The sequence below is a fragment of the Carassius auratus genome, chromosome 19 (assembly GCF_003368295.1).
Source record: "Carassius auratus strain Wakin chromosome 19, ASM336829v1, whole genome shotgun sequence".
Classification (NCBI taxonomy): Eukaryota; Metazoa; Chordata; class Actinopteri; order Cypriniformes; family Cyprinidae; genus Carassius; species Carassius auratus.
This window is the reverse complement of record NC_039261.1, coordinates 14111331-14688046: the sequence shown is the minus strand read 5'-3', so window position 1 is coordinate 14688046 and position 576716 is coordinate 14111331. Positions and strand designations below refer to the sequence as shown.

The following is a 576716-nucleotide window of genomic DNA, read 5'->3' as shown; positions in this document are numbered from 1 at the left end:
GAACATTTGGCACGTCATAAAGAGGAAGATGCGACAAAGAAGACCTAAGACAGTTGAGCAACTAGAAGCCTGAATTAGACAATAATGGGACAACATTCCTATTCCTAAACTTGAGCAACTTGTCTCCTCAGTCCCCAGATGTTTGCAGACTGTTATAAAAAAGTAGAGGGGATGCCACACAGTGGTAAAAACATGGCCTTGTCCCAACTTTTTTGAGATGTGTTGATCCCATGAAATTTAAAATCAACTTATTTTTCCCTTAAAATGATACATTTTCTACATCTATCTATCTATCTATCTATCTATCTATCTATCTATCTATCTATCTATCTATCTATCTATCTATCTATCTATCTATCTATCTATCTGTCTGTCTGTCTGTCTGTCTGTCTGTAAAACAGCTTATCTCAATGATAAGTAGTTAGATAAACATAAGTAGAATAGGCACTGTATGTATTTTGAATGTAATTCTTTTTGTTTTGTTTTTTAGTTGGCCTCTGGCATTCTCTGTGTCTTTCTTTCTCTCTTTTAAAACCCAGCATAATGCTGCGTAAGTTCAGTTCGGAGGGTGCATTGCTGGAGCTGGATTTCCTGCCCTGGGGGGATAGAGATGGGACTCCGGACACCTCGGATGATCAGCCAGATGGAGCCTCAGCATCCTACCCTTGCACCCCAGATGCAATGTCGGGGGGTGCTGGAAAGGGGGAGCTCAAGAGAGATCACAGCATTAGTATGGAAAATCTGGTCGACTTGGAGAAGGACTCTGGTTTGCTGAAAGTGACAAATTTTAATGAGAGCTTTAAAGCGTACAGTGACAGCCAGCTCACTGGCACTGCTAAAGGCAGCTGTGAGAGTGTGGGAAAGTGTGAAGCGCAGCAACACTCCCCGTCACCCACACTGAAACCTGGCCAAATGCACGTCTCCCCAAAACCTCCCCACTATCACCGGCAGCAAGCTCGGGCCAAACTGGCAGCTGCTAAATTACACCTTAAAAGCTTGTTTGGACAGGTAAGTTGGGAGACTTTTTTTAGAGTAGAGTTAATGAATTATATAAAACTACTTTAAAAACCACATGTTGACAATTTGAAGTTCATCACAACACAATTATGAAGATTTTTCTCCTGGTCCAGTCGAATTATTATTATTATTAATATTTTTAAACTTTTAAAAAATACATTTTTCCAAATATATTATTTTTGGATGTTTTTATCAACAAAGACTACTGTTCAAAAGTTTGGGGTCGGTATTATTTTTATAAACGATTTTGAAATGCGTTTCAAGCTCACCTAAGCTGCATTTATCTGATCAAAAATACAGTAAAACAGCAATATTGTGACATATTATTGCAATTTTAAATAACTGCTTTCTATTTTTATGTATCTTAAAAAGTCATTTATTCCTGTGATCAAAGCTGAATTTTCAGGATCATTGCTCCAGTCTTCAGTGTCTCATAAACCTTCAGAAATCATTCAGATATATTGATTTTGTTATTAAAGTTGAAAACAATCATGCTCCTTCATATTTTGTGGAAACATGACACTGGTTAATAGAACTCTTTTTTTTTTTTTTTTTTTGAAATATTTTGTAACATTATTTCCTGTCATTTTTGATCAATTTATTGTGTCCTTGCGGAGTAATTTATTTTTTTTCTAGAAAGAAAATATTACAGACTCCAAATATTGAACAGCACTGTAATTCTAATTAGTTTTTGTAACACACCCACACGTGTGTTTGTGTGTATTTTTTTACACTTTTTTTCTATATTTCTATTTTATTATATATAATATATATTTGTTTGTTTCAGAAATATTTCCAACAAATTATCGTATGTTTGTAATTTGCAACAACAGCTGGAAATGTAACCACTGTAGTGTAAATCTATGACTGCTATTATTCATAATTGCTTGGAAAATTATAGCATAGACGCAAGACCTCACTGATTAATTTATTATTCTCCACCCATTCTAACTGAAGCCAAGACAATCAGAAAAGCTTTCATTTGTCAGCCAGAGCTGGATAACAGCGCATCATTTAAGTCTGCAAAATTTGGGGGAAAATGGTACTTTAAACATCACAGAAACTGATAAATAGAAGATCATATAACAGTGTACACACTGCACTGATGTGGAAAAACAGTTCCTTCAGCTGGTCTGAAACGTTCCCACACTGTCTGATCATCAAACCATCTTTATTGTTGAACCCTATTTATATTTTGTACAGTACAAGACATACATCAGGAGCAGCAGCTCTGCTTCTTCAGAGCTCACACAAGCCAAGTGGGATGAAGTCAAAGACATGAATGCAGTTTTATTAGCTCACTTTGAATCGGTTTTACCCCTTGAGATATACTGTTGCTTTGTCCAAACAGTAAAAGGAGAAGCAAGCTCTGAAAAGGGAACTGAATGTTCTGGTGTTGTATGAGGGAATCGCTCTATTGAAGCAAATGGGTGTTTTAAAAAAAAAACTACAATATTGTTGCAAGAAATCGCGACGAGATACCGTGGAACAAAAAAGTTCATTCTTTGAAATATTTTGGCATCTGATAGATCCGGCTTTGTGAGAATGATTTCCATGACGTAACACCTTCACGACATTCAAGTCATGGAACGTTTGTGTGAATTATACTTCCTTAAAGTCTTGAATCAGTTCATATCATCATAAAAGTTTTATGCAGTGTTAATCAGTGACCTTTTACTTTTTTTCTTTTTTTTTCACACAAGGGTTCACCGCAGTCCTCCCATTCGAATCTGGCCAGTGCAGAGCACAGAGCGAACGTAACCAGGTTAAATCTATCACCTCAGTCACATATTTGATCAATTTCATCTTCATTTCACTTACGGCCTGTTCTCTGTCCGCCACTTGCAAAACACCCCCTCCCCGGCCCTTTATTTTGGTCCCACTGTTATTGATTCCACACATTTTTTTCTGACTCTCTTTGTCACGTATCCTCTCACCCTCTTGTCTCTCTCAGCGCTAAAGAGAGGCGTTCTCGAATGCCTTTCCTCAAGCAGTGGAGTCAGGTGGGCCACAGCAGAGCTCGACTCAGCAGGAAGGAGATGGAAAGTTGGGCCAAGTCCCTTGATGCTTTGCTGGAAAGCAGAGGTGAGCGCAAAGGACACTTTCGATTCACCATCAACACGGGTCATGCTAAAGCAAAGCTGTTGTTCTGCTAACTTTGACCTGGAACGCTGTTCTGGCCGACTGCCCGTCCATGCTTGAAATGTTGTTTTTAGGAAAATGATACGTGCAGAGAGCATCATATCCTGCCTAGTATCAAATACTGGATCATGTAGCATTACAATAAACAACGAATACTTTAATACAGTGAGGATGCATTAAATTGATCAAAAGTGACAGCATTTATAATGATACAAAAACAAATGCTGTCCAAATGCTGTAATCAGCATATTATAATGATTTCTGAAGGATCATGTGACATTGATAACTGGAGTAATGATGCTGGAAATTCAGCTTCGCATTATTTTAATTAAATATTTTCAATATATATTCATACTGAAAACCTGAATTGTAATAACTCGCAATACATTTACTGTACTTTTGATTAAATAAATGCAACTTTTGCACAGTGGTGTATAGGTCAGCTTGGTTTGTGTTCGGTATAATTCTGTGGTTCAGTTATGAAACCCATTTATTACATTATTGAAACACCCTTCACACTGCTTCCTCTTAACATTGAGGAACCGCTTTCCTGTGTAGCTTCAGACATGAGTTTCCGGAGAATTCCCAAACAGCATGAAACAATATGAAGAAACTAGATAACGGAGTAATGAGCTTTTTCCCCCCAGAGGATGAGAGCGCAGATGTGTAATTGCACAGATTAAACCACCAAGACTGTTCGATTTTCAGAAGGAAATGAGAGTGCGGCTTGTTTGTCGCATGATGCCAGGCTTTTGTGAGTGGCTGTCAGGGTTAAAAGAGTCCAAGAACAAGGTCCTAGATAGTCCCTTGGGTGACAGGTTCATTGTGCACCAGGCAAAAAATGTTAGTTGGCTTTCATAGAAAAGTTGTTGCGCTGAACTGCATGATTTGGGGCATCGTTGAAGTTAGTAGCATAAAGTGTCGAAGCTTTGTACTTACTGAATATGGCTGGGAGCAATAATAAATAAGCAACAGTAAGCCTTAGAAAGCAATAATGATAATTAGTGCTGACCTCGAATGTGAGAATGAAATGCATGTCTCATAACAAGTTCCAAGAAACTGTAAGCTTTTATTATTAGTGCAGCTTGTGATGTGTAAACAGTGGACTAATGGGTTATGCTTGATACCTGACGTCGCGTTCCAGTGGCTTGCATTTTTTAATTATTTATAGTATTTACTTAATGATTAACAGCATCTCGTCTTCTCTTAAGACTGCTGTTGAACTGAGAAAAGTGGTATTGACCAGTTGTTGTTGTTTTTATTATTATTATTATTTCTGTTCTGTCCCTTTATTGGAAGTAGTTTATCAGTGTGACAGACCTCATAAAAATCTAATAATACACTGATACACATGAAGCACAGTCTGCAGTCACAGCTGGAAAAGTATAATATGCAATAAGAAAGTCAGTCTATTTTGTGTTGCTGCTGTTTTGGAAAATAATACTCAACAAATATACATAATAGATGCTTTCTTTGAAAAGGGTATTGTTTAATGGGGGAAAAAATTACATAAATCCCATGTTCTGTTAGAAATGTATTTTTATTATTATTATTATTATTTAGCTTTGAAAATGTTAAGGCTGTGATCTCTTTAAATTGTATAGTATCATGCTCTTGAATTGATATTCAGTTTATTGTAGAATTTATTTAGTTGTGTATTGTATCAAACCGTATAATATTGTAGTAAAAATATTTTATGGAAATTATATTTATCAGTAACTATAAACAAAATTTTTAAGCTTTGCATTATTAAAAAAAAAAAAAAAAAGAAAATAAGACAATACCATAATTTATTTTACGTCTACATTTTAAATTGAAGTTCGGTACTTTTTTCCCATATTTATTTATGCTAGTACATGGGGTCAAGCTAAACCTGCAGAAAAACAAACACACAAATAAATATATAGATAGGTGGATGAATGAATAAATAAATAGGAAAATACAGGAATAAATTATTTGATAAAACAAAAATAAATGATTTGTAATAAAATTGAATCCTGAATTTGTATTGCATTTTTTTCTTTACTTATTTTCTGTATTTATTTATTTTTAATTAACTTGTTTTCATTTTATTTTTAAATATATTTATTTTTTAATTATCTAATTATGTGTTTATTTCCAGATTTATTTGTTTATTAGTTTAAGTCTTTTTCTTTTCCGTGGGTTCTACAGCGTTTCATTTCTTTTCTGATCTGAATGATGTTGTGAACTGTGTGGTGAGTGTGTGTTGGTGTGTGGACTGGTTGAAGTGTGGGAACAGCAGTGTGTTGTAACTCCAGAGGCCTGCCCTCCGTCCCACTTCTATTTTCACACTTCAGAGTGTCGTAACCTGCAGTCGAAGGGTTTTTAGAGAATCAGAGGGAAGGAAGGTATGTGGTGTGAGATAAACCCTCATGATACCCATGCCCAAAGTTTTTCTTTCCTGATTTTTGTGCCGAGTGTTATGTGACGTGTGTGGGTTGGTGTGTGGCAGAACATGCATGTGAACATGTCATCTGAGCATCTACCAACAACCCATCCCCCCCACCCCCGTTGTAAACAGAAATACCTGATTTCCCCCCCCAAAGTTCATTACGGTTGTTTCTCTTCTCTTCAGTGGGCGTCACAGTGTTTGAAGCGTTCCTGCGATCGGAGTTCAGTGAGGAAAACCTGCAGTTCTACTCGGCCTGTGAGCAGTACAGACAGTCGTCCAACAAATTCAGCCTGCAGAGACGGGCAAAAATGATTACCGAGACTTACATCCAGCCTGGTGCTCCCAGAGAGGTAGATTTATCACATTTTGTTTACTGCATTAAAATATTGCCTCCAAAATGTCCAAGCTGCTTTTTCTCATACAGTGAAAATAAATAGGTCTGGGGCTGCTGAATAAATGTACAAATCTGACAACTTCATTATTTTAGCAAATTTCAATAATGCCACAGACATTTCAGACTTAGCCTTTACATTTCAGTCCCTTCCTCAAAAATCTATCATATGATTCAAGAAGAGTTAATAGAATTTGTAGAAAAATAAATATTTTGGTAATTTTTAGAGTTTCATAGTCCCAGTGACTGTTTATAATAGCAAAATTAATTATTGTCCTCTCCTTACACAAATATGTCATCTCACTACAGAAGACTTAAAGAAATATACAAATATTCCTCTATAATAATAATAAAAAAGGGAGCTTGATAGTCCCATAATAAAAGCAAAGTAAATTCAGCACACAAGGTCTCATACAACTTCAGAAGACTTAGAAAAAATATAATAGCACTTCTGTCATTTCTTTTCTTTTTTTAGAGCTTCATTGTTCCAAAAGAAAAAGAACAAATCTGCCTCCACTTTCAGAAGTCTAAAGTATATATAGAACATTGTAAAAATAAAAACAAAAATGAATATTTCTTTATTTCTTTATTGGAGCTTGATAGTCCTAGTGCCTACTATAAAACCAAATTAAATTCCTCACAGAATTCTATCATATGACCTGAGAAAACATAGCAAAAAAATTACTGTATAATTTCTATAATAATAATAATAATAATATTTTTTTTTTTATGGCACTTGACAAGTCCTAGTACATTTGAGTACAGTCCTCTATCATATGATCTAAATTTATAATGTTAAAGGGTCAAATAAAGATGGAAATGATGTGTTTTGGCTGTTTTTGAAGCTGGCTAAGGACTCTGATTGAGTTGGGCAGGTCATTCCAACAGGAAGTGGAATATTATACAAAGCTTTTATTATTAAAGTCTTTTAAACTACTTTCTATTCTAGTTCTATTTTATCTATTTGTTGACTTGACTCTCTAACACTTGCTCTCTCTATTCTTTTTCTATTCAGTCAACTTTTTTATATATATACATATATAAATATATAAAGCCTTGCTATGCGTGTTTTGTTGGTTTCGATTGCTTCTATTGTCATCATTTCAGTGGATTTGGATAAACACATCTGCTAAATGACTAAATGTAAATAATATCATATTAATTCATTTGTTTGCCTTTTTGGGAGCTCGACACTCTGTCCCACTCCCAGTTATGAAAGCAACGATCATTCAGAATATCCTTCAGTATATCATTCTTGTGTGAGTATTTGTGAACTGTGAACTTCTTTCCAACACGTTTAGGTGAACCTGGACAGTAAGACGAGAGAACTGACCCTAGAGCTCCTCAAAGCCCCCTCTCACACGTCCCTCTCACACGCCCAGAGACGCATCTACTGCCTGCTGGAAATGGACAGTTACCACCGCTTCCTCCAGTCGGAGATCTACCTCACACTTCTGAGGGACTCATATTAAATCAGGAGCGGGCCAAATGTCCAAAAGCAGAGTAATCCTAAAAACTGAACGGATATCATGCTTGGACAGTGTGGAGACGCCAAACGTGTCTCTCTGATGAAAAAAAGAAATCATCGTAACTACTGAATAACGTTTTAGTAAAATAAAAAAGGAAACAGACGAGCAGGGATGAGGCGTCTAAAGGGTCATGCAATGGGGAAAGGAGTTTGATTTTTAGTTGCTAGATTGAAACAATATCACTGGACTAAATGGTATGTTGACAGGCAACAAAGGGAAAACACGTCTGGCAGGAAAGGGCTGTTCGGTGAAAGGCCGGAGCCCTCATTAGGGTCAGACCAGCACTAATAATATAGTTAAACAGAGAATCAAACAAAAACACAAGCTCTCAGCAAGACAAAAGTCAAATACACCGTCATCTAAATAAGCAATATGAACACAATTACTTTAAATAAAAGATGAAAATTTCCCTGAAGGCCCGACAGACGGACAGTTTGAGTTTAAAATGTTAAAATGTGTATTAGGATATTGTGATTTTATGATCACAGACTGTATATTAAAGCTGTACCTGTCAGTCATTTGAAGAAAATGTGACTGAAGACATGGAAATCAAAGGTCTATCACTGTCTGTCACGTTACTGAAAAGGGTTTTTGGTTGTTTTTTAGGTAACTGTAGAATTCAGTAAATGTCACACGTACTTAAGTGACACTCTGTAGAGCGTGTTGCTGGGAAATGTCAGGTTTAAAAAGCAGACATTGAGCAGGAACCTGATAGACACCAGCACTAATACCATCCCATAAGCACAAGCACATTTCCGAGACTTCAGTTAAAGAACAAATGATCTGAAGAGCACTGTATTCTTATCGTGGACAAACACCTGAAGAACATCAGAAAAATGTCCACTTCCATGTTTTAAATGCATATTCCAGATGAATGCACATAGTGAAAATGTTCGGCTGGAGGATGTAATGTGTTGTATGTATTTTAGTGTCTGTGACTGACACATTGAAGATGGTACGTGTATTATTACTGTAGACATGCTACTAAGAAATGCATGCACTAATTTCCTTGGTCAAATGTTCTCCGAGGGTTTAAATCTGTGTATCTGAGAATAATATAAATGATTTCCCTAAGGGAATGATGTGATTATGTGATCAGTGTACAAGAATGAGCATCAGTTTGACTGTCAGGGTATTTATGTTTGTTTGAGAGCAGCGATAAAAATGAATCGAGCGGTACAAATGTTCAACCATTTAATTTAAATTCCACCAAAACGTCTGCACTTTTGCATAGACTTGTTTGTGAAAAACATGATAAAAGATCAGATTATAAAATTGTGATTATAAAAGCACAAGCCATAAAACGAATAGCTGAAATATTTATAAATAGGATTGATAAAAAAAATAAGAAAAAAAGTTACAAATAGCTGCTGATGTTATTTTCATTAAAAGTCTTTTTCACTTTTGTGGTTTAATAAAAATTCCTTAAAATAATTTCCCTCATTATTCTCAACTGCAATGTCCATTTCTGTTCTTAAAGAGATAGTTCACCCAAAAATGAAAATTCTGTCACTAATTACTCACCCTCATGTCGTTCCAAACCCGTGAGACCTCCGTTCATCTTCAGAACACAAATTAAGATTTCTGATGAAATCCGAGAGCTTTCTGACCCTGCATAGACAGCAATGTAATAATAATAATAATAATTTTATGAAGCCACGAGAATACTTTTTTGTGCACAAAGAAATGATGAATTTACTTTTCAACAATTCCTTCTCTTCCGTGTCAGTCTTCAATGTGCATTCACAAATTCTTCTGCTTGTGAACAATGTGCAGTTCATCCGAGTTCTACATCAGAAAATGTATTATTTTTGATTTCTTCACGCACAAAATGTATTCTCGCAGCTTCATAAAATTAAGGTTGAAGCACTGGTGTCACATGGACTATTTTAACAATGCCTTTACTACCTTTCTGGGCCTTGATCGGGGTAATTACATTGCTGTCTATGCAGGGTAAGAAAGCTCTCGGATTTCATCAGAAATATCATAATTTGTGTTCTGAAGATGAATAAAGATCTTATGGGTTTGGAACAACACATGAGAGTGAGTAATTAAGGATTAATTTAATTTTTGAGTGAACTTTGCCTTCCACCATCTTCCGTCACCAGGGCCGTGTGCTGCGATACTCTTGTTTCTGTCGGACCCATTGGGCCATACATCGGCTCTCCCCAACCGTCCAGGACCATCCGCCTCTCCCTCCGCCCCTCTCCACCTCAGCCGCTCCACCTTTCCTCCAGTCCTCTGCTCTGTTCTGTGACACTTGGGTCTGCAGCTCTTCTTTGCGGTCCAGGGGTGTTATGGAGGTCTGCTCCTGAACATGATCTTTCTTAGTGGCGGCAATTTTCGGAAGGGACACAACCTGGCCTTGAAGATGCGGTCTGGAAAAGAAGATGAAAAACAATGAAAGATCGAGCAAAAAAAGCAGAATAATAAGCAGATGATTTCAAGTGAATTAAGTACAAGGCCAAGGCTGAGAAGAAAAGCAGCAAGTGAAATCAAACTTATATCAGAACAAGAAGAAAGAAAATGATAAAGTAGGAACATGCACACACTGTATTTCCTGACCTAGAACTAGGTCCACACAGAATATACACACTTTCATGATTCTTTTATTTATTTATTTTTTGCATTTATTGTAAAAAGTTAAATGCAAAAAGACATGGTTTGGATATAATAATGTTAAAACTGATCTGAGAGTACTTGACTCGTAGATGCAGCTGAAAGCATGATCATATTATTTCTAGTCTAGTCAGCATCTTGATATTCCACACCTGTGAGATGGATGGATTATCTCGGCAAAGGAGAAGTGCTCACGAACACAGATTTAGACAGATTTGTGAACAATATTTGACAGAAATAGGCCTTCTGTGTACATAGCTCTTAGATCTTTGAGATCAGCTCATGAAAAATGGGGGCAAAAACAAAAGGGTTGTGTCTATAATTTTGTTCAGTGTAAGTAATCATGTAAAACATAATTTAAAAGTAAAACTTAAAATTGGATTTAATTTTTTTTTTTTTTAAGTGTACTTAAGTGTGCCAAGAAACCTTGTCATGAAAGGGAGCTCTCTTTAAGTGTACTTAAGTGGCCTTTTATTTAATTGATAATATCTGCAAGTACAATTACATAAAAAAACATACTTCTAGATCTGACGTACATGACAAGTGCGTATTCATTACAATTAAATGCACTTCTTTTTCACAAAACTTGGTCAGAGATCTGTTAAGATTTTTGTCCTCCAAAAAAACACATTAATAAGCATGACAATATGGGGTGAATTATGCAGCAAATTTGCATGCTCTGGGTTAATGGTTTGCTCAAATCCTAACCCTCAGTGTGAGCTATCACAAAAAATAAAAGTGATGCTTGGCTTGGCAAACCTCATTAACAAACAAATTCAGCAGAAATCGCCAGTGGTTTCTGTGGAATTCTGCAGTCGTGGATTCTGTGGAGACCTAGTCATTATCTTGCTCTCAATCCCTGGTGTTTTCTTCAGTATTCATTCCCAATTCACATGTAAATAATACAGCAAGCAGCACCAGGTGAAAGTGACTCTCACAAAGGTTATGCAAGAAAAGCCCGACCTTTCTGAAGTGTGTTTGTGTTCCTCTGCATCTGCGTTTGCCCCTGTGTCACACACTCTCTGACAGAGCTCTGCTTTCAGCCCTGAGGAAGCACACACCACAGCTACTAATGGTTTACTAATGTGGTTTCCTGTGGACCATCGTAACGCTTCACGGTGCGCAGTGGTAAATGGCTGATTGCAGTTCAAACGGTGCATTACCTGGAAGCTTCAAGGGGTTCTGCTGTTCTGGCAATAATTGCCCGAGGTCTCGGCTGTTGATATGGCGACTGTAGAGGCTGCTCCTGGCAACCAGACCCTGATGGCTACAGGATATGAGGAAATGGACGAACAACAGCAATAGAGGTACGGGACGGAGGGCCGAGAAGAAGGGAGGGGAAAAGGAGAAATAAATGAAAAAAAAAAGAAAAAGAAAAAATGAACAATTAAATAAATGTGACAGAAAAAAAACACAAATAAAAACGGAATTAAACATAACCTCAAACGCAAATTCAAAACCCAACATTGTATGAAAACAAATTCCAGTGAAACAGGACACAGGGCAATGATTGTGTAACGTGATGGTGGATTCTTAAACTCAAGAAAAGACTAATATGGTGTAATTTAGCAACTTAATGCCTGGCTTTCTTTCGGACATTAGAGTTGCAGTCAAATGTATGGCTGATATTTTAGGTCTTAAAATATCAAAGCAAGAGTCAACTTGATCCACAAGCTTCTCTCACAACCATTTATTCTGAGCCATTTTGTATTTTAACCTTTAAACTGATATAATTGGCATTTTAGGGGCACATGTAGCTCAGAAAGGTTTCTAGAAGAGTTTCGTTCACCATTTTAACTACAGTATTGTGTCTGACTACCACAAAGTATGCAGATACTTCATGTTTCACATGGGATCTACGGTTTTAAAATGTTAAACCAAACAAACTTTATTTTTGCAAAATGCTTAAAAAAAAATTAATAAAATATTAATAATATATATATATATATATATATATATATATATATATATATATATATATATATATATATATATATATATATATATATATATATATATAAACACACACACACCCAGTATATAGTATATATAGTTATATAATTAACTAAACAATTTTTTATTTTATTTTTCTTCTTTTTGGGGACACCACTTGCGTTCATTTTATTTTCAGAAAGATATTTTTTAAAGAAAGAGAAGCCATTAATTCAGCAAGGAAACATGTTGATTAAAAGTGGAAATAAACGTATAATGTTACAAAATATTTTTTACTTCCTATTCATCAAAGTAATGATGCTGAAAATTTAGCTTATCGTCCGAAAATAAATTACATTTGAAAATATATTAAAATGGAAAACAGTTATTTTAAACTGTAATGATACAGTTTATCACAATATTACTGTTTTATTGCAATCTTTTACCTTTTTTAAAGAGACTTCTTTAAGAAGTCTACTTTTACAGTTTGTGTGTATTTCTCATATTTTGTATTTCTCAAGATAAAAATCTGGACCGAAACCAAAGTCCTGATGTGCACCTGACAAATGAATTAATTGACAAGTGATTAAAGAAAACCTAGATTTTTTCAACTGTAACTTTTATTACTTGCTGCTCAAGACAGAGAATGTTTGACAGTTGAGGGTTTGCACTAAAGTAAAGTGACCAGTAAAAACTCTGTTCTATCTTTTAAAACACTCTTATTGGAAAAGGTACAGAAAATTGTATTATCAAATCATTTTACAGGAAATCTGATCGTTCATACACTCACAAGGCAGAAAGCAAAATAATAAAGGCTTAGTTCAGTCAGACAATAAAAAAAATGTTTCATGAATTTGTCGTCAAGCTGTTTTCCACTGACAGTTATTTATCTGTGAAACACAAAAATTCTACAGAATCTTTGGATGATTCTTCAGAATTCTTCTTTTGAGTTCCACAGAAAAAAAATATCTCTTTTCAAAGGAATAGATCAACTAACAATAAAAACTGGCAGAATATTTCTCAACCCCACGCCAACTAAAATAGAGATGAATTTGTTTCTTCATCTGAACAGATTTGGAGAAATGTAGCATTGCATCACTTGCTCACAAGTGGATCCATTGCAGTGAATGGGTGCCGTCAGAATGAGAGTCCAAACAGCTGATAAAACATGAATATTATGTAATACCATATTGAGAATAGGGGAGACCGGGGGCAATTGCATTGTACGCTTTATACATTATACATTTAATATGATGTATATAACTCAGACTACTTGAAATACATCATATTTTGATACTGGAAACAAATATAGGTGCACTAATTAATAATACAACTGATATATTTTTACTAATAAGGATAAGACTATAATATTAAATTGCCCCCAGGCTTTGTTCCTTACAAACACATATCTTTTCCCCTTACACGATGTAAAGTTGTGTGAATTATTTGTGTATGTTTTTATCAGCTGTTTGGACTCTCATTCTGACGGCACCCATTCACTGCAGAGGATCCACTGGTGACCCAAGTGATGTAATTCTCCAAATCTGTACCCATGAAGAAACAATCTCATCTACATCTTGGATGACCGGAGGGTGAGTAAACTTTCAGCAAATTTTCAATTCTGGGTGAACTACTCCTTTAATTTGAACTTGCTAAGAAGTTTAATAATACAATGACGTTAAAGACTGAGGGTCAATGAAAGCTGAGCCTAGATCTATTTAGAGAGCTGGCGTGGAATGAGAGAATGAGAAAAAGAGAGAAAAGCATGTGTTTAAAAGAAAAACAAAGAGTTGAAACTCATCGAATAAAGTGAAGGTTTTGACAACAAAAGGAGCATGAAATAATTGGGGAAGTCAATGCATAAAGCGAGCATGTCATAATCAGAGATTAAAGGAGGAGAGAGAGAGAGAGAGAGAGAGAGAGAGGAGGAGAAATGTTTAGAGCTTCTCCAAAATAAAGTGGTCAAGGCTGCTTACGTGTTAGAAGAATAAACAGGCCGTGTATCTGTCCTTGATGCAGTACACAGTGATACAATAACGATGCACTAATGAGCTGAGTTCACATTCCTGCCACCAAGCAAACCATGCATTCCTCTAACACAGGAAGTGGTTCTTCGTGAACATGAATGACCTTAGTGTGTCTTCACTTTCATTCCCACAGAGCAAATGCTCTCAGTCGCCAAAATAAACCCCAGATGGAAAAAGCGAAGAGGAAACAATGTAAATATTTGCAAGCAAAGCGCTGAGTTAGACTGAGGTATGCTGTAACTGGCTGTGAGGTGTGGTTGAGATGTACCTGGTGCGTTTTGCCCTGCAGCTGTCGTTGAGCTGGGAGGAGGGGGTCCCGGGGGCCGCGGCGGGGCGGAGTGGGGCCCGGCTGGGGGAGGATCCCACACTGAGTGAACGGGATTGTGGAGATGAGGGAAGCAGAGGGGGAGAGTGGGGGGGACCCACGGGGCGTACGAACGGCCAGGGGAGAACCCTCTGCTCCTCCCGAACCACTGCGGAAGAGAGGAAGTGACTCCTCTTACTGATTCCTTAACAGTTCCATTTATGATTCTTTTAGCACTTTTAAAGAAGAGATATGTGAAAAAGTGAAATGCAATTCCATTGCCTCACTATAAATTACTGGCTCATTACAGTCGTTTGTTCAGGAATCAGACTACACTGGTTGTGCCGTGTGTTTTTGATTCACTATAAAGAACCGTTTTAATAGATCCATTCGTTCAGGAATCGGACTACACTGGTTGTGCTGTAGGTTTTTGATTCAATATAAAGAACCGTTTGATTAGATCCATTCGTTCAGGAATCAGACTACACTGGTTGTGCGGTTTGTTTTTGATTCACTAATAAAGAATTGTTGGATTAGATCCATTCGTTCAGGAATCAGACTACACTGGTTGTGCTGTGTGTTCTTGATTCACTATAAAGAACCGTTTGATTAGATCCATTCGTTCAGGAATCAGACTACACTGGTTGTGCTGTGTGTTCTTGATTCACTATAAAGAACCGTTTGATTAGATCCATTCGTTCAGGAATCAGACTACACTGGTTGTGCTGTGTGTTCTTGATTCACTATAAAGAACCGTTTGATTAGATCCATTCGTTCAGGAATCGGACTACACTGGTGGTGCTGTGTGTTCTTGATTCAATATAAAGAACCGTTTGATTAGATCCATTCGTTCAGGAATCGGACTACACTGGTTGTGCTGTGTGTTCTTGATTCAATATAAAGAACCGTTTGATTAGATCCATTCGTTCAGGAATCGGACTACACTGGTTGTGCTGTGTGTTCTTGATTCACTATAAAGAATTGTTTGATTAGATCCATTCGTTCAGGAATCGGACTACACTGGTTGTGCTGTGTGTTCTTGATTCAATATAAAGAACCGTTTGATTAGATCCATTCGTTCAGGAATCGGACTACACTGGTTGTGCTGTGTGTTCTTGATTCATTAATAAAGAATTGTTTGATTAGTTATGATTAGTTTTTAATTCAATAAAAATTACTCAGAATAATTTGTTCGACAATCAAATTGCATTGGTTGTACTGTATTTGAATCACAAAAAAAGAACTGGCTCCTAATAGTCATGTGTTCAGGAATCTGATTACACTAGATTATTTTTTGTTTTTACATTGTGTTTTCAACTCACTAAAAAGAATCAATTGTTCAGAATTATTTATTAGACAATTAGACTACGCCAGTTGTCCCATTTGGTTTTGAATCACTGTGTTTCTGTAGCTCAACTGGTAGAGCACTGCGCTAGCAAACAAGCGCAAGGTTGGGGGTTCGATTCCCCGGGAACACATGATATGTAAAAATTGATAGCCTGAATGCACTGTAAGTCACTTTGGATAAAAGCGTCTGCTAAATGCATGAATTTATAAAGAACTGACTAATAAGAATCATTAGTTCAGAATTTTTTTTCCTGCTTTTACCTCACTAAAAAGAACTGATTGCTTCTAATCATTTTTAGACTACACCTATATGCTTTTGAATCACTAAAAAGACCTTGCTCATAAGTAGGCTTAGTATTGGACTACACTAGTCTTATGTATTCTGTTTCACACTGTAGATTGTCTGCTTATAAAATGTCATTCCATTCCTGTATTTTAAAGAATAACACCGGCTCTGAATAAAAACAGATTTGTTTTGTTCCTTCTTGACACCTGTATGCTTGTTGACTGAATTGATACATGGATTTAGATACTCACAGTCCCCAGATTACAACCCTAATATATCTAAACTAGGCGTGAGAGTACTTGTTCTTTGCAAAATGCCTGTGATCACTGAAAAAAGCTCTTTCCTAAGAGCTCTAAAGTAACTGGTGGACCAAATCAAGACATTTAATGAATAAAGGGAGGCCTGTTTCTAGCTAAAACTATTTATACCAGTGGCTGGATGACGTCAGTATTCAGCTAGTTGGTGTAAATGTCAGCTACTAGTGTCTCTATTGAACCAATTTGTTGAATATACGACACGGAGACTATGAGTAACCCACCTTCTCTTTCCATTAGTGAATATGGTTTGATCTCTCCCTCTGGCTTTTTTGGCAGGACTTTTCTCAGCTGGACAGCTGTAAGGGTCAGAAAGAGCCAAAAGAAACAACTGGTATGATTGAGAATAAGTCTGGAGTACAGCAAGCAGTAAAACAGTACACTGCACTCTTCACACATATTCATATCCATAGATATCCATGGCCATAATGCATATATCGATTACCATTCCACTGCACTATGGGGAAAACATATAGCACTTATCTAATTGGATTTTATAGGGGAACAGCAAGGGATCTTGTAAGGAAGTGAATTTGTAAGCAATTTGTTGGGACTGATTGATGTGGGCAGAGGTTATGAGTGCAAAGGAAGAGTCTATAGTGAGTGGACTCTCTCCTAAACCATGAATATCAAATAAGGGAGTGATAAGTAAGGTGGAAGCCGGGTGATGGTGGGATAGGGGAAGAGAACAAAAGATATTCAATGTCCTTACAAAAATCCGTACATCCCCTGATCCGTTGAAGGGGAGGGAGGTGTTCCTGGGTGGATTTCATGAGACAAAAGCACTTGAACAATAGGTGTATTGAGTTGCTTGCATGTTAAACTCAGTCTATGGCAGCTACCAACTATAAACAGCCCAGATCTGGGCTCGGTGAGTCACATATATATAAACATAAATAAATGCACGGGAACGGTTTTTGCAAGGAACAAAGATTATAATATAATATAATACTGGTAAAAAAAAATTATAGCTTGAATGCACTGTTGCTTTGGATAAAAGTCTCTGCAAAATGCATGAATGTAAATGTATAATATGATGAAGGTTTAGATTAGAAAATACACTTGGTTTGAATAAAGAAGCACTGGAAATATTAAACAATAAAAGAACCAAAAAAGACAGCTGTGAGCATTATGGACAAGCACAACTAAAGAAAGACTTTATTTCAAATAATTGTGGAATCTGCTAAAATGCCCCCCCTTTTTTTTGCAAGGAGGCAAAAGAATATTATAAATAAATTAGATACTAGGAACATGACATGCTTGTTTAATAGTAGGAAAGATAGCCTAACCCTGATTATGCAGGTGAACTTGTGATCCTTATCAACTCTTTGTAAAATCTTTGAGAGAAAAGGGTTTATCACATTTGAAATATTGGTATTTTTCTTTAAAAACACGTGGATTCGCTGCAGGAGGCTTTATTTCATCCCCCGGAGCCGTCTGCGTCACGTTTATTATGAATGCGTGAGCTTTATTTGACGACTTGTGGACTGTTCAACTGCAACACCCGCTGACTGCAATCATAGAGCTTGGAATAGACAGGAAAATTTTTAATATAAATCCGTATGGATTAGTCTGAAAGGAGAAATATACACCTAGGATGCTTCGAGAGCGAGTAAAACACAAGTTAGACAAGTTACACAAGACCTAACCCTTTAAGATAAAAATAACAATAACTATGCTATGATATTTTTGTGACAGTTGCAGTGTTACAGAGAGACTAAGACAAGTCGTACAACTACTGTAAAATAATACAGTTTAAATAATTACTTTTTAGTATTATTGTTCTCGATTTTAGCATAATTTATATTTTAGCTTATATTTTTATAATTTAAAGTTTGAAGATTTAGTACCGGTAATTATTTGTACTTCTGACATTTTACTTTTTTTTTTTTTTTTTTTTTTTTTATTTCATGATTTGTGAATTTATGAATTAATATTATTTTGAATTATTATTATTATTATTTTTTACATTTAATTTCGTTTTAGTTTTGTACTTTAAAATTGACGTCAACTTTTAGGTTTTTCATCTAATATTGATATTTTATTTCAATTAATGAAAATGATTTTGAATATTTATTAAAATACAATAACAGCAAGGATTAAAATAATGAAAACTACAATGATAATATATATATATATATATATATAGCAGGTATTTCCTTGTCACCGTCAGGTGTAGCTTGAATTAACAGTTTGTTAAGAGTTTTGAGTTGAATTACTTCAGAAATTTGAGGAAGAAAAGAAGAATAAAAAGAGGAGGAATTTCAATACAGTGCTGCCTCGCACGAACTGTAATTAGGAGAATGGGAGGTTGTCCTGAGAATAAGGCATTGAACCCTGGCACAGATCCAGAACAACATTCCAAACCCACATAAGAACACGGAAGAACAGTGATGCATTCAGCCATTACCTGATCTACTCTGGAAGAATCCAGTGAACACCACAAAGTTATTCACCTGAGAAGAACAAGTGTGACAGGGGAAGAAATGATTGAATTACATCATAACAGTCAAGTTTTGCAACAGTCATATACACACCTAACTGTTCGAGGAAAACACTATGCTATAAATTATCTGTACAGGAATTAAAACCTCACTGCTCCAAAATCTCTCTCCACATACAGTAACATCAAAACATGCTCTGATTGGCTGTGATTGCAGTGCTTTCTCTTTCATACCTGAGGCACACTGTTCTTGAGATCACAGTGCTTTTCTAGAAATGACAGGAATTTAGGAGAAGGTCTATCGTACGCCATCTGTTCAGGCTCCACCCGTTTGTGCTGCTCAATCAGAGAATATGATAAGGATAGGAAAACATGAGTCACAAAATACAAACAGGACTGTTTAGTAGCAAATACAAATAAGGCTGTGCAAAAAATGCAATGTGATTTTCATGCGTATCTCGTCAGTAAAGATGCTCCTTTAATTAGAAGTATATCTCCAGCACGTGTGTTCAGATCAGGGTTGCCAAGTTTTCACAACAAATCCTGACCAGTTGCTTCTCAAAACTAGTCCAAGACTAGCCCAAAGGCGTTTCCAGGAGGTTCCACAATAAAAATTGTCCTGGGGTTAAAATATACATTTTTTGGAAGGGTTGCCTTGGTAAAATTTGCATTTTAGGCACTAAATGTCACGTTATTGGTATTGGGGTTGCTTCAAACGAGGACATGAAAAACAACCACAGACTTGGCAACACTGGTTCAGGTGGAGCGGCAGTTACTACACAGAGCCGTAGTCTACCGACAACTAACACAAAATCGACAAAGAATCATCTGTGATTTAAAAATCGATTTTGTGTAGATTGTCAGTGAATTACGGCTCTGTGTAGTAAATGCCAACCAGTGTTGCCAAGTCTGTGGTTGTTTTTCATTTCTGCAAGTCGAAGCGACCTCAATAACCAATAACATGATATTTAGCCCCTAAAATGCAAATTTTACCAAGGCATCCCTGCCAAAAAACATATATTTTAATCCCGGGAAGCAATTTTTATAAGGGAACCTCCTGGAAACGCGATTGGAGTAGTTTTGAGAAGCAACTGGGCAGGATTTGTTGTGAAAACCTGGCAAGCCTGATCTGAACACACGTGCTGGAGATATACTTCTATTTACAGGAGATGCGCATGAAAATCGCAATCCATTTTTTGCACCGCTTTAAATACAAATGGGTCTTTATACTTTTCTACTGGACATAATAAAAAAAAATAGCTAGTAGTTGGTTTTTTTCCAACCGGAAATCACAAAAATAGATATTAGGTAAAATGTTCATGCTGCTCTTTTCCACACAAGTTTCAAAAACTTTTTTACAAAAAAAAAAAGCATAAACACAGTCCATACAACTAATGAGCTATATTTTATGTGTATGACAGCTTTGTCTGAGAAATACACCAAGCTATAAGATATTCACATTTTAAAATGTAAGTTATGCAATAGAAATCTGAATAAAATGCAGGTATTTTAACAAATGTTTCACTGCACAAAACGTAGTTTCACTTTTCAACTCAACCTTCCCATTTAGCATCCAGCAAGGTTTAAATGCATAAAAACCAATGCTGTTTAGCATCATTAACGTCAAACCTGGTCTTGATGAGGCAAGTCTAAATATATGTGCACTTGCAAATAAGTTTTAAAAGCTACAATGAGGCTTTGAATAAAGTGAATGAATTATATTGACCTTGTCCTTGTGTGTTTTTGTTGCATGGAAAAGAGCAGCATGAACATTCTTTGAAACATCTCCTTTTGTGTTCCATACAAGCAAGAAAGTCAGATGGTTTGGACTTAATTCAGGGTAAATAAATGACAGGATTTTCCTGCCAACTAAATCAGGCCGCCGACAGACACTCACTTTCAGCATGAAGTCAAAGAGCTCGAGCCCGTATCCATGTCTCTGCAGTGTCTCTGTCACATAGAAATCCAGCACACATAAAGGCTCGGTCTCCAAATGCGCCCCCCGCTGGTCCTGGATGCAATTACAACATACTGTAAATCATTAAAACATCACATTTAAAAAGACTGAATTTACCAACTCAATAATGAGCAAATACTTACAAGTAAAAACAGCTTCTTGTAGCCAACCTTCAGAAAACCAACGATAACACCCCTCCCTCTGGTGAAGCGAAAGACAGGAAGAGGGAGTCAAAGACTGTTATTAACATCAGACGAGGATGTGTTTATATGAAATGGAAATGGAAAAACAGGAAGGAGAGAGGTCAGCTGTATTGATGTGTAAATAGATTAAATCTGAAGCATAGGCTTAGAGAGGTTCTAGAGAGAGAGAGCGAACCCATTCTGTTCTCCATCTTTCAGGATGTAGAGATGGTGTTTGTTGGCCTGGAGCTTCGCTGCACTGGTTATAGGAGCAGGCAGCTGCTGGGCCTGAGGAGATACACACACACACACACACGACATGATGACAGGCTGAAGCTGACACTGAATGACATCTGCAAGCTCAAAAAGACCGTCATTATCACCTTAGAGGAGGCTTTGCCCAGCTCATCTATAACTGTGCTGATCTGAAGAATAGGATCTGGTCTGGAGAAAAAAAAGCAGGTATGTTAGGAATCTCACACAGCATTTATGATTCCAGTTATGCAAGTCATAACGGATGCGTACACATGTACAAAGCATAACTGTTTTGAATGACAAGTCTGAATCATATATAGCTGTGAGGCTATACAAGAGGCTGCCATCAGATTATATCATTACATCAGATTTGTGAATCATGGTTTGTTCCAATGGGTAGGTAGAGCAATGGTCCTCCACTAGGGGGCATCTCTATTGAAATGTTAAAACACACATACACAAATAAAAAATAGGTACAACATTAAATTGACATATGCATATTTTTTCTTAAATTTAATTTGATTTAGTTTATACATGAAAGACCAGCTAAGATACGAGGGCCTTTGAATATTGTCTAGAACGAAAGAGAGCCTTGGAGTCCAAAAGGTTGGGAGACACTGTGTTAAACACCATCTGGTGGCATTAGAATAAATATGTTTTAATTTAAATGTGTACATCTGCAGTGGATTTTGTCAATGTTTAGCAACCAATAAGCATTTATAACCTCGGTTAACACACAAAAGGTGTGACCTAAATTGCATACTTATGCACTACTATATGACATTTTAGTATAAATAGTGCCAGTAGTGCATTCACACTGAAAATTCAGAAAAGAAAAAGTACACTTTATTTACCAGGATGATGCACTTAACCAAAAAAAAAAAAAAAGTGTGGAATGCTGTACTATTCATGCACTCAACTGTAGCAGTTTTAATTACTAGCGAAGGGGGAAGGTTATCAGACTCCAATTATTAATAATAAGATAATCTTTTAAAATGCATACACACTACATGGCTGAGTACATAGTGCATAAGTGCAGACCGCAGGTGTGTCATTTGGGATGCAGTGAAAGACTAAAAACTGCTGGCTATATAAAAGATATTTTTGGCGAATTTTTAAATTAATGTCAAATCTATAATTGTTGTAGTATAATAATATGTTACTGTGTTATTTTTATGAAAATTCTTCATACTAAAATAAAAATACATGCTTATTCATTAAAAACGTATCTATTAGAAAAGTATTTATTATAATCTATCTATCTACCTATCTATCTATCTATCTATCTATCTATCTATCTATCTATCTATCTATCTATCTATCTATCTATCTATCGCATAAGGTGATATCTTCTAGTTTAATCCAAATAAAGTCTGCTGCTGTCTTGCAGAATCAGCACAGTTCAGATTAAACCCAAGGCAGATTTAAACAGACTCATGTCAGATTTGTTTTTGTTTTTTTTATTCAGGGCCGCGTTTGCATCCTCTGACGTCAAGCTCTCCATACAGCAATAGGCTTATCATTACAGGAAAGAAAGATGACAAAGATGACCCGGAACAAATGCCACATTTATCCTAATAAAAGAACATCCCAAATCCCCACTGGTAGCAGTATATGTCCAATGCACACCCGTGTCAGCCACCGTTTCAAGACAAAAGCAGTGTATGCAGCGAACAGATCCCACCCATGTCTCTCCCCGCACACATTAAAACACACATTACCTCCCATACGCTCTCCGAGCTGCACTCAAGTTGTTATCCAGCACGGTAATTCTCTCGGTGAACAGCGCATTCAGGTCGAAAGGGAAATCCATCGTAAGGACAGAGCTGAAATCTTAAGACAATACCTCACTAATGCCCTACTGCAGATTCAAATGCATTTATCACAGTGCCAATCGATTCTCACTGCATCTCTGGCCTGCTCTTCAAACACCAGCTCCACATCAGTGCCGCTTCAGTAGTAGACTGGTTATCAGTGCAGCTTCTGTCCTCCCATTGTGTCTGTGTGTCTCTCTGATGATGAGCGCGAGCGGTCCGCCCCAGTACACCCGTATATATCTGTGCAGTACACCCCACACACGCGTGCAGACGCGACAACACCGCAGGAGTCCCGCAGCACCTGCCAGTGATTTAGAGTTTATTGTTACAGCTCTAAAAATGTAAACAAAACAAAAAAGCTTTAGACTTCTGCGGCTTCAGAAGATTTATTTCCGTTTCCTCTTGGCAACGACGCACAACTTTGTGCTGCATAGCAACCAAACAGAGCGCGATAGAGAGAGAGAGAGATAGAGAGAGAGAGAGCAATATTTAAACACTTTTATATTTTATTTTTCGTATTTTTATGTTTGTTTTCCTCCTGCAAACTTTATTTAACAACATTTAACTTTAACGCGTATGACTGGCCTTAAATATTTATGTGGCGTGATAATTGTTTTTTTTTTAACTGTACAAATATCCCATCTGTCAGTTCAAACTAAGTCATAAATACAGTCATTTTAAAAAAAGTGTAAAGAAGAAAATGTGTTCGTGTGTGTGTGTGTGTGCTTAGATTTTCATTCAGGCAGATATTTCGCTACCCTGCCTGCAGCATTAGGACCCTGTTAAATATCGTTTCCTGCACGCTGTGCGATCTTTTCCCTTCTGGGGACGCTGCAGTGCCACAGGTAACACTGAATGGTTTTTGCGTTTATTTAATTTTTATTTTCATGTTATTATATTATATATCCTAAAACATAGTTTAGTGTTTTGTTTATATTTTGTTTGAAAGGCCGACGTGGCGTTGACGCTGGCACGTGTTGCCTCGCCCTCGTGATTTTCTGAGTTCACAGATCAACGTGCTTGAGCGACTATGATTTAATGAGATCACCGTAAATGTTTTACAGATCTACTTGAACTACTCTGGGAGACCAAATTTCAAAGAATGTGCCGAAGCTGCGGCAGTTTCCCAGTAAGTCTGAGACAACAGTTGTTTTATTTTCTTCAGGGGTTTTCAAACTGGGGTCCGGGGACCCTTTAATTGAATGTTCAATTAAAATTAAAAAATTACTTTTGATTAATAATTACCTTTACAACACTATAAAAGTGAGTAAAACTTAAAAATCTGCACAAAAAATGCAATATGATTCCAGTTTCTGTTTATCAGCATAAATGTTTATGCATATATATATATATAGCTGCCTTTTAAACTTTAGGACAGTAGTCCCTTTTGAACCCATTTGGGGTCCTGTGACCCTTAAAGATTGAAACCCCCTGTTGTCTATTATTGCATGTAATGATGAATCCTTAGACTAGAGTCTCTGATTTACTCGTGAAGATCTTCACAGTGCACTGAACACATGCTCTACAGCTTGAGATGGAGTAGAAAGTGACTTGGACCTTTTCTAAATGTTAAAGGTTTGTTTTTTACACAGATTTGGAGAGAGGAAGTGATGTTGCCAGGTAGCTGATGTCAACCAACCAATAGCAGACAACCAATGGGTAAGAGCTAGTTTATGACCAGGAAACCATGAATAATTGGTCATTCAAAGGAATAATCTCATTGTCCATTATTGCGTGTAATGATGAATCCTTAGACTAGAGTCTCTGATTTACTCGTGAAGATCTTCACAGTGCACTGAACACATGCTGGACAGCTTATGATGGAGTAGAAGTAATTCGGAGCTTTTCTAAATGTTAAACTAAGGTTTTCTTTATTACAGATTGGGAGGGAAGAAGAGATGTTTTCAGGAAGCTGATGTCAACCAACCAATAGCGGACAACCAATTGGTAAGAACTAGTTTATGACAAGGAAACCATGAATAATTGGTCTTGTCTATTATTGCATGTAATGATGAATCATTAGACTAGAGTCTCTGATTTACTCGTGAAGATCTTCACAGTGCACTGAACACTTGCTCTACAACTTGAGATTGGTTTGTAGTGGCTTGGATGTCTCTAAATGTCTAAACTTTTTAACCTGTAGGTTTGATTCCAGCAGAATGGTTAATCGCCACGGTTCATGACTACAGGGTAAGAAGCGGTATCTTTTTCTGTCTTTGCATGTGTGGCCCATGTACTGTCTTTAACAATTTGTTTTTCACAAATGCTTATTTTTTTAAGGATTCCAGCGAAGGGTTCGAAGCTGATATGGACATTGTCTCCAGCCCATGAAGCTACATCAGGTTGTCCTAACAGCATTTCAAATGTTTTATCAGTGATGTGCAGTGATGATTCAACAGACTAGAGTTTCTGATAACACCATGAAGTTATTCACATTACTGAGCACAGCATTTGATTATAATAGTGTATTGTTACGAAGAACATCTAGGTAACATTGGATTTTATTTTTTTTAGGTTGAATGGATGGCAGAATTATGTGCTAACGATGGGCTGTGAATGCACAGACCTGTCGCTCTGTAAGTACAGCTCCTGTAAATTAACTTGGGTTACAGTTGGGTATTAATTAGTGCGGCGTTCTTTTCACTGAAACTCAATTAAGTAAATTTATTGCGGTGCACAAACACAGACAATGAATTCACTTGTTTTCCCCATTTGTAATCTAATTCACTCGTTTTCTTTTAAGGGCTGATGTTTATGCCGTAGCAGAAGAGTTGTGGTGACCGGTCTGGAGCACAACGTTGAAATGTCAAGCTTTGTACTATTGTGTATCATTACTTCAACACTTGTTTCACTGTCATTTGTATATCATTCTAAGAACAGTTTGAGAAAGTAACTGCTTTTGTGTTTCCTAATAAAAAAGAATTGTGTGTAAAATGTATCGCAAGTAGATTTAATTTTCTTCTATTAGAAATGGCGAAGGACTTTTATTATGGAAACGGGTCCCTTCCGTTACTCGTGGCTACTATGTTTGACTTCACTGTACTTGACTCACTTTAGCCATGTTTATATTTGCTGCTAGCCTACCAGTTTTTTAGCAAATAAAGAACCACATTTTGGAAATCAACAGCCTTTAGTAGTTTACACAGAGGGTCACAAGTCTCCAGAGCGAAGGTCACTGGGCCAGCAATGACATCATGTAACTGGTTGTGATCTGCGTAGCAACGCCCGATTTGTGAACGAATTGTTCTTTTGAGTCGGATCTTTTAAATGAATCTCCACTGACTCCAGCTCCGAGAACGGATTTTTTTTCTTCCTAAACGAACTAAAGGTTATAGAGTGGTTTTTAGAATTCGGTATGGCATATTAGCATACTCTGCTTACAATTTAATAACTTTCTGGCTAAACCTGATATCGAAATACTCGTAAAGAACAGTAATATGACGGCACACGAAAGAATCACTGAATTGTTTGGTTGAACCGGTTCCTTCATATGAACCGTTTGAAGGAACCGGTTCGCGGGAATGAGCCGGACGTCCCTTTGCTAGATACGCAAACCAGCTCGTTCTCTACACAATGACATTCTAGTTGCGTGAGGTTATCTCAGTCAGTTTGCCGTGAGTCTGTTGGACTTGAGCTGGACTGTATTTTCGCACGGAGTCGAGCTGTTTATGTGCTGAAACGGTTTAAGTTAAACCATGTTTGTGCCGGGCGCAAGTGAACAGGAACGTGAAGCTGGCTTCGATAAGTGAACTCGAATGTTTTTGCAACTGAAGCAGAGAGACTAATGTCTGGGAGATATAACTGCATGTCTTTACTGCAGTCATACAAAACTAAAGTTCTGAGGTCGCAGGTATGTTTGATCCGGTCGCTAGTGTTTCGACATCGACACAGTTTCACCTGTGAAGTTGTGGAGTCGTTAGGCTAGTTCAAACATGCTAACAGACGTCGTTTCGCTTGAGGAAAAAGCGTTTAGAGCTAAACAAATAAACGTTACCCCAATGCCGCAATAATATTTTTAAGTGGTCTTTTATAATTTTATTTAAAAAATACATTTTCATATCGTTTAGTTATCTGCACGGGTGTGGCCTTGGGTTGTTATCTGGTTGATTTGCTCTAATACAAACACGCCTTAATACAGGTCTGTTGAGGTCTCATTGTTTAAATGCCTTCTGACACTTGTGGCAGTGTAAACTTTACATGTCGTCTTAAAGCAACACTCAGCGTCGTTTTTTTTGACACTTTAATATCTATATAATTAGATTTAAGAGCTATCTGTACTTTATACTATACTATATTTACTTTATGGCATACCTAGCTTTTAATGTGTAGTTATCAATTATATCAGCTTTCCACCACACACTGACACTTTTTATTAATGTTATAGAATTGTAATTTTCTCCTTTGTGCATTATAAAGTAGTAGTGCAGACATGACTGGAGTTGTAGGGCGAGTTTGGGGGTGGGTCAGTCCAGCGAATCTGTACTCCTCGTGGGGCAATAATTCCAAACCTGAAAAAACCCCATCAACGGAGATTCAGACTAGAAGCAGATGGGGCTTATGGGGACTTACTGCCTGGGTTTGGAGGGGCGAGAACCCCCAAAAGGACCAAAAGACAATCTCTGAGGAATTCTGGGAGACTGAGGAGACTATCAAGCCGTTGGAAGTTGAAGAGCTAAGGGCTGATATTGGGATTGAGAAAACAGCCGCCCAAAGCCCCTCGCGCTGGTGGAGCCGAATGCTTCCATCCAGATACTTTTTCTGGCCCCGGTGGTCAGCATCCACCACGCTCCGCCAGCAGAAATGTGCCGGGTGGAGTGAAGGTACATGGGACAGTGATGAAGTCGACGGGCAATCAGACTATGGGACGCCTCCTCCGTCCCCCACGCCACAGAAATCTGCATTCCAGTTCTTCTCTCGCTCGTGGACGGGGGAAATCGTGCCTGAACACTACGATATTAGCTTTAATTTCCTCCGCCACCTCTTTGACTTGTTTGTGGTGGGCTTCCTGACCACCGTATCTCCTCCGACCAAGTTCATTTTGGACGTGCTGGGGGTGCAGGGGGCCCTGAAGCTGTGGCTCCATGGGATGGCCATGTTTCTGGTGTCGTCTGTCGGGATGGCCGGACTGCTGTGGGTGGTACAGGAGTACCTGCTGCTGTTTGCGTTGGTCTACGGTATCGTGCAAGCGCTGGTCATCTCTGTCAGTGTACGCCAGAGCGAGGCTTCGGCAGAGGGGGATGATGGGAAAGCTGACGGAGAGGTCAGAGAGAGCGAGGGGGAACAGAACGACATTTGGGAGCAGAATGAGCCACAGCAGACAGCTGACGAAAGCAAGAGAGGAGTTAAACAAAGGAGCTGAAAGTCTATTTTTGGTAAGTAGTGGATTCTGCCCACAGATACGGTTTTCATATTTGTGCTGGTGTCATAAAATAAAAAGACTTTCATTGGAGAAATCTATTTAACCCATATAGCGATGCACAAAAATTATTATTATTTTAACTGAAACTAATGTTTTCATTTAGCCGAAAACTGAAATTGGAAGTACTTAATATTTACTGTTGGATTTTAATTGTTAAATTGACTATATTTGAAATCTCAAGACTTTTTATATTAAAAGTTATTAAGCACAAAGCTTACTGATTTATTCTAATTTTAATGTGACTTTTTTATTATTATTATTATTATTATTATTATTACTATTATTATTAATCATTCATTTTTTTGCAATCTTTACCACATCATCGATTACCCATAACCCTGAAGTTATGATAACTTTGTTACAGACAGTCCCAGATTTGAATCAATATTAACTTAAAACTATTCTTTCCAGCATAGTTTAACATCAGGGTGAATACATTTTGGCAGAATTTTTAGTTTTTGAATTTTTTTTTTTCTCCAAGTTGAACACACAAAAATCTTTCTTTTCTGGTATTGCAATGATAACCAATTTCTTCGCTTCTGTCACAGGTTGTTGACATGCTGATAGTCCAGTACCAAAATCATTCATTGAGGATCTAACCACTTCAACACGACCACCACAGCTCCCCATGAGCGATTGAAGAGCATCCTAAATATACCAGCACCTCTTTCTCTCCACCAGTGGACATTTTTGCTCGCTTTAAAATGTAATTTAAATTTTTCCCAAAACTATTTTGATGTAGCACCCCAGCAGGAGAAGTGACCGTGTAAAACTAGACCATAACATCTGCCATCTACAAACCTGACGAAGCATGTACAGAACTGAGAAACCAGCGCTGATGGAAATACTGTGTGATTCTGAAAGCTAGTTTGTACTTTTACCTTTTATATGGTGATTTACCAGCTTTGTGACTTCACGTTGAGTGTACTGCACATCTGCATGTGTCACTTTATTCCTAGTTCAGTGTGGCCTCTTAACAGCATCTCTGGATTGCTTATATCTGCATTGTGTCCTCTACTGTTTAATGGGTTGAGTCGCCCATCTTTAACTTGCTCCATTAGTCCAGTCTTAGTGTACTTTTTGAGGGCAATTATAGAGGAACTGGACACTTTTTGCATACAGCAAACCTTATGTTGTTTTGTACTCATTTTATTTTCATTCATAGAACCCGTTTATAAAAAACTGACTTGTGTTTTGGGTTACATCATTAAAACCACTCTGTGTTTGAGGTATATTTATGTACACTCCGTTACATTAACTCTAATTGTGTTGTCAGTCATTGCTGTTTCAGTTGATTATATCTGTTGTGCCTCACAATGTCTGGTACTTCGGCCAGTTCACAGGGAATTATGTGTAAAGAAACTACAAGTAATTTTGCACAGTTGCGTACTGACAGCTTAATATCCAATGCTTTGTTGCACAAACGTGTCTCTCGCTCGCAAGAATAGCTTTCTCTTCCTGAATGTTTTCCACAGCTAGCATTTTATCTATGCATGATCCTATTGAACAATGAATTATTTGTGAGTGGCTTTTTCTTTGTAGTACTGGTTTGTAAATTTCTGCATTGTTCATGTCCGTTATTTAAGCGCTAGAATTGTTGGGTTTACTACATACAACCTTAAGCAATGCAAGTATATGTGTAACCTAGGAAGGTTCTTTAAAATGTGTTTTTCATTACCATTGAAAAGTGCGGGCCACTGCTGAAACCAGACAGCTGTGAATGGAAATGTCTGCTGTAGAGTGAAATGCATTGCAACTCAAGGATGGATGTATCTATGGTGTGAGATCTACATCTGCTGTTCTTAAGTGCTGCACACTGAGTCTTTAATAGTCCTTACACCTTAAATAAACTTTCTTTTCCCGTATATCATATCTGGAGTATGTATGTTTATATTAGGGCACATGTGGACACACATTTGATCTGTTATGGATCAGTCTCAAGTAGTCCCGAAAATTGCGACTATCTTCCAGTTTTAAATTTTTTGTTATATATATATATATATATATATATAGTACAGTATGCTGTAATAATATATTTTAGAGCAGAGCAGACCATGAAAAATAAGTCACTATAGAAATTTCCATTTTATACATTTTAGTAAATCTCAATCTACAGCTCCCTTCTATGCTGTTGTGTAATGCATGTTAAAATTCTGAAAAACATTTTACTGAAGCTCATAAACTCTATTAATAATGCATCAACTGAATCATTATATAAATGTGCATTCAATAAAAACTGAACAGAATCAGGATGAGAGACAAACACAATCAGCTTGCCATTAAGCATTTAATAGATATAAACAACATAATTTACCATCTGTTTATTCATGTTAAATCCACTCTATGACCTTTGCTTTGTACATACAGGTGCATTCACAGTAAAGGGATGACAGATGCATGTGGATGCCGGAAGGCAGATGACTGCAGTGATGGTCCTGATGGGGATCAACTGTAAACTGTATGGGCCTTAAGTGGAGAGATGATGTTATGTGCATTTGGTCTGGACCAGCATTCAGCCATGCACTCTCCCACGCTCTTTATACCACATATAATCCGTTTACACCTTAAAGCTGGAGTTAAACTACTACACACCATCCTGATGGCATGCAAACTCCCAACATTACAGCAATTTTTGCCAAATAAAAGCAGCCAAAGTGCCTAGGATAAGATGAGGCACCATACATGTCACGGTATCTTCTATATAACACACAAAACATGTTCCCTGTATCTTGTAGGCATGAGAATGAATGGAAGAGATACCAAATCTACACATTTTCAGATCAATCCCACGGTTTAAAAGAGTAGTTCGCCCTGAAATGAACATTTGCTGAAACTTTACTCATCCTCGGGCCATCCAAGTATTAGATGAGTTTGTATCTTCATAGGAAATGTAGCATTACATCACTTGGATCCTCCGCGGTGAATGGGTGCCATCAGAATGAGTCCAAACATCTGTTAAATAATCCTCAAGCAATCCACACCACTCCAATCCATCAGTGAACATCTTTTTGAAGTGAAAAGCTGTACATTTACGAAGAAACAAATCCATCATTAGTCAGTGTTTTAAAATTAAACCATCACTTCTGGACAAAATATGAGTCTATAATCCATAAAAAATAAAATAAAATAAAAAACACTTTCTCCAGTAAGAAAGTCCTTCTCTTGTTGTTCTCCTACATCGAAATTCACCAACATATTCCTTTATAACAGTTTTTAGCAGTTTTTGCCTGTAAACAGTGCTTGATCTGTGCATATTTCTCTCCTGATTCAGACCAGATGACTTTCAGTGGATTATGGTCTCATATTTTAGTCCTTAGCAGTGGTTTGAAAGCAGCCTTTCACTTCACAAAATGTTATTTGATAGTCTGGAGCTGCGTGGGTTATTTGTGGGTTACTGTGATGTTTTTATCAGCTGTTCAGACTCTCATTCTGATGGCACCCATTCCCTGCAGAGGATCCACTGGTGACCAAGTGATGTAATGTTAAACTTCTCCAAATCTGTCCCCATGAATAAATAAATCCATCTTGATGGCCTGAGTAAATTTTCAGCAAGTGTTCATATTTGGTTGCACTACTTCTTCAGTTTTATAGCTGCTGTCAGTGTTGTGTAATGCTCCAGGTGGCCTTCTCAATTCACATCACAGATGTTTCTCAGTCCACTTCACTAAATTATAAACACATCGATATCTTTGCACCTACATGCCGAGTCTCTGACTAGTCTGATTGTCTAAGGGGAGTCTCACTATAACTCAATCAAACTCACGACGGCTGATGGAGATGATTTGATGCGCCCTTGTAAAAAATAAAAATAAAAACACCCAAAGGGCTGAGTTCCTGAAACTTGCCATGTTTTAAATTCACTACAGCACACAACACATATTACTCTCGAAGTGATATGAAGAAGCACTGATGCTAGAATTGAGACACTGCAAGGCAAATTATGTTTGATAGAAAATTCATTTTTATACACCGCACTTATTCCTTTTAAATCCGTTTGCTATAACCCTGCAGAATCATATTTTAAGGTTTAACTCCATTAAAATGTTGCTTGTGGACACAAAACTGGTAAGATCAAGTTGCGAAACGCAAAGAAATAAATATAGATTTTACAAAAGAAATAAAAACCAATGTCCTATGCACAACAAATATCAATTTTCCCCAGCATTCAGTTCACAAAAAAAGGTTTAGTCTTCTCTGAGTCATTAAACTAATGACAGAGGAGAAAACGAATCACATTACTCTGCTCTACACGCTTTCATTCATCAAAAAGCTTTGACACACAGTGATGGTGTGATGTAATCAGATGTGAGTGAGGATGAGGGATTATGAATCTAGTGCCCATGCCGTCCGTTACCCTTCCTCCAAACCGACTCGCCCTTAACTGCTAGTGAGGGTTCTTTCCCCCAGAGCTAGGGGGCGCTGTGCTCCCTCCACCCTCCCTCTGTTCATGGCCTCTTCTCCCGTGTCCCAGAATGCAGTGCGCGCTTCCGCAGCCATCCTCATCATCGCCCTCGCTTTCCGAGGAAGACTCGCCGAACTGTCGAGGCTTCTCGTAAACACAGCAACCTGAACACATCAAAGCCATTGTAGAAGAAGATGAAGAACAAATAAGCGGAGGACGTTCTATTTCAAGAAACGAAGCGTTCAATAGGCAGCTCTGAGAGAATGCAGGTCATTCAAAAGCTCAGCTATTTCTAATCTGGCCCAGATCTGCCTGTCCTGAGCTATTTTCAAGTATGAGACAGATTCTCATTTTATACAAGAAACGAGTAGACATTAAAAAATTCAATTCAGAGCCAGATTTGATATGAAGTCAAAACAAGACTCACACTTTGAAGACCTCCGTCCCAGATGCTCATTGTCCACCGTGTCACTGGACCACTCCACTTTCTTCTCCGTCTTCCTTTTCCTGAGCTTGATGGTCAGGCTTCTGCCCTCCTGGAAGCACACCAAGCCAATGAAGCATATTAGTGACAGTATTAAATATTTTGACAGCTACGGGTAAACATTAATAGTTATGATGATGACTACATTTATCACATCAACCATTGTTCTGGCTTTGTGTTAGTTGCCACAATCAATGAACATGAGATCTTATTAAGTACTGCAACACAATCTGCTAGAGATGCACCACAGCAGTACCATGTTTTATTTATTCGTTTAATTTAAATGCCTGCGTTTTTTTTTTAAGTAAACAGGTTTTGTCATATTAATGTTTATTACATTTTAAATAGCAAAAAAAAGTTTAAGTACTACAGTCCCATGTACTTTTCTGGCTGTAGGTGTTGTAAAAGTCCCCGTGTGGTAAAAAGCGTTCACAATTTTCTACTTTTTTTTTTTTTTTTTTTTTTCGGCAGTAACAATAACAACTGTAGTAACTGACCTGAAGACTACAAATACCTCTAAGTGGAGACTTACAGGTGGATTTCTGTTGTGATGTGGGTTAACTTGTGATCATAACTGAACATGTTGTTGATTAAACAGGCCTCACGCTGGAATCTAGTCAGTCTCTTTAAACTCCTCGAAGGGCGAACCTCGAAACGATCAGTTCACCGCGAGAGCCGCTGGTCCCAGTTCTTGACTGGCAGAGGGTGTACGTGTGTCTCGTGGTGGTGTGTACCGTATCTAGGGCACAGTACCTGCTGCGGTGGAGGCGGTGTGCCCGTCTGAACGGTCTCCGTTATCGTCTCACTCGATGTCCCTGTCGCCTCCGCCATAGCGCTGATAAAACCCCGATAAACCTCCGGTGGACGACAGTCTGCTCTCGGTACAGAGGAGGTTAAGTCACCACGGCTGCAGCTCGGGTGTCGTGTCAGGGTGTCGAGCTAGACGCTATATGAATCTGAGTCTGTGATGAATGCAATGCATGAGCTGAATTTGCCCCAGTATAATCACTCCTCGGAACGGACGCAATTTGCGGACGGACCGGTTATCGATGTTGACTGTGTTTCAAAAACTGAAGAGCTGGCTATCTAGACAGGATTTTGAGACAACACAGTAGTATTTGGAGTCAGCTCAGCTGAATTGTGTATCTACAAATGCCGTTGACTCGAAAAACGCCCAAAAAATAAGGATCTCGGAAAGCGCAACGCCCCCTTGATGCTCATCAATGCTGTCTAGATAGACAGCTCCCTAGCATTTGGGATGAAGACGCTGAGTGTTACTTTAAACACTTTCCGATAGGAAACAGCAGACGCTACGAGAACGTGCATAACGTGAAGGAAGTCTAATCCAGTGAAATTTATTTTGATTGTTTACAGCTTTTTGAGTTGACACTCATCTGTGTTTTTAACCACAACATTTTAAGTCGTATGGAATTTCAGACTTTAAAATATAAGTGGGAAAAGCACTGCCCCGTATCCGCAATATGTCTGCGCCCTGTGACCGCACTCACTGAAGGTACATTTCTCGTCTAATATGCAGCATTTTTTTTCTGATTGAAAGATTAGATGTGTATACTGTATAAACATGTATTTAAGTTTCACAACGCATTTATTCACAATATTTAAAAAAAAAAAAAAAACACGAACCTTCATTGACTGCTTTTTAACATTGCCAAACACATTTGACTTTGTATTTTCAGGATTGTTTCCTATTTTATGTTCTGTTTTGTTATACTATTGTTCTTAATGATTGCCATATTCATGTTCTGTTGCATTTACATGGCACTCCAAGCAATGTTATTTTAGTACTATTTATATGTTATAATGGTAATTAGTACTATTGTGAGTTTTAAATCATTTTTGTATTAATAGTTTAAATTACCTTTTAGTTAAAGTAAAGCTTTAGTCATTTTTATTTCTATATAACCTTTTAGGTTTTATAACTTAAACATTTCAGTTATTTGCCAGGGGAACTTTTCTTTTCTGTTTTTTTTTTTATACGTATATATCTTTCAACTGATATTTATTTGCAATGTTTAAGTATTTCTGTCTATCTTTTTTTTTTTAAGTGTAAGTTTCGCAATAGTTTTAGTTTCAGTTAACAATAACAACACTTTCCTTGGTACCATGAAAAATAAATTTTTAAATGTGATGCACAAATTAAATAATATATATATATATATATATATATATATATATATATATATATATATATATATATATATATATATATATATATATATATATATATATATATACGTTTTTTTACATTTTTTTATTATTATAACAGAAAAAACAGTTGTTTGTCTTTTCAGATTAGTTTCGGTCTGAAAGGCTCCAGATCTCAGGACATGTGGATGGCTGTGCATGTGGCGTCACCCAGAATCTGGAGCAGAGATCTTCAGAAGGCCTGGAGCACGTGGGGATGCAGACTCTGCTCCCAAAGCTCATCTGGCACACAGCCTTCTCATCCTCCCAGGACACAAGCAGAGAAAGCCAAACGCAGACAAGCGCGGGAGAAGGCCATACTCACCAGTGTAGGTTATGCAGACTGTACATATCAAAATATGTACCTAATGTTTCCTTTCCTTTAAACACATACATGTCTTATCATGTCTTTAACCCTTGCAGGATGTTAATGATCCTGGACTAATCTGGTCAGATAAAGAGAAAATAACATACACTGCTGCACTCATACCTGGAGAGAAGAAAGGTGACAGAATGGTTTCCCTCTGCCTGTTTTGTCTTGTGTTGCTGTCATTTTTCTGACTAATGCAGTTAATATTGATGTCTATTGCTACCATCCCATGTCTTCCTCTCTTTTAGACACCACTCTGCCCATCCCACAATCCTACAGCCCAGAATATGTGGAGTTTGGCTGGTATCAGTGGTGGGAGAAACAGGGATTCTTCAGTCCTGAGCAACATGTGAGAGAGCAGCTACAGCTTGATATAAATTGTCTCTACCTTATTTTTATCCTCCTCAATAATGTGTCAATCCAAAAAAGATGCTGATTCCATTTCAACTTGACTGAACTAAAAGAAAGAAAGAAAGAAAGAAAGAAAGAAAGAAAGAAAGAAATATATAAATACACCATTGTTCAAAAGTTTGGGTTCGGTATAATTTTGTTTAAAAGAAATTAAAAGTTATTAATTTATATTATTTTTTTAAACTTAAATACTTTAATAATTAATGATTCATTAAATTAAGACTTTTGTTAAGTAAAAATTAGATTTGGTACCAACAAGTAGAACTTCTGTTTTGTTAATATTCAGCTTGAGAAAGTTATGCCAAAACCAGGATTTAATCTCTTCTAAGCAGTCCAAAAGAGAGGAAGAAAGAAGGGTGGAATTCGGCTTAGAAGACAAATAAAGCTGGCTGTCGTCAGCATAGCAATGAAAACTGATGCCATATTTCATAAAAATGTTACCATAAATGTTAAATAAATAAATAAATAAAAGAGGGCCCAAAACAGAGCCTTGAGGAACACCAGCTGTAACAGGTGAAACATATGATAATTTTTTTTTAAGTTGAACAAATTGAGTGCGCCCAGAGAGATAAGATCTGAACCAACTAAGAGGGACACCGGGACTTCCTGTAGAGAGTAGTCTATCTAAGAGAACTTGATGAGAAATTGTATCAAAAGCAGCAGTTAAATCAAGTAGAATAAGTTTAGTTAAAAGTCCAGAATCAGCTGGCATCGGCAGAGCAGTCTCTGTACTATGCAAAGGGCGGAAACCAGATTGGAATTTTTCAAACAGGCTATTTTTAAAAGATGGGAATGAACCTGAGATGCAACAACTTTTTCCAAAATCTTTGAGAGAAAGGGCTAATTTGGAATTGGGCAAAAATTAGCTAAATTATTAGTGTCAGCTCCTGGTTTCTTTAGTCTCGGATTGATTTCAGCTACCTTAAAAGATGAAGGAACCACACAAGAGGTGAGAGACGAGTATATAATATCAGTTACTATACCAGATAGAGAAAACAAACAAGCTTTGACCAGTTGAATGGGGAGTGGATCTAACTGACAAGTGGAAGACTTAGATTGTTTGATAAAACCTGATATTTCATCAATAGTTGGAAGTTCATACTGTAAAATAGAGACAAATGATATACATGTATATAAATATTTATTTAATAGTTTATTTATATATTATATATATTTTTATTTGAAACCCTGTTTTTTACCTTCTTCCTCAGAGTAAACAGCCCCATGCAGTTGATAAATATTTCTCCTTCTGTATTCCTCCGCCGAATGTGACCGGCACATTACATCTCGGGCATGCGCTGACGGTGGCTATAGAGGATGCTCTGGCTCGCTGGTACCATCTTAATAAACTCTTTTATTATGACACTGTAACACTACATGGCTCAGTAATACATGTATAAAATATCTCTATAAATGGACTCTTAGTCCAAGATGAAATGACCATTTCATCAAATAATGTTTTCAGGCGACGGATGCAGGGCTACAAGGTGCTGTGGGTTCCCGGCTGTGACCATGCTGGGATTGCGACACAGGTATCCCAGCTCTTTATCTCTGTTTTAAAGGGATAAATAGGATGCCTAGGTGTGAGTTTCTGTTGGGAATGATCTGTGTTGTGTCTCTGTGTGATAGTCGGTGGTTGAGAGGATGCTGATGAGAGAGCATGGGAAGTGCAGACGAGACTACAGCAGAGAGGAGTTCCTCAAACAGGTCTGGAGATGGAAAAATGAGTAAGTCTCTGTCTGTCTTTGCTGTCCTTGTTTTCAGAACCTTGCAGTTGTTTAGGAGCTATACTGTATGCTACTATATGCTACTAGTGCATCTGTTATGTCATTATATGTCCATATGGTAACTGTAATGACTGCTTTCTTTTGTGTTTGCCTTTCTGCTGTTTTAATGATTTATTAATTTCATTTAATTTTTTTCAGAAAGGGGGATGAGATTTATCATCAGCTGAGAAAACTTGGTGCGTCTCTTGACTGGAACCGAGCCTGTTTTACAATGGATCCGGTAATAAAAAAGAAGAAGTGGTTTCTCTCAGTTTTCTCATGGGCTGTTTGTAATAGCATTCTTCTGTGATATTCATTCAGTTCCTGGAGTATGCAGAGTGTATAATATGCACATTATGCATATTCTCTGTATGAATAGGATATCTAATTAATGCATCCCACAGTGCAATTCACTTCAACCTGACAATCTCTTCGGAAAAAAGGGTTAATTTTTACTATGTAAATAACACACTTTACATTCAGTTCATACTGAAGTCTATTTTTTAATAAACCTTTTTTGGACACATACTTATATGTTAATTACATTAAACTTTATTCAAAATGAATATAAAATCCAGTTAGCTGAAATTTAGAGAGTTTTTTTTTTATCTGTTTAATAATATGTCATTTTATAATTACGTCTTTTGTACTTGAAATATGATTAAATGTATGATTATGATATGATTATAAAATGTATTATTGAATAACACCCTACAGTTAATGCTTTATATGTACTTTAGTATGTTAGTCAAAAACAATACTTCTTAAAGCATAACAATTTGTTAAAATTTAAAATGCACTTCAAAGTAAAACATTTAATTTGACATTATAAAAGTGCACTTTAAGAAACCTAGTCATGGAAGTATGCTTAATTCCACTCAAATGTGCTTTTATTTAAGGAATATTATAATATCTGCATTTAAAGTTTTTTTTTTTTTTTTTTATAACCTACTTTTAGGATTTGAAGTACACATCAAGTGCAACAATCTAAAAAACAATATATAAAACATTTTTCATAAGGGTTTCCATTTAACAAGCATGTACAATAATTGTCTATAATGTTCTTCATTCTCTGTAGGGTTTCAGCAGTGCTGTGACAGAGGCCTTTGTCAGACTGTGTGACTCTGGGCTCATCTATCGCTCTGAAGGTCTGGTCAACTGGAGCTGTGCATTAGAGTCGGCCATCTCAGACATAGAGGTACATCACTGAGCCGGCCGCTCCATGTGGAACCACCGGGCCGCGGACTAACTCATGATTTGATGTGTTCAGGTGGACTCAAAGGAGCTGTCTGGCAGGACTCTTCTGTCTGTTCCTGGTTATCAGCAGAAAGTGGAGTTCGGGTTCATGCTTACGTTTGCTTATCCACTGGAGGGACAGCGTGAGTGAACTTTTCAGTGTGCTCTGTTTCTCAAGATGTTGCTTTTCCTTTATTCTTATTTGTTTTTTAGAAGGAGAGGTTGCCGTTTCAACCACGCGTCCAGAGACGATGCTGGGAGACGTGGCCATTGCTGTTCATCCTGATGACCCTCGATATAAAGTAACACTACACTGGTTTTATTAGATGAATTGTTTGTAGTCTGCTCTGTGCTTACAATATGTACTACTTATCTACATTTGATAAGTCTAGTATGCAGTAGGCAGTATGTCTTGTCTACTGTGCTAAAGTGACTTAGAAGACTGAATATATTGATGCAGTTCTAGCCCTTTTCTCCAAAATGTTCATCTTAGGACCTTCATGGGAAACACTGCAGGCATCCATTCACTGAGCGCTTATTGCCCATCGTCACTGACCCGATGGTGGATGTGACATTTGGCACAGGTATGTCATTTTTTTTGTGCATATCTTTTGGAAAGAACTGTGTGTTTTATTGTAAAAATGTTCAATTACAATTAGTGTACTTTTACACTGCAAGCCAGCGAAATTGTGACCCTGGTCTACATTTGCGATCCTATATTTGTATTTTATTAATAAATAAAAGAACATGTATATTTAAATAAAAATATGTATTAAAAATACATTTTCTATAAGTTTCATGAACATTGAGTTAAAGGTGCTGTGTGTAAGTTTTTGACTCTACTAAAGCATAAAAGTACCATAATATTTTTGCAGATATTTAAGAAACATGATATTTGTTTATATGAAAAACAATGCTACAGTCAGTTATTCTCATTCTGGAAATGTTCGTTCCGAATCGGAATGTCTGTCTCTGTTTTGGTTTGTGAAACCCGCCCACTTTATTTCAATACCACTTGGTGGAAAACACAGTGTATTTCATTCACCGTTAAGTGCGCTCGTTCCTGTTGGTGTCGACAATCTGGCAACCTGTGTGTGATCTGAGTAGTGGCCGGGTGATAAAACCCTCTCCAATATTTTGAATTTGGATTGCAATACCTAGTTCAACCACTCGCTGTCAATCCTACATACAGCACCTTTAATATACTATTGAAGTACAAATTTGACAAAGTTTGTCCCGACTGTTTAAAAATCAGTTAAGAATGCAGCCTTATCTTGCATCACTTTTAATAATGTTCAGCGGTGAAATCCAGTCATTGCAATTGGAATTGATGATCAGGAATTTTGTGTGAAGACAAAAGAGATTTGGCACTGAAGTTGGTCAGAAATTTTAAGTTTAAAGTGACTTCTGTGTGAGTTGTGATTTGTACATCACTGCACTATTGGCAGTACTTGTTTGCTTGTGAAATTTGTGACTGCACCTTTAGTCTCAGCTCCTGACTTTAAACTGTGCCTTCATAGGTGCTGTGAAAGTGACCCCAGCTCATGACCACACTGACTTCCTGCTCTCTCAGAGACATTCACTCCCTCGCCTCACTGTGATTGGAGGAGATGGGACTATGACCTCAGACTGCGGCCAATGGCTAGAGGTACAGAGATTCTTTATAACTGACCTTTTTAAAGGTGTGACCTCAGTGGGATTATTACAATTATTACATTTCTGATCATGTGATCAATTGGGATGGCAGCAATTATTGGGCATTAATAACTATATTAGCATTTACACCAGTGAACAATGATGTTTTGTTTATTATAAGTGCACGCTGCAGTTTTATCGTCTGTCCCTTTAAATGCTCAAGCTCTTTAAAGTTGGGTGGATTCTGATTGGCTGTCATTGTTCAACATCTGCTGGAAATGTAATGTTTTGTAATGTTTTTGTTTCTCAGGGTGTTAAGCGATTTGATGCCAGGGAGCGTGTGATTACTGCGCTGATGGAGAGGAAGCTTTTCAGAGGAAAAAAGGATCATCCCATGTCTTTACCAATCTGCAGGTAAAGCTATGGATATCAGACCACCAGCAGTAAACCTTTCCTCATCCTCTCATTTCAATACCTGAGCTTTGAGTACTCCGGCAGGCCGTTCCTCTCAAACATTTCTGTCATGTTCTTTCAACTAAAAAATACCAGTAGTGTCTGACCTTTTGTCCTCTCTTGATTTTATTCCTCCCACATAGTCGTTCTGGAGATGTGATTGAACCGTTGCTGAAGAAACAGTGGTTCGTGCGCTGTCAGGAAATGGGCAGAAAAGCAGTTCAAGTGAGTGAGCGTGTTTTAAATGTGTGCTCGCATCAGACAGAAATAATGCTCATGTGCTGAACCACACAGTATGTGGGACAGATGCAACTTTTAAACTCTGTCTTTCTTACAATGCTAGTAAGGCTTAGAAATAAACCTTATTCATATACTATGATTTATATCTCTCAAAATGATTTCAGCATTGATAATACCATACAGTCTGTGGATAATACAATGTTTCTTGAGCAGTAGATCGGCATATTAAAATGACTTCTGAAAGACCATGTGACACTGAAGACTGGAGTAATGATGCTGAAAATACAGCTTTGATCACAGAAATAAATTACATTTAAATGTTATTGCAATGATACACTTGTTTTATATTAAAAAAAAGTAAATAAAATTCCACTATTACTTTTTTACTGTATGTTTGAGCCTTGGTGAGCTTAAGAGACCTCCTTTAAAAACATTTGAATGGTATGGCATATCAAGCATGAATGCAAGTTTACAGTAAATGGTTAATGTCAGTTCGTCGACATGCATGTGTGTTATTAACTGTATCTGTCAATACTCCCTACAGCAACAGCAAATGTATGGCTCATTAAGCACTTTACTGGAAAACACATTCCTGTTACCCGTCGATGATAGTGGACAAATGTTAATTAACTCTTGAAATTTCATCATTCTGTTTAATAATTCCAACATTTAAAAAAAAAATCATATTATACTACAATACACTACAGTTTACTGTAGGAAAATCTAAAGTATACTACCGTATTTATTACAGATTATCAATTCATTATAGTTAATACTACAGTATGCTGTAGCATTCATTAACAAAGAGTTGCAAATACTGTAATATATACAGTATAATTTACTATAGTGTGGTTCAAAAACACTATAGTATTTTTGTATGTGAGTTTTGTTATTGATATGCATGTAAATGCTCTCTTTAGGCGGTGGAAGAAGGAGATCTACAGATAATTCCTCACTTTTACACAAAAATGTGGAAGAGCTGGCTGTCCAATATCAGGTTAGTCTTTTTATTTATTATTATTGATGCAAGGCTGTATTCTTCGTGATTTACGATTATGTGCATGTCTTTCTGTTTTTTGACCAGTTCCACACTTTTGTTAATGTTCTTTCCGTTACATGTTTGAATAAGATTTTATGGCATATGTGTATCTCCACCTTGCAGCGATTGGTGTATTTCCAGACAGCTTTGGTGGGGTCATCAGATACCAGCCTATCGAGTGACAGTGGAGAACTCAAAGGACACAGATGAGGTGTGGCACTATCATGAAATCTATATTTGTGGCCTTAAAGTACCTGCTGTAGCATAATGTGTTTATGAATTGAGCCTGATCATATTGGGTGAGGCTTTGACTGAAGCGTTGACGGTTGTTGGCTGTGTCTGGAGCAGGAGCAGTGGGTTTGGGGCAGAAGTGCTGCAGAGGCGCGACAACGTGCCGCTGTGAAGTTTGGAGTGAATCCTGATGCCATCACACTCACACAGGGTGAGACTTCACATCAGTCACACTGTTCAAACGTTTAGGGTTGGTAAGATTTTGTAATGCTTTTGAAAACAAAAACCCTTTTATGTTCACCAAATCTGCATTGATTTTAAATATAAAACTGTAATACTGTGAAATATTTTAGTTTGAATGCGTTTTAAAATATAATTAAAGGATAGTACACACTTAAAAATTAAAATTACCTTTTTTACTCACCATCAAGCCATCCTAGTTATATAAAACATTTCTCCGTTCATTACTTCTCACTGAAGCTTACCATACACCTGTGTCATCCGCTGGAAACATGCGTCTCATGCGTATGAAAGTCAGCAGAAGCTAGAGATTATGGTTGATGACGTTTTAAATCTGTATATTTTTCAAAAACATCGATTCACTTCAGAAAGTCTTTATTAAACTCCCGGAGTCATGTGGAGCACATTTTATGATGGATGGGTGTTCTTTTTTTTGTTTTTCAAAATCTTGATCACCATTCTCTGCCTTTATAAAGCTTAGAAGAGCCAGGGCATTTTTAAATATAACTCCGATTGAATTAGTCTGAAAGAACAATCTTCATTAATGCAGACTGTTACTGTAGCATTGAATTCATTTTTTTAAATGTTTGTTTCAGACCCAGATGTGCTTGATACTTGGTTCTCCTCTGGTCTCTTCCCGTTCGCAATGCTCGGCTGGCCTCAGCAGGTTCCTCATTTTTAAAGTCCATTTGTCTTTCAACATCACGAACTCATGAAAGAAACCAGACTAAACCAGACACCAGACAAAACAAAAACAATAAAGAAAGTCTAGTGTAATGAACCTGCTTTGATCTCACTCTCTATCCTCAGACAGAAGACTTGAAACAGTTCTACCCCAATTCCATTCTGGAAACAGGAAGTGACCTCATCTTCTTCTGGGTGGCCAGGATGGTGATGCTGGGCAGAGAGTTGACCGGCCAGCTGCCCTTTAAACAGGTTGGGACGATGGCTTATTGCCGAGCTCATACCTCTAAGTGCAATATCGTAAGGTTGGCAGGAATTGAATATTTATATTGCAGTGTGCGTCATATACCAAAAGTATCCAAAATGTCACAGAGAAATGTTACTGTTTGTATTATTTTGTGCTGCTCTGACTCTTTTATTGCTCTTTCCCTCTCTGCTCCATCAAACAGGTGCTCTTTCACTCTCTGGTGAGAGATAAATATGGGCGGAAGATGAGTAAATCTTTAGGAAACGTCATTGACCCTCTTGATGTCATCTCAGGGGTTTCTTTGGAGGTACAGACACATACATACTCTCATATTAAGACCTTTTCCAACCAAGTACAAAACATGAAGATACCATGAACTTGATGTGGTTTTGACATATTTAGGGCCTGAGGACCTTCTTATAATTTTATCTGTTTATTTTATAGCTTTGGGTTTGCCACAGCAGTGACCATTACTTGCTACTCGATACTGCTAGTCAATTGCAGCATTCTCATTCTCACATTTGATTGGACCAAAATCGAAGCTATGAGTCATCAGTATATTTGGTCCATGTTTTAAAGCTAATAGCGGTAAAGCCCAATAAATATGGACCATTATTAGGCAAGGCAAGTTTATTTATATAGGACATTTCGTACACAATGGTAATTCAAAGTGCTTTACATAAAAGAAAGTAAAATAATCATGAAGAAAAATAATAACAAAAATAAAACAAGCAATTTTAAAACTTTTAAAATTATTAAAACATTTAAAACAGTTAGAAAATGATTTTACATAAAAAATAAATAAATAAAATAAAATAAAACAGTGAAAATATAGTGCAATCAGTTCGGACATTGCACAGTGCTCATTCAATAAATGCACAGCTAAAAAGATGCGTTTTGAGTCTAGATTTAAATGTGACTAGTGTTTTAGCACATCTGATCTCTTCTGGAAGCTGATTCCAACTGCGGGCGGCATAGTAACTAAAGGCAGACTCCCCTTGTTTTTTGTGAACCCTTGGTATTTCTAACTGACTTGATCCTAGTGATCTGAGAGCTCTGTTAGGTTTATATTCAGTGAACATATCTGCAATATATTTCGGTCCTAGGTCATTTAGTGACTTATATACGAGTAAAAGTACTTTAAAATCAATCCTAAATGTAACTGGAAGCCAGTGTAAGGACCTGAGGACTGGTGTGATATGCTCAGATTTTCTGGTTCTAGTCAGAATCCTGGCAGCAGCGTTCTGGATGAGCTGCAGCTGTCTAATGGTCTTTTTGGGAAGGCCAGTGAGGAGCCCATTACAATAGTCCACCCTGCTGGTGATAAAGGCATGAACAAGTTTCTCCAAGTCTTGACTGGAAACAAAACATCTAATTCTTGCAATGTTTTTTAAATGATAGTATGCTGATTTAGCTACTGCTTTGACATGACTACTGAAACTAAGGTCTGTCTCCAGAATCACACCAAGATTCCTGACTTGATTTTTAGTTGTTTGACCCCTAGAGTCAAGAGATAGATTAGAGATTAGAGATCATTTTAATTGATCAGGAATTGTTGATATTGAATATTTAATTGTGCACACTCTATACTTTTACATTTATCTTACATTTGCCATCATCTAACACTCACTTAAAGTTGATCTACTTGACTCAAAACTTAAATACTTTAAAGGGGGGGGGGGGTGAAATGCTCGTTTTCACTCAATATCCTGTTAATCTTGAGTAGTATAGAGTAGTACTGCATCCTTCATAACTCCAAAAAGTCTTTAGTTTTATTATATTCATAAGAGAAAGATAGTCTGTACCGATTTTTCCCGGAAAAACACGAGCAGCTGGAGGCGTGACTTGTGGGCGGAGCTAAAGAATCACGAGCGCGAGTAAGCTTTTGCGACGCAGCACTTGTGTCTCCTTCCGCTTTGTGGGTGACGTAAACACGTTGTGTCACATTAAAAAATCATTGTGAAAGAACCTGACGTGAGATTTAAAATAAATTAAAAGAGGCTTCCTCTGCCTCGATCATTTTTTGTAATCGAGTTACTCAAGGAATCGTTTCAGCCCTAATTTGTATTTTTAAGTTGAAATTTACTCTCACGCTCTGATGTGAAAAGCTGAATCTTTCAGTTTGCACACACAGTCAATTATCAAAACACCCGTGTTTTGAATTGGAAGTTGTAGATTAATAGTTAAAAATGTGTAGAATGACATTTACACAAAGAAAATGACATACACAAATGTTTACGACATATTTACTTTTGCACATTACTTCGCTGCACAACCTCAAGTCAGCACTTAACCTCTCAGATCTGGCAGTACAAGCTCAAATCCTAGCGCTTTGACTTTTGCTACTCTTTTTGCGGTATTCCTGTTGCAAAACTCACTTGTGCACAAAATGAAAGATTCAGCTTTTCACATAAGAGCTGTGAGAGTACATTTCAACTTACAAATACAAATGTTAATATGACAAGCTCTCACATTCAGATTTTCAACCTCTCGAGTTTAGCTACTGATATACCTCCATAGTTTTTTTATATACTTCTTTAGTTTGACATCATTAGGCTCACATTAGACTTGGCATTAGAGGTTTGAAACCTTTGTCCTTTCTATGCCTGTACATTTTTTTTTTTTTTACTTCATTCCCTTTTTAGTTCCTACGAATATTAGATCCTCAGTACATTAATAAAAGAAATAATTCAGACATATTAATGAATATAACAAGACTTTGTACAGCTGGCGATGAACATCTATCAGTCAGACGTCTTTATCCAGGCCTCAGGGCAGAACTGACATCACTCGCTCTGAACGCACCGCGATCCGTGGTGAAATCTTAATATATGAAACGGCTAATCTTCTCATCAGCACTCTGTCATGAGGACTTCATCTTCTTCATCTGGTTTAATCTCTGTAGAGACTTCAAGAGAAAGTCAAAGAAGGAAACTTGGATCCGAGGGAAAGCGTTGTTGCCATTGAAGCCCAGGTCAGCACCAGGTTTGCTTCATTCCAGTGTTCAGTCGTTTCCAAATAAACAAGTTCACTTCATTTCCTGTGTCCTTCCTGCAGAAGAAAGATTTCCCCAAAGGGATTCCTGAGTGCGGGACAGATGCTTTGAGGTTCGCGCTCTGCTCTTATAAAGCCCAGGGTAAGTCACCCTCATTAGAGAGTGCTGTAATCAAACCTTACCATCAGCTTTACCCAGAGTTCTTCACCCAGTTTTCCTCGAACCCTGTCTCAGGAGAGGACATCAGCCTGTCTGTGTCCCATGTGCTGAGCTGTAGACATTTCTGTAATAAGATGTGGCAGACCGTGCGCTTCACCCTCGCCACGCTGCATGATGCAAGTTTACCGACATCATTAGCAGAGGTAGGGCAGCCAATATATCTTCATTAAATCAATAAAGCAACCCAGACGAATGCTGCTCGCTGGGTGAGACGGTGTGAGAGCTGATCTGCATGAACCAGACATGATTTAATGATCTTAGTTCTGCATCTAGGTTTAAATGAAGTACACACTTTATCTTGTGCTGTATTTTGTCTTGCACTATGTTCTTTCATATTCGCTTTTGTTTGGTGTACTGAGACTAAATCATAAAAGAAGAGGAAGAGTGCCAGTGCAAATGGAAATCAGTTTGAAGGGTGAAGTCTCAGTTCTTCGCTGAGATTATTCCCATTTGTTGATAACTGTTTTTGTTCCCTTAGTTTCTCAGTGTGCTTGTGTCAGATTTACTGGCAGCCTGCTTCAAATGTTTCGAACGGAATTTTGAGAAAGGAAAGGAAAAGTAATTTTTTTTTTTAATTAGAAATAATTATGTATTTAAATGTAAAATGTTTCATGAAATAATTCTTTAATTTCAGCAGTTTGTTCTATGCCTATGTCATTCAAAGATTTGGCGTTTAAAGAAATTAATATTCAGCACAGACACATTAAATGGATCAAAAGTGACAGCAAATACATTTATGATGTTACAAAGTATTTAGTTTTCAAATAAATGAAAACTATTTTTCAATTAATCAAAGAATCCAATGTTTTCATTTTTTTAAAGATTAGAGTGATTTCCCGAAGGATCATGTGACACTGAAGACTGGAGCAATAGTGCTGAAAATTCTGCTTTGCATCACAGAAATAAATTATATTTTAAAGTATATTCAAATGGAAAATCATTATTTTAAATTGTAATATTTTATCACAATATTAGTGTTTTAACTGTATTTTTACTGTGATCAAATGTTTAGACGATCTATTAGTCACATTGCTCTCTAAACAGAAGCATTTAAAACATAACAAACTCATAAAACATATCTGTAAAAATAGGGCACAATATATAATTATAAGGGTATAATTTAAAGGAAGTTTTCCATATTTCTTTTTTACAGGTGTTTTACCGGTACTTTGAATTTTACGCTTCATTGCATTGTGCTTTAGAGTTAACAGAAATGTCAGTAAAATTAATGGATAATGTCATGTATTATGAGCTCCCAGTGCTTTTCCTGTTATTTTACACATTTATTTTTTACAGTGTATAGCCCAAATATCAAAACATGCCTCTCCCTCTTACCTAAAATGCATAGTTTACAGTCTTTGTTATTATACACACAGAACAGTTTAAAATAGCCCAGCTCAGTGGTTAAAACTGTGGACTTGGCAACCCTGCTCAAAAACAGATGTTTGAGGGGAGCCATTTGCGTTGTTATAAGTCTGTGTACCATTTGATATTTAAACTTGCATACAGTTGCTTTAATGTATCTCTGACTTTGTCTCTCAGACCTATCCTCTGTCCAGCATGGACCGGTGGATCTGTAATCGTCTGTACAGCACGGTTCAGCAGTGTGAGAGGGGTTTCCAGAGCTACGAGCTCCACACGGTCACGTCTGCACTGCACTCTTTCTGGCTCCACAGTCTGTGTGACGTCTATCTGGTGAGTATGATCTGTCATGATCCTGGTGCATCTCCTGGTCACTGACTGATGAACTGTCATCTTCAGGAAAGCATCAAGCCGGTGTTGAAAGGTGAAGGCTCTGGTAGTGAGGAACAGAGAGATCGAGAAAGGCAGGTGGCCGCAGCTGTGTTGTATCACTGCGTGTCCATCTCTCTCACGCTCCTCTCGCCCTTTATGCCTTTCCTCACGGAGGAGCTGTGGCAGAGACTCCTGCCTTACGCTGACTCTGACGGGACGTCCCGCAGCCTGTGTGTGCAGCCCTACCCAAAGACCTCACAGCTGGTCAGAAACAAAACTAGACACTACCAGATAACACGCAGCTCTGTTTTCCTCACAAAACAACTCTTTTGCATCTCCTCGTTCTCCTCAGGAGCACTGGTGTTTTCCTAAGGAGGAGGCCGACTTCTCTTTGGTACAGGAAGTGGTCAGAGTGGCGAGGTTACTGAGGGCTCAGTGCCAGCTGACCAAGGAAAGACCTGACTGTGAGAGAAACTCATGTTTTTGTTGACTAAGAGTTGATGTTTTGGACATTAGTTGTGTTTGCTACGGCATATTATCACTACTACAATAGCTCATACTTGCAGTGTTTAGTTTTGCAGTGTTTAAAAAGAGTATTTATATACAGTGCTGTTATAGTAATACTTTGAATCGACTTTTTATATTTATATATTTTCAGTAAGGAATGTAAAAAAAACATAAAAAATTTGTTACTTCAAATAAATGTAAAAAAAAAAAAAAAAAACATGGAAAATTACTTGTTTTCATTAAGTTTAGTCATTTTAAATTGAATTACTAAATTCTATCATTATCATTAATAAAATTAAATAATTAAACTAACAAACTAGCTTATACTTTAATAAAACATTTAAATATACATTAAAAATTCTATATAGATATATTGAAAAAAGCTAACAGAAATGGAAACATACAACAAAAGTATATAAATAAAAAAAATATATAAATATTTAAACAAATTTGTTGTGCTCTTGTCATTTTTATTAGTTTTAATATATCATTTTAATTATTATTTTTAGTATAGGGTCCAATTCACACTAATAACTAGTTGCTTATTAGCATGTCTATTATTAACATATTGGCTGTTTATTAGTGCTTATAAAGTACATATAATGCATGACATGCATAATCCTACCCAATACCCTACACTTAACAACTACCTTATAAACTATTAATTTCTGTTTTGCTGATTTATTTTTATTTCCGTGTTTGTGTTAACCGTTTTATCACTTAAACTTATAATTTTATTTTCTAAGTTTATGCTGGATTTTGCCTACCAGACAATAAAACGTGAAAAAAGTCTATAGACAACCGTCTCGGGTCATAACTTCACTGTAAAAACAGATTAGTCAAAGTTGTTAACAAAACCAACAAAAAAAACATTGCCATTTCCTTGGTAATAACATGTGAAATTCACTAACAATTTCTGAGTAAAAATTCAATACAAAAAATGTTTATCGACTTTCGACTTGGGCATGTAAGAAACCACCTAGCCCTAACAACCACCCAGAACACCTTAGCAACCACACAGAAGACCCTGGAAAGCAATATTTCTTCTTGTTGCAGTTCTTATTGTAGCACATGTAATGTATATAGTAGTTGAGGTCTTTCATCGTGTGACGTTGTGCTGTTGTAGTGTGGGCGGTGTGTGCACAGGATCAGGCTGAGACTCTTGTGCGCTTCAGATCGGCCGTCTGCACGCTGGGCCGGATCTCAGCGCTTCATCTACACTGTCCAGAGGCAGGCTTCTCCGACTCTCCTCCTCCACCGAAGGCCAGTGCTGTAGGGGTGGTGGATCACTCCATCTGCTTACATCTCAGCGTTCAGGTAATGCAGAGTACTACAGTAACCACGTGTCTATATATAGACTGCTGATGGCTCTTTCTCTCTCTCCATCAACCTACAGAATGGTATTAATGTTGACAAACAGAGAGCTCTCCTCTCTCAGCGCAGAGAAAAGCTGGCCTCCAAACTCACACAAGCCCTCGCTCGCACCCAGATGCCCAACTATGCAGAAAAAGTACCCAACAGAGTCAGACAAGAGACCGAGAATAAGGTGAGTACAGAGAATGGGCAGCTGTACTTCAGTAAAACTGTACATTTTATATTTCATCCAAAATTAAATCATATTCGATTGGAAAATATATTTTGAGTTTAGAAAATAAAGCCAATTTTAGGACGTATAAGTGGTTGTTTTTTTTGCATTGCTATTCTATTTCCTCCCCCAAATTGTGATGCCAAAAAAAAAAAAAAAAAAAAAAAAAATATATATATATATATATATATATATATATATATATATATATTATTTATTTATTTATTTATTTATTTATATATATATATATATATATATATATATATATATATATATATATATATATATATATATATATATATATATATATATATATATTTTTATTTATATATATATATATATATATATATATATATATATATATATATATATGTGTATATATATATATATATATATATGTGTATATATATATATATATATATATATATATGTGTATATATATATATATATATATATGTATATATATATATATATATATATATATATATATATATATATATATATATATATATATATATATATATATGATGAATTCCCCCACTAATGAGAATAAATGTTACATTGCACTAAACACAGTTTTGAAGAAATGAGTGTTTAATGATGACGATGATGCAGTATAACCGAGATAACAATGCATTGCGCCCGAAAATAGGCTTCTTTTGTTTTTTGATTTTATGTGAAATATAAACTGGACATTTCTTTGTGAGATTCACCCTCCTATCCATGGGAAAGAAATCAGAAAACCAGATTTACATACTAGCGAGTCTCCCATATGTCCATGTTCCTCAAAATGCATTATTCATGCTTGCATACCTCATTGCACGATGTTTTCATACGCTCTTGTAATTCCATTTTCAATAGAAAACCTCATCATTTATTTTGTGCTATTAAAGTTCAACTGCAGATTATCCACATGTACCTTCGTGGATTGAGATGTTTATGAATGCACTGTTATTCTCCTTCTGTATATCCCATCAGAAAGCTTTGTTCTTTCAGCTGAATGAGCTTGAGTACATTTATTGTCTTCTGAAATAACAGATTGCAGCTTTGGAGCAGGAGCTGAAGAACATCGAGGACCAACTTTTGGCTTTGGAAGAGACGCAAGGAAAGAAGTCTAATGGACACCAATTCAACCAATAACCAGACGCCACTTTTTGAGAGGAGTGAGAAGCAGATTCCCTACTTTAACATCTCAGAAGCAGCTGGCAGATGTTCTGACACATGACATTTAACTGGGAACAATTAAAGGAAATGGTGGTAAAACACCTTAATAAAGAAATACTGCCTTTCCCAGGTGTTCACAGTACTTTGAGACTGATTTGTGCAGTTTGGGTACATAATTGTTTATTGCAGTCCTAATGTCTTTATCAAAGACAAGCATGTGCCAAAACGGCACACTTCCATGTGTAAAGTGTAGATGTCCTCTTTGTTGGTCGTGTCATGTTTAGTCTCAGCAGGGAGCTCTTCTTCTCCTTCCTTCATATCTAATCCCATCAACTGCATTCTCATGTAGGTCATACTCTGTGTTGTCCTCAATTACATAATCTCCTTTAATCTGCCATGTTTGTTTCTTTGTCACTGGAGTAATGATAATACTGATGATAAAGAGTCTTCTGAACAGTAAACCGGTTTCTTGTTGGCCATTGTGTTCACCAGCTCAACAAACAAATCTGTGATTGGCTACAAAACCTTTGACACTCTTCACCAGGGCAGGATTTTGGGGCCCGGATTTTATGCGCCGCAGCATAAATGGCTGCCCACTGCTCCGGGTGTGTGCTCACAGTGTGTGTGTGTGTGTGTTCACTGCTCTGTGTGTGTGCATTTCGGATGGGTTAAATTCTGAGTATGGGTCACCATACTTGGCTGAATGTCACTTCACCTTCACCTTCATTATGGAGCAACACAAAATACACACAAATTAAAATACTTTGAGGCACATATAGTACAATTAACATGCAACATGTCTAGCCTATAGTCATAGTTTTAGATGTAATATTAAATAGTCGTCATAATAAAATAAGCAAGATGTGTTTTCTCAGTTGAGATGAAAGCCCTGAAATAAAATTGACCAAAAAATATATAATATAATGTATTTGTATATATATATATATATAAAAAAAGATATATTTAATGTTATGTCAGGTTCTTATTTAATTAATGAATTCAATCAGAATAAAAAGACATGTTGGCTATTAACATTAAAATTTCTTCTACATCATGGTAGTATGACTATTTGTTTTCCTGCAATTTCTGTTATGTGTCAGGCATTTTAACTTTATTCGATTTTATTTTCTAGATCGATTTTCCAACCATATATATATATATATATATATAGCAATACTATACTTTGTTTGTTTATTTATTGATTTATGTTAAAAAGATCAAATAAGTTGATTGTGACTTCAACATACGAGGGTTCATTTATTCTAATTGTATTTATTCATTTGTTTAAATGTTTGTATTTCGATTTAAACCTCGGCATGTACTTTAACGACAAAATCCAAATATTAAGTTCCCAAAATGGGATAAATTTTTCATATATTTCTTAATTTATAATTCTAATGACCCTAGTTGTTTTTACCTGTTCATGGAGTTATTACAGAGACACCAAGCATCCAGCGGCCCATCACCACATCGCGACGGTTGCTAAGGCGTCTTGTTGCTAGGGAAATGGCGAAGGGGGCGGGTCCTACTTAATGAGTCAATCCGGAAGTGGGGAATCGCTTTGCCTGCACACACACACACACACACACACACAGAGAGAGAGAGAGAGCAGTAGCGGGAGCGGCGTCAAACGAAGCCCTCCGTCAGTGCACAACTGTTAATACCGCCGCTAAAACAAGCGTCCGGAACAGCGCGTGCTCACCTCGCCAGCCGCAAGCACCGGATGTGAAACACACACACACACACGGGCAGAGAGGGACATGGGCGACAGCTGCAGGACTGGAGAGACCCGAGTATTGACAGCAGCGCCGGGTGAAGGCGACCGATGAAGATGAAGATCTCTTCGTCTCTTCATCTCGCTGTTTAACCCCATCCTGTCCGGAGATGATGAAAGGTGAGGGACACAGCGGTCGTGGTCTGCGGTGTGTGGAAGTGTTAGCCACTGTTACATCAATAGCGAGAGTGTTTGTATTTCAAACCAGAGTATGTGTGTGAACACATCCTTCTCGGTGTGACCCTGGTGTTTAGTGTAGTGGATGATATCTCTCTCTCTCTCTCGGTGGATTACAAGAGAGAGTCCGTCCAGGTGAAGCTCTAACATCATGTTTGGTCAGTTCCGTGTGTCCTGGACCTTCTGCTGGTGTTGTGATGACAGACCAAAGCTGTGGGACTGGTCAAACGTGTATTAGTAAACCCTGAAGCCACGTCATCGTACCCATCACTAAAACCTGTAACGTTACCGTGTTCTTCAGCTCGAGCTCACGAGGATCCGGCGAGTGAGTCTGTGCGCTTCTTTAGGAATCGTTGTGGTTAGTTATCCATGATTATTCATAAACTTATCTAATGTAGCGTGCGATTGTAATGTCAAATGTTATAGTAATGAGCATAAAATATATATTGTTGTCAGTGAAAGGTCTTAGAGGCACATTTGAAACCTATTCACGGACTAGAATCAGTGTTTTTATTGCTTTATACAATGTAGAACTTTTACAAATGCATTGGAGCTAATTTAAATAATGCTGAAAGTGAAATAGAAAACTTAAAAAGTAGCCTAAAAGAAAATTTGAAATGTTGACTTGTTTTAATTTGCAGTAGCTACTAAAATTATTAAAACGAAATGAAATAAAACTAAACCCCTTTTAAAAATCTAAAATAAAGCTAAAAATAGAATAAGCTAGTTAGAAATGTTTAAAGAAGGAACTTAACATTATTACTAAAACTTAAAATTAAAACTGAAAAATGTAAAAAATTAAAATTCAAAATGCTATTAAAATAACAGTACACTGGGGTAATAAATTATGTAGAAAAGGTTTTTCTTCAGAAAGGCTATTTGATAAATAATTACACGTTGAATTAACCATGAGGTTTTAAAGTAAAAAGACGCACTCCAATGATCTTGTTTTATTTTCAGCGTTGAACAATCATTTTTACACTCTATAATCATAAATGAATGTGGGATCTCCTGCATCAGTTTAAGACGTTTCTGAAATCTGTATTGTTTTGGTGGTTCCCGTTGTTTTTATTTCAGTAACCATAACTGTAGCAAAGCTATAACAACAATTCTGCTTCCCGTAGTGCATTTTTGCAGGAAAATGTCATTGTAATTCTTCATTTCAGCCTAACATTTCTAAACAAGCGTTCCTGTATTTAATGCTGAGAACTGTAAAACAACTGGACTTCCATCTTTATAAGGAAGTGACGGACTGAACCTTTCAGGGTGTCACGCGTGTTAATGCGAGCAAAGGAGGGTGTTAAAAGCACTTTGGAGCGTAAACTGGCAGTGTTGGCTCTTTGCATGGGTACAGTACTTCCCTTTCCTTTCTCCTCCCCTCTCTTTTGGCTCATCTGTTTCTGGCTGATCAGCTCTCTGTGAAGAGTTGGGGAAGAGACGTGGAAACATAGTCTGCTCTGTGTCCAGGTAATGCTTAATGATACCTCTGAACCCTTTTCCACACGATCCACTACCAAACAAGCAACTTCTGGGCGTCTTGTGTCACTTTGTGGCACTACATGATCTGTGGGCGTCTCTTGCTTTTTTGTATTTATAATGTTTTTCTCTATGTTGTCCATTCAGCATGCTCTTTATAATGTTTTACGATCTTTGCATGCACAGTCTTGCGTTTTGCTTGTTTAATAAGTCTTGTCTTGTGGACACGTTCGGTTCCAGGTGTTTTTGATGAAACCTTATGCTTGGAGCATGTGCGCGGGCACAACTGGGAACTGGTTGTGTTTTTGTGTCTTGTTTATTCCTCAGGAAAAAGCACAGAGAGACGCGTTTCAAGCCCATCAAGGCCTAAATGGGTTCCTTGTGTCCTGCTGATTGTAGATTTGTGAGTGAATGCTTAGATGTCTAACAGGGTTAAGTGGAGATTAGTTGGTTTCAGGCAGAAGATTACTGAGGTTATTAATGGCTCAGCAGACACCTTTCCTGTGCAAAGCACTTTATTAGGTGGTCTTCTGATGTCTCATCTTCACACACTCTCTGGCTGTTTAACCCTTTAGCGCTGACTGTGTATGAAATGGAAATGTTTAATCAGTGACAGTATGGTCTGTACAGAATGATGAGTAGTCTTATGAGCCCGTGTTGACTTTTGTGCACGGCTCTGTCACAAACAATGAATGGACTTTGTTCTTGCAAAGTTTTTTTTTACTAGCTAAACAGTAGTTCTGACTAGTGTGAGAAAGAAAGCAGGTTTTTGTAAGTGGTAGATTTCTTGTGGAAAGACTTTGCTTCAGTGCATTCAGAGGCAAACGGCTAAAACATTTTTTAACCTTGTTTCTTTAGTGTAGCTCGGAGTAGAAAGTGAAACCACATGCTACCACTGTTATAGCTGTCCTTTTTGGCAGTAGCCTGTAGAAATCCGATTAATTGGATGATATCTGGCCACATTGGTTAACTGTGCTTGCTCAACCAGACTAACATAACTCTGAAATCTGTAAACGGCTCAGAATGAAAAACGGTCATTTCATCCGTCCTATCAATCACTAACAGGTTTAGTTTAACTATGCTTAGATTTAGAGAAAACCAGTGTGTTTAAACTAATATCAGATAAATTAAAATTCAATAAAAAACGTGTTTTTGTCAGGTCCATTGTTAACATTAGTTAATATATATATATTGTATATCTATGATATGCATATAATAAATTGCATCTTAAAATATATTAAAATATAAAAATAAATTTTGAATTCTAATAATATTTCACAACATTTTTACTGTATTTTTAGTCAAATATATGCAGCCTTGGTGCACATAAGAGACAAATAAAAATGATACCAACCCCAACAACCAGTCATTCTGCTTTTTACATGTTTGTGTGTGAGTACTGTCCAGTGAAAACCCCTTAACAGTTGTCCACTAGTAGAAATTACAGTTAGTAATTAAATTATTAGACTCCATGTGACCTTAGCAACTAGAATTTCCTCTCAGGGATCAATACTGTCAGTCTGTCCATCTTTCTCAACGTCAGCAGCAGCGTGGGATGTTTGCTGTTACACAACATTTGCACTAATGCAACTATATGCTGGAGTCCACCTGGATAATGTTGTTTTTCTTGTGCAAACAGTGCCTGCATAATTCTCCCTATCCTTCATGAGTGCCATGGGTTTTGTGTCTAATGAAAAAGTGCTTACTCAAAGAATACTTATGACCTCGTAAATCCACACAGGAACCACTGGGCAGTGCCACGTTTCTGTTTTAGGGATGGATGTTCAGCTCTTCTTTCGTCAGTGACAGACTTCTGTTCATTGGCAACACCACATGGTAACATAAAACCACACTTTGGCACCAAAGTGCAACTGACTTCATGAGACCGAATCTTTCTGAATTTCACTCTTGGGAATTGTAGGCCTCTTTAAGAAGGAAATTCCTGTCTGGTATACAAACTATGTTGGTCTGGCCCATTTAGAAAAAATAGGCTAGCTCTTGTTAGTAGCCTGCCCCATGAAAAGCATCAGCTAATTGGGATCCAGAAGTGATATCTCAGATGTGATTGTTGGTTCAGTTCATCCGACTGTAAAAAAAAAAAAAAAAAAAAAAAAAAAAAAAAAAAAAATTCACCATTGACTGTCATGGTAATTACGGGGTGCTCTTTTGCAATGATGGCGGTCTGATCAAACTGTCAGTTTTAATTACTCCGGAGTGCCCTCAACCAGCCAAGAGCTGGGTTTTCAAAGCATGCTGGGAAGTTTGTACTTCCTAAAGCCCTCCTGTGGAGTGGGGTGAATGAAATACACTAATTTGTGTTTGAGATGAAGGCAGCTGTAGTACAGATGAAATATAGGCGAGGCCATTGGTGTATAAAAGATTTAAGGGCCATCATACTGCGATAAACGTCTTTAGTCCAATATTTCCCATCCAAACTACTATGACGAGATGTGAATGTAAAGACAAGACATGCAGTGATAAATGTAGCTGGAGCCATTGCAAGAGATTGTGGGTGACTTGTGGGTAACTGGCTGCAATGGGTGATTCATCATAAGTACAGTCAGCAGTTTTAAAGACAAACTCTCCACTCCTGTTCAAACGACAGTTCTCCATTGGTAATGGACCTTAGACAGATTTAACAATGACACTGTAAAGCCTAACATATGAAATAATAGTAAAAAAAAATATATATATATGTAACATACAAAATACCTAATTTTTATAATTTTTTAATTACTAATAAATATTATTTGAAAGAAAAAATGCATTTTGAGAACATTTAAATATTTTCAAAGTAGTCTGTCCTTTGAACCTTTTGTATAGCATTTTTGGTAGTTTTTTCTTTTTTCTTTTTGGTAATCTATTTATTCAAATAAAAAATTAAATGTATTTTTTTTTTCATTGCAAATACAATCTTTTAAACATTTATATTGATTTATTAATTCGAACATAATTTTTTTTTTTTGATTTGCTAGTTTGTCATAATAAATCAGAAATATGTATAAACATTTATTTTATTAATAATATAAACATATATTACACAATAATAATATAACTAAAAGGAAAATATAATGGGAAGTGAAATTTTAATCATGGAAAACATGCAAATAGGTAAATATACCCTAGTATTTTTTTTTCTCAATATTTTATTTTACCTGCTATTTCCCATTTGATATACAAATTTTCAACACCATTTCTTTTTTACTTAAGCCATTTCTTTATTAAAATCAGTAAATATTACTTGGCAAAAAGGCATGTGCATCATGAAGTGGAAATTAAAAAAAATAAAAAAAATAATTGTTTATATTCTGTTCTCTACCTCACTCTCGTCCGTCTGTAATTAATAATTTCTGTCATTTTATCTTTATCTCTAAATTTATATCTTCCTCTTCTCCGATTTCTAGCATTTTCCTCACTGCGGTCCCTTGTGTGGTGTCACTGGACCATGGTTCGCAAAAAAGGATCTCTTATTTTGTGTGGAGCGTTTCTATTTGTCGCCTGGAATGCCTTGCTCCTCCTCTTCTTATGGGGGAGGCCTCCCATTGGCCGACTTGGGGAGGGAGGCGGAGCTGAACCAGGGGCCGGAGAGGAGTGGGGAGGTGGAAAATCAAAAGTGGGCGGAGCTAACGAATTGGCGGGCGAAGTGATCAGATTGGCCGAAGAAGTAGAATCAGAACTGGATACTCAGAAGAAGCTTCTCAAACAGATTCAGAGTCACAGGGAATTATGGGAACAGCAGAAAGAACAGGGAAAGAGGGAATCTGAGGACACAAAAGATGAAAAGAACATAGAGGAGCCTAAAAAACCTGCAATACCTGAAAGTCACAAGATTGTAGATGAAGTTCTAATGGTTACGCCACCTCAGCTAATCATAAAAGAGCACCAACAAGAGGACAAGAAAATGGCAGAAAATGAAGAAGGCCGTACTAAGCCAAGTCCTCAGATCATTATCCCAATTCTCGTCATTGCCTGTGACAGAGTAACTGTGAAGAGAAGTTTAGATAAACTTATACAGTACCGCCCTTCTGCTGAGCTTTACCCAATCATTGTCAGCCAGGACTGTGGTCACGCAGATACTGCAAGGATGATTGGCTCCTATGGCAGTCAGATAACCCACATCAGCCAACCGGATCTCGCAGACATTCCAGTGCGACCCGATCACAGGAAGTTCCAGGGCTACTACAAGATCGCCAGACACTACCGTTGGGCCCTCAACCAAGTGTTCAACGTCTTTGCTTACTCCACAGTGGTCATTGTGGAGGATGACCTGGAGGTAAGATAATGCAAATGTTTTCATTATGAATGGTATTCACTGTCGTCATATCCATCCTGCATTTGAGCATCATTATAAGTTAACCAGGTCCCCATAGTTAGAGTGCCATATCTCAAGGGAAGCCACATTTTTCCTCTTTTATAATTCACAGAGAGGAATTTTGATAAGAGCTTGTCTCTCGCTCAGAGGGAATATTTTCATTTGCACATTTCTGAACCTTTCCTTGAAATTCTCACAGGTGAACTGATTATAAAGTCTAATATGCACCAAAAAACCCATTAATAGGACAGCGGTAAAGCTTCAGTCTTCTTGTGAGTTCTTTAAAGGAAGGGATCAAGGTCTTTGTTTAACTTGGGTATTCAGGCAAACTAGTTTATTTTGCATACTCATTACTATGTTCTGTGATGGATTCGATGGCTGTAGTTGCAGTGTTATAAAGTTATTTACATGTTTTTGTTTAAACAAACCTCTGTTGTGCTCGAGGTAATAGTTGCCTTCAAATGTCTGAGTCATTGACAAGTAACAGTGTAGATGAACGTGACATGGACAGATTGTAATTGAATGATTGTGGAGTGAAAAGTAATCATATATTCCTTACACCTTGAACATATGTGTGTGTATACGTTAGGTCTTTTTTAGAAGTGTATAGGGTATTTTCTTCCCCACATATCCTGAAATAATTTCATAAATATTAAATATCATGCCACATGACATTTTACAACCTGAACTAACATTGTCGCGTCATAAAAAAGGTCAAATTATTTGATATGATAAAAGACTCATCAGGATCCTTTGCTTAACATAATTTCCGTTTTTTATTATTATTCTGTGTGCTGGCTGCACCAGATTTGTAGATTGCACCACATGACTTTGATTTGACATTTATATACTACTTGTGTTTTTTTTTCTTCCAAGAATGTAATCCTTTCAGGAAAAACTTGAGAAATGTCATGGCTTGTCATAAAATATCATAGCTTCGAAAGTACCACTTTAATAAATTAATGAATAAATAAAGCTGTAAAACAGGGGTTTCCAGACTCGGTCCCAGAAGGGCCACTGTCATGGACTGGGCGATTTATCAAACGTTATGTTCATCTAGTCAGTAAATCTGGTTCCGTGATTACCGCTAAATCGCCATCACCTGCTTATAATTGGAGCGACATTTAATAGACAGAGCCGTATATCACTGACAAGCTACGCAATATATCACGTTCATTATCCCAAATGAATCGCCTTCGATAATGAACGTGATATTGCGTAGCTTCTCAGTGATCTACGGCTCTGTCTATTAAATGCCGCTCCATTTGAAAGCAGGTGATGCCAATTTAGCGGTAATCACGGAACCAGATTTACTGACTAGATGCGCACGATCATATTATTAGATATATCGCCCAGCCCTACTGTCATGCAGAGTTTAGCTCCAACTTGCCTCAACAAACCTGTCTGGAAATGTCTAGTATGCCTAGAAATTGAGGTTGGAGCTGAACTCTGCATAACAGTGGGCAACCAGGAGCAGGATTGGACACCACTGCTCTAAAACCTTCTAGATCAAGGGTGCCCAGTTACTGGAGATCTACCATCCTGCAAAGTTCAGCTCCAACCCTGATTAAACGGCTAATTAATCTCTTAAGTAGCATTTAACAATTACAGACATCTGGGTTGTCTGTAAACACACCTGAGCCAGCTAATCAGGCTCTTGTGAGGTATTTTGGACACTTCCAGGCAGTTGTGCTGAGGCAAGGTGGAGTTAAACGCTGGAGGACACAGTTTGGACACCCCTGGTCTATTTAGTCTATTTAGTATAGCTGGTTGTTAGGTACTAACTAGTCAACCATCTTTACCCATCCCTAGTCTTGCTGAGACTAATGTTTAAGAGTAATTGTGATGATAATGTTCTTTAGTGGCAGTTTGGTGTATTGATTCTGCTAACCATTGTATTCCAGGTTTGCTCCCTCATTTTAGCACATTTAGCTGGTCAGTGGATTAACTGTAATGGTAACATTAGTTAAGCTCTACTGAGCATCACAGTTAAGCACAACAGTGATTCCCTAAGGCTCAAACACATTTTTTTCTGTACATCATTATAAAACAGCAAGCTGGCTTAACAAATGTTCACCTAACACCTAACATCTTTGTCCAGAAATAGTTTTTTGTTAATATCTGTTTGTTTTTATGTCTTTAAACCGCTTTTGTTTCATCTTGTAGGTAGCCCCTGACTTTTTCGAGTATTTCCGTGCGCTCTACCCCATCTTGCGATCGGATCCGACTCTGTGGTGCATTTCCGCCTGGAACGACAATGGACGGGATGGGTTGGTCGACCCGGGCAAGGCTGACCTCCTTTACAGGACAGATTTCTTTCCCGGCCTCGGATGGATGCTTCTGAAGGAAGTCTGGGCAGAGCTGGAGCCCAAGTGGCCCAAGGCATTCTGGGATGACTGGATGCGGCACCCAGAGCAGAGGAAGGACCGCTCATGCATTCGTCCCGAGATCTCGAGGACTATAACGTTCGGCCGGAAAGGTGTCAGTTTGGGGCAATTTTTCGACCAGTATCTGCGCTACATAAAACTCAATACTGAATTTGTGCCTTTCACTAAAGCGGACTTGTCCTACTTGGTCAGGGAGAAGTACGATGAAACCTTTGAAAAGGAAGTGTATAGCGCCCCCTTGGTGAAGGTGGAGGAACTACAGCAAAGTGGAAGCCTGAAGGGCTCCGGGCCGTATCGAGTTCAGTACTCCAGCAGAGACAACTTTAAAGTCCTGGCCCGCAACCTGGGAGTTATGGACGACTTGAAGTCAGGGGTTCCCCGTGCCGGTTACAGGGGCGTAGTCAGCTTTATTTCCCGCGGACGAAGAATTTATCTGGCTCCCCCTGAGGGCTGGACTAAATATGACACCAGCTGGAGCTGAGGAGGATGAGCTTTAAACCACAAAAGACCAGAAAGAGAAAACTCACAAATGTTATTACAAGTACAGGAGCAGAGAAACGCCCTCTCAAACCAAAGAAAACAGAGGCAGGGTGTGAAAGGTTGAGGGAAGGTTAACACTAAGATGAGAGTATAAAATACCTGCTGTTTTGTTAGGGAGGAACGCCCAGGAATGCTGGGAACAGCACAAAAGTTGGTGCATCGTATTTGCGCAGCAATCACGCAACAATCTTCCCTCAGAGTTATGCTGCAAACAGCTCCTATGCAGAATCGCTCATTCCGACATGGAGAAAAATGATCTGATTGTTTATTTTTCCTTATTTGAACGTACTGACCTTCAAGTTGATTTCACATCAATCCAAAAGGAATTTAAGGTTTTATATTTTATCCTACCGCAGTGTCTTTTGGATGAATCTCACAATAACAGTCAAAGGAAGAAATTATATTTGCATATATGCAAAAAAAAAAAATGACAATTTGACATTTTCATTGCAAACGCATTTATTATCTTTCTAAAGAATCTGGCCATTTTTTTTTTTTCATTATTCTGTGATGATTTTAATTAAAACCGAAATTACCGAATAATTAATATATATTATTACTGTAATAATATTATATATATAATTAATTATAGTTTTATTATTATTATGTGCTTAATTTTAATACATTTTTTGTTTACGATCTGACCAATCTGAGTGTTAAAAGCCCTTTTGAAACCCTTTTGCCAAGTCTTATGGGTCCCTGACATCATTATAAATGAAGATTGTGTATAACTGTTGTCTAATTTGATCGATGCATTCGTATAAAAGCGCAGACTCATTCATTTGACAATTATGTAGCACCTTTGAATCTATGAAGTTCAAGCTTGTTGCCAGAAATGATTCATGGCTTGTGTAACTGACATACCAAAACTCTGGAGCGCATCTCTTCTGTGCCATTCTGTTGAAGTACTGTACTTGAACCTGTTTTTGTTTTAGCTGCTCTTCCTGGACCGGGAGAGCTCTCATTGCTTTTTAAGGATGTTGTAGGTTTGTTGCAAAACCAGTGGTCATAGAAATCGCTTTATATGTTTTTACGAATGAAATGAATGGATTTCAGTAGGCCAGAGGAAACATTTTAATGAAATGTACTGTATCTAAATGTTTGGGAGAGAAATGATCTGATATTGATGCTGCTTATGCGGTATGAAGAAGTGTGAAACCACTGCCTGACATGTTTATAACTTTAATACATTGAGAATAAAACAGACTATTTTGATATTTGGCAATATATGCTATTTTTTTCAGCAATTTTGGCATCTTTAATTTGTTTAGCTCTTAATTGTAAAATTTTCTCTTTTTAAGTTACTAATTCTGATGTTTGTAAACTTGTTCTTTCTGTGTCATGTTGGTTGTTTAAGCTGAAATCCTATCTGGTTGACTTCCTTCCAGGGATCATTTGTCCAAACCCCCAACATCAGCACTTATCCAGGCGCCATTGTGACACCTTTGACGGCTCTGTCGCTCCAGATTTCCTTTCTCACTCCTCTTGTGCCCTGTTGACTTCCTCTCTCATGGCTCTCTGTGGTTGACTGAAATACTTTCTTTTCCTGTTCTTGTACAACCAAAAGCAACTTTTGAAATGCCAAAGGATGCGTGTCACTGATTAGATGAATAGGACATTCATTTTGTGTTTCTTTAGCCATTAATCAGATTCATTTTTCTGGGAATTGGGCAGCGGTGAATCATACTGGAACATCTCGTTGTAGTATCATTGATTAATTGGTTGATCATATTGCCACATCAGATCAGGGAAATTAGTAGTATCTGAAATTAAGAGGTTGAGACTGTATCTACCGTCTTTCATGACTTGTTAAAAAGAGCTCATTTGATAGACCTCTTTCAAGCCACTTTTTCCAACATGCTTTTTGCATTTCTACAGAAAACCAGTTAGAATAAGCAACTGTTGTCAAACTGTTGGTCATCTTATCATACTGAAACAATGCTGTCTATACTACAAACACCAAATGCAGTTATGATTCCAGTTGATGTGCGTTAAGTTGAACATATAAAATGAACAGACAAAAGTCTTGCGAACCACTTGGAAATCTTACAAACTAAGTGTGTGTAAATTAAACAGACATACTTTATTTGGTTTAACAAGACTTAAGTAGTTTAAACAAAGTGGCCATTGTTCTGGCAGCTGAACATACACTGAACTCATTTTGTTGATACCTACTTCACTGGTAACAAGCATTCTGCAAATACTGCTAATATATTAAACAACTTTCAAACCATTTAACATCCATGCAATCAACTATATGGTCCATTTTAATCCAATGATGAAAACATTATAAAAATAAATTTAAAAAAAGTAAATTATTCATATTGAGAGGAAAAATATTGAAAATAATGCTATTGAAAATAAGCTATTGAAAATAATGCTTTTTCTTTTTTTTTTCGTCAACAAGCAAAACTGAACTACTGAGGAGGTATTAGGAAATCCACTACATTTTATGATAACTGTGATATGAACTGTTTTTTCACTAACACCATAACAGACAAACTCTGTTGCTACAATGCCATGCATCCTCCGAAGAAACTGCTACCTTTTGTGGTGTGTCGTCTTTATCGTGTTTGTTCTACTAGGAGAAAGATACAAAAAGAGAAAACTGCATAATAGCACAACTTCAGATAACATAAGAACTGTTTTGATGCGTTTCCTCAAAACATTGACTAAATATGGGCAATTTCGACATTTTCTATTAACAAAACCCCCATTAACTTTCTTTTTTTATGGAAAAAAGCAACATAGACATTCTTCAAAATAGTTTGTGTTCCTCAGGGGGAAAAAGGCAGTTGAACAGGATTCTGAAATAACGATGAATAAATGCGCACATTTTAAATCCCTTTAAAACCTTTTTTATTGGAAAATCGTCTGTAAAGACTGAATATTACCATGCACTCACTGTATAAAGAGATGTCAATCTCCTCTGGAGGTTCACTTATGTTTACCTCAAACCTGTCCTGAACATCGTTCAAAGTGCAGGCGTCAGTCTCATCTGACAAAGGTGATGGCCAGACCTTTCGTTCCAAACCTGCCGGCCCTCGCAACCTGAACGAGTGAGAAAAGTTAAAGCTGTTCAGATGGATCATTTTACTCTCTGGAACTTGGCTTTTTTTACATTAATTATTAACTTCATATAAACTAAACCAACCCTGTGCAGGTATGTGTCTGAATCTTCAGGCATGTCGTAGTTGAAGGCAATGTTGACTCTTTTCATGTCCATAACTCCGCCAAACAGGTTTGTGGCTACTAGGATCCGTCTCTGGAGATCCTTGAACTGCTGATATAGAGCTAATCTAGGACAATAATAATAGTCTCAAATGTGATATGGGCACCTAAAAGCCTACAATCATAACTATAACATTAAAGTGTTTTAGGCATTGCTCTATGAATGGCAATGGCAGGGAAATTTTGCTCTACCAGCAACTGAGCCAGAGCAATACAACGCTGCACGGACTTGACAAAGATCACCACCTGCAAAAATAAACCGCTGTACCAGCCAGATGTCTTTATTAAAATGACACATCAAATGCAATGACCACATCAAACCAAGTGCAAAAATTCTCCCATTGAGTTAGCTTTTTCTTTTTTTTTTTTTTTTTTTTTATAGCTTAGGTCAATCTTTTGTATTGCTTGGCAAAATCTCCAGAAACCAACTATCCAGATAAAAAATCCATTGGACCCTAAACCATTTATGTACTGCACACAATATTTAAGGTTAGGGTTGTAAAATTGCATAATCAAGTTGCATCAAAACTTGAATATGGTTTTGAACTGAGCTGTATTTCATCATCTCACAATTTTACTTCCATCCGTTCCATTCGGTTGCAGTTTGCATTTAATTGGATAAACAAAATCTGTATTCAAATGGGTCGCGTTGTATTTTGCATTAAAGCATGTGAATGACCAGAGTGCATTCAGTCGCTTTCAGATATGCAAACGTTTCTTAGAAAGCGGCAAAAATCAGTGTCTCTTCCTTGAGTCAATCCCCATTTGCATCGACTTTGGGGACTTTCTGTGTGTCCCCTGCTGGACTCTCCAGATACTGTACCTGATTGAACTCCAACACGTCCAGGAGGTCAAAGAGCTTCCTGTTCTTCTCGTTGTCCTTCAGCTTGACGTAGTACTGCTGGAGGCCGTGAAGCGTCAGCTTTGTCTCGTCGTCCACAAACATTTCCATGGGCTAGGACAACCAGTGGAAGCAGGGGGAAGGTGAGGAGGGGAGGGAGAGGAGCGTGCAGGTTCACATTGTGAAGACACAGGAACGTTGACAAGACAAGGGTGGTGCGGATAATAATGTTACAAGGGTGTGAAAGAGGAAGTGGTGTTTATGGCATGGGTGGAAACAGCAAGACAGACAAAGAAAAATAAAGGACAATAGAGGTATAAAGAGTTTAGAGAAGGACAGTGGTGGGGGAGGAGATGACAATGAGAAGGAGAACATGGTGTTAGGAAGGAGAGAGTTATGAAACAGCAGGAGAAAGGGAAGGAAGAGAAGGGATGGGGGTTAGATTCACCCTCCCCTCCCGTCCCAAGCCAATGAGGACACAACACACACACACACACACACACACACACACACACACTTACTGTCTCAACACGTTGATAAATGCTTCCCTGCTGACCTAGGCTACTTTTAGCTACCAATATCAAGCCTAAAATCTTATCTGTGCTATTTCTAAATAAACAGTTCTACTATAGAGGAAACGCAGAGTAAAACTACTTCTGTTACATCAAGCAATGTGCAGTTTGACAGAAATGAGTTTTAAGTAGAATAAAGTCAACATGAAATCGAAAGCCTCTTTGACCTTATTTGCTTTCTAAATACACACTCCTGTTCATAACACGACTGATTCATCAGAGCACATTATTCCACAGAACAAAGTAGCCTTTCATTAAAATGTAATAACTTGATCTGCCTTAACATCTCTTTTTTGGATGATTTCACCAAGGCTACAACAAAAAAACCCATGGCAATTTGTAGCTATTTTACTTTTTGGCAAATCGGAGAAATGACAGACATCTCTCTGGCCAGACTTTTCCAATCATTTAGCCCTTTTAATTCATATACAATCGACTGCAGACTTGCATTAAGATCTGCCTCCATCCAATCAACAACCGATGGATTGAACAAAGCCCATCCTCGAACAACAGCCAAACAGCCATAGAGTCAGTAAGTACCAGGCCAGTTATAGTCAGATTAATGTGAGTACATGCTAAATGAAAGCAAAGTGCAAGTGCATTATCTAGATCTGGTACAACTTCAGTCGGTCTTAAGCTTTTGAATGGTGTAAAAAGTCCAATACATTTTTTAGCTTGACTTTTAGGCTACTGATGTATGCAATCCAGCCTTTCTATAAATCTTGCTAGCAGTTAACTCCATTATTTAAAAGCATTACAATCGGGTAATTTCAACATTCAGCCACCAAACCAGTCAAAAGCATGTGGCAGCTGATTGCAACATTCATTAAAAGTATGGTCCACTCCACTGTCCACCATTCAATCAAGTCCCACCCCACATTCAGAAATTGTCTCTTTCTATGCAAGTGATACAAGTTATGAATGACTTTTCATGTTGACTTTAAACACTTATAAACCACCTCACACCATACTGCAACATTGTTAAACATTTAGCAGTGGGAGGTTCAGAAGGCCAAATTTATGTGCCTGATTGTTTAATCCAGGTAGACTTTTGTTTTAGGATCTGGGCTACTAAAACAAGCTATAAAGTGATGGCCGTGGAAAAGGACTGAGATCAAAATCTAAATATTAGTCCCATGACAGAAGCGCTAAACTCCACCTCCTGCCGTGTCTGACACAGTAGCACTGCTAAATGCACTTTTGCACTTACCTTCGAGACGTTTAGACAAACCTCTTTACTGTCTGTCAATGAATCCTCTATTTGCTGCTGAGCTGGTCTAAAGCTCATTTTCCTATATTGTCTTCAACCTTATGTTTAATGGTATTTATGTATTGTAACTCTCACTAAATAAGCACAAGAGAGTGGATGTTAGAATCTCTGTGTTAAAAATACCCATTTTAAAGTATATTATGGTGCAAGGAGATTTGCTCATGAATATTAAGTGAAGCCACGCCCCTCACAATCATTCTGAATATTTCAAAGGGGCTCAAAGTTGTATTGTACTATTTACGGTTTCTTTTTGAGTCTGGCCACCCAATGGTTCTTCAAGAGCGCCTCTATCTACACCCGCGCATGTCTCCTCTCTCTCATCTAAGTTTCTTCATCAGCTCATCCCTCTCGCTCCAGTCTTCTGCAGCTTAATCCTCCCTTTCGCTCTCTTCTCTTGTCCCTTACACCCGCGCATTCTTTCTCCACCGCTTCGGGCCAGTTTTATCGCCTTGAATTTAACTTAGCGACAGACAGTTAGTCTTTTTTCTTGGGGGCAGAGACTGTCAGCTGGATTGATGAAGAGCTGTTCCCTCATCGGCTGGTCCACCTGAACTGATTTAAGCCACCAAAGACTGAATCTTTTATTTCATTGTATTCCTGCTGTCTTCTTTGTTAAGGAGAAATTAACTGCAGCCCTGTAGTGCCAGTTTCTTGTGAATCTAATGTAGTTTTTAGCAGCTTGCTTTGTCGGGCCGCCACTTTATCGGTTTTAGTTTTGTGCCTCTTGAGAGTCTCTGGCAGTTGACGAGAATTCACGAAGCTCCAACAAGTGCTTCTCCTCTTAATTAAAGGTTATTTGAGGACAGATCACTAGGCTGGAATTACAGTCGAACAGGAACTTAAGCAATTTATCATGATAAATAGAAACTGAGAGTGAAATAATATTCAAACGGGAAGGATTTTGGGTCTCTAAATGCCTAAATGGTTCATGCTTTGAATTTTACGACTCTGAAGTGAATTTAAAGATACACTAGATCCTTCCCTTAAAGACATCCTCGTATCCTGTTTAAAATACATTGGATGGACTCTTCATGACTTTATCCAAGGTTGTTAAAGGACCTATTTATATTTAGAGTGGACTGACCCTGATGGATGCTGCATTATCTGTTTGCCAAATGCAGACGCAGCATTGCCAGCTGAGGTGGGGATTCAGCACTTAACATCTTTTTCACTGTGCCTCTATTAGTTAACGGTCTGTGATTATCAAACGGGCAGCAGGAGGGGCATTAAGTGTTACGATGTCTCAGGGAGGCCGTAAATGGGTATGAGGTGGTCTTGTGAAGGGAAGGAGCTGCTGACATAGAAGTAGGAGAGGCGTAATTACGTCTTGAATGAACTTTCTGCAGACGGGACGGATCTCTTTACTCAGGGTGGCACTGAACATCATGACCTGCTTCTCGTGAGGGGTCATACGAAAGATCTCCTGGACATCACGCCACATGTCTGCAGGGGAAAATTTATATTAATCATAGCTTTGTTTGGCACAGCATGCTACTCAAACTGTTTCTGAAGTACATAGTGTAAGTAGTATAGTGTGCGATGTGCAATGTTTAGATAATTATTATTAAAGACTGAATTAAAATGCATTGTGTTATTTTTTTGTTTTGCTATCTGACAACAATGGGACAGCAGAATAATGCCTACAGTTTCTCCTACAGCTTTTAAAGAAAAATGCATGTGTGTACTGCACAGAATTCAGTGTAATTTCGTTGGGAACACAGTCATAGTCTCGTAAAGAGTCTGCTCACGAAGCTGCTCCAGCATCTTGTCACATTCGTCCAGGATGAAGTGCTTGATGTGGCGCAGGTTGAAACGCTAAATGCATCCAGGAGTTTCCACCACCACATGAGGGCTCTCTTTCTTCAGAACCTCATCATCCTTCTTTATAGATAAACCACCAAAGAACACTGCCACCTGGGGAGAGAGACTGCACACACAAATGAAGGTGAGAAAAGATTGTGCACAGCAATATTAAAAAGTAACAGTTTTTTAGATTAGCAGATCATGACTTGCTTTTAATTTAAACTCCTGGGTTTTTGTGACACGGCAGACAAGAAGTGAAACTGCAAGTGTAGGTTTTATTAATACATTTAATTTATATGTATGGATCACCCATCAGATGATGTAAATAATCTATTGTATTATATTCATGTTTTTTTATGCATATTAAAATTTATTACATTTAATTTTACAGACCCTAGTGGAAGAACACGTTATTTACATCACAAAATGACAAATATCAATATAATGTCTACAAAATAAATCATTTTTGGTGCTATATGCAAAACATTTTAAGTCTCTCAAGGCTGCATTTTTACAGTAAAACAGTAATAATGTCAAACAATATTACAATTCAAAAATAACTTTTGATTGAAATTCAATAAAAATGTATTTATTCCGAATGCAAAGCTGAATTTTCAGCTTCATTGCTCCAGTCTTCAGTGTCACGTGATCCTTCAGAAATCATCTAATATGTTGATGAGCTGTTCAAGAAACATTTCAAATTATTATCAATGTTGAAAACTGCTTGAAATCCTTTATATATATTTTTTCAGGACACTGTAATGACTATATTTTTCAAAAGAACATTTCTTTGAACTGATCTGTTATTATTACTGTCAGTTGTGATCAATTTAATGCACCCCTGCTGAATAAAAGTATTAATTCTTTTTAAAAAAATCTTACTGACCTCAACATTTTCAAAGAGTAGTGTAATTATTTGGTGTATTCCAAAGGTAGACTAAAGAAATTCCTCTGTGATATGAATGAAATTCATTGTAATTCATTTACAATTCAGTAAACTGCTCTTCCAGTTGAAATTCCAACACAAGAATGGAAACAGAGGCCACTTTTACATCTATCACAGCCTCTTCTACAGGACAGATCAGAAGAGATATTTAAAGTAAGTAGCTGAAACATGTGAACTAAAGCTTTCTTAGAATTTGAAAGTTCGGGCTTCTTACTTTAACGCCGGGCATGTTTTTGGAGAAGTGCTCATACTCTTTGCTGATCTGCAAGGCCAGCTCTCGGATGTGACATCACCAACACTGACACCTGGGTGAAAGCAATCTCTGGTCAACCCCAAAACTTGTGGGATGGCACATAAGGCACACTCAGAGAAATCACTTTATTTATGTAGTTTTTTGTTGTCAAAGCCTTTAAAAAGATTGCCTGCCCTGTCACTGGCTCCAGCTGCTGAAGGGTAGCCAACACAAAGACAGCCGTCTTCTATAATAATACATCCATCCCCAGGATCGCCTGAGGAATGCTTTCATCCTGAACTGAAAGAGGAAAACACACATACACATAAATATATTTAAATATAATATGTCAAACCCTGCGATGGATGTCCAAATCCACAGTCCACTATAGCTTTCAGCAGTTCTGGTCTGAGAAGGAAATCCTTGAATCCTGAGGAGTGGATGGACAGATATTTGACCCCTTCTTTCCTGATGGATATTATCCCACTGTTGTGTCCGAGGCCTGTGTCCCTGACACCACCTCATCCTCCTCATAGTCCAACAGCTCATTCTCAACGTCATTCTCATTCAACCTGTGGAGAGATTGGGAAAAGACAACAAAGAAATACATGAGTAATCAAAACTAAATGAATAATAGTTACTGACAGTCCCTCTTCCTGTTAATCATTATGTAATGTAATCATCGATATCTCATATCTACTATCATCTGGTATATTTTGCAAGCACTTTTCTAGGAATTGCTAATACACCAGATATAGTAAACGTCTCTCAGAATGGCAAAACAGTTACACTATTTGAGGTGTTGTGCATTTGACTTGTTTATGGAGGACTCTTACTGCTCTGAGATTTTAAAATATCAGTCGTTGATATCTACCATTGGGAACCTTGGGTACAGATGCCAGTTTATAGTGCTGGTGTTTGGTAGTCTAGGTCATGTACACAGGCTGGTGATCCATGGACTTTGCATTGGGGGGCTATCTAAAATAAGGGCTAAACAGTTTGCAAAGTACTGTTCAATCTCAGCAATTATAGGAAGCATGTTTATTTGGAAAAGGCAATGTTTCCTGTTTTGTTTGTTAGGACAATATTTGGCCAAGAAACAAATATTTGATTATCTGGAATATGAGAGTGCAAACAAAATCTAAATATTGAGAAAACTGCCTTTAAATTAATCCAAATAAATCCCTTAGCAATGCATATTAATAGTAAAATTACTATATATATATATCTTCATGGAACATGATCTTTAATTAATATCCTAAAGATTTTTGGCATAAAACAAAAATATAATTTTTTAACCCATTTAATGTATTTCTGTTACTGCAAATATCCCCCAGCGACTTAAGACTGGTTTTGTGTGTGTGTGTGTGTGTGTATAAACACACACACACACATTTATTTTATTATATTTGATAACATGATTAACATTAACACGAACCACATACATTTTGTAATCAAATATTTAAAAAAAAAAAATTATACACTATACATTTTATTTGATTACTATTATTAATAAGTAACAATATATCATGAATTACATTGAATTAAACCTGCGTGTTGTTTTTCTCTACTTGGTAACAGACAACACATACTTATACAGTAACTTATCAACAATTCTTATGACAAGCTATTTAAAATAAAAACAATTTCTCTTGCACTATAATTGCAAAAAATTAACATTCATTTGAAGCTGTTTCTTTGTGTTAATTAATACGCGACTAATTAAGAGGGCAGGTCAAACTAGCAAACTATACTAAACATATTAACTTAACAGTAACTTATCGCAGTTACCTCAAAATACTGTAGAAGCTGTTGAATTTCACTGCACCTGCGAGAGAGGCTGGCGATGGCGTCATCAATCCGCGACGAGGACATAACACGTGGAACTGTCTTCAGAAGAAAGTTCTCAGATTACAGACCAGAAATATTGTGCTTGTTATTGAAAGCAGGGTAGAAATTGCATGTTCGAGGCCGTTGTGTTTAAGCTTTAATAAGCGAGTGCGTTAAGACGCATCTTGTTTTGAACGCAGTGTAAATCTCTGTATTATTTTACCAGAAATGTCATGTTTTAGTGGTGATCTCAACTTCTGCCCAGAATGTGGGAATATTCTTCCAGTGCCTGGCAGGGAAAATACTATCACCTGTCCACGGTGTTCCTTCAAAATCCCTGTTCGAGGTGAGAGACATAAGTTATTGGATATTTAGTGCTAGACCCAGCACCCAGCAGCAGAGGTTTATGATAAATCAGCGAGTTTGTATTATAATCTAGCTGTAGGACTCTCTCTCAGACTTCACAGCTCAAGTGATTCAGTCCTCGGTGGTGTTTAATCCTCTGGATCAGAGCTCCAGCACTGTTGACAGCGAAGAAGATGCTGAATTAAAGGGCCCAGTGGTGAGCTATTTCAAAATATATTTGTGTTAGATTCTTAAATAGTATTGGTTCTGTTCGGAACATCACTCAATAGACATTAAACCTATTCCTCTTTTAGATTGACAGGAGATGTTCCCGCTGTAATAAAGAAGGAATGGTTTATCATACAAGACAGATGAGATCTGCAGATGAAGGACAGACGGTTTTCTTCACATGCATACACTGCAGGTCATTTACATGTTATGCTCTTATTGACAACTTATCATTGTTCCAGGAGGTTGTTGTAAATGTTGTTTAGACATTGTGTTAAGTGATATTAGATCTATATGTGCACCGATGCCAGAATTTTTCATTTAATTTCTCTGTTACAGGTTCCAAGAAAAGGAGGATTCATGAGAAAATGTTTTTCTTTTTTGAGTATAATTTAAAGGGTATGAAATAATAAAAATGCTTTGTACATGTTTTCAAATAAAAATAAATAAATAATAATGTGTGTGGGAGTCATTTTTTTGCAGGGCTATAGTTTAGTTTAAGTATACACAATAAAACATGTCTTTAAAAACACCATGTATTTTAAATAAGAAGTTTACGAATGAATAGTTTATCGAAAGTCCCGCCCCACGCACGGCACGTTAGCCAATCAGACTGCACGTTTCGGCGGTCACGTGATCCTTCAACATGGCTTCTTACCATCAGTACTGAATGCATGTATGAATTGTTGTGAAGAAATAAAATGATTAACTTCATTTAATGCACTCTCTTGCGCTACCTGACGCACCTGAGACATGGTAAGCATATTGACTGTATATTATATTTTAAAGCGAAAAACACTGACATTAAACACTTCTGTAATCTGGAACTGCACGCAACAATAAGCACAGTGATACATTATTAAATATCGTTTTCAATGTATTCGTTGCCTGTTGACTTTTGATTTAAGTGTATTTTGTTTATGTAAATTATAGCTATTGAATGTGCTCTAACGCCTCAGTTACATATTCCTATGTGCAAAAAAAAATTTTTTATGTGGTACTGTTCATGTATTATGAACAGTATGATGCACTTTTTACCACTCACCATGGCCTTTCATTATAGTAATAAGTCATAACGCAAGTCATCCTTTGCCTCTTCATTCTCCTATGTAAACAGATGAAGCTTCGAGTCCAGCTGCAGTGCAAAAACTTGCATGAGTATCTAAAGGAATTGAGTCCAGAGATCCTCGACAAGCTCTACAATCACCCAGCAACATGCCTGGCAGTCTACAGGTCCATCTGGCTTCAGTCTTTAAATATGCATGCATTTTAACATGTATGAATCTAATTTGGTTAGATAATGCAAGTGGGATTTATTAAAGTGAGAGAGAGAAGAAGAATGTACAACCTACTTTTCAATCCAACAAAATTTTTACCTAAAAGAATATGATAGTTCTAACATATTTTTCATAAAACTGAGGTTACACAATGGTTAATGCTTTTTGTCCGATTCATTTTCTAACAGGGAACTTCCATCATTGGCAAAGAATTATGTGATGCGGATGCTGTTTTTAGACCATCCACTTCCACAAGCTGCAGTCGCGCTGTGGGTTAAAAAAGACAGCCAAAAGTATGTACAAAAGTTAGTTTTGTCATTCTAAAACAAATTGGGGTAACATTTGATATTAAGGTGTCCTTGCTACACGTTACTTGTACTTACTATAATAATTATAATGAATTATTCATAATTATAGATTTACAAGTTACCTTAAACCAAACCCTAACCATACAGTAAGTGCATAATAAAAAAATAAAGAGTTACCCAAATCGCATATTAAAATGACTTCTGTAGGATCATGTGACACTGGAGTAATGGCTGATAAAATTGCTATCACAGTAATAAATGATCAATAAAATATTTTAAAACAATAAACAGTTCTTTTAAATGTTAATAATATTTTGGAATATTACTGTAAATGGAGACTTGGTGAGACTTTTTACGAAAACATCTTACCCACCTCAAACATTTGAATGGTAGTGTCATGTATCACTTTCTTATATATATATATATGTATATATATATGTATCTTCATGTTTCTTTCCTTTTCCTAGGGACCACGATAAGTGCGTGTCAGTGTTAATTGGGCTACGGCTCTGGCACAGTCAGCACCTTCAAGGTGGACTCCAAGGATTTGTGCTGAACCCAGTGTTTAAAGACAACCTGAGAGTAGCACTTCTAGGCGGGTGAGGAACACTTTTTGGATTAGGAACTGTATTTAATGTTGGGGAAGCAGGTTTACTGGACTAATGTTGACTTTGTCAGGGGTAAACCGTGGACAGATGAGGGCAGTAACCTGGGCCCCGATCGTCATGCGAGGGATGTAGAGAGTCTGGACCGCTATGCCATGGAGCGCTGGGAGGTCATCCTTCACTTCATGGTGGGCTCTCCCAGCGCAGCCGTCAGCCAGGATCTGGCCCAACTTCTCACACAGGCCGGGCTCATGAAGAGGTAGAGCACACCATCGCTCCTGATGCACCAACTAAAGTAGGTCAGACATGAAGGGTAGACATAAAGTGATCTTGATCTGTTTTTTCCTCCCTCTCTCTCTCGTTCTCTCTCTCTCTCTCAGCGAGGCTGGCGAGGCTCCTTGTATCACATCAGCAGGGTTTCAGTTCCTGCTGCTGGACACAGCATCTCAGCTGTGGTACTTCACTCTGCAGTACCTCAAAACAGCGCAGGTCAGTGCATGACATCTAGAGTCTACTCTGTACTCTGTAAAGAGCAGATCTACTACCGGCTTGAACCAGCACAAACCCACTTTAGGCAATTAAAAAGCTACGGTCAGGATTTATTAGAGACTCACAGTGAAAAATTAACAGTGAAAAGCTGTGGACGCATTTATTTTGAGTCTGAACTTATTGTATGTGTATTTAATGGAGTTTCCCTTTCAGACACAACATTTATGAGAGGAGAATATTTAAGTGTTTATATTCGGACTATTTTAGATTGATTCGGGGGTACCGCGGTGGAGTTACCCAGTACCTTTGTGATTCTTCATAGACATAAACAGAGAGAAGTAGTTCTGGCTACGATGTTCTTCCGCAAGACGTAAGCAGTTCTGTTTATTAACCGCTAGAGCGTCAAAAGTTCCCTACCGCAGCTTTAAATAAATCATGCTAAAGATTGTGGTAGTCAAATTACTGTTATTTAAACACACAAAAAAGGCATGTCTTAAAGGCTTAGTTCACCCAAAAATGAAAATAAGGCCATAATTTATTCACCCTAAAGTCAGCCTAGGTGTCTCACATGGCTCCGCGGGGTGAACAAAGGCCTCCTGTTGTGAATCGATGCATTTCTGTAAGAAAAATAACCATATTTAAAATAATAATCACTTGAATCTAGCTTGCACTCACTGTTGAGCTCACTAACTTTTTGAGTTACAGGCCTGCAAACTTTAAAGAAAAAACCTGAAAGTGCTATTTCCCATTTTGAATGGTCACCATTGATTCAAAGATTGCTAAAGTCAACAGATTTTACTAACAGACCAACAAATCTCTGTGTAAAAGTACCGTTATGATGCTGTCATCTTTCTGAAGTCCTTTTTACCCCTCGATAAAAAGGCTCTGAATCTCAGGTGAATTATGCCATTTTTATCCCCCTCTACAAAAAAATCTAAAATTTGTGCTGGGGACCTGTGGTTGAGTTGACTCGGCATGACCCAAATAATATTTAAAAAAAAATGTATGTTTCTTTACACTAATGTAACTTAATTTGTAATTTAACAAAAAGTATTTTTGTCACCTTATTGTACGCAATACATTACCAGGTACAATTTGTCCATTTAAATTGGTTAAAATGGTTATGTCTTAATGGTTTTAGAGTCTTAAATCACTTTCAAAGTTTCATTACCTTACTAAAAATTATGCAGTTTTCATCTCTGCTGGGTCATTATGTGTTGGTCATTATGGATATGATTTGGCTGTGTCTGTGTTCTTTCATTTGTGTATTGTCAGTGGATCAACCGCAGAACTCTCCTTTCTCATCGATGTGCTTATGAGATTGTGATCTCATGCTAATTTGGCCTGTTCAGTAAATCTGGCCCACATTATGATATATGTCTCATATAAAGGTTAACATGCACAGACTAGACTGACAGGCAGCAGATTCATGTGTACCCAGTTGAAATTGTGAATCAAATTTCTGTGTGCCAAAAGTGCAGTAACCGCGAGAAGCTTCTGAGTGCTGTTGAAGAAAGATAAACAACTTAGCATGATACAACAGTGTGTTTGCCTTTCTAACATACGGAAAAAAACATGGCTTTCTTCTTGCGTTGCTAACTTTGCTTAACAGAAGTTAAGAATTTGTAAAAGCATCACAAAACGATGTCTCTATCTAATGAAAACATATGGCCTTTAATAACTAGACATCTGGATGAGAGTCATTTGCAAAGACCACTGGGTGAGAGAGCGTCTGAACCTCATTGCATGTGCGCACAAAGTATTTTTGAATCTGATTGTGAAAGTTGTCCGATACAGATGTTCGTATGCCAGTCGCTCCTGTTCGGTGAATTATTCAAGACTTGCACCTCTTCTTTCAGTCTAATCATTTTAATTCCCTCAAGGTGTTTACATGATGACTTCTCATTCCAGTTGAGTTGTCATTCTGATTGTATTATTAGGCTGCGTGTAAACGTGGTTATTGTTTTGGAAAATCTGGCTCCACCTCCTTATTAACAGTCTGATCTTCTCCTTCACAGTCGAGAGGAATGGACCTGGTGGAGATTCTTTCCTTTTTGTTCCAGCTGAGTTTTTCCACTCTTGGTAGGGTGAGTGCAGCTTTTACAATGTCAAGAATAACATACGAGTCATAGATAAAAGCCATAACTTATTGTAATTCAATTAAAGAAGCCATTCTGCTATAGTCTCATGAAATAGATTTGCTTGCGTGCTTATTAAAACGTTTTGCTTTTTACTAGTGGGATTGTTGTTTTTCTCGCAGGATTATTCTGTGGAGGGCATGAGTGAGTCTCTGCTCACATTTTTGCAGCATTTACGAGAGTTCGGTCTGGTTTTCCAAAGAAAGGTCAGTCAGTCATCCAGTAAAAGTGCTGAACAGCTCTGTGTGAGGATCAAATTATACATATAATATATAGATAATAATAAAAATGTGTTTTATGCACGCACATACACAAACAAAAGTAAGGAATAATAAAAAAAATGTATTGTTAAAGATGTCTAAAATGCTCACCAAGGCTGCGTTTATTTTACAGTTAGAGTACAGTAAAATAATATACAAAATATATATTATTACCATTTAAAATATGTTTTATATTTGAATATATTTTCAAATGTATTTTATTCCTGTGATGCAAAGCTGAATTTTGTCCCATGATCCTTCAGAAATCATAATAATATGCTGATTTGCTGCTCAAGACACTTTTTTTATTGTTATTAATGTTAAAAACAGTTGTGCTGCTTCATATTTTTGTGTAAACTGTGGTAAACTTGTTGTTGATGACTATAAAATTCGAAATAACAGCATTTATTTGAAACAAAAATATTTTATAACAGTATAAATGTCTTTATTGACACGTACAAATTTAATTTGTGGTTGCTGAATAATTTTTTATTTTATTTTTCAAAATAAATATTTGACTGACCCCAAACTTTTAAACGGGTTTGTATTTATTTATCACTAGGGACATTGTTAAAGTGCTGTTAGAATTTTATAGTAATCCTAACATGCTGTCAAAATGTTTTACTTATGCAGTACTTTAAATGCACTGTACTGGAAAGATGACTTAAAAAATAAAAAAAAGCAGTTGCACCAGTTTGCATCATCTTTTCACAGAGGAAGTCAAGGAGGTACTACCCTACCAGGTTGGCCATAACTCTAGCTGCAGGGGTCACAGTAAACACTGCCACTGGATCTGCTTCGACTGCACTCGGAGCCACAGCAGGAACAGGAGACACAGGCTTCATCGTTGTAGAAACAAATTACCGTGTATATGCCTACACAAGTACGTCACGCACATCACACACACTGACTTGTCTAAAATGCAATGCACCGTATGAGATAAGTCGAGGAAATCACACTTCCTCCATCTCTCTCCGACAGACTCTGAGCTCCAGATTGCACTAGTAGCTCTTTTTAGCGAGATGCTGTATCGGTTTCCTAACCTGGTGGTTGCACAGGTAACCAGAGAGTCAGTGCAGCAGGCCATCGCTAACGGCATTACAGCACAACAGGTGAGAGACACACAACCTGGCGCTCTGCAGATTGGTTTGTTCTTCTAATGACAGGGCTGTTTGTTTGTTTGTTTCATGTATTTTGTGATTTCAGATCATTCACTTCTTAAGTACCCGAGCTCACCCAGTAATGCTTAAACAGGTAATTTAAACCTTTGTGCTAATAAAAAGGGTTCGAATGAATTCAAGGCTGAGTGATTGTATTTAAGAAATTATAATATTTCTAGTAATTAATTATTTCTAGTAATTCTTCATTTATCATGAATAATTATTAAAATGGTTTAATATAATTAAATGCAGTGCTTATAAGGATTTCTTTAAAATTGTGTTTTTCCAGTTGAAAATCTCATTGATCATGTTCATTAGAAATCTATTAGTCCCATAAAGCACTTTAATAATGATATATTTTTCATGGCCAGCCTGGAAATTTTATCTATGTTTTCTCTCTCTCTAAAAAAAATAAAAAACTTAAAAAGATAATAGGATTTTTTTCCACTTGCTTTTTAATTTAGCTTCACCACAGTCACATGACTTTAACGTCATCAGCACTATTAAAGGGATAGTTCACCCAAAAATAAACAATTGTGTCATAATTCACTCATCCTCCTTTTGTTCCAAACCTGTATGATTTTCTTTCAGCTGTTAAACACAAAACAAGATATTTTGGAGAAGGTTGGTATACAAACATTGGACGGTACCCATTGACTTGCATAGTATTTCTTTACCATACAATGGAAGTCAGTGTGTGATCTTAAATGTCCTGCCAATCTTTGTAGGCACTGGTTAGCAACTTCTAGCAAGTAATAGCTTAAAAAAGCACAAATGGGGTATTAATTTCTTTTATGCCATGGAATAAAGTGTGAAAATATCTTGAGCTTGTGTTCACCACAGACCTTGTTTCAGACATTTAACTAAAAAACATTGACTTCAGGATGATGAAACTGGAAATGCTTACTTGTTTCTGGGTTTTGACTGCAAAAATGTAATCTCACAGCCCTCTGTAGTTTCCCCTTACAGGCTCAGATGTCCCTTAGGGGTCTCCCTTGTGCAATATGGTGACCCTTATCATGACAATTCTATACTGCTATGCAAATATTCTCTGCTTAATGCAAGAACATGTTTCCACATATCATTCTGTCCTTCAGAGCCCCATCCTTCCCCCAACCATCACGGATCAGATCAGACTGTGGGAGCTCGAGAAAGATCGCTTACAGTTCACAGAGGGTGAGTATGTCTTTGTGCATAAGAGACCAGCTCTCCAGCTCCAAAGCAAATTTACATTACTTAGGTTAGTTCAAATATCAGTGTTATATTTAATAATTTTTGTACATTAGGAATTTCAGTTATTTAAATAATACAGTGTTGCTATTGTATTTAAATGTAACCAATGGGAATGGCTGTCTCCATCTCAATAAAAAAAAAGAAATGACATCTTGATGATTTTATGACATAGAGAACTTGTTTCCATTCCATGGGTGAGCTGCAGGGTTCATTCTCTTGAATGTAAATGTCAGACTGCATAAGAAGTGTGTTAGAGAGATGCAACGCAAATAAAGAATTTGCATTGGAATAAGGTTTGGGGTAGGGGTCATAAACACCATCTGAAAATCTACAAACTTCTCAGTGGTGTTTTTCATTCTTTCAGGAGTCTTATACAACCAGTTTTTATCCCAGGCTGATTTTGAAGTCTTGCGGGACAGGGCTCAGGTAAAGAATGGCATCTTTCTATGTGTACTTGCTGTGCTTTATTAAGCAGCTGTGTGTGCTGCAGTGATGTCCTGTACCGGTCTGTCCTGCAGGGTTTAGGTGTGCTGGTTTGGCAGAACCCCGCTCACAGGGTCATGGTGGTGTCGCCACATGGACACAGCGAGGTTAAGAGATTCTGGAAGAGACAAAAGAGCCATACATAGAGGAGAAAAAAGAAGAACAGCCCTGAAAGACGCATCTTTCACTTATAAATGATTCTAAAAATTACAGCTTATAGATGGACAGGAGACATTAACTATAATGAGCACTATTTTTGTGTATTTCATTGCAAGTTCATCTGTACAGAAAAAAATTATATGTTTCTATACATAGTTCAAAGCCGTTAGCTGTTTGTGCATTATTATTATTCCCTTATTGACTTAATTTTGCTTTTGTAATGTCTGTCTTTGCTTCATGTTTGTGTCTGAGGTAAACTGACTAAAATAAATACTGTTTACTCTGATTGCTATCTCTTTTGTTTGATGGCATGGAAATTTGGTCCATGAAATTTACATTTCAGTCACAAGTAATTAAGGGGATATTACAGAATTCAAATTCAGCTTTTATGTTGATGATGGAGATGAATAAATTTGAGTCTTAACGGGCGAATCTTATAAAAACATGCCCAGTTCCCGCTATTTTAGAAAATGAATAACGCGAATAATTACATTGCAATATTATTTCACTTGAGTAAAATAACAGATACAGTAGGAATAATAATGATACATGTAAGTAAAAGGCTTACGTGGTATTTTCTTTGCAATATGATAATAAGAAAAATACGAAAATGAACTTAATTATCAAAGTAATGTTAATAATGTTAAATAACTCTTAAATATATTTTTTCTTTGTTATTTATTACATTTGATGTGTCCGGGGTAAAATGCTATTTTAAGGTGAAATACTTGACGTGTACTTGTCAGGTGCCTCGAGATTCACATATTTTGAATTACAATAATTCGTGTATTAGCCACCGCTGTTATCATCATATTTAAAAAAAAATATCAGCGGGGGAAAAAAACTATATAAATATAATTTCTGACGCTTGATTTTACAGTAATAACGATAACTGGAGTAACCAGGCTAAAACTTTGGAACGGTTTCCATGGGAAATGTTTGTAATGATCATCCTGGACCAAAACTAAAAAGGCAGTTAAGAGATGAAGAAATAGGGAGGGTAAGAAATAACGGAAACGAACACAACCAAACTGGGACAATAACAGTAACTGTCTATCTATGTCTGTCTGGAGCTGTCGCTGTATTTTATGAGCCCTGAGCAGTGCGGTCTGGAGAGGCTGTGATTTCTGCAGTTAGCCGCGAAGCTAACGGTTCAGCTCGGGTCATTCATCGCTGCGAGACGCTACGCTACAAACAACACGCCTGCGCCGTTAAATCATTCTCATTCACCGATAATGTAGCACTTACCGGTAAATGATCGGGTAAATGTGTATTTAGGCATGCCAAACATTTAAGCACTTATATATTCGTATTTAAAAAAACAAAACGGGTCATTATCAAGGCCACGGATGGAACCGGGGCGTCAGCGTGAGAACCCCCCCGGGTCCGGGGAGCCTGAGTCCGGGGAGTGGAGAGAGCAGAGCGCCGCGGTGGACACCGGTGAGAGGGACGACACCCTGAAAAACAGAAGCGGGGATGGAGGAAACGAGGAAATCACGATCAAAACCGAGAACACCGTGGTGGCGGAGAAAGATAAGGATGAGTTTGATGAAGATGAGGAGCAATATGAGGAAGAGCTGGACCCCAGGATTCAGGTTTTAGGATTTGGACCCAAAATAAACTTGATACTGTGTCTATGAAAATAAACTCAGTGAACTATGATACATATTATGCTTCAATTAATGGTTTATAATAGTAAAATGTTTAGTTTGTCTGGTTTTTGCTGGTTTTATATGAATTAATGTACCTTTGTTTGTTATTTAATACTTGTAATAATAGTAAATGAATGTTAAGTGTACTCCCTCCCTGTTTCTCATTTGTCAGGAGGAGCTGGAGCACTTAAATCAGGCCAGTGATGAGATCAACCGAGTTGAACTACAGCTGGATGTGAGTAATGTGTATGACACTACTGCTTTGTCTCAAAACCATACATACAGCCTAAGAGAGATCTTCAGTTTTAAACAATATAATGTCTTGACATCAGATTTGGTCACACAGTTTGATGGGGATCACTTCACACCTGTTCTATTGTCTTGATGCAGTAATTCAGTTTAACAACAGCAAATGAGATGTGCACAAAAATGTAATTTATTTCTGTGATGCAAAGCTATGTTTTTTGTTTTTTTTGCAAAGATGCAAAGCTGCATTGTTATTGTAAATGCATGCATCCCATTGTGATATAATATGTGAAAAGTGAGAAGAATGAGTTAAAAGGCGGCAAAAGGTGGAACTGAACTATGGTTGATTGAGTTAAAAAAGTAATTATGCACTTTACCATCTTCACCACTGGAGATGTCCAGCAGAAGTCTTTTTGTTGTCTAGCTAAAACACATGTTGGTGGGCGGTGGTAGTGTTAGTAGCCTCTGCCAACTCCTTTAATATTTTCTTTCGATATTATTTATTTTACTACTGTCTTTATAAGCCATGTTTGGGTTGTGAGTCCCCATTGGTTGAGAAACACTAAATTAGAGTAATAATGAATGTATTGTTTACAATATTTAACTCAAGTTGAGCATTGTTTTTCTCACTCTTTCTCATTATCTCTGTCTAAAACTCGTTTAGGAAGCGAGATCCAGCTACAGGAGGATCCTTACAGACTCAGCACGCAAACTCAACGCTCAGGGCTCTCAGCTGGGAGCCTGCATTGAGAAAGCCAGACCTTATTATGAAGCCCGTAGGCTCGCTAAAGAGGTGTGTACGTGTGTGTCGGATGAGTGCAAGATGTTTTTGTAGTTTGCTGCTTCATTTCCAGTCTCTCATTATTGCGAAAATCCTCCCGCTGAAGCAGAAAACATTTCTCATTGCAGTGATCGTTATGGTGAAAGAGTGAGTGTGTTAATGTGATTAACCCTGATAAGACGAGGTGTGATTTGCACATCACTTTTCATTAGCATTTTGCAGCCAATTTTGAATATGTAATTGAACTGATGGAAATCGTTTAGCTGAGGCTACAGAGTGTAATTGAAAACAATTGAAGCAACGCAGAATTTAAACTTTGACTTGGTCATCATCGTCCCTCTCATGAAAACTGTGCAGATGAGTAGACAAGTTCAGTAAATGTAGTGCTCTCTCTCTCTCTCTCTCTCTCTCTCTCTCTCTCGACACACACACACACACACACATATATATATGAAATATTATTATTTTAAAGAAATCCTCAGTGATGAAATACATTGGGAAAAAAACTCTTATTAAATGTAGGTGCATTTTGAAATTAGCTGGTACTTCTATTTTAAAGAATTATATACAGCAATTAACAACTTGTAAACTAGAGCTGCACGATTCTGGATACACTGGGAATCATGTTTTTATTTATATAAATTGGAGATCACGATTCAAAAAAAAAAAGTTAAAACAAATAAACAAAGTAACGTAATTTACTACTGGTTCTGACAAAATGTTCATTGCTTAAGTCTTTTACTAAATTAATTTGAACAAATAATAATACACAAAAAACACCTGGAGGACGAGTATAAGCTCTAGCTACTCTAGAGAACTCTAGAGAATAAGAGTTTATACCAAAACTATAAACGTTTACCCTAGTACTTCTGTTATTTAAATATCTGTCACAGGGATAATGTTGTGTGGTTGAAAAGACTGTTTGTGTTGCTCTTTCTGTATCAGGAGCACCATGAATGATTTATTAACATGGGCAGCGACAAAATGTGTTTCCATGCTCCATTGACACTCGCGATGTGAAACAGTCATAATAGACAGCTGATTTGTTGTCATTCAGGAATAAGATTGCGTGGGTGTTTGAATCGAGATTGCAATCTGTAAACGATTAATAGTGCAGCTCTAATGTAAACACTGCAAATTGTTTTGTGAGGATATCATCACGTTCTCGCAAGACACATCGGATCTTGCAAGATCTTGTACCACGAGATTTCGCCACAGCTCTATTAGGTATGTGCAAAAAACACATTTTCAAAACTTACCACACTGTGGGCCGCCTGAACGACTCTTCAGCTTATCAGTCTTGAGAAAGCCCTGTATAATATGGCTGGTTTTTGGGTTCATTGACACAGATATGCTTCTAAGGGAGGAGGCTACACAAAACCCAGAGAGCAAAGAAAAAAACTGAATGTAAAGGTCTAGAGACACACTCTTTAAAATGTGGACTATTTTTAACTTGACATTCTGTCTTAAAAATGCAAAGCTAATGGTGACGTGCTCAAACAGCAGCACAATACATGAGTCTGTGACAGAGCTATCTGTCTGAATGTGTCTGGCTGAAGAAGAACTGCTCTAAAAGAGATCAATTTAGAAGCAAAATTTTCAAGGGCATTTTTTATGCAAGCCTTCTAATACACACACACACACACACACACACAGATTTTTAATATGACAAATACAAGATGAGAGATGCAATACAATGATAACAGCCACAGTTATGGGCAACTGATGAGGGCAGCATCACCACAACTATGTGTCCTTCCCATATATGTACACACACTACCTTGCAAAAGTTTGGGATCAGTAAGATTTTATATATATATATATATATATAAGTAAATATATTTATATATATATAAGTAAATAATACAGTAATATTGTAAAACTATTTAAATTTAAAATAACTCTTTTCTGTTTTAACCATTGCTGTCAAATGATTAATCACATCCAAAACAAATACGTTTTTCTATGCATAATATTTGTGTGTGTACTGTATATATTTATTATGTATATATATATAAATACACACTCATGCATGTATATATTTCAGAAAAAATATGTTATTTTTATATATAAAATATATTTATATATAATATTAATGAATATAAATGCAGACATGTAAAAATATGTAAATATTTTCAAAATATATACTGAATGTGTGTGTATTTATATTATATATACACAATAAACATACACAGTACACACATATATTATGCATAGAAACACTTTTATTTTGGATGCGATTAATCGCAATTTATCATTGATTTTATTATACTGTAAAATATAATTTATTCCTAGTGAATTTTCAGCATCATTACTCCAGACTTCAGTGTCACATAACCCTTTAAAAAAATAATTTTAATATGCTGATTTGATCCTCATTTATTATCAGCGTTGGAAACTGTTTTGCTGCTTAATATTTTTGGAACCTGTGATCCCTTTTCAGGATTCTTTGATGAATAATAAGTTAAAAAGAACAGGATTTATCCAAAATCGAAATCTTTTCTAACAATATAAGTCCTTGCTATTACTTTTTATCAATTTAACACATCCTTAGATTCCTTTACTGAATAAAAACATTAATTTCTTTCAAACAAAAAATTATTAACCCAAAACTTTAGATTTCTGAAGGATTATGTGACTTGGAAGACTAGAGTAATGATGCTGGTGAAAATGTAGCTGTGCATCACAGAAAGAAATTACATTTCAAAATACACTCAAACACAAAACTTCTTTTGACCCCAAACTTTTGAACAGTAGAATTAATCTATTCAGGTGAGTGTGTGTGTGTGTGTGTGTGAGAATTAAAACAGTTTTGAATTCAGTTCTCATATTATATATTATAAAATATATATATTATCGCATTTTATCTCGTATTTTATTATATTATACAATGTCTGATAGGGTTTTGCTGAGAAATATGACAGTTTTCTGAAAATGATGTCTGATGTGTAGTGTCCTTATGCTTTAAGAAAGCCTTTTACAGGCATATTTTACTCCTCCCAAGTGATTTGAATAAATCTTTATCAGTAAATGTTGTGTAAAATAAAGGCTACGTTTACACAGCAGCAGAATTTGGTTGTGAGTCCTGTTTTGAATGCTAAATACACTTATATTCACAAACCTTTCATTTATAAACAAGAGCGGCATCCTTATTCTTTCAGGTCTCACAACCAAATTTTGAGAGGGAGTTTTTATTAGCATGTGCTGTATGAACCGCAATGAACAGCCAATGTCTTCTGCATGTATGTGTTGAGTTATCTCAAATAAACTGTTGGTTTATTTAGCTTTGACTTCGGTCTTCCATTTATAACATAATGTAGTTTCAGTTTTGATAAGAATTTCTGGAGTTGTGCATGTCCCCATCTTTTTACTTATACTGCTGTCACAAGTTTACAGGTGATATTCATGGCTATCGCACCAATAAAAAAGGGTCTTGGCTTCATATATTCATTCATGGAGACATCATTCGATCCTCTCCTATAAACTGAGCATTTGAAGAGTCTGCTAGTAAGTGCAGTTGTTGATGGGAACATAGCCAAAGTCAGATATCATCCTTGGCGAGGATGCCATATTTCCAGCGAGTTATCCCAATGAAATATGGCCTGCCATTCTCGGTTCCTGACTTTTATTGATTGGCTTGGGTGTTCTGATCTGTGCACAGCAATTTTCACTGACAGCAAGCCAGGCTTTTTCAGCTAAATGGTTTTCAGATCCAGCCTTATTAGAGTTATGATTGGATGTCAGCTTTACATTCCTCAACTCCCATTGGCCATTTCATCCTCATTATTTAAAGTGGATGGTTATGGTTTGTGAAGTGCTATACAGAGTACATCTCTATTGTCTTTTGCCTTATTACATAAAAATTAATATTGCTGTAGAATTATGTTCTTCCATACTAATCCCACATCCTGTAGCTAGTGTTTTATAGATTGCATATAACCTGATATAAAGTTTGGAAGGATTTGTAGTGCCCATTCACTTTATGGCTCTCTGTAAGGTCAGCATCCCTTCCTCTGATTGGCTGCATGTTTGCAGAGCTGAGTGATTGATTGCTGTATATGAAATATGACGGATGACCTTACGCACAGGCTCAACAGGAGACTCAGAAGGCAGCGCTGAGGTACGAGAGGGCTGTCTCCATGCACGCGGCTGCCAGAGAGATGGTTTATGTAGCTGAGCAAGGTTTATTGGCTGACAGGAACACATTGGACCCTACCTGGCAAGAGATGCTAAACCATGCCACAGCAAAGGTACGACAAAGTGACTCTGTATCGCTCTTAGATAATTACGGCAATAGGCTGTGGCATAAATTTGTGCTCAAAAACACAAGTTGTCTTAGGTTTACGACAGGTCTTAATTGCTAAAATCAATCCCTCATCGTCAGAATTCTAGGTTTGCCCTGTTGAATGTGTCTTCTTTAAATGTGCCCAGCTGGTTAGTGTGGATTTTAAAGGCAGTGTGGCTTTGATTGACACAGTGGGAGCAATCAATAATGCTGATGAATGCACACCTACACTTAAAGATCAAGGTTACATGTCTTCATTTATATTTTATTCAAACCCTGCCAGTAAAATGGAAGCAGCACTTCTTCGATAGGATGATTTCACACAGTTTTAGTTCCCAGTTGGGTTGTCACCAAAACTTCAGTAGTCAATTACCAATGCTAGTGAATTTTCAAGATGCTTGATGCCAATTCCAGTAGCATAGAAAATACTTTTTACAATTATGGCTTCAGTTTTTTCAATAAATCATTCAAGTGAAAGTTGCAAATTAAATAAACACTGATTCAGGATTATAAATGAATCGTTCAAGTGAACAGCCAGTAATAAAGTACCGAAAAATAACAAGGAATGGAAACAAAATACAAATAACTAGTAAATTCAAGTAAATAGTACGTAATAAAAAAAGAATAAAGTAACAAATTGCATGCAATAGAATAGAAACAATAGAACAAATTAAATGTCAAAGGAACAAATTACAAAAGAACAAAACATTGGATATGCCTGGTTTTATTGTGAATGATTTATTGGTGCATTTATTCCAAAGAATACAATTGTTTTTGTTATCTTTAATCCAAATGAAAAAAAATTCCCTTTTATCCTGATGTCACTCCAGCCGAATGGCTTTCTGGATCGTTATTTCAGCAAACTCACATTCAGTCTGACTCCATTCTGTTTTGAAATGCCCTCTTTTAACAATTTATTCAATTCCCAAAAGTCTTGCTTTTTTCCTCATTCAGTATCCTGTATTACTTTGAAATGCATCACATTATAGAAAAAAATGGGTTGTTAAGCAATTCATGTTAACTTGAAGCTAACAAAAAAAGTTTTACATTTACTCTACCTTTTTAGTAAACAATCAGTAATAAAATATTGAATAATTTTTTTTTACCAGTAACAGTACAAAAATTGTACCTTTAACATTCCTGTATGTTCCTCTGTACTTTTCTACAAACTCCTAAGAATACTCTGTTATTGACAGGGTTGATGCGATATTGATTGTCAAGTCTTTGTACGAATGATACAGAAAGATATGAGAATACATTTGATTAAATGTCTCTTGAGAACAGAACAGGATATCACGTTGGACATGTTTCTGTTTTCAGGTGAACGAGGCAGAAGAGGAGCGTTTGAGGAGCGAGAGGGAGCACCAGCGTGTCACTCAGCTTTGTCAGGAAGCAGAAGCACGTGTGCAGACTTTGCTGAAGGCTCTTAAGAGGGTCATTATAAAGTCCAAGCCTTATTTTGAGCTCAAGGCTCAGTTCAACCACATCTTAGAGGTATGCATCAGGGACTGGCCTCTGCTGTAAAGGTATTCAAGGTCTGCTGGCCGTATCGATTTAAGTTACTAAATGAAATCCTCTATGAAATGCAAACTAGGGGTCGGTGGAATTAATAGGACCTTGACTTGTAGCATACAAACTGTTCATTTCTTTTTTAGTTAGTCTATTGCATTTTGTAGTATAAAGAAGTAAACATTTTCTAACATCAACCAATTATATTTTATATATATATGGCAAATAACCACTAATTGGTTGATGTTAGAAAATGTTTACTTCTTTATACTATATATATATATATATATAGAGAGAGAGAGAGAGAGAGAGAGAGAGAGAGAGAGATATTATAAATAAAATAAATATTATAAATAAAAAAAATTCTGATTGGATAGTTATCTGTTTATCTGGTTACCATAATGTCATTGATATATGTGGTGCATAAACATGACAAATTGTTTGTCTTTTTTTAATCCATTGTGCTATGATTATCATCACTCATTAACAGGAGCACAAGTCCAAAGTCGTCCTGCTGGAGGAACGAGTGGCGAAGGTGAAAACCCGATATTCTGTCGCCCTCCGCAACCTTGAGCAAATCAGCGAGCACATCCATGCCCAAAGGGGTCGCATTCGTGCTGCCAAAGAGCGAAACAGAGCCCGTGGGGGGCGGAGCTCTCCAGTGGGGGCGGAGTCTGAGGGTGTAATCCAGGCAGGGGCGTATGGAGGGGTGGTGGCCAATCCCTTAATGGATAATGACTGGGCCGATCAGGAGAAAACCAGGCAGTGGGTGGAGAAACACAGAAAGGCGGGGTGGGGCCAGAGAGAGAGGGCGGAGAAGGCGGCGTCAGACTCCATGTCAGTCATCAGCCTGCAAACCATCGCCTCCGACCTGGAGAAGTTCGATTCTGTGGAGCACTTGGGAAACCTTAGTGACGTCGGAAGTATAATAGGTGAGGAGAAAGAGGCAGAGAGTGAAAGAGGATTTAGGGTCGATGATAGAATAGTAGAGAGAGAGGTGTTGAACCTCTCGAGACAGGACACAGAGAACGGTGCCTCAGGGACGGACAGAGAGCAGAGAGATAGAGAGCAAGAGAGCTTTGTGAAGCAGCACCACAGAAGTGTTAGTTTGTGAGGAAACAAGAAATTAGAGTTGCCTGTTACTCCACTCCAGTGTTGGAGGGCTAAAGCTTGCCTGCATGCTTCCAGGAGAGACTCTCAACTGACTACAAATAAATCAGACTGAAAAAACTGCATTCTATTAAATGGATAGTTTAGCCGAAAATGAAAATTGTCACTCACCCTTATGTTGTTCTAAACCTGCAAGACCTTCGTTCATCTTTGGAACACAAATTAGGATTTTTTTTGATGAAATCCGAGAGCTTTCTGACCCTCCAACGCAACTGAAATTTTAGTCCCAGAAAGGTCATTGTAAAAATAGTCCATGTGACATCAGTGGTTCATCCACAATTTTACAATGCTGCGAGAATACTTTTGTGTGCAAAGAAAACAAAAATAACCCTGAGTTACCGTCATCTGCCTTTTATCGAAAGTACCATAATGCATGAGTGTTTGTTCCTCTGCACGTAATCAGTGCATGTGGTACTCTCTATAATGGCAGAAGATAGTAACTCGGGGGAGAAGAATTGTTAAATAAAGTCATTGTTTTGTTTTCTTTGTGCACAAAAAGTATTCTCATAGACTCTTAAAACTGAAGTCAAGCCACTGATGTCACAAGGACTGTTTTAGCGATGTCCTTACTACATTTCCGGGTCTAAGAACATTTCAGTTGTGTTGCTGTCTATGCAAGGTCAGAAAGCTCTCGGATTTCATCAAAATACCTTTGTATTTTGTGTTCTGAAGATAAAAGTCTTACAGGTTTGTAATGACATGAGGATGAGTAATTAACAGATTTTTCTTTTTTTTTTTTTGTGAATAATCCTTGTAAAGGTGAAGTGTATAATTTCTGTGCCCATGTGGCACTTAATGGAATTGCAAAAACATACAGGTTTCCCAAAATATTTTCTGTCATTGGTTAGACGATCCGCCCCCAAACTTATGGTCAGAGTTGGCACATCAGGCTTGTCTGGATTCCCTGGGGGAAGTCGTGGCCTAGTAGTGGTTAGAGAGTTTGACTCCTAACCCTAGGGTTGTGGGTTCGAGTCCCGGGCCGGCAATACCACGACTTAGGTGCCCTTGAGCAATGCATCGAACCCCCAACCATAAATGGCTGCCCACTGCTCCGGGTGTGTGTTCACAGTGTGTGTGTTATCACTGCTCTGTGTGTGTGCACTTTGGATGGGAATTCTGAGTATGGGTCACCATACTTGGCTGAATGTCACGTCAAAAAAAAGAGTTTACACGTTTCATAGTAATCAACATCATCAACTTGATCAACAAGCTTGAGAAGAATCCAGACAAGCCTGATGTGTCAACACTGGCTCAACCAATGGCATATGCGGATCATCTAATCAATGACAGAAAGTATTTTACTTTCTGAACAATTTTTAAATACTCCATCTTTATTAACACTAACTATGGAAGTCCGTTTCCACCTGAGAGTAAAAAAAACTAATTGGTAAACAAATTGATCAACATTTCTTCACCATCAAAGGATTAGTTCACTCCAGAATTAAAATGTCCTGATGATTTGCTTACCCCAGAGTCATCCAAAATGTCCACATCTTTCTTCAGTCGAAAAGAAATTAAGGTTTCTGAGGAAAACATTTCAGGATTCTTCCCATATAGTGGACTTTAAACAGGAACCAGTAGGTTGAAGGTGCTAATTGCAGTTTCCATGCAGCTTCAGAGAGTCTTATCTAGTAAAACGATTGGTAAATTTCCTCAAAACAAATTTTTTTACCACAAAAGCTTGTCTTGCATGAGCTCTGTGATCTGCGTCCATGACATCACACACCGCACATCACAGAGCTCGTGCAGGACGAGCATGTGTGGATAAAAAGTATTTACGTTTTATTTGTATTTTATTTTTATATTTTTTTAGTCTTAATTTTATTTATTTATTTTTATTTTTATTGTTTATTTATTTATTTTTTACTGAAAATGGTGGAAACTGTCCTACATAACTAATAGTCCTACCAAACGGTTCAAATGAGTGCAAAGCTCCTCCAAGTGTGGCGACTAAGATTCAGACATGATATTGAATTCATTTTTGGACATAATTAATCGAGAGGAAGGAGAATATTTACACACCTACACTGATTGACGTGGCATTATTGTAACACTACACTATAGCGGAGGGGGTTCAGATGTTCTTGGCAAATTAATGAATAACAAAAAGGAGGATGTATTTTATTCAATCCGCAGGGATTTGTAGTTCTCATGCTCTGATCCTGTCTTTTATTGGCTACTGTTTCACTCGGTCAGGGAACAGGGGAAAAAAGACAGTAAAGACTCTTCACACATTGCGAGAGAGAGGGAAAACAAGTGAGAAATGGATTGAACATTGCAGATCAAACTCACATCTCTTTCTATTACCTCAGAAAAGGGAAATGCTCTTAGAGTGGAGGTCTATGGGTACAGTAAAACACTTTCCTGATAGGCTTCCATCGTCAGTGTGTAACTTTAAAAAAATTTTTTGTTTGTTTAGGAGAATGAAATTCAGCCTGACTCAAAGTCTTTTCTGTGGTGATGGTTAATATGACACTCTTCATCTGACTTAACTTGTATGTAACCTGGAATATATATATATTTTTTATAATATTGCTGTATTTGGTTCCCATCTCCGGGTCACTCGCATCAAGTGTAGATATCTGGAATATTTAGTTTTTATAATTTTATTTGGCTGTCAGTTGGTATTATTTCATGCAACGTGTAATGTTAAGTTCGTGGCATTTATGATATATTTTACTGTACTGTTTTTATTGACTTTGATCTTTTGAGAGATTTTAGGTCAGTTGAGGAATGAAAGGAAATGTGTGTCAGTTCTGCTGCTTTTTACAAGAAAAGTTGGGTAAATAAAACAAATGTGGTGCGACTGAATGATGTGTATTTGTTGACATAACTGTTTTACAGATGTACACTATGAAATCATGTAATATGCTAGCTGAAATCATGTAATATGCTAGCTGTTTGAACAAACCGTGCTGTGAACAGTACATTATTGTATGCAAGTTTACATCCTACTCTCCTCTCCCAAATGTTTTTGTTGTTTTGGTATTTTTTCCAAATGTAGTTGTTGTAGTTTTTGTCCAGAAAGCCCCATCATAACCTGCTGAGTACAAATTCCTCACCTTTCCTCACAGTAAATAGATGAAGCTCTGTAGAGTTATTCCAGTATGCTGCTGTCTCTCTCTCCATTCGTTGGTCACATGAACTCTATGTAAATACAAGCTGATGTATGATGAGTACAATTAATCTCTACGTGACTGATACTGTAACTTATTCTGTAAATGTTTATTTATTGCACAGTTAGAGATATTAAAACTTTAATTTAACAACTATGCTCTTTGTCTTATTTAATCTCACTTGGAGTGTGGATTGTTAGTTGCTACTTTTTATCTCCCCAATTATGACTTAATATCACGATATGTTTTTATATCTCACAATGTAACTATACAACATATCTCACAATTGCAAGTTTGTCATGATTGCGACTTTCTCAATTAACAAAAAATTTGACTTTTTCTATATCGTTAATTTTTTTTACAAAGGCATTGCTATGTAGTTGCTATGATGTCTTGTGGGCTTGTTAGATTTGCTAGCCCTGCGTAGGAGCATTAGTACTACTTACGCTTGGTTTACCAAACACCACTAATCACCAGCTATAATGAAAGTGTCTCAAAAGCTTGATAATTGTAATCAAGAAGAATGGCGAGTTCCTAGGACTTCTCAGATATTTTAGGCTGAACGTTGAGCCGAGAGCCGTGGAGCACTCCAGCTCCCTGAAATCAATCAGATGTGCTGGAGAACAGGACTTTCATAATGAAAAGAGAAGAGGAGATTATCCTCAGTCTTTAATTATTCAACAACGATATAAATATCGAGCAGAGAACTCCTAGAAACCGGCCGCTGGGGAGAGAAAGGAGTGTGAGGACTAGAGCAAAGGATGAATGTGATGTAAAATGCGATAATTGTCATAGTGAAAGGGAGGATGAGGGCAGTTTAAGGTGAGAGACTAATTTCTCTGTGACTGCAGGGAGTGAAGGTGACATTAGGAGTGGGAGTCTGTGAAAGAAAGGGCCAAGATGAAGACAGCCGAGTTTGAGCTGAAAGATGAGGTGTCACCGGCAGCATTTGTAACCAGAGCTACTCCCTCACAGTGTTTTCTCTCCTTCTCTCTCTCTCTCTGCTTTTCATTATGTCGATATTTCTCACTCAGGACTTTGTGACTCACTGATTCCACTGCTGGGATACCTGAGGGGAAACACATCAGGAAATGCATTATTTTGATTGTCAATTTGGAGAGGTACATTACAGACAGGAACGAGCCTCGTTCCTTCATGAAGTATATACATCAGAACTCATTTACAGATTGCTTTCTTGCAACTTTAGTTTGTTAAAGAGTTGCAGCATTTGCTTGTGTTCAGAAAACAGGAAGTGTTTTACATGTTTTTTGAAAGAAGTCATCAAGGCTGCATTTAATTGACAAAAAGTACAGGAAAAAACTCAATATTGTAAAATATTATTACGGTTTAATATAACTGTTTTCAATTGTAGTATGTTTTAAAATGTAATTAATTTCTACATTTTCAGCATCATTACTACAGTCTTCAGTGTCACATGATCCTTCAGAAGTCATTCTAATATGCTGATTTGCTGCTCAAGAAATATTGATTTTTACTAATATTCTAAATTCAAAAATTCTAAAACAGTTTCAGGTCATGCTACAAGATGCTGCATTCACAGCTTGGCACGTGCTGTCTTCTGCTCACTTGCTCATCCCAGACCGGCTGAGTTCGTCCCGGGATCAGACCTCAAGTGTCGCACCCAACAAAGCAGATCCCAGGTGAGGAAATCGTGATTTCACTGATCTTACCTGTCTGTGAACAACCTTGGAATAGATTGACCAGTGAAGGGCTTTGTTCTGTGCTGAAGAAAAAGAGAGCGTGAGGTCAAGACAGTTCTGATGAATAGAACTGATCTAGAAATAGGGAGAGCGTAAACAGTTGGCCTTCATAGGAAAGATTTATCTGAAAACTGACCCAGACAGAATTTAGAAGATCCAATCCTTTCTTTCTTTCTCTCTATCTTTCTGTGTAAATCTGTAAATCAGTTCTCCCCTCAACCCCACACCCCATTTTGGACAAACTGTATAAATCTAGCCACTTACGCACACATCAAGCCACACAGTTTGAGAATATGATATGATATGATCAATATATGAAGCGCTTATGGTGCAGGATGAGTTAAACTTGTTACAGCAAGCACCACTAATAATAATTGCTTCAAATTAATACTTCAAATTATTCATAGCCACGTAAACCAATACTGCACAGAGAGATACATTTGGCTCTTCCAAATGAATGTTAATAGGCCTACTGGTGTGTGGAAACAGCACCTCTTATGCGAATGCACATCCCCTATGGTGAAATTATAGTGCTTATGGACTGATGTACATGATTTGCCCCCACCTCATAGCGTTATATATGTAAATGAGAGCTCCTTGAAAGTGGCAGCACAAAAACATTTGCAGCGGGGAATAATGAAGTGCTCCCTATCCTTCTGTACTCCTCTGTTTGCGCTCAGCAAGGACAATCTATTGTCATGAGGATGACAGCATCTGCATGAGTAATTACAGCAGCCCACTGCACACTGACCAATTTCCCTTCCTTCTAATGGGAGAGCACAGAACTAATGCTCAGAAGAGTTTGAGAGTGATCCTCTGATGAAATTAGATGTGGCAGTGGTTTGGTTTTACGTATGGCCATCCATTTGATTACTCTGCTGCGACACCGGTGGTTGCAAACGTGAAAATTGTGTCGCATTTCTTCCCAGCAAATCAGAACATTTTAAAGGTCATTATTGACTTTGTGGGAAAGAGACTGCTGAGGTGTTGACATTCTAATGGACTAGGTCTATAATTAAATGTTTGCCTGCACCCTCACTCACATGATAAATGCTGCTCTCATCGAATAGTGAGATATCATTTTCAACCAGCATGACTCATCCTCTCAGCTTTTACTGCCAAGAACTGAGAAACAGGGTTTAGAGCAGCTCTCTCACAGAGGAACTCTTCCATTCCCAAGCCGGAAACAAGAAACTGGGAACTAACTTTTTATTTCATAAAGAGCATAGCTGTTCAGTCTTTGGGTCGATTTTTAGGCCAATCCGGGAGGCTAATTCACAACGTGATCCCTTGGGAATTTCTTATAGGTTTTTAAGAATAGTTTTAGGATGAAAAGACTTTGAATTATTTTCCTTTTTAATTTTCTTTTGAAGCATTTGCTGCAAAAAGATTTGGTTTCATTTCTTTATGCCAATATGGAATTTATGTTATAGCCCTAATTTTATTTATAAACTGTAAATTGCCATTCCCAAAACCCATTGACAATTCCATGGCTCAAAAATGCTAATTTCCAACTGGGTAATAGGACAACAAACTGAACAGCTTTAGTTGTAAGTAAGCTTAGGTTTATAGGCTTTGGTTTTGATTCTTTGCTGTTGTCACATAACACAGCCTTGGCACAAATAATCAATTGTATAATTCATTATGCAAATACATTAAGGAAAGAAGACCAGTGCAAGTCTTCATGCAAACATACATATGCACACTGTTAAAAAATGTGAATAATATAGATTATTGAATTACATTTTGCTTGTTTCGTTGTGTGTGAAACGTAGAAATTTATAATTTCTGAATAAAAATGGTAATTTTAATAAATATATTCAATAGATTTAATAAAATAGTTTGAGCTTTTATATCATGCAGCAGCAGAAATAAAACAGTAAGAGTAAAACAGAATGCTTCAATATCAACCTCAAGTCTTGCAACTCTTGCAATCAGAAGTATCTGAAAAATGTAATAATAAATATACTTATCTTAATGAATCTTTGGATTTGTAGATGTTCATTGCGTGAATGTGTGCACTTACAACACAGCTGCAAAATATGCATGTATGACATTTGAAATAAAGTAATTTAATATATGTCCTCAAATGTCAAATTATTTAGTGCAAAGAATAGATATCTGTGGTAAAAATCTCTTCTCTTTGTTCATAGATTGCTTCAAAAGTGGAGGCTAAAACTTAGAGCAAGAGGTAAAGGCCAGAACACTGGAAATGTGATGGTATTCAACAAAATAAAGTCGATGTGTACATTTGTAAATTATAATTTAAATAATCTATTAAGCAGCACATAAGTTGTAATTTGTTTCTGCTTCCAGTAGCTTGAGCTGTTTTTTTTTTTTTTTTCGGGAATATACATATTACAATGCTGCCTTGAAAGCACTGGAAGGATGAGTAGTCACCCTGAACGTGACAACTGAAGGACCAACCCATGTTAAGCCAACCTAAGATGGTTTGCTAGTCATATCTGGTTTATGGCCTCCTCCTGACCTGCACAAGCCATGGTGTTCAACTGGACTACCAGATAAAACTTGCTAGGCTTATAAAACCAGCCAAAAGACTTAGCCAGCAAATCAGCTTCGTTCCCCACAAAAGAATCAAGATGCTCCAGTCGACGAAAAATATAATACAGTGACAGAATGACTACATACATCAAAGTGACACTTCACTAGAAGAGAAGGTCTGGAGACCACGGGCTTCCATTGGCTCGTGCACCCTGCGCAGGGAGGAGGTCTGCACTATTTATCTGGGATATGAGCGCACCATCTGTCTCTCCGTCAGCCAATGAGCGCTTTAATTCCCTCTCTATTCACCGGCGGTGTCTTCACGTAGTGAGCGGACTGCACACTACAGACTGCAGATGAGAGAGGCGCGCGCCTCCCTGTGACGTCGCGAGCGAGCGAGGGACAGTAGCGTTTCCGAGAGCGCGAGGAAGGAGAGGGAGGCTCCGCGAGCCGTCGTCGTTTGTGTGTAGCTACCGTGTTCATTTATTTATTTATTTGCCGATATTACATCATATATATTCAGTCCTGACCGGCTTCCACAGAGGATACTCTCATGAGCCGTTTGATTCCCATCGATATATCGTATTTATTTTTCAACTGCAAGTCTTTTAGGCGACGGGATCATGGCAAGTGCGCTAGCGTCTGATGTTCGTGCGATCTGCGGAAAACGACAATCAGACGCACGTTTGTAAACAGTAGTGTGTGAACGTTTACGTGTAGCGCAGCTTCTTTTTTGCGTGTCCGCTTTATTTAATTTGTTGTCACTCGCTGTAATCGAGCAATACATTTACGCGAAGCACAACTGTATATCTTGTTCTCTAATTACTATTATTATTATTTGTTTAATTGTAAAACATTTGACTGTTATTTAAGCACACGGATATTTAAAAGCAATTGTGCAAGGTGAATCTCGCACACAAGCGACGCACGCAATATTAATCGTACGAGAGCAATTTCACGCGCACAGAGGCAGTTGAAGTTTAATACGTAGTGAACGCCTAGCGCGAGCAATTAAAAGAGCATATTTATTTACTTGTCGTCTTACTAGTACGCACACGTACACACGCGCACACGCACACACACGCGCGTTGGCTATATCAAGCATCCTTCAAGGACCATCTCCACAGACCGTTCCCAAAAGAGCCTGCACGACGCAGTAAGTAATACAATTGGGTGCAGTAATTGTTCTCGTTTGTTGTCTCATCTACCTTACAGTGAATCAGTTTAATTGAATGTGTCATCATGAGGTTTCTTAGCAGCTTTGAGACACTACACAGAGGCTGTGTTCAGAAAAAAAGCCCAGCTGCTGTAGTGTAGAAATCCCACTAAAACATCGTTTCAGTGGGTCCTGCGGCGTAGTGGAGGGGCAGGCTGACCTGAAGTGTTTTGTGTAGAGCTCTTGTGTTTGAATGGTCGCTGTCCACGGTGCTGATGTAGAGCCCTGCTTCTCAATCCGGGTCCTGGGGAGCCTCAAGAAATTGCACATTTTGGATGAATGCTCCTAGACCTAAAATGAGAACTATATATATATATGTATATGTATCATAATAATAAGTTACCTTATTATATTCTGAAAATAAATGGCCTATTTAAAAGACAGTATATATAAATGTACTGTTAGGGAAAAAACTGATGATGATGATGTGAATTGAAAACGTTTTGTTTTTGCACTGAGCTCTTTGCATTTTTTCACGTTTTGGCGTCTAAATAAAATTGTTTTGTTAGAAATCTGCTACAATTATGTGTGCAAGCTTTTCTCCTTGTTGAACTTTGCTATTGTGCTTTGGGTCTCATGTACCAAAGTAATTTTTTATGTACTAACTACTTAAAGTATTTGTCTTGCTTGGGTATTATTTTTTTCTACTGTAAAATATTGTAAAAGTTTATTAATGAGTCTTAATAAGTCTTAATTACCTTGTGATTTAAAGAGATTCTGAAGACATCATGCATAGGCTATTTTGCAGTGAAATATAATATATTGTGTGATCTATCAAAAAAAGATTTGTATTCTTTTTGTTTCAATTATTAGTATTAATTTAATATTTATGATGTTTAGTTAATTAATAGTGCATATCACAAATAATTACAAAGTAACACATTGAATCAAATGTGAAGTTTGGAAGTATAAAGACTCAAATAGTATTTTCCTGTAAAACACACTCCAATGAGCGTTTACAACTTCAGAAAAAAAAAAAAAAAACTTTTTACAGTAAGGGTGATCATGTGGGCTTCCATTGTTGTACCAGTACAATGTACCAGTACATTTTGCAGCTTAAATATGTTGGTGTGTTAACATTATTATAATTTAACAACATAAAATGAGGAAACGCAAAATGTGTAGTCCCTAAAATGACATAATGTAATGAATCAACCTTCCTTGCTGAATTTTTAATGTTGAGATTAGGATACATGAGACTTGAAAGCCACCCAAAATGTGTATTTTTCAGGAATAGGGTTGAGAAGCTCTTACATAGCTCAGTATTTCTTGATCCAGGACTTGGAGGGCCTCAAAACTTCACAGTTTGGATGATTTTCATTGATCGTTTCTTCTGTAAAATGCTCTATGAAGTGCAATGAGTGTGTAAAATAAAGGAGGCATCCAAATCGTGTAATGTTAAGGGTCCTGCAGAAGGAACCCTATAAAAAATGGCTGAGGAAAACTGGAAAAAAAGAGAGGCAGATGAAGTGGAAAGGGTGGCGGTTGAATGGTTTTGATTGTTGTTTTTGTTTTGAATTTTGATGTGAAACATAATCTGGAGGATTGTGCTAGAGTTGTTGTATATTTGATTGAAATGTATGTTATGCATGAGTGTCATGCATGATATTTTTGGCTTGAATTAGACCAATTGATTTAGATATTACAACACGAGACACATCTTCAGCATAACATTTTCACAAAACATTTTTACATTGTTGTTTCGGTGGCCAATTCTGAATTTAAATGCCATGCTACTAAAAATAAAGATTCTTCATTGGCATTGATGGTTCCATAAAGAACCTTTAACATCCATGGCATGTTTACATTCCAAAAAAGGTCCTTTATAGTGGAAAAAGGTTATTTAAAAATCTGAGGTGAAAAAAATGGTTCTTTTAGAATGTCCATTAAAAGGTCAGATAAATAAAATGGCTTCCCTGCTAAAAATTGAATAAAAAAATTAATACAAATTAAAACATCCCTTTGGAACCTTTATTTTTTAGACTGGAGTTTTGTTGAAATCTTGTATGTATTCTTGCAAGTAGTAGGAAACTCTTATATTTAATGAATCATTAATATATCGTGAATTGATTTGTTTATTAAAGAGCTAAGTAACAGAAACATCAAGGTCCTTATAAAGGGCAGGACCATTCTTTGGCTTGGCAACAGCTTCATTTCTTCTTGGATGGCTGTTGAACACGTCCTGAACTGTGTGCAGTGTGAAATTGCACTATTTAAGAGGGTAATTCTTTGAGTAATGAAGGTTGAAACGATGTGACAACTTCAAGATGAGTGGGGAAATAAAGAGGGAAAGATGTCTGCAACACTGATGGTCCTGTAAAAACTAATATTCCTGGGCTGTTGTACAACAATCCTGTTGAATCATGAGACCTAATGACCTTCATAAGATCTAGTATCTCATACAGTTAGAGATCTACAGCCAAGTTGGTTTGGTTTTCTCCAACACAAGCCTGTCTGGATGTAGGTAATAGGGTGAAAGGTCACTCCTCAGGCCACATTACTTTTGTAGGTTTCTGCTCCTCATATACTGACTTCACACACATTTTTTTGAGTTGCAGCTTGTAAAACCCTTCTTTGTGAAGCATAGCTTTGTATATTCTTCTGGGTCAAAGAGGTGGCGATTCAATTCTGTGAGTTTTATTAAAGCCATACTTTTGTGGCATTAAGCAATTATGCTGTGAAGGCTGTCTCTGTCAGTAAGTGCCAACTTTCAGCCTATTCCATTTCCCTGATGCCGTTGGTGCATGTCTGGCATATTGTTATTTCTGAGATGTTCTCCTTGACATTTTAAGTCATTTGATAGCTTTGTGACTGATGCACCTGCAATTCAAGCTTAGGTTATTCAGCCTCGCTGGCACTATGTTATGTGCCTGGTATTGCTTTAAAGGCTCACATATCAAAATGCTAACAGTCAGATCTCCTTTATAGCTGACACATACTGCAGAGTGACAATCAACCTAGTATGTGACTCACCTTTACAGCTCCATTTAGGTTTTCAGTGTTAAATGACCATGCTTGGATCCATTTCGCCCAGTATGTGTAGTCTCCTGCACATATCATGCATATATGTTTACATGAGAGAGATTTCTTTACTCACATTTGCGTTTGGATGGTGTATCTTTCTGGTAATATAAGGAATTTAGCGCTAAGTCAAGGTATTTTTATTGCAGTCTGTCTTTATGCAGGTGTAGAGTCCAATTAAATGGGGTTAATTGGCATTTCCCTTGCGTACTACTACTGTGTTCATCAGCAAAATAAACCCCCCTGGGGCCAGAGAGTGAGTTAACGAACTCTCTTAATTAGAGGAATGATGAATAATAAAGTTTTTTATCATGTCCATGTGGATCTGCTGATGGAAAGCTATATTTATGCAACTAGAACAAGAGACTTGCAGCAATAACTATAAAGTTAGAGTAGAATAGATACAGATATTAAACTTACATTAGAAAGATAGATAGATAGATAGATAGATAGATAGTTTGGGACAAACACTGAATGCTTCTGTGGTTCATTGTACAATCAGTTTAAACAAGAAGATGCAGCCCTGCATGTTAATTACTGTAATTGTTTGAGGAGTCCACAATGAATTTGACCAATGGTCAAACATTTAGTTTGGATTCACGGATAGTTTGTGGAAAAGATCATGGCCTGTCGAAGAATGTACACAGTGTCTGCTATTAATGTGAACGTGAAACAGTGTTCACAAACCACACCATTTTCAGATGGCAATTGATTTTATTCATTGGCTGGATCATTAAATGTGTGCATATGGAGCTTGGTGGTTGGAAGTAAGAGGGATTCATAGTATCGTATGAACAGGAAAGTTGTTTCAGATTCAGAGGCAGATGAGCATGTTATTGCATTTTGATAGAAGTTTACGAAGGCATTTTATGAATAATGTGCACCAGTGAATCATGCACAATGTGACCAAGAATGTGCATTAAAAATTAAATAGTGTCCATCTAAATTCCGTATTGAATTAAAGGACATTGCTTCAGCAAACCCCGTTTTGTGTTGTCTCAAATTTTGGAAGCCTTCATGAGTGAAATGCCATCAGCACAACCATGACCTCTCATAAATTCACCATTATTCAGTCTGCAAACATTGAAGCCAGCGGGGCAGCTACTAGGTTAATGTAAAGTTAGTCAAAGGGTTTTAGGTGGAAAACATCTGAATATGCTTCCACCCACCTTCTCAGTTTGACAGATTCTCCCAACTCATTTCGTCTTTGATGGATCTCATTTATCCAAAAGCACCTATTTTTCCTTTGGAGTCTTTGCAAAATGTAAAGCAGCATCAGGTCAAATAAATCCACCTTCATTATTTTAAAACTGCAGCGCACAAGCTCAGAATAAATAGACGGTTATCATTGGCTGGTGACGACACAAATATAAATATTATCATAGTTATAGTTGTCATTATCATTCTTGGTTTATACAGGCCTTTACCGTCACCATTCAAAAAAGTTCCACCAGACTAAAGTCAGTTCTGATTGGCTGTGTATATTTTTATCATTCATGAGCTGTAAAAAAAAAAGTTCTAAAAATGATTCTAATGATATTATCTGCTATTCTCATAGAATTAGAATGATTATTAAAACCTTATAGTTACCATTATCGTCTTTGGTGAGAACAGAATGTTTAGCCATTGAATTAAACAAGCTCCCTCTTTTTAAAATCATAGAGGCATTTAAAGTCAGAGAGCAGTAGCACATCTTCTCATTTTTTCGGAAGTTGTCAAAAGCTGTATCATGAATGACTGACAGACAGAAAGTGCCTCAAAGTCTTCTGTCTGGCTAAACAAAGATTCCATCCACACATGTTCCTGGAGACTAAGGCTGTCTGAGTGATATTTCCAGACACCTAATTCACTGAGATCACTCAAACAATGACATTTCCTTCCTGATATTTCAAATAAATCACTTAGAACTGCTTCAAGAAAGTAGTATTCCAAGCATAGACTTCAGCGTAGGTATTACATAAATTGACACGGTGCTCTTGACTTATATGCAGATTTACACACTGAGTGATTGGCCGACTCTTGTGGGAGACACATGCTGTGCTGACTGACAAGACGGATCACTGGAAGAGGACACTTCACCAGGCCATCCACCCTGTGTGATTGCTGACTAAAGCCAGGTGAAGAAAGGCTGAAATAACTCCCTGGATCAAGAGCTGTTTCGGCTAACATGGTCATTACAACGGTGCTTTGACACTAAGAAAGCCTCACTGATGGACAGGCTAATTAACTTGTTCCTCACCTATTTGGTTTGAGGTTTGTAACCGTTGCAGAGAGGTACGGCAAGTGTTTAAATTGCTGGAGTCTTGACAGATTGAACCATGCAGCCGGGAGGTAAATGCACTTCCTTGAGTGACACCCGAGGTCAGGACAATGAGTCCTGAGAGGATGAGGAACAGACAGTGCTGCGATGAGTTCTACACCTTTGTACTTTCTCGCCCGCCCACTCTGATTTCACTGACATTGACTGTAATGCCTTATCCTGATGTGCATTCTCGATTTCGATTTCTTGCTCTGTTATATCACATTCAGACTAACTGATACCTCTGGGGTTGTGTCTGTTCGGACAGATGTCCAACAGGCTTCATTGGCGCTCCTTATATCACTAAACGTGCTTTGAGGAAGCCCTACAGGAAAATGCAGTTGACGCAAGCCATGCTGCTTTTGTTTTCCTGTTGTTCTGTATGAGCTTTCACTCTCGGTGTGATGCTCGGAGGCTTGACACTGGCGATAAACCGCTCTCACTATCGCACCAGCGTTGAACCTGCCTGCCGCAGGGAGGAGGAGCAACTTAATGCATCAGTGGTGCTCTGAAATCCGGAGGGTCAACTCCGAAGCCCATTGCTAGCCTTTCCCAGCGGTAATTTGTATTTTGCGAGCTCGGCTTAGTACACTCTATTGAGATGCTAATACGATTCATATCAATACTCTCATCCCATTCCTTTATCGCCTTCCGTCTCTATTTCCTCTTACACTATCTGTCATTTCCTGATTCCAGTAACCGTTTCCTTCCTCTCCACGTCTTTCTCCAGACCTGGCATCTGGGATTTGTAGATAGTGACTGCAAAAATAGTCTTTTTCAATGAAGCATATTGATTTTTTTTTTAAGACGGACAGTGTGAGCACATGAAAGCAGTGCTCTGTCTGTATGTTTGATCAAGCTTTTCTGTTTAAGACAAGCAGAGTCTTTACTCCAGCCTGTGGATTTTGGCTTTCGTATAGGGGGTAAGAATTATTTTTCTGGAAAAGCATCCAAATATCTTATAAATAGGAGGAAAGTGAGCACTCTATAATATTAAATTCAAAAATCAATGGCAAGGAACAGCTTTAGTGGCAGAATTGATTGGAGTCTATCAACTGTATTCAGTGCTTGGACGCCATTTAAAGCGATGGAACCGTTTCTAGTGCACAGGTCAGAGAAAGCCATTTCAGCTCAATTTTGGCCGTCCTCTGAGAGTGGAGAAGAGGATGTTGTTAGGAAACCGTCCATCAGCGCTGAACCTTTACTCTAGCATCAGTCTAGTAACTGCCAGAGTGAGAGCACTTTGTCACATCAGCAGTTGTTCAAACACAAAATTCCCCTGTAGTCTAAAATAACACAATTTAGACCCACACTTTCAATGCAATGACAACAATAAAATTTAATTTTTCATATATTCTGAGGAAGTTTTGAGTTGTTCTTACCCATACAAAATTCACTGCCATGATGCTGTTTTAAGTGATTGCCAGGGCATTACTAAATGGTTGCCTAGGTGTTTCTTTTGCGTTCTGGGAGTTGTCATGACATTACTGTGTAGCTATGCACTTGTTAACATACTATGAATGTTTTGTGCATTGTTCTGTGGTTGCTAGGGTGTTTTGGTTGGTTTCTAAACCATAGCCCTGTTTCTGCACAGTTACGGTGTTCTGCTTGGTAGTTAGTGTGTTACTAGTGTGTTCTGGGTTTCGTCAAGTCATTTTCATATTGCGTATAATTGTATTTTTATGTTGCGTATTATTTTATTTTTATGATGCATATTTATTTTATGATGCGTATTATTTTATTTTTATGTTGTGTATTATTTTATTTTTATGTTGCATATTATTCTTATGATGCCTATTATTAAATTCTTATGATGCGTTTTATTTTATTTTTATGATGCGTATTATTTTATTTTTATGTTGCTTATTTTATTTTTTGTTGCGTATTATTTTATTTTTTTGTTGCGTATAATTTTATTTTTATGTTGTTTATTATTTCATTTTTTTGATACATATTGTTAAATTCTTATGATTATTTTATTTTTTATGTTGCCTTTTATGTAATTTTTATGATGCACATTATTTTATTTTTATGTCGCGTATTATTACATTTTTTGTTGCGTATTATTTTATTTTTATATTGCGTATTATTTTATTTTTATGATGCGTATTATGAAACAAATTATAGTTAGGGTGTTGCTAGTGTGTTTTAGGAGGTTGTCAATATATGCAGCTGTATAGTCAATGTTTTGTGGTTGCTAGGGTGTCATCAGTGCATTCTGTTTGGTTGCCAAGGCATTGCCATGTTGCTATGTAGTTGCTATGGTATTTCGGGTGGTTGCTAGTGTGTAGCTAGTATTTTGGGAGGTTGTCAAGACATTATGTTGTGTCCTTTTCTACAATGCAATGTTGTGTGCATTGCTATGCAGTTGTTAAGGTGTTGTGGGTGGTTGCTAGGGTGTTCTGAGTTTTGTCAAGACATTACAAGGCTGATATGCAGTTGCTAGGACATAATTATTTTGCTATCCAGTTGATAACTTTATTATGCATGTTTTGTGGTTCTTAGTGTGTTCTGGTTGATTACCAAGTCATTGGCATGTTGCTGTGAAGCTGTTAATGTGTTCTGGGCTTTGCTAGTATGTTTGGGACATATGTGTACATATTGCTGTGCGGTTACTATGGCATTCTGAGTGGTTACTCGGGTGTTCTGGTTGGTTTCTTAGACATTGCCCTTTTGCTGTGTACTTGTTAAGCTGTTCTGCATGTTTTTTAGGATGTTGCTAGTTGTTCTGGGTTTTGTCAAGACATCATAATGTTGCTATGTAGTTGTTAACGTATTATGATTATTTTGTGCTAATGTATTTTAAGGGGTTGTCAAGACATGCAGTTGCTGTATTGTGAAAGTTTTTGTGGTTGCTAGGGAGTGCGTTCTGTTCAGTTGTCAATGCTTTTCCATATTGTTTTGTAGTTGCTATGGTGTTTTGTATAGTTGTTAGGGTGTTCTTAGTGTATTTTGGGGGTTGTCGAGAAAATAATGTTGTGTGCTTTGCTACAATACAATGTTGTGTGTGTTGCTATGCAATTGCTAGGGTATTCTGGTTGTTTGCCAAGGTATTGCTCTATTATTGCGGTTATTAAGGTATTTTGTGTGGTTGCTAGGGTGTTGCTTTTGTGTTATGGGTTTTTTTAAGACTATATTACTATGGAGTTGCTAACTTATTATGATTTTTTGTGAATTGCTACTAGCTGCGCGATAAATCGCATGCAATATTTAATATGCATCTTTTCCGTAAAGCCGGTTTTGTAATCTTTTACAAAATTTATTGCGCAGGCCTAATTGCTACAGTATGTGGTTACTAGAGTGTTGTAGGGGGTTATTAGGGTGTTGGTAGTGTGTTCTGGGGGTTGTCAAGACATTACTTGCTATGCAGTTGCTGTGATGTTTTGATGCATTTCCCTGTTGCTATGCAGTTGTCAAGGTGTTCTAACCGGTTGTCACAATGCACTATTTTGAAAGTTGTCAGATCACATTGTGTTCACACTGTATGACTATCTGGGGTAGCATTTAATTGCTGCTGTGTTCACATTGCATGATGGATCAAAAGCAGTAGATTACACACTGAAATTACAATAGGAAGAATGACCAATAACTCCGCAAACAACAGTCTTGTGCAAGTTTGGAAATGTTATTAATATGGTAGCCCACAATGCGATACAAAATGTATGTGCTGATTTGCAGAAAAAGGGCGAAAAGAAGAAACAGGAAGGAGGAGGAAATGGTTATTGTGATATTGTGGTCTAATTTCGGGCATTTGTTGGCGATTTCACAAAACCTGTCAGCGAGTGAAAATCAGGGCTAAAATCGTGGAGTGTGAACTTGGCTTTAGGGTGTTGTTAGTGATTTGGCAGGTTGTCAAGACATTACTGTATTACTATGCCATTGCTTATGCATTGCTATGTGATTGATTGGGTGTTCTGGTTAGTTGCCAAGCCATTGCCCTGTTGCTGTTCAGTTGTTAAGGTGTTATAGGTGGTTGTTAGGGTGATGCTATTGTGGCTTTGGCAAGATATTATTATATTGCAAAACATTTAGATGTTTTTCGGTTGCCAGGGTCTTATTAGTGTGTTCTGGATGGCTGCCAAGGAACTGCCATGTTGCTATGATGTTGGTAGGTATTTTGGGTGGTTGCTAGGGTGTTGCTAATGTATTCTAGGCTTTTTCAAGACAATATGATTTTCTTAGCAGCTGCTAACAGTTGAATAGGTGGATTCTTTTTATTTTTTTGTTGCGTATAATTTTATTTTTATGTTGTTTATTATTTCATTTTTTTGATACATATTGTTAAATTCTTATGATTATTTTATTTTTTATGTTGCCTTTTATGTAATTTTTATGATGCACATTATTTTATTTTTATGTCGCGTATTATTACATTTTTTGTTGCGTATTATTTTATTTTTATATTGCGTATTATTTTATTTTTATGATGCGTATTATGAAACAAATTATAGTTAGGGTGTTGCTAGTGTGTTTTAGGAGGTTGTCAATATATGCAGCTGTATAGTCAATGTTTTGTGGTTGCTAGGGTGTCATCAGTGCATTCTGTTTGGTTGCCAAGGCATTGCCATGTTGCTATGTAGTTGCTATGGTATTTCGGGTGGTTGCTAGTGTGTAGCTAGTATTTTGGGAGGTTGTCAAGACATTATGTTGTGTCCTTTTCTACAATGCAATGTTGTGTGCATTGCTATGCAGTTGTTAAGGTGTTGTGGGTGGTTGCTAGGGTGTTCTGAGTTTTGTCAAGACATTACAAGGCTGATATGCAGTTGCTAGGACATAATTATTTTGCTATCCAGTTGATAACTTTATTATGCATGTTTTGTGGTTCTTAGTGTGTTCTGGTTGATTACCAAGTCATTGGCATGTTGCTGTGAAGCTGTTAATGTGTTCTGGGCTTTGCTAGTATGTTTTGGGACATATGTGTACATATTGCTGTGCGGTTACTATGGCATTCTGAGTGGTTACTCGGGTGTTCTGGTTGGTTTCTTAGACATTGCCCTTTTGCTGTGTACTTGTTAAGCTGTTCTGCATGTTTTTTAGGATGTTGCTAGTTGTTCTGGGTTTTGTCAAGACATCATAATGTTGCTATGTAGTTGTTAACGTATTATGATTATTTTGTGCTAATGTATTTTAAGGGGTTGTCAAGACATGCAGTTGCTGCATTGTGAAAGTTTTTGTGGTTGCTAGGGAGTGCGTTCTGTTCAGTTGTCAATGCTTTTCCATATTGTTTTGTAGTTGCTATGGTGTTTTATATAGTTGTTAGGGTGTTCTTAGTGTATTTTGGGGGTTGTCGAGAAAATAATGTTGTGTGCTTTGCTACAATACAATGTTGTGTGTGTATGCAATTGCTAGGGTATTCTGGTTGTTTGCCAAGGCATTGCTCTATTATTGCGGTTATTAAGGTATTTTGTGTGGTTGCTAGGGTGTTGCTTTTGTGTTATGGGTTTTGTTAAGACTATATTGCTTTGGAGTTGCTAACTTATTATGATTTTTTTTTATTATGATCACTTGCGATATTTAATGTGCATCTTGTCAGTAAAGCCTGTTTTGTAATCAGCGGTAAATCACCTGCACGCTTTCACATGGAGCAGCATTTACTACACAGAGTCATTGTTCACTGACAAGCTATATAAAACGTGCAAAATATGATTGTGGTTTTGTGAAGCTTGTCAGTAAACAATGACTCAGAACCGGCTTTACTGACAAGATGCGAATTAAATATTGCATGTGATTTATTGCGCAGGCCTAATTGCTACAGTATGTGGTTACTAGAGTGTTGTAGGGGGTTATTAGGGTGTTGCTAGTGTGTTCTGGGGGTTGTCAAGACATTACTTGCTATGCAGTTGTTGTGATGTTTTGATGCATTTCCCTGTTGCTATGCAGTTGTCAAGGTGTTCTAACCGGTTGTCACAATGCACTATTTTTAAAGTTGTCAGATCACATTGTGTTCACACTGTATGACTATCTGGGGTAGCATTTAATTGCTGCTGTGTTCACATTGCATGATGGATCAAAAGCAGTAGATTACACACTGAAATTACAATAGGAAGAATGACCAATAACTCCGCAAATCCAATGGGATAAGAAAAATAAACGTCTGTAAACAAGTATTTTTATGTTTTATTAAACATTTTTATATATGATTTGTGACCCTGGACCACTAAACCAGTCTTAAGTGTAAATTTTACAAAATTGTATGAATAAGCTTTCTATTGATGTATGGTTTGTTGGGATCAGACAATATTTGGCCGAGATGCAACTATTTGAAAATCTGGAATCTGAGGGTGCTAAAAATCTAAATACTGAGAAAATCACCTTTGAAGTGTCCAAATGAAATTCTTAGCAATTCATATTACTAATCAAAAATTACGTTTTTATATATTTATGGTAGGAAATTTACAAAATATATTCATGGAACATGATCTTTACTTAGTAAATATCACTACTTACTTACAATATCCTAATGATTTTATTTATTTTTTTTACATAAAAGGAAAATCGATAAATGGCCCATACAATGTTTTTTTGGCTATTGCTAAAAATATACCCCAGCGACTTAAGACTGGTTTTGTGGTCCAGGGTCACATTTATATTTGATCTTTTATTAACATCAATTATTTATCATTTTCAGCACCTCGGGTTATCCCATCTTACTACAAGAAATGTTTTTACTGGAATAGCAAGATGAGACAAAAACACCAATTAAGGAAATTGTTTTTGTGGTTTAGGGGTTTGTTTAAATCCCTATCACTATGAATTAACCATAGTAATAGTGATGCTTTCCTTAGCAGACACAGCTAATGACATATTACAAGGGTTTTTCTGCTTGTTTTGTGTGTTTCTTTCATTAGTATGCCTAGCCCGTGAGACACATAGTGTGGTGATGTGCTCTCTTATCAGACCCTTACACAAGGACGTTTGTTCAGCATTATTCCTTTAAAATGGCTGATAATAGGCTTCGCTGTGTGTTTTGTAAAACTATGGTATGATTAATGGCCAGCTGTTGCATTGGACGTTGACTCTGTGGCCAGGTTTTCTCTAACATTATGCTAACATTATGGTTTCGAAGCTTTAGATGTGGGCGCGTTTCGCAAAGATAATGGTGTTTGTGTCCTAAGCCAGATTTGCACAAGAGGGAAGGAGAGAGAGAGTGAGAGCCAGTGAGCTGGCAATCAGCGGTAAACCCAAGACCAGATGGAGATAAGAAGCAGCGGGAGAGAGAGAGGGAACCTCAGGGATCACAAGGCTCAGATTTAGCCTACATTCATAAAGGATAGTATAACCTGAAATCACCTGTGGTGTCCAGACAATTGTTTAGTACCAGCAAACAGCTTATAAAATATAGAAAATATTGTCTTAATAAAGACATAAAAATGCAAAAAGTTTGCATGAGTATTTGGCTTGGTGTAAAAAATAGCATTATATGCTACTGTTCAGCAGTTTGGGATTTTTTTATGTTTTTGAAAGAAGTTTCTTATGCTCAATGAGGCCACATTTATTTAATTAAAAATACAGTGAAACTGTAATATTGTGAAATATTGCCATTTAAACTAACTGTTGTCTGTTTTAATATTTGTTTTAATTGTAATTTATTTCTGTTATGGCAAAGCCGAAATCTCAGCAGTCATTATTCCACTCTTTGCAGAAAATTTGATACTTATTTTGGATTCTTCAAATAATAGAACGTTCAAATGATCTGAATTTATTAGAAATTTAAATCTTTTATAAATGTCTTTACTGTTATTCTTGACTAATTAAATCCATCCTTGCTGAATAAAAGTAATAATTTCTTTAAAAGTAAAAATCTTTCTTACTCAGTATTAAAGCAACTGTCAATATAAAGTAAAAAAAAAATGCATGTGTGCTTGAAAGGGGGAATAACTGATAAGTTTGGTCAAGCTTAGACAAAAGGGGCACCTTAGACACTGCTGACTGTATTGAAGTATTGTACTCTATATTTCTATGGCCTTTCGCCCAAGCATTGACCAGCCATAAAGTTAGAGGATATAGATTGTGGCAACTACCTCATGTGTTGGGTACTTTGTAGTCTGAATGAACTTGCTATTTAATTGTTCCAATAGTTGGCTCGAAATGACTGTGAGTGTGATAAACCAGCTAAGGGTAAGAAAAGGAGGAAGTGAGGGAGGAAGTGACTAAGCTAATAAATCCAGCACTGAACAAATCAGCCGCTGAGCTAATAGGGAGATTTATTAGCCTGGTTTAAGTGTTGAAAACATCCCTGCAAATAGAAGCTTTGCAGCCGTTTTCAGTGGAACACGACCAACAGAAACAACAGTTTTGCTTTCATGAAATTATTATGATTCAAAAACAGATTCAAACCAGTTTTATTGACAATATCTGTGACAAGCGATCATTTTGATTCATCCCTCAGATATCAAGTCTATGAGGAAAAAACAGTATTATTTTGGTATTTATTTATATGGTATTTTACAATTCTAGTATAAAATAGAATAGTATGATGTAGTTGCTTTGAATGAGCTTTTACTTTTATATTTTAGTCATTTTGTTATGCGCTTTTGTCATGTGTATTTTTAAGCATATCTTTTTAGTTTTATTTGTATTTCAGTTTTAGTTTAGTAATTTTAATACTTTAAACAAAAAAAAAGCTTTATTTCAGTTAAGCAGCATTTTTAGCTTTATTTTAGTTAAAGGAAAGTATTCTTAATAGTTTTGGTTAACAATAACAACAAAGTATAAAGATAAGGTAAGTCTTTTTGTTTTAGTTTTTATAGTAATTATATGAATTTCTCTATACAAAAATGTTTTTTTGGGGGGGATAAACTTTTAGTTATAGAAACAATGTTCTTTGCATGCCTTGCAGTATAAGTAAGCTGTTCTATCACACCTCATGTCATAAGATGTATAAATGTTTTAGTTTTGTAGATATGCTTTCAAAAATGTGTAAATTTTAGCATTTATGTTGTTGCAATTTCCCACAACACCTATTTCAGTCATGGCTGCCAGGTTGGGACATTTCATGCATTATATTCCCCCCAAAAAGCCCAGGGGAGCTTCTGTCAAACCGCTACATGGGTTTTGCTTTAAATGTCTGAAGGGAATTCATTGAAGACCGCATTTGATGCACTCTCCAAATTCTTATTATTATTGGCTGGAGGCCTAATTTGACCCAGAATGCATTAGCCCCAGTTTGTTGTTTGCTTTGAGTGTGTACTTTTCCACTTATCACAGGTTTTGTTTGTTGGCTCATGTTTGTATGTACTCACAAATGTGTGCATCGGTCACCAGAAAGTCTCTGCATGCCACCGTTCTCTCCACACATTTGAGTGGCTCCTGCTCATCATTTTCATCACACACAATAGCCATGATGGCACAGCCATGCTGTTTAAGGCCGACTGGAGCTGCTACATTCATGCCTTTGTGTACATCTGCGCGCTTTCCGCTGCAGCGATATGAATACAGTACTGCCTGCTCAAAGCCTTTCTGGCTCTTACAGGATCGAGTTGAGGTACAATACATTCCAGGTGGCCTTTTAAAGCCCAGTGGTGGAGGAGATGAAGTATTCCTCACATCTGGCCTCAGGACTCTTGAATCAGACAGCAGGGGCTCGGGCGGATTGTGGAGTTTCTTCAAAGACCTCCTTGAAGACCTTGCCACCTGCCGGAGAGAGAAGTGAAGAGGACTGTTGCTTTTATTCGGACTCACTCTGTTAGATGAAGGACTGGTGAAGTGAAGAGAAGGGTCAGGAATGAGCCTCTTCATGTATGACCAGAATCTCTTTCCAACTTGTTTCAACACAATTTTCTGGAATTTCTAGTAATACTGATCACCTAGGCTAGATCTAAAATACCTATATAGTCAGCAAAAAACTGTGTGTGAAGAGTAAAAATTCATAGTATTACTAAAACAGCAGGCAAACTGTCCTTGGATGACCTGCTATTTCTAGTTAGATTCTGAAGTGTGCATCCAGTGGACACACATTACGGTCTCATGAGGTCATGGGAGAAGATTTGTGAATGGCAGTGAAGCGATGCAACTGATGCTGTAGGTCTCAAAACAATGACAACACTGCAAATGTTGTGTATCTGGATAACAGAATTCTGGATTCTATGTTGTATGAATGTGGCAAGCTACAAACATTCATACTATATAGAACGTACTTATTTAATTATTGTAAAGTAATTACTTAATAAAAAGAAGTGCTGAATCCCAATTCAGGGGCTGCATCATCCAAAGTTGTTGACTTCAAAGGCCAGACATTTAAAAGCAGTAGATGTCAAACAAAGTTTAAAGTGTAATGTAAAACAGCATTTTTCTAAAAAAAATTAAAACCTGCCATCATGGGTGCACAATAAATATTTGGTCTGGACCACAAAGGATCCATTCATTGTATACTTGATTGGGATACAAACAATGTATTTCAAGGCATTTGAAGGGGCCTTCGTATTGAGCCTGCCTTTGTTGCAATACTATATATCCTTGCATAGCCAGACCTTCAGACTGATGACAGAAGGTCTGGGAACCTTTCCTCCTTTAATGCCAAAGCCGTATGTATCGGACATTCAGTCAACGGTCCACTATTACGCATTAGGTCTTCCAATGCAGCCTTCAGAGGATGCAGCCTCTGAATTGGGACATTTAATTTCAGATGCAGCCCTTGATTAGGTGGTTTCAGGTGTGTTTAATTAGGCCTGAATCCGAACTCTCAGAAGTGGTCACCCTTGAATCAAACAGGCTATTCTTTGCTGCTGTACCTTTAAGAAATGCCTCCTCTGAATGAGAATTGAGCAATAGAACTTCGGTCGAGCTGTGGGTTAGTTGTCAAGTCCAATATAGTTGTTAACTCTCCCATCCCACCCTCTTCGCAAAGCATGCATCATTGTGGCAGGATCATCAAACAATCCAAGCCGAAATGTGCCGCTCAAACTGTAAAGGTCAGATGGAAATGAATCTTGTTGAATCTTGTTAAAAGAAAACTTCAGCCACACTTTCCTAGTGCTAATGTCCTTCAGAAGGATATGCAGAGCCGCAGGTGATGACACACAGCCCAAGCACAATGTTTGACGGACTTGAAAGTTTTCAGCTGTAGAATGGTGTGACAGTCGTATTCTGTGACCAAAGTGACTACCTGAAAGTTTAATTGTTTCAGGGTGTTTGAAGGCAACCTTAGTCAACAACCGCTAGTTTGTCAATTCATTGTACCAAAGAGTCTCATGGCAATGCATTACTATATTTATATTTTGGTGACTTGTTGGCAAATTAATAATAATTTAATTTTGAATATCTTGTTTGCAAATATTTTATAAAATCTGCTTACGTTACATGGATGTTTAGGTTTATCAGTTCAGAAAAAAAATCTCCAACTCATAAAATAGTTCTGTTTTCGCATAAGAACTCCAGTAAACCCTCACTTGCATTTATACCTAAACCCGCATTTATACCATTTTTATCAAAAATATTTATAACATGAAATGTGGGGCATTTTGTGTTTGGAGAGTGGGACAAACCTTCTTTTATGCCTCCAAAAGGCATATTATTCATATATACACCAACCTCAGTTCAACTTAACCAGGTATACTCTGGTTTAGCAGCCTGTACATTTAAATGAAGTCATTGTCATTGTTTTCTTGGCAAACATCCTTCCTTTCTATGTAAATGAGGCTCATTATAGAATGTGCCTGATTCACAAACATCAGCACTATTTTCCTTTAAATTGCAGCTTTTTGGAAGGGATGTTTGTGTATATTTTTCTAGTAATCATAGCAGCAGTTATTGTAGCCAGTTTTTTAAAGGTCTTTTAAACGTCCTAGCTTTTTTAAGTGAAAAGCTACCATTTAGCCATCGTCTTGGTCTATGTCCATTCATAAGATGCAAATGTCTGGTCCAAACTGCATTCGGCTCTCGTTTTGTGGGTGTGTTTGTTACATTTGCATAATTCCTTTAGTAAATTGAGTGGCAAAATAATGCAGCACGTGCATATAAACAATATTATCAGTGGGCACAGTGTTTCACAGTTTCACATTCTTAATTCCCCCGTGACCCTTCGCTCTTTTCCATGCAGTCACAATGAAGCTCTAAAGTACCATAGAAGTATCATAAAAGTGGCCTTTATGACTTGTGTGCTATAGTCCTAGTCTTCTAAAGCCATAGGATAGCTTTTTGTGGGTAACAGACTAAAATTTAAGCTGTTCACTGCATCCTTTTAAAGGGGTCATCAAGCCAAGTCTGCTTTATTGTCAATTCTTCCACATGTACAGCACATAAATACAGTGAATCGAAATTGCATTACTCTCAGAGTCTCAAGAGCAGTTATTTTATTTAACTGACTGATGAGGTAGTAGAATGATGTCAGTTCCATGCTGAATGAGGTAGTGAGCAGACCAATGATGCACAAAGTGGCTGGTGCATGTCACCGTATATTAGTTGGCTGGGGATGTGGGTTCTCGGGGGTTCATAGTTCAGTGGTGCCTGGGGAAGGGACCGGGGGGAAATTCGCGAGTGAGTTCAGATTCCTGACAGCCTGATGGATGAAGCTGTCCTTCAGTCTGCTGGTCCTGTCCTGGAGACTCCGCAGTCTCCTTCTCGATGGCAGCAGACTGAAGAAGATGTGTTATGTAGAGGGGTTTGCAAGTGAGGCGGGTTTCATAAATCCAGCATTACGTTAGTTCAGTCAGGCCATGTTAGTCACGCTTGCATCAGCTGACAGTCAGCTGTTCCTGACGTGTACCAATCCAGTCTTGACACCTACAGTATCACATACGGTCTATTTAAATTCCCATTCTTCAGTGTCTCTTCCATCGCATCGCTGCTTGCAATTAACTCCCTCCTCCAACCCCAACTCCACCAACTGAACCTGTAATCTGATCTAACTTTGTTCTTTCTTTACAGTCTCTTCAATGGAAGAAGTCTCTGTAACATTTTGTTTACAACTCATGTAATTGTGAATTGTAATTATGTTAGCTTATAATGGTTACATTCTATTTAATTTTGTCTTGGATATGGTGGCTACGGTGACCTCAGAATAAGAAAGAAATAGACTAATATTAGCGTAGATGCCATTCTTCTATCAATGTAACAAGTACATTGTGTGTTGTTGGAAGTGTTCCCAGTTTCGGTTTACCTAATTAATGCAGCCTAACAATGCTTTAAAGGATTTTAATATTAGAAATGTGATAGTGTGTTAAGTGTAAACCAGGTTAAAGAGATGGGTCTTTAATCTAGATCTAATCTAGACAGAGTGTCTGCCTCCCGGACAGTGTTTGGTAGATTATTTCAGAGTTTGAGCACTAAATAGGAAAAGTAACTGATTTTGATATTGTAAGTATTATCCAATTTTTGAGAACACAGCGGACGCCGAGGACTATAATGCCATAAAAGCTCGCTCAAATACTGAGGTGCTAAACAATTCACGGTTTTATAAGTAATTAGCAAGATTTTAAAATCTAGACGATGTTTAATAGGGAGCCAGTGCAGAGTTGACAGAACCGGGCTAATATGTTTTTTTAAGTGTGCAGAACAACCACCAATAAAGTATTATGAAAATCTAAACTTGAGGTCATGAACACATTAATTAATGTTTCTGCATTTAACATTGATAGCGTATGTCATAATTTAGATATATTGTTGAGATAGAAAAATGTAGTTACAAATGCTAGAAACTTGGCTTTTAAAGGAAAGATTGCTATCAAATAGCACACCTAGCTTCCTAACTGATGACAAATAATTAACAGAGCAACCATTAAGTGTTAGACAGTGTTCTAGGTTATTACATACAGAGGTTTTAGGTCCAAAAATGAACATATCTGTCTTTTCAGAATTTAGTAGTAAATATTACTCGTCAACCAGTTTTCTTTTTATAATAAAGTGTCTCTTCCCTGCATTTGGACCCAGACCTTGCTCTTTCCACGTGCCGTGACAGAATCCAGGCAGCAGTTATGGGTCCAGCAGGGAGGTTCCTCGATGTCCACCAGGGAGAACGAGGCATCGAGCACTATGCCTGGGACTTCGTGGGAGCGGCTCGGTTGTCGGCGACCGAGAAGATCTGTCTTATGGTCTTCTTCTGGCGAGGACTGGCCGAGCCCTTTAAATCTTCCATGCCATACTGGCACCCCGACGAGACGCTGGAGGACTACGTGAACCTGGCTCTGGAGTTGAGTGGCTCAGCTGTCAGGGTGGGGGTGCTGACTCAGGAAGTTCCCCGGCGAGGCGGCGGGTGCCGTTCACGAGTCCCCCGAGGCGGCGGCGGGTGCCGTTCACGAGTCCCCCAAGGAGGCAGGGCTTGCCGTTCACGAGTTCCCCGAGGAGGCGGCGGGTGCCATTCACGAGTTCCCCGAGAAGGCGGCGGGTGCTGTTCACGAGTCCCCCGAGGAGGCGGGGCTCGCCGTTCATGAGTCCCCCGAGGAGGCGGCGGGTGCCGTTCACGAGTCCCCCCTGGAGGTGGCGGGTTGCGTTTACGAGTTCCCCGAGGAGGCAGCGGGTGTCGTTCACGAGTTCCCCGAGGTGGCGAGGCTTGCCGTTCATGAGTCCCACGAGGAGGCGGGGCTTGCCGTTCACGAGTTCCCCGAGGAGGCGGCGGGTGCCGTTCACGAGTCCCCAGAGGAGGCGGGGCTTGCCGTTCACGAGTTCCCCGAGGAGGCGGCGGGTGCCGCTCACGAGTCCCCAGAGGAGGCAGGGCTTGCCGCTCACGAGTCACAGAGGCGGCATTGTCCACTCACGATCGTGGTTCTGCCCTGGGTTCCCACCCAGGGGGACGCTGGAACGTCTGGAATCCGTTCCTTAGGGGAGGGGTCCTGTCATGAGTCCGGACCCGGTGTTCCTCCCTCTCACCACCAGAGGGCAACACTTCCCCATCTCCCGGACTCATTCATCATTCATGATACACCTGGTTCACTCGGTACACCTGTTTTGCATCCGCTCACTCACTTAGACACACACAGCTGATTCCCATTTGTTCACCTACGTTTATTCTCCTCTCTCCCACCACTCGTCCTGCCTGGATTAATTGTACTTGTAAATGTTGATCTGTGTTTCTATAGTGTTCCTTGAGTTGTGTGTGGTTTCCCAGTGATCGTGTTTATGCCAGTTTTGTTTTGCCTTGTTGGCCTTTTTGTTCTTTTTATAATAAAGTGTCTCTTCCCTGCATTTGGACCCAGACCTTGCTTTTTCCACGGCGCCGTCTCTACCGCGCTGTGACAGTATGTTTCACCGGGCCGCAAAGAAATACAGAGCTGAATATCATCAACGTAACGGTGAAAGCAAACATCTTGTTTTCTGAAGATATCTCCCAAGAGTAACATGTAAAGTGTGAAAAGTAATGGCCCTAGTACTGAGCCTTGAGGTACTCCATACTGCACTTGTTATCGATATGATACCACTTCAGTCACTGCTTTGAATTGATGGCAGTCAGATAGGTATAATTTGAACCAAGCTAATGCACTTCCACTACTGCCAACAAAGTTTTCTAGTCTATTCAAAATAATTATCTGCAGCCAGCACTAACTCAGATAGTAAATCAGCAAATTATTTAAACATGCGATACATGATTGTCTTTAGAAATTTTTTGTTATGCTGGTTGAAAGTCTCTTCACATCCTGATAGCAATCATTAAGTTAAGTGATCAACATTTATTTATCTGTATTTATAAATTCTGTTGAAGGCATAGGACTAAGAAATGTTCATCCAATCAAAACGCTCAACCTAAGCATTTTAATTGGCTTTCCTACCTTCCTGTCAGCATATGTATTAGCATACCTCTGCGCACCCAGTTCGTGCAGACAGGATATGTCATCAGCACGTTCATGCATGCCGTGCAGGCAGACCGAGAATGGCAGGCAAACATAACCAACCCATTGATCCCTATACAGTGTTCATTGCTCCCTACTCTCTGAGCAGAGTAAATCCTTTTCAGTTTACCTCACTTCCACACATTAATTCAAGAATTTGCACTGCGCAGCATCTTTACACACAGATGAAACTAGCTAGAGAAGTGTGAAGTGTGCATGAGGGCTGGAATTGGGAACCACTGATGTAGCCTATTGCAGTAATGTTGTCTCTGGTATTCTAGTCTGGTATTCTAGACAAAGTCTGTGTCTGTGAGCGTACATGCATTCAGGGGTGTGGCTTTGGACAGCGATTGCAAGAAGGGTGGGATGTTAGCTTTCAGTGCTATCAGGCTAAAGTTATTATTTTCTAAGATCACCTACTGCACCTTTAATAAAGTATGTTTGGTGCCCTGTATACAGTAGCCACAGTAGACAGTCATTGAGCAGACCGTAGGCGTGCCATCTGAGCCTGAGACTAAATGAAGAGTAACCATAACCATCTGTTCATCACATCCATTCTACGACAGCATGAACATTGACTGCCAACCATGACCGTATTTTCAGGCCCTTCTGACGTAAAGAATTGTAAGACACTTAATTTCTGCCTTTTTAAGGCAAAATTGCATGTGTCATTCATGGAAGTCAATCCCATTGTGATTATCTCAATGAAAAAAAAATCATACAAGATGCTGGACAAGTAGAGAGAAATGTTGGCTCATGTACTGAAAATGCATTTCTATTTAAAATTAGAACTATATATATTTGTGTTTTATCTACGTTAATGCTTAGTACTGCACTGGGTCATAAGCTTAGCAACATGCTAACATTAGACTCTTTTAGAAAAGAGACACTATAGAGGGAAGGACACAGACAAATCACAGAAAAATTGTCAACAGTAGGATTGGAATTCCATTCTTTAAATTGCAAATCATCTTTTTGAAAGCAACTCTGACTGTAGCAAGCATTAGAATTGCATGAAGCATGAGCACTTTTTTTAAAGCACATTTCTTAGCATTCTTTGATTAAAAAGAGTAGGCCCTACTTATGGAAATTATCTACTTTGAAAGAACATACTCAAGTGCAAACTGAATGTAACATTTTTGGACACTTAACTGCATGTTAATTGCAATTTAATTAAAATAAATTAAAATAAAAAAAATAAAAAAATAAATGTAAATTAAAATGTAAATTAGATTACATGTATATTCAATACAATTAGCCAAACCTTAGACTCATTTAAGTAGGATTTCAGAAGTAGTGCTGAGGTCCAAATAAGATATACTGAAGCATATTTGATTGTGCTAAAGTAAAACTATTGCAAGTTTACTTGCATTTAAAGACCAATATTATTCAAAGATCATACAGTCCTCATCAATATTGACATTAAAACATATTTTAGGCTTAATATTTAAAAAAAATTGCATTGCACACAACAAGTAGGCTTACTCCAAATTGTTACAGTTATGGACTTTGACTTGATTTATGTTTAGTGTGTGTGGTTGCATTCTCTCCTGGAGATATTGTGGTCTGTTTGAAGTTAGAATTAAAGGACTATTATTGTTACTCTGCCACAATACCATAATAGAAATCAAGTTTAATTATAACTTTTAGCCTATATCAGTAAGTCTCAAACAATATGTCAGTAAACTAATAGATTTTAAATGTTCTAATATGAAATAAAGGTATTTTAAATATTTTACTTTTTTACTAGGTTTCTATTGTCTTTAAAACTTTCTCAATGTACTGAAAACCATATATTTTAAAATTAAATATACTTTAATGTCATTTCTATTAAGGTTGTAAGTCATATTTAAACATATGTAATTACTAGGGGTGTCCCCGACTAAGGATTTTCATAGTCAAATTGGACATTTTTTAATCTTGCCGATATTCGTCTGCCAGTCGAATCATATGTTTGGGGGCGGGGCAAAATACATTGAGTCAAGTCAGACATTCGACAGCTGTAATTACTGATGTTAACACACAGGGACAATGTGTAGCAAATGCCTTGCAGATACAAACGGGGTAAATAATGTTTTTATGTTTTGATTAAATGATAGTTAACACTAAATGTCAGCGAAACCCTAACAATTCACAATTTCTACAATAGTGCTCTCATTATAAAGTTAGACAGTAGTATTAATGTTCTGCATTTCTGTTTTGAGCTGCGCGAGCTGGAGATGACCAGTAGAGTGAGCATTTGATAGCAAAATTTTAATCTATGGGATTAAACTCATAATTTAATGAACTCCTTTTGTGAACACGTTCTTCACGAAACAATGTGCAGGAACACGGCAGCCAAACTCAAAAAAATTCACAGAGTTTTATTATACTGGTGTTCTCATTATAATGGTATGGTTGTGACAGTCCAGTCATAGTTATTAATATTCTGCTTTGTTGTTTGTCCTGCTTGTGATGCGCGGGAAAGAGATAATCACCATAGTACTACAATGAAGCACTTGATTCAAAACCAAATGCATCTTATATCAGGTAAATAATATATCCACGATATATACACCGGCTGAAATGTTGTCACTTGTACCCTACCTGTTCGAAAAAAAATCCAGTCTCTGCCTGTGTCAGTTTGAGTCTTGGTAAAGTTTTAAATCCCTGCCACCAAGATGCTCCTCTGTCGGTCACGGATTATGGAAAGTGAAACACAAATCTATAGGGGTGGTTGGATTTATTCACACACTTTAAAATATTTATTTGAAGCTTCTTTCTTTTCAGATTCTTATTCACTGTTTTATCATAATAGGCTGCATAGTAACTTATTGGGAGAAAACAGCAAGCTCTATGTGAAATCAGACATTTGAGCTCCCCCATATAGTCAGACTGGCATAATCTTAACAGCCAACGAATATTCAACTGCTAGATTGGTAGTCGAATCAGGCTCCTCGAATTGAACCATCGAATCGTCGGCTATTTGGGGTCACCCCAAGTAATTACACATTTGTAATGATTAAGATGAGATTTAGAACATTTAGCATGTTTATAAAAACAATGTTTAAAAAATGTACTTTAAAGTAAAACTACTTAAGTGTGTTAAGAAACAGTCATAAAAGTGTGCTTTAAGTTAACTTAAGTGGCCTTTTATTTCATTAATATTATTAGTTTTTTATATATAATTAAAAAATGTGAAGTATGCTACTGAACATTCATTATAATTAAGTACACTTATTTTTCACAAGGGTTTTTGCAATTTTTGATTTGAAGCAAATTATTGAAACACAATGTTGATATTTAAGTAGGCAATATCTGTGCACAGAAAATAGCATTTCAGAGGTGTCACCAAGATGGCTGCTCGGTAAACATGGATCGACTCTCACATGTAAGGATCACTATTTCTCGTGGTGCACATGTCAAGCTGTCTATGTAGAACATTCAGTCCAGTCAATCACAAAGCTAATGTAAATGACAGTTAGGATGCCTTAGAAGGAAGAGCTTATGTAGACAGTAGACAACACTGTAGATTGTGTTTTCTATGCATGATAGCACATTATAGAAACTCCTGTTGAAATTTCAGGTTGCATATTTTTTTGAAAAAATGAATTTCCAGAAATGTCGGAGAGATGTAGAAGGAAAGCGGGACACTGTCACGTCCCTGCGTTAATATGTGTGTGGTGTCGTGAGGCTCTAGGCTTTAGTCTTTTATGAGACACACTGTCAATAAGCCGTCTGTTACACCTCACACTCATGCCTTATGGCATTGATTGAGGAATTACAACGCTGCATCTTCTCTCTCTCTCTGCTGCTGCTGGTGGCCTGCGTGTCTGATCTCTGTAGGCGTGTATCACAGCATGGGTTTGCATGTGTCCTGTTTCACTCGTGAGACTCGATGGGAGTCAGTGTATGTTTTTGTCTCACTGTTTCCTTGTGATTTTCCAAGTGTCCTTGTGATTTGTCTCTCCAAGGTTTTTCTTTTCTGTTTTTGTACTATGTGAGCTGCACCATGTGTCCTGAAGCAGATTTTTCCCTCGACCATCTTAGTCATACTGTACTTTTAATTTTATGATGACTCAGTCAGTAGGTTTCTAAAAATACACCTGCATGCTATAGGTTTGTAATAGTATATTATTTACTTTAATTACGTGCTCTCAATGTTTATTTCATACAGAAAGCAAATGGCAGGGGGCTTGAGCTCAAAGAAATAAGCACTCAGTCAGAATATTTTGAAAGTCTAAACATAAATTTAAATGTTAGACCTTCATATGGTTTAGCATTCTTTATGAATTTAGAGCAATGTACTGCTGTTCAGCAATTTCTGAATAAACTGTTTAAACTAGTTCACACATTTTTAAGTTTTTTTTTTTTTTTAGCTTTAATTCAATCATTTTTCATCATTTTAATTTTAGTTAAATAATAACAATCCTGGAACCTGTGGGCTTTGGCGTCATCATTGAGTCAAACCTGGTCCATGTGTCATGTTTAAATATATTTGTGACTACATATGGCATTTTTTGGAGCTTGGCCTTTGCTTGGCATTTGCTTTCATTTCCATCTCTTGTTTTGTTCCATAGAAGAAAGTGATACCATTTTTATTTTTTACTTCAATAATGTGAGTAAATGACAGAATATTCATATCAAATATCCTTTAGGAAACCTGATGAGTACATTCTAGAAACCCATCCCGTGAGCCAGTGTCTGATGCACAGCATTCACTTGTGCCCTACTAAGCCAGTCTTTTGTTTTTTTACAGCAGGCACATGGCATGTTTCTGTATGGTAGGATACAAAATTATTTTGATGAGTACTTACCAGAGCACTTGTTTTTTTGTGAGTATAGTGGGTTTGTGAGGACATCATGATCTATTTGCACATGTACTATAGATCCAGGTCCAGGACGGATGGATACATCAGCAAGGCTTCTCTCTCACCCAATAATTATTGACTGTGTTATGTGCCGTGGCTTATTGGCTTCACGTTCTGCCAGCTTGAATTACATCCCTCAATGTCTGGTCATGTACTCCACCAGACAAGCTTCCAAACTCAGACTCATACTCACACTCCTGTGATTTTGGAGGAATTATAATTGACGTCTTTGAACTTCCATTTGAATCCTGCAGATTTAGGTGCATGAGGAAGGAGGCTTACGCTGAGATGCATCATGGAATAAAGAGTTTACCTCACTTCCCTTTGGTTTTATGACCATACATAGCAGAATTGCCCCCGAGAATATGTGTCCTTTGTTAAAAGGCTCACACACATTCCCGTCCTGGCAGTCCGTGCTCCTCCCACCCAGATTTACATCAGTCAGGTTGTCAGGCCTTCATTGCCCTTATCAGTTAGCGAACAGGTCGATGGCGAGGAGGAGGTCAGTGACTGTTTTCCATCACTCATTTCGCATTTCACAAGGAGGTGACAGCAGACAGTGTTCTGCAGCAACAATGGGGAGCGACCGTTGCTAACTAATATCTGTTTCCAAAAGGGTCATCCCCATGAGAGGCATTTGATGATGCTCTGTTTGTTTTATTGGAGACCTTTGTATTCTTTCTACAAAGTGTAATTGGTGCTTTCTACTCTCATCAATATTACTGTTGCTCATAGATGAACCTGTTCAGTGCCAATTCTGTAGATTTTGTTGGTCATGTTGAAACAAAGTCCAACCCCACACCTCAGTGTAGACAGTGTTGGGGAAAGTTACTTTTGAAAGCAATGAATGAATTACAATATTGCGTTACTCCATAAAAAGTAACTAATTGCTTTACTCAGTTACTTTTTATGTATTTTGCTAATTTCATTGTATTGCAACTTGTTTCCATTGTGTTGTGCTAATTTCATGTTTTGTGGCTTGTTTTTGATATGTTGTGGCTTCTTTCTGTTGTGTTGTGCTAATCTCATCGTGTTGTGACTTGTTTTTGTTGTGGCTAGTTTCCATCATGTTGTGCCAATTTTGTTTTTTTGTGGCATATTTTCAATGTGTTGTGCTGATTTTATTGTGTTGTGTTGTGGCTTGTTCTTGGTATGCTGTGCTAATTTTGTTGTGTTGCAAATTGTTTTTTGTTGTGCTGTGGCTTGTTTGTGATATGCTGTGCTAATTTCATTGTTGTGACTTGTTTTTGTTGTGTTGTGGGTTGTTTCCATCGTGTTGTGCCAATTTTGTTGTTGTGTGGCATGTTTGCAATGTGTTGTGCTAATTTCATTGCGTCATGATTTGTTTTTGTTGTGTTGTGGCTTGTTTTTAAAAATTCAGATGAATGAAATCTCCACAACACAACAAAATTGGCACAACATGATGGAAACAAGCCACAACACAATGAAAACAAGTCACAACACAACGAAATTAGCACAGCATATCAAAAACAAGCCACAACACAATGAAATTAGCACAAGGCATTGAAAACATGAAAACAAGTAGAAACACAATGAAAACAAGTCACAACACAAAAAATTAGCACACCATTTAAAAAACAAGCCACAACCGAACAAAAACAAGTAGAAACACAATGAAAACAAGTCACAATACAACAAAATTAGCACACCATTTTAAGGCGGGTCTACATGTAATTGGGGAATAAATCATGCTTCTTACTCGCCAGTTGGTGCCGTGACCCAAGGAGTGAGGTTTAGGGAAGTGAGTGTATTGTAGACCAGCTGGTAAGAGCCGTGCAGATAAATATCATTCCCTTGCACTCAAGAGGCACACTAGACACCAGAGGCTGTGGTCTTTGGCATCCTTGTTTGCCATTCCCAGGCAAGTTACACTTAGATTAAGGGAGAGACCCAAACCATAACCTGCTGAAAAACATCTTAATTTAATTTTGTCTAAACTTATTAGTATCTAGTCTAGCTGGCTGGTTTCAGAGCAGTTGTGGGCACTTTTCAGTTAAATTATTCACCCAGCTAAGCACCTGCCTGGCCAGGCTGGGATTTGCAAACAATAGCAAACCAGATTTAGTGTTTTTTTTTTTTTCAGACCTACAGGCCCAGGTGTACTTAATTTTCTGCATTCCGCTCTTTCTCACTCACCGCTGAGCATACAAGCCTTTACTCCTTTGACCGAGAAAGGGTGAATACACTCTTTGTTTTAAAGTGGTCAAATCACTTTCAAATTCACTACTATTGGCACAAGTCCAGACACAACAATCAGACTCTACACAGATGTGTTCATGGACATCAGCAGAATGTGCTGAAGGCGAAAATTACGTCCCACAGACTGGAACATGAACAAGGGAAGTATACTTTAGGGTGGAATCTTTTAACTTGGACCAGGAAGCGCTTCCACCTACAAACCACCCAAAATGTCCTAGATATCACCTAGAAGCCCCTAGTAATTGCATAGTAATGTGCTAGAAAACACCCAGAACACTTTAGCTACTGAAAAGCTACACCCAAGCATGACGATAGCCAGTTTTACGCTGGAAAACACCGATTACACATACTTTAGATGATGTAAAAATATTAGTGCTGTCAAAATGAGCAAGTTAACACATGCAATTAATTTTTCAGTTTAACTCCATTAAAAATATTTTAGAGTTGGCCACCCATACTTACAACTGCTGCTTCTGTCTCTTTTTTCTTGACAAGAATTGCGTTTATTTTTAGACTATTTTGAGTCAAACGAGTGAGGGAAAAGGGTACAGGTAACAAGGAGCTTCAGTAGAACATCACTGAACTGCAGTCAGATGAGATGTGGTCAGTAAAAAAAAAAATTTCCTGTCAAATATCAGCTGTTATATTGTGTTTGTACCGCCAGCTCTTCAGCTGCACAAACAAATGTGCCAGCACACTGTATATAAAGCACAAAAGAAACTACAAGCGAGCAATATCGTAGTTACTGTATGTCATCAGTTAAAGGTATAGTTCACCCAAAAATGTAAATTCTGTCATCATTTACTTCCATAGTAGGAAACAAAATACTATGGAAGTCAATGTCAACCGCCAACTGTTTGATTACCAGTAACCTTCAACAAAAGAGAAAGCAAGCAACTCTTACAGGTTTGTACTGACATGAGGGTGAGTAAATGATTACAGAATTTTCCTTTTTGGGTGAACTATCCCTTTAAGTCATGTATTTAACAAAAGACGATTAAAGCAGCCTTAAAATTGTTCATGCATGCAAGTATTTGTTTTATGAGTCAAATTTAAGAACAAAATTGTCCTGGAGCACAGCAGCACAGTCTCCCTTATCTGACATCATTATCCCTTATCTAAATGTTGAATGGCTGTAGGTTATGGTTAAAAATTAGGAAAAAAAGAACAATATCTTAGAGACATCAATAGTATTATTGGTGATACGTGCCTGCAGTTATAATAAGATACCAATAAACAAATATTAAAAATATACTGCCTTTGTTGTTTCTACATTAATATGAAATTATTGCAATATGAAAGTATATTTAAAAACTTTAATATTAGGTTGGATTAATAAGGCGATAGCACAAAAAAAAAAATACTTTAATCTGATCACACTGAACAACTACAGCCAGTGTCAATGCTGCTTAAGAAAAACTGTGCAAAAATTATACCTTTAGTAGTTTAGTAGCTTAGAAAGACAATGTTGTACCTTACATCAGTGGTTCCCAACCATGGTCCTGGAAGCACCCCAACACTGCACGTTTTGCATGTCTCCTTAATCAAACACACCTGATTCAGGACATCCTGACAACAGCACATTAGTACAGACTCCAAGATCAGAAATTGGTGTATCAGAAAAAGGAGACATTCAAAATGTGCAGTGTTGGGGTGCCTCCAGGACCAGAGCTGGGAATAACTGCCTTAAATGTTCACAACAGTGCTTTAAAGGGATAGTTCATCATTTACACACACTCAAGTTCTAAACCTGTATACATTTCTTTCTTCTGCTGAACATCAAAGAAGATATTTAGAAGAATATTAAAAACCAAACAGTTAACAGTGTTTTTTTTTTTGCTTAGTATGGAAGTCAATTGGCTATGGGTGAACTATCCCTTTAATAATGAATATCACTGCTCATAGATACTACTATGCACCTTTAAGAGGTACAAAGTTGTCCTTTTATTGGTTCTGACCCAGGGATTAGCTGTCGTATCCACAAAAGGTTCAATTTTGGTAATTATTTCTGACAGTGTAAGCCCTGCCCTTTTTAGGTCCCACATTTCATGCTAATTTAAGTGCTAATACTATTTCTATGGTGGGTAATATTAGCTGCACAGGTGCAACCGCTAATCCACACATTCACGCTGGATGAGGCCCTGATGAGACACTGCGGTGAAACCGTCGAGTTCACTCATCACCTCTGCAGTCAGATGGCTGAGAGGGTTCGTTTACAGAGGCGTGGGGGAGACAGTGTGTCACCGGGGGTTAAAACATCAAGAAAGTCTGACAGCAGTCAAAGAGCAAAGGGAAGGAGGGTACATGATTGGTTGCTTGGCAACAGAATTAGGCAGTTTTCAGCTTTGGTTTCCAGTCAGAAAGAGACGTGCTTTGCTTTCGGTGTCCATATAGAGATTGTCACCTGTCATTTACCAAGTGAATGTGCATGAATGTGTGCGCGCCAGGGCCATATCCACCATAATCAAAGCAATGGGGACGTTTCCACCCCAGTTTTTAAATTAGTAGGCAAACAGTATGTCTCTCTCAATGGCCAATACCTAAAATGGAACCAACCTAGGCTTGAAAATGTAGGTATTTGTAAGATGGTGTAAAAAAAATGTGTAGAGTTATGGCTGCGATTTCAGAGCAGTGCAATGCAATCAGGCTGCGTATAATGAGTGTATGGTGTGAGAAACCGTTTGAGTGAAAGATTTGTTGTTTTCATGAGACAAGCCAGTTAGAAAGATGGAGGGGGAAAAGATTGAGAGTAATTGCTCTGTAGAGAGATAAAAGAAGACTGAACAGTGAGGAAGGAGAAAGACAGCAGTGATTTTGGAAGGACACAATAAAAGAAACAATGCTGGCCTGGAAAAGAAAGCAAACCAGAGAGAGAGAATGTGTTAGAAAGAGGAGGAGAGAGAGATGAGAAAGAGCTTGCTACCACACGGTCAGTTTTACGCCTCAGGTGGAGCCCTGTCTTCAGATTGTGTGTGTGTGTGTACATTCACCCTGCACTGCAAGTGCATTCATAACAAAGCTAGCATCAGAGCCCCTCTCTGTTAAAGCTGCAATAGGTAACTTTTGTAAAAATGTATTTTTTACATATTTGTTAAACCTGTAATTATGTCCTGACAGTAGGATATGAGACAGATAATCTGTGAAAAAAATCAAGCTCCTCTGGCTCCTCCCAGTGCTCCTATTGCCATTGGCAGAAATTAATTCGCTCCCGGTAAAAAATAACCAATCAGAGCTGCGGTCCGTAACTTTTTTATGTGTTCAAAATTTACAAAATGTATATAATAAGCAAGTACACCATGAATCCATTTTCCAAACCGTGTTTTTGGCTTGTCCTGAATCACTAGGGTGCACCTATAATAAGTGTTTATATTCAGACTATTTTAGATTGCTTCGGGGGTACCGCGGTGGAGTAACCCAGTACCGTTGTGATTCTTCATAGACATAAACAGAGAGAAGTAGTTCCGGCTACAATGTTCTTCCGCAAAATGCAAGCAGTTCTGTTTATTAACCGCTAGAGCGGCAAAAGTTCCCTACCGCAGCTTTAACAGCTGTCCAAAACAGCAAGCAGTCTACCTAAGCATCATAGGTGCACTACAGGCATGACAATTGTTTCAAAATGTAGGCAGCAATATTATGCCTCATTTTAAGCAAATTCTAAAACAGAATCAGATTGTATCCTTCCCTGGAAAATCTGTTTCAGAATGCATTGCAACAAGTCTAAATCTAAGAAGTCAAGAAAAAAAAAATGAATAAAAGTAATTAAAATTCAAAAGTGTACTGTTTTATCTCTAATATTTTGTGCTTTAATGTTAATCACGTTGTTAGCTTAGCAACATGCTAACGTAAAACTCTTCAAGTCTTGTGTTCTTAACATCAGGAACTCTTTATGCGTTGTGTCTCGCACAGGTTTATCTACAGCATTCTAGGACACAGGACACATCCTAGCATTAAAAACAGTTAGATGGAGCGTGACAGAATTGAACAGAAGGCACGTTTATAGAGGCATTAAAGGGATACTCCACCCCAAAAAGAAAGTTTTGTCATCAATCACTTACCCCCATGTCATTCCAAACCCGTAAAAGCTCTGTTCGTCTTCTGAACACAATTTAAGATATTTTGGATGAAAACCAGGATGCTTGAGATAGTCCCATAGACTGCCAAATAAAATACAGTTTCAAGGTCCAGAAAAGTATTAAAGACATCGTCAAAATAGTCCATCTGCCATCAGGAGTTCAACCGTAACATTATGTAGCGATGAGAACACTTCTTGTACACGAAAACATTGCATCCTTGTGGCGTTGTGGAATAATGACAAAATATTCATTTTTGGGTGGAGTATCCCTTTAACACCCATACACCTCTGCTAATGGGTAACTTATTATGCATGCAGTTTTAATAAGAAGAAATTTCATGGGCATGCATCAACTACCCATACATGCATCTGTGTATGTAAATAAGCAATGTTTAGTTTCATCCAATGGGGCCATTGTTTTAAAACTGACATTGATTTACAATGCTGCATATCATAAACTATTCTTAACTTAACATAGAATCTTAAAAATGATATGCTCATTGTGTGAGACATGCTGTAATGAACAGAAATCTTTGCCTATTCCAGATTTACCACAGAACAACAATTAGTGCAGACAAAACACAAGAACATGTCCTGTGTGCACAGCCCTTCAGAAGACAGCTGCCAGTGTAAGCAGTAGACAGCACGGCACAAGGCAGCATGCTAGCTTTTTTCTGTTAACTCCATATGTTCAGTGCATTCATGAAAATCTTTCCCGCTAAAGTTAATCCTAACCTGCCTTTCATGCAAAGACCGCCTTTACAGCGCTTTGCGCTCCCACGACGGAAAGCCTCGTCTGCTTGTACAGTGTGGGAAGAAATGTGTTATGGCTCATATACTCGTTCATACTCCTTTGAGAACAGTTAGAAGCCGTGAATAATCTGTAGAAATTGCTTCCATTGTGATTACAGCACAGGAAGTGTAAAGCGTTACGGTGGAGTTGAGTTTTCCTGCTTTGCTACCTGTATTTCAAATTAGCATATCATTTGGGTGAAATTAATTTATGTAGATTAGTCCTGGTTGATTGTTGGCTGTCTAATCAGATTGTGAGTGAACGGGAACATGTGTGTGCGCTGGCTCCAATTGGTTGTACGAAGCCAGTGGTTTACGTGCTCTACGTCCCAGATTTATCTCTCTGTGGTTTTTCAGCTCTTTGAAGCACGTTTCTCTTTTGCTTCCCTGCAATTCCACACTCATTATAGGGACTTATGAACATGCCCTGCTATTACATCTTGCTTTCAATGTTCCCTTCAGTGTTGTCAACAGGGTTCAAAATGAACACTAACCAAGCTCCAACTGCAAGAAAAATTCAGCTTTAATGAGTTACTCGCCAGGTGTTATATATGTTAATATGAATGAACACAAAATTACAAATTCATTTTTCTTAATTCATCCACATTTCAGACACCATATGTCTAGTTACTTTGTCTTTTTTGCTGAATGGTAATCAGAATCAACCGTCATGCACATCTGAGCACAGCAGTGGGTTTTTGTTCCTGAATGAATCAGAGTGGTTTTTAATGTCAGATCTGCGTTCGTTGGCTGGCGCTTGAGTCAGTGATTCATTGACTCATGTCTAAAGGCAGTCGATTAGTTCATGAATGTGTCTGTGTTTTTGAACAAATCAATTAAGTGAATGATTCACCGACTCAGAACAAGGTAAATGAGACACTTGAATCAGTTATTCAATATCTTAATCATAAAGACAGTCGCTTGTTTTGTTGCTGTGTTTTTTAATTAAATTAAGTGCAAGATTAATTGACTCAAACATATTAAGCGAAAGATTCATTGACTCATGGAGACAATAACTGCGTCGCAAATGATGCACTATACACTCTGCATTCATAAACTATGTACTCAACCATGCAGTGTATGAATTTATATTTAGTCATTAATAATCTGAATCTGATAGCTCCTCCCCTTCATGATGTAATCCACTTGTTAAGTCGTAACGAAAGAATGCTGATTCCGTGTTCAAGCTTAACTAATTCACTTGAGAATACCATCTCAACAGCCATTCTTGAGCACTATTTATTCAAATTACATTCAATGTTTTGAAATTTTCAGTGAGAATACACTGATCACACTATTTACACCTAAAAATGTCATAGAACAGTGCGTAAGTATGTGATTTGGGATGCACCTAGTGACTTTTTATATCCAGAATGAATCAGTGTTGTTAAATGTCAGCTCAGCTAGTGGACTCATATAGTCACCTGCTTGCGCCTGAATGAATTTGTGTTGTTTAATGAGTCAGTTGAGTCAATCATTCAATAACTTACTCGTAAAAGATAAGAGGCTTATTTCATCCCTGAATACACAAGTGTTTTTTAAACAAATTAAGTGAAAGATACATTGACTCATCCATTTCATTCCTGACTGAATCCGTTGAGTTAATAATTCAGTAAAATACATCTGCTTCTTTTATTTCTAAATAAATCAGTGTTGTTTAATTAATTTAATGAATTTTAAATAATCTAATGATTCACTCATCAAGACAGTCCCTTGTATTGTTCCTGAATGACTCTGTGTTACCGAAGTAATCAGTTAAGTACAGGGTTACAAAAAGGAGGAAAATTTCCAGTAAATTTCAGAAACATTCCAGGATGTTTTGCAATTTTCCTCTGATTTTTGGAAAGTTTCCATACATTTTCCAGCCCTTTGCAACCCTAGTTGAGTATCAGTTCATATATAGAAAGAACCACCCCCGCCCTCCCCAAAAAAATAGCCACTCAGCCAATCATATTCAACGATCAAGTGTATACTGTATATGTATCTCATTTGCTATACATACTCTGCTACAAGTAAAATGAGACCCTTGTTATCAAAAACAACACCAGTGTATGCACAAAACCCATTGACTGAAACAACAGCTATCATTCATCTTGTCCTCCCCCATCTACACACACTGTGATGCTCGTTGGCGCGTCTGAGTCAGAAAGCAGCTAGGCGGAAAGGGAATATTGATGGGGACGGCTAGGCAGTGCTCGCACCTTGATGCAGATATTAAGCAGATCTGTAGGCTGAGTAAGGGAAGGCACCCTGCCGCGAGTGACTCATTTGCTCGGTCGTGGTAGACTAACTGTGAATCTCGAAGAGGAGATCAGCCGTTCAGAGATTTCAAAAGGGCCGTCTGTCCGCAAGTGCCGTTTCTGATCTGTTCCTCGCCGCCCTTCTGTTTCATTCCTCGCCCCATGCCTTCTTCTCTCCCCTCTCACGCTCATCTCACATACAACTTAAACAATCACTCTCCACCCTCTGTTTTCACACTCACTCATTCCTCCTCTGATAATGCCTCTCTCTTTCTCTCAATCTGCAGGTGGAAGAATGGCCCTCTCGTTTATTCTGTCGCTTCTCCTCGGGACATTTTCCCCCGCCCTGGCCTCACGTAATACGACCGCAGGTAATGGAGAGAGCTGAGGCCTGTGTACGAGAGCTTTGGTTTGTTCTGTATGTGTGTGTTCTTATAATATGTGCTTCTTTCATTTGCATTTATAGTTTTCATTTGTTTCATTTAGCAATGCATATTACAAATCAAAAATAAAGTTTAGATATATTTACGGTAGGAAATTTACTAAATATCTTTGTGGAACATGATCTTTACTTAATATCCTAAAGATTTTTGGCATGAAAGAAGAATGTATAATTTCGACCCATACATTGTATTGTTGGCTATTGCTACAAATATACCTGTGCTAGTGCTACTTATGACTGCTTTCGTGCTCCAGGGTCACATACTGTATATTAAAAGTCCACTCAGCAATATGATGTTGCCTTTCAGGGTTGCCTGGTGTATGTAACAAAACCATTCTGGTGGAAAATGGCTATCAAAATTGCATTAAAATCATTCCAAATTCACTTTCTTCCATTCTATATTCTCCATTTCCTTCACTTCAATCCACGGGTAAAATAAACCCCGTGGCAGCAGTATAAAAGTGACCTAATTCATCAGGAAAGCCACATACTTGGTAACATTGTTTGCATTGCGCTGTCCAATATGGTTTTATCCTTATACTGACACCTAATGGTGTGGATGCATCACTAAAAGCATGTTTTCGGTTTGGTCACTGTCAAAATGATCAGTCAGCTATTATTTATACAGTTATTTATTTAGTTTGGTCATGCTGTATAGCTGTATCTTGGCCAAATATTGATCGATCCTTACAAACCACACATCAATAGAAAGCTTAGTTATTCAGCTTTCAGATGATGTATAAATATCATATTTCGATGTTTTGTGGTCCAGGGTCACATATATTGGTTATATGTTGTAGTATTTGTTAATATATTGAATTAGCTTTTTTATAAAACATTTAAATTTTAGTAATTTTGTAATGTGCTTTTATATCATTGAAGACACTTTCAGTTTGAGGAAGTTCCCATTTAAAAAGACTGAAACTAATAATTGAAAATAATAAAGTTGCACTACAAGTCATTCTTATCCGTCAGTTTGACTGAATGAGCTATGTCCTATTTTTCAGACGGCAAGAGAATAATGTAATGCTTGGTATTTTAATGTGACATTCTTTTCCTCCTGATTTTTCATTTTGCAATTCTGCTGTAACAGCATGAAAAAAATACTGTGCATTTGTGGTCTGCTTTCCTGATTTAATTAACAATATAATCCATGAATAATTAATTGGAATGCATTAAGAAAATATATTTTTCATTACAAATTCAAGGTTTGTTTTCTCACTGATGCTTTCAAATCATTACTTAATATAGACATATGATACTACAGTCAAATTTAACAAGTCCAAACTATTGCTAAAGAAATAAGCAAGCTTTTTTGGTTTTATGGCATGTTGTAATTTAAAGTTTTTACACTTTAAAATGTTTTTTTAATGATCAATTTTTGAAGGGTGAGTAAAGTAATGTCACGTCATTGTAGCCAGTTTTTGAAAATGCTTAATCCTTTCATTGATCGAATCTTTCGCTCATTGTTTACAGTTTAATGGAAGTTACCTCCCATATTTTTTAGGCTCTTTTTTTCCTGTTTTAGTCATTTTAATTCAGCTAAGTTTGTGTTAAGTTTAATTGTTTGCAGTTTCCTTGTTAACCTTATTTCAATTTGAAATAGTTTTAGTTTTAGGTTCAAGCTGAAAACTCATGAGACTGATTCAGTATTTTTGATTGATTTATTTAAAAGAACCAGCGGGTTACTTTTCCGCAAAAACACTGGTCGTGCTGTATGTTTGTTGTTGCATGCAGCCTTCAAGGACAATAGAAAGAAAGATGTAAGGATTGTGTGGCATGCATTTTTTAATTCTCATTAACATTAACAAACTACAAACTCAGCCAAAACATAATTTCATTATTCATTTACAATAGATGCAACATTCAGTATGGCTTATCTCATTTTATACATTTTCAGTGCAGCGTTTCCAGTATTTTTATAAAAATTAAATTTTAAATTTTTTAGTGTACTATAAAATGTACTAATAGATGCGAATTAGAATGAGCTTTTATTTTAATATTTCCATTTTAAATTAGTCTTTTTTATGCCTTGGACATTTTTATTCATTTTTTGTTTTATTTCTATCTAGCTTCAACTTTTTTTTCAATGTATATTTCATTTTATTTCAGCTTTATTTCAGTTAATAAAATGACATTTAATAGCTTTCGTTTAAGTTGACAGCACTTCTCGATGTGTGTGTGTGAGCATCTGTCCTTTGCATGTGCATCTCTTTGTTTTTATTTGTTTGTGTTTTCTTGGCAGTGTGTTGATATTCCAGCTGTGTAAAAAGATCTTATTCACTGGTCTCATCAGTCAGCCTCTAGAATTGAAGTTTTTCTCACGTCTCCTCCATCCAGCTCTAATTGCATCCTTCCTATCTCAGATATTACAAGCTTAGCTAGTCTGTTTTGCCTGAGCTGAACGACTAATGAAACACAATATCAACACTATTAGATGTCTGACAGCTATAATAAGTACATAAATCCTCACGTATATAATCCTCCCATGCATAATTGTCCCGTTCTATGGCCTGTTGAACAGCAATAAGAGCCTGTGGAGTATCTCTTGTCACAGTGTATCTCCTGATCTGTCATTGTAAGTCAGGCACATACACTCCGCAAAGTTTAGATAACTGAACAAGGCAATAACTATTCCCAACGTTTTGTGTCTAGAGGTAGTACACAAGAAACAGTGAAGTCAACTGTTTAACCTGATTTGTCCTTTTTTTATTAGTTTTCATTTTAATTTTTTAATTCATTTTTTTTACAGGATGTACTTTTATTAGTTGTATTGATACTTCTAGATTAAGTATTTAGATTTAAATGATTTCTATTGCAGTTAGTAGTTTTTATTTATTTCTTGTTAGTAATTTCATTCCAACTATTCAAACTTATTTCAGTTGTATGCATATGTTAACGTTTTTATAATCTAATAATGAAATGTTTTATTTTATTGTAGCTTTATTTCCTTTAACAAAAATGTTTGAATACTTTAAGATAAGAATAATAACCTTGCTCTAAGAGATGTTACATCTCAAACTGAATTCCCTTTAAATCCCACCTGGTTGTTGAAGACTAGTTGCCCATCCTGACCTGTTCCACACATACAGAACCGGATGAAGCATTCGGTCGAGGAGTGACAGCCATATTTAGCAGGAAAGTGTACGTGGTCTTCTTAAAGTATAGCGTGCAGTCACAAAATGCCAGAATACATGTTGTGTGTAGGTTTGGCATTTCAAACTACTCTCGAGTCTCTTCAAAACTGCAAAGAGCACACCCGTGGCAGCATTTGATTTTTGATAATGCCGCTGGTGTTTTTGTCCCCAAAAATACCTGTGCACACAAAACGACTGTAACACACACATGCACGTGTGAACACACAAGCGCACACAGTCGTGCTGGTCTGCCGTGCCCCTGGGCTCTGGGTTTGGAGATGACTGTAATTAGCTGCTGACCCTGAAGGTGAACCAGACTGTAATAACAGGCTACAGCTACGCCGCTCTTTCATTCTGCCAGCAAATCCCCAGCCGAGCCGTGAGCCCAGGGGACACTCAGACATTTACACAGATTAGAGGCATGAATGACTCAAATATAATGGAAAATTAGCACTCTTGAGTTTACTAGTACTATATAGGGCCACATTCGTGGTTTGTGATTACAGTGTGCTCTGCTAATGAAGCCACTCTAAATGTAGTTCAATTAATTTTTTTGTTTTGTGAAGTGGTGGATAATATATTCATATAAAGCCACCCAGTTTCACTATAGTGGCAGGAACATAGACAGTAAAAGAAATGGAATGGCGAGTTGAAGCTACGATGAAACGACAACACAAGAGCTTCCGTCATGGCTGTTCATGGACATCCTGAGTAACATGTTCAGAAAGAAGAGTGCGCCATCTAATGGACAAACTTTGAGATGAATGGTGGTAGCGTTTCTGTGAATGTGTTAGTGTTATGTGAAAGGAATCCTTTAGAAAGCGTGATTATCTTTGATTCTTTTTTTCATTAGGTTGTGCTATCATTCGCCCGCCAAGAGATGGAGGGATCAGATACAGGGGTCTGACACAGGAACAGGTGTGAAGATTGAATTTATTAGTAACTTGCTGTATTAAACATGTATATCTGTGTGAGTTTAGATGGACTGCACTGCTGCTGAAAAATCTGACGTTTTTTAATGTGTTAAAAGAAGCTTCTTAAGCTCACCAAGGCTGCATTTATCAAATTAAAAAAATTAAACTAAATTTATGCATTTAGCAGACGCTTTTATCCAAAGCGACTTACAGTTCATTCAGGCTAGCAACTTTTACCAATCATGTGTTCCCGGGGAATCGAACCCCCCCACCTTGCGCTAGCTTGATATCTAGCGCAGTGCTCTACCAGTTGAGCTACAGGAACACAATTTATTATTATCATTTCAGCATTTATTTTATTTAAAACTGAGTAAAAACAGTAATATTGTGAGATATTAGTAAATAATAAAAAAATGTTATTTTTATTAATTAATTATAAAAAAATCATTTTAAATATTTTATTTTTTTTAATATTTTATTTTTTAAAATATATTAAATATATTTTCAAATGTAATGTGATCAAAGCTGAACTTCCAGCATCATTACTCCAACCTTCTTCAGTGTCACACAATCCTTCTGCTGCTCAAGAAACATTTCTGATCATTAAAAATACTGTTGTGCTGCTTCAAATTGTTATGGAAACTGATAGATTTATTCAGGATTCTTTGATGAACAGAAAGTGCAGCATTCATAATGTCTTTACTTTTGATTAGTTCGATACTAATGTTAGTATTCAATTTAGTATAAAGTATTAATTACCTTCTTTCAAATAAATAAATGATCTTACATCTATTTTTTGGATGGTAGTTTGTGCATTAGCGGTTGAATCCGTTGTAACTGTGCTCTCTGTGTCTGATGCAGATCCGCAGTGTTCAGGTGTTGCCGGTGGATTATGAAATCGAGTATATCTGCAGAGGGAACAGAGTGATCGTGGGGCCAAAGGTCAGGAAGTGTCTCCCTGACGGCACATGGACTGACCTGAACCAGCGCAGCAAATGCTGTATGTTCTTCTCACTTTATTCCCCTTGAGGGAAAGTGTATTGTTTCCACATGTATTTTTATAGCTTGTGAGATTTATTTATTTATTTTGTGTACAGTAACTTTACATGAAAGCCTGTTTAATCAAGTCATGTTCATCCATCTTAACAAATAAAAATAATTAAAACACTGCTTTAGCTCAGTGTTTTGATGCCATTACATGTTCAGCTGGGTGCATCATGTCTTGCAAGAGCACAAAAAAAAGGGGGGAAAGATTGAAGTCATGATGACCTGCTTGTACTAAAAGACATTACTTGTAAGAAATATAAAGTATTAGCTTTTAATACTAATACAGCTTCTCTAGTAAGAATGAAATGTAATGTATCTCATTATTTGTTGAATTCATTCGTTGCTTTAATTTGGAAGAGATGTTGAAGAGCAGAGCGTTTAAAAGCAGAAAGCGCAATAGATCACACAAATATGTCACCAAAGCCTACCATCCTGTCATGCTGAGTGAAAAATGCATGAGTGATGGAGGTGTTTTTGTCACTGCTTTGGTGCAAACAGTAGGAAAACTGTTTATCAGGAAACCAGATACATCTGGTTTTGCAAGATCAGCAGTCATGGTTTAAAATGTCAACAAATGTGTTTACTATGAAACAATTTTTCATAGTAAATCACACAGTATGTTTACCTACCATATAAATCATAACTTCTCTTTGACATCTCTTCTTAAATCAATCTGATTTAAATGACCTTACTCTGACAGTGCCTCAGAATGAAGTGATTAGTGATGATGGTGATGCTTTACAAGGAGTATCACAATAATGTTTAGTGTAGCCGTTTCCAAACTGACTCCAGGGGGCCACAGGGGAGAGAAGAGTTCAGAGAAAAACAGTGTGTAAAAATTGTCTGTATACACGTGTAGTTGGCTTGACGTAACGTTCTTGGGGTCAGTAAGATTTCAGTATTTTTTTGAAAGAAGATATACTCCCCATGACTGAATTTATTTGATCGATAAATGTGTGTTAATATATTTTAAAATATAATTTATTCCTGTGATGCAAAGCTGAATTTTCAGCAGCCATTACTTCAGTCTTCAGTGTCACATGCTGATTTTGCTGCACAAGAAGCATATCTTCCTATTAATGCTGAAAAGAGTTGTGCTGCTTTATATGTGCTTTTTTTTTTGTCAGGATTCGTTGATGCATGGAAAATTCAGAAGAACAGCATTTAATTAAAATAAATATTTTGTAGCATTATAATTGTCTTCACGGTCACTTTTGATTTAATGCATCCTAGCTTAATAGCTCAGTGACCCTAAACTTTAGAACAGCAGTGTATACTGAAGATACTGAAGAACAAGCAAGAGTAGTATACTATTCTGAACAGAGTTGAGCCGTTTTACTCTTTTCAGGACATTCTCAAAAAGGATTTTTTGTCAGATTTAGCTAAAATATTTTTTTCCGCAGTTTTGTCCCCAAAAGTAAGCTAGGTCAAGTACACCTGCACACACACACACATCATTAAAAAAAAGCTTTCATTTCAAACCTTCAAACTGTCCTGTGCTGTTTTAAAATGGCGTTTACATAAAAGTGCAGATGCATTTGACAATCACTCCGTGACGCAACTATGAAGTACTACAGATGGCCATTGAGCATATTGTGCGTTATATAAATAAAGTCTCTCAGGGTGATACGTTCTGTTCTTGCCATCTTTTCATTGCTGATAATATAAGAAATGAATGGTAAGACTGCATGCTTTATAAAGGTAAATTAAGGTAAAAGAAATGTCCATTCCAGTCTGCTCACATGAAGGATAGATCCTAAATGCATATAACCCATCCTTTAGCATCAAGTCAACACAACAGTGTGAAGCACCTCTGAGGTTTTGAATGGCCTCCAGTGTGTTTGTATAAGTGACCCTGTGCTGTGTGTGTGTGTGTGTGTGTGCTCCTCAGTGCTGCCGTGTGCGCGGGTGTGGACGTCTCTGGAGAACGGCCGTGTGACGGTTCACCCTCCAGGCCCAGCGGTGGAGGGCACCGTACTGCACTACAGCTGTCTGGAGGGTTTCATCCTGGTGGGCAGGAACAGCACTCAGTGCACGAAACTGGGCAAGTGGGACTCACCCAAACCTGTCTGCCACTGTGAGTGCCAGTGTATTGATCTGCTTTCAGTTTCAGATCAGGTTTATATTTTGTTCATTGCTTATAATTCTTTTATTCTCTTTCTCCTGGGCTCTGCTTCTAATGCAGATGACAGACATTATACAGGTAAGAATATGTTTGTATTCTTATGTATGATAAGACCTGCATTGTAATTACTGAGGAGACATTGCAATAAACTGAAACCTAATAAAAGGACAAATTATCTAGAATTTTCCAAACTGAAGACTTCTTGGCTTCATCTGCCATTTCCATGTTATGCCAAATTCCTTAGAAGTGAACATTGTTTTTTTTTTTTTTTTGTTTTATTGCACACATTGGATTGAAACCCTCCTTTTTTCCCCTCACATAAATTAAATTCGTTACTCGGACGGATATATAGGTTGTTTTATCTGTGAATAGGTTATGTGATACATTGGATCACTTGTTTATCATTTCCATTTTCATATTAAAGCTGCAAGATTTGTATTTCATCTACTTTTTTAGCATAGATGTAATTGGCAGCTTGGATGGGCGGGACATGTCCCCCACCGCTTTTTAAAAAGCATGGAAAAAATAGCCATGGGGAAGGCTTAAAAAGCAAAGTAAAAGCATCTCGTTCTTCATAATTTCATTCATTGATGTAACAAAATACATTTGTGACAGTTAGGCCTGATCTATAAATGTTAGCATGTACATATCAGGATTTATATTATATATTAAGATAATATATATATACATATATTTATGTGCAACACCACTCACTCTGGACTGTACACGCTCTTTTATTGTGGGATCAAGATGGAATAAACAGAATGCTTTATATTTAAAAGAATACAAATAAAATAAAAAAGAATGCTTTATATTTGCACATTTAGATTCAGAATCAAATTACATTAAATAATTATCCAAAAGCTAACAGTTCTATACATTTAAAGCATAAATATGGATGCGCTGCTTTTAAGGGCATGAGGTGCGCTTAATTGTACCGACTCTACATTGAGTGTACTTTGAATCTGTACTTGAAGGTAATATTAAACAATATTTATAAAATACAAGGCCTCTTAAGATAGTACACTTTCATGAGTGTGCTTCTTAAAACCTATTTTTACATTAAAAATTTCACTTTAAAATACATTATTATTATTATTATTATTATTATGTTTTTTGTTGTGCTTTAAAGGGATCATAAACTGAGAAATTAAAATTCCCTTGATCTTTTGACATATAAGAGTTATTTTACTATTAAAAAAACATCCTGTAAGTTTCAGAACTCAAAACTTTCTTTCTCATTAGTCTAAAAGCAGGTTACAAAAATGACAGCTGTTGGCAGACCAGCTTTTGGCTAGCACCCCATATCACCCAGATACATAAAAAAAGATTAAATAAGATAAAAACTTTTGACTCGCATGCATAACTTGTGCAATGCAATACAGCGTGAAGTGATTGGCAGTCAAACATCTCATAATGTCATAGCATTTTATTTAAAAAATGGATCAGTGTCTTGAACTAAGTAGGCCTGCCCCCGACTAATGATTTTTTTCTGGTTGCACGTTTATATTAAATTGATTAATATAATAACCTACAAAACCATCCTTTAATATATAGGCATTTAGGCGTAGTCTATGCCACACTCAAGGGTGTGCACCAGCAAAGTCATTGAATCTGAATGCATCGGTGAAAAAGATGTTATTATTATTTATTAATAAACTAGTGCTTTCTCAGTCAGTGTCAGCTGCAAAGAAGTTGCCAAATGCCATCTCCACAGTTTGCTAATGGACATGCATTTAATAGAGAAATGCACCTTTCCATACAGACTACATAATTACAGAAGATTTGTTTTTTATTTGAATTTGTTAATTTAATGGTAGACATTTAAAGCTTTCTGTAGGTTTATTTCTTTGAGCCGTTGTTTTATTGTTGTGAGGTACTCCATCGATGGAGACTGCATGAGACAACAGAAATTTCATATCCCAAAATGACAGAGTATTTTAACTTCTTTCTGCAAAAAAAAAATGTCATACAGTAAGCGCGATAATACTCAGACACTCCTCATCAAATGCACCTATATAGTGATTTTATTATTCATATAAAAATAATAATAATCCTGTTTTGGTCATATTTACTATTGATTGTCCTGCTCCCCATCAATGATCTAGCACCCAGTGTTGCCAGATTGAACAGACGATTTCCAGCCCAAAAGCTCACAAACACCCACCCACTCCAACAAAAAACCACCCAAAACTTTAACAGTCAAAATAATGTGACAGAATATGTCAGTCAAGGTTGTTAAGAGCCATTTTAACTCCTTAAAACAACATAATGACGACAAAATAATATAATAACATTAGATAAATTTCCCATGGATCAAATCGGGACATATACATTAAAGAGAATTACCAAATATGATTCAAATATAAAAACAGGCACTGTCAAAAAGTCTATCTAGTAATTAAAATCAAGGTTTCTCACACTTGTGTATGCACACATTTGACAGTCAAAACTGTGTCGTCTTTCAAGTTTTATCACTGAGGTGATATGTAAATTTATTTTCACAAAGGTCCACGTGAGAAACAATTACCGTCTGATTCGGGCTGAAGTCTTTTGTGAAGTTCATATCGTAGAACATTCCATATCTTTGCAAAGTCAAAACTAACAAATCCAGCAGCTTTCAATGATAAAAGATAAAATACAGGATCGTATAGATATAGATTAGATATAAATAGATTTTGAAGTTTTGGAGCCTCCTTGTCATCTCTCCCTCAACACATTTTGAGTGTTAAAACACTCTCGCACTCTTTACCATGTAACTTATATTTAGGCATTATGATTTATCTGTTCATTTAAAATTAGATCCGTTATCATGATTTTGATATCAGATTGTGGTTGGCTAAAAGTATGGCCGCGATGTCCGCATCAGCGTCTCTGCACTACAGTGTGACTGTGTTTATAACGTCGTGATGACTGTTTGGATGCAGTATATGCACACTTGGGCTAGTTTGTTAGCCAATTCCCCTATACAATATATATGTTTAAAAACTGCCAAACTGACCCCAAACCAGCCCAAATTTTGTAAACCCATCCAAGCCAATTTTAAATATCCTTAAATATCCAAAAGAATCCCAAACTTACCAGATTTGTTTGTTTACTGCAGGTGTTTTAGCAAATCACTTTTGGGGGTTGCATGTGACTAACTTCGATTTCTGCAGGAAGATTTATATACAGGAGGTAATTATGGTTGAAAGACCTGGGCTAATCTTGATGGCCATCTATTCTATTGTTATAAAAATGAGACCCTTTTACCAGACACATAGAGACCTTTTTTAAACAACATCAAACATGAATAGTTGTATTGTAATAAACTCTGATTAAGAAAGGTGGTATCGATGATCTTTGTAGTGTCCTGTGTTTAGATGGAAATAGAGGGAGAGTGATTAAAGGAAATGGATGTGGAGAATCCTACAGAGGTGTGAAACTTTTGTTTCTCTTAGTTGTGTGTGTCGTCTTGAGTGAAGGTCATGTGAAATAGAGTTGAGGTCTCGGTTCTCGTATTAAGTGTTCCTAGTCTTTTTTCAGACTGTGGCCTTCTGAGATAAACATAAACAAGGCATACTTCAAAGAAGGATTTTCAGGAAGATTGACATGAAAGACAATGCTGTGCTGACTATATTGGATCCAGCATTAATTATATGATTTGTATGTGTTGAGTTATTTATGGGTTTTTGCCCAAAATCACAGCAGCGTCCATCTCTGAAGGACATAGACTGTCAAACATACACAACTATTAGCCAATCATAGCAGAGTGTTCTGATGAGGGCGGTTAAAACAGGACAGAAAATAGATTAAAGGGTTAGTTCACCCAGATAGCAAATTTCTGTAATTAATAACTTACCTTCGTGTTGTTTCAAACCCGTGAGACCTCCGTTTATCTTCTGAACACAGTTTAAGATATTTTAGATTTAGTCTGAGGGCTCTCAGTCCCTCCATTGAAGCTGTGTGTACGGTATACTGTCCATGTCCAGAAAGGTAAGAAAAACATCATCAAAGTAGTCCATGTGACATCAGAGGGTCCGTTAGAATTTTTTTAAGCATCGGAAATACTTAATTTTCTTACCTTTCTGGACATGGACAGTATACCGTACACACAGCTTCAATGGAGGGACTGAGAGCTCTCGGACTAAAATATCTTAAACTGTGTTCTGAAGATAAAAGGAGGTCTCACGGGTTTGAAACAACATGAGGGTGAGTTATTAATTACAGAAATTTGCTATCTGGGTGAACTAACCCTTTAATATTTCTAAACGAAGTAAACATGTTGATAGCATTATAAGTGGACCTCAGAGAACAATAAAAAAACAAAAAACAAAGGGACTTCATGACTCCTTTTAAGAAATGCACTTATTTTGATGTGTTGGCTAACATACTAAAGCACATGCAAAATACTTGATTATAATTTGGATTTGAATTTGATCATAATGTAGTAAATTATTCAATTACATTTAAAGTTACTATATTTTTAATGCATTAAATTGATACCTCATCCTTACATTAACCGCAAATATATGTACACTCATGACATACATGTTTCAATATGATTTATGTTAAAGTACATTTTAGTTTGCCACAAATGGTAGTCAGTACATTATTACCATATTTTAAAGACGGTACAAAATTAAAGGTAATTATGAAATTACATATAAAGATACTACACTCTCAGTATTGAAAAGGTACCAACCCAGTGACAGCTTTAGCCAAAAAGCAAGGTATTTTTTTTTGTTTTGTTTTTTTTTCTAAGAAATTGATGGTGTTCATCTCTACCTGGCTGTGGCACTGTTGAGTGTAAAGTACTGTTAAGTTCCCCAAACAAAAGAAAGAGTAAGATGAAAAATCTATTCTCCTTTCAAAAAGGGGGCAGCATTTCATTCAGCAGTCAGTAAGTTCCTTTACTAACCGGAAGGGGGCAGCATTAGATAAATTAATCTTGGTAATGCGATCCTAAAATCATATCAGAAGATGGCAGTATTGAGTGCAGAAAGAGCTGTACATCCTGTTAATAGACTGTCTGTCATATAGCATTCACCAATGAGATCCTCTGTATGCTCTGCATATGCATATGGTAAATATGAAAAATGAATTCAATCACACCATAGGGAAGCAGGATCGTAACATACAGACATGCATAATCTCACATGTCACCGCCTGAGATTACATGACGTATGGATTCCCCACGGGACTCATGACCTTGACTTCCACAGGGCCAGATCGAGGCGAATGAATTGTAGATACCCGTCCTGGATGTTTTGGCATGTGTGCGCGTGTGCATGACACTGTGTGCAGATCAGACCGTGGTGTTTGCTAAATTGATTAATGGAGATGTCACTGTCGCAATATGGCAGTGATGTCTGCACACTGAGAGAGAGGGTGATGGAAGGCCGGCCGGCAGGAAATGATAGAGGAGAGGAGGATGAAAATGAAGGAGAGGAAATGAGATGGAGAGAGAGGAGGGGAAAAGGAAGAGGGGGCACAAAAGTAGGGGGTTGCGGGAATAGAGCGATAGCATGGAAGAGAAAAAGCAATTTAGGAGGAGGGACGGGGAAGAGTAGATGATTTATGCGCTACATCTACTTAGTAAATGGTGTTTTCTCAAAGTTTTTACCTGGCTGGAAATGCACTCCCAGGTTATCACATGCTTTTTGCTGCCACCTGCCTCTGCCATCAGCAATGATAACCTGCACAGTTATCTATACCTACCTTTTAGTTATCACATCTGCACTGTCTAATCCATAATGTGTGTCAATACTTGCCATACTTGAGCCAATCCATTCAAGAAGTCACAAGACACAAAATGCTAATGATGCTGCTGAGAATTGCTCAGTTAGCAACAAGACAAAACACTGTAGATATGTCTAGTAACTGGCTACAACATCCAAGCAACCAGCTACAATATCCAAGCATTCAGTCAGCCAAATATAATCAGCATTCATTTTTACTTTTACATCACATAGATATAGATACAAAGATAAAAATAAATGTGGCTAGTATGTGGGAGCTAGGAGTTCTGTGTGGTTTCTAGGGTGTGGCTCAGTGGTTGCTAATTGTTTGCTTTCTAGCCCAAGTCAAATAAGTCCATCTCCTCTATAATAATCAAGGCTTCGGCTCCTTTTTCAATGCAAGTCTTTTTCATCTTCATCATCCACAAAGCAAAAATCGAAGTCTTCTGCTTTAGAAAAGTAATAGCCTCTCCCCAGCTAGTCGCTTATTAATAAGGTATCATTTAACAGTGGGATGAGTTACTGTAAATATTGAAGCTTAAGTTTGTGGGTTAGGTGGTTGTTCAAATCACTAATCCTAAGTATGAGCAATATTTAGAGGGATGTTTGCCTTAAAAACTGCAACTAACCAGCCACTTATAGATCTCACAATGACAATGCACTGCATCAGACTAGAGGAAGTAATGAAAGTCCTGGGATTGAATGCACTGTCTGGTCATTTGAAAGGACCGGGCACTGTCTGTGGATATCATTAGTGTTTAGTGGTGAGACAGGATGATGTGGTGTAGACTATCGATTGATGAAATAGGTGGCTAAGAATGAGTGTAATGAAGGCTTGGTATTTGTTATGGCTTTTAGTCATTAGACAAGCACACTGCTGCCCTCCAGAGAGAGGACTTTAGGAGATGCTGCCGTTCAGTATTGATGTTGAGAATGAAGCTCTGTGATTGGTCCACTCTCAACGTTCAGCATGCCGCATTAGAGGATTTTAATTAAGAGAGGATGCACACAGCGCCGGTGCAATCTTGCTCTCTCTCTCTCTCTCTCTCTCTCTCTCTCTCTCTCTCTCTTTCTCCACCTATCGATGGAGCTCACAGCATGTAAGAGATCATCACATGGAAGCATTTCAGTGTCCGTGTGAATGAAAGCACCGTGCTTATCAGAGTAGGATTTAGTTCATCCTGTGTATGTGTTTCTATATGTCTGTTTAGTGCTGCGTTTCTCTCTGTGTGTGATAATTTTCACGGGTAGCCGAGAAAAAGGTCTCCCTTTGGATCGATTTCCCCAATGGCATTTACATGACATTCTCAGTGCCCACTTAAACCTGGTTCTGTATCCATGGACCTAATCTCATTCTCAACAGAAGTCTATGAAATCCGTGTGCAGTCGTGCAGGAGAATGAGACCGTAGAGAATAAACAACGGTTAGCTTGAGCTCTCCTCATTTTCAGAGCCGCATTTTATTTAAAAGTGTGGATAAATTATTCAGGAGCAATCACGGAATGTTACAACCTGGAATTGCAGAAACGGCGCACACATACAGCACAGCGTGCCAGAAAGCCTCCTGTTTGCTATTTTCTTGTCCATTTTACTCAGTCCCTGCACCTGCCGCTGCACACATCACCAAAATACAACACAACCACAGCTACTGACTTGTCACATACGTTAAGACACCTGCCACGCTGACACATCTGTAACACCTACCAGGTGACGTCTAACACCATGCAACGCTCATCACAGCCACTTCCCCTGACAGCACACACAGTGTCTCATATACCATATTGGATTTTTAACCCTGGGTTATCATGCTCCATGTTCAACACTGTTCAAGCCCTGGGTTAGTCATTAAAGCTGAAATGGATAATTCTTTTCTTTTCTGGATGTTAAAATGCTTCCTTCTTTCTGCTGGTTTTAATATATTAATAATATTATATTATAAGAATAATGTACCATACCAAACTGCAAAGACAGTTTTAGAAAATAAAATCTTTATGTATATATATATATATATATATATATACACACACACACACACACACACACACACACATAACAATTATGTTACAAAATATTATACAATTATTCTCAAAAACATTATTTGGACTTTTTTAAATAATGGTTTCCTAATAAATATTAAGCAGCACTGTTTTTATATTTGATAAAAAGAAGAAAATAAAAACAGAAGCAAATCAGCCTATTAAAAATATTTCTCAAGGATCATATATGACTGAAGACTGGAGTAATGATGCTGAAACTTCAGCTTGTCATTTAAGGAATAAATATTTTAAATTGTAATAATATTTTACAGCATACTGTATCGTATCTGTATCATATACATACTGTATATTGTTTTAATGTATGCTTGATCGAATAAATTCAGTGTTGTTGAGCATAAAAAACCTCAATTAAAAACATTTTAAAATCATATAATATAAGTCCATATTGAAAATCTAGAATTAAAATTTAATTCAAACAACGGGTTTAGAATTTTGAATATTAAAAAAAAATTGTTATGCTGATTTATAGTGAAAAAAGGCAGAATAGAAGCATTTTCCACTTTGAGTGGTCTTGTTTTGACCCCACTTTATATAATAACCCCGTCTTAATCCCTGTTAAAAGCTTAGATAACATTTTAGTGCTATTCTTTGCTGAATCTAAACACAGTTGACTGTCTGCCACTAAACAGCCCTACAGTAACATACTAGCAGTGTTGTTTCATACTAGGGTTAAAACACTAGAACCACCAATTACTCTTAAATGCTGGCTAACCCAGGGTTAAAAGTGGTATAACCTGAGGTCCAAAAATACCCAGGGTTAAGCGTAGCTCAGAAATCCTGAAATCAGATCCACTCACCTACACACGTCGGTAAGTGATGATCCAGGATTGCGTGTTGGAAAGGCAGCAGTGGCCTGAAAGTGGTGTGGTGAAGCCGGCGTCATCAGCTCTGTGATTTCTTCGTTGACCTCCATCATGCATCTGATCATCGGCACCGCCTAGGTTAAGAGGCTCACCTGTGGACAGCTTTTGAGAGAAATGATCCACATAGCATCCTAATCCTCCAGACCAGCTCAGCCGCCCGCTTTCCCCCTCCTTCCTCCTTCCTTCTCTACATACCCCACTCACACTTTCTCTATTAGCCTGACATGCTCTTGTGTACGTTTATTAATGTGACCATTGATTTGAATACAAGTATTCTGTGCCCCTGAAGGCTATTTGAAAATAATGAGTTGTACCGTGCCGATCGCGCGGCTGCAAGAGAAAAGATTACATTAAACGTGGCGTAAGCAGGTTTACGATGTCATTTATGTGCATTTCCTTTCCCAATTATCCCTGCTGCATGTGTGTAATAGACCCACTGAGAGGTCTTTCTTTACAAGCCACATCATAACACGCTTCACGCATCCACCACAATCGCTTGCGATGAGAAGATGCTGATGCAATCACATCTAACTTGTTACATGGTTTATCAATGTCTTCCCTCCCTCGGATACTCGCTTTCCCTTTGGAGACCCTGAAAATACCTTGGCTTCAATCGCGCTTATTCGCTTTCTGCCTATTCATCGAAGGTGCAAAAACACAAGGGTTCTCAAACAGTGAAGCGAACGCTCCAATGACAAGCGCATCATAAGAGATGGACCATAAACATGAGGGATGGCAGAGCCAGGAATAGCAGAGAGGGTCCAACTCTACCCATAGAGCCAGGCAGATTAGTGTGTTTTACTGAAGCATGGCGGATCACATTAACGCTACTACATCCGGCCAAATGAGAAGTGGAAGGAGGAGATAAAGGGGCAGGTAGGGTGAAAGTGAAGTCAGAAATGATGGTCGCGGAGGTGAAACGTTCAATAGACGGAGATGGCAGCAATGACAAAAGCACTTATGAGATCAGAAAATTGGGCCACTTCAAGTATGATTTTAAATCTGATATATTTTAAAGTTGCATTTTCCAAAGAAGTCTGTTATGCTCACCTAAGCTTTTTTTTTATTTTAAGAAACATACAGTAAAAACAGAAATATTATTCTAATTTTAAATAACTGTTTTCAATTTAAATACATTTTAAATTATAATTTATTCCTCTGATGCAGAGCTTAATTTTTCAGCATCTTTACTCCAGTCTTCAGTGTACATTGATCTTTCAGAAATCATTGAAATATGCTAATTTGCTGCTCAAGAAGCATTTCTTATTATTATCAGTGTTGAAAACAGTTGTGCTGCTTCATATTTTTAATCGAAACTAGATTCTTTGATTGATACATAGGTAAAAAAAAAAAACTTTAAAATCAATTTAATGCATATGTGTTTATCTTAAAAAAAAAAAAAATTATTTTAAGATAAAAAAAAATCTTAAAAATATATACCATTTCTTTAAAGTATTAATTTCTTTTAAAAAAAGGTTATGCTAGTGTATATCTCATATCTGGATACACTGACCTAGATGCAACTGTGTTTGATTTCTTCTTTTAGTTCTTTGTTTCTTAGCTCTATTCGTTGAAGTCATTTCGGCATTTACAGGGATTAGATTAGTCAAATAGGAAATGTCTGCTTTTCTGTTGCTACCCACAAGAATATTTAAATCGGAATGAATCCAAAAGTCATCCTTTTCAAGTTGCACTGTGCTTTAAGGTATATTGTCTGGTAAAATTAAGGCTCAAATGACAGAAATGTGAGTGGGAGCTCTTAAGTTGAAGCAATGTTGGCAACAGGTATGCAATAAATTGCTGTACATTTATATATACAAAAAAATCATATCATAATAATTTTACTTGCAGGACTGTATGATGACCATTCTCTCCACCGTGTTGTATTATACAAAGACATGTGACTGACAGAACTCAGCATACGTTACATTACAAATTAATTTACAGGCATAACCCTAAGAAACAATTCTATCTGAATAGTGCTATTGTTTAATTACAGGCTCAGGTTACTAAATATATGAGAGTTCCTATGATTGATATGAAATATTGAAGTACATGATTTACCTATTAATCTTTCTTCCGGTCTGTTTTATTTTGTTATGAGCTTTATATGCAGACAAACTCTCTTTAATGGAGACAAAACCACATTTAACCACACAGGGCAGACCAATATCAATTTATAGCCTGGTATAGATCAATTTGGTGGGGTTTTATCAATTTTTGATATTTTATTTGTTAGTCGATAATATCCAAAGTGAATGTAAACAGACATTGTGCATTAAACCTTGCCATTTAAATGCAGCCAAATCCAAAACCAGAATTAGGAGGTGGAGTAAAACCACATAGTTTTCTCTAGCAGGCATGCACGTCATGTAGTTTTATTGTCATTCCCCTTATTACAGTGAGTGTAAAAAAATAATGCAAAATAGCGCCTCTGCAACCATGGCGTTCAGTGCTACAAAGGCGATGGCTATGACAGCTGACAGCAATGGAGCACTGGAATATTTTCTCAGCAAGACTTAAAAGACATCATTGGAAATTGCCGTTACCTGCTGTCCGCTATGTAGCGTGTTCCAGACGCAAATAATAGAACTGCATAATTACATTCTGATAGTGCAACTGCATGTGTTTGAATGAACCAAACAGACTGAGCTCAACAGTAATTTATAAGAACCACACGCTTTAGAGCATGCCGCTTTTTAGCCAGGAGCATTAACCATCAGTGGGCTAGCGCAGGATTTCGAGGGACAGACGTTGAAAACAGCAGGTGTGTTATTAAGCAGCGCCTGGTCATATTTCACACTCCAATTCAACAGAGCAGCCGGGAGCTGCAGTTGCGGCTCGCTCACTGTGCCGCAATCCAGGCACGGATAGATTCTTCCGTTGCTTTGTTATTAAAGCATCCAACGCAGACACAGTTTAAGACTTCTCTGACGTGTGTCTTTTTTTCTCCATGGTTGATCGTGCCTTGGCTCTTCAGTCATCATGGCGGCTGAGTGATCCGTCTCCTAATATTCCCCGATTCATTTAGTTCTTAGAGGCCTGGGGAACGGGCCACGATGCAATTCTGAACTCTGGCATTTAGTGGTAAATGAAATTTGGTGTCAAATCTAACAAATCTGTTTGGAGAACGCACACCATGGCGGCCAAGTAAAAGGATTATTGGGGTGATGAGAGGGAATTCTTTGGCTGGATGCTGAGATCGCACCCCAGACTGTCTGTAGGGGGTTGGGTATTTATTTACTCAAAGTCATGCATTATTTGCTTGTCTGGTTTTGATTCTCCTCCGCATATTGTGTCGACCTCTTTCGTTATTGAATTATGCCTTGTGAAAAATAACAGCAGACACCTTTGTTCGTCCTTTGTGCGCTCAGAGAACGTGATGCATATCAGCGGTGCCCAACTGCCTGGCTGCCTTGATGCGTTTGGTGACCTGGCAACCTCAAGAACCAATCAAGCTACTCAGCTGTGACCTGGCAACCAGAACAGCCAATCAGAATGTCCCGCTGTGACCTTGCAGAAGTGGCATGGCAAGGCGACTTGTGCAAACCATGATCATTAGCCAGCAACCACCTGTCACTTCGCTTATATCCGCTTGTCTGTAGAGGTCAAAGAATCGATTGTAATTGCAGAGGAAGCCTTTCTTCGTAAAATGATGGTCTTTCTTACGAATATGATGTGGATGAAGTGTCATTTTCTTTCGACAAGATGTGTCTTGATGGCGGGTTACAGCACAGCCCATTTATCTGCTTCTGAACCAGGACATTGTTGTGCATTCTGACATTTCTTAACAATTTAAAGAATAAATATACCCTGACAGTTGATTTTAGGTGTTTCGTGGACAAGATAATAGTAAACACTCTTGTACAGTTGTGTTCTAGAATTTGAGTGTGTTTTGTCAGCTGTATCCTATAATGAGTACAATCCCCAACTTTATGGCCTAGTAAGAAATATTGCACAAATGCAAACAAGGCTCTTTCATTAAGACCCTGCAACTCAATCCTGTAATTAATGCTAGGTTGTGATTCCAAGCCCCAGGCATATTAGTAATGTGAGTTAAATGGCTGTGGAGCTGCTGCCCTTCACTTGAGGAACGGTGTCAGATTTGTCTAGAAAAGCCAGATTCACTGCAGCACCTGGAATGAACACATATGGATGTTACTGCATGCGTGGGTTTTAAATAGAGTTGGGTATCAAGAACTGGTTCTTACTCCATTTTGAAAAAAAAAGAGACTGGAATAATCTGATTACATAATGAAGGTCTTTTGTGAGCCAGTTCTTTTTAATCAAAACCATACAGCAAATGAAGTGTCAACTATCACACAAATTGCTTCAATATGTCTTTTTGTTCTAATGAATCTACAACTTACAGCTTAACCAAACTCTTGAACAATTTGTAGGTTTTAGATTCACTAAAAAGGGTTTGCTCGTAAGAGTCAATGTAATCTGATTCATGCACAACGGAGCAGATTATTTTCACTGATTCAAAGAATACAGTTCTTCCGGCAGTCTAATTGTCTCATTTTTAGTCAGTTCTTTTTAGTAAATTAAAAACATACAATGTTAAGTCAAATTTCTGAATGAATGGTTCTAATCATTCATTTAATCAAAAATTATAATTTATAAACCTACAGTGCAAACTGTGTAGTCTAGTTTCCAAACAAACAAATGGCTCCTGAACTAATGAATCTTATAATTTGGCTTATTTTAGAGAATCAAAACCTACAACTCAACCAGTGTTGCCAGACTTCTGAACAATTGGCTGTTATGTGCCGATTCTTTGAAGTGGATCTTAAATTAGTGTAGCTACTGACTGGTAGGTAATGTGAGATTTTACAAATATTACCACGTTTTTTGTTTGTTTAGTATTGTTGTTAAACACATAACAGACCAGTTACTGAATTGCATTTATTATTTGCCTTTTAAACATTTAATTCATTACAATTCCCATCTGCAGTTTTAAGGTTCAGAGAACAGGAACACAATGACAGAGATTCAGATCATTCCTCCAACTGTGAGTGTGAGCCCATCAAACACTGGAGATCTGGCTGCAGGTCCATTTAAACTCAAATTAGATGTCAAATTGTGCAGTTATCTCAGCATCAATCCCATTTGACTTCCCACCAACCAGTAGACAGTGTGGATATGGCTGTATCTTAAAATGATCTGTGCCTTTAGATCTGAAGAGAGTGGTTTAATTGGCCCCATTAAGGCAGCAATGGAGTGCATCAGGTGTTTGAATTACTGGCAGACACAGTGAAAGGTGGCCCACGGGGACGTCCACAGCTTGCTGCCAGCTCTTTGTGTATGCAGAGGGGGTGTGGGGTAGAGCTGCTGACCTCCACGTGCTGCAGCTTTGTGGGGCTGTGCATGACAGCGGCGAGATTTCTCTCGAGAGGCAGTTTTGCCTCATATTCCCCCAGTCGCCTTCAACCTTGACATTCTTCTCAAAAAGCATGTGCGGATATCCATACTAATTCTGGTGACATCCAGTCTGCTGTGACGCGATCCTATTCCGAGCAGCCTGGGACATGCTACTCAGTCCTCTTAATACAAATGCATGGAAAGAGACAACGATACAAGGACAGTAAAAGGGAATATTTATCTGTCACATTTTGACAGAGATGGAATAGCAGTACAGTGCTTACTGCACAGTATTTACTGTGTATTCTTAAATAAATGACTCTAATGAACCAGTTCTTTTTAGTGAATCAAAATTATGTTCCAAACCATTAGAAAGTTTGTTCACTTTCAAAGACAAATTGATCCTAATAGATTTCTGTCCCTCCAGTGAAAGTCCATTCTACTGAAACTTTGAAGATTTAAAAAGTTAATGAAGATAGTTTCAAATTAATCGATCACTTCAAGTCAAGACACATTTTTATCATGCAGTATTAGAAAACAAAAGGTCAAGGTTTTGCTGGTTAGTATGGACCATTGCACATTCAAATATACCTGTGTAATCTGACAAAGTTATGACTAAGTTTTGCAAGGAGTTGTAGTATAATAAATATTTTACCAGTGTCCGGTTCAGTTTTGGAAGGCTCCTAAATGATGAAATTGGCCTTTCGACGTGTTGGTACAAGCAAGAAAGCCTGGGTTATAAGCATACCAATATCTCCTCGCTGATTATCTTATCAAGGTCTTCAGGATGGCTACAGACTTCCAGGGTCTCCGGGGGAAAGTGGCCCTCCAGAAATATTGGTTACACCTGACATACATTAAAGAGGAAATCAATGGAAAATAGCCTAAAATTGTTGATGGTATATTTATGTATTTATCTATTCTAGCTAAGAGATTTTTTTCAGATAATATCACTGGCCCGTCTGGATGGTTGGCAACTGAAGCCAGAGGCTGCAGCATCAATATTAGCATACCAATTAGATCAGAATCCTTTCATAAGAACAGGTGTGAATAATTTAAATAAAAAATGAATTGTTATTGAAATGAATAGTGATGTTGAAAATTAAAGTGTTACTTGGCTAAAAAAGAAACGAGTTAATTACATATGGACTGTGTTTCCAGACTATCCCTTACTCATTCACTCTATGGTCTTAAGTTAACTTCAAGTACTGTTGTTTTGATGAATCAAAACATTTTTATTATTTATATTCCGTCTGTAGTGAACTCTGGAGCACTAGTTTGTTTCTGATTGGGCGAGAAATCTAGGACTATACCACAAAAGTAGTTTTTGCGAAAAATTAAATAAGCTGCAATTCTTTTAATGACGTAAACAAATAAAGCCACAGGAGAACTATTTTGCATCTCTGAGCAACACACAACAGTGTTTTGTTACTGAATCAATCAGCCATTTGAACGAATCCGTTGAATGAATGACAAAGTGACTCACTCATGCAGTTATTTATGTTTATATTTACAGTATATTTTCCTCAAAATAATTTCATGTATTACTATTTAATAAAATACCAGCACAATAACATGCTCAGCAAAATACTGTCTAATTATCGCTATCAGGATGTATATATTTTTGTCATTATCGCACACCCATACTTTTGGGCAGTTTTTGTTTTGATCACTGCCACATTTGACCATTCAGACCGGGTCCTGTTGTCTGAGATCTCAGCAAGAGTGCTAAAATTCTACTATGTTTCACAGATGAAAAATACAATTTTAGCAATGCCAAGTAATTTACCATAGAAATGTTTAACTATTACCTTACATTTTATAGTGCCACCTATAGGCCAATCTACATAAAAATTGCTGTGCTTGTTCAGAATTATAAGTTGCATTTGCTTACCTAATTGTTTGAAGTTCTGAGGTTTCTCTTACAAGTTGGGTAAACTGGTCTAGAATTGAGTTCCAGCGCCACCCTGGAGGATAATTGCCACTCTGCATGCGCCGCACATACAGGGGTGCATTTCAGCTGTGGCACAACCCCAGGGCACTTGCAGCAGCTCCTAAGCTAATACCAGTTCTCTGATATATAACCAGCGCCTCTAGGTTTTAATGTAGGAGAGAATGTGAAAATCGAAACAGTTTGTGAGACAGAGAAACAGAAGGGTGGCCTGAAACCTCTGCAGCTATTCCATCTCGTTTGAGCCTAAAGTGCTTCACTAACGAAAAAATTAATCTTGCTGTTTTAAAACATGTAGGTATTACAGAATCGCTAATCAGCTTTGTGCCAGAATGTCAGTGAAAATGTAACAATCTTAATTTCCCAAGGCATCCTCTGAAAGCGATATCTGGAACTACGTTATTCACTTCGAGGTCTGCTCGATCATGGCCCATGCCATCCCTTACTTTGAGTATCTATGTGATGTAACTGGGCTTGCGCTGTGTTTTTGCAGAAAGAGAAGTTGCAAGATGAGTCAAGAGTGTGCTGGGAATAAACAGAGCAGGAGAAAACAGATCACTGCAGCGATTCTCATCAACTCTCAGGATTAGTGAGAAGGGTGAACGTGTTACTGAAGCCACTGAATGTGTAGAAAAATGGCACTCAGCTCGGAGGAAAACATTGGGTTCGGGGGAAGGTGAGGAAGAGAGTCAGAGGAAGCGAAGGATCAATGTCGGCCCATCAGTTTGGAGATACATTATTGAAGACTACAGTCAGGCACATGTAGTCAGTCCTCTATGGATCCTGTTTACCACGATGTATCTGCTGCAAGGTGCAGGATTAGTGTGAGCGGTGGCTGGGAGTTTGGAAATAGATGGTGCAGTGGAGATGAAGGTGTGTGGGAGAGAGGAACGAAGCATGTGATTCATAATGTAGTGGATAGTAGGTTCTGTCTAAAATGGTTCAGGATACATTTAATCCTTAAATTGATTGGAAAACATCAACAGAGTTAGTGAGTGACTTGAAAACAGACTAAACCGTGATTGAAAATGTAAAGATACAGTTGTGAGAGAGGGAAGATGTTACTGGGTGCTATAATTAAATTCTGAGGAATAGACAAGTGAGAGAAAGAAAAATGTGGATCCGAGGCGGATGGCTTGGGTGTAGTTGGCAGAAAAAAAAAACCCAGGGAGATGGGTGGGTAATAAACCTGAGTGGTTTTGTTAAGGGATTGCAAATCCAAAGTGCTCTGTGAAACGGAGAAGGAAAATTAGACACACACATCTACGACTCTCTCTCTCTCTCACAAACACACACACACACACATACATATATGGGGACATTACATAGACTTCAATTGTTTTTATGTAAAGGTAGTTATACACTTTTTAACTTAAACCCACCCCTACCCCTCAAAGAACCATTTTTACAATTTAAAAACAAAACTTGGTTTATTTTTTATACCCGTTTTACAAGTGAGGACTTCCCCAAACAGAGTTTTTTTTTGTTTTGTTTATTAATTTCTTTGTTGTTTATTTTGCGATTTTGTCAAGTTTTTGTTCACTTTTGGGTACAAATTTGTCCCCAAAATATGATTAAGTAGGTACACACACACACACACACACACACACACACACACTCGTTTCTATCTCTCCTCTCCTTCTCTCACAGTTTCTCTCTCACACGCAGATTCATACAGTCTCTCTCTCGCTCTCAGTCTCTCTCCATAAACGAACAGATTCTCTCAGTCTCCTGCTGCTTCCAACGAACACAACACACTCACTCAATGCTGTGACTTCGTTTCTCGTTCCTTTTGTTTCCGTAGTGGATTTTATACCAATCAGCCACAAAGACATCTTCCGTTTTTCAGCGCTAATCGGTTCTCACACCGAATTGACCGTCTCGGTTCGTCTAAAGACGCGCACAGATTCCCGCGGACCGTCCGTAACGCTGCGCTTTCTGTAAACAAACATGTAACGGTCATTTCTGTGCTCTATTCGTTCGGGAGAAGCGTGAGTATAAGACTACAGCACGAAAAACTCCTAAGACAACGACACATTGTTATTGTTTGTATCGCTCGAGCTCGTTGACGTTGTTTCGCGTGAATGTTTTGTTTGTAACGTTTCGTTAACTTTTAACGTCAGTTGACTTGATTTCGGCTATTTAAAACTTTGGCGAACCTTTGAAACAGAGTTCGTTTTTATTACCGTTGATTTAAACACTGGCTAGTTCAATACGCGGACCTAGTTAACGAGATTATAATAGTTTAAATTTCCTCTCCGCAGATTTATCACGTTGATTAGAAATTAAAACCACATGCCTTTGAATCGCCATCGATGTTGTCGTCGTAAATGCATCAACGGTGAAAATGTAAAGGTATTTTAGTGAGTCTAAAAGTATATTAGAGATCTATAGGAGTTCAGGGTAATCGACAGTGCAGCGTTCACGTGATATTTTGAATGAATAATTTCAGCATTAAAGGAGACTGAAATTTATACCGTTCAAATTATTATTATTTATGAAAGTAAAATTCTTGGCAAAAACCTACAGCCTTGCCTTCCATGTAAAATAACATCAAGAACATAAACTGTGTTGGCACACACTCATGCCCGCTATGGCCAAACTATCCTGGCAGCATCACAGCAGAGGAAGGCGCTTGATATCAACTTCCTACTTTGTTTTGGTCACCCTTACTTTACTGTTTTCCTGGTCCTGCCCGGTTCTAGGCAAGAAGAAGCTCTACATCGGAGCCCTGTTCCCGATGAGCGGCGGATGGCCGGGTGGCCAGGCTTGCCTCCCTGCTGCCCAAATGGCCCTGGATCTGGTGAACAAGAGAACGGATATTCTTCCGGATTATGAGCTTGAATTAATCTACTATGACAGTATGGTAAGTGAGCACTGCATGTGAGCCTCTTTAATTACTTTCCATCTTTCCATTATCTGTTTGAAAGCATGCAACTGAGTGTGCACCGAACTAGTCACTACACAAGAGTGTTTACTTGCTGTTGATGTTATTCATTCAAACAGTGTGGAGAGTCATTATCAGTGGCTTGCTGAAGATTTGTGTTCACAGGAGATTTCTGAGCAAATTTACATTTTACGACAGCATATTAGGTCAGCTGTAGTATGCTAATAGGGGTTTGGTGGAAGCTAATGAACATAATGTTCTTTAAATGGGAATTTGTACTTGATTCAGCATGACTTCATTAAAGCTGTGCAGAGAAATGTTTTGATAGCATCATATTATTCATCCGTTATGCTGTCACCTGTTTTGCTGGCAAAAATCTATTCAGAGCAGCTCAATATACCTTCCACTTTTCCTGTTCGTATCTTTCCATTTGCTTCACTTTCTCTCTGTACTTCTCTCCATCTTTCCCACCTGCGTCCCTCCTCCCACGCACAATACATACTGCCTCTCTCTCTCTCTCTCTCTCTCTCTCTCTTTCTCTCTCACACACACACACACACACACACATATGCAGAGTGCAAGCCAGAGTTTTAGACAGAAAAGACATACAGATACATGCAGAGCGCAAACAGTTAATTCCCTGTGACTGTTTGGTGTTGCTTAGAGCTTCGCCGTGATTGGTCGGAACGGGTCTGCATTGGAACCCCGCTTCAAAGATACAGGAGAAGGAGGAGAGACTGGGGGTGGAGGTTGGCATGACAACAGTTTCCAAGACCACTGCTGTTCAAACAAACACATAAGGCCACAGATTGCTCTGACAAAAGAGAGAAAAAAGCACAGCCCTTTATGTTTATTGCATAAACAGAGGCAGATGGATAAATGGGAGAAATTAGATGGCTGGTGTAAGACTATAGACGTATGAAATGCCGTTCTTTTGTCTGCACTCAGACATATTGAGAGCATCGTTTCTGATCCCAAGCGGTAGGTGGATGCACTCGGGACCCCTGCAGATCTGAATGAATACATGCACACAGAAACACTCTCACGCAGAGAGCTGCATCTGATTAGGATTCAGCACCACGGACAGCTACATTTAGAGAGCAGGAAAGCGCTGTGTCATCAGGAGGTATAAAGCAAGCAGGAACATTTAATCTGAGTTGGATTTTAGGTATTCAGACCCAAATGTTCCCTCCTGAGCCACAGAAGGAACAGTCTCATTAAACCTGCACCCAGCGCAGTGCTGGGCCGTTCTGATTGGACCGGAGTAGGACGCTCTCCACGGGGCGATAGGGATGGTATGAGGGGGCAAGCTTATTAGTATGGACTAGACCTGTGCCTGATTTCCCCAGAGTCCCAGTGTGAGCACTTGGCCTTAACACTTGCACCGTGGGGTCGTTAATGTGTTTTTGGGGTTTGTTCACTGATTTGAATGATGGAAGAGACTCTGAAATCCCTTGTTCTAGTTATTTTCAGTCCTGTAGAGTCAGAATTTAAAAGTAGACTCTAATTTCCAGAGTTCTCAGAAGTGTAAGTCTTTGTAGTTGGGTAAATTTGTAGAGAAGTCAACAGAATCTACAACAAATATAAATGTTGCATTCCCATTCACTTCAAAAGTGAGAAAGAAGAAAAAAGCCTTGTATTTTTAGTTGTTGTTTTTTACACATGTAGTCAACTTATCCTGTTTTTGTTTAGTTGACTAAAAGTCTAGGAAAGAGTATTTTTTAGTCATGCTGCATAATGGTTAAACTGATAATCAAAGTTATTTTGCTCACAATTATAATTGTCATTACTGATCACGGTTGTTGTCATTTAACATCAACATTATGAAAACTGATGAAAGTCAAAAGCTAAAAGAGTGAAAATCCTAATATTAATTGCAGTAATTCTTAATTATATTCTAGTTTTTCTAATAAAACAAAAACAAGACATTGTATTGTGGCACAGGGCTTGCATAATTGCATTTATTTAGCAACCCCAATCTAGTCAAGATGCATGTTAGGATTTATTACAGTTTGACACTAAGAAGGTTTAATGGCAGATTTACTCAACAAACAGTGCAAATTGGCATGTGAAGGAACACAAACTAGCTGTATGACAATTTAATTTAAGCAGAATATCTCAATGGAGATTGTTAAACTCCAGCTTTATGTTGAGGATTTTAGCTCATCAGCGCTTTTTCCAAAGTGTAGAAAGAGAGAAAGAGCATGTGCATGGTTGCCCTGGGTTTTACTTACAGAAAATGTGTCCATTTCAGAGAAAATAAATACATTTCTGACAGGGAGATTTAAAGGTGCTGTAGGGAACTTTTGTAAAAAAAAAATATTTTTTACATATTTATTAAACCTGTCATTATGTCCTGACAGTAGAATATGAGACAGATAATCTGTGAAAAAAATCAAGCTCCTCTGGCTCCTCCCAGTGTCCTATTGCCATTTGCAGAAAGTCATCCGCTCCCGGTAAAAATAACCAATCAGAGCTGCGGTCCGTAGCTTTGTTTGTGTTCAAAATGTAGAAAAATGTATATAATAATCGCCATGAATCCATTCTCCAAACCGTGTTTTTAGCTTGTCCTGAATCACTAGGGTGCATCTATAATAAGTGTTTATATTCGGACTATTTTAGATTGCTTCGGGGGTACCGCGGCGGAGTAACCCAGTACCTTTGTGATTCTTCATAGACATAAACAGAGAGAAGTAGTTCCGGATACGATGTTCTTCCGCAAGACGCAAGCAGTTCTGTTTATTAATCGCTAGAGCGTCAAAAGTTCTCTACCGCAGCTTTAAATTCTTGACATATAGTTCATCCATTGCCTAGTAATTAAACCCATGACCTTGTGCTACTGTTTGACCTGCAGAAATGCTATGTTTTTTGATTTTATGCAAATATCAAGTATCCTGATCATTTTATGCACTTTTAATTAGGCAATTAAGTTTCATAAAGAGTGTGCCATTAAACTAATTCAGTCCTTTCTTGTCCTCCAAACAAGAATGAGTGCATTGAGACAAAATGTAAAAAAATATTTTAGAGTTTATAAGCTTTATTCATATTTAGTGAACTTACTATTAGCAGCAAATACTAGTGTTTTCTGCGCTTTTAATCTCCAGCACCATGGAAAATAATTTTTTTTTAGCTGAGTGGGAGAACGTCGTTCTTCTGTGTTGTCTTCACTGTGACTGCATGCAGAAACAAACAGACCAGTGAGCGTGTTACGATCTAAAAACAAATTACTGTTGTAAGTCACTTCCTTTAATCAGTTGGTTGAAATCAGAATCATGAAAACAGATACACGTTTGCATCAATCACATGTGCTGAATCCATCAGAGCAGTTAACATTTGACTCAGACTCACTTTCTAATTTGATGTTTGTATACAGTAATGTTAATTAATAATTATACACTACTGTTTAAAAGCATTCGGTTTGTAAGATATAATGTAGTTTTTGAAGTCTCGTACGCTCACTAAAACTGCATTTATTTGATACAAAAACAGTAACATTGTTAAATAGTAGGGGTGCTCCGATCACGATCGGCCGATTGTTAATGCGCATCTCGTCAGTAAAGCCGGTGTTCTGTCGATTTGTCCTACGCTGTCAGATTTTCCTACCTCCCACTAAAACAGTGGGTAGTACAATTCCACAACGAAAAATGCTACTGTAAAGTTATGGTTTATTAATGTCTACACCTACCACAACCCTAATCATACCCTTACAGTACTGCAAATACAGTAATTATGTGTTATATTCGCGGTTGTAGCTAGAAGGGATACAGCTACAGGAAACCAACAATAAATATTATTTTCTACCAATTAGATTGCGTTTTTATTAAAGCCTACACCTACCCTAACCCTAAACCTACCCTTACAGTAATGCAGAAACATTAAATATCGTTTTTTAGCATGAGACAAAGGACGCGATATTGATGTGCGCGTGCGCAGTAAACCAGGGTAGGAAAATCTGACAGGGTAGGATTAAACGTCAGGACACCTGTTTTCTAATCAGCGGTTAATTCCATCAGGTGCGTGATTTCACATCGAGCAGCTGTTACTTCACAGAGCCGTTGTTAATAGAGAAGATGCGCAAATCCACTTCATTTTCAGCGTTTATTGGTGCATCTTCTCAGTTAAATAGTATTATTTTTTAAATAACTTCTATTTGAATATATTGTAAAATGTTATATATTTCTGTAAAGAAAACTGAATTTTCAGCAGCATTACTCCTTCAGGAATCATTCTAATTTTCTAATCTGCTGCTCAAGAAACATTTCCTATTATCAGTGTTGAAAACTGTTGTGCTACTGAAATCTTTTCAGGATTCTTTGATGAGTATAAAGTTTAAAAGAACAACATTTATTTGAATTGGAAATCTTTTGTAATGTTATAAATGTCTTAACTGACTCTACTTTTGATTAATATAATGTATAATAATGCTAATTGGTTGATATAAGTAATATCATTTAAAGAACACAAAATAGTTTTTTTAGTAACAAATAGTATTTTAACCTTACATGAGTCGTCAAATAAGGAAATACTCCTCCTATTTTCAGGTTAATCTGCATTCTGTGTTTTCAAAAAATCTGAATTCAATTTTTGTAGTTGTTTTGATTCGGTGGGACACAGGTGCTTTAAAAGAGTGAGGCTCACGCATGGCTTCCCTCAGGGTTGGAAAGTCAGGACAGGGAGGAGATTTAGAGCCCAAACAAAGTCTCCGTTCTGGGGACGTGATTCTACTGACGACCCACAGGGAGTCTGGAGAGAGTCTGCTCAGGACTCTGGAGGACACACCATGTGCCTGAACACATTATGTACAATCATGCTCATTTTATGTATTTTATTAAAAAGAATGTGCATGTGTCCAAAAGAGACAGCTGCAGAAACTCTCTCACATAACTGTGGAGTGTTCATGCTTTTCACAGGAAATCATTGTAATTCTGAAAAGAAAAGCAGTTTCTCACTAAAATGCTGCTTTTGTTGTGATTGAAATAATTTGAGTAGTTTAGCAGGATGTTTAGAAGAAATTAAAAGCACCAAGAGTGACATAAATAGAGATGTGTCGGGATAAGGAAGCAAGATTAGACGCAATAAGTAAAGAGCAGTCAGCCGCCACAGGGTTCTGCCAATTGAATTTACGTGATTGCACCAATCAAGCCTTGAATCATTTTAATCTCATGTTTGTTTTTATTCTTTTTGGGTTTTGCCCCGTTTAAGCTTTTCTTTTTTCCCAGAAATGAAGCTTTAGAAATGCTGGCTGTGCTCAAGGCCACTTCCTGCAACTCGGTTTGAACTCAACACAAGATCAATTGTGGCTTTAACCTACTATTATCATTTAAATAAGATATTGATTTCTCATTGACAGTGATTTTAAGACAAATGGAAGGGGAAAAAAATGCTGATTGTCGGCGTTGGGTTAAAAACTGATGAGAGTACATGTCTAGCAAACAAACATTGTTTTTTTGGTGTATATTTGAGTAAATGCATGTGTCCTTGGAGGACTCCAGCTGTCCTCTTTGTGTATTTATTGCTTTATCTGTCTCTGCTTCCTTCTGTTCTGCTTTCCCATACATATTTATCTCTACTTGTGATTCAGTATGAAATTTAGTCTCTCTCCCTGTGGGGGTCCTTATACTGAAGAGGCAAATGTATATACAGTGTGAAATTTTATGTATTTTTTTGTCGAGGTATGCAGTTTTGAGCATGGAGTGACAGGATGCCTCATGAATAGTGACAGCTGTGCTTCAAATCTGAATATAGATTATATATTTAAAAGTGTTTTTCTCCCTGCTTTCAGTGTGATCCTGGTGAGGCCACGAAGCTGCTGTATGACCTGCTGTACACGGAGCCCATAAAGATCGTCCTGATGCCAGGCTGCAGCTCTGTGTCCACACTAGTGGCCGAAGCCGCACGCATGTGGAACCTCATAGTGGTGGGTTTTCTCTTCATCAGATCTCATTCGCTTTGAATGTTTATAGATGAGATGTCGATTCAAGGATGTTGAGGGAAAACTCAAGGTTTGTGAAAGTGACAACAACATTTTTTTTCTGCAACAAATATTGGATTGTTAAGGCTGTAAGGATTTAAAGAAAATACACTGTCTAAATTAAGAATTTAGAGATATGAAATTAACACCTCATCTTGCAGCCAGAAAGTTGAGAACTCTTTTTATTTAGAATATGTGTTTCCTCATTATTTGAACTGTTAGAGAATATGTGAAATGCATGCATAAATGTATAAAAATAAACCTAAAAATATACACTACTGTTCAAAAGTTTGGGGTCAGTAAGATTTTTATTTTTTTTCTTGAAAGATCCGTTATTGTGGAAGATGAAAGCATTGAAGAAGTTAATTTATCGTTTTATTTCATATGATTGAACTGACTTAAGGTCCGCAGTGATTTATTAAGATGAGTTTGGTCGATCAGATAGGATGTGTTTGAATTGTATGTGCTCATCAGAGGGCAGGATTAATAACATTACCTTAAAAAAATCTGATTATGGACTTATAGTTAGTTACACTAAATTGCTGTGATAATTTTACACCCCTAGTGAAAAATAAATACACTAATGTATTTCAAATACATTTATTTCATGCTAAGAATATTACAAATACATTTTCATATTTATGTACTCAATATAAATACCCTGCAGTTGTGTATATTATAATATAATGTCTTGCATTTAAAGACCAATATTATTCAAAGATCATACAATCCTCATCAATAGTTGCATTAAAACACATTAATATTAAGAAATGTGTATTGTGCACGAGTAGTAATCCAAATAAGGTTTAATTATACTTTTTATATCAGTAAGCCTCGAGCAGTATGTCTGTAAATATGTTAACAGATTTGAACTATACTTACTTTATTTTAAAAAAAAAAACATAACTGTAGTCACTGGCATTTGGTTTTTATGGTTTCTGCATGATTCTGTACATCCCAAACCAAACTCTCCAACAGGACTCATCACTGAGGTCATACCAAAGGTTATACCACAGTGAAGATGAGTTACTCAAATGCATTCCCATCCCAGAACATTTCGCTCAAATACCCGAAATCATTGAAATAGCTTCCAGACATTTTGGATCAGATATTTATGTCATTTTCTTTCACTTACAGCCTGTCTTTGAAGTGCACTCCCTCTGCCTCATCTTATTTCTTTTTTTCTTGTCTTTTTTTTTTAAATAAATCAGTCTCTTTATTTTTCATGCTCCACTCTATTTTTATATCTGTTGAGAGCTTTTTCTCTTCACATGTGAGTTTTGACCTATATATCCCCCCTCTGGCCCTCCTTTTTTCCACCCCCTCAGCAGTCCTGTCACTCAACGACAATGACATTGAGTTATTGGAAAAACCTCTGCTGTCATCTGATTTGACTGCCTGATTAACACAGAACAGGAAATGTTGAAATTTAAACCTCTATTTTCTTTTCTTTTACACCTGTGTTTTGGATTTGAACATTTTATCACAGCTTTGAATGCTTGTCTCGCACACTACTTTCTCTAATGTTAAATAAAGCTGTTCCCAGTGAACTGTGATCAACCCAGCTGGAGATAATTTAGCCCCTTGGGTACTGGTTTTCCTGCGGGTGATTTTATCAAACAGTTTTCTTCACTAGCTTGTTTCTATTTAAAAATATTCGTTCAATTTCCTTCAAAGGTCTCAGTGTCTGTATGGTGGAGATATGTGAATGTTTTTCTATTGCTCATTTCTTATCACCATTGATATATTTGCTTGCAGTTGTCCTACGGATCCAGTTCACCAGCACTCTCCAACCGTCAGCGTTTCCCCACCTTCTTCCGCACGCACCCCTCAGCCACATTGCACAACCCCACCCGTGTGCAACTCTTCCAGAAGTGGAAGTGGACCAAAATCGCCACCATCCAGCAGACCACCGAAGTCTTCACCTCTGTGAGTGAGATGTTTACATGTACAGATGTTTTAAGAGCAATAATCATGCAATGAAAAGCTTTCTTACTTCTGAGCAACTAGTAGAGATTCATTATCATTTGAATCTTGTGTTGGGCACATGCTTATTGTCCCTTGTACTGGGTAGCCCCGCCCACTCTAAAATGCAATTGGCCCAAACTCCTGCTCTGCATAGTTATGAAGAGTGATATTAGCTTGAACTGACATTCAAAACCCAATTCACTTCTATAATGTGACTAATTTGAAATGTAAGCATGTGAATGTAAACCAGTGTCTCCAGTGAGGACAAAAATCTAGGGCAGGACTTGATTTCATCCAATGCAAATTCACCGGATTATGTCAGGTTGGAGTTTGCACTTAGAAGTGTGGTTGAAAAAAATAAGTAGCCTTTTGTCAGCAAAAGAGAAAATTGTTTCAGAACTGGATTATTACATTTTGATGTAATATTATGAAAACCTTTTCTTCTTTGGAAACGATTCCTCCTGTTTCTTATTGCAAAATCAATTTGTATCGACCTTGACCTAAAATATTACATCCTTCAAAATCTTGATTTTTTTTCGTTGGCCAGTAATCAGTTTAAAATGCTAAAACTGTTTTATCACGTGTAATGTATTAAAGCAGTACAGTGCAATATATAAAATAAGCATGTTATTTTATAAGTGCATTCGCTCTCTGTTTCCTTTACATTACATGTACATTTATTCATTTGGCAGACGCTTTTATCCAAATTCCCAGAAACTTAACTCCAGAACTCCCTGAAACTTTTTCCAAACAGATTTTCAAGGCTTCTGATCGTATTTCACAGCTGCCACCTTATTTACATGACCTCAACTGAAATGAAATGCTTTCATTGCATGGAATTATATGCATTATTTACTCTAAGATAAAACATTTGAGAATAGTATAGTTGGTGAAGTTTAAAGTCATCTAGTTGATATTGCTTCTGTCTTTACAATTATACAGTACAGGTATGTGTCCTTGAGCCATTTACATTTAATAATTTCCATAGTAATAGATTTAAAATACATTTAATATATACTTATCTCATACTGACGTATCGCTTGAGATTTACTGATATAAAATTTTGAATTAAAATTTATTTGGAGTTTCTTAATAATAAGCCTAAAATGTGCTTTATTGTTATATATTTCTGACTAATATTGCTCATTAAATGCACAATATTTAAAGTGTACCTGAAGTATACTTGCAATAGTTCCACTTAAGCGCAGCCAAATATACTTTAAGACTTTAAGTATACGGTTTAGTGTACCAAAGTACAATTGCAGGGTATTTTTATTAAGTAGTAAACATGTAAATGTATTTTTTGTATACTTAGCATTAAATAAATGTATAAAACATTTTAGTATATTTATTTTTCACTTAGGTTAGCAGTTGCTTTCATCCAAAGTGACTTACAGATGAGGTAATGATGTAAGAATCACATTTGAAAACCAAAATAACATATTTAAACATAACATATATACACATTTTTCTAGGTTAAATAGTTTATTCTTGCCTTCAGATGACTTGAATGAAACTCTACATGCTTTCCTCATGTAATATAGGTGAATAAATCTGAATATGCAAATTAGCCCCCACCTCCATTTAGGTTTGAACCAGAAACGAAATTCTTTAAAGAATCTTATACATGTCTACAAACAAATACAATTGAATGATTGTTGAATAAAAAAAGTATTTTATATTTTATTTAAGGTCTATTTGATTTAGGTCAACATCTTGCTTGGATTGTACTGCATTAAACATCATTTTTTCTTCTAGCGTGGACAAACACAGTCCTTGTAAAACACTATGCAGTGAGTGCCTGCCTGATGCCAGATATCTGAGTCGTGCTACTCAGACAGGCTGTGTTTTACGTAACTGAGGGTTTGAGAAGCACATGCTTTACTTCAGGGTATAGCATGCTGTTTTGTGTGCTTTTTAGGTGAAATGTATCTGTGTGCTGTAGAAGACAACATCTGGGATGTGGGATTGTGGGCTGTAGCTGATGTAAGCTTGGCTCTGTTCCTTTGTTTCCTCCTGCTCTCTGCAGCCTGAGGTTATACAGACTGTATTAAAATTTACACGCTTGTTTTATTGGTAGACGCAGGATGGCAAACCATAAACAAGTCCCAACAAAGGAAATTAAATCTGCCAGTCTCTTTCTAATTTTCTCTCTTCTCTCATTTTCGTTCTCAATGTCTGTCTTATCTCTGTCTTCCTGCAGCAATAATATTATTTTTCTACTCCGCATCACTTCCCGTCTCCTTGCAGATGTCTCTACGCTCTTTACTTTCCTTCCTTCTTTTTCTCTGTTCTCCTTTAATCTCGTTCTTGCTCTCTCTTTCTCTCAGACTCTGGATGATCTAGAGCAGAGGGTGAAGGAGGCAGGCATTGAGATCAGCGTGAGGCAGAGTTTCCTCACGGACCCTGCTGTGGCCGTCAAGAACCTCAAGGTGCTTTCACTTTCACTCATTTCATTTCTGACCTCACTGCCACAGTGATGTACAGGTGTTGCTGTCAGTGCCGTGTTAGAGAAATCAGATCAGCAGCGTTCTCAACAACATCTAACGATTATCAGACAGATGCCAAATACAAATAGTGTGTCTGAAAGACACATAATATTCAGTAATATCATCAGTTTGAGGGCACTTAGAGTGCTGGATGAGAACAAACTTGAACTGAACTGAGCTGAATAATTACACTGTTGTCTTCTGCTTCATAGCTGAATTTAATTTGTCCATAATTGAAAAATATTGCAGCATTGATACTGTTGTTGAACTGAACTGAATCAACATTGTCTGTCATCATACTGTCTTCAGTAGAGCCTCTTATCATTGAATTAAACTTGTTTCATAATAGTTGAAATTTCACAAAAACAAGTCCAAGTTTACACTTTACTACATATCAGATATCAAATATATATGTTAATGCATGATTAGGTCATACTTTTAAGATTGCTTATAGATTTTGTAGATTTTGTAATGTCTATTATTCTCTAATATTACAGTATTATAATTGTATGATAATACAATGTTTTTAAAAAAACATAAAATAACATTTATTTAACAATAAATATGAACTCCTATAATATACCTCCTAAAAAATATTAAAAGTTTTTTAAGAAATAAGGGATAAATTCATAAACAAAGAAAAAAAAAAAAAAAAAACTGAACTAATACCATAATAATAATAACTAATAACTAAACTTAACTACTAATTTATTAACTATTAATAAGCAAGTAAGAATTCTTTAAGCAAAAAATATTTATGTATTTATTTTGTTTTTTGGTGCCATGAAGATTCCCCCCAAAGCAGACACAAACATTTTTATTGCTGTTCTCTGGGTTTGTCATGCTAAAGTCCAGGAGTAAAATACAGCAGTGTGGGGATCTGATCTCATTCTTGAGGAGAATCATTTTAATTGGAACCTCTCGCCTCCCCCATCCTGCTATCTCCAGTGATGGCTGGGCCCCTGGCTGCCGGTTTAGCAAAGGCCTGCCATGTGTGCCGCCCTAGTTTTGGTGCACATGATAAATGGAGTACCACCAGAGGAACCATGGTAACCTAGAATATAGCACACCGCTGAGAGGGCAAAGTAGCACTGATTGGACTGCTTGTCCAAGCCAGAATTACTGCAGTGTTATGCATAGTAGCACTCTCAAACCTCCCTCTGGTGCTAATTCACAGACTTTTGCAAATTGTTGCATTCATTGCTTTGTTCTAACCCTCAATTCACGCTCTGCTCCTACAGCGGCAAGATGCTCGCATCATTGTGGGCCTGTTTTACGAAACGGAAGCCAGGAAAGTGTTTTGTGAGGTTGGTAATCAGCCATCCAGCTGAGCATTATTAATCTTTGTCAGTGTCAAAGGGGAAATGTGGTGTTTCTGTTCATTTTTTGCTCAAGTCATTCCCTAACCCGACCTGTTTCACACAACACAACTGCAGGTCTATAAGGAGAAGCTGTATGGGAAAAAGTATGTGTGGTTTCTGATTGGCTGGTATGCTGACAACTGGTTCAAGATCAAAGATCCATCCATCAACTGCACTGTGGAGCAGATGACAGAAGCTGTGGAGGGTCATGTGACCACTGAGATAGTCATGCTCAATCCGGAGACGGTGCGAGGGGCCTCTAACCTGGTGAGTGGACTTGAATAATCTTTATTTTCTGATTCCTAATTATAAGAATTGCTCAGTTTGTGTCCTGGGGCTAGGCCCAGGCCGTGCCACATTTGTGCTATGGACTTGAATGGTTTCTTGAATGTTTTTGTTGTTTTGCCTGTTGGATGTTAAAATGTGAAAAATATCCATAGGATTATATTGAAGGAGGAACATATTGAACATATGGAAGCTCGTTTCTGTCACCGAAAAAAAAAGGTAATTGCGACATTTAATTTTACAATTAAATGACTTTGTAAAGGTATAAAGTCAGAATTGGGAACTCACAATTATGCAAAAATTCAGTCAGGATTGCAAGTTTATATGACATATTTGCGAATAAAGTTCAGATTTTTCTCAGATTTTAATTCGAGTAAAAGCTTCCAGTTGCGAGTTACGAAGTCAGAATTTGCAAACTCTCAATTCTGAGAAAAAAAAAATATTTGTGAAATTTCCTGTTTATTCTGACTTATAAAGTTAAAATTGTGTTATTAACTTGCTATTGTAAGAAAATGTCTAAATTGTCAGATATATATACTCAGAATTGCGGAAAGAAAAGTCAGAATTCCAAGATATAAACTTGTGATTGTGATAAAAAAAACTCAGAATTCTGAGTTTTTATCTCATAGTTCTGACTTTTTTCTCGGAAGTGTCCGATAAAAAGGGAGATAAAAAGTCGCAAATACCTTTTTTTTTAAATCCTGTAACAGAATCAGGCTTCCAAAGGAACACAAGCCTTATCTACGGACAAGAATATTGTAGAGACTTATATCCAAAGACTATAGAAAACCCAAGATATGTCACTCTTATAGTTTTGAATGAAAAAAAAAAATGCAACGCTCAATATGGCCGCTCTATCAAAGGAAGCCCTGCCTTCTGAATAATAGAGCCTGACAGTAAAGTCAGCACGTCACTGCAGCTGCTGTTAGAAGTTATAGAAACAGTGAGCTGCTACAGAGTCGTAGTGGGCCGTTATCTGCGTTAACGTGCTGCGCTAATGTGAGACTCTTATCGGGCGATAAAGTGACGTGACATTCAGCCAAGTATGGTGACCCATACTCAGAATTTGTGCTCTGCATTTAACCCATCCAAAGTTCTCACACACAGAGCAGTGAACACACACACACACTGTGAGCACACACCCGGAGCAGTGGGCAGCCATTTATGCTGCGGCGCCCGGGGAGCAGTTGGGGGTTCGATGCCTTGCTCAAGTTCAAGTTGTGTTATTGACGGCCCGGGATTCGAACCCACAACCCTAGGGTTAGGAGACAAACTTACTAACCACTAGGCCATGACTTCTCCTAAAAAAAATATTGCCGTTTATCTATTCTCAAAGTTGGGCTGGGAGCTGGGTCTATACTACGCGAGCTATGATGACTTTCACCTATGTCGAGAGCGAAATATTGTAGCGTCCTGGGCGCGTGCTCTGAGATACACGTTGCTCTTTTAAGAATTTTCTCTGGGTTCGCTCAGAGAGTATGCCTGTACTTAAAACGTGAAAATGTAAAAGTTGGGTTTGCACTGAACAAGTTTTAAGTGCAGGCATACTCTCTGAGTGAGCCCAGAGAAAATTCTTACAAGAACAACGTGTATCTGAGAGCGCGCGCGCAAGCAGAGAGATTCGCGCTCAGGCACATTATATTCCGTGTGCGAGCAGAGATATTTGCGCATTATATTAATTTACTTTTGTGCTACAATAATGCGCTCTCGACATTTGACAGGAAAATAACGTCAAACATGAAATTTAATTGTAAACTTGGCAACCAGTTTTGGAGAATTTGATGTTTCCCCATTCAAAGAGCTGCATTTGCATGCCTGAGAGGCGTTTCAATGATGGTTGATGAGTGACATGACCGGCCTTTGTTATATCATAACTGTTGGGTGGACTTTTCTGACTTGAGATAGTAAACAACCACCCAGAACACCCTAGCAACAACCAAGCAACTGGATTTTGATAAAAAGTTCTGATCAGACCTCATAAAAAGTGCAAAATACCTATACTTTCTGAAAATACCACAGAAACCATATAGCAGTGTCTAAGACCACCTCATCAACTGCAAAACAACACACCAGCAACCACTAAGAAGCTCATGGCAGCTGCATAGCAACATATTAGCAATCACTAATAACCTCCTATCAACCACATAGCAGCTGGGAAGTGCAAATTACTGCAAATTTAGCTTTTACATTTAGAAAATTACATACCACTTTAACAACCACTAAAAACACTGTAGCAATCTTAGCAAAAATCTTCATTAGTTAATATTGTTTAGAATAAGTGTTTCAGCTTTTTCTGTATCTTGTTTAATTTGTCTTTAGTGAATTACTGTATGTTCTGTACCTGTTGGCAATCAGCCACCCTGCTCTCCACATGTCCTCGTCGGTCATTGAAAAACCCATAATGACTGTCCACCAGTGTCCCGTGTGCTCCCATATGTTGCACGCTTAACAATGACATCATCCTCAGATTAGCATGCCATACAAATTCTGTTTTGATAACTAACTCCGTTTCCCCACTGGGAACGTCCCATAACCTACCTCATATCTTTAGCTGTGCACGTGCTGTTCTCAGATCTGAAAACCCAAAGAGTCTCGTTGGGGTCAGAACGCTAGGGTCCAACTGCTGTCCCCCTGGGAGAGCTGGATGGACAGGTGTGAGCTCCAGGGGGTGCTGTCTGGAGCCCACCCAACTCCGGTGCTCTGAGCTGGGAATTGGCTTGACGCATATGTCCCTGCTGTTTTCCTGGATCCGGAGCAATCTGGGCACGTATCCAGACACCTATGCTTCACATCTGACGAAAAAAAACTGTCATGTTGGACAGGCCAATTTGTGGTAAGATGGCCTTGCTAAATTGGCTCAACATCACCATAATTTGTTCCCCCCATCCTCGCTTTACCGTCATTCACTTTGAGGGTGTAATTTAAAGAGAGCTGAAATGGTTCTTGAGGCGCAGTTTCTCTCCGTACACGTTGTCTGCTGTCCATTTGCATCAAGCAATCACCAGATGCCCATCTGCAGCTTGGCTTATTTCCTAAAACGCACCTGTTTGAAGCAAGGAAGGTGCCTCAGCTGTTTCTATAAGGTGTGAAAAATGTCAAGGAAATCAGTTTTCATATGCCGCCGCGATAAATGCGTGCCAACTCTTTTTTCCCCCCAGTACCCCATAATGACATGGAACATCTTCAGAGCGTGTGTGAAAGCGGGAGTTTATTTTTGGTGCTTCAGCTCCTGGTGTGTGTGAATGAGGATTTCATACCCAGGAGAAAAGTACCTCCGTCTATATGATGCAATCCCACGGTTATGAACTGTAACTTTACCTTACCTTGACCCCTCTCTCGCTTTCTCGCTGTCAGAAGTCTGATGCTTTTTTTCAGTTAGGCACTTTTGTAGCGACAGTGAGGTCATGCTTAAAATCCATCATGCATAAGCTCTTGTTAGCGCACTGAGTTAATCCTGTGTGCGTATGCTTTCATATGCATGCCAGATGATACCGTACGCCCTCTGTTTTGATCCAGACCTCACAGGAGTTCCTAGCACAGCTGATGTCCAAGCTGGGTGGGAAGAATCCAGAGGAAACCGGAGGGTTTCAGGAAGCTCCTCTGGCGTATGATGCGGTTTGGGCTCTGGCTCTGGCTCTCAATAAGACAGTGGGGCCTTTGAAGGCAAAAGGACGAAGATTGGAAGATTTTAATTACAATAACAAGGACATTACTGCGGAGATCTACCGAGCCCTCAACACCAGCTCCTTCGAGGGGGTTTCGGTGAGTGACAGCTTTGGCTACATTAATCAGTAATCAGTAGTCAGTAATCATATTTAGTGATACACAATTGTGATACTACAGTAAAACTAATATGCAAACTAATGCTGTTATTGTAAATTAAATCTAGCAAAAAATGCAGTTAATTAAGCTGGAATAATAAAATAATAAAATTGAAATATTTCAAAATACACAAACATCTAAATTATTGACGATTAAAACTTTTCTGAAATACTTACTGCACTCAATCTTCTACTGTACATGTGTGCGCATCTTTACTGATTTTAATAAAGTAATATTGTTAGTAACATTTCAAGATGAACACTTTCTAGACTGAAGCAACTTAGGCTTACTTGATTATTCATACATCATTTTTAGAAACATCATGTTAAAATTTGAGTATCAAATATCAGGTTTATTTGTTCATCTCCCAGTCATCATTGTATTATAATACTATGATATTAAATGTTTTGCCCCCACAATAAAAACTATTGAACTTTGATCATAATTAAACTAAACATTAAAATATTATCTTACTGAGTCATATTATTTGGAGATATTGAGAGACAACTGATATTTATATGTATTTTATGTAGTTAGTCTGTTAAACTGTTATAAAGATCTCACTGATATTACATTACAAGCTATGAGAGTTCATCTTACCTTTTAGCAATATTAATATAAGCAACTGCACCAAATTGCATATTTGCATATTCTCACCAATGTTTAAATAAAAGCCTAACGTATCAAATCTAATCTTCAACAAGAACAAATATCCAAGCATATATATATATATATATATATATATACACATATGTATGTGTATGTATGTATGTATGTATGTATGTATATATATATGTGTGTGTGTGTGTGTGTGTGTGTGTGTGTGTGTGTGTGTGATTTCTTATCGGGTTGAATCTAAATATTTGCAGGGTCAAACTAAAATTAAAATGTAAACTGAAAATAAAAAAAAGAATAATAATTCAAAACATTGATGAAAACCACAGTAGCATGTAAATAATACTACAGTATACTCAATTTTAAGAGAGTGATAGACACAGCAGTATAAAAAATGTTTGTGTTCTCTTTCAGGGTCATGTGGTGTTTGATGCCCAGGGCTCCAGAATGGCATGGACCCTCATCGAACAGCTGCAAGGTGAGCAAAACAAAAGTCATTTTATGATTAATTTCCCCCTGAAAACAGATAGGTACAGATATAATAAAGGGTAAATGAGAGTGAGTGTGGACAGCAGGTGTAGCCTGTATGCATGGTTGCTTCTGCTCAATTCTAAAATGATGAACGACTCTGCGATCATTGTTCTTGCTCCATTTGGAGAGTAGCACAGGTGTCAGATAAAACACTTATTTTCCTAGGTTCAAAAGCTCCAGAGCTGTAATCATTTTGCCAAAGCCAGAGAAACGACTCTTGAATAGTTTTTTTTTTTTTTTAGCTCAGTATCTTTTTTTTTACACAGCTCTCATGCACTGTCAAAAAAACGATTGAAGAGAACAAAATTTCATGTGCGTGAAAACTTAATACAATTCACTGAATATTTTAGTAGACATGGTGGATCAGAAGGCACTGTCATATCCAGACTAAATTAGATTTTTTTTTAAACCATTCATTTTTGTGTGTACTTTTTTATATGATCAAAAAAAAAAATACATTTACATATGGATATCTATGCATAATGTTGCACTTTCTTTTTTTCTTCGTTGGCCGATATGACATTTGTTTTGGACTTTAAAAAAGGTTTCTGATGCCATCATTGGAAGGTGTATTTGTCACCTATAAACGAGTCAAATTATGGGGTAAACTGTGATGTAGTGAATAGTATGCAGTTGTTAATCTGATCTTAACATGGCACAACTCTTTAAAACAGTTTCTAGGTCACTTATATGAATGGAGTCTTCATCTTGTAGGAGCCTGTATCATTTTGATCATATTTTACAAAAGAACTATGTATTTCTTTGGGTCTAAAACTTTTTAAAGTAGAGAAATGCACACTTAGTTCACCCTGAACAGAAGTAAGAATTTATAACAGAGTAAAAAGAAGTGAGCTGCAATAGTCTTCTGTGGAAAGATACCTGCTTCAATGTACTCATAGCAGAAGTCACTGCTTGTAGGTGTTTTAAGTGTATCTGTGCCCTACATTAGCACATCTTTGCTTTATATTCCATGCAGATCTCTTGACTGTGTGCTTTTCTGCATGTACAGTCTTTTTCAAGTCTCCCCACACCACTTCTGTGAGGTTGAGATCTTGGATTTCAATCGATAGCCCAGCATTTCGTCTTTGTTTTTGACTATTTTTGTGGTTATGCTTGAGGGTTTTGAGTCATTTTATTGCAAAGTCTGCTTTGTACATGTCTACATTTCAGCTTTAACTTTTTGACAGACTGTCTCACGTGGTTTAGTCCTCTGGTACAATGTGGGATTCATGGTTTACCCTGTGATGCCAAGCTGACAGGGCCTGAGACAGAAAGTAACCCCAAACCAATAAAGCTTCCACCAGCAAGCTTTACAGTTGCTGCAAGGGTCTTTTTATCAAAGCAATCAAAGCACTTTTTGGTCTCCACATGTCTGGTATTGTGACCAGTCGGCTCTACCTTTGTCTCATCTGTCTAGGACATATTGTTCCATTAGTTCTGATTCATAGCTTGCTTACCTGCATAAGTAATCAGGACCTTTTCTATGACATTAAAATTGAGTTCCTGAGGACAATAATAAGTGTTAATAACAATATAACAAATTTTAAGTCATCCTGCAGCCCACTTTTTGCTAAAAGCTGCCACAAGAAAAAATGCAATCTAAAAAAAATTAATTTCTCTGTTGAAATTGCATCATGTTGAAACATTGGGAATTTATAAATAATATTATACTCCTTACGATGCCATTTTTATTCTTTCCACCAACCCACAAAGCCTCATGCACAGATATGGGATATCAAAGAAGGAATACATATATTCTTCCTTCAGAAGCCAACTAGATGAAAGCATCTTAGTAGACAGGATGTTATGCAAAAATTGGATTCAGACGTGCCTGGCTGCCTTCTTACCTCCGTGTGGGTAGCATTTTTTCAGCTGTGATTTACCACATTACTGTGTGTGTAGGTCTGATGGTGGGGTTAAAAGAAGTTAAATAATTAATGTATTTCAAAAAATGATTTTTATACTGAAACATGAGCACTTAAAGTGTTAACACTTTAAGGACCAATTCTCACTATTAAAATATGACATTGCTAAAAAAACAAGAACATTATTTTGTGTATTTAAAATGTGTTTATTTGGTTTAAGGTAAAAAAAAACAACAACATTATTTTATACCAAGTCAGATTCAAGCATTCATTGGCCCTGTAGTATAAATATAACTTAACCACTGATTGCTAGTCGTGTACTCATTTTCGTGTACTGAAAACCAAGCAAAGTATTTTTGCTTTCACAATGAAATGCACATCATCTCCATGAAATGTCAGCTGCAACAATACTACACTTTCTTTCTTTGCATGAACATTTGGGCGGCGTTATGCAAATCTTCCCACACAGTGATGTAGACGTGTTGGCTTGTTTAAACTAGGCATTTTAGGAGGGCGTGGACAAGTCTTGACTTTTATAAAGAATATCTCTTTGGTTTGAGATCAGTCTTTGCAACTTTAGGGATCTTATCTATTCACAAACAACTTATAACACTCCAAAGAGAAAGGAAAATTTGAAATCACATCAAATGACTCATTTAACTAGTTTCTTATTAGCATGCTAGCATATTGCCTGTTATTTAGTATTTATAAACCACATCAATGCCTTATTCTGCATCACTATATTTTATATCCATTAACCCGACCCAATACTTAAACTTTACAACTATCTTGCTAACTAATAAAGGATTAGTTCATTTCCAGATAAAAAAATCCTGATAATTTCCTGATCCCCATGATATCCAAGATGTTTATTTCTTTCTTTCTTCAGTAGAAAAGAATTTAAGGTTTTTGAGGAAAACATTCCAGGATTCTTCTCCATATAGTGGACTTCAACAGGGATCCAAATTGAAGGTCCAAATTGCAGTTCCAATGCAGCTTTAAAGGGCTCAACACAATCTACACAGGTCTTATCTAGCAAAATGATAGTCCATTTTCTAAAAAACAAAAAATTATATACTTTTTAACCACAAATATTCATCTTGCACTAGCTCAACCTCACACATTACATAATTACGTTAAAAGTGTAACACGTGACGTAGGCATAAGTACCGACCCAGTGTTTACAAAGCGAACTTGTAAAGAAAGTCAAATGCCCTTTACAAAAAAAAAAAAAAAAACACGCTGGAGGAAAACAATTGAATAAAGTTTTTTGCCCTACCCTACCTTTTTGAACAGAAGTACACAGAGAAAAACCCAACCACGTGACTTTTCCAACGTGATTATGCACTGGATGAAGTCATGCATGGCAGAGCTAGTGCAAGATGAGCATTTGTGGTTAAAAAGTATATGCATTTTTATTTTTAGGAAACGACCAATCATTTTGTTTGATCCTCGCCTAAGAGCCCTTTGAAGGTGCATTGAAACTGCAATTTGGACCTTATAAACCCATTGGCTCTGATTGAATTAAACTACATGGAGAAAAATCCTGGAATTTCTTTTCAACTGAAGAAAGACATGAACATCTTGGATGACATGGGGGTGAGTAAGTTACCAGGAAATTTTATTCCTGAAGTTAAGTAATCCTTTAATAAGCAGCAAATTATGACTTTATTGAGGGAAAACTCTTAGTTAATAGTGAATATGTGTTCCCTATTCTAAAGCGTGAAACCATTAAATGACATCATGGTGCCTGTATGAAACCAGTTTCCTTAGGTCATTCCCTCATGCATGAAACAAAGGAGCATCAAAACATATATAAAGTCTCATAGTTCACAGTGCATGATGGAGCAAAACCTGCACCGGGTTAAAATATCTCTCTATAAACCTCTGACAGAGTTGTGTCAGTGTATAAATGTGGATGCCAGTGTAAAATAAATGATAGTATTAAAGGTTCACAGGAGCACAGTGACCTCTATCATTGCTCGATGAAAGTTCCTGAAGCTGCTACAACTCTTCATGAATATGACAGTTTGGTCAGATTGGGCTTTTGGCCTAGTCTGGCAAAGGTTAACAAGAATCCAAGCCTCATCACAGATGTTTAGATCTTCTTTGAGGATGTCAGTGTTGTGGGATTGAAAGTCTAACAAGGTAAGCATCATAAGAATGACCGGTCAACTTCAAAACCATCTTTTGGAAAGAAACATTTATACAGCCAGCATCTGGAATACCAATGGAAGCCACATATGCCATGCAGGCTTATTTCCAGACTTAAGTATTCCATTTGAACTTCCAGACATGGTGACAGGGGCATCTCTCCCTTCATTTGCTTGTTAACCTACTCAAGTGATGAATGCATTGTGACTGCAACCTCAGCTGTCGCATGCAGATTGGATCCTTTTCTCTCTCCTGTCTTTTTGTTTTCAGTCTTTGTATTGGCGTCATTTCAGAAGCTCTCTTTTTGATCAGTGTGCCTGTGTTCCCCTGTTCAATCTGTCACATCTCTTTGTGTCTATGCCGGTGCCCAGATCCTACGTCAATCCCTCATTGTTTGACACAATAAAAAATAGAACTAGATTTTAACATTTTCTGAAGAAAATATGAATAGTTGCCCCTCCAGAACTCACTGCCACTCTGCCACAGTGTTGCAGAAGTCATTACAGTGCCTCTGCTACGGTGTTGTTGTGCAGTTGATAGGGTGTTTTGTGTTATTTCTTGGTGGTTTCTTCCTGGAGCACCATAATGTAAGTTGAGCTTGCCCATCAAAAGTCACCTTCACAATGTTATATCATTGCTAAGTGTTTGCTAGAGCATTGATGTGTTGTTGTATTCTATTCTAAGTCAAAAGAGTCCACCAAAATTGTGAGAGATGCTTGCCCATGCAAAAGTTACTTTCAGAAAGCTAGGTTAATGTAGGAAGAATTGTGAACATTGAGTCCGTTGCTGGATGATCTACAACCAGGAACCACAGCGAGCTAAGCTGATACAATCTTTATGGTGGAACAGTCTTTTAGGTGTTTCTTCTCATGCCTGGATCATACAGCGCTTCCGGAGCCTTTCTTTCTTCCTCTCTTTTGCCTCTTTTTCAAATCTCCCAGGGGAAAGCCCAAGCTGACTAGAGTAATTATGCTTAATGATCACCTGATAATTATAATGGTTCTTACTTAAGCTAATTTCTTGTTGTGTTTGGGGGTGGAGGCCCTCAGAGCCCTGCACAGATCTCTGATGCCCAGCAGTGTGTGTTTGAGAAAGAGAGGGAGAGTGTGCATGAAAGAAAACAGAGAATTGGAGCAGGAGGGAGAGAATGTAACAGAAGATAAATTCCTCTGTCTTACGGTCCTCTCTCGAGCACTGCTGATACGGTGGGACGCAATTACAGCGCTCTCTATAAAGCTGATTTTAAAGGAGAGCAACCCTATTGTGCATTCTCATCAAAAGCTCTGCTGATACGCCTGCTGGAAAATAAGGATTGATGATGATGGATCTGTTTTCAGTCTGTTTGTCTAATCCAAGTGTTGTTTGGTCTCTAAAGACTGCCCTAAATCTGATCCAGCTTCACCTTATTGATTTACAGCAATGTGTAGTGACGTTTCTCTTTCCTTTGTTCCTCCCTTAAAACTCTCCTTTTACCTGTTTTCAGCCTCCCTGCATCTCTGGAAGTCAACGTGAAATCAAAATTGACTGTTTAGTTTTGTAAAACTTACTCCTGGTCTTTTTTGTAAATGATTTAAAATATATTATCTTTAATGATAATTTTTTTGTTTAAGTTCACTTAAGCTGTGCAGACTAGTTAATGTTATACATAACAGCCACATACTTTAGTCAATACTTTAGGCTACTTGCAACCTAGCTTTTATAAAACCTTTCCAATTTAATACTCATTACTTTGAATTTTAGAAAAAGTTACAGCAATAATAGTCAGTGATAGTCAGTCACACTCTACAGATCTTGACCCTCAGCCTCTTCTGAAGTGGGAGGAATTGGGAATCAGGAACTGATTCTTGAATCTGATGTCAGATTTTTTTTTTAAACCAAAAAATGAGTGATTTTTATAATGTTTGTTAAATGTCAACTTTACAATTAATGTGATAAAAGAGAAGCAATAAATAAAGACAATGAATTAACAGATTTCTATTGAGGTGTATTCAGCAACAAACATTCAGCATGACCATGCCATGGTAGTCTGATTCACAAACAAATGATTCATGACTTAAAGGAGTCGGTGTCATGATTCTGCCCTCGTGTCCTTGGGTTTTCTCTAGTCTTGAGGCAGGATCATGACAGACCCGTGTTTTGTGTGCAAGCACATGGCCTGGTCGTTGGGCCATGTGCTTGTGTTGTCTCGTTTCCTTGCCCCGCCCCCTTGTTACCCTAGTTTTGTCATTATTGCTTTACCTGTGTCACCTGTTATGTTATGATTAGTCTCCTTATTTCTATCCCCTTGTGCTCACTGTCCTGTGCGGTTCATTGTTACTTTGTTGCACTTTGACGATAAGTCGTGAGTCTTGTGATTGTTTACCTTTAGTTAGAGTTCCTGTGTGAAGAGTCTTTTGTTTATTGTGTGTTCCTAGTCTTGTTATATTATCTGTCTTTGCCCTAGTCATGGTTTTCCCCCTCGTGGGTTTTGTTTTTCCCTTGTGGCATCAATAAATCCTGTGTGTTGTTCATCCTGTCTGCGCTTGAGTTCATCCCTAACCTCCACGTGACAGTCGGTCAGAAATCAGACTCAAACTCCAGTTGTCAGAAAAGTTTTAGACATCTGACTCAGACACTGATCCCTAGATATGACTTAGAATGTAGAGAACAGTGAAACCCAAACCCATAATACTTTTATTCATCTTCGAAACACAAATTAAGTTATAATAAATATTCTCTTATTGCATTTATTGAAAGTCTACACAACCAAAATTGTCAGGCTTCTAAAAGTTTATAAAGAGGTCATAACAGTAATTCATATCAATTATGTGGTTTAATCCAAGTTTTAGATAAGGACAGTAGACACGATCATTTTATATGATGAACAGATTTTCGAGTTTAGGATTTAATTTACATAAAAAAACATGTAAACACAGAGCACATCAGATATGGTAAAGAGAACCTCAAATGTACAAAGAATTACATCCTTTGCAGAGAAAACTGTATTTCAGTGCTTTTGCGAGAGAACGTAAAGAAACTAAAAATTTATTTGGGAAACACACCGCTTTTTCAAGGAATGTAAACATACTGAAATATATTTTAACAAATTTACTCGCAATTGTTATTTGTGGCAAAACATGAGGGCAGTTGTGTTTTAGATGAGACATACAATCGTGAGTCTGGGCGTCAGTGAATGGTGGGTTCTTTTGTAAATAAAATAATCCTGTCAGAAGAACTGCATAAAAGCGAATCATGTCTGCAGTGAGCTTTTTTAAAGCTTTGTGTATGCGCAGAAAGCGAATTTAACCTTTTCTGATGTTTCAGTGTGGATGAGACAAAGTTTGCAAAATGCTTGTAAACAGTAGTTTGGACGGAGAGCGTTTTAAAATGAAAACGCCAATTTCAAATGCATCCAGATTAATGTAGACCTAGCCTTAATTCATATGGATTTTGTTTGCAGTTTTAATGTTTTAGTTGGATGGACTATCAATTATGAGACAATATTAAACCTCTCTTTATTTGTGTTGTGAATATTAATATTATTAAAGACTTACAGGTTTTGAATGACATAAGGGTACGTACATTATGAGTAAATGTTCATTTTAGGGTGAACTAGGCAACATACAGAAAATGTTCATGTTTTCATGATGTTTCAGAATTCTGAAATAAAGCATTTTCTTAAGTGCATGTTAACGGGGTCACCCTGCACTCCCACTTCTAGTCTCCACTTCACATCTCTGCTAATTTGCGTAAAGCTGAATTCCCAGTGGATAAAATGAAGTCAATAAAATGTTTTCCCTCCTTAAATACCCTCTCTCAAAAACATGTCACATTATAGAGGAAAAATGCTTTGCAAATGCCATTTGATGATGACTCTAAACTATTTCTGAAATGCACTCTCTCCCTTTCTCTCTGCAGGAGGAAGCTACAAGAAGATTGGATACTTCGATATGACCAAAGGCAATCTCTCTTGGTATGGGAATGACAGGTGGATAGGTGAGGACACATTCGTCTCTCTCATCTCCCATATATGCTCTTGTTTATCACTGTCTCAAGCACTTTTAAACCTCCTCTCACACAATCACTCACATTATCACTCTCGCTGCTCATCTGCATCTCTCCCAGTGTCACAGCTGCACGCTTTAGGCCCCGCCCCCAAAACTAAGAGAACTGCGGAAGACAGGCTGTTACGGGGCATTAATCAATCAGTCAGTCAAATTCTGTTCAGCATTCTGTCCATGAGGGCAGCCGCACTGCGGGAGCTCTGCACGGCTCAACAAAAAAAGACAAATGTATGCCATTAGAAAACTGCCAGGAGTTAATTCCAATCATAAATTGAGCAAGCGCACTGATAAAAAATTGCATGCAATATACAATGAGTGATAGTTTAATTTAATCTTTTAGATTGTATTTGATGACCAGTTGATGATGGTGCACTGAGAAGATGCCAACTGACAGATAAAAAAAACAACACGAATCAGAAACGGCCCAGGCTGTTCCCCAGCTGCCTCCCAGCACGTGCTAACCTTGACTGGACGAGCACGAATCGTCCAATCAGCACAGGCATCACGACGAGCCTTAGCTGATTGTCATTGCCTGTTATTTAAATCCTCACAGGCTACGAACAGAGCTTGCGGTTTTGAAAAACATCCTTGAGCTTTGTGATAGCAGCCTGGGTTTGTTGGTTTATAATTTTGGCGATACGAGGCCACATCACCAAGCTCATTATGTGACCATTTCTATCCCGAGACATTTCCCTATATGTGCTGTTGGTGGGTTTGCACAGTTTTGAACTTGCTTATTAGCTTATTAAAAACTCAGCAAAGCAGCAGGCACCATGGCAACTGTAGTACGACGTCATTTGCAAAATGCGCTAATTGTGTTTTTCACAAGCCTTTCCAGGGGAACCTGTTTTAAATTGTTTTGGCTTGCAGAGTCTGGCACCTTTAACTTTTGCGTTAGTTGTCGATGGTAGATCTCTTTGGAGGTCATCGCATTAACAGCAACCCTTGACTGTGCCAGACTGCAGGTCGCAGCAAGTCTGACGGTGAGGCGAAAGGTCACTGTTTAATCGCGACGAGGTGAACAGGAATGCAAGATCATCAGAAATAGAAGATGTTAGACATAAGTGCTGCCCATCACACCCACGTTTTCACCTTGCTGCAGTGGTCACTGATGCTCCCGGACGGCGTATTCCAGAGAGACGGAGCTAAAAATAATCAGTGCTGAAATAAAGGCCTCTTGAAGGAGAGGATGACTTTGCTCCAGATTGGACGGCACATGTTGACCGATCATCGCTTGTTCAGATATTCTCCCTCGTGTTCATACCCACTGCAAAGTGAAGGTTACGTTCCTTCATCTCCCAGCTGAGTGGGAACGTTTTTGTTTGAATCTTTATGTTCAAGTGTTTCTCGCTGTTACCCATCCACTTCACTGGCCTCGCTTGTTCTCTCTCGCTCTCGCCGGTCGCCCCTGACAACCACTGCATCTGCGCCCTGTTTGCTCATCGATGGGTCTTGGTCGTCATGGAAACATACAATCCCGATTCCACCATCAAGGACAGGGAGGGGTATTAAACAGCATGAGCTCGATGGATGCACACACATTTACAACCACGTTCAATGTGGATCTGAATTGCATTAGAGACCTTGAAATCAATGTTTTACAGTATTTTCATTTTTGGGAGAACTATTCCTTTAAAGGGTTAGTTCAACCAAAAAAAGATCATTTTGTCATTAATTATGCAATCTCATGTCGTTCCAAACCCTTAAGACCTCTGTTCATCTTTGATACACAAATTCTGAATTTTTTGATGAAATCCGAGAGCTTCCTGACCCTCCATAGACGGCAATGTAATAACCACGTTCAAGGACCAGAAAGGGAGTAAAGAAATAATTAAGATAGTCCATTTGACATCAGTGTTTCACCCATAAATTTCAAGAATACAACTCTCATTAACATGCGCCAAAGGCTGATATGGAAGAAAATAAATTGTTGAATAAAGTCACTATTTTTTGTTTTCTTTGTGGACAAAAAGCTTCATAAAATTAAAGCTGAACCCCTGATGTCACATGGACTATTTTAACGATATCCTTTCTGGGCCTTGAATGTCGTAGTTGTGTTGATGTCTGTGCAAGGTCAGAAAGCTCTTGGATTTCATAAAAAATATCTTAAATTGTGTTCTGATGAATCAAGGTCATATGGGTTTGGAACAACATGAGGGTGAGTAATTAATGACTATCCCTTTAATGCACATTACTGCTCTTATCTGTGCATGTAAACAAGTTTCCATCATTATAATAGTGCACGGTGTCTGAAATGACTTCATTTTTTGGCTGACATCACCATCCCCAGCTTCGTTTTATAATCTAATCAATTACAAATTAGATCCAAATCAAGTTTCACTCTATTCTCACTATTTCACTTTATGGAAGTAAATGGGTTTCCAACCCCATTTCATGTATAATCGACACCCAACAGACTGCTAATGTATATGAATTGTGTTATCAGAGTAAATGCGTTCACTCAGTTCCTCAAGGACTGCAGCTCCACATGGATCGCGAGTTAATTTTAACACCATAGCAACACTGCAGCGTTAACATTCTGACCTGAGACACCATAGCAACCACTTTCTATTTCCACAAACCACTTAAAACTTGTGTCGTGCCATATCACATCCTGGGCCTGTCTGTTGAGATTGTTCCAGCATCAGCGCAGCTCCACACTGTTTCTCAGCATCCCAGGATCTGTTGGCTGTCTTGTGCCGCGAGCGGGCACATTCGGTTGGATCTCCTGCTCTCCTTTAATCAATATCAGCGAGATCCACGAGGGAGATGGCCTTACGTGAACTTCTAATTAAGACTGACAGTTGCTGTGCTTATCAGATGCTCTAGTGAGGGGTTCCTGTGGGACCGCATGGGCAATATGAGTCCTGGAGCTGGGCTCTATAAAAACAAACAGCTTGAGAGATAGATGTAACAAGCCGTGTGGTCCCCAGCCAATTTGTCACTCGCAAAAGAACGTGTCTCCAGTGCACGTCTTATGTGCTGCCCACCCATTGAAGGAAGCTGACCACAGTGCACCCTGATGTCCTTTTTTGTTGCCAATTGGCCAGCCGATTACCCATCTGGAGGCAGTGAAACAGTCTGCGATGTTATCACTTCACAGAGACCAAAGGGGGAGAAGCTTTAGTCAAGTGGCAGTGAGGTGAAATTCGATAGCTATCGCTCTCTCTGCAGACTCTGAAATGCAGCCAGTTTATTAAGAGAGAGAGAACAAGAGGCAGAGAGGGAGGTAAAGTGACTCATTTGTGGCTCTAAAAACAGAGGTTCAGAGCTGTTCTCCTTTTCTTTCTTTTGCTCAGTTGTTTCATTATTTAAATATACATGATTATTGCATAAATAAGTAAACAAAACAAAGTAAATAACATAACTATTTTTAAGCATTGTTTATGTACTATTGTTTTTGTTTTTACTAGGGCTGTCAGTAGATAAAAAAATGTAATAAGTGATAAGTGTGCGATTAATCGCGAGTAATCACACAAAAAGGGTGCAATTAATCATGATTGATTGCACACTTATCATGAAATTAAGCATATCCCATTTATCTTGCTTAATGCCTTAATTTTGTCATTATTTACTATATCCAGCGAAGTAAACCAAAAGATTGCAGATCACAAAACTGTATTTTCTATAACCTTAATTCAAGATAAATTTAGATATCTTTTCAAGAAAAGGACACCTGGGAGACTCAAAAAGGACACCAAAGAACCAAATGAAGTTATAATTGATAAATTTGTGCACACTGACTAAACACAGAAACATACACAAGACAAATCAAAACATTATCGAAATTGAGTTTCAGTAATTTTGCGTTAATTGCGTTAAATTTAACTCGTTAAGGGTTTTGAATTAATCGCATGCGTTAATGCATTACCATTGAAAGCCCTTGTTTTTACTGAACTATTGTGTTTTTACAATAGTATTGTTTGTGTACTTCAAGTGCAAAACGAATGCCTCAGATTTAATTAAAAATGAAGCGAGCGAAAAGTAGGCCCTTTTCAACAGAAAGGGCAACGAAGTTACTTGCAAAATGTGCTACGCGGTGTTGAAATAAAGCAGTAGTGCAAGTACAATACTGTATCACTTGCAACGGAAACATCCACAAGCAAATATAAGGTGCATCCCAAAGCTGGTCACTCTAGTGAGATGTTTTCTCTTTATTCCCCGAACATCTGTGCCATCGGAGAGAGTGTGTTCTGCTGCGGGCTGTCCACAGGCTGCGCTCCAGACTAACCCCACATCATGACATGTTACATTTCTTAAATAAAAATTGAAAAAAGAAATTATCGCGGCCGAAGTAATTATCAAGCTCATTTTTTTTATTGTGCGATTAATTGATTTATCGACTATCACGACAGGCCTATTTGTCTGATTGACTTGAAAATTGGTATGCCATGTTTTTGTCCAAAGTGCCACAAGAGCCTATGAGGACATTCACATACCTCAGAACTTTGCCACCATTGGCCAATGAATGTTTAACACCAATTACACAAGGTTAATAACACATATAATTTGATAGATCACCTCATACTGAGCAACTTTGCCTCAAGGACCACTGCTGTCAGTCAAATCCTTCATTAAATGTAAACTGCTAATTATTTTATTTTTTATTTTTTTGTTAAAAACGGTGGGTTAATATTTAAAGTAGAGTGCTGTTGATTTGAACAAAACTATTCTTGATTTTGTAAAAAAAACTAAACAAAAGCAAAAAAAAAAAATTGTACTCCAGTCTTAGATTTTTCACTCAGTCTCAATCAATCAATATAATACCGCAGCACAATTCTCTATACTCTCTAGATCAATAACTATGCAAAAACGTTTTTAAAAGAGGCATGTCCAAAAGCTTATAAATTAAATGAAGTGAGCACATGCACAGATTATTATAAGTAAATCGGACCATAGGTGGTGCTATAACAGTCGTAAACTTAAACAAATGTCATATTTGTATGATAAGTTACCTAGATTTTGAATTTTCCACAATGTATTATTAAATAACTGATTTAGGTGATTAAATCAGTCTTTTTTTCTTATATGTTTTAAGAGCCTGTACACTGATAATTATTAATACTCTGTTTAGCTTTAGTTTATTTTCATTTATTATTTTTATGTCAGTTTTAGCTGTAGTAATTTTAGTACTTCAACTTAGAATTATTTTATTTCAGGTAACATAAAAAATAAAATTTTGATGGAAAACAAATTATAAAAAAGTTTTTTTAATAGTTTTGTTAAGAACAAGAACGCTACCTTACATATTAGCAGTTTACATACATGCAATAAGAGTGTGTGTGTATATATATATATATATATATATATATATATATATATATATATATATAAATATATATACACACACTTGCTTCAGTCCGCTTCCCCCTCCTTTCTTCCAAAAGCCCTTATTTAGAGTGACTAAATAGCTAATATCTAATGTTTTCAATGTTGTTCATGAAAGTATTGCCAAATAATTTCAATGTAATACTACTTTATAAAATAATCGAATACTAAAAATCCTAATTTCTCTCTCCAGGCTCTGATCCACCTGCTGACCAAACGGTGGTGATTCAGAAGTTCAGATATCTGTCACAAAAACTCTTCGTCTCTGTGTCTGTTTTCGCTGGCTTGGGCATTTTAATGGGGATCGTTTGCCTCACCTTTAACATCTACAATAGCAACGTCAGGTATGTTAAGTTGTGGATGAAAGTATACGCTCTTGCCTGCAGGCGGCTGTTCATTTATATTGCATACTCACGTGTGAGTTCAATGCAGAGGACAGAGTGATACATGCATACAATTAGCTGGTGTTTCCAAGGGTCTCATTCACATATTTAAGCACTCTGAATGTGTAGAAACACGCCATTTTCAAACAGGCTAATGCATTTTAATGCATTCAAACTCCACTGACACATTCAGACTAATGTTTGGTGTTTCAGTCTTTTTTATCTTAGTGACACTTAACCTTTCAACAAGATTTTCTCAGCAGACAGCTTAAGCTAATACCATGAACACTTACAAATCTCATCATGCATGTGAGTAAATGTGTGGGCACTTCTATGAATCTTTGTGTGATAAAAAGACAGAGGAGTGTAAGTCCTATTCCACTGTGGGAGATTAACTAAATAAGCTGAACCAGAGTTCATTATTACAAAAATTACCAAAAAGTACTATGGAACACCATATTATATGTAATATGCATGTGGTAATAATGCTAAGCTATATATATATATATATATATATATATATCACAGTATATAAGCAGGCATCACATTAGCATCAATATATGAACCTGTTTTTTGAACACACATCTTTTTACTAATTCAGTAGTATGTATGTCTGTATGTAAAGGTACATTCAAAACTCCCAGCCGTACCTGAATAACATGACGGCAGTGGGCTGTATGATGGCTCTGGCTGCAGTTTTTCCTCTGGGAATTGATGGACTGCATGTACGCAACTCTCAGTTTCCTGTGGTCTGTCAGGTATGCGCTCAGGCATTCTGGGTAACACCGTTTTGTAATTTATATTGATGTTATTTATAGCATTAGTAATTGAGTTTATAAAACCTCCCTGAACACTCTTCTTCAGAAGGTTTTAAGGAGACATATCAGGGATTTTTTTTCCCTTCATTTCCTTCACACTGATGATGTTAGTCAAGGTTTCTTGCATCAAAAAAACATGAATTATTTAGTTTTTCATGACCATTTTTCACCCTCTCTCGGACCCTTAAGTATTAAACAGACTTGCTTCGCTGCCTTGCTTTCAGACATCTATATATATGCCCTCTTCTCTTACACTTACTCACAGGTCACAAGCTTGCCGTCAGGTTCAATTTAGTTTGCACCATCCCTTTTATTTCTGTAACCGCATCCAAGCAAAGCCTGGAGAATAGAATGAGCTGTTTTTTGCAGTTTAATTTGAATAAATGCACTTTTGTTAAAGTTTTGGCTTTATTGAACTTTTATAAAACTATTTTTTATTCTTTTACTTTTAATTCCCCTTTGGCGACATTTAACACTTACTTAAACTTAATCTTGAAAATAACTAAAACTAATTTAATAACAAGTGTTTAATAACACTTTAATAACACTCTTTTGACATTAAAAAATGTGACAAAACACAATACAATAAAATTTTTAGGATTTTTATATTTGGCATTTATATTATATTTCTGTACTTCGAAGTCTTTTAAAGTTAAACGCTTGAAATATTGGCTTTTTTAATGTTTTTTCTAGTTCCGCTTGTGGCTGCTTGGACTTGGCTTCAGTTTGGCTTATGGAAGCATGTTCACAAAGATCTGGTGGGTTCACACGGTGTTCACAAAGAAGGATGAGAAGAAAGACAAGAGAAAGGTGAGTAGTGCTTACACAACTAAAATCTTAAATTACGTAACGTAAAATAATTATTAAAAATATTGGTTGCACTTTATTTTACAGTACGTGTACTAACATAGTGTACTTACAGTGTATTTAAGAAAGTTCTGTTAATACAAGGTAACTACATGGGGTAAGGTTAGGTTTAGGGGTAGGTTCAGGGTTAGTACCTAGTTATTACATAGTTATTGTAATTACTATAATAAGTACATAGTATGTACATGAGGAACAGGACTGTAAAATAAAGTGCTACCAAAATATTACTAAAAAAATATAATGGTATCTAAGTGGTACTTAAATAAGACTGTGAGGTTAATTTGAGGGATTTCAAGACAAATGATCTGTCCTTTTAAACCCTCATAGGGATTTACTCTTGACCCGTCGTGTCAAGGGCTTTCGGTACGCCTCTGGAATGATCAATATGTCATAGTGGAATTATTGTTCTTTCTAAAGTATATATCTCGTTCCTCTCTCTGTTATCATCTTTAGATCTCCATCTCACTTCCACTGCCTCTCTGGCTTAGCCACCGTCTCTCTCTGATCTCATAGAGATGGGTCCCCTGTTGTCCTTGAGCATCTTTAAACAGCACATTTATCATACAGCACTGCTCGATGAGCCAGCGGTCACTCCATCACCACAAACACACTGCAACTCGTTATGTTAGATTTTTTTGTAACACTTTACAATAAGGTCCCATTTGTTAATGTATTAGTTAACACCAGTTAACAATGAGCACGATATTATTGTGGCATTCATTAATTATGGGTAATGTTAGTAGATACATATAGGATTGTTTATTGTTGATTTTAGCCCACAGTGCTAAACTTATAAGCTATACAAATATTTATCTTTGTTAGTTCTTGTTAACTAATGTAGAGTATCTTGAACAAAGGTTATTTGTCTTACTTTTTTATGATCCTTTACATATACTTCATTAAATTGTGATGGATTAATGCTTAAAAAATGAAAAAAAAAGTTAATTCGTTTTCTTAATTTAAATGTGTCTTATTTTAGTATGTTTCAATATTTTATGCAAAGACTAAAAATAATATTAAGAAAGTGATGTTTTGAAGTGCAGACCTCACATCACCAGTCACACACATGATGCACAGCAGCCACAATAACTAAAATAAGGAAAAGATAGAGATAAAGACAGAGGAGAAAGGTATTTTCAGGATAAGTACATAATGCCTATTATTGAGCATTCATGAACGTCTGTCTAGTGGTGGAGAGGAGCTTGTCATGAGCCCCTGTGGAGTGCTCTCTCTCTCTCTCTCTCTCTTTCTCTCTCTTTCTATCTTCCTCTACACAAAGAAAGGATTCAGAGATTGAGAAATGATCTGTGATGTGCAGTGGGGCATCAAATTGACAGCTTAGTCAATTTCAAACGTGCTTCTCTGACTGGAGTGTCACTATTGAGAATTTTTAATGTTAAAAAGAAAAGTTAAAAAACAAACAAACTGAGCATCAGTAAGTTTGTTTGAAGTGTATTCTTCAAAGGCATTGTCTGGGATACAAAAGGGAAATTTTGGAATAAAGAATAGTTTCAGAATTTATTCTAGAGCATAAGACAGAAATAAATATTTGGGACAAACATTCTATTTTAAGTACAGAGGAACTCGTGATGGGGATTTTATGGAGTGAATTGTCATGAAAATGTCCCCTCAACACATTCAAAACAAGTTAAATACCTCAGATAATTTCTTGCGAAATGCCAAAAAAAATGGAATAGAAAATAATTTGGACTTGGTCTCTCAGTTTGTAAAAAAATACTTAAGTTGGGAGATTGGGGGAACTTTTGTTTTATTTTTATAAATTAATACTTTCATTTAGCATAATATGTAATGCATTACATTTATAAAAATGGCATTGCTACTACATTGTTACAAAATATTTTTTATTTCAAACAAATAGAGGTATTTTTAGCTTTCTAGCAAAAAAATCTAATAAACTTCACTCTCAGAAATAAAAGTACAAAAGCTATCATGGGACGGTACTAGGGCTGCAGGATGTGTCGTTTAAGCATCGATATCGCGATGTACAAATCCACGATAGTCACATCGCAGGATGTGCGATGTAGGCTGTCGTAGTTGATCCGTTATTCATTAACTTGTACGGGCCAGCTGCTCCCCGGCCCTTGACGAATGTGATTCGCGGAGAGCGCGCGGGAGAGAGAGAGAACGATTCAAACAACACGAGCGCTTTCTTGCTCTCTCTCACTCGCGCATATTAATCAATTGACACGATGGTATCGATGTTTAAATCATTTAAATGAGAATGTAAGTGTGCTCACCCCATTTTTATTTGTAAAAAAAAATTAGATTAGATTTCATATCGCAATATACAGTATATCGCAGAAAAATAAAATATTGCAATATCATTTTTTCCCAATATCGTGCAGCCCTAGACGGTACCTTTTCAAATGGTGCACCTTAGTAATTAAAGGATTCCATATTGGTACTTTAAATGTACATATTAGTACCTAAAGTGTATTTATTAGTACCTGATAGGTACAAAAGTGTATAAGGTACTGCCAAAGTGACAGATTTTGTACCTTTTTTCTGAGAGTGTTGGGGGAAAAAGTATGATGGCTTCCATAAAAAATATTAAGCCGCACAAACATTTTCAACCATTTTGATAATAAGAAAAGTTTTTGACAGCAATTCAGCCCTCAAATCTTAAACCTTTGAGTATAGTATAGGTGTTAACAGACTATGTCTGGCAAAATTATACTGAATATTTCAATTTCTGGTATTACTATATTGCTAAAAATGTCCAAGAAGTAACGCCTGTAACATTCATATAATATAAACACCAGAGAATGTCTGTTTACCTAAAGAAAAACACATCCACAAATTACAGCAATGCAAAACCAGAAGGTAATCCACCCAGAATAGTAGTTCCACCACCTAAAGGATCATTGAAGCCCCTTTAGACCTTAAAGGGATACTCCACCCCAAAATGAAAATTTTGTCATTAATCACTTATCCCCATGTCGTTCATCTTTGGAACACAATTTAAGATATTTTGAATGGCAACTGTGAGGCTTGTAAATGTCCCATTGTCCCATCACCGTATCTTCTGTATCAGCCGCGTCACAAGGATGCACGGTTTTCTTTCGAATCAAAGCATAAATACATGTAAGAAACCTGCATCCTTGTGACGTGGCTGACATAGAAGATACGGTGATATGGAGAGACACAGAGGAGACTGTTGACAAAGGAATTGTTGAATAAAGTCATTATTTTTGTTTTATTTGTGTACAAAAAGTATTGTTGTTACTTCATAATGTTAAGGTTGAACCACTGATGGCAGATGGAGTGTTCTGACGATGTCTTTCATACTCTACTGGACCTTGACAGTGTTATTTACTTGGCAGTCTATGGGACAGTCACAAGCCTCAACGGTTTTCATCCAAAATATCTAAAATTGTGTTCTGAAGACGAACAAAGCTTTTACAGGTTTGGAACGACATGGGAGTAAGTGATTAATGACAAAATTTTCATTTTAGGGTGGAGTATCCCTTTAATATAAGCACTTGAACAAAAACACATTTTTGCTTGTAAACTCCCTAAATGTCCATTTAAAGTACATTCCAGTTATTTTTTCAAATAGACGCATGAGTCAAAGTTCTCTGGTACTTAACTTGTTTTGAACCCAGAAAATTCCTTGAGTCAGTTGTCTGACTAGGCGTGAGTTCTTTCATCCTCGCTGTTGTGAAGGGGTGTTTGAGGTTTATGAGCTCTCAAAAGTGACGATAAACAATACGAGTCACAGAGAACATAAGTGCTTTTTATGTTGCTCTTTAAATAAATGCTTTTTATGTTTAATTGCTCACAAACGCCATCCACTGTTTGTTGCAGTGTTATGATCTCAGCCGAAATCCATTTAAGACAATTTCCTTATTTAAACCATAAAGCGCAGTCACCGTGTGGCGGATTGAATTGGCATCCTGATAATGGGCCATTGTTTCCCCTTCAAGCTCTCTGCACTTACGCTCTATATGATGTTATGAATCATGGCGCAAGCTGTGTCTTTCAATGTCCTGGATGGAAAGTTGATTCACTGGTCTTTTTATATCCCAGCAGCACCTGGAGCCATGGAAGCTCTATGCCACCGTGGGAGTCCTGCTGGTTATCGACATCCTGTCCCTTATGATTTGGCAGATTGTGGATCCCCTGCACATCACAGTGGAGGTATGGCAGTACTCTTGTTTTTGTGTGTGTGTTTTTTTTTAATAAGGTACAGTTGGATTTATTATGTTTGGCCTCAAGTTGCATATAATTATTTTTTGAATGAGCTGCTGTTCTGTTTCTCTTTCTGTCTGAGCAGAAGTTCACTAAAGAAGCACCTAAAGGGGACGTGGATCAGCTGATCGAGCCTCTGCTGCAGCACTGCAGTTCAGAGAAGATGAACACATGGCTTGGTAAGAACCTCTTTGGGTGTGACACTGTATTTGTTCACACTGCATCCAGTTCTGATTTGTTAGTTTTTTTTTTTTTGTCAAATATAACACTCTTAAAAATAGGTTCAAGGTTCAATATTGGCATGATGTAGGGCTGGACGTTTAATTGAAAAGAAATCGGCACTGAAATTCAGAACCTCTAACCAACATATTTTTCCCATGCTGGTTATTTTCGTTTGTGTACTCGGCACTATACAGACGTGACTGTTGCACTCGCTCAAAATATTCAACAAATAACCATAAATAGTTTATTTCCTTCAACTATTTTAAAATCACAAAGTTAAGAGATGCACTCTTCCATTAGAAAAAAATAATTGTGCAAACTGCAGTTGGGTTATTTTGATATTTAGTGTAAATAACTAAAAACCTTTTCATTCCACAAAAGGATCTTTATAATGGAAAAGGGTTCTTTAGATTTTAGAATGATCTTTACATTAAGAAATATGATAATTAAGTTGGCTTGAAAAAGGAACAGGCTAATAACATGTTAATCATAATGCTAACAACATGCTAGTAGAATGCTAATCATGTTAGAAACATGCTAGTTACTAGCATTACTAGCGTTACTATAAACACGCTCATAATATGCTATAAACATGCTAGTAACATGCTAATCCTGTTAGAAACATGCTAGTAACTTGCTAATTATGCCATAAACATGCTCATAATATGCTATAAACATGCTACTAACATGCTAATCGTGCTAGCAACATACAAGCAACATGTTAATTGTGTTAGTAACTTGCTAGCAACATGCTTATCATGCTGGAAACATGCTAGTATCATACAAATCATGCTAGAAACATGATATCAAAATGCTAGTCATGCTAGAAACACCTTAGCAACCACCCTAGGCTTTATCTGTTAAAAATGTTCTTTACATTAAGAAAACATGATAGTTAAATTGCCTTGAAAAAGGCACAAGCTAGTAACATGTTAATCATAATCCTAACAACATGCTAGTAGCATGCTAATCATGTTAGAAACATGCTAGTAACTTGCTAATTATGCTATAAACATGCTCATAATATTCCATAAATATATACACTAGATGTCGCCTTGGGGTTCAAAGCATGCGTAGGTAGGTAGCTAGGTAGCGATGCGATCTCTCCCTGTATTTCGGACAATGCCGGACATTTGTGCTGCGTATGGATGTTCAGACAAAAGAAATCTAAAACCAGACAGCAAGGGATTACATTTCACAAGTGAGAATGTGTTTTATGATATTGAATCATAAAACATTTATATTTATATTTTACACATACACTTATCTAACACACATACTAAGTGTACACTTCAATTTTTGCACATAATATACCTGTACATACAAAACTGCCTATTGTAATAAACCTCCAAACACAATTGTCAATTTGTATATTGTCATTCCTTACCTACTTATTTGTATTTTTATTATTTTATTATGTGTCATTCCTTACCTACTTATTATTATTATTATTATTATTATTATTTTATTTATTTTTTTTCATTTAAAATGTGTTTTTTGTTCTGTCGCTGTCATTATGTTGCGCGGAGCTTCTGTCACTAAAACAAAATTCTCGCATGTGTAAATATACCTGACAATAAAGCTCATTCTGATTATGAATGTTACGAAATTATATTTCTGGTTACATTAGTTTGTTTTAGTCCTTAACGACCGCAGCTAATCCATGCTAGTTAAAACATTCAAACTTTATATTTACTACTATTCTAAATGTCAAACTACTTCAAACCTTGAAAACCGACAGACTGCTACTTTTTAAAAGTTTCTGGCTAGGCATTTTCAAGCCAACTTAAAGTTTGTCTACAAACTTTTCGATCTAGTTTTAAGCAATGTTCTCTGAAAGGTTCTTTGGGGAACCCAAAATGGTTCTTCTATGGCATCACTTCAGAAAAAACTATTATATGTATAACTATTTTTAATCGTGTATAATTGAATTTTATCAGTGCTTCTGCTTTTGATTTACCAGCCACTCGTAATTCAGTTTAACCCTGTCCTGATTTACGGTTGCGGCAGGCATATTTAAATATAAGTTGGTTTTCGAGAAAACTATATCTAGATGCTCAGTGTAGTCAAGCATCCTTTAGACATTTTAAAGAGCAGACTGAGTTATCTGGATCACACTAGAGGAGTGATGCTGCATATTTTCAGTAACGTAAGACAGAAAGAAGTAAGCTTAATTATTTTAGGTGCACACTTGTAAAGTGGTTTAAGAATAATGTTGTAGCAGTATGAGATTAAAGTTGAAATATTTTGAGAATGAAGTCAACATTTCATGGCAGAAATCATGGCATGTGTCATATTCTTGCAGCAGGGACAGTATGCTTGGAAATGTCATGTCTTCGATTGCATTTCTTGTGTGTAGTGCGAATGCCAGTAACAGCAATAAAGCTTTGTGCTTTTCACAAAAACGGGTGTAATTTATTGAAACAAACGTCTCATTCTAATCGAAAAGATGACTGAGTTATTTTGTAAACAATAAAAGACTGTACAAAGCCAGAAGCTCAAGTAGAAAATACTAGATGAATACTGGAAAATGCACTATAGTCTAACTGTAGCACATATTGTTTGTATTTCACTACAAAACTGAATTTATATTAAAAGTACGCATCAGTTGCCAGTTGCTCCAATTCCTTAACTTATGTTAGCCTGTATTGTTGTTTTTCTTAAGTAAATAATGTTATTTGACTATTCACAAGTTGTTTTATTTACTGTAAAATAAATTATTGGAAACAACATTTTATGTTTTCAAATCCAAATAGTTTGTTAGCTATAAAACTGACAGGATTTGAAAGCTAATAAAAACAAACTAAAGATTGCACATAAAAAGCTGCCTTAAAACTTTTTAATTACAAACATGTATTGATTTCAAAACTATGTGCAGTGTGAGTAATGAAGACTCTAATCTATATTACGAATTAAACTATGCAACATAAACATTTCTGGATGTAAACTAACTCAAAAACTCAGCACGCCAGTCTCTTCAATTACACTATTGGCTGAGGTACCTCATGTGACCCAAGCTAATGGTTACGCTTTCTAAAGCATTAAAACCCCAGACCAGGACAGGAGTGGGAGTCATTTTCAGCCCTGGAGTTTCATGCCTTAGATCAGCCCATTCATGCCTTTAGTTCACGACTGGCTGTAGCTATTACAATAATATAATTCAAACTTTAGTATATAAATTTACATTAGTACACTCTTCTTTACAGACTGCCATTTCAGCACTGCTTTTGCTCTTTCTATTATCCATTTTTTTTAATCAATTATTTTTTGCTCGCATACTGTATCTCCAACAAAATATTTGTAGGCCTACTGTATCACAATGTCTGCCGGCAGTTAAAAAGTTCTCAGATATATTCACATTTGCTTTGCTTAACCTATTTATGTACAATTATTCAAAAAAGCATTTTAATTGCCATACAAAATTGTAAATAGTAAATTGTGCCATTATAGAATTGCGACTGCTGGTGAAAATACTGTGAAATTGCATACATATAAATTGCAATAAGTTTTAAAGCATAACAGCTGAACATCTATGGAACTTAATAATGGCACTTAAATTTGAAGTAAAATAGGCTATTAATGCAACCATATAGCGTATGAATGAATGAAAATGCATATTTTTCAATTAAAGAAAACTTTGAGAGTGGGCTGCTTCTAGTGCTTGAATTTCTACTTCAATAAACTAAGGTCCAAGTTTAAGAATGCACTAGAAGTTACATTTTATACATGTACATTTTCCCCTCTGTTTAACAGCATTAACTTAGAGTAGTGAAAGACACCTTCCCTCAGGTAGATTAAATGTTTTCATGCCTGGCTAAATGTTGGACTTATGTGCCTGTGATTATAGGAGAAACTGTGTTATAGCTTTCTTATGGGCATCCATATTTCAACCCAATACCAATGGCATGACAGCCATCTCCCTCTCATCTCCCATAAATAGACCATCTGTAGCAAGAACTTACTGCAACTAGTGAGAACAAGGGCTTTAAAAAATATTTACACATAATAATAATTGTCAGTCATGTGTGATCCCTTTCCTCTGCATACACTTTCTCAGTGGCCAGATCTGTAAGGGTCTGAAAACATTAGTCACTTGCATGGTACATTTCATATTTCATATTTCATTTTTTTTTTTTATCACAAGGTTAGAGTTAGTCTGCTGTGTCATCGATGAACAATGCTCAGAACTGACCCACAAGATGGGAATTGCAGTGTGCAGCTTGTGGTCAGCGTAATTTTTTTTTTTTTACCATGTTTGTGTCATTACCCGATTTGCTTAATTCCTATATTAAATTGGTGCATGCAAATAAACGAGACTAATAGCTCTTGGTCGTCATGATCTTGTCATGGTGTTGGACAAAGCCTATAAGCCTGTGAGTGAAAGGGATTTAATGAAGGAACCCCAGTGGTTTTGACCTTCAGCTTCTCTCCTCAGGTGTTTCCTACTTGTAAACGTTTGACTAATTAAACAAATTAATTGCTACCTTTATGAGACAAATTGGACCGGCCTTGCTCTTCCAGTTATGGTCTATAAAATGAGTCTTCAGTGTATTCTTCAGGCAAAGTCCTTGAGAAACGAGCACAGCTGCCTGTAAACAGACCTGTCATTCAAATACTTTCTGTCATAACAGTTTCTCTGCATAAACCATTTAGGACATTTGGTCCAAGGACGCCTGGACGGCAGTGCTCTTTCACGTCATCTGGATGAGAAAATAATTGATCGCACAGAACTAAAACAAGCTAAATATAGCAGAGTTCCCAGTGAGATCATAAAGGTGTGGATGTAAGGGATGAATGGTTAGAAACAGGCAAAAGTCATGGGAGCAGGCAGCGCCTGCGACTGACTGATTACTCTGTCAGTGTGATAATGTCCACCTATCATGTTTGCATTGGCCTGAATACATCAGACTGATGGAAATGGATGGACTAATTACATAGTAAACAGCTCACCCACTCAGGTAGCACCATTTTTTGTCACATCCAAAGCCAAATTAACTTGAAATGACTTGAAATGATCATCTGAGAGTGAGCTGGTTTTTAGCAAACACTCTGCACAGCAAATTAAATCTGCACCCCACTCTGTGACCTTCATTACACCAGCGGTATTTACTAAGAAATTGAATGGTCAGACAAGAAGGTGAAGATAAATAATAGACAAGCAACAGTCAGTAGTAACAAATGAAAGCTCAATGAAATGTGCTTGGTATTGTTGTATATTGTTTTTGAAGCCCTGTAAAAAATAAAAATAAATAAAAATAAATAACAATAAACCTTTAAACTTGATGACATTCTGATTTGGCTTGATTTAATAAATATGACAGTAATTTACACTATCATTCACAAGTTTGAGATTGTGAAAGAGGTTCTCCAAAGCAGCATTTATTTGATCAAAAAATATAGTAAAAAGAGTAATAATGTGAAATATTATTTAAAATAACTGTTTTCTATTGTAATATATTTTAGAATCATTTTCAGCATCATTACTCCAGTCCTCATTGTCACATGATCCTTCAGATGTCATTCTAATACGCTGATTTGCTGCTCAAGAAACATTTCTGATTAATATCAATATTAATAATGTAAACACCAGGGAATTTTTGATGAATAGAAAGTTCAAAGGTAAAGCCTTTATATTAATTGTTTTTTTTTATCAATTTGAAGAAAAAATAGTTTATTTTTTAAATAAACATTTTTTCACTGATCCCAAACGTCTATACAGTAGTGTAAATAATCAAAAGATCATATTATATTGGTATATTAAATGGATAGTTTAACCAAGAATGAAAACTCTATCTTTAATTGCTCACCCTCATGTCGTTCCAAACCTGTAAAGAAAACAAAAAAGATGATTTTATGCCATCATTTATTCTCTTCTGTGATGCATGCGTGTGCATTCCTCTGCTTGGAAACAAGGTGTAGCGATGCGCAAAACGGTATGATGTAGGCACGCAATGCTTTTTCCCTACCCTTCTATGTTTTTAATTGTAACAGTGGCCAACACACACCTGTCAGGTGTTAATTTGCACATTAACATTCAGGGCCCTATTTTAACGATCTGAAACGCAAGTGTCAAAGCGCGAATCACAAGTAACTTTGTGGGCGGGTCTCGGCGCTGTTGCTATTTTCCCGGCGGGATAAATGGCTCTTGCGCCCGGCGCAAATCTAAAGTGGGTTGGTCTGAAGTAGCTTCATTATTCATAGGTGTGGTTTGGGCGTAACGTGAAATAAACCAATTAGAGCGTCATCCAACATTCCCTTTAAAAGCAGGTGCGCAAGTTCCATTATGGATTGCTATTATTATGGCGTATTTACCAGGCGCACGCCAGGAGCGGTTCACAGCCGAGGAGACTGATGTTCTTGTAAGAGCAGTGAAAGACAGAGAAGTTGTGTTGTATGGGGATGGGAGAATAATTAGCCTGAATAATTTGTAAGCTAGATTTATGCCTATTTTGTTCACATCTTCGTGGCACACCACAATGATTTCCGTCATCTCATGTGTTAATATTTTTTTAGTATAACAATTTATGATTTGCAAAAATAACTGTTGCATCTGTGTAGATTACATGAGCAAAGTGTATGCGCGTTGTGCACGCTATACATTATGGTCAAGCATGCGCCCTTAAAATAGCATAATGAACAACGCGCAACGCGCCACTGACTTTAGACTAGGTTTTTTCTGGTCAGTGGCACAATTGTTTAATGGAACAGCAAAATAGCACCAGGGATTGTTTGCGCCGGAACACACCTCCTTTTTTGCGCTGAACCGCCCAGGGAGCGCAAGTTCATTCACTAGTTTAGTGACGTGCCTCTGTGGAGGGAAAAGCGCGCTTTGCGCGGGTGCAAAATAGGAATGACACATGCGTCGGTGTACAAAGTCAATTGCGCTGGGTGCAAGATAGGGCCCTCAAAGTCTTACAGCCCTAAGTGTGATACTTAATGTGGTGTACTGAAAAGTAGCTAAATAAACCAGCAGACAATGCATTTACAGAACAGAATGTCATTTTGAAAACTTAAATTATTAAACAGCAACAAGTCATCTGTGAAAAAAACAACTCTTAATCTAAAACTAGCTAATTGAGGCAAATAATGTTGAACTGTTAGCAGTACCAAATTTATGAAACATAAATACCCACTGTTCATCTATAGTGTGCTTTTTTAAACACTTAAAATATTTTGAAGCCTATGCAGTAAAATTCACTTTAAAGATTCACTTTTCGGTAATGATGAAAAAATAGTGGAAAAACAAAGACTTTTAATATGAATATGAATATGAAATGACTATTATAACCAAGAGATGATAGCAGAGGATCCCTCATCAGTTCAGTTGCTATTTCCACTCCCTCGTGTTTATCACAACTTGCTTTCGGATTTATTATAAAATGACTGTTATACCAAATATTATTATTTTCTATATATTTTTGTACTTTTACTCTTTTTGTACTACAGTATGAATAAATAAGGCAATTATTAATGGTATAATAAAATGCTTAATGCATTACTATTTGAAATATCTTTAACTGTAGAAGTTTCTAAGTATATTCAGCGAACACACACTTGTTACTGCTGTAAGTTTGTTACTCTGAATGTACTCTTCATCACTTCATGCACAGCTCTTTTTTGACATCAGCTTGTCAGATGTCGCGTAATGTTTTACACTCGCATTTGTCATTCCTGAAACACCATTCATGGACAAACAACTTCATAAAATTATGATTGAACCCCTGATGTCACATGGACTATTTTAACGATGTCCTTACTACCTTTCTGGGCCTTTAACACGCTGGTTGCATTGCTGTCCATGGGAGAGTCAGAAAGCTCTCCCATTTCATCAAAAAATCATAATTTGTGTTCTGAAGATGAACGAAGGTCTTATGGGTTCGGAACAACAAGAGGGTGAATAATTAATAACAGAATTTAAATTTTAAGATGAACTATCCCTTTAATATAATATAAATAAACTATATTGCTCTATTTGTTTGAGTGGCCCAACACCGCAGCATTGGCTCCATCAGTAGTGAGTGTTGAAGAGTTTTGAAAACCTGTTCATTATTTTTGTCTCTGTTTTGTCTTTTAGGTGTCGTTTATGGCTATAAGGGTTTGCTGCTGCTCCTGGGTATTTTTCTGGCTTATGAAACCAAATCTGTGTCCACTGAAAAAATAAACGATCACCGAGCTGTTGGGATGGCCATCTACAACGTCTCTGTGAGTCTGTTCATCTTTTTATACTTGTCCCTCTGGACATTTTAAGAGCGCCTTGGGTGACATTTGAAATGTCAGTCGTCAACCAAATTTTGTCCAATTAAAAGGTAGAACTGTTGGGCTGACGTGACTGAAATAGCACCACGGTGTTTTTTTTTTTGTTTTTTTTATTGTTCAAGCCTAGTTGGGAGTCGCCATGTGAATTGGACGCAGCGTCCGTCTATAGCTGTTGTGTGTCACAACACACTCATGAGCAGTAAGAACATGCCTGGAGCTCTTCAGTGTGGCTCTGCTAGATTTGATGGAAGTGAAGTGTCTGAGCCTGCCATCTCGAATGCTGTCCAGAGACGCAGAGCTTTCCAGAGGACAGGGAAGGGGTGGGAAAAGAGCTTCCCCTCATCACCGGGAATAAGCGTGCACGTCAGTTTGACATGAATGGAGCTCTAAAGCAGTTAGAAAACTCAAGTAAAGTGGGCCCTCAGTAATGCTGAAAGTCGTTTGTTTTTGCACATCATCTCATCTGTTCCGCTTTAGCATTTCAGTGCCGCCCCAAGGCTCACGAGTCAGGAAAGCAGTGCGTACCACGCTGATAACACACTCGGTGTGAAGGGGTAAATACACGGGAATCTACTTTCATTTGCCATAAAGACTTCTGCTCTGTTTTCTATGGTGAAGGTCAATTGGAAATAAAGCACAAAGCTTTTGTCCATCAGCTTTTTCATTGTAAGCTTTTAATTTGAAGCAGTGTGTCTCTCTTCATCTCGGCCTCCGAGGATTATCCATTATACACTGAACCCAATTTTAGCTCAAATTGAGGGAGAGACTTTAGATCAGCAAGGGGCCGAATTTAGCATTTTAATCTTTTCTCTCTCACTCTCTTTTTTCGAAGTCACTAGCTGACTCCTGGCCCTTAGTAAATGCCCATTCTGCTAAAGAAATGATTTCAGATGCCATCTGCCAACACTTTAGAGAATTTCAGCAGTTTGGAGGACAATAATAAAGACAAGAGCGCTGCAGTTCACAGCAAACTGATAAGATTTATTAAATTCATATTCTGAGGACTAGTTTGAAACCCGAATCAAGAAACAAAATGCATGGAGGTTTTTGAAATAAATAGTATTTATTTGGAAGAGACCATGTACAATATTAAACATAAATGTTTTCATTTGATGTCCAGTTTGATTGGCAGGTCACCATTAATAACCTCCTCTCAGTAAAATAACAATTTCTACATGATGCATACAATATATATTCTGTCATCACTTACTCCTCAAGTTGTTCCAAACCTGTTTTTTTTTCTTCTTACTCTTCTGTTGAACACAAAAGAAGATATTTTGTAGACTGAGAGAAACCAAACAATTTCTGGTCACCATTGACTTCCATAGTATTTATTTTTTCCATACTCTTGATATCAGTTGAGATCAGCAGCTGTTCGATTACCCACACTCCAGTGGGAAACAGCTTGAGGATGAGTAAATAATAACAGGATTTTTAGTTTTGGCTGAATTATCTCTTTAACTGTCAATATATATTGTATTCATTATTATTAGTTTCTTCTTTCATGTTCCACAGAAGAATTGACAGTCACATGGGTTTGAGCATGACTGAATAATGACACACTGTAAATCCCGTCATCATTTACTTAGCCTCGTGTTGTTTCAAAGACATATGACTGTAATTCTTCCTTGGAAGACAAAAGAAAATATTTTAACGTTTGGGCTTGCTGCTCTTTTGCATTCAGGATTCACTTACTGTTTGCATTATTTAGCATTGCCATGCATTTTAAGCTAAAAGCGTGCAGGTTTTCATACATCATACATCATTACTGTCATGGTGTGATTCAGGTGGGCTCTGTGAAAGCTGTAGGCTAACTGCGAGTCCAGCTGGAAACTGCTTTCATTTAGAGAGACTGCTTTGCACCTTTTTGTTTTGCCCTGTCCAAATAAATAATGACCCTGCAAAAAAAAAAAAAAAAAAAAACGCACCTCTGTAGATGCCAGACAACATTTTGTTAGCCTGGATAAGGTTTTACTGGTTTTGTGAGAAATGACTGACTGGTGATCAATATTTATTGATTCATGCTTCTTTCTCTCCTGGCTTCTGTTCTCCTCTCCTCTCCCTTCAGAAGAATTTTTTTGTTATATGAACACATTATAAACGATCTTGTAAATATATAATCATTAATTCCTTGCTACATTTCAATGGCTATTTATGCATATACTTAATTACTAAATGTCAATTGAATAGTCATTTATGCATATACTAAATTATTTGCTAAATGTTGTCCCGTACCCATGTCCCATACGTACAATCATAAATTAATTGTAAAAGTTTTTTTTTTTACTAAAATAATTGTGAAATCATTTAGAAGGAAGAGTCAAATTAAATATCATTTGATAAATTAGTATTTAGCATAATTTCCAATCTCAATATCTGTAAAATTATGCAAAAACTGGTAAAATATTAATTGAACATATTTAGTATATATAAAACGCTAGCTATGTAATTAGCAATTTTATTTTTATTTTTTTAATCAAATTTATAATGCAGTGCATGTTTTGCATGATTTATGCAATTCATAATTTAAGAAGCTAGAACATTGGTTCAAAAACATAATTTAGAAGATATTACAGAACCCTCTTTTGATATTTGTTATTTTAGTATTATTTTTATAATATTATGTTACTTCTTATTATTTGATAAGATTAACTTTCTCTGTCTCTCTCTTTATGCATATATATATTCATGTTATGTGTTTTGTACGGAGCCCCGCACATGACATGCAAGAAAAAAAAAAATTGTGCACATGATTTACTAAATGCGTTCCCTCAATTTACTAAAACGTGCACACAATTACTATTGCGTTCCCTCGATTTACTATTGTGTTCCCTCAGTTTTCTAAATAGTGCGCACAATTTATAAATCGAGTGAACGAAATAGTAAATTGAGGGAACGCTATATTAAACGTGTGCACATTTTAGTACATTGAGGGAACAAACTAAATCGTGCACATGATTTAGCCTTATATTTTTTCCTGCATGTCATGTGCGGGGCATCGTAGTTTTGTAATGTTTATTTTTATTTTTATTTTTCGTTTATTTTTTTTTTTTATTATTATTTAATTTGCGATAATTTTTATTTCATTTTTTATTTTAGTGATTTTGGTACTTCAAATTAAGGCAGCATTTCTAATTTTGTCATTTTATCTATTTTCTTAATTTTAATTAATTTTACTTAGTTTAATTGTTTTATTTCAATTATTGGAAACAAGATTTTTGAACATAGACTTGAAAGTGCATGCTCCAAACCTAAATTTTCATAATCCATGACTGAAAACATTTTTGTAACATGATATTGATGTACCATTTTCATGGTAATGCAATCTTTGATTTTAAAATGGGTTTCAAAGGATGAATTTTGAGGATTTTATGTTTTCAAGTGATGTTTTATGTTTGCAATTTCTGATGATTTCTAAAGTGTGATAGAGAAAAAGGCAACAAAGACTTTTTTTTTTTTGACAAAGCTCAGAACTCCTGTTACTCCTGTTACGCTTTTCCTACATAATTTTTAACAAAAAAGATTGGTAAAGTATCTATTTAGGAGTCTTTCCAACGATATATAGTTTGTCATGATTAGATTTGACTGTAATAAACGTAGGCATCCCACCGAGGGGCTGAGTGACAGTTAACAGTAACAACACTTTTGGACATTGTCAGTAGAAAACTGAAGAAATGAGGAGTGAGAAGTGTTATGTAAACACCCCTAGTTGAAGACACGTGTACATGTGATTGTTTGTCTCTCTTTCAGGTGTTGTGTATGATAACGGCTCCTGTCACCATGATTCTGTCGTCTAAGCAGGACGCCTCGTTCGCCTTCGCCTCGCTGGCCATCATCTTCTCCGTCTACATCACTCTAGTTGTCCTCTTCGTCCCTAAGGTACAACAGAAGATCATTTTCTCAAAACGAGAAGGAGCACTAATGTAAATATTGCATTACAGTGATGAATATTAATGATGGATATCTAGAGCAGGGGAGGCGTGTAAATGTGTGACATATGCATCTCTCTCAGCGGTCTGCTCGTGAAATCTTGAAGCGCACTGAGGGGCGATGTTATGGAGATGTGGTGCAATCAGTGTCAGCAGAGGAGACAGGTGTTATTACACATCTCAGGAGAATATGAAAGAGATGAAAGTAGAGACATAAAGTATTTTTGTACAACAGCCAATAATGAGCTGCTATGTATACAGAGAAAGACGACATGTTGTGTACACCCAGTGTTGTTTTACTCTTTTTTTATACTATTACACTTTTTATTAATATTTTGCCTTCGCTTTTATTTTTTAACATTTTCAGTTATCATTTTTTGTCTTTTTTTTTTTTTTTTTTATTTTTAATTTTAGTTTTATATATTATTCCAGTTTGTAACATTAGTCCTTCAACACTTCAATTTTTTTGCCTAATATTTATATTTTGTTTTCGTCTTTATTTCATTTAAACAAAATTGTTTTCATAATTTTAGTTAATAATAACCCTGCTCCAGACCTTTTTTGCTGAATGCATAGTATATTTTCTTTCTTCTTTCTGTTTCATTTGGGAAAATGTTTGGAACAATGTATCCCACAATGCACTTCACCCATCCGTTTTCAGTCTGAAGAATGAATCAGGCAACCCAAGCAATATCAAATATGTCAACATTTATGAACCTTATCTCTTTGAATTATTCTTTAATTGGACTGCTAGAAGGCTCTCGTATGCAGAAGTAAATTGCAATTTTAAATAACAGTTTTAATTTCTAAGATAATAACACTATGACTCAATGAGTATAGTCTAATTTTATTTGAACTCATAATTGCTGACTGTTATTTGTAATTTTTAGTTTTTTATTACTTTTATTATTTATATTGTTGTCTGTTGCTTAACTTTCGCTTACTATTTTTAAAAAGTAGTACATAGAAGGCTGTATATATTCTGTGGTCTGTAGTTAAACCCCGTGTGGTGTGTTTGGTGCAGATGCGGAGGCTTATCACTCGTGGTGAGTGGCAGTCGGACCAGCAGGAGACCATGAAGACCGGCTCATCCACAAACAACAACGATGAAGAGAAATCCCGCCAGCTGGAGAGAGAGAACAAAGAGCTGCAGAAGATCATCCAGGAGGTTCTGTGTCACCCTCACTTTCTCCAGCACACGCTTGAGGATGTCTGATAAACACCATACTGAGCACATTTCACAACTGATTTGAGAACGCCTTTCATTTTAGTTCAGATGTGTACTGGGGTGGTAACAATGCAGAATTGTACTTGTTATTAATGGAAATATATGTGCTGTAAGTGTAGTTTTCAATAATACAATACATTTCATTATATGTATAATTCATTGTTATTTTATGGACCATGGTGGAGAATCACTTCATTTTCCATGTACATAACTGATGCTCTTGAAAAGATCAGTGGGATAATGTAAGCCACTTTCATTCCCGTTTAATCGGAAAGTAAAAACACCAAACATAGTTTCTGATTGTCTCTGCCTCAGAAATTGAACACTTTGGGCTTAGACAGGGTAATGCACATGATAATCAGATCAACTGGATTTTGTGGATGGAGAAACTTAATATCTGGACAAATTCATCATATTTTGACAATATAACTGCCCCAAATATATTATTCACTCTATATATTCATTACAGGACATAATATATTTTATATATTTATCAAATTTTCATGAAAACAAAGCTGATATTACTAATATAGAATTGCCATTACACCATGTCAAAAAAAAAAATAATTATTACCAAAATTAATGGAATATGGAGTTTGTAGTTTATTATTAGTAGACTTGAGCCAGTAAGATCAATAGATTATATGGATTCCTAATGTAATGTCAAAAAATATTTTATAAGTCATCTGAAAACAAGGAGGTATATGGACAGTAATGAGCTTGTTTTAAAGAAACCTGATGAGGAAAAAGTCTACATACGAAGGAGTAAATCAGCACAGTCAGAATTAATGTGTAATAATGCATTTTGTTGCATGCAATAGCTACTTATTTTAGCATCATTTATAAACTATTATAGTATTTCTTAATATTTTCAATAGTTTTTATTTTCATCTTAGTAAAATTTGGGTCCGTTTTAGTCATTTTGCTGTGTTAGTTTAACGGTATTTTAATTCAGTTAGTTGCTCTCTGTAAGTTCTTATCTAATGTTATGTTTTATTTGATTTCAGTATTATTTCAGTTGATAATTAATATATATATATATATATATATATATATATATATAGTTTTAGTAAACAATAACAACACTGAAAGCAAATTCCCCTTTTGTGTGACTGTAATGTCTTTGAATTGTGATTTTAGCAAACTCCTCTTCCTGTCATTCCAGTTCAGCGTCCATGTGGCCAGCTCAGTTCGAATTCTTCTTCAAAAAGAGCTCATTCTTAAACTCTCAAATTGCCCATACCCCGTCTCATACTAAAAATATCATGAGAGCCGTGGCAGATTTTCACTTTTACCTTAATTTTCCTATTCTCAGTGGTTTTCATAACTGATAATATATTTAGGCTCAGCAGAAATGAGTTTCTCATCTCGCCTCTTGTTTTCTCCCGCCAGAAAGAGGAACGTGTATCAGAGCTGAGAAACCAGCTGTCAGAGCGCCAGGCCCTGCGCTCCAGGAAACGCCCCACCTCCTCCAGTCAGAACCACAGCTCTCCATCTCTCCCCGCTCCTCAGAACGATCCCAAATCTCTCCTACCGCCTCCAGGATACCCCCTCCCTGCCTCCGACAACCACTCCCTCCCTCCCACCTTCTCCAACACCTCCCCCCTCTACCAGCCCGACGGCAAGATCAACCGCAACAGCTGCCATCCCGGCCGACTGCAGCTCCTCTACAAGTGAACCGTGAGGAACCGGGATCAAATGCGAGCGGGCACACAGCGAACTGAAAGGGGGGAGAGAAACAAGCTACCTTGATTGACACTTGCTGTGATTATAGGGAGGTTATACACAGGAGGCTTGAGAGTCTGGCTTTGATTTGCATCATTTGATGTGTCACCGTATTTGAAAACCACACATGCTATGAACCATTTCAGTGTTCAGATGAGTAACCCTCAGCTGATTTTGACTCGGAAAATTGTGGACGAATGATAACATGCTAAGAACATCATTATTCCCTTAAGATACTAATATTTTGGAATCTATTACTATTGTAATACCACAATTTTTCGATACGTTTAGCTTTTTTGTTCATGTTTCCTACAGTTCAATCAGGTTGTCTGAATATAAGCCATGACGCACCAAGCTGACACATCGGCCAGTGTCAGGCCATCGAAGAGCATCAGTCAGACTAGTTTTTGTAGTTTGTGTTCAGCACTATTCAGATATATTGGGGGCCTTTTGGCCAATTAAGCATCGTCATTCATTGAGAGAGAACTCTGATTGGCTGATCGGTTTAACATACAAGTGCATGAGAATAAAAGCAAAAGTCGTGAATGCAAGAAAAGAAGTCAAGAATGCACAGACCGAAGGCTGTTCTAATTTTTTGTCATCTGACCTGAACATCCAATGACCAAATATTTTCACATTTTTCATCTGGAATAAAAAAACAAAAAAACTGTTGAAAAAATGACATATTCAGACTATTGATACATGCAGTTGTCTTGTAGCTGCTAGCTGGCCATTGGCTGTAGCCATCGCAGTATGTTTAAGACAGATGCGTGAACGCGAGGCAACAACAGTCAGCTGTCATCGCTGCCAGTTTGGTTTAGTGTGTCAAGGCCTTAAAGGGATAGTTCACCCCAAAATGAAAATTCATTCATTCATGTCATTGATTACTAACCTTCATGCCATTCTAAACCTGTGAGACCTTCACTAGTCCGTGTCACATGAACTATGTCCTTACTACCTTTCTTGGCCTTGAACGTGCTCGTCGCATTGCTGTCTATGGGAGGGTCAGCTCAGATTTCATCAGAAATATCTTTAATGTCTCATGGGTTCAGAATGAAATGAGGGTGAGTAATTAATGACAGAACATTCCTGTTTAGGTCAACTATCCCTTTAAATGTGAACTCTGAATCTGCATTAGAGAGAATAACCGATTCACACACACATTTTGATATCATGACATTGAATTGCAATATATGTATTGCGATATGTATCATGTCGTGAAGATGTTGCCGTTTTCATTACAGTCTGCCAAGTCCTTAATATGCAATCGCGAGTCAGTGTGGTAACGACATAGACATTTTTTTTACATTTACATTTATTTGGCAGATGCTTTTATCCAGTAATTTTTACAGTACGTCTAAAGTTTACATTTTATCAGTATGTGTTCCCTGGGAGTCGAACCCTTGATCTTAGTGTTGCTGGCATCATACTTGAACTGCGTTTGACTTCGGACTACTTCATATCCTGTTTGAATCTACCAATTTTCCAATTTCAACATGACCTCGTAAACATTCTTTTACAGCTGACAGTATTATGAAACGTCTCGTGACCAAGAACAAAATATTTATAATTTCCTGTTTTTTTAATCCATTACCTCATTTTGAACTCCCTTTTGAGGGATTCCTATCTTGCATCACAGACTTGATACCTCAAATAATGTAGTTTGTTGAAGAGAGGTGTGCTATTGTTTTTTTAAGTGATCAGATTCATGATAAAAATCCCTTTTATTTACAATGAAGAAAGGATATTTTTGAAGAAACCCACCATACCTTAGCAAGTTCATAGCAAAACCCTGCCAATTTAAGGTGATTATTGCATGGACAAAAATCACTCATAATTCCTTTATTAAACAAAAAGTCTAGCTTCACAATAAGCTGCAACGCTGTAATGAAATGTTGGTTTGCTTATAGCCAGCTTTTCTCCCAGAGCATGCTGGGATAATATATTACCAGTCAAAAGCTGTTGAAGGCGTTTGAAGTCTTTGTACAGAGGAGACGTAATTTCATCACAGATTTGGTGGTTTTATTTTTATTAGATCCCCCTTGTCGCTGAAAGCTGCAGATTGAATCTCACAGCATTGTAATGCAGTTTGCTTCTAAATGCCACCTGCCATATTGAAAGCGTTGCAGAATGCTGCTACTTTGCAATGCAGATAACATCAAAAGTGCATTGTGCAACCATCTTCATTGTGTGTTTGGTGCACAGTAATAGAAAAGAAAAAAAAAGGGGAATGAGTTTATTAGTTGAGCGTGCAATGTGGTACTTTACTTGGTCACTCATTCACACACTCATCAGCTGCTTTGTGTCACTCAAACCATGTTACATTTGCCTACAGTACAGTACGTGATTTCTAAAAACAGTATAGAGGAACTTGGCCAACTCATCCTGAATAGAACGCCTGTTTCCTGTCTGCAGCGCCCCCTAAATGACAGTCTTCAACGGCAGCTTTTCTCCACAGCTGTGTGTCTGTTTGACCCCTGTATACTCTTGCTATATCTTGGATTCATCAGCAGGCCTGTACAGCAAAGTTTCCTCAGTTTCAGCTGGACTATAAATGGCTCGTCTCGTCTGCTTCATTTCCTTCTTTGCGGTGGCAAAGACTCTCTCATTTGGAGGGACGGGATGTACAGAAAAAAAGAAAAATCCCTACAGGGACTATGAGAGTCATTTGTCTATTCATAAGTGGTTGTGACAATAGCACATTGCTCATTATTTTTGAGAACTGTTAATACCTCATGATATGTGGATTGTTGCTGCTGATGGGCTGTGTTTGGAATACCATACTACCCTTAGTGTAGTATATAGTATGCATACTGGGTACAGTATGTGGAAGGGTACCATATACCACAATGAAATCTCTGAAAACTATAATAGAGTGAAATATTCAGGTTCACAAAGTAAAAATCCTGTTCATTTTTTTTTTTTTTTAGGGAAATTCTATTTTTAAAAGTAACTTTAAATCTTTAAAAACAGAACTACTCTCAGCTACGAGGTTGATAATCTTTTGTTGAAACCATCAGCCCATATTTCGACACATTTATCAAATAATCATGCGAGTTCCTGGTGGAAAAAACGACATTACCCATGATTCTGCAGAGAATCTCCACCAATAAGAGAACTGCAAGTAAATATATCTCATGAAGCTCTGCAAATGATTTAGAGTCAGTTGCCCTGCACTCCTAAACTAATTATGCATAATATGCCAATTATGCAATATAAATAAAATATATTGTTTCTATATCAACAGTCTATATTTCTCCATTTTCTTAAAACGTCTGTCATTTGCAGTGCTTCATGGGATTGTAGTTCTTTACATCTACACCTTTGTCTTTTTGTCCAATTTTCAAATACTTTTTTTTTTTTTTTTTTTTTTTTTTTTTGCTTCAAACCAAAAATGTAAGCACGCAATTGTTGAAAAATGTTGTCATTTATCTCATATCTTGCTGGTTTGGTTCATGGCTTATAACAGAGACTTTTTTAGATCACAATGGTAAAAAATGATTCAGAGAAATACTCCCAGAACCAATAAAGTTGGCATTCTGTAAACCAATATTAAATAATAATAAGATCCCAAAAGTTATATTTTGTAACTAGGCCTATCAAAATCCATATCAACCATATTTATTTAATGAATGATACTGGACGTTCTCTACTGTTTACGGTTTAATGCATACTGTACACTTTGAGATACAGTATATACTGGCAGTATAGTGCTATACTCTACTACAGTATTCTAGTATTCTATTCCAAACACAGATGGATATTGAACAACGTCATGATGTCATCGATTTGGTGTGTCATAAGCACTTGTGATTGGTTAAATGGTGCTCCGGTGATTTACCCCTAACGCTGATACAAGATGACTCTCCAGGATGTCGTGAATATGAGTTCAAACCCCACCATGGTGTTTATTATCGGCCTACTCTAATTTTTCATTCATCATTTCTTGTCAAATGGTGGTTCAATAATAATCATGATAGTGATGTTCATGCAGACGATGATATGCACAAATGCTAATTGTGTAAATGCTAAATGTACATGATAAATGTATTCTCTTGCACAAAGTATGAAGTATATAACGTCAAAGGTATTCGTATGTGGTATTGAAAATATATTTGTATTTGTACTATGATAGATTCTGTACAACGCTATTGGACTGTTGTCTATGGTGAAATAAATGTAGTTTTTGCTACATTTTTTTTTTTAACTCTTCATGTCTTCAGTGGTTTTTGTGTTCGATGAGTCACACTGCACTCACAGAAGCCACTTTATAACTACCCTTCAGGGGCAACGTAAGACTTGCCCGTTCATTATTTTGATGCACTTTCAGTCACCTTCAGCACAGACTGTGTGAATATGAGAAAACTGATATAATAAAATAATATGATGAGGCATCTGATGGCATTTCAGTGGAAGTCCCAGTCAAAGGGGACTTCTAGAGTTAATGCCATTTGCATTTAGACTTCTGAGATATATTTAGAGCATTCTTTGATGCTTTTTCTGGTTTCCAAACAAGCCTTCTGCAGTTTCAAATATGGGTTGCACTTGAACTGAAACAATTCTAAGTAATAATGTTGCACTAGATATTATCAGCTTACATCAGTTTGATTGTATGAGCTGTACATTTTCTGTCATTTGAATTCCTCAGGAAAATGATTTAACGCTGGGGGTTTTATTTGTGACATCTGTGATGGGCGGGCTTTTTGGTTTGTTTGTTTGCGACAATATACTGTCAAGACAACAGATGCTACACCTTTTAATGAACAATATCCCATGAATAATTCACTTCAATGCTCTAAGAATCTCCCATTTTCTCCCACATCTTCACTCCCACGCATGCTTTTAAACACCATTTCTCCCTTTTTACTTCTCTTTATTAGCAGTGTTCGCTGGAATGTGTCTAAAGCAGGTAAAAACATCATTTACTCTCTGTCAAAATCCATGTTCCAGTTATTAAACATATTTGGTCAATGCAACATACATTTAATGTTATGTAATGATTCACTTCCATGCATGCATTACTAATTTGCATGTCTGTAATATTGCTGCAGGGGTTGTCTGTTGAAAGTCATTTGTTGATACCTGAGATTTATGGGAAATAGTTAAAACTTTTAGTTAAAAAGCAGCGTTCACAGTTAACTCTCTTTTAATAGATGCTGATTGATTTTTCAAGCACATTCCTATAAAAACAGCAGAACTATTAGGTGAAAATGAACTCCAATTGATATTTGAAGGCAGATTATAGCTGTATGAATCACACTCATAATGTAGCCTACACATTATCCCCCAATGCCTCAAGCACAAGTTTTTCCACTGTATTTTGTCGTAAAAACCCACTGATTTTATAGCTCCTCAACCATTGTTGATTAATAAGTGTAACAGATAGGCCTGAAATAACCACAAAAATGCAGTGCTCCCTGGAACCTGACATGGTGGTGTGTGGTAGGGAGTTCCCCTCACCAAAAGCACACTCATTTCTCTGTAGTGTCAGTGGAAACGTGCAATGAAACGCAATACCTAGTAGGTACCCTGCTTTCTTATTTTAAATACAAACATCTTGATCATTTTATGCAGAGATATTTCATCCCAGCCAATGTTTCCTCTGCAGCAACCTCTTTACATCTACACCTTTGTCTTTTTGTACAGTCTTAAAATAATTTTTTTTTTGTTGCTTCAAACCAAAAATTTAAGCATGCAATTGTTGAAAAATGTCATTTATCTCATATCTTGTTGGTTTGGATCATGGCTTATAACAGAGACTTTTTTTTTAGATCACAATGGTAAAAAATGATTCGGAGAAATACTCACCAATAAAGTTGGCAGTCACTGTCGCATTCTATAAACCAATATTAAATAATAATAATACAGTACACATTGGCAGTATATTGCTATACTCTACTACAGTTAACTAGTATTCCATTCCAAACACAGATGGAGATTAAACTGCATCATGATGTTATCGATTTGGTGTGTCATAAGCACTTGTACAAGTTAATACCTTGTAACACCTTTGCACAATCGGTGTTTCTACTCTTTGTTCTCTCAGAAGCCTATTATCAGAACCAATTGCTGATTAAAAGGAAAAGATGGAAATTGCAGAGAAAATGCAAATTACACTTCAGAGTTATATAGAGACAGTGCATTTTCATTAATTTAATGAATAGTTCAATAAATAAACTCCTCATAAATACAAAATATTAACATTCGCATTACACATTAATTTAAACAGCACGTCATTTACATGTATTTTTGACTTGAAATGTCCAGTGCATTTACAAATGTCCACTGCAGTACCATATACTGTACATGTAAAAATAAATAATATAAATAATATATAATAAATATAAAATAAATAAGTATTTAAAAAAAACTGTAAATAAACGTGTAAATATTTAAAGTAAACTGCGTACTGTTTCCACTGATTTTTTGAGTGCATCTGATCTCATAAAGCAAACACCCCAAAGAAGGTCTTTCCGTTTTCGCTTTCCACGCGGGGCAGGAGTTCTGTGGTGGTGTCGGTGCGCAGTTTGTCTCCAGCTCGCAGGTTGAAGGCCGCTCCGAGGTAAATGGTGTTGTACCACAGGTCTTCAGTGTCAGTCGCGTGCACGCAGGCCGAGCGGATCGCGCTGAAGAGCGGCTTGTAGCTGGCGTAGGACTCCGAGAAGCGCAACACTGCGTGGCTCATGTGCACGCCCTCGTGTTCCTCAGTCACGTCAGCCTTGCAGCTGATGTGGAAAGACACCTGACTGTAGACGAAGTAAATGCCGTCGTAAGGAATGATGATCTCTCTGTCCACTAGTTTCAAGCCACCTGAAACAAAAGCCTGGTCCTGGTTCTGTTTCCAGTCTAGGTTGTCCGTACACACGTCAGGGTCATATGCACCTAGAAGAGAAAACGACAAACACATGAGTCGGTGCTTCTCAATAGGTCTTGCAGACATCAAGTGACAAACTTGTGCCATAGTGGTTTATTTTATGGTCTTGGTGAATGCAAGTCATAAGAATGCAAGTAGATAATGAACTTTTTACATTTGACATTGCCTAATTGGACATTAATTAATATATTATAAACAAACAGTAGTACCCATTGCCTAATTGGACATTAATTCATATATTATAAACAAACAGTAGTACCCTATGTATACAGTAACACTAACATAGATTAATGAATGCTGTAAAAATACCTGTCCGTTCAATTATGGACACATTACATTTTAAAATTAATTTGAATGTCTCTAAATTTCAGTATTTCATTGTTTTAGCAGGTGCGATACAAAGCATCAAAACTATGTTTGAAAAGTGTATCTACTGTAATCAGCGTCATAATCTTTTTCTCAATTTGTATCATTGAGGATGAGAGCATGTCATGCAACTTCTAATTGACAGATGAATGTAATGTCAAATTACAGTAGAGTTTGACTGCTATACAGTAACTCTCGCCTTAGATTAACAAAAACAGACACATTTTAAAACCGAACTTCTTTCTATAGGAGTGAAATCTGACACACATTTCTAGATGCATAACCAAATGATAAAACTTAATAAAATCACCCCTAAAAGTAATATATTTAAGATGTATAATGCAGCGCAAAGCTGCTTAAAGTTTGATTGCATTCTGAGGAGAGCTGATGTTTAGTGTTTATTTACTGAATCAAGCTTACCTGTTAAATGGATCGCGGCCTTGGAAGTGACATTTTCTTTTGAAAGATGGTCTCTTAATGTTAGCCTCAGCTCTGATGGGGAAAAACACAAAATAACTTGTATAAGATGATTAAGTTTGGCAGAAAATCACATGAATTGATATGAAACTGAGGGTCTGAACTCACCATTTCCACTTTCCTGATTGTTCTGAGACTAGAATGAAGAAGAAACGTAACAGTAAGTACACAGTAATGCACACACATGTGTCTGAAATGGCATATTTACAGTGCCATGCATGATGTGTGTGGCTCAGGATAGTCACCTTGTTGAATGTGAAGCAGACAGCGGCGGCGGCACACAGGGCCACAGCCAGCAGGACCCCACACACCCGCCAGACACCGGACCTCCTCCTCGACACCGTCACCTGCGCTCCTTCTTCAGCTAACTGACTCTCAACATCTATCATCATTGTGTCTGTTAGTAAGTTCAACTATGTCCAAGTATAAGAAACCTCAGCGTGTCAAAACTCTTTTAAATGGTCTTGTAAAGTCTCCTCAATGCAGTTTATCACTGTAGTGTTTTGCTCGGTTGCTCTGATTGCTTTGTGCTCAGAAAAACTGGTTCTTCTTTTTAAACAGAGATAGGGGAAACTCCAGTGATGTCAGACAGTGTGGAGAAATGAGCGGTAGAGGGAGACTGAGAGGAGAAACCATGAGATACACCCAGACAGATACACTCGCAAAAGGTGATTCCAACCACAAAAATAATGTATGGACCATTTTTTACAGATTTGATTCATTCATCGTTTCACTCTAAAAACAAAGATGATTCTATGAAGAAGTTTTGAGTTCCATAGAACTCTTTCACTGCGCAAAGGCTTCTTCATGGTGGGAAAAAGTTCTGTCGATTTTCAGAATGTTCTTTAAACTAAGAAAAAAAATGCTTCTTTTAAGAACTGTTCACTGGAAGGTTCTTTGAGTTTACATTTATTTCATTTATTTTGGATTTCAGTCATGTATGCATTTTTATCATTAAATTATGTTTAGATCGGTCTAATTTTGTTAATGGAGATTTTGTGGTTAATTCAGATTTTAGATTTTTAGCATTTTCATTTCAAATTGAGACCTGTGAGTCAAGAATGCAAAAGGCCAGTATGTTGTTACTTGTATTTTTATCATTTAATTGAATAATTATTAGAATTCATTAAGGGAATCTATGATATTTCCAAAAATGATATTTCAAACGTCATTATTCATATAGGTTAAGTGAGTAAAATCATTAAAACTTAATTTATGGTGTATCATATTTCAACGATCCCTTCAGAATATAAGCCTATACGTTTTTCATTGAATGATGTAATTCAGAATATTATCAAGAGGTGTCTCTTTCACTGGTTTTCTGTTTGATTTCTCTGTAAATATTCAACCAGATTATACAGAGCACAAATTTATAGGATTTTCCATTAATAGCAGCCTTTTGTCATAAATCATTAAAAATAATTGCGTTTATTTCCCATATTCTGAAAGCTATCATATGACAATGGAGATAGGATTTTCCTCCTCTTACTAAGAATCAATCAAAAATTCTTGAATGGATTTTTCTCTGTTTGTTGCGATATTCTGCTCTTTCTTCAAAGGTTTTCCAAAACTCAGTCCTCCGCTCCAAATGAGAAGTTAACAACATCATTTCCTCTTTTTGTGTTTGTGTGTTCATCATGACATAATTGAAAGTGCACAAAGAAATAAGTGCTTTTGCCTCACAGCGTGAACGTGTGCTAGGAGAGGAATTATTCTGTCCGTTTATCTCAGACAATGGCTTTTCATGCAGGTCTTAAAACATCAGGGGATGTTAGTGTAGCTCTGCTCGACAGGTAGATGCTTGTAAAAGCACAAACACAGAAACTATGACAATAGGTTATGTCACATCAATACAGAAAAAAAGCTTCTGCGTTCATGTAAACAAGGATTGTGCTGTATAATTCAATTTAAAAGTTCTTTAAACATTTGGCCAATATATATTTTAAATACATGCTAAATATATGTTGTAAACAGTGAAGCTCAATAAATTAATATAATATAAGGTATGGGAATAATTGTTATTGGATAAATGAATGAGTCAGACTGAGATTACTGAGAGATATTTATAAAGGCTCCAAATTTCTGTATGGTTATTATAAATGTACATATTTTGTACCAAAATGGCAACTTTGTTGAAAAAAAAAATCAAGCAGAGGATTTTTTTCATATATTCGCTATACTAGTGATTATGTAATGTCAAACTCTTACAGAAAAGCTCCACATTTCTTGAACCAGAATGTCATAAAATAGCATAAAATACTTAATGAACACCATGAAATATCAAATACTTTCAATTGTCAATGTCCATCTTCTGAAGGCTACTTTGGAAATGTAATATTATTTGTAATATGTGATATGCAGTGTAACTATTTCAGTTACTTTATTAATGTAATGTAACGGATTACACTTAATTCCCTTTTGATTGCTTTTATACATTTCTAATCAATGTATTCAATTATTAATCATTTTCAAACTGTCAGACTTCACTAGAGTTAAGATGATAAAAATGTCACTTTAAAGCACAGCCACCACAAAATCAGACTTTAACACCTCTTTTTACTTTGAGATCATTTTGAGGTTAAAAAAATAACAAGACATTAATCAGAGATACTGTTTTTGAAGTCAAATCTTTGCATTGCTGTGACAGGAAACACTGGCATCTAACAATGCCTTGGGGGGAAAACAGTTCATCTTAAAAACTAAAGCATATATACATAAACCCAAACAGAGACTAAAACAGTTATTGGATAAGCATGTGACATAAACTCCTCTCATATCCTCTAACATGACCTCTCATATCGTAGAGCAGTCGATTCGGGAAAGAAATCAGTCAAATCTGTGTGTGTGAAAATATTCAGATGTAACTCCATTTGTAATCATTTTCATCAGTAATACTTTGATTACAGTTACATTTATTTATATAATTAATTTGTGCAACTCTGTTACATGTAACCAGTGGCAGTTACTTCCCAACACTTAAATAGCTTCTTTAAAAATTCATGTTTGATTCTTTAAAAAGGATTCAGTCAATAGGCTAACAAATTGTTTTTGTGAGAAAGTAGTTATGTCTGCTGTCAGAGCTTGTAGACACATGGTAATGCAAGAAACCATTCCTGCGCTGTTTTACATCCACAAGCAGTTTTAATCCTTGTTCTCATTACCATATTGCTCAAACGTTAAAGGTGTATGTGGGGTGTATATTGGAAACTGTGGTACATCACTATACCAACAGCAATTTCCAGTGCATTGCCAGTGCATGGGCCAAATGATGCAGGTCTTCAGCTTCTGCGTAGAGATGTGAAAGATACGTAGGCTTACTGAATCTGGAGAAATCAAAAGTAGGACATTTAAAAATAGTGTAGTGAATCTCTGTGGTCACATTTCAGTGCAAACGCTGAACTGAAAAACACAGAGCTCCCTTGCAGCCCTTGCTTTGATCTATGACTTTATTATAGAGCTATAGATATGTTTAAAACGTAATCTTTTTAGATGAGATACTGTATCTCAGGCAAATTTACCACAACATACTTTTGATTCAGTCATTGTAAATACTGACTGATAAAACATTCCCCTGAAATTACTAAACTATATTTATTCACCCTCCACCTCAATTGTGAGATTACTTCTTTAAAAATATCATAGCTTCTCCAAAGGAAGTGAAACAGAAGCCAAATGAAGAATACATCAAAATTTTGGTCATGGGATGCCGTTTTCAGAGGCACACGACACGCTTGTGCTCTTCCCTGGAATAATGACATTATATGAAATTGGCCAAGTTTGGCGTATATGACAACACATTGTGAGCTTCCTCCATGTGTAGCATCATGAACTGCCTCCCACATATCTGTAAGAAGATGACAGCGACTGAGGTGTAGAGATGTGGGGAATTCTGCCATCTAAGTAATCCAACACTCGTCTGACTAATCTCAGTCTTTTACAATAACAAATCTTCCTCTTAATTTAAACAGAGACTGCATGCTAATCTGACAGGTATGGGTGGAAAGAGCATTCACTCATTGGACTGACACATGAATGTCAATGTACACTGGAATTAAATATTACAAATGAAAAGAATAAACCAGTATTAAACCAGGGGAATTTTTTTGGGGGGTGGGGGGGGGGGCGCATTGCATACTGGTTATAAATTTATAAAACAGCAGATATACTGTTCATGATAAAGTCATTTGGTCTGATATTATCTAATGCTCTGACATTCAAGTGTTCTTTTATATTAATTGGTTAAGAAGATTTTTAATAGTTTTGAAAGTGTTTTAAGCAATTATTTGACCAAAAGTACAGTAAAAACAGCAATACTGTAAAATATTATTGCAACTTAAAATAACTGTTTTTGTTTGATTATATGTTCAATTGTAATTTATCTGTCGGATAGACAGCTGACAAGATTTTTAATAAATCAAGAGTAATCGTTTCAAACACTAATGGTGACTTTTATTCTGACAGACTCTATAGGCAAACGCTTCTGGTTAACTCCTTCCGGTGGTCAGCAGTCCCTCTCTCTCTCGTCTGCTTCTGTCTCTCCTGGCGTTTAATACTCTCTACACGCCAATTACTGAAACAAGAGACAGGTGTTGATCGTTTCCGCCCAAACCACTCACTTACCATTCGTCACTTGATTCTCTCTCCCGCTGCAGACTTCGATAAACCACGCCCCCCCTGCCACATACCCCCCTCCCCCCATTTCTGGAGAGGAAGTCTGCCACAGCCATCTGAACACCTTGACCTTAAAACCTTGAACTTAAAAGACTGTAGAGCCAGATACCAACGAGTGATCTGCGCATTGGTATCCTTCATGCGGTGGAGCCACTGCAGCGGAGCATGGTCCAAACAGAGGGCGAATTCCCGTCCCAGGAGATAATAGCGGAGGGTGAGGACAGCCCATCTGATGGCAAGGCACTCTTTTTCTATGGTGCTGTACTTAACCTCTCTCTTCGAGAGCTTCTGGCTAATGTACAGCACCTCTATCTCCTGGGACAGGACTGCACCCAGTCCCCTGTCCAACGCATCCGTCTGCAACAGAAAATGGAGAGAAAAATCAGGAGAGTGTAACAACAACCCGCCACACAGGGCAGCCTTGACCTGGGTAAAGGCCTGCTGACACGATTACCTTGGGTCACTCGATACAACCGATCTCTTAAAATGGCAAAATACGGATAGGTGAGCGGGTGGGCAGGTTGGAGAGGCTGGCCATCGATGGAGCGGACCTGTTGAAAAGCATGTTTTAATGTCTCATCCTGAGACTGCTCCAGAGGAAAGTCATTACGCTCAGAGAGAATAAGTCTCTTGATTTCGCTCGGTTCCCCTGAAGCAGAACCCAGCTATCCTGGCTCAGTTTCTCCCATCTGCACCCGCGCGGCCCCCTTCCGTGTCTTATTTCCCCAAGAGGCATCTGCAAATAACGACCCCAATAAATCATAAACGGGGGCCAATTCGTTCCCAAAATTATCGGATGCCAGAAGTGGGGACTAACCGCTACCTCCACACTATGCTTTTGACCCCTGAAATGTATAATAATTGGGACCACCGGATACTCCACCACATCCCTGTGTATGCACCACACCTTAACCACGCGGCTTGTACCCAATGCCCCCGGTTGAATAAGGCTTTGATGGATTGAGGTTTGGTTACATCCTGAATCCAACAAGGCTGGATATGTCCCCCCCTTGATACTCACAGGTATTTGGTACTCTCCTGCCTGACTGGGGGTGGCCTGTGGCACATCCGGGACCTAGATCATCTTTCCCACCTCCATCACTCGACACCTCTCCACAAAATGCTCCGGGTCCCCGAAACGTCAACAGGCCAGCCCAGACCTTCCCACCGCCCCAATGGCAGGGAGTGGATTGGAGAATTGGAGCGGAGATAGCGGAGAAACTGAAGCGCTGTCCCCTCTGGCAGCCCCCCTTGGCGGGGCCCTTGGACTCACGTGATGCCCTTGGTCAAACCCACCACCGGGGCGGGACACAAGGAGGGCCGGGTGGACGGGACCTAGGGAGAAGGACAGGTCGAGAGAGAGAAGGAGAGGGGAGAGAGGAGGAGAGAGAGACTGAGGTGGTGAGTTTGCCGAACCTTGGGGATGCCACCATGTGGTCCTCCGCTAGATATATGGCCGAGTCCAGCGACGTGGGACGGTGGCACTGGACCCACTCGGCTGTTCTCTTCAGAAGCCGAGTGATGAATTGCTCCAGCACCATGAGGTCGATGATGTGTTCCACGTCACTTCCCTCTGCCAGTAGCCACTTGCGGCAGGAGTCCCGGAGCTGCTGGGCCATCGCAAAGGGCTGACCGGATTCCACCAGGTCCAGTGAACGGATCCGCTGGCGATGCTGCTCTGGGGTCCGACCGACCCGCTGAATGATGGCCCTCTTCAGGTCGTCGAAGACCAGGAGGCTCGCCACCGGTAGCTGTTGTGCGGCCACCTTGGACTCGCCCGAGAGCAGGGGGATCAGCCGCGAGGGATGAGATGACGTCCTCAAATGGGGTGGAGGACTGGCTCTGCATGGTGGCGGCACTCCTTCTTCCTTTCCCGGGTTTCGGCACCAGTGTAGTGAGTTCGTAGGAAGGAAAGGAGCATGGGGTCGGATGGACTGCTGACAAGGTTTTTAATAAATCAAAAGTAATCGTTACAAACACTAATGGTGACTTTTATTCTGACACTAGCAGACTCTATTGGCAAACACTTCTGGTTAACTCCTTCCGGTGGTCAGCAGTCCGTCTCTCTCTCGACTGCTTCTGTCTCTCCTGGCGTTTTATACTCTCTACAGACTTCGCTAAACCACGTCCTCTCTGCAACACTTTTACATTACTTATACATACCAGTATATAAACTTTTTTGATATATACAAAGTTAAAAAATATACACCTTATGTAACATTATAAATGTATTTACTGTCACTCATCCTTGCTGAATAAAAGTATTAATTTCATTCAGAAACAACCTTATTGAACCAAATTTTTGAACAGTATATATTCTATGCATATGATTCTATGGTTTGATCAAGACATGTACAGTAATTTGTTTCAGGGGAACATCCTTTGTGGGTGCATGGTCTCTGCATGGGGCGTTACCTTGCCCTGACTCATCTTGGGGTTGGGACCGTGGGTGGGGGACTAATCACTCTCCCTAAATGCTTCAAAGTCTGGGAATTTTTAATGATTGTTTAATTTGAATAGCTGTGGAAAACACACTTTCTCCCTCCCTCTCTCTCTCTCTCTTACACACACACACCCACACCTCACACACACCTGACCTTCCAACAGTCCTCCGGCACACACACACCTGCTTCCCTTCTGCTGAATAGAAATGTGCGGTGTCGTAATCCTGTGTAGACCACAGTTTCCTATAGTGCAAGAACTTTTTAAGTGTTGCCTCAGCTACTTTATAGTCATCTTACACTTCTTTAAAAAAACATTGCTATGCAATATATTGCACAATACCGTCTAATAATGTGTATATTTCCTCATGGAAGTCACTGTTTTCATCAGAGTTTTCCCATATAACATTTAAACATTTGTGATTATTAAAAGTGCTCACTTAGGTTCAGTTGGGATTCTTTAGAGTTTCTTAATTAAAACAAATAACTGTACGTTTTGCATTAAAACAGAAGACAATAGTAAAAAGAAAACAAAATACTCACTCACAATAAACTATAAAATGAGATCATATGTATATGGAAACCCATTTCTGTCTCATAAGAAAAAGAAAATGTTTTATTCAATCATAATTATGAGATGATTATTAGAACTTGTTTTATAATAATGACTTTTTTGCCCCTTTATTATGAACCAGTATGACATAATTTCGTATTTATCTAATATTTCCTCTGTCACAATTACGTTTTATACTATTATTTTTCCTTTCTCACAATTATGATGTTTTATCCAATATTTTTTCATTTTGTTTCATAACTAACAGAATGTCATAATTTTTACTTTTTTATATCATAATTATGACTTAGTAACTCATAATTTAAACTTTTTATGTCACAGTAATTATGACTTATTATTTCATAATCATGAGATACAAAAGCCTGATTTTTCTCATGAGAAGGAAATGGGTCATAGTCTATAAGAATTATACATAAAAAGACTCTCGTATGAAATATTCATCGCAAAATATAAAGGTTACCAAACTCAAAAGCATTGTTAATGCTTGAAGAGTAAATAAATAGCGAAATCTTTCATAGACAGACTTAATAGTAGGGTTAAGAAAAAATGAGAGAAATAAATAGAATAAAATAAAACTGTAGACAAAGAACTGTTTAAAAATCTTTAAAAATAATATTAATTCTTAAGAAACTTGTTTTTGTTATCAACGAATTGCAAAGATTTAGCAATCAGAGAAGTCTCAGAAAGTAACGTTTAGTATCTTTAGGGTTTTTTTGTTTGTTTGTTTCTTTTTTTAGTTTAAGTGAGGTAACCCGCACAGTGACGTCTACACCAGAAGCCGCACCTTCCAGTCGCCACTCCCACAAATACGTCACGGCACTCTGTGCAAACACGGAAGTGAAGATGGCTACTGCATACGAGAGGTTCAACCTGTAAGTTTAAACTTTTATTCGAGCGCAGCGACAGATAGAAACACGAACGGCGCCCAATTTCGCTTTAATGAAGCCTAGCTCTTTTAATGGAAGCGTCTGTGGGCGCTGTCAGAGGTCTTACAGTATAGTACAGTGCAGTTTATTCAGACACTGTTCAGATTGACTGTGTTTCAAAACCCAGTGAGTCTATGCAGCTCGCCGGGCTATGATGCATTGATCTGAGTCTGGACAGTATCTGTTTATGGGTATTTATTTGGACTATGCATTAGGATGCTGAGGTCAGCTGAAGCACACTGAGTCAATGCTGCAGTTTTGTAGAGGCATCAGTGTAAAGATAATGCTAAACAGTGCCTATATTAGGCTATATTTAGTCAAACATTATTCCAGCTATGTATGCATAAAAACAATGCAAGAGTGTATGGCATACTGTACAACCATGCACAATTAATATCTGATTATTTGACAAATTGTGAAACTGTACTGAGTTGAACCGCTGAGAGGGAGGGGAACCTGATGGAATGTCTCCAGCCCACAGCTTGCATCATCATGACACTGAGTTATCAGACGCTCGGATACTGATATGAGTTACAGTGGTGTCCTTTCTGAGTCACCGGCTTCTGAACATCTACTGTAGTTCTGAGAACCTGGATTGTTTTGCAGTGACATTAATTATCATGACAACTGAATGGAAGGAAAAGAAAGGTTTACTGGTGATGCACCAAAACTATTTTTCTTAGCCTAAAACGGAAACTGAAGTTCAGTTATTAATCAATTAGTTCAAATTTATTTAATAATCAGCGCTCAAATAAAAACGGGGGGAAATAAAACCGCATGCATGTTTTTGCGCTGACTTTTAATGATGCCTTAATTTATTGTTGTAATTAAACATTAAAACAGTGATGCTGTAATTAAAAACTTTTTTTTTCCTCAGACATACATTTAGTCTTACTAACAGTTTAAGTAAAAATAAAATGAATATGTACACTTAGTGTATATAAAATGAATATATACACTTATATGTATATAGTATATAGTGTATATATTTAGCAAAATGCTCCTTTCTAGAATTTTTTTCTTCTAGCTAACTGATGAGTTTCTGGACATTGAATAGGTTTCCCAAGGTAAATAATTATTATTAGTAATTCAACCACATTTTTATTGATATATCTGCTGAATATTGCTGATTGCTGATATTTTGGTGCATCACTTTGATTTATTTAATTTTTTTATGTCAGAAACTAACATTCGGCTTCTCAGAGACTTTTCACGTTAAAAAACCTGCAATAATAAAATACTGATATATATATACATATATATATATATTTATTATTATTATTATTTTTTTACATGTTTTACAATTTTAATATTGTATCTTTTTAATTACTTTTAGAATTAGTTATTTTTTGCAATACAGTTATAATAAATTATGTTTATTACAATTAAATCATAATGCAAAAAAATATTGTTCTTAAAATGTATTTTGTATTTCTTATTTAATCATCTTTTTTTATGGCCTATTATTTTTTATATTACAGATTTACTATTTTGCTTACTAAATACCAAATTATTAATGATTGTTTGTATCTTGCTTTAATTATGTAATTAGCCTGTTTTGTAATTTTTGGTAGTGATACAGTAAGCCCTTCAGTTTTATGAATGGCCTCTTGCACGATAAACAGAATGGTATTACAGCTGAGAAAGACTTGTCTATAATGACATAGTTTATAATAAGCCAGAAACCCTTGCACGCAGTGTATTTGCTGAGAGGGAGCACATAATTCATAAAGCCTGTGATTTGTGATATACAGACACTAGATACAGATCTATAAGGGATGCGAATCTGCCACCACTGTAGCAATAAAAACAAAATGAAATTGCAGGGTAGAGTTGAACATCGGTGTTGTTTTTAATTGCATGACCTGATCAGAAGCCTCAGAGAACTGGAGATGCCATGAAACCAAACTGAGCCATCAAGTTAATTTGAATATTTTGAGATAGATTCCATTGACCTATTATGCAGTCATGGTTAATGGGGCAGAGGTTAACCATGCAGACGCTGCACCCTTTCCTCGTTGCAAACTCATCAAGTGGTGCACAGAAAGTGGCTGCTCAGCATTTTGGTAAGGAAGGAAGACTCCGGCCATTAAAGTGGGACAAGCATGTACGATGTTGTTACTGAAACAGACTCTCACGCTTCTCAGATTGTAGATCTGAAACTTAACTTATGAGACAATGTCTATCTGTTATTTTCTCTAAACTTTACTTAAAAATATGCATGACTGAAACCGCAAAGCAGTTCTGATTTATGACGTTGCTGAAAATCTGCTCTCTCCAGATGGTCTGAGATGTTTCTGATTATGTTTCTGACGCTGTTTTGTCTTATTGATATCATCACCACTCAAAAGCTGATTGTGTTGCATATACAGTTTCTTTATTCAGTGCTATTTATAACATTCACCATAATCTCAAAGGCATTTGCTTGCATAATGCAGCTAACTGTCAAATGCTAACCAGCCAAACCCTCACCTCTTGTGTTATACTGGAAAAACCAGTGTTTCGCAGCCCAGTAAGAAAATGGTCAGAATAGATTTACTGTTCTGTTTAATCAGAAGAGTTAGGTTTATTTGTTGAAAATAAAACTTTTTTTTCATCTTTTTTTCATAGGCATGCGACACCTGAGAAGTTCTACATTGAGGCCTGTGATGATGGAGCTAATGACGTGCTGGTTATTGATAGGGTGTCCACCGAGATGACCCTCGCAGGTAAGGCCTGACTACTGGTAAGAAACGCGATCACATTTCGTCCTGAATGCAAATAGCCCCTTTTACAATTACAGATTAGAACTTAATACTTTCACTCAGCAAAAGTGACACTTCAAATATTACAAAAGATTTCTACATCAATTAAGTCCTGTTCTTTTGCACTATCAAAGAGTCCTGAAAAAAATATCACAGTTTTCACAAGCATATGAAGCAATGCAACCATTTTCAATATTGATAATAATCAGAAATGTGTCTTGAGCATCAAATCAGCATATTTGAATGATTTATGAAGGATCGTGTGACACTGAAGACCAGAGTTATGATGCTGAAAATGAAGCTATAATTACATTTTAACATATATTCAAATAGAAAACGGTAATTTTTAATTGTAAATATAATTCAAAATATTAATATTTTTACTGTATTTTTGATCAAATAATGCAGTCTTTGAGAGCTTAAGAGACTTTTAAAATACATCCCCAAATTGTGTGTTATATTATGTCTAATTATGTTTAATTGTGATGTTTATTTATTGACTATTGCAAAACTACAATGTTTAAAGTGTTATTATGCAAAAAAAAGAAAAAAAATTAAATCCTGTCATTTATTACTCACCCATATGTCGTTCCAACCCTTTAAGACCTATATAGACAAATTAAGATATTTTTTATTAAATATAAGAGCTCTCTGACCCTCCATAGATATCAACACAACCGAAATATTTCCCAGAAACACAGTAAGGACATTTACATTCAGCGTGTACGTGCTTTGTCCTGAACGTGAACATCTCTGATTACGTTGATTATGTTCTGGGGAAAGCGCACCCGTGTGTCATGGTACTCTCCAAAACGGCACAAGACATTAACTCAGGGAGAAGAATCATTAAATAAATTATTTTTACACACAAAATGTATTCTCATAGCTTCGCAAAATTGAAGTCGAGCTACTGATGTCACATGGACTGTTTTATCGATGTCCTCACTACATTTCTGGGCCTGGGAACGTTTCAGTTGTGTTGCTGTCTATGCAGGGTCAGAAAGCTCTCGGATTTCATCAAAAAAAATCTTAATCTGTGTTCAGAAGATGAACGAAGCTCTTATGGGTTTGGAACAACATGATGGTGAGTAATTAATGATCAAATTTTCATTTTTGGGGGTGAACTAACCCTTTAAACTATATTTGATGTTGTCCCAAAGAACAGTAACTAAAAGTTACTAAAAGTAAATAGAATAACAAAACCGCTCATTTAAATTATAGTTTGTCTTCCCGAGGCTGGCGATGAACATTTTCTGAAGGTTAAGCAGCTCATTTCTCTGACCGTGTGGAAAAGTGCAGTGAAAGATTTCTAGTTTGGGCAGCTGTGATCTGACGTTTCTGAACCACTACGACTAATGAGGGAATCAGCCCTTTCAGACTACACAGCCGTCGATGAAGAGTTACGGCAGCTATTTGGACTTTGTTGTAGTTCTCGGTTTTAATGGTGACATTTCATCAGTATTGTCAGTGTGACATTTTACGTTTGAGGTAGTTGCTGTGGTTTTTTGATAAAGGTTTATTCCAGGAATAGCACAGGTCTGTTACTTCCTCTTATCAAAGCAGTGGAGTAGATTAAATGCGCAATGTGAATGGTGCATCAATGTTTTTTCCTCTTCAAGGTATTAAGGACATCCCCCCATCAGGCGTAACCAGACCCATCTGTGGAATCATGGGAACTATTCGGCTGGTGGCTGGTAGGTTCTATGTTTTTACGATGTTCCGATTTTTCCATAGAATTCGGAACGTTGATAATATGACGTTTTCTTTTTGATTACCATGACGCTTTATTTTTTTTGGGTTCTACAGGGATGTACCTCATAGTCGTCACACGGAAAAGGAAAGTGGGCGACCTGTTTGGCCACACTGTGTGGAAAGCGCTGGAGTTTGATGTGATTTCCTATAAGAAGACCATATTGCACCTCACAGATTTTCAGGTCATCAAAGTCCCTAACCTCAACCTTCAGTGTAATGCTGATGTTTGTGACACCTCGAGTAGAAAGTGGGCTCTAAATGTCAGTCGTTGTTTGATCAGTTGCCCAGTGCGTCTCTAAATCATAACCAAAGGTTTCCTGCTCTGAACTTTTAAGACTTTTTTCCATTTAAAGCTTACTCAGAAGTACTGTATGAACAACACAGCAGATTCACCCCCGGCTTATGAATTTTGGTGTGCACAAAATTGGCTCGAGCACAGCGATATCTCATTACAGTGTTGTATACTTGCTGCATTATTTAGTGAGGATAAGACTCCGGCTGAAATGGCGTTGGATGCAGCCTGTGAGTAGACCAGTACTGGACATGGGAAGTGTTTCGAGTTGAAACCAGTACACGGGAGGCTCGACTGCAAACAACTAGATCATTAAAGCACTCCAAACATCTCGACTTTTGTCGGAATGTTCAATGTAAGCGCATGAGGTCTGCAGTGAATGCGTCTAGCTCCACTAGTTTGGTTAGTTTAGTTCCAGAATGTGTCAGAAAACGAATTAATAACAAGATGCAAGTGCGCTTTGCATTCTCGGCAATGTCTGCATACTTGTCTAAACTATGTTTCTTGCCTGGACGAAAGTGCCACACCTTTTTGAGAAGGTGACGATTCCTTGCATGAATTGTCTTTATCTTTTTTGTGTTGACTATTGTGACATTTTCATAATGAATTGCATGTAATTATATGCTCGGAGTTGAGCAGAAGGGAATAACTGCAGTAAGAGACGAGTTTGCGTATAAAGGCAAATGGTTCTGCTGACCAGGTTCTTCTTGGAGGAGGAATCAATTCAGGTCTTCCTGTTCCACTCCAGAGCTTAGTGGAGCGTGATCCTTTTAATGCAGAAAGCATATGCTGAGATTGAAAGGCCTGGCATTGGTTGAGAGCTTAGTTTTGGCACCTGCACATGGAGCAAAGCTTGTTTTCAGTATGAATGAAGTTGTGCTAAAGTAAGAGCGTTGTGTTATGCATTGGAGCAGATTAACTCATGAGCATGCATGTTTTGAATACATGATATGCACTTCGACTTTAAACTGCCTTTTTTGAACATGTCAAACCACTTCCTTTTGTCAAAATCTTGGTTTAGCAGTTAGTTATGCTACAAACACATTAACCCCCGGTTTCACAGATAAGACTTAAGCCTAAAGTGTAATTCTGAACTGTTTCTACTGAAGGAAACCCACACTGACTGATCTTAAAACATATCAGTGCCTTTGTTTAGTCTCAAGATGAAAACCAGTAGTGTTTTTTTCTAAGGCATGTTAATAAAAATGACTTCAATGTTCTAAGTGAACTACTGTATGACATAATCCTGGCTTCTCAGTCTGAGCCCTGTCTGTGAAACCCGGCCGAAGTGTTCGTGAGAGAGATTCTGTATTTTTGCTAGTTGTATTGTATTAAATTCTGTATTAAAATACTAATTTGCTAGTTGTCTTAGATCCATTTAAATTAAACTTAAAGTGTTTTATTAAAAAGAGAAAGTCAAAATGCTATTTCCGTTAAATAATGTTATTATTTTATTATTCATGCAAACAAATTAGTAGCTTTATTTTTAGTAGTATTAATAATTATTCTTAAACAATTATAATTACAAATAATTTAGATATTAAGATAATGTTGTCAAATTAATGTATTGTTGTTGTTAGGGTAATTATTAGTAGTAAAATAATTATTAATAAACCATAATAATTAATAATTTAAATAATGTAAATATTACAATCTAATAAAATAATTAATGTTATCAAATTAATATATTTTGTTGTTACACAGTATGATGATGATAATACTTTATTGTTGCATATTTTCTTTATTTTAATCTGCTATATATAAATATATAGTTATATATAATTATAAAATAAATTAAAAATATTTTTATTTAAATCATTTATTTATTTCAATAGTTTTGACATTGCCAAAGGGACTTTTTCCACTAGTAAATTGTTTTTTTTTAAGTCACATTTTCATTAAAAATCGATATATTGTGAAATATTTTAATATTGGCTGCCAGGTTTTAATATCAAAGTGATATTGCAGGACCCTACCTCATCCCACTTCTCCATCTTCTCTCTATTGTCCTGTCATTATTTTACTTTCATGCCATAAAAAAGGAAAAGGCCCCAAATAAATTAAGATTTAAACCAATGACCCTAGTCTTCTTTCTGTTCACATCAAGTTTGGCCAATGATCTTATTATTCACTCACTGTTTCCTACTCACAGATGCAGGACAACAAGGCGTTTCTGTCCATGCTTAGCAATGTCCTAAACACAGACGGTTTCTACTTCTGCACGGACTACGACCTGACCCACACCCAGCAGCGCCTGTCCAACACCAGCCCGGACTTCCAGGAGATGAGTCTGCTGGAGAGGGTGAGCAGAGCAAAGACAGTGATGGCAGAAGAGAGAGACCGAGCTGTTTGAAGTTTCAAACATCTCGAGGACATTTGGTTACTCTGTTTGTGAATTACACCCTTCAAAACAACCCTAACTTCTCCAATGATTCCTGTCTTCTGTCATGTCTCCACACAGGCAGACCAGAGATTCATGTGGAATGGAAACCTTTTAAGAGAAATAATCTCTCAGCCTGAGGTATAAAAATAAACCTAGTTCAGAAACCATTAAACCTATGAGAAAATTGCGCATGCTAAGTCACTGATTCCCCTTTTTCAGCTCCATAAATTTGCATTTCCTGTCATCCACGGATGTATCCTTTGAGAGATGTCGTGTTGTTTGTGGTTCAAGTTGCTCACTTTATTTCGCCTTATGAAGTGTGAACGGTTTCTGTTAAAGATGACATTGTTACTAGTTGATAATATTGTCCATAATCTAAAAACACAATTGCTTGGGATGAAATTGAGGAAATAAGTAGTAGTTGGAAAATGTGTGTGATTATTGAGTCTTAAGCCACTGCTTCAGTTATTGTGATGAAGCCGTGCTGCATCAATGGGAAGGTGTTTGAGTGGATCCTCATCTCTAGACGGAGCTGTTTCAGAGCCGGAGTCCGATATTATGTCAGAGGTGAGATGTGTTCAAGCAAATATACTTATATACGCAGTAGTGTTTGGTGCAGATCTTCCAGTTTTCTCCTACGTCTCAGGCATTGACTCTGAAGGACATGCTGCTAACTTCGTTGAGACAGAACAGATCGTGCAGTACAGTAATGCCCGGGCGTCCTTTGTGCAGGTTGGTGGAAACTACTGTTGGCCTTTATTACATTAATATTTGTTGTTGTCCTCCCAGAATTCACCTCAGAGGTTTAATTTGTGCTCTTTCACTCACCTCTTACACAGACTCGAGGCTCCATGCCCTTTTTCTGGTCTCAAAGACCCAACCTGAAGTACAAGCCCAAGCCTCAGATAAGCACCGACCTCAATCACGTAAGACCACTTATGTGATCTGTCTGTCTGTCTGTCTGTCTATCTGTCTGTCTGTCTGTCTGTCTATCTGTATATATGTCTGTCTGTCTATCTGTCTGTCTGTCCATCTATCCATCTGTCCATCTATCTATCTATCCTTGCAGATGGATGGATTCAGGAGGCATTTCGAGTCACAGGTTCTCATTTATGGCAAGCAAGTGATTCTAAATTTGGTGAGTACAATCTTTCAATCCACCTGCAGAAAGTTGCAGTTGAGTGTGATTGGTCAAATAGTTGAAGATAATTGCTTTGTCTGCAGGTGAATCAGAAAGGATCTGAACTGCCTCTTGAACAGGCCTTTGCCAGAATGGTCAATGGCATGGAGAACGGACTCATCAAGTACTTCAAACTCGTTCGTTTAATTCCTACAGATGCATTTTTAGTGGTGTTTGCTAAGGCAATTACTATTGCCCTTTCTAGGAACATACTTTGAGCAGACACTTAAAGGGACAGTTCACCCAAAAATGATGTCATTAATGACTCACCCTCATGTCGTTCCAAACCCGTAAGACCTTTCCTCATCTTCTGAACACAAATAAAGGTATTTTTGATGAAATCTGAGCATTTTCTGACCATCCATAGACAGCAGCACAACTGACACGTTCAAGGTCCAGAAAGGTAGTAAGGACATGGTTAAAATAGTCCATGTGACACCAGTGCTTCAACCTTATTTTAATGAAGCTGTGAGAATACTTGCAAGCGTCGTGGTACTCATGAAGGCATGTCAAAGACTGAAATGAAGAGAAGAAATTGTTGAATAAAGTCGTAATATTTATTAATTAAAAAATTTAATTAATATTTATTAATTAAAATAAGGTTGAAGCACTGGTGTCACATGGACTATTTTAACTATGTCCTTACTACCTTTCTTGAACGTGTCAGCTGTGCTGCTGTCTATGGATGGTCAGAAAATGCTCAGATTTCATCAAAAATATCTTAATTTATGTTGTGAAGATGAACGAAGGTCTCACGGGTTTGGAACGACATGAAAGTGAGTTATTAATGACATAATTTTCATTTTGTAGTGAACTATCCCTTTAAGATAAAGAATTAACGTGCAGCACAGAAAAAATGTATGCCTAAAACCATGCAGCTTATTAAGGAAAAGTGTGGTGTTACTTTAAAAGTGTGGGCTTACTTTCACAAAAGCATTTAATTGATCAAATAGGTTAAAACAGTAATATTGTTAAATATTGTTTTCTATTTGAATTTATAATGTTATTAATTCCTGTGATGTCAAAGCTGCATTTTCAGCATCGTGCCTCCAGTTTTCAATGTCACATAATCCCTCAGAAACCAGTTTTATATGCTAATATGAAACATTTATTATTACTATAAAAAACACTTGTTTCTATCTGCCATTTGTTTTTTTTATTGCTGTGTAGTGACTCTTGAATCTCTTTTGAGGTACATCGCCTTTGACTTCCACAAAGAATGCAGTAAGATGAGATGGCATCGCCTACAGATTCTCGTCGATGCTGTTTCTGACATGCAAGAGGAGTTTGGGTTCGTATTCATTTCTGTACCGTTCTATAGGAAAGACTGTGGTCTGTGATGCTGTCACTGATTGGCTTTGATCTGGTTCCTGAACGCTGATTCTGCAGGTATTTCATGGTGAGCTCAGAGGGGAAGGTGACGTCCCAGCAGTCTGGAACCTTCCGCAGTAACTGTATGGACTGTCTGGACCGCACCAACGTCATTCAGAGCCTGCTGGCCAGACGCTCCCTACAGAGCCAGCTACAGGTGACGCCACATCACAACTAGCTTGTCTGACGCATATTAAGGTGTGATGCAATTGAGGACACTTACGCACTCAAGAAAGCTGACTGGCTCTAATTCTGCAGCTTTTCTCTCAGTCAGCGCCACTTACTTGAAACTTGTTGCATCAGGTCTGCTTAGGAAGTGTAAAACACTTTTATGTGGTTATGATTGCTTGGAGACATTTAGAAATCTGCTAATAATGTGGTTAAATATTGATTTGTCATCCCCTTGAGCTGTATGTCATTTCAGAGGATGGGCGTCCTCCACGTAGGCCAGAAAATCGAGGAACAGGCTGATTTTGAGAAGATTTATAAGAACGGTGTGTTTGTTTTGCTAGAAATTCCCGTAGTAGACAATTCTCTTGTTTTGGAGACAGTAAATAAAGCAAGAAACCTCATTATTTTCCTTTTTTTTTTTTTTTTTTTCAGCGTGGGCAGATAATGCCAATGCTTGTGCTAAACAGTACGCAGGAACCGGAGCATTGAAAACCGACTTCACCAGGTATTCATCCCAGACTCCTTTCAGAATGAGCACAGTTGTGTGCGTCCACCGTTGTAACCTTCACCTTTGACCTCAGAACCGGGAAGAGGACTCACTGGGGCTTGGTAATGGACGGCTGGAACTCAATGATCCGTTACTACAAGAACAATTTCTCAGACGGGTTCAGACAAGTGCGTATGAAATATTTTATCTTTATGTCTTTTAATCAGACTGCATCGAATCTTAAGTAGCTGGCTTTGCCCACAGGACTCCATCGATCTCTTCCTCGGGAACTATACAGTAGATGAAACCGACAGCTTGATGCCTCTGCACATGCAGAAGGACTGGAAGTTCCTCTTGGTCAGTGCTTTTCCCATACTGCTAGTTGTAAGAGAGAATCCGAATTAAAAGAGCGCATTACTGGGATGAAGAAACTTTACTCCAAGCTCCTTCATTCAGTCAACACTTTAATAGTTCAACACCACCAGCCACTGCTTATTTTATATTCATAATTATCTTCTACAGCTTCCTGTTATTATGGTGGTGGCCTTCTCCATGTGCATCATCTGTCTCCTAATGAGTGGTAAGGTTTGGCATTATAGCACAACATGCAGTAAAGCAATAGGGTCAATAACATGACACGGTTTTGTCCAAATCTATAGACGCTAGTCAGGTTAGATGCCAAATTGAATTTTACAGCTAGGTTGTGAGGCAAAGGTTTACAATGGCAGGTTCTAGATCACTTTTTCACAACTTTCAAAACCGTTTCATGGAGTTTTTGTCCACTGAAGGTTTATTTGGAAAGAAGTTTCTTTAGCTGAACAATCTTTATGTTAAAGCACAACACTGTACTTCTGACAAAAATTAAATATGGTGCTACCCCGACAAATATCCATTTATTTATTTAATAAAAAAAATAATTCTTACATGGATTTACTTAAAAAGAATGTTTTTAATTTCAGAATTAAATTTCACTTTGCAAATGTCCTGATATCATAAAATAAGAACGTGTGATGTGACTTAGAAAAAGACATGGGGTGCAAACAAAATGTGAAAATTAAAAACAAAAAATATAATTATATCATGTCAAGGTCAAGAAGTCTCTTAAAGTATTAAGCATCATATTTTATTAATGCAAAGTTAGTTCATATTGTCATGTCATGAGGTGCAACTCCATAAAAGCTTGATATTTATATATTAATAAATAAGATCTGTTGAAAAAAATTATATATACTGTGTCTAAATATATATTTTTTTAAATAAAGTTCACATGTGTGGAATGTAAAGAAAATGTTAGCTTTAATAATATTACACCACATGGTTTAATGCATGTATATATATTTATATTGATATACATTTAAATGGAACCAACATGAAAACCAAAAATACATGTTTAAGAACTTGACATGTTTTAAACTAGATTTCTCATTTAATTTACCCTTACATGTCATTGACCCACAAGAGATGTGTGTTACAGTGATTTTAATCATTATTCGCTTCCATTATTGTTGCTCTCTTTGGAAAATGTACATACAGTAGTGCCTGTTTAGTCTGTGAATGATAGATCTGGTTCTGTCTGTCAGGTGACACGTGGACGGAGACCCTGGCATACGTGTTGTTCTGGGGAATGGCCAGTGCTCTTACGGCTGCGGTCATCGTGGTCAACGGACGGGAGTTTGTCGACGCACCGAAACTGGTCCAAAAAGAGAAGATGGATTGAATATTAAGACTTCCTTCCTCCTGTACTCTTGTTTCCTCTTTATTTTCCTTCAATAATGACCTGCTCTCCACACTGTCCTTAACCTTAAGCAAAGCAAGCTTCACTGATTTCTACTCCCATAGATGGAGCATATTACCATATCATTTTACATCAGTTACTACAAATTTCCTTTGACTCATAGGACATGGTGTCCAAACTTAACAAACTTTCCTTAACGATAGTACTTGCATCACAGAATTACACATGGATTGCACAACATCCCCAGCCTGGAAGTGCATTGTGGACATTGTGTCTTACTTTAACGCTGCTGCGTTGTTTCCATTTGGCGATCGATCTAAATCGACCGCTTGTTTTGGCTCTAGAGCTTCTGCTTTATGATATTGAACACCAGGTGTGTGCCCATGGCCCGGTCTATGGGTTGACCGATCAATGAAGGTCTATTGTAATTAGATTGTTACACAAGGGAACATTACATGATGCATCGGTGGCTCATTCTTCGGTTGTTTCCATCTCTGTCCTCTCAAATCTGTGCTGAAATCAGCCTTATGCCTCGGTTTTATTTTCAGTTGTTCTTTGCAGTGGCCGTTTGGGTTTTAATTTGGCTTCTTTTTGTTCTGCCAGCATATTTATGGGGTTTTGTCTCTCATAAATGATCCGATTAGACAGCTGTGGGACGCACTGGGGGAGAGAGTGGTGTTGAGCACTGTTTCTTTATGAGCTTACAGAAAAATATGCACAGCACTTTTCCAGTGTAACTTCTTTATGTCTCTTCAAGGATCAATGAACGCTAACGGATATGGCGCACATAAAGTCGCTCTTTGACTGCACTTCTCCTCAAATGTTACCAATTCACTGGCAGTTCATTAGACGGAAATAGACTTCTATCAGAATACCTGTCAAATTGAGTCACACTTTTAATTGAATTCCCTTAAACTACACTGACAATTCGGACGGCTTTTGCTTTTAACTAAATTATTTAGACAAGTGGCTTTCAAGAACGTCATATAGCTGATGTTCACTTGCATGATGGTGCATTTCAAGATGCCTTCCCCTTAACCCACCAATTTCTTTTCATTTCGACACATTTAGCAAGGTGTTTTTGGGATTGGGAGTGGACACTGAAAAATGAATTACAGTACTTTTAGGTCTTCCTTTAGAACTCATTACTACCTTTACAACTGAATGCTCACCGGTTTGGTTTAAAGTTGACAAAGAATGTAGACTGTGATGCCTTTATATGTGTGTTTTCTAGTCCTCTGCAAGTGTTAATGCAAGCTGCAGTAACACTGGGCAGCATCTGAGAGTTGCATCAAATTCATAAGGGCCATATTTTATTGATTTTCTTTGTGTGCAAAGATCAAGAGAACATGCAGTTCAACTTGGATTTAAAATGGCTGGATGGAAACAGAACTCTGATAATGAAATCCTGTATGTTTGATGTTTACCTGTATAAATCTGATGTGTAAACTGTACATTGGGGAGAAATTAAGATTTGTGTGTGTGTGTGTGTGTGTGTGTGTCATTGCAACCATGTACTGTACAGTGTAGTTTACAACAACATAGATTTAGCACTTTTTGGTTGAGTTACTGATCCATCAAAGTGATGTTACTGATCCCATTCTTCCATCACAGGGCTTTATGAATATGGCTTTCATTACTCTAGATTATGAACCGCATCGTTGTATTTCCAGAGTGCACTCGGGTTCAAGTGTGTTAAATTGCAGAGTATCAACATTAATTGTGTTTTTGGACTTGATCCTGACAGTGTTTTAAATCCCGTTTAACCTTCTCTCTGGTCTTGTTTGATTAAGAGACCATATGCCTCTACATTACGGTTGCATTTCTGATCACTGTGCTCATTCAGAAGTATTCAGTACTCACCCATGATCTCAAGGGAGTAGTTTGTGAGACATCCGTTGTCTTTAGAAGTCTATCAGTCTCAAACGTCTATAATTCTGATGAAAACCACATTGAGACTATTGCTCATGATCTAGGTATTGTTTGGTTTTTTTGATGATCGAGGTGTCATTTAATACATTTTAAAAGACATTTCAACCACTGTAACTGATGGTTTCTTGATGAAATCATGTTTAATAAATTCTACCAATAAAATGCAACTCGCCCCGCTTCTTACTGATGCAAATGCTATTAATAGGGCTGAAATACACATGGACAAAATTAGATCCGAGTTGGTTTAAATGGTTCTTTGGTTTACGCTGATCGGCCACAACCACTGACAAGTTAAGTGAATAAAATTGATATTATCGTTACAATGGCACCTGTCAGAGCACCTCTAAAATGGCACGTCTTCTGGGGTTGTTTCCACCCAGAGGCTTGCCATTTTGATTAGTAGGCCTACCTACCAAAAGTGGTGCAAAGAAGGACAACTTGACCCCTGTCCGTATTGTGTGTGTTTCAGAAATAAACCTTGGAAAAGTAAAAGAAGGTTACATTTTCTTTTATATCAGGTGGATGGCTAGGTGCATGTGTGTTGTTTACATGGGCAAATGCTTGCAGCAGGAGGACGAAGGCAGGCCAGCGGATGTGTATGCAATGTTCTGTTGGGAAACCTTGGGTCCTGCGTTCATGTGGGTGTTACTTTGACATGTACCCCCTACCTAAAGATCATTGCAGAACACATAGATATCTTTATGGTAATGGTGTTTGTACCCTGAAGGCAGTGGATAATGCACCTGCCACACTGCAAAAAAACAAACAAAAAAAAAACATCCAGGAGTGTTCGAATGGCCTCCAACTCTCCCAGATCTCAATTCGACTTTGCATCTATAAGAAGTGCTGCACCCACAAATCCAATCCCACGTCATAACTTGTAGTATATTCTGCTAATGTCTTGGTGCCAGACAGCCAGAGCCCACAGGACATGTTCAGAGCTCTTGTCAAGTCAATGCCTCAATGCATCAGAGCTGTTCTGGCTGCATGAGAAGAACCTACTAAATATTAGGCAGGTGGTTTTAACGTTGTGGCTGATCAGTGTAGGTATAGTCTTCAATCAAACGGTGTCGTTTCATGTCATAACATAAGTGTAATCAATTATATAAACTATTATATTAACATGTTGTGAGATTCCAGGCCTTCATGAGGGCATACATTAAGTGTATTAGAGTTACAATATTTTCAGTTTCAGATTTGATCTGGTTTTAAATTATTTGTCAACCGCCAAAGCACTAGGAAATGTATGTTACAATGAATACAAGAGTCAGTAAGCCTACTTGAGTTGGGGGTTCGGCATATGTCTAATCTTTTTTCATGTTATATTCACTTTATTATTTTATTATTATTTATTTATTTATTTATTTATTCATGTTTCTCTGTGTAGGTTTGCAAATTAATTATTTTATTGGCGGTCCATCCTGAATTCATAGCGCCTCCACGTGGTTATCTACTGGATACCAATTATCATGTAAGCATAAAAATAAAAAGTGACACGTAAGATTAAAATTTAAACTCAATTTAAATTAAAAATTACAAAATCTATAAAAAATAATAATAATAATAATACAACGATGAATGAATGCAAACGAACAAACATTTTCTCCATTACTGATTTTAAGTAAGCCTCATGTGGACTCATAGTTTATATTTGATGTTAACGTTATATGCTTTTGTGGAAGAATCAGTCCGCATCATTTCGTTTTATTTAATAACCTCGTTTAACAAGAAACTTTAGCTAAAAGCAAGCGCGTTGTAGAGTAAACAAACAGGCGACTGGCTCTTATGAACTAGATGTCGTTCAGACGGGACTTTTATTTTGAAAATCATCTTTGAGATTCTAAATTTCCTGTTAACTTTTCTTATTTCATTTCATCCTACAAATTTTTGCTGTAATTGTTTAAAAACACAAGGAGTACAGCAGAAAATGTGTAGTAGGAATGACCGAGATCAGACACACAGAGACCGCAGACTTCTGTGAACAGATCCGTGCAAAGAGTGTTTTGGTTTGGTGTTTGCGCTCGTGCGGAGATGTGGAGCTGGACTGATCTCTAGACATCATAAATGTGATAAGTTAGTATTGTTTTATTTTAGGATTACTGATTTCTCCTCACCAAATCGCTCAAGTAAGTTCATGTTTATCATTTAAGTGAAGTGTTTGTATTGTATTGAGGGCAGTGTGTGAAACAAAAGACGCTACAGTGCGAGCTAGCGTTACTTTAGCTCAACACTGATGTAAACAAGCCTTGATAATGATCACACACACACACAACTCCTGTAATGGACCCCTGTGCCTCTCATCTCTTCTAACTGTGAATTTATGTCGGTATGAGAATATTCATGGACATATTGTTTCTGTGTTTTTGTTAATATGTAACTTCCATAAATTAAAAATAACTGAAATATTCAGAAAGATTGTAACTGTGCAGAAATCCTTTAAATTATGAAGAATAACAAACTCAATTATATTTTTAAGTGTAGATATCAGTTGTTTGTATGCATGTACACATACACATATATACAAACACACAAATCTTTTTTGTATTATTATTATTATTTTTTTTTTTAGCTGTAGTAGAAACATGGATGTGGTGAGTTTCCGTTTGCCTTCTCATGGAGACACCGCCCTGAGTAACATGAACTTCCTGCGGACACAGCAGCACTTCTGTGACGTCACCATCGTGGCGGGAGGCAGGCGCATGTTCAGGGGTCACAAGGTCGTGTTGGCTGCTTGCTCTGCGTTTCTCAGGGACCAGTTTCTCCTGAACCCCTCAGCAGAGCTACAGGTGAGGAGCTTCTCGTGCCGTCAGAAGCAAACCATTTGATCAAATCTAATAAAATAGTGTCACCAATAACACTAAACTTTTCGTTTTTTATTGTCTCTGTGAAGTGATTTCAGATTATCATATCCTAAAATGTGTAAAAATAATAAATTATAGTGGTTCATAAACTAGACTTTATGGAAAAATACAGACAGTTTGTTGTACAATGTAGTTGTGCATTCCAAGAAAGTCTGGAATTCCATTCTTTCTCTCCACCGATCCATTTAAGGAAACACTCAATTTTGAAAATAAAATGTCCTGAAAGACTTTGGTTCAGTAGATCCTTTTAGGGCCGACGTTACAATTATGTCACAGCGCTAGCTGGAGGCGGCCCATTTAAACCAGCACAGGCTCTGCTACACAATGTAAATACATGCTCCAATTAGAAATGTTATTGTATACCTGCTGCCACTGCCAGACAAAAAACTGACAGCAGCTGTGGTTAAATGAAATAAAACAAGCCGACTGGACAGAAACTATCAAATACTTGCACTTGCAAAAAGTTGAATAAAGTATTGTCTTGTTTTGTTATATGGATAATGGTTTATTACACGCATCTAAAGATCTCTTATGCATCTCACGACTGTGTCGTGTATGAAATAATTCAAGTTTGTATAGTGCTTTTCACGATACAAATCGTTGCAAAGCAGCTATACAGAAAATGTATTTTCTATTCTATATTTAGTTGCTTATCAGTGGTGATTGTCAATGAACATATGGCATAAATGTATTGAAAAATCAATTAAAGACTTAATCAAACTAGCGATTAACACTATTAACAGCAATTATTATATGTTGCAATCAAACTTTTATATCAAAATGTGTTAGTTCTGTGTGTTGTTTCAGGGTTAGCATCATCTGAGGTCCTCTGAGAGGTGGGCATCGTCTCTTCTCAGGTGTTCTGGATCCAGACTGAAGCTCGTGGCAGAAACAGAAACGAATAGAGACATAATTAGCATGGCTGCTGTTCCAACCAAGTATAATTGATTTAACTCAAGCTAAAGAATAGTAATGTGCATTTGATCAGATATAACTGCAGTACAAGATTATGAGATGCATTATTTGAATGCTTGGCCAAAGAGATGCATAACAATAACTTTATTTTTTGTATTATGGACAAGTTCACATAGCTGTAAAAACTAGATGTATAGGTCTAAAAAAAGTAGATAGGCAGGTCGTGGCCTAGTGTTTAAAGAGTTTGACTCCTAACCCTTAGGGGGAGGATTCGAGTCTTGGGCCGGCAATACCACAACTGAGGTGCCCTTGAGCAAAGAACCGAACCTTGCTGCTCTGTGTGTCTGTGTGTGTGTGTGTGTGTGTGTGTGTGTTCACTGCTGTGTGTGTGCACTTTGGATGGGTTAAATGCAGAGCACGAATTCTGAGTATGGGTCATAATACTTGGCTGTATGTCACATCGGGTTAGGTTGTAGATAGAACAGTAATTTTACGAAACTATGAGAAAATTTTTTGTGCACAAAGAAAACAAAAATAAAGACTTTAACTCTTTAATTCTTCTCCTCCTTGTCCCATTCTCCGCCATTATGGAGAGTACCACAACGCTGCTGACGAAGAACATGCATGCACTGTGCCTTGTTTATGAACAGAGGAATTTACACTAGAGCCCTGCATGGGCATCAGATTTAGGCCTGTGCCCGGCCCTGACCAGAGATGCTCTGGCCCGAGTCAGGCCCATGTCCAACAGCTTATCAGACTTACCTGCCTGATCCCGCCTTTTTCCCCGCTTCTCCCAAAACAGCTTATAGCCTGCTACTGTTTCAGCCATCAAAAAATATGGCAAAGTGATTATATTTTTCTTTTTTTTTTTCTTTTTTTTTAATTAAGTTAATTTCGAAAAACGTTTGGAGCATTTTTTGGTTGTTAAATATAAGTTTTTGTTTTTTAAAGTAATGACCAAGTGGCCAGCGGCAGACCGTATGCTAAGCTGATCATATATGTTTGATGAATTTAGCCTTCTCAAATCATCACAGACTTGCCTAAAATAAAATCTATACATATACTAAAACAGTTCAAGCATAGAACAATGTTTAAACGTTAAACCTAGATAAATGTGCGCTATATCCAATAGTTTGTGCAAAGAGTGGAAGCTATGCGCACTTTGAAGTGGAGGCTCCAGCATGATCACTTGCATGTTTTACGTGGATAGGCCATAACTTTTGCTAATTAATAATCCGTAACTGTAAAGCCTCTACTTTTAATTTTGTTCACTCACAGTATCAACACAACGTTGTGCTTTTAGAAAATAAAGAAAACAAACATGATCATTTTGAATCAAAATGTCCTAACTCCGTCTTCCTGTGAAGCAACAGACTTCTCTCTGAAGACATATGTCGGACTTCTCCAATCATTTTGTTTACTTAAACTCTGCCGCTTCATTACGATCGAGTGAAAGCTCATATTTAGATCTGCCTCTATCCAATCAGCAATCAGTGTATAAAGCCAAGGCCCCATCCTTAGTTTGTTTTTTTCTTCCTTTCTTCAATAATCAGTTCCGCACAACACGGAAGATCTGTTGCTACTTCCATTTCACTGCACCTTTAATTTTGAAAACCATTTGTTGGCTTCGATTGTCATCAAATACTTTGTGTATCCAGCAGGTGTCGATGTTGCACAGCTCGGCGGTGGTGTTTGAGCTCCTCCAGTCCTGTTACACAGGGATGCTGCAGTTCAGTGCCAAAGAGATCGTGAACTACCTGACTGCAGCCAGCTACCTGCAGATGGAGCATGTGGTGGAGAAATGCAGAGGAGCCCTGAGTCAGTACATGCAGCCCCGGAGTCGCAGCCCCATTGTGAGTATCCCAGCCTCAAACACTTGTCAAACATGTGCAGTGATGTCACAATCATGTTGCATTGTGCTCTATGGAGCTGCCTGAAATGTGCAAATGAAGTAGACTAACTCCCTCGGTCAAAACCGCAGGGAAGTGCTCGGGGAGGTTTGCAAGTGGAATGCAGACGTTGTAACCCTTTGACCCTGATTATCTTGTTCAGGTGTGTTTGATTAGAGTTTTCTGCAAAACATTGCAGAAGTGTAGGGGACCAAGGCTGGCCACCCCTGGTCTCAGCAGTTTGGGTGGAGGTTGACCGCTCATTCGACTAAAGAAGAGCAAGAAGGGTGAAGGTTTGGGAAAGCAACTTTGTGCCTCATTAGCTATGATTCCAACACCCCCTTTTTTTGTGCAAATTTGGAAGTATCGCATCAGAAACTAGAGATGGAAATGCCATATTTTGAAAAGAAATCCCTTAATTCTCAAAAACGTTTTAACGCTCGCTTGGATGGCTTTTAACTCAGTAATGTAATGTAACTTTGTGCCATGGGACGGCATAACTAACCAGCGGACAGATTTTGTTGAACAGCATCTGAAATGTTATGGTCATTCTGAAGTGCCCGAGCAAAGACTGTCATCAAAGTACTTCTGTATAATTGCCTCCCAGAATGGACTACCATCACTGCATTCTAGGGGTTGCACCGACTAATCGATTAGTCGACTTCAATGCCCTGCCATGACGCTTTAAGCTTGACGTCGACTAGTCGCCGGTCCTATAGAGGGCGCAACCGGATAAATCTTTGAAGGACTTCCACATTTACGCTCCATTTCCAAACAGTTAAAATAGCAAATACATACATACTATGAAAGCACTCCTCATGCATGTGTGATTATATTACTGCACGCTCGAAATTGAATGGCAGAATGCACATTCTAAACCGCTTATTGTACAGGTAAGTTAATCGCTGTTTTAATTAATGAGCTGCTGCACTGTAACACACACACAAACACAGACTACAGACAGCTGGGAGCTAGTGCACTGAGATCAGGAGTTTTCTTAGGCTGATTATCATTGTAGATGATCTTCAAAGGCCCACTACAACTACTGTTCTCTCTAGACCCTTGCACACTGCTATTCTGGAAAATACACGGGTAATGTGTCCCGGCAATTGTTCCCGGGTCACTAGATTGTGCCCCTTTCCCACTGCCAGTGATTACCTGGAATATGTGCGTTCACACACAACACGTAAAGACATGTGACATCGGGGCGTGACGTGTAATGTACGATTTGAAAATGCTAGGCACGTTAACTTTCACTTAAGCTGGCGAACGATCTCAGCTTCAGCATGGATAGTGAGGAGCTAACTGATCTCTGCTTCATTACAGTTTTTTTTTGTCACGATCATTGATCTGCCTTCAAAACACCCGGTAAAAGAGATGATAACATGCGTCATCACTGCGACACCCTTTACAGCATTAGTTCTGGCTTTTGTTCACACAGCGCTCGTTCTGTGACTGAACCCGGCAATGTTACTAGGTCCCCGACCCGGGACGTGTTTGCGTTCACACAGAAGGCGACCCGGCAAATTTCTGGGTCCATCGTGCAGTGTGAAAGGGGCTTCTGACAGACAGAATGCTTTTTAAAAATCTTAAAGCATAGTATCATGCTCCAAAAAAGACTAGTAGACAACACTGTAAAACACCATAAAAGGGGTCCATGTGACGAGAGATTTGCGTTCCAAATTGTCTCCAATTGTCACAAAAGCAATAATATTGTTTTGTGACTATGGCTCTTTTGGTATTTGTTGGGGTTTGACAGCCTATGCTGATTAATACATTTTAGTAAAATTATGCATTATGTCTGTCCTTCTCTCTCTGTTTCTCCCATTAAATGTCCAGACTGTGAAATCAGAAGACCCTCAGTCAATGCTAGTGATTGTCAGTGGAAGTACCCATTCATTGGGATCCATTTCGTCCCCTTCTGATACGGCGTCACTGCATCCTCACAGTTCAGGAAAGGAGCTCCAGGCTGCTGATGCAGAACTCTCCAACATCTCTCACAAAGATGACAGAGATTTGACCATGCACCATGTAAATATCTCTCGGATTTGACGCATATGCTAACAGTGCCAAAAGATGTAACTTTCATTATTATTAGCATTCAAACTCTAAAGCGAACCGTTTTTGCAACTGAAGTTTATAAAAGGACACCACTCAAATATTTCATTTTGGTATCACAATTGTACGTTTTGAGACCAGGGAGAAGGGTCTGAAATTGTGACATGAGCATCTTGAATAGCTATATTAAAAACTGCAAAAAGATGTGATACTTGCCAGCAAAACAAAACATGGTTGCTATATTACTGCATATTGCTGGTGGTCCTAAATCAAAGAGGGTCACGTCAGCACTTATTTTGTAGTGATCGTTTGCTCAGTTGTGGTTTACTATTACTAATTTATGTTTTCACCCTAACAGGTTAAAGGATCAGATGCATCTGGTCATTTCGAGGGAGAGGACGGGTCTGAGAGTGATGTCTTTCAGGTGCAGATCAATGATGAACATCAAGACCCAGAGAAGACCTCTGGTGCTGAGGAGGAAGACAGAGAAGCTGTTGTCATGTTGGATGATCACGGTCAGATGGATGCAGGTATAGAGGAGCACAATATGGAAGGGCGAGCCAAAGAGAACGGCATCAGAGGGACGGGTCGCACGTGGAGACGACGGCACGGAGAGCAAAGGGGAGGCAGAGGAAGAGGCTTCAAACACAGGAAGCGCTACACTTTCAAAGATCGCAAGCTCATGGGTAACTATCAGGAGGCTTGGCGGTTCCCAACCCCTGATGAGATAATGGGCAATTTTGGAGCAGACTTTGGGGCTGATTACCTGTCCAATCAGCATCTTGCAGACGGTACCGTCAGCATTGAGTACAGGCCTGGAGAGGGACACGGAGAAGAGATTGGCTCTGATGGAGGTCCTGCACACTTTGGTGTGGAAGCTTCCAGCGGGGAACAGGGAATGGGAGTCGGGACACATACAAATGAGCATGGAGCTGCTGACGAGTCTGTGGCGGTGGTGGGATCCACGTCCTGCGTAGCTGGACCAGTGGTGTGTGAGCAGTGTGGATTAGCGTTTTCCTCAACTCAGGATTTAGCCATGCATTCCCTGTCAACACACCGGCTGTACGTGTGTCCTTGCTGCGGGAAGCACTTCAGCCACTCCAGTAACCTCAATCGCCACATGATCGTCCACCGTGGAGTATCCAAGCTCCACTGCTGCCCCCTGTGCCACAAGACCTTCACTCAGAAGTCAACACTGTGCGACCACATGAACCTGCACAGTGGAGAGCGCCCACATGTGTGCGCGTACTGCCACGTCAGCTTCGCCCACAAGCCTGCTCTACGCCGTCACCTGAAGGAGCAACACGGAAGAACCACGGCCCAGAATTATCTGGAAATGCAGCGAAACAATGAGAGTGGTGCTGGGGACGGGGTTTAGATCACATTTAAATTGGGTTAATGATATCAGAATTAACACTATTTACTTTCTTAATACACATTTCTAGGTTTATTGTGCACAATTTATCAGTGCACATTAGGTAAAAGTGTATGTCTTTGTAATCAGTATGTAATAACTGTATTGTTGCTTCAAAATGATTCAGAATTGTCAATGTGCAGCCGAACACTGCCAAAGCATTTGAGCCTGGAGAGAATGAATGGCTTCATACTCTCACAGCAACAGTTCATCCAATATTAAATCTGTTTTATAATTTGTTCACCCTCGTGTCATTTCAAACATCTATGACTCTTTTTTTTTTTTTCGGTGCAACACAGCAAGATATGAAGAGTTCGTTAGCAAAAATTGATGGAATGCCATTATTGTCCACCTGAAACCTAAACACATTTTGTCTGTACAACGATATTGTCCAGTTTCAAGGCATCGCAAGTTCACGCCCCCTTGTCTTTTGTGAACAGAAGCCGATAAGTCCATTTTAGCAAGTAAGCGCACTGTATTCATGTCAGGTGATAAGGCAGTAGGTCAATCATGTTGAAAAGACACGCTAGCTGAGAGGAGTTTCGTCAAAACTGACTAAATGTAATCGAGGATGGATAATTTTGACAAACTTGATGAACGAGATCTCTTCTTCGGTGCGTAAAGGAAAATAAAAGCTGAACCTCTTTCATGATACCTCGCAAAAGCAGCACGTTACAATGGTGAAGGAAAAGCTCGGTGTATTACGTATAATTTAATACCATCCATAGATTTATGATCACAACAATGTTTGTCGGGCATCTACATTGCCATCTGAGGAGATTACAAAGATCAAATGTGTTTTTGTTTAACTCTGAAACATGAAATGTGGAGTTATCTGCTTTTGCTGTGAAATTAACTTTTAACATATATACAGTACAGACCAAAGGTTTGGACACACCTTCTCATTCAAAGAGTTTTCTTTATTTTCATGACTATGAGTCACACTGAAGGCATCAAAACTATGAATTAACACATGTCGAATTATATACATAACAAAAACGTGTGAAACAACTGAAAATATGTCATATTGTAGGTTCTTCAGAGTAGCCACCTTTTGCTTTGATTACTGCTTTGCACACTCTTGGCCTTCTCTTGATGAGCTTCAAGAGGTAGTCACCTGAAATGGTCTTCAACAGTCTTGAAGGAGTTCCCCGAGAGATGCTTAGCACTTGTTGGCCCTTTTGCCTTCTGTCTGCGGTCCAGCTTACCCCTAAACCATCTGGATTGGGTTCAGGTCCGGTGACTGTGGAGGCCAGGTCATCTGGCGCAGCACCCCATCACTCTCCTTCTTGCTCAAATAGCCCTTGATGCCTTCAGTGTGACTCTACAATTTTCATAGTCATGAAATTAAAGAAAACTCTTTGAATGAGAAGGTGTGTCCAAACTTTTGGTCTGTACTGTATATGTAAACAATTTTCAAATGAGCTCTTCATATTTTGTTTGAATTTTTCATTCAAGTCAGTATGCACTTTTTTTTTTACTGTTACTTAACCATTTAATTCCATACCAAGCTGGTTTATATATGGTTTATTTTCCACTGTGGGCCTGACAACAGAGCTCCCATTACAAATGTGTAAGTCATTGTCTTGGGAATGCAAGTGTTTACAGTCGGCCTTGTTGTGGAGGATGATCACATATTTCCTTTTACTTCACTCGAATAGTGTGCTTGGCCAGCTGTCAACAGAAACTAGCAGCCAGATGTCCTGAGCGGCCATCCTTCACTACACTCGGTTCGGCTCAAATGGACGTCTAACTGTAACCATTCCTTACTGTTCTTAGCCCCATTCAACCGGACAGTGGAAAAGCGGTTAATGATGTTGTTTAAACCTCGACGTTCTTCAAAACCTCTTCATTTGTAAAGATGACAGAATTTCTCTGCTTTTACCACACAAGAGCACAAATACTAGTTTTCTGTTGTAGTAAGAACATGTGTTTGTCATTTTTGTTGTAGTGCAACTTTAGTGTCCGTATGTTACCAATTCAACAACGCCTATTAAAAACATTGTGTCCCAACTGTAGTTTTCTTGCTGTGAATTATTGCAACAGAAAACACAAACAAGCAATTTGGTCAAAAAATACACATTAGCAGGATAGTCAGGAAACTGTAAGAAAAAAAAAAATAATGCCCTCAGAAAAATGACTGAATCCCGACAATAATTCATTTAATTGCTTAGATTGATAGGTTTGATAATGTTACTGTTTTAAAAGGGTGTGTCTCTGAATTTGTTTGTGGTTGATGTAAAATATGCTAAATGCAGGGCCAGGCTGGAGCACAACCTCAAAACAGGATGGCTGCAAATTACCAAAATGTGTGATAAAAATAGTTTCAAAAACTACAGTACAGTAAAACTACTATTATACACTTCTAAGATGAATGCTGTTGTTACCTTTGAGAGCTATTTGTGTCTGATCAAACACATTTTATTATATATTTACTATCATGTATTAATTCAGTGATGTTTAAAGTTTTCTAACTTTAATAAAATCAATTAATATTGATGTTACGTTATGAAGCACATTTTTAGGTTAACTTTTTTTCAGTGTAGATGCATAAAGTAAAAATACCTGTAAATCCCTTGTTATTTCCTCCTTTGCAATTTCACAAAGGCTAGAGAATATGATACTAGTCAATAATATTCATCATTGATCCTAACAGCTACTTTATTTTATTTTTTTAACAACTTTCAGGTGAATGCTTTCATTCTGCAGGACCCATTGAATTGAATTTCAACATTCACAGTCGATTTAACAATTCAAAGAAGTTAAAGGTTTAAAGGAATATTAAATCTAATCGTTTTTTGCAAACTTAATCATCTAAGTTGAGATAATTTACTGTCTTCACCTCGATGCTTAAGACTCAATCACAGCATACAGAAATCAGTTTCATATTTGCAATGGAAATTTAGTAAATCCTAGTGCTCCTCTGATACTTCCAGGTGTCTCCAAACACACCTCAAACTCATTTTCATACAGATGCAGTCGACGCCGTCATAGACGTCTATCAGTTGTGAAAATGACCTCAAAGAGCTTCAGTAAGAATATAAAGTATTATCTCAGTGTTTGCCTTGTTGCTTAGCCAAAGTTGTTTTTCTCTGCGTGATATGTAGGAAAGATTAAAATAAGGCACTTTAAAATCAAATCAATCTTTTATTCTGATGCATTTGTTAACGATCTGTATAAAAAGCTCAACATCTCGGTCCTGATCACGTTGTGTATGTTTTGTGATAATCAGAGGTAATGACAGGCTGTATATAACACGTATTAAACTACACAGATACGATATTTAGTGAATTTCTATACATGCCAGAGTTTTAAGACTGGATGTCCTGTACAGAGCACATTCAGGGCTTTTCAGAGATCCTAAATATTTGGATGTTTCCACTCCCTCTCCTTGGTCTTCAAAAATGTCTGAAATGAATTTAGTGACACTATGGAAAATTATTTCGTTTTTAACATTTAAATCTAATTTATCTAACTTTGTGTCATGAATCAACATCTCAGGAAACTGTTACAGGGTTTCAAATCAAAATCTGACTTCCTGTTACGAAACAGGACATTGACGTCATACATGTCCTCATATGAGGACCACGGGACTAAAAGCATGTTTATTACGCATTTTTGGAGACACAACAAATGCAAAGGGGAAAGAAATTATATTTCAAAATTCCTATGAAATATTATATATTATTATGAAAAACTTGTCAATTATTTCTCCTTGTTATTTACACTTTTTTTATTGCATGTTGCCCCAAAAACAGATTACTATGCAAATTAGGTTTAGTTAAGATACATTGTATTTAATAAGAAAACCCATTTATGGACATTTTACATTTTGCATAAAGAAAAACGATATATCAAATCATTCTGTTATAACAGTTGAGAATCATCTTTATACAAAGGTTGGTAAAAAAAATAAAAATAAAATAATAATAATAATAATAATCAAGAAAACTAAAAATTTACTGGTGATTTTAAAAAAATAAATTGTTTCTTTTCTTTTTTTTTTTTTAATGACATGAAAAAAATCCTTAAAACTGTTCTGGGTCTCAGGAGGTTAATACTGTGTTTTGTTATTGATCTACAGCTGTTTTTATATTTTGTTCATGAGTCCTTTGTTTCGGGGCAAAAATAAGTTCGAAAAAGCTGATTGACAGTATACTGTTAACAAACTTTTCAACACCCCACGCTGCTGGAGGCGGGGTGTAGATTAATGTAAACTTGTCACAACGCTTACACTTATGCCCAAAACAAAACAACGATGAAATGAAAAAGTGTAGGTGTGAGATGGGCACAAATGCACAAATTTGCAGCAGTACTAAGTCAAGTATGTTTGCAATACAAAAGAACAATAATCAGTCCTTTCTGGGAAGTGTGAATGTCTGTCTCATAGTCTGAAAACTTTAGCATGATGTGGAAAAAAAGTGTCAGAAAAAAAAGTGTCAGTTTGTTACTTTATTTTATTAGTGTTCATTAATTTTATTAAAATACAGTACAGACCAAAAGTTTGGAAACATTACTATTTTTAACGTTTTTGAAAGAAGTTTCTTCTGCTCATCAAGCCTGCATTTATTTGATCAAAAATACAGAAAAAAAACAGTAATATTGTGAAATATTATTACAACTTAAAATAATAGTTTTCTATTTGAATATACTTTAAAAAAAAAATTATTCCTGTGATGCAAAGCTGAATTTTCAGCATCATTACTCCAGCCTTCAATGTCACATGTAACATCCAGTCGATCACATGATCATTTAGAAATCATTCTAATATTCTGATTTATTATGAGTGTTGGAAACAGTTCTGCTGTCTAATATATTTGATGAATAAAAGGTTAAAAAGAACTGCATTTATAAAAAAAAAAAATAAATCTGATAATATATATTCTAATAATATATTTTCTTTACTATCACTTTTTATCAATTAAAAGTAAATGTAAAATATATATATATATATATATATATATATATATATATATATATATATATATATATATATATATATATATATATATATATATATATATATATATATATATATGTATATATATTATATATATATAATAATATATAATTTTCTTTTTACAACAGGTCAGTAAACAAGTTAATTAAGAGACTTGCGTTTTTTACAACAAAAAATAATTCCAAACACAGCCACCAAAGCACAGTTTTGCGTCTCTGAGCATGCAACATGACAGTGTTTCATTTCTGAATGAATCAACCGTTTAAATGATTCGGTTCAATCGCAGTGACTCACTCATTAACAGTGACTTGCTGACACATACTGGCCATTTTAATTTCACATTTAAAGTATCTTTTGATTTTTTTTTTTATAATTAATTTCTTATCATTTCAAATGAGTATTCAACATTTCATGCCTTGTATATCAAAACATTATTCATGCATTTGTAACTGCAGGTTAAATGCATTCTTGTCCTGCACTAAACAGTGTGTAAATACATCTAAATGCCACTTCTGCATTTCGTCTGCATTGAAAATATGAGTTTGTTGATACTGATTTGCCTGGTAACAGCCCAAATGTCTTATTATTCTAAATAACTGATTTCTCTAATTAAAAACAACTAGTTTGAGATTAATAGGTCTGTGCCAGGGGTGTCAAACTCAGTTACTGGAGGGCCATATAGCCCTGCAGAGTTTAGTTCTAACCCTGCTCCAGTTTTCAAATAAGCCTAAATGATTAAATTAGCTGGATCAGGTTCGTTTAATTAGGGTTATATCTAAACTGTGCAGGACTGTGGCCCTCCAGGAACTGAGTCTGACACCCTTGGTCCCATTTTTGCCTCCCCATCACTGTTAAAATGTAACTAAGTAATTTTTACTCTGAGTAAATTTTAAACAAGCTACTTTTTACTTTTACTTGAGTAGATTTTTAGACTGGTACTTTTACTTGTACTTAAGTAAAATTTCATTCATGTAATGGTACTTTTACTTGAGTAGAATATTTTTGTACTCTTTCCACCTCTGATTCTAATATACAGAATGTGCAATGGTGCATTTGTGTGGACGCAGATATAGTTAACCGTATAGTTATTGTTCTTGGTGTGAATGGACCTTTGGTATTGTTGTTTTAAATTATGCAGTTCTATTTGATGTTGCTTTAAAAATTGGAACATACTTTTGCTAGCAGGAAATTATTCTTTTGAATTTACTTTTTACATAAACAATAGTTGATTTGATTCTGCCAACAAATACTTTGTGTATCCAGCAGGTGTCGATGTTGCACAGCTCGGCGGTGGTGTTTGAGCTCCTCCAGTCCTGTTACACAGGGATGCTGCAGTTCACTGCCAAAGAGATCGTGAACTACCTGACTGCAGCCAGTTACCTGCAGATGGAGCATGTGGTGGAGAAATGCAGAGGAGCCCTGAGTCAGTACATGCAGCCCCGGAGTCGCAGCCCCATTGTGAATGTCTCACCTTCAAACAAGTCTATTTAGACTGTGCAATCAGAAGACTGTCCATCTATGCCAGAGATTATCAGTGTAGGTACTCAATTATTAGGATCTCTAACAGCCCTCAAAAATGAGACTGATTTGACCATACACAGTTTAAATCTGTGTTGGATTTGCTTCAGATGCTAATAATGCTCAGAGACAATGTTTGGGGACAATGAAGGATCTGGAAATTTGTATAATGCTCTTTTGGAAACAAGTATTTCATTGTAATCGTTGTAATATTCACTATGCCACCAGTGAAATCATTGCTAATCATGAATATTAAATATATCACCCAACCTTAATGGGTAGTTTCCCTTACACCACAGATGATTTGCTTTTTCCATAAAGACCCATCGCCAACAACAGTCATGCATCAAATTGACATCTGATTTCTATATCGGTGTAAATCTCTACCAATCTGAACACCCGAAAGGATTAGATCAGCTCTTAGTGTGGATGTTTGCTTGATTGTGGTTCACTAATTTATGTTTTCACCCTAACAGGTTAAAGGATCAGATGCATCTGGTCATTTCGAGGGAGAGGACGGGTCTGAGAGTGATGTCTTTCAGGTGCAGATCAATGATGAACATCAAGACCCAGAGAAGACCTCTGGTGCTGAGGAGGAAGACAGAGAAGCTGTTGTCATGTTGGATGATCACGGTCAGATGGACGCAGGTATAGAGGAGCACAATATGGAAGGGCGAGCCAAAGGGAACGGCATCAGAGGGACGGGTCGCATGTGGAGACGACGGCACGGAGAGCAAAGGGGAGGCAGAGGAAGAGGCTTCAAACACAGGAAGCGCTACACTTTCAAAGATCGCAAGCTCATGGGTAACTATCAGGAGGCTTAGCGGTTCCCAACCCCTGATGAGATAATGGGCAATTTCGGAGCAGACTTTGGGGCTGATTACCTGTCCAATCAGCATCTCGCAGACGGTACCGTCAGCATTGAGTACAGGCCTGGAGAGGGACACGGAGAAGAGATTGGCTCTGATGGAGGTCCTGCACACTTTGGTGTGGAAGCTTCCAGCGGGGAACAGGGAATGGGAGTCGGGACACATACAAATGAACATGGAGCTGCTGACGAGTCTGTGGCAGTGGTGGGATCCACGTCCTGCGTAGCTGGACCAGTGGTGTGTGAGCAGTGTGGATTAGCGTTTTCCTCAACTCAGGATTTAGCCATGCATTCCTTGGTGTCACACCAGCTGTACGTACTCACATGTCTGCTCTGCGCCGTCACCTGATAGAGCAACACAGAAAGACCATGCCCCCAAACCACATGGAGATGCAGCAAAACAATGAGAGTGGTGCTGAGCTAGGGTATAATTATATTTGAATAGGTGAAGTAGGTGTTATAATGAAATTTCTTTTTTTCATTAGGTCATCATATACTTATATAATTATTATTTTGCACATCAATGAAAATGCAAGTAATGACTATGCATTTGAACTCTATAGCCTGGAGTGAATGAATGATTATTCAGTTAAATAAGTTTGCCTAAAAATGTTAATTCTGTCATGGTTTATTCACCCTAATGTTGTCAAACCGGAGACTTTCTCCACTGACTTTATTCTGTTGAACATAAAATAATGTTTAACCGTTTTTGTCCACACAATAAAAATCCCGATGGTCCAAACAATAGTGACTCCACTGTTACATATACAGGTACCTGTTGGGAATTACTGCACGCTTCAGTGCCTTCTGTCCAGCTGCGGGCTTTCTTAGATTAAAGGGACAGTTCATCCAGAAATCAAAATTCTGTCGTAAATTATTCACCCTCATGTCGTTCCAAACCCGTAAGACCTTTGTTCATCTTCAGAACACAGATTAAGATATTTTTGATGAAATACAAGAGCTTTCTTACATTCAAGGCCATAGTTAAAATAGTCCATGTGACATCAGTGGTTCAATCCACTGACTTCTTTTTGTGGTCACAGCTTTTATGTACTTGAATGAGCAACTGGGAGAGAGCGAAATCTCCTACATCATCCTGAACTCACTATTTAGTTGTGTTTTACTCTATTATTACTTGTCAGACTAATTCATATGCACCTAAACCATATATGATGCCCATTTACCCACTGGCTCTTGTAATTTGTTTCTTAATGCTGAAATATTGAGTGCAGCAGTTTCTTACGTTTTCTTTAGATTTTCCCCAATATTCATGAGTAACATTGTATATCTCTTGGGAGAAAAAATAACAGGAAAATCCCATTAAGCCTGATGTTACTCTTTAGTATGCAGATGGTTTATATAACAGTGCATGCCTCTATATTTGTGTTCTCCGTTTTCTGTTTCCCTCTAGGCAAAAAGAGGTTTTAACTAGAGCTCATTTCATCAATACCATCTAATGTTGTTGTGAATTGTTGGGGGGAAAAGCTTGTTCCACACAGCAGAGGCCTGCAGTAAATCAGTTATTATTCAGTCACAAACCCATCTACACAAAGCTCAGATTTACTTGATGTCGCAGGGAAACACTCAACAGGCTTATAGTTTCTGCCTGTCCATCTCTGAAGATGTTTAGTTAGCTCATATTCATATTATAAAGTCAACACAGGCATGCTGATGGAAAAGTTTATTGATTATTTATTGAACACAATGATATAATCCATGACTGAGCTAAATGTCCAGAAACACGGAGCATTAAACGCTGCTAACTAAAAGATAGAAAAGAACAGATTTACTTGGAAACAAAGTGTCTGCATGTATGTAGACAAAATCTAACATCGGACCTTTTCACAAGTTTAACATATGCTAAATAACTGTTTTCAGAAATCTTCAGTGTAGACGACCTGGCTCCGTTTGTCTCTGTACGAGCCCTTGGCACTGTTCTGCACAGCTGTGAAGGACAAGAAAAGAAAACAGGAATAGAAACGGGTTAGTCAAGTGTGCAACACTCAGCCTGCTTGACTGTTTTAAACTCTTTATTTACCAAGAGAAGCCCAGACAGATTTCCCCGTGGCAGCATCAAGCATGGGCTGCTTCCTGGCAATGCTGACTTTGATGTTGACATCACCCACGTTAGTGCCATTCAGCTGAGAGACAGAAACGGTTTAAAAACAGGGTTCTCTTACAGTAAATAAATTAAGACAGGGTCCTATCACAGAAAACTGATTTTTCTTGAGCATGTGTAATGCTGGAGTGTTAACATGCAATGCAGACGAGCTTGAATATACACAGTACAGAAACTCTACAGACCACAACAGACTATTTATGGATGCAAAGCTGCAAAACGTCAGAAATCAACAGCGTATTGATGTCAGAGCCATGAGCCCATTAACACAGGACCACTAGAGCTCACATGACTGTCCATAAAAGTAGTCAGTGGGTCTATGATCACTTGTGTGCTTGGCTTTTAGTGTACCAAAGCCGTCTAGAATAGTTTTTGGTACCTGAAATAATATCAAATAAAACTTAAACTGAAATAAGTGCAAGCTAAAGTACTAAAACTGCCATAACGGAAATAAAATATTAAAACTAAACTTATATTATAAAGGTATTTAAAATGACAAAGGCACTAAAATGTGTTTATATTTATTGGTATTCTTAAATGGTGCACAGAGGAAGTATAAAATATGACAATACTAAAGTGTGGAAAGTTGCTTCTTAAATGGACTACTGACCTCTGCCACAGCCTGGTCTGCTGATTCAATCTTCTCAAAGGTGACAAAGGCACAACTAGCAAGAAACAGAGGGCAAATGGGTTCAATATATTGTGTTTTCTCAGACATTTCTCAGTTCAAAAGAAGGAAACTGTATATATACTTGGTCAGAAGTGACAGTAAGGACATTTACAATGTTACAAAAGACCTATATTACAGTTTTCACAAAAATATGAAGCAGCACAACTGTTTCCAACATGGATAATAATGAGAAAAGTTTCTTGAGCACAAATCCTTTTCAAATTCCCGTAAGAATCAGAAAGCAATCTTACTTGCGTGGCGAGTCCATCGAGAGGTCGATGATGTTTCCATGCAGTGCAAAGGCCGAGCGCAAGCTGTCTTCCACTAAACCCGTGCCGTATACATACACAGTGTTTCCTTTGCGCACACCTCTGCGCTCTGGATACGAGTCTGACCCTGCACAACATTAGAGACGATTAGACATTCAGCAACTATTAGACAAGACAGACGCATTAAATATTCTCAGTTCCTTACAAACACTGCAGTGACACAATATGAACTCTGAACAGAGGAAGTGATTTATTACTGCACAGATTCCCTTACGTCTGTAGGGTCCGTCTCGCTCTCTGTCTCGCTCTCGTTCTCTGTCCCTTTCTCTATCCCGGCTCCTGTCCCGTTCATGTTCACGGTCCCGGTCCCGTTCTTTCTCCCTGCCTTTTTCACGCTCCCTCTCTCTGTCCCTGTCTCTGTCTCTGTCCCGTTCTCTGTCTCTTTCTCGATCTCTCTCCCAGTCCACCTCTCTTTCCCGGTCGCGCTCAGGATCTCGACTCGTCATTCCTCCCTCATCATCACGAGATCGATCTCCAGGAACAAAACTACAAGAAAAAGTAAACTGCTTTAAATTTGACTGCAATGCTGTTTCTGTGTATGATTATTATTATTTTTTTACACTGATTCCAACAGTCTCACCTTTCATACAATGATTTCCTGTGGGCTCGTTTAGCAGACTACAGCAAGAAGAAACAACATGGTGTTATATTTAATATACTTAACAGACCTATTTTTGTATTATTTTTTATGTTTTTAAAGGCTGCAAATTAATGTAGAAAAATGTGTTATTGTGATCTCTGAAGGATCATGTGACACTGAAGTTTAAAAGTAATGATGCTGAAAATCCAGCATTGCATCAGAGGAATACACTATTTTTTTATATTTTCAAAAAGAAAGCAGTTATTTTAATCCTAGTAATATTCCAGAATATTACTGTTTTGTTGATTTTTCTAATTAAATAAATGCAGCCTCGAGTGGATCATTTCTACAGCAGAAAACAGCATTACATCAGAAGGCTCCTCATCTGCAGAGACGCTCCTTTGAAATGGCAGGAATGCTGGGGCAGAACCTTTCTCAGGATCCTGAGATACAAAGAAAATCCATAATAAGAGTTTTGTATGAATAACAAACAGATCATTGCCATTAATGAGGTGAAAACATCTCTTACTTTCAGTTTACCCTCAAGTGTTCTGGAGCGCTTGAAGCCGGAGTTCTTGTTCTCTGATTTGATGGCGCTGATCGCTCCGGACTTGATCAGCATTTTGGCCTGCTCCGTTGCGGTCGCTGTGTCCACCACCGGCTGATCTGACAGAGCTTAACAGAGACACTCAGAAAGATCATTCCTAGATCACAGATTTTTTTTTATGTGTTTATAGTTTAACAGTAACAAAACCGTGGTACAGGTGTCCCATAGTAATATACACAGTCATCCATCATACAGTCCATCATACAGTTATACAATGTTAGTTCAAGGGTTGAATGAAGGGCAATAGCACCAGTCCAAACAAAAATCAAAAAATAAAGACAATCAACATATTTTCTCAAGGAAATTCCAAAGAGGGGACCAAACACGCCAAAAGTCGTTAGACTTCTTAGATCACAGATTTAATGCACACGTGTTTCAGGAGAGTTTATAAACTATAAATGGACTTACTGCGCTTCAGTGCTGCCTGACTCGTCTGACTGGTGGAGCTCTGTTTCTTCAGAGCCATTAGGGCCTTTTTCTACAAGACATAACGTAGACAACACTACTTGTCAAAAGGATTGTTTATTTATTACATATATGCTTCTTTTTCACCTTTGTTAGCTGGGGCTTAAATACAGTTAAACTGACTTTAGCTGAATGAGCTGCTTTACGGTTTCATAATTGATGCATTTTTGGAACATTAAGACAATGTTATTTTCCTGTTTATTATTATTGTCTGTATTGTATAAATCATTCAAATGTATTTATAAATGTAAATAAGACTTTACCTTTTTAAATATTATTATTTTACGATAGTGCTTTTATCGGTTGCAAAATGTAGCCTTAAAAACATAATGAGAATCATGACTATAGTTTTCACCTTTTTCTTTAGCTTAGCATATTTCTTCTGCAGTGCTTCCTCCTCTTCTGTCAGTGAGCTGGGAAATATTGCCATTTTCGTGGATCTCAAGGAGAAAAAACAACAACAGCAATGTTTGAGCAGATGCCCTAACGTTACATCTTTACCAATCAATGCATCGCCGTATTAACATGCTATCGACGTTTCCGTTACATGTGGATTTAAACAACGTAAATTTTTCTTTTTACATTTTTTTGTAAAATGCATAAAAGACAGGGCTTTGTATTAAATTACCTTAAATTCAGAAAATGAGAATAAGCTGCAGGAGTAATTCCTCACTCGGCGCACAATTATGACGTAATGTGTTCATCCGCGATCCAGCGCAAACAAAATAGTTTGTCCTTAATTATTTTTTTTTATGTATATATTATAATTTCTTAAATTATATTAAAAACGTAAATTTATTTTAGAACCCACACATATAACTTCATGATGTAAAGGAAAAAATTAAATAAAAATAAAAATAATAAAAAACTTCCGTCCCTTTAGTTTTGCGCAGCTTCCTGCAAGACTGTAACTTTTTATTGACACTGAAGAACTGCAGAGTGAAATGGACAAAATAGGTATGAAAAATACAATAGTAGTTTATTTTGGGGGGGGGGATTTGTAATTCTGGGTGTGTACCTGGTGTGGTGTCTTAACACGATTAGCAGCCAGTTTAGGATTTAGTTATTTTGTGTTATAATTCGCTCATATGACAGCCAGCTCAGCAGCCAACTGCATTGCCAAACTCCATCTGACAGTGATAAATCCGTAGGTTTTCGGAGTATTTTAGTCATTGTATTTGCCTGTAGTCCTGCTGAACTGTTGTTTTGTTGTGTGTAGTCTTGCCCCCGGTGGGTCCTGATGATCTGCCCCTGTCTCTGCTGGAGATGGGCTGCTCGGGGAGATTTGAGCTCATCACACACCCACTGCCCAAAAACAGGCCCCTGCCTCCACACAGCACGGTTAGTCCTTTAACAGTTTTAAAATAATAATGCTATTCATTTCTGAATGCAAACTTTGCGTTTATGTTCTGTTTTACATTGGGGAATTGTTCTCTTTTTCAGCTCCCCCATGGTCTCCCTCCTACGTGCCTGGATCTGAAAACAGAGGTAGAGAAGCGTTTCCTCCGAGACCCTGCGTGGCTCCCTGTACACAATGTAGATGATGCCTTCCATAAGTTCCTTAAGTATGACATGACATGAGACACCTGCAGAACATAGTGCTTGTCTTTGCAATATATATATATATATATATATATATATATATATATATATATTTATCATATCTATACTCAGTTTTGTCAATTACAAATGTGTCCTTTAGGATAAGCACGCGAGGGCGCGAGGTGGACTCTCTCCTGCACTGCTCACTGTCTCCTCTGCACTCGGGTCTGTCTGTGGTCAGAGATCCCACCACCGGCATGCTGCTGGATTTCACTGAGGTTACACTGGAGCACATTTACCTTTGTCCATCTTGAAGTTTGGTTTCTCATTCCATTTTTTAAACAAACTTTAAAAAGTTGCCTTGGCAATGTGTATATATATATACCGGTACTACTATTTCAACTACCTATATATATATATATATATATATATATATATATATATATATATATATATATATATATATATATGTATATATATATATATGTATATATATATATATATATATATATATGTATAGGTATAGGTAGTTGAAATAGTTAAAATATTACAAATAATTACTGACACAAATATAAATTGAATATAAATATTTAAATACAAACAAACTGCAAAAACCTAAAGTAAAATTTAAATGAAGACTGAAAATAAAAGCTAATTTAAAACATTAATAAACACAATATATTGATTTCTGGTTGAGTTGCTGCTAATAGCTGTAGCCTAAAATATGCTCTTCATCTGTAAAATAAAATTATAATTATTATTTTTTTTTAATTCACAGTGAATGTTTTTTTTTATATATATATATATATATATATATATATATATATATATATATATATATATATAAAAAATGACATTTTTATAACGAATATAACATTGTTTTTTCTTATGTCAGGTGTTATTAGAAGACACAGCATTGTCTGCCAAAAATTCTCTCTCATTGCAAAGACCACCTGGACCCCCGTCAGAGAGCCTGAGAGGGAGCAACACAAACTACCCATTCCTGCCAGGTTCAGTATTTAGATACAGCTCTCATAACTGCTTCAAAATGGTCCAGTTTTTCACTCTGCTGTCCTCCTACAGCTGGAATGGAAGAACTGACGCTGGAACAGATCAAGAAGAAGTCCGAGCTGGAAGAAGACATTGACTTTGAGAAAGGTTGGTGGTGTGTTTAATTCTGTGAGTGGGTGTGAGAGAGATAGAAAAAGAAACCATGACAGTTATTTCTTGCCTTAGATTTGTTGACGGTTCCTCCTGGGCTGAAGGCTGGTGTGGACTTCAGTGACAAAGGTCGGGTTTCGTCATTGCTCTTTGCATGTACAGATATTTGAAAGAATGTTGGTTACAATTGACTTGCATTGACTTTCTAAGTCTGGAGCGAAATAAGGATGAGTAAATGATGACAGGATTATCGTTTATCTCTTTAATGCCTTTAGACGCCAAAAGCACGAAGACTGAGGTCAACCTGCTGTCCCTTCTGTCGACCTTTGATGATGTCATCGACGCCCTGCCAGAGGAGAAAGAGGGAGTCTCCCAAAAAGAGGAGACCGTTAAACTGCCCAGGACTAACAGCCTAGAGGATCTGGGAATTAAAGTGTGTAGAACTTGTAGAAAAGAATTCTCATTGGTTTATTTACCCAACACATGTTCTTCATAACCACATGCACTCGTCAGGATTCAGCCGACTCTCAGCCTTCAGCGAACACAGTGCGTCTGAGTGAGCAAAAGAAGAAAGCGCAGCAAGAAGACAAGGGAGACGATAGAAAATGGGCCGTTCCTGTGGACATCAGCTCACCCTGTGACGACTTCTACAAGCGAATCCCTGATCCAGCCTTCAAGGTCAGATCTCACTGTATGTTCATCGTCTTGCAGTGTCAAAGCTGTGGGTTTTGTGAGTTTTTGGATTGTTTTTTTTTCTCTCTGTTCCCGCAGTATCCCTTCGAGCTGGATGTGTTTCAGAAGCAGGCTATTCTCCGGCTCGAAGCTCATGACTCTGTCTTTGTTGCGGCTCACACATCAGCCGGCAAGACCGTGGTGGCTGAATACGCCATTGCACTTTCCCAGAAGCACATGACCAGGTGTGTATGAGAGACCCAGAGTCTACTGACTGCATCATGTCAGTTATTTTCTTTTATTTTAATTACACTACCATTCAAAAGACTGGGGTCTTACTGGTCTCTTTTGTTCACCAAAACAGCATTACTTTGATTAAAATTGTGAAATATTATTCCAATTAAAAAGAGCTCATTTCTATTTTACCACATGTTAAAATATGTATTTTTTCCTTTGATGAAAGCTGAATGTTCAGCAACAGAACTCCAGTGTGACGTGATCCCTCAGAAATCATTCTAATGTGATGATTTGAAGCTCAGGAAACTCTTATTATTATTATCAGTGATGAAATTGTGCTGCTTAATGTACTGTAAATATGTTTTCGTCTTTGATGAAACAGAAAGTTCAAAAGAACAATATTTATTTAAAATAGAAATATTTTGTAAGGTTATACATGTCTTTACTGCAGGTTTGTAAAATAATACTAAAACCATAAAAAAATAATTAACCAAAATAAAGCTAAATGTAAAAATGATTTATTTTTTACTTATTTTATTTAAGCTAGTTACCAAGACCAATATTTCTATAGTTTAACTTTGGTTTAATTTGAAGTATTAAAATTACTAAATAAACTAAAACAATACAAATAAATAAAAACTAAATAAAACATTTCTAAATAAAAAAACTGCTAAATTCCATAAACTTTCATTCAAATTAAAGTGAAAAAAAAAAAAATTATATATATATGATAGATTATCACTGATACAAAAATAGCAGTGCTTTATTGGCACTTAAAATAAAATGCATGTTCACTGATTAAAAAAATAATAATATTACTTATTTATAAAAATGTAATTGCAATGGTGGTGATCTTTTTTAAACTGTGTTAAAAGCCTAAATGGAAAGCACTTTGAGTTCCCATTGTATGTGAAATGTGCTAACTAAGTCAACTCCTGACAGGACCATTTACACATCCCCCATCAAGGCCTTGTCCAATCAGAAGTTCAGAGACTTCAAGACCACATTCGGTGACGTGGGACTTTTGACTGGAGATGTCCAGCTGAGCCCTGAATCCTCGTGCCTCATCATGACCACGGAGATCTTGAGGTGACTATCCAACAGCAGCAGGCCTTTGTGTCAGTTACTCACAATCCATCTTTTTTTCCACGGCCTTTGTTAATAAGCATGTCTTCCTCCTAACAGATCCATGCTCTATAACGGCTCCGAGGTCATTCGAGATCTGGAATGGGTCATTTTTGACGAGGTTCACTACATCAATGACGCAGAGGTGATGATTTGAGTTCAAAAATGCAAGGCTTTCTCTCTGCTGCATTCAGATCTGATGTGATGTTGTTGTTTGTCAGAGGGGAGTGGTGTGGGAGGAAGTGCTCATCATGTTGCCGGAGCATGTTAGCATCATCCTGCTGAGTGCCACGGTGCCAAACGCAGTGGAGTTCAGTGAATGGATCGGGTGTGTGTGTATCATCAAAGCCATGAAACCAGATTTGATTCTGCTCTTTGTAGATTGTGTGGCTCATAGGGCTTTACTGTGCTTTCTCTGTGCTCAGGCGTATCAAGAAGCGGCCCATCTATGTGATCAGCACCGTTAAGAGGCCTGTTCCTCTCGAGCACTATCTGTATACCGGCAACAGCACCAAGACTCAGAAAGAGCTCTTCCTGTTGCTGGACTCCACTGGACACTTCCTCACTAAAGGGTACGTTAAGTCAGATAGTTGCTGTTTTTTGTTTGTTTGTTTGTTTTATAAGCAAGAATGCATTTCAGATTTATTCAAGATGTTTAGAGGTCAGTGTACTTCAACTTTTTCAAATAATTTTTAAATAGCTGTGCTCAACAAGGATGCATTTATTTGATCCAGAATAGAATCAAAATCTGATATTGTGAAATATCATTACAATTTAAAAAAGTGTTTTCTAAAATAATATGTTTAAAAAAATGAATCATTCCTGTGCATCATTACTCCAGTCTTCAGAAATCATTCTGATATGCTGATTTTCTGCTCAAGAACATTTCTGATTATTATCAATGCTCAAAACAGTTGTGTTGTTTCATATTTTTGGGAATCTGCTATGTTTTTGTTTGATCTTTTTTTTTTTTGAATTCTTTAAAAAATAGAATGCTCAAAGTAACGCCATTTATTTGAAATAATAAATGAAAGAAAATGTAAAATAGAGAAAATACATTTGGAATGCGGATTAATAATAATAAATCAATTAATAGTATATTGTGAATGCAATGTAAAGGTAACATTTCAACTCAAATGTATTTATTAGTGCTGTCAAAATGATTAAACGCAATTAATTGCATCCAAAATTAAAGTTTTTGTTTACATAATATGTGTGTGTATACTGTGTATATCTATTATGCATATATAAATATAAATACAAATATGCTAATGCAAATATACATGCATGTATATATTTTAAAATAAAATCGTATGTTTATATATTAAATATATTTATATATATAATATAAAATGTAACAATATTATGAATATATAAACGTGTAAATATTTTCAAAATGTATACTGTTTGTGTGTGTATGGAGTTATCCATAATAAATATACACGGTACACATAAATATAATTTAATCAAAAGCTTTTAATTTGGATGCAATTAATTGTTTGACAACATTAATATTTAAGGGTTGAAAATTGTGTATAAAATTACATATACACACAAAAAAGATTAATTGATTAATATATTTTGACTTACATTGTAAGTGGACTTCAGGAGAAGTTTTACAAAGCTTATAGAAAAGTGCTTTCAAATTGAAACGACGTTTTGTTTTTCAGCTACTATGCTGCAGTGGATGCCAAGAAGGAACGCACTAGTAAACACGCACAGTCTTTCGGCACAAAGAACGTATCGCAGCACAACACAACAGCCAGTCAGGTCAGTGTCTGAACCTCTCATCGTTTCCTTTTAAACAGGTCTTTATTTCTAACAACTACAGTGTTTTTACCACGGTGTTTCTTCATCCACCAGGACCGAGCCGTGTGGCAGACGCTGCTGAACTATCTGTCTCAGAGGCAGCAGACTCCAGTGGTGGCCTTCACCTTCTCTCGGACACGCTGTGATGAAAACGCCCGCTCTTTGACCTCGCTGGACCTCACCAGCTCCATAGAGAAGAGCGAGATCCACTCCTTCCTGCAGAAGAGCCTGACCAGGCTGAGAGGAGGCGACCGGCAGCTACCGCAGGTACAGGACATCTGGGGTTTCATTGGCTGATTCTGATATCTGGAAAACAAGGTGACTTGTATCCAATATAATGCTGATAAATTATACATCATACAAAATTACAGATCGCTAACTCACTTTAATGATAACAAACAGAAATGCTGAAATTAAATTAACACTATATATATATATATATATATATATATATATATATATATATATATATATATATGTATGTATATATTTAATTTATTAATTAATTTATTTTATTTTATTTTATTTTTTTAACTTGAAGACTATTTTTAGGACTTTAAGATGTTTTGCTCTGTTGAACTGTCCTAAATTATTTAGTGTGTACTAAATAGAAGTGTATACTTCGAGTTGTCTTTCAAAATTAAATCATGCATTTTTGCATTATAATAGTAAATCTCATGACGGTTAAAAAAAAAAGAATTATTTACTACTGTAATGCAATAAAAGAAAATGCATTATTTAATTCGAAGACTTAACACTTAAAGCCTTTATATGAAATGGGTTATAAAAGTGTTTAATGCATTAATTGTTCCTTGTAATGCATCTTATTATATATTATAGCACTTATCTATTCATTGTTACATCTTTGCGTAAAAACACATGAAAACAACCAATATCAGATACAACAGTGAATTTGCAAATATTATAATCCATTTTAACTTTGGTAACAATTGCTTACGAAAAGATATAATGCATTGCAGAGTACATTATAAATACCTTTTATAATGCATTATACCTAACGGCTTTAAGTAAAATTAAGTAAAGTAAAGATACTCACTAAGGTTGTGACCATATGACCAAAAATACAGTTAAATCTGTAATATTGTGAAATAAGAAAGCTGGTTTTGGTTTGAATATATTTTTAAATATATATATATATATATATATATATATATATATATATATATATATATATATATATATATATATATATATATATATATATATATATAAACATATTTAAACATATTTGAAAATCAAAGATATGCATTAACCTTTTACAAAATCTGTAATGAATTTGAAAACAGATTGGTTGCATTAGGTTCAAAATTGCAGTATATTTGTTGATTAATCAGCCTTGTCAATGTTCACCCTAGAGTGTTTATCAGCGTTGTTTTGTCCCCACAGATCCTGTCGATGCGTGATTTGCTGAAGAGAGGGATTGGTGTTCACCACAGCGGCATCCTGCCGATCCTGAAGGAGATTATTGAGATGCTCTTCTCCAGAGGTTTAGTAAAGGTTTGTTTTACAGACGTTTTGTACAAGCTATATTTATGAATAGAGAAAAGCTTTATTTACAGCTATATTTGAAGACAAAAAAAAAAGTTGATCTTTCTCTCTTCCAGGTGCTGTTTGCGACAGAGACGTTTGCCATGGGTGTGAACATGCCAGCCAGAACCGTGGTGTTCGACAGTATCCGCAAACACGACGGCACCGGTTTCAGAAACCTGCTGCCAGGTAAAGACACAGCTCCTCTGCGGTCTTACATTTCAAACAACAAAATGCCTGTTTTGTCCAAACATTTCCTGCCTTACGTGTCTTGAGCACGCCTGTTGCAGGTTTCCTCATTTGAAATGATAATTGATTTGTAATGTATTATCATAAAAGTAGACATTATAAGAAGTTGTCAGATACTTGTTGGCGGAGGCGCTACAGGCAGACAGATGCTGCTGATGATGCTTTAGCCGTCTCTAATGAATGAGCAGATGAATTATGCTGGAGTGATACAGATGTTTGTGCACATGTGACCGCTTTTGATGTGTGTGAGAGAGAGATGCTTGAGTTTGCTTCGGTCTGTTTTTCTGTTAATAATAGTGTGTATGGAGAAGGGAAGAGGGAGAGAGTATAGCTGGCTGCTTTTATAAATGCAGCACACGTCTGAGTTAAGAAGACCCTGTTTTAGCCATTGTGTTGAAAGCATTTTGCATGTTGCAAAAATAGATATTCATAAAACATTTGGGGAAATGTGCACGATACATATCAAAAGCATGTCTGGGTCACGTTTCACCCCCACCATTAAAATAAAGAAAAGTGATAAATTATTATTTTTAATTTTTAAGACAATTATGCATTTTACTGAAATGAAAATTTTACTTCGGTGAAAAAAAAAAAGATACCCATTTATAGAACATTGTTAGGAAGTGATTTTTATGACAATTAAACTCTCAGTAATCTATTGTAATGTAAAAAAAAAAATACTGTAATAAAAACAAAAAGATATATTAACTGTGAAAGGTAATTCTAAGTATATACTGCCATTCAAAAAATTAGCATTTCTTAATCTTTTAAAATTTGATCAAAGATACAGTAAGAACACTGTTTGAATATTTGAATGTATTTTAAAATGTAATTTTTAATTTTTACTTTCTCAAGAAACTTTTCTTATTGTTCTCAATGTTAAAAACAGTAATATGTTTGTGCAAACTGTTGAAAAATAACAGCATTTATTTGAAACAGAAAAACTTTTAAAGATCATAAATGTATTTACTGGCACTTTTCATTTAGTGAAATCGAACTGATTTGAAACTTGTTTTAAATGGTACTATCATGGTAATATTCGTTGTACTAAATTTTAACCTCAAATAAAATTCACAGATATTTTCCCCTGAATAATTATCTAGAAAATAGTGTCACAATGTCAAAAAAATCTTAATGGCCTCAAATGGTAAAAAAGAAGGCTCAGCGTTGTTGTTTAATATATGTAAAACTGTGTGTGTGTGTGTGTGTGTGTGTGTGTGTGTGTGTGTCTGTGTCTGTGTCTGTGTCTGTGTCTGTGTGTCTGTGTCTGTGTCTGTGTGTTTGTGTGTGTGTGTGTGTGTGTGTGTGTGTGTAGGTGAGTACATCCAGATGGCGGGCCGTGCTGGCAGAAGAGGTTTGGATGCTACAGGGACCGTTATCATCCTCTGTAAGGCTGGAGTTCATGAAATGGGTGACCTCCACGCCATGATGCTGGTCAGTGTGTTTAACACCTACATCTCTCTTCTCCTCAGGATGACTCAAACCCAGAAACATATACATCAACACCTTACTTAAAGCCTTTATATATAATGCATTATGAAAGTAGTTTAATGCATTAATTATGCCTTGTAATACACCGTACAATGCAGTGAATGATTGTAACCACAGTCATATTATATTATAATACTCATCTATTCATTGTTTGAAAACTTTAGAAAGTATAACGCATTAAAACACATCAGACAAATCTCCAAAAATTATTATGTTTTAATTTTGTTTGCCGTTATTTATGGAAAGATATAATGCATTGCAACATACACTATGAATACTTTTATGATGCATTTAACTTTGTTAAGCATTATGTGAAGTGTTATCAAATATTTCTACATGTTATTTTTTTAAATGTTAGTACTTATTTCAGTTAGCTGATGTTGATTTACCCTGGATGAGCACAAAGAGCACAATGATGCACACATCGTTACGTTGTGTCCTCATGCTATTATGTTCATGGTTTGAAGCCAATTTGTTATTGTTTGTACGCCATAGCCTTAGTTTAAATATTAGCAATCAATGTATCGATGATGTGTGATCTACAGGAGACCTATCATATCATAGAATGTGTCTATGTAGTTCCAGTTCAAAATACCCCACTGATAATGTATTATATCATTTTGAAAATGCCTGTTTTAATGGAAGCAGAAGCATGCTGTTTTTGTGCATGTGTCTTTAAATGCAAATGAGCGTCTGCTCCCCGCCCCCTTTTCCAGAATAGGGCTGTGCCTTTACAGCTTGTACCTCAGATACGCTGCTAAAAAAACCCATGTGATTGGTTTTGATTATCATGTTTTAAAGCCATACTACTGTAGTTTAAACTCTGAGATGGAGTGTGGTGTTTTTCTCTGTGTCAGGGGAAGCCGACTGTGCTGCAGTCTCAGTTCAGACTGACCTACACCATGATCCTCAATCTGCTGCGTGTGGAGGCCCTGAGGGTCACCGACATGATGAAGAGGAGCTTCTCGGAGAACCACAGGGACACGCAGGTAAACAGCCTCATTTCCCAGCAGTCCCTGCATGACGGCGAAATGTCTGTGGGGTTTGCATGCCCCAGTAACTGCCTCTGTAATTCAGTCTTACAGGCGGAAATCTGAAATATGTGATGAAATGTAATGAAACCCTGTCTTTGTGTTGCTCAGGCTCACGAGAAGAGAATAAGTGAACTGAGAAACGCACTGTCCTCTCTCCCTCCACTGGACACGGAGGGGCAGTTATCTGATATACTGTCATATTACCACACCATCACAGAGCTGCGCATCACCACAGAGAGCCTGCAGGTGCACACACACACACACACACACACACACACACACAAACGATTACACTTTATTTTAAAAGTGTCCTCGTTACATATGTTACATGTACTTACCAATGTAATAACAATGAATTATGCATATTTACATGCAAGTAATCCTAAGCCTAACCATATAGTACATGTAGTTAATACATATAACTCAGTACTTAAATATGTGATTACTGTAACAATGAGACCTTGAAATAAAGTGTAACCACACACACACACATTGATATGATCACAGTGAGCACTATCACAGAGTTGTACACTTGATTCCCAGCATTTGAGCAGTTATATTCACTTATAAACCAGCTAATTTAATTTTAGATTAAAATACAGAACTGAATTAATCAAATAATACAAAAAGAAAGATCTTGATATAAAACTAAGGCCATTAAAAAAAAAAAAGATTCCTTTTTTTTTACATTAACTGAAATAAAATACATTTGTATGGTAAAAAAAAAACACGTATGAAAACATTTCTATTTTCATTTTGTTTAATTTGATGTACCAAAATAAATCAAACTGATATAAAAAAACAGCTACAAAGATATCTTAAAAATTCACTAAAACTAATATAAAAAAAATGGAATATAGAAAGTATGCAAATATAATTTAAAATTAAAACAAATTAAACATGTTGTTCAAAAATATTCTAGTATTTCAGTGAAATGATGCTAAAATAACACTGATATGATTTAAATTGTTAAAATATTTACAATTCTGTGTTGTTATCATATCAGGTGAAATAAAAGCAAAAAAGGACAACTTATTTTCAATTAAATAAAACATTAAATGAAATAAAACATTATTCATTATGATTACATTTAGATAGTTTAAATATACCATATATATTTTGTAATTATTTAAGTATATTATTATTTAGTAATACTGCTGTCCCTGTGTGTGTGTGTGTGTGTGTGTGTGTGTGTGTGTGTGTGTGTCAGCGAGCTGTGCTGGAGTCAGTGAATGGACTCAAAGCTCTGTCTGTGGGGAGGGTGGTGATGGTGAACAACAGCCAGCATCACAATGCACTGGGAGTCATTCTACAGGTGTGGACAGACTCAATAATCAACACATCTTCAGTTGGGGGACTGTTATTATTACTTTTGCAGATGCTATTACAATATTATTCATACTTTTGAAATGTGAATTAGTTGCTTTACTTATTTGTGTTTATAGTTGTATTAGAATGCATGTTATTTTGCTATTCCTTAATGGTTCGTCACACAGTTAGCCGGATAGTTTGTTTTATTTAGACTCATATTTCTATTTTCTATGGCCGTATTTTTTTTTTTTCACTAAGGTTTTTGTAGGAAGTATTTTATGTTCAACAAGGCTGCATTACTAATATATATGATTAAAAACTACTATTGTGAAATATCGTAACAACTTAAGAGCTTATTTCTGTTTTAATATATTTTAAAATGGAATTTATTCCCATCATGCAAAGCTGTATTTTCAGCATCATTGCTCCAGTCTTCAGTGACACACGATCCTTCAGAAATCATTCTATTTATGATTATTTGCTGCTTATTAAGCATTTATGATTATTATCAATGTTGAAAACATATTTTTGTGGAAACCATGATGCTTTTTTAAAAAAAGAATAAATATAAAATTCAAAGAACATAATTTATTTGAAATATAAATATTCCGAAACTCTCTGCACTGTTCCTTTTGTTCAATTTAATGTGTTTTATTTCTTTAAAAATGACCCCAGACTTTTGAACAGTAGTGTATTTCCTAGAGGACCACTAAAGTAGAAAGTTGCACATCTTACCTCACTCTCCCGTATTAGTTTTCCTCTCTCTCTTTCCCATCAGGTGTCCAACGATGCAGTCAATCGCATGTTCACCGCTCTCATGATCTGTGAGAAGGGTAATGAGGAGGCAGCGGGTGATGATCAGTCTAATAAAGCCTTCCATCCCATCTACAGCACCTCACTGTTTATTCCAGAGGGTGAGCGCACACACATACACACACAGCATCACATCCACCCCCGAATCTTACCTGCCCACACATTAAATGACATCACGAACGTCTCACCTACTTCTACAGCTTCTCTTGTGGTTAAAGCATAATTTACAGTGTGGCTGTGTGTGTAGGACCCTGCAGTCACACGGTGCAGAAACTGAAGCTGCAGGACATCTCTGCCATCACAACCAAAACCCTCAAGGTCATCCCAGAGAGAATCATCGATAACTACAATAAGAGACAGCAGCCACGCTTCAGGTCTGTACGTGCTGTATGTATTCATCTCCATTGTTTTGCATTTGCTGAATTGTGGTACTGATAATAGTTAAACTTCCTTTTCTAGACTTGATCCACCGGGTCAGGCTATTTCTACAGCAACTCAGGAGCTCCTGCGATTGGCTGAGGCCAATCCAAACGGCATTACGACCCTTGACCCTGTGAATGACCTGCACCTGAAGGGTGTGGATGTGGTGGAGGGAGTGATGAGGCTCCGAGTGTTACAGGACTGTCTGAAAGACTTCCACTGCATCCACTCGCCCACCTTCACTGAACAGGTCTGCCTCTCGTTCTCATGTGGCACATTCATGCATTACACCTCAAACATTTGGGGTCAGTGAGATTTTTTTTTTTTAATTCTGTTAATCAAAAATAAATAACTAAATCAAAAAATATATATAACATAAAAAAAAGAAGATGCTTTTAACATGATTTCCTTTTGAGTTAAATAGATTTTTTTCTGAGCCTTTTGGAAGATATTTGTTGTTGTTGTAATCATCAAACTCAAATCATTTTGATCAGTTTCTCATTAAACAAGATGACTTATTTTATGTATTTTTTGCTTTTCAAGTAAATGTATTTTGATATTTTGATGTACTTTTTTCTCTGGATCTGTTGGAAGTGGTTGCATTTTTATACTTTGAAGCATTGCTAATACAAGACATTTACCTTTACAGACCACATCAATGAATTGTGTTCTATAAAAATTTATTCCTTAAAGTTTTTTAATTGGTTCTAAAAACCTGTCTTCATAAAGCCTGCAGAAACCCTGTCAAATAAAAAAAACAGTTGTTTTAAATTGCAATAATGTTTCACAATATAACTAGTGTAAGACACTTCTTTCAAAAACAAAAAATCTTAGTGACCCAAACCTTTGGTTGGTAGTGTTTTTCCTTCTGTTTCAGGTCATGTCCAAATCCACTGTGCAGACTAAAGAAAAAAATAATCATTTCTAATCTAAATGTATCCTCGGCTGTATTTTCTCATCTATATTTAGTAATTTGGCACAGTAACTCTCTCAAGACTCTCATTTATGGAGTGTGACAGTGGCAGCGAGGAATAAGGCTGTGTCTCATTAGCTCTCAGTAATCACTTCCAGCCTTGGCCTTCTGCAGAGCGCTGATGGAGTAGAGTGATAAACTCATTTTCATGTTCTCTCTCTCTGTGTGTGAATATCTTGCTCAGTTTGCACGTGTGCAGGAGAGGATGTGTGTACAGGAAGAGCTCGACAAGCTTCTGTTCCTGGTGTCAGATCAGTCACTGACACTGCTTCCTGAGTACCATCAGAGAATCAAGGTCAGTCCATCTACTACTCATTCTGCTGCATGTCCACATTATCAATGGATATGTTTCAGTAGCACAGTAATATGTTTTTTAATGCACAGTCATTGGGATAGATTTGGAGAAATGTAGCATTATGTCACTTGCTCATTGATGGATCCTCTGCAGTGAATGGGTGCCGTCAGAATGAGAGTCCAAACAGCTGATAAAACATCACAGCAACCCACACCACTCCAGTCCATCAATTAACATGTTGTAAAGGGAAAAGATGCATATTTGTAAGAAAAGAAATCTAGCATTTTAACTTAAAATCGGCTAAAATAAAATCTTCTATCCAATGAAAAAGCACAACAGTTGATGGGCGTTATTATAGAAATTATAGCCTCATATTTTGCCAAGAAGCGACCGTTAAAACATCATGACGCATCTGTTTCTTACAAACACACACATCTAGCTTTACACATCATTAATTGATGGACTGAAGTGGTGTAGATTATTGTGATGTTTTTATCAGCTGTCTGGACTCTCATTCTGACGGCACCCATTCACTGCAGAGCATCCATTAGTGAACAAGTGACGTAATGCTACATTTCTCCAAATCGGTTCCAATGAAGAAACATACTCATCTACATTGGTTGAGTACATTTTCAGCGCATTTAAATTTTTGGGTGAACTGTTCCTTGGAGTTTAATTATAAGTGAAATCTGCCGTTAAATCATTACTGTATGTACAATAGAAGAACAGATAACAGTGTAATGCCTTTGAAACATGAGGCAGGAAAATGTCAACGGTTTTAATTATGGAAAAAGAAGACCTGATATTGTTTGTTTTATTAATTGTTTTTGTGCATCAGTCATTAAATAGTTTTTCACCATTAAATGTTTGCTATTGTCCCAGATGTTATAAGCACAGTCAGAGCTGACGGTATAGTGCTGTTTTGGCAGGTGCTGGAAGCGCTGCAGTATGTGGACAGCACTGGGGCGGTTCAGCTGAAGGGTCGTGTGGCGTGTCAGATCAGCAGTCATGAGCTGCTCCTGACCGAACTCCTGTTTGAGAACACACTGAGTCCTCTCGCCCCCGAGGAGAGCGCCGCCCTGCTGTCCTGCCTCGTCTTCACACAAAACACCCAGATAGAGCCGCACATCACCAGCACGCTACAGGAGGTAAAGCACAGCTCGCCACATGTTCCCACAGCCGCCAGAGATGGAAAACTGAGATTACACATGCTAATACATTATGGCCATCAAACATTTCATGTGAGCCCACAGCCATTAGAATATAAAGCATCAGATACTCTTGTCATCATGGTCATGGATAGATGTGAATTTACACGGCTCTCTGAGCTCGACACCCAAGAGATGCTTAGCTTTATGCCTTTAGCGAAGGATGCAGTCGCACACGAGCATGTAGGTGTGTGTTGTCGAACGGCCCAGAAACATGGAATTGCTTTAAAGGGACCGTGAATAAGTCATGACACAAGACTGTGAAGCACACATATAGAGTTCACAGAGGCTCGTAGGCGACCGTGAGAAAGCCCTTGCTGTTCAGACGCTGCGAGGTGAGGGCGTTCAGGTAATGGAGCTGCAGTCTGACTGTTTGACTACCTCGCCGGCCTTGCTCTGGTTGTGTAAGCACTTAGACAGCAGATGGAGACGAGAGTGGAGCACAGGACAAGAGAAACCGATGCAGTGCTGGACTGAGAGATCACGCTATGATTGATGTAAATCTAGATGTTTAGGCCATCTAGTTTGGTTAATAACACAAGATGCAACTTAATTCATTGAATTAATCAGTGTTTGTCACATATAACAATAACCTTAATGGAAGATAACATATTAAATGATGAGTAAATAATTAAGATATTATACAAAGCATAAACATCTATGGAGAAACTTAAGAGACCACTTGAAAATGCTTTTTGTGTTTTTGTGACATATCAGGACACAACTCTGTATAACGACATGGGTATGACACAGGTATTACAAGGAGAGGGTGACTTATGAGGACATAAGCCATGTCCACATTTTTCAAAACGCTTATAAATCATACAGAATGATTTTTTTTTTTTTGAGAAAGTAAAAATGCACAAAGTTTCCTGTGTGGGTTAGGTTTAGGTGTAGGGTTGGTGTAGGGCAATAGAATATACAGTTTCCACAGTATAAAAACCATTACGCCTATGGGATGAACCCACTTTTCACTAAAACAAACGTGTGTGTGTGTGTGTGTGTATTATACAATTCTAAATAATTGTTCAATTTTCTTGCTTTTGTAGGGCATCAATCAAGTGCTCAGCGTGGCACAGCGTATCGGTGAGCTGCAGAGGGATTGTGGGATACCTCAGACTGCTGAAGACTTTGTGGCCCAGTTCAAGTTTGGCCTAACTGAGGTTGTGTACTGCTGGGCAAGAGGCATGGTGAGCACTGACCTTAAAACACGTGATCCAGTCAGCACGGTGGCCTTAATATGTTGCTCATTTATTTCACTTGATATTATAGTTTTTATTTAATACTATCATAGAGACACATTTATCTTTTAAGAAAGACCTAATTATGAAACTCCATGCATCCATCTATCTATCATAATGATGTTTTTGTGTTTGGTAGCCGTTTGCTGAGATTGCCCAGCTGACAGATGTGCAGGAGGGGACGATCGTACGCTGCATCCAGAGGCTGGACGAGGTCCTGAAGGAAGTGAGACAGGCTGCACGCATTGTGGGCGACTCCGTCCTGGGCAGCAAGATGGAAAGAGCCTCACTGGCCATACGCAGAGACATTGTGTTCACCGCCTCGCTCTACACACACTGAGAGAGAGAGAGGCAGAGTGTGTTTGCGTGTTGATTGGGATACAAAATAGAGCGTACAGAATATGGACCTGAGAAACTGTACTTGAATTACTGAGAGCATGTTTACATTGAGTGAAGGAGTAATTCACCCCTCATACCTGACCAAAGAGGTGAACTCAATATGAAATGGAGACTGACATCAGCCATGAACTGTAACTACTTGTACAGAAATAAAATGAGCTGTATGTGGAAAACTGGTTTCATCCGTATTGTCAGAAAATCTAGAAATTTGCATTGTGAGCATGTTAAAGAGAACTGCAGTGGTGTTTCTTTTATGTTTGTGTGTCGATATCATTGCTGTTCTCTCATTTTTATTATTTTTATTTGACTTTTTTCATGCACAATGCTGTTTTTATATTCTGGTTGCACTGCATTTTTGCTGTCTCTATTACTGCTCTGCACACACTTTTTATCATTAAATATAGTTCATAAATTAAAAGATATAATAAATTAGCCCTCAGATCAGCCACTGTAACCACATCATTTAGGATGAAACAATTTTAATACACGGGGAATGATCATATGTCTTTCAATTTATGATTCTTTAAGTTTTAGATTTGGTCTTCCCAGTCCAGAATATTTGATTAGTTTTCACAGTATCTCAATACTTTTATATCAACTTCAGTATTACTCTGCTTTCAATAAATAAACAGTTTATAATAGAGCCATGTTATGAATATTTTACAAATACATGTCTTATATAGGCCAAATTTTCATATTAATAAAACCGTTTTTGGTTCAGGTCTAATTTCAGAAAATAAAAAATATTTAAATTAGATTTTTTTTTTTTTTTTAGATTTAAGCCTAAAGCTGCATACAACCCAATACTAAAGTTACAGATATTATATAATAAAACCATCATAAATAAATATGGTATGTTCTTAAAACAGTGTGCGATTGTAATATTTTAATGTCTATTTAAGCTAATTACACGTTTTCGTAGTTTATTAATAACGATGGTAGTGGAGTTAAATTTCCGTCTCTTAATATCTTTTTGTAAATAGACTTTATTAGTTTTAGTCTTATTAAATGAATCATATCAACATGTGAGGCAAGGATGCAGTAGTGTGTGGATCTACTGTCTCTTTAAGAAGCTGTGGTTAATTCAGTGTTACTGGATGCGTTAGTTTCTGCTGCTGCTGCTTTGGATGTTGCAGTGTGACCGTGGACATAAAGAAAAGAAAAGCAGCAACACACATCCAGTCGCTTTTACACCCAGATAACACAGGCTCTACACAACACACATCAGGATTACCATCGGAAGATGCGTTATAATTAGCCTAAAGAAACCATCAGCATCGTCTGTTGTGATCCGACACAAAACCAGACGCACTGGTTGGATTTGGGGTTTTATTATTACTGGAGGGACAAACTGAACATCATCGAAACGGATAAATAAACGCGATGTCGTCGGAAAAACACGGTAAAAAAAAGTCTATTTTTGTATTTGGTCATACCACAGCTAATTAAAATTGTTTATGCAGCTGGGCGACTCATTTAAATCAAAGGTTATTTAACGTTATTTATTATAAAATAAATAAGAGACAATCTGCGATATTAAAACGCTATTATTCATGAATGTTGTTAATCTGTCCCTTTTTCATTGTTCATCTTTATTTCATCTATATATAGTAATATTTAGGCTGTGTGTCAAATCCTAGCGAGCTGCCTATCTAGGCATCATTGTCAGCGCCTAGAATTATGTCGATAGTCGTGTGAGGCAGTTTTGCCTGTTATAATCTAATTTGCTGCGCATTTTGGGGGGTACATGTGCCTTTCGAAATAAATTGAAGTATCAGATGATCACCGTACACGCTGTCTGTGTAGGCAGCTGCCTAGTATTTGAGACACAGCCGTCGTGTCAGTTATTCTCTCAGGTATAGGGTCGTGTTTAACATATAGGCCACATTAGAAGCGGCTGTGTGGAGACTGATTAAATGAGAGAAGAGGCATCTATAGCAGTGTGTGGTTTAAAGGGTGTTGTGTGAGGCCCTATTTCAGGCACGAGGTCCCTTGGGTCCGGAGCGACCGAGGGAGGGCCCCAAATCACTGAAATCACGCAGATATGTTTTACATACAAGAACCTTTTGGATTAACCTACCAGTAATCTTTTTTTAAGATAAAAATTATTATTTGAGTGTAATGAGTCAATGCCTTGCATCTGTACAAATCTCTTTGTCAACGCATTTAGACAAACATATTTATTTTTTGTTCATATTCATTGTTTAATATACCGAATCTGCTGGATGTTAAAAAAAAAGAGACAAATAGACAAGATTATTTATTTTATATATATATATATATATATATATATATATATATATATATATATATATATATATATATATACACCTTAAAATGAAGGAAATATGAACTGCAGTGCCTGAACCCCCCATTCCTTCATGAACTCAATAGCCTACAGTGTACTGCTGACATTGTGAAGGATTACATAAAGATGTGGTCGTTTACACATAAAAAAACACAAACTGAACTCTCTTGGGTGTCATACGCTGGTGTAAATCTCTTTAAATCTTTATTTGTAAATGAATATTACAGGTTGATTATAATGGAATAGTTTAATGGAAATGTGTCTAATTAATAATAGCGTGCACTGCTTGGGTTAAAAATTCCATTCATTTTCATCATAGGGAAACTGATTTAAAGACAGAACTGCTGCTCTCTGAGTTTGTTATTCAGTGGTATATGCTTTTGTTTAGACCAATAGTTTTTAAAGACTGTGTTTAAAAGCAAAATTGATGGTTACAAACTACTTTAACAATAATTCTGCAAATAAATAAATAAATAAATAAAAAAACCTCCAGAGACCTATCAGAGCAAATCACAGCAAATATTTCTGCAGGGAGTACTCTCAAAATGCTCCTAGATAATTGTATATGCATTCATATTATGCATTCAACAACTTTAAATCTGTTGTTTTATACAGTATTTATTTAGCCATCTTTTTCATCTAGATACTAAAGGTCTTAAATTGATGTCACATGTAGAATGAATCGAAATAGAAATTATTTATTTATCCATTATCTTTAAATTTTCCAAATGTTTTCTTTTTTAATTAATGTCATGTGTATCAGTGTCCTAAAGCCTGTGTACACAAAGAATGATAACTACTGTATAAAGCTAATTTTAACTGTAAATGTATCAGCGTCTACACCACTGGATGATCATGCTCTGTTTATTGGAAGCACTGCATGCAGTTTTGTCACCTGCTGCTTTAAATGTTTTTAAAGTCAGATGGATTCTGATTGGCTGTCAATGTTTTTTGTCGTTTAGCAGATTGAAAACAATCATCCTGATAGTGATTCCAATTATATCGTGTAAACTTCCTTATTTACGTAGAATTATAACTTTATCTTTGTGCTTATAGCTGGCTTTTTAAATAAGATATGCAGCTCCTCTTATGCTTATCGTCCTTGGTGTGAATATTTGTGGTGTATGACTGTGTTTGTGTCACGGCTCAGGATTGGAGGAGGCAGCGGGAAGGCAGTCCATGTCTCAGCCGATGATGCAGATGGCTCCGCCTCCTTACCTCCCTGCCCAGGACCCCAACATGGCTCCACATCCTCCTCCACCTGGCTGTGGCCAACAGCCCAATTACCCCCCTCCCCCTCCCCCTCCTGGATCAGAGGGGTACCTGCAGGAGACCCAGTTCCACTGCGGCACCCTCGGGCCCCAGGGGGCTTCGAACGGATACCCGGTGCAGACGCACGGACCAGTGGGCACCGTCCCTCATCCCCCAGTGGGCTATATACATACGGGATACCCCCTCCAGCTGCAGCCCTGCACGGCCTACGTGCCCGTCTATCCCATAGGCACAGGGGTGAGTGGGGATTAATTTGGGAAGATGTTTAAACTGCACAGAATAATCCAGATGTATGAGAGCGGGACACAAAAGTCTACAGTAGTTAAACATAAGGAGGTGAAGGGTTCTGTTGACAGGATGTGTTTTTATTTAAATCTCTCTTTAAATAAAGTATGCAGAATAGTTAGAAGATCATGTGAAATGTGATGTGCCTCTTGCATCTCTGGAGGACAAATACCTTTCCAAGTTGGAAATATACCAGGGGTGATGATATGCTTGATATATCCAGAATTGAACTCTTATCTGTCAATATTAGTAAGACCTTGACATTTCTTGGCTGATATAGTAAATGTTGAATAGATATTTAATTTTTTAGGTTTAGATACCAGTAAAAATGCATGGTTCTCGGTAATAAACTTTTTTACCATAGCAAAAGCTAGTTCGTCTCCAAATAAATCAAGGCTGCAATTTATCCAATTATTCCCCCCAAAAAATTAATTTTGTCATATATTGCGATTCGGTTTTAAACTGCATTTCGAACTGTGATATTTAAATACAAAAAAAAATATGGTAATTAAAAAAGAAACTGTTATGATAATATTTTACACTACAATAGTAAAGTCATAATAATAATAGTTATGTGTTAATTTCTTCACTTTCAAATGCTAAACCTTAGAGCTTTGATTTTGGCGGAAAAACTGATGTTTAGTAGACAGTGTGTTTGGAAAGTTTTCATTCTTGTTGAAGGCTGAAAACGTCTTTACTCAAAAATATCGGTAATTATGCACAAATAAATTTAACCGGCATATTATGATTTTTATTTTATTTCGATTAACTGTTCAGACCTATTTCAGTTCCTATGCTGCTAAAGAACGTAAACAAAAATTGCCAGTCAAAAATGTAAGGAATTTTCAAGGGAATAATGCCTCTCCAGTAAAAATATAGTGATTATGCATCAGAATTGTCCATCAGTTTCAATTTTTTTTCCCTCAGGCGCAGCCTTACATGCCCAACGGTGCACCTCATCCAGGTGTTGCCCCCGGCCAGATGGCCATGCATATGCCCAACGGCATTGCTCTGATGGAGTCTCGTCGTCCTCCTCACGACTACCTGCCCATCGCCGTCCTCACCACTGTCTGCTGCTTCTGGCCCACAGGAATAATCGCCATCATCAAAGCCGTGCAGGTAATTGAGCCCAGACAGATGTGTGTGTGATGTCAGCAGGGCTGTGATGTGATGTGATCACGGATATCATTTCTGTTGCATTCTGGCTGTTCACACAACTGAACTACTAAGAACTAAACACATGCTCTTAACACCAGGTAAATAGGTGCATTTAAATAACCGACTTTCTGTTGGGATTCGGATTTCATACCTGGAGACTTTTTTGTAGGTATTGGTGTGTTACATGTGTGTATCGATTTTCATACATGTACGTGAAACGTAGCTCAAGGTGCATTCCGTTGAAAGCGTATAGGTGGCGCTGGTGAGCCATTTTGCCACACCCATTTCTGAAACCCATATCAGATGTTCATTTTTGCCATTTCTGATGCATTTTAAAGTTTCATGACTTTTCAATTGTGCTTTTTTAGATTTTTACCCAAAAAAATTTTTCACATTTGTTTAGTGGTTGTTTGTAAATAATTTGCACAGAATTTCATTCAGTTTGGTTGTTTTGAGATCAAACAACTTATTTTAATGTACTAATTTAATTTCACACTTGCTTTGAGACATTTTATTTTTATCCATTTATTTTCTAGATATCTACCAAACAGCATTTTTATGTGATATGTGTTTAGTGGTTACATTTCAACGTGATAAACGATTCACACAATTTTGTTCAGTTATTTATTTATTTTTTTACGTCAAATAAGTTAATAAATCTGAATTTATAAAAATGTAAACACAATTTGGTTCAACTAGGTTTTCAAACAAGTTAATGTATTTTAATAAAAACATTTCAGACTTGGTGTTTGTTCAATTACATTTTCGTTGCATCGGTTTAACTGAACGATTTAATTCAATTTAATTTCAAACTTAGTGTGAACAGTTATTTTATCCTTTTATTATAGGATATTTTTTGTCTTTTATTTTTTTGTCTTTTAAATTATCTAACGAATTCTGTCCAATTACGTTTTTTCTCGGCATCAAACAATTTAACTGAATTTAATGTAATAATTTCAGATTTGGTGTGAACAGGTGTTTACTCTATTGCCCTAGATATCTGCTAAAGAGAATCTCTTTGTTCAGGTGCGTACGGCTGTGGCTCGGGGCGATATGGTTACAGCAGAGATCGCCTCGCGGGAGGCACGTAACTTCTCCTTTATCAGTCTGGCGGTGGGGATCGCCTCCATCGTGCTCTGCACCATACTCACGGTTGTGGTCATCATCGCCTCTCAGCACCACGATGACGACTGGGAGCCCTAGAGAGCACAGCGCGGGACGCACCTCCCATCCTGACCCCAGGCCATCATTCCAGTCGGTATTCTGCTTTTTCTGTCACACAGCACACTTCTGATGCTCAAGACACCACATCCTGATCTGCAGTCCAAAATACGCTTTTACAGCCATTTGCCCATGTATTAGTTACAAAATAGTTTGACGGAATGGTTAAATGTTGGGAACACAGCACATCGACCATGTTGTAAGCAGTGTACGCTCACACTCTCATTAACTGACCTGAACACTTCCTGTTTCTCCAAAACAAAAGCCTGTTCTAGATCAGTAGTTAGAAATATAGCGTACTGAAGACTTGAGCTAGGTCAGGTGTGTTATCATTTGCTCTTGAAATTTGCCAAAATGTTACTTTTTAAAAGAAACACAAAAGTACTACAAGAAAATAATTTTGGTATAATTATGTTTTTTGATCTTCAAAACATTCCATCTATTTTTTGTGCCATTTATCGGTTTAGAAGGATAATATATTTCTTTTTCGGGATGCACCGACAAATTTAGTTACTGAAAGTGTGGCCAAATTGTGTTTTCTATACGCTAAGTATTGAAAAGTGTAAAATAATGTATTGAATAAGTCGAACGACTAATAGATTATTGGAATAAGTAACATTTTCATTTCTGTCGTGTGGTTCAGAAGAGTGTATATCAGTGTTGATTACTCAGTGGTTTCTTTTCTGAAACCCAAGGCCAGAAGTCTACTCTACGCAGTACACAAACACAGATGCTAATACTTGGCTAATGTGTTGCATGCATGCAGTTCTGTTGGGATCAAATGAGAGTAGATTAACATTGGTGGATTTAATAAACTTGAAAAATGGTTTATTGACGTCATTCCACGATTTAAATAAAATACCTTCTGATGTTCATTCATGTTTATTTCATGCTTTAAGTAAGTATGAAAATACGATCTGTTCACATGCCGCTATAGCAATCTGTCATGACACTTTACAGAGCCACAAAACTGTATTTGTTGATTTAATTTCTTTTAAAATTACTAAATTTGAAAGCTGAGACACTCAGCAAACTGTTACTCTGCCATGACGATACACTGAACCCAGAAGAAAACAATTTATACAAATGTATACCACCCCATGTGGCAACACTGAGAAGTGCAATGTGTATTTGCGTATCATTGTGAATTTCTGACAAGTTTACAATGCAGTAATATGTGAAAATAGCTAAAAGCATTTGTGTTCATGTACTTGCGTAGTGTATGTCTTGGGCCTACGTGTTCCCAAGTGTCTTGTGTGCAAACCGGTCTCAAATCATTCCAGTTCAGAGGTGTTCAAAGAATGTATTCTTGGGTGAAATTATTACTTCATTATTGACTGCTGTAAATTGGCTCTTCATTGAAGGAACACATGAGATTTGTGTGTTGTGAACTACTGTATTATTTATCGTTTAAACACTAAATTATTCAGTTGTGTATTAAATTGATACTTCTATATTTATTGAAATATGTAATCATAGGTCTAAACTGTTGTGCTGAAATATTTGGTTATCTTTCCTAGATAACAGTCAGTCATCACAGATGATTGCTCAGCTGGCATATTTTGATGACGCATGTGATAATATGCACTTTTATGCTCAGCAAGCAAGTAGCCAGTCTGTCTCACTTCTTTGTAGATGAGAGTGTAACTTGCTTCAAGTTCGGACCTCATTGAAACTCCTCACATGCTGCTGTCAGTTAGCTGTAGTTTGTTAGGTTAATGCATTTAGCACAATGGTTTGGTTGAATGAAAAGGACAAAACAATCTTAGAGTGGTCCTACAAACACACACACACACACACACACACACACACATATATATATATATATATACATATATATATATGTGTGTGTGTGTGTGTGTGTGTGTGTGTTTGTGTAGCTGACTGTATAATCTGTCAAACTCTTTGTTTTCAAACGAGAGTTTACCCAAAATATTTTCATTTACTCACACTCATGGCTGTCCAAAAACATTTATGACTTTCTTTTTTCTATGGAGCATAAAAGGAGAAATAGACCAAAATCTTGATAATTCCATAATCTGAAGCTGTTGAGCCCCCAAAATGACCAAAAAACATAGTTTATATATTATATATATATACAATATATTATTTGGCTTTGCAAGATTTGTAACATAGTGCCCAAAATGTATAATTTTATTTTATTTTATTTTATTGTAAAAGACTGAATCTGCTATATGTTGTGTTCCACGAAAGAAAGACATAAAGATATAAAAGTAATGCCAGAATTTCATTTTTGGATGGATTCAGTGGACAATCTTTGCATTTATGTATAAAGCTTTAGGATTTCTACATTTCTACATGCCGAGAGTAAAACGAGCTTCATTGTTTCAGTGAAAGACTAGAAAGAGAACAGCCAGTTTTGATAAACAAGTGTCCAAATGTGAAAGATGGGAGAAAATCATCTTTTGCATCCATTTTGAGCTCTTACTTTCTGTCCTCTTCTGCCATGACACTCAATTTTAAGTATTTATTTTGCTGGTGTAATTCGAACTGTGTCATATCGTTCTTTTCCTGCTCTCTTTAATCGATTTCTAATAGCTTTCGGATCTATTTTTGAACAAATGGCTTGCAGTATATTGCAAGTGTTTGGCTGATCTGTTTGTTGAAGGACTTCTGATGTTAGAGGTGTGATTGCACATGTTCATCTTTATATGGGCTAAAAATATGACCCTTGTTTTCTAACTAAGAGAGCATAGATTCAAAAGAAATCCTGTCTGTTATTAAGACAAGCTAGTCTGATACATTTTATTTTGGTGTTTTAAAGTTGTGCAAACACTGTACAGTTGATGTGAACCTAACTCCTGTTTATAATTAGCCCAGCAACATGCTTTTTCACACAGTTGTGATATAAAGCAAATGCTTTATTATTATAAACATGGCCACTGAGATCTGATTGCATATAGTTACTGCACACAGTTTCTCTGAGCTTGTAAATGTGGTAGGTTTATATAAAAAGCTGCGAGCTCCCTTGTGTTTGTGTGCTTTTAGAGGTTTATTCTGAGGTGGATCTCACACAAACCTGTCAAGAACATGTTCAAGTCAGTGGAAAAAGATATAAAGTTATACTTGCATGAATAAGCTTATTTAAGGACTATTATTTATTTTTGGCCTAACTTTGATTGCAATCAACCATTTTTCCCATTAAAAAAAACAATATTTCTTATCGTATTGCAAATCTAATGAGAATTTCTCAGAAGAGAAAAACATCCTGAGAGTTTGTCAAAAATGGCTCTGTGAAATAATGTCTGTGAACTAATGATTTTGCTTTTTCCTTTGATTTTGGATGTGAACTGTGACATGTTTTTGTGAGATTTACCCTCTCAATGAGCCCAAGCATTGATTTCCCGTGTATGAATCCAGTGATTTGAATTAAAGAGGAGTACCTGGTTGTGCAAGAATCGATCATGTTGCGTTTTCTCTGCCTCTCTCTAATGTTTGGCCTTTCTCTTTGTCTCAGAGGTGCTATTTTTAGTTGCCCTGTTTTTTTCTTCTTCTCCATCTCTGAATCTTTTTCCCTTGTGCCACTGGAGCTATAGTGTATCTCCACATCACATAACTGATGAACTGATAGGAGGGCGCCAGTGCCTCTTAAAATCCTCTCATTTACATATTGTATCTATTGCGTGGTGTACAGTAATAGCCGGGGGCTGCAGCTCTTCTCAATCTGTGAGGGCATCTGTCGCTCTGTGGATCAAATTCAATCTGACAGAGGGAGTGAAGATGGCTATCAGAAAATAAAAACGATTCATTTATTCGGGATTTATTCATTTATTTCATGAGTGAGAATGTTATTTTAGATTGTTCTGTATTGTAAGCAAAGCTTTTTACCACGTTTTGTTTCTGTAATTAAAATTTTTAGTTTTTATTCTTAAAAACGATTCTCATTTACAGTGTTTTTTTTTTTGGGAGGGGTGTTTTTAGCAGTTTTTATTTCACAATGGTTCTGAAAACCGTGTTATGTTGATAATTAAAACTACTGTTGAACAGCAAAAATAGTTTTTGCTAACCAAATTAAAGCTGAAATTAATTGCAAATAAACCTAAAATATTATATTACAAAATATTACATTAATAATATTACAAAACAAAGAGTTGCATGTACTAAAATTACTTAAATATGATTTAGCATATTAAATTGATGCTATTAAATATTATAATATAGTTCTTTTCATTATCCTTATGCTGAAATTTACTGTCAAATTAACTGTAATATCTAGTGCACTTTTTTTGTGCTTTGACTTGTGTATTAAACAGTGGTTGCTTGATGTGTTTCACCAATTTTAACATATTGGAGGAAAAACAATACTATTGTAGTGCATAAATACTAATACTGCTACTACAAATCAATTATGTAATAGTGTATATAAATAATACTAAAATGATACTGCCTAAAATATATCAAATTATTTTGGGGGTGAAATATGACCTGGGCATTTTCTCGGCCGATTTTGTGAATTTCATCCCAAATGTAAAGAGGTGAGAGAGAAGAGAGATGAATGGAGTTAGAAGGAAGCAGGCCAGACTGTGTCAGTAGGATCACAGATGGTCGTTTAGCCTCCCAAAGAGAGCCATCGTTTCAGTAATCATTTAACACCGCAGGCCTGCCGTCTTCCTCAACACAGCGTTGTCTCTTCTGCTCTGACCCTCTCGCCGTGTGTTGTGTCGCCCATACTGTGCCCATGCGCTCACCCACCAATCACCTCCACAGCTCCTTCAAGGCTGATTAACAACCTGTGTTGGTCGGCTACATCTGGTATACACATCCCTGTTTGGAGCCGCTGCTCTCTCTTGGCTAGGATTGCATAGACAAGTGCTATTTGTGCCAAGCTCTGAGCAGTGCACAGTGCAGTGTAGATTCATGTTGACACCCTTGCTGTCATTTCCTCTCTCTCTCTGCTCTCTCTGCGCTGTCCTCCCCTCACCAGACTTACATAAGACCCGCGCCGGGTTTACACAGTGTCCTAACTAGACACGACAAGTTTCCAGTGACGAGTCATTTCTCTGTTCGCACAGAAAGTGAAAAAGCAGTAAAATCACATAGTTCATGTTTAACAACTGCTTGTGCTCACCACAGATTAAGATAACAAATCAAAAATGGCCCGCACGTGCTCTTGGTCATTTTGTGAATGATTTGTCAGTGCACATTATTCAAAACAAACACAACCGCTTGCCTTTGTAATTTTCCATCCATATCTAAATCTCTTAAACACCTTTCCTGTTTGGCTGACATCATCAGTCCCTCTTGTTTTTAGCCCCACCCCTCAAACTACTTTGTGCATAGAGACACTTTTAAATATCCAGTCAATTAGCTTATATATTAACTAACAATAACAGAATTGTTCACTCACCTTTAGGAGGATGTCTCTTAATATTTGGAGAAATCTTTAATTACATCACTTATAAAAGGATCCTCTTGCAGTGAATGGGTGCCGTCAGAATGAGAGTCCAAACAGCTGATAAATAATCCACAAGAAATCCACACCACTCCAGTCCAGTAATTTTACAAGAAACTAATCCATCAAGACATTTTCAACGTCAAATCATTGCTTCCAGCTGAAGTTCTTTGTACATAAAATAGTTTCCTCCGTTGGAATCAGGAGAGAAAAATGCACAGATAAAGTAACATTTTGTTTTTGTTTTACATAGTTAACTAATGTCATCAAATGAGACCTTCACAAGTCTGTGTGCCTGTATAATCTTGGCAAACATGGAGGCACAGGGAGGATGTTTCACTTGAGCTCTGATGATCACACAGACAAAACACATGGAGAAGAAATACAAGAAGAAGAAGGAGGAGGAATGCCCGAAGAACTGGCGTCGTGTAGAATTAAGAGGCTGCTTTTATATCCTGGTAATAATTAGAAATTAGATGGCAGTACTACTCTTGTACACTTTACATTGGTTTGGTACTATTTTCACAAGTAAGGTGTACATTTTCAAAAGTCTTAGTACAAAACTTTAAACTGATCACACTTATAACACAACTAGTCATTCTTTCAAAACCCTGATCTCATGATTTCTTTGTAGTTGTACATATTTTCTTCTACATAATCATTGTTTCAGAACACAAGATCATCGTGATATGTATTGAGAACATTTGGTTTAATCACCAAAACACAACAGTACGAGCTTCTTTCAAGTTAGTATTTTTAACAATCAGTTCATTCAAGCAAACAATGCAAAAAGTACATTTCCTAACTTGATTATTTCACATAAATCCATAATAATGTCATCAAAAGATGTGATGAATGTATTACAATGCCATGAGGTTTTGTGCTAGAACAGAGTTTACTGTCACTGCAGTAAATGTCCTCACTGTGTCAGATGACTCCATCTATATTCTAGATTCATTAGAATTTTCAGATGAAGCGTGAGTTTCAGTAATGTACAGTCTTTACCATGGTAATGCTTCTATATACAGTATCACGTGGCATAATGTAAAATGTTATCTCCCTTCTTCTGATACAGCTCTGATCAGTTCCTCTCTCTTGTGTCCTGCTGTATGTTCATAAAGAGCAAAACACATGGTTTAACAAATGAGGACGTCCGTGATTTGGTGATTTTGCTTATTTCTGGGTACCAGTTTGTTCCCAAAATATGATTACAGTAAGTAGGCACAAACACACACACACACACATACACAAACACACACACACAGGTTTTCCTATCATTGGTGACATCCCATAGGAGTAATGAGTTTTATACTGTATCCCCCCTACACTAACACTGCTCCTAAACATACACAAATTCTCATTGGACCCAAAAAAGGACAATGATTCCAGATATTGCCTTCTTTGTTGGGAAATTTTGTCTCCATAAAATAGGGTTCACCTGAACCACACACCCTTGCAAAATAGTTGTCATCATCTTAGATAAATCACTTTTAGTGTAAAAAATAATTCATTGCATTTGGTTTTCCATAAAAAGCGATCATGCTCTGTAGAAACTATATATATCTATTAAATGTGTATCTGTAGATACACCAAATTATTTACTGATTAAAAATTAAGATGAGTTAGATTAAATAATAGACAAAGAATGAGAAGTCATGCAAATAAAAGATTTGATCATAAAAACTTTATGAAAGACAGTTACTGTGAATGAAACATTTATATAGATGAAACACTTATTTTGTGTAGTAAAATGTTTTTATTTTTATGATTGTACTAACATGACTGAAATTATGCGAAAATGTTTGAAAAAAGTGCACTTTTGATGATTTGTTGTGAGATTAGTACTAAGAAGTTTGGAATATGTACCATTTGCTTATGAAAATAGTACCAAACCAATTTTAACAAAAACTATAATAACTTTATAACTACAAATTGTTGTACAAAGGTACCTATGATCTCAAGTCCTTTAATCATTCTGTTGATAAATGTTGAGGTTAATACTTTTTATCACTTGTTGCTTTGTTCCTGGTTGAGACTGTGTAATCAGCATCTCATGAAGATCAAGTCTTGAATATAAAAAATAAATAAACAAACACAGCTATGTAGAGCAAGATTTCGGAGCAGTTTGTCTGGTTAATACAAGGACTGTGAACTGTCACTTCATTCTTTCACACATGAAGAGCAAATGGTATAAATAGAGAACCACAAGTCAGGAAACCCAAAAATATATATATTTCAGTACACCGATGAAATCATAACAGTTTCAAGAGCAGCAGGAACAGTCTTTGATTATCATAACTGACAGCGAAAACATTCGTCCCAGAGAAAGGGAAGACTAATACTTTTGAATGTGAGATTTGATCGTCATGATAGTCCGTCTACCGCAGGACCTTCAGCTCCACGTACTCACACAGACACAGACAGGAAGTGGAATGATTCTTCCCTGCACGTGTAGACCGCTGGGGAGGAGCAGGAAGCTTGTTTGATACCAGCAGTCTGACATAAAGTGCACTGTAGGTCATCAGGAGCTGCCGAGCAATCGCCTGAAGAAAACAGATGCACATTTATTTTGACCATTTTATTTGACCATCTTATGAGAATAATTAAGTTGCATTTAAAGGTACAGGATGTAGCACCTGCCACTAGAGGGCGCACTATCAAAACAATAACAATTGCGTGGTTTGATGACGCTAAGTAGGAGCATGGGATGATGGGATTTGTTGTCTTCTACCCAACCGCTGATGGCCATCAATCAGACGGAAAGATAAATCATGGATTTAACTCGAGTTCAACGATTTGCGCGAGTAGATTACATACAAAGTCAATGCAAAGACGCGATCAGACTATAGATCAGACGCCTCCTCGCGCGGGTCTAGAGACATGATGCCCCGCATTTGGTGTGCATGCCCCATAATACTAATCTTGTTGATCGTTATAATAGCATACATTTTCTGTAAATACGAATCAAAACAATTCACCTGTCGAGAAAAACACAAGCGAGATCAGCATCTCTTTCTAGTTGAAGTTTGTCGCGAAGCTACTTTCGCATTTGTCCATGACACTGTTGTCATGTGGTTTCTACGTCAGTAAAGGCGGTAACAAAGGGTCACCAACATCATTGACAGGCGACTACACTGCCCCGTGTCACTTTAGAATGGGCATTTTCTCATGATTTACAAGTAGTTGAAAACATTAAAGATATTGTTAGTAATCAGCTGGACAAAATATATAACACTAGCCTAGTGGTTTTTGGATATTTTACTGCAAATATCTTACAAATTGTACCTTTAAATTATAAAAATATATTTTAATCAACTTCAGTAGTCGAGTTATTTGAGTTATTGCTTAAATGAATGAGATGAGTCTTGTTGCCTAGTTTCCTATGATGCACAAACTAACCAATCAGAATGGTTATGCAAATGATGGAACGTTCATTTTCATATAATGACAGTTTTTGGTTTGGTGACGGGAAATATAATCATGCAGCCTTTACAATCAATGATTTCCAAATATATTAAAACAAATATGGCAAAGTACTATAATCTTCTATTGTTGCCATGTGTTGTATTTGATCAATTTTAATTTGAATCAGTTTTCATGTAACATTCTCATTCAAACCACCATTAGTAAGAATCTACAGTCTATGGTAAGACTATAGGGACATTTATTTGTGTATTATTTCCATGAATAATTCTTTTTCACCTTATTAGTGAGAGTGGTGTCAGGCATCAGGCTGAAGTTTTTGGTCAGTTTAGAGTCTTCTCGTTGACTAGTCGATGCGCTTGGCTCTCGTCCCTCCAGCAGCGGCCGCTCTTCTTCTGGGAGCTCCTCGTCCTGTTCTCCAGCCTCGGGGGCCAGGGTCGTGACCTCCGTCACTAGGACTAGGTGGGACATTCTTTTCTTGAGTCTGTTCTGCAGGGTGAAATGGCAACTTCGTGACATTTTTCTTTCTCTTGTAGTGTATTATTTTAGTATCACCAACATACCATTTTAGTTTTAGTCAGATTTTTAGCTACAGTTTAAGTCATTTTGTTCTGGTTTTCTGTTTTTGTTTTAAATGTGTAGTTAGTTAAGTTTAGTACATCAAGTAAAAAATTTATTTTTTCATTATTTCAGTTAACATAACATTTTATTTGTAACTATAATAACCCTGTTCTTTCATCATTTTTGTCTTCCTATCCTATCTGAGTGAGACTAAACGACAGTAAACTGTTGAAGTTCAACAGTTGGAGTTAAACAGCGCTCTACAGTTGTTTGATGTACCACTGTTTTTGTAGCACAAAACATTTGTGCATTGATTATTTTCTGTGGAGCCCTGAAGCATCAACATAAGAACAAATCAATGAACAAAAGCAAGCTAACCTGTACTTGATCCCTGACAAAACCCATGTTGTCCAGCGCTTCAGTCAGAGATATCAGACATGGGGACATGTCCCAGTACATGCAGAAGAGCTGCGGACAGAAGAGCTGTTAAACCAGTCTATTCATGGCTCTACAAACATTATCAGTTACATTAGATCAAGATATAAGAGTGCAAATCAGGAAGCCATTCAACTATCTGATTATACACTACAGCTTAGAGTCTCTTTTACTCTCTAGAGTACCACTAGACCATTACCCATCTCAACCGACCGTTAAACTAGCTTAAAAATTCTGAAATCTCATTTATGATGGAATATGCATGCAAATCAATCAGGAGAAAATAGACACATTCATTTTAAGGTCAGTATGTCCCATTTATTTTTCTCTATTTCACTCCCAAACAAAACCAAGAAGTTTTCAAGCAATGATTCCAAAAAAGTAAAGATGCTGGTAGGTGTGTATTATGCTTTACAAAATTAAAGAAATAGTTCTGTCTTCATTTACACACCCCAATGTCGTCCCAAAACCGTTTGACTTTATTTATTCTTTGGAACACAAAAGGCTATATTTTGAAGAATGTTTTTTAATTTTGGTACACAATGACTTGCATTGTGTGAACAGAAATAACATTCTGCAAAAGAAAAAAAGGTCAAACAGTTTTGGAAACACCATGAGGATGAGTAAGAAATGATGACAGTCTTCATATTTGAGGGAACTGTCCCTTTAAATTTTTCATGCTGCCACAAAGGATGATGGGAAATGCAGTTTTGTGAGTAAGGCGCCATATATACTGGTTAATTAGTAATATTTTCTGGCGAGCTTGATCATATAAAATATGTACAAAGTACATTGCATATTCATCAGCAGCGTTGATCAATACCTGTTACCTTCTGCCATAAAACATAATTGACTCCTCACCCAATTCAAAAAGGCCATTCAGTGAATGATAATCAAGAGTCGAGATACAGTATATAGTAAACACACGTTATGTGAATTACCTGCATGTTTGCTCTGCATTTCTGGACCCAGTCAGCCACTCCCAACAGCAGCTTGTGTCTGGCCATGTGCTCATTAACCCCCACCAACCGCACGTCTGTGTTCATGTTGATCTGAAACAGATACACCTCTTCATCTCAGCTACAATCAAGTCTGCATTTAAGGGAATACGGGTTTGCTTCTACGAGACAGAGCGAGTGATGTGATCACGTGACAGCCCACCTCTTTGTTGCTGTAGTGGAAGATGAGGTTGATGGCGATGGTGAGGATCACGGACACCAGACTGACACACACACAGAGCACCCAGAAGCCCTCCGTGCTGCCATCGAGGTACATGTGAATGGTCGAGTACACAGCGCACCACAGCACCAAATACAAGACCTGCAACAGAAACGCAACACGCTGGGTCTCCTTGCTGTCACCTGATCCTCCATTTTTCAGTTTTCACTTTTTCAGTAGTTACCCTTATTTTTATTGATGATTCTCATTTGATTCCTATTATTACAATATAGTAATTTTTACTGTGTTACAGCCTTTAAACGTTAACCTTTACTGTGAGAATCCATTCACACCAAGGGCAGTAACTATAACACTTTATAACTATGTCCGTAACTATAAAGTTGTAGTAATCATTCTACTTCAATGAGAATAGTGAAGTCTACACCACAACTTTAATGATATAATGGCACAGAGGAACTGTATTATTGAAGCATTCAAACCAGCAGTGCACCATTAAAACAAACAGAAAGATATCACCCAGTGGTGTGATCACTAATATAGTCAGCGTTATAGTTATCTTCATGGTTGTCATTCTTGGTGTGAAGACCATTAACACATTTCTTATTTAAATTAGCCTAAGTGAAAGGCATAAAAGCGGTAGCACTTTATTTTACAGTCCTGTTCCTCATGTACATACTATATACTTATTGTAGTAATTACAATACCTATGTTATAACTAGGTACTAACCCTAAACCTACCCCTAAATCTAACCTACCCCATGTAGTTACCTTGTATTACCAGAACTTTCTTAGATAAATACACCGTAAGTACACTATAAGTACATGTTAGTACACGTACTGTAAAATAAAGTGCAACCATAAAAGCAATACTATACAATACTCAAATACACTCCAAAAATGAGTAATGTCCAAAACAAGGTCAGAATGTATGGTATTAATATAAGGAAATTTCTGTATTGATTTTTACAAGTATTTAACCTGTATTTTGAATCTTGCATTGTATTGCTTTGTGTTTCACAGTTAATGAAATGTCCGTAAAATGAATGAATAATGATAGAAATTTTTGCAGTTTGTCTTCATTTAAATTGAAATTATTTACATTTTAATGATCTATACTATTTACAATTTATTTAACTTATATTTGGTTTCATTGGTCAAGGTGGAGACTTGTCTAAACTCCTTTTGATTTTGGATTGAAATATAACCTGGGCCCATTCATAACAGGTGCTATGAGTTTGGCTCAGTGCTGGAATGTGTGTGACCTGCAATGTTTGCAACAGGCTGCTTCTTACGGGTGCCATGATGACATTAAAAATGTTTGAGTTGAAAAGCAGGTATCTTCTGACGGACGGGTGGTCCAGCGCTAAACCAAGTGGACTCTCAAAGTCTTCTGCTGGAATCTGAAATAGATTGAACATCAAAATACAGCATGGAAATAAGATTTTGGTTCATTTTAGAAATCTGTGTTGAAATGATACTGGAACTGTACTAGCCAGGAAGCCTTTGGTTTCCAGAAGAGTCCTGCAGTGTGAGAAGTCAAAGGTGGGAGTGAACCAAGTGGATGTGGACACAGACGCCACACACTCACCTGACAGAAAGATAAACAGTTTAAAACTGAACTCCCATCTTTAATAGTCATCAGGGAGAATTTAAGATGGTTTAAGCCTATTAAGAATTAAAAACGAAAGTAATGCATTTGGGAGAAGTGGATCTGCTGCATCACATATTTTCAATTCCTGTGGCCTTAAAGAAGATCTGCAGTATGACATGTTATGAAAGAGTCATTACAAGCATTTCATTCAGTACCATTTTGTCCTTCAGGGTGGGGAAAAATCACACTACAGTCACACTGATACTCAGTGTTTGATGATTTCGGTTAGCTGGTTTGTTATTAATGCTGAAAGAGAGACAGAAACGTGGTGATTCGTACCATTCGTCCATGTGGACTCTGTGCCTGGTTCTCCTGCCGTGACTGACTGTCCTGTGGGGGATTCAACATCAGCTCTTTCCTCTCTGTTACACTGCCGCTCCCTCTCCTCCATGGTGACAGAACCTGCTGGAAAACACAAGCACCCAGATATCACCAGACACTACAGCTGCCGTGCAGTTACCTATCAAAACACATATGAACCAACTATTCAAAATGAGAGCTCAAGGCAAAAACCACTGGTGAAAAGGGCAGATGTGTAAACAAACAGATATCACCATATTAATCATTAAGACAACTGTTTTTTATTACAAGTTTATGGAATGTTCTGTTTAAATATGCAAATTAGGTATTATCTAATTGAAAGTGCACTCATTTGAATACATTTCAAGAATAGAAATCTCAAGTCAAAACTCTTGTTTCGTTTTCTTGACATACCTTTTTTTTCTTTTTCTTTTTTTACAGTGGGGTTTTACCTAGGGGATTTTGGATTTCTTAATTTTTTTATTTTGGGATTTACTCCATAAATCAGAAAATACTGTCAACAACACACATGCATTGGACAAAGCAGCCCAAATTTTTTTAAAAAGACTAATTATGAAATCATGGAAATGTTTTTTTCCTATAGTGTCTTGCCATAAGGACAAATATAGTGGCAAAGTAGCCTGTATTCTTTTTCAATTAAAAAAACGAAACTAAACAGCAAAAAACAGGCAAACAAAAATGTATGCCTTAAAGCATAGGAAATAACACATGCTATACAAGGAATACAATACATTTTGTTGCCACAAATGAAGACTATCTTTCCACGACTTATTAATTAGTTCCCTCATTTTAGTTAGATTATCACCACGGTTGATTAATTTGTTACTTTGTTTTAGGTATACCACGGCTGCATTGGTTTCCTCATTTCAAGGGGTCATATGATGCGATTTCAAGATTTCCTTTCTCTTTGGAGTGTTACAAGCTGATTGTGCATAGATAAGATCTGTCAAGTTTGAAAGACTAAAGCCTCAAATCCAAAGAGATGCCCCCTAAAACACCTCATTTAAACACGCCCCCACATCTCTACATCACTATGTGGGAAGATTTGCGTAATGCCGCCCAAATGTTCACTCAAAGTAACAAGGCGTGATATAAGGCGCATTTCTGATGAGTGCTTGCGGTGTTCGGCCAATCACAATGCACTGGGTCAGTTGTCCAATCAGAGCAGACTGCGCTTGTCATAAGGAACTTTGTAGGATACTCTGTGTTTGAGAAAGGTGGGCCATAGAGGACCTACAATAATGTACAGTATTTGAAAAATAATCTGTTTTTTGAACATTAAAGCATGTCAACATATTCTGTTACACCAAATACATAAAATAATGATCTTTAAAAAGCATCATATGACCCCTTTTAAAGTGAAACTGTGGCTTCAGTTTCCCTAAAACGAGTAAATAAATGTCATTGGAACAAATTCTTTAAGTCACAATGACAACAGATCTTTTCTTCCATACTGTAACATAACAGATTATTTAAAATGTAAACATGAAGGGCGGGACTTATTCTGTGCATCGGTTGTTCATTGGATGATGAGAAGTGGGTGTCACTCAGAAGTGGAGGCAGATGAAGGTGACCTTGCAAATATGGGATTAAATGGACTAAAAGATTGGAGAAGTCCTACGTCACCTGAGGAAGTCTGCTATCATCCGAAGATCCAGTTATAATATACACTTTAACATAGAATTCAGTAACTAAGGGTGAATTTTGTCAAGACGTAATGTAACATGACAGAGAATGTTCATAATATAATTCCATAATTCTAAAGAACATGTCTTTCAAATGAGATGGCTCACTCAGAAAGGAAACTCAGACAAAGGGCTCACACTTCAAAAAAGCCAAAAAGCTATATATATAAAATATATTTATAACAAAGAGCATGATGGCAAACCTTAGGTCAGGGCCCAGCTTGTCTCAGTCAATGCTTTTGGCAAAGTGCACTGTCTGTTTAAGAACAGGAAACACAAACCTTGCAATCAACTTCTCTTTTTAGAGTTTCGCATACAAGAAAGCGAGGAAGATGTTAGGTTTCTCACTAATAAAGAAAGACAGCATTTTTTCCCTTCAGAAATATGTATATTATTAAGTGGCTTCAAGCAGTGTTTTTACAGAATATGCATCAATATGCTTTGACATTTGCATATAATATAATAGAGAAAATGCTTCAGAGAGCTGTTAATGTTTCATCATTGTGAACGAGGTTTTAAAGCAATCTCAACAAACCTGTAAGCACAGCAGATGACACGATATCTGACTCCACTGCAAGCCTGCAAGCTGAAGAAAATGATAGACACATAGATATTATACAGCATGCGTCTATATATTGCTTACCCTGCAAATGATCCCTCCATCTCATTCTCACTCACCTTTGCTAGTTCTTGAATACAGTAAACATGTTTAACTGCTGAAGAACGGAGTGTGTATGTGGCAGCAAACCCGTCTCTTCATTTCTCTCATTGTGTCTGCCTCAGTTTCTTCTCAGTCATGCCTGCTGTTGTCACAACCTTTGCTTTTGTTTCTCGTCTTGTTAGGCTCCTCCCACTGTTTTAACTGTCATTTATTTATCTCTTCATATTAGCTTTGCCTTTCTCCTTTTTTCCCATCAGGCTCCTCTCATGGTCTCATAAGCTCTCTCTCTTTCTCTTTCACTCCCTGTGAGTGTGTCTTCCTCCTTTTTGTGAATGCAAAACTGATTTTAAACCCTCCCCCTCGTGCTCTTCCTCTATCTCCTTAGTTTTGTGTCGTTTCTTTTTCTCTTAGCTTGTGACTCGGCTCAGTCTGAACACATGACTGCTGGAATGTACACAATTTCACAGAGCCATGGCGAAAAGTGTGTGTCTGTGCTTGAACGTGTGTGAGCCCAGGAAAGAGAAAGAGACAGGAGATAATAATGTTATGGTCTTTCTACTTTTATTTGCTGTTGCCAAAACTGCTGCTGGGAGTTAGTAGAAAATAAACAGAACAGGTTTTGAGTCAAAAGTCCAGCTGCACTGTCCTCTAGGAGTGGCTTAGTGTGTTGGTTTTATACCTATATAAATACATATGGGATCATTTTTTGGTGGATTCTGTCCTGCCAACTAAAATGTCAATTTCATTATAAACAATGATGATTGTTATTATTAATAATATAATATACAGCATTCTGGAGATAAATTAGTAAAAAATATATTTTAATTCACTTAAAGCACATTTCAATTCAATTTCATCTTCAGCATTAATAAAGTAAGCATTCAAATTTGAAGATATCTTTCAGCACTCAATGCATCAGGACTGGTTGAACTGAGCAATGTGTTCATTCAACTTTCTCAAGGTCCTCTGATGCCTTACACATATAATCTGTATTTAGTAAAATAACGTCTGTTTCATCATGCTGTTTATCAGGATCTACTTTTCAACCAACATCTTGTGACCATTTATTCAGTAACACAAATCATAATCTTACAGCTTCTCAAAGGTTTATGTGTGTAATAAATGCACATTTTGTGAAATGGAAAGCTATCTTCCCTCAAAATTCATCTAGTAAATAGTGAACAGAATCAGTCTCTGCTGCTATAATCCAGCACACTTAGAAGATAGTACATAAATCATTGGTTTAGAGCTATATATGAACACATACAGTACTGATTAATCAACTTTAATCATGTAATAGACTCTGATAGAGACAGCTCTTCACACTAGACTATAAACACCTGGGCCCATAGACATGTGTTTATGCCTCACTGACTCCACCTGCTGGGAAATAAAAGTGAGCACAAGTGTACACGAGAACACTTGGTCCATAGCATGCAGTTAACGAGCTGAGACCGTTCTGCAAATAAGATTCTTAAGATACGCTGTTAATGGAGAAATAATTTGGTTGAGGTCGGTCTGATAGCACTGGACTTCATGTGTACTGCCAAATGCCTCAGAAACGCATTTTTTTTTAGTAAATCAAGTTAATGTGAACGTTGTCACGTACAAAATTATTACATATAATCTTGTATAATGCATTATAGCCTATTAAAACTATAATATAAGGCTGTATAATTATACAAAAAAACAAAATATTTGTAGTTAATTCATAAAATGTAACCAAAAATAAAAACCAACAGAGTCTACAAAGATCATGCCATTATATTTGAAACAATAAACGTTTTTAAATAATTTAATAAAATAAAATAGCATTTCCGACTTCCGCTCTATTGTTTTTTTTTCTTTTGTAAATTGCTCTGGCATGTGACTAACGTCACGTGGGGGCAGTCACATGACTTTATGGACAAGGATGTGAGTCGTGTGTTGTTGCCATGTAGACACGTCCGGATTCACGCGTCTTATTAAAGGAAATAAACACCTTAATCAGGAAATTGACGTTTCTTATTTGCTTATTGCAGTCATATCTGCGCTGCTGTCGCTTACTTGTGTTATTTCAATGGATTTTATTCGTCAGTTTGGAGTTGTGCTTGTGATCGCGGTGCTCTCCGGCGCGCGTGCGGACAAGCCTCAGGTAAATACATGACTTCTGTCACATGATATTGTCCTGGTCTGTCATCAAACTGCAATTTATTGATATTAAATACATGCTGGTAATGTGTTTGACTATAACATGTACATGCAAAATAAAGTGCATAACTGAACTTAAGTTTTATGATGCAAGTATTTTGTGTATTTTCACCAAAATAACACAGTGCCCTGACTGACATGTGCTAGTTAATAGATCTCATTAAAAATCACAAATTCCCTTGCAGTTTTGTGTTTTTATACCCCAGTAAAAAAAACAGTGTACATTCTCCAATGCTCCTTACAGAAGCACTGCGAAAGAACCAGTAAAGTAGTCTGTTTTAGAGGGTTTATTTTATTAATTTATTATTCATGCATCTATATTTTAATTTCTTTATTAATATTTTCAGCATATTGCTGTTGAATGTTTTTGTGTCCTAGAATAATTTGCACTTATGTCGCATAGTTTTGTCATGTGATTGTCATATGGAAGAAAAATCTCTCATAACTCAAATCGTTGTTCCTTTGTCTTACTGTGGTAATTCCCCACAGATCGACCCGCTGATATACGAGGAGCAGCTGCTGTGGATCGGCGGTGGAGCCGGTGAGGTCAACACTTACAGGATCCCTCTGCTGACCTTCACGACGCGTGGAAGTTTGCTGGCTTTCTCTGAGGCCAGGAAAATGTCCTCCGGTGACATCGGTGCGAAGTTCATCGCAATGAGAAAGTCCACTGACAAAGGTGGGCCATCCACCTCCGCTTCAGTCATAGATGGCTGTTTTAGATGAAACTGAATTGCGATCTCTTTCGTGTATCCCTCAGGAGCCACCTGGTCTCCCATCACCTTCATAGTGGACGATGGTGATCTAGTAGATGGGCTGAATCTAGGTTCGGTCGTTGTGGATGAAGAGACTGGCGCTGTGATACTCATCTACTCGTTGTGTTTCCACCGTTATCACTGCAAGCCCTCCAGCACCATGATGGTGCAGAGTCTGGATGACGGGTTCACCTGGAGCGCCCCGCGAAACCTCTCGGTTGAGCTGGGGGTGAAGAGCTTTGCTCCAGGGCCTGGTTTTGGGATACAGGTGTGTTTGGCATTGTCTCCATTCTGTTCCTCCTTCAGGGGAAAACTAAAGCATGGTTTATCTGTTGTTTATGATGCTGTTATGACTTCTTGAATGGTATAAAGCTACATTTTATTGTCTTTGTGGTTAAGTGTTGGATTATAAAAGAGAACAAAAAAGCTGACATGGTACTCTTCCACCCTTTTTCAAGTGCTTTTAGTCCATCATGTGCCCGTGTTCACAGAAACGGTATGCTCCCAATGTGGGCCGTCTGGTGGTGTGTGGCCACGGATCCATTGCTGGCGATGGGGTTTTCTGCATCCTGAGTGATGATCATGGTGCATCCTGGAGATATGGAGCTGCTCTGAAGAGCATCCCTTACAATCAGCCTAAACAAGACCTGGACTTCAACCCGGACGAGTGTCAGGTAATATTTAACAACTCAATACATACTGAAGTGTTACTATAGTAGACAACATTTTTGTACTTCAATTCTACCCTAGAAACTATTTTCGAGCTTTGTTTTTTTTTATTACAGTGTAAGCTTGATATTAAACAATTTCCTCTTTGACTTGACACACTCTCTCACATCGTAAACAGCCAGTGGAACTGGAGGACGGAAGTATAGTCATCCATGTGCGCAACCAGAACAACTACCACTGCCGCTGTCGAATAATAGTGCGGAGTCTGGACGGAGGCGAGACTCTTCCTGTGGAGGAGCTGGTGTTTGACAAAGCCCTGATCGACCCCGCCGTCGCAGCCGGAGCCTTGCAGAAACAAGGAGTGATGTACTTCACCAACCCCTCCAGCACTCAGCACAGTGAGGAAGAGCAGTTCACAGAGCAGTACTCACAATTAAAGCTTCATCGATGATTAATTGTTATTTGCTTGCACAGGGATCAACCTAACTCTTCGCTGGTCCTTCTCTGATGGGAAGTCATGGGAAAAGCAGGCCGCCCAGATCTGGGCGGGGCCAAGCGGTTATTCCTCTATGACATCACTCAAGGGAGATTCTCCTGAGGACAGCAACTACATTTATGTCATTTATGAAAAGGGCCATAAAGATTACTGGGAGACCATCTCTTTTGTCAAAATCCATCTATACGGAGGGAAATAATGTACAGCTAGAGGAGCCAAGAAAAAGGGATATTTAGGAATTTTTTAATTAATGTGAGAAAGCCAAGGTATCATCCTGATGTAAAGTATTTTTACATTTCTTCAGATTAAATCTGGTCTGGTTTTATATGAATTTCACTCCAGAAAGAATCAAGACTTCCTGCTTCAGTGTGAGATTGATCTATACAGCAATATAATACAAAAACAACCATGATTGTAACCACTTTTTTTTTACCTGTCAGAGCACAAAACTTTTTGTATGTCTTGAAGTTATCATAATAACTTTGTGCAGCTGGTGAGCTGCATGCTGGTCGCGCATGTGTTTTTGGGACAATTTGATGGTTTTTAAAACACTCAGGCACTGATTGTCTTGCTGATCAATGTATTTCTTATATTATTTTTGTGTTGTTTTCAATAATGTAAATGAAGTGAATCTTCATGAAGCTTGAGATGGTTGTTTCCTGCTGTATAACAGCGATTGATTTGTAAGTCTTGAATTAATGTTTTGAAGACAGAAGTGTGATTTCATTTGAATTATCTTGAGGTGTTTCTCCAATCCCTGGTGTTGCTTAAATAAATGAAGGCCTCTAAATGACTAACACAACCTGAAAGACACAAGGGTTTGAGACACATAGACACTCTAAGCAAATCAGTGTTTGTCCTCCAAATAATACAACTGTGAAGTCAGGAAAGCCCATTGTATATTAAACTGTGTCATTTATTTACGCAGTCTGGCCTTTTTGTGGCAATAGATGTTGTACATTTAGATGTCAGACAATTATTTTGGTAACATCTTACTGTAAGTGAATTTTAAATAGTACATGCAAGTTTGTGTTAGGAGTCAACCAAAAGGCTTTCACTTAATTACATTTCATATTAACATTTTTGACCTTTGACACTTTTTTGCTAGATTCAACCCATCAACACAGGGACACATTCTGTTGTTCAATAAATGTTTCTATTTTGATACAGCACCTCCTTGTTTCTTTTAGTTCTAACCGTCTCAAAGACAAATAAGAATACAGGTTTATACTGACATAATATTTTAGTTGGGCGGCATTTGTACTTATTAATCAGAGAAGACCATTAGAAGGTTTTTAACACAAATGCACTATATTTCATAACGCGTTACATCACTCTGTCCACCTGTCCTCACACAATAACTCACAGAGACTAAAACATCTCACACTTAAGAAAAAATACACAGGCAAATAACTGTTCAAAAGTTAATATAAAAAAAAAAAAACTGGTGTTTCTGCTCACCAAGGCTGTAGTTATTTGATTAAACATATTGTAAATATTGTAAAATATTATTAAGATGTATGACAAATGTTTTCTTTCTGAATATGATTTATCATTGTAATTTATTCCTGTGATGCAACGCTGAATTACTCCAGTCTTCAGTGTCACATGATCCTTCAGAAATATTAATTCAAATATCAATATCATTATCAATGTTGAAACCTGTTGTGCTGCCTAAAATATGTATGGAAATCAAAATGCACTGTTCTTGCATAGGGTCTATCTGGTCCTTTACTGATTCACGCATTTTTTTTAAGTAACATTACAAAACTGTACTTTCACTTTTGGTAAATAAATAAATAATACGAAAGTAAGAATTACATTTTTTTAAAGGGAAGAGGAAGGAAGTGGTTATTTAAAAAAAAAAAAAAAGGAACCTTTTATAACTCTTTTATAAGGTTCCTACTGTCAGATATTTATGAAAACATTTGTAAAATTGTCAACTCTAATCCTGAAGGAAAAGATTTGTTTGTTTGGTGATTGTCACTTATCACAGCCATGATATATCCGTCACACAAATATAAAGAAACACATTTTAGATACATTTACTCATTTAAACAGGTGATTTTAGTGCCTTTTTCTCAATATTTACCATATTTGACTATTTATCTAATGATGTGAATGTAGGTTCGTCAAATGAAGTCTGAAGGTGCAGCTGATAGATTCGCATGTCTATGATGTGCCTAGCGCTTATCATTACTGTCAGCTAAACCGGTCTGTTAAACCAGTTCTCTCGTCTCTCGAGCGCTTGTGTAGACTTTAAACAGCCTTCAGGAAACATACAGTAGTTAGTTCGCACATGACATGACAAAACTTGCCGCCATGAATCACGCTCTTTTGCGGATTTTGCTTCTTATGGTGTCGTGTGTGTTTGCGCGAAATGAAACGGTAGGCTAAATACGATTTTGTTTAATCACATCTAACCTTACACTCTTAAAAATAAAGGCGCTTCACGATGCCATAGAAGAACGTTTATGTCGAAATGGTTCCTTGAAGAACCTTTAACATATTTAGAACCTTTCTGTTTGACAAAAGGTTCTCTGTGGCGAAATCATTTTCTTTAGATTATAAAATGGTAAGAAATAGATGTCTCTGTAAAGAACCTTTGACTGAATGGTTCTTTGTGGAACCAAAAACGATTCTTCTATCTACGGCATCGCTTAAGAAAAATTTAAAGCTCCTTTATTTTTAAGAGTGTATGACGATTCGAAATATCAAATTACGATGAATGAATCCACAATACAGCACATTAATTTTGCAAGGTAGTCGCTCTTTGCTTGACAAGGTTAGGTGGCTGTTTGTCACAAGACAAGAGGAAGTTTATATAGGAGTAACTTAACTATACATGTTTGGGTCAAAAGTCCACTTACACAAGTGTGCTTTCTCTAGCAGTTATATTGTGTTGCTAATGTTTTGTTCATAACACTGCTCATAATGTATGTGAATCTAATATTCATCGATCTAAATATTTTCCTGAGCAAAAATGGAGGGAATGTCCAAAACGTATCTGTAGTGAAGACTCATTGGTATGTGCCTACACAGAACTTGATTTCAAGAGTAAACGCAACTAGCCTTGTTCATCTCAGCTTGTTTATTTATTTAGCTATTTATTACATAGTTGTGACCTGTATCATTTTATTCTTTTACTTTTTCACATGCAGCTCAATCCAGCTATCATCGATGAGCAGCTGCTCTGGGTCAGTGGTGAAATTGGAGAAGTTAACACCTACAGGATTCCCCTGCTCACCTTCACTACAAAGGGAAGTCTGCTGGCTTTTGCAGAGGCCCGGAAACTGTCTTTCAAAGACATTGGAGCCAAGTTCATCGCTTTAAGACGCTCCACAGACAGAGGTGTGTCAGATTGAGTCGTCTTAGCTCTCCTGGTGAACGACGGTATTCTGTTTCCATTCCCATTTTCTTCTCCAACCATCTCTTTCCTCTGACACATTCTCAGGAGCCACCTGGTCTCCCACCTCCTTCATAGTGGACGATGGTGATCTAGTAGATGGGCTGAATCTAGGTTCGGTCGTTGTGGATGAAGAGACCGGCGCTGTGATAGTCATCTACTCGTTGTGTTTCCACCGTTATCACTGCAAGCCTTCAAACACAATGATGGTGCAGAGTCTGGACGACGGGTTCACCTGGAGCGCCCCACGAAACCTTAACCCTCAACTGGGGCTCATGAGTTTTCTTCCTGGACCTGGCTTTGGCATACAGGTATTTCACTTAGATGTCGAATTTCATATCTGAGTGCCTCGTTTACACCTCACTCACAACTCCCATAGACTCAGTGGCTACAATAAGTGGCCAGTTGTCCGGCAGAATGTGGTTTTAAAAATGCTTTCATTTTTCATTGTTCGGAGAAATTTCATGGATGAAATTCAGTCATTTCAATAAGAAATTGCATGCTTTGCAATTTAACATGAGTGCAAATAATTTCTCTATGCAGATTTTGCATTAGGTTCAAGATGGTCATTGAAATTCACTACGATGATGACCAACTGCTTGATTTGAAGTGTGAGATGCGTTTTGTGCACCTCTACACTATTGACAATAGACATTGTACATTTTTTGCCACAGATGTTATACCATAACTTTCCTAATGTGACTTTCATGCCTTTAGACACATCTGCATGTGCAGTATAATGGTACAAAAAGTACCACAGTACCAAATATTTTTAACGATTTGGTGCTAATGCATTCAATGCACACAAATAATGTATTAATGTTGAAACTATTTTTATTCAATTAAAATTAAAGTGTAATAATGTAAGTGTAATATATAAACAAATTGTTTAAAATAATTAATTTAAATATGTGTGTTTTTGCTTAGTAAAACATTAGTTCAGTTAATACCAGCAACTGTTCCTAGTGTGCTGTATTTTTTAAAACTTACGAATTTTGTGTTGAAAATTAAATTGAGTGCATTGCTCACATGATTTAATAGTTGTGTCACAGGTTGTTTGCAGTGAGGCGAGGATCTGGTAGCCCTCAGTGTAGCTGTTAAATGAAACAAAACACTTGTGATCACAAGGGAACTGAGAATAGCAAACACTTTAACTTGACCAGACAAATACTGAACTGAAAAACGGGGCTAAACATACAGGGCATACAAAAACTAAAGGTGAAAAAAAATTAGTAACCAAACATAAGCACATCCTTGACAAAAAAAAAAGAAACAAAGCAAACAGGACAAAACACAGTGCAAAATAAAATGACTATCAAAATAAGAGTTCTTGATCAACACAGAAACATAGATAAAACATAAGCTGATTTCATAGATATATAGAGGCTGTCTCAGATAACATGAATCCTCCTGACAAGTGCTGGAATATTCATAAAGACACAGTGGAAAACCCACATTTTGTGATGATCATTTGTTTATTAATACATAATATTAGTTTTATATGCAGCTAATACATTTTAGTGATTTCTGTTGTCTATCTACTGCATAAGTATAATATTTTAGTGTAATTGCCTACCAAATCTTCTCAGCCTCAGATCACGCCCACGAACCGAAGACTGAATGTGTGATGCAGTGGCACAGAAAACTGGAAATCAAATGGAAATCGTCGTCGGATTGGTTGAATTATACAGGATTTCCGAGAGACGTGTGTGTTGCGATTTTTAGCGTTCCACATGAAACGTGATTGGTTGCTTTACCTGTCAGTCATATGGCCATCTTGGGCAGGTCTTGGCTGTTTAAAGTGCACATGGTTCCCAGACTTTCTGGCTACGCGAGACTAACCAAACCTAGTCTGAGTGGCATTAAAATGCATCCTATTATAGTTTATTTAGTTTTTTCTTGCAACTTAGCATCGAGTCTATCTAAAACAAAACAGATACCACAGACTGTGCAAAATACTAACTTCTTCATGATCTCAGAATGTGTATTTATCTAATGGTGCTTACAGAAACGTCATCCGCCTGCAGTTGGGCGTTTGGTGGTGTGTGGCCACGGCAGCTTGGCTGGAGACGGAGTGTTCTGCATCCTGAGTGATGATCACGGAAACACATGGAGATACGGAGCTGAGCTGAAGAGCATTCCCTACAACCAGCGCAAACACGACCTCGACTTTGAACCAGATGAGTGTCAGGTAGGCCAACTTTCACTTTTCTGTTTTAGAAATGATTGCATTGGCGTTAGTGTGTCAGAAATATGGATCAGAAGAGTTTATAAAATCTTCAGACTTCTGTCTTACGTTTCCTCAAAGCCAGTGGAGCTGGACGACGGCAGCATCGTGATTAATGTGCGCAACCAAAATCACTACCACTGCCGCTGTCGCATTGTTGTACGCAGTCTGGATGGAGGAGAGTCTCTGCCGGTGGAGGAGCTGGTGTTTGATCACACATTGGAGGATTCGGCGGTCGCAGCTGGGGCTTTAGAGAAGGAAGGAGTGCTTTACTTCACCAACCCAGCCAACGCTAACAGCAGTGAGCATGATGAGCACTTTATGGAGCTCTCTCTTTTAACACACCTCATTAGGGAGACCTCCAAAATGTGCAGTGCTGTAGTATTGTGAAACAAAACTTCTTTCTTCTTCAGGTTTTCTGTGAACTCTTGATATATATACCCATTTACACAAACCTTGATTCTAAATCATGTCTCTCCGTTGTTTTGATTCTGATGTCTTTGGTTTTGTCTGTGCATTGAGAGAGCAGCATGTGTAATAGCTCATTCATGCTTGTACATGTGGCTATAAGCTACTTTAACTGTGGTGTTGTTTTCCTCAGGAGTGAACCTCACCCTTCGCTGGTCTCTGAATCGCGGTAAATCATGGGTGAAAGATACTCTGAAGATCTGGGCTGGGCCAAGTGGATACTCATGTATAACGTCACTTAAAGGCAATGAAACCGTGGATCATAAATACATCTATGTCATCTATGAGAAAGGCCAAAAAGACTATTTTGAGTCCATCTCCCTTGTGAAAATTGACCTGTACAGCGACCAGTGAAGAAAGTCACTGATGGGCTGACTCGTTTTAGAAAGAAATAACAGCTTGATCAAGTTGCTTACTTTTGAAAATCAGTATTTAGGTGAAGATGGGTTTTATTATTTGGTCAAATTAATTGTCTGCCCCTCCAAAATAAATAAATAAATAGCACTTTCTTCAATAATAAAAATACAAAATAAAATAAAAACATATTTATACATTTATTTTGGCATTTTGTTGTTTTTTTTTTTTACTTCAAAATGACTCTCTATAAAACTCCAGATGGCTACGATAACCCAAACAACCACAGGAATCTGCAGCAAAAGAGAGTAGTTTTTATTTACATAATTAAATGAGCACAGTTCATTCACTGTCATCTGCTGGACACTACCGGTGACTTTTACAGAGTGCTATGGTTTGTCCAAAAAGTTCCTAGACCTTAGACCTGCCCTGACTGAGTGAGCTGTCATCAGTCCACCATTGTTTCACTGCTGGAGCAGATGAAGACAAGAACGACTCCTAAGTGATTGAGGTGTTCTGTTGTTGGATGTAATAATGAACATAACAGTCATCCTTTACTCCTGACATCTGAGCCGCTGAAGATGCAGTTGGATTGCGCCCCCAATCTAGCTAAATGGGTCTGTGCTCACACAAATCATTCGTGATCCAGCCTCACCTCCAGAAGAAGTGAGTATAAGGTTTTTCAATTAATCTTTGCACATCACCTTTTCTAATAATGTGTTAAGTTGCAAGTTTCACGATGAATGCAGCTGAAGTAAACAGTCTCAGCAGCTGGAAGAGAGGGGCGGAGTCAGCAGAGCTCATTAACATTTAAAGGAAAATGTTACAAAACAGCTTGCTCTGAAAAGAGCTGTTTTTTACAAGCTTTTTACACTACCATTGAGAAATTTGATCCAAACTATGTTACAGACTTTTTATTAAGACTCTGAAACATCATACCAACTTGTGGAAAATGGGCATCTGATGACCCCTTTAAAAAAAGGTCCCCCAGATATTGTTTTAGTAAAAAATTATGTTGATGACAAATCTGTTTAAGCTCAAGCAGTTATGATACGGTACATTTAGTTGATTAATTATCTAGAGTTATTCATGTGACTAAAGTAAATTTTTAGGCTGTCAAAATGTAAATGCCTCGACAACATCTATAGATCAATGTCAGATGAATTATTCCAAAAAAATGAAGTGCATTTTTATCTGCCAGTGGGTTAAGTAAAATACTATTGTTTTAAGAATATTTTACCTACCCCAGTGGCAGATTTGACTTTTTCTTTAAGCAAAATTCATTTAAATTAGTTCTTTCTAATATATATCCACTCCTTGTCTGAGCTTTTGTTTATTACCTACATACATTGGAAATGTGTACTCATTTTTCATTATTACAATATTTTAACATTTTATAGATATGCATTTAATAATTTAGCTGATGCTTTTATTTAAAGTGGCTTACAAAGAGTGCTGTGACAAGTCTTTGAACAGGCTATAACTGATCATTTATTAGTATAAATTTATGATTATATACATTTATGATTATCAAAACTGGCTCATGGCATCTAAACTACCAAAAATTATTCAAAATGATTGTGCTTGACATTTTTTCCCCCTCAAAGTATACAGTATGCATGCAGTCACACAAACTCATTAGTGAAATCTCCACCTGGTGGCGCAAAGGGGCAGCTCATATTTGTACACTGACATAATTTTCCCTTTTACCTGCGTAACTGATGAAGAAATAACAAAAGAATAGCCCACGCCTGTCCATGAAAAACTTTTGAGTTAATTGTTTAATTATTAATTGAAAAGGGGGGATGTACATATTAAATAGCAGCAATTCCCTAACCTTTCCAACAATTTTGATGAGAATACCCTCAAATTAAAGCTCATATCATGCACTTTAACCCCAAATTATTAATTATAAGCCCATTATATAATTTAAATATGTTTTGGTTAACAGCTAAAATAATAGAAATAGTGTCAGTGGATCTGTCTGTAAATGTCAATGATGTTCAAACAGGAGCTCTTCATCCAATACAGTCACATTCTATTCAGTAAGAAAGAAATACTTTACATTTATTTTGTTGATTATTTTCCCAAATTTAAACTGTGATCAGAACCAGGATATCCTGGCTTAGATTTAAATAATCTTATTCTATATCACTGAATGGTTTTCAGCTTTATTACAGTATCATATTTACTATATATATATATATATATATATATATATATATATATATATATATATATATATATATATATATATATATACATTAAATCTAATCTTCTCTAAAATTATTTTGGCTGCAATATTACTAAAACAGTATTTGCAAAATTTGAAATAAGCAATTATTTTGTTTTTCATGTTGTTAGTTTAAATGTCACCCCACAGTATGATCAAAGATACATTACACAGTGTCTGTGAAAAGCTTGTGGGTGTTTAGCACATTCCTATGCAAATCGATTTCAGTTCATGTATATTTCATTGCCTTCACTTAAATGCTCTGTTTACTTCACCCCACATTTTTATATGAGGTTGATGTCAGACTTAACCTTTACAGAACATAATCCAGAATCTACTTTTGTTGCTCTGGTATGTTGTGGATCTTTATTGTTTTATTTTACATTACAAAGCATTCAAAATAAATGTAATAATAAATGATCTCTTTAAGCAAGATGAGAGGAGAATTTCACTCATTTACTCATCTGGCTTAAATGTTTAAACAATTACTTGCAAGGACAGTTTTCTTGTTATTCATGGGCACTGAAAGCTGTTTGTGTCTGTGTGTGTGTGTGTGTGTGTGTGTGTGTGTGTGTGTGTGCGTGCCCTACTTGGCACATTTTATGTGTATGTTTGATGGATTAGTGTGAGTTAGTCTGAAATCAATGAAGCATGCTCTGGATCACAATGACAAATCAAAGGTGTGTTTTGTTGTGACTAAGAAAAAAAGCCCTGCTTTAAATGTACAAATATATTAAATGAATTACAAAACTGCATAGCAATGTTTGTTGTTTTATTTAAGTAAAACAAACAAATAAACAATTTGCTTTTATTAGTGTGTTTCACCATCATTTACATTATACAACACTTGTATGTATCCATTTACTGCAATCCAACCACTGTTCTATACTCTACATAAGCCTAAGGTACATTTAATATTTAAAGATACAGATTTGATATGTTGTATGCATTGACACTACCATTAAAAATAATAATTGTTGTCAGTGTAATACTGACTTTCAAAAAAATAATACCCAAAACAAGCTAATACCATATTTTTATCTAACCACTGAAACATCTTAGGATCAGGATTTTGTTTACAGCGTAAAACAAAGTGATTCATCTTTCATAAAATAATCATGCTGAGTGAGAAGATATGATCTGAAGATCCTTGTCCTCTCGGGCCATTCATAGCAGACTTCTATCACTGAGCAAGAGACGTGCTTTACATATGTAAATTATATTTTAACATATAAGATCGGATTGGTCAAAAGATAAGTTTAGAACGTATTATGTTAATTTAGCCCCGCCCCCTCCACGCGCATCCGCCCCTCTCTGCGCCACCATCCTCAGAAGCCGTTGACGGCTCTAACAGTGACGGATCGACCTCCGCAATATTATTTTATTTTTCCTTTTTCATTTGTTTTCTGGGAAAAAAGAAAAAGGAGTACAAGTAAGCCTCACCGCACACATCCGTCCTCAGCAATCCTCTTCAACACATAATCCTGTTTTGAGCTTTTATAATCGCTTGTACTAACGGTAGGGCACGACTATTGCTAGTAAAGTTAGCTCAAAGATACAACCTCGAAACAAGTCGGGACAAGACCAGGTTAGTAGCTGTGTCTAATGACCATTCGAGGGCATTGAAGAGGTTTATTATAGCTGTGTTTGTGACCGTGATGTTGGGGTCCAGCTGTACTGCTTTTCAACGGTCGGTGTCGGCTAACGTTAGCATGCTATCAGCATAGCTTGTGTTTGTGTCACACATCTTGGTGAAGATGTACCATATCGTCTATTAATAAGAGCCTGTGAGGTTTAAATTTACACCGCTAGCCGTTTTAGCAGGTTTTATGTAAACGTTGACTTGAATTAGTATGCCTACATTGAAGAAATAACGTGCGTAAGACGTGCTTTGACCGAGACTGCGTGCCAGACAAGTGCGTTGTTTTGGTTCAAATCAAGGCTCCGTTTGAGTTGTCTGCGTAAACAGAAATCGACTCGCACTCTAAAACCTTTGAGCTCGGGTTCTAGATGAAGCCCGTGTCTTTAAATCGTCACAAATCCCGATGCTAATGTGCTCGTAGCTCTGGCCTCACTTCACCGTCGCCATTTTGTTTTGTTCTCGCCATCAAATCCTTAAACTTAGTCAAACCCGCAGCATCACTTATACGGACAATTTCTTTCCTCCGTGTTAAATAAATCACCTTCTCCAATTTATCTAGTCGAGGGCTAGATTACTGCACCTGTTTGAAGTGATGTGTTATTTTGAAGTTATGTGTATTATGAAACCCTCCTCCCAGGACGAAACATGGAGGCCGCGGCTCCAAGAAGCGAGTGAACCAGTCAAAACAGACAATTAACCGAGCTTATAATGTATCAGACATTCGGTTTTTATTCCAGATACCGGGTTTTTCTTAAGGTTAGATTAACTATCTGATCGTTTTTGTGTAAAGCTGCACTGTGCCCATACGGCCAATTGGCAAAGCGTGTAAAATAATCTCTAAACAGCTCCTGTTTGCCAGCGCTGCTTCATGTCGTGTAGAGATTATTTTACAGGCTTTGCCAACTGGCCATCGCTGCTATTCCTAATCTGCATCTGCCCCAGTCGATGACAGTGAGGTGTAGCACACTGCCGTGGTGTTTGTGTGTTTAATAGAGAAACAGAACGGTTTAGGACTGTGCTCTTCACTAACGGATTGTGCGCTTAATTTATTCATGTTTGGTGCAGTTTTGGGTTTGGGAAAGGTCCTCAGCCGAATTCGAACTCGGGACGCCCTTATGCAGACGTTTAAGAATGTTTTCGCGTCATATTAAGAATGGTGGCTCATTTAAATATTCTAAGTATTGATAGCTGTTTAGCAAAACCTATGATTGTGATTGTATTTTAATTAATTTTTTTATATATATGAGGAATGGTAATAGCCCTGCCTGTATGTTATGTGCCCATATGGAGGGCTTTGATCATTCTGTGTCATCCTGAATGTCAGACTGTAGAAGAAACACAGTGAAATTTACAGTAAACAAATGGCAGCTGTTATTGCTACAACCTTTACATCTGAAGTACCCACAACTTGAATTGAAACAAGTTCAAAGACTATTTTATCGGCCCTAGTTTAAGAAGAGAAATAGCCTATGTGCATGCCTATAGACTGAATGAATAATGCGCATGTACATATCGTAACTGTTTTTACAAAATAATATTTTTATATCTGACGGTATCATTTAAAAAAACGTGCACTTTCAAACCTATTTTCAAAAGTTTGCATTTTCAGGCCTCCTGGAATGTCTTTGTTGTGTGAATAAATGGCCAAAATGCATAAAACGTTTGTTTTTAGTTAAAAACGCTGTCGTGTAAATGCCCTAAATAAATTACTGTAAAAACTGTCTATTTCAATAACTGATTTGTCACAAGGAATTTTTGGGAGTGTAAGTTTACAAGTTATCAATGTAAATTGTGAGAAGACTGTTAATTTTTACTTTAAACAATCCATTAATTTAACTGTATTTTAGTCTGACAAAATATCCCAGTAAATATTTTACATTTATTAGCTAAATAATTTTTTTAAATCATTTAATTGTTTTTATAGAACGAGAACTTGCCATTTGACCAATTAACAGGTTTTTGCCCTAGCGTGTTTGCTGTCTTTTACTGTTCAAATTACACATTAATTTTTTTTTTTTTTTTTACATTTAAATGAATCCTTTAGGCTGTTTATTATTATTTTATGGAGAGTCTCTTGTGTTTTCCAAATGGCTGAGCTCTGTGAAAACAAATGGGAAATGAACACGCAGAACCAAGCTGTCCAACATCTTTATTCTGTGACTCCATCACTGTTTTTTAATAAGTTGCTTTGTATTTAGGGTTACAGATTGTGTAGTGTACCTTCGTGATAATTAATCTACAGGTGGCAGTTTCAGTTTTGTCATACTGGAGGCTACTTATGTGGTTTTGCAAATGTTGTCTAGTGTTTGACACGAGACTTTTGTAATGAATATCACAGCGTGGTGAAGAAATGCAGCTTTCTGATTTAATGGTGTTAGCCGGAGTTCATGACTTCTTTTTGTTTATTTTAAAATCAGAGATTTTATGACTGTGTGTGATTTGAGAGGTCGTCACTAGCTAGCAGTAAAGACTGCCATGGTGTTTCTATGGATGCAACACCTCGCAAGGCAGAAACAGAGGAACATTTATAATGCATCTCCATGGTAACACCTGGCACAGCTGCCTTTTTCTAGCCTTTAAAAAATATGTGCTGTCATTAATGGTTGACTTAATGAATCGATAAGCAGTTGTCTGATGAATTACTGTACAGAAGGAAACAATTTAGAGGAAAAAAATGGGTTTGGGTACTGTTTGAATTAACTTGCTGCTTGTCTGATGGCTTTGTGCATATTTCAGTCTGGTCTTGCGTAAACATGGGTCATGTGCTGTGAGATCTCATAATATGGGACACCCCAGTATCTCGGTTGATCTGAGTTGGTTGAGCATGATACCTATGAGGACCAATATAAACAAACTGAACAGTGATATACAGAATGCAGTTGGCCAAATCACCAGTAAAAGTCACGGTTTTATGGTATTTATTGATTTGATATCAGTATTCTCATTGTTTTAACTGAATTTATGCATAGTGTAGCCTTCCTAATTTTAAAAACAGTTTTCAGTTTTAACTCAGTTTGGTTAGTGTTGTAATAATTACTATGCCTTTGTGAAGAAGCCATAACATTTTATTAATGTTTTATGAGAATTTTCTTTGAGAAAAGCATAATGGCAATGAAAACTGACAATTATTTTCCTCAGAATGCCAAAATTAAGGCTTAGCTATTTAAGGAATATGTTGGATTCAGTATGACTTAAGCTCATCTTAATAAGTGAATAACTTAAGGATAATCTTTAAAAATTTGTGTGAGGTTAAATGTAATGGGAATCAGCAGAGACATGCCAATATCGAAAATTGATTGTATTACATTTACATGCTTATTCTTATTTATCTGTATTGCATAGGCCTTAGCTGCTTTGTGCAGTTGTCATTTATCTAGTCTTATTCGATGGGCCGTTCACACAGAACACGTTTTTTTCATTCCAATGTACAACTTTTCCATTGTTTTTCTATGTAAACACATGCTAGACAGATGTGTATGTCTGTTGTGCTAATGTCATTTGCAGTGTCTCGCACATGAGCACCACATTTAAGATGCCATGTCGCGTTAAAAGAATATCAACTTTTACATGCAGCGCCACTGTTCAATGTCACTTCCAAAACTGTTGACCAATCAGAAAACCCGGAGGTGAGGCAAGCATTGAAAGCTTTTGTTTACAGCAGCAAGTGGCTATGACTGGTTTTATTTGATGTGTTCGTCTCTGTGCTTTTTAAAAAGCTATTCCCGAGCATTGCATCTCGTGTTTTAAGATTTAAAGATGCATTCTGTGTGAACAACCTCCAAGTGTGAATTTGGTTGATTAGAAATCAATTATTTGACCTAATTTCAGATTTAAGTTCCGTTCACACCAAGGCAGTGTATATAAAACTTTAATAATCATTCTAGTTCCAATTCCGTCTATCTGTGTTGGTGCTGTAGGTATCTCTAAAGTTTGTGTTGTGAATGGACCTTTTTCTTTGTGGTGTTCAGTCGCCATTTTCTCAGCGATATTTGGAAAAAATAATATAAATAATGAAGTCTGTCGTCAGAATACCTCTACTCATACCCATGTAAAGCTAATAGATAGTGTAGCTTTCATATGTTGGAGGATATAAGAAAAAGTCTACACAGACAAAAATCCACCCATAGAAATGACATTAGTGATTTGGGTCTTGTGTAAAGTATTTGCCAATATGGCCAGTTTCAGTAAATCATAAACGATATCAAACACCCTTCTTTTCATGCCTACACTTGGCTGTTAAGTTTAGCATTCATTTTGATCCTGAAAACATGGGAATGCTTGAAAGGGGACACCTTTCGACTCCGCATCACGTTCTCCCTTTTCACTCTCTCTTTCTCTGTCAGTCTCAGGACTCACCATACTCAATGAGCGTACAGCGCAATGTCAGAGCGCTCTGGGCAAACGGCAAAGGGGAAGGATGGCAAAACCAAGTATGCGTCTCTCAACCTGTTTGATACCTACAAAGGAAAGAGCATTGAAGCACAGAAGCCTGTTGGTGAGTTTGCATTGACTTAAAGCTTATGTTTAAAGTAATTTGTCTCTACCTGTTTGTAGAGACGATCTTGTGTTAATCTCAGGTCAGCATTAAATTAACATGGACCTTGATAACTTTTCTAATGCACATTTCTTAATGTTCACAATTCTGAATAGTTTTGAACACTTTTTTTCAATGTCTTTTTGAAATCAGAAATGCGTCACATGAAATGGGTTTGCAGATTCTATTTCTTGGTGATTATATCTATATTTTGTCATTGATTTCAAAAGTTTTAGTGCCTATGAAATCCAATTTAATAGATTCTATTTTAAAATAGTAATGTATTTCTGTCAGTTTCTTCAGCAGAACTTATATGTTGATTGGGTGTAGGTGTGTGCAACATGACACATTTTGTTTGTGGATGATAAAATGTCTCTACGATCTGCTTTTGAAGAGAGATTGTAGTATTGTGCTACAGTTTGCCTCCGTCTCAATATACTGTTCAACATGACACTAATTTACATCAAATGTTTGATTGAAGAATGTTTGATTGGACTGATGCAGCTCATATTTCTTTGCTAAAACTGTGTAATACAGCGGTTGCATATTTAGACAGTGCAGTTATTTGCAGTGTGCAGTATAAGAACATAATCTGTCTGGCCTTTCTGAAACAAAAGCGCTTTGTTTATTGATTTCTAAGTTTCTTAAATCCCACTCTGGATCCACCCTAGTGTTAATGAAATCATTTCCAGTTGTGTCCGCATCGTCTAGGGTAGCTCGCTGAATTTTTGAGCTATGACCTAAGACAGAGTTTTTCTTGTGTCCATCGTTTTCCCTGCTTATGTTTTATTCAGTAGCTGAACTACCAACTCTAAGCAGCTGTCCCTCTTTTCCAAAATGCAATTCTCTCAGCACTCCAGGCTGCTTGGCTCCAGGGAACAAACAGGGGATTGAGAGTCAGGACAGATGTGTTTTTCAGCTTCTGAAACCGCCAACGACTGCTCTTTGCAATGCTCAACCTATTTTGCATAGGCCAAGCCTGTCGTGAGCGTGTTAAAGTGGGATTTTTGACCAAGTCAATTTCGAGTCCACCACTTGAAACAAATCAACATAAGATAGTCTTGCTCCTTTCACTGGCCAGCCAATCATTCCTAAGCCATGATGGATGAGGGATATTGATGATCTTGTGCATGCTGCAGGCTCTCCTGCTTAGTCTCAGGCTGCATCCCTCAAGACGGTATTGGGTTTCTGCACTTGTTTATTTACTTTTCCTGTCACTGTTCTACTTTCAGTTGCCCCTCGTCATGGCTTACAGTCTCTTGGTAAAGTTGCCTCTGCACGGCGCATGCCCCCCCCAGCCAACTTGCCTAGTTTGAAGGCGGAGAACAAAGGCAACGACCCCAACGTCTCGCTCGTTCCCAAAGACGGCACAGGATGGGCAAGCAAGCAGGAACAAGCAGACCCAAAGAGGTGAGGCATGTTCACCATTCTGAAGGAGCTACATTACATTATTCTTTGAGTAACTGAACAAATATAAAAGCCCTACCAGCTCCATCACAATCAGTACAACAGACAGTATGTGAGTATGTGCTCTAATGGTACATCGTTTTCACTATGGACCACCCAGATTCTTAAATCAGTTTGTTTGTATAGAAAAAACACTGTAGACTATAGAAAACTGCAGTCTGATTGGATACATGTTCATACCTGCCATCTAATGTCTGTTTTTTTTTTTTTTTTTTGATTTTTCCCTGTAGTACCGATGTATTGTCAACAGCGCAGCCGGAGTCGCAGCAGCCTGTGGTCTCACAGACGTCTGCGCCGAGCATGCCGAGAACACCCCCAGCTCAAGAGGTGCCATCACACAAACATGAATAATCTCCTACGTTATGTACTTGTTTTTCAACAAGTCTGAGCTAATGAAGCCCGCATCTCACTGCTTTAGTTGTTGTATGACCAGTGAACATGCTTATGAACAAAGGATTTTTGGCTTAAATGTACATTAATTATTCTTTGTGTTACTCTGGTACATCGTTTGGTTCTTGACAATTATGTATGTATCTTAGGCCCCAACTCAAGCTCTAGCCGCAGGGCCAAGGTCCTGGGCTCCGGCCAGTGTTACACATGGAGTACAAGGAGATGGTAAGCTACAGCACCAAGACTAATGACTACATTTCTCAGTGAGGAATATTAAGAAATGTATAGTTATGGTTGTTTCAGTGCAAAATAACAGTGGACACTTGCTGTAAAACTAAAGTTAATCTTGTTTTCATCGTTTTATTCTTGGACAAGAGAGGTGACGTTTCTAATGAAGTATCTTTATAAATGAAAGATATTTAATTCCCTTTGCTTTTCTTCACAGGTGGAAAGGGATCAAACCAACCGTCGCCATTCTCTCGCGAGGAATTTCCCACCCTGCAGGCGGCTGGAGACCAGGACAAAGTTGGCAAAGAACAGGCCACTGCAGATCAGTGGTATGGGCCAGGACCAAGCCTCCGCCCCCAAAGTAAGCATGATAGCCCTTTTCTTCTTTTGATAACTGGTGTGGTTATTTGTATCTTGGAGCTTGTGTTGTTCATGTTATATTTGTTATCTTCTAGTGCTTCTGATTCGTACTGATTCACATATGCTCAGCAGTTCCTCAATTAATAATTTGTTGCTTTCTGTTCCAGACGTAACAAGCTGGCGGGATGGTGGGGGCCGGGGATTGGCACCCACCCTGGCTGGGGAGGCAGTTGCGGAGGGCGGTGCTGGGGGAGCCATAGTGATGGAGGGTGCTGCTGGGGCCCCTCCCATCCCACATCAGAATGCATCTTCTCATGGCCCGCCTAGATCTTCCCCAACCGGCAACCCCGCGCTTCCCCTCCCGCAGCCACCCATTGGCCCGCAGTTCCAGGCTTACAGAGGCATCATGCCTCCCTTCGTAAGTTTTGTAACCTTTTCCATTTTTGTCAATCTATAGAGAATGTCTAAAACTGTGATTGATTTGTTCAGTGCATTCATAGCCTTTCTTTTCTTTCTGAATGTTTTTCTCTAGATGTATCCACCATACCTGCCCTTCCCACCGCCTTATGGTCCACAGGGACCATACAGGTACCCACCCCCAAATGAGGCCCCTAGGTAAGAATATTTATATTTATACTGAGTAGAAATGAATCTACTAATATTTATTTCCACAGTCATCCAGTTGGCTTTCCTAACTTTCTTCCAATTACTTCTTGCCAGGTTTTCTAGGTCACAGGGTGGAGTAGGGCCAGATGGGCGGCCCCATGGAGGCCCCCGGGGTGAAGTGGTAAAACGCCCATCCATCCTCAAACAGGATGACCTGAAGGAGCTGGATGAGCTGGACCATGATGGAGATGAGGGCTGGGCTGGTAAGAGGAATGCTTTCCATTACTCTGGCACATAAGAATGGAATAATTGGGTAACTCGCCTATATTGTGGTTGTTTAAAAATTGACAGTGGCTAAATGTTAGTAAGCTAAAAAAAATAATTACCCAGCATTTTTATTGCTCTTTCAGTATTGGTATAGAGGTAAAACTTATAACAACGGTAACTACAGGTGCATCTCAAAAAATTAGAATATCATGGAAATGTTCTTTATTTTTTTTTGTCATTTAATTAATTTAAAAAAAGCTAACTTTCTTATATTCTAGATTCATTGCTCACAAACTGAAATATTTCAAGAGCCTTTGTTTTAATTCTGATGTTTATGGCTTACAGCTTACGAAAATAAAAAATTCAGCATCTCAAAAAATGAGAATATTTTCTCAAAGATCAATCAAAAAAAGATTTACAAAACCAGTAACCGAAGCAGGTTTAATTATGCACTCAGTACTTGGTTGGGTTGGGTTGGTTTGATAGCGGCCTTCAGCTCCTCTTTATTGTTTGTCAGATGTTACTTATCTTCCTCTTCACAATACCCCATAGATTCTCTTTGAGATACAGGTCAGTTGAGTTGGCTGGCCAATCAAGCACCGTAATATCATGGTCAGCAAGTTTAACACTGGGCAGGTGCTCCAGTCCTGCTGCAAAATGAAATCAGCTTCTCAGCAGATTGAAGCATAACGTGCTCCAAAATCTCCTGGTAGATGGCTGTATTGACTTTGGACTTGATAAAACACAATGAAACCAACACCAGCAGACATCACTGTTCCCCAAATCATCACTGACTGCGGAAACTTCACACTGGACTTCAAGCAGCTTGGATTCTGTGCCTCTCCAGTCTTCCTCCAGACTCCAGACCTTGATTTCCAATTGAAATATTAAATTTACTTTAATCTAAAAATAGGACTTTATAGGCTTAGGCTGCAATTCGAAATTTAATATGTTTCTACGTTCGATCTAAGTCATAGGAACTAATTCTTAATTCATGGCCACGAAATCTTTTATTTCCCCCCACGTTTACCACAGTAAGAATGCGAAAACGGTGATTAAAACTAGTGAACTACAATTAAATAAACCTTTGAAATTAAAGGGTTAGACAGCAAGGATTTGGGAAAAGAAACAATAAATATTAGTAAATTCCTGGAAACTTGTGATCAACTGCAGAACAGAACATAAAGCAGCGTATGGCTTTAAATGAACAGCATGAATGCAAACGTGTAGTCACGATGTAACATTTGCGTGGTAACCCATTATTTCTCTTATAAATAAAGCTTTGTACCTTGTCATACTCGCATTAAAAGGTTTCATGTGAGCAGCTGTGTTTTCGTAGCACCGCCAACAAAAGCGTTTCTCTGACCAAGTGGTGCAGCCCCACGAGCCACAGTAACATTTGGGATCATTTTATTTTAAATGGCAATAATGTAAATTGCTAAAATTGCAATTGTGTTTTAAAATACAACAACGAGTACAATGAAACCATTTAAAGAGGTGCGTTCAATGGTCTCTGTGACGGGATCAGAAACGGCCAACAAAGTAAAATGATACATGCTATGGCGTGCTCTCTTCATTTTATCAAATGATTATAATCACATCTATTCATTTTACAGTCCTGCTACTAGCCTTTTATTTACTGCAATAGACACATTTCGCAGGAATAAGGTTAATGATTAATTGATCGTTAATTTAAACTACGATGGATCATGGAAATGTTAAAAAATTGACATCCCTAGTAGTAACCTTTTCTTGGTGATTTGCTTCGTTTCCAGGAGCACAGGAAGAAATTGACTACTCCGCAAAGTTGAAGTTCAGCGACGATGAAGGAGAGGATGATGGGGAAGAGGAATGGTCTGAAAACAAAAATGGATCCCGGTAAGCATTTTCTAAATATTTTCCCGTTGGTTGATTAACTTAACTTTTTGCACACTGAAGTTCTTTTTGAAAACCGTTTTTATATTAAGTTGTAACAGGGAGCCAAGGGAGCAGCAGAGATCCCAAGATGGACCTGCACCTGTTTCACGTTCCCGGGCATCCGACAGTGGAGGGGATTCTCGCCGTACCCCTCCTTCCTCTGCTGAAGATGGCTCCACGTCCCCCTCCAGCAAGCCAGGCTGGGCCGAGGAGGGTGGAAGCAGCTGGAGCAGTCAGGCAAATGCAGGATCCTATCAGGTATGCATCTCATCTCCCCATCTAGTTCCAAGCTCTTGGTACCACTGGCCTTTGCCAAAGCACGTGCAGTTACTGTGAGGACAGGAACATAGTTGTGGTGTTTTCTGGATGACTCGCTGATTTATACATGTACCCCTATGCAGGGGCGTAGGCCTGGACTAGGTGGCCCCACCAGGTCCACTTCTTGGACAAGGGCCCTATTCCTGCTTTTGCCAGGTACATGGGGAAAGAGTCCAAGAAATGGTGAACTTTAGTTAAAGGGATCATATGATGCGATTTAAAAAATTTTCCTTTCTCTTTGGAGTGTCACAAGCTCTTGGTGCATAAAGAATATCTGTAAAGTTGCAAAGACTGAAGTCTCAAGTATAAAACGCCCCCTAAAACAGCTCGTTTAAACACGCCCACACATCTCTACGCCACTATGTGGGAAGATTTGCAAAACGCCGCCCAAATGTTCACGCAAAGAAAGAAGGCATAACTTTTATTCTCTCTATTTCCGTCGGTGCCATTTCTTGGAGAAGCTGTGTGTATCTTTGTGAAAGTGAAACTACCTTGTTTGGCCTTCCAAAAGAGCACGATATCCGCTTCGTCATGCCTAGAGCTGATTCGTGCTGGTTGCTGAGGAAATACATCAACTTTTCGCTGTGGATCGCCAGATCAGCTTTCACTGTGGATAAAGCGGAGTCCAGGCATCATGCATCATGCTGCAACTCCCAGTCGCTCCTTCATCGAATTCGCCGGCCATTCCTTGTTATAGCCATATATATGTACATATAGCTATAATGTACAATATGTGGAAAATGTTTTTTTTATTTATTTTTTTACCTTAAATCACAAACACATTTCATTACACCAAATACACAAAATTATGTTCTTTTTAGCAACATCATATGACCCCTTTAATAAACCACCTTTTGTTACAGGACCGGCCTTCAAACCAGTCGCCAATCTCAGGCCCCATCCTAGCCCCCCAGAAGCCCAGTGGTGCCCAGGCACAGCAGCAGGGGGGGGCAATGCCTGGTGGGCCGACTCCTCCTCCCTCCAATGCCCTGCTTCCCCAGCAACAGGGCGAGGATGAGGATGAGACATGGCGGCAACGAAGGAAGCAGTCATCAACTGAGATCTCTGCTGCGGTAGAGCGTGCCCGTCGGCGGCGTGAAGAGGAGGAGCGGAGGATGCAGGAGGAGCGCCGTGCTGCCTGTGCAGAGAAGCTGAAAAGACTTGATGAAAAACAGCAGCAACAGACTATAAAACCCAGCACCCCCAGTGATGCTCCGACCAACAGTCCTAGTCCTTCCTTGTCTGCACCTGCTTCATCTCCCAATGTCAGTCAGCCACCATCACCCTGTATGGACTCTGAAGACCCTCCTCTATCATCTTCTCAGGGAAGCGGTGCAACACTAGGATTGAATATTATTAACAGACAGCGGGCTGGCAGCAACAGCAGTCATGACTCCAACACTGGTTAGTATTACATAAATAGTTACAACATTTTATTTGGTTGAATGGGCGATATATTTCTTCATCGTTCTGATACTTCTTGGACTTTCCTTGGTGAATTTGTTGTAAAAGTTGATGAGCAGATTACAATATTTGTTTTAAATAAGTTGAAATGTAATATGTAACATGTATGATTTCTTCATCATTCAGAGTCTCCGCAAGCTCTGCATCCTCAACCCACCCAGCATCCACAAACCCTGGATGTCCCAGTGGCTGGAGATGCCAAGGAGGAACCTGTGGTGCATATCCGCACTAGAGGTGGAGATGACACGGTGAAGGTGGTTGAAAATGTTGGTGGAACAGGACGGCAGGGAAGTGGTCCATCTGGGCAGGGCTTTTCCAAGTATCAAAAATCACTTCCTCCTCGTTTTCAGAGGCAACAACAGGTTTGTGTTTGTGTGAGTCCTTATTTTCAGGAGTTATGTAAATGTGATTCTTCTAATAGGAATACACTACCTTCACACCAAAGTTTTTTTACATACTAACAAATATGTCTTTATACTTGGCTACTGGGTTTAAAGTTAAATATAAAAATACAATATTTTTTGTATAAAATGTGGTCTGTATCATTTGTGAACAGGAGCAACTTCTCAAACAGCAGCAGCAGTGGCAGCAGCAGCAGCAGCAGCAGCAACATAACCAGGTTGCCCAAAATCAGCTCCAGCCTCAGAATCAGCAGGGCCCCTCTCCAGGTACCACACCACAGTCTGGGCCCAAACAGCCAACCCTTTACCCTCCTGGCTCAATGGGACGTCCTCCACCTCTGGCTATGAACTTCGATCCCCGTTGGATGATGATGCCCTACATGGACCCTCGAATGATACAGGGACGTCCCGCACCCATGGACTACTACACTCCCAGCATGCATTCATCTGGTTAGTAAATAAATGAGATCAACTGTGAATATAAGTCAGAGAGTCTTGGTTTCCAGAGATTATAGAGGCTTTTATGTTACAGGGATGATGACTCGAGAGCGTTCTGATTCTGGTGGCTCTGGGTCAGATCCATTTGATAGGCAGCAGCATGGTGGACCCTCTCATCCCCATCGTGGCACACCTCCAATGGATCCCAAACTGGCTTGGGGACCAGATGTTTTTCCAGGGGGTACTGAGGGTCGAGGTCTAAGCTCCCCACTACGGCAGAAAGCTGTCGAGGAAGAGGAGGCTGGCAAAGGTCAAAGGTAACAAGAAGCTATTTTAAAAATGAGTACATATGTAAATACAAAGTTATTGTATTTAAACCAGTTTCTATTAAAATCCTTTATTTCAGATTTCTTCAGTTTGTTTCAGAAGCATGTTACAATTTTCTTTTTTTAATGTTTCTAGAAGTGACACTCCTCCAGTGCTTATGCGGGAGGGAGGCACAGCTCCCATTCAGCCTCCCAGCTCTCCATCTGGCACATCCAACCAAACCCCACCACCTCTTGGGATTCAAGTTGGAGGACAGGGTGCTAGCCACCATGCCCATCATCAGCCCTTTATGGGTGGGCGAGGAGGTTACAGTAGCTACCCTGACAATGGATCCAGAATGGGCTCCCACTTGCAGCAAAGGGCCAGCAGTGGAGGGACACTGCATGGTTTTGGCCACCAGGAGGGTAGTCAACAGAGCCAAATCTGGGGGACTCCTCATCCCCATTATGACCGTAATGGCCGTTCTGATCACTTCACCTTGGAGACCAACTCGCATCACCAACACCATGGTCCCCCCACTCACGTCCCTCATTTCTCTCTTCATCCTCATAAGCATGAGAATGGCAGAGAACGAGAAAAAGGGGGGGAGCCAAAAAAGAGTGACCCTTCACCTCCATTCCATCAGCTGTCCCTTTCCCCTTCCTGTTCATCCTCATCATCTTCCTCAGCTAGAGAAGATGGTATTGGAAAACAGTCTTTACATAATCAGGTCCCACAACCAATTGAACATGATACTGGATCTGGTCATGCTTCAGGAAGGAAACAGGAGAAATTGGGAAATGCACAAAATCAGCCCCAGCAGCATTCTGTGCAGCAACACCACCCTAAAGCCAACTCTCGCAGTCGGGAGCACAAACCTGAGACCCACTGGGGCCCGAGGCCTAGTAGCAGTAACGTGAGTGGGGGCTCAACCCATAACAGAAAGGCACCAGGCTCTGGAATGAGTGGAAATACTGAAGAACCTTCAAATCATGGGACTGAGAACAAATCCTTTACTCAATCAGATGGCACAGCCAAGCGAGCAGGTCCAATTAAGAGACCAGTACTTAAAGAGGTGAAAAGAGAGGGTGGTGAAGGAGGAGGAGAAAAGTCCACTGGAGGCTCTGGTAAAGATAAAGAACAAGATTCTAGCCAGACTTCAACCAAACAAGAAACGGCCTCTGGGGCTCAAGGCCCCTCAGGACTCAGTGGGAAAGATGATGCCGCCTCATCAAATAAACACAGAACTGGTGGAAAGGAGCGAGGTAACACTGGGGCTTCAGGTAAAGGATCCAGAAATGGAGAAGGCTCTATCCAGAATTCTGGCTTTCCAGCTCCCCAGTCCAGGAGGGAAAGAGAGCATTCCGCTGAAAGAGGGAGCACAACTTACCATGCATCTTCGTCCAGAGGTAGCCGATCCAATCGTGGTCGAGGAGAGTTCTACGGCCGAGGCCGAGGCTACAGAGGCACTTACTCTGGCACTGCAGGTGGTGGCAGCCGTGGCAAAACAGGTGGCAGGAGCAACAGGGATTATAGAACAGCTGCCAACAGTGGCTACCATCATGCATCTTCTAATCAAGAATACAAGCGAGAGGCATCATCTGGCAGTGGTAGGCATGGACATGGGGGCTCTCAGCCAAATCCGGGACGTGCTAGGAACCGAAGTGAGACTCGAAGTGAAGGCTCTGAATATGAAGAGGTGCCAAAGAGGAGGAGACAACGGGGATCTGAAACAGGCAGTGAGAGTGCTGGTAGTGACCTTGCTCACTCCGAAAAGGAAGACCGCAAGCAAAACAACAAGACTGGTATCAGAGGAGAGAACCCTACAACAGGCCCTTCATCTTCTTCAGCTCCAATCAGAAACTCCCAGACAAGAGTGTTCACACCAAGGGGAGTGCCCTCTAGACGTGGCAGAGGTGGTGGAGGTGCTGGAGGAGGTCTCCATAGAAGTGGAGGTAGTGCAGGAGGGTCTGGTGGACACAGATCTGGACCTGGCCCTGGATCTCATGGCTGGTCTGCAAAATCTGCATCTGTGCGAAAGCAACAGACGTCCTCACAGCCACCCCCTCCTAAAGATTCAGGCCGTGGAGCCAGTGTTGACAAGAAGAAAGCTGCAGACCAGAGTCAGTCTCAGAGTCAAAGTGCAAATCCCTCCGCACCTAATCCCTCTGTGCCTATAGCTATCCAACAAGGGATCACTGAGAATGGAAGTGCTGGAGCCCCACTGTCCTCAAGTAATGTTCCTTCAAATTCCTCTGGCACTCCTGTCCAGACTCTTCCTCTGTCTGCCCCTGATGGAAGAGGTTTTCCTAACCGGGGATTTGAGCGCCCCCCTCGTCGCAGACGCCACGGACGATCTCAGCATCAGCAGGACAAGCCTCCCAGATTCCGCAGACTTAAGCAAGAGCGAGAGAATGCAGCCCATATCAATGGAAGCAGTGGAATTATTGAAGTCGTAGCCGGACAACAGCAGCGACCTGCTTCACCTTTGCAGAAATCCCTGCAAGAAAACAATAGCGCTCCCAACTCATCCACCGCAGCTGTTGCAAATGCAAAACACAGTGTGTCTGCAACTTCTACCAATAATAATAACAGCAGCAACCTTGGAGGTGGAAACCAAAATTTCAATAGCCACCACCACCATCACTACCAGGGCAACTCCCAGTCGCACCCTCAACACCATCACAACCATAACCCAGCTGGGGGTGCCAAATCTCCAGACGTCTCTAACCAGAACTCTGATCAGGCCAATGAGGAATGGGAAACAGCCTCTGAAAGCAGTGATTTCACTGAGTTTCGAGAAAGAGGGGGTGGGGGAGGGGGTAAACCCTATTCCTCCCACCATCATCATCATCACCACCACCATCCATCCGGAAGAGGTGGTGGAGGCGGTGGTGGGGGCGAGAGAGAGATGACAGCTAAAGAATTGGCCACCAGCAAGAGAAGCTTCTCCAGTCAGCGGCCTGGAATGGAGAGGCAGAACAGAAGGGTTAATACCGGTGGTGGTGGTGGTGGAGGAAGAGGCCCCAGGGGTCCGCCTGGCGCTGGTGGGGCGTTCGGTGGAGCTGGCAATGGTGGGGGCAATCGTGGTGAGAGGCGTGGCAACTGGCCCTCTCCTAAGAACAGGAAGTGATGCTTTGTTTTTGTGTGTTTTTTTTCATTTGGAAATAATTCAAATTATTCCCTCTATCATTGGCCACTCTTTTCTGTAAAACCTTTTCCCCCTTAACATGTTAACACTTTATTATCATAAAAGATTAGTTACCAAGACCATGAACACATTCTAGTTCTTTAGGTTTATAGCTATTTGTCCCTTGTTTGGAAATTCACACTCCGTGTCCTTTCACGCTACCATTAATCCTAAACTCTACTGAGATTTTACATACTACACCCCATTTTAATGGAAATATTTGCTGACTGAAAACGCATTTGACCAAATGGTCCATTTATGTTGGCATATATAAGCACAAAATGACATCAACCTAACAAAGTTGTGCTTAGTTTGTTTATGCTGGGTATGCACACATTGTGTTTGTTTGTGTAAGAACTGTGGCTTGAAGTATATATGAAAGGCCAAGGTTGTTATTATGTACTTGTGTATTCACATCACATGTTGGATTCTGGAAGTTGCTCTTTTAATGAGAACAAATATATCATAGATTTGTTTTCCCCCATTTTTAGTTGTTAATTTTTCATTTCAGCCTCTTGAAGGTGAAGATCTATATATATATATAATTTTTTTTTTCTTCTGCAAAGCAGGTCATTAAAATCCATTTTTAAATAAAACTCTCTTCGTTTTTGGTTCAAACTCACATATGGTGTTGCCGCAAAGTATCTCACCAGTGCTTTTTTATTTTTTTTTATTCACTCTAATGCCCACTTTTCAGAACTATGTGGTGTATTTTTCCTTATGTTAAGTTGTAGGACCTCTCTGCTTATTGCTTTGGGTTTTCAAATAGTTTCATTAGCTGTTTTGGCCTCCGCATGAAATTGTAGTCTAATAGTGCACATTATACTTGTTATTATTATTAGACTGTGGTCTTAATTGAACGTCCTTCAGAAGTTCCTCTTCATGGATCACATCGTTTTAAGGTTGTTTCTGTTGTGATCAAATCAAATGACTCTTAGCCTTGGTTTCAGATTCTCATTAAATTTGAAGGTTTTTTTTTATTGAGGTCATCCGTTAAAGATTTTCTTTTGTCTTGCACTTAAAGTCCGTAAACTCCAAAACGCACCTTTAGAATAAAGAATGTTCAGTGTTTTTTTTTTTTTTATTCTCCAAAAGAATAGCTGTGTATTGGACATCTTATCTGACTAGGTGTCATACTGCAGTTCCAGGTTATTGAATATGACAAGTATTGTGCTATTATATTCCCTTAACCGTTCTAGGGAGTGTAGAGAATCACTATTTGACCACCCTCTGCGTTGTAAATTCCCTTTCCTTTTTTTTTTTTTCTTTTAAGGAACCTACACAAGCTGTTTCTCCAGTGTGTATTTCCAAAGTCCCCAAAAACATGTCTCAGAACTATGAGCAGCTTCTTGCTCACATTCTCAGACTTAACTTCAATTCACCAGTCATGTCATTGAGACCCAAGTCAATGCCAAGGAGTCTGTGGCCCTTTTTGAGTAGTGTTACAAAATGAGACAATGGTTCAATGTGCAGTATGCCAGAAGTCAAATCCTGCCCATCCAGGGAGCCTGTGCCCAGGTTATTGAGAAACAACGAATGCTTGATGTCTAAAAAGAAATGGATCAAAGCATTGTCCCCTCGTTTTGACCAGCATCTGTATCCTGATGGTGTAAGTTGGGGTTTGTTTGTTTTCTGGGAATGCATTGGTCTAATGAATAGCTTTGAAATAATAAGTAGGGCTTTCAGATGAAATGTATGTGTGAGTAGGGCATTTAAAAAGTATGTGTGAATTTATATCTTATCAATACAGGTAATGTGTTCTTTTGAAAATAGGACGCTTTTTGAAGGCGAACATGAGTCCCAATTGCCCACCTTTTCTGACACTATTAGGATGTTTATTTTATCTAGGGTTGTGTGTATATGTTAATCCAAATGAAGTGCAGTGGAAAAAAAATGTTAAATCGATATATATATATATTTTTTTTTCCTACTTGGGAAAAGAACTAAAGTTGGTTTATTTTGCTTTTCTTGCAGACGTTTGCCAAGCATGGTTTTGTCCTCAGATACAGCTTGGTTGGTCTATTTGTTGGAAGCCGTTCTCCCATTCTGCTTTCAGTGCTGTTTATCATCCCTCTTAAACCTAAACCATTGATGTGGGCACATTATATGTACCAATATCAAAAAAAAAAAAAAAATTAATAGCAATGTGTATTCCTTCAAATACTCAGAGATTGTATTATACTTATAGCTATACCAAGGTACCTGAGGTTGTTACTGCTGTCTTAGCATCTATGGCTTATTATTGGAACCTTGATCTACACACATGTATGTATATTGGTATGCATTTGAGTTTGTCCGCCCCAACTTACATTCCCACACAATTGCCATTTTTAAGTTCAAGGGAGCAATGTACAAGCAGAGAAGTGTCTTATTATAATAAAAAGTATACAGAGAAAAAGTTAAATAAAAATCTTTTGTTTAAATGGAAGATCTGTGGTTTGACTTCATTTCATCAGTGTCATTTAAGAGCATGCTAAATATGAATTAAGGCGTTTTGAGCCCCCCCCCCCCATACTTAGATACTATGTCCATCATAATTTCATTGATTTCCTCTGTTTTAGGTAAACCCATTTTACAACAATTACTGCTAAAAATGTGCTAAATTATTGCTGTAAACATTAAATATTTATTTGGGTTGACCCAGGTGCATTCCAGGAGGGAAAATACAGCCATGCATTGTAGAATTTATATTTGCATATTTTAGCATAAACCTTAAAGGGGTCATTTGATGCTTTTTTTTAAAGATAATTATTTTGTTTGTGTAACAGAATATGTTGACATGCTTTACTGTTAAAAAACAGTATTTCAAATACTGTTTTTCAGATACTGTACATTATTGTAGGTCCTCTATGCCCCGCCTCTCTCAAAACCCGTTTTGTTTTCTACAAAGTCCCTCCTTCTGCGGTCTGCTCTGATTGGCCAACTGACCCAGTGCATTGTGATTGGCTGAACACTGCAAGCACTCGTCGGAAATGTAACGCCCCTTTCCATAATCATGAGCTTCATCTTTCAAAATAAATGTAAAGAAAATAATGTCCTTAGTTTTACCATTAGTTCAAGCATGAAAGGGGAACAGAGTAATGTGACAGGCACAGTGATGAAGCTTGTATGTGTTTGCATTACACAAGCCACGGACACACACACACGATGCGCAAAACTCAGATTTTGAACATTCAATAGCAAATACTTAAATGAATAACAAAACATACTTACAGTAGCTGATTAATAAGCGCCAGATTGTTATAGCAAAGTCAGAATGACCTCTCCTAGGTTCACGAAACGGTCTTCCATAAAATGTGTTGCTGTGGCAGAGTCTTAACTTTGATAAAGAATATCTCTTTGGTTTTGTGACTTTAGTCTCTGAAACTTTACAGATCTTCTTTATGAACCAGGATCTTGTAGCACTCCAAAGAGAAAGGAACAATTGAAATCTCATCATATGACCTCTTTAAATGTCAGCTTTGCAATACTATTAGCTATCCTCAATATTTTATTATATTAACATATTATGTGAATACTTAGTCCTCCTACTTTACTCTCCAGACAACAACCACGAAGAACACTACGAATGAGAAAAACTACAATTCCAACAAAACCCGCAGCTCTGTGCGAGCGGAAGTGACCTGCCTTATGATCACGCGCTGCGTGTAGAGCGGAAGCCTCCAATCAGCGTGCAGTTGTGTCGCTGCGGCCAACATCGACCCCGGGAGATTTTTGAGGTAACACGAAAAAACGCTTTTTATCGCTGTATTAGAGATTAATATATAGTAGGTTCGATAGGTGCGAGTTATTTCTGTCAATTCATTGTTAATTCTATGTGTTAGGACACTCTTCAATCGACATATTTTTGAGAAAGTCGGCGAATTTGCTGCGGCCTACGTTTAAGCGTTAGCTAGCTGTCGCGCGCTAAACTGCTCTGTCGTTAGCCGGACACACGAACTACAAAATAAACATTTATCAAGACACAAAACAACAATTTTTAACATGCCAGTAGTTTTAATTTAGTTCACACATAAACGAATGTGTCGATATGTGTTTTATTGACTCGGTGATTAGGTAACCAGCGGCTGTGTTAGCGTGAGTCAGGCCAGTCAGTTGTTTATATGAAAACAGTTAACGTTATAAGCGATACATTTTTTAGAAACATGTGCTTATCTGAAACACATTACATCAGCAGTATGATTATCACTTTCTTTTTATAGTACCATTAAAGACCTACTAAGTAATTTTAGAGCATTTATTGTCCTGGTTTAATGTTGCTTTACTCCTCTCTTTTCTAGTTTCCCAACATGAGTAGCTCAGAGGAAGTGTCGTGGATTTCTTGGTTTTGTGGTCTACGGGGAAACGAGTTCTTCTGTGAGGTTTGTATTCGTCTCTGATCATCTCATATTGTGTAACTATATAAGAGTGACCAGGGAGTGTTCAAATGTAAGCTTAACTATTGAGTCTGGATTTAATATTGATGTATGGTACATCTCTGTTTACTACATACAGGTAGATGAGGACTATATTCAGGACAAGTTTAATCTTACGGGACTCAATGAGCAAGTCCCCCATTACAGACAAGCCCTTGACATGATCCTGGATCTGGAACCTGGTCAGTGGTTGTTTAACACACATGTTTGAATGGGTTTAAGGGAGCGTTGACAAAATTAATGTGATTTTGAAATAATGCTTGACCTAATAGTTTAATCAAAATGCCACAATCCTGTGGTAAAAATGACAATCATCTCTCTGGTGACGGATGCAGGGTTTCTCCAGTCATTTAGTCCCCTTAAACCCTGTTCACCAGTATCCTAGATGAAATGCAACAGCCCACATCTCAACATCCAATCAACCACTGATGCATACATTTAAGTCCTGCCCTAATTATTTTTCATACTTACACTGAGGTCAAAAAACATTGAAGAAAGGATGTATTGTTACTCCTGTTTCATTGTGACCTGAAGGTTATGTGCTTTAGGCTGTGCAAACCATCAATCAAGCACATTAAAAAAATCAAATTTTAGGCAAGATCTCTTAAAAAAAAAACCGAATCCATGAATCCCACTCGCATAGAGCAGATGAATTCACTCTGCTCTTCTGTTTAATGTCTTTAACCAAAGTTAGACAGTTGCTTGATTTATGCACACATGCCCATAATTATCTGACTAAAGCTAAATGTTTCCCAGAAGCAAGCATATTGTAACTTGGTTTATTTTGAGTGATTTAAATGTCACTAATAATGCATGAATGCTTTTGCTCTTGAGTGCAACACCTCAAAAAGTACTAGAGCAGACCTGCATTTCCAAGTCACTATGACATCAAAATGGGCAGTTTTTTATGTATGGAATGTGAAAATGTATTATAAATTGTTTATCCATGTATTATTAAAACACTTCTGATAGCGTGTGCACTGGCACAAGCATGGGACAAGAGTCCTTCCCCTCCAGCAACTTGCATCCAATCCATTCCTGATGGAGAAAATCAGGTCCCATTTGAGAATGCATTTCACTCAGATGTGTGTCAACGTTAGGGAAGAAAAATGTAATCGCATTTCTGTCATGCTGAATTTAAACGTTGTGATTTCCTAGGTGTGTAATGCTGCTGTTGTGTGTGTTTGTATCAGATGAGGAGCTGGAGGACAACCCTAACCAGAGTGACCTGATCGAGCAGGCTGCTGAGATGCTGTATGGACTGATCCATGCACGCTATATCCTCACTAACCGTGGCATTGCCCAGATGGTACGTTATCCCTGGGTCATCTAGTCTTTTTAATAGTTTCATCAAAGGACCCTTTTTTTTTTTTTTTTTTTTTTTATCAGCTTCATATGTATGAACTTGTGCTTGTTTTCTCTTGCAGCTGGAGAAGTACCAGCAGGGAGATTTTGGCTACTGTCCTCGTGTTTACTGTGAGAACCAGCCAATGCTGCCCATTGGTGGGTGTCCCATTTTATTTTATTTTTTTGAATATAAATTAGGAATGCTTTGTTATCAGTTAATAATCACTTATTATGAATCAGTTGATGATCCCATAAACTGATCGAATGTTGACAATGAGCAAATTTGCATGTACACTAATACACTGATAACTCAAAACAAAAGTGCTTATTGAAATAACCCATTGTCCTGGTTTTCATACAAACCAGTCAAAACACACTATCACATGCACACTTCTATAAACCAAAAGAAAGCAAGTTAATATATTTACATGCTGGGTGATCTTGTCATAAAGGGCAAAAATCTAGATCGGTTTATGCTTAAGCACGATAAAGGAAAACGGGTTAACAGATTTACATGAGCATGTGTGTTATCAGTGCACTCAATGAAAAAAGATTCACGTCTTAAAGTGTCAGTTCACCCAAAAGTGAAAATTAGCCTGTACATTACTTAACCTCAAGGCATCCTAGATGTATAAGACTTTCTTCTTTCAAACAAATCCAATCGGGGTTATAATGAAAATTGTCCTTGCTCTAAGTGTTATCATTGCAGTGGGTGACTGCAGAATGTGGGTTATCTGGCAGGTGCCTGGTCCCCATTTACTTTCATAGTATTTTTTTCCCTTCTCCATACTATGGAAGTCAGTGGGGATCAGCATCTGTTTAGTTGCTTAGAAGGAACTCAAACGTTTGAATAAACTGTTCCTTTAATAAAAATGAGGATTACAAGTAAAGGGATAATTCACGTTGAGTTTCAGTGAGAGTCTAGTGTCTGTTTTTGTCTCCAGGGCTCTCTGATATTCCTGGCGAGGCCATGGTGAAGCTCTACTGCCCTAAGTGTATGGATGTGTACACACCCAAGTCGTCCAGGCACCATCACACCGATGGAGCCTATTTTGGAACTGGTTTCCCCCACATGCTCTTCATGGTGCACCCTGAGTACCGGCCAAAGAGGCCTGCCAACCAGTTTGTGCCCAGGTTTGTTTTTCCTGTATACGGCGGTCACCTGCTGCTCTTTATAAATGATTTTCTCACATCTCTAAAATCGGTCAGTTTCTCAGAGCTGTTATTCTCCTCTTCCAGGCTCTATGGTTTCAAGATTCACCCAATGGCTTACCAGCTACAGCTGCAGGCAGCCTCCAGCTTCAAGAGTCCCGTCAAAGCCATCCGCTAAGACCCTGAGCAGGACAGGGCGGGGTGGGGTGGGGTGGGTTGTGTGTCCGTCGGCATCGCCTCAGTCTTCTCCAACAATTTTAGATTCGACCAAGACTAAGGTTTAAATATGGAGAGAGTGAGACTATAAAACACTTTGGGGAGGAATAAAAACCTTACCTCGGAAACACTGTACAGATGTTCCTAGTGAAAACAATTTCAGTTCTTAACCTCCACATATAAAATAAAGTTATAATTAAAGATAGGTATGTGTAGGATGGCTCTGCTCTCTCTCTGGTCCTGTTTGTTTTAGTTCACTAAGGTTAAGTAACATTCACATACGAGAGCATCATGAATTGACTTGTCTTAGTTCATGATGCGATGTATGGTTGAATATAAAAGTAGGGTTTGATTGATTGCAGACACATCGTCGTTCAATCCACTCTTCCGTGCAACCAGATATTTGGCTTATTTTAAAACGGCTGTTGCATGAAGAAGGCAGTATATTTTGGATTTGTTTTCAGCTCAGAGTAATAGAGCTGGGATCGTCTGTGACTGTTCTTTGTTGACAGACTCCAAGCTTTCAGTGCATGTATTAGAAACGACCAGAAATGGGAAGACACAAATGCAATCAGGAAACGGTCTCTCTTAATTAGACAAGTGTTTTGTTTTAAATCATCAGTCCTGCACTCCTCGTCAGAACGAACACCAACCTGCTAAAATCCTCTGGTGTCAAGATTACTTCAGAGAGACTTGATTAGATTTACCACAGAACCACGATTAGGAAGTTTTTTTGTTCGGTATGGGCCCAGGTTTTTATTCTCTGGTTTATGCCTCTCTACCAGAAGAAATACTTTGAAGAGTAGAATATATAAATCAGTTTTATTTAATTTTTTGTTGATCCTGTTGAAAGTTTTTTCTTCTCTATTTACAGCTGTTGAGGAACCAGGGTTCAGAATTCACAATAAATGTCTTTTCCTAAGTTGTGTGAGAGTCTTACATGTCTCTGGGATGTGTGTGTGTGTGTATATAAACTCAAATTGTCTGTAATATAAATTTAAGTTTTAGTTGTTTTCTGTATCCTTGTGGTATTATAGTGCTTTAAAACATAAGCAACTTTTATGGTTCATTCTTAATGCATACAGTTTTCATGAAAGAAACGGCTGACCAAAAGTAGTTATTTTAATAAACCAGCATTTTCTGCTCCTCAGTGAGTATCTCTTGCTGAACAGAGCTTCAGTTAGATGTCAAACAAACCACCTACATACTAAACCTTAAGGCATAGATACACAGAAACGAACAGGTCAGCATTCACAATATAAACCGCATCCATTTCACACCCAAACTCTATAAATAGTCAATAAATAAACATTACATAACCAGTTGTTCAACCTGTGTCATAACAGACTTTGGGTTAAAAAATGCTTTTCCATTTTGCAAACATTAATAATGCTTCTTGATGCTGATTCACCACAAACTGCTTGAAACCAGTTACTGTGCATCTACTGCATGAAATCAGATTAGTTTCACCATCCATACAGGGCATGGATATTGGTATTTTTGTAAACGTATGTTGAACAACAATGATAACTAGTGTACAGAGATGTTCAAACGGACATGTTAAGTATAAACAGTAAAGAACAGATCAATGAAACTCATGCAACAAATAACAAAATGATTAAACAACAAAACAGGACTCAACATAAGCAGCAATCTGCACTATTTTCTATCATGATGTGGACAATATAAATAATGGGGGCGTATGTACAGATTTGATCCTCGAGTATGCTTGCGCTTAAATCCACACTGATGCTCATATTTGTAAAACCTTGCTTTAACATGGAAAAGTGCTCAGCGTCAGGGTCTGAGCGGACAAGGCAGAGAGCTGAAACCATTCAGTTTACGTTCACTTGCAATTCATAGATTTCACATCTGAAAAAGAGGCATATGTGCGTTTTCTGTGCATACATTCTTTCTATATATCACATGCATGCATATTTGTGAGATAACCGTAAGATCAAATTTCTGCACAACATTTTATAAATGAGGCCCTGGATCTCTGTATAATTACAATTGGTTTTATGTTCTTGATTGCAGCCGATTTATTTGATATGGTGATATATATGGCTGAACTGCAGCAGGATCCTACAGGATTCTTCACTCTTCCTGAATAACTCAACATACAGCAATCTCCTCCTTTAACGTTTACAGCTCTTCCTTGACTCCATTCAGAACAAGAGGTTTGGATGCCTCACGCTTCAGGAAGTTGATGAAATCCTTCACTTCACGGGCTCCCTGAAATAAAATAAAAAAAACAAAATACAAACAATGGATATTTACAATGACAAATATTCAGTATGGACATGGTAGTTGATATAAGTGATAAGAAATCACCTCATATCGCTTTGGCTCATCTTTCCGGCCAGCAGCAGCAAAGTATATTGTAGGAAACCTCCAAAACAATAACAAAACATTAACAATGGCTAGCTAAAATCACTACAAAGCATTTGATTGAGAGAATACATACCCTTGCACGTCATAGCCCTGTGGGATATCATTGGCAGTTGCATCCATCTTGGCGATTACAATACTAGGATCACTGTATAGCTGAAAAGACCATAAAACAGAAACACGTAATGAGACGGGACTCAGACAGAGATGAAGACACACTGATGTCAGCTAAAACTCACCCGTTCTCCAAGCTCTGTATATTTGGGCTCCAGTTTTTTACACTGGCCACACCATGGAGCATAAAACTCGATAAGCACGTCTTTCTCTGGGTCATTGACGATCTCCTCAAACGTATCTGCCACAACCACCTGACCACAGACTTGTGTTAACAAAGACCAAATGAGACAATCAAGCTCATTTAAACACACGCGTCTCACTAACCTTGACAGCTGCACTGTTTTTGGCAGGCACAGGCTCTGATTTGACGTAACGCTTCAGTCGGCCAGAAAAATAATCTTCTAGAAAGTTTTCTAAAGACTTGCCATCTCGTCTGAGGAGGGACCACACGAACAGTTCAAATCACACCGTCAAAGCTTCTGATGTGCATCATGGGACACAGCCAAATGAAGAATATTAATGTATTCACACTATTTTCGGACTTCAGTCTTAGTGTTGAACACCACTGTTCAAACGTTTGGGGTCCTAATTATTCAGCGAACAGAATTGATTGTTAATCTCTTCTGAAAACAGGATCTTCACAGTATGAGTGTTTGTACTCACGTGAACTCCTCTCTCATGGTGTATTTGTTTCCTGTTCGTGTCCTGATGGTGACAAACGGCAGCTCAGTTGAGTCTGACGTGCCCAGACCAAACTCATCCTCCAGCTCCTCCAGAAAGTCATTACGGTTCGCCACCGAAAACAACAGGCCCTGAGAACTGAACTTCGTCGCCACCTTCAGCACTCTAAACCAAGAAAGACAGGTCTTTATGACTTCATAATAAACATATCCACTCACTGATTTTAAAGGACTCACCTGTTTCTCCAGTAGTTGGAGCCTTTGGGGTTGTGAAGATAATCCAAGTCATAGAAGGCCGTCAGTAAATCCCTCTTCCTCAGTGAATCCTTGTTCTCTTTGGTCAGGTGAGGACAGAGTCCAAAACTGCAGAGCACAAGCAATGATCTCAGCATGTGCTGTGTGTGTGATGGGGTGTGTGTTGTGTCAGTGTGGGCTCACATGTTGTCTCTGATGAAGCGGCGCAGGCCTGTGATGGACAGGGGTCCCGTGTGGTGAACCACACTCTCCTCAAACTTACTGCTCAGTCTGGGGGGGCGGAACAGAAGCACAGACCTGCAGGCAAAGGGTTTACAGATTTAAATATTAGTTTCATCCTGAACGCCCAGCTACCATCAGTATTAGTGGTTCTCAACGGGTTTAGCTTTAGGATTCAGACTTTAAGAGTGACCACCAAACAGAGTACCAAAATTGCACAGAAGTGAACAAAAAACATCCTTAAGATCAAATATCAACATTAACATAAATGAACAAATCCAATATGCAAGTGAATGATTAATTTCTATAGGGGAAAATTTTATTTCTAAATATCTTCTAAATGCACACATTGGTTGATAAGCATTTTTTAATGTTTTTGAAAGAAGTGTCTTATCCTCACCAAGGCTGCATTTATTTGTTAAAAGCAGTAATATTGTGAAATATTATTATATTTAAAGCAATTGTTTTCAATTTAAATTAGTGCAGTCAAATGATTAATTGCGTCCTAAAAAAATAAGCTTTTGTTTACATAATATTGTGTATATATAAATACAAACACATACAGTATATATTTTGAAAATATTTACATGCATTTACTTATTTCTATTTATATAATTTACATTATATAAATATATTTAATAAACATATTTTTCTTTTAAATATATACATGAATGTCTATTTATAGTCTATTATATAGTACCTACACATTTACTACACAAATTAATCATTTGATAGCATTAATTTTATTTCTGTGATCAAAGTTGTATTTTCAGCATCATTACTCCAGTCTTCAGTGTCACATGATCCTTCAGAAATCATTCTAATATGCTGATTTACTTTCCAAAAAACATTTCTGATTATTATCAATGTTAAAACAGCCCCTGTTATTATTATTACTATTTTGCAACCATGTTCGCTTGACTTAATGTCTAATTTAGTGAGCTTCTCCCAAATGACAGAGATGAATCTGACATCAACAGCAAAAGATATGTGAAGTGTTTTCACGTTTAATATGGATAAGCCTATTTATTTTGCTATCCTAACTAAGACGCTCCAGCTTAGACCCACTTACTCATATTTGACGTCGTATTTCTTTCCCAGCTCTAGATCTGCGGTGTGAGCAAAGCGGAAACTCTCCCTCATTAAACTGGCTCCTTTAAGAAACTCAGAGAGCTGAGAACTGTCCGTCCCTGAGAAAAATCCTGAGACATGGAAAGAGCAAGTAAAAATAACACAAGACATCACTAATAAAATACTTTCCATCTAACCATTCAAATTTTACTGCATTCATGCATGATTTATATCATTCAAAATCTCGAAATGACATTTGCATGAGATGTTTTCAATCTAGAGAAGAAATAAAAAGCACTTACCAACTATGCTGGCATCAAAGTGGTTGATGAAGTTCTCCAGGTCATGCTCACTATGCAGAGGCACAGAATCGGGTCCGGCCTGTTTCTTCATATAGTTCACGATTCCCTCTGTTTGGAAAAGATACACACACAATCACATCAACAGCAGATTGACTTTTGCATTTATGCCACACATCTTTAAACATACCAGCTGAGCGCGGCCCATCATACGAGGATGATTCCTGTCCGTTCCGAAATATTTTGAGTGTTGGGTATCCAGTGACCCCATAGCGCTTGCAGATCTCTGTATTAGCAGTGCAGTCCACCTGAACAAAGACCGTCACACATCCTTAAACCTCTGAAGCTCACATCAATCTCTCCTCAATCCTGTATTAACATTACTACATCAGTCTCTTGAATATTGAGCACTGAGATCAGTTTCCACTAAAGAAATACTGCAGGTTCAAAACTATCAACATAATCTGGTGATCACCACATGAACTATTCAGACTATGTTTGTAAAAGCTACAATAGCATTTATTGTAAAGTAGAGATAGAAGACTAAATCCTTATTTGTACATTTTCACAATTTTTGAGACTATAATGTCTACAAAAAAATAGTGAATATTTATATTTATCCTAGTGCAATGCCTTGCCCCATTGGCTTCCACTGCTGTAAATAATTTGTCTTGTACTGTATGTAGTAATTGGCTGCATGTCACAGACACTGTCAATAAAGCTTCAACTGTATCGAGCCACAATTATTCCTAACATGCAAGCAATTATACCTTGGCTAAAGTTACTGTTCCCTTTATTCTTGTAGCAGCAGTTTCAAACTCCGGTGCAAGTTTCTTACAGTGACCACACCTGAGAACATAAACAGAGCAGCAAAACTATCATAATTAACAAAATGCGGTCAGCTGTGTTGAGGTACCATGGACAGCGCGCGCCATCACACACAGCAGCTCTCAACTGCGAGATTCAAATACACGCAAACCTTCTCTTTATTATTATTATTATTTTACAACAAAATGTTGTTAACTGGATATCCGCATGTGCAAAAGAATGATTGTTCTCTTACCATGGAGCATAAAACTTCACCAGCAGGGTCTCGTGCTCGGGCGCGATGTAATCGAAGTCTGCGTCTTTGAGCTCGAGCACATCACTGCGTCCACGCGCTGCCGAGCTCCACACACAGAGAGCTGACACACACAAAACCACGCGCAACGTAACACTGTCCATCAAGACAGGAAGATGGAATAATTTCCTATTCGCAGAAACCAACACTAAAGTAAACAAACGCGCATAACCGGGCGGTTTCCACCGATATATGTGAGGGGCGGGATGAAAACACAATGTGGCACTGAAGTGAGCGATGATTGGCTAGCAATTCTACAGCTGATGAGATGTAAAACGCTCATTGGTGGGATCTCTCTGTCAATCAAAGTTCCTCCTGGAAGATTGGTTATTGCACGATTACAGTCAGAAAATAAAATAATACTCGACGTATTCTTGATGATAAACAACTAAATAATTTATTTGATATATTCCTTCAAATTTAAAGATATGCGCAGCTTTTATATAATTGTTATGAAACCATAGTAATAATAATTAAGACAATAAGCTGTAATTTATTAAACCATCAATGCCTTTGTTGATCCAGGCAGAAAAATATTTTTACATCCCCTAGAAAAATGTAACACTAACTCCACACTTAATATCTTACTACTGTTTTCAGCTTGTGCATGCCTTCAAAATCCATAATCATAAATATGTTTTTTAACCAAATTTCTTAAAATCACATGGTTTCACCTTCAGGAAAAGAGATTTAAAGTGTTGCATTGTTTCTGCGTCAGGTCCAGCCTGCACGCATCCTTCAAGTCTTATTGCGCAGCACATTTTTAATGTCAGTCTGGTTTATCTTCTGTCGTGCCGGACTGGATCTCTTGGTCCAAATGGTTTGTATGATGTAACCTGCTGGATCTGTGGAACAACTTAATGAGGTCTTGAAAGCGCTCCAAAACCTAAGGAGAAAAAGGAAACATTGGTTGTCTTCCAACAATGTGATTTATAACGGTCGACCTGACTGCCATATACACTGGACTTCATGAAAGCTTACTGCACACTTCTGAGAAACATGTTTAGGGAATCTCAGAAAGCTAGAGTCTAGAACTCATTTTGACCCAAAATAAAATAAATGATATTTTGCATCGAGTCCATTTAAAGGAATGCTATGATTTCAAGTACATTGAATTATCTAATTTTGATTTCAGGGTGAAATATGACCTGGAGATGATCTTTGAGAGGAAATGCCTCTGAATGTGAAAGAAAGCGAACCTCATTGGCTGTTTTGTTGCCAAGCTGGGCTGCGATGGCATGAAACGTGGCTGGTTTGGCTCCTCTCTGCTGACAGGTGGTGAGTATTACACGGTCTGCCTCCCTTTTTACCACACAAACAAAACACAGAGACATGCATTTCATCCCATGGATTTACATTTAAACGTGTGCTCAAACTTCAGTAGAGGTACACAACAACACAATAAACAGTGTTAAGTAAAATTCTGAAAATAAGCTTTGGTTTCCTTTCAATTAATTATTGTGAGTTTGAATAAAACTGGCTATAATCAACAGGATTTTGAATTGAAATTGTAGATGGAAAAACAGATAAAGAAACTACTGGTCTGTAACTAAAAGAAACTCACAGATTTCCATTTTTCACCATAAGCGACAAAGTCTATACAATTTTGGGGTAATTCTGACTACCGTTCAAAGTCTGGGATGTTTTTTGAAAGAAGTCTTATGCTCATTAAGAGTGGATTTATTTGATCATTCGATGTAAATGTTATACAGTACAAATAGTAAATTGTCTTAAAACAACCATTTTCTAATTGAAAATATAAAAACAATATATACTTTATTCCTGTGATCAAAGCTGAATTTTCAGCATCATTATTCCAGTCTTCACACGATCCTTCAGAAATCAGTATAATATTCTGATTTGCTGCTCAAGAAACATTTCTGATTATTATCAGTGTTGAAATCATGTGATATTTCTTTTCAGGATTCTTAGATGTCTGGAAATGGTCCATTAGAACATGTAATGGTCCATTAGTTTATGTTATTTAATTCATTAATTAACATGAACAAACAATGAACAATACATTTATTACTGTATTTATTAATCTTTGTCAATGTTAGTTAATGAAAATACAGTTATTGTTAGTTCAAGCTAATTCAAAGTGCATTAACTATGTTAAAAAGCACAACTTTTGATTTGAATAATGCATTAGTAAATGTTGCAACTAACATCAACTAAGATTAATTAATAAATGCTGTAGAAGGATTGTTGTTGTTTAGATCATGTTAACTAAAGTAGTTAACTAACATTAACTAATGGACCATTATTCTGAATGTTACCTAAATGTTTTATTTGGAATCTTCTATAACACTATACATGTCTCTTTACTATCACTTTTGATCAATTTATTGTAACCTTGCTGAATAAAATTATACATTTATTTAAAAACATTGCTAAACCTTTTAAAGACTGAACACATAATATACATGCAGAACACACCGATTAGACTTTTCTCTCTCAATGTAGCATCTTGTTTAAAGTGAGATCATCTTTGATGATCTTGTTAAATTGGAATTTTAATGCTGCATCCTGTTTGTCATCTCCATTTACTTTCAAAAGTTGAACTTTAAACTAAAGGGTCTCTCTAATTCAATTCTGAATTGCACACAACCCTGATAACTGCAAAGAATTCTGTAATTGCATGATTTACAGTCAAACAAAAACTGTAAATACTGCGTAATGTCAGAGGTAAATGTTGCACAACATTTCTAACCTCGTCCAGAGGACTACTTTTTTCCCATTTGGTGTGCGAGAGATATTCTTGGCACAGACTGAGCTTCCTGTGGCGTTAAATGAAGACTGTTCACTGTCCACTGAAGAAGATTCAGCTGCCTCCTTTTTCGTCACACTGTGTTTCTTGGCCTTGATCTTTTTTATTTCTGCCATCTAAAGGAAAAGAGGATAAAACAAGTACATGACATTATGATTATGTGGTATGCATACAATTCAGATGGATTGAGATCTTTATATAAGAAGAGTCAACTATAAGAGAAGTTCTCTCTATTTTGGTACCTGAACACGTTTATCTCTTTTTCTTCTGTGTTTAATGGCTGTTTTGACTGACTTCGTTTTTTCATCTGGTAAGACAGTTCTGATTGGTTGACATGCATGGTTTCCTTTCAAGTCCTGAACGGTTTCCACACTGTCTGCATGATCCTCATCTTGCACTTGTGGGTATAGCTGCTTAAAAAACGCCCAGAATTCCTCCAGCAAGTCAGTGTGATCACGGAACAGCAATGTTATTTCTGCTTTCATCTGACAAAAAAAACAAAACAGAGAAGAGATGATTGGATGCCAGAATGAGAAGGAAGCACTGCTTGTCTGCTTGTGCTGATTTTGAATACCTCTCTGAAGTCAGGAAGATCCTGTGATGCACCTCCTTGTAGAATCTGCACCACCTTTCTGTAAAGATCCGACTGATCTCCAAAAGCAGACTCCAGCTGGCGTAGAAACCGTCTGCTGCGCTCAAACGCCTGCTGCTCCGCCAGCTAAAGCCACACATTAGGAAGAGCATCATTTGTACCATGAAACCTTATGTGTGCTATATTTAGCCATGAATACGAGAGTATTGTTAACTGTGCTCTACCAGGCCACACTCTCTGGCTTGATCCGGATGCAGGAATGCAGCAAAATCCCCAAGCAGCTCCGGCCAGTCGCTCAGCACAGGCTTGAGTCTCGTCAGCAGCTCTAGTGACGTGTGACTTTCTGGGTCTTTCTCGAACTCTGACAAAACACACAGGAACTCGTCCACTTTCCCAGGCACCGTTTGCAGCACCTCATACACCTGGAGAAAAGACAGACTGAGTATCAGACTAAAAAGATGGACCTGTGACAACATAAAAATGAACGTTAATATTGGTGTGCATTGAAGTATTTCTTGCCTTCTCTAGGTAAGCCTGGGCAAAGGCGACATCTTTAGCGACTCTGTAGGGATCATCATCAGATGCATCATCGTAAATGACCAAAGGGCTCTCCACAGAACCTGTGAGCGCCACATTTACTCAGTTTAGATTTAGACGGACATGGACTACTATTAAACCTTCTGTAAATGTGTCTGCTTAACTATTACAACTAATGTTCCAGCTATAGACATTATATATATATATATATATATATATATATATATATATTTTAGACTCCTACATAATGATTTAAACTCACTTGCAGGTTGATGGTTTGATTTTCCATCATCTGAACTTCCTTCCTTCTCAGATCTCGTCTTTTTAGTCAGACGTGAGAATTTATCAATGGTTTTCTGGTGTTTACAATGACAAGGTTAATCAAACATCTCATAAATATAAAATGCATGAACAGGAACTTCTATTATTGGGTGAATATTACAAAAACATGCCCCTAAAGTAATTTTATATATATATATATATATATATATATATATATATATATATATATATATATATATATATATATATATATATATTGCATTATTTTGTTTTTTAGTTTTTGCATTGTAACATATATTTTAATGACAAATTCTTCTTATTATAACATTATAATATATACATTATACAATTGTTTTGTAATTCCCAACAATCAGGATGCTTAATTAAAAATGTAAAACTAATAAAATGCATCTGTATATAAAATTTATAAATGTATTTAATAATAATATCTAAAATGACTTTTGTACTAAAGTATGAGAATATTTTGGATTACAGTAAGAGAAAATGTTTAAAAAAAATTGCATTCAGTATAAATGTCTCAAAGAGTATAAAAAATGCTCTGACCTGCAGCTCTGGCACAAACAGGACGTCTGAAACATCTCCACCTGTTTCTTCCTCCTCCCTCGTCAGTCTATTGCTGCTTTGCCTCTCTGTTGTGTTCTGCTCCTCTAGTTTCTCCCTCCTGCCCAAAACCATCTCCACCTCAGTGTCTTCCCTCTCAATGCTGGGCGTCGGGCTCCCAGAGGATTCAGAAAGTGTGAGAAACAGCTCTCTGGAGTCCTTCTCACCACACTCTTCTACCTCATCCTCGATCAATCCTCCATCATCACTATTCAGCTCTTCCTCTGCTGCTGTGGTTTCTTCTAAGCACTCATCATGAACGAATGTCATCTTTGGAGGACCTCCTTGTGGCCCATCAGTGCTCTGGAAAGTGTCTGGTGTTCTCTGTTGCTTCCTGAGTTTAGTCTCTTTGCTGTTCAGAGCTGAAGAGCATTTCAAGGTGTGATCTTGTCCAGCTATCTGAAGGCCAAGGCTGCTGCTTGCAAGTACGTAGCCTGGAGGAAGGAGAAGAAACCGATTTAGAGGTTTTTGATGTACATGAGCTAGAACACCAGAGTCCCTCGGTATAACTTTAAGCAGAGTGCCACATCGCAGACTAAAGCGATCTTTAGCCGTTGAAGCGTTGGATGTATTTATGATGGTGGTGGGACATTTTAAAGTGTTGGGAAGCTGAGGTGCCTGAAGAGTAATTATGAGGTTTGACCCTCTTGGATCAACGTTAGAGGTGACTATTTGTGCAGTTTGATTCACAGCTATATGCCCTGAAGAACAAGGATTCAGCTCTGGTGCCAAAGCAGCAGGTAAAGTGATGATTACGTTCCCCTGGGTCGCACCAACTGGAGCTCTCTGTGGAGAAGCAGAGACACTCATTGGTGTTCCTACAGCAGGAACAGTCCTTGAAGAGCTCAGTTCAGGTGTGAATGCAGCAGGCGGTAAAGTGACGACTGCTCCACCTGGGGTTTGTCCCATTGGAGGCACGTTTGATACGTTAGACACTATGAAGGGCCCTTTCATAGCTCCGTTTCCAGACACACATGGACTCGGTTCTGGCCTCAGGACCAGTGCGAGATGAGAAGGGTTTGAAAGTGATGGACTGGGAACTGTGACTGTTTTTGGTAAAAGTGTTGGTAACTGGTTCAGAAACACTTCTAGTTCCTCAGCCGATGGGGGAGGCTTTAAAGGCTTGCTGGATTTGGCAGACTTGTCGTTTTTCTTTTTGCAGGAGCCAGGTGAAGATTCAAGTGTCTGAGCAAGGTCCTCAGGAAGCCTGGGAGGGTAACGCATGCCTGGAGAGAGGCTACGGTGTGCTCCTGGAGACTCAGTGGTTTCTTCTGCTGGACTGGCAGTCTGGGGGTTTCCAGATGGTTGGTTAAACATTCTTACAAGCTCATGAATGCGCTTCAGGTTTTTCTACAGAAGAGAAAGTTTCAACATTACACACATAAATCATAAATAAAGAACAGAGGGCATTACAAAAACAGAGCAAGATTTTTACCGAGAGCCAATTAGGCATGAGGCTCTTTTCTCTCTCCACCGGGGGGCGCTGGTCAGAAGGACTGACCCTCTTACAGGCCAAGGACATGGGAGGGATCTTTCCAGTCACAAAGTATGTCTAAAAACAATGGGGGGAAAAACTGTATAGTGAATTTTGGCACGTGGAATCCAGTCATTTCTGTATGAATCCACTGTGTTCGTTCACTCACCTTGATGACATTGGGAAACGGCTTATGACACGCATCACGGATGTGTGAATTTAAACTGATGAAGCTCCTAGCAGCAAGCAGATAGCGACAAGTCATCTGCAGTGGGTTTAGGGTACTTCTTAAGTGCTTATGACCTAGAACAACAAGACTGAGGAGACAGAGAAAGAGAAATAACATCAGTCAACAGTGTGGTCTGAGTATCGATTCAGGCTGATGCATGACTGCAGTACCAATCTTCTGCTGGAGTAAACGGCCCTTTGAATCTAGACGGACGCAGCTGGACTGTAGGAAGTAGCTCTGGGTAGAGAAACACCGGTCGGGTCGCCATAAGCCAGGCCAAAGGAGCAGGAAACTGACATCCTATTCAAAAAAAAGCATGCAAACAGAGAATAAAAAGATCAATTCAAGAAAGTTTCCATTTACAATTGCATAAACTTACACTGATCAAATCTGGCTTTTATACAGTGAAGGAAATCTGTAAATGATGCAAGGACAGACACGTTTAGATAAATTACCAGGGAAACATGGACTTGAGACTGTAGCGTCTCCTTTGTGTGACTGATCTAGCTCCTCCAGAAGAGAAATGGCAGGCTGAAGGTTGCAGGCTTTGAAGATGCTGGTGAAGCCGTGCTCTACTGGACGGCTGGATTGGTCTCTGTGCTGTGCAAACATCTGCAGCTCCAACTGAGAGAGTACGATGGAACAAAAGAGACAGAAAACGACCGAATTAACATATATCTGTGTACATCATCGAGTGTTTCTCTAATATGTGTGCATGTCTCACCAAGAACTGTCTGCTTGTTGAAGCCTCTGTCTCCAGACCTTTAACTGAAGCACTCAAGATGTTCACCTGCGTGAGGAGTTGCACGTGCTGCAGGATAAACAACACAGCTGTTGAAAAACCCCAGACTTCTCTTAAAAGACATTAAGAACCTAATAATGAAAAGCCAAAGGAGAAACTCATTGGAGAAAAGTTTGCACTTCTTTAAATTGTGGGTCGTTCTAGACCTGCTGGATCTGCTGCTGCAGCTGTAGTTTCTGAGCTGCGCTCATGGTCAAGGATGTTATGGGGCTGGAGGGGCGTTGAGGACAGGGTGGAGGTACAGACACTCCTTTACTCTCCAACAGAGCTTTCCGTTTCTTCACCGCCGCCAGCTGCTCCCGCACCGTACGATACCGCTGCTTCAAGACGTCCGCTAATGGATCCTCATACCTAAACATAATAAACATTTCACCTTAAAGTGCAACGGTATATCAGTTACACACATGATGTGATGATTGTGACATGATGGATGCACATACTGAATATTCTCCATAATGCCAGGCGGCTCCTGCAGGGGACTCTCCTCTTCCTCTCTTTCCTCCTCTTCCTCATGTCCTTCTTCTTCCTGTCCCCCTATTTCATCCTGAAACTACAGGTGATGGAGGAAGAAGAACAGACACATGTTCTAAATAAGGCTAGGTCTTAACAGTCAAATCTATTTATTGTTCCCCAAATTCTGTGTTTTCTGTTTTAATGGATTATTTGAACATTAAAAAGGGTGTCTTGATCTGCTGAATTCATAAAGCAATTGAATAATGTATTCACATTGTAAAAAGAATAATGCTGTTTTTTTAATTCTGTGTTGTCTGTTCGTTAAATGATTTAATACAACTTTATTATCAAAAAATGGTGGAAATCAAATGGATGTTCTAATTTCATTGACATTTACATTTTAAATACAATTAATTACATATTAAAATGTCATCAATTTAAATTGCTTTCATAGTTCGGCAAATAAAGTGCTGCACAGAAAGTTAAACCAAACTTTTATTCTGTTGAGCTCTTGTGAAGACCTTTGAGTTTCTGTGTATCTGATGATAGTTTTATCAACTGAAATGTTCATAAAGCAGCTCTGGAGGTGAAGTTTATGTGTTCATGTCCTTATAAAGTGAGGACTCAGTGTGTGTGTATAGGAAAAAACCACACCACTCAAGTCACAGAGATGTGCAGAACATGCAGACTTCATATTTCAATAGCAGTCTTTTTGCACTTTAATATTCACAGATTACTGTACTCTGCATTTCCATCAAAGTTTTCCAGGCAACTAGACTATTTGAAAAACAATCTTTTTATTAGGGATGTGCAAGAATATAAGATATAAAATGAAATCCTTACTGCATCAAATAGCTCCTCCATCAAGTCATTGACTTCCTTTTCTGAGTAACAAAGGAAATAAGGTGATTAATATCTAAACAGGACAGATGATCTGCCAATCATTTCTCTCAAATGAACTCACTGGTGATGCGCACTGCCTTGTCATTCCTATAGTCCTCCACATCAGGCTCATCAATATCAGCCAGAAAATTGTACTCGGGGTCATCTTCATCATCACCCTCCTCTGGCAAGAGAATGAGAGGGTTTTTGAGAAACACATATGAGGAAGCACATACGCGCTAAGTATTTCAGCCTGTCTGTACCTTCATTCTCCATATCTGAAGTCATGAGGCCCTGCAGCCACTGCGTCCATTCTCTGTCCTCAGGGGCGGAGCCTAACTCATACATGTCTGGAGTGATGTCAGGAGCACGTAGCTCCGCCTCCAGGCGCCCCAGAGGGACGTTCCTCAGCGGGCGCTTGGATCGTGTGCGGAATGAAATCAGACTCTCCTCTCCATTAGCACTACTGAGACTCTAATGCCAAAGACAGATTCAGTTAGAAGAAACATTAGAATTAACAACAACAACAGGTGTAGAAAACGAACATGATCCATTCTCTTTTAACAATACAGAACATAAAAAGAGAGAAAGTGTTTATTATACAGCATAGTAGAATGATATTACTGTTTCTGGCTTGGCCAAGAACCCCACCAAAAACACAAATGCCTTTAAGTATACACCAGCAGGAGTGAAGTGAGATGCACCTGATATGACTCCATGCAGTCAGGTCCGAAGGCCAGCTCCTCGTCCACCGCATGGAGCTTCTCTAAGAAGCTGCAGTCTGGTGGGGCCCTGCAGGGGGCCGCTGGTGCTGGCGGGGGTCCCATTGGGGTGACAGACACTGTCAGATGCCTGGATCTGCGAAGGTTCTGTAGAAGTGGGCAACATAAAACATACGTTTCTGTGCATATTAACAGATTTGTGCTTGTTTTTGAGAGTTTAAAAGATATTTTAACCTCATCTCTGATTTAAACTATGTTGTATTCTGCTTCTGGCATGGAACATTTTTTATCTTTTTGGCAATAATTGCTGTTTGGTTGAGATCAGAGTGTTGAACAGAGGTTATAAATATATCTCAGGGCAAGAATAGAAAGGATTGATAGAAAGAAAGTAATGTTTATTCAGCAGGGATGCATTAAACTGATCCAAAGTGACAGCAAAGACATTTATCATTTTTATTAAGTACTGTTCTTTGGACATTTTTATTTATTAATGAATCTTGGATACATCTTTTTACAACAATCTGAAGGAACATATTTGTTTTTAACCTTGGTAATAATAAGAAATGTTCCTCTCTTGAGCAACAAATTAACATATTTTTATATCATATCATATTTTTATATTATTTCTGAAGGACCATGCGACACTGAAGCAATGATGCAGAAAATTCAGCTTTGAAATTTTGGAATAAATTGCATTAAAATATCTATATCTAACTGACCCTAAATGTTTGAATAGTAGTGTAGTATTGTAATGAATAAATAAATCAAATAAAAGCTGAAAAACCCTGATCACTGTATCATGTTTTCGCTCTAGTATGTCCAAGGCCGGATGTCTTACCGGTCTAGAGCTGCTGGCTGCGTCCTCCTCCTCCTCGTGCTCAGAGTTTGATCTGTGGAGGTTCACTCGACTGCACCGTGGAGAAGATGAGGAGTTCTCCAAGTCACTTTCCAGAAGAGTCTACCAATCACACACACAAACAAACAGTCTCAACAAGGACAAAACAGCATCATATCACACACAAATCATTCTCTCCCACCTCCTCAGCTGTCTCATCCTCCTCCTCTTCATCGGGCCGATACTCTTCATCAGAGGAGTCTTCCTCTTCTAAAGGAATATCCACAAACTGGGTACCCTTCTGTAAATGCATACACCATTTAACATCACATTCTAGACATAAAAGCTGCTCCTGTTCTTCTACATGTTTTATTACTGGTATACTCTGCTGATTACCTTCACCTCTGTGGGCTTCTTAATTGGCGAAATGTTCCAAGCTGGAATGACCTACAGAAACGAACAAAAACACCTCATTGTGTTTATTAATGTTTCATGACATTTTCAGGAAGGACGCATATTAAAGCATGTTAACAACCTGAAATGCTAAGTAGCTGTTAAATCATGCAACTAATATAAATGCTTTGAAATTAAAATATATTACACTGCTACATATTTACAGTTATCTATGTTACTTCAAAGCTCTTATGCAATAAAAGCAACTTACAACTCCTTTCTCCACAACCTCCTTTAGTTTAGAGCGGGTCATCTTGGGTTCCTGAGAGACAGAGAGAGAAACGTGTCGTTTTGATCAAGATCTTAATTAAGTTTGCATATTAAACATGATGCATCTTGATCATGATACAGGGTTAACTAACTGTCAATCACTTTCCAGCTCTGCAGATGATTGCAGGACATTTATACTCACAAATACAGGAATGGGTTCAGTGTCACTGATAGCAGCTTTCATCATGGCCACAACATGCTCATTAGTGATCACTTCCTGCAAATGGACAGTAAAAATCCTGAGCTACTTGCTTTTTTACAAAGTCTAATGTATCATCACAAAAGGTTTCATATGCCTGAAGAAAGATTGGTAACTAGCGTCTTTATGAAACAGGGCTTGAGGAAGCAGTCCACACTCACATGAATGATGCTGCGAACGTTTGCAGAAGTCAAGTTAAGTTGTCGAGATTTATTTTCCAGTTCTCTGTCCAGCTCTTGGTCAATCTCCACCTCTGGCTGGATTTCATCTTCAGCTTCCTTCTGCTGAGCTTCTATATCACTGACCGCGTCTCTTTTCCTTCTCAAACTCTTCCTTCTGCCCGGCGTTCGGCTACCACCCTGTTCCTTATCTGAAAGAGAACAGGGATGATTTCACATTTCAGTTTTAATACATTTGAGAACACAACAGTTATGCATTTATTCATTCGCGTAATTTGCAACAGATTATTACAGGATTTCACCAGTATTCCAAAATATAAAAACTTGAGGCTTTTGGAAAATTATAAAGTGAACCATTTAAAATATAAATATTAATATTTTAACTTTGCATAGTTTTTTTCTTTTTATTAGTATAAGGCCTAATATTATTATATTCAATTTAATCAGGTTTCTAAAACACCAATGGAAACATTACCCAGCATCAGAGAAAAATTTACATGCAAATGTGTTGGGGAATTATTTAAATATTAATTCCCAGAGTTACAATATATTCATATATACTACTAATAATATATTTACATTTTAACGCAGTAAAAAACAAAGTAAATGCTTTACATCTTAAGGGTTCAGCTGACAGAAAAATTGTGGATCATTTTAGTTTTATTCTAAATATATATAAAAAAATGATAAACTGGCAAAAAAAGTGATAAAAATGATAAAAGAAAATCCACCAATCCAGTATGTGCTTGCCATCCCTGGTCTCTATTTTTTTAAACTCAGTCTCATGATGCTTTAGGGAAATGCACCAGAGGGTCCATGTATCTGTGAAAAAATTAAACGAGGAGAAACCTTTGAGAACTCACTGCATGTGATGATCAAGGTCTTCTCAGCGTCATCTTCAGGCTTCTGGATGCACGCAGTATGCTGTTCTTTACCTGATAGCAGTCACACAAATGTTTCTCATTAACAGCATGGTCCAAGATACTGGAATAGCACAGTATTACCACAGTGAATGAGGTAATGTCGCCACTGTCTTTTAAGTGTTAAAGGGGTCATATGATGCTTTTTTAAAGATAATTATTTGGTGTATTTGATGTAACAGAATATGCCGACATGCTTTAATGTTAAAAAACACATTCATTTTCAAATACTGTACACTTTTGTAGGTCCTCTATGCCCCGTATCTCTCAAACACGTAGTTTTCGTCAAAGTCCCTCCTTCTGACAAGCGCAGTCTGCTCTGATTGGTCAGCTGACCCAGTGCATTGTGATTTGCCGAACACCGCAAGCATTCGTCGGATATGTTATGCCTCTTTCCATAATCATGAGCTTCATCTTTCAAAATAAATGTAAAGACAGTTAATAATGTTCTTTGTTTTACCATCAGTTCAAGCCCGAAAGAGGAACAGAGTCATGTGATAGACACATTGATGAAGCTTGTATGTGTTTGCATTACACAAGCCACAGACGGTTAAGAGCTGACTCCACTGTGTGACCGTCTCTCTCTCTCTCTCTCTCTCTCTCTCTCTCTCTCTCTCTCTATCTCTATCTGAGAGATGCAAAATTCTGCATTTGAACATTCAATAGCAAATACTTAAACTAATAACAAAACATATTTACAGCAGCTGATTCAGAAGCCTCAGATTGTCGTAGCAAAGCCAGAATTACCTCCTCTCATAGGTTCAGTCATTCATAAAATGCGTTTCTGTTCTTTTGTAAGTTAATCTTAAAGATTCCTAATTGCATCTACTTCCAGAAGGCCAAATAAAGTGCTTTTGCTTTTCGCTCAGATACACACAGCATCTCTCTGACATGACTACTTCAACACTAACTGCGGTTATTTCCACATAGTGACGTAGATGTGGGGGGGTGTTTGAATGAGGTGTTTTAGGGGGGCGTGGCAGAGTCTTAACTTTCATAAAGAATATCTCTTTGGTTTTGAGACTTTAGTCTTTGTAACTTTACAGATCTTCTTCATGCACCAAGAGCTTGTAACACTCCAAAGAGAAAGGAAAAATTGAAATCGCATCATATGACCCCTTTAACTGTGCAGGTAGGCAGCTCGGTGTGTTTTAAAGGTGTCTTACTGTCAGACTGAGGGCTGGAGGCTCTGATGGTACTGAAGTCTCTGTCTGTAACCTCTCTGCTCTCAGAAACCTCCTCCGACTCTTCAGTTCTCACCACTTTACACTGAGAAAGCCCGGTTTTCCTATTATTTAATCTCCTTTTCCGGGATTGATCCATCTCACATTGCTTTATTCACACCTGTCGGGATAAATATCATCCATACGGCAGAACAAATAATGATACAGATGTACAGTGAACACTTGGATCTTAATAACTCCTATTCTTTTCATTCGGATCATTATTATGCCCATTCCCAGTTAGTGCTGTTTGGGACAGGAACGTTACCTCCATTATAACTGGCATATCAACAGAATATTCCGCTTGTAATATTTAATAACGCTGTAACCTTTCTGTGGAAACATGATGAATAATTCTAATACTTCATACAGACCCGCCAACACTGTACATCACCGATGCGACTGCGAGAAGCACAACAAAAGCGCGTCACTTCCGGTTCTCAGAACGGAATTAGTGAATGTGAAAATAAAAGTCCCCTAATGGGTATTTACAAGCTTAAACATAACTTCAGGTACAGTCGAGACGTATGGAAATCGGAAAGAATGTTTCTCAGTGAAGTGTCAAACTATTTGTTTAAACTATTTCTAACGAATTTATTATAAGTCAGCTTACATCTAATCATTAAGCAAATGCTTAATTCCAACACAAATGAGAAGAAGCAAGCACAAACAATTTATCTATAGAAACAATGTATTTATTAATGTATTAATTATTTAACACTCTATTCTATTCACTTGTTTTCTTTTTATTATTTAAAACACAATAGCTTTCTATATTCTGTTCTTAATTTTTATAAAAAATAATAACTTGACTCTCTGTTTCTATAGCTACATATTATTCTTTCTATTTATGATAACTTTGTTGTACACTTGTTTTGTTGATTCGATTTCTCTTATTGTCCTCATTTGTAAGTTGCTTTAGATAAAAGCATTTGACTAAATTATTAAATTATTAAGAAACATAACCATATGTTTCCATAAACCATAAACATAACTAAAACAATAACTATATAAGCAACCACACCAATAAACAATTTTTTTTTTTTATAAACATATCATGTAGTTATGTCATCTGCCAATAAAACTCTCAAGCTTTGTGTTGGATGGATTTTGATTAGAATTACATGGAAAAAACATGATCACTATGGGATTTAAATCCCATACACCGGACTGCATACACACTGCACACGGAGTATGTGTGAAACAGGCATGAGCAGGGCTGTAGCTGGGGTCAGCGGGGCCCCGGTGAAGGTTGTACATGTGTGCCCTGTTTTAAATGGTTTAATTTGTATGTTTGTTTATTTTTATTTGTTTGTGCTATTTACACAATGTTTACGTTTTTCAAGTTTGTAGGTGTCAAGTAGGGGTGCTCCGATCACGATCGGCCGATCGTTAATGCGCATCTCGTCAGTAAAGCCGGTTCTCTAATCAGCGGTTAATTCCAAAAAACGCTGAAAATGAAGTGGATTTGCGCATCTTGTCTATTAACAATGGCTCTGTGCAGTAACAGCTGCTCTATGTGAAATAATGCACCTGATGGAATTAACCAGCTTTACTGACCAGATGCGCATTAACGATCGGCCGATCGTGATAGGAGCACCCCTAGTGTCAAGGTACAGAAACCAAATAATTAAATGTAAAATAGCACTGGATAGTCTTCAATGTAAAAATTAAATATAGAATCAAACCTACATTTATTCAGACACCTTCAACATTTCTCACATTATTACAGTTTTGCTATATATATCAAAAATTATATCTGGTGTCTGAATAATTTTTGGTTTGACTGTTAAAACTACAAAGTATTTCAGTCAAGAGCAGTGAGTGCATCCAATAAAATACACATCCCATTTTTTTCCTCAACTGTTTACTTTCACTTAAGAAATAACTGACAGTTTTTTCGAGCATAATTTCCAAGGTGGATATTTTGACACATTTTGTATGTATTTGTCGGCACAAGAGCAAAAATAAGCAAATTCGATGTTCTAGTGTTTTGAGACGCCTCTCTCTGCATGAGCCCTCCAGAACACCGCGAGTACTGAATTGGGCTCTTTCACATCTTCTTGTTGTTTGTTTGTTGCGATTTGTATTTGTTCATTCAGGTGCAGGAGGGACTTTGAGGAGAACTTCGCAGAAGAGAGATCGGTTCAGTAGCAGAACTTCACTTGCGTTAGCATTCCCATTGACTCCCATTCATTTTGGCGTCACTTTGACAGCGAATTTTACATCTGAGGCGTTTAAAGACTCAGTTTGTCCATTATTTATTTCTAAAGATACACAACAATGTATAAATGGCTCCATTACCTTCTATGTTACATTATGGCCCCGTAGAAACAGTTTTTTTAAAATAGGCTAATGATTGCGTCATAACCACTCGACTCTCTGTCGCATTACCATACAGACAGGAGGAGAAGCTCGCAGGCAATTAACTTAATATGGCGTACTGGCGTTACATTTTAAAATACTATACAAAATAATTAATCAAAATACTTACTCCTGCTCACTCACGCCAAAGAACTCCCCGCTCAAGCTCGCCGTCTCTGCAAGTTTAACGATGGCAGTTTGCACGCACAGCTACTAGAAGATTTACATCTGTCAGACAGGTTGCTGACGTCGTCAAGCTTCGTTTGAGTCTGCGCGTCAGAAACGGAAGTGCTAAAAAACGCAAAAAATGGGCTTCAATTGTCTCGGTTGAGTTCCAATGGGGTCGCTGTGTCCATTTCTTTTACTGTCTATGGTAAAAACACGTGAAAAAGATAAGCTTTCGTGACGATGCACAGCAGTGGCCCATCAACTGTCCTGAACATCTTTTTAGGCTGGCCTCAGCCAGTCGGTTATGTAAAATATCAAGGTGAAAGTCACCATAGCTTGCTTAGTATAGACCCAGCTCCCAACCCAACTTTAAGAATAGATTAACGGCGATATTTTTTTTTATCGCCCGATAAGAGTCTCGTTAAGAGCACGTTAACGCTGATAACGGCCCACCACTAATATATATATATATTATATATAAACATTCTAATTTAATAACTAAGAAATAGGTGTAATTTATATATCTAACTTCATGATAAATGTAGTTGCCTGAACTACTAGTATAAAACATCTTTCTAGGCAGCACATGAATAAATGTGATGTTTCAGGTCTGGAGGTTGTATTCCAAAGATGACATCCAATTACATTTATTTGTGTCTTTGCAGGCAAATATGTATGACATGTACAAATGTGTGTGTGTTTGAACTCTTACTGATCAGATCCCTCCCTTTCTTTAATGGTGCACATCTTCCAAGAGAAGGCAATGAAAAGAACATATTTTGGTCCTAATTTGGTCACTTTCTGTGATTCTCCACGGCATATCTGAAGATGTATGCAAGCATAAAAATAATAAATAAATAATGAATGAACAAGGGGCCGTTCACATATGGCGCCTAAAAACGCTTCTTCCAGGAGGAGGTAATGGAAGAACATATCTGCTAAAATTGGAGAAATGCAGAGAAAAATTAGTAAATAAATATATGTATTATGTGTGCCTGTGTGTGTTTCTGTTTGTGCACAGCTGTACCTGTCAAACAAATAAAAAATCTAAATAGCAGTTTGTTTCTGAAAATGTTGAGACTCATATATCATGGCAATATATCATGGGCATACAACTTAATGGAAAAACAACAGTAAAATGAATAAGGTAATCAGGATCGCCACATTGATATGCAAAAAAGGGATTAAGTAATTAAAATGTGCTAATCTGCATACATTTGACACAAGCCATTGCAAATGAACAGGATAAATAAAATAACTAAAGCATATTACCACAGAACTTCTATAGTTATTAGTTCAATGACTTATGTCAAGAGTCTTTCCCTTGAAATGTTATGTTTAGATATGCAGATCATTTTAGCTTGTTTTGGTTATTCTAGAAGAAATCTACAGAAGCAAACAGGAGCATTTGAGAATGTGTATTATAAAACGAATGGAATAAACTAATTAGAGGAATTGTTCTGTTCCATAGGATGAAGTGTCATTAATTACATGTGTGTTAGATACAAATCCATCACACATACATCAAAATACAAAAGTCTGATCAGGCCATAATTCGATTTTTATTGTCATAAATCACAGATGAAAAAAAAACAAACCCCGATGTGACTGAACAACATCTGTCCATTAGTGCTGCTGAGGAATATGAGATGCCTGTTAGGAATTGATCGTTTTGAGAAGCTGCTCTCTCTTAAATCCATTAAACGGAGCACCAGCAGCTCAGACCAGGGCCAGAAAGCGGAAGACTCGCAGACTACTGCTGCTACACATGAGAGACGAGTTGATGCTAAATCAAATATGGGGGAAGTCGGGGTGTTAGAGATTCTGACTTTTAATATAAAGGTTGTGAGTTTGAGTCTTTGGCCTTGGGGTGATGTACATCGCTCTATCGGCCTCTCAATATCACGACTGAGATGCCCTTGAGCAAGGCACCAAACCCCCAAATGCCCCCAGGGCACCCAGCATAAATGGCTGCCCACTGCTCCGGGTGTGTGTTCACGGTGTGTGTGTGTGTGCACTTTGGATGAGTTAAATGCAGAGCACGAATTCTGATTATTGGTCACCTCATACTTGGCTGTATGTCACTTCATAACCATTTGACTAACCAACTGTTTTCTGTTTACTAGAGCTCTATAAATCATGAAGTCTGTATCATTTTATATATGAGAACATCTAATAGGAACCTAATTAAGTGTTTTTTTCCTGTTCCCTAGAATGACATTAATCACATCACACATTAATATCAAAATCTACCAAAAAGTCCAACATTTGTTTTGAATTCTAAGTCATTTCACTGCATTGTATAATATGTCCAAGTCATTTCAATGTATATTATACCCCTTATTTAGTGCACTCGTCATGTTGTTAATGTAACTGTAATCAATGTTGTTGTTTTGTTGTACAGGTGGCAGTGATAATTGGCAGAAAGCCAAAAGAACATGAAATACATCAACACTATAGGCAATGCTTGCCGTTTTTTTTTTTTTTAAATGCTATCATACTGACAACAATTTGTCGACAAAAGTCCTTGTTAGCGAAGCAGCTCCACTGAACAGTGATCTTTCTTCTAGTCTGGTCGTCCCACACCCCTCCGTTAGAGGTTGATCTGTTAGTCCTGGACACAGCTCCAGAGAAGGAGACATGGTGGCATCCTCAAGGAGGAAACAGCACGGTTCTTCACGGCAAAAGCAACGATGGCTGCTCACATCTGCTGTAAATGAGAAGTGTTTCACCATGACATTAAGCTGGAGAACCTGCTGATGAACCCCGAAACACTCAAGGTCAAGCTGATCGACTTCAGGTGCAGGGATCTCCTCAAATACTCTGGCTATAAATATTTTTTTTGCATCAAAATTGGTCAATACTTTACTATATAGGGTGGATATTTTTATTAGTTGTTAATTATTCATACAACAATACATATTACTGTTATAGATTTTACTAATAACCATTGCTATATAGCTGATAACAGGTCTGGTAATCTTATGAATGTTTTTAGGATTATTTGTGAAAATGTCACTCCTAAAGTGTCTTCATAGTGTTTGCGTATTTCATTTCATTCTGTAACCTATTGTTCTACAGATCTGTGTACCTAAATAATACTGTTCTTGACTGCACTGATAATGTTTCTGACAGATAATTTCATGTACAGTTTAGATCTTTGAAAACAGACCCCAAACCAGACAACATTTTGTCTACCTGCCCAAACAAATGAAAAACTGGCAACACTGTGTCTGTAGACTGTGTACATGCACCTATTAGTCTCCCCATCTGATAGTGATAATATACTGTTTGGACGACGTGGACCTCTGGAAATGAGTCTGGGAGGCTTTCAAAGTAAACACCTTATGACAAATTTCCATTAAATACCACAGAGAGCACGTCTTTAATGGGGATAGATGTTTGCAGAGACTAAATGACTGAGCATCTGTGGAAAGTATGCTACTTACTAGCCTATAATAAGGTGATTTGTGTCTGTTATGCAAGTTATTAACTGTTGGATTCAAGAATAGCTACATTCAGATAAGGATAAAAATCTCTGAACACAAAGATACTTGTAGTTAATTATACAAACAACTCACAAACGAAGCAAACGCACCCCCAGTTTCTCGGGTGAGGTCATGTGATTTCTAATATCTGATCATAAAAGTGTCTATAAAAGCCAGCAGAGACCGCTATTCTGAACACTGGACCGATGACAGAGAGAGGCAGCACTCAGGTTTGACTTCATGCTTAATAAGATCATTTTCGTTTGTTTTTAATTATTTAGTGGCTTGATGTATTATAAGGAACAAAACATTAATGAGAAATAAAATTATTTGCCAAAGCTATGGGTAGACCAGAACTAGTTTAGCTAAATGTTTTAAATAACTTAATTGTTACTGTACATAGTTGTCCCGATAGATATAAAGTTAACGATAACAGAAGAATAAATAATGAAAGTTAGAAAACTGAAGTTAGAAACTGTCATTAGCCTTACTATATCAGATGATAAAAATAACTGATCAAATCTCATTTCACGAGTGTTTCATCTCTTCTGCTTGTCAGTACGGTTTATAATGGCGACTGATAAAGGCTGTCTATCTAACATTTTGTGATGTTTGAGCTCATCAACAGTGCTTTAAAATAGCATACAGGAGGATCCATTTCAGATGAGTCGGATACGCGTTGCGCACATAATTAGGAAAACGCCCTTACTCCTGAATGATAGAGCTCTTAACTACGGTGCCCGTAAGGTGCCTTGTTCGGTTTTATTCGTTTTGGGAACGTGATTATATGTCGTGGCCACGACATCATTTTGTCGAGGGAACAACATCCATTTCTCGTGGCCACGACTTCTTATGTTGAGGGAACCACATGTTTTTCTCGTGGCCAGGAGTTTAATGCGTAAACAAACCTGCGTGACCATAGCAACCCAAGATTATCAGAGATGGATTTATTAAAGAAATGATTATATTATTTATACATATAAAATGTATGCATTTACATGTTATGCATTTATGACATTTTATGTAAATGTTGAGCATTTACAAAAGTATTCAGAATGTTAAGTAAAGAGATCGAAATTGAGGCAAAAAACTGAATATAAACGAAATAAAAAAATATAACCAATAATAATAGGCTAATAATAATAATAATAATAATGTATGCATATTACGTGGGAAAGACTATCAGTTAATGGACTTACAAGAATGTAGGATGGATAATTTTTTGTAAAATATTTTATCATGCACTTTTTGTAATATTTATTTATGATAAACTTCATTTGAATGCTGAGGATCGCATGTAATACAGCCTGGTAGCAAAAGCATATGGCTAATATAATAATTTCTTAATTAAAAATAAAATGTTAATTATTCCATCTCTGATAATCCTGGATTGCTATGGTCACCCAGGTTTGTTTATTAAACTCGTGTCCACGAGAAATGGATGTTGTTCCCTTAACATAACATCTCGAGGCCACGACATAAGGATGTCCTTACCTCGACAAAATGATCTCGTGGCCATGACATAATATGACGTTTCCTCAAGTTAATATGACGTTCCAACAAATTAATATCTCGTGGCCATGACATGTTATCATGTTCCCATGAGTTATTATTTCTTGGCCACGACAAAACCAAGTAAACCGAACCAAGTCACCTTACGGGCACCGTACTTAACACTCCGGGGGGCGTTGCCCAAAAACTAAGGGTGCTTTGTTTGGTATAGAGACCCTCTTCTGGCTTAAGTGCAGAAAATGCTGTCATCAAACTGTTTTGGTACTGGGGAGAAATTTTGAAAGCAAAGCCTACATCTTCCAAATGCGTTTTCTGTCATTGTTTTGGAGAAATATCTTTAAGCCGAACATTTTCAACAATTCCAACAGCTAAAAACTTGCTTTGATTCACTGGGGATTTCAGACCATTGGGGAACAATATAGTGACATTTTGCAATGCATATGTTAGCCTTAAGTTTATCTTTACACTAGTGTGCTGTGCTCCCTGCATGCATTAGTCTAAAATATGCATTATGCACAAGATCCATTAGTCTAAAATTTAGATGACAGTAGTCAGCTGGAGTGGAGAAAGGAGTGAAATAAGAGTAGTCAATGGACGTACAGTTCCCAGTTCACTCAACACTGCGTCAGTGGCTTAAAGGGGGGGGTGAAATGCTCGTTTTCACTCAATATCCTGTTAATCTTGAGTACCTATAGAGTAGTACTGCATCCTTCATAACTCCAAAAAGTCTTTAGTTTTATTATATTCATAAGAGAAAGATAATCTGTACCGATTTTTCCCGGAAAAACACGAGTGGCTGGTGGTGTGACGTGTGGGCGGAGCTAAAGAATCACGAGCGCGAGTAGGCTTTTGTGTTGAGAGCGTTTGGAAGCTGTGACACAGATCCAGAGGCTGAAATTTAACAAGAGCAGCATCAGCAACAGCGTCTCTATGTGGTATGTACTGAAACTGTATATATTTGCTTAGCGGTTTTGGAAAATGACTAAGTTCCACTTTGTCGTCTTATTTTTTTTTTTAAGCTGTACATGTGGAAAGTGCAGTTTGATGACAACATCGCATGTTGTTTACTTGATGTGCTTACGCGCTGATAGCTAAGTTAACAACACAGAGATATTTGAAGCAGTTTTACTCACCGACTGCGGTTCCAACACACGATCGTGACCCTTTTCCGTTGGGACTGCATTATCCTTAAGAAATAAACGATGTGCAAATCCGGCATCAAACTGGACCTTGTTTGTAAAACAAGCATCTTCGAAATGCAGGAAACAAACACAAACACTTTCACAACTCCGTTGATGCTCTGTAAAAATAAACTCCATCCACTGGTCCCTTAATGCTGTTTCTCTTTTGGTAATCTGTGCAGGGTTGTCTTGCCCTGGCAACCAAAAACACACTCCTTTTGTTACATTTCGCGACGCTCTCGCTCTGATCAGTGAAGTCTGTTGTGCTCTCTCTGCTCTGCTATAAGGGAGCGCGCGCTCTTCCGGCAGAAGTGCCTTAGGACCCATATAAGGAAATTCCGCTCCATCTAATGTCACACAGAGCCATACTCGAAAAAAACTTTCCGAAACTTGTGACAAACCGGAAGGAGTATTTTTGGAACAGAAATACTCCTTCAAACGTACAACTTAATTTTTGAAACTTTGTCCATGTTTAGCATGGGAATCCAACTCTTTAACAGTGTAAAAAACTCAGTATGCATGAAATAGCATTTCACCCCCCCTTTAATTTATGGAGAAAATCATTTCTCAGAGAAAAAATTAAGCGTTATTGAACAGCACCTGCCAATTCAAGTGTACATCTGGAGCGAGGCATCTTGCTGTGTAAATGGCGCTTGAACAGTCCTTACCTCAAAATTGTCCCAGAAATTTCTAGACAAGTTTTTATTTGTAGTATTTCCTTTTTTTGTTTTAGAAATATGAAAACAATCACACATCCCATAGAGACATCACATTGTCAGTGTTTATACACAAAGAAACATGATATCAGAGTTACAAAATCAAACATTTTACAAAGAACAATACTTCACAGTTGTTTAAAGTTTAACCACTGAGCATTAAGAAAACATTCTGAATAAAAGCTGTAAAATCGGTTGTAAATAAATAACAATAATAAAATAGTATTTATAGTCATAAATAATGTTCATGTTCTTGCACAAATTAAGGAAATATAATGTTTGTTTTTCTTCATGATAATGAACAGTCTAGGACCTGATGGGCCTGCAGTCCAAATAGAGCACCTGATTCGTTGCCGACTGACTCTGTTGCTCTGTCTCTCAGCATTATGGGTAAGAAAACAAGATTTATTTATTTTATTTTTTTGTCACTGATAATGTAAGATACTATTGATTATTAACAGATTATAATCTAACTATTCTGATTTGGAATTCATTGGGTATGATGTTATAGATATATTTGTCTAAAGAGATTACACTTGATATATCAGTTCAAGAAATGGTTAAAGAAACTGGTTAAATGTTCTCTAATTATAATAAAAAAAACTCAAAGCTTCTTAACGAGATGAATTTACTGCATATACATTCGTGAAAAAGTTAATTGTCTGGGGTTTTGTTTGTTTGTTTCAAAAGATGAACCTGCAATCAATAAGGAAATAATGGATCCCACCACATCAACAGAAACAGAAGAAAAACACAGCGTAAGAGCTTTGTGCACATATATTTTTATTGATTATTGTTTTTATTATAATATTGATTATTAATACTTGACATGTATTATCTGATTATTATTATCTGCTTGACAGTTGCATCTTCAAATTACTCCATAGGTTTTAATGGGATTATATGAACATTATATTATCTTGATGCCAAGGAAAGTTATAATCCAATTTGGAACAAATTTAGCAAACTACAGAGAAGCACGAGCCTAATTTCAGTATCAGATTATGCATCAAAAGCATTTAAATAGCTTCTGAGCAAATTCAGTTTTGTTTGTGGAACATAGGTACATTTTCGTGTTTCCATACGAACATATTAAGTGGTGGAAGTCTCCACGTTCAGGGAAACTCCCGCCCTGCAGCTGATAAGGCCGGTGACACACTGGCTGCATGGCGTGAACGTGGCGTTTCTGCTGCGTGTCAGTTGCGTGACGGCTGCTTCGCATTTTCTATGTCTTTACACACCAGAATCGTGCCTGACGAGGCGCTGGCGTGCTGCTGCTACTGTAGGTGACATAGAGGGAGACCGCTGAGGTGCCGACAGACCAGGATCTTGTCTACACGACAACAATATCTATACTTCATGTTGCGCATTAATATAGAGACTACTGATAAAGGACACCGTCAACAGTATTGACGGCAAAATAGACTATGTTTGAAAGGTGCAATAAACTAAGGTTTTCAAAAGGCATCACGCGAGTGTGAACATCACTACAACTAGGAAAAAAAACGATTGTAATTCAAACGCAGCTCCCGTCGGTGTTTAAACAGAGCTTTGCTCTTAATTCTGATCGGTCCAACGCAATAACGAAATCTGAGCAGGTCTAAAAACTGAAACTGTTGATGCTGCACTTTACACTTTGGAAAAGTTATATATTTTTTTTAAATATGAGCAGGCCTACAAGCTGGGATTGGTAATGCTGCACTGTAATCATAGTTATTTATTTATATTTTTCATTATATTTTGTTATATGATATTGGTTTGAGACGGAGAGTATTTTATTTAGTGGAGAACTTTGCAGCAGTATTTTATTTCTTATTCTTTTTTTTATTTTATATATGTTTTATTAAAAAGTATTTTTTTAAAAGTGTAAACAAATTGTAATTTTTTTTATAGTAATAAACAACCTGCAGTTTAATGTTTCCATTTCTTTCCCTTACTGTACCGGAAATGAACCGAACCGTGACTTTAAAACCGAGGTACGTACCGAACCGTGATTTTTGCGTACCGTTACACCCCTACAAAATAATTATAGCATTAATGCATTTTCCTGGTCTTGCTGACGTAAATATTGACATATTTAAATGTCTTTTGGTATTTATTTTCCAGGTCAGTTTCCAGAAGGGATAGTGAGAAATGAAACAATAAAAAGTTGTGAATTCTACTATTTAGAATATTTTCTATAGAATACATAAAGATGATATACAGCTTATAACATAATAGTGTAATTTACAACAAACCCTCTGCAGCATATCTTGCATTTACATGAAATAATATGCTTTTTAATTCACAGAGAACTGCAGAAGAGCAGGGAACTGACAATGAGGGACCAGAAACACTCTTCCACAGACTCCACCTTGACAAGCATCAGTATAAACTGAGAGCTGCAGATGTTCTTCAGTTGACTGCACATTCATTACAGTCCCATGAGTCTTGTGCTGAAGACGAGCTGATTCAGACGTTCATACACAAACTGCTGATGATGGACTATGAAGCAAGATGTATTAATATTAAGCCCAATGAGGAAGGTAACACTCAGCAATGTAATAATTCATTTAAACAAGAAGCTGATTTTGACGATTTTTGTTCCGAATTAATGTCAGACAACAAAAAAAGTAAAAGTGAGCCTGTTCATCCAATGGATGTTCAGATGGCAGCGTTTCATTGTGCTGATGGTTTCCTGAAGCAGCTAATGGTGACTAAACTCTCTCAGTGTCAGTTTGCTCTGCCTCTGCTTGTTCCCGATCCATTCACACAACAGATAGTGTTTCCTCTCTGGACATTCAGACAAATCAACAAGAGCTGGAAGACGAAAAATTCAGACAGTGAGATCATTAGTCGAATCCAGCCGGTCTACAAGGCACAGACTCCAATGGTGTCCTTCTTCAGGTTTGGCTCTGTTTCCCCATCCAAGTCTCAGCTGATGAACAGACTGATCAATGAGAAACACAACACGTTTTTCCACAGGAGCTGCCCAGGCAGCAGCAGAACCAGAGTCCTGATGGATGGAGTGGTGGAAATCACATGGTTCTGCCCCGCTGGAAAAAACACGGATAAATTCAATGACTGCATTGCATTCTGTAACCTTCATGGTGATGCAGGAGACAATGAGAAACAGCTACATATTCTCACTGAAATGGCCTCAGTCAATGTTGTTCTTCTACCACAACTTCAGAGGAATGACAAAAGAATGGAACAAGTCGAAAAGCTCTATAATGACTCAAAACCACTCATTTGTCTTTTTGCTGAGAGGGATTTAGCTCTTACCGAGACACGGAAAGGAAAATATAAATTTGGTTTGAAAAACCGAAGCCAATCAGATATATCTAAAGAACTCAGAAAAGCTATTAGTGATTGTATCTCTTTGTCATCTTCCACTTTTGTTCTTCAAGATGTGTCCGAACACTCGGACATCGTAGAAGATGAGAGAAATGATGACGACTGCAGGAGCGGAAAAGAAGCAGCACAGCAGATGATGAGATTACTGGAGGATAGAAAACTGTCTGAAATCAAAGAATCAGTTCTGCCCCATCAGGGGAAAGTGTGGCATCAGTGGTGTCAGAAGAAAAGAGAAATACATCGACCTCAAGCTAATGAATTTGACACAGAGCAGAGTAAAAAAAGCAGAGACTTGATGGAAATCCGTGAACAGCAGCATGAGTATGACATCAGTGAGTTTATGAAGATCTTCATTAAAGAAACAAACTCAGGTTCCACAAACAAGATGTTTTTCCTAAAATGGCTCGGAATCCTCCTGGATGAAAATACCTCAGCTGACCTCTCTGCTCTTCATCAGAAGTATAATGAACAGTGGTCAACAGTCTTACAACTGAAAGAGGACAATGATAAATCTGAACAGCTTAAGACCGAAAAAACGAAACTGGAGAGAATCTCTGAGGAACTTCAAGCTGCAGCCTTTGGCTTGGAGCACATCATGAGGGAGATTGGACAGATCTATGAGTCATGTGTATCTGTGCAGAAGATCAAGGTCGGCCTGGAGCTTGAGATCTCTTCTCTGCCGAGTCTTGCAGCAGAGATGATGATCTCTGGATTTCCTCTGGAACTGATGGACGGAAATGCTGCTCATGTTCCTGTGATCTGGGTTACTGCTGTTCTAGATGAACTCATCAAGAAACTTGGAGACATGAGAGTCTTTGTGATATCAGTTTTAGGGGTTCAGGGCTCTGGGAAATCCACCAAGCTGGACGCAGTGTTTGGACTGCAGTTTGCTGTCAGGACCACCAGAGGAGCTTTCATGCAGCTGCTCAGAGTGTCAGACGAGATGAAAGCACAGCTGGACTTCGACTGTATTCTGGTAGTAGATACCGAAGGTCTTCGTAGTCCTGGGATGGCTGTAAGATCAAGACATCATGACAATGAAATGGCCACGTATGTTGTTGGGCTCGCAAATGTGACACTGATCAACATCTTTGGAGAAAACCCAGCTGAGATGAAGGGCATTCTTCAGATTGTTGTTCAGGCCTTCCTGAGGATGAAGAAGGTCCGACTGAATCCCAGCTGTGTGTTTGTGCATCACAACGTTTCAGACGTCACAGCTGGAGAGAAAAACATGGATGGAAGGAGACGACTGCAGGAGACACTGGATGAGATGACAAAACTCGCTGCTAAAGATGAAGTGTATGATGAACTATGTTTCAATGATGTCATTTTATCTGATGTAAAGAACGATGTGAAGTATTTTGCTCAGCTTTGGGAGGGCAGCCCACCCATGGCACCAACAAACCCAAACTACTGTGAAAATATGCAAGAATTGAAGGACGCTATTATGTCTCACATGTCTAAATCCGATAGAATAAAGCTGACAGACTTTAAAGATCGTATTAAAGATCTCTGGGATGCTTTACTGAATGAACAATTTGCATTCAGCTTTCCAGAGACAGAATACAACAAGTGGTCCTGGACTCTTCGGAGTGCCATGCTGGAAACTGAAAACACCCTTATTGAAAAGAGCAAAGAACTTGTCTTAAAACTCAAGGACCGAGCAAAAGATGAGGAAACAGTGAAGAAAGAGTTCGATTTGTTTTGGACAGAGTGTGTGAAGACAATCATCACAGACACTCCAATCAAAGACATTGACATAATGAAAGAGGTGAAAATACTCCTCGGTGACATCTATAAAGATTCTCCTGTAGACTCCTGGAGGGAGAGCAGCGAGGGCAGGGATGTTTTATCTGTAGCAAGTTATTCAGGTTATGTACAGTTAAAGAAATCCAGTGGATTTAGAGGTCATATTAAAAATGCAATCAAAGCAACTAAAAAAAGGTTAGGTAATGCTCTCTCTAAAGAGGACGAAATCCAAATAGGAATCTTTGTCACAGATGTTGCCCAGCAAACAGATAAAAAGATCATGTCATTCAACATTGCAAAAATGGGCTTCAACGTCAGCTGCATTCAACAGCTGGTAGATTACATCAAAGCAAGAGTTCGACAACATCAGGAAATATCAGCGAAATATGTGTTCAAGAATGAATTCTTTGTTGACTTGGTTTGTTCCATCTTTAAGAGAGCAAACAAGGCACTCACTCAGCAACACAGACTGTTTAGAGAAGCCAATGATCCTGTTCTCTATCTGGAGAAGAAGAAAGAAGAGCATTACAGTATTTTCAAGAAGCACCTCCAGGGAGCTGCATCATCTGTGATTTTGGGTGAGATCTTGTGTCAGAAACTTAAAGAGTGGACCGAGCAGAGCATCTACAGAAAGTCTGCAAGAGATCTGATAAATGACATTAGACTAAACTGTAAATCACTGAATGGAAACAGGTTAAATCTGGAGATACACATCCTGAAGCTTTTAGCAGAACGGGAGGATTTTTTTGCGTACATGGAGTACATTAATCATCCCAGAGAGCACTTTAAAAATGTCATCAGGGATGAAGTCAGTCAGTTTATGACTCGTAGGTTCAGTGTCAGTGTTTTACCCACAATGCAGAAGAACGTCGAACTCATGCAGAAGAGGATCATCGATGCTGTTCATGAATCTACTGAACATGTTCAAACAAACCGTGGAAATGTTGATTTGTGGTTGAAGACGTTCACACAGCAGCTTTCAGGTGTGCTGATATTTTCTGAAAAAGAGCTGAATGAAGTCAAACATGATGATGTTGATTTCAACCTTCTCAAAGAAGTGATAACAGCAAAACTTCCTGCTTTAATGCCTGACACGAGCAAAGAGTTCAACACGGATACATTTTACGGAAAACTGGACCTCAAGGACAGACCGGATGAGTTTCTGATTGATCAGTTTTCTCAGTGCTGTTGGGTTCAGTGTCCCTTCTGTAAAGCCACATGCACACAAATAGAAAACCATGATGGAGATCACTGTGTACTTTCACACAGAATAACTGGAGTCAGTGGGCACTGTTATGATGGAACAAATAATCTGTGTAGAATTTTGTGCTGGACTGCAAGTAGAAACCGTTTTAAAACTTCAAATAACATCAGAATAGCAAGAGAAGTTTGCGATGACAGGTTTTTGTCTGTTTCAGAATATCCTACTTATCCTAAACGGATATACTGGAAGTGGTTTGTGTGCAAATTCCAAAAGGATCTGGAAGAGTACTATGTCAAATCATTCAAGGGTAGGATCCCATCAAATTGGAGATTACACACAAAAAAAGATGCAATTAATAGTTTAAACCTATACAAACTTTTTGGATATATTCGTTAAAGACTGGAAAAGTCCAAATACATTTCATGTATGAATAAAAACAAAAAAAATATTGGAAATAATGAGACATATCTGAAGTAGGGGATTCTAATGCAGCAATGTAAAATATTTTGATGTCTGATGTGTTTTGGGGTCATTCTCTATGTTTAGACTTGAATAAACATTAGGAACAGATTTGAAACATTACTGACTTGGTAACCCTAAAAGAGGCAATGTATCCTGGGGGATACAAACATTTGAGAAGCTGTGAAAGTGTGGGTCTTATTCCTAGGTTTCATTTTGAAAGGGTGTTTGTTGTGAATATTTGTGCCCCTGGAGCAGAAAACCAGTCTTAAGACGCTGGGGTACGGGGTATATAGCAATAGCCAACAATACATTGTATGGGTCAAAATTGTAAATTTTTCTTTTATGCCAAAAATCATTGGGATATTAAGTAAAGATCATGTTCCATGAATCTGTTTTGTACATTTCCTATCATAAATATATTAAAACGTAATTTTTGATTAGTAATAAGCATTGCTAAGAACTTTATTTGGACAAATTCAAAGGCGATTTTTAGATTTTTAGCACCCTCAGATTCCATATTTTCAAATAGTTGCATCTCGGCCAAATATTGTCTGATCCTAACAAACCATACATCAAAGGAAAACATTTATACGAGGAGACGTGTTTCTCCATTCTTTGTTTAGAGAGACATTTAAATTAGCATGAAGGGAAAAGCTGATCTAGTTGACATATTTATAGATGCTGGAGGGGACTTGTCTTTAAAAAAATCTGTTGTTAAGCATTTTCTTATTAGGTTTACATTGAAATAAATTTTTGTAATCTGTCTCTAAATGTTTTTATCTCGGGATACGTCAGCCTTTTTAGGGTTATTGAAGTAATTTTTAACAATATGTGTATTGCTTCATAATTTGAAACTTAAAAAAAAACTGATTTGAAAGTTTGATTTATTTTTTAATTGTTTTGATATTTAGCTATATAACCCAAGTAGCCTACATTTATACATTTTCCATTTTCAATATCTGCTAACCCAACCCTTACAGAAATTGTTTGCTCTGTTATATATATACAGCATATATAAGTTGATTTTTTCCTTTATTAAAAATATTTCATTTTATTTTCATGTCTTTTTTCCAAGTAGAAGTCACCATTTATTTATTTTCCCTAATGTTTGTACAAATCTTTTCAAATGTACACAAAGCGTGTTTTTATCGTGTTTATTAATTGGAAAAAAGTGATATTTCATTTTAATTTTGGGTAAAAAGGACCCTCCAACAAACATTTGTTATGTTTATAGAATATAGTTTACGTTTTACGATTTTAATTATTGGAAGAAAACTTCAATGCAGTGTTAACAAAAATCCTGAAATATATCAATTATTCTAAAAGTAGTTTGTTAGGGTTACACTGTAAAAAAAAACTGTTAATTTACGGAATTTTACTGTTTTATTTTACAGTTTTTTCACGTAATTTTGAAATACAGTTTAAAATTGTAAAATTACAGAAAAAGACTGTAAATGTACATATCCCATGTAAAATGAAAAACATGTAAATGTGCATAATGGCCCAAAAATATTTTTTGATGATTTTTTCCACATAACACACCAAAATCAGTGTGCTATATATATTTGTATTTGTGTGTGTGACATTAATAATATAATTTCATATTTATTAGAAAATATATATAACAGCTGTACAAAGGTTCACTGAGCTTATCAGGAGGTACTGTATTTAGTACTATTTACTGTAATAAAGCATGTCTTAATGAAGACATTTCTTTATAAATAAACAGATCAGCACATTTATATGTAGCCGAAGGCCTATTTTTTATTTAATCTTTATAAAAAAATAAATTAAAAAAAAGGACATTGCAACGCTGGATTGTCGCGTTTTTAACACAAACGAACCAAACTGTCCCTGTTGAAATGTAAATATACGTCTGTGGTGTGAGATGTTTCCAAATTGATTGCAAAAGTATGGATCCTGGCAAAAGGCAGTGCAGGCATGTCATCACACTCTCAAATTACGCCTTGAATTTCCATTATTTGTCTCAAGCAAACACAGGTTTTTCTTTTGTCAGCTTATTCTAAGCAGAGTCTCAATAACTCGTTAACCTAGGATTTGTCATCTTCTTAACGTGTTTTCATAGTTTATGAAACTTATAGTTATACAACTCATAGTTGTTGAAAACTTACTTCCCAAAGGAATCAATTCGATCAAAGAATCGTATTTCCATACTTCTGTCAACTGACTGAACACATCTTCTTCCGCTTGTCAAAGTAGTTCTGCTCAGTTTAGTGTTTTACGCATTTATTCTCACAGTATCGTTTCATAATGTGATATAATAATATAATAAGCTGATATTTAAATGTAATATATATATATATATATATATATATATATATATATATATATATATATATATATATATATATATATATATATATATATATATATATATTTTAAATATTCGAACTGAAGGAATTCCCGCCCTAGCGCAAGGATACATTCTCATCTAAGCACGCAGTGGGGCTGCTGCGCGCGCCAAAGGAATCACTCCACCTTCAGTTTCACGCAACGGTCAATCTTCGATGTGAGGTGAAAATAAGCAGGTAAAGTTCATGTTTTATCATTTTTGTCATTATTATATGTTATTTTTACTATATCGGAGTTCTAGCATTTAGAATGTTTACCCTTTTGAATCTTTAAACCAGCGTTTCAAACTTTGGCGCTTTGACCAGTGCCCTTAGTCATTTAAAATCTTCAAAAGTTTCAAATATAACGTTGGGTATTGTGTCGTTTTTTATTTTATTTTTTTATTATTATTATTATTTGCTAGAATTTATCCGAATCTTACCACATACTTTTTGTAGTTGTAGGTTTTGTTAAGCTATATTGTCCCTGAGGGAAAACTGGATGGCTTTGAGGAAAATTAAGTCTTTAACTGTTAAGTTACGATTCATAATCGTAGGCGTCGTCTAAAAGCTCAAAATATTTTATTTTCCTAGGCGAGATTGGATGAAAATTCTGAATTCAAAATCAGATTCATGAGAACAAGCGCTTAAAGTGACTGAACTCCTCCGAGGGCGATATGAAGCGTTAGTAATGTTATGTTCTTAGGCACTTTTCCCTCTTCGAGCAGCTTCTGTTTTAAGACACTTTTAATCAACCTTCTATATTAAAGCACTGTTATTGAAGCTGATAGGGATTATTGATAGGGACTCGCTGATAGGAATTCACAGGTGACACAGACAGGGTTCAGAACTATAGATATAATACATTTGTCAATATTTTTCTTTGTAGTTTTGTAGATTGGCTAAAATTTCATATATTTACATGCTTTTTTTTCTCCTTACAGATAACTTCTGTAAGACTGGTAGTGAGTGAAATATTAACAGTATGTCCAACACATGTTAAAAAACACATCACTGAGATTGCACGGAAGATGGCCATGGCTTATCCTGAAGCATTCAAAGATATTATTGAAGGGGAAGTTGTTGGAAGTGGGTATGATTCAGTCATCAAACAGCTGATTAACAGACTGGACAATGTGAGGAGAGGAAAGACATCACTTTCTTTAAAGAGACAAGCAGCTGGCAACAGTGAAGAAGATACTTTGTGTAGAAAGAAGAGACTCGATAGCTACGGGTGTAAAAACTGGCAACCAGTGCAGCTACCAGCTAATGAAACGCCTGACACCCAGATATCTGTAAAGCAGGAAATGAAGAAAATGAAAAAAGAACAGTTCCATGATGCCAAAATTGTTGAGAATATGATGAGGGCCACCTTCTTTACTCAGCGAAAAGACATCATAAATGGGGTTGAAACCTCTGATCTGTTGCACGAATGGCCATATTTGTTTGAAACATCTGGCATGATGTCTCACTTTAAAGAGCTAACTGCGATAGACTTTGAAGACAAAACTATAGCAAGTAAGTGTGCTAGAGTTGTTTCATACTTCAGATGTACTGACAAGACAGCAAAGATGCAGACCATCTTCAGGGAAATGGAAAAATCAAGCAAGAACGTGGATGATATCAACGCTGCTGGATTTCTTCAGCTACTTCTCAAGTACTTCAGCGAGAGAGAGGACCAGATGTTCCATAAAGTGGATCAAACAACCTTGCCATCTGAAGTAGACTGTGCCAAACTTCCGAGTACACCCTGCATAATTGTGTGTGGTATGTTTGAATATTTTTAAAGAAAAACTATTTAATATTTGCAGTAAGTTTATCACAGTGTTACTGATCTCTTCTTTTTCTTATGCATAACAACAGGAAGTTCACCTTTGACCGCAGAGAACTTCATGTTTTCAGTTGACCAAGTCGTCGTTAACGGCCACATCACCATCTTCTGTGATGCTCTGAAGTTGATGTTTGCTTCATATTACTGTTTGAACATTTCATACCCAGTAGACCAAGGAGGAACGCTAGAGTTTGTGCAAAGGTAAAAACACACACTCATACAATCACACTCATACTTGTGTCCTTACACACACACTCACACAAAACACTTTTTTCAACACGCACTGACTCACACATTCTTACATACACACACACACACACACAGTCACATATGCATCCTCACACTCTCTCACACACACACACACACACACATCCTTACACTCACACACTATCACATACACATTCTCTCACATGCATTCTCACACACTCGCATACAGTCACACATGCATCCTCACACCCTCACATATACACTCTCTCACACACATCCTCACACTCACACACACACTCTCTCAAACGCATCCTCACACTCACTCTCAGATACATACACACTCTCTCACACACATCCCCACACTCACACACACACTCTCACACACTCACACAGGCATCCTCACACTCACACAGACATCCTCACACTCACACACACACACACACAGGCATCCTCACACTCACATACACACACTCCTAAACGCAAACTCACACTCGCACACTCTCACATATACACACTCACACAGGCATCCTCACACTCACTCTCAGATACACACACACTCTCACACACATCCTCACACTCACATACACACACTCTGTCAAACGCATCCTCACACTCACACTCTCACATATACACACTCACACAGGCATCCTCACACTCACTCTCAGATACATACACACACACTCTCTCACACACATCCTCACACTCACACACACTCTCTCTCAAACGCATCCTCACACTCACACTCACATACACACACTCTGTCAAACGCATCTTCACACTCACACACTCTCACATATACACACTCACACAGGCATCCTCACACTCACTTTCAGATACATACACACACACACTCTCACACACATCCTCACACTCACATACACACACTCTCAAACGCAAACTCACACTCGCACACTCTCACATATACACACTCACACAGGCATCCTCACACTCACACACACACACGCATCCTCACACTCACATACACACACTCTTAAACGCAAACTCACACTCGCACACTCTCACATATACACACTCACACAGGCATCCTCACACTCACTCTCAGATACACACACACTCTCACACACATCCTCACACTCACATACACACACTCTGTCAAACGCATCCTCACACTCACACACTCTCACATATACACACTCACACAGGCATCCTCACACTCACTCTCAGATACATACACACACACTCTCTCACACACATCCTCACACACACACTGTCTCAAACGCATCCTCACACTCACTCTCAGATACATACACACTCTCACACACATCCTCACACTCTCATATATACACACTCACACAGGCATCCTCACACTCACTCTCAGATACACACACACTCTCACACACATCCTCACACTCACATACACACACTCTGTCAAACGCATCCTCACACTCACACACTCTCACATACACACACTCACACAGGCATCCTCACACTCACTCTCAGATACACACACTCTCTCACACACATCCTCACACTCACACACACACACTCTCTCAAACGCATCCTCACACTCACTCTCAGATACACACACACTCTCACACACATTTTCACACTCACACACACACTCTCTCAAACGCATCCTCACACTCACTCTCAGATACATACACACTCTCACACACATCCTCACACTCACATACACACACTCTGTCAAACGCATCCTCACACTCTCACATATACACACTCACACAGGCATCCTCACACTCACTCTCAGATACATACACACACATCCTCACACTCACACACACTCTCTCTCAAACGCATCCTCACACTCACACTCACATACACACACTCTGTCAAACGCATCTTCACACTCACACACTCTCACATATACACACTCACACAGGCATCCTCACACTCACTTTCAGATACATACACACACACACTCTCACACACATCCTCACACTCACATACACACACTCTCAAACGCAAACTCACACTCGCACACTCTCACATATACACACTCACACAGGCATCCTCACACTCACACACACACACACACACACACGCATCCTCACACTCACATACACACACTCTTAAACGCAAACTCACACTCGCACACTCTCACATATACACACTCACACAGGCATCCTCACACTCACTCTCAGATACACACACACTCTCACACACATCCTCACACTCACATACACACACTCTGTCAAACGCATCCTCACACTCACACACTCTCACATATACACACTCACACAGGCATCCTCACACTCACTCTCAGATACATACACACACACTCTCTCACACACATCCTCACACACACACTCTCTCAAACGCATCCTCACACTCACTCTCAGATACATACACACTCTCACACACATCCTCACACTCTCATATATACACACTCACACAGGCATCCTCACACTCACTCTCAGATACACACACACTCTCACACACATCCTCACACTCACATACACACACTCTGTCAAACGCATCCTCACACTCACACACTCTCACATACACACACTCACACAGGCATCCTCACACTCACTCTCAGATACACACACTCTCTCACACACATCCTCACACTCACACACACACACTCTCTCAAACGCATCCTCACACTCACTCTCAGATACACACACACTCTCACACACATTTTCACACTCACACACACACTCTCTCAAACGCATCCTCACACTCACTCTCAGATACATACACACTCTCACACACATCCTCACACTCACACTCTCACATATACACACTCACACAGGCATCCTCACACTCACACAGGTATCCTCACACTCACACAGGCATCTTCACACTCACACACTCTCACATATACACACTCACACAGGCATCCTCACACTCACTTTCAGATACATACACACACACACTCTCACACACATCCTCATACTCACATACACACATTCTCAAACGCAAACTCACACTCGCACACTCACATACACGCACTCTCACATGCATACTCTGTCACACACATGCACTCACATACACAAGTACACACACACATCATCACACTAGCACACTCTCACATGCAGTCAAACACACACACACACACTTTCACATATACTAAATGATTATGAATGTGATATTGCATAGCTTGTCAGTGAACATACACACTCTCACAAATGCATCCTTACACTCGCACTCTCACATACACATTCTCATACACACATCCTCACACTCACACATGCATCCGCACACTCAAACACTTTCACATACACTCTCAAAAACGCATCCTCACACTCTCACAAGCATACTCTCTCACACAAACACACACACTTAGACATTTTCACATACACTCCCACAAATGCATCATCACCCTCGCATACTCACACACATCCTCATGCAAACATCCTAACATACACACTCACACATACACATTCTCATACACACATCCTCACACTCACACATGCATCCGCACACTCAAACACTTTCACATACACTCTCAAAAACGCATCCTCACACTCTCACAAGCATACTCTCTCACACAAACACACACACTTAGACATTTTCACATACACTCCCACAAATGCATCATCACCCTCGCACACTCACACACATCCTCATGCAAACATCCTAACATACACACTCACACATACAGTCACGCGTGCATCCTCACACTCACACACTCTCTCAAACTTATCCTCACACACACTCACATACACATTGTCACACATGCATCTAGGGCTGCATGATTAATTGCATGCATTTGTAATGCCTGTCTCATTAGTAAAGCCGGTCCTGTGATTAGTAGTACATATCCATCACTTGTTTTCAAATGGAGAATGATCAAGTTCATAATCAAATGCGATTCATCTGCAGATGCATCTGACAATTGCATGCGATTAATTGTAAAGCCCTAAATGCATCCTCACTCACATCGCCACACAACACACTCTCTTACATAGTCATAACACTCTCAGTCTGCCTCACACACAACCTCTCACGTCTTTATAGCAAAAATGCAACACAAGCAGGCCCTTGGCAAGTTCTTATTATTCTACTTTTATTTTTAATATATTCACAGCATATGTTACAGTCCATGTTATATTACTAAGTAATTTTTTTTTCCATTCAACAGATGCCTTTTTAAGATGAACCCCGAGAAGGGATCAAAAGTGGAGAAAACAACATCAAGAAAGCAATCAGCAGTCAGTCCAAAGGTTCTTTCACTGATTAGCAAAATTGCAGACTATGAATGGATGGATTAAAAACTTTTAAGTGTCAGATCTTCCATTGACTTAAAATACTGATAATTTTATTTCGTGGTTGAATTATTTGTTGCTGTCTGTACACACACACACACACACACACTCATATGACAGCACATGGTTGAGATCCCTGATGTTAAGATGCCGTTCGTCTGGGAGTCGTCTCTTTCTGTTCTGTGTAGAACGGATGCTTCCTGAACTCTACAGCTACACATACACATCTGACTGATGTTATTAGTGCACTGAGGATCAGTCTGAGGATTGAGTTGTGAGTGTCAGAGTGTTACTTTACTATCATCTCTACACTATTAGAGCATATATCTGTTGTCGAGGTGAATAATTTCTTCACAGGTGGTTCAGTTAAATTAAAGTACAATTTTAGTATAAATTGTTGTGTTTACCAAAATTGTTTTTACTGTGTGCTGTTGCATTTATGATTTTTTAAATATTTTTATTCTGTTTTGGCCATGAACAAAATGAATTGTAATATTGTTGAAGTTATGATTATTGGAAAATCATTGAACTTGTGCTATAATCTTTATACTTGTATATTGTTGCAGTCTTGAATATAGAATATTAAGAGTAAATTGCAGTTTTGAACAAAATGTATTGGTATGTTCTTGCAGATAGGGCAATAAATTATTAAAACACTATCTTGCACCTATCTGATTATTTAAATTAAAGCAGTGTTAAATAATTTTGATTAAAAAAATAACTTCATGATAATTTAATGGTTTCCACAAAATTCATGTAAAACATCTTATTGAACATTAAAAGTGAAGAAAATACAGAAAATCTCATGTAAAATTACAGCAAAAAACTGTATTTTTGAATTACGGAAAATTACTGTTATGTAATGTGCCTGTTATTTTACGGTATTTTTCCGGCACCCCAGCTGCCGGAATTTTACCGTTTTTTTACGGGATTTTTTTTTACAGTGTAGAAAACCCTTTTTAAACCTTTTCCTCACAATACTACAGCACTGCATATGGAGGTCTAGAATTTGCAAACCATTTATATAGTTCTCGAAACAAACACACATTTCTCAAAACCTAACCTTTAACAATTTACCTGCTTTCACACACGCTTTCACGTCAATTTTGCTTTGTGTTATGTGCAATACTACACGCATGACACAATCTTGCACAGGTTTTCTCATTTAGAAGACACAACATAACTACCTCGAATCACAAAATGAACAAACAACACATTTATCCACGTGTGAACATTAAACAGCAGAACTGATGTCAGGTCAGACTCTCAAGATGAGTTTTTCTAGACAGGAAAGTAGTCTGTGTATTTGTCAGGTTTGTGTGTCATCTGAGGCCAAAGTCTGAGGCCAAAAGATTCTATGTTTTGACATAAGTGATTGAAGTTGACCTGGAAGTTTGAAATTATATTTCTCCTCCTATAGCCTATGTCAAGCTTTGGCAATATTGTATTTTATGCAGTCCTGCATGCCAATAAAGCAATTTTGAATTGAAGAGAGAGAGAGAGAGAGAGAGAGAGAGAGAGAGAGAGAGAGAGAGAGAGAGCAGAATTTTACCTGATGCTGCGCAACAGTTTTCTATAGATACGAAGGTGTAAGTTTAACTACTAAGAAATCTCCCGTTAGTCCTCGTTAATTGTATTGATAAATTCACATCTTAGCGCTAACAACAGCTAGCAGCCAGTGTCCCATAGCTTTGTCTTTCTGTGTCCGTCTGTGTGTGCGAGAGAAAAAGATAGAGCGTGCTTTCCATATATAATAAGAAAATAACAAGCTAAGTGATAGTTTTATCTTGTTTCTCCTATTTATTCAACGTCTTTGTGTTTTTGGTTGTTCAGCTGTGGTAGACTGAAAGGGTATTTGAAATAGCCGAAAATAATTTGGCGCAGTGACATTAATGCGCGAGCGAAACCAGGCCGGAACTAGCTGTGCGTTTTTATTTAGCATATTTATTTATATATATATTATTAAAAGGAAGTGTATTCTTATATTCATGAAGTTTGCCGGACCCCGTGACTTAGAAAATTACAGGTAAATATATAATTTCTGCACCACTAGTTTCAACGAAATAATAATATTTGTTTACAAACTTATTGTTTTCAAAAACATTTTTAACTTAATCTAGAAATCTTTTCTTGTATTTGTTTATTAACAGATATAGAAGAAACACAGTACATGAGAAAATATTTAAACACTAAAAAAGACGATGTGAGTGGAATTTGCGCTTTCAGTCAATCAGGTGTGAAACTCTAATGATGTTCACCTGCTACTCGTTGTTCACCTGCTACTCGTGAGAAACAATTAACAAGTTAACAAGACCTCTTGTGAATAAATGCTCAGCAGCTTGAGATTTGGAGAAGTCAGAGGTTTTTGCTGCAGTTGTTTGTTTGTAAAGTTAGAAAAATGTTTGCTTGTGGAGCAGCCGGTTTAGAGAACATCATGACACCCAAAGGGTTCTCCAGGCAAAGTCTACCACTAACGCCCGGAAGAATCCCAAAATTTACTATTCCTCCCAGTTTATCCATGTCTCCTCGGCTGTGTCGTCTGAAAGGAAAAGATGACGACACGTATAAGCTGTTATCCCCAGAAAGCCCAGAAGAACAGTCTCCTGGACATCGGCCTCCCACTGGCTCACCAAGCATTTCTGCCAAATTTCATTTCACCCCTAGGATGAAACCGAAACATCTGCGGAAATCTGCCACAGAGGATCTCTCAGACCCTTCGACATGTGCAGCCATGTCTCTGGAACACGTTGGAAAGGTCAACACACCTTATGGCTTCCAGACCTTGGCTGCCAGCCCCAGCGTTAACCGGAGAGAGTCCTTATTTCATAAGCGGGGACGGTGTAAAGAAAAGAGCATGCCGGTGGATTCCTTGGCTTCTCCAACCTCTTCAAATTTAACATCCAATTCCACAAGCAACAGAAACGGCTCTGCTAAAAAGCTGCAAGACAACTTAAGAGACTGTTGTTCCCCTCGGAAGTCCAAAAGAGAAGGTCTGAAGCTGTTCCTGAACAAACCACTGAATGCCTTGAGGAGTCTTACCCCCCAAAAGAAAGAAAACCTAACATAAAACTTGAGTTGTAACCAATATCTGGATTAGTATAGTCTGCTGCCTCTTTGTACTGTCAAAACAAATTTTAAGTGGTAAATAAAAGTATTTTAATTCCAGCCTGTGTACACTTTATTTTATTTAATAGTTTGTTTCTTCAGAGATTATTTAAAACCATGTTCACTTGCAGGCAGGCAACCAAGTCAAGTATTAAAGGCAAATGTTTCCGGACTGGTTTTGTGCAAAAGTAAAATTGTATTCTATAAGTCTTAAGGTGATTATTATTTTGTAAGTATACGACTCCACAAGAAAATGAACATTCTCTAACTTTCAAATTCTAGCAAATTTCTTAACGTAGTATTTGCGCACACACATAAAAGCTAAAATGACTCCAAGATGGTACACCACTCTTCCACCAAGGGGCTTGCAAGTTTTTGGACAAGTCTTGAGGGAAACACAGTTTTTACAAGGATGATCAGCTTTCACTTTTCTTACACTACATTGCAGATTACAGCTCTGGCCAGATCTGCAGCAGGACTTTGGGATGTCAAAGAACCCAGTGTTATTCAGAATCACTAGAAAGGTCTCTTTAATGTGATAAGTTATTGTAACTGAGACCTTTATTATTGCCTGCCACCAGGAATACCGTAAATGCCTAAAGGACTGTTCCACAGCTGCATGTGCAATAATTGATTATGGTTTATTGAACACAAGCATAAAAACGTTGTTTAAACCCTTTCCAATAAAGGTATGTAAAGCTTTCTTGGATTTGACAATTATCTTTAGAATACATCATGTATCTTTTGTATATGTCGAATTTAAAGTTGAAATTGTGTGTAATGCATAACAGTGACTGTAAAATCAATCCCATCCTTTTGGTAGCATCAGGATTGCACTAAAGACATTGTAAATAATACTGAGTGTTGGGAGTATGTTACTGAGGACAGCCAATAGGTTTGTTTACATCCCAACAAGAATGCAAGACTTCAAACATGACATTTTGGTAAGAAAACCAATCTTTTCCCGCCCTTTTTTTTATTAATATCATAATCCTTTAACATAGTTACAATCTGTTTTTATGAAAATAAGTCAGTAGAAAGAATTCTTTAAAAAGTCCATCAAGTCGAGTCCTCCATTTGTAGGTCCTGCTTTCATTTCAAACATGAGATAAAAACTCTCAGACCTTCTGTAAAGTCTCAGCTCCACTCTGAAGAGCCACGGCGTCCAAACAGCACAGAGAGAGTCAATCTTTATTTATGATGGGCACAGGGGAAAGGTCTGTTCAACATGAAAAGATAAAAGGCTTGAATCTGAACACCCCATCTGCTTTCCACTACTCCAAAATGAACCGGTAAAATCTTCGATCAGTTTAAGATCCCTGTACTTCATGTTACAGTCTGGGTTCACTACCTTCAGTGGTACATTGCTCTTTGAAGTACATTACCATGTATTTTTATGGGAGGGCCATTGGGGAACATTAAGTAACCCTCTTCTTTAAGGCCGTCTGTCAGTCTATGCCAGTCTGGATGTAGGTTCTCCAGGCTTAGCCGCCCCAACGGCGCCCATCCTCACACTTAACCAAACTCTCCAGCTTGAAGTAGCCGAGGAGTCCAATGGTTAGAGATGGCAGAGACTCATCTCCCAGACTCCACTGCATTTGAGTCTAGAGAAAGAGTTGTGCCCCTACAGGAGGAGAGTGTTTGGGCAGGCTGCCCCTGAGTTGCTGGAGCAGATGATTGGCAGATAGCATCCAGTGACATCACAGAGGGGGCGTGGTTATGCTGGGTGTGGTCGGCGTGGAGATAGATGAGGGTTTGTCCTCTCAGTCGCTGTCAGATCCTACTGCAGACGCTTTCCGTTTTCTCTTGGAAGCTTTGGGTTTGGAATCCTCTTCCTCCTGGAGAGCAGTAAACAAAGGCCATTTAAACAATGAATTGTACATCGTTAACAATAATATGGCTTTTGTGATGATGTCATGTTGCGAGCGTGGATTTACCGAAGCGCTAGTGGACGCGCTCTCCTCTTCATTGCTGGGTTGAGGAGCCGCCCCCTTGCGGGATCGAGGCGAGGATGCTGGGGCTTTGCGTCGAGGTTTGTGTTGTTTGGTGGAATCTTCATAGTCCTCAGCTAACGAGAAAAGATCACTGAACCTGGCAGAAGAAAAGAAAACGGTAATGATGAAGTAAGATAAGACTGATCAAATAAATGATAATAATTTTGCTTTAACAAGCAAAAGACACACCTCATTTTGTGGGCTTCATCGCAGCTGGCCTGAACATGCTGCAGGGCTTGTAATATGGGCGTCTGGGAGAAGACTGATGCAACAAGAAGAACATTATTTCAATCAATATAAACAGTAAAACAGAGAACCAGTGCTTAGTGGTATTTTATGGTCTGGCAGAGTCTGCTGTTGAACTCACAGTTGTTCTTGGTGTTGCTGAGATTGAGTCTCAAACTGTCCAGATGTTCCAGCATCTGTTCTAGGGTCAGCTGAGCCAGTTTACTGCTGGAGCTCCTCAAACTTCACAAAAACACAGCACACAACTCAAATCATGTGTCGGTAGGATTTTTTAAAATGTTATTGAAAGGCTGCATTAATTTGACCAGGAACACAGTAAAATCATAAAATATTAGTGATTGTGTATAGGCATTTTCTAATTTTAACACAGTTTAAAACTTTATTTCTATGATTTCAAATATGCTGAATTAAATTATTTTCTAAAAAATTAATTGCTGAACAGTGCTGAGCTTAAGAATGGTAGTACATAAACAAAATAATGGGGTATGACTTGAATTTCATTCCTTGTGCGTTTAATAATTTATTTGAAGGACATTTAATAATAGATTTGTGAAATAGATCAAACCTAAGCAATATTGGCTATTTGCTACTGAGCTTTAAATAAGAGACGGTGTTAAATATTTTATCTTGGGGCCGTCACACTTGCTAGTCATGACAATGAGTGGGCAGACAACTAGCCCACTGGCAAGATCTTCATAATATTGGTTAATTTTACAGTATAAATATTTGATGTATTTTATGTTTCTCCAGGGCTACAGACCCTGGGCTAAATCCACTGGAGCTTGAATCTCGGGCCTTAAACACTCCACATCCATCTGTCAGTTGGGAGGGCTGAATATGTCATTACCTCTGTCGTTTCCGGGGCATGCTGTTGTTCTTGATGAGCAGGGCTTTGATGTGTTCTCCCAGCAGGTCGTCGTGTTTCGCCGCCCAGTGCCGCAGGATGCTGGTGGTGAACTGATCCTCTTGGTGGTAAGGTCGGCTCAGCACCATCTTCACCATCTCCTCACTCGGCCTTCAGCACAAAATAAATAAATAAATCAGGACTGTGTCCCACAGCAGACAAGATTAATAACCATTTGTGTGAAAACACTTACTTTTCTCTTCGTAACTGCAGCAGCAGGCAGGACAGAGCTTCTGGATGTTCTGTGAGTAGAGAGCGAAGATGATTACAGCTGGACCAAGCATGTGTAGATTCAAAGTGTGTCTATGGAGAAAGACACTTACCCTTGTATTTGAGGTGCTGTAAAATGGGGATGATGGTCTCCAGAGGGATACTGTGTGCCAGGAAAAGCTGCCATGTGCTGTACTGCTCAAACGTCTCCCAGTCCAGAGACTGAACTAAAACACACAGATGCACAGAAACAAAATGAGCTTGACCAAGCAATGGATAAATGTCTGTCACATTCACACAGATAAACAACTAGATTTTACTCTATAGCTTTTTCAGCACAGGCGTCTGTTTGACGCTCACATTTGTCAGAGTGAAAAACTAACATTTCCATTAAAGGGGTCATCGGATGCCCATTTTCCACAAGTTGATATGATTCTTTAATCTCTTAGAGAAAAGTAACTTGCCATTTGGTTTGTAAGGTGTAACTGCAATTTGAACAGAGACTTGTGGGGTCAGATGGTGAACCATAAGAGCTTGAAAACTGCTGTAAACTTACTGAGGATGTTGAGGACCGAGTCTTTACGGAACATCACCAGATTACCCGTCATCACGTGACACATCAGCTCCTGAAGCTGTGAGGTTACAACAAGAGTAAGAGGTTACAAGAGATTTGAAGAAAAACAACTGTGATCAGTGTTAAAGGGAAGTACAGACACAAATTGGATTTCTTTTCATCACTCACCCTCATGTCACATCCTTCTTGCTAGTCTAAATTAAATCTGATCATCTTTACAAACTAAATTATTTGTCTTTATGAACTTTCTGAAGCATCTGAAGATTTTTGGTATAATATATTTTGTATGAAAGGACAACAATCTTTCAACGGTTTAATTAAAAACATCTTCATTTGTCTTTCAAAAGCGAATTTAAAGCTGCGGTAGGGAACTTTTGACGCTCTAGCGGTTAATAAACAGAACTGCTTGCGTCTTGCGGAAGAACATCGTAGCCGGAACTACTTCTCTCTGTTTATGTCTATGAAGAATCACAAAGGTACTGGGTTACTCCACCGCGGTATCCCCGAAGCAATCTAAAATAGTCCGGATATAAACACTTATTATAGGTGCACCCTAGTGATTCAGGACAAGCCGAAAACACGGATTTGAAAATTGATTCATGGTGTACTCGCTTATTATATACATTTTTCTACATTTTGAACACAAACAAAGTTACGGACCGCAGCTCTGATCGGTTGTTTTTTACCGGGAGCGCATGACTTTCTGCAAATGGCAATAGGAGGACTGGGAGGAGCCAGAGGAGCTTGATTTTTTCACAGATTATCTGTCTCATATTCTACTGTCAGGACATATGACAGGTTTAACAATTATGTAAAAAATATATTTTTTACAAAAGTTCCCTACAGCACCTTTAAGTCTTATTGGTTTGGAATGACACGAAGGTGAGTAAATGTTTGGGTCAACTTTCCATTTAAATGTGTATATTTCAAACCTGTGCCGAATCAATGACAGCCACGATCATGTTGAGGAGCTCTCCACTGCGCAGGGTCTCATCTGGGAACTGTACAGCAGACACAGAAAGTCAAGCACGGCTGGGAAACCTCTGCTGCAGGCACATGTTGTTGGAGTATGAGGGGTTACCTCTGAATAGATGGAGGGGGTTAGGTAACACAGGAGCCTCACATCATCCTCCTGACAGGCCTTCATGTCCATCATCAAGCAGGTGTGCAGGTCGCCCAGAGCCGTGGCCTGAGCAAAGGACTCGTACAGGCTCATCTTCCCCGCCGCCGCTTTGCTGCAAAGACACAAAAACAGCTCAGAGTAGGGTTGGATGTGCTTATCAAATTGCACAGGGGGGGATTTCTTTAAATATATGCTCTGTATTTAAGGTTTTCATAGGTCTACTTGGATGTGAAAACCTGAGGTGGGTCCCAAAAGGTTTTAGGACACGGGTTGGGTTCAGTATTAGTGGCCTCAGGTAATTTAAAATAATTGTGTTTTTTCCAAATGGACCCAATAACCTCGAACACAGAAATCCATCTTATAGATATGAGATCCATCGGGAAAAGCTACTCGCTTCATTACACTGTGTGTTGATGCAGGACTTTTTTATGTGCAGAAGATCTTTGCTTGAGATGAGGTGGATAGCGATGCGAATTCAATGATTTATTGGGCTATTAACGTCATTTTTATCAAGGTATCACATTTATGTTTCCAGTCCACTGGTCACAACTGAAAGACAAACTCACAAATAACTTATCCATCAGGCAGGCAATAATATAAAGTAATAATAAACATGTAAATAATGACCAAATCAGTCAGCAGGACATCAGGATAAAAAACACTTATGCACATCAGGTTGGGATGATTTGGGTCGGGTACAGAGTTTAGGACCGGAGAAGACCTCTACTCTGTGCCTGCAGGTCATACCGCTCTTGCTACACACATCAAGTTATGAAGCAAAGAGGAAACGGACAACTCGCCGACAGACAAGACAGAGCAGGTTACTTCTACTATGAAACAAAAAGTCTCAGCTTAAAAAATGTGTCAGGGTTTTTTTTTATTTTTATTTTTTAATTCAAGCAATAAATACCGTTTTGTGGCTGTTTAATGTGTTGTGCAGCACCTCAGTTCAAGCGGCACGTGAAGCAATCATCTCTTCCTCTTTACTAGTTATAGCATGAAATAAACATAAGTGAACATCAGAGGGTTCTGTGTTTTGTTTCACCCATGGAAAGATGTCAATACACACCACTTTCAAGTTCAAGTTCACTCTCCTGTTAGGTTTGTTAGCCAAAAAAAAAAAAAAAAAAAAAAGGTAGATTCTGCATCATGATTGGTCAGATCACCTGTCAATCAAACTCCTTGCGATGGGTCAATTAACTCTCCAGTATTTGTCATTCAAAAAGGGGAACCAGAATGGCTAAGACTGCTGATAAACAATGACCAGAGACTTCTATGTTTGCCCTCTTGGGTGTGTTGTTTACTTGTTTTCGTCACAATGCTTTTCTTCTCATGTACTGCTTTGCTAAGATGAACAGCCAGTCATTGTGAGCTCCCTCAATGACATGCTTTGCTGCCAGTTCAACATGCTCAATTGGCCAAAAAGCCATCGGTGGGATCAGTCTGGTGCTCAACTATGGCCTGACACTGGCAGACTTGGTGTGTCATGGCGATATATCTTGTTGCTCATCACTTGGATGATATAATTTGGACTGTTTGACCCTACCTAGCTTTGAGGTAGTAGAGCAGATGATAACCGATTTTGGGCTGTTTCTGGTAGAGCTCGGCGAGCAGGTCCAGCAGGACAGAGAAGCCGCTGTTGTCCTCCTGCATCTGACACAGGTTCCTGAAGATCAGACACACCGGCTTACACACAGACTCCTCCAGTGACCTGCACACACACAGCATCCCATTAGCCTCTTCATTAAGAAAAACGAACAATAGTGACAGGAATATACGGAGGGCAATCAGGACACAATGCAGGCTGGAACCCAAGACACATATCTAACACTAACCAGCACATAATGTGCAAACCGACCCGACAGGACGTCGAGAAAGAGAGGGAAACCTACTCTTCGGTGATCTCCTCAGGCAACACATCTCCCCTGAAGTGACTCTTAAACAGTTCAGCCAGACAAGAAGCTAGAGTGGACATCTGCTCAGAGTCAAAATCCTCCTGAAATAGAAAAAAAAAAAAAAGTGTGTATCATTAACCGTATTTAAAGCTCTGAATAAAATGTTCACTCTGAACAAGGCTCACCTCTAAAATAAGATCCACAGTTTCCTGCATGACCTCACAATGCGTTTCTGTGTCACTGAGAGAGAAAGAACCGTATAAATGGAGACTCATGCAATTGAGATCTTATTCTAACTGTAATACATGTTATTAATCAGGTGTCTCACCTTCCTTTCTGTAGCTGCAGAACCCTCTCTTTAAGTGCCTCGTCCAACTGGTCCACAAACGGTGTGATGTCAGGAGGCTCGTCGATGTAGGTTTCCTTCAGCTGATGGAACCTGAACTCTCGTTTTTTACCTTGGGATAAACAAGGGATCATATCATGCTGCACTGATGTGAACTGAAAATACAGAAGTGGGTCATGGGCATCATTCTGAGGCAGAGCCACTGATCTAGACTCGGTCATGATTGAATACTAAAGCAGAGAACATGCGCTCCACTCCAACGCAGTGAAGCCGGGCCGTAATCGGTTGATCTGAGCTTCAGATCTAAAGTGTTATCTGCCATTACGGCAAGCATCTTACTCTTGTTGTTCAACTCTTCCTCATCATCACTGAAGGTAGCATCCGTGTGGTCATAGCAGCCATCCTCCTTATCAAGCACATGATTGTCCATCTCCAAGGGAACAGATTCCTCCATTTTTACTACAAAGAGTACAGGAACAAAAAATGTCAACAATAAAACATGCCATAACTTTTGAGATTTTAACTTTAATAATTTCTATTTCAAACTACACTGATTAAGAACCAGAATTTCTTAAAAAAAAAAAAAAAAAAAAAAAAAAAAAAAACGGATATGGAATTTTAAAAGTAAGATTTTTCAACCTGGAAAAGTTACAGAAAGTAATAAAATATTAATGTCAATGAGATTTTTTTTATAATGAATATGAATATTACTAGTAATGTCAAGCTCTAAAATATTTCATTACCTAAAAATTGCTGTTAAAGTATTTAAAAAATGTCTCTAAAATCGCAGATGAAGAGATAAGTTGTAAAATCAGTGGTAATATGAAAGTGTAAACTCCAAAAGACCAATTTCTGGAACTAGAGATTATTAATTATTTTATTCATTGTTTCAATTAAATATTAATAGATACACATACCAAATAATATTTTCTATATTATTTTCTGTAACTAAACCAGTTGGAAACGGAGCAGCTTTGTTATAACCGTGAAGTACCAGAAATATCTCTGAGGGCCTTTAAATATAGTCCTTGACAAAGAGTCAGAAACGCTGAGGACCACTACACAAACTTCATATTTCTGCTAAAGCATTCACTGATGAGATGGGAAAGTAGATAACACAAGCCTTAGCAAGACTTAAATTAGCACTTCATTTATTCTGAACTACAGAAAAAACATTCAGAAATCCCTTTTCCTAGCAAAAGAGGTCTATCAAGATTAATATGCCAGTTTAGGGCATCCCAAATCATATATGTTGTTTGTATAATATTTCTGGTGGACTAAATGGTTACGGAGCTGTTGTTTTCGACATGACTGAGAATGAACATGTTGTGGAGCTCTGACCTTCAGTGGGCGGCGAGGGGGAATTGCAGAACTCTGGGAAGCGTTCTCGCAGCATAGAGCGCAGCTCACGGTCCAGTTTAGGGTTGTCAAACAGAGGTGCTAGGTGACTGAGAGAGCGAGAGTGATAGCAGGGGTCATTCTCGATGAAGTATCTGTATGAGCACATGCTAATGAGTGTGTGTGTGTGTGTGTGTGTGTGTGTGTGTGTGTGTGTGTGTGTGTGTGTGTGTGATAAACTCACGCCAGAACTCTCTTCTCCATGATGAAGTTTAGAGAGTTGAAGACGCCCTGCCGCACCTGACCCTCAAGAGGAGGGAAAAAGTTTGGGATGATCTGAAGTGGAATAAAATAGCAGGTTAACCCAAGATTTGAAAGACTGGAATTCACAACACACAGAACTTCCTCTGTAAATTCCTCTCAGAATTTCCCCCCACACACACGGTTTTGGCTGCATTGGCAAAAAAGGTAACTCTTTGGTATAGGAACCAATTCTCACTTTTAACTAGTTGCTTATTAGCATGCCTATTATTAACATATTGGCTGTTTATTAGTACTTATAAAGCATGAGTAAGCATAAATATTCTGCATGACCACATTCTACATCCCTAATCCTACACTTAACATCTACCTTACTATTAATAAGCAGCAAATTAGTAGTTCAATGAGACAAAAGTCATAGTTAATGGAAAGAATTTGAATTTAAAGTGACAAAAAAAAAAAAAAAATCAGTTACACTTCACATTAAGCTATATGAATTTACATCTATATATGAATATACATCTTTTTATGTCTTTGTTGATAAGATTTTATAAAACGCATGTATCAATCTTTGGTAATTATAATGTTATGAACTAACAACTGTAAGCTGTATTTTTATTAATGTAAATAAAGATTAAGAGAATACTGCAACTAATGTAATGTTCATTAATGTTAGATAATGCAGTAACTAAACTTAACTAAATAAGATCTTATTGTAAAGCATTACTGTTATTACACTGAAAGTCATGATACTTTGAGGAAAAAAATATTTAGAAAAATGAATTTAACACCATAACTATTTGATGTTTAAAACTGTAAATCCTATTTTGTGGCCAGTGCTCACACTACTGTGTATGACATTAACAAGCTCTGAGAGACTGAGAGAGAGAGAGTTTCTCACCCGACACATGAAGTCCAGTAGTGTGGCTGTTATAGCAGGATGTGGTTTCATGGAGTGATGCATCACCAAAATGGCTGGCTCTGAAAAAATAAGAGTCCGTAGAGAGACAGAGAGATATCAGAGGAAAATAAAAGCAGAGCACCAGAGACTGAGTGAAGGCAAAGCATGTGGTTTGTACAGGTCTATTTGCAGAGTCCAATTTAAATGGCACAATAATGGCTTCCTGCCTCTCTTACCGATGTTCATGATGCTGTCTTTCTCTGGGTTGAAGAACAGCCAGTCGTAGAACAAGGCCAGTTTGGCATTAGATGCAGCAACATTAGACTGCAGAGAGAGACAGATTGATATGGAATCCAAAATGACATCTAGAAAAATATTACAAATGGAAGGTTTTTAGTATTTACTTACAGTGCAGGTAGTCAGGAGCCATCCAATGATCGCCCAGCGCGGCAGAATGTCAGAACTCAGCACTTCATTGGACGGATGCACCACGCCGCATATGTAACGAATGAGGTCACAGCGCAGCGACTGGCTTTCAGCTGTGGACAGATACTGCCGCTGAAACCAGTCCTGATAGCGCTTCTGCTGGCCGAACCGAACCTGCAGCCAGGAAGAGCAAGAGGGTTTGACTGTTTCAAGTCATAAACGTCTTGTGGTTTCCAGTGTCAGTGTTTGTGTGTACTTACCCGTGAGGTCATGAACAGCAGCTTGGTCTCCATGTCAGGGGTGAGTCGACAGGCCAGAAACTTGCGTGAGGTTCTAGCGGTGAGGAGCTGCAATATACCTGCAGCAGGACGGGACACGACAGAACTATTTAGTTACAAACACAGATTTTACTGTGTATTCTATTAACATGCATTACGGTGTAAATTCCCGCTCACACACACCTGTGAACTGTGGGCTAAGGGTCTGAGGATTGTGTAGCAGGTCTCTCCACAGCAACTCCATCTCAGGAATACGAGCCACAATCTGTAAGAGTCGGACCAGATCCCTCCCGATGATAAAACACTCCATGAACTGTTAAAACACAGACACATAGCAACTTAAAAACATTGAAAAGGAAACAAAAAATGACAACAGCAAGAACATCTGTAATGTTACAGAAAAAAAATACAGTTTTATGCATTAGAATTTGAGTGGATGGAAAATAAATTCAGTACTTTTGAACTGTCTTTTTGTCAAAGAATTTTGTTAAAAAGATTTCCACAAAAATACTAAGCAGCTGCAACTGTTTTTCTTTTAAACTGATGTGAAATGATGCTGAAAATTCAGCACTGATCACAGGAATACATTACATTTTAAAATCTAATCAAACAGATAGCAGTTATTTAAAAAGGTAATAATATTTCACAAAATTGCTGTTAATATATTTTTGAAAAAATAAATACACCTTCATTTAGCATTAAAAAAAAAATCTTACTGACCCTAAACATTTGAACATTAGTGTATATTACAGATATAAATATTGAATTTGTTTACCATCATGTCATTTGACCATTATTTGATTATCAATATCACTGTTAGTTAAAGCTCCAGTGCACTCAAAGACCAGGAATATTTACATAAGGTACGTACAGTCAATTGCGATTTCACGCTGTCTGTGAATCTGTTGAATAATTGCTGGCAGCCTAATTTAATCACAGCTGGTTCAAGCCCAAGTCACAAGTTAAATCCCAAGTGCTGTCCTGGAAACTGCTGACCCAGATCCAGACATCCCAATCCTGCTTTAGTGCCCTTGAGCGAGACACTTCACCTCTGCAGGCTCCAGGGGGAGCGCCCCTGAAATGAGTCTATGGTGGCTTGCTCTGAATAAAACCTATTTATCTTTCTTTTCATTCCTGGCCTTTTTTTTTGCTTTTTATAAAGATAATATTATTAATGAAAGTTGTGATCCAGATTTAAAAGTTTTGCATCATGTGTGTATCTACACCATAAAAAAAAAAAAAAAAACTCACCTACATCGTGCAATCATTTTTAAGCCTGAAAAGCTTAATTTATTAATTGTAGAAAACTGTAGGTTAGACTTTTATGGTTAATACAGTATGACATAGTGAGATGGCAGAAAAGCTATGGCCAAAAGAAAGATTTTTAATGCTTTTAATATAATGTAGCTTTTAATGCAAATCAGTGAGATCTTAATAAGATTATAATAGACAGACATAAAATCATATCCCCCAATAATATGTTTTAGATCTGTAGATTTCATTGTGGGGGTCAAAACATATCACAAAAATAACACAAAAAAGCAGCACTGTGTGCAGAACTCACCCTCTCTCTGAGCAGACCGATGCAGAAGTCCACCTCTCTCTGTCTGAGGGGCAGCAGGTTTGGCGTCCCATGATCCACTATGAGCCTCAGGTACGTGTACACAGACATGGCCACCAACATCCCGCTTTTCAGCACCCACTCTCTGTCCATCACACAAACACATTCACGAAGCTGCCAATAAACTCACGCTGGTCTATATGCATGGACGTCGTTATCGCCCACAGTGCACCAGTCACACAGCATGCGGTCTCACCTCTGCTCCACTAAGATGTCCAACACGTTCTCTGCCAACCACATGTTCTTGTTGGAGATGTCTCCCCCTGCAGATTGACGCAAGTTAGACACACGATGTAGGGATACACCGTAAATATAGCATGATTTGCAGCCGTGTGTGAACGCACCAGCGATCTGCTTCATGAGCGTCATGAGAACCCCATCTGCTCCAATGACTCCGCTCTTCACCAGCTCTCGGATCAACCACACCAGCTGCCCACACACACACACACACACACGGGACCAGACGTCAGCACTGTGTTACTCTTAAATTCAGTGTTGCCACATGACATCAGACTGGAGCCCACCTGTGTACGGCACACTTCCTGAAGCTTGAGGAACTTCTCCATGAGGATCTGGTTGATTTTGATGAGCAGCACATTCATACCGTCTCGATTCACCAACGTCAGGTCTCTGTAGCACTGCAGGACACAACAACAATATTAATGGTGGGATTCTGGGAGAACAGTGCAAGTACAAGAGCTTTCTGTGGTATGCATGTATGTATGTTAATCAGATCTTGTGTATGAAGCATTAACGTACCCTCTGTGCTTGTGGGGGCTCTGTGAGCAGAAGCATGAAGAGACCCAGACACACCTCCTCATGCTGCTGTGGACCCTTACACACCTGAACACACACATTCTCATTAACCATCAACGGCTCGAAATAAAGCCGATTTCTTTAAGTGTTATCAAATTGTTTTTGAATTTTATTTTAGACCTTCTAGCCACTTTTATCGATCTCAAACTGCAAGTCAGTCATGAATGAAATGTTATAAGACAGAGATAGGGGAGTTGGATCGGGATATTACAAGTCAGATTCAATCCCATGTACCTCACGTGAGCACCACAGCTCAACATGCATTAACCGTTAACCAGAAGGCATTGGCTAAATGTCATGCTGTTCTTCTGTCTGATAAAAAAACAAAATTTGCATATTTAAATAACTTCTGAAGGATCATGTGACACAGAAGACTACAGTAGTGATGCTGATAATTCAGCTTTTCTGAATATTTATTGCTTAAATTAGCATTTCTTAAAGTATAAAAGGATGGACCTCCACACTATGAACAGCAAAGAGGAGCTCAATTTCCGTTTCACATGAATTACATGTGTAGGATAACAGGGATCCTGTATTTTTTGACCAGTGAATTTTTATTTGTTTAAAAGCTGATTGATAACTGGCAGAAAAAAAATCAGATTTTAAAATAAATGTAAAAATCACGGCAATGTCTATGTCAAGCAATAGATTTAAATGATCATATTTAGCATACAAACTTCAACAATAAGAGTAAACATATCTTCAAGTTATGTGGGCATGGTTTTGTCTATGCAAACACTCAAAAAGAACAATATCTAAAGAACTGAGAAAAAGTCAATTCTACATTAAAGTCTTTTTATAATTTTACAAATTTACATTACTTTTCCAGGCCTGCAAAATAATACAATAAAAAATAAATAAATACATTAAAAAAATCAGGATTTGGGAATTCTGATGTGTTATCATAAGTGGGTGTAACTGATAAACACTCACATGAGCAGTGAGAGCATCATTGGCTTCTCGCTCCGACAGTCCATTGGTTATAGATGTTGTGATGCTCACACACCTCTCCAGGCGCTGAAACACACACACACAAACTTGTGAGTAAAGAGCAATATGGATTGATACATGCCATGACAAAAACAGCAAACAACAAAATAATTCTGCAGATCCTACTAATAGTTCATGCATAAAGGTCTAATCTCAATTAAAGGCATTCCTGCATTAATTTGTAACCCCTTCCCCATCAGAGAGTCACTGACACCATCAGCTGTCATCAGTACATGTATGACATGATAACATCATTGAATGTTCAACACATATCATGTTTACACCGCTGCCTCAACTCCTTCCTTTATATCTTAATGAACAGATAAGATAATAAAAGGCTACACAAGTCATCCCTGCAACGATCAGCCCTGTGCTACTAGTCTGATAGTGTCAACTTCTCCATTCTGCTCGTCCTTTTGTTATTGTACTTAGTTATCCCCATGTTTTTCTCCGCAGACGTGTGCTGTGAAGGACGCACTGGCTCGTATGCTGACGACCGAGGGTAATGAGTCGATCCCTACCTCCTCCAGCTCATCTTTGGCGTCCAGGCTGGTGGACACCAGAAGGCGACCCTGCGCTTTACCCTTAGCCGACGAGGTCTCCATCTCCTCCCGCCTCGCTGCGCCCACACACACGGGACCTGACGGGGGTTTGGGGCGCTGTTTGAAACCCTTCCCTCACTGTTTCCGTGTGTCAGTTGTGATTGTGAACTAGTTAACCCTCTCTCCGCCCTGTCCTAGGCGCCTACAGTGTGTTTACGACTCTTAAATCGCCACCTTCGCGCGACCGCACCAGTGTTTCCACAGTGTCCGACTGTAACAATTCAACTTCCGCAGGGCATGGAGGCTCAGCGGAAGTGTTCCGAACGCGGAGTGAAGGCGGAGCGGAGCGACTAATTTATACCAATCGCGTGCTGGGTATTTTGATTGACGTGGCAGTTGACCAATCACGGTGAAGGCACTGTCAGCGAGACCCGTTCGACAAAAAGAAGCTTGTGCAACTTGATAAGAACGCTGCTTCTGTGTAAACATGTGGGTAAAAAGAAGACAGACAGAAACCTATATAAATGCGTGCTGACTTTTAAATATGGAAACAACAGACATTGTGTCTTATTGGGGCTCTCCTCTTAACAATATTATTCGAATATTTCAATATATTATATTTAATATTATTTTATATATATATATATATATATATTTATACTAGTATAACTAACCCAATAACAAAATAAACAACAATAATCTTTATTTTATAATTAATTATAATTAATAATGGCCTATATTAATTGTAATTAGGTTTTGTTTTACAATTATAAAATTGTAATCGAAAATTATGATTATATTAAAATGCAATCAATTCCATGTATCACTGCGTACTAAAAGAGCAATTTATATTTTTCATAAATATTTATTATATGCTGTTATTTCTGTTTCAAAACGATTTTGTATATTTAATTAAATATTGCTGAAAGCCATTATATAGGCTATACAATTTAATTACAGACATGTTGTGGAAGATTACTTTATTAGTATTAGATATTATTTGATATACAGGAAGCATGTTTAAAGCGTATAAAGCATATTCTCAGTTTACTTATTTTCAGTGTTAATATATACATACCATATTATCTGATGTGTATATAGTAGAATATGTATTCAATATAAAATAACATTCAAGTATATACAAGTAAATATATCGTCACATATTTTTCAATTTATGAAAAGCAGCAATTCCTTATTTAATATAGAGTAATAAGTTAACACAAAATATTATTCTGCATATTTTCAATATACAGTAAACATATTTGTTGTTTATTAATAAGTAAATATATTCTAACAGTGTTATATTTAAACAGTAAAACAATTAATATATATTTATGAAACTGCAAAAATGGAAAACACAATGGATAACAGAAATTACACATGGCAATTTATCCCAATATAAATGCTCTCTACCTGCCAAAATATAATTAAAAAGTGCTAATATAGCAGTGCTAACCTCTTAAATGCATTATTCTTTAAAGGGGTCAACGGATGTTGGAAATGTGTGTACACAACCACCCTATAATGATAAAGATCCACCCAGTATTTTTTTTTAATCTAGTGAAATCTTTACCCCTTTCTATAAGTTGAAAAAGAGAAAAAGCATACTATGACTCCTTCAAGACCCTAAAGAATCATATCAACTTGTGGAAAATGGGCATCCGATGACCCCTTTAAAAGCCTTGTGAGACAAATACCACAGTGTACACCAGCACACAAATGAGTGAAGATGGCTCAGTGTTTTTAATGTTTATTTTACATAATCCCCCTCCCCTCAAACATAAAAAAACACAAGAATCAATTTAAACTTCACTTAAAGACTTTGTCGTAATGTATGTCACTATCCCCCACAGACCCAGCTATTCAAACCACACATAGACGACAGATTCATCAATACAATCATTATTCATGCCCTCCCAACAGAGCTGCTGCTTAAAGACTGTACATCTGACATTATCAATCAGGCTCTCATGACACAATACGACTGCTGTCACGTCCACCTCCTGCATTGCTACTGTTGACAGCAAAAGATAAGGGATGTGGAAAACACAGCATTAATTACATCTGGGCAAGATATTCATATATATTTCAAAAACAGAGCAGCGTGATTAACAAGGCTTTTAATGTTGGCCTGTTTCCTCTCAGGATGTACTGTATGCTGTCTTCAGCACAGCAAGTGGACCAAAGATTACGGATTGTGCTGAAATGTAAAAGCCATCCCAGAGGACTCTGAGCCGGTGAGATTCGATGGCTCAGTGGATGTCATCGCAGAAGGGAAAGTTTCTGTCCACATCCTCATTATCTCCGCTTAGACACAGGGAGGTGAACTGACACCTTACAAAACCCCAGGATCTGTGAAAGGTTTCAGAATGGGGGAGGAATATGTGACTTCACTTCATCTAAAACTTCATGCTGGATGGAATTGGGCATAGCTGGGATTTTGTCGTGGGCAACAGGAAGCTGTTGGTTGGAAAGTTTCATGTAATCAGAAAACACTGAGCAAACATGAATGAAGATTCGAAGAACAAAACATCGAGAAAACATACACATTTCGCTTTTTGCATCACTACTAGTTTGATTTTATTAAAGCTGTGTGTCACATACTTATTTTGTTCTTCGATTTTTTTGCAAAAAAGTATAGAAATGATGATATAGAGGGATTTTTTAAAAACAGTCTAGTACTGGTCAAAGGTTTGGGGTTGATAAGATGTTTTCAAGTCTTGTGCGCAGCATGGCTGCATTTGTTTGATCAAAATACAGTATACTGTAATATTGTGAAATATTATTACAATTAAAAATAACTCTTTTCTATTTGAATATTTTTTAAAATGGAATTTATTCTTGTGATCAAAGCTGAATTTTCAGCATCATTACTCCAGTCTTCAGTGTCAGATTTACTGATTTCAAGAAACATTTCTTATTAATATCAATGTTGAAAACCATCATGCTGCTAAATATTTTGACGGAAACTGTGACACAAGGTTCGTTGTTGAAAAGAAAATTAAAAAGAACAGCATTTATTTGAAATATAAATATTCTGTAACATTAAAAATGTTTTTACTTTCACTTTTGATCAATTGAATGCATCCTTGCCGAATAACAGTATTCATTTCTTGAAAAAATAAAAATAAAAAGACCCCAATTTTTTTTTTTTAATCCAAGCACATGAATGGATCCGACTGGAATCTCAAAATCCAGATATTAAATTAAGTTCCATTTGGAAATATCTCACATTCTGGAAGTTGAAAGTGTTGGTGTTTCTTGATGACATTAAGGGGAAAGTAAATCCTGCTATCAAATGAAGACGAGAACAACCCTGTACTGGTTTCTCTGAAACACTATTGCAACATATGTAGGGAAATGCTCTTGAGATCTGAGAACCAAATCCATCATTGCACATTTCTTTGCTTTCTTAACCAAACTAGACATTTATTATTATTTATCTTCTGTGCATAACTTTTCTCTGCTGACTGGATCAGTTTTGGCAGATAGAAGAGATCTGAACTGACCTGCATCCCAGAGGAGGAATCGAGAACATTTCAGATGGTTAAAAAACTAGAGTGACTACAGCACTGTGTCTCTGTGTGACCAATAACATGAACATGAGGATCTGGACGAAGACCTATCACGACAAAACAAAATTCAAAACTCCTACGAGACCCGTAAACACTCGATCCGTTCACACCGATCTGATTGTGTGTTGTCATCTTTCATGAGTTTACTTGGCGAAAAAAGTCACAGCTAGGTTCCCATGAAGCAATAACATGAAGCGTTTGGGAAATGAAAGATAAACAAGACCCAGTTTTGAAACATTACTTTCTAAGTCTTTTTCTGAGGAAACCGTCTTTCATCCCGGTGCTCGTTATAGATGCATTTGTTTTGTTCTCTCCTCTCTGGTGCATTGCTCTTTCTCTCTGTCTGTCAGTTTTTAGGCATTATTGGAGCTGATCTCTCCTAGCAGCCAGTACGTCCTCATCCGTCCCTTCCCCTTCATCTCCACATCTCCCCTGAGCTCCAGCTGGAAGCAGTTGAATTCCTGCAGGACGGCCCGTGTGGCCTCTGAAACATGGATCTTCAGGGCTGATGGGGGAGGAATCAGTGAATAGAAGATTATGAAATAATCACACACACACACGCACACTCTTTTCTCTGTACAACTGTTGTAGTGCAAGAAACCTTGACATTATACAAATACATTATAAATGGACTTCAGGGAAAAATAGATGCCACAGAAGTGTGGAACACAATCATTTCAAAAGTCTGGAGGCGCCTCACCTTCTCCATTGGATTCCATGCGTGAAGCTGTGTTGACTGTATCGCCAAACAAACAATACCGAGGCATTTTCAAACCAACCACCCCTGCACACACGGGGCCTGGACACATGAACACACACATAACCATCAGTCAAATCTTCTCATTAGACAGCCATCAACACACAGAGATGTCCTCAGAGAGGCCAGACCGCTGTGTGCTGTACTTGTATTCTATTAAACACTTTCATGACCCCTGATCCTCACCGCTGTGGATGCCGATGCGTAGCCGGAGCTGCTGGTCGGGTCGGTGGCGGATTTGAAAGGAGTGAACAGCCTCAAGCAGAGCCAGAGACATGCGGGCAATCTCGCGTGCATGCAGTTTCCCATTCCTCACAGGAAGGCCTGACACCACCATGTAGGCATCACCGATGGTCTCCACCTGGGGGCAGCACACAAAAACACATCGTTCAGCTCAGTGGTGGGCAGAGACTGTGAGAAACATCTTAAAAGGACAGATTTTAGTTTTTTTCTTCTGTTGAACACAAAAGAAGATATTTTGAAGAATATGTGTAACTGAACAGTTGACGGTAGCCATTGACTTCCATAGTACAGAAAAGAATACAATGGAAGTCGATGGCTGCCGGAACCTGTTTTTTTTCTTCAGAATATCTTCTTTCGTGTTCACCAGAAGAGGGAAATTCATTCAAGTTAGGAAAAAAAAAACATGAGGGTGAGCAAATGATGACTAATTTTCATTTTGGATGAACTATCCCTTTGAGCTAATCGAGCATGAAGAAGAAGTTAACGTAACGACTATCTGGGATTACCTTGTACACATCAAAATTGTCGATGATTGCATCAAAGCAAGTGTAGAGATCATTCAGCAGCGTCACCACCTGTGGCAGGTGCAAATAGACAAATAGATCAGCTAGAATTCAATCTTGCACTCACGATTGTCACAGTAAAAAAAATAGGCTATAATTATTTCTGTACGTCTGTTTGAGGAGCGTTTTCTGAATTACCACTTTACAGAGGGTTTCTGACCTGCATGGGTGTGCTTTCGGCTGATAATGCAGTGAAGCCCACAATGTCACTGAAGTAGATGGTGACTGAGTCAAAGGCTTCTGCCTGCACCATCTCACCTCGCTTCAGCTGCTCAGCCACTGAGCTGAAACAAAACACACACACACACACACACACACAATCAGATAGAGCCTCAAGCCAGTGAGAAAAATGTATTCAACTGAAAAAACAAAACAAGACAAAATAATCATTGCACATAACTTTTGTTTTTTGATTGTTTTTTTTTTTTTTTTTGTTTTTTTAAAGTTTGGGGTCAGTAATATATTTTAATGTTTTTTGAAACAAGTCTCTTATGCTCACTATTGCTGCATTTATTTGATCAAATATATAGCAAAATTGTAAAATAATATTAATTTCAAATAACAGTTTTCTATTTGAGTGCATTTCAGTATCATTACTCCAGTCTTCAGTGTCACATGATCCTTTAGAAATCATTCTAATAAGCTGATTTAATGCTCAAGAAACATTTCTTAATATGAGCTCTGTCACAGACCGGCAAGGCTGTACACCATCACAAGGCTGAACACCATCACCTGAGTTCTGATAACAAGCATCTGTCATGGATCAGCAATCACCCTCAGCTCCCATTCATAAGCACACACCTAATATAACTCCAGTGTCCGATCTCATTCATATGAAGTAGACTCTCTCTGATATCCGTGAGATTAAGTGAAAGACTTACCTTACTGCTATACTTACCTCCTGTGTTTCCTCCAGTGTGTTCTCCTGTGTCCGTCCTAGCCATCGGCACCGTGGATTCCCCAGTCTGTCCTTCGTCTGAGGTGTGTGCAGTCCTCTGTCTCCCTTCCATGATCTCCTGTGAACCCAAGTTACAGTATTACTCTCCTCATCTTCCCTAAAGACTGAGATATTGACTTTAATACTCACCTGCCAGTACCAGTACAATACTTATCACTCCCATGGCCAAACTAGCACCTTTCTTTGGCTTGGCGGAGGTGTGCAATGGATTTCTGTGTTCACTTGCACTGGAGATGCAGCCACATCTTTATGCAACAGAAAGCACTAAAATAGCATTCATCATATCCCTGCTGCTGAGGGCGCTTCAATGGGCACATTTCCGAGTCTTTGGTAAACCTGTGGGCGATACCTCTGTCTGTGACCAATTATGTCATCTTCGTCAAGGGTCCCTGTCCATAAATGATTATGCCATCAAATTTAGAACTCTCACAACAGCCAGTGGATGGAATGAGCAGGCACTTCTGACCACCTACAGGCAAGGACGGGAGCCAAGAGTGCGACTCCAGCTTGCAGCCTATGATGATTCCTACACTTGACTCTCCCCTTGGGAGCGGCAGAGCTTACGTTTGTACTGTGGAGTTGGAGGGCATGTAATTGCGGCATGCCCAATTTATCCGCCGCGACCTATGGTGAGTGTCATTAAGCCATCAATAGTTAATATGCAGCCCCTCACCACTGTTATGAAACTTACGGCCGCCGGTATCTCCCTTCCAGTACATGCCCTCCTCAACTCTGGGTCAGCCAGGAACTTCATCTCCAGAAGTCTCCAGTAGTTGACTGGAAAACCACTCAGCAGGAGACATGTGTGTCACAGTGTGGGTCCTCTTCACTTGCAAGTGGGACAATTGCATGAGGAAATAATCCATCTCCTGGTTCTGGAGGATTCCACCACCGATGTGATCCTAGGGCATCCTTGGTTGGTGCAACATGATCCTACCATCTCCTGGAAAACTGATGAGGTCTATAAATGGGCCATGGGACTGTGCCATAGATCTGATTCTGGGTGAGCCAGTGCCCCATGGAATGATTTACCTCTTGTCACTCTCTGAACAGAATGCCATGGAGGAGTACATTGAGGAAGTGTAACATCAAGGCTACATCTGTCCTTCCACGTCCCCTGCTGCTTCCAGCTTCTTTTTGTTGCCAAGAAGGACAGTTGTTTGAGGCCTTGCATTGATTACCTGAAACTAAACAAGAGTACCGTCAAGTTCTGCTACCCACTTCCACTTGTCCTAATGGCCTTGCAAAATCTCTGCAGAGCCACCGCCTTCACCAAGTTAGACCTCCGCAGTGCATACAACGTCATTTGGATAAATGAGGGGAATGAATGGAAGACCGAATTCGTGACCCCTACTGGACACTACGAGTATCTTGTCATGCTGTATGAACTGGTAAATGCCCCCTCCTTATTCCAGGACTTTATGCATGAGGTGATCTAGCATCTCCACTTGTTCGTCCTCATCTACATTGCAGAGTTACACATACACGTTGTGGAGGTCATGAAACGCCTTAGAGAATTTCATCTGTTCTTCAAAGCAAAAAAAATAAAAAAAATGCTCATTCCATCAATCCTGAGTGCAGTTCCTTGGTTATGTCATCAGTGATGCTGGTATCCAGATGGATGAGGGGAAGGTCAATGCCATCAATCTGGCCTGTCCCAACCACAATCAAAGAACTTCAACGTCTCCTGGGTTTCACAAACTTTTAATTTAAAATTAATTTACCACTACAATTTCATTACATGTCCACTCACCAATTTTCTGAGAGACAAACCCAAAACTCTCCTGGTCAGGAGCTACCACGGAGGCCTTTGAGGCACTGAAAGCTTTCACTTACTGCACCACTCCTCATCCACCCAGACCCTAACAAGCCTTTCGTGGTGGAGGTAGATACTTCAACTACGGGAGTATGAGCAGTGATTTTGCAGCAGCAGGGGACTCCAGCTAAACTCCATCCATGTGACTTTTTTGCTCACAAACTCAGACAGGTGGAGAAAAACTACTAAACTGGCAACAAGGAATTCTTTGCGATCAAGTTAGCCCTGGAGGAATGGAGGCATTGGCTGGAATGGGGCACATCACCCCTTCACTGTCCTCACTGACCATAAGAACCTGCAGTATCTACAAGACGCCAAGAGACTCAATCCTTGTCAGGCAAGATGGGCTCTCATCTTTACTAGATTACATTTTACCATCTCCTATCGTCCTGGCCCCAAAAATGTAAAGGTGGATCCCCTGTCTTGTCTCTATGCTCCCGAAGAGGTCAGTCACCTACCATCTGGCAAGCTCCTCCCGCTGCCCGTTCCCAACTGTCCTTGGTCACACCTGCGGTAGGCTTCATCACTGACCTGCTAGTCTCAGATGGCATCATGTATTCTAGTAGTCATTGTTTGATTCTCGAAATCCTGCCATCTTCTCCCCCTCAACGGCTTACCCACAGCTATGGAAACCGCTGAGATCATGTTTAACAATATCTTAAGATATTACGGAATTCCTGAGGACATTGTTTCTGATCATGGCCCACAGTTTCTCCAGAGTATGAAAGGCATTCTTCTCCCTCCAAGATGTGACCATAAACCTCTTGTCTGGATACCACTGTCTAATGGGCAGATGGAGAGGAAAATTTAAGATATTGGGCATTTCCTACAAACTTTCTGCCATGACCACCAGAACTCTTGGAACCAGTTCCTAGGCTGGGCAGAGTAGCACAAAACTCTCTTCATCAGCCATCCACTGGACTCACTCCCTTCCAGTGCATACTCGGGTACCAGACTCTCCTGTTCCCGAATGTCCCTTAGGTCGAATTTACTGGTTCTGAGAAAGTGAAAGTGTCTGGGACGCAGCTCACCATCAGCTTCAGCAGGCAGTGTGCAGAACCAAGATGACAGCAGACCTTCGACGGACCGAGACCCCCATCATACCAACCTAGACAGAAGGTATGGCTGTCAACATGGGACATCAGGATGCACCTGCTGTTTAAGAAGCTCAGTCCCAGATATGTTGGCCCCTTCACCATCCTCAGGCAGAACAATCCAGTCACTTACCAACTCCAGCTTCCATCACAATATAAAATTAATTCCTCCTTCATTAATTAATTCCTCAGCTCCCATTCATAAGCACAAACCTCACATCTCTCCAGTGTCCGATCTCGTTCATACGAAGTGGACTCTCTCTCTCTGATATCTGTGAGATTCATTGAGAGACTTACCTTACTGCTATACTTACGTCCAGTGTGATCTCCTGTGTCCGTCCTAGTCATCAGCTCCATGGATTCCCCAGTCTGTCCTTCGTCTGAGGTGTGTGCAGTCTTCCTTCCACAATCTCCTGTGAACCCAAGTATTACTCTCCTCATCTTCCCTAAAGACTGAGATATTCACTTTAATACTCACTTGCCAGTACCATCAACCTCTCTTGCTGAAAATAAACAACTCTCTGTGTGACTCTCCTTCCATAACAAGCTCTTAAGACTGCTGTACATTGTTGTGGAAACATGACAAATTCTATTAATTTTTGGATGAAAAGAAAATTAAAAAGCATTTATTAGAAATATAACATCATAAACATTTATTTGCCACACACACTAATAACACAAATTTAATTGTTGATTTTCTTTTCTAGGAAATCCAGGAAAGGATGTGCATTACCAGCGGTGCACTTACTGCGACCTGAAAAGTTTAGATGTTTCTAATTTAATTTTCTACCTGTTAGATTGTGTTTTAGATCTATATGTCTACACCTAGATAGCCTTAACGTAGGCCTACCCTTTACAATAATGAAATACTAATTATTGTTGTACAAAATAGGGGTTCCAAGCATACTGATTCCTACTAGTTTATTTTTTTTAAATAAAAAATGCTTGAGTTACTCGGCTACTCGTGGTTCATGCTATTGTAAATGAAAACAAAATAAATAGTTTTTTTTAATCAATAAACGCGTATTAATGTATAGCCTTATGCAACAATTAAACATGTACAAGTATTTGTATCTGTAACAGTCACAAATTGTTGCATTCGGATGCAACGTCGTACAGTTACTTGATAAGACCGTTATGTCTTTTCTTTTTTTTCCCGTAGTTATCACTCAACAAGTATGTCGTGTTAAACTAAAATAATTATTAATTTATAAAATAATATTTATCATGCAAGCAGAGCGATGTCATGACAAACGTTTAGTGATCATCTGAACACGACTGAATCCATTTAATGCGCACATTTTCATTACGCAGAACAGAACACTTGAGCGAGTCTTGTTAATGAACTTTACTAAACAGATGTGTGTGTGCCGCGCAAACCAGCAAAAGGTAAAGATGCAAACTTGTAGGACAAGTAGACAATGTATCCGTATCGAAGCTGATTATTAATCTACTCTTGAGAGAGAACAGATTTGGTTTTTGAGAGACTGAGACGCGCAGCGCGGCTGTTTGATCTGTGAGCGCGCTGTGCTTATTCCATTCATTCGTATCATTTCGTAGCCTAAGCTTTAAACATTTTCCTTTTAAATATATACAAATAATATAACGGGTATGATGTATTATTATAGTTAAAATTACTCTTTTGCAATGCTCTGATTTCTGAGAGATGCACAGAGAGGCGACAACAATGCGGTGCTTGATTTGCGCTCTTTTCACTTGTAAAGTTTACATTCATTCACTTCAGGCGCTGATCCCCTGGCTCACCTGTTATCTAGCAAACACCAGACTGTGTCAGCTTCAGCCGAGTATTCAGGCAGAATTATTCCTTGTGCGTTATTCATTTTTTAAGCTATTATCCGTGCCTTTCCGAATAAAGTATTCGGCTTCAGGCACAACCCTAATTATTACATTACATATTTTATTTTTACATGGAACCTAGATAAGGTCATATAGTAACAGCTCCACGGAATATTGTAATTCTAAAATTCACGTCGTACTTGCCAACACTTTGTATGCATTATGGTTAATGCATGCTGGAGTAGTCGATTGTTTCCGACAGCGCTCGACTAGTCTATGCAATCCCTAGTGCAGTATGACAAAAACTTTGCTGTATTTATGTGCGCATGTCCAGTAGAGCCAAACATATCCCTTCTAGCCTTAACTGCGCGCATTTGTCATATCCCGAGCTTTGCGTGTGTCTGTGCACTTGTGCCAAGGCATCAGTCATTTAAATTTTTGACCACAGACATAATGTCAGCAAAAGCAGCATTATTAAGTAAATAAAATGAACATAAAGTACATAAAAATAATTTGACCTTACAGCCCCAAACTGTTCTAGAGGGCCAGTGTCCTTTATAGTTTAGCTCACAGGATCGGATTGGGGGTAAAACCAGTACTGATTACCAGGGCCCCAAAGGAAGAGAAGGCCGTTGAAAAGTATGAATCTGAAATATATTTTATTTTACCTGGATATTTTCATGGGTGGGGGGCATGGGGGCCCATCAGGATCACCTATGCATAGGGCCCGGGATCTTGTGTAACGCCCCTGTTAGCTTTAACCCTAATTATACACACTTGAACCAGCTAATCAAGCTTTTACTAGACACACTAATCTTCCAGGTGTGTTAAGGCCAGTTGGAGCTAAACTTTTCAGGACATTGGCCATCCAGGATCTAGTTTGGAGACCCCTGTCCTACAGAGTCGTTACTTTGCACATGCTTTTTGATCATTACAAATAAAAATGTAAAATTATTTTCTTAGAATAGGAGATATGCTGTCTCTCGCATCACAAACATTATCAGTAGTTAAGTATGTGGTCTTGAAGAGGACCCTTTTTCTCTCATTTGGACTCGGTCTTGACTTGGACTCGAAACTTTCGGACTTGAACTTGACTTGGACTCGACAAAGCTGGACTTGACTTACGCTCTATTCTTTTCTCTCTGACATTCTGAAAATATATTTCACAAATCTGACTTGCAGTTTTGAGAACTGTGAGAAAATTCTAAATTGTGAAATGTAAGCTTGCAAATGTCAGAATTGCAAGATTTTAACTGAAAACAGGTCTTCCATATTTTGCTGTCATTTTTGAATTAAATGATGGATAAAAGTTTTAACTTCCTTAAAAATATAATTGACCCCAGACTTTTGAAATGTAGCACATAGTCATATGATTTACAAATGCTTTGAACAAACTAGGACTCACTGTGGGAGGATCTGATAGAGCAGAGCTTCAGCTTTACGCTTCTCCTCATGGTACGCCTGCGTCCTCTCCTCCACCAGCTCCTCCAGATTATTGGCATACTGCTCCATACGGGACAGGAGGTTATCCAGGATGTTGGAACCATATCCCCTGAGTCCAAAACAGAGAAGATGAGGCAGAGACAAGAGCACATGGGCACATGGGCAGTGGAGGCACAAAAAGATCAACTGAACACCTATAACCCCCAGGATTTATAATGATTACAATTTATAATGATAAACAATGATTAATAAAATATTAACTAAGAAAATGATTTAAAACTATTTCATATTTTAGTTGACAGCATAGTACTCCTAGCTCCATCTAAGACTTTATTCCATACTATCCCACAGAACTGCTAAAATTTGAGAAAGTGGGCGATTCCTAGCACATAATTTTGAAACTTTTTATGGAACTGCATTATCAGCAGTCCCAGCCTTGGCTACAGCAAGGGGAAAGGAAGGAAGGAAGAGAAAAGGAAGAGAACAGGAAAGAAATCAATCCTTTTTTCCCCTGCTCAAAAACACAATTTTATAAAAGGTATTTTTAACCATGCAGCAAACGTTTTAAAATATCTTAAAGAATTTACAGTGAACCTTTGTGTGTCCGTTATTAACAAATATTTTCATATGCATATACATTTCAGGTAAGACTTTGGGCCCTATTTCAATGATCTAAGCACATAGTCTAAAGCGCAAGGCGCATGTGGACTTAGGGCATGTACAAATCCACTTTTGTTAGTTTAACGATGGGAAAAATGGTTGGCATGCCCAGTGCATGGTCTAAAGGGGTTGTGCCTATTCTGTTAATGAATAATGGGTGTGTTTTGGACATAACATGCAATAATCCAATATGAGTTTCCCATTTTAAGAGTTGCGCTCGTGCCATGGCAGATTAGCAATTTGCAAGAGCAAAGACTGAACATGTCTCTAGAGAGAAAATGGAGTTGCATTGTAATTCTTAAATATATATTTTTTAATATAGAGCATGTTTGTGTGCTGCTGCACATCCCTATGTGTGTAGAGTGCACACCTTTAGGAGCATATTTCTAACGTGCTTAAATAAAAAAATAAAAGTAATTTGAATTTGAATTGTATCTGAGCTGGTTTGTGAATCAGGTACCGGTTATTCTTGCGGAGCAGTACTTTAATCTGGTTGAAGTCGGGCCTCTCGTTGACGTCTTCTGACCAGCAGCGCTGCATCAGCTGTCCCAACTCATCACTGTGGCTCTGAGGACACAGCAGCGGACGCAGGTACGGCCAGCGGCCCTCTGCCACACGCTCTATGATCACTGAACCACAAAACAAGTGATGATAAGAAAAAATGAACAAACACGCAATTAAACATTCTCCAAACAGCGAGTTACACAACTCTCTATCACACAAGAAATAGCATACACAAATGAGCACATAGAATTAGCATAGCAAATTTCACAGAATAACAGAGATTGTGATTGGACTCCCCACTGGTGCGAGAGATAGAAAGAGAGCAAATGTGTGAGAAAAAAAAGAGATGAAAGTGTAATTCGCACCATGGACTTAACAAATGTCTTCACAGCAATCAAGGGGAGAGATGAGGATACAAAGCTGTCATGACCTTTCTGTCATGTGTTTTGGAGGAGGCGTGGCTTTGGAGAGTGATTTGCAGGTAGGGTGGGATCTTATGCTTTTAAAGCTAGCTCTGAAATCACCTGCCCTGCCTTTAAATATATTCTAAGTACTACTTTTTAAAGGTATGCGTAAGTGTACTCTTTTTATACCTAAGCATACTTCTGTTGCTCTGAAAGTAAATGGCATCCTCTCATTGCTGTCTTTGATTCCTGTGTTCTGCTGGTGAGCTGGCTCTGCTCCAGACACGTCACTCATGTTTTGTTGTCTCTCTTTAATGCAGCCGGTGGTATGTGTGTGGTGATCCGGTTATGAGGACGGGTGACATTCACTGAGTGTGTGTTTGTATCCATGACTCTGTACATAAGCAATACTGACACCGATAGAATGTAAATAAGACTCAGAACATACTGTAACAAAGACTTTGCAACCCAAAGCACACAAAATAAAGAAAGGCAACAGAGACAGTAACTGTGTCACAGCTGATAGTGTCCAGGATACTTTGCACAAACAAAGAATACTTCTAAAGGTTTATATGCAGCATAACTTGTAACCGGTATATTTATTGCATGTATTTGTGTATATATAGGCCAAAAAAAATTATTTGAACACTCTAAAATGCCTGAATGTCATTGCAGGACATATGATTAAACCAGTTGTCATTTGTACAAATGCTGCGTGAATTATTCTCAGAACCAACTTCACTTTTCTGAGAGATTTTTTATTTTACTTTTTAAGGAATTGTTAATCTAAAAAAAATGAACTAACCTCTCAGTTCCATCCAAGATTTAGATTAATTTGTTTCTTCATTGGAACAGATTTGGAGAAATGTAGCATTCAATCACTTCCTCATCAATGGATCCTCTTACAGTGAATGGGTGCCATCAGAATGAGAGTCCAAACAGCTGATAAAAACATCACAATAATCCACATGACTCCAGTCAGGGGTTTGAACATAAAATGTACTGATGATATTTCGCTTCACAAGATGTTAATTGTTGGACTGGAGTGGTGTGGATTACTTGTTGATTATTGTGATGTTTTTATCAGCTGTTTGGACTCTCATTCTGACGGCACCCATTCACTGCAGAGCATCCATTGGTGAGGAAGTGATGTAATGCTACATTTCTCCAAATCTGTTCAGAAGAAGAAACAAACTCATCTTCATCTTGGATGGATCTGAAGGTGAGTAGATTTTCAGTTCTGGGTGAACTATTCTGTCAATAGGCTGGTATTTTATTTAAAACCTATGCAATTTCTTCATGTGAAATATTTAGCTTTTAAAGTATGATACCTTTCAAATAAATGCCACGTGGTTTAATATTTAGTTTTCTAAAGCAATGGCATTTCAAGTGTGCAAAGATTATTTAGGCCACTGTTACTAATGCTTTGACAAATGAAACTGTTTTAATTTGTGCTCACAAAGTGAGTAAGAGAGAGAGAGGTGAGGTGAATGTAATCACAGCTGACACTGAAAGAAAAAATGACATGGAAAAGCCAACCGTGCTTTCTGTGTAATTCACTGCATAATCTGTATCTTATTAACACATTTTATTTAATGTTGTTTTGATTCACATCAAAGCACTAAACGAGAAAGCACTTTCACCTGCATAATGAGTTAACCATTCTCATGAGTGTGTAATGCTGAAATATTCAAATTTACCCAAAAAACATCTCTATTTTATGGTTCTCTAGGGATCAAGCAGCAAGCCATGCTTTTCAGTGACTGTTGCTAAAATGTAACGCTCACCCAAATACAACAATTTCACGTGTGCTTCTATTGCTATTTGCTATTAAACAAGCAAGAACCAATGAAATCAGTCATATCAAACCCAGCACGAAGAGATAAATAAGACTATCCGCAATACAGAAAAAAAAGAGCCAGAAAAAAACCCCCATAAAAAGACACAAAAGTTAAAACTTATATTTTTGTACCTTATTTACACTAAATGGTGCATATTAATTCCTTAAAGGTACACATTAATACCTAAAAAGTACATATTAGTACTTCTTAAAAAAGGCCCCCCATTTTTCCCCCGAGAGTGTTGAAAAAAAAAAACATTTAAAATATATAGAACTGTAATCTTCATGCTGATTTCAGTGTTGTTATTGTTAACTAAAAATGAAATACTGAAAATATTACCGGTTATTAAAAATAAAAAAACTTTTTTAAAACAAAATTACAAATTAGTTTAATAGATTTTTTGGATTAATTGCTAATTTAGTTGTTTTGATAATTGAAGTAAAGCTGAAATCAAATAATATTATCAGATAAAACATTTAAACCTGAACAAATAGGTTTCATATGGTTTCATACAAGATCCAATGTATTTTTCTGTGTATTTATTTATTTATTTTTATTATTTTGGAATTTGTATTTATAAATTAATTCAATAATAATATTAAACTGTTGGGCAGTTGCAGCACGACACGAGGCTTTTCTACAACATAATATCATGACATATTGTTGATATTTTTATGAAAAAAAAAAAAAAATCTAAATAAATGTATTAAAAAATAAAATAAAATAAATAATACTTCTAGTAAAAAAATAACCTTGATTACACGTTCAGAGCATTGTGTTTGACCTCTGACCTTTAGGGCTGAGACAAGGGCCTTCCAGGTAGAAGACGCCCTTCAGCAGGGCGAGTTCCTGCAGGATGATGCCAAAGCTGTAGACGTCACCCTTCTGTGTCCCACATGCAGGTGGGTTGTCGGCACGCAGAAGCTCGGGGGCCGTCCACAGCTTGCCTGCGAACGCAAACATGGATGTTAAATCTTCACAAGCACACAATCTGTATCTACATGTTGCCACAGTACTCACGTGCATAGAAAGCATGCACATCCTCCAGGCTGTTCTCCTTGCGGAAACTTTCCAGGCCGTAATCTGTGATCTTCAGCACGAAGCGACTGTCCACCACACAGTTGGAAGATTTCAGATTGCCGTGGGAGACAATGACGCTGTTGTGGAGGAACGCCATTCCCTGAATGGTAAAAAGATGACGGTCTTACAAACACAGCTGACAGCATCCATTGTATTTACCAACATTACACCATGAAAATATTAATTACAGACTCTTTTGCCACTGCAATATGCTTTCTGGAGTCATAATTTGTTCGTCAGGAAACTGACATCCTCATGAACCACTTCAAATTACACACATCTCAAAACCACCCGTATAAAATGTCTCACAGGAGGGTGCCTCAGTTTAACCTAAAAGTATATTTTTTTAAAAATGCAAAGCAGTTTGATTTGAAAGATTTATATTTTAGTGTTCTTTGACAAGCACCATTAAAACAGCAAGACATCTTTTCCCTCTTCTGTTCCTCCTGAGATTAAGAGCAGAAGAGAGTCTCTGATGTAAAAACACCCACCTTAACAATGTCATTGATCAGAGAATAGCGAAACATCCAGTCCAGCGTGATTCCTTCACTCTCCATGAGGTCCTACAGGTCACACACACACACACACACACACACACACACACACACCCACACACACACACACACACACACACACTTCATGTGGTGGAAACAAGACTTGATGGATATTAATTATATTCCCTCACATCATCCTGTCAGTTAACTGTGATTATATTTTCAGATTGTATGGCTAAAGTGTGTAATTTTCTTGTTCAAATACTCCATCCCTGTCTGAATGTGCAGAGACGACTCTAAGCAAGCCATTTGTAGACTTGCTTTGAAGAGTAACAAAGCAACACTGGCTCATCCAACAGCATTACTTTAGGGGCGGGGCTAGGCATTTTTGGCGCAAAGTCTTCTAGTGGCACATTAAAGTCCTGCTAGGAAGTTCGTATTTATTGTGAAGTCGAAATTATGATATCAGGTGCATTCAAATTACTTTGGTTGGAGCCTGGTGGTGATGTTCCTTTTCTATATAAAATTCAAAGAAAATTTTGTAACTTTGCATCTTCAAAATGATGAATAAACACTAGTTTTTATAAGATTTATGAGGGTGCTGTAAATTTAATTGTAATTGCATGATACCGTGGTATTTTATACATGCATTTTTTACATTTTTGTTTTTTAACCAGTATGTGTGTTCCCTGGGAATTGAACCCACAACACAATGCTCTACCACTGAGCCACAGGAACTTTTGAAGTATGTAATTTAATTGTGAGCTCAGCAGGGAGTTTTTTTAGATTTGAGGATTCCCCTATTCATTTAGATAGGGCTTGGTCTTGGATGCCCAAAATAGCTGCCCGGAGACATCGCAAATATGACCGTCAACTTTGCTTGAAAGGGACTTTGATTCAACTCACAGCTGATTCCAGTAGAGTTTGACAATAGCATGTTGCTAAGCTAACAAAATATATACTAGTAAAGCACAAAATACATAGCACAGACAAATATTAGCTTTAAATTCTATTAAATAGTTTTTAATCTACTTATTTTGATAATGATTTAAATAAACGTTTTTTTTTTTTTCACTAAGCCAGTGAGGTTTTTGATGAACTAAATCAATTTAAATTTGTTTTCAGTTATTGAAATGAAGCTGAAATAAAAAATAAACATTAGGTGAACAAAATAGAAAATTAAAAATATTGCCTAAGCAACTAACTTGTATAAGTAATCTGAAGTTAAACAAATTAAAGTACTACAGTTACTAAAACTAAAACTGAAATAAAAAATGAAAACAAAAAATAAATAGATTAAAATTCATAATTAAATTAAAATAACTGAAAAACTGAAAATATATAAAATTATTAGCTAATCAAAAATATTGTGTTTGTCCTATCTGTCAAAGATACATGCAGTGTCGCCCTAGAAGAAATTATATTAGCATAGTTATTCATGTCAGAAATATATCTTAAAATGTTGTCTAATTAGACAGTAGAAGCTGCAAGTAGTGATGATTATTTTTCTGTTTGTGAACATTTATGTGTCTATACATTTAAAAAATAAATTAATAAAATAATACATTATTTAACACCTAAATGTATTATGTATTTATTATTATTTTATTTATTTATTTATGCATGCAGTAAAAAAGGTTGGCAAGGAAAGTCGAAATCTGAATCCTTATAACCGAGCCCTGCTTGCTGAAACAAATAGTGCTGCTTAAACACGAGTCCTCTATTAATACACTAACTGTAGGTGCAGTAACTGTGAGCAGTGGGCTGCGTGAGTGTTCACCTGTAAGCTCCCTCGAGGGCAGTACTCAGTAAGGATGCAGGTGTTGGGTGGGCCGATACAAGCGCCGATAAAGCGCGTCAGGTGTTCATTCTGTACATCACGCATCTGTTATAGGAGGAGAAAGGAACAGAAGGGAAAAGAGGAGGGAGAACAGCATGATGAGGAAAGGACAGAGAGAGAGAGAGAAAGAGAGAGAGAGAGAGCTGTTCAGTCCCTCTTTTCCATCAGTCCCCGGCTATTAATATCTCCCAGGACATCATACAAACTTAATTAAGGAACCTGGCAAAAAACACAAAACGGCATGGATGCACACTTACATGCTTGAGTTCAAACAGCACTTTCCTGGTGAGCTCGATGCGTTTCTTGTTGACATACTTAATGGCTGATATGTTTCCCTGGAAAAGAGGCATCAACGCACATTAGTTTCACCCTGATTGCTATTGTGGACTTGACAAAGAGCTGGAGGGCTTTGGGGACGGGGGACCATCATTTAAAAGAAGAAAAAGAGCAACATAATGCGTTAATTAAGCACCATCCTGATTAATGGGGGAAATGATGACATGTGTACATGAATAGCGCTCATCCTCATGGGTTCTGCTTAATTGGAGAGGAACTATAGCTCATCGTTGAAGAAGGGGCCCATTGGACAGGGCACACCAATGGCATTATAGGAGATCCAAAGATGAACCCTTCCATTATTTGACATTTCTGTTGCTATGCAGAATTTGTTATTTATTTATGTTCAAAACAGCACACAGCCTGCAACAGAATCACACAACTCACAGGAATAGAACGAAAAGGTAGAACAAAACAGAACTGGAAATGGGTTGGGCTTAGTAGACCTGATGTTGTGTCTAATTAGGGTGGTCATATGTGGCATTTATACATGGCACGTCCTGGCCAGGATTTTTATATTGCCTAAAACATCCAAAGTAGTTTGGCCAATAAGATGCAGGAATTGTACATAATCGACCAATTGTGGCACGTGAGAAAGTGGGATCTACAGAGAACGATCAAAACAATGCAAATACGCACAAGTTAGATGTGTTTGTACATTTGCTTGACTTGAAGGAACGCTGTGCAGACAGCAGTGATGGGAATAACGGCGTTATAAATAACGGCGTTACTAACGGCATTACTTTTTCCAGTAACGAGTAATCTAATTGATTACTCTTCTCATCTTAATAACGCCGTTACCGTTACTGCCAAAAAATGCGGCGCGTTACTATAACTGATGATGAAGCTGTTTTTTTTTTTTTCATCAGACCAACTAGATCTCTGAGCGAGAGGCAAATACTTTTTTTTACTGTTCTTCCTTGGTTAGTGGGCAGAGCACGAGACAAGCGCATAAATGCTGACGATTGGCTGAGGTAGAGTAAAATTTCATTGTAAGCCAATCAGAGGTAGAGTTGGGCGGGTTTTCGAAAGCACGTAGTGATGGGAATTCGGCTCTTTTGACTCAGCTCACTGAAAAGAGCCGGCTCTTTGGCTCACAAACGGCTCTTTAAATGACTTTGACTATAATATTTCAATTTTTATTACATAATTATTTAATTTCTATAGGCTAAATTTGAAAAAATAGAGTTGGCTCTTCAGATATGCGAGCCAGCTCCCGAAGTTCAACTAAAAAAGCCGGCTCTTAGAGTCGGCTCATTCGCGAATCGCGAACGACTCATCAAAAGCTCATTCGCGAACGAGTCGATCCATCATCACTAACGCTCATTCGCGAACGACCCATCATCGGACAGGACAGGACACACAACGAACAACACAAGCCAGTCAGTCAACCAGAGACAGGTATAGCGACGAGCCCAAATAATCCAAAAGTAGCCTTCTCTAAATAGAAGTATATACATTACTTTTTCCTTCAAGAAATTAAAGAAACAATAAAAGGAAATATCAAAAGTTCCCAAAAATCTATCGTGTTATTTGCATTGATCCACTATATAAACATAATATCTACATACATGCCATTTGATTGGAGGCTAGTCTCACTTTGTCCCACAGCAACTTTTTTTTTTAGATGTGTGTACAATGTTTCATGTTTCTGTTAATAATGTATTGTATTAAGTGTCCATTTCATTATAATATTCAGATTTATCATAAATAATTGAACATGCACATGTATTTTAAGTTCCTTTAAAGAGGGGTAGAGGTGGGGTCACGTTTGAGCATTTAAAATGCAATTTTACTTGAAAGTAACGCAATAGTTACTTTCTTAAGTAACTAGTTACTTTAAAAATTTGTAACTGAGTTACTAATTTAGTTACTTTTTGGAAGAAGTAACTAGTAACTGTAACTAATTACTTTTTAAAAGTAACTTGCCCAACACTGGCAGACAGATCATTGTATGAATCCAAAGTACAGCGAGATTGATTAAAAAGCACAAGAAACCGCACGATCTGCTCTCTATAGCTCTCGCTGAACTTAAGTACATCTTACGGTGTAATTTCACAATTACTTCTACTGTCTTTGAAATATGGTTAAAGTGCATTCCTGAATTCAGTTACAAGCATTAATGGTAAACTAAAATATTGAATTTCTATAAAAAAATTGTATACCATAATTAAATATATTTGTAGTAATGAAGTTGCAATTTAGTACATATACGCCGCGCAAATGTTTCCACTTGATTAAACTATTTTTCATGTGTGTGTTCACATTGCAAGTTTCATACCATTCAGACGAAGTTAAAAATAATAATAACATGCTTCGTTTTAACATGGCAATTAAAAATAGAAGACAAAAAATCTTGAAATTTGAATGTGTAACGGATATGCAGGTCATCGATTTATGGGTTCTGAACTAATGAATAACGGTTCGTTAAATCTAAATGCAAACTCAACACTTTTAGATTTTGAATTCAGGCATATAAAATGAAACCTTTTTACACTAAATGCCAGGCCTGGCGCCAGCCTGGCTGGATTTAAATTATTTACGACAAGAAATTCCAGAGTTACGTGAGCAGCCTCAAAGGAGAAACGAAACACCCACATTCCTAAACATACACACACAAACTTTTCTTTAAGCTCTCTATGTAAGTCCTTAATAATATGTATTTTGAATATGTTTGTGTGTTGCATAAAATGGTTAATCCTTGTTATGTGAGGAGTATAAATTGCTAACTTATAAATTGGAAATGCTTCTCCTAATTTTAATGTTCTCAAATAGAACCATGGGTTTTAACCCTACCTCCTTAGCAGCTCATAAAACTTTATGATCCCACTGGCAAACAGGACAGGAAAAGCCAGCCCACTGGCACCTTTTTCTCAATGTATTCTAAACTATTACCTTTTCTTAATGTATTCTAAATGTATTAAGTATTGCTTTTTGGTGCATTAGATTTCCCCCATATAAATTGGAGTATCTGCAGTTTAGTGACGTTACATTCAGCCAAGTATGGTGACCCATACTCAGAATTTGTGCTCTGCATTTAACCCATCTGAAGTGCACACAGAGCAGTGAACACACACCCGGAGCAGTGGGCAGCCATTTATGCTGCGGCGCCCGGGGAGCAGTTGGGGGTTCGATGCCTTGCTCAAGGGCACCTAAGTCATGGTATAGAAGGTGGAGAGAGAACTGTACATGCACTGAACTGCACTCAACTGTACATGCACAAAAGAACTGTACAGAACTGTATCATGTGTTAGTCAAACTTTAAATGTGTGTAATTCTGCATTGGAATGTAACTTCATGTTTTGATCATTTATATAGGTTATTTTTGGTGTCTGTTTAATCGTCATGCTTTGACAGACTCACTTATATAAAGGGAATTAAGGCAAAATGTATTAATCTGGAATTACGAACTTGCTAGTATATCATTGCTGAAATCTGATAAGCCAGAACTTCTTAGAGTGGGTGTTCCCCCAGAGACAAAGGAACTTTCATTGGTTTCATTGGACGTTCATTGGTTGTTCACGCTAACAGAGGCCTGAACCCGTCGAGCTATAAAGGACTGACCCAGGAAGTTCCACCCTCTCTTAGCCTCTCTTAGCTCTCTCTCCTCTTCTGACCCTGCTCGTCCTTCTTCGCGGCCTTGGGCCGCTCTCCTATCGCTGTCCCTCTCAGCACGGCGGCTGAGAGGACAGCCGTTCTCATGGCTCCTTCGGGAGCTTTTATCTCTTTTGTTTTTGTTTCTTTCCCTTACTAAGTTTATTCACCTATTCGCCTCTCCACACGAGGAAGACGAATTCTGAAACATTGCTTTGTTGGACCTTTCAAATATCGCGCGATTCCGCAGCAACTCCCGGAAGACACGAAAGAACACGCATTGCCACAAAGGACCACGCTGCTCCAGCTCACGCTGTTTACACGCACGCTGGTCTGGCGAGTCTTCAAAGACCACACTCACGCACGCTGGACCCATGCAAGTATCATTCTCTATGGAGATCTAAATGCTGCTTAAAGTTTGTCTATGATTTGATTAGTTGTTGTCTTTCAAGGTTTACTGTCTGTGACTTTGCATAACTGAGCTCATTCTGTGATCACGCTCTCTCTCTCTCACCTCTCTCTCGTCTTTTCTCTCTCATTCATTCTCTCTCTCTCTCTCCCTCATTTGGATTCCGTTATGTACAAAGTTTACTGTCTGTATTGTCGTACGCGTATTTACTGTGTGTGATTTGTAGTTGGAAGTATTATTAGTTCAATTATTAAAAACCAATATATATTCATGATTGCCTTTGCCTAAGAGGTCACATTACGAGTCAATTAAATTTCTGATCTTCAGCTACACGCTTTTTACCTTTAGTAACTAAATTTATCATAATGATAGGATAATGTTTTCATGGCCAGATAATATTTTTCCTTGAATTATAAGAAGTGATAACTTTATTGAAAATTGATAAGTTTGATTTGCGGTAATTTACAGTAAGAGATACCACCATAATTGATATGAACAATGGAATATTGACATATTAATGAGTAAATTGAGTTATTGATATATGCAATTAAGCTATTTTTCATCTTCAATAATTTTAATGTAACTGTCATATGAGATATATATATAAATCATATTCCAGATTAATTATTCAAATTCCCTATATCATTTGAGTTAATAATTATGTACAACCCAGTGCGGCTACAAATGTGATCCAGTGGAGGGGCTATCATAGGCCCCTTAAGGTAGGAAATTGAAGAAACAATTATTACCCAACAAACTTTGCAAGTCAATGGCTCATCCACACCTCACCATCAAACCTTTAATACCTTGTAATAGCCGGTCTTGGCATAGATCTGGAAGTTTCCGTCCATAGTCAGCAGTGAGCCATAGTTAGAGCCTCTCTGTGTGTGGAGAGATGAATAAGACATGAGCAGCCTTACTCAAACTATTGGAAACTATTGGAAATGACAGGGTGTGTATGTTTGTTTCCCCTCACCAATGACATGGTGAGTCTGCTGCAGGCTCTGCGCAGCACCTTCTCCATGTTACTCATCTGGATGTCCTCCCATTGCACACGCCACAGCTGAGCGTTCAACTCATTCTCCAGCTTCAGCTTCCTGACACCACCGAGTGATGGACAGAGAAAGAGACAGGGAGAGTCAAAATAAGCAAAGGAGTGGGACAATGAGAGATAGGATGCAACTGGGAAAAATATCAGATGAGACATTGTAATAAATGAAAAGGAGAACAACATTTATTTGGCATAAATGTTAAATAACACAAATCAATATGTGCATCATTGTGAGCATAGAGTGTACTGAATTTATGTAACAATATGATGCTCAACACTCAGTTTGGGTAAATAAGCTTTCAAGTGGCTCATGTACAGATAAAATGTCCTTCAGAGGAAAAAAATATATTATTAGCATTTGCATGATTATTATCAAATAATAACTGAAGCATGCAGATATTCACAGAAATAATACAGAGCACAACAAACAATCTTATTGTCTGTACATAGTTGGGTTACTCTACAATTGTTGCGTTTCCATCTAAAATATTGAATGCATCAATCAACATGTCCAACTTACTATGGTATATTAACAAATTTAATTAATACACAAATTTTCATTCTAATTTCACACAAGCCCTCACTAAATAATTGGAAAATATTAGAAATAAACAAACTTTTCCATTGACAGACTCTCTCTTCTTTGTCAGTGGTGTTAAATGTTGATATAAATAATACTAAATGTCCCTTAAAAACATTTTTTTCATCAATTTGTCTTAAAATAATAGTATTTGTGTTTAAACCATTTTAGTTTGTCAGAATGTTACAATAAATCTTTTTTTTTTTTTTAAACAAATACATTTTGTGGTATAAACCAAATCCTTATGCACATGAAAGAAACTTCTTCTGTCAATACATTTCATAGACTCTTTAATTATAAGACAGTTGATTTAAAAATATCTCATTTTATATATAGGAAATATGGACATTGCAGTTGGATGTTTTGCCATTTGAAAGTGAGTAACAGTAGAATTGTAGAATGAGCCATTGGAGAATCTGGCTTTCATCAAGAAAAGGCAGATTAAATCACAGAAACAGAAGATCATTAATGCACAACATATGACAGTATAAAGCAGGCCTCTCCAGTCCAGCCTGATCTCACTGGAAAAAATAACCATTTTACAAGATGAAGATTACGCATGATTATCATTACGACCCAATATGATTACATACGATTTTCAGAATAAAAGCATGAAGACTAGCCAAATCATACAATAGAGATTTATGTAAGAATACCACTTATCCACAAATTCGCCAAAATGTGAAATAGTTACAAATTATCATGAGACTGTATTGTTCAACCTTAATGTGAGTGATGACTATTTGAAAAGTTGAAATAATATACTTGATATACCATCTGTGTCTTTGGATTATGCTTCAGGATGTCAGTAACCCGCTGTTGCTGTTTTCATTGTCAGTCATGTCCTAGGAATCATAATTAAATCTCTTGATATCCTGCGTCAATGAATATCATTCTCTTTCTGTTGGTCACTTCGACAATCATAATTTGCATAGCTGGCCATAGCCAAATATTCGGTTATAAATAGTTCATAACACACTCATAACTTCAGTAATTTCTGATGCTTTGTAAAGGGACCCCTAGTGTTGGAACTCTGACACAACGTCGAAGTGACCGAATGAAAGGGAACGTCTCGGTCACGTATGGTAACTCTTGTTCGTTTACTGGCATTGCTGACCTCTTTATCATTTTATGTTAGCCCATCGGATAAAATTGGGTAAAACGAGAAAAATTTCACGGTGAAAGGTGAATGGGGCTCTCCATCTGTTATAAGAAATCATAATATGCAAGTAATTTTTTATAAGTGAGCAATTTATTTAGTAAAATAATGCACACCCAAGGTGGTGATGTGGCCATGACGCGAAGCCCCAATAAGTTAATTATTTTCATGATTTTTCTGAAAATAATTGCACACCTTTGAATGTCCGTCAGCCAATTAGATTCAAGCATTCAATATTAATTATAACTAAAAATAACATGAATGTTATAGGATCTACATCATATTTGGAGCTTAAAATTTAATTTTTTTTTTTTAAATAAAGCACAACCATCTTTGGCTGCAAATCTTGGCATGAACTTAAGAGAAGTCATATGCATTTTATTGTCTTTGGATACATGGTCACATATGATATAAAGTGATGAAGTCATGGAAACGAAGACTGAGTTGCTATATCTTTGTCTGTCGTGGTCTGGCAGTAAATTCCCTAACTAAACATCAGGAACAGATAGAGGAGGAGAAAGACAGAGAGAAAGACAGACAGAGAGATATAATATCAGACCCAGATCACCCAAAGCTCAATGTTTGGACACCTGACATGTAGTGTTACATCATTTCTACACTGAAGGCCAGTGACGTGACACAAGGAGAACGCTCATGTTAGAATCAATAAAGCTTGATTAAAGTGCTCTAGTTTTGTCACGTCTCGTCACCCTCTCTCAGTATAGACATTGTGTTTGTCTGCATGGGTTTCAACTGACCTGTATATGAAGACTGTGACCGTTACGATGATGATAAATATGAAGCACACCACGATGGAGATCATCTGGTGCATGGTGACCGTCTCTGAGGAACAAAACCAAGAACACAATCTCCACACATCTGAATTTCATTAGGGTTCACACAGACAGCAGTAAGACCTGCTGAAATAATTTCATACATATTATTTTATTCGGACCGCTTCTCTGTCTTTCTCTTCCACAGATGTCAGTGTTTGAAACTGCTTTAAAGAGAACTTTATGAAAGTGACAAAAACCCAAATGCACGATGAGAGCAATGCAAGACTGGAATTATTCAGATGGGTCATTACTACCATGTACGGTTCCATGTCTTCATCATGCATGGTCTTACATTTAGATGATATTAGTATTTTTAACACAATATCCCATTCAGTAGGTTGGGGTCAGTACGTTTTATTTCAGCAAGTAAATGAAACTGATCAAGTGACAGTAAAGCCAGTTACAAAATTAACAATGTATATAGTTGTATATTGTTGTTATTCTAATATTCACATGGAAAACAGCTCTTTAAAACCGCAATAATATTTCACAATATTACTGTTTTTTGTTGTATTTTTGGTCAGTTGAAGGCGGCCTTGGTAAGCAAAAAAAATTACCAACCCCAAATGTTTAAACTCCAGTATACATTTAGATTTGAATAAGTAGTGACTAACTACTTAAATAAAACTGGCAATTTATTAAAAAATATTGTAAGTATTGTAATATTATACAGTATTAGATTTGATTCATTCTGTGATTAATTTGTGCTGTTAGTTGGTTTCCTTCTTCTATCTTTAATAAAATTACATAATTTGGGTTATTTACTAAGAAATATACTTCAAGCTATGTTTACTTTGGCTATTAATTTCTCTCCTGTTCATTTTTGTAACATTGTATAAATCAACTAAGCTGATGTGCCTGAGCTTTAACAGAGCATATTTCAGTCTTTCTGGTGTACAGAAAGACCTGTAAAAATCTGTTCAAATTAAGCTGCAGTTAAAAATGGTGCTGCACAACAGGAATAACCCATTTTAGACATGCCGTTTCTTACTCTTGCTCCTCAGTGGGCTCTTTGAGGATCATTTTCAGGTGACGAGTGTTTCACCCGCTCTCTCAACAATGATCAACTGCTGTGTGCAATTTTTTGGATCTGTTATTAACCTAAATTTAATTAAGTAACATTACAGAACTACATTAAAACAACATGAAAAATGCCTTGATTTAATTATTACGTTAATCATTAACTTCAAGTGTGTTATCCTGCTTACCAATACACATTTTTGCATCTGTTAACTCATCCCTACAATCTTCATTTCAGGAGGTACTGATTCTACTTTGAAATATTACAGTACACTAACTTATGACGAGAAACATTATTTAACACTTTATACTTCTATATATGATGCAAGCAGGTGTATACTATTTGTATTCTGAAAAATACTCATTAGTTAAGAATATTGTACAGTCAGCCAGTCAAATATATCTCAATAGTGTTAAACCATAAACAAATGAAATGACTGACTATATAATGCCTGTTTTATAACACGTTTTATTGTTTTATTGCTACTTATTAAATTAAATTAAAAATTAAATTTATGCATTTAGCAGACGCTTTTATCCAAAGCGACTTAGAGTGCATTCATGGCTATCAATTTTTACCTATCATGTGTTCCCGGGGAATCGAACCCCCAACCTTGCGCTTGATATGCAAATCTCTACCAACTGAGCAACAAGAAACACTAATAATTTATTTCTAATTTGTTTTATTATGTGGGATACATTTGGGAACATGATTTAGTCTGAGTTTAGTGGAGTCTGGTGTCTTTTCATACAGGTCTATTATTACATGAGTTATATAGGGCTGCACTCACTTGCCAAGCAGGCAGGGTTGTCGTTTTTGAAGCCACACAGTGGGCTATCTGGAGGCGGACTCCCCTTCAGCCAGTACACCTTCATTCCTGGCTCTGGAATCATCCGCTTCTGACTGCCATTATACACGGACACAATCTAGGACATACAGCCATCATTTCAGCAGTGGTGAGATGGGTTTAGCCATGTATTTTAAATTTGAAGAGGCGTATGATCAGATGAAGACCTCTGTACCTGATAAACTCCAGTATTCGTGTCGGTCATGTCCCATAGAGCAAAGTCAATCTCCCGATCGCCATTCTCATCCAGCTGAACGAGTCCGGTAACCCCTTTCAAGATTAGAAAACAAACATTAGAACAGAGGTTCATATAAAAGCTGGTCTGTTGGGCTGTGCAATGCAATTTGAGCCATTCAGGAGAAAATGCACGGGTACTGAATGTAAACAATGCTGATTACATTGATTACGTTCTGGTGAAAGCTCGCACATGTGTCATGGTACTCACTAAAATGGCAGAACTCGGGGAGAAGAACTGTGGAATAAATTTTTATTTTTGTTTAATTTGCACACAAAAACTATTCTCGTAGCTTTGCAAAATTGAAGTCGAGCCACTGATGTCTTGGTACGTTTCTGGGACTTGGACTGTCTTATGCATCATGGTCAGAGAGCTCTCAGATTTCATCAACCAAAGATGAACTAAGGTCTTTTGCGATTATAACGACATGAGGATGAGTGTATAAGCCATGTATTTATTTGTATTTACTTATTTGTATCTACTTATTTGTATTTTTTATTCTTTTATTATGTGTTTTATGTTCTGTCGCTGTCATTCTGTTGTACTGTGGAGCTTCTGTCACGAAAACAAATTCCTCGTATGTGTAAACATACCTGGCAATAAAGCTCATTCTGATTCTGATTCTGATAATGACATAATTTTAAAAAATGCCCAAATTAAAGAACACAGACACAACATCTAATTCACATACAGACCAACCCAATATACTAAAAATGCTGTGCAAATTAGCGAAGTCAAAAAAAAGCAGAGCCGATGCCCATCAGGGGCCTGTTCCATGATGGAAGCTGAACAAATTCAGAGTTACAGGATTGGTTTTGAGTTGACAATACCAAACCTCTCCAATCTTTGTTGGTAAGATGACGCTGATCATCAACTTTCTTTGTCAACTCAGGCTTTGATCCCGAGTTTGTGGAGCGAGTGCACATGAATGTGTGACATCACTGGTGAACAGCCAATCCTGAGCCTTGCAACACAAAGCAAGTTTGATTTACTTCTCGCGAGAGACCCAGCAAGATTCAAAACTAAGGGTTAAAGGTTTTGCTAAAGGTTAAGAAATTGAAGAATATGACAAATTTAAAAGGTCATATGAAACATGAAGGAGGACAAATAAAATAAATTATCTTGCTTATCATTGCAGTCACAAGATTTGAAAATATATAGTGGTAGAGACTCAAACATGTATCTCAAAGGTCAGTTTTATTTTTTAAATAGTGCAATCTATTGATACTAGAGATTATTTATACAGGTGCAGGTCATATAATTAGAATAATAAAGTTGATTAATTTCGCTAATTACTTTCAAAAAGTGAAACTTTATATTGTATACATTCATTACACGCAGACTGATATTTTTCAAATGTTTATTTCTTTTAATTTTGATGATTATAACTGACAACTAAGGAAAATTCCAAATTCTGTATTTCAGAAAATTTGAATGTTACTTAAGACCAATAAAAAAAAAAAAAAGATTTTTAGAAATCATGGCCAACTCAAAAGTATGAACATGAAAAGTATGAGCATGTACAGCACTCAATGCTTAGTTGTGGCTCCTTTTTCCTGAATTACTGCAGCAATGCGGCGTGGCATGGAGTCAATCAGTCTGTGGCACTGTTCAGGTGTTATGAGAGCCCAGGTTGCTCTGATAGTGGCCTTTAGCTCTTCTGCATTCTTGGGTCTGGCATATCACATCTTCCTCTTCACAATACCCCATAGATTTTCTATGGGGTTAAGGTCAGGCGAGTTTGCCGGCCAATTAAGAACAGGGATACCATGGTCCTTAAACCAGGTACTGGTAGCACTAGCACTGTGTGCAGGTGCAAAGTCCTGTTGGAAAATGAAATCTGCATCTCCATAAAGTTGGTCAGCAGCAGGAAGCATGAAGTGCTCTAAAACTTCCAGGCTGCGTTGACCTTGGACCACAGCAAACACAGTTGACCAACACCAGCAGATGACATGACACCCCAAATCATCACTGACTGTGGAAACTTTACACTGGACCTAAAGCAACATAGATTGTGTGCCTCTCCTCTGTTCCTCCAGACTCTGGGACCCTGATTTCCAAAGGAAATGCAAAATTTACTTTCATCAGAGAACATAATGTTGGACCATTCTGCAGCAGTCCAGTCCTTTTTTAAGCGAGGAGCTTCTGATGCTGTCTGTTGTTCAAGAGTGGCTTGACACAAGGAATATGACAGCTGAAACCCATGTCTTACATACGTCTGTGCGTAATGGTGCTTGAAGCACTGACTCCAGCTGCAGTCCACTCTTTGTGAATTTCCCCCACATTTTTGAATGGGTTTTGTTTCTCAATCCTCTCCAGGGTGCGGTTATCCCTATTGCTTGTACACTTTTTTTCTACCAAATCTTTTCCTTCCCTTCGCCTCTCTATTAATGTGCTTGAACACATATTTCTGTGAACAGCCAGACTATTTTGTAATGACATTTTGTGTCTTGCCCTCCTTGTGCATGGTGTCAATGGTCGTCTTTTGGACAACTGTTAGGTCAGCAGTCTTCCCCATGATTATGTAGCCTACAGAACTAGACTGAGAGACCATTTAAAGGCCTTTGCAGGTGATTTGAGTTAATTAGCTCTGTGCCACACATTAATTAGAGTGTGGCACCAGGTGTCTTCAATATTGAACCTTTTCACAATATTCTAATTTTCTGAAATACTGAATTTGGGATTTTCCTTAGTTGTCAGTTATAACCATAAAAGTTAAAATAAATAAACATTTGAAATATATCAGCCTGTGTGTAATGAATGAATATAAATAAATAAACTTTTTGATGATATTCTAATTATATGACAAGCACCTGTATTACATGTGTATATATGTATACATTAAAATTGATTTATATTTTCCCTTTAGAGTTATTTCCTTGATTTGGACTTTCCAGTTATTTCTATAACTTTTTTAGTTTACTTTGGTTTGTCAGCTTTGGTTATTTTTCTAGCTCCCCTTTTACTTTGTTTCTAGGTAATTGTGAGAAAGCCCTAACCATGCCCCCTAATGGCTTGCATAGCTCAGTTAGGAGCGGACATTTTGACTTGACAGCAGCAGGTTACAAATCAGGCTGGCTGGACTGTTTATTCGACGGTTGTTTATGTTTTTCCTGTGTGTAAATGATTACGGACCACATTTGTGTGAAGTAACATATTCAACCAGTCTATGATTAAAAAAGTTAAATTGGGATCCTCTCTCCTGTTTCTCTAACCGGAAACACACACCACCATCTTGGCTACACATAAACCCACTGAGCATCCCATAGGCTCCTTCGAGCCGGATGTGCATCAAGATGGACCCTGAACCTCCCAATGCAACTGAGCCTGTCGTCCAGCCTTGTCCTCCAAGAGAGAGACACCTTCCTGCCCATCTCGCTGATTACGACGTCCAGCTCCCACTTAACGTACATCCGGAGCCACCTCCTGCTGATTCGACTTCGCAGAGACCATCTAGACCAGGGATAGGCAACTTCGGTCCTGGAGGGCCACTGTCCTGCAGAGTTTAGCTCCAACCCTAATTAAACACACCTGAACAAGGCAATCAGTGTTTTCGGGATTACTACATAAATACAGGCAGGTGAGTTTTTATGAGGGCTGAAGCTAAACTCTGCAGGATAGTGGCCCTCCAGGACTGGAGTTGCCTATCCCTGATCTAGACCATCAAGACATGCATCTAGATCCATTTCTTCTGGTACGATGTCCAGTACTTCATCAAGATCTCATCGCAATGCACAACACAGATATCCCAGACATGGACTCGCTTTGCAGGGACCAATGAAATCTCAGATTTCCTCTAAGATTCAACCCTTCTGCCCATACTATAATACAAAGGACCACTTCCTTAACATGTGTCCCAAATTCAAGATAATGAGTACAAATCAAATAGTACAGTGGATAACCAATGAGAAGCGCTGTTGGAAATGTGGGCAAACCCATAAGCCAGACAGTTGTACTCTGAAAAGAACCTGCACCAACTGTAAAGAGTTACATCTGACCATCTTGCATGATGCAGCTTTACAGATCCAAAAAAGTTTGCTGCTGGTCAACATTCCTACCCCTCAGGTCTATTTAGACTAGCCCAACCGATCTCAAAAGGTAATGCTCAAGATAGTCAAGGTCTTACTGCACAACCATAAGAAAGTAGTGGAAGCATATGCAGTGTCGGACGATGGTTCAGAGCGCAGCATTGTTTTGTCACAGGCTGTAGTTCAGTTGAACCTCCCCACTGAACCTGAAACACTAACACTACGCACATTCCATCATGATGTAGTTAATTTGCATGGAGCCACTGTTTCCCTCTATGTGTCACCCTTGCACAGACCAGGCAAGAAATACCTGATTCCTCATGCATTCACTGCAGATAATCTTAAGACTATCTGAACATTCCTACCCGGTGTCTGCTCTCCAGCATAAGTAAGAGCATCTTAGGTCCTTGCGATTACCCTGGATTGACAACGGCCAACCTTTATTGCTTATCAGGTCTGACATGCCTCACCTGCTTACTCCTGTCCAGCCAGTGTGTATGGGACCTGCAAATGGACCAATTGCCATCTGTACTAGACTTGGTTGGACCCTCCAATGTCCTACAGGGCTTAGTCATCCCATCCTTTCCACCCTACGGTGTCTTCACGTAACCACAACCATGTTGAATACTGAGTTATTCAAGAACGTGGAACGCCTCTGGCATTCAGAATTGATACTCTGCCCTATGTAAACGAGAAGACAGCCACTCGCTCCAAGCAAGACCAGTATGCCCTCTCTCTTCTCCAGACACATACCACCAGGGTAGAAGTCAGCTGTGTTATGTGATACGCCACTCCCTTGCTCAGACGGCCCAATGCTGAATTTTTATAGCCCCTAAAGAAGCAGTGATGGCAAACCTTCAAAGCACTGAGCGTAAACTTCTTTTCTAAAGTTCTTTTTATGTAGACAACTGTCTTCATAGCCTTCGTACTGCTGCAGAAGCAAGAGCATTAGTAGACAACCTACGGAAACTTTTGCTCATCGGTGGATTCGATCTTCGTCAATGGGCCAGCAAACCGACCTGAGGTTATTCAGCATCTCCCCTCTGAAGCAAGATCACAGAATAGTGAACTCTGGCTATCACAGAAGAGTACTGACCTCATGGAAGGTACACTTGGGCTACTGTGGAACTGCCTCACAGACTCGTTCAGCTACAAACCCAGCCAATGCGGATGCCTTGAACCCACTCTACAGAATGTCTACAGCGTTTTAGCATCACAGTATGATCCCCTGGGTTATCTAATTCCATTTACAACCTGAGCTAAAGTGCTGGTCCAGGATTTGTGGAAGAACAATCTAGGGTGGGATGACCCAATCACATCTGACAGCCTGTTAACTAGATGGCAAGACTGGCAGCAAGACCTCCACAATTCAGATCATGTTGCAATCCCATGGTGTTACACTCCATATGAAGGACAAGCGGAAATCCTCAATCAGGATTTATATATATTATGTGATGCATCTGAGAGGGCCTATGGCTCAGTGGCCTACATGCGCACAGAAAAACAATGAAGGACATGTCCCTGTCTCATTTGTGTTAGCTCATAGTTTCATTTTCTCTTTTTGTTTGGGTCTCATTTTTAGTTTCTCTTGAGTTTGACTTATTTCTTTTGAGTATGTATTTTTTTTCCCTTTTTGAGTTATTTACTTGATTTAGTCTTTCCAGTTATGTCTAGAACTTTATTTTCTTTACTTTTATTTGTTTCTTTACCTTTTAGTTTTCTTTGGTTTGTCAGCTTTGGTTATTTCTCTAGCTCCCCTTTTACTTTTGTTTCTAGGTCATAGTATTCTTGTCTGCCATTTTGCTCTTTTTGTTGTTTTTTTATTATTTCTTCTTTTGTTGTCTTGAGTCTTTTCTGGTGTTTGGTGAGTTCTCTGTCTGTTCCTGTCTTGCCTCTTGCTTTCTCCCTGGCCACTGGGTCTCCTCGCCTGGAGGTCTGACATGTGCAGTTTCACCTCCATAGCCAAGTGCGCTTGGTTCCTGCTGCTGTTGTCTGGTCTCTAGTGCTGCCTCCTCTACAGTCCTGCACTTGGTTGTCACACAGGGCCTTTCTCTGTGGTCATCCCCCACACCTACCTGCTCCACAATCATGTGCCCTACCCTACTGTCTGGACCGTTCAAGCCACTCCTTCCTATCATGCCTTGTCTAATTTGTCAAACTTCCCTTGCTCATTCTGCATTTGGGTCCTTTCCCTCAGTAACCGTGACAGTTGTGTGATTCATTTTAATACTCTCCTCCCATAGATTTTGTGTCTGAAATGGAAACTCCTGATGAATGAATATTCAATAAGGTCAGGTGCAAAAATAACTGTCTCCACGCTTTTTCAGTGCTAATTCATCACTGTGTGTCTTTAATAAATCCTATTTTAACAAAAAGAATGTTTAAGCTGGTGCAAGCTGTTAATAAATCTGGCCTATAGTCATGAAAGTGTACTCCACATACACTTAAGTGGCCTTTTATTTAATTAATATAATATTTTTGTATTGCATGTACTTTATTTGTATATGATTTTAAGCATACAATCAATACAATTAAGCACACTACATTTTCACAAGTGTTGTATTGAGCCTTTGGTCTAATCTGCACTGGCACACCATTAATCATTCATCATATAGCAGTTTAAATATCATTGATGGATGAACACAAGGCTAACAAAGACAGCAGCAGATGCACAGCACCTGTAGGGAAAAAAAGTATTGGCCAAACCACATGGGGGAAACGAGGCTAAAAGATAATCACACCTCATTTATCCAGTTGATTTTCCCATCATTGATGCAGTAAGCACTGAGCAAGCACACCATGCTTCTCACCTGCAATGTGACTTGTGCCGGCACTCAGCATTAATGCCCACAACCTGAGTGCAGTTTTCTGATGCCTGGTACAGAGCCTAGAACACCTGCTAACCCATGCAGAGACATCCAAAAGGCTCCGTTTTAACAAGCCACAGCCATTTTCTCATAGCTTATTTTCCACAATACAAAAAAAAAAAAAAAAAAAAAAAAACTGGCTTAAACCTTGTATTGTAGTGTTCTAACTTTTTTTAAAACTTGTTTTAGAGAATTAGATTATAAAAGCTTATTTCCACAAAAATAAAAATATGAAAAAAGGTAAAGTCATAATTGCAGGATGTAAACAGAATTCAATGAAAAAGTTGGAATTGTAAGTCTGAGAATTCAGAGAAAAATTCAAAACTGTAATATGTAAACAAAGAATTCTGAGTAAGAAAGTCAGATTTGCAAGATGTTAACTCAGAATTATGAAGAAAAAGATCTATATTTTGAGATTTTAGTTCCATATCAGAAAAATGCAGCTTTATTCATTAGATCTAGAGGTCTTTTCGGGTGGAATGTTTTTCTCCTCAGAAATGCATATTAGAAGTGAGTGTGTGTGAGTTTGAAATAAACTGGCCACTGAATGTTCTTTGATGTGTTTGGTCCATCTGCTGTGGTTTACCACCTTAACCTCTTCCCAACAGCCCCTGTGATTATGAACACAGATCTGCTGTCCTGCACCACATCTGACACTCAGTCACTCTATGTCACCACAGGATCCTGATTCAATAAAATCCCTAAATATAGCACGAGCCATGCAAAACTCACCTTTCTGTGGTTGCCAGGATGGTGTTATATGATTTATAGCTCTAGGTTAGTGGTTTTCAACTAGAACCCCACAGCAATCTTGCAAGGTGGTTGTAAGATGACTAAAAATCTTTTACAAATTGTATTAAAATAATAATAATAAAAAAAATATGTACACTAACAACATGGGATAATATTTCTCAGTATACTGAAAAGAAAACACTGAAAATGATCTGTCGTTTGGACAGTTTTCATTTTCATTGCAATGTAGAGATCTGTACAGACTGATTTTGCTCTACTCCAAGTTTCATTCCTCGTGCATTACTTTCAGATTTTATTCCTGAGTCGGTGTCCCTGTATATAATGAATCTGTACTAATGGATGGATTTGAAGTAATAAACCACTCAAACATTCAAATTCTGTTATTTAATGACGATCAATGTGTAAGCTTTCAAGACTCACACAACAAAACTGCTTCATTAAATAAAAATTCTCCTATAATTCAAAATAAATGTGACATACGGTGCAGGTTTGGCATCATTATGTTACAAAACACTCAAGAACCTATGGCATTTGAGACACTGAAGCTTATTTGGAAGAAACCCATGTTGAAAGTATTTTAAAAAATACAGCATTTTTGGAACAACATGAGAATGAGTAAATAAAAACTACATTTCATTTTGGGATGAACTATTGTATTAACAGGTACAGCGGCACGCTCAAAATAACTGAATTTGTGATGGAACTTGGCTGATTCACAACAGTCTAATTCTAGTTATAAGAGTCTTTAGAGAGTTGCTATTCCTGATATCCTTTACCCATGTCACGTTCCCCAGGTATACTTTCTCATTTTCATGCCAAAATGGTGTGAGTGGGTTTGAATGCATAATGACTACATGTATTTTGTCAAGCTGCAGACTCTTTCAACCCAGTATCGTTTTCAGTGACAGCAGGATGGAGAATTACTTTTACTGCCTCTGCATTTTGATACTGATCAATACTGCTCACCATGGGAAGCGAGACAGAGACCGACTGCAATGGCGATGAGCAAGACATGTTTAATGGAGTAGAAAGAATAACAGAGTGACGCGGAAAACACAATGAAGACAGAATCGGCCAAGACTGTGATTAGAAATCAATGTTGAATAAAGAGACTCAAAGACAGTGTTGTGTCTAGAGAGACACTATTAAAACAGATGTCATGAATGCACATTTTTCTGAGCAGTAATGGTTATTTGGGCTCCCATGATCCCAGTGGAGAGCCAGGTTCAGCTAGCAGCATAGAGTTTCATCCCTGTCACGGCCCCGTACAGTTTCCATTTGAGCCTCACTAATAGGCTGCCAATATGGAGTGTGTGTGTGTGCATGCATGTATGTGTGTTAAGTGGGGGTACGTGCATGTGTGCATGCTCAGGAGTGTTTGTCTCTCCGATCGAGGACATAGTTCCCTCCCTCCTCAATATCTGAGCCGGAGTGTACCAGTTTTTGCAGCATCAAATTAAATGAATAAAGAAAGCTGTTACTGGAGCCTGCAAAAGCGTTTTCCCTTTGAAACAGCCCCTTTAGTTAGATTGATTTCAGAGGAAAACATATTTTTATGAGGTTTTGTTAATGTAATTAGACATCAGCGTTAATTTTGTAATTTGACAGACCTCCCTCTTGCATATAGCGACAGGAGAAAAAAGCAATGCTGCCATATTTTTTAGCTGTCACCTTGTGCATGATTTTGCACATAAATACTTGTTATAAAGAGTAAATCTTCATACACACTGCAAACCATTTACAACAGAAACACCAAATGTTTCCTTTTATGAAATGTTATCAATAGGATGTTCTCTTGGCAAGCAAAAACACAGCATATGCTGGCAAGTTTGAACAAGTGGGACTCGTGTGGTGTGAATGTGCTCTAAAAATCCTACTGTCAGAGGACACAAGAACTTCATATTGCCACCAGAGGGATTGCGGACTGAATCATGGGGAGAGGCTTGCAGAACATTCAGATGGTTTGCTTGGGTGTGGGAATGGATAGAGTGGGGTCTTCTCATATCAAGACATATAAAAAGCATGAACATTTCTAAATCTATATTCTTCCCACCCTGACCAAAATATATCCTGTTCACATGATCTGCATGATGGGAAATGCACCTCGAAACACAAGCGAAGATGGCTAGTAAAAACAATTATTACTTAGAATTCATACATCTCCAGTAATAACAGGCTGTGCTTCTGAAGGGGTCAAAGTTGAAACAGTTTAAATTTAGTGTTGCAACACTGGACCTGTAAGTAACATTTGATGATTTGCTCCATGGAGTTTACAGTGCCTGTTTTCTAAATTCTGTCTTTTCTGGATTTAATTTTTCTGGTTTTAATAGTTTTATAAAATTATAATAAATAGAAGGATTTCTAATAAGTTGTTAAAGAATATATGAAAGTTTAAACTTGTGCTTTCAAGCAATTTATCAAGTTAGTTTTTGTTAACATAATGTGTATACATTTATTATGTATATATAAATACAAACACATGCATGTATATATTTAAAAAAAGTGTTGTGTTTATATATTAAAATATAATCCCTCATAATAATATAATACATTTATATTCCTGTAAATATTTCCAAAATATATACTGAATGTATATGTATTTATATATACAAAACAAATAAACACAGTACACATAAATATATTATGTAAACAATTTTTTTTTTTTTATTTTGGAGGCGATTAATCATTTGACAGCACTAGTTTAAAGATAATAGTGCCGTATAATTTTTATATAATCATTTATTTAAATTCTGTGTTGTTTGTTCTTCTGAAATGTGTTTTATGATTTAATACTTATTTATTGTCATAAATGATGGCAATAAAATGAATGTATAAAATATTAACTTTTTTTTAATGAACTGAATTTTGAAAAAAAAAATTGCAAACAAACTGTCAAAACTGTTTGTCCAAGCTAAAACATGGTTTAAAAACGATGATATGTGTGTAACATTCCTCAAAAAAAAAAAAAAAAATAGTTGTTCTTATTGTTACTTTGAGAATTACATTTTACTGCCCAACTGCAATTTATTTCTGTCATAATTTCTTCAAGTTAAAGCAAACTTTTATTTTATTCATCCAAATTGTGTGAAATACTTTAACATTCCCCATTATACAGTAAATTCCATTCTGTAATTCCATCTGCTTTTTCCACATCACTGAAATCATAGTGACCTGAGTTTAATACACTGAGGAACATTAACAGAGGTTATGCGAAAAGGACTTCACAGATGGATCAACTTCAAATTACTAAGAAAAATGCATTCAGTATATTTTTCTTACTTTGTAACCAAAGCAACTTAAAAAAACATTGAGCCTTAACTGGGTATCTAATACAAAGCAAGAGCTCAGACAAGGTCAGAATTGATGGTTGGCGGTTGGTAGAGAGTCTTTAAGAATGAGCAGACAGAAAGATTTTAGATCTCAATTGATTAAGAGCAAATGAATTTGAGTCCTCAGTCAATTTCAAGTGGATTTGATTGCCTGTTATAAGAACTTCACAGCATGACTGCTCACACACTGTCGATAGCATTGGCCAGCTTGTGAACAAACGGTCAATAACGTTCCTTGCTGAGTCAAATATAGTAGTATTATGTAGAAAACAATGGCTTTGAATTTAGTGCCATCTGTTTCTCCTAGATTGAATTATAAATACAAATGTGGACCTTTTTTTTCCATAACTGTTATCAATGGTGATTTTGAGAAAGGTCTGGCAGCAATGTCATGAAAGCTTCTACTATGAGATACTTGTCACAATAAGCCAGTATTAACTTCCATATTATTCTGTACTTGTACAGGCTTAAAATGAATAAACTGCGTGTGTACTATACATCCATTATTTCATTTTCTCTCTTATTTTTTTAGCAATATATATAACAAATATCCTACAATATTTCCCAAATTGAACTAAAGATGATTCGGACAATGTCCAAGCTACTATAACACTGATTGGAGTTTTGTTACTCTGCACAGTTGTAAAAGGATACCATTAATCAAATGAGATGGAAAAAAGTACAACATTCAACTGAATAGGGGATTTTGAGGAGTCTGTATTTCTCTCTTTGGGGTCTGATTTCTTTTCAGAGGGGAATAGATTTCCTTTTTCAGCTTCTCACACAGAACGAGTGTTTTGAACGGCCCAGAGCTATTCTAGGCAGGTTTGGTGCTCAGGTCGATAAGGAGAGCATAGCCACTGGATGGGCTGTATTTACTGCTGAATGCAGCTGATTAGCCAGAGACTTGAACACAACCTGGAGTAAAACCAACAGAGTCAATACAAGGGGAGAATGAAAAGCGGACAGCTGGTACAGTAGATGGCCACAATATTACATAATAAAAGCTCATGGTTTGATACAAATATTATGCATCAGCATACGTTTTAAATATCTGAAAAACATGCCACATTTACATATCTACAAGCATGTAAATGTCACACCCCATGGAACTTTTAGTTCTGTTTACATCCCTCATGTGACCTAGTTTTTCCTCTGTGTTTGATTACGTTAGTTAGTTCATCTGTGTCCTCGTTAGTTGATCCTCCTCACCTGTTTGTCTCTCATTAGCACCCCTCATTAGTTCTGTCTATTCTGTTTGTTGTTGTCCAGGAATTAATCATATTGACAGTAAATGGGTCATTTATTGAGCAATCATTAATTGCTAGATCTTTTGAGATAAAATAACATTATACAGAACTCAAAACTTTCTCCCCAGTCCATAGAAATTAGGGCTGTCAAATAAATTAACCTTGATTAATCGCATACAAAATAAAAGTTTATTTCCATAATATACGTGTCTGTATATATAAATACATATACATACATGTATATATTGAAGATTTAAGATATCTGACTTTTCTGAATTTCCATAAACACTCAAGTTTACATATAAATGATACTCAGTGAAGTAATCAAAGTTGGACAGGTACTATTATTTTAAAACACATGAGGATCTAATTATGAGAATAAAACTTGGGAAACTTGAGAGCACAGAAACGTGACAGGAAGGAAATAGGAAGGACAAGACTCTCCCAGGTCTGTGGGAGAGTAGCCGCACTGTGGTTTCCTGTACAAAAATACCTAACCCTAAAAACAAGTAGTTGGAGTAAAGTACAAGTTTACAAATTTGAAATTACAATACTAATTGGCAAGTAGGATTACTATAGTTAACTACAACCAAAACATTCACTCTCCCCACCAACAATCCCTGACGGTACGAGACTCAAACCCACAACCTTTGGGTTGCGAGTCCAACTCTCTAACCATTAAGCCAAAACTTACTTTAGTCTAAGTTTAAGTCCTAAAATAACTTAAACAGAAAAATAAATAAATAAATGAATAAATAAATAAATAAATATCAATGTAATAGAAAATACTATAAATGACACTTAAAATTAATAAAACATAAACATACATTTAAATAAAAACAGAAAATATAAAGATAAAAACTAATTTAAACTATTAAATTGACAAAATTGCTTTTTAGTCCAAATAAATTTTTCTTTAGTAATTAATGGATACACCAATATGCTCTAAACATTGTCAAAACAAGATACAATTACTAAATTAGGGGAGTAACAGTACACATATCTGTATCAAAAAGTTTCGGTACAAGGCTTTCGGTCTGGTACACATGAGTACCCAACAAACACACCATTGTTTTTACCACTGCCTCAGTGAAACTTCATTGGAAACTTCCAGTTTTATATATTGCATACTTTTGACAATAAACAAAGTCTCATCTTTCAAATTATGTTTTTTTTTCAGGAAATTCATTCTCTTTGATGTGGTGCAAAGTGAAAAAATTAACATGAATGAAAATCTCATGCCTCATATAATCGCTCAGTCACTGTTTCAGCCATGGAAAGACTTCAATAAAATAGCTTGTAAACAAAATGCCACGTAGCAATTTATTTACCTCAGGCAAGTCATCAGTGTCCACAGCTTGTTAGTTTGCTAAAGAAATGAAGTCTAGAGCATTTCACTAAATAGTAGATTATATACTCGCTATAGTTTACTTTACCTGTTAATGATGTCTAAAGTATTTAATATATGTTTAAATACATCTGTTACGAAACCTGTTATGACAGCCACTGTGAAAAAGGAATATATTTCAAAAACAAAATAGAAATTTGATAATGTCAAATATAATTTAAAAACTGCATTATGTGCAATTTATAGGGTTGATTATTATACTTAAAAACAGGTAACTGGAGTCAGCTGATGTCACAGCGCTAGCTGGAGGCAGCAAAACAAAAGGGAAAGTGGAGGCGGCCCATTCAAACCAGCATAGATTCGGCTACGTAAGGAGCTTAAAATATCATCTTGTTGTGATGTTGGGTTCCAGAATCTACGTAATACAGCCTTAAATTAGAAATTTGATTGCATATCTCCTGCCACTGCCAGACAAAAACAAAACAAAACAATGACAGCTCTAGTTAGACGCAATAAAACGAGTGGCTGGACAGAAACGAAGATCAAAAATGCTCGCCTTTGCAGCGCACACTTATTATCAGAAAAAGTTCAATAAAGTATTGTATTTCGTTGTTATGGACGAGTCTACAGATTTCTTGCCATATGTTTCTTGCATCTCACGATGTCGTGAGTCGTGTCGTGTACAAAAAATATTTAGTGTTCATGTTTACTTTTGAGTTTTACAACAAATCAATTCAGTACATTGTAATGTAGATTATGTAACACAGATAGCCCATTTATCACTTCAGTACTTGTTTCATTGCTTTTCATAGAATAACAATAACTTTGACCAATACAATACAAAACATTATATTTAGTGCGTATGTGCAGACACCTCTCTAGTCCAATTAAGCGCAAAACTCAGATAATGACAAATGCACCTTATTAAAATGAAAATAATCTAATGAAATAAGGAGAATGAAAGGTTTAGTATACTAGAGAATGGACTACACCTAGTAAAACAGTAAGCTTCATGCATAAAGCATTCAGGATGAATGTGCTGTGTAGCTAAACACTAGCATATGCTGCATGAATGTCTGTGCCAGCACTCAGTGTAACACAAACCCATGTGACTCAGCACAATATTCAGATCATATTACCACAGTACAGCCCTTACACTTCAATGAGCATGCGTATCAACCAACTTTTATGACTCACTGCAATTACGTGTTGATTAGCACACCATCAACATATCCAGGCGAGCTATTTTTAAAAGTATGACTGTAATCGGTTTACAATTGACACTAAAGCTCTGCTCCTAAATGAATGATCTACACAACATTCAAAGACATCACAGTCATAACACTTTGTAAATAAATAAACATTTTAAACAAACCCTTTTAACGTCTAAAGGTTAAGTGTTTTATGCATACCAAGGCTGTATTTGATAGAAAAAACAGAAAAATTGTTAAAGTATTATGACAATTTAAGATAATTGTAAAAGTAAATATATTTTGAATCGTAATTTATGATTTTTAGCATAATCCAGTCTTCAGTGTCACATGATCCTTCAGAAATCATTCTAACTTGCTGATTTGCTGCTTAAGAAACATTTAATATTATTATTAATAATAAAGTTTAACATTTTTATAGAAACTGAGATAATATTTTTCAGGACTCTTTGATGAATAGAAAGTTCAAAAGAACAGCATTTATATGAAATACAAACATTTTGACACATTATAAATACATTTATGGTCATGTTTGATCAATTGAAAATTTTCTTGCTAAATGAAATGATTCATTAATTTCACACATTTAAAAAAAATAAAAAATAAAATAAATAAATAAATAAATGTACTGACCCTTTATATAGTTTGGTACATTAACAGAGGAGACTGAGCTCAGAGAAACAAGTGAAATAAAGATGTTGTACAAGAAACATATGGGCAATCATTTACATACTTTAGTATTAAACATTAATTATACTTCGATCTCTTGAGTATATTAGGAGAGGAGCTGCTTGTACAGGCAATAGCCTAACATCTTTTCAAATCCTGTCCAAAAAATATATCATTGCTAAAAAAAAATAAAAATAAAAGATTGCTCCATATTGAACATCTTTAAAAAAATCCATTATAAACACAAACACTTCAAAGTGGTTTATGGGGTCCCTAAATATATGTGAAGAACCCTTAAATGGACTCCAAATTGTCATCTTTAAAGCATCTCAGCTTTGCCTCCATTCAGTGTTTCCCACTGAATCTCAATCCCATCATCTCTCAGCCTCTCTCTGCTGAAGTGTCTCCTCCATCGCTGCTTTGACAGGATTTAGTCCACATCTTCTTGCATGGAAACGAATGCTGATCTGAGGGCCACAGATCCTCAAAATAATCTCATCACTGACCTCCTGCCCTCTGACCTGAGCTCAGGTCACAAGTAGCACAGTGGATTTACGACCAGGATCTCGTGGGTGATAATGTAAGGTCAGAGGGTACGGCAAGAGAGCGCGGCGGAAAGCACTTAAAGTAATGGAAGTGAATGCCGCTTCAGTGTTATCATTCCTCCCAATGGGAAATCTGTTGCACAGCCATTAACACCACTGTTAGATAAGTGTGCGGCGCACTGATGCATTTATTAAAAGCTCTGCACTGTTGCCTATTAACTATAGTGTAAAATAACTGTGCAAGCTCGAGGAAATCACAATGTCACTGACATTAAACACAAGTCATCGGACTGGGTGTTCTCGTGGGTTAAACATCAACAAATGAAGACAGAATTATTAATGTTATGCATTAAGCAGATGCCGTCTTATCCAAGCAACAGTATATTTTTACTACATGGTCCATCTCCCTGGAGTCACCTGGGGTTAAGTGCCTTGCTAATGTAAAAGAGGTTTGAACCAACAGCCTTCCAGCCATGATCATGTACCACCAACCCACAGTCAAATAGGAGTATAAATGTACACTTTTGTCTTAAATGACAAATATGAATCATTAAAGCACAGAGAAGGATGCATTCAACTGAGCAAAAGTGACTGATTTCAGATTAAAAATGTTCTTTTGAACTTTCTACTAAGGATATTTAAGAGTTTGTATCATGGTTTCCACAAGAATATTATGCAACTCTTTTCAACATTAAAATCAGAAATGTTTTTGAGCAGATATTCAGCATATTAGAATGATTTCTGAAAGATCTTGTGTCACTGAAAACTGGAGTAATTATGCTTCATGAGAGAAAGTAATGATAGAAATGATTAAATAAATGTACAGTATTACTGTTGCACTGCAAGCTTTAATCACATGCATGCAGCATTGCTGAGCATGAGACAAGAAGAAAAAGGAGAAAAAAACATTTACAGTGAATAAAAAGTCTATAAATTAGGTTTCAGTGCTACTGGTAATAAAAAATTATGATTTTTAAGCACATGTTGCTTTGTGGTGAATTTTGAAAAACGTTCCAAAATTGCTACATGGTTTTCAGGACGGTAAATTTTACTTCTAATGAAGCACACATGAAGTCTTCTCAGTAAGCGATAGAGGGTGAATTGTGGCTATGTTCATGTCAGAGCAGCCTTTTGACACTCAGTCTCATGATCCTGGGTTAAACACAAACATTATAAATCTACAGTAATGTTTCATTAGACTATCTGTGATTTACTTAAAGTTTAATAATAAAAAAAATGTTATACTGCCTCCTTAAAATTTCGACACACATACATTGTGTTGATATTTTTAGCCGATGCAATGATTTATTTATCAATCAGTAAACAAGTTAAAGTCTTAAAGTATGCAAGTACAGATTTTCTCACGTAAAAAAAAATGTGAGAAACCACTCTAAAACACTGTATACAGTTTTAGAAATCATGCATGTTGTGATTCACTGTGAATAACTATACACAAACTATCTTGGTTTCAGTCTTCATAAAAAAATTATTTAAAAAAGTACATGTACATGAGGTTTTAGAGTTACTGGTTATTTCTAGTTTAAATATTTAAATTCTGAGCTTAAATCACACAATCCTGAATGTGAGTTGATATCACGCAAAAAAAAAAAAAGAAAAAAAAAATATGTGAGATACGTCAGAACTGTGAGATGTAAAATTGCATGAACTAACCCCCCAATTTTGAGATAAAAAGTCGCAATTACTTTAAAAAAAATTTTTTATTCAATGGCAGAAATGGCCTTCCTTACAGTTGGTTAGAGGGACTTAATACCTACAACTTTTTTTCAGTGTTCATATGGATAAAGGTTTCTTTCAAATTCTTTGTTATTCAGAGTCTACACCAGACCCCAGCTTTTAAACTCAAAGATTTCCTCAGACAGCCAGTCATGTGAAGTGCTAATCCGATGTTGCACAGAGACCAAAAAGAGACAGACTGAGAGCGTGAAACATTGTTGTGGAGGAAACATCTGGAACCTAACTGGAAGAAGAAAGCTCGAGAAGAATGCAGGGGACTGAATTCAACATGATGGAAGACACAGGATGAGATTGTGAAGTATGGGGTGCCAGAATAGACATAATACAGCCTCGCATATCTGCTGCCACTGCCAGACAAACAAACTGTTGACAGCTATGGCAAAACATGATAAAATGTGTGGACTGGACAAAAACGTTTGTAAAAAATGCTAGTGTTTGCAGCACACACTTATTAAAAAGGTTTAATAAAGTATTGTCTTTTGTTGTTATGGATGCATCTACAGATTTCTTTCCATATGTTTCTTGCATCTCACGATGTTGTGTACATACGTAAAAATGTCTGTGCATGTGTGTAAAACGACAAACTGACGATTTATATGTAATCATTTGTAATTGTATGTACATTGTTGTGATTTATTGTGGCTGGATCAATAATGTGGCTGTAAAAATAGTTGCCAACTGAAATTGTAATATACATCTTCATCGTGACAAGATAGACACGGAAAGTTTGTTTTTACTATACACATTAGATGTGATCCACCTCGTAACAATCCTGTCAGATCGTCCATTCTTTGAGAGAGAGTGTAATGTTACAGGTCGGCCGATCTGGTTTCGTGATTAAAGTTAACCTTTTCTAAATGTTTCAGTGTTGTTGTTGCTCAGCAATGTTATGGACACAATGTTGTCTGGGGGTTTGACAGAAGGAGGACGTTCTGATGTCAGCTTTTTACGGAAGTCACAACGGTTCGTGAAAAATCACTGCTACTTTAACAAGGCTGTGCGCATTTTACTGTGGATTGACTGTTTTGAAATATATATGGTAGTTGCATAGCCCCTAGACCTCAGTTATCGTGAAAAAAGCCAGGAAATTTCAACTTTGACAATATGGGACCTTTAATACACCTCAGATGATGAAGAATAAAAAAAAGGAAATGCACAAAGAGGACAGCATTGATTGGATGAGAGTGAGTGTGTGATGAAAATAAAAAGTACTTAGGAAGTTCTTAACAGCTTCATCGCAGGGGTTTCTCCTATGGTTCTTTAGCGGAAAAATAAAAAAGACTGGTGCTGTCAATCGACTGATTTATTTAATCAAGATTGCACATGTTTGTGAATTTATTTATTATTGGACCACCACATCTAATAATAGCCTTCTGAGGTACACCCTTTTATAAACTGCATGATCTCAAGGCAAATGCGTACCTGGGGGCATGTTTTCACGATATGCGAAATACGTACCAATAAGTACATATCACTGCAGTTTCCAAAAGAAATGAACACTAGAGGCAGTAAAACTCCAACACCTTTTATTCTTTTTCACACAAATGTACAGAGTTTCGATTAATAAAGCGTAATTTTCACACAATTACTTGAAGAATATCATGTTATGAATTTAAAACAATATTAAAATGCTGGGAGATATGAAAACATGGTAGAGCATTAACTTCTAGCGACAGTCCCTGATTTTCAAATTCTGAACCACCACAATACGTACCAGAAACAATGTAATAAAAACACACCGATATGTTAGTAGATAAACGTAAAAAAACGTGCCAGGGTTCACGTATTGAACCCATGTTTTAGCCTCATTCAGTGGACATTTCTCTTTGAAACTGCTGAGATACGTTAAGTAAGGTATTTGCCATGAGACTTGGTTGATACAAACACACATACATACAGCTCATCAGATATGATAACCGCAGAAGCTCAGATGTTCAAACGTATTATCTCACAACCAAAGCTCATTACAGAGGCACATGCATTATTTTTTTATTTTCATGTGCCTTTATGATCTTTTGGATCTTTTAAGATTTGGTTACCTCAACTCTCAAAAGTGATTTTATAAAAAATAACCAAAGTCTTATGTGTTTGACATGACATGTGGATGAGTAAATGATGACAGAGGTTTCATTTTTGGGTGAACTGACCCTTTAAATTGTTTTGCATTTTATGGACTTCATTTACATATAAAATGTCACAAAATGTTTTTGCTGCCAACTTGTTTTCAACAGTCTCTGATGCCCGTTAAATTTGAGTTTGTACAAATTACAGAGTTCGCCTGTGTGTGATACTTCAAACTTATTGTGCTTTGATGATAATTAAAGGTGCTGTAAGTGATTTTTTCTTTCTAAACCACTGATTTCCTACTCTAATTCCTACTGTAGGTTTTCCTGCAACATCTGTGTAAGCGAGAACCTTTCTTTAAAATACATTTGATTTACAAAATTAATTTCAACATCTACAGAGCTCTCTAAAGGCTTCTCAATACAAGCCACACTCATTTTGTGTTTAGCTGTTCCCTGAAGGAGTTATTGGTCTGTTGGGTGTTGCTGTGCTCCATAAACCGATATGTAGTGGAGATACAAGAGAGAGGCCTGGGAGATTGTATTTGTCTGTGGTAAATATCGTGAGATTGGATTTATGCACAGCAGGTCATCTGAGAGAGAGTAGATAATGGGGATTTCAGGTGGATAAATGGATGGGTGGAGAAGGAGATCAAGCAGAAAGGCGAGGGGCGTCAGGAGTGTTGGGACAGGGAAATGAAGAACAGGCAATTAGAGGAGCTTGATGGCATTTGCGTTTAAATTGGGGACATATTAAGTCCAAACAAACAGCGGAGGGGGATCATCCAGTCACAAACAATTTAAATAGGATTCTGGCATTACAGAAGTATTAGGTGATTCTGCTGTGAACTTCTGAATTTCCCTCAATCGCATATCAGTGATTGAATATGCAATAATGTTTCTCACAGCAGCAGAGAAGTCCACTTTTTTTTCATTTGTTTTCTTAGTTCTTTGTTTTTGCTTTATTTTTTTATTTATTTGTGCACTACATTCCTTCCACGATTTTTTTCCTAATATTTGTTCATATGTAATTTGTTTTTTGTTTGCTTTTGGATTAGTTCTGATTTAGATTCATTTGTTTGATCTTTCTGATATTTATACTTTTGTTCCTTCCTTCCTTTGTTTGCTTTTGCATTAGTTCTTATTTTTTAATCATTTGTTTTTTTTTTCTGAAATGTATAAATTTTTTGTTTTTTTGTTTGTTTTAGCATTAGTTTTTATTTTTCTTTCAATTTTTCCCTCTTTCTGAAATTTATATTTTTGTTTGCTCTTTTTTGTTTTTGCATTAGTTTATATTCATTCTTTCATTTGTTTGCTTTTGCATTAGTTCTTATTTTCAGTTCATTTGCTTGGTTTTCCTCATTTATTATTCTTTTTTATATGTTCATTCTTATGTTTCCTTGTGCACTTGTTCTTATTTTCCTTTCATTTGTTAATTCTTTCTTATGTTTCTTATGTTTATCCAGAACAAAATTTTGGTTTAGAAAAAAAAATAGACGTTCTGGGGTGCGTTTCCCAAAACCATAGTTGCTAACTAAGGTAGTAACTTTTTTGGTTGCAATGCAATTTCCCATTGCCAACCAACAAAGTTTCTAACCGGTTAGCAACTATGGTTTTGGGAAACGCACCCCTGGTTGTTTGTAAAAAATCTATTGTTCATGACTCAAGATTAGATATTTTGTGGACAGGAGCCCTAAGCATAGCTGAAGCTTTCACTACAACACACGTCATTCCACAGAACGTGAAACTGAACTGCTGTAATCTAGACACTCAACGCAGACAAGTTTTATTTTGCCTTGTCAAGCTTTTGAAGTATTGATTAATGTAATTGTTACTGTTTTTAAATAAAACTTTTCTAAACATCATCAACTTTTTTGTTAGCTGTTCTTTGTATACACATTAGCTCGTTTCATCTTTCGTTTGTTTGTTTATAAGAGTTTTTCGGCTCAGGTCCTGGGGAGCTGCTGTCCTGCTGAGTTTAGTTCTGACTCTAATCCAACACACCTGCCATCTTCAGTTGTGGAGCTGAACTCTGCCAAACAGTGGCATGGACAACTTAAAGAACTCCAAGTTTGCTATTTCTGTTTATTTTTTCTTTCATTTGTTCATTTAGATTTTCATTTTAAATTTCAACATGCTTATGTGAAACAAACACATACAAATACAAACACGAACACGCACTGACACATCAATGCACACAAATACACGCAGCGGTTCTTGTGTGGGATCAGGATCGATTTGTTATGAATCCCTTTATCACACTCACGCAAAAGAATGTGTTATGTAAGCTAACAAGTTATATAAAACCTAAACCCATAGAACACACAAATCCGACTATAAGGGTCTAAACTGAGCCACAGTTTTCCTCTAAAGCCTATTTCCTTTTTAAATGCCTTTCCTAATCATTGAGACGTACGGCTCTGTGATTTGAGTGTGACTTGATTGTGGGTGTTAGACCTTGTTGTAAAGACGGGTAAGATTGCCAATTGGCAGCGTGTGCTGTACTTAGACTGGTGCTGGTCGAACCCTTAAGGGGATATTGAGCACAAGCTGCAGAGCAAACTAAACACAGCTTATTAATGAGCTCAGGAAGACAAAAGATAGGTAGAGAAAGATGACTGAAAAAGACATTTCTTTTCTCCCATTAGTGTCCAGTTTGCTCTTTTAAACAAACTCACTCTATGCCAGAAATCTCATTTGGAGCTGAATGAGACACCTGCGATCTAAAGATAAAGACACCTGGAGGAGCAGAACGTCTCCATGCAGCTCAATCTGAGGCCCTAATAATCTCCAAGTTGATCAAAGTGGCAGCACTGAGTACTGATTCAAGTGGCAGGAACCGAAAAAAGATGCCTTCATAAGATATTTAATAAGTAGTTTAGCTGAGTGGCATTCAAAATAAATGTCCAAACAAACTTACTATACATGTGTCTTCTGTTCTGCACAGTGACTCGCTGAACCATGTGTAATATGATATGAATCATGATATGATATGAATAATAGAGAAATGAATCATGAGCTGTTGCACCTGTACTCTCACAGCAGAACGATACATGTAGGGGTGTCCCCGACTAAGGATTTTCATAGTCAAATAGGAATTTTCGAATCTTTCCCATATTCGACTGATAGTGGAATCATATGTTTGGGGGACGGCAAAATACATCAACAAGAGTGAATTCAGACATTCGACAGTCATATCATATCATTACTGATGTTAACACACAGGGACAATGTGTAACGAACACCTTGCAGATATAAACAGGGTAAATAATGTTTTATGTTTTGATGAACTGATAGCTAACACTTAACGTCAGCGAAACCATAATGATAAACTTTATATATATAAACGTTAGCAGTTAATGTTCTGCATTTCTGTTTTGAGCTACGCGCACTGAAGATGACCAGTAGAGTGACGCATTTGATAGCAAGTTTTTAATCATTGAGATTCAACCACTGATCTATATATGTTCTATATTATGATTTCATATAGAATATGCTTTGTTATTTATACAACATACCTTTAATATTAAGACTTAAGCGGAATTAAGCGGAATCCAAATCTTCAGTACTTATCCTGCTTGATCTGTCTGCTTCTTTTGACACGGTTAACCACCAGATCCTCCTATCAATGCTACTGGCGAAAGGCGTCTCAGGAACCACACTTCAATGTTTTGAGTCTTATCAATCAGATAGGTCCTTCAAAGTATCTTGGAGAGGTGAGGTGTCCAAGTCACAACATCTAACTACTGAGGTGCCTCAGGGCTCAGTTCTTGGACCACTTCTCTTCTCTGTCTACATGGCATCATTAGGTTCTGTCATTCAGAAACATGGCTTTTCATACCACTGCTATGCTGATGACACTCAACTCTACCTATCATTCCATCCTGATGATGATGCTACTCGCATCTCAGCTTGTCTAACAGACATTTCTTCCTGGATGATCGACCATCACCTTCAACTCAATCTTGCCAAGACAGAACTGCTTGTGATTCCTTTCATCACAATTTCACCATCAAGTTAGGCACATCAACCATAACTCCTTCAAAAACAGCTAGAAGCCTTGGAGTTATGATTGATGATCAGCTTACTTTCCCAGACCACATTGCTAAAACTGTCCGATCCTGCAGATCGTACTACAATGAAGCGCTTGATTCAAAACCAAATGCATCTTATATCAGGTAAATAATGTATCCACGATATATATACACCGGCTGAAAGTTTTTGAAATCACTCCCTACCTGTTCGAAAAAATCCAGTCTCTGCCTGTGTCAGTTTGAGTCTTGGTAAAGTTTTAAATCCCTGCCGCCAAGATGCTTCTCTGTCGGTCACGGATTATGGAAAGTGAAACACAAATCTATAGGGGTGGTTGGATTTATTCATGCACTTCAAATATTAATTTGAAGCTTCTTTCTTTTCAGATTCTTATTCATGGCTCTATCATAATAGGCTGCATATTAACTTTTTGGGAGAAAACCGATAGTTCTTTGTGAAATCAGTCATTTGAGCTCCCCCATATAGTCAAAATGGCATAATCAATAACACCCCGCAAATATTCAACTGTTAGATTGGTAGTGGAATCAGGCTCCTTGAATCAAAGCATAGATTCGTTGACTATTCAGGGTCACCCCTAAATACATGCAAGCTGTATTATTACTAATCACAACTGTAATATTATAGAGAACTGTGTTTTATACAAACGAATGAATGTGCGGACAAACTGTCTAGGTGACTTCTTGTCTCAGCCACAGCCATTATGCTTGTAGGTCGCCCACAGTCCATTCACTGACTCTCTGATTCATACTGCTCACAGAACAAGAACAAGAAAGACCTCAATGTGGCAAACTCTAATCTGATTTGGCTGACATTACGCAAATTACAGGTGTGAGAGTACACTGTGTACAGGCTTCCTATTAGTCCACATTGTGAGAGAACTGAAAAGGTACTGGGTTGATAAAATTTGCACTTTTGGGAAGCAAATACATTTTATTTAATCTGAGGATAAAATAATCGCTGAATGGTTACTTCATGCATTTAGACTGACAGGATTGCTAATTCATTATGCACATTGAATGTCTCCTCAGAACAGATATTAATTGGATATCTACCCTTCCTGTTCTAAATGCAAATGCTAACATTATCCCAGGCAATGTTATTTTCTGTTGAACACTCTTCACTCTACATTGCAATTAGTGTTCCAAGAATTTAACAAACATCTGCATGCAGGCATAGTTCCATTCTAGAAAAGGAAATTTTTTGCATGTGTTTGCACATGTTTTAGCTAGTGTATGATCAGTAAAAATTTACAACCAGGTTGGTGGCATGAAATCTTTGAAAGACATTAATTAATAGACACTTGACTAGAACTAACTAGATAATTAATTATGTATTAAACAAAACAAAGTATAAAAGTAAACAAAAGAAAAAACAAAACAAAATGAAAAACAAAGCAAAGCAAAACAAAAAGCAAATAAATCACAGCAAAAAAAAAAAAAAAAATTTAAAAAACTGAAACAAAGCAAAACAAACAAACAAAAACAAGTCAAAGCAAAACAAAGGAAAACATAAAGCCAATAAAGCAAAGCAAACCAAAGCAAAAAAATAAATAATAATAATAATACATTCTAAGCACAGAAAAACAAAAACAAACAAACAAAAATAAAAATAAGAAAACAAAGCAACACAAAAAAGCAAAACAAAAGTGCTCTTAGAGCGTGAATGAAGTTAAAAAAGCGGTTGGTGACACATTGGTCAAAATGGTCTCTTGCTCAGAATAAGCTGCAGACCTTTTGTCACTTATCATAAAAATCTTGCCGTGTGAGATGATAGATGACTTTAAGCAGAACTGACCATGGTATGTGCGATTCCACATCCTCTTATTGATAACGTCCCCTGGGGGCCTTGCACCCGACCGATCCAGAGTCTCATTTAGGGCATGAGAATACAGCATGACTCCATCGTGGAATGAGCCAGAAATCAGATTCATCTGGAAGAGAGAAAGCGCACAAATTACATCCTAGAATTAAGTCTCTAAATTAAATTATGGGGCTTCAAATTCCATTACTTTTATTAGATTACCAGGTCTCTAGACACCACAGTGAAAATATTTTTGAAGAGCACTTGACAGCATCGCAAGACTGTTATTCGATGACCCACACAAGACTGTGTGCTGAGAAAAAAATTTAGCGTTTCTAAATCTGCTCTGCTTCTCTGTTTAATTTCACACATTCCTCCTAAATATGTTGAAATACATTCTGTTTCTCTTGCTCCATGAGTTCATTTTAACAGACAGAGTATATGTTTGTTAATCAAAATACATTCTAATACGGTGATAAGAAGTTAATCATTGAGAACTATTTTAAATTTGTTTTTTACATGAGGACCATCATATTTACATGAATGGTAATGAATTATTAAAACTGAACGAAACTCACCACCAAAGAACACAGTTGAATTTAGTCAGATTTATTAAATAAAAGTTCATAAAAACTATACAGTATATTGCAAATATATAAATACAATGTTTCATACAAAGTTTTTTTGTAAAGCTCAGCATGTCTTTGCATATCTGCTGTGCAGTACTGCATGGCTCACGCTCTCTGTGTGATTGCTGTAACCTGTTAATATAGGCCAAAAAAAAAAAATACAAATAAAAACACCTTAGTAACAAGCAGCGCTTAATATCAATGTATTGCCATTTAATTTCTTACTCTTTACTTGAGTTAGTAAACAACCATAATCACAGAAATAAATATCATTTAAAAATATAGTAAAAAAGAAAAGTTAAAATTCTAATATTTCACAATATTACTGTTTTGATGTATTTTTGATCAAATAGTTTTTTTAAATAGACTTTTTTTTTCTAAAACGTTAAATGGGGGTGAAATTCTCGTTTTCACTCAATATCCTGTTAATCTGGAGTACCTATAGAGTAGTACTGCATCCTTCATAACTCCAAAAAGTCTTTAGTTTTATTATATTCATAAGAGAAAGATAGTCTGTACCGATTTTTCCCCGAAAAACACGACCGGCTGGAGGCGTGACGTGTGGGCGGAGCTAAAGAATCACGAGCACCAGTAGGCTTTTGTGTTGAGAGCGTCTGGAAGCTGTGACAGCTGTGAAGGCTGAAACTGAACGAGAGCAGCAGCAGCAACGACTCGCTCCGAGCGGGGCTCGAACCCGGGTCTCCGGGAGGGGGACCCACTAACAAGGAGGCAGAGATATTTTAAGCAGTTTTACTCACCGCATGCGGTTCCAACACACGATCGTGACCCTTTTTCATTGGGACTGCATTATCCTTAAGAAATAAACGATGTGCAAATCCGGCGTCAAATTGGGCTTTTTTTGTAAAACAAGCATCTTCGAAATGCAGGGAACAAACAAAAACACTTGCACAACTCCGTTGATGCTCTGTAAAATAAACTCCATCCACTGGTCCCTTAATGCTGTTTTTTTTTTGGTAATCTGTGCAGGGTTGTCTTGCCCTGGCAACCAAAAACACACTCCTTTTGTGACATTTTGCGACGCTCTCGCTCTGATCAGTGAATGCCTGTGCTCTCTCATTGCTCTGCTATACGGGAGCGCGCGCTCTTCCGGCAGAAGTGCCTTAGGACCCATATAAGGAAATTCCGCTCCATCTAACGTCACACAGAACCATACTCGAAAAAAACTTTCCGAAACTTGTGACAAACCGGAAGAGGTATTTTTGGAACAAAAATACTCCTTCAAACGTACAACTTAATTTTTGAAACTTTGTCCATGTTTAGCATGGGAATCCAACTCTTTAACAGTGTAAAAAACTCAGTATGCATGAAATAGCATTTCACCCCCCCTTTAAGAAAATCTGATTAACTCCAAACTTTTGAAAAATAGTGTATATATATATATATATATATATATACACATGCAGTTATACAATAACAAAAACAACAACAATAACAAAATCTTTCAAACTACAGCAAAACATGAAGCAAATTTGTGTTTGTTTTTTACTGTTTTCTTATTAACATACATTCACATATTTTAATTTGTAGATTCCGATCCATTATTTACTGATAAACAGGTGTGTGTGGTCCTGTTATTCCCCACATTATGGGGACCAAATGTCCCCACAAATATGGTAATACCAGTAAATTTTTACCTTTTGGGGACTTGCTCACCATGGGGAAAACAGCTTCATAACCATTTGGGACCAGTTCTCGATATTAATTAGTTGATTATTAGCATGCCTATTATTAACATATTGGCTGTATTGTTAGAGCTTATAAAGCACATATTCTCTATGACCATATTCTCTATCACTAACCCTGACAAAACCTCTTTTGGGGCTGTCCTCTTAGTAAAAAACAAAAACTGATTTTTTTTTTCAAACAACTGTAAAAATGCAGGATGTTTTCTGTTAGTGTTGTTATTTATGGCTAGATTATTTATAGCTGAATATAAAAACACTAGAAGTCATGTCATGTCACAATGCCATCAGCAAAATTAGCTAAATTATGGTTTTATACCACATAATATTTTTGGTACAGCTATGTTTTCAGTACTGGTAAACTACACAAGTCTAGATTTAAACCTGGCATCCCTGTGAGCCCAACCTCTGTTACATATCAACAACATGTGCACCAACTTCCCATAACCCTGGGAAGACAAACACACACACAAGAGAGAGAGAGAGAGAGTGCGGCACAACCAAGGACACTAAATTACACTATGGCATGCTTTATAACCCCTACATGACATTCAGCCATGATTACAACCACCCCACATGTGTGAGAATCTTGTTAGAGGACTGAACAGTTTTTGTACTGCTGTTTCCCAGCAGTCTTTGGGGACGTGGGTTTCACTGGGTAAACATGTACATATTTCAGCTGCTGTTGTTGTTGGTATGTGAGCATGTGCATGAGAGACGGTTCAGAAAGCTCAGACTGATGTGCAATTATTCAAAACTGTGGGCCTGCAAGTCTGTCATTTATCACCACTCTATTTGTTTGAATAAGAACATGATACAATAATGAACTGCTATAATCTGAACTTTCTGCCCTGAACAGCAGTTATTTTTTATTTTATGCACCTCATTTAATATAACAATATATATTAATACACATAATGTAAAACTTATAAATTAATTAATACATAAATACGTGTTGAACGTGTTGCTTCAATAAAATCTTATTATATTACTGTATTAAAACCAGTGTATTATGTGTAAAAGAGTATTATGAGAGCGATGTTAACTGAGCGAGTGTGAATGTGTGAGCATCTGATACAGCATTCATTCTTCATCTCAATCTCATATTCACAATGAAACATTCGTCCTTTCATCTGTTGAAAGCACTGCTTAGTACATTTGTTGGCTGTATCTTACAATCAGTTGTTGAAATAAAAAATAACTTCCTTGTTTCTGTTTTAGTCTCTTTCAATAAAAAATATTAAAACAGTATTATTTTTTAAATTATATTTTTGAAATTAAAGGAATAGTTCACCCAAACATGAATGTTTATCTGCTTAACCCCAGGAGATCCAAGATGTAGGTGACCTTGTTTTTTCAGTATAAAACTAACCAAGATGTGTGAGGCATCTTCTTCTTCTTGCTTTATTATCACAGACTTATAAGTGCATTACCGCCACCTATCTCTCAAATGCAGTGGTGTATAAAGTACCTGAAAGTCATACTCAAGTAAAAGTACAGCTATCTTACCAGAAAATGACTTTGGTAGAAGTTGGAGTCACCGTTTAGAATATCACTTGTGTAAAAGTCTTAAAGTATGTGATATTTATTGTACTTAAGTATGAAAAATATTTTTTTAATCTTAAACGTACTTAGGCATTGAAAGTAAAAGTAAATGCAAAATGGGAAAGAAGCAATATATATATACAAAGATGGCTACTTTGAAGAACCTAGAATATGACATATTTTCAGTTGTTTCAGTTGTTTTATGTATATAATTCCATGTATAATTCCACATGTGTTAATTCATAGTTTTGATGCCTTCAGTGTGAATAAAAATTTTTCATAGTCATTAAAATAAAGAAAAACTCTTTGATTGAAAAGGTGTGTCCAAACGTTTGGTCTGTACTGTATATATATATATATATATATATATATATATATATATATATATATATATATATATATATATATATATATATAAATATATATATATATATATACAGTTGTGTTCAAAATTATTCAACCCCCCTAGAGACCGCAGTACTTTACAAATACAAGCTTTTCTGAAGATCCAGGATAAAATAAAAATTGTATCTATAACAGTTCACTGGCATATTAAAAGTGATATTGTCAATATATAATGTAATACTTTTGAGTCATAAGATTTTTTAGTAATACTGCTATGTCATAATTATTCAACCCCTATTCAACGTTGTTTTTAAATCACTTATTTGCATGGTGGGAATAAAACAGTCTCAAAACACAATTAAGCCTTTAGAAACTCTATTAAAAGCAGAATTAGCTTGAGCTGTTACACATACAGTTAGCCCATGCATGTGCTGAAGTTGAGTAGCAAAAATGTCAACAGAGATCTCACAAAAGCTAAAGAGAAGAAATATTGTATTTCTTTAGAAAGGCTAAGGCTATATGAAGATTTCCAAGACATTGAAAGTTCCTAGAGACACAGCTCTGAGCCTTATTTCTTAGCTTAAAGTGTGTTTTACCAGAAAATCTTTGAGGGTGTGGAAGAAAAAGCACACTATCATAAAATGTTTAATCAGAGCAACTGAGAAAAAACCTGCAATGCACAGCCAAAGACTTGCAAGATGACCCGATGAAAGGAGGAAAACTGGAACTTTTTGGACCCATGTATCAGCGGTATGTCTGCTGCAAAACAGGCAAAACTCATAAGCAAAAGAACACCATCTCCATCGTCAAACTTGGTGGTGGATCAGTCCTGTTATGGGGTTTCTTTACTGTAGAAGGAAGTGGAAATCATGACTGTATGAAGGACATCATGGATTCTTTGAAGTATCAGGCCATTTTGTCAAGAATTGTGATGCCTTTGGTGCAAAGACTGAAGCTGATAATCAATGGACTTTCCTGCAGGCCAGTCATACCAAAGTACACATCCAAATCTACTTCTGCATATATATATATATATATATATATATATATATATATATATATATATATATATATATATATATATATATATATGTTCATAGATGCAGTTCATACATACAACTTTAGTCTTTGCAACTTTACAGAAACTTTACAGATCTTCTTTATGCACCAAGAGCTTGAAACACTCCAAAAATAAAGGAAAAATTGAAATCGCATCATATGACCCCTTTAACCAGTTGGGCAAGAAGTAACAGCTGTTCTTGGTGATGTGTTCAATACTTATTTTACCTGCTGTATATGTTCAGCTAACTGTCAGCCTGTACGCTTCTCATAAAAAAAAAAATTGAATATACATATAAACTTCTTTTTAATAAACAGAGCAGAATAATCATTGCTGATAGTAAGTAGACATGCAAACATAAAAGAAAACCAAACTGGACGCAACAACATCTGTTACTTCTTGCCCAACTGGTAAATGAAACAAGGATGTAATCAAAGGAAGATTTGTAGTTGGGATAAAAGGTGTGCTTTTTAAAAGCACATTATCATCAACTGTTTCTAAAATGTTTACATTCCAAGACAGATTGCCGGCAACAGCCATTTTAGGATAGTTTGTGGCTTGGTCTTAGTGACTAAGAAGTCCTCATCACTACTCCTAATGTTTCACAGATTTAGGAGGTAGTTTAAGTGCTAAAACGCTTTGTGAAATACTCTTAAAGAGCAAAAATTGAGGAGTCCTAAATTAGCTACTTTTAGCCTTAAGATGTTTTGTTAATACGGCCCCAGGTATTTCAACATTTGAACAGGATCTGTTGTCAGCAATGACACAAGGGTGTACTATTATTTTAGATCAATATGCTCAGTAACCTTAATATTTTGTTTGACTTTCACTGTGTAGATTTTTTTTCTAAATAACAATGGTAAATAATAGTCAAACCCCCATTATTTTAATCTCCTCACATTCTTTCTTACCTGCCTCACAGACACATTAGTGACTGATGGCTCATTTCTCTCAGGTGTGAATCACTAAATATCCATGGCCAATGACACACATACGGCCTATCTAACTCACAATCACGCAAATGTTGTTTTCTCAAAAACACAAACGTACAATCTTACTGCTCACGTATTATTGTGGCCAGTTTGTCCTAAATACATAATAATCAGACTTCAGTCATTTATATGTTTTTAAGATACTTAAAAAAAGAACAAATGTCAGGGGATGTAAAATCTTCTCCAGTGCCCCAAAAACCCCTCAGATATACACCTGCAAATTAATATTTCTCAACAAAACTTTCCAAGACCTAACTTACAGTATTGACTAGGGCTGCACGATATTGGGAAAAAATTACATTGCGATATTTTATTTTTCTGCAATATATATTACAATATGAAATATAATAATTTTTTTTCTTACAAACAAAAATGGGGTGAGCACAATTACATTCTCATTTTAAATGATTTAAACATCGACACCATCGTGTAAATTGATTAATATGCGCGAGGGAGACAGAGCAAGACAGCGCTTGTGTTGTTTGAAGACATTGAGCGTGCGGCCGGGGCTCGCTTTCTCGCGCGCGCTCTCTCTCTCTCGCGCGCACTCTTTCTATCTCTCGTGCACTCTCACTCGCGCGCTCTCTCTGGCCCATATAGTTAATGAATAACGGATCAACTACGACAGCCTACATCGCACATCCTGCAATGTGACTTTCGTGGATTCGTACATCGCGATATCGATGCTTAAACGACACATCGTGCAGCCCTAGTATTGACAAATTCAAGATATTTTAAGAAACATTTAAGTAAAAGTTGATATTTTAAGCACTAGAGTGAATTCCATTGAGTTCCTTGAACTATGAAAGCACACCATTAAGCAATATATTTTCCTCTATCATCAATCAAATATGCAGTGCATCCTAAAACCTGATCATGAATAACTAATCTGGCTAAATTTAGGCAAGGGAAATATCAAATTCCAGCCAAAAATCTGCCATCTGTCCACCTTACAAACCATCCATCCATCCACACAATGTCGTTACCGTTAAACAGTGTGTGTAATTTAAAGGCTTACTGGACAGGATGCCAGCTGAACTGAAGATTAGATTAGTTTTATTTTACTTCTAAAATCTGGTTAAAGATTCTGAAATATCTGTCACCCTGAGCTACAGCAATTCACAGGTAGAAGTCAGTGGCGCAGAGCCAGATGGTTGCTGGAAAACCCTCAGCTCCGCTGCAGCGTAATGAAACAGAGGGAAAAATGCTCCAAAAAGCCAAAGGAGGCAGAGAGACATACAAAAGTATGGTTGTCATAGCAACTATAGGCAGAGTGTGGACTCGTCGATAAGGAACATCTGTGGGTGACGATGGATTGGGAGATTACTGATCGCTGCTGTTCTGAGGGAAAGAGAACGGTGCAATCAAATGCAAATTCTGGGTAAAGGTTGAATGGAGTAGGAGAGTGGGAGGTGGGAGGACTAGACAGAAAAATGTCATACAGACCAAAAACAACAACAAAAAAAGCAACAGGTTGAGACATATGAAGAAAAACATTGTGGAGACAAAATAAAGGATTGAAAGTAATTACATATTCAGACTGAGAGATAGAGAAAGCAATATCATATTTACAAATGCTAAAGGACTGTAAGCCACAAACAAATCCAGATAAAACTATGACAACAACAACTGAAAACAACAGTTGCCTGAGGGTTCTATGCAATTGTTAGAGTGTACACTTTTGCTGTACAGTTGCTGGGGTGTTCTGGGTGGTTGCCTGAGTAATGCTTTGGATTTGCAATGGTTTTCCTATGTGGTTGTTCACAGTCTCAAACTTCCACCCCAATGTTTTTAAATATTCTGCTCTCTATATGTGACACTGGACCACAAAACCAGTCATAAGGGTACATTTTTCAAAACTGAGAGATTTATAAATCATAATAGCTGAATAAATAAGTTTTCCATTTATGTATGGTTTGCTAGGACAGGACACAAATTGCCCGAGATACAATTATTTGAAAATCTGGAATCTGAGGTTGCAAAAAAAAAAAAAAAAAAAAATCTAAATTTTTAGCAAATTGCATTTAAAGCAGTCTAAATGAAGTCCTTAACCACGGACGGCACTAGGGTGGGGCTAAGAGGTGTTTCAGCACCCCCAAGAACAAAAGCACCCCCACAAAAAAACAAAAGCACCCCCACAGATTTTTTTTCCTGGAACCAATCATATACAAGCTGTAGCCTATTGTTTTTAATAATTAAGTTGATGATAAAAACAAGAAATTGTTTTTACTCCTTACTCATGTATAACTTGTGCAATGCAATAACGACATGATTTGCAGCTGCCGGATTTTTGTAATATAAATATAGCATTTTATTAAAAAATGGGGCGCTTCCTTATGCTAAAAAGGCTTGCCCCCGAATCAAGATTTTTCTTGACAACTAGTTGCACGTTATATTAAATATATTAATATAACAATATATTAACCATCCTTTTATATATGGAGGCATATTAAACTACAGCCTACTCCATGCTGATGAAGTTGGCGAATGCCGACGCTGACTCGCCATCTCCACATTAGATATATTTAATTGCAGGACTCAACATGTTTGTATTCTTGTGTGGGAAAAAATATGCAACCTGCCACCGACAGTGAGTTTAGTTTTACTTTTATTTTTATTTTCATTTTGAAAAGTTATCTTTGCCATTTACCTCATGTTATGCTATGGACGCTCTCTTTTATTTATTAATTTAAATATAAAAAATATGATTTTATTTGATTCTTCAGTGTTCTGTAATTTATTAGTGATTATACAGCATATGCCATGCCTCATCTTATTCGTTTTTGTTAATACACATTTTGTAAGCTAGGTTGTCATTGTATCTTGTTTTAATGTTGCTGTGCTTTTTAATGAAAAAATAACAATGCATCCATCTTTTGTTTTAGACTTAAAAGGTGAAAGGTGTGTAGATGTAATTGACAATTATCTTTTCATTGTAAAATGTGATGAGATTGCAAAATTGAAAGTGAAAGCATATGAAGCTCGGCTTATAACATAGCAAAGGAGGAACTCCCATACACAAAATTCTAATCAGATATAATACTACTGATGAAAAAAGAAACGGGTTGAATTCTAACCACTTTCATTTCCATATAGGCGTAACTATAAACTATTTTAAAAGTTCATCAGCATGCATTGATTAATCCCATGTTGTAGCAGAAAACTAAAAAAAAATTTGTTAAATGTTTTTCTTACCTTTCTGGACATGGACAGTATACCGTACACACAGCTTCAATGGAGGGACTGAGAGCTCTCGGACTAAATCTAAAATATCTTAAACTGTGTTCTGAAGATGAACGGAGGTCTCACGGGTTTGGAACGACATGAGGGTGAGTCAATAATTACATAATTATTTTCTGGAGTCTAAGGGTATTTTTGGGGCCTGGAGAAGTTTTGTCATGCCCTTGCATTTGTGCATTTTTCAGTTGGTTTTACTCATCTAAATGGCTAAAGTCTAATATCACTGTAATCAGCACAAACCTGGCTATAATAATATGTGAGCAGCATGTATGTACATTAGGGCTGTCACTTTTCTGAAAAAAATAATTTTCAATTTTTAAGACATAATTGTTCATTGAATCGATTGTAAAATTGATTTTCCATGTAAAAAAAAAAGGCGTTTCCTTTTTCAATGTAAAATAACGGACGAACGTAAAGAGAGCGCTGGAAATGCACAAGTATATTTCTTATTTATTGGCATGAAGTTTCGTGCAGACATTGCATCGTGCAACATTCTCGAAAAAATATATGCAGAGGGGACGGCTGCAATAACAAAAGAAAAACATCACTGCAGGCTTCAAGCAGGCTGCATTTATGATTTAGGCAATTCAAAAATCTACAAGATTATTATAAATAATGATTCAATCCATTTCAAACAACTGTTCAAATAATGAAAATTTAAATGGACTTGAGAACAGGCCATGTGTGTTTTTTTATTGAACATAACCAACACTTAGGCAATGCGGCACTAGGCAGGCACAATTAAAGGCTATAGGGCCATTACAAATTTATTGGACAGGAAAACAAGTCGATCAACATTTTCGGGGTCCCGAGCAGAGCGTTTTTTTATTCCCTATATGTCCAGCTGTTAAGAAGACGCGCTCCGATCGCACTGATGTCCCAGGGACACTCAGGTACACCTGCGCAAGGTGGGGTATTACTGCCAAAAGCCGGTCGCTGTCAGCTTGCAATGGTCCTTTTCATAACTCAGAATCTCCTGTAACTAGATGCGCGATTGAGGCGAATTCGAGTCTACTGCGCCACGAGACTTCAAGATGCACGTAAATGCGTCTTTACATTGACTTAACATTGAAATAATTTGCGCCAGACGCTCTATTCGCGTTTGGTGTGAACGCAGCATAAGAGGTCGCTTTCGACGTTACTGGGTCTTATAGGCGCATAAAATTGCTGGTATTTTCTGTCTAGCTTTCACAACGCATAATGCACTTCCAGATTCTTTATTTTCTTTTTCTGCTTGTTTGTGAGTTTTGTTAGATCTATATTTTTTAATTGTTTTATTATTTTAATTAATAGTGTACATATTTGGTTAAAATCGATTCCCTATTTTCATTTTCGTAACTTTTTTTGGTTTGTCCGATTGATTGTGCAATCGATTTTCAAACTAAAAGTGACAGCCCTAATGTACATGATTGTGTTTTTGAGAAAAAAAAATTGTATGCGTGGTAAGTGAAATCTAAAAATGTTAAAACACTTGAATAAGGCAAAAAAAAAAACACATAAAGAACAATGGTTCCCGGGACTTTTGATAGATCTCAGTGCTGCGTTTGTCACTGTTGATCATAACATACTACTAGAGAGACTGGAAAACTGGGTTGGGCTTTCTGGGATGGTACTGAAATGGTTCAGATCATACTTAGAAGGGAGAGGCTATTATGTGAGTCTAGGAGAACATAAGTCTAAGTGGATGTCCATGACATGCGGAGTCCCACAAGGGTCAATTCTTGCACCGCTCTTGTTTAGCATGCTTCCACTATGTCAAATAATGAGAAAGAACCAAATTGCCTACCACAGCTATGCTGATGATACCCAGCCTTACCTAGCCTTATCTCCAAATGACTACAGCCCAGTTGACTCCCTCTGCCAATGCATTGATGAAATTAATAGTTGGATGTGCCAGAACTTTCTTCAGTTAAACAAGGAAAAAACTGAAGTCATTGCATTTGGAAACAAAGATGAAGTGTTCAAGGTGAATGCATACCTTGACTCTAGGGGTCAAACAACTAAAAATAAAGTCAGGAATCTTGGTGTGATTCTGGAAACAGACCTCAGTTTCAGTAAACATGTCAAAGCAGTAACTAAATCAGCATACTATCATTTAAAAAACATTGCAAGAATTAGATGTTTTGTTTCCAGTCAAGACTTGGAGAAACTTGTTCATGCCTTCATCACCAGCAGGGTGGACTATTGTAATGGGCTCCTCACTGGCCTTCCCAAAAAGACCATTAGACAGCTGCAGCTCATCCAGAACGCTGCTGCCAGGATTCTGACTAGAACCAGAAAATCTGAGCATATCACACCAGTCCTCAGGTCCTTACACTGGCTTCCAGTTACATTTAGGATTGATTTTAAAGTACTTTTACTCGTATATAAGTCTCTAAATGACCTAGGACCGAAATATATTGCAGATATGTTCACTGAATATAAACCTAACAGAGCTCTCAGATCACTAGGATCAAGTCAGTTAGAAATACCAAGGGTTCACAAAAAACAAGGGGAGTCTGCCTTTAGTTACTATGCTGCCTGCAGTTGGAATCAGCTTCCAGAAGAGATCAGATGTGCTAAAACACTAGTCACATTTAAATCTAGACTCAAAACGTATCTTTTTAGCTGTGCATTTATTGAATGAGCACTGTGCAATGTCCGAACTGATTGCACTATATTTTCACTGTTTTATTTTATTTTTTATGTAAAATCATTAAAAGTTTTAAAATTGCTTGTTTTATTTTTGTTATTATTTTTCTTCATGATTATTTTACTTTCTTTTATGTAAAGCACTTTGAATTACCATTGTGTACGAAATGTGCTATATAAATAAACTTGCCTTACAGTTCATTTTAATGACGTGTTTGTAAATGAAGATCAGCGCAGACAAAGGCTGCAGACAGCGCACCTTGTTTGTTTTCTTTATTTTCTAAGTGCACAAAGTTTTGTTGTTATTATGTCTATATACAAAAAAAGTAAACCCTTTACAGATTCGATTGATGTATTGCTCTTATCTGTACGATCAAAACTGAAAGTGTAATTTAAGTTCATTTCGGGGTTATCAGGAGAAAATGACTCATAACTCGTAAACACGTTAATCGACTCCAGAGGGTTAAGTTAGATATGGCTCAAGTCCCTCCTTTTATGTGACTATGGAATGTTTTGCATGTTTTATCAGTATCTGACTGCATACTTAGGGTTATAAGTAATATTAGCCTTAACAACAACTACTAATGACACCATTTATCACAAACAACAGGACATGTAATTTGTTCATTATCCATAACTCCTATTTCAACCATGTCTGTAACCTCTGATGAATGTCTGCACTTGTTGTTCCCACCATTAGATGCCTCTACATGTGAAAGCTCATTGTAGATTAAATCCCCTAAAAAGGAAGCAACTTTTGCCACACCTCTCTCCATTTGTCTTATTTTTGTCATATACATTACAGTGACATGGGCCGACCAATCATAGAGTAATGCCTAACAAATCTTTGGACTAAAAAGAGTATTTATGGAGAAATTAGGACTTCCATGGTGAAATGGGAAAGGGAAACTTGAGATACTCTGAAGAAGTGCATAGTTCAAGTACAAGGACATAGAAAGAGAGAGCAAAAGACTGATAGTGATAGAGAGAGAATGTGTTTCGGCTGTAATAATTTGATGGCAGTGAAAAGAACAACTAATTGGAGAGACAGACGTGTGAGCTGCAGGCAGAGGGAACCTTCCAAATGAGCTCATACCCTGGAGAAATGGATGGATGCATCAGGCTAACAGACTAGAACAACAGATGACAGAACAGCAAGAAGAGTTGCAGGCACCTTGTTAGACCCTCAGAAAATAATTTGACAGTGCACAGAGCATACGGCATATCTCATCTAATAGTTATCTATGGAAACACAGCTGCAACTCTTTCCAGGCACTGCTAATAAATTTTGGGTTGACAGACTTCACAGAAAATCATGTAGTATATAATAGGCATTTTTTAAGATTCATACTGCGATTTCATCCAGTTCAGGAGATCAAACATGTTTGATATTTTGATCTTTTTTATTGTTTTTATTTGCCATGTGTGTTCTAGCAACAAGGCACGTGTTTCTTCTAAATTATGAATGTGTGTGATCAATCATTAATTATAATATGCCCAGTTTTTCCTCTATAGCGATTTGTAGCGAAGTGTAAAATGCCCAGTGTTATAAAATCTTTTCAGATTTTAATAGTATAGTGTATTCCAACTTTTAGTTTTAATAGTGTTTTTAACATTTAATAAAATTTTTACCATAGATATGAATGCACAACATTAAAAAATGATGCTTGTAGCTTTTGTAAAATTAAAAATGAAACAACTAAAATGATATGGCATCATAACGAAGACAAACTATATATTTATACATTAAATTTTGGAGGGGAATTTGGATGGCGTCATGTTAGGACATAATGATGTGTGCCATTAATCAATCTATGCAATTTAACATGTAAAACAGAAACATGAAAGGATTCTAAAAGCAACTCATGTAAGCACCATAAACATAACACTGTCTTATTTAGAATAAGGTAAACAATTAGATTACTTATGTCGATGTAAAGTAGTCATTGTGTCTACATGAATCTCATTAATCGCACATCAATTTTGGCTGAGAAATGACCCCATAAAAAGTAATTTAACGTCACTATTATGTTAAATGAGAAAAGAATTGACATCACAAAATGCAGCTTTAGAAAGAAATATTTTGATCCAACATTTCATAATGATAAAAATTGGTATTAAAGTTTATTTATTAATGTTGTTTATAATAACCGTGTGACGCGTTTGGAGCAAAAGCGCGGTATTCGCCTCAGTTGTGTCCTTCGTCCAAATTGAAAAATTTCAACTCATGTGGAAAATTCAACACAAGTTGTCACGCATGCCAATCAACGAAGAGTACATTGACAACTTCGGTTGTATCAGAAAATGGAGGAGATTAATATATAATTTTATTCATGCTAGTGACACAAAAAACACCTGCCAAGTAATCTAGAGCAATAACGGGATGCAGATAAAAACATTGTGTAATGCTCCCCTTCATTTTTTGATACAACTAGACATGTCAAACCGGAAGTGTCTTTGCTGATTGATTGCTCATGTTAATTTTCTGCTTGAGTTGAAATTTTTTAACTTGTGTGAAAGACACGATTGAGGCATATGGCACCAAATTCACATTATTTGCATTGCCGCGTGACAATTTGTGTTGAATATGTATGTAATCTACTCAGTGTGTACAGGTCTGTGTACTAAAGGTCTGGTTGGGGAGGGGTGCATTAAATGCATTGATAATTTCAATGCATTTTCACATATTTAATTATTTAATCATTTGCACCAAATTAATGTTTTAAATGAATAGCCCTACTTAAAATATTTGGACGCATTTGAGATTGCATGGAAAATAGCAGCTTGAGCTTTTTGCTTAAGTTCTCTTTTTGTGTACCATGGAATGAAGTCATGAGTTTTAGACGAAAGGATGAAAAAAATCATATAAATAATAATAAATAATTATAGTATGAAAAATAAATCAATAAATACATGCTTAGATGAATTAGCCCTACTGTAAATAACACACAAACCCAAACAATGATCCAAAGAACCTAGTATGCAGCATGAAACTACTTGGTGAATCTTCAGAGAATCATTTAAAGAACTCAAGAGCCCTAAACACCTAAAAGAAGATATATATATATATATAAATATTTTTTCTCAAATCTAAGGTGCTAGAAAGAACCCATATTTCTAAGAGATCAAGGGAAGCAGAAAATCCCACAGCTAACAGCGAAGAAATGGATCTGGCAAGGACCCCCATCATCACAAGAGATCAAATCAGAACCAATTCCTCTAGAAGGTCATTAGTGGGTGCGTTGTATAAAACACTCAATAACTTGTAGTTCAGCTTCAGAGGATGGGTGGGCAGGAAGCTCATTCAGGGCACACATCTTTACCAGCCCTGAGCTGATCAGACTCTTGTGTGTTAACAGACTCTGGTGTGGTGACAGACTCGCACAAGGAGACCTGCAGCTAAGGGTAATTAGCACTCTTCCCCACTGTCAGTGAAAGGTCACTCATCCTGCACACATGCACTGTTTTTTTTTTCTGGCGAGTGCCGGGTGACATTTACTGTCAGAGCACAAACAAGCAGAGTGAGCAACTTCAATCATCTCTGACTAATAACCACCATCTCAGTCATTTCAGTTCCAGGGGGCCAGTTTCCCTTTCTACCCCAAAACCTCTGGAGAACCTAACTAAATATTAAGCTTTTTGTTGGTTGTGATCTTCTGTTATTGGATATTGTGCAACAATTAAAAACACAAAGCAGTGAATTCATTAAATTATTGCACAACTTTGACACGCAAAAGATTTAATTTAAACAAATATACTCATTAACACCATAGTCCATTTTAGCCAGGTTCAACACATGCAATTATTATTTCATCACAAAAACGTAAATAAATAATAATAATAATAATAAAACTTTATCCGCATATCCTCATATAGGCCCAGTTTTACTTAACAGGACAAATTAGCATGAGAGCGCAATTCCAAAAACAGTGCAGATGGGCATGGAAATTTCTCCAGGTGATGTACTAACAAAACAATGCACAAATTAAAGAACAGAGACACAACATCTCATTTACATATCAACCAACGCAATATACCAAGCACAACGCAAATTAGAGCAGTCGCAAATCAAGAATAAAGAAGTAAAGAAGCCATAGTACGTTCAAAAGAAATGGAGACCAAAAAATTAAGGGCTGCATGAAGTTTTAATAGGGCTGGTATTGCTTTTCTCCTAGTTGAGGGTTCCAAGTAATCTTTTATTACCTGAAGAAAATTAAAAATAACATGGCTTGGTAAACGATATGTTCGGATAATGTGTTCTTCTGGAATTCCAAATAAATTAATATGTGTGGAAAAAATCTCCCTTCTACCACACGCTCTCTATTCTCTGTGGTGCCTCCTCCTAGCAACAAAAATTGCAGCCACTTCAAGCGAAAAATTGTTTAAGACATGTTTTTTGGGGTGTTAAACAATAGCAGTAATACCAGTAATTTGGTCAGCACAATGTTAGTAAATCACGCTGCCTGATTTTTGCATCTGAAAGGGAAACTATAAATGCATATCCATAATTTGAGTCACAAAAATAACTGTCCACAGCTTTTTACCAGTAATTATTCACTGTGCATCTTTAGTAAATCTTGACAGTACTATTTTAAAGCCAAAAGAATGGTTTGCGCTGGTGCAAGCTGTTAATAAAACTGGCCCATAAGGTTATATTATCTCGAAAATCTTACCTGCTTAATTGCTTTTCATCTAATGTTAAATATATCATGGTCAATTCTAATCTGCAAAATATTACATCATGCATCATCAGCAGCAGCATCAGCAGCAATCATTTTTAATCTGTAATAGGATGACCACATGTCCTCTTTTACCTGGAAAAAATCCAGGCTGGGATTTCTAAATTGATTGAAATTTCCAGTGTTTGGCTTTGTTTTACTGTTGTTTTCATACTGGCTTAAGGTAATAAAAAGTTGTTTGAACAATAATGAGCAGGCGTTGTATATAATTAACCAATTATGGTGTATGACAAGGTGGCATCTACAGAGAATGTTCAAAGCAAATACACACATACACACACACACACACACACACACTCACACACACACACACACATATATATATATATATATATATATATATATACAGTATATAATGTATGAGGATTGTAGATTGTGTGTCAATAGCAAAACATAGCCAAAACCTTCACATTTTAGGCAATTTAGAAATCCTGGCCAGGACATGTCAGGTCAAAGGACGACATACTTTGTACTTTTTTGTGACAATGTCTCATCAGACATATATGCATAATGGACAATTTTGGATTCAACCACTTTTTTCCTTGGCTCCTGCTGGTACTCTGACTGTTTGTGTTTGGCACGTGAAGTTGCAGCTTATATTGTCAGTCTGTGGTGTGAAAGCTGTGGGTCATTGCAGTTTGTTTCATCACTCCAGCAGGGATGCTTGTTTGGACATATATCTTCCCACTCATTCTTATTAAGTTCGGACCAGTGGATCACACGCATGCTGATGCATGTTATCAGTCTCACTACTTTTGGCGTTTAAAAATTTAATTCAGGTGTCTGGAGTTTGCTGCATCTTTTTAAAACCTAGCACTCAAAACGAGCTTGTATGCCGAGCAATTGCCCAGTGCAAATTGCAATCAACACTAATGTTGTAAGTCTGTGCCTTTATCTGATTTACATAATTACTTTAGTGAACTGGGTGCTAAAAAAATATTATAAACACATGCAAGTAAACAATCAGCTATCAGCAGGCGCAATTCATTCTTATTGTCTAAACCTTAATTCTTATTTCTTCATGAGAAACATCCCACTGGGGAACAGTTAGTGTGCAGCTGTAATCTATTAAGATGGGGAGAAAAGCACAGCATCAGGAGAAGCCAGAGAAACCATTCTCATTCTTGTTCAAGCTTCAAAGTCACCGGAGTCTTATGTGTGCACTGGATTGATATTCATCCAACATGGGAACCGCGTGGTTACAAAAACTCATCAGGAATTAATTTCAGAACAGAAATCTCATTCCAGTGGTATGATCTCAAGAGACGGGTCTCAAAAGTTTTACAACCAGTGCAAGACTTTACTGCTTTTATTTTATATTTGTAAAAAAAAATTTGTCAGTTAATAGCACTGTTTTGAAGCAGATTAATGAACTCTTACCGGAGAATCTTCCACACTGAAGTTAAACATGTCCATGGCATCTGTCTTCAGTTTGGACACAAAGTCCTTGTACTCGGGGTTCTGGGGCTCTCTGTAGGTCAGGATCTTCACGCTCTGTGAGGATTCGACACAAATGCACATTTTGAGTTGGATAATGTACAAGACAAAAAGTGCTCATTCATTCACAATGGTTAGGATACACACCTATGAATCACAGAACATTTCAACTACTCCAATCAACACATCAGCTCAAGGACAGATGCATGAAGCGGTGAAGTTTGCACAGTCTTTATTGACTATATTTCTATAATTTGATGTTCTTTTGTGCTGTTCAAACCTGTAAAGCCTGACATATGAAATAGTAATCAGAAAAATTTATTTTTTTAATGGAACCATTTATTTAAAAAGTGTGTTTTTTCTTGAGTGTAATGTTTGATACATCAGGCTTTTATAGTCTGATGTATTGAGAATATGGAGTTCATACTCAAGAAAAAAAAAACATTCTACATTCTATTCAGAGATCAAAACTGAGCAAAAATATGCAATTTAGTGGTATTTGTAGGCTTTTCAGTAAAGTTTGGTCAATATGATGATCTAAGAGACTGGAGAAATGTGTGTATCACATATGATACAATAGACTTTGTAGGGTTAAAGATATATGGTACTAGCAAGAGGAAACCTTCACCACAAGAGACAACAGCACGTGTATGCTGATATGTGTGTGTGTGTGTGTGTGTGTGTACTTGATTTTCTATTCTGGTGGGGACTTAAACCTGAATACACACAGACTCATGGGGACTCGTGTCACGGTGGGGACCTAAATTGAGGTCCCCACAGGTAAACGAGCTAATAAATTACACAGAATGAAGTTTCTTGAAAATCTAAAAATGCAGAAAGTTTCATGTGAGGGTTAGGTTTAGGGGTAGGGTTGGTGTAGGGTGATAGAAAATACGGTCTGTACAGTATAAAAACCATTACACCTATGGAGAGTCCCCACAAGGATAGCTGACCAGACATGGAGTGTGTGTGTGTGTGTGTCAGTGTCTAACAAATCCAATTTTCCCAATTATGTCCAGTGTAGAGGACAACAAACAGGACAGCAAGCACCAATGAATATTCAATTATTTCAAATAGTTATTGTATATCAAAACGCACTTTCCTACGTAGTGCTTTTCCTTTCAGCTTGTTTGGAAATCTGCTTTTAAATTAAAAAAGGTGGCACACAAACGAACAACAGCTCCCAAAGCCTGTAGCATCTGTTTTCACTCTTTCATGGTCCCCTCCTCTGAGAAAATGTTTTTATGTCATCCGTTGATGTCCAGTTTCACAATAATTCCAACAGTTGTGCCAAAATTTAACCTCCAACTATTTTCTTTTGCATCTGTGCCAGATACTGCCAAATTACAACAATCTGAGTGAAAAGGCTATTGTCTAAAAATTTGGAAGCATGCATTCTTAAATCTTTAAACTCAGAAAAAGCCACCACGGTGTTTCACTTTGTGTCTATCCTGTGAAGATATTTGTAAAACAGATTATGATTCATGTGAAGTTGACAGGGATAATGGGAGCTGAAGCTGATTAAAAACAGTGCGTCTGAAAGGATTTCTGTTGCACAGCAGGACAAAATAGGCAAGCAACAATAGAAAACATTACAGTGAGGTAAATACATGTATGATTTTCAAAAACAGCTTTTAAAAAGATTTACGAACAACTTGATGTACAAACAATTTTCTCTCAGAAATTGCTAGTAAAACTAGTTTTGTTCTATCTTCTTTTTCGTTTTATTTACAACTTTCAACAAATGTGAATCTTTGTATGCTACTCACATATAATTGCAGCTTTACTCTATAAAAAAATACAAAAATGCACTAGAAACAATTCCAACTATATATATATACATATATAATGAATTTTAGCTTTTGTAGCTAATATACTCCAGAAGTCTTCAGATGGTCTTCTCATAAACAACTGTATAAGATGTTTGACTCATTCTTGAAACAGAAAATAAATTAATAAATACATTTGGATGGGACTTGGGGTGATTAAAGATTACAAGACCACATTAATAAAAAAATAAAAGATGTGCATGGATAAATCATATAAAATAAAGGCTGCAATATTCCATAAAAAATTTGAAAATTGTGAATTTAGATTGCATGGTGACTTTAAAGCTACTGTCTGCCTTAACAGAAACAAAATGAACAAAATGAATCTTTCTCATGACTGGCTAACTGCTTGATGAGCATGTTTGCTTTGCACTGCAGTCTTTGGCTTTTATTGCATAAATGTCCAAACACATGACAGTCATCTCTGATGCAAACAGTTGATGAAATCATTTGCTCTACCAACTGTTAGCTGTATCATGAGCCTAATGGAATGATTCCTGTCTGTGGGTAAGTAAATGTCAGCTCACCACAGCTGTTAGTTAATGCCAGTGAATGTAAATAGACCCTCTGCGAGTCTGTGTGAGAACTCATTATAACGCAGTACCTAGTCCTGTCAGTCACAACACATCTCTTTTCGGATTAAAGGCATCCGTTTTCAGGATTTTGCGACCATATTATCCTCCACAAGGTGAACGTCTTTAGTTTGATTGCACATAAAAGTAATAACAGCCCTCTTTATCAAGCTGTATGATATGAAGCAAGGATAAGCAAGCTGAAAATCTAAAATAATTTTATATATGCATTCCTGAATCTTCTGTGACTAAATTGACAAACCTTCAGTTTCATAGCTAACTTTTATGTTATCATCTTTCTATTTTAAAGCAGTACACACACACACATTTCAGCCAGATACCATCAGCGACATTAACTGCTCCAAAAATATGTTCTAACGGATTCAGATAGCTAACAGAAATATGTTCAATATGGTCTCGTTCCAGCCTAAATAAACATTTAGAAAGTTCATTTTCAGGAGCAGTAGGGGGTGACGTTTGGCAGTGAGCCGGATGAAGACATGCAGCCGTGCGACAGCCTTCACTAGCATCTCCAGAGCTGTCATTTTCCGAATATTTCTCTACGACTTTGAGCCAAACGCAACACTGTCTGATTCTATCTGAAGGGGAAACAGCTGCAGCTGGCTGCTAATCACATCAACAAAGATCTGCACAAATATGTTTTCACTGTGAATATGCCTATGCAGTTCCCTCAGAAAGCTGTGGAGAGTGTCAGGCATTTTCATGGCTCGACATTTCCTGTGTGATGGTATACTAACTTATGGTATATCCATTCATCATCTTCCTACTACATACCTGCCTGTTTATTTATACTTTTGCCAGATTGCAAAATCAGAATTAACAGAGAAGCCCTGATTTGGGGGTTGGTACTTTTGATATCTGGCAACCACCTACATGAACGCTCGCATAGCAGAATCATGTCGGCAATATTTTTGTTTTCTTTTTTGACGAAAGTTTTTATTTTTAAAATACATTTTAGTCTTGTCTTGTATCATCAACGATATTGCATGTTGATATATTAACAGTTATCGTTTATTGACCTTATTGTCGTTTCATCATCGTCTAAATTTAATCATGGGGAAAAAAGCTCATCAACTAAAATTTTTCGTGATAGTTTTCATTAACATAATAAACACTACCATGCACTGATGTCAAGCATACAGTATGTTATTATATCATTACTGCACCAATGATGTGAAACGCTAATGTTTAAAGCACATTAAGTGAATAATCTATTCTTACTCAACTTACCTTTTTTCATAAACATGAGAAACTCATGTTTATCACGTCTCTAATTTTCAGACTACTACTGTTGACATAAACTCACTTGAAATGCCTTCTTGGCCGCATTGTCATCAGCATCTCCACGTGCCCATGGTTTAGCAGGGTGGCTCTGCAGGCTGTATCCAAACAGATCGATGAAGAAGAAGGCGTACTCCTCCTGAGGAAAACCCAACCTCAAGAACTCCACCATCAGCTTGCGAAACGTGTCCCACTTGCAGCAGACATACACCACTGCAAACACAAGATAGTGAAACTCAATTATCTGCTTTAAGGATAAAAAAAGAATTCAGTGCCGCTTTTTACTACTATGAAATGTGTCTTTAATCAATGAAATTCATATTCACATTTGACTAAACAACATGTTTTATTATTGTATATTATTTTATATTTCATGCAGTGTCTGAAGGTTAAAGAATGCTCTGTTTATACATTATTTCCACGTTTGGGGGCAAGTGTACATTTTAAAGGTCACAAATTGTACACCTTTCCAGAGTTTTATTTTAGGTTTTGATGTCCTTCGGAATATGTTCCACTAAAAAGCTTGTTATTTGCCAGTAAGTGAAAAATAAAAAAGACATTGAGAGATTGCCCAACACATTTATTTTTTCTAAACTGCTAGGAAGACGCTCCCTGGGAGAACTTGCGAACAGAAGGGTTTGGCCTATGATTGTGTCAAAATTAGGGGTGTAACAATTCACTCGTTTTATCGATGCATCGATTACAAACCCTGATGATGCAATGTATCGATCTCGAAACATGATCTTTCAATTATGAATCACCGATCTCGGACAGTAATCGATTTAAAATGCTACAAAGCAAATAAATCGCGATTTTAAAAGCGATTCAGTGCTTTCAAAATATATCCGTCCGTCTATGACGCAGCTGATGTGTGATCTCTCCCTAGGACTCATGGCCAGTAATGCTAAAGTGAAGTAGTTTTACTCTTTCTGTAGTTTGTCAATGGCTCTGTAGTTCGGCATGTTACCGACGTCATTACAAGTTGAAAGCTGTGTATTTATTGCATGGATGGAGCAGAAATGTAAGTGTCTAAAGCACTTAACGATGCTGATGAACCGAATGTACGAAGGAAACTGTTAAAACAATCACAGCATTAACAACAGCCTTGAAATAAGAGTGCAAGGTTTATCTGATAATCAGACACATAAAAGTTGCATGCCATAGCATTATTAAACTATCATCCAACAATGGACAAAAGTTGTTGTTTTTCTTCACTTCTTTAACCTGTCGATTCTCTAACCATAAAGGCTGCTGTGTAATTTGAATTTAGGGGAAGCATTTAAATAATCCTGTGAATGCACTTAAAGAATGCAGAATCAAACCGTTATAATCAAATAAAATGTAATTGTGTATTGAATCGAATTGAATCGTTCTAAACTTGCAAAAATTGTTCTTGAATCGAATCGAAAACCTATGAATCGTGACTCGATCCAGTCGCTGTCTGACAAAAGATTCAAAGCCCCAGTCAAAATAGTTTTAGGATCAACAGAAGATGTTGTTTCAAGAACATGTACTTGGATGAATCATGTTATGCAATGAACATCTGTCACAATAATTATACCAAGCGCTACATGTTCCAAGATTTACAGAATCAAAGACTTGTTTATTATTATTATTTTGCTAGTTTATAAATTGTAGTTCTTTCTGAAGCTATGAAGTGAGGATTTTTCGCAAGTGAACAAAAAAAAAGAGGGCAACAAGACACATTATTCTTTTAAAGCTGATTGTGTTTATTCCGCATTGCCGTCACTAAACAGACATGCAAAAATTGTTTTCAGGTTTCTCAAACATTCCTGTCTGCCATTGGTCGCACAAACAAATTCCTTTCCCAAACTCACACTACTAATTGAGACAATTTTGTTTGAAATACTCGGACAAAGTTTTAGAAAAGCCACTGAGCCTCAAGGCCATTCACACCAAGGATAATAATAACTATATATAATTATCGTTCAGATTCTATATGAATAGGGTAGTCCACAACATAACTATAATGATAACAACACACTGGAGTGACATCATTGGAATTCACTTTTATTAGCTGTCTATATAGTTGTCTCTGTATCTTATTCTGCGATAAAGTATTTTAACATTGAAGTTAACATTTAATTTTCACTGCTTTTATTCACCCTTTCAGAGAAGGATTTGAGGTTATCGCAGTGAATTGGATGGCAGGTAACATTTGAGTTGGTAGCAGTCACTGAAGCGCAGCATATGCCAGACATATGAAGCAGTGCAGTAAGGGAATCATGAGCTTCATGCTCCTAAATGCCAAAGAGGGGTCAGATCGCCACGGCAATTACCCACAGACCCGCTCCTAATGATGAGCTCGATGAGAAAGAGAGGTGAGGTGTTAATTACAACAGTACCTTTGATAAAACATAAAAAGGCACACATGGTCAGAATAGAATATTACTGAACTGGATAATGTGCATCCCATGTCTGTCAGTCTGTTGATCTGTCTAATCAAACAGATAGAAAGATTTTCTGATAGACAGAAAGACAGGACAGAATGATAGATAGAATGATCGACAGACAAATAGATAGAGCAATCAATAGATAGGGACAGACAGACACAAACAGACAGACAAAGCATAGCATAGACAGAACGACAAGCAGAACGAAAGATAGGATGACCGACAAATATACATAGCAAAGACAGACAGAATGATAGATAGAATTACAGACAGACCCAGTAGACAGAGCAACAAAATGAATGACATTCAGAATGACTGATAGAATGATAACCAGACAGACACACACAGAAAGAATGATAGACATCAGAGTGATAGATAGAATGACAGACAGACTGAATGAAAGAAAGAATGTGACTTACACACAGTTAAATGATAGAACAACAGTAAGTTGACAGAGAGACAGACAGTACTACAGACGGAGCAACAGACAGGTAGATAGAATGACAGACAGACAATAGATACTGGTGCTGGTCATATAATTAGAATATCATCAAAAAGTTGATTAATTTTACTAATTCCATTCAAAAGTGAAACTTGTATATTATATTCATTCATTACACACAGACTGATATGTTTCAAATGTTTATTTCTTTTAATTTTGATGATTATAACTGACAACTATGGAAAATCCCAAATTCAGTATCTCAAAAAATTAGAATATTGTGAAAAGGTTCAATATTGAAGACACCGTGTGCCACATTCTAATCAGCTAATTAACTCAAAACACCTACAAAGGCCTTTAAATGGTCTCTCAGTCAAGTTCTGTAGGCTACACAATCATGGCAGTTGGAATTGACAGTTGTCCAAAAGATGACCATTGACACCTTGCACAAGGAGGGCAAGACAGTAAAGGTTATTGCAAAAGAGGCTGGCTGTTCACAGAAATCTGTGTTCAAGCACATTAATAGAGAGGCGAAGGGAAGGAAAAGATTTGGTAGAAAAAAAGTGTACAAGCAATAGGGATAACTGCACCCTGGAGAGGATTGTGAAACAAAACCCATTCAAAAATGTGGGGGAGATCCACAAAGAGTGGACTGCTGCTGAGTGGTCCAAAGTTATGTTCTCTGATGAAAGTAAATTTTGAGATAAGAGTATCAAAAGCCATCAATAGCCTTTAAAATAACTTAAAATGCATTATATATATAAAAAAAAAACAATGAGGTAATAATGATTGGTTAATAATAATACTGTTAAAATACATAATGTAGGCAAATACAAAATAAACAATTTACAGTATGTACATGTTATTAAAAATGCCTGCAAAGGGAGCCAAAGGCCATGTAACTGCTGCTGTTACACTTACAGGACAATCAAATCCTTGTTTAGGCTAATCACCAAACATTTAATTCAAATATTCACTTAATCTTTAATTTTTGGCCTCCTTTTTGCTATAGATGACACAGCCTTTATAATTTATTTGACAAAAACGTGCATATCACAACCCTTACAAAAATAAGCCATGGTTTTATCATAGTAATACTGCTTAATTTCCTTTTGCATGATTTCTGAATGCTTGAGGCTATAAAATAAATTAGATTCATAATAAAGTTATAGCCATAGGTAAATGTGGAGAGCTAAAATTGTAATTTGTAAATAATACAATTTATTCATTTACTTTTTATTTGATTAAAGTTCTATTTTCACCCCTATAGTAGGTGTTTTTTTTTCCATCATCATATTTGAGAAACGGGGGCACAACAATATAATCCTGCTTAGGGCACCCATTTGGCCAGCAGCAGCCCTGATTCTGTTCTATCTATCTAGACTTCCTATCACCTGTTGAAGTCTTTGAAATCCTCTGCAATCATGCAGTAATTTTATAAATGATCATGGAGCAACTCACCGTGACGGAAGATAAAGTGCCCTGTCTGTTGCTATGGCGCTCGGAAAAATAATGTGATACTCAAGACTGATTTATGTCCAAACTCATAGATGTCATAAAACATATTCACATGTCACAACAATAACAAAAAGTACTTATGTCTCTCAGGTGTGCAGCATCAGTGCTACAGTGAGAGATTTACAGCAGGTGGGACTTAAATAGCAGTGACAGATGTGAGAGCGCTTGTTATTTTCGGATGAAAAGGTTACTAAACAGGACCACACAAAGCTCTTCGTTTATGATGCACTGGGAAGCCCCCATAATTTATTATCCTCTATAACAGATTTGGAGAAATTTAGCATTACATCACTTGCTCACCAGTATTTTCTATGCAGTGAATGGGTTCTATGGGTGCTTTCACACCTGCCTCATTTAGTTCGGTTGAATCGTACCAGAGTTCGTTTCCCCCTTTGGTGCAGTTCGTTTGGGCAGCTGTGAAAGCAGTGATCGCACTCGGGTGCGCACCAAAGGCAAACCAAACAAGCGTACCGAGACCTGCTTGAAGAGGTGGTCTCGGCACGCTTTCAAACGAACTCTGGAACGGTCCGTTTTTGGTGAGAACGTGATCCGACCTCGAACAGACCCAACTGCAAAAAGTATTGATCAATTTTGGACTAAACCAGTTCCCACAGTCATTATGGGATAAGGAAGTGTTTGTTGACAGTTTTTATTTTAGCATGGCAGCTCATGGACAAACTTGGAGTAGTGAGGACATGCGGAGCCTCATAGAAATTTGGTCTGATGACCATGAGCATGTCAGAGTTAAGAAGAATGAAAATAAACGCCTCCGCTTGAAGTTACGAGCGATGCCCGATCACCGTTTGCAGTGCATTAGAACGTTGTTTTCAAGCCGCATCCGCTCTTCATTGTAGAAATGTATTGTTTGCATATTGTGGTGTATACAAACAATGTACTAGATTATGGCCAGGGACAAAACAAGCCTGAGCAGTCATCTCTCCATAGCTGTGTGGTCTCCATGTTGTTTGCTGGCTTTTCCTCTTATGTTGCAATTTTCCCACACATAAATTCTGACCAATCGAAAAGCAGTTTAGGAAATACGTCATGGCCAATGAGTGATATGGATGTGTGATGTGACTGCATTTTGTTATTAAACAAATATATTGGTGGATTTTAATGTGAGAGACCAACAGAGGATGAACTTTTTCACTGGAGGAAGCGTTATTATGAACTCATATTTTAGTCAGAAGTGATGGTTTAAATTGAAAACATCTTAATGACGGATTCATTTCTTACAAACACAGCTTTTCACTTCACATGATGTTAACTGATGGACTGGAGTGGTGTGGATTACTTGTGAATTATTGTAATGTATTTATCAGTTGTTTGGACTTTCATTCTGTCATTGTTGAGTAAGTGTAACAAGGAGTCAGAGGTGTTCGGATCCATGCGCAGAATTTTATTAAGAAAATGGTCATACAGGCAGAAATCAGGAACGGCATCAGGTGCGTTGTGGATATCCAGAATCATTAATGGCAACAAGCAGAGTTCAGGGCAGGCAGCAGATAATCAGAGTCAGTTTAAACAATCCAAGACACGGGAAGAACAAACACAATGGAATACACTCAGAAATGCTAGACAGGCTAAACAAAACTTCACAGTGAGTGAGAGTGATTGTGTTGCTTTTATGTGTGTGTAAATAAGGTGCAGGTGTGGCAAGGAAATGGGCTGATGAATGAGGTGCAGGTGTGGCAAGGTGATTGTGATGCAGTGACTCATGGGGAATGTAGTTCAGGTGTGGTGCAACAGTATGAGAGGTGCTAGTGTCCAAGTGACATCTGTTGGTTGATGGGTGGAATGGTCCTGAGTGGAGTGCCCTCTACTGAAGTTCATGTGCACTCCATCTATTGATCGTGACAGTAAGTGATATAAAACTATTTGCATCATTTGTCAACAAGACATAAAACATCATATACAGGTACATCTCAATAAATTAGAATGTTGTGAAAAGTTAATTTATTTCAGTAATTCAACTCAAATTGTGAAATTCGTGTATTAAATAAATTCAATGAACACAGATTGAAGTAGTTTAAGTCTTTGGTTCTTTTAAAAAAGATTTTGGTTCATATTTAACAAAAACCAACCAATTCACATTCTCAACAAATTATAATACTTCATAAGACCAATAAAAAAACATTTTTAATATAATATGGAGATACACCTGTATATCAAAACCTAATTTTTGTGATAATATGCTGAGCTAAGGACTTCATTTGGATGGCTTTAAAGGCTATTTTCTCAGTATATAATTTTTTTTGCACCCTTAGATTCCAGATTATCCAGAAATAGTTGTACACTCTAAAAACTGCTGGGTTGAAAACAACCCAATTTGGGTTATTTTGACAACCCAGCGCTGGGTCAAAAAGGGACGAACCCAGCGCTGGGTTATTTTAACCCAACCAGTTGGGTTATCATATTTAACCCAGCCTGCTGGGTTGCCATTTTTTATGGTTTAAAATGACTATATTGCAGGGTTTCAAAAACCAGAGCGGGTGTTTTTTTATCACTGTATTTCAGAAGGAAAACTACTGTATTTAGAAAATGTTCGATATCATTTCGCATGTGCTTGATAAGGCAGCGTTTGTGAGCTCAGCACCGCTCTGCAGCCGTTACCGGAGAAACCTACCTCTCCCGCTCTTAGCGCCTCCTGCTGGCAGAAAATAAACTCGCAGAGTGCAGCCATGTGGGGAAACAATGCATTTCTACGTTAAAATGAACCCAAATTGAGCTAGGCATTAAACCTACAAATGTTGTTCATTTTAAATATCACTTTTACACACAAATAATAATTATCAAAAGGAAAATATTTATTAAAAACAAGAGAAAAGTCAAAAAGTAATATGTTAGAAGAAATGCAGAAAAGGATGGCATTAACAGCTACAGAGTTCATAAACAAAGCATTGAACATTTGATGAATATAACTTAAGATCAAATTGGACTTTGTTCAATTGTATATATTGTATAAAAAAATATACGAAAACACATACAATAAATTTACAATTAGTTAGGTTATTTTCCAACTATTCTGGCATGACAGTTAGTACACAAATAAATCACAACATTAACTTTAAAATTATAACATTTAACAGACGCATGTGTGTGTGTGTGTGTGTGTGTGAAAGAATGTGAGCAGGTGTATGAATGACAGTGTAAACTCTTCTACTAAACAACACAGAAAAAGCACTTAACTTTTTTTTTTTTTTTAACAAATTATACACTTACAGTTTGTTTCATAGTCCATGAATACAGATCATGCATCACGGTCAATTTTCATGATCTCTTTAGCATAACTGATGTAATCATGAAGAAACCCCATCAGCACAGCATGTGACATCTTCATCATCCAGGACAGCATCCTTCTTTAAAACCACCGCTGCATCAGTTTAGAGGAAAGAAGATTCTCCTCTCTGACCAGCATTCATCCCAGTCACCGCCTGCTCTTCATCAGTGGCCTAAGAGAAAAACATTTGAAAAAATTAAACATTTAATTAAACTATCGATTTTCAGGTAGAGGTGTATTCACATCCGTAAGGATAGGTAAATAATCGGTTTTAAAGTTTCAACACTTTGTGTGGTTGTTTAATGTCTGTCTATCACAGCTCTCATGAAGTCTATAATGGCAGCACTAGTGTGAGGACATGCGATATTGTTTGAATAAATATCGCTTTCAGAAAGCTTCTTTACTGAAACATTAAAACAGACATGACATTCACATACCTCACAATATTCATGTACTTGGAGGGCTGCTCTTCAAACCGTTAGTTCACCAAATAATTAAAATGTTCATAATTTACTCTCCCCATGTTTTTCCAGACTCATACGAACTCTGCTCATTTTTTGGAAAGCATATGAATATATTTAATATTCTCTTTTTGTGTCCTCCATTGCTGGTCTGGGAGACCCGTATTTTATTTTGAACATACATGTTTGCTATCATATAATTTAAGATGTATTCATATATAAATATCAGAATTTACTTCTACAATAACTCTATATTTATGAAGCTTGAAAATACTGATTATCTAAACTATAAATGGATTAACAAATATTATGAGAAAACTAAAAATATATTAATTTATGTTGTAAAGACAGACAAAAGTCTTATAGGTTTGGAATGACTTGAGTGCAAGTAAATGATTTTTTGTGTGAACTTTACCTCTAAGAGCGAAGACCAAGAATAATGACTCTCCAAATCAGACAAGACAACTCCAAACTTGGTTTGATTTCTGCAGTAAAAAACACAGACATCAATGGTCTTAATGAAATGAGCATGTAAGCACACTGTTGTTGCATCAAAATGTGAAGTAAACCGGCAGGAGACAACAGAAAAATTTATTTTCTAAAAATAACTTACATAAAATCTCAAAAGGAATGATGCTCTCCCATGTCTCTTGCTTTTAACATCTACAAAAACAAATATTATTTTACTCTTAGTAAAACACAACAACAACAACTGATAACATGAAATTATGAAGTTTACTTGCCTTAAACGATCTTTCCCTCTCTTACAAAGAAGCTGAGAAAACCTCCTCCTCACACAAGCAGACTCGTGTGTCCTTAACTCCAGTTAGTTTGAGTTCTGCAAAGAGGGACATCAATGGTTTCAATAAAATATTAACACATACATACATATATATATATACACACACACACATACAGACATACATACACATATACATATATATATATATAATCACTGTTTTTGCATCAAAATGTGAAGTTAACAGGCAGGACACAACATAAACATTAATTTTCTAAAAAAAAAAAAAAGTAATAACTTAACTTACATCGGTCTCAAAAGAATGAAGTTATCTTGTCTCTGGATTGCAACATCTAAAAAAACAACAACATTATTTTAGTCTTAGTAAAAATAAAGATAACTTGATGTTATTCTGAAGTTTACTCTCCTTAAACCGTCTGTCCCTCTCTTCAGAAGAACACCTCCTCCTCATCCTCACACAGGTCTGTGACTCCTCACACAAACAGCTTCTGTGTCTTTAACTCTCAGCGCGAGGACAATGAAGACAGGAGCTGGACAAGTCTGAAATATTACATGTAAAACATACTTTTAACAGTTACCACTTCAACAGCCTCAAAATAATTATGCTAGTCTTTACTACACAATGCCGTTTCCTTTAGGAGACAAACATACATTCAGTTTAACTGCGAAAAAAAAGACAAATTCACATGAGCGTAACCGTGACCATAACCGTCTGTTAACGCCTCAAAAAGTACAGATAATGTAAATATGACAAAATACATTCACAGACGTTATATTAAAAGTACATCCTCCGTTCAGTACCGTTACATGAGGCAGTTAAGACCTCCGTGTCTGAGGCGAAAACAGCGACCGTTTTTTTTTTATATATATATATATATATATATATATATATATATATATATATATATATATATATATATATATATATATATATATATATATATATATATATATATATATATATATATATATATATATATATATATATATATATATATATATATATATATATATATATATATATATATATAACGTTAAGCTCCTTTGTTTCCGCCTTTCATACAACCGGGTAAACAATAAAAGATAACTTTACATTTTGAATATTTACTTACCATAGTCTTTCACTCGCTTCTCGCTTCGATCACGCTGAGAAAATGGCGGCTGCTCGCACTGGAGACGTACGATCTTGACGTGACGTGCGTGCTCTCCTTCACGTCCGCGTCCTCAACCCAGAACCGCTGGGTTAAAAAAATTTTTTTTTTAACCTTATTTTCAACCCAAACTTGGGTTAAAACATCCCAAAGTCCTATCCAACGGCCTCAACCCAGCAGTTGGGTTGAAAAAACAACCCAGCGTTTTTTAGAGTGTATATCAGCCAAATATTGTCCAACCCTAATAAACAACACATCAATGGAAAGCTTCAGCTTTCAGATTTTGTACGAATGGAATGACTTGGTAATGGTAAACATCATCTTTATTTCTAACACTTGGTGTCATCTTGTGATTATGTGATCATAATCACCAGGTGACAAATTAATTAAGATAAATCTCCACTCCTCATTGCACTAATCAACAGGCAATCAGAATCGCATCCCAGTCAGACGCATTCAGGGCTGGAGGCTATTCTGATGTAATTTCCCTAATGGCGATGCCCTGGTGAAATTCCAGTTTAATTGTTGACTAAGGCTCAGTCAGTATTGAAAACGAAATGGATCACTGTTCCTATTGCATTCTACAGTGTATTTTGTAATAACAGTACCCAATGATAAATATTTTAAAAAGGCACATCCAGTATTATTATTTTTTTTATCAAATTGGGCTGCAAAATTATTTTATTCATCTTAATTTTTTTTTTTTTTTTTTTTTTTGCAAGAACAAATCTGAATCGCACATATTTGCTGAAGTAATCTGGCAAACTTACAGCAGTAGGTCGTCTGGGTATGTCATTCATACTTTGCAGTTCAAAAGTAAATATGATTGTTTTTGTTTTTTTTAAAGAAATTAATACTTTATTCGGCAAGAACGCATTTATTTGATCTAATCTAATGCTGTTCTATCGTACTTTCTTTTCATCGGGGCATCCTGTAAAAAAATATTGTGTCATGCTTTCAAATACAATATGATGCATCACAGCTGTTTTCAACATTGATAATAATAAGAGATGTTTCTTGAGCAGCAAACCAGCATATTAGAATGATTTCTGAAGGATCATGTGACACTGAAGACTAGAGTAACGGATGCTGAAAATGTAGCTTTGCATCACAGGAATAAATTACAATTTAAAACATATGCCTATTAAAATAGAAAACAGTTAATTTAAATTGTAAAAATAATAAATAAAAAGTGTTGACAATCATGTGGGCCTAATCTCCCTTTCCATAAAATGATCTAATAAGATCTCTTTGTACCCTTAAATGATTTCGGCACAGCAAACCTCCCGTATGGGCTGGGAACAATTCGACATAGTTGTGTTTTTCCTTCATAGTCATATTTAACACAAGAAGACAGAGCTGGGAATAGTTTATGATATGACTGACAGAAAAATTACCTCTCATTGTTTGGAACTGAGTTCTTCTTTTTTTTTCTTTTTTTTTAACGCTGTTGCTGTTCTCTCTTCAGATTGAGTCACTTCACATAAACAGCTTTGTTTGCATGTTTATTCTCCTGTAGTCAGATAAAATCAAACTGAATATAACTCAGACAACCAGCCAAAGGTAATATGATTGAATCGGGTCTATAAATCTGACAGACCTGCCAGGTATACGGCCCTCGTGAGATACTGCATCAAAAAACCTTACAGAGAACAAAAAACTCAGGCAAAGATATGAATCCAAACTCAATATTTCACATCAAGCACTCTCCTCCCCCACAATAATTATGTTCCCAGGCATTAAACAAATCTTTATATGCCGACTCTGCTAATCAAATCTTGTATTTTTAAGTCAGTGTTGACAGATGAATGTTTGGGGGAGTACTGTCAGGGTCATTTTAAAAGGCTCCTTATTATAGAGGGGCTTTAACAGTCTGTGCTCCTACGTACCCTCAATACCCACCCATGAGAATACACAATACACATGCTTTGCCAAGCACTGACTTCATTTAACATTCATACAAGTTCTGTTCGCATCAGGGTTATTATAGTTAACTAAAACTATATAAAAAAAAGCATGTTTAATATTTGAAGTAAAATTAATGTTAATGGAAATAAACTAAAATATTAAACTATTTTATTTTGGCCAGGGCGTGTGACATTTTTATTTAGTTTCACACTATTAACAAAAATAACTACATTTAAAATGGAACTGACACTGACAAACACAAAATCACTAAAATGAACTAAAATGGAAATGAAAATCTTAAATGAAATTATACACTGCTCAAAAATTCAAAGGAACACTTTTTAATCAGAGTGTAGTGTCGCGTTAGTTGCTGATGCTGGTAGAATGAAGCGATACCCAGACCCTACAGAGGTTGCACAGGCAGTCCAACTCCTCCAGAAGGTTTGCTGTGTCTTCCAGCACAGTCTCAAGAACATGGAGGGGATTCCGGGAGGACAGGGCCATAGAAGGTCCTTAACCCATCAGCAGGACTAGTACCTGCTCTTTTGTGTAAGGAGGACCAGGATGAGCACTGCCAGAGCCCTATAAAATGACCTCCAGCAGGCCACTGGTGTGAATGTCTCTGAACAAACAATCAGAAACTTACTTCATGAGGGTGGCCTGAGGGCTCGGCATCCTCTAGTGGGCCCTGTGCTCACTACCCAGCATCCTGGAGCTCGATTGGCATTTGCCATTGAACACCAGAATCTGCAGGTCCACCAATGGCACCCTGTGCTTTGCACAGATGAAAGCAGATTCATCCTGATTACATGTGACAGACGTGAAACGGTCTGGAAAAACCATTGAGAACGTTATGCTGCCTGTAATAGCATTCAGCATTACTGGTTTGGTGGTGGGTCAGTGATGGTCTCGGAAGGCATATCCATGAAGGGACGCACATACCTCTACAGACTAGACAATGGCACCCTGACTGCCATTAGGTATCAGGATGAAATCCTTAGACCCATTGTCAGTAGAACACATCTGGGACATTATATTTCGGTCCATCCGACACCGCCAGTTTGCACCTCAGACTATCCTGGAGATCAGTGATGCCCTGGTCCAGATCTGGGAGGATATACCCAAGGACACCATCTGTCGTCTCATTTGGAGCATGATGTTGTCACGCATGCATACATGCACGTGGGGGCCATACAAACAATCTGAGTTGCTACATCATTTTTTCACTTTGATTTTTGGGGTGTCTTTGAATTCAGCCCTCTCTGTAGGTTCATAATTTTCATTTCCATCAAACAAGTGACATCCTTTTGTTCCTAACCCATTACCCAGTCCATATCAATATAGATATCCAACATGATACTTTTCCCCATTGAGATCTGATGTGTTTTCAAAGTGTTCCTTTTTTAGCAGTGTATATATGTCAAATAAGTATTATGCCCAAATATCTAGTATTCACAAAACAGTAGACAAATAAAATACTCAGAATTAAATTTTGGATGCATAAAGTAATTTATATTCTTAATTCCTAAATGTACATTTTACATATTAGTGTGATTTATACTATTTCTTTTGAAATGTTTTGCCTTACATTATTCTGAATAAATAAAATGCAAAATGGCCTGAACCAATGCCTCTCATCCCTCACCAGCTGAGATGTCAGTTTTCATACACTTAATAAAGTCCTGTGACAGATCCTGATTAAAGAGAATGCTTTGTGACAAGCGTGCCCAGGCATGCAGGAGATATATTTAACCGGCTGTTATGAACGTGATCATGTAGCCAAGGAGCGTCTGTATTACTGTAAGAGAGCATTTTAATTCTGCCTGTCACTGTCCTCTGCTGTCTCGCTCTTCCTCACTGACTTCAAGGTGGTTGATGCTCTAATGCTCTTGGAATGTCCTTCATTACTGCCTGTGATGAATAGCTGTCCAGTGTCAGACCGTCAGAATTAATGATCCACATACACATTTACCGGAAAGCCTCAAGCTTTCAGGGAAAACAGAAACTTTGAGTTAATTAAACCTGTTAGGTGGGTGGCTAAGCAATGTTTGACTAGCATGCTACATACATCTGTCAGGGACCAAGCCATCACAACATCATTAGTATGACCTTGAAACCATATTTGCAAAAAAAGTAACTAAGATCACATTCATACATATGGACAGAGACTTCATACATAAATGGATTTCAATTCAAACCTTCCATGAAATGCATCATCAGACTATGTAAATGCTTTCATAGAATATGTTACTTTTTACATCATTTGAACTGTAGTCTTTAAAATTTAAACAGATTATTTAATAGGGATGCACAATGTACCTGTAATACATTAGTTAGGTTTTTTTTTTTTATTGGCTATTGTGCACACTAAACAAATGGTATTTTTGCATTTAGATTAATATTTGCAGCTACATCTAACACTCTGTTAAAGTTAGTTAAAAACGCTAATAACTTAACACAGTTAAATATAAGATTTATTAAATCAAATGAGTTGTCACTGGTATGTTACCTTTTTAAAAAGTACACGTTTGTACTTTATTTACCTGTAAAAAGGTGCATTTAAGTACCTTAAAAATACCACAGCAAAAACAACTACAGTGCCTATAGAAAGTCTTCATATCCCATTTTTATATTGCATTATGATGTTAAACTGCTTTAAAGGTGCCATATTCAAAAATTGAGGTAAACATATCAATAACATGACCTACACACATCAAAAGAATGAGAAGAAATAAGGGCGATGATGTCATTAAAAAAATGTCAAGTTATAGTGCTGCAGAGATATCAACCTTAATTAGCATTACTAGCCCCGGCCCGACAGGTGTCGTAATACCACTTTCGGCCATGGGAGGCGGTATGCGGGCAACATAACCACCAGCCAACCTGCAATACACGAATAACTCGCAGGGCGTACCTGAACCTGATGTCAATCGTATGGAAAGTACAGCCCACTACTTTCAGTTCAGGGAAAAGATCGGAAGGATAGCTGAAGCCCTTGGCAAGAGACCAACACCCGCTACAGGGAAACAACCGCGCTCGGAATCACAAATCAAATCCGATAAGAATATCAGAGTAAACATCGGCACTGCTTTTAATCGCTGGAGACAACTGATGGACCTCAAAGAAATGAGGTTCGACTCTGAACTTGCAAGTTAGATGCTGTTAGTATTTCGCTAGAAGTTTGTTTTATATGTTTGTGTATTTGTTTTCGGGAAGTTATAACATAGAAATGTATCGAAGGCTGTTCGATAAACGTGCTAATGTTAGCGATGGCTAACCGTAGCTGCGTTTGATAATTAGCTTGCTATAACTTAACGTTACCCATTTTATTATATAGGGCTGTGCATGTCTTTACTCATGTACATCTCATCAGTAAAGACGCTCCTGTAATTAGAAGTATATCTCCACCACGTTTGTTCAGATCAGGATTGCCAGGTTTTCACAACAAATCCTGCCCAGTTGCTTCTCAAAACTAGCCCAATCCCGCTTCCAGAAGGTTCTATTTCAGAAGGAAATAAAACATTGCTTCCCGGGGTTAAAATATACTTTTTTTTAGCAGGGTTGCCTTGGTATAATTAACATTTTAGGGGCTAAATATCACGTTATTTGTATTGGGGTCGCTGTGACCAGCGGACATGAAAAACAACCACCACAGACTTGGCAACACTGGTTGGCATTTACTACACAGAGACGTAATTCACTGACAATCTACACAAAATCGAAAATTCTTTGTCGATTTTGAAAGCGATTTTGTGTTAGTTGTCGGTAGACTAAGGCTCTGTGCAGTAACTGCCGTTCCACCTGAACCAGTGTTGCCAAGTCTGCGATTGTTTTTCATGTCCGTGGTTTGAAGCAATCCCAATACCAATAACATGATATTTAGCCCCTAAAATGCTAATTTTACCAGGGAAACCCTTCCCAAAAATGTATATTTTAACCCCGGGAAGCAATTTTTATCGGGGAACCTCCCGGAAACGCGATTGGGCTAGTTTTGGACTAGTTTTAAGAAGCAACTGGGCAGGATTTGTTGTGAAAACCTGGCAACCCTGATCTGAACGCACATGCTGGAGATATACTTCTAATTACAGGAGCGTCTTTACTGATGAGAGGTGCATGAAAATTGCATTCAATTTTTGCACAGCCCTATTATCATAACTAACCTGCTCTGTCTAGTCAGTTGGTCTCCGTGTCCTCTTTGCTTCGTGGTTTTTCTGTGCGTGAAAAAATTGATGTGTGGCGTGAAAGCGTGTGAAAAGAGTCAATTTCGTGTGTCTCACGGTGAATGCTTGAGAGTTGGCACAATCGTTCTCAAGCAGAATAAAGGACAGGTTGATTATTGCGGTTTAGCGTTTGTATTAATCTATGATGTGTCCCTGGACAAAAAAAAAATTATTAAAAGTGATACGTGGACCAAGGTGTCTGAGATTGTTCATTTTAAGTAAAGGATCCTAATATTTTGTCCACAACAATATTTAATGAGGTTATAACTCCTTGTGGTTAGTCTGCACGAGATCAACAAGCTTGTTTGCTTTGCGCCCGCTTTAAATACAAAATAAGCATTCGATCTACGTTAGAGCATCTGAGCGCTCACAAATCTTTCTGCAGCGTCATGAGCAGAGGGCAAGAGCGATTTTGGACGCTCTAGACGCCGGCGGTGTGAACGCACAGTTAGGCTTCGGCTATGGCTGTAGTGTTTTTGTGAAAATAGGGGCGGAGCATAGAGGCTATGCCGTTTCTCGTTTGTTACTCTAGAGTAGACCAATTCACTTTATTGAGGCATACTGCCCCCATCTGGTATGGAATGTGGAGTATGACTTGATTTTTTTTGCCAGACATTACAGATGGCACCTTTAAATTACTATTTTCCCACATAAATCTACACCCCACTCACCTAAATGACAAGCAAAAATTGGATTTATGACAACTTTGTTGTTTTTTATGCCATACCATTTGCTTAGACACTTGAAATTACCAGTTATCTAGTCAAGATCAGTGAGTAATTTACTTTTCTTTTTTCTCTGTTTAACATTAATGACACAAACAGCAGCAGGTGTAATTGGCTGCTGTAACTTTAAGACCTAAATCATGGATCCAATATACTGGTATGGATTTCCTTTCAATGGTTTACATTAACTTTAGACAAAACAGACTGTGTTTACAAGGATATTATGTGCATTTGTCCGTTGAAGCACAAGAAAATGCCAAAAATGTCAATATTTTTGCACTATATGATAGGTGGCTTTTTGTGTGAGGACTTTGGCATCCAACCCTAATTCTAGATGTTGTGATGACTAAAATCACTAAATTCACTTTATTTTTATTCACTGTTTTTATTTTGATAAATCACACAAAAAACATCACAACAAAGGAGAGAAAAAATTATTTAAACCACTGCCCTCCTAGAACCGCCCCCCAACCCCACACCTAACCCAGATAAATATAAAAGTAAAAAAAAATATATGATCTAATAAATATATATATATATATATAAAAAGAAAAAAATATACACAAACAGAATTGGTAATAATATTAACAACAGAATGACTAAATAATAAAAATCTTTGAGATTATGGAAATCAAGTTCTTCCACATAGATAGGGTAGCAGGCTTAGCGTGATTAGTCCATGCAGAAGACAGTTCCAGGTACAGTATTTCCAATAAGGAATGAATCCAGTGCTTAGCAGAAAGGTCATGAGGGGGTTTCCAGCGTTGAACTACTAATTTCTTGTCGCAGTCATGGCTGCTAGCCAAAATTTCTGTTCTTTCTCACTTACAGAAAATTGAGAATTATCATTCAACAATAAAATAACAGGATCCTTGGGAAAATGAATCTTGATAACCTTGTATAAAACATCAAGCACAATGTCTTTGTACACCTGGACAGTCCAATAGCATATGTCTTAAAAGTGTCAATGCAACCTGGTCTGCAAAATATGCAATGTGGACTGTGTGAAATATCCATAGCATAACATATACGTGTGGTTAAATATGCTCTGTGAATAATTTTAAAGTGAATGAATTTGTAATTACAGTTTGAGGATGCATTGCATGTATTAACCCACACTGTGTCCCAATCAATGTTTCTATTATAGGGAGTCAGATCTGACAACCATGCTCTAGCTTTAGGGAAATTATCATAATTAAGGGTTGAAAAGATAAAGTAAAAATAAGAGACAATTCCTATGTTTGGTGCATTTTGCATCCATTGCACTACTGGGTGAATTAGAAGATTATTACCCCAAGGAAACTTTTGATATTTTGATGCAGAACAAAGTTGAAAATATAGAAGTAAAGTGTTACAGGAAATGTTAAATCTTTCAATTAAGTCTTGAAAATGTTAAATTGATTTCACTCCATTTATGTCTTTTAGTGTTAGAACACCTTTTGTAGCCCAAGTTGGCTGTACAAATGGTTGTCCACCAGAAAGCAGATTTCACAATATGGGAGTATGGGTATGCCATATAGTTTTAGAAGCATAAAGGGATTCAGTCTTTTTAAATATTTGGAAAGTTTAGGAAAGTGAAAATTGGTGAATTGGGAATTGGTGAAATAAGCTCTTGCTCTATTACTTTCCACGAGGACTGTGAACAAGGATCAAACCATTTCTTAACCGAGAGCAGAATAAAAGACCAATGATACAATTTAAAGTTTGGGCAACCCCATCCGCCTTTCATTTTAATTCTTTGAAGTGTAGACCACTTATCGCGGGGACATTTTCCATTCCAAATATATTTTATTAGTAAATAATCTAGTTTTTTTTTTTCAATAATTTGTAGGTGGGGGGAGAGGAATCATGGAACTAATGAAATTAAAGGGATAGTTCACTTTCAAATTAAATCTTGGTATGTTTTAGCTTACCTCAAGGGCATCCAACATGTAGGTGTCTTTGTTTCCTCAGTAGTTTCCATTTTGATATTTTTAAGTCAAACCGTTCTTGTCTGTGACTCATGTAATGGAAGTCTATGGTCACCACCTCAAAGAGCATGCACAGAGGAGTCCAAATTAAACAATTCCCCATCGTAAGTACACATTGATGGTCTAAGACACGAAATGAGTGGCTTTGGTGAGAAAACAAACAGTAATTATATCATTTTTACCTCTTGTATACAACCCCATCCAAGTGATCTGAGGGCGCGCAGGCTTCCTGGTGTGTGACGTGCGCGCGTTCTGGCTAAGGCCGGTGAAACACTGGCTGCGTGGCGTGAGCGCCGCGTGTCTGAAGTGTCCCAGAAGCGTGGTGGCTGCCTCGCGTTTTCTGTGTCTTTACACAAAAGAACCGTGCCTGGCGCGCTGCTGCTGTAGAGGGAGACTGTTGACAGACCAGGATCTTGTCTTCATGACAACAATATCAACTTTTTTTTACACACCTACGCCTACTGATAAAGGACACCGTCAAAAGTATTGAAGGCGAAATAGATTATGTTTGACAGGTGCAATATTTGAAAATCGATAATTATTTATTTATTTTTTTAATTAAATTTATATCTGAATTTATGTCAACCTATAGACTTTCAAATATCAAAATATCATGAAGTAATATTTGTTTGTGTACAAAATGACATTTTCCTATTATATTTTGCCTGGAGACGCTTCCAACACGCGTGCGTGTTGCGGTAAAAATAGGCGTCGGTTCTATTTCTAGCATGCACGAGTTTTCTGCGCAGCTCGAGCCGCGCCTGAAAAGGGCGTCTCACGCAGGCGGTCTGTAAGCTCTAACCTGTTAACATGGGAGCCGAATTAAAAACCAACATGCCACGTGGCTGAGACGCTTGCGCCATGCATCCATGCATTCCAGCTAGGAAAGCACCGAAAGTGATCTCTCGCGCGTGTACGTCACCTAGACACACAAGTGCACATCACATGCCTGGCATTTCCAAGGAGTGTCCTGCCTCTTACCAGGCTTTACTTTGCAAAGCACACAAGTCCGGCCACCAGTAGTGGCATCTGAGGTCTGCTCAGTTCCTGGAAAAGGCACTGGTCCGCTTTGGTGGTATTTTCTGTGACACACCACAGAGCTCTGCAATTAGTTTTTCCACAAACTCCTTGTGGGTCATGGTGTGATAAAGCTCTTTGTGTACAATAAAAGCATTGGTGGCAGCAATGTCCAAGAAGTGTAGAAAGAGCTTTCTGTACCACTTCATTGTTTTGTGCTGTGTACTGTAGTATTGTAACAGCTGATCAGACAGGTCAACGCCCCCCATGTGCTGGTTGTAGGCAGTCACAGGTGCAGGACATGGAAAACTCTTTTTCCTCCATCCATTTTGTGTTTTCACGCTCCTCTGCATATTGTCTCCTGTATAAGCAGCATGGATGGTGGAGCAGACAGACACCTCTCGTGTGTCCATCCATTTCACAAACACAAGATGTTTGTCTCGAATCCACCTGATGGAGCCCCTCACAGGTTTTTTGGGTGAGTTAGCTGCATTCCGAGGGCAATCTTTCCTGTTGTCCTGAAAGTGCAAACATTCGTCATCTGAGTCATGTCCTTCCTCTGAGGAGAAAGTAGCCCTTTTCGTTGCTGTTCGTAGCCTTTGTCTGCGCTGATCTTCATTTACAAACACGTCATTAAAATGAACTGTAACGTGAATAATCAACAAAGAGACATGAGAGAGATATCTATAGAAAGCTTGACATGTCTACTTTTAAAACTAAACAAGAATATGCTGCTGAAAACAGATATTCTGTGATAAAGTAATCCATATGAAAACAACGTGATGTCCAATTTTTCACGTCTCCCTTCATTATATCTAATGTGACCACGCCCCGCGCTGAACGCGCTATTCAGATTCAAACTGAAGCGCGCGGCTTGAATACACCCACACAGAAGAAAAAGCAGCGAGACTGTTCAAGTTTTTTATTTTACTGTTTGCTTCGCGATGAGAGGAATAAGAGATAATTCACCCCAAAAAGATGCTAACGCATTGTTTACCATGAAGTTGTGTGCGGAACAACCAATCAAACCTGACTATGTCAGTTGACCAATCAGAACACAGTATGCTACCGAAAGGTGGGGTTTAAGGAAACTGAATCTTTTGAACAGCTTAGCGCAAACCGTTTGGGGATCTCTGAGAATTGAGGTAATTTTAAAATGATATTTTGACAAAATGACAATGTTTTTTAACCTTGGATGATTTAAACCTGTTGTACAGGACTTATAAACAGTGATAGGAAGCTTAGAATTTTCATCTTACTGGCTCTTTAATTTCTATGATGATTCTTTACGTTTTATGTCATTTCTCGGGGGCGTGTACGTGATTACCTGGCTCACCTTTGTTCATTTCCATATGAACAGCACACTAAGAGGTAGGCGGGAATACATTATCTATTGTACTAAATATTTTTTCTCCTTTTTTAAGACAAAATAATATAGTATTAATATTTATTTATCAACCATGAAAATATCTATGAGCTTATCGTATTGGCTAGAATTTTAGTATTAGCCCATTCCTAATCTTAAAAAATTGGCAAAAGGTAAATAGTGAAATTATAATATCATTTATAATGAAGAAAATCTGTTGTTATGTAAGCTTTTTGGTAATCAGAACATTCCAGACTAGACAAAGGCAGTTTGCCATTGACCCAGGACTGTGCTCAGGTGGCAGGAGGGGCAAGCGGCTCTGATGAATTACACCTCCAATCAGATCTGACTGGAACTATAGATTGTCTGTTTGCACAGAAGGCACATCTCCTTTCTGTGAGCCTCCCATGGGTCTTTGGGCTTTTGGCACAGACCGGAAATCACAATGACTGCTTTCATGTGCCAGTCACCTTGCGTTTACAAACCCATCTGTTGGAAAAGGGCAACAAACTCTACTTGTTTCAACAACCAGGCACAATTAACATCCGCTCTTTCTGGGTCTGTGGAGGCAACAGATGGGCTCTTTTATGGGAAATGAATGAAAGTGCAAGCTGTTTGCCTGATGAATCCCCAAACAGGAGTCACGGACATCCTTATCAGACCTTATAAATTACAATGATTATAGGCTAAAGTTTGTTTGGATACACCTACTCATTCTTTAGTCATGAGTACAGGTACTTCATTACCAAGCAGATACTTAGCTGATTCACTAAAATGAGAAAACAAATTTTTCTTTTGCCAAAAAAAGAGGTCTATGTATAATTAAAACATCTTGCGAGCGTACAACATCCTTGTTATATATATATAAGCATAAGCATTTATTTAACTCCAAACATAGCTTATTTGGAAATTGGGAGATGAGTGACACCACATGGGCAAATGTATTTGCATATGATCGCTTATACATCACCATAGGCCTCACCCACTGATTTTCACACGCTAAATGGCTGACACTTGCTTACATCTGACACGAGAATCACATTAAAATCAATTATCAAAAAGACATTATAATCACTGCCACTTACTACACTGGATACAGTATACAGATGCTCATTCAATTTCTTCAAGGGTAAGAGTAAGTCTCCTGACAACAGGACGAAGAAACAGATCTTTTGCATATCTGTACAGATTTCAGAAGGGTCCCAGGATCATGAACAACCGATTGGTTTATTTGTAATGGTGTCCTGGATTGTGACAGGATTATTTGTTAGTCTGAGTATTTTGTAAATGAGGAACAGTTTAATGGGGAGTTCACAAAGAAACTTATAGACCCTTAAAACTGACCATTTCTGACAGAGGAAGAGGATTGAAAATAACAATTTCTGTTAATATGAACTCTTTTGTGCAATGCAGTTTCTAAAAATGTAACCATACCAGTCTATCTGTAGTAACGGTAGTATGACTACCAGGTCAATTTAGCACCCACAGTATATATATATATATATACACACACACACACACACACACACACACACACACACACACACACACATATATATATATATATATATATATATATATATATATATATATATATGTTTTACGTTAGCTTGAGTTTTGCACACTTGTAAATCTATTCATAATAACCAACAAAGTGTAAACACAATGTAAATGAGATTAATTGTGAAGTGTACACCATTTCATTGATCATTTTGGGATTTTTCACGAGAGTGTAGAAATCATTGAGCCCCAGCTGAACCGACTTGATTGACAACTTCAGTGATTACAAAGGGAGCAAGTGATTTGAAATCTTCAGTAATTTCCAAAGGTTTGTCCAAACTTTTGATCCGTATTATATTTGGGTTCCTATATATGAAACCATTGCCAAATACAATGTTTGCATCTATTGTGGCCTATATTAAATGTTCAGGCTTATAAAACAGATGCTCAAAAAGAAGCCATGGCATCGTTAACCCACACACACACACAAAAAAAAATGCATGCATACACCAGAAAATAAAAATTACACACTGGTTCTCCTGTGTTTTGTCATTATGCCAAGGTGCAATATGCAGAGGCATGAACCAACTCGAAAAGCAAGGCCCAAAGGCAAGATTTTCAATGAAGAATATTTAAAAGGACTGACAATTGCACTCACCATCCATATTCAAGCAGGCCATTCTGGTTGAGTCTGAAAGCTGAAAAATGCGGCTTATGCAAGCAATGCCTTTCCAAATCCAAAGTTTGAGTCACAGTGTGTAATGAGATATCTCCATCTGATTGATTGTTGAAGGCAGCATAGATTATTCTGTGATATCCCACTATCCTATATGTTCAAATCAGTTTCAGGATGTACTTTTATGCACACATACTTTCTTTAAGTAATTACCTGAAAAGCTTTTGGATGCCACATCTGTACTGCCTTAAAAAAAAAACAAGCAAAAAATGGCACAAATGGCATCAGAATGAGCAGATGATGAAAGGTCATTTTAACCTATATGCAATATGTATTATCAGATATAAGAACAGCATGTGTAATGCAAGAATGTGTCTGAGGAATGTCAATGAGAATGAGTGCATCAACACCTCAACGTGTGAAGTTCAGATCATCACGCTGAAAGTCGGCATCCAACCCAAGCCATCATCAGCAGCTGCATCTAAATGACTGACATGAGCTCAGCGCTCCAGCTGGCAATGGAAGCCACACCATCTTTATGAATTACAGTGCAGAGGGTGAGATCTGGAAATGTCAGTTCACACTTATCATTCTGCAGCTGGTTTGGTCTGAATGTTTTTCCCCTTAAAATGGAGAAAAGAGTTATGGCAGCTCTGTGTCACATTAAATACAGTGCTTCGAAACTGCAATCATGCATGACTTGTTGGAAAAGCCCTTGTGATTCATTAAGAAGATCTTAGTGATAAAATAAAAGCAACAAAGGTTTTATTTTGTGTTGCGATAATGTGAACAGTGAACTGTTTCTTGATAGTGAACAGTGTGTATATTGAGGCATGTAGAAGTGTTCCTGCTGTGAGTGGACGGGTGGCACCTGTCTGTGAGTGTGCACACGTGTCTGTTTGTTTGGTTCGCGTATATGGTCGTGTGTTTCTTTTTTACGACAGCTCTGGTTCATGTTACATGAAAACATACGATTCAGTCAACAGGTGACCGGTCTCTGAGTAGAGTTGTTCCGATTCCGATACTAGTATTGGAAATATCACCGATACCACAACAAATTCTGGCATCCGCGAGTACATGAACCCATATACCGATCTGATACCATTTTCAAGACCTAGTTATGACCACTAGCTTTGCCTAACCGCTGCACGGTTCTTCTTCGCTATTCAGAATGCATTGCAAACACAGGAAGTTGTGCTGTGTTGCCACAAGCAACCCCTGTTTAGAGCAGCGAAGAAGAAATGAAGACGCGTTAGCAGCACTGATCTATATATGACTGGATTGCTCATCGCGTTCTAAACTGCCAACAGAAAGTGAAGCCGCTTCTATATTATAGATCAGTGGTTAGCAGTGTGTCCACTGTTTAGTAGTATTTCAGACTGGACCAACCAGACAGTAAAACGCGACTAGGGATGCAACAAGATCTGTCTCTGTAGTACCGGTAGTAAGTTCCTGTCTCCCAAGTATATTCGGTACCTTCAGCTGCGTTCAGTCGCTTCCGTGTTAGTCTAAGCGCTGGGCTCCAAACTGTAGCCAAATATATACTAGTGTCTGTGAATATTAAACTGCAAAATACTTTTTAAATATTACACCTGGGTGGTGACACGTGGGTGACGGGCGCAGATGCGCGGGAGCTCGCTGTTTTGTAGTCTCTGCGGTGTGTCACTATATGAGGATACGAACGCATAAACCGTCACCGTTTCATTTGAGAAACTGTCATATCATAAACACAGACAATCAAAGATCTTCATGGCAACTCATCAAAATAAATGTTCGGTTTAACGTGAGTAAACTGACAATATATTAAGCTACTGTTGTAGCCTACAGTAGATTTAGCTATGTCTCTATGTAGTAATAATAATGCATCTCTATTGATAATAATAATTATGCCTAGACGGTTGCTTGTTTTTTACTTGTTTTGTTGTAAAGAGATTATCTGATTAAAATATAATTTTTTATATTCCTAGACTTATTTATTGCAGTTTTTTAAACAGTTATATTGTAAAATTAAAATGCCTTTTTTAGTTTGCAGTGTTAGATTTTTGGCTGCATTTGAAGTTATTTTTCGCTTAAGAAAATAAATAATATTACTGTCAAATTCATGTCAGATAATAAAAATATTGTAATAAATACAGTAGTTCACCATGTATTTGTTCATGTTTTATTAAGGGATCAGTCTGAAGCACACCATAAAATAATTCTAGCAATTTACACAGGGCTAGTAGTATATACAGCTGTATATATAGATACGCACCCAGGTATCGGATCAGTACTCGATATCGGCCGATACCCTGAGCCCAGGTATCGGTATCGGTATCCAGATAGAAGTGCACAAAAAAGTGTCTGGAAGCAGTAAAGACTGGAAGCATTACTATTGTTTACTAAAGCAAGCTCAAAATTTCTAGTTACTTTTTACATTTTTTCTTTTCTTTTCCTTATTATTTTTATCTTTCATGTTATTGAATACTTATTTAAAATAAGTAAAAATATTGCTATTTAAGTAAAAATGGCAGCTTATTACAGTGTTGTTATTAAACTGAATACATATGGCTAATAATAATAACAATAATAAAAACAACAAAAAATTAGCATGAAGGTGTTTTTTTGTTTTTTGGACTAGATCCAGTAAGGATCCACCTGACAACAGTTCAGAAATTCCACATAGCAACCATTTAGCAATACACTGACAACCACTTCGAACACCTTGGCAAGAAACTGCATTTGTGTCACGCTCCCGCTAGCATGTGTGACAATGTGAGAAAAACAATGTGTGTAATTACAGTGATCTATTTCCACCATTATAGGTGATAAGACCACAGCTTCCTTCAGGAAACTATATGCTACATGCTCTCTTTTTCATTCTCTCTCTTTCTACACAAATCGCAGCTTTGATTTAGTAAACAGCGCTGTGGGGGTAAACACTGACACAAATGGCACAAATTCAGGATGTGATCCAGCTCTTGGACAAAAGCATGCCGTTTGAATTAGCTCGACGCCTACATCGCAGCCAGTGCACTGACGCTCACAATGAGGCTTAGCAGCACCCAAACCTCCAAGCTCCTGTACTCCTAACATATCACTCCTTCAAGACCTCAGAAAGCCACAAAAAAGACAACTGTCAACAGCAAGGCTTCATCCCAGTGAAAATTCACTCTATTGTCATGAAAACAGTGCTATGACATTTGCACACATAACAGGTGTTGTAATGCAGGGAAACTAGGCCGGAGTAACAATATATTATGTTAATAGTGGTTACAACGAGTTACAATGACGACAACGACACTATGATGTAAATCTATTGACATTTTCGTCGATGAATAAAAACAAGATAAAAATATTAGTTTGGGAAGAGATTCATTCAGAACTTCAGAACTAATATTAAACATAAAATGTAAAAAAAAATCTCAATATGTGGGAGTAAGAGAAGAGCAGACATACGAATAAATCTGACATCGCAAGAGAGAACTAAATTCGGTCTGGTTTTCTGAGTGCAGACATTAAAGCAAACACCCACAGAGAGCGTGTTTCAGAGCACGAGTACTCGTTCACGTCACATGAATGGAGAATTACATACAAAATGATATTGAATTGTCTGTTTTGAAGAGTATTCACGTAAACACAGTTGATTATGTCTTTAAATGAACATAAACAGTAGGGAGAATGTGTTTCACTACATTGCATCCATTGCAGCTGTGCATTGGGTTTTAAAGGGACAGCAGCCTAATTTAGTTGCTATTGTCCGAGTCACTGATGTTAATCAAATAATAAAGAAAGACAGAAAATCACACACTGCTCTTGACTGAAAAACTTAAGTAGCCCTAAAGATTAATCTAAATTTCTTTATATAAATAAATATGTCTGCTTGAAAGAATAAAGAATATGGTAAACAAGTTGCTATTAAGAATGCATTATTAGCCTATAACCATTGGTATTTAATGTTCTGGTTCTTTATGAGAAATGGTTTTATTTTATTAACATAAAGGCATGTTGTGTGTCACCGCAGTTATATCGGCGTCTGTCATAAAACCTTTATATCAAACCTATATATAATGAGTTTGGAAATTTTAGAAAAATGCTTTATAAATGCACTGTAACTAAACCCATTCGATTTTAGTCTACTAAATTTACTGTAGATTTAGTCGACTAAAACTAGAATGAAGCTAAAAACTAAATGGAATTTTAGTCTAAAGACTAAAACTAAAACTAAATGTACTGTCAAAATTAACAATAAGTATTATTTTAATTATTATTAATTTTAACATCAGTTTGCATCATCACTCTGAAACTGTTTTAAAATGTATAAGTTTGAAGTAAAAAATATTGCTATTTAAGAAAATAATGCAGCTTATTACTGTGTTGTTATAAAACGAATGAAGTAGGTGTGTATTTAAGTCTATAAGTCTATGCACGCACAGAGAACAGCATGAATTTATTTAAAATCACTCTATAAAAGTCAAACAATCTTTGTGTAGCCGTAACACCAGTATTAGTTTCAGTGGATGAGGACAAAGCCGCAGGACATTTACAAGTATCCTTCTCAAATGCACCCCCCACCTCTGTGTCAGCTATGCCTGCAAACTGATGCTCAAAATTGCAAATTGCATGCTCAAAAAGAGAAATGGCAGGATGACAAGGTCAATAAAAGTAACAGGAGTCATACAAGCCAAAATAAAACCATAAACCACAGCCAAGAAGAACAAAAGTCACAAGGGATTCTGGGCTGATTCCATTATTTAAACCAGTGACTGCTTGTCAATCTTTGCTAAATCTTGAGCACAGTGAGCATGTATTTTTAGAACTGTGCTAAACATCTGTAATTGCACATGTAAGTGAGGACGCAGGAATGTCCTATTCACAGTTAATTGTTAAAAATAAATACCATTTAAAAAAAGAAATGACTGATTTAAGACTTGTAAGACTTGTTTTAGTATTTAATCAGAATATCGTATACTGTATGTCACCATATCCTGACATATATTTTCATGATACTACACGCAGTAGATGAACAGCTGAACTCAGAAAAACGTGAGTGTTATTGTGTCCGAATGCATGTTCACATGCATTTGTGTGTGTGATTTTGAGATCAAGGAATGGAGAGCCTTATTAAAAGATGCCATGTTCTGGTGGACATCTAACAATCCTCTCCTCATTTAATCGCCTGCACAGCAGCTGAAGATTTAGACCCCGTCTGAGCACAGAGCGCCCCAGCTAAAGACCGTTCACACTCACAGTTCTTTCAGCACTCTGCTATCGCTCTGGAAAGACAGCAATTACTCTCACAGATAGGGAGTCAACATTCAGACACACAGCAGCTATTTCTCGGGTACATGCTGCAAGATAGGAGAAGCATTGGCTGAATCCACTGGCACTTGGCGAGACATGCAGTCTGGAGTAACATTAACACAGCTATGGACTTGTCTTAGATTGCATCCAAATTTCACATACTACCCATCCTAAATGGGTGATTCTCACGAAATCGTAGTTTCAAAGGTTTCATATATGACATTTTAAAAAATGTTTGTATCAACCAATTTTCTTTTTAAGCATTAAGAGCCAGGTCTGAAGTGTCGGTGACCATAAATTGAAATAAGTTTTACTGACAATTTAACAATTTTTTGAACATATTTTCCAAAACATGTCTTTAAAAATCTCATTACCGTAACACTCTGAAAAGTCCAGTGCCATGGGGAAAAATAATACATTTTCACATTTTTAAAAATGGTATATTAACAGTCATGCACAGTTAATTGAAACTTTGGCATAAAATATATTTTTATAATAACATTTTTATGTGTTTTTCAATTATTTCTCTCATTACCGCAACACCTTGTGTATTTTGCAAACCATTTTTATAATTTTTTTCATTAAAAACTGAAATATTTTCAAAATGATGTGGCAAACCTGAAAGAACATCATGTATAGATTCTGCACATACATTTAAAAGCAGACTACTATTTTTCAATTTCTTAAATAAAATCTTAAAAGAATGCATGTAGCGGTAATGATACATAGGTTACGGAAATGAGGTTCATGATTTCGGTAATGATAATAGGCATATTAAGTATGTGGTATAGTCAAACAAATAATATTTAATGTAGAAAATAAATTAGATAATATTGGCATAAATTATTTTGCAGTGCTTCATAACTAGATAACATAGGGTAAAAACACCAGGGGCCATTTTCACAAAATATTTTAAGTGAAACTAAATGTTGCTCCTAACTCCTAACTTTAGGACTCTTTGACTCTTCTTCAAGTACTTCATAAAGTGTTTTTATGTAAAAATCAGCTCTTAAATCTGTGAAAAGTTAGTAGTAGTCAAGAGGACCGCTAAATCACAAAGACCAAATCATACACAATCCTAAAATGGCTGTTTCCACAGCAATCCAGTTTGGATTTATTTTACCTTTGTACTAAATCGTCATATCAGCCATAATAATTCTAGTCTGTTAATTAAAAGGCTGCTTATACATATAACAATTATTTATAAGATGCAGACATGTAGAGGCTGACAATTAGCTGAACATATGCTTATTTAATTAGTGACACTCTAGTTCAAACTTTATTAGAATATTGCAACTTTTTTATTTTGAAATCTTTATTTGATTATGGCAACATGATATATCATTCTACAATATTTCTATTATAAAATAACTGACAGATACCCATCCCTTATCAGCCAATCACTGTGGGTGTAGTTAGTAATCATGCTGACATCATCCATACCAAAAAGGTCGTCCTCACTCTTTTTCTTAGCTTAAGATTTCTCCCCATTCCTTAGTAAAATTCTGTCACAGCTGCTTTATGAATAAGTTTTAAGAGAAGCTGTTTAAAGGGGACCCTGTGGTTTTCCACAAAAATAAATACTTAATAGTGCAATGTTAGAAAACAAACAAGACTAATATTAGTTTTGTAATTTTAGTTTTATTATTAAAAAAATATTCACAATACATTATTACAAAATAATGTTTCTTATTTTATTTTATATTTTATGTAATAATCATATAATTATGTAATAACTATTTATTAATTGTCATTGACAGTGGGAATGTAGTCTATGATAACTCAAGTTTATTTTTTTCTTTCTACTGAAAGAGTTGGTTCTGGTAAAGAGTACACCCAAGTGTTTACCTAAAGTTTTTCCAAAATCGCTCATTCCTAAAAAGATTGTTCACAATATATTTTTCTTTTTTCCATAAAGATGTTCTCCTTCAATTTAACCCTAACCATTCTTTAATAATTGTTTTTGAATTAGAATTTAAAACTGCTGCATTTTGTCATATCTAAATACACTGCCATTCAAAAGTTTAGCATCAATAATAAAAAAATAATAAAAGTTTTTTAAAGCCTCTTCTGCTCATCAAGGCTGCATTTATTTGATCAGAACTACAGTAAAAACAGTAATATTATGATAAAGTGATGGTTATCTTTTTAAAATACTTTAAACCAGAATTTTATTTCTGTGGTGACAAAGCTGAATTTTCAGCATCATTACTCCAGGTTTCAGTGTCAAATGATCCTTTAGAAATTATTCCAATATGACATACAGCCAAGTATGGTGACCCATACTCAGAATTTGTGCTCTGCATTTAACCCATCCAAAGTGCACACACACAGCAGTGCGCACACACACACACACACACACACACACACACACAAAGTTCTGTTGCTCAGTATAAAAATCATTACACTTATAGAAAGTCCTCATAATGATAGATGCACCAACATTTGTGTAGGCTTCCCAACAATTTTTGATAACTACTCCTGCTGTAACCTCTAACCCACAATGTCTCTCTCCTTCCTGGGGTTTGGTGGGTTGGTATAAACGTTTTCTCTGAAATTGGTCACCCTAGCCTTTGCTTAGGCTTTTTTGTTTTGTTATTAAATAATATTTAATTTAATAACTAATTTTATACATTTAAAAATAGTCTGTATGATTAAATTCTCATTACCGAAAAAGAGGTTCTCTCTACCGCAACTGGCCTTAAATTGTTGCGGTGAGTGAAAATGGTGTTGCGGAGGATGAGGTGTCTTAGCATGTTTTGCTAACAACAGAGAAACCATGATGATTTAGCTAATTTTTTACTCAGTAGATATAAACAGGCATTAATGAAGTATATTTTCATAGAAAATTTGTAATCTAATATTTTTCTAAATGTGGAAAACTACCCGTTTCGGTGATGATAATCCATTTGTCGCGTAGACGTTCTGACAAGAGAATTTTACACTTTTAACTGGAACAATATGAAGATATCTGCCTACCTTGTTGGTATTTTGAAGGTTCTGCCTCATGTGTTGCTTAATTTAAAATCAAGATTTATATTTAAAAAAAATTTGTGTGCATAAATGACCCTCAAAAAATATTGCGGAGGATGAGAACATTAGTCATGGACACTTTATATTTCCACTTTTGTATCATTATTATTGTACACGAATATTCAATCTGTCATTTTTCTGTCATGTGAAAAATTATAGAAGAATATCCATTTACTTTTTTCAGAATATTTTTATTGTAATTTGTTTAAATTACAACATAACATAAGTTAAGATACAGCTGGACGCATTGCGGTAATGAGAATTTCAGCAGAAAACGCAATAAAATGCACAAATAATTAATTCCTATGTTGAAATTACTCTTTGTGCAAGGTAGAGAACAGTATTGTCTTCATTATGGTGTTTTTATATATTACTAAATTGCATGTTTAATATCTAAAATCACTAGTGACATGACGTTTCAACAGTTTCGTGAGAATGACCCAAATAGTACATACTATGGGCTTCATTCATGAAACACAAGCAGAACAAATTTTTGTGTAAATTGTTTGAAATATGAGTTGGTATGAAAGAAATGTACACCTGCCCCTAACACGTGTAAATGGGGCATAAAAGTTCAGTGTTCTTTTTGGCAAAATTATGATGGCACTGAATTTTCGATGCACTGGCATTATCATTATAAGTTTGGGATTTTTTTTTTTTTTTTTTTTTGTGGATAACTGTTTGTCAAGCGTTTATGAATCTGGTGGAAAGTTTTTGGGGAGGTCTGGTTTACATGCAAAACTTTCAGAATTTACTCATATAATTACTAATGTTTCATGAATGAGGCCCTATGTGTGTGAGTTTAGATCTCACATTTCTCAAATGACATCTTGCTATTCAGACGTTTTTCCCCCAAAAAATTATGAGCTCATAATACACAAATCTGAAAGTATATCACAGTGTGAATTTCGCAGTGCGATACATATGTTAAGATGTAAAGTTGCACTGCATTAAACATTTTGGAGTGTGTGTTATAAACCAACAATTTAGAGGAAAAAAGTGAAAACGCTGGCACAAAACTTCAAAGCAGAGAAAGAAGTTGAAATTACGAGATATAAACTCACAATTCGGGGGAAAATAGGTAAAACAAACTCAAGCCAAGAAAGGAAAAAAGTCAGGATTGTGAGGTAAATCAAAATTGTGATATTGCAGGCTCCTTCTTAGCATCATCAAACCACGCAATTGTTATTGTTTTGGTAGTGCGCCCTCTCGTGGCAGGTTCTACAACCTGTACCTTTAATATGTAAATATTACCACTACAGGTTCACACTGAAATCCATTTTATGAAAGCTTGAATATACCTTGAATCTAAGTACAGGAACCTTAACTAGAATTTTCTGAGGCAATAAATCAGCAAGATTTCTTTAAAGCAACATTAACAAAATGCAATTTGCAGTGTATGATAAAGATTAGCATATCTTTTTTAACAAAAGCAAAACAAAATTCACAGATATAACTGTGCACAAGAAGTACTGTGCACAATAGGTTTTGAAGGTTTAAAATCTAAATTTGTGCAACATATCTTTTGACCAATCTGGGTCTATATTAGCTTTTTATTTATTTATTTTGTATTGAGTGGCAGAAACAGGCTTCCATATATTTCCCGTATCATGATTTAAAAAAAAAAAACACTTCCATTAAACATAAGCCCCTTTCACACTGCGATTCCGGCAAATACACGGATAAAGTGTTCCGGCAATTTTTCCAGGGTCGCTAGATTTTGCATTTTCACACTGCCAGTGATTAACCGGGATTAGAGATTGACCGATATGGGTTTTTCTATAGCCGATGCCAATGCCGATGTTTAGAGGTTAGGGTCAGCCAATGGCCGATATGTGCTGCCGATTTTTAGGACCGATATCTTGGAGTTTTCCCCTTGATTTGCATGCTAAAATGTCACACTAATAATAAGTGGATCCACAACTAATTTTTTCTAAACTTATCATTTATTGAGCACTGAATTGAACCATCTCTCGAATCTTAATTTAGTGCACTGCACGGTATTAAAATAAAAAAATTATCCAAAGTAAACCAAACAAATCAATAAACTGACCAAGTATGAAATATCAATTCAGTCAATCATCAGTCAATCATTTACATAAAAGTTTTAGAGCATTTACATTTATCAAGTAGAATTTTTCAAGTTTGTTGTAACATAAATGTAAACTTAAATATACATTTAAATAAATAAAAATTTAAAAATAAAAATCAAATAAACTGAAAAATATATAAAAATTATATATATATAAAAAATAAATAAACAGTAGTGCTGCAAACACACTAGCAACTAGCAACATTTGTGTTTGGTGTAAATGACACAGAACATCTAAAATGCATTCTAATTTCAAACTTACATCGCAGTCTGTTCATTATTAAAATAAAGTACAGTCAACCAAACATCTAAAAGGTTACACTGGTCAGTTTAAATACACCGTATACCGGTCCTCTCTGCTGTTATGCCAAGGACGTTTATGCTCATGTGAAGAGGATGAGCAGTCTAAAGGTGTGAGCCACCTTTAGACTGCTGTACACATCACTTATTCATAATGCTTTGTCCTATATGTGCTTTTTTAAAATAATTCACAATAACTACAAATTCTTATGGATCAATTCTGAATCACGATGCACCAATTTTGCTCCATTAACTACAAAACACAGCAGAATAAGAGTGAGGGGACAAACACTCCTTCTCACAGCTCTTTAACTCTCATCTATCAGTCTCCACCTGTCTGCCGGTTCTTTTTATTCTGTCCCTGAAGAAGAGACGACCTTGACTCTTGTGTCTCCTGGTGTGTGAAGCCAACAGTGAGCCAGTCATTTTCTCAAAATTATTCCGTTTGCCCTCTTTCCCCTCTCGACATTTCAGTATATCTCTGTCTCTCTCCAATTTTCCTATTCTCTGGATTTTATTACCCGTAAACGTTTATGAAATGCTCTGTTGTTTCAGTCAGACCCTGGGAATAGGGGCACGGGGACGAGGTAGAGTTAATTGTTTCCAGAGCTGTGCTTGCGTGAACTCATTTCTCAGCCTCAGGCACGGATGAGCTCGAGGGGCTTCTGCTTCCTGTTTCTGTTCACCTGTGCGGGACCTGTGGCAGCTCACAGACAGACCCGAGTAATAAATCTCTCGTTATAAACCTGTCAGTCACATTTCTCTCAATATTTGCATTAGCAGTCAAACTTAATGTTCTTCTTCTTTTCTTATCTAAGCACACATTGTTATAGGATGTAATAGGTGTACTTTTGTAATTGGAATTTGTCATATTCAACCAATTAATTTTAGTTTATTATAATTGCATAACTGTACAATAATTTTAACATTGTATTTTGTAACCACCCTACCCTTCCAGCCACATAAAAAATGCTACAGCTTGTATTTGTCACAATTAAACCAATCGGCTGCGTTCATAGAGTCAATGGTTATGTTTGCATGCCCTCATTTTCATTAATCTGAATGAATCCAATCTGATTTTAAGCGTTTATTGCTTAATTATGTTCCATTGAACACATTACTTTAGGTCTGCACCACCCTTTCCAGTCCTATTGAAATTCTATTCAGATCTATTGGGAGAGGTGTAGTTATCAAGTATTTTCAATCCAACTGAGCCATCAATCCCATTACTAATAGAATATTTGGTTGGATGTAAACTTATGTTTAAGACCATATTCCATATTTATACTAGGTGTGACTCTCAAATCGTCCTGTATATTTAAAGGGTGAATAAAATGGATCAAATAACATCTGCACAGACAGGCATCAGACACGATCCTCTTCTCTTACTCATGAATAATTCATATAACCACAGAGGAAGAAAACCATATACCTGTAGCAAATAACAAAACTTCTTGTCTATACGGATTTGATTCTTATTCTCAACTGTTCCAAGCATTTCAAAATACTGGTTCCAACTCTTTCCAAACTCCCCAGCCTCACAATATTTTTACATTTGTCACAACCTTAGAGGTTTGTAGCACTCACATTAGTGACAGGCAGGAGTGATATAGCCAGACTTATGTAACATGTACTGAATATCAATGATGTGACGACAGCAGGTCTTTTCATACACATATTAACTCAACTTGCTCTCAAAAACCAGCTGTGACTTTATATTTCAAGCATTGAGTCTGATTATAATTCAAGTTTCTTTCATAATCAAACACAACCATACCCTTGTGAAAAAAAAAAAAACGCTTTATAATACTTTTAAAAACAGTTCTTATTATGGAAATAACTTTAAAAGAATAAACCGAATGTAATGTTTTTAGACACAACTGTGTTATAAATATTTAATATCGTGTACATTTATAAACTGGAGAGTGTTACTGACCCACTGAAGTAAGTCTTAAGTATATATTTAAATATAATATGATAATACTTCTTTTGTATTTTTAGATTACTCATTTGATTACATATTTTCGATTAACACATTTGTTATGATGAAGCAGCAATTTTGTACATTTACATTCAATTTAATATCAAATAACACACTACATTTACAATTATAATCGAGTACTTCACATGTGCTTTAGTATGCTATTCAACACATCTAAATAAGTCTTCTTCAAAGGTGTATTAAAACTTTAAATGCACTTTAAAATAAACTTTTATTTTTTAATTTACTACAAAGTGCATAAAAAAGTGTACTCTCTTTAAGTGGCCTTTTTTACTATTTAAATACTATATTATAATAAATAATAAATAAATGTTATGAAAAACATACTTTTAAGATCCAAAGTACACTCCAAGTGTGAATTCAGTACAATTAAGCACACTTCTTTTTCACAAGGGTGTGTATCGTTCCAAATGGGATTGACAACTGTATTGTGTGAACATAGTTGTTTTCAGTGGAAGGTGCCACAATAAATGACATGTAACAAGTACAACGCATGTTACACTTACCACGGGCTTTCTGGCTGATGTCCCGGAGAAGCACCTCATAACGGACGGGTTCATCATCCTCATTAAACACTATGTCATCTGCCGTGATGTTGTCCTCGCGCATCTGTGTGTACGGCCCCTCCACTGCAAAGTAGCACGGCCGGTCGTCGTTCTTATTATCGCTAAACACAAGCAGGGCATGTTTGTGCCACCCGAAATGCCGGTGCATCCTGACCACAAACTCGCCCAGCTTTTTGTGCGTTGGGCCGATGTTGGTGATGGACGAGTACAAATTGAAACCCAGTGCTCTCGCCCCACCTGTGATCATCGGAACCTCCCAATGTGTGGTGAAACGGGCCACAGGTGAGGACGAGTAGTCACATCCCGGCCCGATGAAAGCCCAGGGGTTATATGAGAACTTCAGGTCCACGGCCACGAGAGGAGCCACTGAATCCGAACAAACTCCTTCCTTGTTTTCGCTGCTGTTGAAGACCAGTTGTAGATGGTAGCCTGGCAGCAGGTTGGGGTCAGAGTTCACCTTGTCCAGGGCCCAGTGTAAAGCAGGGCCGACCCGGGGCCATGCCCAGGGGTACTCAGTGTTGTGTAGAGGAAGGATGACTGCCAGGGTGATGTTCTGTTGAGGCGGATGGGGACTGAGAGACTGAGGCTGGTTTTGAGCGAGGGGCTCCAGTTCAACCACTCCAAATGACACACCGCTCAGCAGAACTAGAAGAGCGAGCCTCAGCGGCCCGATCTGGAACACTTCCATTCTCAAAATGGATGGGAAGGACTAAGACTCTGAAAAACATGAAGACAGAGACACGCTTGAGACATACTTTCAGCAGAACTGAAAATGTCCATCATCCACAAAGATTCACAGAGGTTCTGCAGTGGGAAAAGATTCTTCTGATAATCGAAAGGTTCTTCACACTAAGAAAAAAAAATGCTTCTCTTATAAACTGTTCTATGAAAGGTGCTTTGGGAAACCCATAATGGTTCTTTTAGTGGCTTTGCTACGAAAAAACAAACAAACAAACATATTTTCAGGAGTACATGTATCAAATATATTTGATAACACTTTAGTATACCAATTCTCACAATTGCTTATTGGCTGTATATTAGTATTTATGAAGCACATAGCTATTCTGCATGACCATATTCTACATCCCTAACCATACCTAAAACATACACTTCACCCTTCAACCTAGGTAGTCTAATATATTAAAACACAGTTTTGATATAAAACATAATTTAACGGTAAACATAAATAAATAAATAGTTCAATTATTATATTACCACAGATCAGGTCGTCATTTGGCGTCATAATCCCTCTGCAATCCTAGCCTTCCTCCAAAAATTCAAATCCGTGTCTCTTGAATGCTGCAACAAAACTCCTGTTTTCTCAGAGAAAACACGTTTAATTTTACAGCTCAAACCGACTCATCCAACTTACAGGAGCGAAACTTTAGACCCTCTCCACAGAAACCAGCATGATTCCTCGAGCTCCCCTCTTTCTGAGGAAACGGGATTCGCAAAGAGGAAATATTTCCCTTTCCTGGCACGCATATGAATTTCTTGGAAACTTTGTTAATGAGTATTGAGGCGTCTTTAGTTAAAAACTGTTGAGCATGTCCTTGTCCGTGTCCCCACTGGATAAGATGGGCAAAATCTCAGCGGGTGTAGATTTGACTCAGTATGAGCGCGATGTCACACAAAAAAAGTGAAATCAGAGTAAAAACGACTTTTTTATTTTACTAAATGAAATTAAAGGTGCGGGTTTACTGTGATGCACGTCTATGTTTGAAGGCTGTTCTCCCCTCAAGCACATCCAGTGAGTGCTGGATCAGTCAATGCGCGTGAAGCTCAAGGTGGGAGGAGGAGAGAGCTGAGAGGGAATGACACAGTGTGAGAGGAGGAGGAGGAGGAGGAGAGAGAGATGTAGAAAGAATGTTTACAGCACTGTTGCGCAGCCATGTGGCATCATTACCCCATTCTGTCAGGAGAACCTCACATAGATAGATAGATAGATAGATAGATATAACAGTTGAACAAAAAATATATATATATATATATATATATAGGCTATATATATAAATAATATTGGTTGATAAGAATTTCTGCTTGACATATGTTTGTTGTAGCTACAAGTTGACTGTGCCCTACACAGGATGAGAAGCCACGTTATCATTGTGTAACAATGACTTGACCTCTTGCATGGGAATACACAGGGAAGCATGCGGGACTTGTTGTGTTGTCCCTGCCACTGTGCGAGTGCTTGGTGTGAGGCGAGGTGAGGTGGGGTCCCTCTCGACCTCCGGCATTTTAATCACATGCCTTTCTTCCTCCTCATTGTTCCAGCTTTTTCGCCCACTTCCTCCCAATTAAAACAGGCTATTTTTGTGCAGTCTGTTACTCTTTTATTGGCTTCTGCTCCGTCCTCTCCTCTGCTCTGTTCAGTTCTCCGTTCGGCCTCATCTCGTTTGCTTCAGCAGCACTCACCCTGGCCAACAACTTCCAGATCAATAAAGCACAGGGAGGACTTCAGCCGTTGGCTTCCTGTACGCAGAGCGCTCCGGGAAAGACTAGCTGCGCGCCAGGCCAGCTCCTCCCAGTTATTGTCGGTCATAAATAAGAAGTGTAGGGAGGGCTGGACAGCTGATAAATTGTGAGCCACTTTCTCTTTCCCCGCCTCCAGGAGGGCAGATGTGTTACTGTCAAATATCTACCACCGTCCCTGTGACCCAGCCGACCAAATGCCCGTACATTCATTCCCTGATTGCCTATGCTGCTTATCCGGACCCCCCTCGCACCTTTGACCTCATCCGGTCAGCCACACACATACCAGTGGCTACAGTTTCCAAAACAGGATATGTTGCACCCTTACTCATTCTGTCACTCGCTCTTTCTCTGACTATGCTCAATTGCTACCATGTTACTCTTGCTGTTTTTGCAGTATCTAGTATGTATACTGTGTGCAGTATAATAGATTTTTTATCTTTATGCATGAAAAACCTGTCCCCACTACCAAAATGTGTAGTGCATCAGAGATGCACACCTCAATCAAAAAAGAAACTGGAAGTTGCATCGGCAGAAAAAAGTCCTGCAATGTTACAACATTGTGGCTATAGATTATAGCATTTCCAGGGTGGTTATTATGGGTAACCTCCTCTAATCTCTTCCCTCTTCCCTATCTCTAATACATTCTTCTGTATTACTCACACAAATTTAGAGTTCAACCTCCAAAAAATCCTCCATTCAAAGTTCTCCTCTCAGTTATGAACAAACACAAGTGAGCTTTACCAGTGATGTTTGTGATCACTATATGGTAAAAACGGATACAGCCTACACATTCCTGTGTGTGCAAAAATATGCACAAACTGTTCTTGCTTGTTTTGTTTTGGTCTGGACTCTTCATGGCCTAATGAAACTGCTTCCTCCCTCTGTGTTTCCAGGATGTTTGATGTTTGGAGGGATCTCTCGTCCCTTTTTGTTGTCTTTGGTCACCGGCCTATAAACCTCACGATGCAACGAGAAGAGGTCCGGGATCACGGTGCGGAAATAAATAAGGAGGACATGCCTTTGTGTGAGAGTGTGTCAAGTGTTGTGATCTTAATAGCTGTGTAAACAGTTCCTTTGCATTTCATCTCTCGTCTGGATCGAGAAGTGGTCTGATGCATTACCTCAGCACGGATAAGTCAGCCCCATAATGACGTGTGTGTACGTGGGAGGAAACTCTCGACTCCCTCTCCCTTTTCCTAACTCTCTTTCTTGCTCAGTTTCCCCTTTAAAGCACCTTTTCCAGGTCCCTTGAAAATCACAATGATTTGTCTGTGGAATAACATCCTCTCTGTTCCTCTGGTTGCTTTACAGATCTGAAGTTTGGTTAGATAACCGCCGCTTTCACACATCGTTATTTTGCCGCTTTGGTAGGAGATCATTAGACAGAAGTGGTGCAAGTGTGCTTTGGGAAGAGATGTCAGCAGCTTTTGGTGTAATCTGAATCACAGTACATGCACACAAATTACCTGTGGACTCTCTTACAGCACAAGTCCTACTCATTCTCAAGTTTACCATGGCAACAGTATCGGCCGGTTTCCTTGTTACAAACCAGAAGTGATCAGATTTGTAGATAAATTCTATAAAAATGCCTCACTGCCACACAGCAATATAAATGAAAACAAAAGCTACCACAAATGTAACCAGATCTCTAGGGATAACTGAGAGTCTAAAGGTGCAGCCACATTTACCATTGCATGTTCAGGAATTACATATATTTTTTTTTTGCAAATTTTGCATCAGGTTCAAGTTTTTCATGTGAATTTGACTCCCTGACCAAATGAAGTCTGCTTGGTTTCAAACTGATTTCTGTGTGAGTAGTACTTTGTGCATGAATACACCACTGACAATGACTTTTTTGCTGTAAAAAATGGCTAATGTGACTGTGCCTTAATTCAGTGGTTCTCAATCCAGACCCTGGAGTTCCACCAACTCTAATAAAACACACTGATTCAACTCATCGGCTCATAAGTAGCGACCTCAAGACCTGAAATTGTTGTGCTAGTTGAGAGAGGCCTCTGAAGCATTATTGGAGGTACTCCAGGACCAGATGTGGAAACCGCTGGCTTAGGGGATTTTATTGTCAACCAGGCAAAAAGCATAAGTCTGATTGTTTAAAAACTCTTCCTATAAAGCCACACAGTATGAAGTTTCGTCTGTGTCAATAGCACACACTTTTATGGGTTTTATTAAATATTTTTGTGCATTATCTTGTAAAGAGTTGATTATAATAATGTTCCTGGTATAAAAAGATCAAGTACTTCTACTGTCTTCACTTTAGGTTTAATTTTCAGAATTTCTAGTCATTTTATTTTCAGGAAACCTTGATTCAATTGATTCAAGTTGAAAAGAGAATGAATAAATTGTGGCTGTGTCTTCAGAACATCCACATAATCAGATACGAGTTAACTACATGATCATGTGACAGATACAACCTTGGTCAAACCCACTTTGGAAAAGGAATGTGAACAAAGCCAGTTCAAGTGAAATAAGCATGCATTTCTGTGAACCAAAAGCTACCATTGAATATGATGTTTGTTAAGGACACGGTCACCAATAATCTTGAAAACTCTGCAGGACAGTGGCCCTCCAGGAGCAGAAGTTTAAAGCATATACCTTAGATCACAGATGTCCAGTCCTGCTCCTGGAGGGCCACTGACCTGCAGAGTTGAACTCTAACACCAGTTACAACAACACACCTGAACTAGCTAATCAGGATCTTCAGGATAACTGGGAACTTCCCGGAAGGTGTGTACCCTTGCTTTAGTGGGCTCTGAATAAACAAACCAATCTACTGCAACATCTAAAACCAAAGCAGTCTGCCACCAAAAGTTATTTTGAAAATAAGCCGAAGGAGAATGAAGGATAGCTGTATAACCTCAGAAAAATGAATGGCTAGTAATCAGAGAGGATGTAGAGTAATTGTACCTGCAGATGCAACTATTGTCAGTGTTATACTGGCAAAGAAAACAGCTAAGCAACTCTTTTTGATTGCTCAGTTTAATAATAGAGTTTAGCATAGAAATGACGACTTGGTGCGCTAATTCTTTAGATCTGACCATGATGGCAAAATCATGGAAGACTTTTTTTTTTTTCCAAACCTTCAACAACTTGTATAACCATTTGAGGTTTCCAGCAAAGATGAGAAAATATTCTAGTATTGGTCCCAAATGTATGTGTTGGATTAAGCTGGCACGACGATGAACTATATCAAATGTCACCTTTACAAACACTGCTGTTTTCATCATTCAAGGACATAGCGGGAACAATGCCAGCTTCCATTACACATCGAAATGCAGGAAAGTTCTCACTCATCTGTTTCATTTGCATGATGAGGTGAGAAAATTTTCATGGATTCGTAGTTCAACCTTGTAGACCAACTCTATAATTTCAGTTGGCTCAGCAAGTCTGCCTACTTGGCTGACATTTTCAGGTACTTAAATGGTCTGGCCACCAAGACAAAAAGCAGAGGCCAACAATGACTCCTTTAAAACTGTCTGAAGTTTGGCCAAAAAAAATTGTAGCAGCTTCTATCTGTTTCATCAGAATTGGAAAAATTCAACTTCTTCCCTGTTTTTATCCCTGCACAGGATACAGGATCCCTTTGCTTTCCGCAGTGATGGTGTCATTCTGGGTATCAGTTCCAGATAACCAAGGCTTTATGGACTCCTCCGACATGAGAGTAAAAGCAGCCTCTGTGAAATGTTTAGGTGGTTGCTAGAGTGACGTCTCCATATGGCAAAAAACAGCCTTCTGCTGATTTATTAGTAACTGTCAGTTCCACTCTGCCTGTCCTTGCTGTTCGCCAACCCTACCTCCAGACATCATTATTCCCACAAGAGGCACCAAGACAGAAAAAAGGCAGTGGAAAAGGCTCAGCTGCTCATTTGTGGAACTTGAACGTAACTCCTTTTTTTATGTGAAGACTCATTCACTTTACTCAGCCTAGAACTACTGAGACCAATATTATATGATAAAAACTGAATTAAAAATACAACGTAAAAAAAAGAAAAAAAGATAAAAATATCAATAAATGATAAATGAAAAGAAAAAAGTTTATTTAGTGTCTCTGAATATGTAAATACTAGTTAAAAAATGCTGTAAAATGAGGATGTTGTGAAAAAATAATGTCTTACGTAGATTTTCTTTCTCAGGTTACTTCTGTTAACTAAATTAGATATATTCACACACACACACACTCACACTTGAGTGTACTACTGTATAAAATATGGGTTTAAATGTACCAGTACTACAACATTTTTTTTGTACAAAATTAGTATGTTAAAATAAAGCACTTTAAGTACACATGTACACATAAAGTTCATTTATGTATATAAGTGGGGTTTTTTTTCACTCTCTCAAATGTTGCTCAAAACAAAGAAACACTGTTGACAGTCTGTTTGAAAGTCACCCTTTCTTCTTTTGTTACCGTGTTACCCTTCGGAGTGATTTTTATTAGCTTTCAGCCGATGGCAGTAAATGTTTATGAGACAGCCGGACTGGACAGCGCAGCACACACACACCAACACACAGGCCTGATGTAATTATTTGTTTGCTCAGTGTGATTCCTACCATGAGGTTCTAGTTAAGATCCATCTGTCTTTGTGCTTGTATTTTGATTTAGGTTTCATCTGAACTCATTTTTGAACCCCAAAATGTCCATGTTCATGGATCTGAAAGGCTCTAGTTACTGGCGGTTGCTAAGCCAAGCATTGTTTTTATTATCCTTCATTCTTAAAGAGAGGGATTTAAATAAATATACCTGTAAGCTACAGTCATGATATCTCAAATCACAGTTTGTTTGATGAGAGGTGTGCTATTACTTTTTTGGACTTTCCTGCGTTGTATTTTTACTTGGTGGGTGATAAAAAGGGAAAAAATATCCCATCTGACTCATATCTAGAGACCAGAATATCACAGAGACTTGGAGGCAGGCTCTTTTGACTTGCATCCAGTCAGAACACCCTAAAGCAGCCACATAGAAACCTATCAAAAACCACATTTAGCAACACCCTAAAAGTTTTGCAAGTCAATGCAAACATGCTAGTAATAATACATATTTTTAAAAATGTTGTTTTCTATGTTAAAACCTCTCCCATATTTTCATCAGATCTTGAACTGCTCTGTCTGGATTCAATGTACTGACATCATGCACAAAACTGAATGCTGAGCAGTATTCATGTAAAGCAGACAGCTTCAGAAAATCAATCTAAATGAATTGTAGCTCACAGACTGTATTGGTCAAACAGAATAATATCTCACCTTTTAGACACTCTTATACACACGTGCACTCTTTTTCAGGCACTTGTAGACATATCAGCATGGTGGCACCAGTAGGTATCTGAAAGAGAACATTTGATTTTGAATTTTTTTTTTTTTTTATAGAGAATATATTTAGTCGACATGAGAAAATCAGTTCTGTTGTCAGTATTTTGTTCGAATCTGCAGATCTACAGACACGAGAGACGAGAATAACAGAATGTATAGATTGACTGAATTATTGGTTTTGTCAATAACACACAATCATATACTGTGTTGTCAATAGCAGAAAGCTTTCCACAGCACAAACAGAACTGGGCGGCCTCTTCACTAACATCTACAGCATCCTATTTACTCCTGTCTGAAAATGACTTGCTTTCATTATCTACAATCACAGCTTGTCATGGGGACACTTTGATGTAGCTATACGACCCAAATAGTGGAAAAAGCAACTGCTGTGCAGAGACTTTTTCTTTTTTTCTTTTAGGTTATTTGCTGTGATTACATGGACTGTGCTTCAGCGTGGTTCATAAATTAAAGTGTCTGGACGGTGATACAACAGCTTTGTCATTTTTAAATGACGTCAAACACTGCCCATAATCTCAACTCCAAATCACCACCACGCCAGTTATATAATATCTTACATCTAGCAACATACATCCTTTTATTCTCCAAGCTCCACAATAAATACACTTCCACCATGAAGCTAAATCCTGTCTTCTGCATTATTCTCTCACGCTGACCTGCAGAAGAAAGACATCTCATAGCAGACACGGTTTAACATTCACTTGTAGAACAGCAGAAACAAATGCCCAGCGACTGCAGGGAAAATAACCTTCATAAGCAATCAGTGAGTGAGAGAGAGGGAGCGAGAGATGAATGTGTATGGCACTTCAGCCAAGATTTTGATACAAATTGTCTATTAAAGTAGCTCTCTAAACAGCTGAAGGACAGGAAGACTGTGTAACAAGTTCTCAAAAACCCTCACAACTCTCAAACCCCATCTGAAAGTGTTTTTGAACAACTTTTGGCTAATTTCTTTTGTATATAGGGCTGTGACTGTCAATCTATTTAAAAATGATCAGATGCTGCAGATACCAAACGGGAAATATGGTTTTCAAAAGACAAGTCGCTGTCTAATATAACACCCAGATTTCTGACTGTAGAGGAAGTAACAGTACATTGCAAATTGTGTGGACTGTTTTTTAATCTCCACTATGGACACGTTTCTTTTGAATACCTTCATACGGTCTAGCCTAAAATCAAACTCTGCTCTCACACTGAAGGCAAATGCACTTTAACAAAAATAATGAACTTTGGCTAAACGGGAGAGCATCTGCTCAGCTACAGGAGGGTAATTGGGCTGATCTGCTCTTGTAAACACTGTGGTTAGAGGCAATCGAGGTCCAAGCAGGCACATCTTATGTTTATGGAGCCTCTGCAGATCCCCTTTATTGAATCAAATGTTTTTTAGTGTCATCCCATCCATAGTACATTGAGCTTAAGCAGAGAGAGAGAGAGAGAGAGAGAGAGAGAGAGAGAGAGGAGAAGTTCAAGCAGTTCTCTTTAAAAAACGAGACTGAAGCAGAAATATCTGCTATTAAAGCACTGTCAAACAAACCACCGATGAATCAAACTGCTCTTTGTTTATGGGGGTGCTGTGATGATCCAGACTGTTAAATTCAGACAAAATGTAAAGAAAACATAGAGGTGATTAAGATTTTGAAGCATTGGCGCCTCCTGCTGTCTAAGAGCTTCACAGGGAACCAGCAATAAACTCAAATATTTCTGAAGTCCACATGCAATGTCTTGCTCCATATGTAAGCGATTGCTTTTGTTTCTGTTTTTAATTATCAAAAGACATTTCAGAAGAAACATCCGAGACATAATAAATCACTTTGAAGTGGGCAAGTTTGATTTTGAGTAACGTAAATTATTTATAAGTAAAAACTTTTGAACCTTGAACATCACATTTGGTTTTTAAAATCGTAATTGTCAATCACTTCATGCATACAGCACACACTCCTTTTAAATCAGAGCATTGGCAGACTGGAAGAACCAAATCGTTTTGTATCAGTGTGCAGAAATAATGTGAACTGGGTAACAGTCAGACTCCTGCTTGTACAGTAAAACAAGTGTTAGCATGCATTATTCACATTCAGCATTAGAATAAGTCTTTGACAGGTACAGTCGTGGCCAAAAATTTTGAGAATCACATAAATATTGGAAATTGGAAAAGTTGCTGCTTAAGTTTTTATAATAGCAATTTGCATACTCCAGAATGTTATGAAGAGTGATCAGATGAATTGCATAGTCCTTCTTCGCCATGAAAATTAACTCAATCCCCCCAAAAAACTTTCCATTGGATTTCATTGCTGTCATTAAAGGACCTGCTGAGATCATTTCAGTAATCGTCTTGTTAACTCAGGTGAGAATGTTGACGAGCACAAGGCTGAAGATCATCATGTCAGTCAGATTGGGTTAGAATGGGAGACTTGACATGTTAAAAGGAGGGTGATGCTTGAAATCATTGTTCTTCCATTGTTAACCATGGTGACCTGCAAAGAAACGCATGCAGCCATCATTGCGTTGCATAAAAATGGCTTCACAGGCAAGGACATTGTGGCTACTATTGCACCTAAATCAACAATTTATAGGATCATCAAGAACTTCAAGGAAAGAGGTTCAATTCTTGTAAAGAAGGCTTCAGGGCGTCCAAGAAAGTCCAGCAAGCGCCAGGATCGTCTCCTAAAGAGGATTCAGTTGCAGGATCGGAGTTTGCTCAGGAATGGCAGCAGGCAGGTGTGAGCGCATCTCCACACACAGTGAGGCCAAGACTTTTGGAAGATGGCTTGGTGTCAAGAAGGGCAACAAGGAAGCCACTTCTCTCCAAAAAAAAAAAAAAACATCAGGGACAGATTGATCTTCTGCAGAAAGTATAGTGAATGGACTGCTGAGGACTGGGGCCAAGTCATATTCTCCGATGAAGCTCCTTTCCGATTGTTTGGGGCATCTGGAGAAAGGTTTGTCCGGAGAAGAAAAGGTGAGCGCTACCATCAGTCCTGTGTCATGCTAACAGTAAAGCATCCTGACACCATTCATGTGTGGGGTTGCTTCTCATCCAAGGGAGTGGGCTCACTCACAGTTCTGCCCAAAAACACAGCCGTGAATAAAGAATGGTACCAAAACACCCTCCAACAGCAACTTCTTCCAACAATCCAACAACCGTTTGGTGAAGAACAATGCATTTTCCAGCACGATGGAGCACCGTGCCATTAGGCAAAAGTGATAACTAAGTGGCTTGGGGACCAGAATGTTGAAATTTTGGGTCAGTGGCCTGGAAACTCCCCAGATCTTAATCCCATTGAGAACTTGTGGTCAATCCTCAAGAGGCGGGTGGACAAATAAAAACCCACTAATTTTTATTTAACAAACTCCAAGAAGTGATTATGAAAGAATGGGTTGCTATCAGTCAGGATTTGGCCCAGAAGTTGATTGAGAGCATGCCCAGTCTAATTGCAGAGGTCCTGAAAAAGAAGGGTCAACACTGTAAATTCTGACTCTTTTGCATAAATGTCATGTAATTGTCGATAAAAGCCTTTGAAACCTATGAAGTGTTTGTAATTATATTTCAGTACATCACAGAAACAACTGAAACAAAGATCTAAAAGCAGTTTAGCAGCAAACTTTTTGAAAACGAATATTTATGTAATTCTCAAAACTTTTGGCCACGACTGTATATTATTCTTTACCACTAGATGGCGCTGTAAGGCTGCGTAAATTGCAATGTCCCTTGATAACATATTTGGCAAGCATGTATGTTTATTAAATATCTCTTTAAGAGTTAGGTTCATGTCGTCATAGACAAGAAGAACCAGATGCACATGATATATAAACGATGAAACTATGCTGAAAATTTATCTTGACTGTGTGAGTTCAAACAAATAGTTTTTGTTTGCCATGTTGAAACAGATTTAACTGAATTTGGCAAGGTGCTGCTGTGCACCACTTTCACAGAGGCGAAGCACACTGACATATGTTTGTACACTTCATTTGAATCTGAAGGAGAGCTGCGGGATCTGATTTGCACAGGTCATGTGGGTCAAAGCTAACTTCCCTTAGAGCTGTGCGAACACAGAGAGAATATCTGTTATACATACACACATGCAGTGATGCATAAAGTCTCTGATTCAGAATGAAAGTGCTGAATAAAAAGTAATGAGGATATCTAAGATAACAATAAATCAGTCTGCAATGCATTTAAACAACAATAAAATTACATTTGGATGCGTCCGGTTTAGTTTTAGGTCTAAGCTAAAATAATTACTACCATACATTTGAACAGAAGACACAACGAAGTGTCATTCAGTGTAAGGACAACCATATATAGATCATGTAACAAAAAAACAAACTGCAATTTTGATTTGCCATTATTCTTTAAACAACTCCATTAGTTGTTGGCAAGGAGGTTTAAATCATTTTTAAAAATAGTGCAATTTAGTATGACCACATGTAATCACACAGTCTTTTATTTATATATATATATGAATTAATAAATACAGGTCAGAAGTAGTATGTATTTACATTTTTACATAAATACATGTATGGTGATGGAACATTATTTCACCCATATTTTGGCATTTTAGATTCACAAAATGTACTATTTACTTGAATTTAACATGCATTCTTCGTAATTTCCATTTAACATTTGGAATACTTTTTCAACTATGATTAAAAATACTATTTTCTTGGGATTATGTGATTTTAAATCTAACATTGTCGTGTCATAATACTTTCATTTCATTACTTTCATAACAGACAAACATTTCAAAACCAATCCAAAACTTCTTAAATGAACAAATCAGGCCAAATTAAATTATTTTGTTAGCAGATGTTCTCCTGTTCAAGAATTCATTTTAAAGACTGCACTAGCGGTCTTTTTTAAATCCAGTAATATAAAATTATTGAGAACATGTTCATTACGTAATCTAATAGATCTAGATACAACAAGTCACATCACGTCTCTGTGGATGGAAAGCTAATTTAACCAGGCCCTTTAAAATGTCAAAACAAAGGCACTTGGTCTATGAATTATAGAGAAAGCCACAGGTTAAGTCTAAACTGATCACATACTTTCTCCAGCGTTTTTTTCTTCTGTTGACAACATATCTACTCGGATGACTCCAAGAGTTTTTTTGTGCTGTAGGAGGGTCAGAGGTCACATTTTAGACGGCTTGGCTTTTATAACTTAACTTGCAGTTTATAATAAACCCCAAAAAACATTTCTAGGAAATTCCAAGCAGGAAACTAGGACACCGTTTGACAAAAACAAGTTCGCACACAATGTTAGTTAAAAAAAAACAGCTTTATTAATACCTCTCGTTCAAAGAAATATAAAAGTTTGAGAGTTATTTCTATATTTACAGAGCATAGTTTTTGCTTCAAACAAACAGAAACAAATCCTACTTGTACAAATTGAAAAAATATCTCCTGCTGTGACTGTTCGAGATCAGATGTCAGCAGTTAAAGAAAATAGTCCTCTTCTTCTCTCAATAATAGTCTGTGCAAAGAAAGAATGCATATCGAACACACCGTGTTACTGCTACATTAAGGCAAACCCCTAGGAACAATACACTTGGGAAACTCCTTGGTAAAGTGACAGTGTCGATTAAATGTTTTTTTAGCCTTCCTACAGAAAACGTCCCACATCCTCCACAAAAGCATAAAAAGGTCAAAATCTCTTAAAACGGTTAGCATTGCACTGAGAGATCATTCAGTACCCTTAAAATCCAAAACAAACCACTGGTTGACCACAACGGTGAAATAAAAGCTTTAGAAAGCATGAAGATCTGGGCCTCAAGGAGTGTTTTCCAGTCGGGTGTGGAAGCGGTGAATCTACATACAAACAGAGGAACAGTAGTTTGACGACGACTTCTCTGCTCAAAAGTGCTGCGGGGGTCTGTGCCCCTCACCATAAATACTTCTTCATTGGCATTGGAAACTATGAAAACCTCAAAACAAACCTAAAACAAACTCCAATCCACTGCAAAAGACACAAAGTGGATGCTGCGTATTAAAAGCAAAGCGTAAAATGCAATTAAATTAGAGAATAAGAAAAGCTAGTTCCTAAACACCACAGTTCCTCATGGCATACAGATTTGTGCAGGTTATGAGGCAAAAAAATAATGCATGCTGCTGCGTGTACAAAAAAAAAAAAAGAACAACTCAAACACATTTATCAGATCAACTGATACGCTTCATTTAAGAGACAAACATTAAAAAGACTCCTCACTGGCTTCTAAAACATCACACGAGGAGCAACCCAACTCAGTCCTTCACTGCGGTTAGAAGTCCTCTGGAAGAGCGGCAGGCAAGCTTAGTTTTGGTAGATCTTCTCCGTGGTGCTGAAGTCGTTGGTAGTGCAGGTGTGCGAGGCCATGCCCCGGTGGATGGGTTCGGGGCTGTTGTCACCCCCGATGGTCAGGTTGAGCAGACTGGTGCATGTAGGCAAGTAGACGTGCTGGACGTGTTCCACCTCTGACCGACACACCGGGCATGACTGAACAGAGGACACAAGAGACTTCATCAGGGAGCATTCACCACAATAACACGCAAGCAATACTGTTATACTGCCTGCAAATAATGACACAGTCAATCCTGGCAATTAAGGCTGGGTGGCATGTCCTTACTGCTTATATCACGGTAGATGTATTGGCACAGCACTTAGTAGTTTTATGTTATTTAAGTGTGTGGTTGATTAAAAATACAACAACATGCAGTAAGGACCACATCTCAAATAGGTAATATGGTGCAGACTTTACTTGTTTATTGGAATGAGCTTTATTTATAAATTTGCTGATTTTTATGATGATAATGTAAAGGATTTTTGTGCTGATGTCATTTGTTTTGAATAGATCTTTATTTCCATTAAGTTATAAATGAAAAGAGAAAAATCAAATAAAGTTTAATTCACTAGATTATGCCAAACTAATCATTATTACATCGTTATTTCACATCTAAATTTCAAATAATATAAATACATTTTACTTTAAGAAAGTTTTAATTTAAAGACCTAATGTATTTTTTTTTTTAACACTCAATACATTCACTTTTTTTTTTCCTTTTTTAAATCTGAATCTACTTAACTGGTTTTGGAAATTTAAATTATAAATATTATAAGAAAAACAAACCTATAAAAATGTTAGAAATGTTGTCTTGGCAATTACGTTGTAATACTAGGAACTGAAACTATAGAATTTAACAAAAACCAACCAAAATGTAAATGGAAACTGGAAAGTATCAAACAAAAGCAAATTTCAAATATTAATAAACACTATAATACATAATGAATGAATGCAGACCCCTTAAATCCTTTTATTCATTAATCAAAGTTTTTACATCAAAATAAATATTTTCTTGTAAATTTATTTAGAAATGAATCCCTAAATATTATTACACTTTTGTTGAGTCACATCTCATTAAAAATTTTGCAACCCGAACTAGTCTTGCCTGTCATAAAAAGGTTCAATTCTGATATTTTATGTTATGTTGTTTCACTTCTGACAGGTGGTTGCACCACATGATTTTTTTTTTGGGTTAAAAGTGACTTCTTAAATGCAAATTTTTAGGAAGTAATACTACTACAGCTACTTTTCTTCATTATGATCTCAAAACAGATTTATCACTCTGACATTTTTGACCCGATGTTGGGTAAGAAGCGCCTGAACCGGAATGTTCTCTGACCTGCAGCTGTTCAGCACAGTTCTGGCAGCACACCATGTGACCGCAGGGGCAGAAGGCGGCGTCGATCTCTTCCTCGCAGCACAGCATGCACAGCAGCGCCTCCCGCAGTTTCTGCAGCTTCTCCTGCAGCAGCCGGCTCTGCTGGCAGCCGCCGCAGTCCAGCGCCCCCTCCTGGTCATGGGACGGCGATCGGGACGACGGAGTGCGCTCCCCTGGCCTCGACATCATGTCCACGATACCGGCGTTGTACAGCGCACGTCTGGCATAGTCGTACACTTCCTTGGAAGTCCGCCGGATGTCGAATACATACTTCTTGCCCAGGTTAATGTTCTCATTGAGGAAAAGCGAAGCCAGGTGACCCTTGAAATCCCGGCTGTACTGCATCATGACGGCGTTCGTTACCGTGTCACACCTGCAGACAGAAACAAGAGCGATTGGTGATCGAGACTAGCACATTATCTGCTCGCCGTCTGCCACACAGCAGCTCAAACCATCCATTATCCATCAGAAATAATGGGCTACTGGAAAGGAGCTGTAGTTGTGAAAATGAAGGATGTTGCCGCTTGTTAGAGTTCAAGGGTAGAGAGCAGTAGCCATTCTTCAACGCCTTGGCAATAAAAGCTTTTATCACGGGCAGAAGAAACCTGGTTTAGACCACATTTTAACTGGTAAAAGCCGTTTTATTACCAGTCTGTCTAGAGGAGATTTTACACAGCAGCTAATGCTGCTCTGTGCTTGCATAAAGACGCGATGTTGTATAAAAGCTAGATTAAAATTATGCCAGCTCTGACCTGCCTCAGCGTAGAGTATCAAAGCATATATGTGTGATTGCCGTGTAAACGTATGCATGCCTCCTCAGAGCAGCATTAAACAATCTGCGTAAAGATGCCACTTCAGAAGCACTTCTGTGCCACCATCGAGTGTCAATTTGTCATCAGTCGAACAATGGGAACACGTTGCTACAACGTCTCCTAAGATTGAACAAACCCCAAAGTTTTAATTGTTTTAAAAACGGTTAAAAATAATTTTGCTTAATGAGAAACATTTAATTATGTTCTGTGGCACTTCGACCTTTCCATGGCAACTCAACACATTTTCCCCAATTAAAACTGTATTACAGTGAGAATTATTACGGAAAAGGATAAAAAAAAATTTTTTGTGTGTGAATTTTAGAGGTAAAGGACACTTCATCATGAAAACTGGAAGCTTGATTTTATTTATAGATTTATTTACTGACTGATTACATTTTATGTATTGATTGATTCATTAGTGATTTGATTCATCAGCTGTATCTTATTAATCATTCAGTCCATTAATAAAATGAATAAAATCACAAACCAATACATGCATATAAAATCCAATCAGTCAATAAACGAAATCCCCCTAAATAAAAAAAATGGTACTGAATGGATTGATTTATTGTATTTTAATCAATCAGTCAATCAAATCAATCCATTAATTCGTGCTTTTATTTAAGGGATTTTATTGATTTATGGGACTTTATTGACTGATTGGATTTAATTTATTTTATTAACTTAAAATAAAAATATAGTTTTAAAATATATTTCATAATTATGTTACCACATACTTTGTTTCTGCATGGCTTTGTAAGACTGACCCACCTGTGCAGCCCAAATGTTCTTAGTTACTTTCTAATACGTTTAAAGCTGCCAGACCTTCTCACAGCTAGCTGTTTACAGAGGAAAGGCCGAAGCTGGTTTGCAATGAAAACTATGCTCAGAGAAAGTCCAAAACAAAAAGCACATAATCCTGTACTTTTCTGACAACCGTACAAAAACCAGAAGCATAAAACTCCTCACAACAGAGCAATTCAAACTGCTGACACGGAGGCTTTCTATGAAGAAAATACAATAGAAGATTTAACAATAGCCAGGCTAAAGAAAGATGATTTCCTCTACATGATAACAATGTGTAAAGAACATCATGTGGTGAGTGGTCCAGACAGGTAAACTAAAGTATGTTAGATAGTGGGTTACGTAACAGAAGAAATGTGCACAAGGTGTGTATTGTTAAGCCTGGCAGAGCTGCACATTAACAAGAAAAAAAAAATTACAATGTAATGATGCATTATTGTACTACATGCAGGGTTTTATGGTGTCTCACCTGTAAAAGGCGTGTGTTTCTGTGATGGCCCGATACAGACCGCTGGCTGCTCTATTACTGATTAACTTGAACAGCAGGACCACACTGTCACTGGTTTCCTTGGTGACAGTCAAGTACACGCTCTTCCCTGATTGCGTGGCAATTTGTATTATGGGATAAGATATCCTGCATTGAAAGGAAAATATGACGAATTACTGAAAGGCGGCGATGGAACAAATTGAATTCATGTTACATGACTGATTCTGGGATGTGAGCTGGGCATTATTTTATCAAGAGCACTTTATGCCATGCCTAACCTGTTAACCAGGCTGAAGTCTTCTCGGCAGATAGCGATGCCATCTGGTCCCACACCGATAGCCAACCTCTGTCCTTCAGCATCCCGCACCCAGTGCCACTCCACCCCATAATGCTCCAGAGAGGACACCAGCTGCAGGGCCTGGTACTCCACCACTGCCTGGCTCAGACCCTCAAGAGCTTTGTGCTTGGCTATGATACTGCCAAAAAAAAAAAAACAAGAGATACATTGAGTCTGAGAGTAAAATAACACCAACTGATCATGTGAAAAGAAAAATCTGTTTTGAGATTTACACTCAATCACACCAAAAAACTATATTGTAAACTAATAATCCCTTTTATGACAGCTGGTGACAAACAGTATCGTAATGTAATGAGATGGCTCGTAACAACATGATGGCTCAGAATGTAACACTGCAATGGCTCAATGTAATGTCACGTGATGGCTCGTAACGAAACATTACAAGATAGCTCAATGTAACAAAATGGCTCGTAACATGATGGGTCGTAACGTAACATGATGGCTCGTAATAAATCGCAATGGCTCAATGTAACGCGATGGCTCAATGTAACGTGATGCCTTGTAACAACAGCGAGATGGCTCATGATGTAACGCAATGGCTCAATATAACGTGATGGCTTATAACGCAACGTGATGGCTCGACACAATGGCTTGTAGTGCAAGCGATGTCTAGTAAAGTTAAATGTAAAATGATGGCTTGTAACATAACACGACAACAATTACTTGTATTATGGTTAATGATTTATTGTTTAAACTGAAACAATCTTCAAGAACTGATATTATCTGCTTCCAGTATCAGCATATTTACCCAAAGCGACTTACAAATGACAGGACAGTGGAAGCAAAAACAACAAAGAGCGCAATGATATATAAGTGCTATAACAAGTCTCCGTACACATAGCAAGGAAAAAAACAGAATAGAAGATAATTGTAAAAAGTATGCCAACATGGGCGTTAACCATTTAAGTTGCCAATAACATGACAACACAACAGTCACTGACAAAGTCCATGGCATCGTGTTCCCCTGTTTGAGGCTCTTTGATTTTCTTGTATGCATTAGTCTTTATTTGATTTAGTGACAATGATAATTAATCACTACAGACAGATCTCATTAATCCTCTTTGATTGTGGTTGATTGGGTCGTCTGTTATCTAACCCAAACAAGCTAAAGAGTCAGAACAGGACTCTATAAAAGGAGCAGTGTAATTAGTCAAACAGAATTAGGAGTGCTTTGTTTTTAGCCACGCGGCTCTGGATAAGATGTTCACAAGAGTGCGCAGGTTACAGCTCAGCTCCCTTGACTCTCTCTATTAAGTAATCACCTATACACCTAACAACCAGTTTAAAAATGTATTTGCAGGTAAAAATCTCTACCTTTATACTAAAGTAACATTAAGAACGTATATTCAGACACTTCTATTGGATGTTTGTTTGTGGCATCTTCAGTTTCATTTTAACACGACATGTGAGTTTCAGTTCTATTTATATTTTTATTATTTATTTTCAGTTTCAGTTATTTTTAACAGTTTATTGTGTTTATAATAACTCAATGAAAATAATATCAGCCCTGCAATATAATTACAAAAATCTGTGCACAGTAAACGCACATTTGTTAACAACAGTTGGAAATATTTTCTTAATAACTTCATCGATTTTTCCCAAATTTTGGGGTCAGGATTTTTTCTTTAAAGAAATTAATACTTTTATCTATCAAGGACCCAAAGTGACAGTAAAATACATTTATAATTTTACAAAGATTTCTGATTTTAAATAATTTTCAAATTCTCTTTTAAAGGGACAATAAGTAACTTTTTAGGTATTTTATTATCTAAAATCAATATTTTATTGATTGCATTCTTATTATGGACCATACATATGCCGCGCCACAGGAGAAAAAAAACATCGTCGCCAAAACAGTCAAAAATAGATGCAACGCGCATTTGAAAAAGTGAGGCGCTGGAGAGCAAAATTTGTTTGAATGCAAAATACAATTTCACCACTAGATGGGAGTAATTCCTACTTACAGTCCCTTTAAAAATCACAGAATCTTTATAAAAAATAAAAAAAAAACTCAATTTACATAATATTAAGCAGCGCTGATAATAAGTACAACATGTTTCTGCATATTAGAATTACTTTATTGCCTCTAAAAAGGAAGGTTCCGGCTTCAATACAAGGAAAATACACTCTGCCAATGCCATTTCAGATTTCTTGATTACTGATGTTTGTAATATAACCAGTAATTATGTTCTGCAATTTGTGAATACATCTTTACTTCTATTAAACCAAATTGAGGTCATAGAGATAATAGTGAGTGAGATTGAGTTTGTGTACCTGTTGATGGTGGCTTGGTTGGGCTCTGTGGCACAGAGTTCAGTGTACCAGTACTTGGCTGTGTTCTGGTTATAGTCACCGAACTCGGCCTGGGCCAGGAGGGCGCTGAGCTCTTCGGCCTTTTCCGAGCACATCCGCAGATGTCCACGATGCAGATCCTCTTTCACATGCATAAAAAACAGGTGTCTGTAGAGCAGAACAGAAAGACAAAGAAAGTGAGAGAGTTAGTTACGAATGGAAACAGGTGGCTGGTGAAGGAAGCGCATATGGATGTCGACAGGTGGTCCGACAGGAAAGCGATCCACACAGACTGAAACGGGTGACAGGGAACTTTCATTACAAAAACACGTCTTGCACATGCTCTTATGTGCCGGATCCCACTAGCATTTTAGTATGATCCATGAATAGAGATCATTTATAGGTAAACCAGCAGGAACAGTGAAAACCAGAAGTGGCAAAAAGTCAATTGAAAATGACAAAAGGTCAAAGGAAAAGCAGAAATGATGGTTTCCATTCCAAATGGTCACTTTCACTTCAAAAACCAAATAGAAGAATATTGCAAATACACATGAGTGTGTGAATTGGTTTGACTTCTGCTTCAATCTCGGTTTTATCTATTGTATCCGTTTGTGCATCAGTTACAAGGCTCTTAATGCAGAACACTGTCAGCTTGTTTCTAAACTACAAGCAAGCAGTCTCATACAAAGCATGAAAACCACACTCACTCCTCACTGCTGACATAAATCCCTGTAGCTGTAATACAGGTGTGCTAACCGTGTATTTTACTGTAGACGGGGCTCTTTTCAGCTCTCTGTGGGACTTTCAGTATTTATTATTTTATCGATCAATGACAGACATCACAAAAAAAAAAAAAAATCTTGTTTTCAAATTCACAAACCAGCCATGAGAACTCTGGTTTGTTATTGACGGATTCTCTTTACCTTGACTAAGTGTGAGGATACTTCCTGCTCCACTGTAAAAGGCACAGATTAATGAAAATTTAAATTACACTGTAACGGCAAACAATAGATGAACAATGATTTACTATTTAGAGATATAGATATATATCTATTTAGTATACTAAACCGAACCTTCTTTACAAATGTGCATTTAGAAAAATCAACATACAAGTTTCAATAGAAATTACATTAAAGTAATTTTTAGATTCTCATAAATGCTTGTATGTACATTCAGCATTAAACATTAACTATATTTCAAAAGAATAAAAAAAAAAGTTTTTGCATGATTTAAAAATGTAAAGAAAAAAAGTAAATGAAAAATGATAGGAAAGTTAATTATGAATAAAATGATTATTGCCTGCATGTCTGCACTGTGCATGATTTAAAACATTTTAAAAGTCAAAACTAAACATAGAAATGTAAATAAACCTGTGAAGCAAAGTATTTCTGCATCAAACTTGAGCTCAAACAAAATACAAATTAGATGTTTAACGACAACATCTTAAATTATTTTTTTTTATTAAAAGACAACTGTAAAAGTTAATATATTTTTTATGAAACATGTTTGTGTGTGGTTTTGCATCTGCGTCAGTGAAAAACAAGTTGAATTTGTCTGAACTGTATCAGCAGTTCATCTTCTCCCGTGGTTCTTCACAAACCGGTCTAGTAGCATCATGGGTGAACCTCCCTTCTTTCTAAACCAACCAGCTCCAGCTCCTGTAGCTTTCTGTTTATCTGACCCAAAGGCCTTATGTCCCCATACTCGAATGTCCGTTTATGTCCACTACAGGACACAATGTCAAATTTTCCAAGTCCCCCGAGACTAGGTTTGGAGACCAAACAGGACTGATGTTTACCCCCAGCCAACAGAGGAGCATGGGAACACCAAAAACTGGCTGTGAGATACTGCTCTGCACGCAGGCGATGGCTCTTTAGGAAAACAAACTCCGGCATATCAGTTCGAGCAGTGCTGCCGACAAAACCCCCGGGCCGATAAACATTGACTTTGGATGAAAAAAGACACTAGAAAAAAGGCGGAGAATGAAGATTTAGGTACATTCATAGGCCAGACAAATAAACAAGACCTGTCGTTTGACAAAGGGAGTCTCGCCCGGCCTGACGAGGCACTTCCCTGCGGTGACATCAGACTCATGTGATGAATTACCTGGCAGGCAAAACAAAGGCATATGATTGGGGCAGGGAGACCGAGAGGTTACTAGCGGTCAAACTCCAGCTACTCCAGGACAGAACATGCAGCGCCGGTTCAGTCAGGATCATTACAAGACTAATCTTAGAACACACAGCTGCGCTGATGCAGCCACTCGGCGTCAACAAACACCACCACCACACAATGGGCTTTTACCATGGTTAACAAGGGGAATGTTTCCAAAAACGTAACCATTGAAAATCGAAAACAAATTAATGTATAAATGTCCCATATTAGACTCGCACTTAAATAAAAACAAAAGAAACAAAATAATATACATATATATATATATATATATATATATATATATATATATATATATATATATATATATTAGATCTTCAGTACTTGCACAAGTGTACTTAAATTGTGCTAAGACACTTACAATCGTACTTGTAACGAAATGGACACTTGCATTTTCTTAATGCATTGCAACAATGTTAAAATTAAAAGTTCAAGTTATTATTTAAATATTTTTTGTTGACTAAAATACTAAACCACTTGTAAAGTAATTGATTATAGTTTTAACTATCATTCGATATTAAGTGAATATATTTTAAGCGTGCTAAAATGTAAACTTAATTACAAATGTGTATTTACAAAAATATAAATGCATGAAATGAATGTCATTTCTATTGAAACTTAAGTATATTTTAGTTTATCATAAATGCTTTTCAGTACATTCAGCATTAAACACTAACTGTACTTCAGAGACAAAATTAGTTTATGAAATTGCTTAGATTTTTTTTTATTACTTTAAATTTCACCTAAATGCATAACACTTGTTTTAGCCAGATTTAACTAGAATACATTTGCATTTAACTGCAATTAATATTCAGTTATATTTTCAAAAACATTACAGTCAGTGCATTTATTATGCAAATAACATACTTTAAAAGCATGCAAAAAAAATCCCCCCGCCCCTCACAAGGAAATCAGCTATGAGCAGCGGAGAACAGCCGGATGTGGTGGAGTCTAAAGTCTTAATGCTATCAGATTAGTGGGCATGAGAGGGGGTCTGGGGGCCACAGATGGGCCCCACTCGCTCTCACTACATCTCACTTTGTAGCCTTTTCAGCAAAATGAAAGTAAACCGTACATGGGTGCACAAGTTCAAGCATTCATGTTATAAAATCTATGATCCTGTCGGTCTGTAACCTTCATCAGCAATGCCACTGCACCTGTCTGAGGCGATAAGCGAAACTAGAGCACAACCCAGTCAGTTTTTCCTACCATTCAACTCTGTATGTGTGTTGGGTACGTTAACTGCCTATAAAAGCAACTACACCCCTTTAGTTTGCATTTACTGTAAAAAATTTATTCCGATACACTGAAAATACACACAAGTATCTCCACACGTAAAATAAATAAATAAATAGAAAGCATTTGATTGTGTAACTGGAAGAATTCAATTAAAACGCCTGTGCCGTTCTGCTGACAAGAAATGGGTCATGGCTTGATATCTGAGAGAGCTTGAGCTTTGCGAAGGAGGGCTTTTGTGGGTTTGAGGTTTTGGCTTCAAATGCGGTACACTTTCTGCAGAAAGTCCTCCGATGTCTGGCTGGAAATTAAATCTTACGACAGGCAGAAAGAAAATCATCTGAATTACTCAAAGTTCACAAAGTTTATAGCATCATGAGGATCACTTTGGGAGACACTAAAGGGGTTAAATAAATGGGCTGAAGGTTGGCAAGACTGTAAAAATAGCTTTTTTTTTTGCAAACCTACTTTTACATGTTTTAATCCGGTTTAATAAAAAAAAAAAAAAATAGAATATAATTTAAATTAAAAATAAATAACCTAGGAAACATGACACGTCGTCAGATCAAGTCCTCTCTACATAACCTTAAAAAGTCACTGTTTTAGTTCGCACTAATTCTTTCCTTTCTAATTGTTTTATCTTCACTGTTACAGGCAGACTCATTGGGGGCCAGATGTTTGGGGGTCTGCCCCAAAGAACAAAACATTCCTCTGAAATGAAACGAGAAGCTTCTTCCTGGAGACATCAACAAAGGAGCCAATCCGCACAGGAGTTTCATTCTTTTCAGGCGCCCTTTGAAACAATGTGGTTTCAGAGTTAGTCAAATAACATTGCTGTGAGCCATGTGGCGGGGGTTACTCGCAGTCAACAAACTCTAGTAAACCCTGCCACCAGCGCCATGCATCACAGGTAAACACCTCCTCGCTAACCCAAAGTGTTAATCATCATTCGCCCAAACACGCAAATGTAAATACCGATAAAAATCGCATACTCAAAGACTTGCTTTGTGAGCAAACGCCTCTGGTAAATGATGAATTCTGCATCAACTTTGCGAACCGTAACAGTACCGTAGGCTGAAAAACCCCCCACAAAATTTCTGCGAAGGGACAACCCAACATCATTTGAGTAATACACGCTCAGCTCAAGAGAGGTGTAGGTTACTACAGTTCATCTACAAATGTGGTTAAACCGGTTCTGCTGTCATCAAAGCGCATGCAATCCAGTAACACCACAAGACAAGAGATCTCTAGTGTTTTTAATTTATAAAACGATCATTAAATCAAGAGAAGGAGAGCTAGTTGTAATCTCAAGGCTTAACATTAACATCTTTTGATAGAATTTCGCACCTCAGGTTTTCATTTGAACGTCTATACTGTTAAATATTACACCAATTAATGAAAAGCCTCAGAAAACACCAAGTACAATATCTCTCACTTCATTTTAATAAGAATATCAACTCAAAACTGCAAAGACCCAGTGAAGCTAAAACCCATCACAGCCAATATATGCTTCAGAGATATTGGAGGATCTTCACCTACTTTACCAATTTAAAACTTGAGCTAGTCTAGAGCCATTTTAAAAATGGACATTTTCTACCAGCCATTGGACTGAACTGATTTTGTGCTACACTAATGGCCATTTTTGATGGTAAGAATGGTAATAAAGAAATGAAATGGGTCTGCAAACAAAATAAATCCATTTCCTATGTTATCGCCACAATGCATGTGTGCTATATGCAAAGCTAAGGCTTCCATTTTGTGATCCATATACGAGCTTCAGGGGGATCTTGAGCGTCATAGTCTGCCTGTGGTAAGGAGGTAATCAGGAGCTTACTGGGATTGCTGGTGACCTTGTTATTAGGATTTGATGTAGGGCGAGAGGTTGGTCTCTGCAGTTGTCTGTTTGTGCTAGTGTTGACCCTGAATAGCACTCGCTTACCAGTTCCTGCTGACAAAACCCAGGGCTCTGACTGTGAAGATAACAAGACCTGAGATCACAGCAGCATGTTTTGCATATTTGCAGGCGTAAAGAAAACCAGTGGTGTTGCAAGAATAAGAGCGTGGATGTTCTCCTGTTTCTGAACAAGAACCAAATAGCCAAGGTAAGAGTATGTGCACGACTTAATATTACAAATATTCGCTGTTCTTCCCAATGGGTTGAAGCCGAATCAGATTAAGGTTTAAAAGATCCCTTCTCTTATTTAAAGTGTGCAGTGCCTCTGCTAATGGTGCTGGCCTCTGTGGATCAACAGGATCATTTAGTCCTGATGAGAATGCTAAACACTCAAGCCCTCCAAAACAAAACAGGCATCTTTACACAAGCCCGGCACACATAGCATGCCATGAAGACCAGCTAGAGCTTAATCATGAGCATGCCACCATTGTGGAGTGCTGACTACTCACTAATGACCTTAATTCTCCCCTCATAACAACAAAAAGTTTAGTGTATATAGTCAAACAAATCACTTTTCAGCCAAAAGTGGCCTCTAGTATGGTTTAATGAGGTTCAGAAAGGTGGCATTAAGGCATCTACACATTAGATTCAATGCTGTGTCAGTAAACACTGGAAAATACTGATTTTTAAGGTGATCTGCATATATATATAAAAAAAAATCTTCAAGAATTTGCCACAACAGTATGCACACGTCAATAATCAAATACTTTGTCAGAGCTTTTGCTAGTTTGTAATGCCTTTGTGGGAGGATGTTGTTTACTCTGTCACATGAAGCTGCATTTGTCTCTGAATCTGAGAACGGATGTGATGTTGCCAGTAAGAGTTAAAACATGTCAGCAAACACTTTTTAACATGTGAGTGTTTGTGGTTGGGAGAAGAGGTGGGGCGGCTCTGATCCTTAAAGGATCCAGTAATTCTGTAAGCAGGATTAGGCCCTCAAGGCCAGTGGTTATCTTAAACTGTACCTTGTTTGAGGATTTCTCCCAACTCATAATCAAGACAGAAAACATAGATGTCCAAGGAATGGAAACAATCATTTGCACCAAATCCCCTTTGCATCACAAGTAAATATTTCTTCTATCTGGCAATCATCCACCAGCACTCTCCCTCGACAAAGTATAAGGATCTATTTTTAGATGATGCACTTATACTAATGAACATGAAGAACTGTCATAATAATGGACTACAGAAGCAAAAGTGGTTCCATTCGGCCTGCTCTGGGGCTTATGTAAGCAGCTTATCGGCATTCAGAGGCCTGTGCACTGTTTAGTGCATCTTACATAACAGTGCAGACAGAGATAGAAAGGAAGTAGAGAAAGTGTGAAAGCCCGAGCAGAGTTCGAGTCCTGATCTGGAGCTGAGGTGCAGCAGGGGTCGGTGCGTGGCCTTTTCTCATTCTAACATTTCTGACTCCAGAACCGGTTAAGGTACACTGAATTTAGATTTTTGTTTTGGGCCTAAAGTACAGTTTTCATATTCATAAAGCCCCTTGACTTGACCATAGTAATATCATAAACAAACCATTGAGAAAAAACGATTTTGTTAAAGGGATCTTCGGATGAAAAATTCACTTTACATGTTTAAATATAAATGTGTATAAGGGAATGTGTGTACACATCTATCCTATAATGATAAAAATCCACCTAGAGGTTTTTCTTAAAATTCCCATTTTAAAATCCCCTCTTTCAAATCAGGCTTTTCTGAGATTTCTGTCAGATTGACAAATTCACAGGCTGCTCCACTGATAGTTGATTGACAAGGCCATCTTACCTTATCCCCGCCCCGAGTGAGATGTGAAGAAAATGTTTGAGAATGTTTATGATTAAGTGATTGAGGTGTTTTGTTGTTCTATGTAATAATGAACACAGCAGAAATCATTTACTCCAGACATCTGAGCCGCTGAAGACCCAGAGGATTAACGTTACTCTTGTTTTTGAAAAGAATGTGCCGATCCCCAATCTAATGATTAAATGCATGGTTCATGCAAATCATTTGCTTCATCTACAGAAGAGAGTATTTTTTTTTTTTCTATTAATCTTTGAGAAAAAAAAACGCCTTTTCTAATAATGTGCTAGTTAGCTAGTTTCACAGCTAAAGTTTACAGTCTGCTCGTCACCCCATGGAAGAGAGGGGCGGGGTGAGCAGAGCTCATTAGCATTTAAAGGAACATGGACTAAAATGGCTTGCTGAAAAAAAAGAGCTGATTTTGACAGGGTAAAAAGGGTGTTATTTTACACTACCATTTAGAAATTAACCAAAGTATGTTAATAAACTTCATTAAGACCCTAAAGAATCAATTTGTGGACAATGGGCATCCAATGAACCCTTTAAAATGACATTAGAAAGCCAATTTCAATCAGAAATGTTCAACATAATAGAAATTATTTGTGAAGGTTGCTTCATGTTGACTTGCAGCAACATCATGGTACATTAATAAGGTAATCAAACATTACCACAGAATTACCAACCTCTATACAGTCAGTGAACCATAGTTTTGTCACAATTATTTTTTGTATCTTCCAGCAAAGGTTGAATCAACCCCTCTGGCGCCTGTTTGTAATGTGCATGTGTGCTCACGAGCTCACTTTCAGTCATAAATCAGCACTCGGACCGCTGTAAGGGTTTTACAGGGATGTTCAATCCCATTATGCCTGCAAGAAGTTCACAGTTTCTAAGATAACATCAAAAGTACCAGACACAAAATGATAAGAGAATGGCCGAGTTCTTGTGCATACACAATTACACTTAAGAAGTATCTGTGGGGAAATCCATGTGGCTTCAGGCTGCATTTGTATGAGTGCGTGGAGAATACATGCCAGAGCTCACTGCCAGTCAGTGTGATGAGCAGTGGAACGCAGTGACGAAGTAGGGCAGAGGTCATTGCACAAACAAGGTTAGGGAACATGACCCTTGTAGCTGGAGGCTGGGTCGCATCATGCATGCATGTGCGCGCACACAAATCCACAACAGTGCCAGAAAGTTAACAAAGAACTGTTTTCATGCGACAGCAGCCTGCATTACACTCAGAAATGCCAGGCAGCCATTTATATTCTGCTATGGGCATCAATTTCTTCATTTAGTCTATTACTCTCGTACGGTTCCTTTTACAGAATAAGAGTGTTCAATACTTCGTGTTATTAGAAGATTGCAAGGAGAATAAAATTCTGGCTGATATACAATAAGTTGTTAATTATTTTCTAGTAGCAGATATAAAAATTCTACATTTATTCAAAATTACTAAAAACAAAAATCATATATAGAAATCAGACAATGACAATTGTTTTAAACCATGCAAGAAAAATATTTTTTTTAAATCTTTACAACCGCAAACTATATTCTATATTCTATCTATCTATCTATCTATCTATCTATCTATCTATCTATCTATCTATCTATATATATATATATATATATATTTTTTTTTTTTTTTATCAATATTAGCCACTATTTATCTTTTACTGGAGTCCTTTGTTCACATTCTTCTGACTAAGGCTCTTCTTACACAAAACTCTTTCCTGCAATAACTGGATGTCATTTGTGTGTGGGGGGCACGATTACAATTCGGTCACATGACCGTAGCATACTACAGTTTGAGATATGAATGTATAATCATCCCACATTCTGTAAAAAGGCATTATTCGGTGTACACTGTGCAGTAAGCAATATGCTAATGTTCCATTCTGAACACTGCCAGCTCCTGCCACATATAGTGCACAGAGACTGCATTCATTGTTATTCAGTGTGCCTCACATTTTCCCTTCCAAATATTCAATCTCAGCCTGATCAAAGCTTTGCTCTCATCCCGATGTCGACAGAGAAACAAAGTCTCAACCCCCGCCATCTCAGATTTTCCTAACACCTCAGTCTTCACACACTGTAAGCGGTTTTTGTGCCCATTTGTCTTAACAGCTTGAATGTAATTACATGTGGAGGCTCTGGGGGTGCAACGTCCTTCCACCTTGCATAAAGAAGTGCAACATTTAATTACCAGTCCAAGTTTCTCCCTCCCCCCAAAATCCCTCAATCTTTCCGTCCACAATCTGTCAGTAACCCCAGCTAATCTCTCTCAGGTCAGCAGAAGAGCATCTAAACAAGCGGAAAAAAAAGATGGCTTTTTAATTAAAATCCTTACAAAAGGACACTCTCAAGGAAACGGAAGCACGCATACATGCCCATGCTGCCCTGCCAGAGTGGATCTGCCTAGAGAATTTGCCTGCGGGATCTGGCATGCCATCCAGTTTCATTTTATTGAAAAGAACCCAGCTGAGCTCGGAGAGCACAGAACGAGAGGCTCCAAAACGGGCCGCCTATCAAATAACGGCACGCAGCAGATAACGGAGGAGTACAGAGAGTTCACCGTGGGTTTGAAAGTGGAAAGTTCAGTTAATGAAGAACAAATCAGCATGTGACACAACTTAAACAATCTAGTTAACACCTGTCTGTGCCTCTCTTTATCAGAGACAAACATTTGTGAACCGGCGTCCTGACAGAAAGAGTTCATTTACATGACATGCATTGTAACCAGCCAGTCAAATTATCTCTGGGGAGGAAGTTGACTGCTGGAGTGCTTCAAAACCCCAGACTGACAGCTGAATTTCTTTTTTTAAATCGTTTATGCGCAGTCCCTTCCAAAGCTTTCATTTCTTCAATTTTAGTTCAGAAAAGGGGGGGGGGGGGGGGAATGGAATTGAGAACCATAGAGAATTTATAGAAGAATGTCCCTGACCACACAAAATAATGAACTGGAACAGTAAACAGTTTTTACAGTCTGGGACTTTCAAAAAAAGTACACTATAAACATTAAAATACATTTTATTTCCATGACAAGACAAATCTGACAGAATATCCTACTAACCTTGCTAGTAAGCAAACAGCAGTTGCATTTTTGAGGGATAAAAAGTGAAGCTCTGATTTTTAAAAATCATATTTTATATATATATATATATATATATATATATAAGGGGTGTAACGATACGCGTATTCGTATTGAACCGTTCGGTACGACGCTTTCGGTTCGGTACGCGGTACGCATTATGTATACCGAACGGTTCGTTGGAGTAATTAATTATATTTGAAAAAAAAAAAAAAAGAGAGAGAGAGAGAAATATAATGATATGCGTTCAACAAGGTAGCCCAATAACCCAAACAACGTAACAGGCAACGCCCCTGACACTCCCGAAGAAGAAAAAAAACACCATCTTATATGTTTATGTTAGGCTACTCAGCAGGCGCTCGCTCACTCAGTACACGCTGAAGGCTCGTTGCAAAATAGCCAATGCGTTGAACAGACTAGAAATGAGAAGATCCTCCAATAACCAACAGGTCTGGTGTTTGGGTGCACTTTGGATTCCCTTTAAGCTATAATGGTGATGGCAAGAGAGTGGTGGATAAAAAAAACAACGGTATGTCGCATCTGCAACATGACAGGGTACACCAGCGGGAATAAAAAAAACAAAAAAAAAACACCAGCGGGAATATCTGGGATATATGCGTCAGTACTATCTGGGAAAAGACGAAAAAAAGGAGAAACATGCACGCAGCAAACTATCCCTGCAGCATTTAGACACTATAGCTTACAGGGAATCCAACCCAAACACCAGACCTGTTGGTTATTTTAGGATCTTATATTTCTGGTCTGTTAAATGCATTAGACATTTTGCAACGAGCCTTCAGCGCGTGCTGAGTGAGCGAGCGCCTTAGGGGCCGTTCACATATCGTGCCTAAAAACGCATGGAAAACGCTAAGCGCGTCTTTCTCCTCCTTTCCAAAGCGCTCGGGCAGAAGCGCTCATGAGGCGTCTGTCTTTGCTAAGCAACAATGACGTGCTCTCTCCATGAGACGCGGAAATTTCAGCGAAGGATAAATGGATTTGCAGCTCTAAAAATCGCTTGCAGTAGCTCTGCTACTAAATTTATTTCAAAATTGCAATCCATATACAACTATGATCAGCTGTTCCTTCATCTTGGCTGAGCTCTCAACGTTGTTACGGGAAAGGATGAAGCTGATTGGTTGGTTCTTGTCACATGACCCGCGGTGCGCTTGCGGCATTCTGAAAAGTTGAGATGTTTTTACATTTTGCTGTATCTAAAACGTATCGAACCGAACCGTGACATCAGTGTATCGTATCGAACCGAACCGTGAATTTTGTGAACCGTTACACCCCTAATATATATATATATATATTTTCAGTTTTAATTCCAATTTCATTTTTATTTAAATTGGAGTAATTTTGTAACATGTTTATTTTACATTTCTATGAAGCTTTAAAATATAGTAATGGTAGTTTTTCAGTTCAAGCTTATTTCGGTTAATTGCAAAGGTAATATTTTTGTTTAAGGTTTCATCTAATATTTAACCATTTCATTTAACAAACGATTTTAGATATTTTTAAATGATTACACTGATTCTTTACAAAAGATACAAATTGCATGGTCATTACAAGAGTCATAAAATTTTTTTTTTATTAAATATCCCATTAGGTCTTGTGCTTACACTTTCAAATCAGGGTGAGTTTTAACATGTGCTGCCCATGCACTTTACTGTGATTTTTAAAAATAAAGATAACTTTGTCAAGAATACCACATATGCTGCTGCTACTGGGGTTTAACTTGTAAACTTGTGTCCTTAGAGCTGTGCTCCAAATAGGTCTCAGACAAAGAAAAGTAACAAAACTGCACAGTTGCAGTGAATAAAAGAGCATGAGGTGGCTGTGACTGCCAGCTCTGTCTCTGTGGGTAGGAGCTTTTGAGCAGAGGATCACATTTCCTGCTGCCGCTCATAGCTCGACGACCTACAGTAACCCACAGGGAGCGGGGTTACTACAGGGCAAACCACTGTACTGAGGGAAAAAAAAACCTTTACAGGCTACTGTGCAAAGTGCTCTCTCTCGTTCTCTACCTGAGACAGACACATGACTTCAGCTGAAACTGAAAGAACACTCATATACCAGCACGGTTAAATTAATATTTAATGTGTTACATGACCTAGATTTTTTGTGGTTATATCTTAACATGTACACAGTTAAATAAGATAAAGCTCAAGTCGGGCCTAGAATTCACGTTTGACACAGAGAACGGAAGAGAAATGGCTTTACTTCCACTAATATCACACACAACATGCAAACACCCACATACTCAGTTGCCTTTCTTCCTGTCGTTCTTCTGAATTTTTTTTTTTCTCACTGTATTCTCGCGGAAGTTTGAAAAGGTCTCTACTCACAGACAATGATGAAATGTTTTCAGTCACAACTTCCTCCAACAACATCCATTACTTTGATGTAAAACGTGTTTGGGTTTTTTTGCATGTACATACCTCGTCTGCTCCTGCAGAATAAGGTGAGGCTCCACGAAGAACTTGACTCGGAGCCGTAGTCTGCAGGGCGTGAGGTTGTCCATCTGCTGGGAGATTCGGTTCCTCAGGTTCAGCCACAGGTTCTCTCCCTTACTGCCAGAAAACTGCAGCCCAAAGTAATCCACCTCAATAATTCCCAACTTCCGACATACCTGCCACCAACCAAAGACCGAGTCACACATTGTTAAACACCAGAATAATTTACTGATAATAATGGTTTACATAAATATAATAATTGATAATTTTAACTCATCCCTTTCCTTAAAAATAGTTTAAAGCCTGAAATGTGACGTGCAGGTATTAAAAGCTCTTAAATCTTGCAGTTACCCATTTTTTTAATGGTACCATTTTGGAAGGATTTTTGTTTTTCTTTTTTCTTTGAATAAGACCTTTTTAACAGTCATTTTATGTTGTTTTGAGAATGTTCTGTAGGCCACTAATAAAAAAATAAGACCTCTGTACATTTGTTTCATGCAAATTTATAGACCACACATTTGAGATTTGTATTTGTTGGGACAATATTGCCGTCAACTGACAAAGTTTCCCTTCTGAATTAGCTTAACTGTACAAGTTTTATAGTTGATAAACTCTTTAAAATACAAATTAAATGTTCATTTCCTTCAATAAAAAGGAAATGGAGTAAATTAGTAATGGATTAGTAATCTGGCATCTTGCTAATAAAGGAGAAAAAAATGCTGGCCCTCGTCACTATCAAAGTTGCACATCCCTGCTATAGAAGAAAATAAAAAGTTTGTACAGTTCATGAAAATATCCTCAGATGACCATGAAAATACAACATCAGTATCCTTTAATTTTAATGTTTTCAGAATTGGTGCTAGATTAAAAAGTTTGAGGTTTGTGTACAAATCATTCGATACAACTTCAGACATGTCTCGAAAACATTTCTAACATGTTGAAAAGCCATGCACTTTGTCATTTACGTTGGAGAAGATATACATCTCCATGCACGAGCCAAGCATCTGCTGCTGAAGAGAATGACCTTTAGTAACCTCGAGCATGCCATCACACATGCACCCAACTATCGTTTAAAAAGCCTTACAGCCTTTTTTTCTGAAAACAATAATGTAAACGTTTAACCTACAACATACTGTGTCTGTTAATTAGAATTCAAAATCATTTAGCTTGTTTTAAAACAACCCAATATACGTGCAGCCTAACATTTGATTATATGTGTGAATGATCGAACGAAATAAATGTTCTAATGTGACAAAAAAAATGCTTTAAGAACATGCTAAAAATAATCAGTAAAGTTTACCCAAATAAACGCACGAAATCAAGACATAAACAGACTGATGTTGATATCAAGTTTCCATGTGCTTCATATAAACGCTTTTGTTTATCTGAATTTGAGCGTGTTTTCTATATGTAACGCACGAGGGTTGATCGTATGCATGCACGCTTCTGAAACATGTGATGATAAACAGCACATCCATTTCACATGAAGTCTTTCATTCATCATCTTACCTTGTTCAGACAGTCCTCTCCGTTCGCCTTCGCGTCCACTTCAATCTCCATCACCACCGCGTCCGGTCGAGTTACATGGCAGAGCATTTTGGAGAGGTGTTTTGTCTTTGGTCTACCTGTCCTGTACGAAAAACAGTACAAACAGCTCTCACTGTTATCCTTTCTAAGTACCCTACATCAGCCCTCACTCACTTTCCTCAAGCTCTCTGTCTCTCTGTGGTCACGCTTCCTGCTGTATATATATATACGAAGAGCTGCTTAAACCCCGCCCACCTCACCACAGCCAATCACAACAGGAGTATCAAAGCCTACAGCGAACGCTGACAGCAACAGAAAGCCTGCCATGTTCACTTAGTAGTGAATACTGTAGACGCCACGAGCGTCCCCTTCAGGTGCGTTATATTTGTGAAGATGCTCGAGCAAGTTGATTCAATTCAGATAACAACAACAACAAAAAGGTCCTGCATTGCAAATTCGATAACACATGTACAGTACATACACTAATGTAGACCTTCACACTACACAAATACAGTACCATCATATCACAGATATAAAATAATTCTATCTATCTATCTATCTATCTATCTATCTATCTATCTATCTATCTATCTATCTATCTATCAAAAACCATTGTGTGCACACAGCAATAAATAAAATTAAATATGCATGCTTTCATATAAATTAATATAATAAATAACTAAATTAAACACAACGTATGAAATACAATAAAACTAATGAAATATATATATATATATATATATATATATATATATATATATATATATATATATATATATATATATATATATATATATATATATATATATATATATATATATATATATATATATGTACTAATGCATAAAATAAAAATGCAATTAATCAAAATAAAATTAAACAAACTAAAATGTGTATCATAAAATAAATATATATTCTGTGTGACAAAATTAAGCCTTGCAAGATATTTTCCTTTCTTGTCCTTCTGAGACACTATTTTATGATCACATTGAGTATGCCCTAGCAAATATCTCTTAAGTAAGACTGCGGCCCAACGCCAGAGCCTGCGGTCTCATCCAAAGCTGGAAGGCGGATGGAGTGAGTGCCAATGTGTTACTGCCTTGACATTACACTTCACATGTATTATGCATGTTTGCCTACAACCCTCCCTTGAGGAGCACGTTGACACTGTGAATGAGACATCAGCCAAAAAACTTTTGATAATGAAAATTTAAGCTGCTGGAAGAAAACGTAGAAAACAGCTATTGAGCTATCAATGTATTTTCCAGTGATGTCTGACCAGCAGCAGTCCACATGGACGAACTAGATTGTGTAGTCCTCAGAATGACCTTGCAGTTGAGTCGTGTGAGACAGCCCCGGGACAGACACCCAGCGCTCCAACACCTGTCCCCAAACTCCACTCAGTGTTCCCTTAATGCATCACATCAGGAAAGCAGTGTGCTTGAGGCTGCTTGGAGAAAACAACAAGCATGAAACGCCAAGACGGATCTTTTCTGCTCGCTGTAGCCTGCCCACACATTGCCAGATTGAAACTTTTTCTCCACAAGCATTCACAGCCAGACATGACAACTGTCGGACTAAAGTTGACTGCACAAACAGCAGAGAGTGTCCATGCAGCAACTGTTTCTGCAGGTGCGCTTAAAATTGTTTACAGGTGATGTTATGAATAAAGAAGTGTAAAATATATTCATATTAAAACTAAAAATGTGGTGTTGATGGTCCTGGCTCTTAAAGGTGTAGTCATCTGTCATCATTTACTCACCCTCATTTTGTTCCAAACCTGTATGAGTTTCTTTCTTCTGTTGAACACAAAATAAGATACTTTGAAGAAGGTGACCAAACAGTTGACGGCAGCCATAGACTGCCATAGTATCTTCAACATCTTTTCCACTGAACATTTGTCTTGATCTATTTTTAGAGTTTACACAGAGAAGTTCATAGCACTTTTTTATTAATTTCTGTGATGTTTGCAAACAGTGAATTACTGTTGACAAGTTTGCTGTAATGCTTTCTCCAATGGTAGAGTCACAGATCCCAAAAATAATGCTAGTCAAGAATCAAACCATGCATATATGATAAACTGAAATAATGATATGTTTTCTTACATTAATCAGATCAGCAGCCTGCCACAGTTCTGCTTGTGTCAGATTGAATGAACAGCTTTTAATGCATTATGCCAACACAGCATTATACAATCTGTTGTAGCACATGATTGAAAAGATGACACACAATACAATAAATCCGTAGCTTGTTAAATTTTACATACTTTGCATATTTTATAGCAGATTAGATTTTCATACAAACTGATCAAATGTGCTCTGAAAGTCACAGGATGTCCAATCCTTAATGATTATGCTGCTTGCAAAGTGTGATTAACCAAAGCAGCACACGTTCCTGGATCGAGATCCTGTGTTCAATCAGTTATTTCCCTGTGATTTCAGGTTAGGGTTGGAATTGTATGTTTGGAGTCGGTAAAATTTGTTAATGTTTTTGAAAGAAGTGTCTCATGACCTTAGGCTGCATTTGTTTGATCAAAAATACAGTAACAATTATATATACAAGCCACTGAGGTGCCTTGATACAGCACTCTGGGAACAGCCTATTCGTTCAGAAATGTCTTTCTGTATCTTACCCTCTCGCTTGAGGGTGTCAATGATGGCCTTCTGGACAGCAGTCAGGTCGGCAGTCTTACCCATGATTGCGGTTTTGAGTAATGAACCAGGCCGGGAGTTTTTAAAAGCCTCAGGAATCTTTTGCAGGTGTTTAGAGTTAATTAGTTGATTCAGATGATTAGGTTAATAGCTCGTTTAGAGAACCTTTTCATGATATGCCAATTTTTTGAGATAGGAATTTTGGGTTTTCATGAGCTGTATGCCAAAATCATCAGTATTAAAACAATAAAAGACCTGAAACATTTCAGGTGGTGTGCAATGAATCTAAAATATATGAAAGTTTAATTTTTATCATTACATTATGGAAAATAATGAACTTTTATCACAATATGCTAATTTTTTGAGAAGGACCTGTATATTCATATAAAACTAAAAATGTGGTGTTGATGGTTCTGGTAAAATACAGTAAAAATTATATATAAGTTATATTATGATATATAAATTCAATTTAAAATAACTGTTTTTATGTAAACATATTTTAAAATGCAACAAATTCCCATGATGCAAAGATGAATTTTCAGCATCACAACTGTTGAAATCATTCTAATATGCTGATTTGATGTTCAAGATATATGATGAATAATAAGAGTAATTCAAGAATAATTCAGAGAGTTTTCTTTATTTTCATGACTATGAAAATTGTAGATCCACACTGAAGGCATCAAAACTATGAATTAACACATGTGGAATTATATACATAACAAATTATATACATAACAAAAAAGTGTGAAACAACTGAAAATATGTCATATTCTAGGTTCTTCTTTTGCTTTGATTACTGCTTTGCACACTCTTGGAATTCTCTTGATGAGCTTCAAGAGGTAGTCACCTGAAATGGTCTTCCAACAGTTTGAAGGAGTTCCCCTTAGCAAGATGCTTAGCACTTGTTGGCCCTTTTGTCTTCTGTCTGCGGTCCAGCTTACCCCTAAACCATCTGGATTGGGTTCAGGTCCGGTGACTGTGGAGGCCAGGTCATCTGGCGCAGCACCCCATCACTCTCCTTCTTGGTCAAATAGCCCTTGATGCCTTTTTGATGTGATTTTTGAAGTACCAAGTTGACAAATCAACACCAAGAAGAAAATTACAGTAGCTTCTAGTGATGGGAACCCTGCAGGTACAGTAATAAACCCAGATGAACAAAATATCTGAACAGGAATATATCTGAGGAAAGACTCGTCATAATTTGTATCATTGAGAGTCTCTGATGTATCTTCTTTGAGGTGTGACAGTAAGTGATTTCTGTAAAAGCCTCAGGAGCTGTGTGAGATATTGCGACTCAATGTGCTCAGACAGAGGTGCAATCTGACTATAATCACTCAGAGTTATTTTGACAAGGACGGGGCTCATCTTGACACAACATCATATTTATCTGTAAGAAACACACTTCCTACATGTAGAGGGGCTTTGATTATAAAAATTAGGCCACAGTTACACCCCACATCAGCGTGAATGCAATTTTAGTGACAAAAAAAAAAAAAAACAGGGATAGAGGATAAGAGGAGCGTGGGGTGAGCTGTGCCATCTTTTAGTTAAAGGAAAATGAGACCGTTGTAAAACTAATCCATAAATCTTTTAATTTTATTTATTATTTTATTTTATTAACACCATTTTATAAGCTACCAATGCACTAATGGGGATGGCATATATTTTTAGGCTCTGATAAGTATACATTTATTTTACTACAAACTTACCACGCAAAATATGCTCAACTCATGCACCTCTGAATCATAGGCAACTGTATGAAGGCCAGCGTTTGGGAGGAACTATTTACAAAATAGTTTCTGAGAAAAAATGTGTAATGAAATTACAGTTATTAATAATAATTAATAATAATAATAATGATTACAAAGGGTTGCATTTGAATATTTTCAGCAAAAATCTAGGATATGTTGAATAATATTAATCTGTTGCTTCCTAAGGTCATTTAAAAAGTCTTGCTATTCTGATGCTTTTGATTGGTATGAATTTGCAGCACACCATGTCTGCCAGGTACCACCGAAAGCTTTAAGCTACAGCCGGTATGAAATTTGCCACCATGACAAGTGATAAAAATGCATTCCATTGCTGGAAATTGAAAATGAAAAAAATCCCTAGGTAAAAAATGGTCTAATTTTGTGGTGGCTGTGAAAACATTGTGAACTCTCCTCTCAGCCATTGTGTCAGTTAAGCATTATGTTAACTTAAAGAGCTTTTATTACTTTATCTTGATATTATGAGGATAAAGACTTTATAAGTTTAAATATGACTTTCAGTGACCTCATTTTATGTGCCATCACTGCATCACACCATACCAGCAGGTGTGAGGCATCCAATTTCCAGAAGAGACGGGTCATAGTTATGCCATAAGAATGCAGTCATCCCTACAGGACAAACACAACACCATCCTTCTCAAGAGATCACAGTCTGCTGTCTCAACCTCTTCACAGAGCATCGTTCTCCAGACAATCCTTAAAATATGGACCTGACTGCAAGAAGACAAACATCCAGACCGGACAGGGATGATGAGAAGACAGCAAAAAAGGTCAGATGAATCTAAATTGCAGTTGGCAAACGACACACAGCCTGAGAAGTTTGTCTTGCACACATTCAGGAAGGACACACACAGCCAGACTCTGATATCAGATTGTCAGAATCAGCGAACGAATATGGCATCCTGTTTGCCTCTGTGCCGCTCCTGGTGTGTCTGTTTACCTGAATGCAATGAGGACACTCCAGTCTCAACCGACTCCTGCTCAGCCACCAACTTTGTGTCTGCTGTTGGCAGCCATGTGAACTCTGAATCCCCCAGTGATTTATCAACTTCCATAGATACAGGATTGATAGACGGCTATTATGCTGAGCCGCACACCCCGGGACAGGAAATGGTGCTCATGTCCCCTCTATTCTACAGTAATGTGGGCAGTGGAGGGGAGCAAACTAAGATGGATTTGGCCCTGTGGGAGATCAACATTGTGCTAAGAGTGGAACTCTGGGATACAGGAAGTCAGCGTGGGGCCAGACGCTACATGGCAAAGTGGCAGCTGTCAGATGGAAATATCCTGCTGGCAGAGGACTTCTGGCTGCCTGGAGTGACTGATCGAGAGGATAAGCAAACATGCCAAGAGTTCTATTAGAATTATACATTTATATGTTTTTATGTGTGTGTGTTTGTTTGTTGATATAACAATAGCCTTTGTATTATCATTGCTCCTAATGAATTAAAATACCGAGTGCACTGGAAGTACTCGCTCCTTTTGCATAGTTTGTTCTTGAAGTTTAATAATCTTTTGAAATGTAATTAATTAAACTACTTACTTAACTAAACTGTTTAAACTTAAACTATTTAATAATCAATTGGATTTGTACATGTGATATTACACTGTACAGACATTGGACCAGCAGTTTGGAAAATAACACAATGCGGGAATTCATTTGACATGATTCGTCTCACAGTACACTATGGATATTCCCTATTGGTTGAATGCTCGTCATTTTGGTGCATTATGGGATTGAATGAGTGAACTCGGTGACATCCACTAATTGGATAAACTGATATTACACTGTACCAACATTGGATCAGCGGTTTGGAAAATAGTGAAACATGGGACTTCATTCAGTATGACATTCACAGGGCATTATGGGTATTCTCAAGTGTACATTGGTTGTGTGCTCGTCATTGCGGTGCATTATGGGTACCGTATTTTCCGCACTATAAGGCGCACTGGATTATAAGGCGCCCCTTCAATGAATGCCCTATTTTAGAACTGTTTTCATATATAAGGCGCACCAGAATATAAAGCGCATAGAATAGAAGATACTGCAGTCAAACGTTTGACTGGGTTTGTTTTATGCATCCACTAGATGGAGCTGTGCTAAAGGGAATGTCAACATTTTGACAGAGCGCCTTGATCCATATATAAGGCGCTCCGGATTTTAAGGTGCGCTGTCGTTTTTTTTAACGAAAATTAAAGGCTTTTAAGTGTGCCTTATAGTGCTGAAAAATGGTATATGGTTGGTATATGGGGCCTGTCCAAATACCAACACTTGCGGTCTTGTAATTCACCACTTTGTCTACTTACATGATATATTTACTGTATTAGGCCCAAGTGGGTGTGAAGACAACAAGTGTGTATATAACTTTTCATAACTGTTGGAACACACTGTAAAAATCCTTATCATGCCTTATTTTGAATTTCAATACTTTGCATTTGAAAATAAAGTTCTAAATGTCTGTTTAGTAATTTGTATAACAGACGACAATTTAATAATTACATTTGTGGTACTTCTAATTAAGTGATAAAAAGTAGTTGCAAATATTGAGGAAAATACACAAACTCGGCTAAAAGTCTTAAAAATATTTATTTCCAGAACATGATGCATGATGGGACACGCTTGGATTTAGTGTGCTTTAAGGGTACTGCACTTTGGCAGCTTTAAAGGAGACATCGGATGCCCATTTTTCACATTGGTATGATTCTTTAGGGTCTTCACAAAATGTCGGTAACATACTTCAGTTAAGATTCCTCGATGGTCATGTAAAACAATACTCTTTTTACCCTGTCAAAAAAACATCTTAGTTCACAGCAAGATATTTTTGGTGCATGCCTCTTTAAATAATAATGAGGAACTGCTCACCCCGCCCCTTTCTTCCTGGGGTGTGTTGACACAATGTATGTGAATGGTTGTCTTGATTCCATATATGGGCACAGGTGACTTATTCAAATAGCTAGATATCTACATCATACTTTTCAGGTTTTCTGAACTGGCAGATACCTTACTAAATGCAACAGCAATTATATATATATATATATATATATATATATATATATATATATATATATATATATATATATATATATATATATATATATATATATATATATATATATATAATGTTTTTTTAAATAAATTATTTATTTAGGTCACCTCAAAAATATATGGTTATAGGTAGAGATTTCGTGCACAGACAAAATAACTGAATAGCAACAGACAAACAAACAGACAAACAAGCAATAAACCCAAACTGTTAGCAACCCAAAAAATCACTCAAAATCTGATGGGAACCACATAGCGACCACAAAGCCAAGCTAAATATTGCACACATGTAAGCTGATATTCATACAGCACAGCTTAATATTTTTGGTTTTTATTCCTCTGGAGAGGATTATCAACCACAATCATGGCTATTAGGAAAATGTAGCTCCAGTGTGTTTTATATGCTGCTCTTGGAGTGTAAGGAGAGCTTATGAATCACCAGCCCTGAATCTGCCAGCAGGATCAAATCACTGACAGAATATGGATCAAAAGAGGAACACTGCAGAGAGCAGGGAAAGGGAAGAGCTGACAAAGCGACCGTACAGTATGAAATCATTTCTGATCAACTCTGTCAAAAGAAAATGATGTAGCATTTTGAATAATTTGGTTTGAAGAGAATTTAGTAATGTTCATATTGGAATCTTTGAATCTTTTGATTGAAGACTTTGGTTTGTGACATTTCTTCTGAAACTCTAGAAGCGATACATCTGAGATTACTTTTTCTCAAATGTGTCTGAGACTTGGGCAATTTGCTTTCCATTTAATCTCATTGCTGTCTAGGAGAGCATAACGAAATATTCAGGATTGGGGGACTAAATGTAATAGTTTAAGAAGCATTCATTAAAGAATCCATATTGGTTGCCCACAATTATCGGGTGGACGCGACCTGGAGAAACAAGTGAGGGTTTATTACTTAGTGTTTTATTTAATTATTATATTATTGTGCATTTTTTAAATCACTGAAAATACACTACATTCAAGTTTGTGTGAGCAAGATATATTCTAACTTTTAACTTCTACTTTTAATCAGAAAGGATGCATTAAACTGATCAAAAGTGATAGTTAAGAAATGTACAGTATAACCTTACAAAAGTTGTATATTTCAAATAAATGCTGTTTTTTTAAACTTTCGATTAATCAAAAACTGAGAATTGAGTTATTTGTATCATACAAAAATGTAAAGCAGCATAATTTTCATCAGCATTGATAATAAGACATGCTTCATTAGCAGCAAATCATCATGTTAGAATGACTATTACAATGTGACACTGACAACTGGAGTAATGATGCTGAAAATTCAGCTTTGTATCACAGGAATAAATTACATTTTATATATACTGAAATAGAAAACCATTCTTTTAAATTGTAATAATATTTAACAATTTTGTTGCATTTGTAAAAAATATATGCAGATTTGTTAAGCACAATATGCGTCTTTCAAAAACATTACAAAAAATTATAATTGCCAGTGTAAGAAGGGCTTTTGTATTTGTAATGATGCTGCGCTGTTGTAGCAGACAGCTGCTGTGCTTTAGAGCCATCAGTGCTTTAATTTGGGTTAATCACCGTCTGATGTTCACCTAGTGATGCTTCAGAATAATAGAGCAGTGCATTTGTCCAGGCAATAACATGCATGCTTTAATTCTGCTGAGGTGTTAAGGAGGTTGTTTTGTTGCGTACTTTGAAATTAAATCGTATGCATGAGTACTACAATTTTGCATGCAAGTCATGACTTTTGATTGACGGCAAGCCCTCATGCACTTTCAGACAAATGCTTCAATAATGACCCTGACTTTAACACTCATCAAGCTGAGATATGAACCTTAACCTTGTACTGATTAAACTGTGTTTTGCTTATCTTGGCAGACTACTAGACGGCTCAAACAGTTTCTAGTGATTACTCAATTAGCAGTTCTTATACTGTAGATTAGAGATAAACAGTATGTGTCTCACAACGAGGGAATCTCTGTATTACTCCACACTTCAGCACGACACTGTCGAGTAGGTAGTAGCTAATTTTAATTTATGTGAAAAATTCAAATAACACATAAAATATTTGCATAAAACTTATAAAAAGAAAATAAAAAGTGAACTGATTGCTTCAACAAAACTTTGGAGCTCAAAATAGAACTTTAAAAGTTTTAGGTTTTAAGGAGTTTCAGGAGTTTTTACTGAACTCTATTCCTGGCAAACTATATTAATAAAAACAATTTAAGTTGCTGTAACCGGGGAAGTCAATGTGGCTTCTTTTTCCTACATAATAGCTTGTGCCTCGGATGAAACACAATAACAAACACATTTTATCCTGTGTTTGAAGGCAGGTGCCTGATGTTTGGGAACACAATTGGTGTAATTATACCAAATTATTTTGATGACAGACTTTGGCACATGCAAGTCAGAAAAACTAAAACAATGTTTGAGATTGTGTGGTCCACTGATTAGTACAGTTATCCAACCATATGATGTTTTTTTTTTTTTTTGTTGCAAATTGATGACATTTATCAGTAAAAGTGCCATCATAGTTTATGCACATCTTATAATTGGCTAAACAAAATTATCCATGTCAGTTGAGCACCTATACATTTTTGGTGTGCATTTTGGTGTGCATTTTAAGTTTTTATGCACATAGTGTTGTCTCAATCTAACCTTTTTTATTTAATGCAATATGCCGAAATTCAATGCATAATACAATATGTGGACGGAAACATAGCTATTGCCACATATTGCCACTATTGGTGAAGTAAGGCACATTATCTGTCTTTTGAAATCTTTCTGATACACAGCTTGAGTGGTAATTTCTCAGAAACACAAGGGGACGATTTCAGGGTTGCTTGTAAAAGCAAAGCCAACTACATTTATAAAATAATTTACTGCTTTCAAGCACTGTGTCAGATTTTTATTCTTTCAGCCATCCACTGAAGGCTTTGTGAGATCTCGTAGGTAGCAAAGGATATGCTGCTTTCAAAAACTGTCCAAATGAAACCACTTCAATAGACAATCTCAGTACAGTGACCAACTACACGCAACAGGTCCCAATGCATGCTCACAAATCATGTATATTTGGAAAGAGCGATGACATTTTAATCTCTTTCATATTCACTCCAAAATGCACATGAAAGAACACAGGCTGTATTAAGAATTGAAAAGCTTATACAAGTATGCTGTTTTGATATGAAGTAAATGAATGTGTCTTGGTCTTTCTGTGCATGTAGGCTCTAAAATATTACCAAAAACCACATGAACATATAAACAAAGAAGCAGGAGATATCAAGATTAAAAAGTCATTCTCAACAAAATCTGTATGTATTTTAAAGGAATAGTCTGCCCCCAATAAAATTTTGCTGACTATGTACTCACCCTCAGACTATCCAAGATATAAATGAGTTTTTAATTATTAAAACAGAACATTACATCACTTGTTTACCAAAGGATCCTCAGTGAATGGGTACCGTCAGAGTCCAAACACCTGATAAAAACAAATAATAATCAACAAATAATCTACATGATCCACTCAAAAATTATATCACTACATCCTTTACTCTGCAACTTTAAATACAACAGTATTTTTATTTATCTTAGTTATTTCATCTAATAATTTTTTTTTATTTATTTATTTTTTTTTTACATCTTATTGACCTACTCAAATTTAATTGTCAAACCCTCCAGATGACAAACAACATGAAAAGGCCTGGCAGCCATTTCACAGTAAAGCTGAATTCAAGGATGACTGGAGCACTTTGAAGCACAGTTGATTCCAGTTGGTGAGGCGACGGGAGTCCTCTTAATTAGCCTGTTAATCAGCAGTTTTGCATGAGAGAAATTAAAGCTTTTCAGCATAAAAGACTCACTCGCTGGATCCCAGAAAATATGGAGGAGAAAACATGACTGATGGAGGAACACAACATGTACCCTACTATCATCACATATTCAATGAAAAAAACAAGAAAAAAAACAAAAACAAGAGAGAGCTCAGTTCTGTGTGATTAACAAACTAACATTAACCATTAACAAAATTTTATTAATAAACAGATTTTCTGTGGTCGGGCTGAGATCAAAATCAAAGCTCATTTCTACCACCTACTGGACTGGAGACTGTTTGCTATTTGCAAACACAGGAGAACAGTTGTTGCTGCCACGATTTTAGGGTACGTTTGCACAATTATGAATGTTAGTTTTTCCTTTGTGAATATGCAAAATGCTGTCAAAATTACCCCCGTTTACAAAGATTTGCAAAAATGACTTAATAACTTAAACGCTGTATTATGCAGTTGGCGATGTGTAAAGAAACTCTACGCAAACACGTAATATGCATGCACTTGACATCACCATCACAAATTTGCTCTTTGAAGTGTGTTTTCAAAAGTTTGTTTTCACAACCCCAAAAAGCAGCTTTCGTGTATGACCAAAACGCAAAAGGTTTTCACCAAAAAAAGTTTTTCACCAAATCTGCGCAGCTTATTGGCTACTGATACTAAAAGAAACCAATCAGCTGTGCAATGTGAATAATTATGTCATTATGTCAGACATAGTTAGAACCTGTGCCTGTGTTACTTCAATCTGGTAATGCTAGTGGCACAGTAATTTTTCTTCCACCTTTGAGCAAAAAACTAAAACAAAAACAAACATTTATCAAGATTAATTAATTAATTCAATGGCTCGTTAAAAGGATTTGAGGTGAAGGTTTAAAAAAAAAAATCCTTTGGCAGTGAGAAATATGATTAGCTTGCTGGTTGTGTTAAGTTTAAATGGAACAATAATTGGATTCATGTGTTTGCCACTGAATCCAATCCAAATGGATTTCTGCTGTAAAGGTATGCTGGAACTTGTCTCATTCACATTAGAGGGTTTAAATTGATGAAATATGCAAAACTTTCCTTTGTCCTTGGGACAGCTCCCTAAAGCATGACAAGAAACTCATTAAGTTAAATCTCCAGGAAAAGCATTACATAAACATATAGAGGCAGGATTATGGCTCTTAAGTCAATGCCAAACACTTACAAAATCGTGATGTTATCAGACAATAATACCCTGGTATATCTTAGTACTGAATTTTCATGTGTCATGATATTTACAAGGATAAATGTAAGCTGATTTTAGGCATTAAAGAGCCATCCAAAAACAGATTACTGTCAAAACATGAATTTTTATTACATAAAAAATATGATTTATTAGATAAATAAAAGAACAGGTTAACCAGCAAAACCATACTGTCAGGCAATATATATCTTTTGTTATTTGCTTTTGTAAATCTTATACCTCTGCAAAAGTAAGAATATAAATAATAATACTTTTATTCAGGAAAGATATGTTCACCTGATTGAAAAAGCAATATTTAATACATTACTACAGCATTGATACTACACCGTAAAAAGTGAACCTGTGCAGTCGTTGTATATATATATATATATAAAAGCAACAGTACATTAAACACTAACCGATCGCTAACAGATCGCTCTCTCACTTATTACAATCCAGTCTGACTTTATTTCTTTCTTATTGAGAATTGGATTTTGTTTTTTTTATAACAACGTTTGAAGTCACCATTGTGGGGATAAGTGTTTGACTTAACTGGGCTCTTGATCCTTGAATATTTTATATCAGTTTTTTCTCTGACACACGTTAACTACGTGTTTCTAAAGAACATTTGTCATAGCAACAGTTTTGGGAGAAACTCTGGTCACATGATTTTGATTATTTATTGATGATGACATCTGTATTGATGATGAGCCATTATGTAGTGATCACGTTTATATCAGGAGTCAGATATTGTGATTTTGAGAAAGTTTTTTGAGCTGTCTTTTTGACTCACACAAGTTGAAGAATCAGCCCATGAATCTCAACAATGGTGACAATCGATTCAGTCTTTTTATTGTGACTTTAGTAGCTTGTTTTGTGATGTTCTGAGTTGACCTGTTTATCTGAATTTTGTTGATTGTTACCATTGTTGAGGTCCGTATGCAGATTCATGATGTTTGTGAGTCTATGCAATCCAGTCCTAATAATTTATGTGTAATAATTCAAAAACGTAAAAAAAATTCAAAGCAGGACAGCATTTTCAAAATGTGAAATGAATAAATTGAAATAAAACACTACAGATGTGATTCGTAATCACTACTTGATGATAGAATATTCATCTCTCTAGATTTTCATGAGCACTTTCAGCTGCAACAAATGTGCTGCTGTGTGTTATATTGTCAATAAAAAATAACATCTAAACCTCTGTTAATTCTTAATGAAAAGTTTTGAATGGAAGAAATTAATTCAGACTGGATTGTAATAAGTGAAGATGCTGAGATCTAGAGAGATCTGGTAGTGTTTAAAGTTCTGTTGGGATTTAAAGGGTTTCTGTTGTCTGAATTTTGTGGGATACCATTGTGCTGAAGAGTAAAGTCTGTGCTTAAGTCCAGGAGAAGATCAAGAAACACTCATATTTTGCTGCATGTTGCTTTAGTTGTGCTGTTGCTCATGAAGTGATAGTTACTTTAGCTCAGGTATGTGTGCTGTTGTTAGCTGATGGTTACTGAAAGATATTTATATTTTACAAATAATGTTTTGCAGTGATAATTCAGGAAATGTATATCCATTAATAGTAAACGTTTAGCACCCTGCCACGCATTTAACCTTTTTTTTTTTACAGTGAGGAAAATGACTTTCATCATTTAAAAATAACAAAGATTATATCCAAATTAATAAATAATTTGACCTAACTGGAGAAATCAGTCAACTTCTACTAACAGTTATGCTTCAGTAAAACTTTTTTTCAGGTTGGTTAAATTCACTTTTAATAAGTAATCTTAATTTATTTCATTTCAACAAGACCAGCTATTGTAGATATTACTAGATGAAGTACATTTTAAGTTGAACTGACTAAACATCTGTTTATTATTATTATTATTATTATTATTATTATTATTTTTTATTTATTTTTTTAGTTTAGAAACCATTGTTAATAATTGACTCGGTGAGACTGATGACTGCAGTGATGATGCTGAAAAATCAGCTTTGTAGCAAATATATTAGAAAATATATCACAATAGAAAACAGTTATCCTAAATTGTAATAATATTTTACAATTTGGCTGTAGTTTTAAACAAATAAATACAACCTTGGTATAGATACAAACATACATAAGTAAATAAATCAAAATTTATATAACAGAAACAGCTCAATTGCTGAGAGAAGCAGTGGAATCCACAACTCTTTTATCATGTCTAATAGACAATAAACAGCTGTAACACAAACACATGCAGTCGAGCAGTCTAACCATCATGTGATTGTGCTTAATTTACATATGTGACATTATAATAATTACACGCAGACCCTCTGCTCAATCACTGACTGACTCTGCTGTTTGAAGGTCACAGATGACTTGTGAGCAATTCATATCTGGAAGGACAGAAGAAGTCACATTGATTAAAGCCTTGGCACACACACACACACACACACACACACACACACACACACCAGCCAGTGCTTCTCATTGATTACAACTAATGAGATTCAATTAAATTTTAATTTCAGACCAGATTAGCATCAGATGCTAAAGAGCTAAGTAAATGTTTGTCGTCATGACCTTTCTGTCAAGCAATTTGATTACGTTTAGTTTCAAATTAGTTTTTTATTGCAATCATAAACATATTTGTTTATAGCACAAATAGTTTTACCATTTACTGGTTTGCTGTACTTTAGTGTAATTTCACGTTACTAGTCATTGTTAAATAATCTACCATAATATGTTGTTATTATTGCTATTAATTGTTATTACACATTATTTATATTTTTTAATTGTTATTTAATCAGAATACACTGGCCAGTTTGACTGGCCGTCAATGAATAAACATGCTTTTTTTCTCCCGTTGCAGCTCTGCTAAAACTTCCCAGCTAATTAAGCTTCGACCTACACATACTTTTTGCAAATCAATTTAGCCCTAAAATTTGGCTTGCATGTAGAGGTTTACTACACCTACTCAAACCGAAATGAGTTTTAGTTAGGATGAGGAATGATCCGTGTAAAACCCATGCTTTCTCAGCAACTTTATAGGCCAAATATGTCCAGCAAACCTCAAAGTCTGTGTCTGTGCTCTTCTCTTGCCTTCTTTTCCCTCATAGAAATAAAGAAAGATATTATTGTGGTTTCAAACTAGTGCACAGACATATTTCACAGAGGACAAAGACACGACCCTGTCGGTGTGTTGCTCCCACTCTCTGCTGTTTTGTTGTTTTCTCTTTCAGGTCTCTGCTATATTTCACCTCTAACACACTCTGCAAATGATTCCAGCGCATGAAATAATGATGCAGGAACAGTGTGCCATCATCACACTTCACACTAGTTTAAACTCTCCAGAGCAAAGAATAACACAATGTTCAGTTCATAACCCATAATGGTTTGCAGGGAGGGATGCATACATTTGTCTCGCATTTGTTCATAAAAGCATATTACCATACTCATTGTTCTTTTTCAACAGAATGCAGTATATATGATCTGAACAGTAGTAATATTTTAGGTTTGTAATTTTTTTTTTTTTTTTTAATTATCAGTGGAAACTATTATGATAGCATGTATTGTAGGCGTAATGTGGTGTTTTACAAAATATTTGATTTTTTTGTTTGTTTGTTTTTTAGACATTGTGTAGTAAACAGGACACTCTCTTATAACAGAAAGAAGTGTGCTTAAAGGGACAGTTCACCTAAAAATGTCAATTCTGTAATTTATGCACCGTTAAGCTGTTCCAAACACTTAAGCTATTAAAGATACTTTGATGAATGCTGGTAAACAAACAGTTAATGGTAGCAACTGACTTCCATAATATGGAAAATAAAGCTATGGAATCAGTGGCTACCATCAACTTGTCAACTTTCTTAAAAAAAATCTTATTTTGTGGAACTTATAACTAAATAATGCAAATCTTGTGTGTGTGTGTGTGTGTGTGTGTGTGTGTGTGTGTGTGTGTGAACTATGCATTTTATTTTACCAAAATTGCACATGTACTGTAGCATAAATTAATTCTTAAAAGTATTCTAAACTGTACCTTAAGATAATAATAATAATGAAATAAAATACCAAGTTTATGTAAACACATTTTGCAGTTTGTCAGATTTTAAGTTTTATTTTAAAGTTCAATATAAATCATGATGTTTTAATAATAGTTTGTCATGCTATAAAGAAGCAGACTTATTTTGATGTGTTGACATACTAAAGCTCAGGTAAAATACTTCATTATAATTTCAACTGTAGTGGATTATTCGATATTACATGTTCTTTTTTTTCATGGATAAAGCATAATATTTTAACTTCCTAGCCAAGTCTTAATAAGTGGCAATATTTTCTGTTAAATCTTGAAAGACTGAACCATAATGATTTCCATTTCTTCCTATAAATTTGAATTAAACTCATCCTGGAGCAAGTCATGTTTTGTTGTTGTTTTTGATGTTAAAACTGAAGCACATGCAAACTAAATCAAAAGATCTCTAGAGAGACCATTTAATATCTTACACATGGAATAAGTGTTTCATGTGCCAACATGAGTGATTCGAGCTCTGTTTAAAATGGCTAAATTACTCCCTCAGATGTCTAATAAAACATTTCTGCCTTTATGAGTCACATGAAAAATCACAATGCGGAAGATCAGACAGTGTGTTCTCATTAAAATGTATGTAAATGCATTGTCTTTCTGTCCCTGTGCTGTTCAGATCTTGTTTTGGCTTGTGTGAGTTTGCCTGAACATGCCCCATGAGCTGAGCTGTGTGTGTGTGTGTGTGTGTGTGTGTGTGTGTGTGTGTGCGTGTGTATGCGTGTGTTTACAGGTGCTGTGACTTGCCTGTGACTGAACATTCATGTTCCTGCAGGTCTGCTCCTTTCCAACATCTGTATAGATCTGTTCCAACATGCCTCTTCGGTCTGGGCTTTGCTTTTACCTGCCCAAACACAAACCTTTTCATACACACATGCATGCTGGTTGCTACATGACCATTAATGCCATGGTATTTGTCCCTTGAGACCTTTGGGCAATTTCATCACTTATAAACCATGAACCAGTTTAATCGAGCTTTAAGAGCCCTCGACTTCTTCATTTGTGATATCACCTTTAAAATATCCAAACTTCACAATAAATATACACATTGTTAAACGCTGTCCACGGACAGGCTTTGAAACACAATCAGAAGTTTGTGTTGACATCATGAAAGATTAAAGGGGAAATCTGCCCCTTCTGATTATGTAAGAGTGACCAGTGAGATGGCTTTGAATTTGACATGAGCAATATGTCCAGAAGCCAGATTTATTTTTAAGCCCATTACATAATCATATGTCCTAGGAATTAAAGACTCAAGGTGAGGGAGGATGTGGCTTTCTAGGGTAGTTTTGTGATTAATAGATGTTTAAATTGAATTAGAGCTCAGTGTGGGCTACACTTCTGATAGATGGATGGATGGATGGATGGATGGATGGATGGATGGATAGATAGATAGATGGGCAGACGGATGTATTTTACACTGTGGATGATAAATATCTCAGGATACTTCTCTCTAGAATCTCTGTTGTCTTTGTCTTCATCAGCTTCTGCACTCAGCAGAAAAAAAAAAAAAGAAAAAAACTAAAAACCTTTACCGCATATTCAGGGCTTTGAGACTTTCATGTTCAGGTGGATATTTGTGCAGAGACACATAACAGGGCTCAGTGAGACTTATGATGTGGCTTAATAAAGTGCTTAGTCCTGACCACTAATAATAGCATGGAAATCACAAAAAACTAACTTAAGGCTGAATGAAACATTTCAGTGAGAAGATAACAAATCCATTTAACCAGCTCTGCTGTAGAGAAAGACTCTTATTTCACACCCACACAAGTTGACTGTCAGGTGTCATTTCTGAAGTCCAATTACTATTGAAAAAAAAAAAAAAACCTGGCAAGTAGAAACTTATATTAAAAGTACTAATATACTAGAAATACTAAAACCTCTCTTTCTTTTTAGCAAATATATAAAATTAAAAGGGGTCATAAGATAAAAATACCATTATTTTGTGTATTTGGTGTAATGAAATTTTTATTTGATTTAACTGTGATTACTGTACATTATTGTTTTTCCTCTATGCTTCACCATTTTTGAAATGCATCGATTTTAATAAAGCTCATCGTTCTGAAAAGCGAGGTGTGCTCTGATTGGCCAGCTATCCAGTGTGTTGCGATTGGCCAAATACTTCAAGCGTGTGACAGAAATGTTACGCCCCTCACCATACTGCGATGCCGTGTCCTGGTGTGACTAGTCAAAAACAATAAAACCCATTACATACATGCCATTTATTGCACCCAGTGAGGACGTAATTAAGAATTATAATGACTTATACTGTCTTTTAAGAAAACCATGTTTGAATTTTTAATCAGAGAAATTATAAAAACAACAACCGCTACTCTACACTGCTCAAAACTTGCATTTGAATCAGCAGTGGCAAATTCTTTTGAAAACGTACTTACAGACTGAGTCAGAAGCGCCGGCATTGTAGTCTTCTCTCCCAGAATCAGGAAACAGTCCTCCATTCAATGTGCTGCACACATCTGAATATTTGGGTTTAACTGTTCTGGAATAGTGTTGTAAATACAACTTAACCACTGACTTCTAGTTGTGTCTTCTTTTGGAAGGCCAAACTAAGTATTTTCGCTTTTACTATGAAAAAGCATCTCTGCAATATGGCACAGGGGGCAACAGCGAGAATCAAAGGTTACGCATTCTTTCTTTGCATGAACATTTAGTAGGCATTACGAAAATCTTCTCACACTATGATGTAGACATGTGGGGGCTTGTTTAAATTATGCCTTTTAGGAGGTCTTCAAAAAGTCTTAACTTTTATAAAGAATACGTCTTTGGGTTTGAGTCTTTGTAACTTTAGGGATCTTATCTATTTACGAACAGCTTGTAAAACTCCAAAGAGAAAGGAAAACTTGAAATCACATCACATGACCCCTTCAAAGTCTGCAAAAGCAAATATCTGGTGCATAAACAAGCTAATTGCTTTTCCAGAGGAAATTCTTCTCTTGAGAATCATCATGCTTCATGAACTGTTTGCACATTCACAATGTACTGGGAGGCTGTGTGCTAAATCATCCAATTAGTTTTACAATTATTACACAGTTCTCAAACAGAAGCCCAAAGAACACTGTGATATGCTTCATCAGAGTAACAGCTCCATCAAACTGAGTGTAGAGTCATTTCAAATGAGAGAATACTCGAGAGCAGGGCAATATGCGATGGCAATGTGGGCAAATGTAACACACCTGTGTGCTCTGTATCTCATGCCACAATGAGAAAATGCAGAATTTAAGTTGTAAAGACAGTCTTGTGTATTTTCTGTCCATTTTGAACAAGGCTTTTGGTCCTGTCTGTGTGATACAGTATCTTTAGAACTTTAATGGACATTAATTCATCAAAGTATTAAGATGAGCAGTGTTTTGGTGCGTTTCCTGATAGCATTGCTTCTTAGTGTACTATGAATACATTAAAGGCATGTCTTCTCTAAAGGTATACCTTTTCTATGCATGTTCCCCAAACTTTACCTTAGTAGGTTGCTTAATGTATATCTACTTGCATGCAGCGTAACCAGGTGCTGTCTTTGGTGGTGGTGCTGAACCTGTTTGATATTGATCGCTCAAGAATGAATGGGAGGCTTCAGCGCTTTATGTGAGAAAGCGATGTTCCTTAATAAAAGAAGGGTTGATTTAAAATAAAGACACATAACTCTTTCCAGTAAGAACGCAACAAACTTTGTGAAACTTTTACTTTCACTTTGCAACATCACTTCAGGGAAGAATATCAAGAAAAAAACATATATGCCCAGAGCACCTCGTAGTGGTCACCAAATAAAATAAAAGAAAAAAAACAAAACAACAACAACCGGTAGCTTTGTGGACAGCATGTTGACATACAGCACCATTGAGCTACAGGCGTCCCAAGTATGAATCCCAACTGGAGGACCTTTCCTGATCCTGCCCCCGAAAACAATAAAACTGCCCTCAGCAGTGTACAGTGCACTGCTAGATAAAGTTCACCGATGGAAATTTAAAATATAAAAAAACTGGATGCCAATAAAACGTGCGGCAATAAAGGAATTAAAGCATAAAAATTTAAGCCATTAGAAACATTCGATTGGATATAAACACTCTAAATAGGACAGACAAACTTTACACACAAAGCCTTTCTTTCTAATAAAATAGTTTGTAGAAAAGAGCAAAAATACTTAAAAATACTATAAAAACACGAGGAATCTGAAGATCAAATAACAACATTAGTATAGTTAATACAGTTAATATAGAACATGTCTGCATGACAGAGACCTGGACTGTATCTGAATTGTGGAAGTTCACACTGACATCTTGTTATTTTGGCTGGTGTTTGTCTTAGATTTGTAGATGTCTCGATTTTCCTGGTTTACTTGCTTGAACCCAAGAGGAGCAGCTGAGGAGCAAAAACAATCAGGGACGAGTCTTTGATTTCACATAACTTATTAAGAGAGGTGAAGTACTGTAACTCTTTCCATTCATTCACATTTAATGAGCTCTGCGGGAGTTGATCCTACACCAATATTGGCAGGGTTTCATCACATCTTTATCAACTTATCAAGTTCCAAAAGGAACGCGCTCATAGTGTGCTGTTTATTATAAATGCCAGGCAGATCAAATGGGTTTCAGTCACTTCACAAAATTACTTTAATCACCCCAAACGTCCCATAATCTTACCAGCATTTTCCACTTGTTTTTGAGAGTGCATGCAACACATACACATGTGACTGAGTCATGGAAAGTGAAATGGACCTGTAGTCTTGCTCACCAGTTGACATGAATCAGGCAGGGTTTGGTAAATGGTAAACCCAACCCTAAACCACATCAGATAATACCACACAATGAAAATGAAATACCGGGATATTAGAGCTCTCGACTGAATGTGTGAGAAAGTGGTTAGAGAAGGTTACACTATACAACTATTTATATTCAAAATGAGCACTCTGCTAAATATTTCTTGCTAAAAAACTTTCTTAAACCAAACTAAGCTGGTGTTAACCTTTCCAAACTGGTTTTTGGCTAGTTTAGTTGAGTAGCCAGCCTGACCAGCTCAAGAATGCCAAAACTCATTTAAAACCAGATCAGAAACCCATCAAAAACAGACTACGAACCAGTTTAGTCTAGTTCAAGCCGTTAATTATTACGGAAAAACAATAACAAATGGGTCTTCATTTTAACAACACTATGTTCCTTCAAGCTTTTTTTTTGGTTTTGAATGCAATTTTGTGGCTTGCTTCAGTCTGAACACAGATTTCAGCATCACGCATTATTGTGAACAGATTTGGTAAGATTTTGTCAAGAAAATGCATGCGAATGAAGCCTTTGCAACATTTCTCTGACGTCTGCTCCCCTGCTGCTGAACAAAGCGTCTAACATTTGTGGACTGTTGTCAGCAGTCATAAAATGACAAGCACAATAACAACAATTTATGCCTTCCTATATTTATAAAGGCTGTGGTTTCTATTCATAGCAGCTATATATATGGGAACACTGTTATTTACAAGTCTCTCCACCAATGACAAAGTAATTTTCTTATCACCTTGAGTGCTGCTTCCAGACTATTCTGGCCGAAGGCATGCTGGCACAGGCTGAACTGCTCTGTATCGCACTCAGCTGGGCATCATGCCTACCGCTTCTGCCAGCAGTGCCCACACACAGGTTTAAAACACTCATCCAAAATAGCTCTTCATCTGTATTTTTGGGCTCATGCAAACAATGATGCATAAATATTTCTATTCCCATGTGTGTTTGTCTATGATTGCTGCCCTGCTCGCAAATAAAGAACAATGTCTCTTCGACGTTGAGGCAAACATACACTTACTCCCCCACACATGCTCGTACAAGCACAAGGCCTCATGCTGAAGCAGGCTGGTGTGGGCGGCTCTGTGCCAGTGCTGCTGCTGCTGCGGCGGCCCCACAGGAAGTGCCCGGGCCACTTCCTCCTGTCTCACGGCTCCAGCAGATGTCCTGCAGACGTGAGGATCTGTGTGACACACCTCGCCAAAAAAAGGTTTATTTATAGTTCGCCAGCAGCAACGACTCACTCTTAATAATAATGTTTTATATTCCCTTGTGAAAAACACACAGAAGTAATTTACTTATAGAAAACACTTTTTAATATTGGCTGATTAATTTCTTAAAAGACAATTATTGCATCTTAATTGCAAATAAATGACAATTTACTACAGTTTCGGTTTTTATAATAAAAGCAATTAGCAGAACTTTAGAGTGTTTTTACGGCATTTTAAGTATTTAAGCACATTTTATTTATGTGTAATTTCAGATTTCTGTTGAAATATGGTTCAAATGTAGTACTGAATCTATTGACAAACATTCGTGGTAAAAATAAAATATATATTACAAGGTTTTATGAGTGTTAATAAGCAATCATGAAAGTTAACTCTTTAAGGATGCCTATATGAGCTTTTGGTAACACTTTAATTTAAGGTGTCCTTGTTACACGTTACATGTACTTACTATTATAATAACAATAAATTATGCATAATTACATGCACGTAACCCTAAACCAAACCATAATCCTAACCCTAAGCATATAATAAGTACATGTAGTTAATTATTAATATTACTCAGTACTTAAATATAATTACACTGTAACAAGGACACCTTAAAATAACGTGCAACCGAGCTTTTATCTCATGAATATTATATTATCTGCAAGATCAGCTCTTAAAAATATAGTTTTCAGGTTTGAAGTACTGTACATTGCAAGTGCATGTACAATGCAATTAAGTGCACTTATTTTTACATAAGGGTTATATATTCTAAGAGTTGTATTATAAAATTATGTAAATGTGTGTATAAAATCACACACACACACACACACACACACACACACACACACACCAAACAATGGCAACTAAATAGTGATTCAGTGCACCCGAGACTTAGCTCCACCCATAGCTGGCTGGGGTCCATTTGCATAGTATATTCAAAAACAGAATTGAATAATGGCCTTAGATAACAATCTGTTCCTCACACCGAACTAACATATTGTCTCAGAAGTATCCTATGCAGCGGAATGATGCCCTAAGAGCATCCTCTAAAATATTTCTAGGTCAGTTCAACAGTTCAATCGACATCCAACCAAGCTGAACAAAACACTCATCCTCATCTGCCTGGCTGAGCAGGTCATCTTTATTTATGGGAATATAGGTTTGTGTGCTGCTAAAAGGCATCTTCTATTTATCCCAAGTCTTGGGATTTGTCATGTATTAAAAGAGCCAGAGCTGGCATGGAATAAAGCAAAATAGATTAATGTGGCCTTAACATAAGAATGCACATCCAGATATTAACTGAGTAATAATGCACCTCTAGACTATGACATGCATAAAGTTGCAGATATGTTCACGCGCAGAGAACAGATCCGTGTAAAGGTACAGGCAGATGGTATTATTTATGCTTTAATTAAGTGAATCAGAATCATGATTAAAAAGCTGTCATTGGAAAAATGGCATAATTGAATTAGCTCTCTAAGTGCATTCATCTGGAATGTTATTAAGTAGATTACATTTTATTCTAGCACAGAATGAACTTAGAGAACTCTCAAAAAAGCTGGAGTAGTATTTGTTTCTCTTAGAGAGAGTACATACTGTGAGAGGAAAGGTACTGTGCATGATGGTACAAATCACATATTAATTCAGTGTACCTTAGAAAGTACATTGAAGACCTTTCATAATACATGCAATGGAGATTTTTTAAAAAGACATTCCATATTCTTTTTTT

At 37.4% G+C, this 576716-nt stretch overlaps 28 protein-coding genes, 2 long non-coding RNA genes, 4 other non-coding genes and 1 pseudogene across 64 annotated transcripts in view; 23 read left to right on the top strand and 12 right to left on the bottom strand.

Annotated features, from left to right (window-relative positions):
• The window catches only part of LOC113119535 (regulator of G-protein signaling 1), a 10103-nt gene extending 2450 nt beyond the window's left edge, over positions 1–7653 (top strand). The window contains exons 2-6 of one of the 2 annotated variants that reach the window (XM_026289092.1): positions 540–1008; positions 2721–2782; positions 2972–3102; positions 5756–5922; positions 7265–7653. In XM_026289092.1, coding sequence (XP_026144877.1) covers positions 544–1008; positions 2721–2782; positions 2972–3102; positions 5756–5922; positions 7265–7435 — 996 coding nt within the window. In that variant the 5' untranslated portion in view covers positions 540–543 and the 3' untranslated portion in view covers positions 7436–7653. Of the gene's footprint in view, positions 1–490; positions 1009–2720; positions 2783–2971; positions 3103–5755; positions 5923–7264 lie in introns of both variants that reach the window. The other variant, XM_026289091.1, reaches the window with a different exon arrangement.
• A 1817-nt stretch (positions 7654–9470) lies between these two features.
• atat1 (alpha tubulin acetyltransferase 1) lies at positions 9471–23457 on the bottom strand. Of its 11 annotated transcripts, none has more exons than XM_026289082.1 (13): positions 22880–23456; positions 21287–21347; positions 21100–21191; positions 20865–20922; positions 20662–20775; positions 18999–19100; positions 18732–18777; positions 17034–17079; positions 16546–16620; positions 14339–14543; positions 11275–11378; positions 11075–11177; positions 9736–9870 (listed from the first exon to the last, which is right to left on the bottom strand). In XM_026289082.1, the coding sequence occupies exons 1-12, from the start codon at positions 22969–22971 to the stop codon at positions 11123–11125; spliced, it is 1050 nt and encodes a 349-aa protein (XP_026144867.1). In that variant the 5' UTR covers positions 22972–23456; the 3' UTR covers positions 9736–9870; positions 11075–11122. The 11 variants fall into 11 exon arrangements, with proteins under 11 accessions (XP_026144863.1, XP_026144864.1, XP_026144861.1 ...); XM_026289084.1 differs by having other exon boundaries at positions 11075–11156; positions 22880–23453; XM_026289078.1 differs by lacking the exon at positions 11075–11177 and having other exon boundaries at positions 9471–9870; positions 22880–23453.
• Positions 23458–24424: 967 nt separating this feature from the next.
• Positions 24425–24491, top strand: LOC113120320 (small nucleolar RNA SNORD52). Its single transcript, XR_003294594.1, has one exon. It is a non-coding gene; the product is annotated as a small nucleolar RNA SNORD52 (small nucleolar RNA).
• Positions 24492–24710: 219 nt separating this feature from the next.
• On the top strand, positions 24711–24777 carry LOC113120321 (small nucleolar RNA SNORD52). The gene has a single exon (XR_003294595.1). It is a non-coding gene; the product is annotated as a small nucleolar RNA SNORD52 (small nucleolar RNA).
• A 202-nt stretch (positions 24778–24979) lies between these two features.
• On the top strand, positions 24980–25046 carry LOC113120323 (small nucleolar RNA SNORD52). The gene has a single exon (XR_003294597.1). It is a non-coding gene; the product is annotated as a small nucleolar RNA SNORD52 (small nucleolar RNA).
• A 309-nt stretch (positions 25047–25355) lies between these two features.
• Positions 25356–25420, top strand: LOC113120322 (small nucleolar RNA SNORD52). The gene has a single exon (XR_003294596.1). It is a non-coding gene; the product is annotated as a small nucleolar RNA SNORD52 (small nucleolar RNA).
• Positions 25421–26456: 1036 nt separating this feature from the next.
• On the top strand, positions 26457–30264 carry c19h6orf47 (chromosome 19 C6orf47 homolog). Its single transcript, XM_026289088.1, has 2 exons — positions 26457–28347; positions 28943–30264. Exon 1 carries the CDS (start codon positions 27405–27407, stop codon positions 28332–28334), a length of 930 nt encoding a protein of 309 aa, XP_026144873.1. The 5' UTR covers positions 26457–27404; the 3' UTR covers positions 28335–28347; positions 28943–30264.
• A 398-nt stretch (positions 30265–30662) lies between these two features.
• On the bottom strand, positions 30663–34286 carry ppp1r11 (protein phosphatase 1, regulatory (inhibitor) subunit 11). Its single transcript, XM_026289089.1, has 3 exons — positions 34034–34286; positions 33224–33332; positions 30663–32960 (listed from the first exon to the last, which is right to left on the bottom strand). The coding sequence occupies exons 1-3, from the start codon at positions 34109–34111 to the stop codon at positions 32779–32781; spliced, it is 369 nt and encodes a 122-aa protein (XP_026144874.1). The 5' UTR covers positions 34112–34286; the 3' UTR covers positions 30663–32778.
• A 303-nt stretch (positions 34287–34589) lies between these two features.
• On the top strand, positions 34590–52702 carry vars2 (valyl-tRNA synthetase 2, mitochondrial). 4 transcript variants are annotated; one of them, XM_026289067.1, is made up of 30 exons: positions 34590–34793; positions 35593–35814; positions 35909–35990; positions 36104–36204; positions 37478–37599; positions 37732–37798; positions 37896–37993; positions 38192–38273; positions 39111–39230; positions 39303–39411; positions 39482–39570; positions 39762–39852; positions 40789–40916; positions 41214–41317; positions 41500–41581; positions 42517–42593; positions 42759–42846; positions 42981–43077; positions 43703–43773; positions 43917–44042; positions 44240–44344; positions 46943–47011; positions 47095–47173; positions 47267–47394; positions 48794–48946; positions 49013–49249; positions 49338–49449; positions 50619–50809; positions 50889–51038; positions 52116–52702. In XM_026289067.1, exons 2-30 carry the CDS (start codon positions 35629–35631, stop codon positions 52215–52217), a joined length of 3246 nt encoding a protein of 1081 aa, XP_026144852.1. In that variant the 5' UTR covers positions 34590–34793; positions 35593–35628; the 3' UTR covers positions 52218–52702. The 4 variants fall into 4 exon arrangements, with proteins under 4 accessions (XP_026144852.1, XP_026144853.1, XP_026144855.1 ...); XM_026289068.1 differs by having other exon boundaries at positions 35577–35814; XM_026289069.1 differs by having other exon boundaries at positions 34591–34793; positions 42984–43077.
• Positions 52703–52840: 138 nt separating this feature from the next.
• Positions 52841–54084, bottom strand: LOC113119534 (uncharacterized). Its single transcript, XR_003294465.1, has 3 exons — positions 53944–54084; positions 53659–53806; positions 52841–52962 (listed from the first exon to the last, which is right to left on the bottom strand). It is a non-coding gene; the product is annotated as an uncharacterized LOC113119534 (long non-coding RNA).
• LOC113119527 (alpha-1,3-mannosyl-glycoprotein 2-beta-N-acetylglucosaminyltransferase-like) lies at positions 53821–64129 on the top strand. 4 transcript variants are annotated; one of them, XM_026289072.1, is made up of 3 exons: positions 53821–54135; positions 59073–59941; positions 62147–64129. In XM_026289072.1, the coding sequence occupies exons 1-3, from the start codon at positions 54126–54128 to the stop codon at positions 62846–62848; spliced, it is 1581 nt and encodes a 526-aa protein (XP_026144857.1). In that variant the 5' UTR covers positions 53821–54125; the 3' UTR covers positions 62849–64129. The 4 variants fall into 4 exon arrangements, with proteins under 4 accessions (XP_026144857.1, XP_026144860.1, XP_026144859.1 ...); XM_026289075.1 differs by lacking the exon at positions 53821–54135 and adding an exon at positions 54161–54517; XM_026289074.1 differs by lacking the exon at positions 53821–54135 and adding an exon at positions 54161–54550.
• Positions 64130–65803: 1674 nt separating this feature from the next.
• On the bottom strand, positions 65804–71026 carry LOC113119532 (spliceosome RNA helicase DDX39B-like). Its single transcript, XM_026289090.1, has 4 exons — positions 70146–71026; positions 66962–67093; positions 66062–66206; positions 65804–65958 (listed from the first exon to the last, which is right to left on the bottom strand). The coding sequence occupies exons 1-3, from the start codon at positions 70260–70262 to the stop codon at positions 66087–66089; spliced, it is 369 nt and encodes a 122-aa protein (XP_026144875.1). The 5' UTR covers positions 70263–71026; the 3' UTR covers positions 65804–65958; positions 66062–66086.
• A 2616-nt stretch (positions 71027–73642) lies between these two features.
• On the top strand, positions 73643–74662 carry polr1h (RNA polymerase I subunit H). The gene is made up of 4 exons (XM_026289066.1): positions 73643–73978; positions 74091–74194; positions 74292–74401; positions 74545–74662. The coding sequence occupies exons 1-4, from the start codon at positions 73861–73863 to the stop codon at positions 74567–74569; spliced, it is 357 nt and encodes a 118-aa protein (XP_026144851.1). The 5' UTR covers positions 73643–73860; the 3' UTR covers positions 74570–74662.
• A 148-nt stretch (positions 74663–74810) lies between these two features.
• Positions 74811–82603, top strand: gtf2h4 (general transcription factor IIH, polypeptide 4). Its single transcript, XM_026289065.1, has 14 exons — positions 74811–74961; positions 75323–75438; positions 75671–75775; positions 76258–76389; positions 76469–76654; positions 76776–76884; positions 78903–78971; positions 79145–79228; positions 79997–80165; positions 80264–80394; positions 80489–80536; positions 81540–81618; positions 82040–82101; positions 82194–82603. The coding sequence occupies exons 1-14, from the start codon at positions 74959–74961 to the stop codon at positions 82302–82304; spliced, it is 1404 nt and encodes a 467-aa protein (XP_026144850.1). The 5' UTR covers positions 74811–74958; the 3' UTR covers positions 82305–82603.
• A 484-nt stretch (positions 82604–83087) lies between these two features.
• sh3bp5lb (SH3-binding domain protein 5-like, b) lies at positions 83088–92992 on the top strand. Its single transcript, XM_026289064.1, has 6 exons — positions 83088–83912; positions 84142–84204; positions 84880–85008; positions 89085–89246; positions 90602–90775; positions 91281–92992. The coding sequence occupies exons 1-6, from the start codon at positions 83667–83669 to the stop codon at positions 91902–91904; spliced, it is 1398 nt and encodes a 465-aa protein (XP_026144849.1). The 5' UTR covers positions 83088–83666; the 3' UTR covers positions 91905–92992.
• A 6634-nt stretch (positions 92993–99626) lies between these two features.
• Positions 99627–218557, top strand: gabbr1b (gamma-aminobutyric acid (GABA) B receptor, 1b). Of its 3 annotated transcripts, none has more exons than XM_026289061.1 (24): positions 99627–100455; positions 136055–136138; positions 140200–140264; positions 141122–141260; positions 143199–143384; positions 143493–143510; positions 162092–162252; positions 168056–168190; positions 170003–170173; positions 172543–172644; positions 173943–174008; positions 174138–174329; positions 177864–178109; positions 179199–179262; positions 187232–187309; positions 192899–193049; positions 193714–193846; positions 194600–194716; positions 198824–198934; positions 199071–199164; positions 207282–207409; positions 211214–211342; positions 212417–212560; positions 214013–214297. In XM_026289061.1, exons 2-24 carry the CDS (start codon positions 136063–136065, stop codon positions 214295–214297), a joined length of 2991 nt encoding a protein of 996 aa, XP_026144846.1. In that variant the 5' UTR covers positions 99627–100455; positions 136055–136062. The 3 variants fall into 3 exon arrangements, with proteins under 3 accessions (XP_026144846.1, XP_026144848.1, XP_026144847.1); XM_026289063.1 differs by having other exon boundaries at positions 99628–100455; positions 198827–198934; XM_026289062.1 differs by lacking the exon at positions 99627–100455 and having other exon boundaries at positions 136063–136138; positions 214013–218557.
• Positions 218558–220070: 1513 nt separating this feature from the next.
• Positions 220071–222573, bottom strand: tnfa (tumor necrosis factor a (TNF superfamily, member 2)). Its single transcript, XM_026290186.1, has 4 exons — positions 222308–222573; positions 222171–222198; positions 222006–222077; positions 220071–221227 (listed from the first exon to the last, which is right to left on the bottom strand). The coding sequence occupies exons 1-4, from the start codon at positions 222452–222454 to the stop codon at positions 220788–220790; spliced, it is 687 nt and encodes a 228-aa protein (XP_026145971.1). The 5' UTR covers positions 222455–222573; the 3' UTR covers positions 220071–220787.
• A 7965-nt stretch (positions 222574–230538) lies between these two features.
• Positions 230539–244883, top strand: sacm1la (SAC1 like phosphatidylinositide phosphatase a). The gene is made up of 20 exons (XM_026289060.1): positions 230539–230620; positions 233285–233382; positions 235038–235112; positions 235225–235352; positions 237615–237764; positions 237924–237983; positions 238065–238098; positions 238311–238412; positions 238492–238577; positions 238685–238771; positions 238915–238983; positions 239070–239149; positions 240218–240316; positions 240415–240553; positions 240821–240890; positions 241000–241072; positions 241149–241242; positions 241319–241411; positions 241577–241634; positions 242635–244883. Exons 1-20 carry the CDS (start codon positions 230592–230594, stop codon positions 242769–242771), a joined length of 1761 nt encoding a protein of 586 aa, XP_026144845.1. The 5' UTR covers positions 230539–230591; the 3' UTR covers positions 242772–244883.
• A 1671-nt stretch (positions 244884–246554) lies between these two features.
• Positions 246555–254101, top strand: LOC113119519 (zinc finger and BTB domain-containing protein 12-like). Of its 4 annotated transcripts, none has more exons than XM_026289056.1 (5): positions 246555–246794; positions 247291–247507; positions 250156–250350; positions 252226–252417; positions 252803–254101. In XM_026289056.1, the coding sequence occupies exons 2-5, from the start codon at positions 247304–247306 to the stop codon at positions 253820–253822; spliced, it is 1611 nt and encodes a 536-aa protein (XP_026144841.1). In that variant the 5' UTR covers positions 246555–246794; positions 247291–247303; the 3' UTR covers positions 253823–254101. The 4 variants fall into 4 exon arrangements, with proteins under 4 accessions (XP_026144841.1, XP_026144842.1, XP_026144840.1 ...); XM_026289057.1 differs by having other exon boundaries at positions 246555–246847; positions 250159–250350; XM_026289055.1 differs by having other exon boundaries at positions 246555–246847.
• A 5808-nt stretch (positions 254102–259909) lies between these two features.
• Positions 259910–261937, top strand: LOC113119518 (uncharacterized; annotated as a pseudogene).
• A 933-nt stretch (positions 261938–262870) lies between these two features.
• nelfe (negative elongation factor complex member E) lies at positions 262871–266689 on the bottom strand. Its single transcript, XM_026289054.1, has 11 exons — positions 266603–266689; positions 266330–266414; positions 265918–265987; positions 265432–265577; positions 265271–265345; positions 264903–264940; positions 264537–264808; positions 264245–264389; positions 263934–263988; positions 263243–263345; positions 262871–263149 (listed from the first exon to the last, which is right to left on the bottom strand). Exons 2-11 carry the CDS (start codon positions 266402–266404, stop codon positions 263079–263081), a joined length of 1050 nt encoding a protein of 349 aa, XP_026144839.1. The 5' UTR covers positions 266405–266414; positions 266603–266689; the 3' UTR covers positions 262871–263078.
• A 229-nt stretch (positions 266690–266918) lies between these two features.
• LOC113119516 (helicase SKI2W-like) lies at positions 266919–284145 on the top strand. The gene is made up of 29 exons (XM_026289053.1): positions 266919–266931; positions 267194–267315; positions 267418–267539; positions 267677–267794; positions 268412–268526; positions 268600–268674; positions 268753–268806; positions 268953–269110; positions 269191–269355; positions 269449–269594; positions 270529–270675; positions 270772–270856; positions 270933–271039; positions 271137–271283; positions 272382–272481; positions 272575–272787; positions 273928–274038; positions 274146–274257; positions 275633–275751; positions 276666–276797; positions 276951–277088; positions 278053–278157; positions 278932–279067; positions 279214–279340; positions 279426–279636; positions 280544–280654; positions 281584–281802; positions 282912–283052; positions 283243–284145. Exons 1-29 carry the CDS (start codon positions 266919–266921, stop codon positions 283441–283443), a joined length of 3750 nt encoding a protein of 1249 aa, XP_026144838.1. The 3' UTR covers positions 283444–284145.
• A 416-nt stretch (positions 284146–284561) lies between these two features.
• On the top strand, positions 284562–293165 carry LOC113119515 (proline-rich transmembrane protein 1-like). The gene is made up of 4 exons (XM_026289052.1): positions 284562–284904; positions 286961–287319; positions 288295–288486; positions 289552–293165. Exons 1-4 carry the CDS (start codon positions 284886–284888, stop codon positions 289726–289728), a joined length of 747 nt encoding a protein of 248 aa, XP_026144837.1. The 5' UTR covers positions 284562–284885; the 3' UTR covers positions 289729–293165.
• Positions 293166–295658: 2493 nt separating this feature from the next.
• Positions 295659–305234, bottom strand: LOC113119514 (transmembrane protein 268-like). 4 transcript variants are annotated; one of them, XM_026289047.1, is made up of 11 exons: positions 305093–305234; positions 304950–305000; positions 304618–304670; positions 302688–302813; positions 302251–302345; positions 302050–302157; positions 300740–300898; positions 300520–300630; positions 299522–299611; positions 298862–299071; positions 295659–297702 (listed from the first exon to the last, which is right to left on the bottom strand). In XM_026289047.1, exons 4-11 carry the CDS (start codon positions 302797–302799, stop codon positions 297538–297540), a joined length of 1050 nt encoding a protein of 349 aa, XP_026144832.1. In that variant the 5' UTR covers positions 302800–302813; positions 304618–304670; positions 304950–305000; positions 305093–305234; the 3' UTR covers positions 295659–297537. The 4 variants fall into 4 exon arrangements, with proteins under 4 accessions (XP_026144832.1, XP_026144833.1, XP_026144834.1 ...); XM_026289048.1 differs by having other exon boundaries at positions 302688–302810; XM_026289049.1 differs by lacking the exon at positions 304618–304670.
• On the top strand, positions 305123–310357 carry LOC113119512 (sialidase-1-like). Of its 2 annotated transcripts, none has more exons than XM_026289046.1 (6): positions 305123–305276; positions 307742–307944; positions 308026–308288; positions 308512–308694; positions 308868–309087; positions 309164–310357. In XM_026289046.1, exons 1-6 carry the CDS (start codon positions 305149–305151, stop codon positions 309382–309384), a joined length of 1218 nt encoding a protein of 405 aa, XP_026144831.1. In that variant the 5' UTR covers positions 305123–305148; the 3' UTR covers positions 309385–310357. The 2 variants fall into 2 exon arrangements, with proteins under 2 accessions (XP_026144831.1, XP_026144830.1); XM_026289045.1 differs by lacking the exon at positions 305123–305276 and adding an exon at positions 306963–307209 and having other exon boundaries at positions 307755–307944.
• Positions 310358–311367: 1010 nt separating this feature from the next.
• LOC113119511 (sialidase-1-like) lies at positions 311368–315966 on the top strand. The gene is made up of 6 exons (XM_026289044.1): positions 311368–311573; positions 312347–312536; positions 312640–312902; positions 314600–314782; positions 314900–315119; positions 315420–315966. Exons 1-6 carry the CDS (start codon positions 311490–311492, stop codon positions 315638–315640), a joined length of 1161 nt encoding a protein of 386 aa, XP_026144829.1. The 5' UTR covers positions 311368–311489; the 3' UTR covers positions 315641–315966.
• A 3218-nt stretch (positions 315967–319184) lies between these two features.
• Positions 319185–337829, top strand: prrc2a (proline-rich coiled-coil 2A). Of its 3 annotated transcripts, XR_003294464.1 has the most exons (17): positions 319185–319305; positions 323859–324010; positions 325282–325459; positions 325747–325843; positions 326056–326131; positions 326352–326495; positions 326662–326912; positions 327027–327109; positions 327215–327363; positions 329143–329245; positions 329335–329542; positions 330466–331006; positions 331193–331428; positions 331623–331917; positions 332000–332222; positions 332368–337010; positions 337376–337829. XR_003294464.1 is itself a non-coding variant. In XM_026289042.1 (16 exons), exons 2-16 carry the CDS (start codon positions 323896–323898, stop codon positions 335342–335344), a joined length of 5676 nt encoding a protein of 1891 aa, XP_026144827.1. In that variant the 5' UTR covers positions 319185–319305; positions 323859–323895; the 3' UTR covers positions 335345–337829. The 3 variants fall into 3 exon arrangements, 2 of the variants coding, with proteins under 2 accessions (XP_026144827.1, XP_026144828.1); XM_026289042.1 differs by having other exon boundaries at positions 332368–337829; XM_026289043.1 differs by lacking the exon at positions 319185–319305 and adding an exon at positions 319348–319461 and having other exon boundaries at positions 332368–337829.
• A 1159-nt stretch (positions 337830–338988) lies between these two features.
• csnk2b (casein kinase 2, beta polypeptide) lies at positions 338989–343453 on the top strand. Its single transcript, XM_026289041.1, has 7 exons — positions 338989–339120; positions 339682–339762; positions 339896–339998; positions 341010–341125; positions 341244–341319; positions 342108–342297; positions 342403–343453. Exons 2-7 carry the CDS (start codon positions 339691–339693, stop codon positions 342491–342493), a joined length of 648 nt encoding a protein of 215 aa, XP_026144826.1. The 5' UTR covers positions 338989–339120; positions 339682–339690; the 3' UTR covers positions 342494–343453.
• On the bottom strand, positions 343392–348816 carry pdia8 (protein disulfide isomerase family A, member 8). The gene is made up of 13 exons (XM_026289040.1): positions 348627–348816; positions 348334–348412; positions 347754–347871; positions 347567–347674; positions 347266–347395; positions 346158–346271; positions 345957–346082; positions 345703–345885; positions 345364–345472; positions 345162–345290; positions 344999–345078; positions 344866–344923; positions 343392–344766 (listed from the first exon to the last, which is right to left on the bottom strand). Exons 1-13 carry the CDS (start codon positions 348785–348787, stop codon positions 344677–344679), a joined length of 1485 nt encoding a protein of 494 aa, XP_026144825.1. The 5' UTR covers positions 348788–348816; the 3' UTR covers positions 343392–344676.
• A 609-nt stretch (positions 348817–349425) lies between these two features.
• gon4la (gon-4 like a) lies at positions 349426–362562 on the bottom strand. 3 transcript variants are annotated; one of them, XM_026289037.1, is made up of 29 exons: positions 362501–362562; positions 362070–362247; positions 360847–360918; positions 359966–360174; positions 359748–359822; positions 359547–359597; positions 359279–359329; positions 359085–359183; positions 358886–359005; positions 358030–358194; positions 357589–357799; positions 357408–357509; positions 357287–357327; positions 356431–356540; positions 356137–356341; positions 355913–355999; positions 355644–355812; positions 355359–355488; positions 355129–355276; positions 354921–355037; positions 353429–354835; positions 352845–352938; positions 352565–352665; positions 352270–352467; positions 352028–352171; positions 351696–351938; positions 351397–351569; positions 349883–349985; positions 349426–349569 (listed from the first exon to the last, which is right to left on the bottom strand). In XM_026289037.1, the coding sequence occupies exons 2-29, from the start codon at positions 362224–362226 to the stop codon at positions 349453–349455; spliced, it is 4899 nt and encodes a 1632-aa protein (XP_026144822.1). In that variant the 5' UTR covers positions 362227–362247; positions 362501–362562; the 3' UTR covers positions 349426–349452. The 3 variants fall into 3 exon arrangements, with proteins under 3 accessions (XP_026144822.1, XP_026144824.1, XP_026144821.1); XM_026289039.1 differs by having other exon boundaries at positions 362395–362548; XM_026289036.1 differs by having other exon boundaries at positions 362070–362548.
• A 5790-nt stretch (positions 362563–368352) lies between these two features.
• LOC113120269 (uncharacterized) lies at positions 368353–372302 on the top strand. Its single transcript, XR_003294567.1, has 3 exons — positions 368353–368376; positions 371861–371945; positions 372246–372302. It is a non-coding gene; the product is annotated as an uncharacterized LOC113120269 (long non-coding RNA).
• An 8471-nt stretch (positions 372303–380773) lies between these two features.
• LOC113119506 (uncharacterized) lies at positions 380774–387547 on the top strand. The gene is made up of 4 exons (XM_026289035.1): positions 380774–380855; positions 381602–382424; positions 382521–382689; positions 386765–387547. The coding sequence occupies exons 2-4, from the start codon at positions 381689–381691 to the stop codon at positions 386892–386894; spliced, it is 1035 nt and encodes a 344-aa protein (XP_026144820.1). The 5' UTR covers positions 380774–380855; positions 381602–381688; the 3' UTR covers positions 386895–387547.
• A 3385-nt stretch (positions 387548–390932) lies between these two features.
• ints3 (integrator complex subunit 3) lies at positions 390933–404789 on the bottom strand. Its single transcript, XM_026289034.1, has 29 exons — positions 404438–404789; positions 403860–403943; positions 402870–402953; positions 402635–402748; positions 402455–402539; positions 402307–402373; positions 402054–402195; positions 400673–400802; positions 400472–400569; positions 400194–400385; positions 400022–400109; positions 399786–399865; positions 398868–398959; positions 398627–398733; positions 397625–397744; positions 397268–397397; positions 397125–397179; positions 396937–397040; positions 396591–396755; positions 395003–395156; positions 394854–394922; positions 393904–393979; positions 393461–393574; positions 393331–393379; positions 393081–393248; positions 392355–392455; positions 392177–392249; positions 391931–392084; positions 390933–391831 (listed from the first exon to the last, which is right to left on the bottom strand). Exons 1-29 carry the CDS (start codon positions 404519–404521, stop codon positions 391757–391759), a joined length of 3054 nt encoding a protein of 1017 aa, XP_026144819.1. The 5' UTR covers positions 404522–404789; the 3' UTR covers positions 390933–391756.
• Positions 404790–406192: 1403 nt separating this feature from the next.
• LOC113119502 (atrial natriuretic peptide receptor 1-like) lies at positions 406193–519754 on the bottom strand. Its single transcript, XM_026289033.1, has 22 exons — positions 519190–519754; positions 517915–518691; positions 481316–481503; positions 477531–477644; positions 459261–459396; positions 433536–433630; positions 433304–433439; positions 431415–431499; positions 428843–428963; positions 428673–428747; positions 423785–423862; positions 423468–423572; positions 421685–421756; positions 421134–421293; positions 420905–421060; positions 417825–417993; positions 416667–416813; positions 409757–409880; positions 409540–409608; positions 408977–409151; positions 408734–408832; positions 406193–408538 (listed from the first exon to the last, which is right to left on the bottom strand). Exons 2-22 carry the CDS (start codon positions 518660–518662, stop codon positions 408387–408389), a joined length of 3204 nt encoding a protein of 1067 aa, XP_026144818.1. The 5' UTR covers positions 518663–518691; positions 519190–519754; the 3' UTR covers positions 406193–408386.
• Positions 519755–531054: 11300 nt separating this feature from the next.
• Positions 531055–552668, bottom strand: LOC113119501 (E3 ubiquitin-protein ligase MYLIP-A). The gene is made up of 7 exons (XM_026289032.1): positions 552441–552668; positions 550917–551107; positions 538226–538411; positions 535872–536069; positions 535576–535740; positions 533452–533863; positions 531055–532267 (listed from the first exon to the last, which is right to left on the bottom strand). Exons 1-7 carry the CDS (start codon positions 552525–552527, stop codon positions 532085–532087), a joined length of 1422 nt encoding a protein of 473 aa, XP_026144817.1. The 5' UTR covers positions 552528–552668; the 3' UTR covers positions 531055–532084.
• Positions 552669–576716: the final 24048 nt, after the last annotated feature.

Coding starts and splice junctions, on each gene's coding strand:
- atat1 (XM_026289076.1), bottom strand. CDS start 22,971: ATGGATTTCCCTTTCGACCTGAATGCGCTGTTCACCGAGAGAATTACC. Junction 21,348..22,879: donor GCTCGGAGAGCGTATGGGAG/GTAATGTGTGTT, acceptor TTTTTTCTCCAG/ACCAGATCCTATTCTTCAGA. Junction 9,871..11,074: donor CACAAACACACTTCAGAAAG/GTCGGGCTTTTC, acceptor CTTCTTTTCCAG/ACCGCATCTTCAAGGCCAGG.
- c19h6orf47 (XM_026289088.1), top strand. CDS start 27,405: ATGACTGGAGTTGTAGGGCGAGTTTGGGGGTGGGTCAGTCCAGCGAAT.
- ppp1r11 (XM_026289089.1), bottom strand. CDS start 34,111: ATGGCGGAGGCGACAGGGACATCGAGTGAGACGATAACGGAGACCGTT. Junction 33,333..34,033: donor CACCGCCTCCACCGCAGCAG/GTACTGTGCCCT, acceptor GTGTGCTTCCAG/GAGGGCAGAAGCCTGACCAT. Junction 32,961..33,223: donor GGGACGGAGGTCTTCAAAGT/GTGAGTCTTGTT, acceptor TGATGTGTTCAG/GTTGCTGTGTTTACGAGAAG.
- vars2 (XM_026289067.1), top strand. CDS start 35,629: ATGTGGATGGCTGTGCATGTGGCGTCACCCAGAATCTGGAGCAGAGAT. Junction 39,231..39,302: donor CGGCCATCTCAGACATAGAG/GTACATCACTGA, acceptor TGATGTGTTCAG/GTGGACTCAAAGGAGCTGTC. Junction 42,594..42,758: donor AGCTGGCTGTCCAATATCAG/GTTAGTCTTTTT, acceptor TCCACCTTGCAG/CGATTGGTGTATTTCCAGAC.
- LOC113119527 (XM_026289072.1), top strand. Junction 59,942..62,146: donor TTGTGGAGGATGACCTGGAG/GTAAGATAATGC, acceptor TTCATCTTGTAG/GTAGCCCCTGACTTTTTCGA.
- LOC113119532 (XM_026289090.1), bottom strand. CDS start 70,262: ATGTGGCGTGATGTCCAGGAGATCTTTCGTATGACCCCTCACGAGAAG. Junction 67,094..70,145: donor GCAGAAAGTTCATTCAAGAC/GTAATTACGCCT, acceptor TGGTTGTCCTAG/CCCATGGAAATGTTTGTGGA. Junction 66,207..66,961: donor ACGTGTTGGAGTTCAATCAG/GTACAGTATCTG, acceptor TTATTGTCCTAG/ATTAGCTCTATATCAGCAGT.
- polr1h (XM_026289066.1), top strand. CDS start 73,861: ATGTCATGTTTTAGTGGTGATCTCAACTTCTGCCCAGAATGTGGGAAT. Junction 73,979..74,090: donor CTTCAAAATCCCTGTTCGAG/GTGAGAGACATA, acceptor ACTCTCTCTCAG/ACTTCACAGCTCAAGTGATT. Junction 74,402..74,544: donor TTCACATGCATACACTGCAG/GTCATTTACATG, acceptor TCTCTGTTACAG/GTTCCAAGAAAAGGAGGATT.
- gtf2h4 (XM_026289065.1), top strand. Junction 79,229..79,996: donor GTCTGGTTTTCCAAAGAAAG/GTCAGTCAGTCA, acceptor ATCTTTTCACAG/AGGAAGTCAAGGAGGTACTA. Junction 81,619..82,039: donor TCGCTTACAGTTCACAGAGG/GTGAGTATGTCT, acceptor TCATTCTTTCAG/GAGTCTTATACAACCAGTTT.
- sh3bp5lb (XM_026289064.1), top strand. CDS start 83,667: ATGGAACCGGGGCGTCAGCGTGAGAACCCCCCCGGGTCCGGGGAGCCT. Junction 85,009..89,084: donor CCCGTAGGCTCGCTAAAGAG/GTGTGTACGTGT, acceptor CCTTACGCACAG/GCTCAACAGGAGACTCAGAA. Junction 89,247..90,601: donor TAAACCATGCCACAGCAAAG/GTACGACAAAGT, acceptor TTCTGTTTTCAG/GTGAACGAGGCAGAAGAGGA.
- gabbr1b (XM_026289062.1), top strand. CDS start 136,063: ATGGCCCTCTCGTTTATTCTGTCGCTTCTCCTCGGGACATTTTCCCCC. Junction 199,165..207,281: donor GAAGATGAACACATGGCTTG/GTAAGAACCTCT, acceptor TTTGTCTTTTAG/GTGTCGTTTATGGCTATAAG. Junction 212,561..214,012: donor TGCAGAAGATCATCCAGGAG/GTTCTGTGTCAC, acceptor TTCTCCCGCCAG/AAAGAGGAACGTGTATCAGA.
- tnfa (XM_026290186.1), bottom strand. CDS start 222,454: ATGATGATAGATGTTGAGAGTCAGTTAGCTGAAGAAGGAGCGCAGGTG. Junction 222,199..222,307: donor TCTGCTTCACATTCAACAAG/GTGACTATCCTG, acceptor TCTTCATTCTAG/TCTCAGAACAATCAGGAAAG. Junction 222,078..222,170: donor CAATCAGGAAAGTGGAAATG/GTGAGTTCAGAC, acceptor TTTCCCCATCAG/AGCTGAGGCTAACATTAAGA.
- sacm1la (XM_026289060.1), top strand. CDS start 230,592: ATGGCTACTGCATACGAGAGGTTCAACCT. Junction 241,243..241,318: donor TCTCAGACGGGTTCAGACAA/GTGCGTATGAAA, acceptor CTTTGCCCACAG/GACTCCATCGATCTCTTCCT. Junction 241,412..241,576: donor AGGACTGGAAGTTCCTCTTG/GTCAGTGCTTTT, acceptor TATCTTCTACAG/CTTCCTGTTATTATGGTGGT.
- LOC113119519 (XM_026289056.1), top strand. CDS start 247,304: ATGGATGTGGTGAGTTTCCGTTTGCCTTCTCATGGAGACACCGCCCTG. Junction 247,508..250,155: donor ACCCCTCAGCAGAGCTACAG/GTGAGGAGCTTC, acceptor TTGTGTATCCAG/CAGGTGTCGATGTTGCACAG. Junction 252,418..252,802: donor GAGATTTGACCATGCACCAT/GTAAATATCTCT, acceptor TCACCCTAACAG/GTTAAAGGATCAGATGCATC.
- nelfe (XM_026289054.1), bottom strand. CDS start 266,404: ATGGCAATATTTCCCAGCTCACTGACAGAAGAGGAGGAAGCACTGCAG. Junction 263,346..263,933: donor CAGACCAGGCTGTGGCAGAG/GTCAGTAGTCCA, acceptor TCTGTCTCTCAG/CTGAATGGCACTAACGTGGG. Junction 263,150..263,242: donor ATCTGTCTGGGCTTCTCTTG/GTAAATAAAGAG, acceptor TGTCCTTCACAG/CTGTGCAGAACAGTGCCAAG.
- LOC113119516 (XM_026289053.1), top strand. Junction 274,258..275,632: donor TTTCAGAAACCTGCTGCCAG/GTAAAGACACAG, acceptor GTGTGTGTGTAG/GTGAGTACATCCAGATGGCG. Junction 279,068..279,213: donor CTCACTGTTTATTCCAGAGG/GTGAGCGCACAC, acceptor CTGTGTGTGTAG/GACCCTGCAGTCACACGGTG.
- LOC113119515 (XM_026289052.1), top strand. Junction 287,320..288,294: donor TCTATCCCATAGGCACAGGG/GTGAGTGGGGAT, acceptor TTTTTCCCTCAG/GCGCAGCCTTACATGCCCAA. Junction 288,487..289,551: donor CCATCATCAAAGCCGTGCAG/GTAATTGAGCCC, acceptor CTCTTTGTTCAG/GTGCGTACGGCTGTGGCTCG.
- LOC113119514 (XM_026289047.1), bottom strand. CDS start 302,799: ATGGAGGAGAGGGAGCGGCAGTGTAACAGAGAGGAAAGAGCTGATGTT. Junction 302,346..302,687: donor AGAGTCCACATGGACGAATG/GTACGAATCACC, acceptor TCTTTCTGTCAG/GTGAGTGTGTGGCGTCTGTG. Junction 300,899..302,049: donor TTAATGTCATCATGGCACCC/GTAAGAAGCAGC, acceptor TTTCTGTTGCAG/GTCTTGTATTTGGTGCTGTG.
- LOC113119512 (XM_026289046.1), top strand. CDS start 305,149: ATGTGGCAGCAAACCCGTCTCTTCATTTCTCTCATTGTGTCTGCCTCA. Junction 308,289..308,511: donor GGCCTGGTTTTGGGATACAG/GTGTGTTTGGCA, acceptor CCGTGTTCACAG/AAACGGTATGCTCCCAATGT. Junction 308,695..308,867: donor TCAACCCGGACGAGTGTCAG/GTAATATTTAAC, acceptor CATCGTAAACAG/CCAGTGGAACTGGAGGACGG.
- LOC113119511 (XM_026289044.1), top strand. CDS start 311,490: ATGACAAAACTTGCCGCCATGAATCACGCTCTTTTGCGGATTTTGCTT. Junction 312,537..312,639: donor AAGACGCTCCACAGACAGAG/GTGTGTCAGATT, acceptor ACACATTCTCAG/GAGCCACCTGGTCTCCCACC. Junction 314,783..314,899: donor TTGAACCAGATGAGTGTCAG/GTAGGCCAACTT, acceptor GTTTCCTCAAAG/CCAGTGGAGCTGGACGACGG.
- prrc2a (XM_026289042.1), top strand. CDS start 323,896: ATGTCAGAGCGCTCTGGGCAAACGGCAAAGGGGAAGGATGGCAAAACC. Junction 326,496..326,661: donor ACCAAGCCTCCGCCCCCAAA/GTAAGCATGATA, acceptor TTTCTGTTCCAG/ACGTAACAAGCTGGCGGGAT. Junction 327,364..329,142: donor TGGAGATGAGGGCTGGGCTG/GTAAGAGGAATG, acceptor CTTCGTTTCCAG/GAGCACAGGAAGAAATTGAC.
- csnk2b (XM_026289041.1), top strand. CDS start 339,691: ATGAGTAGCTCAGAGGAAGTGTCGTGGATTTCTTGGTTTTGTGGTCTA. Junction 341,126..341,243: donor ACCGTGGCATTGCCCAGATG/GTACGTTATCCC, acceptor TTTCTCTTGCAG/CTGGAGAAGTACCAGCAGGG. Junction 342,298..342,402: donor GCCAACCAGTTTGTGCCCAG/GTTTGTTTTTCC, acceptor CTCCTCTTCCAG/GCTCTATGGTTTCAAGATTC.
- pdia8 (XM_026289040.1), bottom strand. CDS start 348,787: ATGGACAGTGTTACGTTGCGCGTGGTTTTGTGTGTGTCAGCTCTCTGT. Junction 347,872..348,333: donor GAACAGTAACTTTAGCCAAG/GTATAATTGCTT, acceptor GTCTTTGTTCAG/GTGGACTGCACTGCTAATAC. Junction 345,079..345,161: donor ATACAGAGCTTGGAGAACGG/GTGAGTTTTAGC, acceptor TGGTCTTTTCAG/CTATACAGTGATCCTAGTAT.
- gon4la (XM_026289037.1), bottom strand. CDS start 362,226: ATGGATCAATCCCGGAAAAGGAGATTAAATAATAGGAAAACCGGGCTT. Junction 360,919..362,069: donor CTCCAGCCCTCAGTCTGACA/GTAAGACACCTT, acceptor GACTGCTATCAG/GTAAAGAACAGCATACTGCG. Junction 355,489..355,643: donor CTCAAGTCCATGTTTCCCTG/GTAATTTATCTA, acceptor TTTTTTGAATAG/GATGTCAGTTTCCTGCTCCT.
- LOC113119506 (XM_026289035.1), top strand. CDS start 381,689: ATGGCCATGGCTTATCCTGAAGCATTCAAAGATATTATTGAAGGGGAA. Junction 382,425..382,520: donor ACCCTGCATAATTGTGTGTG/GTATGTTTGAAT, acceptor GCATAACAACAG/GAAGTTCACCTTTGACCGCA. Junction 382,690..386,764: donor ACGCTAGAGTTTGTGCAAAG/GTAAAAACACAC, acceptor TCCATTCAACAG/ATGCCTTTTTAAGATGAACC.
- ints3 (XM_026289034.1), bottom strand. CDS start 404,521: ATGGAGACCTCGTCGGCTAAGGGTAAAGCGCAGGGTCGCCTTCTGGTG. Junction 402,196..402,306: donor GACATCTTAGTGGAGCAGAG/GTGAGACCGCAT, acceptor TGTGATGGACAG/AGAGTGGGTGCTGAAAAGCG. Junction 394,923..395,002: donor CCCCCTCCATCTATTCAGAG/GTAACCCCTCAT, acceptor TCTGCTGTACAG/TTCCCAGATGAGACCCTGCG.
- LOC113119502 (XM_026289033.1), bottom strand. CDS start 518,662: ATGGAAGTGTTCCAGATCGGGCCGCTGAGGCTCGCTCTTCTAGTTCTG. Junction 408,833..408,976: donor ACGCATCGGCATCCACAGCG/GTGAGGATCAGG, acceptor TCATGTGTCCAG/GCCCCGTGTGTGCAGGGGTG. Junction 408,539..408,733: donor CATGGAATCCAATGGAGAAG/GTGAGGCGCCTC, acceptor CTCCCCCATCAG/CCCTGAAGATCCATGTTTCA.
- LOC113119501 (XM_026289032.1), bottom strand. CDS start 552,527: ATGCTCTGCCATGTAACTCGACCGGACGCGGTGGTGATGGAGATTGAA. Junction 551,108..552,440: donor GAGAGGACTGTCTGAACAAG/GTAAGATGATGA, acceptor GGTTGGTGGCAG/GTATGTCGGAAGTTGGGAAT. Junction 533,864..535,575: donor GAAACACACGCCTTTTACAG/GTGAGACACCAT, acceptor TTCTGTCTGCAG/GTGTGACACGGTAACGAACG.